The following is a 522,376-nucleotide window of genomic DNA, read 5'->3' on the forward strand; positions in this document are numbered from 1 at the left end:
CTCACTCTCTCTTAAACCATATACAAAGCATCTTTTTAAAGCACAGGAGGGATTATACAAACTGGTTCCAAAAAAGGAATATAATGAATAGAACAGAACAAACTGATCTGAATCTGTCCATGGTCCTGGTACACATCCCGTACACATGGCAGATTCCCTCCTGTCTGTCCAGTTCTGGATGGTTGCCCTGAACTAAGCCATGAGCTCACTTGGCTTTGGGAAGAGATGCAGTGCTTCCATTGTTCTGGTCCAGAAGCAATAAAACTCCCTCATGCTGTCCCGTTTGCAAAAGCCCACTGCTGTTGCTTTATGGCTAACATGATTTCACCCAGTAGGTCTTCTGGACCCGTCTGGCTTTGATCTTTAACTCTCTGTCAGTCAAAATTAGTTATCCTTCAATACTGACTCCTCCTCTCTCAATGCACAGTTCTGTCTAAGAACAAGCATGGCTTTGTCTATGCTCTATGTCTTTATGAAAACAGCCACATGCTGAGTTTGAGTTGCTTCACACGAGTGCCACATGTCACCTTTGAGCCCACTGTCCCTTTGCTACTTTGACGAGCTGCATTTCTATCATATAATTAAGTGGTGATCTGAAGACAAGCAGTTATCTAGCCTATTTAGGGGTGTAAAATGGATTTTGGTGACATGAAAATAAAGCCCACTTACATATTGTTTTTCAAGCCCTCCATTACAGAACAAGACAAGTCAGGTTACTCAACAACCAGATTCTTAACTCCCCTGTCAGATATTTCTGGCAATGTAAGTGCATCTATGGAAGCAAAATCTGACAACAATGGTAAAATGAAGTCTCCTTTGACTGAAATCAACCAAAAAAAATTTTTTTTCAGCTCGGTCCAGCTAACATACAAGTGTTAATTTCTCTTTTACATTTAAGGCCAGACTTTACCTTATTTTAAGGCTCTTTTAATTTCACATAGATGCTATATTAAGTATTGTGACACATATATAAGGCAATTGCATCTTATAACTTTAAAGCAAGACTACAGTCACCATGCATATTCAGTCTTATGGTTTATCCCATTTATGTAAGAGCGGCTTGTCTCTGCCTTCTGCAGGCTCTTTACAACTGCCATGCTGAAGCATATTAAAGGGTTCTTCTTTAGTCATTCTTACATGCACACCTTTGAAAAACATTAGGTTCTGAAGTTAAACATTCAGTGAAATGTATGTCTTTTCAGAGTATACAAGTGTTTGAAAGAAACATATTGCAGACATTTATCTTCAGATCATTGCACTAAAGATATAACTTAAATTGTTTCCTGCTTACCTTAATCTGAATCCAAACAAAACATTGAATTGGAAGTTTTAGAATGACTTGATTATTTCTTGAAGTAACTGTGTCCAAAACTGCTTTGCAAACTGCCAAACATATGTCATCACTCTACTGTTTTACTCTCCTATTTATCTTTGTCCACATCAGTTTTTTGTTCCTTTTATCATCTTTTCTTATAACGGAGAGTGTATGAAGTCTGAGTAAGACAGAAGACAGTGAGTTACAAACAGATCGCTTAAATATTTCAGTCATAATGACATTTGATATAGCCTTTTAAGAGAAAACTCATCCATTGTGTTTTTTAAGATGAATACTGAGAAAGCTAAGAGCAACTAGAGGTATACTTTACTAGCCATTTAGAGCATGAAAAGTATGCCATAAATCATAGCTGACATATACATGTTTTAAAAGCTCCAAGGAAAAAATGCTTTAATACAGGAAAAAAACAAAACAAATAGTCTTTATTTTTTACATTTTACATTATTTTGTAACATTATTACACTGCATTTTATATTAGTGTTGGGTAGGGGATATCTTTACTGTGTTTGTTGAAAGAAATATATAAAAAAATAAGTCAAAATGATGTATTGGATGCTATGAAGCCATTATTTATACTTAATGCATTCTTTATGCATTTCTTTTGTTTATCTAAAAGAATTCAATTTAACATAATGAACAAAGTTTCACATGGCATCATTCAGTAATATTCAAACAAAATATAATGTTCAAAAGTACCACAGAATGCCATTTTCTGCCTCACTGCTACATATTGCATATGCCAACATACCAATCCCAAATCCGGCCTTTGCAATGCTCAATTTCGAAACAATCTCAAACATTCAGACACAATATGCCACAACAGACATCTGCTTGTCCTCGCCGCACGGAGCATCCAAACCTACTAAGAAGCCTGACCTCAAGTGTCTAGACACATTCAGCACGTTTCTTTACCTGTACTCATTTCTGTGAGGCCTTTTGAAACACTTGCCAATAAAAATATGTAGACTAGCAGTGTTACCAAGCCAGGGGAGAGAGGGTAATGCTACCTTGGGGCATTCAGATTCATTGAGTTTGTAAAATATAGTCTGTAGCAGGAAGAGTTAGCCAGAGCAGCAGATAAATCTAATTAATACTATCTTGAGAATAAATGCAAGACTCTGGATCAGTTTACCAGCCCTGCTGTTTATTATTTATGTCTGCATAAAAACCAATGCCAGTTCATTTTATTTGTATTGTATATATGATTCTGAGACCCAGGATCAGTAAAACCACATTTTTAATGGTTTAAACACTATGCAGTTGATGGCTCTAACAGAGAGAGAGAACATGATGTGGCCATTTAAAGGCTTCTTGAATGTAGGGGTCTTAATGTTACATGAATGATATCACTCAGATCCTTTAATGTTCTGGTGGCCTCAGCACAGAGACAATAATAGGAAAAATGCAGTTTGTTTGAAATAAGAAAGTAAACGAAGGCTCTTGGAATAGGATGCTGGCAGCCATTATTCTGAGGAACTGAAGGTAGAGGTGAGCCAGAGGCCACAGTTCACTCACACAGTTGCACAATGATCAAACACTCAACGGTAATCCCAGCAATTTCTACAGATGAAATATGGGGTTATTTGGTTAAATTGCAAAATGTAGTGAAAATTGGATGTAAATTACACAGGATATTCGTATATGGGAATGGAATTTAGTGGATAATTTTTGGAACAAATAAAATGATAAAATAGTAGTCTAATTTGATAACTTTTTATAATTATTATTAGTTTTGTTTACAGATCAATCAGAAAATAACAATGCAACTGTTTGGAATATGAAAGGAGTTTAAATGTTGGATGAAAACTTCCATTAACATTTTGCTTGGAACTATTGCCACAGTTTTCCGCTTGAACGCTGACAAAAGAGGCAAATATTATTCCAAAATATTCTATTATTGAAAAAATACTCATCAGCAATTCCCGGCATTAAGGATTTTCCTTGTCAGTGCAAGTTACAAAAAAAAAAAAATGAAGGTTCATGTGAACGGAAATTACAAACTTATTTGTCTTTGAAAGAATCTTGAGGAATCTGTGAAACCAAATAATATTGTTGGTGGTGAAAATATTATTCCATGAAAACCATCCATGAAAGACAGCGTGAAGCCAAAGAACTGTATTTACAAACCATTAAAGTTGGGTTACAAATACAAAAGGTTTTATTCTCCTCATTATTTTCTATATATTTTATAATCTTTGTCAAGCCATTGTTAAATCACAAGAGTTAAGGATTTCTTTTGATTGTAATTTCTCCCTGGCAGCCACCCACGGGGTTTAAGACTTTGCCGTGAAGGTGAAGGTCACGGGCCTCTGGGATTTGTTCAGGAAATGACAGCACACCGTTTAGACTTTAATGAATATAACTCTGTCTTTGTAAATACAACGCCAAGTCTGTAGGTTTAGAAGGTTTTCCTTCCTGGAAACCAATTTTAGAGTGGAAGTTGAGGGAAACTGGCAGAAAGGGGCTCACGAAAAGATGAGGTTCCCTTCGAAATATGAAGAGAATTTGATGAGAAGTTCTTTCCGTTCTCGTTGGGTAATGTAAGCCTCACAGACACTGAGAGATGACTTAAATGCTATCGTGAAAAAAAAAAACTAGCCATCATAATGATTCATTGCAAACATCGACAGCTACATAAAGTGTCTATTGTGAGATGAAAAGGGAATGCAAGTGCCTGTGGCTCAGGAAAATGAATAGACATAAATTCAGCAAGAATACTCCATCATTTGTTTTGTTGAACAGCCTCTTGTGCCAAGTGGATTACTTTAGCACACTCCAGAATGACTCTTTCATTTAGAAATGATTGTGTGAACCATCTCAAAGTGGTCTCGAAGGAATAATGCACAGACAGAGCATTTCATATTTCATAGGCCGCTTTGGACTTTTTTTTTCATAGTCCACTTACTGACAGAGGTGAAGCATAATTAAAGTGAAGCATTGCAGTGACGTAACCCAATTAAAAACCAAATTACAATAAAGAGACCAGCGGAATATTTTTCCAACACACAAGCCAGGCAATTTGGGCAAATCAGGTCGTTGTGAGAGCAATTGAACTTAATATTCGCTCAGTCTTTCCCACTTCTTTAACACAAGAGAACACTTTTCTCCACACACAAAAAAGAGAAAATCCCATGACCACCTGCATGAACTATAGCACCGTTGCTGTACAAGATGAATTTGTAGAGGAAAAAGAGTGAAAAATCATGCAAAAAAGTATTTATTGAGACTAATTCTGTGGTGGAAGAAAAATATTTGATTAGCTTTGCAGCAAGCAGTAAGTAGTGTTGGTCTAGTCCACGATGATACTGAGAGAAACAGCAGGCCTTTGTCTGCAGACAGAATGGCGCTCTCTATGGGGTCACTGCAGGATTCCAAACATCACAGACGGGGCAAAACTATACACTGGAATTCCTCTCCCTCTATGAATGTTTTATTAGCCATGTGAACAGGTCAGAAAGTCACCCCCCGCCATACAATCATCAGCCGTGGCGCAGGGGAACGTCCGATCCCAGCTTACTGGCTGCTGCCTGGATCAACTCGAATGCGGTTAGCATGATCAAGACAGTATCAGCTTTACAGCTAAAACAACACCACACTGGAGTTCTGGAAAAAATAATGGAACGCACATGTTAGTTAGAGCAAAAATATCCTAGCAGTAAGGTAATGTAAATTGGAAGAGATCTTTTTTGTTTGGACTGCGGCTGTTTGAAGAGGTCTACTGTATCTTTAGCCTATGAGCAGAAGCCATTTTAGTACTAGCAGCTAATGAAAAAGTTAATGTTGGAAGCCTTAGATGAAGAGTATGCAGCATTTCATTATTTCAGACTTCAGCTTACTACTTTCTTATTCAAAAGGTCTTACCATGGACCACCATGCAAGACTTCCCAGGCCCAGAATAAATGTTGGCTGGATGCTTTATTGAGGTGTTACATTGGGAGCCCTTCCAGAATAAATCTTCAACACCTCCCTCAGTAAACACATACACATGCATGCACTGTATTCTAATACCACACCACCCATTCAAAAACTGCCCACAACAGCAGACTCCACAACTTTCCATGAATGGATCTGAGAATGTTACATGTGCACTTTAACATACCGAAAATTAATTACTAGATATTAGTTATGATAGAGGAAACAAGTTTAATCAAGCCTTTGAATCAGTTGCTTTAGAGAATCTTCAAAAACTCGAATTCATTAATTAACGAAACTGCTGTCTTTATTGAATCTTTTACTGAACTGATTAACAAAAAAAAAAAAAAAAAACGCATACATTTAGGAAAAGAAACAGGAGCTGAGACCAAGAGTAGGGACAATTTTGAATAATAAGAATTACTTTGTGAGCGCAAAAGAATATCTGCAAAATAGTATGAATGTTTGTATGAGCGTAATCCGGATGTACATTCGCCATGTTGTCATTGTCACATGACCTACCAGCATCAGTTGTGTCATATCACTGTAATTCATAAATCCACTCCCGGGGCCTCACGGCATAGTAAAATGTCCATTGTATACACTTTAGAATCAAGCATGAAGTAGTAAGCTATCTGGGTACTTGTTATAAATATTCGTAACAGAAACACTCGTGCAGACAAGACAAGACATACAACATACCCGTAAATACATGCTTGTAGTCCTGTGGGCTTTAGCTGTCAGGGTAACACAGATTAAATAAATAGTCAGAGACAGCTACACTAGTCCTCCCTCTCTCCCAGGTGACCCAGGAGTGAATATTATGATTGATAATGTCTTACATAATCTAAAGCTAACTAGGTGAAAGGCCATTGTAATTTAGTACTGACACTTAAAGGCAAATGAGGCCGCAGTGCTCCATGTACACATTTACTTTGACCCGGAAAGCCCTTTCTCCTAAAATCTGTCTGCACTTACAGCATTACTGATGGTCTAAACAATCTCTGACATTTCTTAAATCAAATGGAATATGAGCAGTGGGACTACATTTTCAGTTTTGTCATAATTTCAAGGGTCAAGAATGTAAACATAGTGTGATTATATGCTGGTATAACAAATAGTTTTGTTTCCTAGTTGTTCATAAAAAAATCAAACAAACAAATTTTTTGTATTTATTTGACTTTTTTTTTGAGAATCGTCAAGTAAACAAATCATTCTGTTCCCTTGCATTCACAAACAAATATTTTTTCCTGAAGAGCTATGTTTAAAAACTGATGACCATACATAATTCAAATGGAATAAGAATAAAACAACCTTTCATAAATGAAAGTGGCATTAGTCTCCCTGTTTGTCAATTCTACGATTCATTCATAATATACACAAAAAACGTGAATGGATGTTTCTGTGAATAGATTCAACAGATCTGACTCCTTGAGATGAATCAAAATCTTAGAAGAGCCATGTTATTTATACATATAAAAAACTAACATTACATCTATAATAATATTCAAATAGCAGGCAATATCAAATACATAATACTTTACATAGACATCATTAAACATACATTTGTTTATTTTAATTTTGCATGGGTCTGAAATATAACATTGCAAAGACTTGCCATGTTCTGCTTGGTACCAAGATGTTTTTCATCTTAATTTAATTTAGAATGACTCCTGCACAAAAGTTTACTGTAAACAAGTTTTACCCTGAGCTGAGTTGGCTTTTTGCTTTTGTGGATGTGTACAGTTGATTAACTTCATTATTATACTTCCAGCTCTTCTTAGTTATAATACCTTTTTAGTTCTCCTCATGATCCAAGGTTTTTTCCCACAAAACATTGCTCCGGGTCCACGGGGTGTCGTGTGTGTTGTCGCTACAGGTCAGTGGGCTGGAGCAGATAGAGTCATTATTTGGTTAGTGCTCACACCAGCTGGCATTCTCCGCTTGTGAATGAAGAGGCCTTTGTGGACAGTCAAGAACCCGCTGGGCATGCTGAAAACACATCCATGACATGAGGAGCTGAGAGAGGGAAGGCCTCTGCGAAAACAGAGATGACCAAGGCCTCTGCCAGTACAATCATGGCAGAGTCTTACCCGAGAGACGGCCCTCGGGACACTGTGAGCGCTGGTGAACTCATACAGGATACCTTCACACTCATTGTGGGCTCCTTCACTTGAGAAGGAGAGCCAAACGTCTGAAAGGTATCCTTGCTACAGGTTTTGAAAGAATGGTGTAAGAAAGGGCTCCTCATGTCCAAGCAAAGCAAATGGATGAAGTGAGAGTGTAAATGTAGAACTAAAAAGGGTTTCATATATTATTAAAAGATAAAAGCTGGCTTGACATGGTAGCCTGTGAATCAGAGGCTTGTCTGTCAGCAATGAGCTTCTTGGGATGTAAGAGCAACACTTAACAGCACAGCAGTGTCTCTGAGACAAGTGACAGCACAAGATTGATGAGTTTTGTCATCCTAGGTGGGATTGGTGCGTCAAGTTAATAGCATGGTGCCGTTAACTGAGGAATAATTGCTTTCAGATGTGGAAATGACAGCAGCGTCTGTGGCAGGTGTGATGTTGCCTGCAGGTCTCATGCTCTTTACCTGATCAAAGCTGGTTGATCGCTTACCTCACAAGCAAAGTCTCCTGTAACCCATGACCTCATAATGCTCTGTCCAGTGATATATAAAGCATCATTGAGGGTGTCATGGCATGTCATATTGTCTTTGTGATGCTTTACTGACATTTGGCAGAGATGCTTTAAATGTTTGCAAGATATTCAATTTTAAATACTAATTCCTGAGGGGAAAAATGCCCAAATGAAGGATAATGCACAATATTGCGGTGAATGCAGTCTTGGTGAGCACAGAAAAACTTTTGTTTTTAAAAACATAAAACAAAAAACAAAAAGAAAAAAACAGTAGTGTGCTAATTTTTACACAATTGTGATATTAACACATTTTCTGAATTTTGAATCTTGCTGTTCACTCACACATTAAACATACTGAAGATCTCATGTATTCGCAGTTTAAATCAAGTTTGTTACCGTTTAATTTCCCTGAGGTGCTCTTTGTTAGTCTATACTAGATAAACAACATGTTAAGGTATTTTTTAAATTACTGGAAAAACGATTTAACGCCACAGGGAGTCTGGTACTGTAAAGACATAAAAATAAATACATAAACCTGAAATTGGAGATAAAATCATCAACACAGCAAAAAGGTGCCAAAGAAATCCACAAGCGGGATTTAAGGTTTGTTCAGTCACTGCTCTGCTCTTCTGGTGCTGCGTTTTAACCACTAAAAGCACAGCTCCTAAAAAAACAGGACTTACATGTAAATCCTGAACTGTGTGCTTTCTATTCACTGCAGAAACACTCTGACACAATGGGTGAGGTAACACATGCTGAGAGGGCCAAAAAGCAAAGAAATAGAATGAAAGTTGTTCCTGCTTTGCACCCATTTCAATGTGATCATATACATTTAGTGTTCTAGATTTTCATTGCTTTCAAGGTTTTTTTTTGGGTGTACTGTTTAAGCCACAGTATTTATCAAACAAATCCTACATACATTTTACCCAGGGCTAGTTCTGGGGTTCTTTAACCTGTTAGCCAGCACCCCCATTATGGGACTCACAGCTGAAAGTGCTCTACCAAACTTATAATTGTAACAGTTTCCTACTTCAGTGTGTTACAAACATAATTTTGGTGTCTTTAGAAAGAAGACCCTTTGGGCTTTACTTTTTATCAACCAGATTTGATCATGCTCAAAAATATTACAAGTTATAGACACTGAAGTGCCTTGAATTGTTTTTTTTTTTTACAACACTTAAATATTTTTTATTTGATATAAAAATACATGAAATGAGACCTGGAGCAATCTAGAAAAGTAATGGGTTGAAAGCCACATGTCTCATGAGTTTCTATTTCAAATCTGAATAAAATATCATGAAAAATGAGACTCCTGCAAATATTTTAGCTTACTATACTATGTCTACACCCCCAACCCCCCCAAATATAAGAAAATATATTTCCCAATAGTATTGAAGGCTTCTACAAACTATTTAGTCAGTAAACATACCACTGCATGTTTTTTCCAGTTATAAAACACTAGACAGAAACTTAGACATCATATAAGTGATTTATTTGAGCACTAGAAAAATACAATAAGAATAATTTGAGTAAGAAATATAAGAATAATAAGAAAAATATAATTTTTTTTTAACTTTGTTTGCCAATTACAGAACAGTAATAGCGAGCTGATTTGGGCTGATTTGCACTCAAACAGATGGTAATCATGCAGATACATTCACATTCAACATAAAACACACTCTCACATAAATAAAAACTGTTGAAAAATGAAACAAACAAAGAAAAAGTCGATCGCTATAAGTTCCGCCTCCATCAGCTGACAGGTGCGTCAGAGCGCGTCACGAGGGAGCGCCAAATTCAAATAAACTATCTTTCGCCTATTTTTCATTCATTCATTTTTTCCGGTGGATCGCCTCATTCTGTTTGTGACACTGTACGCTGCAAAACCATGCCGTTTCTTACTACCAAGACACAGTTTCCGACCGTGAGTTATTCCATAATGGACACAAACAGTTCTGTCGCTGAAGAACTGAAACGTAAACAAAGGAATTATGATCTATATTACAACGTTATTGCTTCGTTGGACTAAACGTGCTTCATGAGATGTCGTTCAGTGGACCCTTACCTTTCTAACTAAACCGGGATTTACAGCTGTCGATGTGTTTATGACTCGTTATTACGATGCATCTGGTATGTACAGCGTTTCCATTGCTCATGTTTGTATGTGTACTGTACTGCTTACACAAATGTAGCAAATACAGTCTTTATAAGCTTTCCATTGAAAAACAGCGATCTGTCGTCGATGCTTGAGGCTTAGATCTTTATAATGATACATAGTTTGTCAAGATTAAATTTGTCCTGTTTCATTTAATCTAATCATAAACACTGACACGTGCGAGTTGAGAGGCTTTGAGGATGAGGGCGTCGGGGTGCAGGCTAAGAGGTTTTAAAAGGTCCCGAAATGTGCATCTGAAAGGCTTTTTATGAAAACAGATTTCCCAAATTCCCAATTGAGCATAAGTAATTTACTACATGCACTTAAAAGTTGTCACCCATACCTGTACAAACAGGGGTAGCCCATGACACACTTTCTGCAAGTGAGGCATATGGAAAAACCCAGTATTTCCCAGAGGCTACAGTGTGCCCAGTACACTTCAAACAGGGGCAGAAGGTTTCCACCATCAATGGGGCTTTTCTCCTGTTAAATTCAAGCCCTCTGGCTTTGGCCAGGGTAAATGTCAGCCCTCTGGAGAGTGAGTTTATCTTGGACCAGGCTGGTATTTTAACACCTTTCATAAAAGCTCATGTCTGACCACTCTGCTAGCAGGCTTCCCTTATTGGACAAGTGGACTTTTTTTTCCTATGAGGCGGTGGTCAGTCTTTTGTTTGATACATAAAAATCCCTAGTGATTACACTTGAAATCATTATGAGAACTTATTAGGAATTTAACAATATAGGTTCCTTAATGGTTTCATATTATTTCGAGGAAGAGAGGAAAAATTATTAAAATATATATATTTTGAAGTGATGACATAACATAAAACAATTATTGCAAATGTTGTTTACACAGACCTTTTAAGTCTTTATTATTATGAAATGCTGCTCACAAAATGTTTAATGTGCATTGTTAACAACACATTTGTGAAAAACACAGCAAGCTACTGATTTTTTTATGTTTCTAATTCAGAATAAAGAACTTGTACATTAGTCTGAGAATCAGGCAAAATTGGTCACACTGTATGGTTTTGATTCAGTACAAATAATAAACTTTTAACGAGTCAGTTCTCAGACTACACTGGTTGTGCTGTTGAGTTTTATTCATTAAAAAAACAGACTCATAAGATTTATTCAAAAATATGACTACATTGATCGTGCTTTGTGCTTTTAATTCACTAGAGAAAAGACTCATAAGAAGCATTTTTCAAAAACTGGACTGAAAAGTCTTGTATTGTTTTTGATTCACAAAAAAAAAACAACTCTAAAAAAACCCACAAGATTTAATCTACATGTTTTTAAAGATGTATCCCATTCTCCTTTTTATGTTTTGCCTAAGGATAGCATATCAAATGAGCTGTTTATGTGCTATTATTGCAGATAAGTCTTGTCTCCCCTAGCGATGTCATTTTTGAAAACTAAGCAGAACAAGAGCAGCTTTGCACAATGGCAGTTGTTGTTTGTTTTGCTAACCCACTAAGATGGTTAAGGTCTCTGAAATGGCAGACTCTGCTTTAGGGCTGAATAAGACATAGCAAGGCTGATGTGGTCGGTTACAATGCCTGTCGTTTCTCCCCGCTGTGCCACCCATGAGCTTAAATTGCTAATGGCCCTGCCATGTATAAATACTATTCTCTAGCTAATTAGTCACACTCACCCGCTGAGGGCTGCGGTTGCAGCTCACACTGTAGGTGAGGCCAAAGGCCCACGTTTTAAATTCTCTCCTGCAAACAATACATGTCAGAAAGCTTTATCATGATCATTCTTCTATGACATAGGGCAGTTGGCTGGAGCTTAAAATGGGACAACAAAATGCCAGTGAATTCATAAAATAGGAAACTTAAGCTATTAGAAGGTGAGAAAGTAGGTCTCATTTGTAGAATAAATACGGAGGAAGGAAATGTAGGTCTTTGAAAAGTTTGAAGCATAAGTAAACAAAGTGCATTGATTTATATCAGTTGTCATGCTTTTGTTTGTGGGTCAATTCAATTAAGAGTTCTGAGGTTTACTGCAATATCATGTAAAATAAAATTTTCATATTGAGGATTTTAGTGACCTTGATGCATAACAGTACCTGTAAGACATTCTCATGAGATGCAAAATCATAATTTTTAATTCTTCCTAAGACCTAAGAATATCTTAACTCACCGAATGAACTTGACATCCTCAAGTGTGAGTTGCTTTCTGGAACAAGATGGATGGAGAGTAGCTCGTTGCATCTGTAACAGTTGCAGCAAATGCAAGTGCATTAGTCTTTGGCACAGTGTACAAAATATAGCAAGGCGTATGGAAAGTGAGAAGATTGTCAGTGTTTTCCAAAGAAAATAGCAGATGGCCTGGATCTTGCCTCTGGCATTTGTGCCCTCTCCTGCTTCTACTATTAAAACATGATGGGTGGAGGAGGGAAACTTAATATTTCAACTCTGGGTAACAATTTGTGAGCTTCACACTTCACAACAAAGGCGACTGAAAGTTCTTTGTTGGATGGCATTAATCATGGTATTGAACCTCAGTGATACCAGCAGTAAAAGGCAGCCATAAAAAACAGGGGTGCTTTCATTTACTGTTTCATTAAGATCTGTGGTCTCAGGGATACTAGATATTTTCTTTCTGTGATATCTCATGTCATCTCTGTTGTTTACAGTAGCTCGGTTTTCATCTATGATTGTGATGGACTTTGAGACACAATTACTCATTTTTATTAGTCTTGATACCTTTCATACTGTATTAACAAAAACTTTTTTTAACTTCATTTATTCATTTATTTTTGTTCTTCAATGGCCAGGAAAAGCTTTTTTGTCTTGGTCTGTTTCTCCAGACCATGTGTCAAAATATTTCCCTTAAGGGGCAAAATTCAGCCATATATATATATATATATATATATATATATATATATATATATATATATATATGAAATCTTTGTTCATTTTTAAATATAAAAATGTTAAAAAAGTCAATTTAATCAGTTACAGTAATTAACTTTATACTTGGTGGAAAAATTTTATGACAATATTTAATATATATTTTTGCATCCACATTTTGAATTTCAAGGCATTTTTTGCCATTTTCTGTCACATTTTTGCCCTGGCAACTTTTCATTCCTGCCCCTGTCCCTAATAATTCATTTAAACTTTTTTTTTTTGCATATAGGGCATAAATATGTTATGACAGTCCAGCTGATTTGATTGAAAAAAAGAGCTGAGCTTTGAATGTTGTCCTCTCATGAAACGCCTGTTGTTTTTAGACGTTTGGAAAAAGGAACAGACTGGCCTCAGATGCAGGGGGATTCCATATGTGAAAACATGTCACCTAGGCTTCCCTCATCATCTTTTTCCTCTATTTTGCTTAATTCTCTAATTTGTGCTGTTTTTGGACAAAGGCAGTAGATTTAACCAGGTTGAATCGATTAAGTTGTAACTGAGGTAAATTGCTGTCAAAATAAACAAACATACAACATACTAACCAATTTGAAGTGCTTTTTCTTAGCTCTCCTTCCAAGCTGAGTTCGCTCAGATCAAAGAGGCTGATATGCCTGATTATTGACCGATATTTGGATGGAACCCGAGCCGTGGACTGGAGGCGACAGCTCTTCCTTTTGATTGGGTGCGTGATGAATTACAAGGAAGTGCAGTAACTGGAGCTGAATCTACCACACGATGAGAGGCGGCTGGAGTGTGTTTTATGTAGAGACAGACAAGCTCCCGTTTCCCATTGTCTCTGTCTGAGACTTCCATCAAACAGAGGGTTAATGTTACAAAAGTCTGAAACACTTGAGCAGTGTATGTGTCTGCTAGTGACTGTCATTTATTATTAATGAAGTGGCAACAGTGAAAGATGTGTGAGAAACATGCACCGTACCACATCCGTCATAGTCCATATATAAATAAACTCCGGACACCTTGTGCACTTCCTCTTCCTTCACATAATGCACACTTATGGGTCCTTTTTCTAATAGTTTATTTATATGTTGCTTATGGTGTAAACAATAAAAATAGAGTGGTTTTAATATAAGAAAAACATATGAAGGATCATCAATCAATTTGAGTTTCCAAAAGCAAAGACCATGCAGCTTTCTGATTTAAGTAGATATTTTATGGAAAATGGTTTTAAGTCATTTCCTATCCACACTTCATTATAAATCCTAGAAACACTCAAGAGTTGTCCACGGAAAACAGCACTGCAGGATTTTAAAGATGTTATTTCTTCAAGCTCCTGAGAGAAAATTTCTAGGTCATTCTAATATACGTATGAAACTACAAATCTGCTTCCTGAACACACAGAAGAGAGGAAATTTTCCTGCTCAGGAAAAGCAGATCTTATCAGACTCACACTGTTGCCCCAGAAATATCTGCCACTGAGTCCTCTTGCGTCACATGGGTGCTCTTTAGTTTACCTCCATTTATCTACCTTTGTTTGTTTGTTGTTGTTGTTGTTTTGTTTTCGCTAAATGTTCATATTTGCATTCTTTTTTTATTTTTTTGTCTTTAATACTTAATAAAGCATCAATAAAAGTGTCATAAAATTAGTCCATACCTCTACATTTTGAGTCTTTTGAACTCATACGATAGCTTCATGAACTGCGTTATTCATATTCATCTTCATCTCCGGTAAAGGCTAACTTTATTAGCAAAAACACATTATCAGCCTGTTGATCAAATGACCATGGCAAATCACATCTGATAAAGTTACTCACTTTCCATTGTGCCAGAATGAGTCAGTGTTCATTCACAGCTATCAAAGCCACATGTTCGTCACCATTTCTGACAGACTGTCAGGGGAAGAAGTGACTACTCAGCATAATTTGACATTATCTTTATGATACCGACCTATTTCTGGTCTTTATGACTCTATGTCACTGTGATTTTAAAAAGAAGAGTCTTTCTGACCACTTCTGATACTATAAGGGAGCTTTCTGCCTTTGTCTTCACGAATACAATTAGCTGAAACAGTCTCTTTAATAATCAGGGAGATCCATCGAACACTTTGTGGCCATCACTTTTAATGTCTCAAATCAAATCAAATCAAACAGCAAATGAAGGCAGCAAGGAAAGGCAATGCTCTCCTGTACATGGGAGGAAAACAAACGACCCGAATTAAGGGTCTCATCAGTTCTGTCTCCCGGATCAGAGCTCCTCTGCCTGACAAAGTCACGTTTTAATCGCCAAGGTAATTTGAATTCACATTAATGAAAACAAATGGCTCCCTGAGCTCCTGGCGCTCAGTGTAATAAATTATTATTGCTCCCAACAATCACATCTCCCTGCATTTTTCAATTACACGCCCCCTGTTGAGTTGCTCAAGGATAGCCCACTTTGATGAAGATAAATGATCTTCCTGGGACATCGGAGTGTCTGTTACCTCATTGTAATAGTTCTCTAATTTAGGCACATCTTGCATGATGTGAGACATGATTTATCTGTCTATATCTCTGGCTTGACATCGCAGTAATATAATTGAAAGCAGGTGCTAATTACACTTTTGATTGGGCAGGAGCATTAACAAACCAGAGGACGGCATGTTGATCAGAAAAGCTATTTTCCACACTGCGATTTAACAGTAATTAACATCATGTCAGCAAGTTTTCTTTATAAAAGTCAAAGTCTGGGTTTTACTTTTTCTGGACAGAGTGGACTTTGGATTAATCAAGCCACTGCTGTTTCAAAGTGTCGTTGGTACCCTCTCCATCTGGCATTGTGGTTAATTGGCATCCCAGATTGCCCTACAAGCCAAGTAATCTGTTGTCCAATGTCACCATCCCCCTGTCTGTCACCAAGAGTGGCTCAGGTTTCCCGATCCAAGCTGCTCTCTGCCACTGACGCAAACCGGATCCCTGGTTGTATGGTGCACTGTAAAACAACTTTCAGATTTATCACCTTTGAAATAATATTTCTCATTCTTTATCCACAATAAAAATGATCGACTGGGCCAATGTAAACAATAGCAATAGGAAAAAACACACAGAGTCCTGTGAATTATTTAAACACGCCTACATCACACACTCGGGTTGGTGATTTATAATCCAAATACACGCAACTTAGTGTACCTCTCAGGATCTCTGGAGAGCCGTATTAGTCCTGTCATCTCTTCAACAAAGAACGTGAAGTTCTGCAGGCTCGGATTGCAAGGGAACATCAAGATGTAATTGCTGAATGGTTAACATAGCGGGGCACTGGATTTAACTGCACTTTGAATAAAGGTGTTCATTCTAACAGAGCAGCCTTTGGGAGCATGTTGCCAACCCACAGTGGTGTTAATGACAGGCACTCATTCAATGTCTTCACTCCCTGGAAGAACTTATGATAATTGTTCTGGTGGCATGGAAAAGCGAGTTTTTGAAGATGGGCCGAGACAGAGGCCAGCCAGTGGGTCTAAAAACAGATGGGCTCTTCTACTCACAAGTAGTTTTTGTCCCCACAAAAATATCTTTATATATCGTTATTTTATATATCTCAAATTAAATAACAAATATATGCTAACTTTAGACTTATAAGACTAATAAGACTTACTGTAATTTTGATTTAATTAATTAATTATAATATAATTACATTATTATTATTATTATAATTATATAATATAATTTATTAGTATATCATACACCAATAAAAATATAATAATATCTGCCAAAAAACTAATATAATGCTAAATAATACATTAAGAAAAAAATATGTTTATGTTTCAGTTTTAGCAATATTTGTAGAAGACTGGATGACATACATGATGTGATACATGATACATACTGTATATGAGTTTCAACTGAGGACAGTTGGGCTGTGCACTGAAGAAATATTCATACCAAAAAGACACTTCATTTCGATGTCAATTCTCAGTGTCAATCAATAATATCTGTCCATCACTGAACAGACAGGTCAGGTTAACAGGGAGTCAAGCTTCTCTACCTCCCGCTTACTCAGAATGAAACACCATAACCACAGCTGCAACAGCATTCACTTTTCACAAGCTTGGCCTCTTGTCTTCTGGCAAGCTTAATTCTGAACAATAACACCAAATGCTCTTCCATTCAACATACAGACAGACATTTATGTCTTCAGAGCATTCTCACTGAGTGACATGAAAAGGTCTAATCACCAGAGAGGTCCTCCAGTGAGCACTTTTCAGAAACATTTTTGGTTATTCCATTGACTTTACATGTCCTTGGAGAACCACTGAACCCTTTAATATGATGTAGATAAGCGTTGGCTTGCAGATGTACAATTCGTTCTGCCTCCGAAGTTATCACGCTGGTAATGACTGTTCTTCCATATTAGACTCTTGGCACAGCTCAATATAAAGGGATTGATTTACCCATCCGAGCTCTAAAAAGTCTGTATAAGGTTAAATCTGGATACATAGGAGTAGAACTTTTGTTGGAACCATTTTTGAAGGCCGGGAGCAAAAAAACAGTGTTGATGCAAAGTGTGATGAAAATGAGTGTCTGTTAGTCTACAACAAGTATAACATTTGCAATCTGCCCTTTATTTTAAGTACAAAGGTTTACAAACCAACAACAAACTGAAGGTTCTATCTTGCGGCAATTTCACAATAATGTGGTCGATAATTCTGTATCAAGACAACAGCATTACTCTACACTACTCCCAACCACTACAATATGGAAATAATAAATCACACTGTAAGAAAGTTATGGTCTTCCTCAGTATTTTGTTTTGTTTTCCAGTGCAAATTTCTAAAAAGTGCCCTGTGTGTGTTTATATATATATATATGTGGGAGGAGACTGGCCAGCAACCAGTTTCAGGTGTAGATGGTTAGTTCTATCATTAAGATCGCATAAAGGGTTCTTGTAGCAATAGGTGGTGGTTTTTCTGCAGTTCTGGCGTGTGTCTGTTGTGCTCAACGTGCAGCCTCCGTACCCTTTCATAGGCTGATTATTTAAGAGGTTTATTCTCTGTCTGGGAAATGAGGCAGACAAACATTTATTGCTGCGCTACCTTCAATGGGCTGATGGCCGTGTTGGAATGCTGAATAACGTACCTTTTTATCAATCATGTTTGGGGATTGAGAGCTGAGATTGGGTAACTGTGTTGCAGTTGTACTTTCGCTGAAGGGCAGACCAGCCACTGTTTCTTGTATATTTTAGATTTGTATTGTGGTTTGTTATTGTTATTTGATATTGATTTTGATCTTAAACGTTATTTTTCATTTGTTTTGTTTTCTTTGGTACTGCTCTCCTCTTTTGTGTGTTCCAGTGGTCAGAGGCTTTGTACAGGGCCGGGCCTGCATCTACACTAGACCTCCTTCGGTGTGGGTGATTTGGGTGGTGTGACACTGCTGTGTGGTGTGTACTGGAAGTTGCCACTGAAATAGTGACTTAAAGGTTACTACTTATTTGCAGTGTATGCTGTGGGGTTTCTTCTGTCTTCTTCTGTCTCTTACAGGTGGTAGGAGGTCCACAAGAGCAGGCCCGACCCTCTTGCAGTCTTGAGGAGAGCCAATTCCAACTTCTGTGAATGTTATTAACAGTTTTTAACATTTGATGGTTCTATTGGAACAATAAAATTGTTAACCTTTGTTACAAACTACATTTGTTATCCATAATCTGTATTGTGACCCCTAGAGGGCTCCTCCTGCCTTAAATAAGGAGGTGGCGTAGTCCGCTTATATTTACTACACTACATTTTTGGCGTAGTTGGCAGGGTCTTAATGTAATCTCTATGTTATTTATTGTATGATTGTTAAAATAGAAACAGTGGCTGGGACAGGATAACAAGAGGAGCGACTGCCCGGAGATGCCAAGCGGGGACCTTGAGGCCAGTGACTACAAATAACTTGCCAATTTTTTTTTTCTCCTCTCTCATTTTTTTTCATTATTTTGTTATATGTTGTGCAGTAATTTTATTTTGTTGTAAATATGAGTTTTGAAGGGGAACAGGAGGAACTTCTTGCTCTACGTGAGGAAGTACAAAGGTTGCGAGTAGCTAATGCACAGGTTCATCTAGGAGGGGGTGCCAGTTCAGCTGCAAGTAGTACTAGTGGACCACCTGAGGTTTCTAATATTGCCTCAAGTCTCCCTAGTCAAGCAACATCTGAAAAGTTTGTTTATATTCAGCGGGAGAGGAAGTGTCCTTATTTTTCTGGCTCTAAATCCAAAACTGAGTTATCGGTTTATGATTGGATCGAGAATGTTGAAGCATGTCTTCGGGATAGGTGTATTACTAATAGAGAGAAGGCCCTCTTCCTTTATGATCATTTGGAGGGGGAAGCAAAAGCAGAAATTAGGTTTCGCTCTTTGACAGATCGGGAAAACCCTGAGGTTGTTTTACAAATTTTAAAAGAATTGTACGGTTCCTCCTCTTCCTTTGTTGGTCTCCAAAAACAGTTTTTTGAACGAAAACAGAAAGATAACGAGTCATTAAAAGAGTTTTCTCACTCTCTGTGGGCTTTAATTGGGGATATCCAGCGTTCTTATCCAAATAAGCTAATAGATCCAGATATTTTGGTTAGAGACCAATTTGTCGAACATGTGCGTGATGTGGCATTGCGCAGAGAATTAAAGAGTATTGTGAGACAAAACTCGGCAATTTCTTTTTTAGCACTCCGACAGGAGGCTATTAAATGGGCTGAAGAGGGTGAGAGACCTTTTGGACAGGCTCAAGTAGGGCTTTACCATCAAGGAGCTGACTTTAATGTTGAGGGGGCCTGTAATTCAATGGGGACTGGGAAGGGGTTTGATTTGTCTGATCTACAAGAGCAACTTCATAAACAGCAGTTGCAAATTAATAGCATCCTACAAAGTTTAGCTAAAATACAGTCTGTGTTGGATCAGTCTGCCTCCCGTCCTTTTAACTCTAGTTATCAGTTTACTGCAGAAGGTCTGCCTATTTGCCTGCGTTGCGGTAAACCTGGACACATTCTTCGTCAGTGCCGTCAGGGGCCGAGACCATGAGCCACTAGCCCATCTGTTGTGATAAATGCCAACCCTGCTGCTACTGGACCCTCAGGTATGGGAGATGGGGGGAGAACAAGCATTAATAATGTGATTAGTAGCATGCAGAATTCACTACCTCTTATAGGTAAATGTCCAATTGTTGATGTGGTAATGGGTGGGGTAGAAGTGAAATGTCTGTTAGATACAGGTTCTATGGTCACCACCATTACAGAGTCATTCTTTAAAGAGGCATTTAAACCTTTGACGGCCCCTAGACTTCAATCATGTGGGTGGCTTGCCTTGAAGGCAGCTAATGGGCTAGATATTCCCTATGTAGGTTACTTGGAATTGAATGTCCAGGTGTTAGGCAGAAACATTCCAGGTCGGGGGGTTTTAGTGGTAAAGGATCCCCTTGGTGCTTCACAACAAGAGGCGGTACCAGGATTATTGGGAATGAATGTAATTGGAGAATGTTATTGAGAGTTATTTGCACAACAAGGGGAAGTATTGTTTAGCTCGTTAGATGCTGATCAAGCTAAAGCAGGTTGGGAGAAGGCTTTGCGCCATTGCCATAGATTAGAGGTTTGTCCAGTAACCAGCGAAGGTAGGGTCCGTGTGCTTGAAAGGGCAGGAGATTTTATACCAGCAGGGTCCCTAAAATTTGTAAAAGTTACTTGCCCAAAGGTTCCCTACACCGCCCCAAAACCTATGCTGTTGGAGCCAGGGGGCTAAGATCTTGCTCCAGGTTTGTTGCTGTCACCATCTTTAGTGACAGTTGTAAATGGTGTGACTTATGTACCTGTAGTTAATGTAGGAGTTACAGGGGCTACAGTGCATGCAAGACAGGTGCTGGGCAAGTTACATCATGTTGAGGGAATTGAAGGACAGCAGTTGAACTTTGTTGGGGAGGGTGAAGAGGTTGCGCATGTGACTGTAGTGAATGCCCATACAGTTATGGGATCTCATGTGCCTGTATCAGAGACTATTTCAGCATTACAATGGCCAGGGTTAACATCTGCGGAGAGTAGACAAGTGAAAGAGCTATTGGAGAAGTACCAACAGGTTTTTGCCAAAAGTGAGGGTGACCTAAGGTGTACTGATGAGATTGAACATGAAATACCACTTACTGATAATATCCCAGTGAGTCAGAGATATAGGAGAATACCCCCTACACAGTGGCAGGCTGTAAAAAATCACATTAAGCAGCTTCTGGACAGTAAGGTAATTAGAGAAAGCAGTAGTCCTTATGCGTCACCTATTGTGTTGGTACAGAAAAAGAGTGGCGAATTAAGAATGTGTGTGGACTATCGACAATTGAACGCCAAGACATGGAAGGATGCTTATCCACTTCCCCGTATTGAAGAGTCTTTGGATGCCCTGGCAGGTGCACAGTGGTTTTCTACCCTAGATCTGGCGAGTGGTTATATCCAGGTCCCGGTGGCTGAAAGAGATAAAGCAAATACTGCCTTTTGCACACCTTTTGGGCTCTTTGAGTTTGAGAGAATGCCATTTGGGTTATGTAATGCACCGGGGACTTTCCAAAGGCTCATGGAAAGAATATTGGGTGACCAGAGTTTACAGTCTGTCCTTTTGTATCTTGATGACGTTATTGTTTTCTCTTCTTCGGTGGAACAGCATTTGCAGAGATTGGAGGTTGTTCTTAGCCGACTGAAAAAGAAAGAACTAAAAGCAAAGTTAAGTAAATGCCATTTCTTTAAACAGGAAGTGCAGTACCTGGGGCATCGTGTTTCCAGAGAAGGGGTGGCGACTGATCCAGAAAAAACATCCGCTGTGGCAAATTGGAGGCGGCCGCGTGATGTGACGGAAGTCAGGTCTTTCCTGGGTTTCTGTAGTTACTATCGTCGATTTGTGAAGGGTTTTGCTCAATTAGCTGCCCCCCTCCATCAACTGGTTGCTGATGTTCTTAAAACTGCGAAGAAAGGCAAGGCCAAACCAGGTACATTTTTGCCTAACATGTGGACCGATGAGTGTGAGCAAAGTTTCAGAGAATTAAAGCGGACTCTTACATGTGCCCCTATTCTGGCCTTTGCCGACTTTACCAAGCCATTTGTTGTGGAAGTTGATGCGAGCCATCAGGGCTTAGGGGCCGTCCTGTCTCAAGAAAATCAGGGCAGGTTGAAGCCAGTAGCCTATGCCAGCCGGTCGCTGCGAAGGGCTGAGAGAAACATGGAGAATTTTAGCTCTATGAAATTGGAGCTCTTGGCACTTAAGTGGGCTTTATCAGAGAAATTCAGAGAGTACTTGCTGGGAAGTAAATGCACTGTGTATACTGATAATAATCCGCTTAGCCATTTCCAGTCGATCAAGTTGGGTGCCACTGAACAACGATGGATAGCCCAATTGGCTGCTTTTGATTTTACTGTGCAGTACCGCCCAGGTCGTTTCAATGGAAATGCTGACTCTCTTTCTCGCCAATACAGTGAGCAGGTCAGCGAGGATCGTGGTGATGGATTTAACCCACATGAGCAATGCCTCGATGTAACTCAAAATGCAGGAGCCAATGTGATGTTGCAACAGATTGGGGTGTTTCCCAGTCGTTCCAGAGCTGACTTGGTGGCACTGCAAGATGCAGATTCCCTGTTGAAGTCATTTCTCTCATTCTGGAGGTTGGGGCAACTACCAACTAAAGAACAACGAGTACAGCTGTCAAGAGATCTTCAGTGTCTGCTTCGTCAATGGGATCGGATAACTGAGAAAAATGGCTTGTTGTACAGACGGGCAATGACATCTCACGGTGAAGAGTTTTTTCAGTTGCTTTTGCCTTCTTGCCTCCGCCAGGAAGTTCTGTATAACCTTCATGATGGGCATGGACATCAAGGGGTGCGAAGGACTACCGATCTGATCAGGCAAAGGTGCTACTGGCCAGGAATGGGAGTTGAGATAGAGAAGTACTGCCAGCATTGTCAACGTTGCATACTCTCAAAAGCTGTTCAGCCAGGAGTGAAGACATATCAAGGTGTTCTCCTTGCTAGCCAGCCATTGGAGGTTCTTGCAATAGATTTCACTCTTTTGGAACCTGGTACGGATCGGCGAGAAAACGTGTTGGTCATGACTGATGTCTTTTCCAAATATACACAGGCGGTGCCTACTAAAGATCAAAGCGCAATTACCGTAGCCAAAACCCTGGTTGAGAGCTGGTTTTATCGTTTTGGAGTGCCTAAAAGAATACACTCTGATCAGGGGAGAAACTTTGAGAGTGCTCTTATTCGACAGCTCTGTAGCCTCTATGGGATTGAAAAATCTAGGACCACAACATACCATCCACAAGGAAATGGGCAGTGTGAGAGATTCAATCGGACTCTTCACGACCTGCTTCGCTCCCTTCCCCCAGAGAAAAAACAGGCGTGGCCCAAGTATATCTCTCAGCTGGTTTGGGCATATAATACAACGACTCATCGCTCCACTGGACATTCACCGTATTCTTTAATGTTTGGGGTGTCCCCGCAACTTCCGGTTGATTCCCTTTTGGGGATGGGTGTCTCCGAGGCTGACCAGGAAGTAATTAACTCCTGGGAAGAGTGGGTCCAGCACCACCAGGAACGGCTTCAGCTGGCACGTAATTTAGCATGGAAAAATCTTGAAGAAGCAGCAGAATATCGACAACAGCATCACAACAACCAGGTACAACCAGTAACCCTGAAGAAGAAAAAAACACCAACTTATATGTTTATGTTAGGCTACTCAGTCAGGCGGCAGGCGCTCGCTCACTCAGTAATACACGCTGAAGGCTCGTTGCAAAATGGCCAATGCGTTTAACAGACCAGAAATAGAAGATCCTCCAATAACCAACAGGTCTGGTGTTTGGGTGCACTTTGGATTCCCTGTAAGCTATAATGGTGATGGCAAGAGATTGGTGGATAAAAAAACAACGATATGTCGCATCTAGGGTAGCCTAAACCAGCGGGAATACAAAAAAAAAACAAACAAACAAAAAAACAGCGGGAATACTTGAAACATGTCAACTCATTTACGCCGACATCACCTTAGCGTGTCGGACGGAAAAGACGGAAAAAAGGAGAAACATACACGCATGAAAACTATCCCCGCAGCATTTAGACAGACATTTCCAACGGATTCAAACAGGGCAAAAGACATCACCACAGTGTTTGGTAGGCTACATTTACGTTATAGCCGTGGATATGAGACCTTACTATTTACCATCCATTCTATCATCACCATTATAGCTTACAGGGAATCCAAAGTGCACCCAAACACCAGACCTGTTGGTTATTGGAGGATCTTCTATTTCTGGTCTGTTAAACGCATGAGCCATTTTGCAACGAGCCTTCAGCGCGTACAGAGTGAGCGAGCGCCTTACTCTGTAGTGGAAAACGTAGGTTTTAAGAACATGCTTAATGTAATTTAGCCCCGTTACAATATTCCTTCACGAGCCCATTTCAGACAGACCGTAATTCCTGCTTTGTTCCAAAAAACATAAGCCCTATAGAGAACCAATTGAGTAAAAACACAATCAATATAAAGAGTTATAGAGTTCCATAAAAAGGTACATCTTTGTATTTGTTCCTAACTAATATAACATTTTCATTTTTTTTATAAGGAGCTGTTTTTGTTTTATACAGTATGCTGCTAAGAAAACTCCATAGAAGATGGGTAAAGAATAGCTCCATCATTGTTCAATGTAAAAAAAAAAAAAAAACATACTTTGTTAGTTTTAATAAATAAAACATTTTTAAAAAATCAAGGAAATTTATCTGCCAATTTTTTCATTTTGCTGTATCTAAAACGTACCGAACGGTACCGAACCGAACCGTGACACCAGTGTATTGTACCGAACCGAACCGTGAATTTTGTGAACCGTTACACCCCTAATATATATATATATATATATATATAATGCTTTACAACCTCCAGATGATTACAAGCCTAACACATCATAATTGCCTTATTTTAAAGCCCACCAGAGAACGTATTTTTTTAAGCCTGTAATGAATGGTTGGTCTGCCCGTGTCACTATGCAGTCACAGAAAAGACACCAGGAAGTGTATAAAGGACAATGTAAAAAACAAACAGATGAGCACCAGCTGCACTGCATTGGCCCAGATGGGCAGATCTTCTCTTATTTAGCAACCTTCCATTCTATTTACTGCAAACTGAATCCACAGACCTTTAGATTCCCTCACAGTTCACTTCACTTTCCACGGAACAGGAGCTGAATTGTCAGCGCACCTAAAGTTCAATCAGATTAACTTTCTATACATAACTCATAGGCCTTTTTTGCACTTAAATACTTTTAAATGTGCTGCATGCAATTCCCTTGCTTTTCATTGTAAACCATTTTTAAGATAAAATGTATTTACTTCATCTTGTAGCACTCAAGAAACCTGGTCGTATTTTACAGCTCACATTGGAAGAGAGCCCTTTCTGCTGTTAATCAGATACATGGCTACATGGGGGATACAGCACAGGTGGAACACTATTACTTACAGTACCTCCTAGTCAACACCTGCCCTGTTCTTCTCACCACCTATACTCTTCTGCTTTTCCTATCATTTCCTCTCGTCCTCTTTTGCTGAATAAGAGGTTCATAAGTGAAGCTCCAGCTGTATGTATACAAGAACTCTTCTGTCTGCATATATAAGTCTCTGGTTGCTCTCAAAGATCCATTGGCTTCCCTTTATGAACTGATCCTTTGCTCTCTATAATTCACTGCAGATTCCCAATATTCACTCATGGGTTTTGTAAATGAGGCTTCTGATTGCAAACAGCACTGACCATATTTGCAAACATGCTTAAATGACTTGGATGAAATTACACTTACTCATACAAAGCAGCTGCAGATACATACATAAGTCACAATATTCATCAGTAAGTATGCACTAAAATTTATTAGAATTTTATGTAAAATTGGAACCAAATCAAATGCAAAGATTATGTAGGCTTAGTCAGAAGAAGTAGGATAAGAATAAATGGCCAATGAGAAGACTTAAAAACAAATGTGCGATTGAAGATCTTACCGTGCATGCTCTCAGGAAAATGTGCACACCAGCGTGCTTTATGCAGATTTGTTGTTTGTATCGACACTAAATGAGGGTTCGTATGCACATGTCTGTGAAACCTTCTGCACTCATGAGAAATAGGCTTGCTGTATGAAATCATTACGAGAGTTTTTCAAGCCTGAAGTGTTTTGGATTATGAATTCTACAAAACAAAATCTTTCTCAGAACTGGTTTGGTGCCTTGATTTGTAATTTCTATTTCTATTTGCATTATCAACATTTTCAATGTAATTCTGTGGAACCGCTTTAGGAGAACGTTGACAAGTTAGTGCTGTATAACATTGTGTGCTATTTTTACATTTGTTACAAAAAAGTTATGTCTGCACTGTACTGTGAACCCAAGAGATGGTGGATTTACAAGGTAACTGTGAGATCATTTCCACACTCTTATAAATCACTGGCTCTCTCCAAATACACAGTTCCAAATGACTTTACCACGACAATACACCCACTCTAGAGCTATACACGGAAAATAAAGTCACTGTCTTCTTGATCTCTCCAGCTCAGTGACAATAGCAGCGGCTCCGGAAGTGTTATAAAACTGAAAGAAGAGCTCGGTTAGGGTTTATATTAAATTCTTAAAGTATGTTCAAATTTCCGCACATGTGGTTTCAGTTGCATGATCAATGACTGGAGTATGTCAGATACCAACCACATCCTTCACCAGTTTCCTTCTGCAAGTACAGTAAATCAGACCTCGCTAAAGGAATTGCTTTATGTCAGCGGGCTGCTATTGTCTCTAAGTGGAGTTTCATTTTATAGTCACACTTTAGATAAAAAAAATTCTGCAGTATTTGCACAAACCACAACAATAATTAAATAAAGATGATATAGGATTGCCAACAACTACAAAATAATACAATTAATGTCAAGGATTTCATTCCACCAAAACATTATGTTTACTATGAGGCAACAGTGGCATTATTGGTCTTTACTAATTGGAAACATTTGGAGAACATGAAGAAAACAGAAGCAATAATGAAATCCAGATGGGTCCGTATTATTGCAAGACATGCCTAAAATCACATCAGCTATGGGAAGAGTGTTTCATTTCCAACACATAAAGGTAGCTTCTCAGCAAAGAGTGATTGTTCAATTAATAATAATAGGGAACATCCCTCCTGATGTGAAATTACCACTCATTTGTGGTTTAGCACTTTACAAAAAGTTGAAGACAGCTCAAGCGGTGGTTGCTATAGTTCAGAATACCAACAAGGCCTGGAAACTTGCTAATCGTGTTTTCGCACAAATGTTTGGATTTGAAGGCTTTCCTCCTCTTTTGCAAGGTCAAAAGGCTTTCCATGCTGTCACAGGAGCCCATGTGAGAGGCGGTATTTACTCTGCAGTAAAAGCAGAGTGGGAACACTCTGCCCCATGTGCCATGGCTTTGGCTGTAAAGTCTCTGTTTTTGTTTCTCCTACTGAAATTTATCATCCACAGCATGGCCGCAATGACATTTGGAAACCTCGGGATGTGTACAGATCAAGTGCAGGAAGAAAAGCTGAGATGTGCTGACATACTAAATAGGATTCGATATGCTAAAGTTCTTTTGCTATAAAATTGGCTACAGCTGTGAATAAAAAGGTGTCGGAATTTAAAATTTTCTGTCCCTGATTCTGGCACATAAGAGTAATTAGTTTTGTAATCAGACTTAGGCTAACTTGCCAACCCACTGATAGAGCAATTTGAAACTAGATAAAAAAAAAGTCAGTCTAGACAAACTTTAAGTTGGCTTGAGAAAGCCGGACCAGGAAGTTCGAAAAAGTTTTAAAAGCTTAAAGTTTGAATGTTGAAGGCAATAATGGTCTGTCAGAGATAGATAGAAAGATAGATAGATAGATAGATAGAGTGGTTGCTAGGGTGTTGCTATGTGGTTGCTAAGGTACTAGGGACGGTTGCTAGGGTGAAGCTATGCGGTTGCTAGGGTACTTCTAGTTGCTAAGATGGTTGCTAGACTAACCCAGGGTGGTTGCCAGGGTGCTGCTATGTGTTTGTTAAGGTACTTGAGGTGGTTACTAAGGCAGTTGCTAGGGTACCCAGGGTAGTTGGTAGGGTTTTGCTATGCATTTGTTAGGGTACTTGGGGTAGTTGCTAAGGTACCTGGGTAGGTGTTGCTATGTGGTTGCAAGGGTACCTGAGCCGGTTGCTTGGGGGTTGCTATTTTGTATGCATGATTAGTATGTTGCTAACATCTTTCTAGCATGATTAGCAAGTTACTAGCATGATCAGCATGTTGCTAGCATGTTGTTAGCATGACTAGCAAGTTGCTAGGAGGACTAGCAAGTTACTAGCATGATCATTGAATCATCTCATTTGTACATTTTCGTACTATCTGCTTATGCCCCATTGATCTGTGGATCATCTGCAGTTTTAATGGCAGTGTTGCAGTGCCATTGAAATTAGTGCATGGTCCACTGCAGTGCAGGGTTATTTTAGCATGGTATTTAAAAAAAAACATTACCTGAATAAAATGCTTTGAATATGATAAATTATATTTTGATGAAATACAATTATATAGTGTTTTTATTTGTAAAAACAGGTATGGGAAGAGTAATAAATTTCTGATACATCTCATAACTATAGCTTATAATTGAGCTTTCCATTGAAGTACAAGGTTAATCATTTAGAACGTTATACAGCAATATAGTAGTTTGATAACCTTTTCACACAGCCCGTGAAAAATTTATGTCTTCAGATGGTTTACTGCAAGCGTTCCTTCTCCATTACATGTGTAAGCAGATACGTGCTCTGCTGTCCAAAGTCAAATCCTGGTTTCCAAGCGATTACGCTTGCTGGCAGACACTCTTGGGCTATACATACAGATAAGAAGGCTGTGGTTTGTAATCTCATTGCATCAATCCTATTTCTTTGGGTTAATTCCTCCTGCTCTGACCTAATGTCAACTAAGAGGTAAAACAGCTTGTTTTAATCAAGAAGAGTGCAGATAAAGAAAGATGAGCGGCAAGCTGCCCACATAGAGAAATTAAAAGGCACTTTGCTAAAAGTATCTGTCTAGCAGCTGGTTCTTCTGAGAGTGTAAAAAGCATTTTAAATGAAGAAAGCATCTCTCACAGAAATCTAAAATCAGACGCTGCAATGCCGTCAAAATCAAACCAGTGCAATACTATAAGAAAATCACATAACTGGACATACTTCTGTTCAAAATGTGAAAAATGTTAAATAAATTTAAAATAATAATTAATCCGTATAACTTTTGTCTTAAAAAAAAACAAACAAAACAAAACAAACAAAAAAACATTCAAGGCAAAATGACTAAGAGTCCAGAAAGGCTATGAAATCATAGTTTTTAAGCCAAATTGGTACAAAAATAGATATCAGATCACACAAGGACATTGCACAGTTAATGAAAATATCTACCATATTTCCAATGATATATTCAATATTTGAGTAATAGAAGTGGTCATACTATATCAGATACACAATCAACACATCCTCATGTCTGCCACTCAAAAACACATATATTTTTGCCTTTCTTAGGAAACACTTGTTTTAGTGCTGTAAGGATTTGTTCATGAAGAGGTTTCAGTTTGTCAGTGGTGATCAGGAAGTAGTGAGATGCTTTGTAACACTTCCAGCCAGACTTTGTAACAAAAGAGGTAATGTTCCTGAAATCAGAGAGAAGAAACCTGTCCAGAGGATTTATATGTCTATATAGTATATTGAGAAGGATAATGCAAAAATAATGAATAAACAAACAAACACAGTGACTGAGAAATAATGTGCACTTGTCAATTTCCCATCATTGATTTATATATTCACCTGAAGGAATCATTCTTACTGAATGTCCTGACATACTGACCTTGGTTTGAATCATGCCGTGCCACTGGAGTCTCATCTCCTTTACAATGCCACTCACGTTAATCTATGGCAGCAAACAGAAGAACAAACAGTACATTCAGCTGCTCATAATGTTAGACTGTGTATTTAAATAAGAATTCTTTCATTACTTATCAACACAAATTTTCACTTTTGGGTGACCTATTGCTTTAAGTTTGGTGCTAATGCTATGCTTGTTTAAAATACTCACACTTAGGTCTTTCTCAATTAGACTGAGGATGACGTCAGTGCAGATGAGGACTCCAGATCGGCCAATGCCTGGACTGCAGTGGACTATGATCGGCCCTTTAGTGTGAACAGCCCTCATGTAGCGCATGAAGCACACCAGCTGCTCGGAGGAGTGTGGCGTGCCATGGTCAGGCCATGTGGTGAACTTTAGATGCTTTACAAAGTGAATGTCTCCACTCTGGAAATGTACACAATTTAATGGGTTTTGAATACAAAGTTGCATAACAAATCAATAATTGAGATTTTGGGAGATTCGAAATCTAGAAGATAAACAGTTTTGTCTTATTTCCAATAGAAATATTGACACGTTATTAAAACATGTAAAAAAAAAATACATTTATATAAAATAAAAATAAAATATTTTCAAAGATTAATTCTGCCATCAGAGTTCAAATAGCTGACAGAAACAAAATCCACAAGTAATCCACACAATACCAGTCCATCAGTTCATTTCTTGTGAGGCAAAAAGCTGTGTGATTATACAGTAAGAAAAGAAACTGGCCAATAACACATAATAACACTTCCCCAAATTAAAAAGTCCTTCCCCTGTTGTCATGAGAAAACGTCTTCACAAAAAAGCACTATTTTGGAGAAAAGAAACATTCTTAAGCACCATTTTAAAACTAAGAACGTCATAATGAAGAATTTATTACAAACACATAGCTTTTCACTTCACAAGAGGTTAACTGATGGACTGGAATCAAATACTTGTGGATTATTGTGATGTTTTTATCAGCTGTTTGAACTACAGTATCTTTCTGACGGCACCCATTCACTGGTGAGAAAGTGATGTCATGCTACATTTCTTTAAATCTATTCCAATGAAGAAATCCATCTATATCTTGGATAGCCTGAGGGTGAGTAAATTCACTGAAAATTTTATTTCTGGGTGAACTATTCCTTAAGGGATGTTGAAATCATAGCCTGACTGTGATGTTTAAAAAGTGGCTTTTACAGTGAAATGGTTACAGTATGAACATTTCCATCAGGTACATGTTCCTAACCTCTTTTTCCACCATCTTGATGACCTTAATGTGGAAATAGCCAAGCATCTGGTAGTTATCCAGGTGGAGCTGGTAACAGCTGGTTTCTTTGGGAATGTTGAGCTTCTCGGGCCAGTACTTGTGGCATTTTACCCGGCCATGTTCCACTTCCCGAGTCATCATGGCGATAACATCAGACTTGTTCTCCCACACCATCTGCCAGAAGTTATCCTGGGTGCCAGGCAAAGGGCCCTGAGCAGAGATGTAGAAGAGCTCCTCTGTGCCCACCTTCATACGAATGTAGCTGGCATTGATGTAGCCCTCATTCTCTCCAACAGGAACGCGAGTTTTATCATCTGATTGTTCAAACAGTTGAGATAAACAGGGATTGTGATCAATTCATCTTCATACACAGTTTGAAAAACTAAGCAATTACTTCTGCTGTAATGATAAATGTATGTTCCTCAGCCAAGAGTTTAGTACAATTGAGCTTAAACAAGCATGCCTGTTTTTTGGCCATAATATAAGATAAGAAAACAACAGTTAAACTCTCTATGATGGCTCAATTCCTATGGGGCAACTAAAGCACAGTGCTCATTATGAAAACCAGAAGGTATAAAGTTTTTCTCTTTTCAGATTCATTTAAAATCCATGCATAAGCAAACTGCTTTACTATCAAATGTATGCTTCCCAAACCACAAACAATTTTTTATTTGAAACGTAGGTAGGAGGTTTATACGAGGCCTCAGCATTCCTGTAATGAGGTGATTGCTGTTGTTGGCTTCGGTAGCCAACAGTGTTATTAATCTGCAAACCAAGAATGCAACGTTTTTGGTTTCCCCATAGAGGAGGAACAAATTGTACCGAGGTACAACAAATAACTCCAAATAAATGAAATAAGCTCTCAAGGTCATGCTGGCTGGAAAGTCTGAAGGAGTGAACACAAGGAGCACGGTGAGAAGAATATTTTAGAGTATTCTCATGGTGATGTGTTGGTTCTTGTAGCCCATTTAGACTTGAGACTTTAACTTGCCATTTTTAAAAATTATTTAAAATTTAATTTAAATTTACAACATTTAAATCCTGAAAGTAAATAAACGCAATGATCACTATTTATTTATTTACATTTTTTGTAACTAGAATTACAAAAAAACTACATCGCTTGTTTTTTTCGGTTTATTTCAGTTAAAACCATAACATTACATTATTACTTATTAGGGTTGGGTACTTCAAACTTAGAAAAAGCTGACAACCAATACTGTTTCACTTTTTGGGGTCAGATTTAAAATATAAAAATATATATATAATAATTTTAAGAATTAATAAAACACTTGTATTCAGAAAAGATGCATTAAACTAATCAAAATTGACAGTAAAGACTTTTACATCATTACAGAAAAAAATAATAATATGAATGCTATTATTTTTATAACTTACTATTCATCAAAAAATATTAAGCAAAATATTAAGTTTCCACAAAAATATTAAGCAGCACATCTGTTTTCAACATTAATAATTACAAGAATTACTTGAGCTGCATATTATAGAATGATTTCTGAAGGATTATGTGAGACTGAAGACTGGAGCAATAACTGCAGAAATGGTTTATTGCCATCACAGGAATAAATTACATTTTAGAAAATATATTATAATAGAAAACAATTATTTTAAATAGTAATAATATTTAGATTACGGTTTTAATCTATTTTAAGTGTAAATATATAAAAAATCTTATGACCCCCAAACTTCTGTAAACATATACAAATATAACAATATAATAAAGATAATATTTTTATCTTAAACATCCTCTTTCCATATTTTACCTACATATACTACGAGTTCATCAGTCAGGCTCTGGTGAGTTTTAAATATTTAATTGATTATGCTAAGATTTTGTGTTAAAAAGTATAATGTCAGCAATAAAAAAAAATTACAAAAATGTTTGGGGGAATTTTCGCTCATTTTAGGTAGGTCCTATTTGTTAATAGCTTGTTTTGTCCTGTTAATCCAGAATCAGTAAGTGATATATATATATATATATAGTGAGAGTGCTGAATGGATTGCTGTTGTAACACTTTAAAGGGGTCTGCTTGCGAAAACATGTTCAACACCTCAGAAGAGGAAAAGGGGTGAAAAATGAAACTGAGAGGAAAGGAGATAATCCAGGGGGGCATATGTGAGAGGAAGCGTATGTCACTGGGAGTAGGTAAATTCGTGCGGAGTGGCCTCCACAATGGGTGGCATCATGCTTCCTGGAGAAGGTTGCAGCCCTTGAACTGCCTCCAGCAATAACAGTGGTTAAATCCCAGGGGCCTCACACTTTTCAATCCCAGGCGCTTTATTTGGGGAACAGAAGCCCAGTGAGTTGTCGTGATAATAAACAAACACTCCGGGCCAGGCTAGGGCCAGTCTGCCTCCCGCCAGCACATAAGCGCCGTATTGTACCTATTCTGTACAGAGACCCCCTCTCTTCAATAGAACTACAGCCCGCTCTCTGCATACTCGTTCTGACCCCGCACATGAATGGATGTTTCCCATTAACAGTGAAAGCAGATCTATAAGTCACACATCTCCTGTTTGACTTTACGTTTGCAGCGTTCTGTGTTTTGTTTTAAACTGAGGGCAAACAACGCCTCAAGTAGCCTCTGACCTGCTTACACTTCACACCAGCAAAAACTGAAACAGTACTAAGAGGATAACCATGGCTGCAGTCTGAAAATGGCACCACATGGGTGAGGAGGTCCGGAAAGCCGCAAAGAGGTGGCGGATAGAGTGTGAAATACAGAGTCAAATAGATGTCTACACTGGCACTGTAATCTAATATCCAGCACTGGTAGGAAGCCTGGGAGTAAATAACCAGGGATTGGTTACATTTCATGTAATTGCCGTGTCATGTGTTCCACTGTTTACAGGTAAATGTATACAGGAGTCAGTCCTCTCCTCACATTCGCTGTTGTCTTAAACTGAACAAATGTTCTTTGCACTGGAGTATTACTGTGAATTCACAGTAAATTTTGTGAATTACACTAGTTTTAGCATTATAGCCAAACAAATCATTTAAATGTAATTAATAGTAATATATTAAAATTGTGTAATAAATAATAAATAAATAAAGTTAAACAGGACACTCATAGATTAATTTAAATCTTCACAATGAACAATGTGGGACAATATGGATGTTATTTTATTTAAAGTGATTTTTTACATTTTACTGTAAAAATCAGCATTTTTTTTTTTATTCTAAGAAATTAGAGTTTCCTGGCAGTGTACAGTGTGTGGTCCATGTGGTTGCAAAATGGTGTGAAAATGTACACCCAAAAATCTGTTTTATGAGAACTGAGGCTTGCAAACTGTAAAACGGCAATAAAAATTCTAACTGGGTTTGTGGTGGATTATGGGAGAAACAGAGGAACTCACAGGGCAGGATATCTCTGTATCTGTTCTTCTCCCGGTTTTCGTGTGCTTTTCCAACCAGGCAGTTGTCTGAGGGTTTCAAATGCTCTAAAGCCTATTAAAAAAAGTCACACATGTTCACACTTAAATTACCATTCTTCAAATACTTTGATATGTATTGTAGACAATATATTAAAGAGATAAACTACAGATTTATATGAAAAATATTAAAACATTAAAAAAAGATGTAGTTGTTTTAATAAGCAATAAAATATAGTTGTTTGTATTGATGTCAACAATAGGAACCCACCATAAACTCTTTGATCAGATCTTGCTTTTCTAACTGTTCAAGGGCCTGTATGAGGGCTTTGACCCTGGAGCCAGAGTACTGCCCATTCTTAGATGGAGATATCACTGCAAGCCTAGCAAGCTCCTCTTCTGACACAATAGGTCGACCTTAATGTAATAAAGCCTTTTCAGGTGATTTAAGGATCTACACAAGCCACAAATCTCTACAATAAATTATTTTAGAATCACACAGATGGTGAAAAATATGAGATATGAAGATAATGTCCAGTACATTAATTTACCTGTATTAGGAACGGTCTCGGGAAGCAGTGGCTGAGAAGCATTGTTTTCATCATCACCATCCTCTTCTTCATCACTGCTCCAACCGTCTGACTGGCTATGCTCTGTTTTCATGGCAGATTTTTCTAGATGCTGCTTCTGGGGGTCTGTCCTGAAGGGGTTACGGGGCAGGAATGAGCAGAGACCTTGACCACATTGCTATGTTCCGGGGCCTGTTATCATGCAAGGCTGATTTTCCTGCGATTTTTCCACCTAAAATGTAAAAAAGCTGCTAATTGCAAGTGCTACGTACTATAACAAGAGTGGCTTGTAGGCCAGCCTAACTAGAAGCCAAAGCTGTGATTATTGTGCCTGTATTTCATTAATGACTCTTTAGTGCCTCCCTGTGGCGATTCCTTTTGAGAGCTATGTTAAAACAAACAAACAGAAACGAAACAAAAACTGCAATGAAATTCAGTCCTTATGACCTGGTTTATGAGCAGTCATGACACATTGCAGACTTATTAATAAACTGAAACTTTTGGGAGGTTTTAGTTCATTCAGAGGTCTCATACTGTACAATACACTTGCAGCACTCTTGATACCAAATGTAATATACTACATTTAGCAGCAACAAAAATCCGAGAAAAAATATGGAAATTCAGTGACACTCACCTTTCCTGAAGCATGTCTGTGACTCCCAGAGATGGACAACACCTCTGACAGGTAGGTGTACAGTTTCGACTTTCCTATAGGCAAGAGATAGACAGAAAAAGGAGAAAGAGAAAGAAGGGGAGACAGGTGATGAGTTAACTCTGTTCAGGACATCCTTACTGTCATCTGAGTTTCAGCGGTTTCCTTTTTGTCTACTAATCTGTTGTGGGAAGGGCTTTCAATTCACTGGAGAAAGTCTACAGTATTGTAATTCAAGTTCAATCTAAAGGGGTGGGGGGGGGGTACCTGCTCACATTTCCCTCCAAGACCAGGACATTCTGAGGTCTGGAAAGACACATGATCTGCCTGTGTTTCTGTTCGTGTTGTAATATCTGCAAATGAATTGTTACAGCAGGAGAAGACAGTTAAATCAATGAAACCAATATCTCAGTTTCTAACAAGTGTCAGTACTAGTATTTGAACAACATAGCTTTTTAAGGTTGGGTTGATGTAGATGTCTAGAAAGAGTGACCAATACAATGCCATTAAAATTTATATAATTAATCATAATTAATAATAATTAATCATGCCAAATTTATTAATTTGTCAAATCCTGCAATATACTTAATATAATGACAAATAATGTTTTATGTTATACAATATGTTATATTGTGAAATTCTATTACAATTTAAAAGTAAATTTTTCTTTTTTAAATATTTAAAAATATCATTTATTCCTGTGATAGCAAAGCTGAATTTTCAGCAGCCATTACTCTAGTTTTCAGTGTCGTATGATCCTTCAGAAATCACAATATTTTTGTGAAAATTATGATGATTTTTTTTCTGGATTCTTAAAAAAAATAGAAACCTAAAAAGAAGAAATAACAATCTTAGAAATTAACTTATGAATGGTAGTGTATTTTACATAATTTACTCAATATTTAGTTACTATTATGAAAAAAGGAACTGATAAAAAAAAAGGATAAAAACAAAAAACTTCATTATCCATTGAGAATGCTTTTGGTATTAACTGGCAAAAAAATAAATGTATAGTCTGAATGTACTGTAAGTCGCTTTGGATAAAAGCATCTGCTAAATGCATAAGTATAAGTGTAAGTGTAAATTTATACTTATCCATCAGTCAATACATTAGTTATAAGTTACTTTTTTTTTTTGTTGAATGATATATATTGAGTGATGATGATGCTGCCACTCTAACATAACAGATGATAGATAATGCAGAGGGAGCCACAGAGCGGGACGTACGTGATGAGGGTTGCTGACCTGCAGAATTTGATGTGTTGAATTCCTGAGAGGCCTCAGCAGGGGAGCTGGAACCAGAGCAGGTTGTCATTGGAAGGATGTCTCTACATACCGTCAGCTGAACCATGCCCTCTGCCTTCCGCAAAATATCCACAACTTTACTGTGGCTCATTCCGGATACAATTATGCCATTCACCTGCACAACATACACAGATTTGGTACACATATGGTTTATCAATGAAAAATCTGTGAATGATTTGCACTTACCTCCAAAAGAATGTCACCCACTTGAAGACGACCGTCCTGCTCGGCCACACCCCCACAACAAATATCTTTCACTCTCAGTGTGCTTCCATTGGCCCCTCCCACCAGAGCAAAGCCCAGCTCCCCTTTCTCAGGCTTGGTGAACCCCACCTGGAGGATACAGCTCTGCAGAAAACAGAGGAACGGGAACATTTAGTCAGTCTAAACAATAAGGCATCATTAACACTGACTGCATACAAATAAAATTGGTCTTTTAAATCCAGTCATTAGGACTGACATTTCACACTGTCATTTTTCAAGTGATGAAATCAGATCCATTTGCTCAGATTAGATGGGTCAATATTTGGCAGAACTACACCAGTGTTTCAAAGTTGGGGGCATGATTTTATTTCTTATTTTTGAAAGAGTTATCTTATGCTTACCAAGTCTGCATTAATTGTGAAATATTATAGCAATTTATTTTTGTACAAACAGAACTAACAAATATTGCTACAAGTGTGACTGCATCATATAATAATTGCTGTTAATAATGTTCATCGTCTGGCTGATTACGTCTTGTATTAATTTTTCTGAAAAATCCTGTCATATGCACACAAACTGTACATAGTCCTTAACTAAGTGCTTTCAATAGCACCATAGTCCTTCACTGAGTACTTTCAGTAACATCAGTAACATGCTCCTTGTTTTGTAAGACAGTCAGCGAGTTGAGTTTTTGTGTTAGACCAGAGTACCTTCTTGATCTTTTTACTCTGTATGAGCTCCTTTATGATGCATATTTTCAATTGAAGACCTTTCTCAGAGACCTGTTTTGTTGACATTTGTTGCCTGTCACATGGATCAACGGAGGAGTATTCACTATGCTGATGTACTGTACATGAACTACACCATTAATGGTAACAAAGTCCATTCTGACATAACAGAAATTTCCATGTTCCTCTCGTCCAACAGACTTTAGTATAGGGATCACATCTGTTGAGAAGTTTTGTGAGCTTGCCTAAAGAAAACATGACATACAAGTTCTCCAGTAACCTTACACTGTTCATCCAACCAATAAAATACTGCTGGATCTATTTGAAATATTCTACCACTTGTAATGATTTCTTTCACTTTGTTGTACTAATACAATAATGCATCTGCAAGGTCTTAAACACACTTGTTAAGTTTCTATAGAATATTTTCCTTTCCTGCTTCAGGAGGAGATTTCTCTGTATTCTTCTGGATTTCTCTCTGCAGCTCGTGAATATAAAGCTCTTCCAAACCTCTGGCTACGAGTCGCGCTTTGGGCACAATAATATTCAGAGTTTCTTTGAGACTAAAGATAGAGACTTTTTGAGACTTTTGACCTGCATCATCAACTTCCTCAAAAACATTGTTATTGGACCAATTCACTATTTCATCCAGTAGCTGCATCAAATGGAATGTATTTTGTTATGAGTACATCTGTCTTCCTATAAGTTGATTATCAACATATGACATATCCACCGACTCCTTTTTGCCCATCACTGCCATCATGTTCAATATTTTGCAGATTGAACCCGTTTTTATATTTTCCATTGTAACTGATGTTTTCTGTCTGTGTTTTCTTCACTATCTGAGCTATCTGCTTCATCGTTTAAAATGCATTTTTCACTTGGTACCTGGCTGTTGTCTTGTTCATTTAGCTTTTCTTGAGATACCTGTGTGTTAGTCTTACAGAGCCTGAATTGATGTACTCTAACAAGAGCCCCACCATGTCTTACAAATACAACAGCTCCATCTTGACCAGTAACTGTCCCTGGTCCCTTGCATTCAGGACAGTCTGCTCTTTTGTAATATACCTAGTCTCCTGTCACATACATGTCATCTGTGGGCCTAAGCTGTCTACGTAGTGCCCTTCTTATCCACTCAGAAGACTCTGCTTCTGTGAATGCTTTCCACTTTAGCACTCACAGTTGTACCTTCTAGAGCAGGTAGTTTATCAACTAACACAGAATGAAGGTTAGGATTCTGTCCAAACACCAATTGGTATGGACTGTAGCCATGAACACTGAACAATGTTCTTAGCCATGAGGGCCCAGTCAAGGGCTGTGTGGGCTTCAGTGAGTGTTTGATTATGTTTCTCTCATAGTCTGTTGCTCCAGGGACTGTATCCAGCTGTTGTTCTTATCTCAGTGTTAAAGTTTTCAGCCATGTCTCTGACTTCTTGGTTGTTGAATTCCCCTCGATTATCACTGTACAGCTTGTTCTCTTTACAGCTTGCTGTCTTTTTTCCATGTCCAAAATAGTCCCTGCTTACTTCAGTGACATTTTACTCTTCAGGAGTGGAATGTCAACCTTGACAACCTCTATTTCAATTAGGCTTTTTGTCAGTCCTATTTTAGCTGTTAGTTTCACATTTCTTGTGGAATATACCAAATTCCCATTTCCAAAAACGAACTTATCTGCAGCTGGGATTTTCTGTTTGCATCAACTGGCTTACTTGATTTTGAGTTAGATCATCGATGTAGTTTTCCAGCCATTTCTCCCCACACACAGTATGGGTAAATGCAGCTTAACCATCAGTGTTGCCATACCATTATCACTGTCTAAATGCTCCGCAGGTATTTCCATCACCATTTCACAAGCTCTCCACTCAAGCCCAAAGGCAACATTGAGGGCTTGTTTCTTTTTGTCGAGTTCGGTAACCCATATCCACATTGGTTTCATCAAACTTTGGCGGAACTTTATAACTAGCTGCCATCCTTCAACCCTCCTCTGCTACCATGTTAAACTCAAATGAACATTATCAGCCTAAAACAAGGCAGAGGGACAATTACCTCTTGCTCTGATGTGACAGACAGCCTTTTCCTGAATTGTATGGCACTGTCAGCAACAGGTTTAACTGTAACAGAAAAGAGAGAAAGATTTTGTCAACAACAAAGAATTCTAAAACCAAAACTAAAGAATTTTTAAATGCAGTTCTGTAACTAAGCAGGACCATTTACTCCGAATGGTTCATCAAATTTATTCAACCAATGTCAAAGTTACAAAGTTAATCAAAAATGAAGACAAAAACAATCCAAGCACCACATCAAATCCTATTCTTCATGATAAATAAGAAACCAAGATCACAACAATTTAAAACAATTCCCAAACTCACAAATGTCTCTCTCCTCTGCTGCCATTTCGGGGGAAATGTGTTGATGACCTGCTCCGTGCTACTGTAGGTAAACTATGCTCACCTTTTCAAGCTCTTTCGGACCTCCTGGCTAGCGATCTCCTAGCAACCCGGATGCCCACTAGATCAGCTGGCCTTTATTCATCAGACACAATGAAAGCGCACTTTGATCGGCCAGAGGAGGCCATGTCCCTCGCTAATAATTAATTCCGTACCTGCTGCCCTTTGAGCAGGACATGCCATGTCTGTCAGCACAGATCTAATGCCACAACTCCCAGACAACTGAGACACAGGAAACCAAAGGCTTTACCATCGGCAGGAGCCACCTCCATGTCAGGGGACACAGGCTCTTCCAGGCGGGGGAAGACTTTTTTCTCCTTCCATTCAAACAAACCTAAAGAGGAAAAATGGTAAAGGACAAAAAGAAGATGTTTGTGGTTTGAGATGTTACTCCAGAAATCTACATTTGTATTAAAAACATCTATATAAACTTTATAGACCAACATAATATTTTTCTTTTAAATAAACTAATCAATTATTATTAATAATTCTTATTTTTAAATATGGTACTCCATAAATCACAATATCCTTCATTTTATGTTTTTAAGAAAATATTACACAATTTTTAAACCCTATCTATATGTTATTGTTTATGCTCATTTAATCATTTAATTTAATTTAAGACTCATTTAATAACATACAGTAACTAGTTCGCCACACCACCATCAACAACCTAGAATCAAGGCAACAAGTTTTGCACAGGCAAAAACCACAAATGTTTTTTGACAAAACAACACTCCTTTTAATGCTTTTTTGTATAAAAATTAGTCATTGAAACCAAAATAATCTGAAATTACACTCCACTTAAAATGACGCACTGGCCAGTGAAGCGTGCTATGAAAGCCTAGGCTGCTCTGGAAAACCACTGGAGATGCTCCCTGCCTCATTTCTGTCACTTCAGACTAGAGTGAAACATGTCGATCAAGACCGCCATCTCAGAGCAAGTAAAAAACCCTTCCCACTGAGAGCCGGAGCAGTTACCTGGCCCAAGGGAAGGTTAAAGTCTATATGTAACTCCATATAATCAAAAGAATCAATTATAGCAGCAAACACACAATCGAAATAGTAAACATCAACCTTATATTTTGTATAAATTATGAATAAACCAATTATTGCTGTAATTCAAGTAGATTCGGCTCAAACGTACCATTCCATTTAGCTACTGGTATCACTGGTTGGTCATCTCTGAAACAATGCAAACATTAATAAGTTACAAAGGCAAAAACTGATACTAATGTTTAAACATAATTGTTCTCCAGTCAAACCTCAAGGCTTTGAATCGGACTTTGCGCGGGGCACTCTCACACACTTTCACAGCATCCTCCAGCGTCATTCCCAGGGTGCACTTCCCACATATATAAACAATCTTGTCATTGGGCTGGATGCTGCCCTCTTCACTAGCAGGGGAGCTTGGCACCACCTCCTGGACATAAATTCCCTGCCACTTATTGCCAATACCCCCTGTCAGCTTGATACCTTCATAGACAGATGCAAAAGGATCATCATTTTGAATTGAATGTGAAATCTTTTTGTTATATATCTATATATATGGTATATGTTATATATATATATATATAATCATCTCCTCACCCAGTTGTCCAGATGGAGTCTTGGGGATGACAATGTCCTGGAGGGTGTCAGGAGGCGGCGGAGGAAGTAGATTTTGCACAGCTCTGCCCAGCACCATGTGCAGTCTTTTAGATGAAGACCTGAGGATGCTAATAACCACATCATCTGTCACGCTGGTCACATAGTGACCGTTTACCTAAAAGGAGATAATGCCAATTCAAATCACTGACAATACAATCTTATGAAATCTTCAGAAAGGGATGGTCATAAAAGCATAACTGTGATTGTGTTTCTAATGGTGGGAAAAGTGGTACCATGACAAGCCTGTCTCCTGCCCTAAGTCTGCCATCTGCTTTGGCTGGATTATCCAGGACCTCCTGGACATAAAAGCAGTTGTCCAGTTTACTCCTGGTTATTGTAAAACCAAAACTGCCACACCATGATTTGGTCAGTGAGACATTCAGTTCAAACTCCTTCAACATGTCCTAAAGGAAGAAGAAAAGAGATGCTGAACAACTAGGCTATGCTAATAATAATAATAATTTAATAAACTTTAGTGCTTATGCTTTTAAGCTCCTCAATGGCACTTACACAGAAAAAAGAAAAACATAAATAGCAAAAATAAATAAAACAATAAATTAAGCAGGTAGTGAATTCCAAAGCTTTGAAGCTTAAACCAGCTCTGAAACGTATGCTAATTTAATGGCTTGTACATCTGTAGGCAAATGCAATCAGACTTTACCCTTTGGGGATCTTCGTCATCCTTCTCTTCTTCATCATCATCCCAGCCGTTGTCATTTCTGGCTGAGGGGACGGTAAACTGGGCAGGAGGTTTCACTGGTGATGAAACTTGAGTTGCTTGCTGGTAGGATGGAGGTGAGCTTAACAGTGATGGAGAAAGAGCCGGTGGTGGTGGTGGAGGTTCATTGGAGACAGCAATGCTGCAGCTTGGAGGCGAGGGTACTGCGGTGGTGATGGTCAAGTATTCCTCATCAGCTATGACGTTCAGTCCATTAGCTGTGAAACTTGTCATGCTCTCTTCCACACCTTCAGTTGTGTGACTGTGATAAGACATTTATATTTGTGACACATTTTAGTTTTTCAAGACCATTTTCTTGTATTAAGCAGTGAAGAAAGATCCTAAGTTTTATTAAATATAAGGCAGTGCAACTGATAATTACAAGAACTATTTCTTGAGTATCAAATTAGCATATTGTAATGATTTCTAAAGGATTGATTCACACTGATGACTGGAGTAATGGCTGCTGAAAATTCTGATTTGCCATGAAAGGAATAAACTACATTTTAACACATTAAAATATAAAGAAGTTGATTTAAAGTTTAACAATGTTTTGCAATATAGACCTGTCACGATTATTAAATAATCGTTTGATCGCAATTAATTGGTCTAATCGCGGTCATTACAGATGATCGTTATTATTGCCCACTATTAGAAGACACAAGGGGGCGCTGTAGTACCTGCAGCACTCTACTTCTACCGGTCTCCCTCTGAACTCATTACGCTGAGCAATTACGAGCATTACATTCAAATGATATTGCCCTGTTGATTTCTCCATCATTTTGAGTTAGAGCAGCCCAGTTATTTAACAAAGATGGATTTAGTTTCAAAGCCGAAAACGACAGCGCCGATCTGGGCACATTTTGGTTTTACACCCGATGATAAAGGACAGCCAAAAGACGTTGACACGGCAGTGTGTCGAATTTGTAGGAGAGAAATACCAGCGAAAGCTGCCAACACCACAAATCTTAGGAATCACCTGAAAGCACATCACCCAAAAGAGTTCGCCGAAGTTTTGAAGTCATCCACAGCCGCTCATACTTCCAGTCAGGTGACAATAGCGCAGGCCTTCGAACGGGTAACAAAATATAAACGCGACAGTATGACATGGCGCACACTGACCGACAGTGTCACGAGATACATCGCTAAGGAAATGCAGCCTTTTAATACTGTGGAGAAACCAGCATTTAAAGAAATGCTCTACAACTTTGACAAGCAATATGAATTGCCAGGGAAAACGTACATTTCCAAAACAGCAGTTCCAAATTTATACAGAGAAGTGAAGGATGAAATCCTTAAGGATTTAAAAGAAATTGATTTTTATTCAGCCACAACAGACATGTGGTCCAGTGTAAATATGACCCCGTACATGAGCCTAACAGTACATTACCTCACAACTGACTGGACACTAGTATCAAAATGTCTAGAGACAAGATACACCCCAGAGAACCATACTGCTGATACACTTTCAGAAACTCTTAAGTGCATTTTATCAGATTGGGAATTAAATGAGAAAAACATTTCCTGCATAACCACTGATAATGGGGCTAATATTGTGGCTGCAGTGGGCAAACTTGGCTTAAGTTAATAATTAATAGTTAATAATTATATAAACTATAACAAACATGTCATATTTCCTCCAGGATGTCTCTACACGCTGGGGAACAAAACAAAAAATGATAGACAGAGTTCTGGAGCAAATACCTGCAATCAGACGTGTCCTGATTGATGACAGAAAACATGGACACCTAAACCCGACCTGGCAAGATGTATCTGTCCTTGAGTCCATTAATGCGGCACTGAAACCTGTGGCTGATTTCACAGATGTTCTATCAGGGGAAAAGTATGTTACTGTGTCTTCGGTGAAGCCTGTTCTAGACCTTTTAAAAGATGAACTCTTATCCCCTGACTCCAATGACACAACTCTTACTTCAAATATCAAGAAAAAAATGTGCGCCGTACTTGATGAAAAGTATAGCCCAGCTCCACTTCAAGAGCTCCTGAGAAAGGCCACCCTTCTTGATCCAAGATACAGGGCCCACTTTGAAGCTGCAATTATAGATGAAACCAAAGGCCAGCTTTTAAAAGAGATAATGGAGATGACAGAGGAAGGACACAATGTTGAACAAGGTAGGAAGTACACTGTAAAATATTTACCTAAAATATGACCTAAAAATGTTCATGCTGCAATCTAAATTAACTGGTTTTATTCAGTGTATATATACACCAACACAAGATTACACTAACAAAAGTAATTTTTAAGGGTTATATTAGGTAGACATCCTGCTTAAGGTTAAAGCTACCCCTTTACTTTTTACAGTGTCTGACAGAGCTGCAGCAGATGATGATGTGCCTACAACATCTTCTGCACCTCCTCCAAAAAAGAAGAGACTGTGTGATCTGCTGCAGAAAAGAAAAGCTCAACCTTCTACACATGGCTTAACAAAAAGAGAGCAAGCTGATGCTGAACTGTCAAGGTACCTACAGGAAGAAGCACTAGATAACTCGGCAGACCCTCTGATGTGGTGGAAAGACAATGAATCCAGGTTTCCTTTGATTTCCAAGTTGGCAAGAAAGTACATGTGCATTTGTACAACAAGTACTGCTTCTGAAAGAATGTTCAGTACAGCTGGCAATATTGTCACCCCAGTTAGATGCTGTCTTAAGCCAGAAAAGGTCAACATGCTAGTGTTCCTTTCCCGTAATCTACCAGCATGATTGTTTTTGTTTCAGAATTGGACTTTTATGGCCTGTTCTGTTATGGTCATAGTTTATATTTGTGATTCATTGTTTCTGTTATTTACAGAATTTTCAAATTTGTAAAATATATTTATATTTTACTTTAGTTTGAGATATTGACACGACAGTCCTTTTTGTGTTATGGTAACTTTATGGTGATTGTTTTTATTATTTATACTTTCATATACATTTACATTTTTTCTTTAAATGTACACATTTCTGAAAGATACATATTTTTCATTTAATAAATTACTTTAATATTTAAAGGCTTTAAGTGTATTAATGTGTTATTGCAAGTGACAACTTACAAGGGATTCAATTAAATAATCACAACAATTTGTATGACAATTAATTGACAAAGCCCTAAAACAGACAATTAATCGTCAAAGCCCTAAAACAGACAATTAATCGCCATGATCGCAATTATTTATTGGACAATTAATCGTCAGACAAATGTCATAATCGTGACAGCCCTATATGATATTTTTGATCAAAAATATGCAGCCTCTGTGAGCAAAAGAGACTTGTTTCAAAAATATTAAAACATCTTTCAAACTTCAAACTTTTGAAAGGTATTGTATCTCAAGCACTTTATTCTCAAAACCAAAAATAAAATTTGATCGCATTTAGACATAACGTTAGGAACATATTAATCATTTTATAGATAATATCACATAGAAATAAACAAGCCTTTACCTGGTACAAGCTGAGACATGGTTGGTTGAGATGGTATCATTTTTTGACTCTTGCTGATGGGTTGCAATTGCTGTTTCAGGGGCGGCTGGAGTTGGTGCTAGGTTGGCTGTTGTCACTTTAACAGTGCTTGGTGTTGGGGGTGGGGCTTTGCTCTCAAGCCCCTCCCCCATTATGGCATGAGGTTTAGGTTCTCCAGCTTCAGCTGAGGATGGACGTGGAGGTAGGGGTGGAGGAGCTGATATAGTCGTATCCACCAGCTCAGTTTCTGGTTTCTGTTGGGCCAGTGGAATCTCCTGGGTTTTCTCTGGGGAAATTTCTTTCTTTAGACCCACCTCTATCACCCGCTTCTTGAGGAGTTCACTAAAGTCTGGGGCAACAGTCCTTATCTGCAGGTCTAGAGACCTAGATCTCAGTGCACGGGTTTGAAGTGTGTCATGACCCTGTCAAAAAAGGATGTGAGTTTGAAAAATAACATGTCAATTTTAGAGTTGTTTGCAACTATGTAGAAAAAGGATGTTACCAGAGAGGTCTCAGTATCTGTATGTTTATCATGTGGAGTTCTGCAGATTGATAGCCTGATCTCAGACGGAGATTTTTGGAGGAGATGCAGAACTTCCTGTGGTAATAGAAAGACATACACTACTATTAAAAAGTCAGCATTTTCAATGATTTTGAAAGTCTCTAATGCTCACCAAGGCTGCATTTATTTGACCAAAAATGAAGTAAAAACAGTAATGTGTAAAATATGACTTTTAAAAATATACAAAATACCAATATATTAACAAGTCTGTAATTATATTATATTAACAGAATTGTTAATGTACAAATAAATATTTGTATACAAATATACAAATACTGAATCTAGTACTTCATTAAGTTATTTGTCTCTCACTCTACTTTGATGTAGCAGATCTTGAATTGCTAAATATAAACAATATCTTTACCTCATAGGAAAGGCCTCTGACAGGTTCTCCATTGACAGCCAGGATTATGTCTCCCTCCTTCAGAAGCCCACAATCCCCTGCAGGCTGACCAGAAGAAAGGCTCTTAATATGCACCATGCTACCCTCATCTGGACCCAGCTCAGATATGATGAAACTGAACCCAAGACTACTGAGACTCGTCTGTAGCGTCACCTCCAGGATGTTATCTGCCACAAAGAAAGAGCAGAACTCTCCCAATTTATAGTTTATAATCAGTCCAGACTCACACACATTACAATCAGTTATATTTAACAGTTAAAGGATAGTTCATCCAAAAAAAAAAAAAAAAAAAATAATAATAAAAAAAAAAAAAAATAAATAAATAAATAAAATACTTCTGTGGTAATTACAGTATACCCTGGCCAAATTTTTTTTACCAAATTAACTGATCCGGTTAACATATTTTTTTGTATTTTTGGTTTTCTTTTTAATTTAAGTTGAGGTTTTAGCAATTTTGTTGTGTGCTTTTGTAAGTTTTAGTAGTTTTTTTTATAATTCTATTTAGCTTTATTTTTATTTTAGTTTCAGTATTAGCATTCATAATACTTTCAACTTTTACTCAATTATTTATTTCACTTACCAAAATGTATCTAATTTCATTAAAATGTAAGTATATCTTATATATTTTTGTATTTAATTTCCATGATCAAAAATTATTTTTAATAGTTTTAGTTGATCATAAGATATCAGAATATTTGAAATATAGTCAAACGGACTGCTTCTATGGTGATTTTGCAACTTTTTAAAAAGCTTGACTCCTGGACCTTATTATCTTTCATTATATTCATAATAAATTGTATCCAGGATATTTCAAAAAGTAATAATTTTCTGTGTTCTGTAATGACAGAATTTTCATTTTTGGATGTGCTATAGATAGACCCTAGCTGTTAAATTTGATGCAAAACATATGCCAGTGCAAACACTTTAATTATGATGTAATATGCACATAAAAACAATGTTCCTCCGGACAAACTGTAAATTTGGCTGTGTCTTTGAGATACATGGGTCCTGGCAGCTAGCACAGTGTCGCTGTCAGATTCAGTTGAAATGTTTTACATTGTTTTCTCCCCCTCTCTGATCCCCGTCTCACCATCTGACACAAAGCTGAAGTCCTTGGCCCTGACAGACAAGGCCGTTTCCATGGTCGCATCTCTCCTAAGGGGGGTGGGCGTGCTTTGCACACTGAGTGGTGAAGGAGATCTCTGTCTCTCCATCATGGATGAGGCACTGTCCAGCACCACTGGAGGCTCTCGTTCCAGAACCAGGCTCACCACCTGAAAATAACACAGTCATTAAAGCAACACGTCTTAATTTATCATACTGGCTGCTGCACACAGCTATAGTGAACATACTCACGTCATCAGTCTTCTTAACACAAGGCCTGTTACCTAACCAGTGCGTGTGGCTGAAGATTGTGTGGCTGGTCAGCTTAAGTGTAATAGTGTGTCAGTAAAACGACGCAGGCCTCAGCGTCATACCCCAGAAAATCTTATTAGCCCAGACAAAAATAACCACCAACAAGTATGCTTTTATTTCAGATCTTTCTTTTGTGCTGTCTGAGAACCCGGAAGACACAAGGGTTGATGATGTTGTTGTCCTAAAGCAACTGCTATGCTGAAGAGAGGAGCACAGGCCTTTCAGACATAATGTGACCTTCAGCTCGCCCTTGTTCTAGAGTTCACATCTTACGGCAGCTACTTCTCAAAATGTCGGCTAAGTTTAAATGAAAGCAACTGCTCTTTAACTGTTCGCGAAAACAAACTTAATGTAAGTGCTGTGTTACTCAAGACACATGTCAACATATGTAGTAGTATAAAAAGTACATTAGTAGTTTAAAAGCATCACTGAAAAAATATAGCACTTCATATACAAAATGAAAAAAAGGCAACTGTCTTACATAATATCCGAAACATGGGTGTTAGTGTTCTACTGTGGGATCAATCATATCCAGTTACATAAACGGTTGTGATTGTACCACTCAGAAGTAATGCAAACACATGTCATTACCTCCCCCGTCCTCTTCAGGCACTCTACCGCCTGCCTGTGTGTGACGGCACGCAGGTTACAGCCATCCACCTCCAGCAGCCTGTCACCTGCCACACATACAAGAAGTCATTGAGCTGGCAACACCAATCATGCGTCATAACCAGTCAGGGTGTTGCATATTCATGCTCATTAGCATGTTAGGGACACATCTGAGTCATGTTTGTACATCGTCAAGGAAATAATATGCATAAAATAAATATGCATAGAATATGCATAGAACACACTAAAAAACCAGAACCACTACCTTTTGAAAGTTTATCTAGTGTCAGTACAGTTTTATGTTTTTTAAATGAATTAATATTTCATTCAGCAAGATGCATTAAATTGATCAAAAGTGACAATAAATTTACTATTTCAAATTCTGGATTTATAAAGTAGTACGGTACGTAATGTTACAAATTTCAATTAAATGCCATTCTTGAATACTTCATTGAAAACAGTTTTCACAAAAAAAATTTAGCAGCACAATGTTTTCAGCATTGATAATAATAATAAAAACTATTCTTGAGCACCAAATTAAAATGTTAGAATGATTTCTGAAATATCATGTGACATTGAAGACTGGAGTAATCACTGCTTAAAAATCAGCTTTACCATCACAGGAATAATTACATTTTAAACTATATTCAAATAGAAAAAAATCCATTTAAATTGAAATAATATTTTACAATTTGTAGTGATTTAACTGTATTTTTTATCAAATGAATGTAGTCTTGGTGAGCATAAGAAATGTATTTCATCTTATCAATCATCATCTTACAAAAATTACTTCTTTAAAACATAATTCTAAGAAACGTCTGACTAAAAGATTTTTATCTGAATATCAGGTTTTATAATTGGTAATGATGGATCTTTACCTATCTGTATTCTTCCATCTTGATTTGCCGCTCCTCCTGGGATCACGCTTGTGATGTAGATTCCACCATGATGTAAATTAGTGTTGATTCCCCCCTACAAATCATTAAAATAGTAACATACTCCATGTTTTATGATTTTGAGAAATTAAATGAACTCCACACAGAGTAAAAACTCACAGCAACACTGATTCCCAAGCTGCTATTGATCTTTCTGAGCTCGATGTAGATTACTTCACCTGGCTTTGAACTGAAGCTGGAAGAATTATTAGACATTCTTTCCTGCACAGGATGAACAATAAAAACATATTTTGGTTAATTTTTGTTCATGTCAGATGTTTTTTTAATAAACTGGACAAACTGCATCACAATGACAATCACACCTGAAAATCCAGAATCCGCACCACAGGTATGTGCAGCCTTTTGCCCATTTTGGGAGCCATGATGTTGGAGAGGGTCTCCTCCAACTCCTCCATCACAGGCCTGTACTCTGCACTCAGGGTGCTTTGAGAGCCAAAGCCTCTTTCCAGCATCATCCCTAAATTATTTGTAGCCAGTGAGGTCTTACTGTCCCGGAGATCCTCTACTCGGGAACAAAACGTGAAAACATTTTAAATGTGTAATTCCTACCACCAAATGTACCATAATTGCAAAAATACAGATATACAGTAATGTCTTACTGCTAGGATAGGATAATGTATTTTAATATAAAAAAGTGCACAGTTCATTTTTAAAAGTGAAAATATAAAGACAGATCATATGTAAATAATTGGTACAATATGAAGACATACGTTTGGGTTGGGACACTATGAGCTCCACTTCATCTGGGCTGCTCTGTAGTATGGCAGCAGCTATATTAAACGTCACCCCCTCTAGACTGATCTTATTCAGAGAGATCAGCCGACCACCTAAACACAAACAAAAGAAAATAAGTCTTTTTCATTACTTTTCTTTTTTTTTGGCATAAAAGAGGGAAAATGTTCAGGATTTTACCGGGTCTGATTCTGCCATCCCTATCAGCTGGCCCGTCGGGAACGATGGATGCTATGAAAATTCCCAGATCTAACTTCCCAGTGTTATCCTCAGCGACTATTACAAAACCTTTTCATCAAAAGTGATACATCAGTATTCAAAAGCTTAACATTATATAAAAGATGCATGTTCATTTTCACTCACCGAAACCAAGTTTTGGATCCTTCTTTAAAGTAACACATATGATTTCTCTCTCTGGGGTTGTTCTTGTGGGTGTGTCCACTAAAACAAATAAAACCAGATTTAAAATAGATATAATATAATAAACACATATCCACTTTCTCATGTTATATTGAAAATAACTTTTATGTTTTATGTTGCATGTTATTAAGTTGAAATGTTGTTTATAATCAGCTCCCATAAGGTCTCAGATCTTATCATAGAAATATCAGCTAATCATTAAAAGTCAATGTCAAACTTTATCGTTTAAACCAGAGAAAGCGTCACTGTTTACCTCTTATAGACGAGATGGTGGAATGAACCTCTGAGTCATGCTTTTGCAAAGAGACATTGGACATGATGCGATAGACTGGAGGACTGAAATTTTCTGGAGGGCTGCAGGCAATAATGATGAACACGATATGAGAGATATTTCGTTTTGTATTGTGATTTTAATGATGGTCAGAGCAGATCCATCAACACACCTGTTGCTTGGGCTCTCGTCTTTCAGTTCACTTGGGGTTCTTGGTTCAGGAATGTGATGTACTTCGTTCTGTTGCTGAATCCGAACTCCAGTCTTTGCTGGCAGGTCATTGCAAGACTTGCTTATGGAGTCATTCGGTAATCCATTCAAACCAATATTGTTGAGCACAATCTCCGAGCAAGACAGCCTCTTTATTTGATTGTGTCGAGCGCGGCATATTGATGTATATTTTGCCACGTTATTGTCTAGGTTGAAATATAACAGAAATAACTAACTACAAGTTGGCAAACAAACAAACCTTTGTATCTGATGAAAATGATAAAATAATTAAAATAATGTAACTAATGAAAATTATAATGTAAAAATGTTTTTCGAGTCCACTGAAGCGATCATGCTCCTTGGAAAAAATAAATATGTAATTTGTTATGAAACATTTTTATTAAAAGGAATCAACTTCAAATGGCTCTGTATATAGAAATAATGTTCACACCTGAGGCTAAACAGTAGGTCAGCTGCCGAGAGGTCATCTCACTGTGAAACTTGTGCTGGGCTGAGCAGAGGTTCAGGAGGTACTGTGCGATCTTTGAGCTCTCTGTCACAAATGAGTGCTTCTTCCCACTCGGGCTGCACTCAATGGTAAATTTTCGTCTCTATGACAGGATTAATGGAGAATATTTTAAATATTTACACCTTAAACCAAAACATCATGAACTTCAAACAACATGTTAAGCGCAACATCCAGCGCTTCTTGAAAACTACAGACCGGTATCCCTTCTTCCATTCATTGCAAAGACACTTGAGCGAGCTGTGTTCAACCAGTTTTCTATGTTCCTTGTACAGAACAACCTCCTGGACAGCAACCAATCTGGCTTCAAAAGTGGCCACTCAACTGAGACTGCTCTGCTCTCGGTTACTGAAGTCCCGCAACTAGCAAGAGCAGCTTCAAAATCCTCGGTACTCATCTTACTGGACCTTTCTGCTGCTTTTGACACTGTTAATCACCAGATTCTCCTGTCCACCCTCAGAAAGATGGGCATCAGTTAAGCTTCACAGACCACATTGCTACAACTACCCGGTCCTGCAGGTTTGCCTTATACAACATTAGGAAGATTAGACCCTTCCTGTCAGAGCAAGCAACCCAACTTCTTGTCCAAGCTCTTGTTCTCTCCAGACTGGACTATTGTAATGCTCTCCTGGCGGGCCTTCCTGCATGAACTGTCAAGCCTCTGCAATTGATCCAGAATGCAGCAGCGAGGGTTGTCTTCAATGAGCCAAAAAAAGCTCAAGTTACTCTTCTCCTCATCAGGTTACACTGGCTACCAGTAGCTGCTCGCATCAAATTCAAGGTACTGATGCTAGCCTACAAGACGACCACTGGCACGGCACCAACTTACCTAAACTCATTGGTTAAATCTTATGTGCCCTCCAGAAGTTTGCGCTCTGCAAGTGAACGACGCCTTGTGGTACCATCCCAAATAAGTTCAAAATCACTCTCACGGACCTTTTCCTGGACTGTGCCGAGCTGGTGGAATGACCTCCCAATCTCAATTTGTACAGCTGAATCTTTACTCATTTTCAAGAAACATCTAAAGACTCATCTTTTTCGCCTGCACTTAACCAACTAACACTAGCACTTTTCCTTTACTTGTCTTTTCATTTTATAAAAAAAAAAAGAAAAAAAAAAACCCTGTCTATGCGTTCTATACTAGACTAACTGAGACTTGTCATGGCACTTGTCTACTGTTGTTGTTCTCTTGTTGACCTGACTGCTTCTATTGTTCTCATTTGTAAGTCGCTTTGGATAAAAGCGTCTGCTAAATGATTAAATGTAATGTAATGTAATGTTACTGGATTTCACAGAGTATCAAAAAAGACCTAAATAACCAATAAACCACACAAATAATAACTCACACTTGTTGAGAGACTGTCTGTCTCTGTCCAGTGAAATTTGCGGCTTAACACACGAGAATGGTTCTTGACTTCATAAACCATAATTCCTTTGGCACAAATTCCCAAAACCAGCTCTCCAATAATAGGTTTCCTTTCACGGGCAACTCTGTGGAACAGTATTCCATACTCTGGCAGCTGCTGTGCAATCTATAAAGGCAAGAAAGACACAGGAGGTACTGATAAACTATGATCAAATAGCCATTTGTTTAGCCATTTATGAGCATTACAAGAGTCTTTTAAGCATGAGTGACTCTAACTGAAGACCAAAAGAAAGAACCTTTAAGAACTCCATCTCAGCAGCCTCTGGAAGCATGTGAGCATTATTGGCATGTAACCTTGGCAACTCCTCTCTTAAACGAGGCAAGGCCACTTTCTCTATGGCTCTCTTAGAGATGTACTGCTCCATTTGGAAATAGTTCTTCCCATAAACCTGAAAAAGTTAGTGTGATATATCTTAACATACAGTCTAGTTAGATTGGTTGAAAGTTCAAATGTTCATTAATATCTCACTCACTTCAGGCAAATAATCTCCAAACTCAGCCTGCAGTGCTAACGCAGCAAGAAACAATGCAGTCTCTTCATTACAGTACACTCTATCCTCCAGAACGTCCCTCCTCAGCTGGAGATAATATTGGTGTCGTGTAAGTCTATGCCTTTTAAAATAATTCAACAAAAACAAACAGTGAGCATTATTAGCACTGCAAACAATTATAATGCATTAAAGACCCCATTAAATCATTTGTCAAGTTTTTTGGTTAATTTTCCAATCAACACAAACTCAGCACACCTGAAAAAGAATAGATGCGTAGGAAAAATAGTACACTGTTGAATCAAAAATATAAAAAGATGCAGTCTGCCTGATGAAGATCAGTGGACTGAAACTTTGCTTCTGCTTGTGACAATAAACTTCAGTATTTAGCAAGTATTGATAGTGTGCTGGATTGCATCTTTTCATATGGTTAATTTTATATATATATTGTACCATTATATAATATATCCTAATTTTGATCTATTCAAAAGCATCTTTTCTGGATAAGTATTCATTACTGACTCCAAACTTTTGAAAGGTAATGTTTTTTAACTAAGTTTGTTTTTGGAGTCTAGTACATAGATCTGTGTACACATCTAGTACATAGATGACCCTAAACCTGACATACATACAATACACTAAAAGCCATGGAACTCTGATTGACATTCATATTGTACTGAGTGACATTTACATAGAGAACAGGACAGCAGAACAGAAAATAAATGGCCTACAGACAGACTTTTAAAAGTTAAACTCTTTTTTTAACTTTAGAATGGCATGTCACGTGTGAGGCACTGCATATGATGCAAAATCATAGCTAGCACAATGGCCCGTCAAGTGCATGAAAACAATGGAAAAAAGCGGAATGTTTTTGCAGTGGAATGTAAAAACATGTTCTGTGTGAACGGCCCCAAAGAGAGTAGAAAAACACATACAATACATAGGAGATGTCATCAGGGAAAAATTTGACACGGAGAAAAAGCGTAAATGTCGCAGAAGCCACTTTCTTCCAGTAATCTGGGGCAACCTTTGAGATTTTTGTCTCAGGGTCCAAAAAGAAAAATTCACCATCTAAATAAGAGAAAAATGTAATTAATTCTCAATGACTTATGTAAGGCAGTTCAAAGTATACATTACAAACATTCATTCATTTTACAGTCATTAAAACCACACAAGAGAGCACACAAAGATATATATATATAAAGACTGAATTACCATCAATGAAAGCAAGGCCAAAGTAAAAGTGCTCCACAAGGTTAGCATGTGCCACAACCATGTCGAAGACATCTCTCCCACGGGACTTGATGTCACATTTCACTGCCACACATTGTTCATTTGGCTTTATCACATTAACCTCCCTTTGAGACAAGCCTGACTTGCCTTTCTTTGACTGCATTGATCAAGAGAGAAAAAGAGAAGAAGCTAAATATACAGAGACAACCTTAGTGCAATAAAGCTGCACAGAAGTCCTGAACACTTAAAACTTAAATTAATTATATACAGTATGCAACCAAAAACACTAAAACATAGTTTACCACTATAGATCCCGGCAGCTCTAAAACTATTTGAGGTTCATCATTCATCCTGGTAAATTCAGGTCCTAGACTCTAAAACATTGAAACACGCAATTAACCACATACAGTAGGATACAGAATTAGTATCATTGTACAGCACAGATGCTAAGAACATTACCTTAGCTTTCCTTTGGGAGAGACTGACTGCAGACTGAGTAATAGTGACACAGGGACTGGAAGGCCGGGCTTCACCTTTGGGAACGTTGAGGCATGTACTTTGTGACAGGCAACAACTTGTGCTTTGTCTGTGGTGAAGCCCCAGTGGAATTCCGGGATAACATTAGAGATTGACACTATAGCTCAATACACAAGCAAACACAGCACTAATAGCTAATAGCATGATCATATATTTAGAAGTGCAAAACAATACTACTAACCTGGTTGAGCTCTGATAGGATGTTGTCTGACTAGGTCTACTTCTGAGAGACCAGGTTTTCTTTTGTAGGGAAATTCCTTGGGAAAAAACAGCTAGACTAAATATTGAAATATTCCTGTCTAAATGCTCTGCAAAAAGTATTTTGTAAATTTAACATGCATTTTTATACATTATACATTATATTTTATGCATTTTATATATTTTTTTTATACAGCAACAATGTATTCACTAAACATCTAAACGTGATTTCCCTACTGTTTAAAAAAACAACAAAATAAATATTTTTATTCAGCAAGGATGCATTAAACTGATCAAGGGGCAGTAAAGACATTTCTAATGTTACAAAAGATTTCTTTTTGAAATAAATGTTGTTCTGTTTATTCTTACTTTACCATTCATCAAATTTTTTTTCTTGAGCACCAAATTAGCATTAGAATGACATCTGAAAGATAATGTGACACTAAAGAATGAAGTAAAGACTCAATGATAATACAGATTTGCCATCACATAAATAAATTACATTTTAAAATATATTAAAATAGAAAACAGCTTTTTTAAAATAATATTTCACTGTTTTACTGTATTTTTGATTAAATTAACTCAGTCTTTGTGAGCATAAGAGACTTTCTTTAAAAACATAAAAAAGCTTACAGCCCCCAAACTTTTAAATGCTAGTGTATGATCTTACCTTGCTTTGGCTCGGAGTTCAGAGACAATTTGCGAGTCTCTCCTGAAGCTCCGTTCCCCTCTGTATAACCAGGATATGGTCCACGCTTACCTGTTCAACAGAGACCTGATCAGTGACCATATGCAATGTATACTGTACATCCACTGTATACAGCAGTTTGTACTGCACATGGTTGCACAAGTAACCTCTGGAAAACAGCCAAACATGAGATCACTACGCTTTACATTACAGTTTGTGTTTAAGCATCAGCGCTTTGAGCCTGATTACAATCTTTTGTAATCCCATGTTCGGTTTAAGTTAAACCGTTAATCCTATTCTGGACAATATTTTATTGGTGCATTGGAGCGGTCTTACGCACATGTTAGTCAAACCTGCAGGGTTTTACTAATTAAATTTTTAGGATAAACATTATAATCCAAGGAATATGTTGGGATTACCACTGAAACGTTTAGTTGAGGACAGCGTTGAAGACAAATATCTGGCATCAACACCCACTTAGACTTGTTATACAAAGGATCTGACGTGCACAGACTGTAACATGACAGGCTAAAACTCTTCTATAAATACACACTACAACAACTAATTTGCAGATGTATCAAACATCAAGTCACATGCAAAATATAAAAATTTGTAAAACATTCAAATAATTAAAATATAAAAATTACCATTTAAAATATTAAAAAGAATAATATTCAGCCTATGTTCAGGTATTCATACTTGAACTTATTTGACAACACTGCTTTACAATTTCACAACTATAAGAACATAAAAGGATGAAATTCTGTGATTCAAAGGAATTCCTACCATGTAGTCTTTCTCTGATAATTTGACTTCTTCCACTCAACTGTGTGACATTTTCAGTTAAAGCAGCCCGATCCACCTGAAAATGAACTCATGAATCTCATGAACTTCTTGGCTATTTTTTTCTAAATTGAGCAATTGAGAAGTGTTTGAGGTAGGCTATAAATGATATGCTTTTTAACTCACAGAGTCTTGGAAGACATCCTCTACCAGCTGTTTGATGACTTTGTTGGGAGGAGGCAGGAGAGATTCTTTGTGGTGTGATTCACACACCTCCAAGATGCAGTTCAGGGTTGCTCGTCGATGGGCCATGTCCTCACACATGCTCAGGATAAGGCAATTCAGAGAGTCACTCAGCTGAATGGGCTAACCGAGCAGAAAACACATTTATTTTAACATTTACGTATATGTAGCTGCCTTATTCTTCACTGGCATGACATGTTCATCTTTTACTTGATTTACTTTTTTTTTACTCAGATTTCTGAGAGACTGACCTGGTTTTGAGGGAGGTGATAATCAACTGACAAATACAGAGTCATCCCAAGAGAATACACGATTATCTGGAAGAAATGACAAATAAATTATATTTCTGTGAGCACAACTGAAGCACATTCATTTTCTATAATAAATCCAACCTTCTTTGCGACTAAGTTTGTACTACGTGACAAAAAAAGTCTATAAAATTTGGAGTTAATTGTTAAATAAATTGAGAATAGTGAGAAAAAGTGAGAATAAGTTTATTTTCAGTGCGTGTCATATGATTCAGGGTGCCACTAGAACACAGAGTTTTTGACAGGTCATTATTCCTTAGTTCATTTATGAGGGTGTGAAAATGAATAAATAAAGCAGGAATACAGCTAACAGGACCACAGACGGTTTAGAATTTCCTCTCTGTTTCTATAGTGCACTATTCCTAGTGCTATGACTATATTTGCACACTGTAAAAAAAAGCTGTGATGTTTATGGTAAAATACTGACAGCTGTGGTTGCCAGAACTTCACTGTAAAAAAATATGGTAGCAACATTTTAGGTTTTACAGACTTAACTTAAATTCACAATAAAATACTGTATTTCATTAACTGATATAATGTTAATAAACCAACAAATTAAAGTGTTAATATCTGTTTTCAAACGATGTAAAGCACTAATGATTCCCAAAAACTGGTGGTGATGAGAAAGTCACATGATGAGCCAAAACACATCACAAACAGCTTTTATACGAGCTGAGGAGGGCAATACTTATATATAGAAGGTGCACACAGTGACATTCACACAAACACTAAACCCCATCATGGTGACAGACATGATACTGAAATAATGCAATAAACATTAATTTAACAACATTAGATGTAAAAATTGAATCCTATTGTACACAACTCATAACAAAAAACTAAGAAGAAACACGTTATTTCAACAACAAAAACAAAAAACCCATCAAATATGAAGTGTCATGCAGGGAATTCTGGGAGTGTCAATTTATAGTTTTTCACTGTAAATTATACAATGACCTTTTCTTTTTTAACTTCTAAAAACAATATTTTTAACAGTATTTTACTGTCAAATTAACATTAAATGTAATTACATTCACCGTATATAGTATGGAAACTTACTGTTAACCAGTTAACAAGTTTTTACTGTAGCATTTTTACAGTCTTTTATTGTTAAAAGCACAATATTTTATTTTACACTGCAGTGTTTTCTAACGGGACGTGAACTCTGGTGTGTTCTAGCTGTTCCAGCCGTCACTGTTTGTTTCTTTTGTAAGCAACATGAGAAAAAGTCAGAGTCTTGCTACGTTTACTTTATATTCTTTATTGCTTTTTTTCTGCCAAAATGACTGAGTTTGTTTGGAAGAATTATTTCAGAATTTAAGAACAATTACTGAACAACAATGTCAGGCTTTGATCTAGCTAATGCAAGCAATGTAATTAAATATTCATCATGGGCCTGTCAGACCTTAGCTCATTTTATTTTAGGCTATTAGTAATATTGGTTTGTTTGTATCTTTATATATTATTATTAGTATTATTGTTATTTATAGAAACACTGAATTACATCTCAAGCATCACCATGTATCTTCCTAAAAAACTGTCATTTTGACAAGAGTGCTACATACGTAAGTGTTGGCATGCATTGCTGAATGAAACTGACCTTCTCCATGGCTAGCTTGGTGGAGACAGCACGGCCTTGCAGCATCTCTGGGGCTGTGAAGGCAGACACCTCATCTGTCACAGCACAATTCTTGAACGCCAGCACCCCAGTCGTGGACAAGAGCAGTGATGCAGGAGTTATAATGTTGCAGATATTGTGACCTAGAAAAACAGACCCACATTCATTATATTTTTCATGGAGTGCACTCTTCACCATCAGGAAAAATCAACTAATGTCAAGATCAACATTTTACCTTTGTAGGAAAGCTCTAAGAGGGATTCGGCTGAGCCCTGCAGGAGCGACCACACCTCGTCCTCTTCCAGCGGTCCTCCTTTGGCTTCCAGCACCTCGGCGAGGGTCACAAATGTGCTGTTCATCCTGCGGAATCGTGAGACAGATACCTGAGAAGGAGAGACACAAGCTAACTGGCTTTTGGAGGTGAAGAGAAATCAGCTGAAAGAGGGGGATGGAGCCTAAACAAAGAGAGCAGCAGGGACTCTGAGCTCATCACCAATGTTTCATAACTATATTATGTAATATACATTATTTATATTGTGTGATGTGTAACTCTGAATATGTCTACAATTATCTATTTTTGTCTTTGGCTGACTTCATTTCCAGCCATCAAAGGAATAAACAGGCCAGAATGTGCCAATTGTTTTGCATAATCACTGGTGATTGGATTGTACTTCAGAGGACACATACAGAAGCAAACTGCAAACAGACTGATTTTAATTAACTACATTTAAGTTTTATTACACTGCTGTTCTCACTGCTAGTTTGCACTTGGATGGTTTAAATGCAGAGCACCAATTCTGAGTATGGGTTACCATACTTGGCAAATGTCATGACTTTCACTTATCAGTGAATCTGACGCCCTTCCAAAGTTTCCACATTAATACACAAATTATTATTAAAGATTGAAAAGATTTCAGCCACTCACCCCCAAACATTAAATATCTTCATTAAAATATCTATTTCTAATCCACATCTAAATCTTTATTTCCCTTGAACAATAGAGATACAACCCGATTCCCAAAAAGTTGGGACACTGTACAAATTGTGAGTAAAAAAGGAATGGAATAATTTACAAATCTCATAAACTTGGAAAACTGGGACGCCATGTCATCTGGACTTAAGAGGACAAGGACAACCCAAGTTGTTATCAGCGCTCGGTTCAGAAGCCTGCATCTCTGATGGTATGGGGTTGCATGAGTGCATTTGGCATGGGCAGCTTACACATCTGGAAAGGCACCATCAATGCTGAAAGGTATATCCAAGTTCTAGAACAACATATGCTCACCATCCAGATGTCGTCTCTTTCAGGGAAGACCTTTCATTTTGCAACATGACAATGCCAGACCTCATACTGCATCAATTACAACATCATGGCTGCTTAGAAGAAGGATCCGGGTACTGAAATGGCCAGCCCAGATCTTTCACCCATAGAAAACATTTGTTGCATCATAAAGAGGAAGATGCGACAAAGAAGACCTAAGACAGTAGAGCAACTAGAAGCATGTATTAGACATGAATCGGACAACATTCTTTATTCCTAAACTTGAGCAGCTTGTCTTCTCAGTCCCCAGACATTTGGAGACTGAGACATTTCACATCAACAACATGTCCATCGCTGATCAATAATACGCACTTCCCAAAATAATGTTCCCTTGGTACCACTCTTTTTGATGTAGACATTCATAAATCTAAATGGCTTGTAAGAACAGAATTTAACTTACTTACTATAGTAACTATAACACATTCTTTGGTATTTACGAGATATATAGTTATTATAATATAACCAATACAATAGTGTCTTTTTATTAATTTATCTTATTAATTTTATTAAAGCAAGGTAACAACAAGCAAATGCACTGAACATAAAGAATGTTAAGGATTACAATAATTTGACATAATCAGATGTCCATAAGGAGACATCAGGACCTGGATATTGCCATGGTACACCTAGTGACTGCTCAAGTAAATGTGTCAAGAGATGTCTTCAACATCAGCCATTAATACTTAGTCATGACTCAACCCCCCCCCCCCCCAACCACATTTGTACTCTGCTCATTTCAGCATGTCAAAGTAAAATTATACACTGCAATTAATGGCAGAGAGAGCAAAAACATGTTCAGGTTTCACTTTGGTTCAAATCAAAAGGGATTTACTAAAATGTAAAAATAATAATAAATAAAGTCTTACATAACAGCTCTCCTAAATAATGACGCTATTGCTGTAATGTTGTAGCATTGCCTCTTTAACAGTTTCACTGCTATTTAGCAGCATATTTTGTGTAACCTAGTCTGTTGTTGTTTGGTTGTCTTGAGCAGTGTTGGGAAGGTTACTTTGGAAATGTAATAGGTTACAGATTACAAGTTACCCTGTTTAAAATGTAATAGTAGTGTAACTTTTTCAATTACTTTATTAAAGTAATGTAACTAATTACTTTTGAGTACTTTTTGATTACTTTTCTAAATTTGTGAAAATTAAAGAATAATAAATAAAAGCATATACATCAACTTAAATACAGTTATCTAATAAGCATGTGACGTATTCTGTGTACTAAACTCCTGAAACATTGGTGTTTTTTTGAAACTGCTGTCTCTGTATATGATGATAGTTTTCTCAAAATAAGTAAAATGCACATGAAGTGACACAGAGCAGTTCTAGAAATTATGTTTATGTGCTCGTGTACTCTATATTGAGGCAGCAGAGGTTGAAAACACTGCGAGCTTCAGTAGGCCTATGTGTAGTAAATGAAACCATGTCTTTGCCATTAATTTACAGGAGGGGCGGACTGGGAAAAAATTCAGACTGGAAAATTCAAACTCATACAAACAAATTCATGGACAAAACTATTTTTTGTATGGACCTGACATAAAAAATGTTTAAATTTTTAATTTGGGGACATGCAAAATAATTAAAAGTTCTCTCCTGAACTGCACCTTCACTTCCATTTTTCTCTTCAGTCTCTTTATTATGCCCTGTTATCCATCTCTCTCATGACTTTAATACTCAAGATTGAACAAAACTATACTTTACAATACAATACTCTACAATACTACAATATCTTTATAGAAAAATCCTAATACTGTACACGAGTCATGTTTTTCCCTTACAAAAAATTACCATGCTTTTATTAGCCTATATAAAAGTAAAATAACCTTTTTTTTTTTTTTTTTTTTGCAAATGGATTTGTATTTATTTTTAAATAAATACATTTGTAAAATAATTTTACATTTTTGGTTATCACAGTTAAACAATAGTAACCATTTTCTCTGGATTTATAGTTAAATATTAAAATGTTAATTTTTGTAAGGGTTGTGTTGTTGTCTGTCGTAGCTCCCCCTTAACCTATAAAAAAAAAAAATCGGAATTTTTTTTCAGCTAAATTACTACTGTATCATTACAACAGATAATAATGATGTCCTTTATATAGTATTTTGAGTGATGACTGATGAGCAACGTGCTGCTGCTTGATTAAATAAATAAAAAAAACAAAGACAAAAGACTGGTGTCCAGTCCGCGCCTGATCTCCACAGACACGTCAAGTCATATTTTGCATTTTTGGGGCTTTATATTCACAGACACTAGTCGATGTCATGTTTTGATTCAAGTGTACTGACCTATTTTTGATTTAGTCATCCAAAATGTGGCATATTCCGTCCGCGTTAGGCATTTCGTTTTTATGACTGGATTCTACGAACCAGACTGTGTTTCCGCATCCCGGAAATTATTAGGGCGGTAGGTCTCAGAATAGTCAGTGCAATTTGGGAAAGAAATCAGTTAAATCTGTATGTGGATATGTGTAAATATTCAAATGTAATCCCCTTTGTAATCGTAAAAAAATTCATAAGTAACTGTAATTTAATTACTCATTTTTTCTTAGTAACTGTAACTAATTACAGTTACAATAATTTTGTAATTAAATTACGTAACGCCGTTACATGTAACTAGTTACTCCCCAACACTTGTCTTGAGGCTTATTAAACTAGAATCTAGTTACTAGATCAAGTCTGGGTACCAATACAGGGAGATTAGATCATCTAGTTAATTACACAACATGGGTGTTAATAGGCTAACTCAACACCTTTGTAAAAAAATTGCATACATACTACAATACAATAAACTCAATAATCTAAAAATATAAGTAATTCATGGATACTGGGTTGTTCTCTGCCTCAGTATGTCAGATCAGTCAGAACAACAAAAGTTTGGGCTGGACACCGACACACACAAAAAAGTACCGATGCAATAATGAGCTTGAACTCCAAACAAGGTTAAGCAGGACCTGCAGATGTTGAACATTACAAGAAGCCTTGAGTTTCTTTTTGTGGCCTGTCAGAAATAGAATGCTTAATTTATTTTAAAGCACACAAATGCTTAAATCAACATTGCTGTATACATATATACGTGCTTCTAAAATATAAATAAAAATATAAATAAGCTTGCGCTCTCTCAGTCCATTAGTATCTAGGAAGACATGCATTTTCTCATGGACTAAGAGAAAGAAATAAGACTAAACTCACTGCATTCCTTCAATAATCAAATCCTAGAATATTCTGACAAACAGCGTAGCCTTTGTGTACCAACAATAACAGGGACACATAAACAATGGTTAAATCTAAACTAAAAATATCAGGAAAATAAAAGAGATTTTTCTTTTTATATTCTTTATATTTTTGCTTTCTCTACCGATTGATAGGTATTAGGCTTTCACTGTCCAAATAAAACATTCTGAGTTATACATAAACTAATCACAACTTAGCCCTGTAACATATTAATAGCATTAATAGCTGACCAAGTCATGGCAGCAGCATTAATTAATTACAAACGGACTATGTTGTTAATCTTAGAATGTACAACATTCTGAATTTTACATGAAGAGAGATTCACTAAATTGTACAAATTATAACTACTAAACATGATCTATCATATAGGTATATGAATAGTTACCTTCTAGCATTCGATGTCTTAAGGTCCTGATCTCCCTCTGATGCCTTCAGTCCCAGCACACACACTTTAATCCTGTGAATCTCTACATGATTAATTTACCTTGTGTTACCAAGTGCCTCATGCGACCTAGCTATGCACAATCTCCAATTCAGCATACTGTATACTGTACAACCATACAAAAATCACTAAGAAGCAACGGATGTCTGTGGGACCTCAAAACATTTTTGCAAATTGAACAACTATTCTTAGACCACAGCTAAGAGCTCAATTGGATTAAATGAGCAATGACAAAAGAGGATGAGGAAGTTTTCAGGACCTTTTATTTTTACTCAACACTCTCAAAACATAGTTAGAAAGCTGTCAATGGGACAGTAATCAAAGGTACAAAAGCTAAAAGATACATATTTGTACCTAATTTATCCCCAAATTAGTACCTGAAGTGTCTTTATATTTAACTATCATTTTATTTGTCCTTGTCCTTGTTTAGGTGTCTATTCCAATGCATGCACAGAAGTATTCTGATTCACATTCCAAGTCATGTATTGTGTTAACATTCTGTAGTAAAAAAAAAAAAGGATTTATGATTCATTTACTCCTTGTTTAGATTAGCAGTTTTTATTGTGCATTTTTAAAAGGATTTTCATATTTAATGAATTAAAGTATCTATCTGAGTGGGTAAAATATATTTATATCCTTAAAATGATGCACAACATAGCCTAATTTTGATCAATATTAGGCTATTTGGACAGATTTTAATAGAATAGATTCACAGACAGACAGACAGACAGACAGACAGATAGACAGATAGATAGACAGACAGATAGACAGATAGATAGATAGATAGATAGATAGATAGATAGATAGATAGATAGATAGATAGATAGATAGATAGATAGATAGATAGACAGACAGACAGACGGACGGACGGACGGACGGATGGATGGATGGATGGATGGATGGATGGATAGATAGATAGATAGATAGATAGATAGATAGATAGATAGATAGATAGATAGATAGATAGAATGCTGTATCTATGAATAGGCCGGCGTGATGATGGCACGGAAGCGCGTGGGGGTTTGGTGACGTAGAGCGCACGTCGTCCGCAGTGCACGCGAGGCCTGCTGCCAGTGGAAGAAAACGCTTTCAATACGCTGAGGTCATGTTATCGAAACCAGCAGCCGAATAAGCGCTATTAATAATCGATAGAGTCTTCACCACATAATTTCTGAAGAGTCCGGGTATTTAAGTGGCATCTAGGATAAAGGGAGTGTTTATATTTTAATCGTAGCAGGTAAGTGAGCGTTTTAAGGTGGTTTTAATGCGTGGTATTGTTTCGACGTGGGGGAGGGTGTGTGTATACATCACAGCTAATTTTCTTTTATTTGAGACGATAATAGGATAATGTCGCTGTTTTGAATGATGAGGCTTTTTAACGTAGAGGCTAATAAATCCATGGGTTACGTGAGATCGCTTATAATGGTATTTGTCAAACTGCTCGCATTGCAAGAAACCCACTGTAAAACCTGTGTGTTTTCTGGATGGAATGAAACATAAGAAAGGCTGATTTACTTATGTGTTTAGTATGTATACTGATCACTGTCAAAGACTTGAACAAAAACTATACATTATTTCTCGTGTATATGATTGTATCTTATTGTCCTGTGCTGTCATATAAATTCGGATATATATTATACAAAATGTAAATATCACTGTTTACTTATGATCTGTGTGATAAGTAAATTGTTATAACTAACAGAAAATGGGTCCTAATGTTTAATCGCATGAAGAAACCATAAAAGTTTGTCTTAATCAGGATTTGTCCCATTGTTTAGACCGTATATAGCCTAGATATCAAGCTAACTATAAAATTATCCATTTAACTAGTGCATTTTTGTTTAGCCAGTAGTCAGTCATCTTTTATTAGTGTCCTGAATACTGTATTTTATAAATAATTTAATTACCCAAATGTGATTTCTCTTACATTTATTTTATTGTGCATAATAATACTTGTGGTTTGAAATGATTCTCTTTGGCAATGTTGTGACAAGTACTTGTGAGTTAGTGTTATTATCCTGGAAGACTAATATTTGGCTCTGATTAAAATGAGAAATTGTGTTACTTGAATAACTGGTTTGTTTGTGTGCGTGCCTGATTGTGTAAGTATTGAATATTAGCCTGTGTGCCAAAAAGTGGTTGGTTTATTTATTTATATATTTTTTCTTGCTTGATTGTCAACCACAAATCAAAGCTTGTCTTGACAAAAGTCTCTCTCTGTTGCTATGGATCCAAAATGAAATTTCTTAATGCTTTCATATTTGGAAATATTTTGTGCTACTTCCTTTCATCACGGTGAATTGTGCCATTTTTAATATCCCTGATATTATGCCATTTGCAGAAATGGTTAAATATGTGGAAGCATTTTTCTGTGGAACTGGGTCATGCTGTTTTAACTCCGGCTAAGAGCTATTAAGAAACTACCCTACTCTTTTGTGGCATATTTTTTTGAGTCCCCTTTTTATGTGTGCGTGTGTTTCTTAAATCTGTATGCTCTAGTTATTTTCTTTTGGATGACACTGAGATAAAGCCCAGAGCCAAAAAGAGGTTCGGGACCACTCTATGCTGTCCTTTCAGTTTATTCTGCTGTGCTAAGAAAAAAAAGATCCTGAAGGGAAATCATGTTACGGTGGTGAAGATATCACAACAGTTGCAATATTATAGTGGATTTTGTTTTGTTTTTATGGTCTAGGTTTGTAAAAGTCTGCCTTGTTCGGATGCTCACACTTCGGCTTCACCATGAACAAAAATAAGCGAGAAAAAGAGTTCTACAGCGTAGATGTGGGTGATTCAACATTCACAGTGTTGAAGCGGTATCAGAATCTAAGACCCATTGGCTCGGGTGCTCAGGGAATAGTCTGGTATGTTGTATTCCACCTCAAATCAAGGAAGTTAGACAGTTGCCGCATCTTTTCATCTGCTTCATGCATTCTTTTCTCTTTTAGCTCAGCGTATGACCACAACCTTGAGCGAAATGTGGCTATAAAGAAACTCAGCCGGCCTTTTCAGAATCAGACTCATGCCAAACGTGCATACAGAGAGCTGGTGCTCATGAAGTGTGTCAACCATAAAAATGTAAGTCATGACCCTAAAATGGGCTCTTAACATGTTGCATGCAAAAAGAGCATAAGCCGTCATATAAATATGCTTTTTAATTTCCAGATAATAGGCCTCTTAAATGTTTTTACACCACAAAAAACATTCGAAGAATTCCAAGATGTGTGAGTATATGTTATATATTTACACAGTAACAAATGCCAGACCCCAGCTGATACCCCGTAATGCTCTCTCCCCTTTCTCTCACATCCACACACACCCACCCCTTCCTTTCTGCCTCCCTTACCCCCCCCCCCATCCCCCCGTCCCCCCATTGCACCCTCTTTTTTTGTCCCGCCCCTTCCCCAACGACAGTTACCTAGTAATGGAGCTGATGGATGCCAACCTATGCCAAGTCATTCAGATGGAGCTGGACCACGAGCGGCTGTCCTATCTGTTGTACCAGATGCTGTGCGGAACAAAACACCTCCACTCGGCGGGGATCATTCACAGGGTCTGTGCTCTTTAGCCTAAAGCCTGTCCGCCTAAACAAAAAGACTGCCATACACAGCCAAGGTTGCACGGATAGCAAAAGCTTAATAATCAGTTAAGGTGAGAGAGGGGGAGGGGTTTCATCCCTTGGGCTGATTACAAAAAGCCAGACCTCTGACTGCCTGACTGCAGCTGCTGCTGTGGACTGCATTGCGCTGTTGATGCAGGGACATGTTGAGAGACGACAGGAGGGAAGCGATCAATTGATCCTTAGTAAACATCGCTGTCCCGTTTCACCTTGAGTTTACCTCTGTCTTATACAGTGTACTGCTTTTGCGCAGATATGACCGGAGACCTTTATGTTAATACAGTGAATCTCGTGTCACTGCACAAGGTCGTGTCCCATGAATGGCGACCTTAAAAAAAATTAAATTTCATTTGCAGCTGAGGATAATCAAGCGCTAAATGATTAAAAATGGTTTCACTCTGACAGATCTGTGGATAGCTGATGAGAAAACAGAGGAACACTGAAAGGAAATAAGTCTTCTTTTTCAAGGTTAATAGTGTGGAAAGACTTGTTAGTTGAGAGTGGAATACAGATCATTAGTTTTGATACACTTTAGCCCTTGGAAATATACTGTATTGTTGGTCAGTTTTCAGTTAGACAGCATCAGAAGTGAAACCAAAAATAGTGAATCATTTTGCTGACAATTAAAACGCTTTCTAAAGCCCACACAATTTATAACTAGTTAATTTACAATTATTTAAAAATCATACAGACACCAAACATTTAAAAAGAATTTCACAATTGTATTTTATTTTTTTTTAAATATCAAAACTTTGTGTGTGTTCTTCTCAGGTTTCAAGTTTTCTTAAGTCTCAGACTTTTGGACTGCCATTATGTTTTTACTTATTTACTCTCATGAAAAAATGGCAAATTGACTAATATTCTGTCTTGTGATTCTTTAGGATCTGAAACCCAGCAACATCGTGGTAAAGTCAGACTGTACCCTGAAGATCCTGGATTTTGGTCTGGCCAGGACAGCAGCTACGGGTCTGCTGATGACACCATATGTGGTGACACGTTACTACAGAGCCCCTGAAGTTATCCTGGGAATGGGATATCAAGCCAATGGTCAGTGCTGCTGACAAGCTGCAGAATGCCTAGTTGGCACATCCTATACATGCTTAACGGCCAATATCATCCTCGTGTTGCAGGTTTCATTTCACGCTTTTATAGGCCTCTCTAATGCTTTCCTTGCACTAATAGCTTTGCGGTTTCAGCACGGGGGAATTCTGTTTTTTTGTTTTCACTTTGATGAAATGTAAAGCCTGTTCAGTGTGTGATGAGTAGACAATGGCTTGGCATGTTCATTAATTTCTTAACCAAACAATAATGAATAAAACAAGCTCTTATGCAACAGTACAAAAATACTAACACCCCTGACTTTCCTGCTTAACTGTTTTCTCTCTTTCCCTCTGCTGCACATGCTTAGTGGACATTTGGTCTGTGGGATGCATTTTGGCAGAAATGGTCCGTCACAAAATCCTTTTTCCTGGGAGGGACTGTATCCTTGAGTCGTACAAGTAATAAAATGCATCTTCGATGCCAGAATTGTCTGTGGTCATTTTGACAATTTACTCATAATGAGCTAGACATACTGTATAGTCCCTCTTTAGATTGGTATTAATTTAATGAATATTATTTTATATTGTGTTCTTTGCTATGCATGCTGTATGTTCATCAAACAATGGATGGTTGTGTTTTGATTATAGCTCTTTTTTTTTTTGCATTTCACTCCCTTATTTATTTCTGTGAGGGGCAATTTTGACTTTCTGGCTAATTTTGGCTGTATTTTTGTGAATGCCACTATTTTGAAGGATTAGTTTAAAATTTTTACACTGGCACCTGCTTGTTTCATATCAAATCATATTCTAATTCTTTTTAAAATTATTGTTGTACATTGTTACAAGTTGTTTTGATATTTATTTAGCCATTGTAGCTGTTCTGTTCTGTTCTCGTGACAAGGGAGAAGGGCATCCTTGGTGAGCATAAAATATGTTTAAAAACATTTTCAAAATCTTTCCAATTCCATACGTTTAAATGGTAGTGTAAATTAGAAATGTGGGATCTTTAAGGCTTAACATTACAGTAGGTCAAGGGTGGCATGATGGTGTTTGAGAACACACCGTCCCATCGTCCCCAAAAACCTACATCTGGATTTTGATGTCATCTGTAAAAAATCTATAAATCTAAATTTGTATTACTGTGCAACGTTTTTTCCTTCCATCATAATCAGTTAATGAGTCACCATCGTGAGTCACAACATGAGTGTAAATGGTCAGGCCTGTAATGCACTGTGAAACTCGTTTCCGGATTATTTATAGTGTTGCAATGATTATTCAGTTACGTCTGTGCTCCATCCTCACTGATTTTCCATGCTAGACATGGCAGATCCTGCATGACGCACATCACTCTTCTTGCCATCTGATTTCATCATCATTTTGCCTCCCTTTTTCTAAGCTCTGTGTTGCATGCTAATTTCACTTTCATTTCATTTTTCAGTGGATGTATGGTCTGTTGGCTGTATCATGGCTGAAATGGTCAGAGGTAGTGTGTTGTTTCCAGGTTCAGATCGTATCCTTACCTGTCTATCGTGTGCCATCCATTCCATGGTCATCACTTCTTTTTAGTAAACACAATACTTTGTTTCCCATGGTACACTATGGCATAAGCAATCAAAATGAATTGGTTCAATGTACAGGATTTATAAAAAAGCTTTCAAGATGATCATTTAAGATATTATAGGACTGTTTATACTTTTCTTAACCCTCTAATGCCTGAAGATATTGATCAGTGGAACAAAGTCATAGAGCAGCTGGGAACACCATCCCAGGAGTTTATGATGAAACTCAACCAGTCTGTGCGGACCTATGTGGAGAACAGGCCGCGGTACACTGGATACAGCTTTGAGAAGCTCTTTCCCGATGTCCTGTTCCCTGCTGATTCAGAAAACAACAAACTGAAAGGTACATCTACTTGAAGATTTAAATGGGTGACAATATTTCTTGAGCATTTTACTTAATTAGGCAGCTGTGCATTTGCTGCCTGCAAATGGGCATGTCATAATGTTAATATTAAAGATTTCATCCTTCATTTAACTGACACATGTTTGCTAAAGAAAAACAGCCTAATTCAAAATTCGATTCATTTCCAGTGCATGCACAGTGAGTGGCCTGAATAATCTGCTGTGTGGTGGAGGTGACATATCAAGCCACTTGAGAACAACTGAAGTACCATTAACACTTTGTACTGGATGTGATTTGTTATGCAGCGAGCCAGGCGCGGGACCTGCTGTCTAAAATGTTGGTGATCGATGCATCCAAACGAATATCCGTGGATGAAGCTCTGCGGCACCCCTACATTAACGTTTGGTACGACCCAGCTGAAGTGGAAGCGGTGAGTTTCACACACAGTGATTTCCAATCCACTGCCGTCAAGTACATATACAAGCTCATTGTAATTTTGATGAAAAGTCTACAAAAATGATTATGGATTTGGTTTTCCCAAATATTCAAACCAAGGGTTGCAATTTTTAAACCTTTTTATCACAAGTTGTACAATCACTGTTACAATTTTTTTTTGTTATTTCTAGCAATAAATTTACAAAAAGCAGTTTTTTAAAGCAGTTATGCTCAGCAAAGCCAAATTTTGTAATTTTGTAAAAAGATCAGTAATTTTGTAAAATATTCTTACAATTTAAAATAACTGTTTTTTTTTTTGTTTCAGTGTATTTTAAAATGTAATTTATTCCTATGATGGCATGAAGGTTTTTTTAGTTCAAAAGAACAGCATTTATTTAAAAAATAAATGTTTTGTAACATTATAAATATAATTGACAACATTTTTTATTTTGATCAGTTTAAGTCCTTGCTGAATAAAATTAATTTCTTTCAAAAACAAAAAAAATCTTACTGACTTCATACTTGTCAACAGTAGTCTATCTATTAGTTCTCACAACAGACTCTGCCCCCCCCCCCAGATGAGCTCATAATCAACACATTGATTGTTTTTCTCACCAGTATAATCATGTGTGCTTCTCTTTCTCTTTTCAGCCACCTCCTCTAATCATAGACAAACAGCTCGATGAGAGGGAACACACAGTGGAGGAATGGAAAGGTGGTTTGTTTTTCTAATTTAAAGTTCACAGAGTGAAATCCGATGCAAAAGGAAAATGCCAGAGGCTGAGAACCAAAATGATTTGCCCACTGCACCCGCAGTCGAAATCTTGTCTGCAGGGGTCACCTGATTGAATAGTGTTAATAAACTCCTCAGCATGTTTAAATGTCTGACGGCAGTTGCTTAAATTAGAAAGAGTGATATTTCTTTCTACTCATGGAGCGTGTGCTATCAACTTAAACCATGCCAGTTTCCATGACTTCGTTCATCTGTTCAGCGTATGACAGTAAATATCTAAGTAATAATGCAACTGACTTTTTCAGCTGCATGACAGTAGCTCAGCTGCTTTTTAAATTTCCAATGACAAACTAGCTTCGATTCATTTTAGTGAATCAGTTCGTTTGGAGTAAAACAAAACAATTGGTTTAATATCAATCCCTTTCATCCATGTAATTAAATGCTGGTGTTCATTACCATGTTTTCAAGTTACTAGATTTTTCCCCAGATTTTATGCATCTGTTTAATTTCATTAAACCCCAATTAAATTCCTATGGATTTTGTACTAAATAGTAACATTTACAAAGCTTTATTTCCTTAAATGGCTTATTTAGATAAAAATTGTGTAGGTCTCTGTTTTTTTTCCTCTCTCGAGTTATATTCGAATAGTTTTTTCTTTGTCTTCTACAGAGCTGATCTATAAAGAAGTCCTGGATTGGGAAGAACGGGTGAAAAACGGTGTCATTCGAGGTCAGCCTTCCCCTATAGGTTAGCTAGACGATTTTCTCTTAGTCTAATGCAAATTATGTTCATTATTTTTATTTTAAATACATTTTTACATTTGCATATACTCACACATCATGTTTGGTTGATCTAACTGACTGTTGTGTTTCACATAGCACAGGTGCAGCAGTGATCAACGGCTCACCCCAGCCATCCTCCTCTTCCTCCATCAATGACGTCTCGTCCATGTCCACAGAGCCCACCGTGGCCTCAGACACAGACAGCAGCCTGGAGGCCTCTGCGGGACCCCTGAGCTGCTGCAGATGACTATCACCTTCCCCTGGAGATTCTCTGTGTGTGGCATGGTATCAGATTTAGGCCAGTCTAATACTTTCTTTTGGGTCGGGTATGGCTTTTTTGAGTTCCGCTCTAGATGCTGTAAATAATTACACAGGTTTATCTTTTTAGCGACAGCCCTAAAAGGCTCAGCCAATGATAGTGAACTCCTTAACAAATCTCTTCTTTTATAAGCTACGTTTAGAGTTAAGAGTGATTTTGGAAGGTAATCTGTAAAGATTGAGTTGTGAATATATTTTCTCAAATTTATTTATTTTGAGTCTTTTTCCTGGTCAGTGTATAATTTTCTTGGTCACTTGGGATATGAAAGTCTTTAGAAACAAGTCCATGTTAGTATTTTACAATGGACTTAACCATATTGCACAAATTAATATCAGCTATTTAAGTACATTTTGACATAACTTGCCTGAGGTGGCATTTTCTGGGTCATGTTGTTGCGCAGCACATATTATTTAAATTTTGTACAGTTGCATTTAGATATAACAACTTACAACATCCAAAACAAATATTTTTTATATGTACATTGATTTATTTTACCAGGCTGTTCTTTTTTCATGAATAGTTTTGCTGCTGATTGACTGTGAAATGTGATGTGATGTGCTTGTGCGTATGTCTGTGGTGTTCTAGTTCTTGTCCTAGTCCTAGTTACCTAGGATTTCAGCACCTCTTTTATTTTTATAATTTATATAAAAATAAAAAAAGTTTTAGCCCTTCAAAATCTGCTTATAGAACAAGCATTGCGCTTCATTAGCTGTGATTGTATCATTGCAGTTTTGCATTTTGCAGTTTTTGTCTAAACATTTTTCCAAACCCTGATAAGGTTTGTTGCTTGAAATTTGAGTCCGAAATTTTCTGAGCTGCTAGAAATTATTATTTTGAACACCAACAAAAATCTACACTGGTTCATTTCTAGCATATTCCGGAGTTGTTAAGCTACTTATTTATTTTTATACAACAGTGAAATTAACTCAGATCTTTAGATATTTCATTAGTTTGTTTTTTTTCTCCTGTCAGGTTGGGAGGTCTTTAATGGCATGTAATGTGCTGTAAATGAACGGGACCTACTGTTTTGGGAATTGACCTACTGTGTAGATATTTGCTTTGTAACTTATGACATTGAAAACTGTGGAGCTCCACACATTATTTGATAAAAAGTTTAAGATATATCAGGGAAGAGGTTTTTTTTTACGTTTGCTTTAGAATTTGAAGGTGAGAGAATGTTGAATAGGCCTAAGTTGAATCTGAATGTTTATGACATGGGGTTCAGCCCATTGGATTTATTTGCCTGTGCACAGGGTAAAAAAACGAAATATTTTGCTATTACTTTATATTATTGTTGTTTTGTTTTAAGTGCTCTTAACAGTGGCAATGATATTAAGCCCTACATACTTGCATGGGAACCCTAAGCCTGCTGTAACTGCAAAAAGCAAAATCTTTTAGGCATGAAACACAAGAGTCATTTAAAGGTCGAGTCTGAACTACCTCACACTTGATGCCATACACATTTTACAAGTATTACTGTAACCTTGATTTCTTTTTATTTATTTATTCAGAAAAATAGGAGTGTTGAAGTGTCTGTAGTTTGAATCTGTGAGAATGTACTGTATGTACAGTATATGTATACAATTCAACAAGTGTGTGTCTTTGTTTATTCTAGACTGTTTTTTGTTTTCTTCAGCTTATGTGCAGTAACTCAAAGCTGAACAATGAACCATGTTATTTCAGACTCGACATCTATGCGAACATTTTTGGAAGGGTTCTGTCCAAGAAAAGAGAATAATAAAAATGGAGAAGAAAAGTTTCTCATCCCCAGTCTCAACGGTGGTCAGTATCTTGCATGACCTGCTTAGCACTTGATTTTAAGTCCAAAACACTGTACAAGAACTATAAGATCATGGTGTTGGGTTTATTAGACTTCACGAATTGATGCAGTTGTTTTATATTAGGGTTAGCAGATTACCACCTCAATAAAATGCACTGAAATTCAACTGTGTTAACATCATAACTGGAAAAATGGAAATAAACAGTTGGAAAAAATTGGTTTTCTTGTGTGTTGTTTTTCCTCCCATTATTGTGCCCTCTCCAAGAACTTATTCTTAGTTTAAAATTCTTCACCATGAACAACTTTATTTAACTTTGGAAATTGTTGCTGCTTTCCATATATATTAAAGGCTTTTAAGAGTTACTTCATCCAAAAATTAAAATTATCATTCCAACCGCTTGAGACTTTCATTCATTTTCAAAGCACGGATTAAAGGGATTGTTCACCTAAAAATTTAAATTTATCCCTTTAAGGTATAAAAAAACTGATTTCTGTTCCTCTTTTGAAAGTTCATTCCACCAAAACTTTTGATGCCTTTTTTAAAAAAAGCTAATAAAGGATATTTATTTGAATCAAGTGGTTTAATCCAAGTGTTCTAAATAGACACAATTGCTTTTATGACATTTAACAAAACCCCACCAATTCACGATCTCAACCAATTAGAATATGGTGATATGCCAATCAGCTGATCAACTCAAAACACCTGAAAAGGTTTCCTGAGCCTTCAAAATGGTCTCTCAGTTTGGTTCACTAGGCTACACAATCATGAGGAAGACTGTTGATCTGATAGTTGTCCAGAAGAAAATCATAGACACCCTTCACAAGGAGAGTAAGCCACAAACATCAATTGCCAAAGAAGCTGACTGTTCACAGAGTGCTGTATCCAAGCATGTTAACAGAAAGTTGAGTGGAAGGAAAAAGTGTGGAAGAAAAAGATGCACAACCAACCGAGATAACTGCAGCATTATGAGGATTGTCAAGCAAAATCCATTCAAGAATTTGAGTGAACTTCACAGGTAATGGACTGCGGCTGGCATCAAGAGCCACCACACACAGATGTGTCAAGGAATTTGCTGAACCACAGACAACGTCAGAGGCGTCTTACCTGGGCTAAGGAGAAGAACTGGACTGATGCCAAGTGGTCCAAAGTCCTTTTTTCAGATGAGAGCAGGTTTTGTATTTCATTTAGAAACCAAGGTCTGCAGGAAGGGTGGAGATGCTCATAGCCCAACTAGCTTGAAGTCCAGTGTTAAGTTTCAACGGTCTGTGATGATTAGGGGTGCCATGTCATCTGCTGGTATTGGTCCATTGTGTTTTCTTTAAATCAAAAGTCACTGTACCCGTTTACCAAAAAATTTTGGAGCACTTCATGCTTCCTTCAGCTGACCAGCTTTTTTGAAGATGCTGATTTAATTTTATAGCAGGATTTGGCACTTGCCCACACTGCCAAAAGCACCAAAAGTTGGTTAAATGACCATGGTGTTGGTGTGCTTGACTGGCCAGTAAACTCACCAGACCTGAACCCCAGAGAGAATCTATGGGGTATTGTCAAGCGGAAAATTAGAAAAAATGTAAATTTATTTAATACACAAGTTTCACAATTTGAGTTGAATTAATAAATGAACTTTGCCATGACATTCTAATTTTTTTTTTAGATGAAACTGTATATGACTCGTGTAGCATCAGACTTTCCTTGATCATAAAGTCACAAAATTGTTTTGATGACAACGGCAATTTATTATGAAGACTAGTCAATCTTCATTTGAAATAAAACACCCATTTTTTGAAGCCCTCTACTTTGGCACTTTCTGCATTCAGCAATCAATTAACAGAAGAAACAAAAAACGATCACACGAACATACAGTATGTGCATACTTAAAAAAAGCTACTATAACACATTCAAGTATATGTCAGCCTTAGTTCCATCATCTATATTATATAAAGACACTCATTGATTGAGTGTTTTGAAAAACACCACCTGAGAAAGAGTTCTAGGTACATTAATAAGCTTAAATAAATACTAGCCTTGGCAATCTTGCAGCTGAAGTGCTTTTTTGCGAGTTGAGATTTTAACAGTTTGGAAATGTTTCCTCATCTAATCTGAAATAAGGTATTTTCTTCTAGTGCATTTTACTTACAATAAAGGGATTTGCTGAAAAGAGTTTGTGTCTGTGAGGTCTGATGGTGTAAAAGTTGATCTCATCTCGTCTGGAAGTGCGAGGCACAGTGTGATGGGATGCAGCTTGTACGTATATGGTGACTGGTTGTAAATGATGTAGTATTTGGATGAAAAAGGATTGTGTGATCATTCCCCAAATCCTCAAGAGACAACTCAGCAGGACATATTTCATACCATGCATTAACAGGAAATGCCATTAAAATGACCTGCCTTATGTGAGAGGCCAATAATGAAAACAGTCTGGTCAGAAATGTCATGCTTTGGTATTATCTGTGCAGGTTAGGTTATGCAAATGATGAATTCTTAGAAATTAAAGGCATAGTTCACTTGTCATTAAGAACATTGTATGTTCCACACACAAAATGTGCACTACATTGAATTTGTATTTTTGTGTGAACTATCCCTTTAAAATGTAAGACTGAAGATCAGAGAGAAAAGTGGAACTGCTACACATGATCAAGTCGCCATAACAAAACAGCACAATATTACCTCTGAATTCTCATGATGCATGAGCAGAGAGATTTCCAAATTCTATCTACAACAAACACATAGTCTCTCAGTGTTAAATCAGGAGGCCTGTTAGAGGTCCAGTCAAATCTAGCTTGTCCTTGTTCCCAATGTAAGATCTCCCAAAGTGGAGAAGAACTCCTCCATCTCATTCTGAAGTAAGCGGTTGCGGGTCTCTGCATCCTCACGGGCCCTCTCAGAGTTACGGAGTTTAATTTCCAGCATGAGATACTTTTTCTTCTCCTGGTCCAGCTTCTCCTCTAGCCTTTCCATTTGGTTACGCATAGTGACACTTGATTCCTCCAGCCTTAGGAAGATATATTATGTTCAATACATTTTAAAGTTCATGCCAAATACTCTGTGATACTGTTTGAAATGCAAAGAAAACACGATACAAAAATGAAGATTTGTTTGATTTTAAGAACTAAATGTACATTTTGGTTTGTTCTTCACCCAAAATACTAATACACTATAAAAATACACTTTCAAAAAACATTTATTAATAAATTGCTTTTTATTGTAAAAGTTAATCATATGAACTCTGATAATGTCTGTATATTAAAACTAGGATAGGAGAAAATATCTTATAGTCACCATAATCTGTTAAATCACAATGTAAGAAATACTGTTTCTGGGTCCAAGCCTCTAGATGCTTCAGATGTTTATAAGCACAATTTATTCATATCACACATTTAAGCTCAGCTTTTAAAAAAAAAATCACAGCGTACATAACAGTCTCTGGGCTCACAATTAATAATGATTAATAAAAGATGAATCACTGTCTGGCCAACTGAGATTTCACTTTTGGCATCTGATAGAGTGTTTGGACCCAGAAGCAGTAATGTGCAAATATGTGCTGTTCTGTTTATTTATTTATTTATTGCAACCTGTCACTCACATGAAGTCACAGCAATAAGGGACAACAATGCAATCAGTTCAAGATGTTTTAAGTAAACTTTATGAAGCCTAAAGACAAAATACTTATCATCAATGTGCTGTGGATATCACACGTACCTTTGTATTCGAGATTCGTAGTTGGCTTTCTGTTTCTTTAACTCGTCTTTCAACTCTGTTACCAGGCTATTAAGTGCTGTCGTGTTAATATCAATATCTCCTGTGACATTCACCGCATCTTCTCCATTTCCGTTCTCACTGCAGCCTGCACTGCTCACACACATTTCCAGTGCTTCGCTGCTCTCAGTGACCTCCGAATTCCTGTCTTCACTTTGCCCTTGAACAGACCCTCCAGCTGACCAATCCACCTTCTCAGAGTTCAGTCCAGAGGGGTCACTACCCACAGAGTCGGCAACTAAGATCTCACAGGAAGATGTGGACCAGGGCGTGCTCGCGACGCTGGGTACGCTGAGACTGGATGAGGTCACGTTGTCGTAAGTGGACAGACGGTGTGACAAGGCTGAATCCTTGCCCATGCGCTCTCCTGATGATGTACGGCGGTGGCTGCGCAGAGAGGAAAGCCCGTTCATCAACCAGTTGCCTGTACTGGGCAAGGTAGACACGTCCACAGACGAGCCCCCAATTTTTGCAGGCTGAGCACGTACCCCTCCGCTCTTGAAGGAGTATTTCCAGGAGGGGAGGGATTTCACCTGTTTGCTGGGGCTGACCGTTACCCCAGCTTTTCCCTGAGGTGTCATTTTGGCAGTGGTAGGGGCACCTGTATTGATATCTAAAGATGTGGCACTGCCACACACACTATCTGCCACTTTGGAAATCTGGCCCAGCGATGAGCAGTTCAGCATCTCCTCATCAGAGATCCACTCCACCATGCCTCGCTGACCTGGAAGACAACTTCCTGTCTGCTCGGAGGACGCATCTCCCTCAGTCCCCACATATAAACGCTCATGTTCACTGATCAACACTGTCATCAGCTGCTGAACCTGGGAGGTTCCTAATAATAATTAAAAAAAATGTAAATAGCTACACTGTAAAAAATGTAAGAATAATCAAACTGGCTGTACCAGTCATTTGAACTTAAATTATATCAAACTGATAAATATGTGACCCTAGACCACAAAACCAGACAGGTATATTTTGTAGCAATAGCATTGTATGGGTTAAAATGACAGATTTTTCTTTTATGCCAAACATTATTAGGATATTATGTAAAGATTATGTCCCATGAAGATATTTTGTAAATTTCCTATGATAAATATATATTTGATTAGTAATATGTATTGCTAAGACTTCCTCAGATTTTCAGATAGTTGTATCTGGGCCAGATATTCTCAATTTTAGACGAACTCACCTTCCATCATTGAAACAGGGTCCTCTACTTTAGGCCGAAGGATATTTGGTCCAAAAACTGTCGCAAGGTTCTGAACGCTCATCTTGTTCTCATTGGAGTGTGACTGCACCTCATCTAAGAATCTACAATGAATTCATACAGTGAATACAACAGACATTCATTTATCATTCATTTAAATTAATAAGGGAATTGCTTCAACAACATCGCCTTGTACAAGAAAGCTCAGGAGATGTTATATATTTACTTACTTGCAAATGTACTTTAACAAATTATAATTAGCCTGAGGAAGAGTGTTCACCTGCATCACAAGCTCACTGAGTCCCTTCAGAAGACACATGGGAACAAGACACATTACAAATACAGGAAACAAGGCTTTTGGTGGGGGGGGGGGGGGGGGGGGGGTGCAGTGAGCTTTTCAAAACCACCCTTAATTGTACTAAATGTGCCCTTGTAGCATACTATAAATCTTAAAATTATATTTAAAAAAAATGTGCTTGCAGATAATATCACATTAATGAAATAAAAATCCAATAAATTGTACATTCATGTTCATGTTTCTATTCTTTTAAAATGATATTATTTAAATAATAAATACTCTAATACTACTTAAACATATGCTAAAGTTCACTCCTTTTTTGCAAGGACAATCATTATTTAATTCAACTTCATCTCTTTGAAGACTGATGTATAGCAGACTCACCACTTCTTCATCTTTTAGCAGAAGCTGTGCACAGGTTAGAAAGTCCTCATATTTGTTAAAGGGGATCACAGGCTCTGGCAACTCCCTGAGGTAAAGCTTCAGGAGGGACGCCACTGTGTGAACGTCAGTGTTACTGAAAGAGGTCACACAGGTCAGAGGGATACACAAATACATCAGTTTAGTTTTCGTGTCTAAATAAGTATTGTAAACTGGTCCAAGAAACTGTCAAGCACCAAACAAGCATAAGCCAACCTAGATATAGAAACTCATGCAGGTCTAAACTGGTAAAGCAAAGCACGTTTAAAACATCTTAATGCTCTTTATAACATTGATATCCACATCAGTTGAAATTGTTTCTATATAATCAGTTTATTGGACCCTCCAAAGAAAGCTGTTTGTCTGCATTTGACTTCTGCTACAGCTTGAGTGCTACTCAAGTGCTTCTAGTGCTACTAGTTCATAACTGAAACTTGGAATTATTTAGTAGAAATATTGTTGGGTTTTATGATAAATTGCACATCTCACCTGTCAAACAGAGGTTTATCCCCACAGTCAAAAGCATCCTGCAGTTCTTTGACTAGGTTGGCCTGTCCTGGCATCCTAAAGAGACCTTCCTCTTTCAGACCCTGCTCCCGTATAAAATCCACACACTGCTCCACCAGCAGAGGGGCCAGTCGGGGTCCAAACTTTCTCTCATACTGTACTGTGTCCTCCAGGCGCTGACCAAAGATACCTACAATATTACAAGAACCAGAGAAACATGTAAAAAGTGATATAGTGAAAAACTAATTTTTTTTAAACTTGCGATGACATTATCAAACTGTTAGAAATCAAAATATGCTTCACAAAATTCAGTTCAAAACTCCAAAATGTACTGTTTCAAAGACAGTATCTACAGTATCCTATAATACCTTGCAATAACCTACATCGTTTCTGCCTCGTATACTACAATCTTCAGCAAGCACACACAAGCCACGGTGAGCAAACAGACAAGACAGAGCTGTAACTTCAGGCATGAGGCACATGACAGATCCCTGCTGGCAAGGGCAGCAGTCCACTTCAGGCACAAGTGAACAGTGATGCATGAGAATGTGAGGGTGTGTGCACACCTGTTATTGCCCTCTTTCATTGTAATGGTAATCCAGCCTAACAGAGAGTATGGAGAGAATGTGGCATGAGCGCAAGCGATTACACCGAAATGTATCATATTGCTTAACCCATCAATGCCCAGATTTTTCTCAGCGATGTCTTGATTAAAATGATTTATACTATGATACTTACACTATTAAATATTCAGGATTATTTAAATAGACAACTAGTGATGGCAACGTTCCACAAGTGCTCAGTCCAGCAGGACCACTGCTTGTATAACTCAGACCAATGATATTTTACTGTTATAGCATTTATTATTAGTCACATTTTTATTGTCACATTTGTGACGACGTCGGTCTGCATATCAAAGTATCAGAAATAATTTAGGGTAACTTAACGTAAACACATCTGTTGTAGGCTTATAGCATCCTGTAAATCAATAACAAGATTGAGATATATTAACAAGTGCATCAAGTTTGGCTTGAGAGGTGAGATTTGATTGCTGTTGCTGTTGTGTCAATATAATCACATTACAATGGCTTCCTGTTGCAGATATTTAATATCATTAAAATTATATTCAAACTTTGCCTTCATTCAGAGACCCCTAAAGAATCGTTATTATAGAGGCTACCTGTAACACAATGCCTAAAGACTCTGCCAGTGCTGTTGTTATTTCTGTGTGCCTGTATATCAGCCATGCATTTACATTTACATTTATGCATTTAGCATATGCTTTTATCCAAAGCGACTTACAGTGTATTCAGGCTATACATTTTTTACCTAACATGGTAAAAAAAAATGCAGCATGATATAAGATGTGTGCCAGATATAGATCAGACTCTACCCAAATAATATGAGAATAGAAAACCAGACGTATGCTTGCTAGTTTAGTTTTCTTGTTTTCTTGACTATCTTGCCTCATAAGATAGAATGCTTAGGTTTTATTTGTATATGCGATAAGCTACCTCCTCCAAAGGGAGCCCAGATGACACGTCTAATGGCTTTGACCCAATCCTCCATGTCATTCTGGGAGTTTGCCATGAGCAGGAAAGCCTCATGGCTGAGAGCCGATCTGTCTTTCTCTCCTGCACAGCCTATGGAGACAGAGAGGGAAAAAAATGACAAATAAATAATTTGATTGGTACTAATAGCATCCAGTCCCCTGACACTTGAAAGGACCAATAAATAACTAAACATGACTAATTCTATTCACTTACATCACTGTAAATGCTTCTGTTATTTTCATTAGAACACTTGAAAACACATTTCATAATTGATTAAAAGCACATAATGCTAGTGCTGTGGCATAATATAATTCATAATTGCACAGCACATCAGCATATCCGAATGATTTCTGAAGGATCATGTGACACTGAAGAGCAATGGCTTCTGAAAATTCAGCTTTACCACCACAGGAATAAATTACATATTAAAATATTTTTTAAATGTTAACATCATGACTGTTTATTGTATTTTTGATTAACTAAATCCAGCTTTGGTGAGCATAAGACACTTCTTTCAAAAAACAAAATTTTTTACTAACCCTAAACTTTTGCATGGAACAAAATATATAAGGGGAGGCCATTTTATATTTATATTATAGTATAATTATTTCTACAATAATACTGTTATGATATAATCTGCACTGAGTATGGTTGTCTTTACAATATTTTTTATAGAATGTTCCACTAGGTGGCACCAAAGTCATGGGGAAACAGCAAATAGACAATCCAGTGATTTCTCTTTATGACATCATCCTTCATGCCAGACATTAACCATAGCAGCACAGGAGAACAGTGGTAATTCTTTCTTAAAGGAAGGACACATGAACTGAAATGACAATTGGAGAACCCGTCTTTTGAACTTAATTTTGAGCTGATTTTTATTCATTTATTCATTCAAATGAACTAGAGTGGGAGAGTTCATATTCAGTTGATTCTTTTGGATGGTTTTCAAAAGCCCAGCATGCTGTGTTAAATTCCTAGCATTATGGAACTGTGACTTCTTTTCATTTCCTTCCACAAACAGCCCTCCCTCTTCATCTACCCTAAAATATCTTCAGCATAAATTCTGTTTAACCTAGTTTTTGTGGATGGATGGTTCCATTATCGGTCTGAGCCTGGCTGCAGAATAAACTGAGTATTGTCAGGTAGCTAGTGGCTGTTTCAGACGACACACATAGGACTCCCTGAGGAATGCCTGACTGTCTCTGTCTGCATGTCTGAAAGACAGTGGGAGTGGGTGATACATTGCCTCTGTGCTTGTGCCCTTGGCAGATGCAGTTCCACTCCCTGTCTCTCGCATGACAATAATCAAAGACTTGACTTTGTAGAGAAGTAAGTGTGACCTCTTCACAAGACACAAGCTGTTGATTCTATTAGGACTGACCTTTATTTCTGTTTAGAAATGGGCCTTTGACTTTGAAAGTAGATTTTTTTTGCTCACTGAACTATAACAGACATAGATGGGTGTAACTCTTATGTTGAGTTCGGTTTAAATTTGACCCAGACAGGATTTTTTAGTTATCGTTTTATAACATTGGACTAAAACTTACAGACTTTGCTCACACAGGGCATAAGAACTTGCCACCTTGTTACACCTGTGGTGTAAAAAAATTGTTGTTCAATTTCTTGCTATATTATTACCAAATATTGGATTCAACTTTTCATTCTTTTATTTTAAAATACAGATTTTGCATTTCTTTTTGCGACAGACAATGGGTCTGTTTTTTTTTTGTTGTTGTTGCAATGAATCAATATGGTCAAATTTATCCACAAACAATGTTTTGTGTTTTTCTCTCAAAGTTGAGTTGCAAAAGTTTACATAAACAAGACTTACGACCAACCAATTCCAAAAAGAAATACAAAACTTGTGCTAACTGACAAACAAAAAACAAGTTCACAATTTTTTTTAAACCAAGATATAACATCAGGATGCCATTTCAATTATAAAACTTTACTATATTTTTATAATGAATTAAATGTAGTTTTAATTTATATTATCATAAATCTAAAAGTTTTATTTTATTTTATATATTCTTAAATATAACTGAAATCCATATGAAATTGACGTTGAATGAATGAATTTGAGTGAATCATGCTCATATTTGTGCACTACATTTGTTCTGGTGTTGCAGGTACATCAGCCCTCAGATTTTGGTTTGTCCTGGACCCTAAGGCACCAGTGGACACATTTTTATTCTGTACTCCTGTAAGGCCAAATTCAAGGTCAGGAATAATCATCACTCCACATTCACAAAATAAGCCAATATCTGAATTCCCAGGATTTTAGATGTCCTTGCCGCCCCTTATCTGTTACCCAAAGCTAGGCTAAACTGCTCACATCAACATTCTCCTAGCGTGGATATCCCAAACAGTGATTTTACTATAACATTCAGCATATTTCCACGGGAAGGTCATGGATATGGACTATTTATAAATTGAAGGACTGAACAGCGATGTGCATGTTTAGCATTCCGCTGGTGGTAAGAACCAAACAATGTCATGCCTTGCAGTCCACCCTTTACATGATGCATTGTTCAAGATAAAACATGTTCTTGGAAATTTCATCTCTTCAAGAGTTTTTTCACTGGAGCGAGACAAATTTTCTTCACTAATGTCCCATTAGTTAAATACTTAGGCGTCCGTTCTATCACACTTTCTAAAAAAAATAATATAAAGTAATAATTTGTTTTAGCTGTATTTGAGCACTACAATGCATTGTTTTGTTAAATCTTTGTACAGTAACAAAGATTTCCCACCTTGAATGAAATCACACTATAAGAGCTCAGTCATCAGCTTTTAGGTGGCTGCCGCATATCTTCCTCTCTCATGTAGAGCAAAATGGGAGGCAACGCGAAGCCCAAGGCACAGTGTGCGGTTTGGCCAGCAGTAGACTGGGAGGATATCCAGCACGACAGGCCCAAGGCTTTCAGATGAAGATCTTTATTTTAAATCCAGCACTTTGCAGACACACTTGCTTTCAGAGGTGAAAGTCTGTGCTTAACTCAATGAGAAAACTGACAGCAGGGTAAAGTTCAGCAAAACTTTATAACAACAAACATCCTTTTTTTTTTTGCTTAACAGATATTTAACATATGTATGTACTAACATATGTCTGGCTAACTGTCTCTCTCTCTCTGTGTATACAGTATATAATAATAAAAAAAACATAGGAACCATTTAGTCGAGCATAACCAATCAGAACACCCCAGCAACCACAGAGAAAATCCCTAGTAAATGCCTAAAAACCATTCGAAAGCACCTAAACAGCTTACATTCCTTTAATCTTATTTAATGTCTCATATATTTCAACTACACAAGACCTTGAAACGCACATCCAGATAAGAATTTGTCAAGTCTAACAACCTTTCTTTTTTTCTTGTTGTATTGTGTTGCCTGAAATTCTTTTCAGAAACACAAAGTCTGAATCTAGAACATTCAGAATTGATATGCTATCTAGTTAAGAGTGGTCACAGACACATCCTCATCTTCTACAAATAATCGAACTAACCGCTAATTGCGAACACAATGTGTGTCAATTGTGTTTAAATTCTTGGTGATTACGCTAAAACTAAATCTTTTCCACAAAACCAACATCCTCTAAACATCTACCATTTGGAAACTCTTATCAGTCCTGTTGGTTTAGCTCTCTCTGTGGGGCTGCTGTCTCTGGTTCTGATTATTGCAGATGAGAGCTGCTCCGTGGTGAGTTTCTGTTCTCCTTATGGGCCCCCACGACCCCCAATAGCTTCTTTATATTCTGACAGCCATTAGCTCTTCATGTGTGGCACAGCCCAGACAATCAACACTGTATCACAGAAGAGAATTACGTTAAATAAAAAATGTGCCTTAATGTATCAATCTAATGACTTGCCATAATACAAAAGGAAACACATAAAGATGTATATATGTTGCTAGCTTTATAAAACTCGCTTTAGCAAGACATATTTAGAGCAAGAGTTCAGACCCTTTGTCTTCTCAATTCTATGTTTTATGGTGTGGTTTTAGTTTTCAGTTTAATGGTTTCAGAATGTGAAAGATCGCTTTAGCCAGGCTTTCACAACTGAAAAGTTTTTGTAGATAATTGCAAGGATTATTCTGAACCATTGTGAAAAGTTTTGTCTTGTGTACAAAAAAGTGTAGCACAAGTACCCCTTCATTAATATAAAATAGTGTTTTTTGTATCTAATTTATTTAGGGATATCGTTTAGCATTATTATCATTATTAAAAATGGCCATTACACTTTTAAACTTAAATCTGTAGGTGAAAAAACAAGAGTTTCCTTTCAAACTGAATCAATGTGAGAAATATAGAATCTGTTATTTATAACTAACACGTAGCTTGATGATGGTTTGAGTGGCTAAGCCATCAAATGGGAATAAAAATGTCAAATAGTGATGATAATATTGTCGGGGGGAATGTGAGTGAAGCAAGTTCATAGTAAGTACATATACTGTACTCATACCATTAAAAAAGTTTGGATACAGTAAGACGTTTTTTAAAGAAATTAATACTTTTATTCGACAGAATGCATTAAATTGATTAAAAGTGGCAGTGAAGACATTTAATATGTGATTCTACAGCATTTGATTTCTATTTCAAATACATTGCGTTCTTTTGAACTACACTATTTGTTAAAGAATCCTAAAAAAGCAGCACTTTTTTTTTTCAAAGCATGAAAATTTCAGCTTTGATATCACAGGAATACATTATTTTAATATGTATTCTTTGTAAACTCTTTGCAAAGTTTGTAATGTTCTTTGTTAGTCGTGTTTTGGTTAACAAAGCAAGTCTGCACATCTTGGAAACTACTCAAGTACACCATAAGGAATGGCGGTTGTCCTGGTTGGGAACTGCTGCATGAGATCATGACATCTGTAAATGCACATCAGTAAAACAGAATATCACAAAGAAACATCTGTATTATTACCATCGCGATCATTTAGGAACTTCATACGAAATGTGAATCAAAATGAGCGAGGAAAGGGTTAAAAGTGTCAGTTTCAGATCAGAGAGCAGACGAACACCTTTCAGCATAGTTCAGGCAAAATTACAGGCCCTCACATTCATGCAAGACTACCTCACCAGCAGCAGCAAATCCCCTCCTCACAGCCTGTTCCAAAAATACACGGCTCACAAAGCCACAGCTTCCTGGAACTTTTTCATGCTTTTGACACTCCAGATGTTACAGACCTTACAACCCACAGCTGGATCCAACATAGATGATTTACAGGTTAAAAAACAAAACTCCCATCGTCCATAAATTCCTATCCTGCTATAAACACCGTACTGTACTTTCACCAAGGCAAATCTCACCTATCGATCCATACAAGTTGCTGTTTTAATGAGGAATGTGTATCCTTACCCTTAGCATGAACAGATCGGTGCTCCTGCAGCTTGCGGCAACCGAGCCCCATGTTGGCACGCGGGCGCCAAAGAGGGCAGCGCTACAGCTGTGCCATGTTAGTTACATCTCTGGCCCTCCTGGAAGGTGAATATGCAACATAGGTGTGTGCCAGGGGCTTGCGATTGAGTAAGAGAAAACATAGAGAAAGGAGAGGAAAGAAAGTGTGCATGGGACGAAGAAAGATAAACAGAATAGAGGAGAAAAAATGAAAAGAGAAAGAGAGAGCGCCAAGAACCCCACAGTACCATCACCGCCAGAAACCCGAAAAACAAGTCCTCCGTCTGCTTCATTCATTCATTAAAAAAGAGTTGCTGTGTTCTCTTTTCTTCAACCTTTTTCTTCCCCGCCCCCCTGGTCTGTCAGACTCGCCCTCGCTCACCCTCATGAGCGGAGCCACCACAGTGCTCATCTTTGCCAAACACTGCAAACATCCCCCTCCGAACACAAACAGACTCAGCTAATCAATCTGTGTGTGTGTGTGGTTGGGGGGTTGATGTGTCTTCTCATGGCGGGGCCGGTTGAACATTTCTGCAAGCCTGATGCACAAATCTCTGCATGTTCCCTGGATCTTTTCCCCTATTAAATCTAACAGCTTATTAATTAAAACTTCCCCTCTTTGAAGACATTTCGAAGACCACAAGGGGCTTTGTGTGTTACACAGATGCTTTTATTGCACATTGCCAGAAGGCTTTAGATCAGAGCTTTTAATGTACCAAACTGCAATCTTCACAGACAGAGCGTGATGCTTCTGTCAGCTGTAAGGACATGCTCAGATCAGACCTCCCTACTCCAGTCTTGCTTTTGTGTCGAGAGCAAGCGTAAATAGAGCCATTGTTTGAGCGACTGATATAAAAAGACCAGGACTTATGGAAAGCGGGTTTAGTTTGGTGTACTTAACAAAACAGCATTATATGCAGAAGCTCACTGTGTCCACCTTGCAAAAGGATTATAGCAGTGACAATAATAATGTATGTAGTACAGAATAAAAGAAAAATATTTTAATGAAGGCCAGTGCAGAATCTCAACAACTAATGCATGCTTCATTCTCAGCAGAAGTTGCTAAGACTTGCCTTTTGTTTGGCCTATTTTTAAGAGCTATTCTTTCTCTAAGTCCTAAGACTCTCGGAAACAAGGGATTTAGCCTTTATTCACTTTTAGTCTTAATTTCAATAATCTTGGATGCAAGACCACCAAGACACATCAGAGGTTTTTGTGTCCACTCTTCATGCAAAACAATCAATGACTAATCAGTTTTAATTTTTGCATAAAAAGTAAAAGAAAAAGTGTGTAATTTTCAAGCATGACATAGATTAAGTACATAAGACATAATCATCTGTCAATACATTTGAAATCAGTAATATAGGTCACACTTTAGTTTGGGGGCCAATTCTTATTATAAACTAACTATTAGCTATGATTTTTGCCTCAGTAAACTCCTTAATTTACTGCTTATTAATAGTTATTAAGGTAGTTGTTAAATTTAGGTATTGGGATTAAGGGATCTAAAATATCATGCAGAAAAAGGCATTATTATGTGCTTTATACATACTAATGAACAGCCAGCATGCTAGTAATATGCAGTACATGCTAATAAGCAGCTAGTTAATAGTGAGAATTAGTCCAAAATCTAAAGTGTTACCATAATATTTTGAAATATTATGACTTGTTTATTCAAATTAACTGTTGTCTATTATATTATATTTAAAAAAAATCATTTATTCCTGTGATGCAAAGATGAATTTTCAGTGCCACATGATCCTTAGAAAACATTCTGATTTGGTGCTTAAGAAACATTTCCTCTTTTTATTAATGTTAAAACTGTTGCAGTGTGTGATATGTTTTTTTTATGTATTATGTGATAACAGAAATTTCAAATGAACAGCATTTATTAAAATTAGTAATAATATTTAAGATTACACATTTTTACTTTCACTTTAAATTTAAAGCACCCTTGCAAGTATTCATTTCTTTCTGTCTTTTTTTTTTCCTTACTGACTTAAACTTTTGAATGGTGGTAACATTAATGATTTATTCATTTTCCTTCTTTTTACCTTTCATTCCATCATGTACTTGTCCATGCTTAGATTTTGCTTCAGCATGAAATTAAAGTATTAAAGTTAATTAAAGTATTAAAGTCTCAGGAAAGAATACAGACACCTCAGTCCTGAATGCCAAGTGAAGCCACGTGTTTGTATAGGTTGAACTTTTATGCTCAGGTTTGACTGCTGTAGCAACAGCTTGTGATATTTACTTGTTGTAACTGAAAGAATTCTCTCATCAGTCATTTTATGATGAAGACGGGAGAGAGTCTGAGCGTTGCTAAGCACCTAAATAAAATATCCCTGTAAAAAGACAACAGCATTTTACTATAACACCACAAAAGCTATAAAAACTTAACCGTAGTGGATGAGTTTCATAATGCAAACTGATTTTTATATAGCATTTCTGCATAGGATGGGAATAAAAAACCTGACCGGTAGAGTCACAGATACATGGAAATAAAAAGTCCAGCTGTCATGCTTCAAACTACTTAGAGTGTATATGATTTTCTAATACTTGACAGTTAATGATTGCTTTCAATGGTTTCAACACAAGCAGCTGTGTCACTAAATGCATCTTGAAGGTCTCATTAGACATGTGTCACTGCTGTGGACCACACAGGAAAATGTGTATCAGTTTCACCCATTTAGACTTTATTTTAAATCAAGGACCACCTGCAACAGCTCATGTTATCCTGACACTCCATACTGAATTCAAGGTCAGCTAAGGTCACGTCCTTAGTTTATGAGATGTTGGGTCAGGCTGTGCAGAATGATGAGATATGTGGAGGTTCCCAGAGTACATGTAAACAATAGATGCATCAGCAGAATCTGTCCCTCAGGAACATACTGCTGCATCTGTAGCATAACCCATGTGACACAACAGAGGTGGATTGTTTGCTTGAATTAGGAATTCAGGCTAATCATATATTATTCCTGATATGCGACACTCAAAACAAATTAGATGGATAAATACATAGATAATCCAGATGAATGACTCAACAATAACTTTACATTGTGGGTAATTATAAAGGTACCATTTGATACATTTGACCTCAAACAGTGGGTCCAAACAGCAGAATCGACTAGTGGAGACTACTGGTGAAATTCGGATAACACTTTACAAAAAGGTCCTATTAGTAAACTTAACAATGTATTAACAAATCATTTATTTCCTTTTTTGTGTCATACATTTTTTGGTTGAATTTTGAAAAAGGTCAAAAGAAAACAAATCAGATTTTCAATAAGGTCTCAGACTTTTTATCTTTACTGTAGGTGGTCAGCATTTTGCATTGGATTTTAGTCTTCACAAATGTCCTTCATGTATCCTCAGAGGACATCTAATGCCCTCTAGTGATTAATTCTGGTAATGAGCAAGCTGTATTTCATCAGTAACAATATGGAAGCCGCTGCTCAGAGAATGCATACACAGTGCCTTATTTATTATCTTGCTTTGCCATTATATTCCTCCTTGAGAGACAAGTAGGATGAAGAGTATAAGTAAGAATATAAAATATAACATGCACAGATTATTCCATGATGCCACAAGCCTTTAAACGCTTTATTAAATCAGACCACAGAAGATTCTGGTAAATGTAATTATCTCCTACCTGGAACTATTTCAAAAAGGTGCCGCCCAGGTTCATCAGGATTGGCTGTCAGCTCGTTGACTTGACTACCCTGCAACGGGATACATCCCTGGAGGGAAAAAGAAAGAAAAGATTGCTTTAAGCAGTTAAAGCAGGTCTGAAGGGCACTTTTTAGAACAATTTGTGTTCATTCCGAACAGTTTTACATAATTTTAAGATGTTGTAAATGAACAATTTCTCCTCAGGGATAACTGGAGTTTAGTGTTCCATTAGGCTATTGTAATTTGATAATTGATTTGTGGTGCTAATAAGCATGTACGGGGCACACCTTAAGGGCAGATAAGGCAGTGAGGGATTATAGTTCTCTGTTGTGTGCATGGCCCAATTTTACGCTGTAATCAGCAATGCTGAGTCATGCATAATTAGACCCAACCACAGTCCAATGATAAATTATGCACCAGCCTCCTTTAGCTCATCCTACATTCTTCGCCCGCCCCAGCATTAACACAGCAAAGCAAGTTCTCATTGCTTGACTAAAATTCCTCTTCGCCATTCAGCTGCAGTTAAATGAAATTTCAGAGGGTATGCATTGATAAGGGTAAATGCTTATCGGTTTACTCACTCAAATGCAAGCTGGGTACATTTATACAGCAGAGATTGAATTTAGCTGGGATGGAGATTGGGTGGGGGTGGAGAAAAAGAGTAGGAGCATTACAAGGAGTTTACAGGCTCTAAAGGAGAATAATACCAGCTGAAGGATGGATGAGCTAGAGTCAGCCATATATGCTGAGGAAAGTCATGCTGCATTAGGGGTCACAGGTCGGCCGCTCTGTATCTGCTAAATGCTTTGACTTACACTATGGCCAAGCAGGAGGGCATGGTGTTTCCAAATTAGTTTGTCAGGCTAACAGCATGCTGATGTCATCCTGGTGTAATGGAGACACTGAAGAGGATAAAGCTTTTTTTCCCAAAGCTGTGCTGGGAATGAAGCACTAGCATATTTATTTCTTATATATAAATATAAATATATATATAAATATAATATATATTATATATATATATATATATATATATATATATATATATAAGGGTTAGAGTACATTAATATATTCCATAAATAAACCCTATGAGAAATCATTCTAATATTTTGGTGCTCACAAAACATTGATTATGCTTTTGCAGCTTCCAAATCTTTTGGAAACTGTAATGCATTTTTGTTATACTTTTTTTTCAGGATTCTTAGTTGAATTGAAGTTCAAAAGAACAGCATTCATTTAAAACCGAAATCTTTAATGACATTATAAATGGTTTTACTGTCACTTTTGATATCAGTTTAATGCATACTTGATGAATAGTAGTATTAATTAAAATAGTTTTAAAAAAAGTTGTTAAATGGTAATGGTCATTTAATATTGTATATGTTTATCACATGAACATACAGTGGTCCCAAACATCAGATATGTAATGAAATGCATAACTGTCTGAATGAATGCAGTGTTCTCTCTCCGATTGATTCAGGTTGAGCCCGATAACCCGAGATGGCGTATACTTGTGGGTTGAGGGGTTCAACTTGAAAACAGCGATGTCATTAGTTTTCTCACAATCGATGCTTAAATCAGTAAAATAAATAACATATTGATTTTTTTTGAGTTATTGATCAGATATGAAATAATAAGTCAAGGTCTATTATTTTGAAACCTATTTTTACAACATTAACTGTCACCTTGTTTAGACAACAGGGACAGATTTTATTTTAATTAATGTGACTGAAAGACAATTTTATATTCCAGATAAATTATATAGTAATAAACAACCCGTCTTTAGTTTTGGTCTCAGGTTGCTCTGAAGTCTTCCCACTGTACCTGTGGTTTGGTTTCCTCCTCATCTTTGTAGAAGAAGAGCTGGTCAGTTCTAAGCACAAACCAGCGCAGCTGCCAGTTCTTCATGATGCTGCGCTGTTTCTTAAGCCAGCCTGCTTTCAGTGCCCTGTCTTGGAGGCTGGGGGACGATGGCCTGCTGGAGCCGCGGGAGAGCTCCCCCATGACCATGCTCTTAGACCTGGCTGGAAAAGTAAACACATTCAAACATGTTAGGACATATTTCATGTCATTTTTACAGTAGATTCCCATTTTGCTCATCTAAGTGAATTAGACTCTACTAGTCTGGACAAGTATATACACAGAAACACACATAAATATGCATAAATGCATTTGGCAATGCAAGCAATTTGCCCACCAGAGCTGAAAACAAGATGTATCATGCATGCTTTATGACAGGCTTCTCAGTGATGCAAAAGCTAATTTTTTTTAGCTTATTCATGAATTTAAATTCCCCTTATTTTGACCAGAGACAGCCACAAACCACAGCAAAGCAGATCAGATTGGCCAGCTGTTTTTGAGAGGCATGCCCAGTGTCACAAGCAGCTGCTTTATACTTGTGGGCCGGAAGAGAAAAAAAAATCTATCCTTGCTTTCCTGTGTGCTGAGAGCAGCAGGATAGCAGTAAACATGAGAGTGCACTCCCAAGCTTTCCTCATACAGCCATGTTTAGGATCACTCTGGAACGCCCTCTTTTTTCCCCTCATCTCACTGATCTTATTTGTCAAGTCATGACTGTTTTTTTTTCTTTCTAGTCTTTATCAGAGTGGCCTGGGACATTCCCTCTGTGCAGTTGTTTCATATTAAGATGTATGTAAAATTAACAAATAATTATTTTTTTTATTGGAAATCAAACCATATTCATTTCTTTTCATGTTATCACATTTGCACAGTGAAGTGAACATGAATTTTAAATAATTGTATGTATTACTTTAAGTTTAATGCCAATTTAATGTTTTAATGCTAATAAAAAATAATTGTTGCAATTATACTTTATTTATATACTAATATATACTATTTTTTATATATTTAGACAAAAATCCATTTTTATTTTGTTGCTTCTTTGACTTAAAGTTTTTAAACATTTTATTGGAAAAGTATTAGAATATCATTAGAATATTCTAATATAATTAATAATATTAGTTTTCATTCTGCTAGATTTTTCTCAGTAACATCATCCTCCAGGATGTGATGTCAATTTTGGTGGACGAACATCAACACAAACATCAGTAATAACAATGGATTTAATAAACTGTGTGATTATGTTTATTGTGTTCATTGTGTAAACTGTGTGATTATGAAATGATGAATTTTTTTTTTGTGGTTTGTCTCACTGTTAAACATTCTGCCATGCTTTATGAAATTACATATATTATTATTATTATTCTTTTTATTTTATTTTTTTTACAAACATTGTATTTTATATATATATATATATATATATATATATATATATATATATATATATATATATATATATATATATATATTGTATTACTCTATATTATAATATTATATATATAAAAAGTAACAGCATCATGTCACATGTAAGTGAAATCTCGTAAATCAAATACTCAAGCTATAATTACCCTTCCTTAAATTTCAACACAAGTATATTATTTCTTTCTGTGTTCCAGAGTTGAAAAGGTACTGCATAACAGCAATGACCTGACCGCTCCTCAGTCTCTCTGTCTGAATGAAGGGCTGCAAATGCCGCCACTCTGATTCAATCACTGTAAGTAATGGAAGCCTCATCAGTGTTAATGTATACCTCACAGTCTCGTGGAGAGAAAGAGTGAGAGAGCACAAATGGGACAAGGAGGGTGGGGGAAAAGCCCCTAAAATCATCTTGCCCTTTGAACAACAGTCTCCAGGGACACACATAAAGGTGTGTTTTCCTATTACCCATAAACCTGATGGCCAACTCTCAATAAGGTTGCTGAATGGGCAGAACATTCACATTTAACATCAGAATTTTCCTCCATTTGTCTGATTTTATGCCCTTGTGACGTTCAGTCTAAAAATACCGGAAGTCTGACCAGACCCATGCATATTTTATTCAGACTCATTTTTTTGGAATGACAAAATAGCCTTTTTTATGTGTCTGCTCCTTAAATATTCTTTCAGGGCTTTGGTACTGAATTTGAAGACTTGCTAAAAATGATTAAGAATTAATATCAACAATCAATCTCTGCCTAAAATGATCATCCTGCTTAAAATAGCCCTGTAATAGAGTTTCGTACAAGACATGTTTTATGAGGACACCTTGAGTATGGCACGAGGAACAGAATAATAATGAATTTTATGTAGCTTCTATTGGTTTGTATTATTCCTTATAGTTCAACTAATCCAGCTTTATTAACAACATCTCGTAGTTTACAGTAGGCATCAAAAATAAATATCTGCAAAATGCAAGTGAATAAATAGATCCATTATGACTTAATTTTTTTCCACTTGTACTGCCAAAAACATCTGAAGTTTTGAAATGAATGTTAACATGTGATGTAAGATTAAAGGAAAATCTAAATAAATTGTTTTAAATATAAAAGAATTCTGCTATCTATCCACCAGTCCTACTTCCTGATAACAAATTCTGCATAAGTACAGCACAAAACTCAAAGCCTATTGTCCGTCAACCAAATGTTCCTACACTAAGAGTAAAATATCAGAGAAGTCAGCAAATGAAACCTGGCTGGCAGTGTCTTTGAGCCTGCTGTGCTGGAATATGTGCTGCAGCCGCTTAAAACACAGCAAACCCTATACCCTCATCAAAAGTGACACAATCCATATGCAAGATGACAAATGCAGAGCCCAGCAGACAGACAGTGTACTTCAAATGCTCCTGTTTGGTTTATGTTGCACAGCAGGCAGAAATCAATCCACAAATAGCCTTTTACTGCTGAAGCAGACAAGTCTATTCTCCAGGAGAAATAATCAGGAAAAACCATGCAGTTATCAGTTCAACTTTAAAAATGATATTGCGCCCGTTTTGTGCAGCATGGAATTGATCAATGGTAACATTTTACAATAAGGTTCAATTAGTTACTGCAATAGGTATGATAAACTAACAATGAAGTATCTTCATTGCATCAACATTTATTAATCTAGGTTAATGTTAATTTATAAATACACTAATGTCCATTCATAATACTTTATTTATACAACTGTTAAAAATCCATTAATATATGTGGACATTTACATTAACTTAACATAGTTCATAATTTACATTATAAGCCCTGTTTGACATTCAGCTGTTATGATTTATTACACCTGCAAGTGTCGAAACTACAATTCATCATAGACCAAAACTAGCATGTAGGTAGAGTTCATGTACAGAAAAAATGGCATTGGATTATAATGTTCACAACTATTCTTGACTTGTCTGCATCGTGTACTGTACACTCTTGAAAATAAAGGTTCTTTATTGGCAATGATGTTTCTATGAAGAACCTTTAACATCATGGAAAATTTCCATTCCACAAAAGGTTTTTCATGGTAAAAAAAACAAACAAAACAAAACATTCTTCTTATTAAAATCTTGTTCACATTAAGAAAAAAAAAATTGTTCTGTGGGGAAACCAAAAATCATTCTTCTACATTGCTACAAAAAACACCTTTATTTTTAAGAGTGTATGAAAAAATCCCACTATGAAATATCAGGCACGATCAGCATGTGATCCAAATCATGACTTCCTGGTTAAGGAGTGTGACACAAAGCCAAAGACCACTTACACTCATTAACCACTAATCAAGCTGAAAGATGTTACCAAGCAACCGCCCGGTCTATTGGATCACTGCCACAGAGCCTCAGAAATATCCAGCCCATCACTGAGCTGTGAGATCAGCGGACTGGTGGAGCAGGAGCCGGTACTGAGCGCAGCTAATGCAGCCAGAAGAGGGTGTTGCTACGGATGGGAACACAAGACACTGATGCTGAGAAACAGCCGTGAGAATTAAAGGTCTTACCTCTCCTGGACTGTCTTATCTTGGGACTTAGCATGGTGTTCATAGCTGAGCAACACTGTCCTCCATCCACATGTTGGGATCCGCACTCTACTCTCCTCCTGAGCCTCGCCCTGTTGCACCTCTTCCGCCTGCTCTGGACAGCATCTGTCTTCCTCCCTCCCTTCCCCTCTCTCTCTCTTTCTCTCTCCCCCCTTCATGTCCCACTGGCCCACTGCACAGAGCAGCACACTTCCTGGGCCCCTCCCACTCTCATCATGCAGAGGCAGCCGGAGAAGATAGACCTCTTGCACACTCTCAGATCCACCCTTACCCATAATGCATTATTTATCCCACACCACCCAAATTAATTCCACTCTGGACCAGCCATTAAAGGCCTGGATGATTACACTCAATAATTCAGTGAAGCAGAAACAGAAGGGCTTCTGCCATTTATTTCCCTTCGCTGTCCCTCCTAATTGGCTCTTTATTATAGTGACTGTATCTGCATGTGCCTTTGTGTACCATTTAGTTAGACTTCTGTATTTCCCTTCTTCACTCTACGTTTGTTGTTTCCAGTCAAGGTTTTACTCATTGCAAATCACTTCCAAAAACAAAACAAAAACAGATGTTAAAGGGTTAGTTTGGCCAAAAAAAATACAATTATGTCATTACTCACTCTGATGGGTTAAAAACCCATATGCTATTTTTTTGTTTGTTTTTTGCCTATACCACAAAGAGTATTTTTGAAGAATTTAAACTTGAATGTCATTTATGAAAAGAGCAGCATATAAACTTTCAAAATATAATGTAAACAACATGGGGGTGAATAAATATCCGATTTTTATTTTTAGGTACACTTTTTATTCATAGCTACTTTGATAAAAAAAAAGTTTCCTGAAATAAATTCTGTCACACTTTTCATCAATGTTACATGTATTGCATTTCGCAACAGTAACAATACTTTGACTGCAGAACTACATAGTGAATGTACAGTATGTCAGAGGGTTTGAGAATTCATCTAAAAAGTTTATGCTGAAAGACTCACAATAAGAGCTAAATAAACCAAGCCTCTTATTAATTAGGAATTCAATTAAGCATCTAGAATATACTACATACACAGTCATAGTTTGTATACATTTTATGACCTGTGTTACTCATAGTAAAGTTATAAGAGATGTTGCAATTAAATTACTATAAGAACACTTTCAGTCAAATAAGTCAAATGAACAAAAAAGTAACTTAATTACCTAAAAATCTCAGTTGTCTCTCCATCGTAGTAAACAATCCGAGTTGTACAATACATTAGGGCTTATGATTTAGCTTAGTCATGTATGGCATTTGAAACTAACAGCTTTAAATATCCTTGTAAGTAAAAGGAGAACCAATAGTGGTTCTCAGAAGAAAAATGGTCCCTCTGATACAAACACTATGAGATCAGTGTTTTTTTATGTTCACTACTCTAGATTAACTAAAGTCTAGCTAAAAATATGTAGTTAACTGCATTTCAAAGGGAAAATTTACAAAAGCGGAGAGCTGTAAAATCACAAGAAGGCTGGTAGACTGACAGAGACATCTAAGGAAATGACGACTGCTAATGCAGAAGTGAAAACAGCAGTGCAGTGTGCATGTGCCTCTTATTATGGCCTTATATGTCAGTTAGTAGGATGTTTTCCTAAACTTAGTACTGATTACACAAATTCAATAAATGAAGAGCAATAATATCAAGTAGGGCAAAGTGGTATGAATAACATTATTACTTTATGGAATCGAGCCCAGGGCAGTGTAAAATGTGTGATTGTCCTGGAAAAGTCATGTTGTATTAAGTGTAAATACAGATAACGGAGGAAAATTCTTTTTGAATTAAACATCTAAATGTAATTCGGACTCCAAGTAAGCCTGCAACTATCATTAAAATAAAATCAACCAAATAAACCAGCAGTTAATCTGAATTATCATTTAATCCAATAATAGATATAGAGGGAATGAAGATGATGCACTGATTCACTGTGAAATACTTTTTTTTAGTTTTTACTTAAAAATATTAAATGAGAGATCAAAATGTATAGATTTATACTGAAAGACATTTACTTAAAATGTTTCCTATAAAACTACATAAATAACAAATTTACAATACAGATACAGTTATGGCATGACAAAACAGAAGTGACCTCTGTTCAGGTAAAGCACTGTTATGAAGATTTGTAATCTAGTTTTACAAACTATGGGAGTCACAATTTAACAATCTTAAATTAAGGAAATATCCCCTTTAATTAAGGCTGGGAATATACTACACAATTTTTAGACTCTTAAGAGTTTGTAACACAAAATGCATTATACACTTGCTGACATTGTAAACGGTTACAGGAAATATAATAATATATAATAATAATATAAATAATAACATTATACACTAAACAGGTAAGGATTGCATCTACCGTCACGTCGTCGTTTCGAACATCAACTGTAACAGAAGAATGCACCTCATTGCAAGATGCATGAGAAATGAAAACAACATTTGGTCTAAAATCAGCTCAAAATATTAATCAAGCTTGACATCCTTCAAATGGGTAGGCTGAAGCTAGAAAATATGAATCTGTGCCCATCACGCACTCTGCATCTTTTTGTGAAAGATGTTACCTTGACTGTCCAAAATCTGCTGGTAAACTGGCTTTGACTTTTAGCAACTAGTGCCAGCTCCTTCAGACTGTTATTCAAAGCAACATCTGGACAAAAGTTACATGTTCAAGCCTTTATAAACAAAAATAAGAAACTAAACTGTGATGTTGCTTTGTTATTTTAAAGTCTCTATATGTGAAAAGACTGACTGCGCTTCTGTCTTCTTTTCCCTTCAAGCAGAAAAGAGAGGATTGCGCCCAACTGTTGCCTTTTAGAAAGCCCTTTGAGGTTGTACCGTCTAAAGTAAGTGGTGGTTCCCATGGAAATGGCTTGAAGCTGCTCAACTAGCAACCATCCCACCCAGGTCAGAGAGAGGAAGTTGAGCAGAGTCAGCAGGAGGACCCAGGTCTCTCTTCCTGCCACTGAGCTCCAGTCAGATAGCTGCAAGCCTGAGAGTTTCAGGTAGAGGTAGTACACCGCACAGAGGATGAAGATGAGGTGAGCCATTACCATAGACATGATGAAGAGGATGAAGATGCGATGGTTGTCCCGTCCCACACATTGATTGAGGAAGAGGCAGTGGTGGTCGTAATCTTGGATGCACATGTCACACAAACGGCAGTGTTTACAGTTGTCCACTTGGATCAGCTGAAAGAAAACAGCTTGTGCAGTTTTGAAATTTGTATTTTGATGACAACAATAATAATACATTTAAATATATATATATATATATATATGTATGTATATGTATATACATACGTATATGTATATATATACGTATTAGGGCTGGGATAAACGATTATTTTTTAAACGATTAATCTAGCGATTATTTTTTTCGATGCATCGATTAATCTAACGATTAATTTTTCGGGCCGATTCGATTTCGATTATCTCCCCATTAATTGACTACTAACAATTTATACATGTTGATTTACATATCTGAATGAAAAAAACATGAATTCCTTAACATTGCTATATATGTTTATTGCTCTTAAAATTACAAAATAAAAGACTGACTAAGAATGCATTACTTTGCAATTGTATAGAGCATAGCATTCAATAAAACCTTGAAGCCTTGAAAACACATAGCTTACTGAAACAAGCTTACTGAACACATAGGGCCTAGCTTACTGAAAAAAAGTTCTTCTTTCAGATGAAAATAACAACAACTTGATGTCTAGCATTCAATAAAAAAGTTCACCCAAAATACTTGTTTAGAGCAATTGAAAGAATACAGTAACCAATGTAAACTTTAGGGCTTTAAGCTAATACAGAGAGTGCTTTTCCAAAATAAAAATAAAAAATTTAACAGTGGGAGCCAGCAGCCTGTCATGGAGAAAAAAAAATCTCCGATTGCTCCACGTGAAACTTTGGCGTTCCGCCCTTTTTCTATCGTGTCTAATGATTTTGGTTAATATTCACGAGGGGTGGGGGAAGAGAGAGAGAGAGAGCGCTCGTGTAGTTTGAAGACTGTGAGTGAAACTGCGCGTGAAACTTTGGTGTTTCGCCCTTTTTCTATCGTGTTTAATGATTTTGATTTTGCACAAGGGAGAGAGAGAGAGCAAGAAGCGCTTGTGTTGTTTGAAGACTGTGAGTGCGCGCGCAGCCGGGGCTCTCTCTCGTACGCGCTCTGTCACTGTCACTCACCGATCAAATAAGGCTTTGACACCCGCCAAAAAAAAAGATCAATGCAGAAAAACCCCTGGATTGGTTATATAACGTTGGACAGAATGTTGATCCGGCCATCGCGTATATTCAGCGCACATAAGGTAAACGTTTTGCAAGCGTTTTTTAGAGAAATAAAAACAGGTCGACGAATCGATGCGCATATTTTGCGTCGACGTATTTTTTGCGTCGACGTCATCGATGACCTCGACGCGTTGTCCCAGCCCTAATACGTATATATATATATATATATATATATATATATATATATATATATATATTTGTACATGGGTATTTAACCATCCAACATGGTTGGTTCAACCATACAACCCTATAAGGAAAACATATTTAATGCTGTGAATAAATTGACTTCATCCTTAAATATGTCAGCAAACAGATTAAGATCCATTCCAAAATAGTTCCAACCCTCTCAGGTAAGCTATTTTGATCAAGTAAAAAAAAAAAAAAAAGATTCAGATACAGTGCTTGTCAAATAAGATCTCACCTCACAGTAAATACAGAATCTGTCCGGGCTCTTTCCAGCTTCTATTAAGTCTCCTATGCTGGAAAACTGGGAATCAGTGTCAGCTTCTTTGAGTTGTCCTGGGTTCTGGTTTAAAACTTTCCAAAAAAGTCCAGCGAGCACACAAAAATGGACAAGTGAAAAATTTAAGAGGGTATAAGCTGGCCAAAAACGTGAGCGGTCAAGGAATAATTGACAAGACATCCAAAAGATTTCAACTTTTGAAAGAGGTTGATGAAATAAGCTATCTGCAAAGGATATTAGGTAAAATTTTATAGAGAAAGCAAGCTATGGAATGAATTAGGCCCGCAGTCAGTGTTCCCAGGTAAACAGGGTTTGGTAACCTAAAGTTAAAAAAGGTCATTATGCAGTCATCATCCTTTATATTAGCAGTGATAAGCAATGCAATTTCAAATCATAACCCTCTAACCTTTGAAAGCTTTTCAGTCTATGATATTGAGAAAGAATAACTTTTGCCATGCAGGGGAAAAGCACTGCAGAAAAGATAGCCCCATATTCACCAAGAGCCGCAGCTATAATGAGAACAGCAGCCCCGGAGAGAGATGGTAACAGCAGCATCCAGAAGTACATCACTGCAGAACGGAACATTTCATGAGTTACAGCTGATCAATATCATTATACAACAAACCAACAAAGGAAAAGAAACAGTGATACCATATGATTCCTTAGGAATCCGATCTTTTGGTCCTTGACTGAAATACATCAAAATCCTGGAGAGCTGCCGATGTCTACATAAATATTAGAGGAAAGAAAGTAGATAATCTAATTCTGTTAACAATTTAAAACTCTGTTAATATCAAAGTAACAATAATCACAACAAACAAAAAATACAATACTGCATGAATTGTCAGTTTTTTTTTAAATGTGCCCTACTTAAAACTGAACATTAACTGCAGTGCAAATTGATTTTAATTAAATTATTTTTAATTCAATTAATTTGCAAAAAAATATCCAAATATCTTAGTCTGTGATAAATAATAGAAATTAATTACTTAATATTAATAGAGTCTTCACATTTGCATTGGTTCTCAACAGACCTAAATGTATTCCCTTGATTACAGAGGTCTAGAGGTGTGAGGCCAGTGTGGTTTTTCATGTGTAAAATGTGGAGTCCGGCACTCTTCAACAGTAGCCAGCACACATCAATCATGCCTTTCTCTGCAGCCACATGAAGTGCTGTCGCCCCCTGGTGGTCAGCTGCCTCTGGCGTGCATCTCTGGTTAAAGATTTAAAGCAAAAGTGGCTAAAAACCAGAAATTCAGCAAAAGGCATGCAAGCGCTTAATAAACTATAATTTTATTAAATACATATAAATAAACTGTGTTTCTGAAAGTTAAAGATTAGCTTTAAACCATATATTAATTTAAGACAATGACGCAGCAAAACCTATTACTCCAGGTCTCTGGGATGTAACACTTAAGCTGTGTCTCATATAGAAGGCTCTGTCCTCTGGAGGACGCATTTGAAGGCTGCATACGAAGGCTTAGAGTGTGGGTACATTGTAAATAAATTCTCATTTTTGGGTGAACTATTCCTTTAAGGAAAATGTAAATCTTAGGAAAAGCAGAATTTTAACTAATTAATGCCATTGTTTTGGTTCTCCCACTAGGAATAGTAGAAGTGTAAAACCTGGTTCTGAAAGTAAAAAATGAAAGAAATGCAATCAATTTCCACACTGATAGGAGCAATTTATAGCAATTTTCAGACATTCTGCATTTTCCTATCCAGTTGTAAGAGAACTACAAGCAATGCTGTAAAGTAAAGATGCTTACATTAGCTCTAAGGAGATAGCGGACTACGTCAGAATTGCCTGTGGAAGCTGCTAAATGCAGCGGAGTGACCTTAAAGTTATCGGCATCTGTGAAACGGAACATTCCAGTCTCCCACAGGTACTGCGTGGCAATACTGAGAAAGAAGAAGAAAGAGAGAAGAACATATAGAAGAAGTATATTTGAGTATGCAGTAAACACCAAAACAAAACTACAATTCTTATAATTCTAATGTAATAGGCCCAGTTACTTACACGCTTCCACCACCCACTGCATGATGAAGAGACGTTTTCCCTTGCTCATCTACTTTGTTTAAGTCTGCACCGTGCTGCATCATTTTGTGCATGATATAAATATTGCCATTTCTGTTAGAATAACACAGTACAGTAAGCCCTCTTCATAGGACACTGGTATAATGATCTTTCAGGGGAAGCAAAGTTTATGATGGATGTTTTAATTAAATTCACAAACATAAGATAGATGAGGTCTCTTTTACCTGCAAGCAAAGTGAAAAGGGGTTTGTCCTGCATCACAGGCAATGTTTGGATCAGCACCGCTGTTCAGCAGTAGCTCAGCCATTGGCCGGTTTCCATGGAGAGAAGCAAAGTGAAGGGCTGTGAAACCTCCCCATCCTGCGAAAATCAGAATGTACACAAATATCATGGCACTATGAAAAGTTTGACTATCCAAAAACATGAGTCGACAATTAACATGAATATAACAGATCAGCTATAAAAGTTTATAGTTAAGTCAATTTGATTTGTATATGAATAAATAGTTATATTAATATATATATATATATATATATATATATATATATATATATATATATATATATATATATATATATATATATATATATATATATATATATATATATATATAATACAATACTTCTTCATTTTTTTGTCTTTATAATAGGCCATTTAGGAAACAAAACCAGTTCCATAATGACAAATAATCCAGGACATGACATGTTTTGTGGTATTATTTGGTTTGACTTTTACAACATTCTAGCCAGTCACATTATAGAAATCAATATTATGTAATTATAAACATATTATAAACATTTCAAAGACGTCAAAATGTGTTGACATACAGGTGTAATAACTCAAATTCTCTTGCTGAACAATTAGCCAAGCTCTTTATTTTCATCCTGTTTCCAGCTGTGTAAATAAGTTACATTTGAAATAAATCTAAACAAATAGCTTGCACTACATACTTAAATCACAACTAACATTTGTTCATAGAGCTCAGACGGCTCATTCCCTTTTAATCAACATTTCTCTATTTATTCATCATAATTTAGCAGTTACTGCAGCTTTCAGAGTATATGTCATTATGTCGAATGTCCTTTGTTTGTTTAATGACCGTGTTGACAATTTCATTTTACTAACAATAACTGTGTGTATATATATATATATATATATGAATATATATGAAAATTGTAGAGTCACACTGAAGGCATCAAGGGTTATTTGACCAAGAAGGAGAGTGATGGGGTGCTGCGCCAGATGACCTGGCCTCCACAGTCACCGGACCTGAACCCAATCGAGATGGTTTAGGGGTGAGCTGGACCGCAGACTGAAGGCAAAAGGGCCAACAAGTGCTAAGCATCTCTCAGGGAACTCCTTCAAGACTGTTGGAAGACCATTTCAGGTGACTACCTCTTGAAGCTCATCAAGAGAATGCCAAGAGTGTGCAAAGCAGTAATCAAAGCAAAAGGTGGCTACTTTGAAGAACCTAGAATATGACATATTTTCAGTTGTTTCACACTTTTTTGTTATGTATATAATTCCATATATAATTCCACATGTGTTAATTCATAGTTTTGATGCCTTCAGTGTGAATCTACAATTTTCATAGTCATGAAAATAAAGAAAACTCTTTGAATGAGAAGGTGTGTCCAAACTTTTGGTCTGTACTGTATATATATATACAATATATATATATATATATATATATATATATATATATATATATATATATATATATATATATATATATATATATTTAAAAAAAAAAAATAAATAAAAAAATAAAAATAATTATATATATATATATATATATATATATATATATATATATATATATATATATATATATATATTTTTTTTTTTTTTTAGTTCTTAAAGTACTAAAGTTATATGGTTATCAAGGTAAATTTGTCGAAGGGTAGAACATCTTACAAAGTGTAACAGGTAGCGGAAACAGATCGGAAGAAGCATGGCTATTGAAACATTGCATTAAAATGTATCGCACGTCTAGGCATTTTCTTTAATCGCGTGGCCATAAATAGACAATAAAGCGAACGATAGGTGGGTGAAAGAATGGAAAAAACCCCTGCTTTACTCGACGCTCCATTGACCTGAATAGGACCAGGAAGGTTAAAGTACAATCAGTACAATCTCTGTCATCATCTGTCACTGTGGATAAAAAACAGCGCCCTTTAAAACAAAAGACTGACCTTTTTGTTTCAAAACACCTCGATCCTCCTGCAATAAATGGGAAACTCGATCGACCTCCCCTCGTTGAATCGATTCAAATATACTATCGTTACTTCCTGAAGCCTGCAGCATTCTGCCACCATGTATTTACGTCTTCTGTAGGCTGAAGAAACTCTTGACTAACTGTAAGAAATTCATTATAAAAGATATATTAATTGTTCTGTTAGACTGGTGCAACGGAAAAGTCTACGTACACCATAATATCCTCCCGTTAGATTATCAGACAGGGAGGCAGCGATTCTGATAAAGCGTAAATACGAGGTATTGATTGAAGGGAAACTCCGCCCTCTGGTGGATGGGGTTTCTGTTCAACCGATGAACGATAGGCTCGGCGGCCCAAAATCTCAGACAATCTAATAAAAGATAATCATCTGAAATATGCAAAAGACTTAAATGCAAAGACTGGTAACTTATATTGTATACATATAACATCTTGAGAGAGAGAGAGAGAGAGAGAGAGAGAGAGAGAGAGAGAGAGAGAGAGAAAGAGAGAAAAAGACGTTTTAATTGTTTCCTTATGATGCAACCGTAAACGACAGTGATTGGTTCAGGTACACCAGCGCGGGGAAACGTCACAGATACCACATGACATAGACACTGATTCTGCTGTAGACGTCTTGGTGAAATTGTACACAATTGTAACGACACTGAAACTAAAATATTCTAATAAAAATGAAATAATCATTGTAATAAATAATATGACTCATGTTTCCTGGCCTACTATAATCAACTTCCATGCGCTAAGCCCCGCTAAATTCTAACAAATTTTCCCATTCTGTCTGCTCTTTTCTAGGTTGTCAACACGTGTTTTTAGCGTCATAGTTTCAAAGTACAAATGAATAATATACTTTAAATCAAATCAAAATATACTCTAAATAGTAGAACATTGAGTTCCATTATGCACACAGTTGAGGTTTGAGTATATAAACTGACTGTTTATACTAACAAAAGTTTAATAATTTAAGAAAGTCATGCGCTCAAAATAAGGGACACAAGATCTATTTTTTGTCTGACCGTCTGTACTGCAAGACAGTAAGTGTGTATTTGGGTTCATTTATTTATTTTAATTGTGTTTATTCCTAACTAAACTAGTCAAGAACTCGAATATAAAAATTTAATGCGATTAATACGCTCGTGACATTTTGACCTTTTGTGATGGATGATTTTACGATCGACAGATAAACGCGATACCATAGAATATACCATCCACAAAAAAAAAACAAGCACATAAGTTTGTTAAATGTGAAATGTGAAAATGACCTAAACATACGAGTCTATCAGTTAAATATCGGACGAGTGTTTAATCTATTTCTTCGTTTAGTCATTAGGGGATTTTTATTGTTCTTATTTTAGAAATGTTCTTTCTATTTTTAAACAGTTTCCATGTCTAGTCTAGTGCAATATTTTTGTGCTATCTTAAATTAACACATGATGTCACTGTTGCTCAACATTTTACGTATTTTCAAGGCCTTACTTAAAGGGAAATTACAATTCACTTTAAACATCACAAGGCATAGACACCATTTACGTTCCCTCAAACTCGTTTTTGATTGGTCAATTTTTTATCTCCTTTTTGGAAAAATATAACTCAAATCAGACGTCTTGCGTCAATGAAATCTTCTTCACTTGATCTTACTTTGTTTATTGAAGTGTTGAAAACACACACACACACACACACACACACACACACACACACACACACACACACACACACACACATATATAACGCAAGTCCTCCTTCTCCTTTTTTTCACTAGGAAGTCAGGCACATGACCAGGGGCAGCTGATGTCAGAGTATCATACTGTGCAAAGTTTAGTCAACCAGATTAGGAGGCATGTCTCAGCCGGCCACTCACTGAGTTCTGCGACATGGGAAGCCAGAGGAAAACCTACTGTCCAGCCAAACGTCTACGTACACAAGCCTAAGCAAAGACCTGAGATGCCACCCACCAAACAGCAGGTATGTGTGGAGTTACAGACTGACTAAACTGGAGTTATGCCTGGGGTTCATATTGGTTTGAAAGGACTCAACAGCCTCATTTTGACAGCTGTTGTTATGAGGTTGCGTGCTGTCATAATTCATTTGTATTTTCCATTTATGTGTATTCAAAGCATTTCTGTTGCTTGGAGACTCCACTTTCAGGAGGACAACATGATAAAGATAAAAATAAACAAGGAAGTTTGACTGATTTTAGTTAGATAGTTTGAAAGGCATGATTTGTTTGCCCTCTAACTAATTTGTTTGTATCAAGTTTAAACATTTCAGCAATAGAAAAGTCAACTATTGTGGAGCATTAAGAACAGTTACCACAGTCAAAGCTTTGAATAAAGTAATGAGATTACATTCATGTGCTGTATTTAGCTGTTGAGTGAATAAACTGGTGGGAATGTGCAGTGCAAACGTCATTTCTTCAGGAATGTGAATTGTCCTTTGTAGCAAAACAAGCTCATGTCTTGACATCACAAGATCCCATTAACACGTGAACAGCTGATTTTAAGTTACAGGAAAACCCTCCAACTTACTGCTGTCTTTTGGTAACAGAAAGAAGGCAGTTGCAGATTTGCCTTTTACTGAAAGTTTATTGACAGATGCTTCAGTTTCAATGTTTATACTATACATTCCTTTGCTGCAACTGTTTAATTTGAAATTTTTTTGCTTAAGTGTTTAATCTCAGCAATTAAGTCTCAGGTGTTTCACCTAAAATTATCCCATTTTTATTTATGTATCATTATTATTATTATTATTATTATTTTTTTTTTTAAGGAGCCAGTTGGAGAAATGGACAGAATCAATAAGGACAACGGGGAACTTAGTGCATCAGGAGAGAGTTCAGAGAGCATAGAAGTGAAAACTACACAAATCCAAAGTGAGACAAATGGGGTCCTGAAAGCACATGAGGATCCAGTGCTGCTTCTGAGAGATCAACTAACTCAGCTGGGTACTATGAGCCAACAGACACCAGAGCAAAGAGACCAACAGCTCACCCAACTTCTGCTTCTGTTCATCCAGGTACAGAAAATCAGTAAGAGTAGCGGAGGAAAACTGATTATTCAGTTGTTCAAACATCCATTGGCAGTCTTTCAAATATGATTAATTACGCACAATATATTTAGTTTATATCCAAATATATATACATCTATTATACACACACACACACACACACACACACACACACACACACACACACACACACACACACACACACACACACACACACACACACACACACACACACACACACACATGGGGGCTGGTAAGATGAAAATGTTTTTAAAATCCCAGTGCTTTTTTTTTATTAAATCATTCTGTATATAATACAGTAAAAACAGTAAAATAGTATTTCAGTAGTAATAAATTTTAACATTTAATAGTTTATTCCTATGGTGGCAAAATTACAGTTTTTCTTCAGTGTCACATGATCCTTCAGAAATCATTCTAATATGCTGATATGTTGCTCAAGAAACATTTATTATTATTATCAAAGTTGAAAATAATCATACTGTTTAATATTTTTGTGGAAAATGTGAAACATTTTTTCAGTATTGAAAATGATACTGTATTCTTTGATGAACAGAAAGAACAATATTTAATTGAAATAGCATATTTCATGTTAAAAAGTTACTACCCTGAAACATTGAACGTTAGTGTGTATATATATATATATATATATATATATATATATGTGTGTGTGTGTGTGTGTGTGTGTGTGTATATATATATATATGTGTGTGTATATATATATATATATATGTGTATATATATGTGTGTTAGGGTATTTAAACATTTGATTTATAATGTATTTTGGTCATATAATGTCTTAAGATCTTAAATTTTATATTATATTAGCTGCTCATGAGTGATTGGATGAATTATTTGTCCCTGTGACCGAAGCAGATTGGATCACACTGACACAGATTAAACTAAAATCTTGCATTTCCTGTTTAAATTCCAGAAGTGATCTGTCACTACATGTCAGTTTGTCTAGTTTGCTGCTGTATTGACAAACACACATGACCTAATGAAATGCAATCACGCTCACAGGCTTAGTGTGTGTGCATGTGTGGGGGTTTACACACATGTGACTGGTTGGCTTACACCTCATGGATTCTTACTGGGATTTAAGCAACCATAGGAGTAAGGAGTAAGGCACCACATCTGCTTGGAAAGGCACACAAAAGTAGGGATTAAAGTTGGGAGTTTTGAAATATTTACACAGCTTAGGGAAATGAAACTTGTGTTGCTATGAAAATATTTCATGTTGGAAGTTCGCCTCTGGTTAGATGTTTTTGTTTCTTCCTTGTGAGAAGTGCTGATAATGCTATCCGTTTACTATTATCATGATAGCCTTTGTGAGAAAGAAACATGTCATAAACATATCAAACCTAATTTATTGTGTTATTAATTATTCCACTTACTCTTTATAAGGTCTCAGAGAGCAGCAGTGTCCTTGATGATCTGGACCTCCAGGGCTTGGCGCTGCAGGTTGGAGAAGCTCTTGTCTGTCACATACAGCAGAGAGTGGCAGAAAAGCCTGCAGGTATCCAAAAATAACATTTGCAAAGGTGCAGTTGGCAGTGGCACTGGGGAGGTCACTTAAGGCCAAACAAAAATCAAACTGACATGTTGTTTTGGTGTTTGAAGGGAAGTTGCTCACTTCTTTATTTCACAAACATGCAGCAAAATAAATTGCATGATAATGTTGACCATCTTGCTATTACCCGTGTGATGCATTTGTGTTCATTTCTTATTATGGTGTTTAGTTAAAATGATTATTCAGAATGGATGTTGCTGGTGTTGAAGGAACGAAAACCTTTCTTAACTGTTGTGTGCTGATCTAAGATCAAATGGTTTTAATTGTGCTGTCTGTTGCTTTTATGTCTTTGTTCGAAATAGAGAAAGCTCGATATGAATTGGAGCAGTTTTTTCAGAGGTCAGAGGTCAGAAGCAACCAAGGATGGCTTCTGCTCAAATCAATATCTCTTTTGTCTAACAGAGACTCTGTAAGTTTTACTATTAAACCTATATTATATTTATGCAGTCAGCTCCATAATTACATTGCTATTGTTTTAATAATAACTACACATTTTAAAAATGTAGTTAAAGAGCAGTTCTGTTGCTTATGAATATTTACTCATGATGGCTGATTAAAAATGATTCCATTCAGTATAAAAGGTTACAAGTAATAAATAATTTCTCCTTTGTATTCAGGAAGTTGGCGTTATGATCAAGATAGGACTTCCGGTGTCATTAGTCAAGTGTCTGTACCTGTTTGTTGCGTTGCCTCCCCGAAAAGAGAGCTTTGTCTCTCGCAATGATGTCGAAGAGGAAGTCAAATGCTCTTTTCAGGACACTCTTACTCAGGTTTTTACATTTTTTCACATGTGTATTCGACATGTTTTATATTATGAATCAGTTACACCAAGAATGCACAACTTGGTGTAACCATCTAAAGGTTTTCCCATTAGCACTTCCAGTTTCAGAAGCAAACTTGCAAAAAATTATTTAGTTTTTACAATGTATGACCAAAGCTTGCATGCATATCTAAAATATGTAATGCACTGGTGTCAAACTAAGAAAAATATGTCTCTTTAAACCTTCACCTCTGCTCAGGTGATCTTGCAGCTGTGCAGGCATGTGCGTTTTGTGGAGGTTCTGCTGGAGACCCAGGAGCTTTCAAGCGTGATCATCTCTCTCACCTTACTGTGGGATCAGTGCAGCCCCTCATGGAGACAGCAGGCGTCTCGTGTGCTCAGAGCAGTGTCTGCTGTACAAGCTCACAACACTGTACCTGCACTGCAAGGTCAACAACTGCACAGACAGGCCAAATAAATGTATCTTATGAGAGCATTCTTATAAGATCTTAGTATTGTTTGTTATAGATAGTTTAAAAAGATTCACAATTAGTTTATTGAACAAGTACATTGGTGCACTATAGGTAATATCTAATTTTGTCAACAACTAAATTATTATATTTTAGATAAATATAGATATAGGCACTGTAAGCACATTGTCAGATGACAGTGATTTTGATTTACTTTCACATGATGCTTATTTGAATTACCTTGTTGTCTCAGTCCTCTGATTACATAACGTTTGTTTTATTTACTGGAGATCTTCATTAGGTCTAGGCAGGGCTTCAGTTAGAAAATCCAGTCAGAAAGTTTGACTGGAGACATCTTGTCTTGAAGCCAGTGACAGGAAGAACAAATCTGCAGGCTAATTTAGGGAGACTTAGTTCCTGAATTGTTGATGATGTTTATTTGAATTGTTAGTATAGACTTCAGGTACTTTCTACTACAAGTGTATTACTATTAACACTTATTTTGGTGTTTTGTTTTCTTTAGCTAGTAACTGCATGAAGATCTGCATCCAGAACATGCACAAGATCAGCGAGAACGTCCCTGGTCATGTTCTGTCTGAGGTGGCCGTGAGTGTTTTCAGCTTTGTGAAGGACTCTTATGCCGTCAGCCCTGCTCTTTTTGAAGAATTTGAGAACAATGACGGCTATGACATCTTTCAGACCATCTTGTTACGGTAAATTCATGATTTTGGGGTGGAGGGTCTTAAATATAATAGGGGACTGTCAATAAATTTTGCAGTTGTGAAAGGCAAACAACTGAAGACTTAATGTCTTTGATGCATTAACAAGTACATGTAGGTGGACCACCACCTTAATTCTTAGGTACTTTCCATTCCTTTCTGTTACTCTCTTTTTCTCTCTCAGTCTCAGCTCCCTCCTCCTGCAAGTTTCTTTTCGAATGCTGCAGAATTAAATAATTAAAGAGCTCGTAATGAGATCAGCAGTAAATTGAGCTCAATCACATTATTGATCATGCCAGCTCTCTCTAACTCACTGTGTCTGCGTTTCCTTGCAGCCAGGGTCACTGCAGGACAAGACTGAGCTCACTGAACAATGGCTCTCATTCAATATGCGATGCATACGCTCTTATTTGTTCGTAAAACCTGTGTGAAAACATTATTTTTTTCATACTTATATCCATCAGAAATTTTCATGTCAAAAACTCTTCTTATGCGCACATACTGTAAGCAAGAGTGCTTAGTGAATGAGGCCATTGATATTCAAAAAGTTGAGGGCACTAAGACGTTTTGAAAAGAAGTCTCTTATGCTCACCAAGGCTGCATTTATTTGATCAAAAATACAGTAAATATTTTGAAATATTATTTCCATTTAAAATAAATTGTATTATATATATTATAAAAAATATATATTTCTGTGATGGCAAAGCTGATTTTTCGGCCGTTACTTTAGTCTTCAGTATCACACGATCCTACAGAAATCATTCTAATATGCTGATAGGTGCATTTCTAATTATTTTCATGTTGTGCTGCTTAATCATTTTGTGGAAACAATAATTATTTTATTATTATACATTTTTTTGATTAAAAAGAATGTTCAAAAGAACGGTATTTATTTTAAATTGAATTTACATTGTAAATCTATTTACTATCACTTTTGATCAGTTTAATAGGTCCTTGTTAAATAAAAGTAATAGTTTTTATTTTTTAAACAATTGTACAGACCCTAAACATTTAAACAGTGGTTCATATATACTGTGTTTACTTGGGAAGGACATATTGACATATTTTTGCTCTTCTGCAGCTGTGAGGAGGAAGTGACAGAGAAGCACTTACTAGCCATTCAAGACCTTCTAGGCCTCATTGCATCATTCACACTTTTTGGCAAGGTTGAGCTAAAGGTCACCATATGTGTGAACAACCCCCAACTACCAGGCTTCAGGTTCGACCCCACTCTGACTAACGGTAAGCCGCCATGACAGACAGTGAGTGCCACTCTGCATCTCTGCTCCACCACCTCATGGTAACAAAACAGAAAAGGCAATTATGTCCAGGATGATGAAGTGTAGCTCTCCTCACTAACCCAGTTAAGCCACCCTGCATCCATTCTCCTCATCCATACGGCAATTCTCCATTCATCACCACCAGAGCACCTCACTTCTGTGAGAGAGAAAAACAGCCCCTTTTTTAACCTTTATTTCATTTGGCTTAGATGTGATTTTAATTATGGTTGAAATTCAATCTTATTACCCTCTGCAGCTATATTTATTTGCCATAAACATCAGATCACCTTTTTCCAAGGAGCCAATCAGTCTTTTTTATATGTTGATGCATTTGAATGTTGATATAGTTGTAAATGTGATTTAACTTCTTTAATGCATACCATTTCACACACTTTCGGAAAGCATAAGTGTGATATATAAGTGTTTCTCATTTGCTTGAGCTCATTGATGTATATAATGGCATCGATAATGCTGCTGTCTCACTATATACTTTTAGGAATGGCATTACAAATTGTTATAAATATAAACTACAAATTGTGTATTTCCAGTCATGTTAATTATATCTCAAATCAGTATTTATTAATATCTTTTTGCTGTTTCATTTAAATGTAATTGTTTTCTAATTTTATTCACATTCTTCACTGTACATTCATTTTTTTTACTAGAATATCTGTGAATAAAAGCTTAATTAGTTGTTTCTTTTTTCCCTTACTTTCTATATGCCTGACTTTCTTTCTATCTTCAGATTCGCCAGTGAAGAACCTCACAGCTTTCAAAATCATCCAGTCCTCCTTCTTGCGGTCAGGCAACACGGTGATCTGTGGCCAAATCCTGCGCACCATTCAGATGATCTGGTCTTGGGAAAAGGCTAACTTCTTCCTGCTGGAGTGGTCTCTGCAGTCTCTGGCTCAGCTGGCAGAGTGTGTGTGGCAGAAATCGCCACCTGTTCACCTCATTTTCTTCGAACTGCTTGAGAGCGTCATCCTCCAACTCTCCTACATCCCACACAAGACAATCAGAAAGGTCCAAGCTGTGTTGAAGCAGGGTTGTTCGGAGGCCTTCAACGTCGCAGCTCTGGACTGCTTCTACAGGCTCATCATGCACAGTGGATTACTGTCTGAAGTCCTGAGTGATGGAGGACTGATGGAACAACTGTTGTTTGAGCTTAAACGAAGGGCAAAGATAATCAGAAAGACAGGTGTTGCTGGTAAGTCTTTTTTGGTTTTCTCTGTACTTTGAATCACGAAAACAAGACCATTTGAAATGCAGATGCCTGATCTTGATTTGAGATCCTATTTATTGACAGTGAATGAAGTTGAGGAGAAGGCTGGCAGCTATGAGAGGAAGTTGACCACCAACATTTTAAATGTGGTTGCAGCCCTAGCCTTCCAGTCAGTCAGAAACACTGGTTAGTTAAAGTAATTTTCTTCAAAACAAGTATTTTTCGCTTAAAAAAAATAAAAAATAATTATAATTAAAGAAAAGTGTACTGGGGTATTTTATTTTTTTGTATATTTAATTGAATGTGTTATTTGTCATTTCTTTGTAAAAATGTACTGTGTTTGCAGTGTGTGCAGGCGATAATTAAAATAAAATAAAATAAAGTTAATTACTATTCAATTAATATAGATGTTTTTGTTTTTATATAAATTACTTTATAATAAATTTAAAAAATATAATTTGCGGTAAGGAGTCTGAAACCACAGTACATCCAAAGTCATGATATGGTATCTGATCAGTTTCTTTGATTTAATAGTGTTTATCAGGGACTTAGGGATGATTCCCTATGTGAAGATCTTTCTGGATGTTGAGCAGTTCCGCAGTCCTGCTCTGTGCATCCTGGAGCAGCTGTCGGAGGTCAATCCCGAGGAATACATGAGCACCGCCATCGGAGCCCTCTGCTCCTCCACTGAGAGAGAGATCAGACTCAAACAAGATCTCTTACAGGTATTTAATTCATGCTGTTTTTCATTTTTCGCTAACCCATATACTTAATCACATATGCCTACTGAAAGGGTTGGTTTTCCATACATACAGTATTTACGACCTCCTAGTTTTTCCTGATTTCTTACGCTTGTAAACATGTTGAAATACAAGTCACAGTTTATTCCAAAGCATGATTGGATTATAACTGAGAGGACTCCTACTAAAACTAAACTGAGCTCAGGTATTATGTACCTGTCTGTAAATTCAGCTTCCATTCCTAATTCTAACAAATTATAACATGGTTAAAGCACAATGAGCCGGTGAATTTATTATATCAGCTTTTGGGAGCCTGATTCCATTATAGAAAAATTCAGATTGATTTGCTAATATACTGTTAGCTGTTAACTCAAGCTTCATTTGATTAAGCTTGCAGCCTTGTGGTGCGACACACACAAAATTATGAGGAATATCAGATCAGAGAATGTGAGAGAAATCCAATTATGCATAACTATGTTATTCAGTTACTGTACATGTACATTTTTTTGATTCAAGTGCAGGAATACTAACCTGCAGACCATTAAAGTATAACTGGGTTAAGGCTGATGACATTTGGATTCACCCCGACCACTGTGAAATGTGTCAAAGCCATTCTGATTACTTCTATTGGTCCTAATTAGGTTTGGGCATCATTTTATGACACATTAGCTCTTTGATGTATTAGCATGGTAAATTGAATAAGGGTTAATCCATTTTGTGCTAGGCTCTTCGATACAGGAGACCTCTCCCGTTTCCCTTTTCATAGTGATGCATTATATCCGAACAGATATTCTGAACACATCCTGGGTATTATAGGCATAGTAAAAACTAATTCCAGTGAAATTGCTGATTGAAAAGCATTGACATTTGAAGTACACTACTGTTCAATTGAGGTCAATAAGGCATTCTTTTAAATTTAATTTAAAGTATTAAATTGATCAAAGTAACACTTAAGAAATTAATAATGTTGCAAATGGTTTTTATTTTAAATAAATGCTGTTCTTTTGAAATTTACATTCATTAAAGTATCCTAAAATAGTATCATGGTTTCATCAAGAGTATTAAGCAGCACGACTGTTTTAAACATTGTTAATAAAAAGAAATTATACCTAAACTGTAAATTAGCATATTAGAATTATTTCTAAAGGATCATGTGACACTGAAAACTGTAGAAATGGCTGCTGAAAATTCAGCATTGCCTTTACAGAAATAAATTACATTCTATTTTCCATTTAAAATAGAAAACAAATTGTAATAATATTTCACAATTTTTACCATATTTTTGATCTAATAAATACAGCCTTAGTGATCATAAGAGACTTAAACCCCAGAAGTGTGCTTGTAATAATCCCTTGTACCTTGCCTTTGGACAGTCTATCATGAAAGTTCTGGAAAACCCGAACAGTTGGAACGCCTTCCGCACTTCTGGAGGCTTTACTGGCCTGCTCTCCATAGTCGTGGACATGGAAGGATCTCTAATGGAGGCACCAATGGGACCGTGGGCCTCATTGAGCCGCCACAGCCTTGTTGAGCTGCTGCTCCTCATCCTACACACCCTCGCCCTTGCTGTGCACGTGCACCCTGTCAACGCCCACTTTTTCCACACGACCGGAGTCTGCGAGAAGCTGGGTGATGCCCTGCTGAAGATGGGCTGTTTCCAGAGAGGGGTCCCTGTGGAAACAGACAAAGAAAGGTCAGACTGCAGGACTTTCCAACAGTTTGTGGAGGCGGCGGAGAGGCCAGAACCCCAGTTGCCACCACCTTTAGGAGACTGTGTTAAACTGCTGGGATTCCTGGAGCAATTTGCTACGGGCATAAGCTTGGCTGCAGATCCATGCACACAACTGCAGGAGAATAATGAGGCTGGTGAGAGTCAGAGGACAGGGGAGCCATCCAATGAGGATGAGGCGTTAAATTACACTAGGGCCGCAAGTGTCTCATTTGAGTCGACAGATTCTGGGAGGTAGGTGCTCTCAATCAAACTAGATTGCTGTCTGTTTTTGTTTAGTTTAGTTTTGTCTGGACAATTACATATAAATAATTCCAAAAATAGCTAAACTGCACTGCATGGTAGTTTTTTGATACAGATGTCTATACCTGAAAAGTCAATACTGGGACAGCCTCTGCTTTGCTTTTTCTGTCTGTCTATGATTGGTAAACATGTCATTGCTTATTCAGGACTTACTATGACCTCCCCATTCTTCATCCTGGAGCTGTTAAGCTGATCATGATTCTTCTGCCTAGTATTTACTGTCCCAGTGACCCTTGTGTAAGTAAAACCACAAACATGTTCATATCTTCTACATAATTTATATTTGGTGTAATAATTAAGAGGCAATAGGATTAAATGAACAAATAAACAGCATAGAGGTGTGCACAAAATGCTGAAAAAAAATAAAAATGCCAGTCCAGCAAAATGTGCAAAAATTTGACCTCTGTAAGATTTTAAGAATTTTTATATTTTTTTTTACATTATTCTAAACTTCAGTGTCACATGATCCTTCAGAAATCATTCTTATATGCTAATTTGGTGCTTAAGAAACATTTCTTATTACTATTAGTGTTAAAAACTGTTTTCAGGATTCTTTAATAAATATAAAGTTCAAAAGAACAATATTAATAGAAATACTTTACACCATTATTAATGTCTTTACTGTTAGTTTTGATCACTTGCTGAATAAAGGTATTATTTTCTTTTTACTGACCCAAAACCTGAGCATATACTACAATAATTGCAGACTTTCTTTCCTTTAGTTGTCTGAAGAGCTACAGCTGGCTGTGGCTCATCACGTGCAGACTCTGGTGAAGTCAGAAAGAAACAGGCAGATCATGTGTGAGTTTGGTCTGCTGTCCACATTGCTGACTCACTGCAAACACATCCTCATCGACAATTCCCATTCACTACATCTGCCCACAGTCCGGATCCTAGAGAAACTCGCATCTCAGTCCATGGATCACAAGTGCCTCAGGTCAGCATAAGCATATGCCAATGCATTCTTCATGACAAATGTTGAATATATGATATGATGAATGTAGGTTTACATATTTTGTGTGCCATTAAAAAAAGTGTGTTTTATCTTAGGCGGTTTCTATGTCTTGGGGAGCCTCTGATGTGCAGTGGAGAAAATCGTCTTTCTGTCTCATGTGAAGAGGCCAGCAACTCAAGTACAGTTCCTCCGAGTCCTCACAGACTTCCTTTTTGGATTACTTCCTGTTTCATGAATATTGTTACACCTTTTGTTTGTAAAGACTGTTTAGATTTTCATAATTTTCTGTTATCTGTTGCAGACCAGACAAAAAACTCTGAAGATGATAAAAGGAAATCCTTAGTAAAGGCAATGAAAAGAAGTTTCAGTTTACTGAAAACATCTTCAGAAAGTGGGACGGTAGTTCCTCTTCATAGAATCATAAGTCTTGTCTCTATCACATCGCCACGGAGCTTTCTGGCACATAAAGTCTCCATTTCCCCTTCCTTTGTGGAGTTTGACATGGCAGACAGTGGCTATGGGTATGTGTTTCAGATATCCTCAGAAATCAATCGGTTTAGAACAATACAGGTTTGTGTCCTTTAAAGCAGTGGTTGTCATCCGGGGGCAAAGGTCCACTGGGGCCTGCAGACTTGATACCAAATACCAATTGATATTTATATTATTTTATGATATTTAGTATTCCAATACATTAATTATATATAAGTTAAGTAAGAAAGTTAACTTAAATCTTCTTTTCTTTCTCATTGTCTTATATAGGATACTCTTCTTGAAACTTAATCACAAAATGATTGTGGTTAATTCATACTTTATATTGGCACTCTAAGTTACTGTTAATATAAATGTTCTTTGAATATTATGTCGGGCAATAGTTGAGAACCACTATTTTAGGTACTTTTAAATTTTAGAGGTTAAATTTACCATGTCATTGCCAAATGTAAGATGAGAATGTAAATAGAGTTACTGATATATTAATTAAGCTTTAGTTATTATGCTAAATGACCACTAACAATTTTGTCTCCACAGATGTCTGTTTCTGCCATCTCTTGCCACAGTAAAAGGTGTCAGTGCAGATTTCATCTCTACAGGAGGCTTGGGCTCTGGTAAGAAAATCTGTACAATTACATTGTTGCCTAAAATAATCTGAGATTCAAATGAAAACCCCATCCAAAACATGAGGCATACAATTATGTTTTTGGTATGAAAATCTAATACTAATAAACTAATAAAAGATTGTTTCCAAATTGATTTATCACATCAGAAAGGTCCCATTTATTCATGTATGCATTTATAATATACAATTCTTGTTCATCCTATACAGTATAATACCCTCTTGTTTATTTCTGCAGACTGCAGAAGCTTCCCTCCTTCAGCAGGCCTTTCTTTCTCCTGCTGGTTTATGATCTGTAGGTTCAGCTCAGCCTGCGAATCCCACCCTGTGCGTCTGCTCACAGTAGTGCGATACATGTCTCGTGCTGAGCAGCAGTTCAGCTGCCTGTCTGTCAGTATCTCTGCCATTGACGGCTGCTTGGTGATCTCCACTGAGGAGGAACCTTATCAGTTCTTAGGTGAAAATTTTCACTTCAGATGACCTTTTATTTACACTTTTGTACTAGTTTTGGCATATATTATTTACAGTATTTATTTTATTCTACAGACATGATGGAGCCAGACGAGCAGACTCCCAGCGCGCTGCCATCCTCAGTGAGGTTCAAATGTTCCAAACAGCTGATACCAGGCCAGTGGCACCATCTTTGTCTGGTTATGGCCAAAGGAATCAAGAACAGCTGTTTAGCCACTGTTTATCTGAATGCAAAAGCAACTGGAACAGCAAAGGTTTGTGCAGGAATTTATATTAAGGATAGTTCTGAATGACCTACTGTAAACTATTGTTCAGCAGTTTGGGGTCGGAAATATTTTTTCAGTGTTGAGCAATGTTTAACAAGGCTGCATTCATTTAATCAAAAATATAGTAGTTGTTATATTGTAAAATTGTGACATTAAAAAAAAATAAATATATGAAGCAATGAAGAACCTGAAAAATGTGTACCTTGAATGCAGTTTAAATTGCTTTGAAAAAAAAACTTCTACCGTAATGAATAATTGTTAGTCAGCATTAATTGACAAAATCTGTCTCTGTTGCTCTTTTTGCAGATCAAATACATTCAGCCATTTCCCGGTCAGTCCATATCAATGGATCCCTCTGCAGTCATTGACGTGTGTGGGATTATTGGCACTCCATCTCTATGGAAACAGCATGCGGCTTTGATCTGGAGGGTTGGTCCTACGTACTTATTTGAAGATGTTTTGAGTTCTGATCAGGTGGAGATTATTTATGGGCAAGGCACCAAATATATTGGCAACTACCTTGCTCTCAATGCCCAAGGTGAGAAAGTTTGCTTTTCTCTTTCCAAAAACAGTTCTGAATTTGATGGAAGTCTGTATTTACACAAGTACATTCTAATTAGGAGGTGAGACGGATGTTTCAGTGTCCCAAATAAGGATGGTCTCCCCAGAGAGGATTTCCTTTGCCATAAACATGGCAGTGTCTACCATCACTACAGTAGTAGATATTAGAGACAAGTACAATGAGGTGGACTGTCGCCTCATAGCCAAAGAGGTGCTTTAATTTTCCTTTTTTGTTCATGGATTGAATTATTTTGTTTGTTAAATCAAGTTACTCTTCTATTATTTTTATTACAGATGGGGATCACATCACGTGATAATTGTACTCCTGTCTTCCTGGCTCATAACATCAGTCAGCACCTTAGTGGAACTGCTCGGACAATTGGGGCAGCCCTGGTTGGTTGTTTTGGTAAAAAGTCTACTAGCTACTTCTCTAAAGTGCTTGCTGTATAACAAGATTGCAGCATTTTTGTTTTTATAGTGAACCTTTAATTTAAAAGCTGATTTTACACTTTGATTTCCAGGTGTAAGGATGTTCAAGTCATGCAGTGCTGCAAGTAGCTTCCAGTTCATTGGTGGAACTGCTGCCATTCTGAGTTTGGTGGCAATGGCCTCAGATGAAAGCTCCTTGTATGCTGCTGTCAAAGCTCTGCTCTCTGTTTTAGAGACAAATCCTGTGATGGAGCAGGAGATGAAACGAACTAATGGCTATAAGGTAGTGCTGTCAAATCATTTAAGTTAAGACTTGAAGTATAACGAATCAAAGCTGCAGATTTGATTTGTTTTGTGTTTTCAGCTCTTGTCATTCCTGCTGAAGATGAAGTCTCAGCTGATCAGCAGGAGGATTTTCCAGCTCATTATGGCCATAGTGGGCACAATGGAGTTGGGCATCGTTGCTGTTCGCATTCCAAACATCACTGCCTTCCAGGACATCCTCTGTGACTTTGAGGTGAGTTGTAAGTGATGTTTCTTCATAGCTGCAATATTGTTCTGCTCTGGTGAGTAAAAGAGCATTCTGAATGGCTTTAAATGAATATTAATACTAGAGCTGTTCAGTCATGACGTTAGTTTGTAGACTAAACCAGGAGGCTAACATTCTGGCTGCCACTACAAAGTGAATCTGGTCATAGCTAAGTCTATATTTAGTGACAACATTGTTCAAATACTTTGAGTGTTGTTGGGAAGGTTGAAAGCCACTGCGCAAATCTAATAAGATGGCACATAGAAATTCACTTTTAAGAACTGTAGGATGACTGCACGGACAGGTTTATTTTATGTTCTGTTTCTAGTTTTCCTTTCAGTTATTGCATATGTGGACTAGCCTTTAATCAAAATAGCACTAATAGTACTTTCAACATGCAAAACAAGGAAGTAGTTAACTAGAGACCTTATTTTAAAGCCATTCTAAAAACCCATAGGAAAATTCAGAGGGAACTCTGATGCTAATTTTGTTTCTAGCTTTCTGTTGTTTCGCAAGAGGTGAAATGTCAAAAGTATTGTCATTTATTTAAGTTCTTTGTTTTTTTTTTCTGTAGGTGTGGCAGAATGCTCCAGAAAATCTTGATGTTTGTGTTTTGAATCATTTTGTTGATATCCTGAAGTCATCAAGGTACGCAGAAGGTTACTGATGTCACATTGTTGTGATTACATGTTTAGTGTCTGGCATAAAGTTATGTGAAACCTACGGCTCGCTTCCTGTTTTTCAATCGTGCAACCATGCCAGTGCTTTTGCTGTGGATAAATGTTTCTGATAGTGAGTTTGTTTCCAGTGGGAGTCAACACAATGCGGAAGTCATGCATAGACTCAACATGATGAGCAAACTCCTGATCCTTCTGCATGATACAAGTGTGACCCGCAGGAAGGTGTCGGTCATCTGCACCATCATCAGATCCCTCCTTGAGGAACATTTCAACACCACAGACATCAAGAGGCATGTTTGTTAACTTCTATAGGCTCTTGCATTATTGATTATCAGACAATATTGGGTAAATCACTAAAGATTTAAGACACTGAATTAATAATGATAATTCACTCAGTTTGATTTCTTGACATCCCTGTTTGTTCAATCAGGCTTGGACTTTTCTTAGTTCATAGTCTTTTGCCTCCGACTTTGAATGAGAAAAGCACTTTCTCTGATTTGGATTTTGATGATCAATCACAAGGTACAAAGTTTTGCAATAAACATTCACTTGTTCATGTTTTTAGCTCTGCTAAGAAATCTTGAAACTTTTGAGGGAAGATCACTTTTGACACTTTTTTACACTCTTTGTGGCTCTAGGCTGGAGTCAGACTCCTGGGAGATCAGTTTGGATCAGGAACCAGTTGCTCTCTATGCTGTCTTCTCTAATCATCTCAAACACTTCAAGAATGTGAGTCAAGTTTAGCAATGTAACAACACAAAATCTTGCACTCTCTATCCTTGTTTTTATGAACCCATGGACAAATAATTGAATCCTGTGTTTTAAATATGTTTCTTAAATGACAGTAACCAGGAAGAGGTATTTTTCGCATTGGGATCCGATTGGTTCCTCCTGTTCTTACAGGGCCACATCCACACCAGTACAGTGCTGCTGGTGCTCACACTGCTTACTCACTTCCTATCATATCCAAACATCCTGGCCAAGTTCAGTGAGGGTGTTTCACCAGGAACATTAGTGGAGACCATGGATATGCCCACCAGTATCACAGGTAATTCCAGAGGAAATGTCAAAAAGTACCGTCATGTAATTTTTGTGATTGGTATATACAACACTGCAACAATTTACAATAACGTACCAAAATATGTTTTGATTTATTTTAGATAATTTGAAGTCTCGCTCGTGGTCATTTGAATGTTTGAGCTGTATCTGTCCGGGGTTTGAAGTTCTGCAGAAGCTTCTCGTCAATCACATCCATCTGCCTCAAGTTTATGGAGCTATCGCTGCACTGCTTATAGGACAATCTGATTTCCAGGTTCCTGCTGGACAGGTAGAGGTCACATTACCTAATTGTCTGATATGCCATATTGTATCGGCATGTATATTTCATGGTTGTGATGAATTATGAGAGAGTACTATGCTTTGCCTTTTGGATGGCAGGTGGATGTTGACATGATGCTTCAGAGTTTGATTGACAGCTGCAGTGTTGGATCTGAGGGCATTCAACTATGTGCAGATGCTGCTTGTGTTCTTTTAGAGTTGGTTAAAGTTATCATTACTAAGGTAAGTGTGTCTAAATTGCTTAATTAATTGGCATAACATAATATATATATGATATATTTTTATTAGAATAGCTAAAGTCTAAAGCCGGGCACACACTGTGTGAGTTTTAGGATTGTATTTGTCAGACTGTACGAACATGATGATTATGCCAGATTGTGGGATCTCAGTTGTCATTAATGTCAGACTGTACGACAGTCAAACTGTGTGTGCTCAAGAAAACTTGACCATAGGTACCATGTATATACCATGGCTTCTCTTGAAAAACAGAGAGTTTGACATTCATCGTAGAAGTCACACTGCAGCTACTGCAGCACTGTGTGCTAAAAGGTCAAATTTGAACGCAACGGCCATTAATCAGCGGTCGGTGAATGAATCAAACCATCGTTGATCAAAAACTAAAGATTTTAGCCTAGGATTATATTAATCTTTTAAGATTTGTCCTTGTCTTATATTTTTGCTGCATGTTTATGTACTTTTTTAATTTTGGTTTTACTGCTTTTTTGTTTTTCATTGTGTTATTGGTGTTTTTAGTCATTTGATTGTAAATCACATTGGTCAGCTCTGGTTGTAGTGATTAGTGCAATATAAATAACATTGCCATTGCCATATACTTTTACAGATGATATTCAGATTTTACTGTATAGCAGTTGGAATAGGAAAGCATTTAAAGCATAATAAGGGATTGCACCACCTAGTGCTCAAAAGGCAATAGACTGACAGTTGCATGTCTGCTGGATGTAATCTTGTACATATTCTTTAAGAGGCAGTTAGCATGATTACGGTCACTTATTGGAAACCGTTTGCATAATCTAGTTACATACCATTTTTAGCTGTGTTGCCACAGTCATTAATGCAAGACCAGTAAAACCAGCTTTCCTCAGGTTGTGTATTTGTATTACTTTAAAAAGCATGTAACAGGAAGTGCAGATGGCTGGGACGTTCTTTACCCGGGTAGTGTGATGCAGTTTCTCTGCCTGGTGAACAGTTTGTTTCCTCAAGATCCTCTCTGGACCTCCAATGATTTCCTTAGTTCACTGGCCAGTGCTGTTTTCCCCTTTGAAACCCCAGAGGTGAGACTTTTGGAGACTGTACCTTTTTCTGTGCAATTTAAAAATATACCTAAGAGACAAGCAGCAGCAAGCAGTATACAGAAGTGATATTCTGCTTCTCATACAGAGCTCTACAGGTGTCCAGGGTATCAAGGAAAGTGGTGAAGTAGTGGGGGAGCACCCCTTGCTCCGCCCCTCCCACCCAGGCAGGAAGCAGGTGTGTGACTTTATCCGCATCCTCTTGATGGACAGCCTCATTAACATTCCTGTCAAAGATGGTTTTCATCCTTTAATACAACTGCTAGAGGTAAGGGAATTTTTTTTTCTTTTACAATATTTTGTATCCATAATTCATTAAGTACACATTCTATATACATTCATGTTGTTAATATTAATAACAATACTAAATAATATCATAACGTAAATAAATTACAATAATTTACTTAATATTATTTGTGAATTATAATGTATTTATTTTGTATTTAAATAATAATAATTTTAATAAACACTATACATGCTGTACCATCTAAGCTGTTAAACCAGCATCTGATATTGTGTATAATATTTTTCCTCCATAAGGTGCCACTCTTTGCTCAGTTTTGACGATGAGATGCACATTTCAGCTCACTGGGGGATGATATCTAGCAGTTTATACAGTCAAGCCAGTAGTGCTTTTGTGGACAAAAGTGAAGACCTTTTTTCCACAGAAATATTTTAACATTCTGAATGTTTTGTGTTTAGTTTTCCCCAGATGGTGTCTGTCAAGAGCAAAAGCAGAGCTTTCAGACTGAACTCCTGGAGTTTGTGATGGACATCATCCACATGACAGGACAGGAAGAGGGCCAGTCTACTCATGTGACCAGAGATGGTAAAATATACCACATTTACATTTACATTTACATTTAATCATTTAGCAGACGCTTTTATCCAAAGCGACTTACAAATGAGAACAATAGAAGCAGTCAGGTCAACAAGAGAACATATACAGTATACAACTGCCATGACAAGTCTCAATTAGTCTAGTATAGAACACATAGCCAGGTTTTTATTTATTTATTTATTTATATATATATATATATATATATATATATATATATATATATATATATATATATATATAAATGAAAAGACAAGAAAAGGAAAAGTGCTAGTGTTAGTTGGTTAAGTACAGGCGAAAAAGATGAGTCTTTAGATGTTTCTTGAAAATGAGTAAAGACTCAGCTGTACAAATTGAGATTGGGAGGTCATTCCACCAGCTGGGACAAGTCCAGGAAAAGGTCCGTGAGAGTAATTTTGAACTTCTTTGGGATGGTACCACAAGGCGTCGTTCACTTGCAGAGCGCAAACTTCTGGAGGGCACATAAGATTTAACCAGTGAGTTTAGGTAAGTTGGTGCCGTGCCAGTGGTCGTCTTGTAGGCAAGCATCAGTACCTTGAATTTGATGTGAGCGGCTACTGGTAGCCAGTGTAACCTGATGAGGAGAGGAGTAACGTGAGCTTTTTTCGGCTCATATCAGACACCATATAAAACTTCTTTCAATTAATTTGTTGATTGTCAGAAATTGATTTAATCTCCCGCTAGATTCTCCCCTAGATCCATCCAGGACCAAGCAGGAAGGAAAAACTGCCGTTTTGGTTGAGAATGTGGCATTCTTCAGTAAAATGCTAGTGGAAAAACTCTACTCTGGAATGTTTGTAGTAGAACCAGAGAACCTCCTGGTCTTCATTGCTGAACAGATAGCAGAGGTGAGTTTATCTTCATTGTATTACTGTTTAAGCCCAGACAAACTCATATGTACACTGCATGTTTGTATTGACATCAGGCACTGGAGAGAGGTCATGGTCATCGGGAAATAACGGTTGACGTTCTGTACAAAAACTTGAACCGAGCCCTGCTTTACTTCCTGTCTCGTCCCAGACAGACTCCAACTGAGCAGGAACTCATTATTCAAACAATTTGCGTGTTACAGCAACACTGGGATGTGATTATGGCAACATACAATGCCAATGTCCACTTCATGAACTGTCTCTTGCACTGCCTCGTCCTTATCCGCTCTGGCAGGTGGGTTTCATTATTAGTTTCACTAACCGGTTACACCTTGTGGTCCTGTTTCTTTTATAAAGTATTAAAAAGAACAAATCCAACATATCATAGGTTGTTATTATTCTTTTTATTAATATATAAATAAAATCCAGTGTTTAACATTATTTAGACTGTATGTTTTCCAGTAGTTTAATCGCAGAATTGCAATATATCATATAAAGATGTAACATAACATCTTGTTTAATATTTTTAATTATAATATAATAAATATTATTCAACATTTTCCAAAATTCTAACTTGCTGAATAAGATTAATTTTTTTTTTACTGCTTCCTTTTAGCTTTCTTGAAGGGTTTGGCTGTGAAGTCCATAAAAAACCCCCAAGAAACATCTGGAGGCATATTTTCCCACACAAGATCAGCCAGGTCACAAATTCAGCAGAAGGTCTGTTTTTTATTTTTTATACTGTATATATTTACTTATTTGATTTTTAATTTTTTTCCTGTTCGCCAGGCACATAAGTAAAACGAAATGTTTTTAATATGGTTGTGATCCTTCTAGTGGAGTCAGAGCTGATGCTGCTTGTGGAAAGCACCTGGAATAGAGTCATGAGGGAGCGGAGACAGGCGCTAGAGGAGGCCTATAAAATCGACCTGTCTGCTAAGCCGGGGAGCAAGGAGGGCCAGGTTTCTATGGGTGATGTGAGCCCTCTGTGGGAGGAGACGGCCATGAAAGCTTGGCAGCTCTTTATAGGTCAGTCACTGCTTGTGTGTCAACATTTGAGATTACTGTCAGGAATCTTTTTTTGATCCTATTGCTTTAGGGTTGGTTTCATTTCACTGACATAAGAGAAGAGATCTGAGGTGGATATTAGTAATATACTGTATATTGCAAAATTACGTTAAAAGATGATTTTAAGATTTTAAGATTTTTCTTTCAGACTCCCAGAAGAAAAAAGCAAATAATGGTCACCAGAAGAGGGCAGGACGTCTCAGCAGTGTGTTGCAATCTGTGCAGAACAGGTTTGGGAAGGAGACAGTCGGCACTCCTGAGGTAGGACAGGACACATTTTCTGTTATATTCCAGTGCCTTAATGCAATACATGTCTAGAACCACTTTGCTGAGTGTACTGTACTCTATGAATGATATTATGGACAGACAGGAAGTGACTGGTTTAGTCGATGAGAATTCCTTCACAGGTGCCCTCACACCATCCCAATGTCACCGTAACCGGAAGTCGCCACCTACCCCGTGGCACTGTCTCAATCCTGTCTCTAAATCAATTTGGATTATTACAGCTGAGTACACCTCAGTGGGCAATGTAATTGATATTTGTTAATTTTTTCCATGGGAACACTCACTAGAACATTGCGTTTGCTGTTGAAGGTTAAAGACGCTGTTATTGTTGTTTTTCCCCCCCGAAACGCGGCCCACATCATTAGTTCCCACCGCTGAAGACGTCGCCATCTGGAAAAGGATGCACGGAGATATTACTCAGGCACAAGGGCATGAAATTGCTGTTTCTTTGCAACTGCTGCTATCTCCGTCTCCGCCTCAGAAACAGGGGGCGGTAATTATAGGCAGTCCCGATCCGATGAAAACATTCATTTTGTGTTACTCTGTATCATATCAGCTTGTGACAGCCTATCAGCTGTCTTGATGAATTGTCCTCCTCAAAAACGTGCTGCTCGAAATTTGCTGAGAGTTTTGTGGATTTTGAATTTCTCCTGGAAATTCATCATAAACACATCATGAGGGGCACACTTTATTTTAGTTCTTCAGGTTTTGATAGAAAGTTAAAGCGTTAGTTCACCCGAAAATGAAAATTATGTCATTAATGCCTCACCCTCATGTCGTTCCAAACCAGTAAGACCTCTGTTTATTTTTGGAACACAGTTTAAGATATTTTAGATTTAGTCCGAGAGCTCTTAGTCCCTCCATTGAAACTGTGTGTATGGTCTACTGTCCATGTCCAGAAAGGTAAGAAAAACATCCTCAAAGTAGTCCATGTGACATCAGAGGGTCAGTTAGAATTTTTTGAAGCATCGAAAATACATTTTTGGTCCAAAAATATCAAAACTACGACTTTATTCAGCATTGTCTTCTCTTCCGTGTCTGTTGTAAGACTCGGCTTGGTGTTCATCTTCAGTTTTCTCTTCACAGCAGTTCAGTCAGTGTACTGTTTGAGTAAATTAATTACTCCGGGATATTGGTTTGTTTGAACTCAGAGAAAGTGTCAGCCACATTAAAAAAGTTAACAGCTTAAGTCATTTGTGGATAAATGCGTATTGGAGACGCGAACCGTTTAAAACGATTCAGTTCGATTTGGTGAACCGTTTCAAAAAGATCTGGTTACATCGAATGATTCGTTCACGAACCGGATATGACAAACTGCTTTGTTTTGAACTGTCTTACAACAGACATGGAAGAGAAGACAACGCTGAATAAAGTCGTAGTTTTTGATATTTTTGGACCAAAATGTATTTTCGATGCTTCAAAAAATTCTAACCGACCCTCTGATGTCACATGGACTACTTTGATGATGTTTTTCTTACCTTTCTGGACATGGACAGTATACTGTACACACAGCTTCAATGGAGGGACTAAGAGCTCTCGGACTAAATCTAAAATATCTTAAACTGTGTTCCAAAAATAAACGGAGGTCTTACGGGTTTGGAACAACATGAGGGTAAGTTATTAATGACATAATTTTGCAAATTGGGTGAACTAACCCTTTAACTTTAGGTCATGGAAGAAAGTTCAGTTTAACTAAATGATCTGCTGAGTTTTGCTCAGTGATAGTGATAGTCATTGTAATGCTTGGTCCAAAAGCAGAAAATTCCATATAGACTGTATCAACATTCAGAAATATTCATACTGCTTCATTTAAATATTCTGAATATGAAATTTTCCACCGCTATTTTATGAAAATGTCAATAATAATGTAAGTAATATTTATATAGCCTTTGCAATGCTTTCTAATATTACTATATTACTGTGAAAAATAATTAGGAATATTAGTTTTACTCATAATATTTGTATTTCATTTCTCCCTGCATGAAGGAAAACCTAAGTAAATAGAAAAATAAGTAAAAAGTGGCCTTAAAAAGCTATTTTTCAAAGGTTAATTGTCTTTTTAATTGGTTATGACTATAGTTATTTGTATTAGTTATTTGTTACTATTACATCATTTCTGTTTAATGGGAGCTAAATCGATTTCAGCATTTTAAAATGTTTATTTAGCACACACAGTCTAATCCATTGCCTGTACACCAGAGAACGTACCCTAACAGAACGGCACAGGGCAAACTTTCCTCTGTATTCATTTCAGATATATGCTATGGACTAATTATATCTTCATGATGGAAAGATAATTAACATAGCTAATGATCAAGTTAAGTTTATTACACATTCACCAACAGCCTAAAATGAAGCTGACATTATGTTATCATCATAGGTAGTCTTTTTCTGTGGAAAGTAATTAAAATGGAAATCAGTGCGATGTTAATTGCAGAGGGGATGCTGTTTAATGTAGCGCGCGTACAAGGCCAATAAGTTTGCTGTTTGGGTAACTGGAGTAATTAATGCTATATATATTACTTATGATTCTCTAAATAAAAGAATACGATTAGGCGATGATCCAGTGTTTATCTGTCAACACGGGGGCCGTAATTTATTCCTGTGTGCTCCTTTGTAACACTTCTTAATCCCGCCATTCATTTAGCATGCACAAATGCACAATTTTCTTTTTTCTAGTTTTATAACTTGTCACTGTTGTTCTTTCTTAAGTACCCAATTTGCATTTATAACGAATTTTTGTTGGATTTTCTAATTTTGTTATGGCATAAAAAGCAGCGATGGGTATTTAGGTGAATTTTTCTGCAATCCTAAATAATAATAATGTTTTTAGATTTTTTTTTAAATGTTGTTTTCCTGTTTACCTGCAGAAATTCTTTTTGCAGTGTGCATATAAAAAAGTTTTCAGCCCTTTTGAAATTTTCATGTTTTATTATTTTACAACAGATGATTAAATTTGCTTTGTTTAAAACTAATAACAGGAAAAAATTTTTTTTTTTTTTTTTTACAAATTGGTCAAATTGCTTTGTTCATAACTATTCATCAACCTCAAGTATGCATTTAGTAGATGCGCCAAAAAGATTGTGATTTAAAAAACAAAACATAAAATGGTCAGAGATGATTATTAGAAAACCTTGTCATGCAGTTATACCTTTTACAATTTTTAATTGATCTTGTGCCTTCATAATTCATATTTGTTTCAGTTTGAGCTATAGCAGTGCTGGATTCAGTACTTTAACGGTTCACGTCTAGTCTCTGAACTGCAGTCAGTGTGGCTGTTGGGCCGGCTCCGAGAGGACACCACTGTGATGATTGGTTTAATGAGCCTTTAAGTAAATCTGGATATGAGCAGGTCGGTGGTGAAGTACACAGGCTTCCTAAAGGGCTAATGCCTATCAGTACAATAAATCAGCAGGACACAGAGCAAGGCGCAGGGCCAGCAGCCACCTCACACTGCGCTTATATTATACTTTAAGTTAATTAGAGCACACTGAGGACTATTGGAGACAGCTTTATTGTATGGTTAAATAGCCACTAGCTTGTTTTTCCCACATGAATGCAATTTGCGAAATGTTATTGTAACTGTGTGCAAACCTAATAGCTACAGAGGACCGTTTAAGTACATATAACTGTCTGCTTGTTCACCTTCATAACATACTTTCATGTGTGTGCATGTCGTGTGTGTTTGTTTCCATTAGGGGTTCATCTTAGACATGGAAGCACACTGGCAAACTTGTGAGACCATATTTGACAGCATGTTGAGGAATCACGCACAGGTTTGTTAGTTTTTTAACCTTTAATACCTATAATGCTGTGCCCCCGGAATCCCAACAAAAAAAAAAATCATAGATTTTTCCTTTGTGTTTTGTGTAGATGATGCATAGTGAGAATGATCGCATGGCCATTCAGTGGCTAAGAATAGAGGAAGACTTGCTTAGAGAGAGGGGTCTCTTCGGCCCTGGTCCAGGAGTCTTCCTAAAGAGAGGCTGGGTGCAGAACACTGCAGAGGGGCGCAACCGAACACGATCCCGAATTCGCAGGAAGCAGCTACGTCGATCCAAAAGGGTGAGCTATTATCACTGTACATAAAAAAAAAATTTCTGGCTGAAAAATATTGGTAATGTAATATTCTGAGCTTTAAATGAAAGAAAGATGCATGTTTTATTATTATTATTATTATTATTGATTTTAAACTATTTTTTCAATTACTGTTGAAAAATCATTAAATGCAGATTTTATTTTTATTAGATTCATTTTAATTTATAACAAATAAATATACAAAAGTTTTCATTTGTCTTCTTTATCAATGTCAGTTCTATTCTGTAAAATATATACATCTTTTTTTATTTTAAATAGATGCCAACACTAACTTCAGGCCTCATTCAGAAGCATTTTGTTGAAGAAAACAAAAGAGTTACTGAGGCTGATTCAGGTATCAAATTTTTCTTGTCAGTTTTATGATCAGTGTTGTAACATGTTTTGTATTGTACAGCTACATCTTTATCTGCATACTTCTTTAAAAGTACATATTATATGTGTGACCCAGACCCCAGGATCCTCTGCGAGGCAAGCCGGGAGGTTGAGGAGGAGCACGGTTTAGACTGTCAGCATTTGACCTTTTTTCCTATCTTGAATGAGGCCACACCTATGCCAGAGGATTTCTCAGAGCAGTGCATGGATACTCAGCTCATACTGAAGGAGCTGGAACCCACCGAAGAGGTGAGAGTGACCCATATTCACCTGGAGCCACATTCCCTTGGTACAGAAAACACATTCTTGTGCGGACAGCTGTAGTGTGTGTGTGTGTGTGTGTGTGTGTGCTGTTCATGACAGCACTCTTCAGCATTAACAGGGCTGAGAGTGGCTGACAGAAGTATTAATAAGGAGCAGTAGGGGGTGATGTCTGCTGTCTTGTATTCATTCAGTTGGTGGTGTGTCCTGCTGTGCTGCGTGTCAGCTGAATTGCCCTCTCCATACTTATTAATATAGAAATGCAGAAGCTTAACGCAGCCTACGCCTCAATTCCAGAAGCAATGTGATGACTGTAAATTACAGGCACCATGTCTACAGAGGCTTGGCTTTTCATTATTGCTCAAACAGGAAATAACTTCAAAGATGCAGTATTATGTGTTGTTAATTATTGCATTTATGTGGAGGTGTGGCGGCTGGTGCTCAAGTGGGCAATGTGAGTTCAAATCCAACTTGTATAATTTCCCAATCCTCCTCTTCCCCAGAATTTGCTGTACATCCTCAACTATTACTATCAATACTATTAATTACTATTAATACTTGATTACTTATATAAACAGCATATTTTACTTAAATATATACATTTATGTGTTTGTATTTATACATACAGATACATACTCATATTATGGAAAAAAAACTTTTATTTATTAATAATAATAATAAAGGTTTAAAATATGTTTTAACCCTTCAATTGCTAAACCACACACAAAGATATGGGCCATCTAAATAATAATAATAACAATAATAATTATAATTGTTGCCCCACAATATCTGTGTGTGTGGTACACATATAGGTGTAATATTTCGTTGTTGTAAATCCCCAAGACCAGACAGAATTAGGACTGACTCAGGTCAAGGCTGATTCTGTTTTATAGCTCCGTTTGAAACCTGAACCCCACCAGGTGGACCATATATTTGAACAGGGCCTTAATCAATTAGCGTATTGCTATTGTTGCTGTGTCATTGATTAATTCTGGTAATAAACAGTGGGGCCCTCTCTCTGCACCGGGGAGGGGGCGCTTGCACGGAGAGGAGGCTCTGATTTGATTTGTATTAATTGTGGAGCGGCTGGCAGTAAGGCTGGACCCCATATGTTTTGGGGATGCGGATCCCCAGAGCCCAGAGTCGTGGTGACTCAGGGCTGAGGCCAGGTGCAGCTGCTTGGTGTGAAATGAAGGGAGACAATACAATTAGCCATGCATAATCGAGAGGTTTCGTGCGAACTCTGCCTGCGGAAGATTGGCCCCGTTTCACAAACACCCCATCCATTCAGCATCTTGCCTTTTTCTCCCTTTAATTTTTGTCTCTCCACCGTGTTGTTTAGTTAATGAAGTGGTAACAGTGATCAATCAAGACTGGGGTGGCGCTACTTTGACACTTTAGCCCCAGGGCACAATTCAGAAGGCAGGCTGCAGTGACACTTCGTACAACTGTTGAAAACTTGGCTTGACATTGTGTTTACTCATTCATTGAATTTGGCAGCATGTAAAACAAATTACAGCTTTATTTTAACCAGCTCAATGCACAGTACAGATTCCTGTATGTGCTACTTGATACCAATGCTGTCTGCTGTAATGTGTCCATACTTCAGGTCAAAGCCAAACACTGCGTGGTGGTCGTCAGTGGTCACGTACTGACTGAAGGAGTGCTGTTGTTTGGCAAAGCTGACCTCTATGTATGCGAGGGCTTCACGTTGACCTCCACAGGAGATGTGTGCTGTAGAATACATCATCAGACCAAGTAAAGCTACTGTGTTTTCTCTCTGCATAACTCTCTACTCCTATACACTTCTGTTCAAACGTTTGGGGTTGGTGAGAGTTTTTTAAATGTTTTTGAAAGAGGTCACTTATGCTCAGTAAGGTTACATTTATTTATTTGATCATAAATACAGTAAAAATATATATTTTTGAAATATTATTATAATAAAAAAACCCTGATTATTTTAATGCATTATAAAAGTTAATTTATTTCTGTGACTGCAAAGCTGAATTTTCAATATTTTATTTTAAGATTTTCACATTTTAGGAAACAAAGAAATTTGTTTGAAATTAGAATTTTCACCAGCCTTTACTAAAGTGTTCAGTGACAATTGATCCTTCAGAATTATTCCAGTATGCTGATCTGGTGCTCAAGAAATATTTATTAATACGACAGTTTCTGTTTGATAATTTTGTGGAAATCATTATATACTTTTATAAACAGAAAGTTCAAAAGAACAGCATTTGTTTGAAGTAGAAATACTTTGTAACATTATACATCTTTACTGTCACTTTTGATCAATTTAATGCATGCTTGCTCAAAAGTATTAATTCAGTGTATATTTATTTTTATAAGACTTTGACATTTAAAATTTCTCATTTATTTTCAAGTTGGAAATAAGGTTTTTGAAATTTGAAATATATTTAATTGTGTATATTATTATGTTATAATTAGTTATTATATTATAATAAGACAGCAGAGGAGGTAAATATAACATTAAGTTTACTGAGATGGAACAGCTTTGTTTATTTAGATTTATATAGATTTAACAGCATCTTAAAATTTCTATACTTATTATAGTGTGAGAGACTCATATATTTGCAACATGATGAATAAAGAAAAAAACTCAGCGAGTCCAAACTGCAAACGCTGGTCATATGATGACATCAAAGAGGCCACTTTCATGCGCTTTCTGCTTAAGGTGAGATTCACAGAGACCATAGTCATTTCATTTTTTTTTTATTCACATATTTTATATTTAACTCTGTTTATTCTATTCTGTTCTATATGTTTATCATGTTTGTTAGTTTAATTGTTATTTATATTTGACGCTAGGACAATGCTCTGGAGATATTCTTAAAGAACGGAACTTCAGTTTTCCTGGTATTCTTCAACAATGACCACGTCAATGCATATAAAAGGTAAAACGAGAAAGTAGCGAAGAACTGTGTGTGAGGTGACAGACTAAATTGATTTATCTTGATTTTTCTCTCTTTGTCCTTCTTTCTAGGCTGTGTGCCGTGGTCTCCTCATTAAAGGGAAGGGGAGAGACTGTACTTAATGTGAGGTGAGTGTCAAAAGCATCTGCCCCTATCTCGCAGACAGCTGCCATTTCAGTTAGAGAGACTGTGATGCTTTTATATTGAAACAGACAGAGTTTTGTGGTTTCAAAGTTTCTTGAAAACACATTCTCTTATGTGTGCGGTTAACTATTGACAGGAAGACTCTCAATTCCCTAAACAATATGCAAGCACTACACTGAAACTTCAATTACTGCATCTTCAGCACTTCCTACCAATTAAAACGGCCTCAGTAACTTTTCAAAGTCATCAGCAGCCAATACAGCTCACATTTTTATAGTTGTTAATTGTCTGCAAGGGTGCAGTAAGCTTACTACCTTTTCGTTATTTCAGATGTTGTTTTGGTTCAAATTATCATTCCTTAACTCACGATTTCCATTTCTGCTCAATTTAGTTTTATCATGTTTAGTTCCCCTGATTTTTGACATGATGAAGAGGGAATGGACTTAATATTGATGTTTCCCATCAGCTTCAAAGCCAAAGTTGTTTTTCCACAGTAAGAAATACACAGTAATTTGATGAACATATTTTTAATGATACTATACAGATTACAGAGCCAGGAACCCCTTGGTTGATAGAGAGATTAATGTAATGTATATAGATATTTGTTGTTGAAGTGCAAATTCATGTATTTTAATTTGATAGAAAATGTTTTATTTGGGAGGCACAATGAAACGGTTAGCTTAACTTGAACTTCATAACTTTAGCCTTAGTTGAAGTTAACTTTGTCATAGTTTTGTTTGACTCATTGAGATCCAACAATATTTGGTGGACCTCCTGCAAAACCTGCAGTTTAGTTCCTAAAAGTACAGGAGGAGATTTAAATGTTGAGTCATTTTGTATAAAGGTTATTCATAAAAGACCATATGTTGGTATCTCCGACAGGTCTGGCTTTCCCTTTTTGAAAACTTGGAGGTGAGCTAGTAGTCTGCTGCCACCAATTTTCTTGATTACCTCGAGCTACAGAGTTTGGGGAGATCAGCCCTGAAAAATTATTCTTTCTTCGCAACCCCTCAAACAGCTTTTTTCTTCTGCACCTCTCTAATCAAGGATGGCACAAATCTCCTTCTCTCACCAAAAACGTATTTCCCATTGTCTTTACAGAGTCTAAGTCTTTGCCCTCTCTCTGTGTGTAGGAAACAGGGTTGCTTTAGTGTTAAGCTTCACCAGGTTGGGCAACACGTTTAAGCATTCTGGTATCTGTGTGAACAAGTTATCAAAAAGTCCCAACTCTGTCAGGTTTGTCAGGGTGGCCAAGGTGGGAGAAAGGGCGTTTAGACGATTCATACCCAAGTTGAGAACCTGGAGGTTTCTCAGACTTCCTATTTCAGGCGATAAACCAGCAGAGGCCAGGTTGTTGTTACAGTGGTTGAGGTAGAGCAGAGATGCCAGGAGGCCAATGCTTTCGGGCAGTTGTTCGATTTGGTTTCTGTGTAGGTCTAACCAACGCAGACCAGTGAGCTGGCCAATGAATTCTGAGATTATTTTCAGTTTGTTTTCGGCTCAGGTCAGGTTCCTCTATGTTTCTTAACTTTACAAGGCATTTGGGAAGCATGGCGATGCCTACGTTGCTCAGATTGAGAGCCTTTGGCTCCGCCCACTCTCTTTCCTTTAGCCATGGAGCTGTATAGACACAGATTAATGGTTAAGCGCTTCTGAAGCACCAATTTGATTAAGTCTTTACTCAAGTCATGTAATTATTATCTCAGGACTTCATAGCTTTAAACATGTATGACTTAATGATGGGACAGTTTAGTTGTTTGCATAGGGAAAGAGGTTTCATGTATGCCTGCAGGCAGTATCGAGGGTGCGAAGTGTCGGGCCATTTGGGGAAATGAGAGGGGTGTAATGTTTACAACCGACTCACTCATCCAACTCACCCTAAAGGGATCTTTTAGGATAATGTCGTTCTCTAATTAAGGCTAATACTAGATAACAGTGGATACAGCAAGCGCCCAACACATATTCTGGGAAAAGGGTTTGTGTTCGGTCTGATTGATCCGGGGCGGCGCTAGCAAGTCTGTGTGACTGTGTGGAGAGAGTGAAATCAGTACTTTGATAAATGACACTGGAAAGAAATTTAAACTCGGTCTCTTCATATCTTCCCATTAAAAAGGAGGAGTGGCTGCATTGTAAGCCCTTTGGCGACTCATTAATCACATTGGTAGATGGGCTAATATGGTTCATCCTGTTTCTATTAGACCTTTTGTTTTTGAATCCGTTGCATACGAGAGGTGCAATTACAGAGAGCTGACCATCGGCATGATCCATCTTCATGTTGTTTGTGATTTGCTGATTCTGAACCCCTCCAAACGGAGAGAAAATTGGATGGTATTGCTATTTCCGTGACATATGAAATATAATAGATGCCGTGACTACATGATTTCAGACCAGAAATTGTTACCAAAATATACTTTCTAACAGATGAATATGCTTTTTAAAATGTGAGTTTAGAGTTTTCATATTTTTACCAAAATTTTAATTGACACAAATTATTTAGCAGGTTGTACCAATGATACAACAACACTCATATAACTAAAACAGATTAGAGTTAATACAGATGGCTAGTTTGAAATATATGAATACTGTGATAGATGGTCAGGCTTCAGTGTCTAACTTTGCTAGTTGTGCCGCTGTTTGTACTTGTATTCACCCAACTAAATCAGTCAGTAAGCACTTTTTAAAGAATATTTATATCTTTAAACATTTATTGTTAGTGATTTATTTAATATTTTTGCCTATGCTTAATCAAGCTTCTCGACTACTACAGAAAGGTTAAAGGATTAAAGGTAAAAGGATTTATGCAAAAGTGTGTAAAATTCATCAGTTTGACCCAGCCAGCTATGGTTATCCAGGATTCATTTAATCTCCTTTCCGGTGTGAAGGAAGACTTAATTTTTTCTTACTTTTAGTTTTAGTTTTTAAATGAGGTCCAAAACTGAATTGCTTGAGAATCAGAGGAGGATCTTCAGACTGTACACCAAAAAGAAGCTTTGTCCTGTTTAACTTTTGTTACCAAGCAACGTTTGCGCTGGGTGCCAAGAGTTTTATTGTCCTGTGACTGGAGCACGCACAAAAGAAATGGGAGAAAGAAGTGTTAAAGCCCTTGTGTTTGTACACTCCCTAAGATTACATTTCCAGAAAGTTCTTTCAAGTCCAGCACATTAATAGTTTCACCTATTAGCTACGATTGGACTCTTGCTTTCTTTTCATTTATAAATGGGATTAAGTGGTGATAAATGTTTGGGACAAAACAAGTTGATGGATGAATGTCAAATCAGCTGTGATTCTGCATGTTTAGATGGCTTGTTGCAGGAACTGCACTTGTAATCTTTGTAATTCACTAATGTGTGTTAAAGAGAAAACTAACTTCGAGGTCATATGCTACTGTGTGTTTACAGTTATTTTCCAAAACCTATAGATGGCACTATATACTCCTTTAAAGGAGGAAAAGGCATGCTTGAATAAAGTCTTAACCCTTTTTTTCCACAAGAATGTATGTGTTTCTTTTGGCCCTTGTGTCTGAAGAAAGGCGGACCCTCCTTGGTTTAAATCCATGAGCTCTTTCTATTCCTTAACCTGTTGCTATGCAACCATTGTAGTCTTGGTTCGGATGACCAGTTCAGAATTCACCGTATTCAAGGCACTTAATTCTGTAACTGCTAAGAATTACACAACTCTGTTTGCATTGCATGTTAGGTGACATTGCAGTAATTCAAACGGAGTATTTTAAAAATAAGTTAGAAAAATATCACAATGTTTTACAGTAAAATCTTTTAATAAAATTTGTCTTTAATTGTTCTTTTGTTGTGTTCATACAGAAAGATAGCAGCGGTTGAGAAGAATGCCCTAATTAAATGGCAGGTAATGTGTGAGTCTTTAACTATTGCACATACATGATTATTAACCATTATTATTTGTAATATACATCCTGCATTTACAGTGAATGGCTTGAATGCCATAATATAAATATAAGCTTTTTGAAGTTATTTTACATTAACCCAAATGCATATTTTTGTTTCATTTTCTTCTATTATTGAGTGTATGTATCTTCTTTTTCCACAGAGAGGAGAAATCAGTAACTTTGAATACCTTATGCATCTAAACACACTTGCTGGACGGACATACAATGACTTGATGCAATATCCTGTTTTTCCATGGATCATTGCTGATTATGAATCAGAGGTAAAACTAACATGAACCCAAACTTTAACTGAAAATTCTTAACTTTTGATACTGAAATGTTTTGTTTGTTTGTTTAATCTCATTCACTGCTTATTAGACTCTGGATCTGTCTTGCCCTGCTACATTCAGAGATCTGTCCAAACCAATGGGAGCTCAAAATGAGAAGAGAAAACAGAAGTTCATTCAGAGATACAATGAGGTGGAAAATACTGATGGTAAAGCATATGCACCTTTTATATGCAACTATTCTGTAACTGAGACCTAAAAACCTATTGTTCATACAGCTGAAGTTCATAGAGTTTGTCAGTTTCACCTGCAGACATGGAGGCTGTGCTGTGGGTGTGTGTTTTTTTTGGGGGGGATTCAGTTAGCCAATAGCAACTTTAAAACATAATGCCAGAATCAGGGCTGGGGGAAAAAAAACATTCGGGGACCTGCAGGACTGAATGAAATAAAATAAATGCTTTGATTTACTTAGTTAATGTCATGATTACAGGTGATCTGTCAGCTCAGTGTCATTACTGCACACACTATTCCTCAGCCATCATAGTGGCCTCGTACCTGGTGAGGATGGAGCCTTTCTCCCAGACCTTCCTCCACCTGCAGGTAAACTTCTCATCTGTTTGACTGGGCTCAATTACATCACACTACTGTTGTTACAGGGCACGCAGTGCCATAGAAACTCCAATAAATAATGCCTGTTCTTTATCAAATAAAGCACAAAACACGTCAGCGTGACAACTTCTAAAATTTAATTTTTCTAAATTAAACTTACTTGATGAAATGAGCTTAATTGTTTTTGGCCTTGTTTGGGCTTGTGTGCGCTTTTTATTTTTTCTTTAGAAAACCAAATTAGGGTATGATTTTAATATGTATGCAAATAAATTCTTTTGCGTCACTTGCATGCAAAACCACATTTAGTTTTTAAACAATATTTATACACATGGAACCAATTGATTAAAATAAAATGTCATGCATATTTGATAGCCGGTGTAACATAATGCAAACATTAGGCTAACAATTTGCGATGATATTTGCTTTACTTGAGCAGCTCTGTACAGTAATATTCGTAATCAGATTTGTGCCACTAACAGTATATTACTTTCATTCAATGAGGGCATTTGCTTTTACTGCAAATTACATAACTTCTCCAGAGATTTTCACCAGGACGTATAAGCTCCCTTGAAAAATAAAAAGCCTGAATCAATTGCTTGAAAATGTCTCAAATCTAAGCAATTGTATTTTGACTATGATTCATATACACACATGGGGCCGTTAAAGTGTTCCAGGCAGCCTTGCTGGTGGTGGAGCTCACAACCTTGTGCATTAAACAAACATGTATATAATGGCATGTCTTTTTTCATCCTTTGTAATTTTTATTTACTTTTTTGCCATTTCTTTGCTAAATTGTGTTTTCCATTTCACCATGCCACTTTGCTTTTAAATAACATTAGGAAATGCACCCTTCCTAGAGTTTCAAATTTTGGTGGATTTAATCTTTTTTATATATATATAGGGCGGAACATTTGACTTTCCAGAGCGGATGTTTCACAGCATTCAGAACGAGTGGGAATCTGCATCTAAGGACAACATGAGTGATGTCAGAGAGCTCATTCCAGAATTTTTCTACCTCCCGGACTTCCTTGTCAACTCTAACCAGTTTGACTTTGGTAATATATATCAGTATTAGCACAACAATTGAACGGAAATGTGCAGGTTTTTATATTTAAATATATATATTTTTTATTTTATTTGCAAATGGTCTGTTTCATTAGTCATTAAATGTGTGTGTTGATAATACAGGTTGTATGCAGGATGGAACACCATTAGATGATGTGGTTTTGCCCCCATGGGCCAAAGGAGACCCACAGGAGTTCATCAGAGTACACAGAGAGGTCAGTTTCTCTGGTTCATCAAACTCAAAATAGGCCTTATTGTTGACCACCAGCATCGCAATATCTACTTTTGCATTAGATGATGCTTTACTTACTATTACCCCATATTGTGACAGACAACGAGGGTCCGTGCAATCAGAGCACACACCAAGTTTCATGAAAACAAGCATAGAGTTAAAATGGTATCAGTGTCACCGCAGTGCACCATTCATATCCAGCTAAATTTGGCGATAGTTAAATAATTTTTGCAACTGCTTTATTTTTTCTTTCTTGAGATAATAAGCACTTGTTGAGTTCATCAAGAAAGCCCCATTACTCTGTTTAACGCCATTGTAATTAGAAGATAACAGGCCCAATTCAGCGCAAGTACAATATCTGCACTCTCCTATAACTCCATTACTGAAGCCTGCTGGTTATTGGAATGAATGCTTTCTTTCTCACTACGTTACGCCTGCAGGCATATAAGGGCCAGGCTTTATCAGTTCCCAATCTACAGAGCAATATTTGTATCATTTCCAGATGGCATAAAATGAGCTCTTCTGTCTGCTCGCCTCCTTTCATATGCAAATGAAGGGTAATATGGGATCTTCCACAATTTAGTGCTTGTGACTTAGAGCTGCTTTGATTATACTTGTTATTTTAAGTGTTTTTGTATACATGTTTATGTTATGTTTGGACACTTTAGCCAATTCTAAAATACTTTAGATTGAAAAATGACTTTGTAACAAGAAATAGGAATACAAACTTTCGGAATATAATTTTATATCAGATTGTTTGATCTGTAATCAGTCGCCAGAATGGAATAATATCTTTTTAAAATGCATTATTGTGCATTCTCTCTCTTTGACCTGATATTTGTAAGCACAGCTTTTCTGCCTGCTCTTCCATGGAAATAAAAGTTAGGGCATCACTGATAGCATATTAGCCCCCATCCAGATCTGCTGACTGACTGAGTTTGCCCACTCTGCAGGCTCTTGAGAGCGATTATGTGAGTGCACGCCTGCATCTTTGGATTGATCTGATCTTCGGATACAAACAGCAGGGTCCACCTGCAGTGGAGGCCCTCAACACCTTTCACCCATATTTCTACACTGACAAATATGACAGAGCGAGCATGAAGGATCCTGTCCTGAAAAGCACCGTGCTCGGCTACATCAATAACTTTGGCCAAATGCCGAAGCAGGTACACCAGTTGAGCACACGGTTTAAAAAATATTAGCAGATCCTCTACGCCTCTTTTAAAAAATTTTTAGAGAATGTTTTTGGTTGAGCATACAGATACAGACAAGCTGATGATAATTTTCATGCTATGGTTGATAACTGATAAATCTGGTGAATATTAAAATTTGTTTTCTATTTTTAAAAAAAATAAAATATAAAACAATCAAAAACTACTTTTACTATTTTTAAAGATGAACAGAAATTAAATATATAAAATCGACTGATACGATAAAAGAAAATCTCAAATAACAGCCAATAAACAATAAGGTGCCAATATATCATGCATGCCTAATATATGCAACATTTCCAATGTTTGGTAAGGTTGATTCCTGTAATGTGATTATTTACTGTATTCTACGGTGAATGCAATACTAAAAGAGGTTTATGCTTCCAGCTCTTCACCAAACCACACCCTAGCCGTACACCTCACAAGGCTGCTTCTGGGAAAGAGACATCGGTATCCAGTCATATAACCCCCTTTTTCTTTAAACTGGACAAGCTCAAGCCCTCCACCCAGGCTATTAAAGGTACTGCTTAAATTGAACATCCACAGTTCTGTGGTAGAGACCCCCATTTAATCATTCATAGTCACCTTGTTATTTTATTCCATTCCTCAATTATTTTTTACAAGATGGGGCCACGTCTACAGGGAGCAATAGAGGCCGCGAGGCAGAAGATGCTGGCTAGACTTTTCACAGGCTCATTTTCTCAGTCACAGCTCAGCTTGGCTCCATTCAGCTCCTGCTATTTGTTAGGCTGCACTTGAAGATACAGCCACTGAGGCTTATTTAATAATCTGAATATCCCAAAAGGATCTCTCTGGAAAATTAGATGATTCTCTTTCACTGTGTTTCTAGCACTCTCACCCTATTGTCTCTCACTCAATATCTTGTTCTCACATCAAGCGTTACTATCATTGTGATCAGTAAATCCTACAAGGAAAAATTAAAGGGCATCTTGAGAGAAATTTGCAATCATCTCAGGCTGTTACTGTTCTACTGTCAGTGAGAAGGGAGATTGACTGTGTCCTCACATATGTAGGTCATTTGAAAGTAGACTACTACTCTTGAACACACAGTTTTTTTTTAACACATTCCAACATATTTTTCATAATAAAAAAAATTATAAGTTAAAATGACTTAAATGCCTTGTTCAAAAAATTCTTGAGATTAATACAACCCGAATTCCGGAAAAGTTGGGACGTTTTTTAAATTTTAATAAAATGAAAACTAAAGGAATTTCAAATCACATGAGCCAATATTTTATTCACAATAGAACATAGATAACGTAGCAAATGTTTAAACTGAGAAATTTTACACTTTTATCCACTTAATTAGCTCATTTAAAATTTAATGCCTGCTACAGGTCTCAAAAAAGTTGGCACGGGGGCAACAAATGGCTAAAAAAGCAAGCAGTTTTGAAAAGATTCAGCTGGGATAACATCTAGTGATTAATTAAGTTAATTGATATCAGGTCTGTAACATGATTAGCTATAAAAGCTTTGTCTTAGAGAAGCAGAGTCTCTCAGAAGTAAAGATGGGCAGAGGCTCTCCAATCTGTGAAAGACTGCGTAAAAAAATTGTGGAAAACTTTAAAAACAATGTTCCTCAACGTCAAATTTCAAAGGCTTTGCAAATCTCATCATCTACAGTGCATAACATCATCAAAAGATTCAGAGAAACTGGAGGAATCTCTGTGCGTAAGGGACAAGGCCGGAGACCTTTATTGGATGCCCGTGGTCTTCGGGCTCTCAGACGACACTGCATCACTCATCGGCATGATTGTGTCAATGACATTACTAAATGGGCCCAGGAATACTTTCAGAAACCACTGTCGGTAAACACAATCCGCCGTGCCATCAGCAGATGCCAACTAAAGCTCTAGGTTTTAGGCATTAAATTTTAAATGAGCTAATTAAGTGCATAAAATTGTAAACTTTCTTAGTTTAAACATTTGCTATGTTATCTATGTTCTATTGTGAATAAAATATTGGCTCATGTGATTTGAAAGTCTTTTAGTTTTCATTTTATTAAAATTTAAAAAACGTCCCAACTTTTCCGGAATTCAGGTTTTATAATAAGAGTGTAAAAAGACAAACAGGGTCAGTTCAACATCAAGATTGTTGGTTAAATATATAATATGTTGAGTATAACCATACAGTATATATACAGCGAGTTGCAAAAGGTCTAAGACCAGTAGTATTTTTTATTATATAATAGTATTAATTAATACTCTTTTTTTTTTTCATTTTAATAGCACGTTTTACAGAATTTTATGTTTTGAACTTTTCCTTTATTTACAAGTTTGGAGTCAGTAAGATGAATTTTTGAAAGAAATGTATACCTTTTTTAAAATCATTTACAAAACATATATACATGGCATGTCACACTGCATAACTCTGCTTTTCTGTTGTTTCTCTACATAGAGCTTACACTGGGGCCTGTTGGTCAAATAGTGTGTAGAGAAAAAGATGTATTGTTCGTGGAAAAAAACAAACTTCTCATCCCACCACAGTGGAACACATACTTCAGCTGGGGCTATTATGACCAGACCTGCTCTTTTGGGAACTACACAACTGAAAAGGTTTGCTTTTATAATTTCCCTAGATCAATAATAAATTAACACGATGGGCCTGCTTGTATTTTTCAATCTGTAATTCTTTTTTCATTTGATGTTTTCCTGTTCCTGTTATTCTGAAGTATTTATTATTAAACAAGGTTACTTCTGGTTGGCTGTTAAAGTTTGATAGCTTTATTACTTGTGTTTCAGAGCTTTGCAGTGTGTGAGAACGTGTCGGACTGGGGAGATGCTGTATGTGCTGCCTGTCCCAACAACAGCACCATCATCACAGCCGGGACCAGCACTGTTGTCTGTGTGTGGGACATCTCCATCAGCAAGGACAAACTAAAACACATGAGACTCAAACAGGTCAGAGCCATGTTCATGCTTAGGTGTCACAAAGCAGTTTGGAAATGATTCATTTTAAGATTTTGTTTCATTTTTTTAATAAATGTTTATTTTCCATATCAGACATTGTATGGACACACAGACACAGTGACATGTCTGGTAGCATCAGAAGCACACAGTGTGATTATTAGCGGCTCTTTGGACCAGACCTGCATCCTGTGGGACCTGGAGGACCTCAGCTACATCACACAGTTACCAGAACATTCCTCTGCCGTGTCTGCCCTGGCTATTAATGACCTGACCGTGAGTACCCTCCAGAAAAAAACATACCCGCTCTGAGGTCAGCCTGCATTTTTCAGCTCCCAAATCTCTCTCCATCCATCTCACTCCCGCACATTTAATTTGGTTAGGGCCGTTTGGCTCGTGTTGCTGTCTGGATGACACATTTATACCGGCTCATTTGCACCCGCAGAGTGGTTTCTGAAACTCCCCTCAGCCAGCTGTGTGAAGGAAGGGTGTGCACATCCTTCCCTTCAGACCTGCTTAAACCCCTTTACACAGCGTGAAAAATACCTGGAGCTAAAAACACGGGAGAAAAGTATTGATCTATAGTTACAAACCTCCTTCCATTTAGTACTACAGCAAATTGAAAGTATTTCAATTTACCCATTTATTATTATTTCTTCATACATTCTACGGGTTGCTTAAATGTCCAAATGTATTCTGGGCCACTGTAAATATCAGGCTTGTAAGAATAAAAATTAATTTAGAATGCCTTTTAAATTTACGTTAAATTCATAGTAGCACAAAGAATGCAGAATTGCAATTCATATGTACAGTAAATAGAATTCAGATGAATTTAAATTAAAATATTTATAAAATTCATACTATGAATTCATATTTATAGAACATTTGAATGTTGGCTTGTTTGAAACCTTGGACACTGAGAGAGAAACATTACCAGTCAAATGTTTGTGGTCGATAAGTTCTTGAATGCAGTCTTCAGTGTCACATGATTCTTCAGATGATTCTTCACATGATTTGGTGCTCAAGAAACATTTCCTATTATCACAGTCAGTTTTTTATTACAACAGTTGAGCAGCTTTTGAGTCTCTTTGATGAATCAAAAGTTCAAAAGAACAGCATTTATTTTAAATAGATTTTTTATAACAACGTGAAAGTCTTCATGTCACTTCTGATCATAAAATAATTACTGACCCCAAACAAAAACAGTGTCTTCACTGACACATTAATCACCATTGTGTCTTTTTCAGGGTGAGATTGTGTCATGCGCAGAGACCCATTTGTACCTGTGGACCATGAAGGGGCAGCTACTGGCGTCTTTAAACACTTCCTGTTGGCCTGAAGGAAACATTCTGTGCTGCTGTTTCACACAGAAGTATGAGTGGGACCCTCGCAACGTGATCATCACCGGCTGCGCCGACGGCATCGTCCGGGTACGGCCAGATCTTCAGAACGGGCCTCTGACTAAAAGATAATGAGGCGTAGCGTTCACATAGCGAACTTTATAATGAGAGAATTTAAATGAGAAGTCTTCTCCAAAGACTACACCTTTGTGTTCAAGCAATAAATCTTTCCTGTAGTGTTTCCTGCTTAATAGTCAGGTAATATAGCTGCAAAATATTAAAATATGGTAACTGGGATATTGAAATGGGGCTCACAGGCTTGGCTGAGAAGTCCCACAGAAGCATTAATAGTTACATGTGCTCACTTTAGATGAGGTAAGAGCAGTTATTAAATCAAAGTGCTTCTTAAATTAGGCATCAATTGGAGCCTGGACCTGCGACATCAATGGCCGGCAGATTTGATTTATGAATATAGCTTCAATTGCATTCGATTTTTTTTCTTCTCTTTTTTTCATTAACCGTGTGGTTCTGTTGCAGATATGGAAGACTGAATATACTAGAGTACAATTACCTGGACATGAGGAGTGCTCTGTGTCTCAAGGGCATGTTTTGTCATCGGCTCCTGAGGAAGCAGGTAACACTAATACACTTCACCTTAAGTGCAGAACTGAACAAGAGCTTGAATATGTGCTTTTGTTCTCGCCTCCGGTCATACGACCGTTATAACCCACAAGCTTCCTTAATGGCCAGCATGAAATAACAGGAACTCGCTCCTGGAATATTGGAAAACAATGTGCTTTGTGACGTCAGGAGAATCGTTATTTTCTAATATACAAGTAATGTTTGAAATTAAATAGCCAGACCAAATACTAGACATCCTTCAAAAATGCTGTGTAAATCGGATTACGTCTGTTCTTAAGTGTGATGGTGCAGCCGCTCAGCCTGAGGTTCGTTTTTGAGCGATCCGAAGAAAAGTTCATAATGATCTACTGTTTTGTGCGACGCATTAGGGCTAGCTGCGAGGAATTATGGGGCAAAGTTATTAAACATACAGCCTGTAAACACTGATGAGCAATTTTGCTGATGTAGGCATGCAATTTAGAAAGCAATAATAACCAAATCCAATTTGGTACACATTGGTTACAGCACAGCGTCAGCGCGTGTAAGTATCAACACGTTTAAATTAAATTGGGGGAACTCGTTGTAACAGTGAAGGCTTTATATTAGATGTATTTCTCTCAATTTAGCAACGTGCTGACCATAAATAATCTCTGTCTCATATTTCACTCTTGCTTTTGCTTTTCTTAGACAGCAGCTCATGGAAGTGGGAAAGACACCTGGTGCTCTGTCGAGAGTTAAACCGCAATCAGACCGTCTCTCGTCGACGCTGCAAAAACAACCCTGCGATTACGGCTCTGGGCATATCAAGGTATTGAAGAAAGTGTGGTCTGAAAGCTGGTTTCAAATGGATACTCTAATGTTTTAAATGATTCAGTACATGATTAAAGGGTAGTTCACCTGAATTGTAAAATTAAGTCATCATTTACTCACCCTGTGTTTGTTCTAATGTACACCCTTCATTTTTGGATGACAAAAGGAGATTTAAAAAAAAAAAAGTCATGCTCACATTTGTCTATATAATGGCAGTGACCAGCATCAAACTTGAAAAAAAAAACAATATATACATTCCAAATGTTCTGGATGTATTCTATACAATAAATTGAAATTTAATTTATTATTTCATTGAAATTTTTGACCTTTGCTGTTGGTCTTCTGTACATGACTGCATTCATGAGACTCTATTAGCACCGCAGTTCATTCCAACTTACCCATGAAAAGCATGCCACATGATAAATGTGATACTTTTGCGTATTTTCATTTTTTTCCTTTAATTACTAATTTATTTATTAAAAAAGAAAAAGAAGAAAAAGGGCCTACCGCATAAGAATAACATCGTGGTGAATATTCATTTTGGTGAACTTTCTCTTAAAGCTCAAAATGATTAGCAGTGTCTTTTATTTCATTTTTTATTTTAATTTGTGATTTCAGAACACATGGCACACTGCTGGTCGGTGATGCCTGGGGCAGGGTGTACAGCTGGACCTGAGAGAGCTAGGATCAATCAATCACCCGTCAGTCTGTGTTAAAGTCGGCAGTAACTGCAGCTGAATGCAGCCACATGCCAGTGGAGAGTCCAGCTTAAGTGCTGCCTACGTATGCACTTTGCTCTCACCACTTCCAGCAGGACTGCTGACTTCAGGAGACCCACTCTTGGTCTGGTGAATTACAGGGATGACGCATTCTTTCTTGGACTGGGTGAGGCTTGCTGGCCAGGGCCGGAAACACAACACTGCTTATTTAAGAAATGAAAGATGATGCCATTTAAAAAAAAAATAAAGTAGGCCCATTTGGTGGATCAGTTTTATTGTATAGTAGCTCTCTTTCTCTCACTGGACTCTCAGAAAGCCAAAGTAATGTTTATTTTATAAACACCGGTATGCTGGAGTTTCAAAGCCATTCGCTTGTGTGCCATTTCATAGTTTTGTTTTTAAACTACACCAGTGGACATACTGAATGGTGTATTTTATAAAGCAGCAGGGTTCTGCTTACTAGTTGTTTTTTATGCAGGAAGATTTTTTATACAGTTTAAACTGTATATCAAGATTTTATTACTTAAATTTAACCAGCTGTAATTAAATCAAAGTAAAATTGCTTACTTGTTATGCAGTCCTGCTATCATTGTGTGGAACATCAGGGAAAATGCTACTGTTAAAGGGCTGAATCAACCTCCTCAGCCAATTAGAGTCAGAGTTTCCATTGGCAATGTGCCCCAGATTCCCATCTTAGAGGGTGAGGATCTGTAAAACTGCATTTACACGCATTCCATTATCTGAAATATTCTGAAATAAATGGCACTAAATTATGGCACACATGAAACAACAGTGATGTGCTGTTTTGACTGTGTAATTAATTATTATAGCTAACACTCAAATTTACCTATACATTTGCAGTTGTTAATATTTTAAGTGTATGTGAAAGAAGTGTCTTTTGCTCAAGCTAAACTATAATAAGTGTTTTCTGTTTTAATGTGTTTTATGATGATTTGGTGCTCTTATCAATGTTGATATATTAAAATCTTTTTCAAGATTCTTTGATTAATAGAAAGTTCAAAAGAACAGAATTTTTTGTATTTTTTTTATACAAATTTATACAGAATTTTTGTAACAACGTAAAAGTCTTTACGGTCACGTTTGATCAAATTAATGTCTTTCTGAACAGTATTAAAGTATTGATTTCTTGGTCTATGAACTTACATAAAAAAATGTGTACAATGTACTATTGTGTTCATATTGTATTGCAAAACACTTTTGCTGCTATTGAGGTGGGATACGGACAGGTTAAAGGGTGGGTTAAGGTGATGGGTCAACAGTGTTACAGTTATTGATGTAATTACAGAAATTAATTACAGATGTAATTACATGGAAGAATTTTTACAAAAATAAGTACAATGTGAAGCACTTGAACATTAAGGTTTCAGAACCCTTTTATTTTGGTCTGAATGTCAAATCTGAGCAGCTTTATTATATACAATTTGAATGTGGATCATTTTGTCTTTGCAGTGTGGTAAAGGACTGGAAAGAGCAGTTTTTTGTTGCTTGGTTGAGAAAACATGTTTATACTGTACATACAGTTTATTCTCCCTCAAATCACAGGCTTCAATCCACAACAAACCAAACCTCATTCCAACATTAGCAAACTATGCTTTGTTGTGGCAAATGCAACTATTGTTCATTTTATAATCAGCTTTACAATGCAGAATGTCTCTGTTTAGCACACCAATGCATATTTAATCTGATTAATTTCACCGACGTTGTAAACACATAAAGTTTAAATGTATAACATCATCTGCCAGGAATGCTAATGATTCTTATGATATGAATAGCATCATTTAGTCATGACCTTGAATGATGCTTCTGTGTGCATGGAGCCAGATTAATAGCCAGTATTTTCTGACACCCTTAATGAATCATGTGTTTATTCTACAGAAATACTAGCAAATATAAGCTTTCTTTGAAATGTCTAATTGTACATGTGGTCCCCTGGCAGCATCCAGCAGTTGATGTAATGTTTTTGGTAGTTGTCAGGGCTACTGCGGTAGTTAAATCCATAGAACCAACACAGATGTCCATTAGGTTTAAGAATGTAGTTCACTTCATGCAGAGCAACACATGCAATTGCAACAGAATTGCAATTTGTACCCTGAACACTTTTAAACAATTTTATGCTACTTAAATATGTATCGTTGTCAAACTTGTTTTAGATTTGATTTGTTTTTTCATGTACAGTGTTGTAATAAATTTCTTAGATGCTTGGCTACATATTCAGGCTTTCTGGACTGACTTGTTGAACAGACTCTTTTGGTCCTTCTCTGTTCATCTGACCAGATGTGTTGTATAACTTTGCTGTGTATTAAGGGGCTATTTGGCACATGAGTGGGACTGAGTCTGGTTTTCTCAAGCAGGCAGACAGCAGGGAAAGAGATGTGATTACTGGGAGCTCCCACCAGGCCACGCTCCACTTGCCTCTCTAGGGAAGAGGGCTAATTGTTGCTCCCCTCCAACCTTTGGAGACTGTCTTCTCCTAATAGCCGTCATTAAGCAGCATGAATAATCCAGCAATGGGGGTTGGGCCATAAAGAAAACGGGGATGGGAATCTGAGATCAGCCGTTCCATAACATTATATCTCCGTTGTGTTTTGGGAGAGCAGTGTTTGTTCTCAAAATGTGGAAAATAAAGATTTATTAAAGGTGTCATATGATGCGATTTAAATTTTTCCTTTCTCTTTGGAGTGTTACAAGCTCTTGGTGCATAAAGAAGATCTGTAAAGTTGCAAAGAGTAAAGTCTCAAATCCAAAGAGATATTCTTTATCAAAGTTAAGACTCTGCCACGCTCCACATGGCTCATTCAAACACGCCCCACATGTCTACGTCACTATGTGAAAATATTTGCGTAATGCTGCCCAAATGTTCAAGAAAAGAAAGAAGGCGTGGTTTCAGTAACCGCATAGTCTTGAAGCAGTCATTTCAGGGAGATGCTGTGTGTGTATATAGACGAAAGCAAAAGCACTTTATTTGGCCTTCTGAAAGTAGATGCATTTAGGTTACTTACAACAGAACAGCAACGCATTTTATGGATGACCACTTCGTGAACTTAGGAGAGGAGGTCATTCTGCCTTTACTACGATCTGGTGCTTCTGAATCAGCTACTGTAATTAAGTTTTGTTAGTAGTTTAAGTATTTGCTATTGAATATTCAAATGCGGAGTTGTGTGTGTGTGTGTGTGTGTGTGTGTGTGTGTGTGTGTGTGTGTGTGTGTGTGTGTGTGTGTGTGAATGGAATCAATCGCACGATGAGTCCGCACTCCGCACGCAGTGTGCCAGGCGAGAGAGACGTTATTTATTTATTTTTAAGAACAAAGTATACAACATTATAAAAATGTTTAGTCTACAATGAGAGACATGAAAATAGTGCAGTTTTTGATAAAGCTTTGCCACGTCTGACACAGCTGGATGGCGCGAATCGGGTATCGACGTCACTATGAACTTAATGTGAGGAAAAGAGTGGTTAAACAAACAAACAGTTCTTCATCTTTGGTGTTTAAAATAAAAGCACAAGGAACGACATGAGCGTGAGTAAACAACCATATACATATTTTGTTTAGCCGTTTCTTTTAAGGTTGCAAGCTCAGCGCATAAAACGGCTGTCGTGTAAAAATAATATCTCCCTTAGGTCGCTATAAACTGCTTGCGAAGAAAGAATCGCTGTAAAAATTCTTCAGATTTTCTCATTTTGGAGTTTCTCTGTGAAAATAACTGCAGGTTTGGAACAACATGAGCGTGAGTAAATAATCACATATTTTTTTTTCCCTTTTTGTGTGCTGAAGCCTCTTTATATTTGGTCAAGGGTGTTGTTCAAAACAACAAAATTGAGACCAGAATGTGCTCTGCGTTTGAGGGCCTAATACGAATCTCTGTGTAGTTTGTGGATTTCTGTCCCCCGAGTACAGCTGCCATTCTCGCTTTGTTCTGGGTTTTTGTGGTTGCAATATCTGCACATACTGTAGCTCCACACAAAAGAGCACAGAGGCCTCTCTGAGAAAATCCGGGGCAGAAAGGCGCTCCACTACTGCAGCATACAGTATATAAACACTCCTGCAGAACAAAAACAAAGCGGGACAGCAGAAGGTCATGGTAAGTTTAGACGAGACGAGATGAGACAGGCAGGCTTTGATGAAGAGTATAGCTGTGTTTATGCTCGACGCTAATGTTTCAGAGGGATCCAGGGCTGAGGACGCAGGAGAAACTGTATCCTTCTCTCTCCCTCTGAGCTCCTTCCTGGGCCCCTCTGCCATCCTCATGCTGCATCTGCTCATTAATATGCGCTGTGACCACACTGAAGGGGAGAGTCGCTCTCTTTAACCTTTGTGCATGCGGCTAATTGTGCTAAGTAGAGGCGCTTAATAGACTGGAAAATAATCACCATATATCTCACGAAGAGAAGCAAATGACCTTCTCAAAAGACAATAGCCATCTCAATTTTAATACATCGGTGGTTTTATGATATTAAATGTCAAACCACTTGGTCTCCTCTGAATAATTAAATCAAATAAATTATAGCACCTAGGCAGAACCATCTTGTAGCCTAACCCAATTATAATGCACTGTAAAGCTAATTATTAAGCATGATTACAATTAGTATGATTTTAATAAATGTAACCATTAAAGGGTTCATCACAGTCACTGTGTGTGGGAGAAATGGAGAGAGAGAGAGAGAAAAGGAGATTAAACTCAAGAACGGACAATAAGAGAGGACAAGACGAACTGAGATGTAATAATGTGTGCATTGTATCAATGGTGTTATGCTTATAATAGCTGTGCTCTTGCACTCATCTAGTCTAAACCTAATTGTGTAGATAACAGGTTTTAGCTGTTAAAGATATTATATGTTCAATTATATTTGCCTATTTGTAGCTAACCAATAGCATGGTTAAAATGATTAATCAGCCCCTGAATTAGAAAATATTACAGATTTTATTGTTGTACTGTATTATCAGTAGTGTTTGAAGAACCTGACTATGCCATAATGCTTTATCTCTTAATCATAATATAAATGTTCATGTTTCTAATGTTTACTTTAAATAAATTAAATTATTAAAACCGGTCTTTTATACATTATAATACACAAACTGCATTATATGCATAAATATAAGTGTATTATGTATTTTGCTTACAAATAACATACCCCATACACAGGTAACTAACATAATACACTAGCTAATATTTGTATTTTTTAGTTTAGGAAAGTAAACTACAACAACCAAGGTAACTGATCTTAGGTCTTATTCTAGTAATATAATCAGAGGGTTAAATGTTCTTTAATATGCTTAAATAACACAATTATGACCTGTTTAAGCAGACATAAATGAGACAAGAAATCAGTGTGCTTTTTTGCTCATACTGTGTCATCCTCTGCTTTTAGAGGATTAATCTTTATTTTATACAACATGGCAAAAACATACAATTGTTACATACTTTAAAAAATTGCATAATTAAATTATGCATGTTTGGAGTTAAATTCATAATGCAATCCTTACTTTTTGAAAGAAAATGCTGTTGTTGTATGACAGATTTTATACTAATACTAGTACACATGAAATAACAACATCAGTGTGTAGGTAAAAATATTTTAATCTCATAAATAATTTTGGTATGAAACTCTATACTGTACATATTTACACTTGCTTCTCGACAAAGAGTATTTGGGCGTATACAGTCCCCGTGCACTGTGTTTTAGGCTCAAGTTGTGCACATCCAGTCAAGTCTGTTTTCAGCTCAGGCTTCGGTTTCACCAGCTCCAGCTCTGCGTATGTCAGACTGTCCTCTACCACCCTTGGCTTGAGGATGAGAAGAGAACAGGGCGTTTCAGATATATGAAGACTACAGTATGTGGTCAGAGGAGTTTCTCTGGGGAATGTGGGGTCAGAACAACGTGAAATTATAGGTATAAATTTAGGATTGTTCATAGACGGTTCTAACTAGGAGTCTCAAGTATGTCGGAAAAAACACTTTATCTGATAAACATATATTTCAGATGGTCAAAGGAAGTACTTTTAAAATGGAATGCAAACAAAGCAAGTGGACAGAGCAGTAGGATAGACGTATAAATGTTCTCCGATCCCATGCTAATCACACTTATTTAAAGAAGTCTGTGTTTTGCTAGTAAAGAATATATCAAGCTTATCGTTGACCAACCAGATTACAACCGGATTTCACAATACAATGCTGGACCGTAAAACATTTTCTGTTTTTTTTTTTTGTTTGTTTTTTTGCTACTTTTCTGCATTTCAGTGATGATTTCCCTGGAAACTAATCTAATATGAATCAAGCATGTTAAATAAATAATCACGCTTTGGAAAGCAATAATAGTAAATAAAATTATAACACCCATAAATGGAAGTTGGTATAGCAATAACTGTGGCGAACATAAAGCTCAATGAGAAAGCCACATTATTTCCCTCTTGCATGTTTCTAGTCTTTGAAAATTCAATTGTGAGTCTAAAGAAAGTGTGTCATTAGATGCAAATATGATCAAATTGTGAATAAAAAGATTACACATACAAAATAGATTATAAGACAAGTAATTTATCAAGATATATATTTAGGACAATTATAAAAAACCCTATTAGCATCACTTAATTTTTTTTAAATGCTTTATTATGAAAGAAAATAATGCTCTTATGTAAAATGAGTTCAATAAGTGTTAACCTTCCTACCATTTTTGTAGGTTGTGCCCTTAAAAGTTTGGTCCTACGTGGCTTTCTTGGTACAGGTGCTAGAAAAAAATATGACGAAATGTGTAATACTTTTAAGAGTTCAACATTTGGTAACATCAAATAATTTAAAGCATTTATTAACTTTGGTTAATGTTCATTTTTACATGTACTAATTTCACTGTAAATAACAATTAATTCATGTATTTTAAATGAACAAGAATTAATAATGAACAATAGTACATTAATAAATTAACATTAACCTATATAATGAAATGAAATAAATTCTCTTTCACGTTTCAAAATACCTAATTTATTAACTAACTTAACTGAATTGCACCTTCTTATACAGTGTTACCTAATATTTTGATAAACCAGTCATTTTTTATTTGGTGTTATGTAAGGGTTTCAGTCTGTTACATACCTTTAGCTGGTATCTGTGGTGGTGGTAGCTGTTCAGTGATGTTTCTGAGCTGCGGTTTGTGTCGTCTCTCTTTTCTGTGCATTGCAGGAGAGGAGCTGGACACACTGGTAACTGTCTCTCCTGAACTGGATATATAAAACAGAACAAAGTTATTCTTAGAATCAATCTAAGAATCAATCAATCAGTCAGTCACTTAAAACAGTAAAGCAGTGGTAAATCATATTGCATAGCTTTACCTGTTTTCAGGACACTTCACAAGGTAATAACTGGCTAGATAGAGATAGAATTGAACAAGCATAAGAACATAAATAAATAATATGTGTGTCATAATAAGAAAAACGATCATAAAATAAGAATAAAATAATTTTTGATGTATTTTGAAATGCATTTTGCTCTGATGACAGTATTTTTAAAAGTATCATGTAAATGATTTGACTGTAAGTTAAAAAGCTCATCACCTCGTAGTCTTTGTTTGTGCTGCAGGTGCTGACATGTGATAGTCATGGCAAAGACAAGCATACAGACCAGACCGATAGAGCAGATGAGCACAGCACACAGATACAAATCTGAGAAAGATCACAGCATAGCAATGTGGTGTAAATATAAATTCAAAGCCCTGACCTTGCAAGCAACAATGATGCATTACTTTCATTTACACACAGTAATGTATTTTTTTTATTTTGTATATAAAATGTAGTAGACTTTGTAATAATGTAGTGGAAATTGGAGTTGGAGTGGAGTTGTAAAGTGTCATAAACCAAAGAAGGATCCTTATTCCAATATAAGCTTGGTCAGAGCTGACCACAAAAATAAACCAAACACTGCAAGCACACTTGGTTTACACTTGGTTGAATTTGGTTTGGTCTTTCTCCACCAGTAGGGGGGAGATGTAACACACTAGCCAAAGCTGTGATCCTATCCACTTTATCAGTGATAGAGACCATACTCCAGACTGCAATAAACAACATGTTCTTATTTTATTAAAATAATGAGGTAACAGCATACCTTCAAACATGCGCCATATGACATCAGCTTTTCCTGTGGTCGGTATATGATGTACTGAAAACATTAAGAGAGACAAGTAAAGCGTGTAAAGTAAAAATAGTTAAAAGTAAAATGTTAAAAATAATAATTTTATTAAACAAAGAAACTAACATTTTATGAGAACTTAAATCAGACTTTTGCTTTTATTGACCATTGGGATTAGTTTTTTTTTTTTCTTCTTCTTTGTTTTTTTTTTTTTTTTTTTTTACCAAACTGGTTTTCAGTTATGGATTTTGTTGTGCTTCACATTTGTATTGTAAGTTAACAATCTAAGTTTAGGGTAAACACAATAATGAAATGTATTAACATTGTTGCATGTTTGGCTCAAGGCTCAGCCCAGTCATTCTCCCCAACATCTTGTTTTCCTTGCAGATTTTTTTTCAGGGTTGTGTTTGATTAGGCTTCAGTATAACCAGGCAAGGACATTTAGTTAAAAAGGAATTTGTTTTAGAGTCCTCTAAAAAATATTTAACCTTTGACCCTGAGAAATGTGGCTTTATAAAGCTTATAAACAGCTATTCACATCACAAAATCACATAAAGCTTATTAATAGCTATTAATACATACAGCATCCATTACATCAATGTTTAAAAAACTTAGTCTACTATTAATTACTGTTAATACTTGTTTACCTAGGAAACAAAATTCCGATTTCTGAGAATATATGGAAAATCATATTTTCTCTCATTCTTTATTTAATTGTTTTTCTTAAAATTTTTACTGCATGGCATTTTTTAAAACATGTCAGGTCAGAGAAAATAGCTTAGAGATGTTGAGGGCACTGCTGGACAGAATTACTTTCAAAGCTAATTGTATGATATTTAGGTAAAATGTCAAATTAGCTGAATAAAATTTACATCATTGTATGATGAAACACAATAAAGGTTCTCACTCTCTTAAAGCTTTAATTTGTGTGCCACTAGCATTACAAAAAAAATATATATATATTTAATGAAGTTTCCGGAACACTCCCTTCATTGGCTAGCCAAACAAAAACATAGTTCTGCCTCCACACCAACACAATTTCTTACATCAGTTGTTGCTGTGATGGGATTGGGAATTTTAAAATGTTAAACCAAACGTAAAGGTAAATTAATCTACAAATAGGTGTCTTTACATATTCAGTTGTGAGACAGTATCTTAATGTAATTTCACATTGTTAATTACTAGAGCAGTGAAAAGCACAAGGGATGAGCTTTAAATAAACCCTTCCAAAAAACCTACAGAAGCCCTGATCATCAGCAAATTAAAATACTTTTTAGCACCATTCTCTGTGTATTCTGGGCCCTAACAGATCCGGTTGTGCGTCTCCGCTAACATGAACTACATTAGCACTGACTCTGCTTGAAATGAAGACCAGAACAGCTGTGACTCCATCCGTAGGAGCTATACAGTTACACATCTGATCTGCATTTTCTTTCAAGTCAAAGCCATTCTATTAAACCCCTGCTAAGCTGAAGGGTTCAGCACATTTTCAGATCTGCAGACACATTGTGCATTTTGTGCAATAACACTCGAGAATAATGTGCACAGATTCAAAGTCAAAAGGGTGGGGAAGAGCGTACAGTATGTTTGAGTGCTGCTTTTGTTTTGGGAAAGCATTAAGTCATTTTCTGGCCGACCCTGTGGCTGTAAGTGGTTAACCTCACTCTGTGGTCCTGCTTTGGTCTATTTTATTCATGGTATTTCAGATGGTTGACATTGTTTTGTTGTATCTTTCACAAGACAAATTCCCCGGTTTAAGTCAACCTACGACCTTCATTTCCTTTCTTATTGCCTCTTGTTTGTTTACTCTCTCACTTGGTTTTATCTTTTATTTTTGTGTCTCCGATTTGGTTAAGTGTGGTATCAGTGGTTGTCTAACCCCTGCAATAATATTCTGTTGCTTTTATTCAAAAACACAACTTTATATATGTGAAATATATGTTGATGTTTTTTCTTCAAGCAAATCATCAGCTACATATGCACTTTATGGAAGGTTTTTTTTTTACTGCGTTTATTTCTCTAAACAAAATCTGCTTGAATGTACAGTGATTTCAAACACATTAATTTTTATTTATTTATATATATATATATATATATATATATATATATATATATTTATATTTTTTTAAATTTAGCTTCTAAATGTTTTTGTTTAACAAAACAAAAACAAAAAAGATGCAATGGTTTGTCATGGCCAGTGATGTAGCATAACTATACATAAATTCATTTTTTGAACTTTATAAATTATAAAGAGTTACTTTAAAGAAATAGCTCATCCAGAAATGAAAATTGGGTCATCATCCACTCACCATCATGTTGTTCCAAACACATATGAGTGTCTTTCTTCAGTGGAACATAAAAGAAGAAATATGACTTGTGCACTGTATTCCAAGCCTTCTGAAGCCTATAATAGCTTTGTGTGAAGAACAGATTGAAATGTAATTTATTATTCACTGAAAATCTTTACATATGCCCTAGTTCTCACTGGCATGTTTTTGAGAGAACAAAACCATTTCACAAAATCTGACTTATTCATGGACTTATTCAGTTCTCAAGTTCAACTCTTGAAGGTAAAGATTTTTCAATGAATAACTAACATTTTAGTCTATTAAATCACACAAAGTGATTTTTAAATGATTGAAAGCTTTAGTATATTCTTCAGAATATCCTTTTATTCTACAGAAGCAAGAAAGTATTTAATTGCAGAAATTAAGTAAATGATGACAAAATCTTTATTTTTGAGTGAACTGTCACTGCAAGTGCATGCAACAAACACTTATTTGTTCTCTTTATTGTGGCTAGCATCAAGCAAATGCCATTTATCACGCAGATGATTAATCCAATGGACACTGAGGCTTTGGGGACCTCTTGGTGTCCGAACACCATAGGAAAACTCATAATGCAGCCAGAGTAAATGTTTTCATTGCATTTTTGCCAAGTCTCCTCTCTCATTCCCCACAGCATGTCCAGGTTGCTCTCGTTAACAGCCTCATGGTCTGTTTGTGTTGGCCCAGAACACATTTATAGTGGAAATGATGTATATACGTGGAAGGTGGAACCCTGAGACTTACAAACACACTGAAGCTAGCATGTAAGACAAGGCTACAACTTGAGAAATGGGAACATATACGCCTCATTTTCACGTTGATTATTTGAAATTTTATGGACCATTCGAAAACTATTTAGATTTGGGCTTTGAACTGTTGACATAATGTCACTATGTGAACCTGATAGTCGCTCTTTTGTGATGTTCTGAAAAGACAGACCATCCCATCTGTAAAAGAAGTTTACAAATAGCTAACAAAGACCTTTGTCACCAATTGTGGAATTGGAATTGACCCTCTGTTGGGTGAACTAAAGGATTAGTGAACTGGAGGAAACAGCTGTTGTGTGGTTAGCCCTGACCGTGGCAAGACATCACTCTTTCACCACATCCAATTCAAACACAGTGTCCGTTGGTGCTAGTGATTAGTTCCTGAATTGAACATTTGTTTTGAACTCCAGATTGGTAACTTGCTTAAAAAGCTTTCCCATTGTGAATTTGGTCATTTACGTTTTGCATAGTTCTGCACTATTCTTTGCCATTTTGTAGTACAAGTAGTGCAAGTATTGTGTTCACACTAAAAAACGCAGTATAAGTATGCTTTGGGCTTTGGTTAGCTAAAATGCTAAAGCTTACGGCAAACACCAAAATGAGAGGACCATTAACTGAAAAAGGCTTCATGCTTCCATGTAGTAAAAAAAAAAACTGTGCTTCATTTTCGGACTATAGTATCCTTAAGAAGTCATATACTGTACAGTGTATTGTACATCATTTTAGACACTGCTTTAAAAATCCTCAAGTTACCTCGTAATTCCATGCTCCCTGTTCCATTCGACGAGGCCTTCCACTTGTTTCTGTGCTTCCGTATTTCCTGCACTTTACAGGTATAGTTGCCCCTGTCCTCCAGGGACACATTCAGGATCAGCAAACGGTAGATCTGACCATCCATTTCTTCCCACAAGTGGAACTTGCTCTGGGGAAAGTGTTTGCTGTAGTTGCCATAATATTTGCTCTTCTTCATGCCCATCCTGACCACGAGGTGCTCGTCTTCAGGGGTGGGGAAGTAGAGCCAGCGTAGCACCAGGACATGGCTGCTTATCTTTCTCTGAGACACTAAGCAGGACAAAGTGATGTTGTCTCCCTCCATACACATGCTGATTGGCCCAGGTGTGACGGTCACATTTAGAGCTTCACTCAGCTCTGGAAAATACATGGAGTTAAAAGAATAAAAGCATGTTTACACTTTCTCTGTATTATTGCTACTGATGTAATATCTGTTGTATTATATTAAATACAGTATATCTGATTTTGTGATATGGACTTCGAAAAAGTCCATTACTTATCTAAAAAAGTTATTACTTGTCATGATTTAAATATGTTGGCAAAAGATAAATAAAATGGATTTTAAACATAAAAAGAAAACCAAAGAGACTAAGAAATTACAAATGTATTTTTACAAATTTTTAAATATATATAAATAATATTAAATATATATATTTATATACCAGGTTATATTATTTATTCCTGGAGCTTCATGAGTGATATCCCCTTTTCTGGCCCAAGTCCATGACCCCTAAAGGGTATAAAATATCTGAATGTATCTGGGCTTAATACGCTGTGCCAAACAGAAACTACAGGTGGAAAACATTTGTCTGCCTTCTTGAACTAGAGGATAGAGCAGGGAACATGACAGCAAGATTGTATCCAGCTGTTTAAAGACTTTGTCGTGTTTATGTTGTGTCCCAATTATTCGAGTCCCTCGGGTCAACCGGTGCTCTGTTTTCAATGCAAAAACCACATCACAAGAAATATTTGGACATAAACAAAAAGTCTTACAATAATAATGCTGATTAAAACCCTGACCTGAAAATGTCTAGTTGCTGATACTGCTCAGATTAATGCAACATTTTGCAATATGTTTTTGCACTGAAGAAAAATACATATATTTAATGTAAAATGAGATCAGTGAACAAAAATAGAAGAGTTTTGTTTACTTAGTTTAAAAAAAAAATTAAGCATGCAAAATAGTTTTATGCAGATGAACGCTGCAGTTACATACAGTTACAAATGTGAAGCGGTTGTCTGAAAAATCTCACTGATCATGTACCCCCTGAAAGCCATTTTGCAAGTTGTATCGTCATTGCATATTAAAAGGCCAACATAAACAGACAGTCTTACCTCCAATAAAAGCTCTAGTCAGGAGAACTATCGCAACAGCAGAGAGCTTCATTTTGCAGACCCGTAGGCTCCATAAACCCAACTAAACGTCAAGAAAAGAAAGGAGTCCCTGGGATTTTCTCTCCTTTTCTTTCTGTTTCTCCCTCTCAGTGTGTGTGTGTGTATGTGTGTAATCTGAAACAGTGCGTTCTCTGTTCCCAGTTAGAAACACCCCTCTTTCCCAGTCTTTCTTTTTTTCACCCGCTCTCCTTTTCTTTTTCTCTTTCTCCATCCTGTAATCACTCTCCACTGCCAGTTAAAAGTACATAGGAAATGTAATTTCCTGAGAGAACCTTTGGAAGCAGCACAAATTTTCAGCTGGACCTACAGCATATTATAGTATAGGTGAAGTGTCTTTGTAGTGTTTATGTCCTTATAATGAGTGGACCGTCACAAAGCTTAAAGGAATTGTTAACCCGAAAATGAAAATTAATGTTGATCCAAACTCATATGACTTTTTTATTTCTAGTGATAAACACAAAGAAATTGTATTGTTATGTAGTGCAGTTTATTTCTTCCATGCAATTACAGTGATTGTGACTGAGGCTTTTAAACTTTAAAAAAGATACAGTAATCTAGTCTGAAAAACCCATGAACTACATAACTTAAACAAAATATATAAAAGCTTTGTATAACAAACTGACCAAACGTATATACATAAATGTATTCTATGGAAGAAAAATGTCAAACAGGTTTAGAAAGACATGAGGATGAGTAAATGATGACAATCTTTAAACTTTTGGGGGAACTATCCCTACTTTGACTTAAAAATATGGCGGAGTTGTAATGTAGTTTTCTGTCTTCACTGCAGAGTTCTTGTCCACCCATCTCGTGGTTTGAAGCATAATGGTTTATTGGGTAGGGTAATATGCTGAGCTAGTGGTTTCTCCTACTGACAACTCCTGCCAAGAGGAGTTGAATTACACAATGTGCTTATATATAGCAACAGAGTATAGGACTACAGCTTAACACGAGTCCTGCCAGCTAAATACTTTTGTCTTTAACTCTGTATTGTTCAGAAAAAAAAAATCTTTCCATTATTCTGACTTAATCAAGGAAAAATGTAAAGCATATTTACTGTATGTTGTAATGGAGACATAGCCTGTTGTGAAATTCACGGCCAGCAATAATAAATAAAACATGTTAAACTAAATGAGCACACAAGTATGAAAATGGCAGTTATTAGTAAACTTTGATATGATGGAATCAGTCACTTTCATAGATCAGATGTTTTCCATTTTTCAAAGCATTTTGCAAAGCACAAGCCAGAGTCTCAGCAGTCTCAATGACTAGGAAATCTGTATAAACAATTGTCAACAAGGAAAAAAGGACGGTATTTTACATCTTTGGCTACATTAAAAATGGAATGCTAGCATGCATTTACTCAATTTGCTAAAATATGTATTTTTTTATATATAAACATGTGAAATGGAATTAGCATCCAGTTATCATCCTGAAAAGAAGTACAGTTACTGTTACATAAATAATGAGTCAAAAAACTTTAAAAAATCACAGCTGATTCCTTTACCATATTGAAAATGTAAACTCTATTTAGGCACTCTGCATTGTTGAATACTTTTTTTTTTTTTGAAAATGCATGCATAAGCTTACTGTACATACTGTATGCTGCAGAAATAGCAGTATAATGTGATGATATTCCAAAAAGCATTAAACAATATAGAAAACAGTAGTGACATCACTCCTGGAGTTAAAATTAGTATTTTTTCAAGCTCATTTATCAGGTTGTTCTTTGCAAAACACCTGTTTTTTATTTTCTAATTAACCAGTTAATCATGCCAGCAAAAAGCAAGAGAATCTCAATTCATTTTGAAATAATTACATACCACATGCATTCTCACTATCAGGACTCTACACTGACTCCATGTGGTTACAACACAGAAGATGACAGATCCTCTCACATGGAACCAACTCGTAGCTACGCATATGCAAATATGAGATCCACTTTATGCTTATTTACTGTATATGGCTTTTATAGTTAAAGAATATGTAAAATGGTTCAGTTTTTTCACAGGCTGAAAGCTTGTGATCTGGGTGACATTTTGCAGCAAATGTGTATAAACTGGTGAGTGTGTGCGCCAATAAAAAGGGTAAATGGATATAACTAATTTCATGTTGCCCTTAGATAACGTAAGACACGGTGATTCTTTCACTTATTCAATTACAGTTTAAGACATTGCCCACCCGCAGACCTGACTCCTGCAGCGAAATCATGCATTTCATATCAGAGTAGATTAAAAGGGCTCATGGAGAGAAGCTCTCAGTCAATCAGTAAGTGGCTTGTTAATGTAATACACGAGTCAGCGGGAGAGACGGCACAATAACACACACATCACATCAACAACATCTTAGCTAATACAGGATTCTCATAGTCCGGTCTCTACTATGGACATCTTTGTTTGATCAGTGCCGGTTACAGTAAGGTGCTTGACCGACCTCCACAGATGCCTCTTAAAGTTTTTAATGTGAGTCGAGGACCAGGGGAAATCAAAAGGAGATGCTCTCTCATATCTCTGGTATATGTAGCATCTCGAGGGAGCTCTTGTTTAACTCATTTGGGTCACTCGCAAGGCAACAAAGCAACACAAAGACACCCTTCCATTAAATCACTCGCACAGTTTGTTTGTTTATTGGCTCTGCCATTAGGGCAAATTATTCTCAGTTAATTGGTTTTATAATTATACCACTGGATATGCAGAGGACCAGCATTTTGGCACTCTAAAAAAGAACCAGTGTGGAAATGGGACTGTTTAATGACTAGACTATTTACATATTATAGCCTGTTGCTGTTCCCCAGTATCGGTAAATAGTGATGTAAATTTCTGGGAATAAAAAACTCTTGTATCATGATCTTTGGATGTCAGCGATCCTAGTTTGAAACAGGGCTTATTAGCTGTAAACTACTTAAATTCTGTAGTAGGCCCAGTGGATCAGCATTTAAAATAAGCCCATAAGATTTTAGTAAAAAAGAAAAAAAAGTGCTATATTTATAAAGGCATTTGTCACTCTGAATTCATTACAATTTAGTTTTTTTCTTCTTAAAGCATGCAGAGGAAGATCTATTGACATTTTCATTCAAATGACTGTGGGGTTTTAATAAAAAGAGGCAGAGCAGGCCCCTCAGGAGGGAGTCATTTAGCTCAAGCTTTATTCAGATGGGGGCGGTGGCTGATTAAGTCACAGACCAGCTCATATCCTTGATACAATCAATATCCGAGAACATTACAGGCGCCATAAGAAGAGCTATGCGTTATTTTCTCTCAGCTGCATTTTGTAAATGAGCCTGGGAGCAGTGATGTTTTTCTAATACTTGATGGCCTAAGGACTTTCAGTGACTGCTTATTGACTGTGTTAATTATTTGTCTTTGATGCACACATAGTTTATAACTTAACTTAACTTAGAGTTAAAACAACTGTCATTTCAATTAAGATACAACAACTCCATCACAATTAATTTTGTTTGTATTATGTGGGCTTCATATGATGACAAAATGATTACAACCATTCTCCCCATCTGACATTGGTTAGATAAATAGATAACCTCACCCCTAATCTCACTTTATTGGTTGACAACCCATTCTCACTCCAAAGGCGTCAAAAACCGAAGATTGTTCAAGCGACCCTAGCATCACTTTTATTACATCAAATGTGCCTCTCACCGTCGAAATATCGACACACTACAACCTTCATTGCTTTCTGTGGGAAACTTGGCATCAGAACTTCGACGCGAGGACATGAAATGTTTATCCAAGTACACCCGGCTGCAGCCTGCTTCTGTTTATCGCTATGAAATCACGTTCAAGAAGTCTCATTCAGCACACATCTCGATACTTGCTATCAGTTCCATAGTTTGGGTGAGTAGCCGTAAATACGCTCTTTTAATGCCTTTTATAAAATGTATTCTGTCTTCTTTATTAATCAGATTAGCGCCATATGTTTAATCGCTGTATTATATCGGTCATCCGCAGCTGTCTTAGAGTTTCATTGTGTTTAAATAAATGAACACAGCTGCTAATTAGTGTGATTAAACTCTATGTTTACGTGACGTGCCATATATCTTCGATCCGTTTTATATTAATTTTAGGTTCAATAATGTAAGTTGTATTTGTAGTATAATCATGGTAATCACGACACTTACTCAAGTTAAAACACAATAAACGGGACATTTACCATGTTTTTACCACAGTAACTGTAGTTTTACTCGGTATATTAATAATCAATACAACAATACCATAATCACCAAATCAGCTATGTTTGTATCACTGTAATGTTAGTGTTTTTATGTGCTTTTGAATGACAGATATCACAGTAATCATATGTTCTCCATCATGCACAAGGACTCACCTCTTTAACTCTTTACCCTAAAATCTTAAAAATGTGTCTTATATTTAATGAGAGGAATCTATCTGTTAGATGGGATACAACTGCGACTGCTGGGCATGTGCACATCAATATTTCCCAATTTTTGTCAAGCTGAACAACGGAGGAAGGTGTAGACGTTAATAAAACAGAATCTAATAAGTAGCTAATTTAATCTATTGTTAACCGAATCTATCCCTTCAGCCGAAAAACGAAAGACATCTGTCATAAATGGATAAGGAAATGTGACGCCGCTGCTCCGCTTTGATGTCATTGGCTGTGAATTTTCAGGACAGTCTGTGGTTGGACTATCTTTTAACCCATATTAAACAGCGCATCATGTTAAAAAGTATGTTTTGCTGCTATCATCACATTAGTAATATATTAAGCCAACAATGAACTGTTGCTATCTTGAGAAAAATTACATCTTTAGCGAGATCCTAACCCTAAGCATTACTTCAATGAACTACAAAAAACAGCGCCTAGTTTTGCCTTTCCATAGATAGAATGACGAAGGCTTGTGGGTAATGTAGTTTAAAACTTTTTATTAATGAAACAAAATAAATTATTTATTTTAAGGAAAACTGGATATCTAAATATGTTCATTGTGCAAACCTCTATGATATATTTGAGAGGCAGGCTGAAATGTGGTATTTTACAGTGAGCAAAATTTAAAATGCCTTTGTGCCAGCTTTCCATTTATTTCTGAAAACTGTGCCCAACATTATTTTATCAGCATAGCATAAGTAATAATCCTGCCCATTTTCTCTTTGATATGTTAATTGGATTCTGATTTACAGCCATTTAAAATGTACAGTTTTGGGCTCTTCCGGGGGGTGCTACTGGGCCCCTGGGGGTAGAAGGGCAGTAAAACCTACATATATGTATTCTCCTCATCATGGACAACAAACTGAGCTGAGTCACATTTATATCTGACAGTTTTCACAGTCCACCGTTTTTTGTTCTTACGTCATGGCTATTATACCTTTTGTAAGGACATTGTGAGGCCATCTGATGAAACATGGAAAAATTAGAAAGAAATGATTTAATAATGAAAATAATAGATTATTTCTTTGATTTTTGAAGTAAATGGCAATAAATATAATGGATGAACCTGCAACAACTTGCCTTTATCTATTCCCCACTGTAAAGGAGTAATCCAGGACAATTTATACACATTGTGATACTTCACTATTACACAAGGACAAATTCATGTAGTGCTAAGAATACTAATATATATATATATTATATATATTAACTAATTAGCAAATATCAGTGTAAAAATGTCCTCCTCACCCCCGTATCTTGCTCCTCAGGTGCTGGACATCAGTAATGTGCCTGCTCTTGGTTTTAATGCAGTACAAGATCCACATTGATCATTCCTGCTACATTCTCAGTTATCCCTCAAGTGTTTGTAACAATAAAGCCCATGGCACCACCTTGTAATGCAAAATAATTAACTCGTAAGTAACTCCCTTTATTTCACAAAAAAATTGCATATTTGTTACTAAAATATAAAAAATAACTTTCTGGTGTACTGATGTCCCAGATGTTAATAATCCGATCAAAAATGTTTATGTCTTAAGTAAAAAATAATCCCAATAATTAATATGTAGTTTTTCCAAGTCTAAAATAAACACATATGAGCCTACCTAGTAAAATGATGTATTTACCAAGAATCTTCAGAACACAATATTCACCATTTTCATTTTATTGAAGCATAGACTATAAAGTTGATAAAGTAGCATCAAGACAAATAAGATTCAAGGAAAATAATTATCATCAAAATACATTAACCTCATATATTAATCAGTTCACACAGATGAGTGATGAAATGTCCTTAAATGTCACACAGTCCCATCCAGTCAACTGTGATACATATAAGACATTTGATACTGTTTCAGAAAATAATGATTCCTTATCATCACATCTAAACTGGTTTCATCTCCCCATCGTGATCTTCTTCTCTCGTGTGTCTGGAAACAGTTTGTGGATGATATCCAGCACTGATGTGCTGTAGCTTTTTCTCAGCCAGAGGATCTCTCAGTCCTATGATCCCAGACCTGGTCAAAGTGAAACAAACAATCCAGATGAAGTTGTTTAATGGACAGAGAGCTCAGCTTATGTTCTGCGTGTTTTTAGCAGGGTGAGCAACTATGACCCTTTTAGGAAGGTTTGTGAGGGTTGGCTCTTAAAAGAGCTGTTGAGCTCGATATTGTAGACATGAAAAAGAAGAACAGCATTATCTGCAAACAATCCCGTAAGACAGAAAGGAAGGAAATATTAATTACGTGCAACTTGCAACAATACATTACATTGGGTTTTGTTTAGACCATAAAAGCAGCCTCTTTAAAGATGCTGTATAATTAAATGTTAAATGCATCCATTATTAAAAGCAAGTAATTAATAGCATGCTATAGTCATATGAATTCTTTTGATAGTGTCAGATGAGACAGTCCTGGGGCTTGTACAATATCATACAAGTGTTAAACTGAATTATTAAGACTGTGATGTGTGACTGTGTTTAGGGTTCATTTTTAAGACTTTGTCCCCGTCCAGATACCCACACTTGCAGTCTTGGCCACTTGAGAGTGTGTGTACGTGACAGTGTGTGCACAAGACTGTCCCTGGTCTTAATAATGCCAAAGCACAGTGTACTTAACGCACACTAAACCTCTCCAATACTGCTCCGGAGCGCTATACAACGCTTAGTGTATCCCATCATACATCATGTTTTGGAATAAATCATCAGACTTTTTGCCGAGATCTCACAAGAGGTCACGGAAATTTGTCCAATGTACAGTATGTGAAATATTGATAATTAGATATTAAAAGTCTCTGTAAACACATAAGTGTGTCCCATAAGGCAGTGGTTCCCAATCCTGGTCCTGGAGAACCCCAACACTACACATTTGAGATGTCTCCCTATTCAAACACACCTGATTCAACTCATCAGCTCATCAGTGTAGACTCCAAGACCTCAAAAGTGTGTTTGTCAGATAAGACAGACACCAAAACTGTGCAGTGCTGGGGTTCTCCAGGATCAGGATTGGGAAGGTCATGAAAAGTTCAACACACACTTATGGTCATCATGCTCACTAGAACACTAGGCCAAATACAGGAAAGATGTCAAATAAGTAATCAAGTGGTCAAGTGCAAAGATGGCAAGTGTGGGTATTTGGACAGTGCAACAGTTTAAGAAACAACAAATGCTGTACAAATTATAACAGCAGGAATGTTTGATAAAAGGGACAAACTATCACAGACTTACTGCTTAAAATGTCTGCCTCCGCAGCTTTCTGTCTTCTCCATTTCTGAAGGAATACCTCTACACAAACACCACTGGGCTGACTGCCTTTACGTCTTTTCAGCTAAAAATAAAAATAAAAAAAATAAAAAAAGGGGAGAGAAAATAAAATGTAATTATATACAGAATGTTAATAATGATCTGTGAGCAAAATATTTAGATATAAACTGATATGAATGAACTGCAAGATGGAAAAATATTTTTTTTATTATTTTTTTTATTTTTAATTTTTATTTTTTTTGGATTTACATTAAAAGGTATTAAAATCATGGTACAGAACATATGATTACTGTGATATCTGTCATATAAAAGCACATAAAAACACTAACATTACAGTGATACAAACATAGCTGGTTTGGTGATTATTGTATTGTTGTATTGATTATTAATATACCATAGTAAAACTACAGTTACTGTGGTAAAAACATGGTAAATGTCCCGTTTATTGTGTTTTAACTTCAAATTTCATTTATTACTATTGTGTCGTGATTACCATGATTTTACTACAAATACAACTTACATCATTGAACCTGAAATTAATATAAAATGGATCAAAGGTCTATGGCATGTCACGTGACCGATAGTTTAATCACACTAATTAGCAGCTGTGTTCATTTATTTAAACAGAAGACAGAATACATTTTATAAAAGGCATTAAAAGAGCGTATTTACGATTACTCACCCAACCTGTGCCACTTGTAAACTGGTGGCAAGTATCGCGATGTGTGCTGAATGAGACTTCTTGAACGTGATTCAGTGTTGCCAGATTGGAAATGTCCAAGTATCGTACCAGAAGTTCAAAATTATCGTATTTGGAAGAAAATGATCGTACATGAGTCAAAAGAGTTATTTATCTATTCTAAACCAACAACATTTTGAGTGAGACAAAATACTATCCCTTTATTTTCAGTTACTGTCTGCGACGCGGCGCATATTAAAACATATTAAAATGATTTTTAACACTTGCTTTGTCGTGTCCCGTGAAGAAGGAATTTAGCTGTTGCTGCGTGGTGCAGTTAACTCCACATCTGAGCCGCTGTCATCGGAATTCTTCTGCATTCTTAACACACCCTCAGGTGCACACGAACGCATTTAGAGTGTCTGTAATGAGCCGATTTCGTTTATGAGTAAAGAAGCCCTATGACTGCAACTACCATCATTTAAATTTTCATAAAATTCTGAAATTATCGTACATAACGGGATTTTTTTCATTATTGATCGTACATCGTACAGAGGTAAAAATTATCGTACAAATACGATAATTATCGTACGTCTGGCAACACTGACGTGATTTCATAGCGATAAATATCTCATGTCCTCGCGTCGAAGTTCTGACGCCAAAAGTTTCCCACTGAAAGCAATGAAGGTCATAGTGCGTCGATATTGCGACACCTAGAGGCACATTTGGCATCATAAAAGTGACGCTAGGGGCGCTTGACCATGCATCGGTTTTTGACGCCTTTGGAGTGAGAATGGGTTATGGTTGAATCAGTGTCTAAAAGGCTGTGATAAATGAATCTAAAATATACATTTTAGGATTGATATATGTTTTACATTTATTTTTTATTTTTTTTATTTTTTATTTTTTTTACAATTTCTACATTGTAGATTTTTTATCAAAAATAAATTAAAGCAGGAGACTTCACAACAACTATTCATTTCAATGCAGCTGTGCAACAATAAACTAAGAGTGCATTAAAGGAGCAATGTTATCTGATGTTATATGATGAAGCATTTAAAATTATTTGTCCAGCAGAATGGCTGTAATTGCAGTATGATCCCATAAATGTCATGATGGGTGATTCACAGAGGGAATGACCAGTGCTTGGAAGATACCACTACCCTGTTATGGGGTTCAACTATACCTGATCCCACTGAGCCCCCTTAAAACTTATTTACACATGATAGTGATAGTTACTCTAATATGTTAGGTTTTTACACTGAGAAAGCAAATAGAAAAACTATATCTATATAAATAATAATAATATATAGAATAGCATTTTGTCTCATAGTATAATAAGAATTGTATGAATATAAATAGATCCCATCTTTAATTGTTTATTTTATTGTATATTTACTTGAATTAAGTGTAAATCTCATTAAACACTGTCTGCTACTGGTTAGTTAGATAGTCCCGCTCTAAAACTCTCTCTCTCTCTCTCTCTCTCACACACACACACACACACACACACAATAATATGAAATATCACTTCTGATGTAAAACTTATTTTATAGATTCTAAGAATGCTTTCTACTAGAAAAAGGTTTCAGGATTTCTGAATTTTAACATTGTAACCATCTCTCAGGTTCTCAGCTGATAGTCTCATGTTGTTTAGGTCATACCATGTCATCTTGTTCTGCTAAGGATAATGAATTGCTCAGTATCAGTCAGTGCTGTAAACTACAGCTGTGAGTGGCGAGGAAATAGTAAGTAAGGGTGCAACAGCTCTGATGAGAGCTTAGCAACAGAGCTCTAAAGAGGAGCCATATGTGAGTGTCCATCACATTTACACACTGCTACAGCCAAGACTCCTGGGAAAGAGCTCACTTCACTCATGTCCTATTATAGCAGTGCCTGGCTGCAAAGTTAAGACTGGCGTGAGACAGCTTGACATCAGGGGGACGTTTGAAAATTGATTGACTGAGAGGAGGAGGAGCTGGCTCAAAAATATCCCTCCTATTGTGACCCTTCTTTTACCCACTTTTATTAAGTTAACTGGCAACAGAGACTGTCTAGTTTAGACAATTTTCTTAGACTTTAATAATTGAAAGTTACTAGGCTGACTGGGACTGTACTTGTTTTATATTAAGTACAATTAAAAATTGGGGTAAAAATACTGAATGGACATGTTTAAAAGGGATCAGATATCATCTGTTGACAAGTCTAAGGCACGGTTCAGCCAAAAGAAGTGAGGGACACTTGTTAATGAAGCAAGAAGCTATTTTTACACAGTGGGCACATGTTCATCTGGTTAGATGCATGCTATTCACCATAACAACTCCACAAGTGGATGCATGTTATGCCACAAACAACAGGGTTTTTTTTCTACTGGCATTGTAAACTTCAATGGTGCTCCAATGTAATTTTGTCTCTTAAGGCCTGACACGGCCCAACAGAATTACTGGCTTGGGCTGTTTTCATCTGCTTGACACTTGACACCACATGGTTATTCCAATACGTGTGCTGTCTCAAGCCATCATCCCATGTTTCCAGCTCGATCGTCTCTGCCTGATGCAACTGCTATTTCAGCGTGTTTCTGCTTCTGAACCCTCGATGCTTTTGCCCCGCCGGGGCCCTTGTATAAAGTGGCCTTTATGTCTGAACTTTATCAACCTTAAGGAGAGCCCAGCAAAAGCATTATTGAAGAGATCTTTTTGCTGCACATATGCAACGGATAAGGAATAGCTTCTTTCTTAAGCATGAAAAAAGTTCTCCACTAAAAAATGAGATATAAGAGCAAAAGGTAAGAAAAAAAGCTCACTTGTGTTCAGAATGTTATGTGAATATAGTTTATGCAAGGTGTTAAATACTAACTCAGATATTTGTATTATATAAAAATATGTAATTGGACAACATAGAATATGTTGTTATGTGGAAATGAGTACCATAATACAAAATATATGTTTAAAGCAACAAAAGAAGTTGGAATGTTAAACATTATGTTCAGTTGATTTCTATTGCAATCTAACCTTAATAAAACATAATGTACATCCAGTGGTTTATTGTTTTCATACAACTAAGCAAGGATGTAAGCAAATGTAAAATAAATAAATAAAGGTAAATGTTTAAGTATCTATCGTTGATTAGACTTAAAACTAAGTAATAATTATAATTAAAACCAGTGTGTGTGTTTATATGTATATTTGTATAGTGTGTGTATATATATATATATATATAGATCAACACCAAGAAAATACATTCCAGAGGTATTCTCACTGAAATGTCTAGCATGTTTCAAAGGATCAGGGGAATTTATTTTTACTCACATGTGTTTAAATTTGTAAACACACTGATGTAGGGGAAGTATTTATAGCTATTCCTCAGCAATTAGCAAAGAATCTAGAAATAATTGCCATTACATTTTTTGTACTTAATACTGCTCTGCATTAAAGACAAAATATAAAAATAATCCATATTTAGTTATAGTTATTCAATTTACAAACGTTAAACAGGCCTTTTTGGAATATGTAACATCAAAAATGTGTAAAATGAACAGTTCTACATGCTTCAAAACATACTAACATTTTAATCTAATCTAATATCGGAAGCTGCGTTTCCACCGCTGGAACTTTACCCAGGAACTAGGGACTTTGGGCTAGTTCTCGGTTTGTTTCCACCGCAGGAACCAGGATCTAAAAAAAGTTCCGGCTAAAAAATGACCCTCAGAAAGTCCCTGCTGGCGAGGTAGTACTTTTTCAAAGTTCCGGAACCATCGGGGGCGGGACTTGTGCGCTTAACATGCTGATTGATTGAGTTCACGCAGCATTTGATTTCAACCACCATTTATTCAGATCATTTTCAAAATATTACTGTGTTATTGTGTTATGAAATGTAATTTTAAAAGTATTTCAGGCGATAATGTAGTTGTTTAAAACTCAAACCTGCGGTTTATTTATAAAGATACTGCCTATTTAAAAATGTGTTTCGCCGATTTCAGAGACGGTCAGCTCCACGCGATCAGCGGGAGCTCAGTGCTCATGCATCCACTGAGAGCAGTCTCTACATGGCTAGTCCTTCTGACATTTGCCGCTGGCTCTGATGTCTCTTTAGTGGTTATACATAAAATATAATTCATTTTGGGTAAATCTAACTGGTAATCTTTGATCTGTATTCAATTTATCTATATGTTGAAATGAAAATAAAAAAGGCAGTTAAGATAATATTTCGATTAATTTGTTTCATAATGGCTGTATCTATATACAGTGTAAACTGTATACTATATATACTATATACTATAAATATACAGTGAGGAAAATTGCAGTAGCCAAGGCGAGCTGACTGAGGTTATCAAGTACGCTGCTGTTTGCCGAATTACCGGATTTGCGTCGTCGCGGACATCACACTCCCCTAATCGAACTCGCAAAGTCCGAACTACCAAGGATGCAAGTCTGAAATTTGCGTACATTGTATTGAGAAACACACGCAGACCTACATCACCAGACTATTTGCCTAATCTTCACGGTATTTTAGACCGCGGTGGAATCGCAGAAAGCAACATGTCTGGGGGCAATATAGTTCCTGGGGAAAAAAGTTCCTGGTACAATTGTTCCAGGTAATTTCGGTGGAAACGCAGCTTATTGTTAGATGTAATGCTTTGAATCAAATATTTATATAATTCTACAAGTACTACCATTGAAGTCCATGTGCAGGGTGTTCCAGTGGGACCCATTTTAGCATGTAAGCAAGTGTCAGAGAAGGTTAATATGTGATCCTGTGTAAGAATGAGAAGCAGTTTCCTTCTCTAAATATACTTCACGTGATATATGCAGAATGCAAGGCAGAGGTGCGGCTCAACTCACATATGATCAGATTTAAAGGTCAAAGACTCAGATCTGAGAACAATTTGGATGTCAGACTTCATGATAAAATCTGAATTACTACTTACTCAGCAATAACAGTGTGATTTTCAAGAACTCTGTTGAAAACTAAAATGAACTACAAGTTTATGACATCTCTGATACTTTTGCAGGAAAGGAAGGCATTTTGATCACCTCTTAGAAGGTGAACTACTTAAATGCAAGACACCCTGTGTCAGCCATCTCAAGACTGACAGGGACAACTGTGCCCTGTCCATGAGATTGAGGGCTTGAAATGAGCTCCCTGGAAAAGTGCCACACAGGCCAGCGGGGAAGCATGCAGGGCCACCGCAAATACTCAGATGGCCTCAGTGACATATCCAGCATTGACAGCTTTATGGACGACACAGACAGGGAGGTGAGCAACCTCTCTGATCGTGCCTTCAGGAGCCTATGCATTGGAGAGGAGGCCATTTACAATGACTCAGATTTTTCCTTGTCTCCTACACAACGACATAAGGCATTTGCAGAAGAAGCCCAGCAAAAGACAATCTCCCACGAGGCATTTTCATACAGCGTTCAACAATATGGTGAGGCAGAAGTACATCCTGAGATGGCCTCAACATTCCAGCATTCCTATGTGGATGTAACCCATCAGGAACAGGCTTTCAGAGAGGGAAGCTTGTCTTATATGAACAATGGCTCCAAGGAGGTGACGTGGCAGCAGAGCAGGAGCACATCTAGAGTGTCATCGCTAATCAAAGCCTTTAGTTCAGGGGAGTGTTACCAAGACAGTGGGACATGTGACGTTACTCTTGCAAGGGATAGGTATAGAGACTTTGGCAGTGAGTCATGGGACAAATCAGCTATGCTAAACATCCAGAGGGAACTCTCTGAGTTCTCTTCAGGATACCAGCAGAATTTTAAGTCAGGCCCCTTTCATTCTTATAGAAACCATTTTTACACATCTGACTTGGCTGCCACCGTGGCACAGATGGACACAACAGTCCTAATGAAATCCTCGCAAAGTAAATTCAAGCCACTGAACTCTACAAACTGTTTCTTCCATAGTGAATTCAGCCCTTTCCAGCTTTGGGAAGAGTACAACAGGTTTTCCTTCAAAAGTACGAATGTGTCAGGGTTTATGTCGGCTAAGGAATTCCCACAGTGGTATGATTCTCCCATGTACAAAGAGCTGAAAGATAACCACAGAATGCCAAACTCTCTGTGTGAAAGTAGCCGCTTCAACCAGAGGCAAATTCAAGACGTTGTGGCTAGCCAGCGATCCAGGTCCACGGTTGTCCAGAAAGCCTCTGCGATTGAAAAGAGGTGCGAATCTGAGATGGCTTCCAACTGTCTGCCTTGGAAGAAAAACAATAACTTTATAAGGAATAAACTTTCAGGCAACCGGCCCTCCACCGTCTCGCCAACTAATGAGAGAACATGTAGGCCAGATTCAAATTTGTTTAGCAATAACAAAGTTACACATGAGATAGTGGTTGAGAGCAACTTGCCTAGCAGTGTGACACCATTCAACATCACTCAGCTCCTAACACCGGTTATTCACACAAGACAAGAAACAGAGACGTCTGAGATACTGCAGTTTGCACACACTCCTTCTGTTTCTGATTATTCTTCCCAGGGTGAAACTGACCCTAAACTTCAGACTGATGTCAAACATCTGCGTGACAGCTACAAATCTAAAGCTTCAAGTCTGCTTTTCAACCTCAAAGACAACCGAAAAAGAGTCAAGAGTATGTACAGTCCCACGAGATTTAAAGGGCTAGATATAACAGATCTAAATAAGCAGACCTCAAAGCTAGAGGGCCGAGAATCCAGATTTTCTGATATTTTTGTATCCCAAGAAACTGTTCAGGATAATTTGATTGGAACAGATGCACGACCCTCTAGTAACTTAATTCAAGAGCCCAGTTTAGCTCCTATCACCCCTAAAGATTATACCAATGGCTTTGGATCATATGATAATTTGACATTAACTTCACCTCAAATTCAGGACAGAGTCACTAATAACAAATCGTTCCATGGAAGTTCAGAGGGTCGCTCTCGTAGTACAGATCCGCTGGCTAACACAGAGCTCTCAACACACAATCTTTCAGCACAGGATAAAAGCTCTCTGACTTCAGAAGGTCAATTAATAGACCTCAACAGTACTTTTATTCCTGCTAGGACTGAAATAGCAAATGTGCTCCCAAAGGCTTACCTACCGACACATTCTCTGCCTGCTCACACATCAGAGCGATACAGCCAGAGTGATAACACAAATCAAAATGATCTAAAACAAAGAAAGGACTTTGAAAGAAAAACATTTACTGAATACAGTCAAAATGACGCTGTTAAAGAAAAATGTCCTTGGGACCAGATTGGTTCATTCAAGGAAACAGACGGCAGATCTGAATCATGGCCATTTAGAGGAGAAATAGCAGCACTGATTGAGATGGACAAACAGAGAAAGGCCACCGCTAAGCAATATTTTGCCAATGACAGCTATTCTGTCCGAAAGGAAACATACATGCAAAAAGTGAATGAAAACATTAAACTTGGTCGACTTGCAAAGGAGGAAGAGAAAGAGGTCAGGGAAGATACAACATCACCCAGGAAAACATCTTACAGTGAAAAATCTATACATGACAGCCAATTAAACACATTTTCAAAGTCTACTGAATCATACGGAATACCAAAACACAGTCTCCAGAACAAAACATCTCCTCTAACAGAAGTTTATGGTGGTTTACAAAGCTTCAGTGTCAAAAATGATTTTGTTAAAGGAGTACCAGAGCAAAATTCTTTTAACGCCATGGCGACACAAAATACATTTTATCAGAGTGCTCATGCACCTTTACAAGCCTATAAAGGTCAAAAGAATGAAGGATTGTACTCTTATCAGCCATACAAGTATGAGCCTAACAAACAGTGGCAAATGTCATCAACAAGTGAAGATAGACACAATAAGGACAGTGTATGTACACAGAAACAATCAGAGATGCTTGAACAATCTGGTGCCAAGAGTTATACAATCTACAATACATCTTCAAGTACACTACACACGCTTCAAAATGAGTTTTCCTCCAACAACGGTGCACCACATTGTGCTTTGCAGGATAAAGATTCAGTCATCCCAAACATTGACACATCACATCAAAATAATACAAGTTTACCAATTAAACAAGAAGACAAGTTCAGCATTAATGATATTCTTGCCATTAGAGATAATGAGCAAGCAAGAAGGTTAAAAGATAATACATTTGTTTTGGCTAAATCAGAAAACCCACAAAATCCAATTAAATATGATACAGCTGAAAAACTAACCACAACAGAGTCTGTAAAAGAGCAAGAACAACAAGACTACAAAGTGCAGGATATTACAAGTCCATCACCTGGTTATGTGAGAAGGGATTTTCAAAATACAAATGAAACAAATAGTAGCACTGACAGAAAAGACAGAACAATGAGTAAAGATACTGACAAGGTCACAACAAGGGTGCTTTCTTACAAGGAAAGAGGCCAAAGTAAACAAGAAATGCTGACATCAAAATTGAAAGCACATGCTCAAAAGGAAATATCAGCAATTAAAGAAAAGGGACTTGCCAAACAAGGCATTGTTGCGAGAAATTCAACAAAAACAAGAGGGACTATCAGTAATGATGTTCAAGAAGGATATTCTGTGAAGAAGGAAATCACAGCTGACAAGCTGAATCATTTGTTTCAAGATATCACTTATTCCAGTGTAACCCAGTGCAAAGAACAAATTAAATTGCACAACGATCATCCCAAGAATAGATCTCCACCATCAATGGAAATACAACCTCTTCATTTTGAAGATAATCAGAATGCAGTCTCAGAAAAGAAGGATGAGAATGTGAAATACAAACATTTGGCTTTAGAAAGGCAAAAAGACAAAAATCCAGCTGATAATAAAGAGATTAAAGAAACTCTGGACAGAAGAGCAACATTGGAAAATAATGCCCATAAAAACTACCAGCCATCCAGAATATCAGAAGATAAACAAATAAGTATGACAAGCTCAGAGAATATAAACACTAATAAGGATTCGGCAAAGCAAAGTCATGAAATGTCACCAGATGAATCAATGTCAGGACATTTGACCATCAAGACCTACAGAGAGAACTACACTTCCCACAATTCACCTGCACTGCATACTGCAAAACAAACAATTCAGCATGATCAGAAAGAAAATCTGTATGAAAGTAAACAGAGTCAGTATACTTCCTCTGAAAAAGCTGTGACTAAACCTACTGACATAATCAAAGAAGACTTACATGTTAAAAGCAGTGAAACTACAAAATCAAGCAGCTGTTTGGATAAAAATTCTCTATTGGGATTGGAGAAAAACACACCCAGAGTTGATGAAACTAATGTACATCTTAAAAGTAAGATTACTGCTGCCATGGAGCAGTCTAAAAATGAACCAATCAAAAATAGCTCTGCGATTATAGCCAGTCAACTGACATCCTCATCAAGTGACATGACGTTTAAAAATGGAATTCCACTTGCTAAACGACTAATAGAACCTGCCATATCAGAGCTCACCTCAAACTTTCTAACCAATACACTGAATGTAGATCCAGAGCAGCTTATAGATAGAACCTACAAACACAATTCTGGGGTCAGTTCAGATGTGTCATCAACAGACAATACAGTCAGAATCCACTCTGGACCAACAAATAACTTGGCCTCACAAAGAACCAGGGAGCCAGAAACACTAAAACCTTTTAATAATGATGATGGACAAGCAATAATAAACAAAAACAATATAACACAGGAAAATGACTTGGCTAAGCAACAAAACAACACTCCACAAGTAAAGGCTGTAGAAACTACCTCTCTAAACCAAATGGTGGAGAGTCACTCAAAACCAGAAACAGATGAAGAATCACTAACACAAATAGCTTCAACTGAAGCAAAAGAAAGCTGTCAGCAAAAAGAACTCCATCAAGATGATGAAAATACAAAGACTCTGTTCTCATTTGAAAAGAATGAACTCCCTAGAAGCTATCGGAGTATGTCAAGAATGAAAGATTATTCAGAAGTTGTAAATAACAGTCAACAGAAAGAGCAAATTGCAGAACGTGCCAGCTCAAAACAAGAACAAGGATTTCCCAAACCATTACAAATATCACATGACAAAAACAATCCACAAAAATCTACAGAAAAGTCTCAAGAAGTGAACTCGACCAATTCCAAACCCCCAAAATCAGCTGAAAGTGCAATAACACCAAATGTTTGCCCCCAACATGAAGTAATAGTAGAGGAGGATGTAACTCAAAAGAATAATACACAGCCTGTTTTAACACAAAATGTAGAATCCACAGCAGATACATCAAATGTCACTATTATTACACCAAGCAATGAGGAACCTAGAGAGGAACCCATGATTTACAGTATTTGTGTCTCAAGCAAAACAGAAACAGTTTCAGATGATGAACCTATGATCTACACTATTTGTGTGTCAAGTAAGTGTCATATTGATGAGCAACAAAATCCGGTAAAACAAGAAGAGGAGAGTTCTGTTGAAACTGAGAAATCTGTAAAGGATGAAAGCTTTTGCATTAAAAACAAGAGAGTGGAAAATAAACATAATGTTGATAGAGAGACTGAAGTTTTTTCAAACACTGAAGAAAAAGAAGACAAAATTGGAAGGTTTGAACCGCTGACAACTACAGATAAGTCAAGCATCACAGGAAGAAACAGTACATCATATGAGGACCTCTTAGCTAAATATGGGTTACCGGTCAGAGATCATGGTCATCTCACATCAAAACATATGCAGGATGAGAGAGAACAAAAAGAAGAGGAGACTGAAACTCACCTGTCACATAAATCAGTAAATCGTGGAATGAACAGACCTCTGCTTTTCAAAGAGAAAAGCTCAGGTTCAACACAAACACATCCAGATGACTCCAGACAGGTTTCTGATCAGCAATCAACTATTACAAGTCAAACTTTAAAGGGGACTGAGAGCGAAATCAAGCAAGTAAAAGTGCAACACTGTGATACCACATCAATAACGCCTTCCAACAACAGAAAAACTGAAAAGAAACACAGTACAGCAATCAGTACACCAAAGCTTGGCCATTCTATAAGAGATGCTACCCTAATACAAGATCAAGATACTTACATTGCACCATCAAGGCAAAGTAGGGGAAATGAAGTTGAGTTGAAGGAAAAGAAAGTTGAGGAGCAAGTGAGAAACACTGATAAAGTGCAAAGTATGAAAATGAAGGAAGATATTCTTGATGATTTACCTAATTTGAGAGAGTCCCCAAAGAAAACTGATAATGTATCCCTGACAGCTAAACAACCTGCAACAATGGATGAATCAACAAAAGCAAAAAAGAATATGGTTTTAAAGGCACCCATTTCATCCATGGCAAAGGAGACAGTCAACAGTAAATTCATGGAAAGTACAGTTCCCGAAATGATGATACCCCAAGCTAAAAAGAAGCCTCAAAATGTGGAAGGTGAAGACAAAATGTTTAATGATACTGATACATTTACGTCTCAAAAGAATAAAATACATGGAAGAGAAACATTTAACTCTAAAGTTGAGAAAACTGTGCCTGAGACAAAACAAAAGGAGCCTGTAATGGCTATCAAACAAGAATCTGTCTCAGACAAAGATGCTCAAACTCTGCAAAAGCATGTAAAGGGGGACGAGAAAGGAAGGGAGAAAAGGTCACAAGAGAAGTTGAATGTTGAATTTAACACAAGTAATGAAATTATAAACAGGATGATGAAGATGGTTTTAAAAGATGGCGCTGCCACACATGTTAATAATTATAGGGATAAAATTAGCAGTGTATGTGAGGATGTGTGTACTGTTGTAAAACAAGACCAGGCCTCTTTTGAAGTCCCAAAAATTCACTTAGAGGACATTAAAGTGTCTACAGAGGAAGTGTCATCAAACAAGGTATTCATGGCAGGCCAGAAAAACCAACATGAAAATCTGAAAGGAAAGAAAGGAGCTGTCGTGACTGAACATGTGGCTGAAAAAGTGCAGAAAGAGCAAAATAATTTACCGGTGAAGCCCCTTACAGTCCAAAATGAACCCAAAACTGTGAATAATATGAAAGGGCACACTGGAATGAAACGTACAAATACACTTGATGTCGGAAAAGAAATCACACCACTTAAGAAAGACAGTCCAAGTAAATTAGAAAAGACAGAAATTAATCTAAGACAAGGAGCAGTTGGGACTCAAGATATAAAAGTCTATGATAATAAACAACCTGCACTGAACAGTGACAAAAGGAAGAAAGAAGACCCTATATTAAGTCTGAGTGGTCAAAATGATGGTAATTTGAAAGTTAATGAAAACAGATGTATCCTCAGAGGAAAGAAAGAAAGAAATGTTGAAGCTACGACGACAAAACAAGCTGATCAAACTAATACAAACCATTATCAGTCAGAAACAAAAGGAAGCACAAGATATGAACAAGAGCATGCTCAGTTAAATCAACAGGACACAAGGAAAGAAGGTATATTATCCAAACCAGAGGCTACTCAGAGGAACAAGAAAATGACTAGACCAGAAATATCAGCTATCGCGGACTATGCTAGATTGAGAGTTATCTCTGCTGAAGACGATACAAAAGAGCTTGATATATTCCCCAAAATGGACTTTTACAAAAGTTATGATCAGCCAGTTTTAGGAGTTCATAAAGACTTGCAAGGAAATGTGTCAGATATAGGGGGAGAATGTAAAAGAGACAGTATTTCAATGGAGAACGGTCATAATCTCAAGCAAAAAACATCACAATTAAAAAAACAAACGGAAAAAGAGACGTTACCTCAAAAACAAAACCACTTGATTCCCAATACAGTTAAACTAAAACCTGTATCACTGGTAGCTTCAGGTTCACAAGATGAAGCTGCATCAATGGGCACCCAACCAAGGGCTGTAACAAATCATAAAGAATCAAACACTAAACCAACTTTCATGCAGCATCTAAACAGAGGAGAAAGGAACAAAATGTATCAGTCCAAGAATCCCCAAAGTGTACCATTGCAAGCCGAAGGTACAATAAGCAGATCAAGAAAAATGACGCATGACAAAACAACTGAAAAGGGCAATCTTTCTCATTATGGAAGACAAGAATCTCTCTCAAACTTGTCATCGTCTGGCACTGCAAAAGCAACAGACAACCAAATAAATATAGCATCACCACCTGGAGAAGAAATTGAAGAACTACAATATTACACAGTGAATGCTCTTGACACTGAAATAGAGCCAAAAGAAGCACCCGAACCACCTCCTCCAAGTCTCAAAATGTCTCAAAACACAGGCTCAGCTGAAAAATCAGAGGAAGAGAAAAAGGAAGATAGCTTGTTTTTGCAAAGCCTAACGGACCACGGTAAAGTGCATGCTACAGGACCACGATCCAACTCTTCTTCTCCAGCCATGGGGAAACCCATCATGTTCAGAGTAAAGGATAACACCATCAGAACATTATCTGTGACCAAAACCGTCAAGCCATGCTTTCACAGGTCATTTTCTGAAGACTTCAGGATTGGCTCCCCAAAGGAACACTTGACTGGTTCAGAGAAAGAAGATGAAATTCATCCCAAAGAGTCTGCTAACCCTCCAGTCTTACATGAACCAGCTATTGCTGCCCATCGGCTCCATAAATTAAAAGAGACACTCCACAACAACTTGCCCTCAGCAGAATACGCAACAAAACAACCAAAGAGCCATCAGAGAAGGAGCCAGCATTTTGAGGAAGAAGAAACTCGTTCTGTCATCAGCACAATGTCAGAGGATGTGGAGAACTGTGCAGTGAGCCTCACAGATGTGGCCAACATAAGTCTGGCCTTCATGCCCAAGCATGAAAGTTACAGAGACACCTACCAAAGGCCTGCGTCTGCCTGCTACGAACGACCAGAGTCAGCCTGCTATGAAAGACCAGAATCAGCTTGTAGTGATATAAGGCCACTTGGTAGACCTCCAGTGGTGCCCCCAAAATCTGAAAAAGCTCTTCGGCGAGCACAAAGACTTACAACAAGGCGTATGAAGAAGGTAGAGACCCCCAAGATGGTACCTGAAAACCAAGAACAACTAGAGTCCAAATCAACCAGAAATGTCTCCGGTATGCCCTCTTCACCTTCAAACATACTGTCAACACATCTAGCGGTACAAGCCTCACCTCCTCCTTCACAGTATGACATCCAGCCAAATTACACCCCCCCTGCACACAGTACAGTTGCCCAACCTTTCCCCATGACACAGAGAAAGCTTCTGCAAGACCCAAACTCAGGACAGTACTTCATGGTGGATGTACCTTTACCAGTTAAAACAAAGACATTTTATGACCCGGAAACTGGTAAATATGTACAGCTAAATGTCCGTCAGAGGTCTCAGGGTACTCTAACACAGCCAGCATCATTGGAGATGTTGAACACTCCCTACATGCTGTATCATGGGTTTCTGCCAATGGCTACATCTTCTTTACCACCCTTGAGCTCATCATCTGAATTGTCAACACCAGCAGACAACCAGGATACACTTGAGAGAGGTGGTGAACCGTGGAGACAGAATGTTTGTCTGCAGAATAGCAACAGAGATTCCCAGCAAAACCCTGATATGCTGTACGGGTCACATGAGCAAATTCACAATCCATCTTTGTATGCAGAAAACGGTATCGACAACATTGAAAGACACACAGATATTATAACTATGAGTGAATTAGAGGACTTTGCAATGGAGAGCACATGACGAGTAAAGTTGGTTATTTAGATAGGTAAATACTTTATACTCAAATCTGAAGCTAAATGAGTGTATAGCTAAGCTATTTAAATGTGACTTTTAAATAAGTTAAAAGAGTTCTAAAACCTGTTTTTGATTTGTATTTATGGATTGCTGTTAAACCTCATTTGTGTTTTGTAGCTGAGGTGACCGTAATTGTGGTAGGCAGGGGCTCTTTATTGTCAAAATAGTCAAGGGAAGAACTGTGAAGCATTCCAATTAATTATGTTATGTTGAAAATAATTTTGCAGTGTACTTGTTTATAAAAAAATAAAGACCATGCCCACAGAGCACACTGTAGATTCAGGGAAAGTAAATTTCTCAAGTGACTTTTTAGTGGTAATGCTATGGCGTTTTCCTTAGACCCAGCCAGAATAAAAGCAGAAAAAAGATTTCCAAATGGCCCACAGTATGCATGAAAATTGTACACTAAATTTGTCAGGTTTAAAACTCAGTTTAAGGGTTAATTACGTGCCATAAAACAAATTTTCTCTTGATGTGCTTTGGCAGGTTACATATTAAAAAGGGGTGGTCTGTCTTTACCTTGCCATTGTTTCTGATGGATGACTATAAAATGATTGCCTTATAAACAACTACTTGCAATGTACTACTTTTACAGTCTTTCAGAAACTCATTACATCATCATTAAAGAAAGATGTTAAATCACAATCTGTTGGTTGGCTGTTGTTTTCTCACACAGATCCATTTAAACAGCTAATGCATTAAAAAAACATTAAAAAAAAAAAAAAAATACAGGTACTATCAGATGTAAACTTGATAATAAGCTTCGTTGCTCTCTTTACCCCAGAGCTGTGATATACTGTATTTGCGGGTTTGAGTGAATTCAGTATCTGCACAATAGACCACTCTAGTGGACAAAGGGTGCATAGCACTTTGTATGTTCAAACTATATTCTCTAGTAAATCAATAAATTATATGTTAGTAGATATCTCTGTATATGTAATATCTATTTGTTTGGTTTTTTATTAAAAAAACTGGCTGATCGTTAATTTAAAATTACTATTTTTTTTCGTCCTGTGAAACTGCAGTAATTCAAATGGGCATCATAAATATTTAGCACTGTGTAAGAAAACATTTAAGCATGATCAGATCCATTCTGCCTTATCTTTACCAGTCAAAATAAATGTAGTGAGTTATTGATCTTTGTTTGTGTAAGTGCAGGCAGCTGTGATAACTGCACAAATGTTGACCATATCTTGACCTATGCAGGAGGCCCATATCTCAAACAACTGGAGCACCAGAGTTTGGATATGACTTCACTGACAATGTATCATTAATGCAACAAAAGAACTCATTAACTTCATTCAAACAGAATTTGAAACAAATGATTTGTGTCATTATTTAGTTTAGTTTAGGGTTTTTTAGGCTTGCTTGGCCTCTCTCCAGTTAATTTGATGTAACAATGCTTCTCATAATAGAATGAATTACTGCACTGAATAATCAATAATCCACGTGCAATGAATGTTATGAACAATCTTCTAAAAATACTACTACAATAATTCTAAATTACTTAAAACCATCACAGGCATTTGTTTCTCTGTTTGCTTGCTGTGCAGGATTTCATTTTGGAAAAGAAAAAAAGATTAACAACAGCAACAGTCTCTAAATTGATTTTTCCCCTGAGTTGGGTTTTCTCAAAGTAGAGACATCTTTATCAGTCGATGCAATGTGCACTTACAATAGTGTTTCTATTGTCTGAGAGAAACATACTGAGGACGACAGCTCACATATGGAGCAAACATGTTTTAGGTTTAGATGTAAGAAAACTGAGTTGTGACCAGTGTTTTGGCTGTTTTGACACATTGCAAGATAAACATATTTCTCTTGCTGTCCATGATGGAGATTAAACTCAATGTCTAACTTTCCCATGGACTATTTAACTAATAAAAATAAATTAATATTTAAATAGATCTGATACAACATCATTTGCACTTCAGTTGACAGGAATACATGAACACACTCATGTCAAATTACAAATGTCAAAATGTATTAAAAAGAAAACCAAAATTAGTTGCTCAGTAAAAAAAAAAAAAAAAAAAATTAAGAGTTGTCATTTAGAATAACTCTACCGGGAAAATGAAGATATTATAGGGTTACTCCACCCCAAAATGACAATTCTTTTGCTTAATATAACCCAGATTGCAAGTCTGATGGCAGATGGAGTATTCTGACACTTTTCATACCTTTTATGGACCTTGACACTGTTATTTACTTGGAGTTTCCCTTTAAGTGACTCGTCTTGAACACACTCATTTTGTCCAATCAAAGGCTCCCCAGAATGATCACCCTAATACCACATACTTCTGACTAGCACCAGTGAGTAGCTACGCTCATGGCTGTGATGTAAACAACAGGCTACTGGTGATTACCAAAGGGACAAGCCCTTCAACAATTCAATACAAAATATATCAGCACAGAAAAAAAAGACAAAGAAAAAAAACTCTTAGAGTACATTTTGGGGATCTGTAAAAGAGCGAACATTTGACATAATAGTTTGAAACATTTAGACTTAATGTATGTAGATCTACTAACTAGTATATATTTTAATAAATTAACATGTTAATTATAATTTTTTACCTAAAATACTAAGGCTACGTGTATAAATTAATGCTTATTCAGTATTCCTATTGGTGAAAACTCCCAAAATGCCCTCACAGCATGTTGTTCGATGGAAGTGATAAATCTGTCAATCTAGCTGGCACTGCTTTTTACCTGTTTGATAGCAGAGGTGATCCTTTTTTTTTGATGAAAGACTAGTTATAAAAATACACTAATTTAAAAAAAGGTAAATATGTGTGCCCCCATAACGTACCCTCCTAAAAATAAAAGTGCTTCACGTTGCCATAGAAGAATCTTTTTGTCTAAATGGTTCCATAAAGAACCTTTAACATCGGAAGAACCTTTCTGTTTCACAAAAGGTTCATTGTGGCTAAACAAGGTTCTTCAGATTATTAAAAGGTAAGAAAGAGATGGTTCTTTAAAGAACCTTTGAATGGTTCTTTCTGGAACCAAAATTGGTTATTCTATGGCATCGCTTGATGAACCTTTTGAAGCACTTTTATTTTTAAGAGTGTAGGATTTTACTGGATGTGACGTGATCTTTACTAGTTCTGCTTTGTTCGTCACTGTGGATAACTAAATATTTAGAGAGGGCTTCTGATTTAATATTTATGTTTATGATGTCTAGTGTTTGTTTAGATGTAGGCTACCTGTATAGTTCATCCAAATGTATCAAATCTGACATTAATAATAGCAAAAATAATAACTTAGTAACTTTAGTTTGTTTAGTATGAAGAACATTTTCAGTATATTGTTGCAGATTCAGTGCAGTCTTCCTTTTGTTTGTATGTTTCATGTTATGAGTAATAGTAATTCTGCTTATTATATGGAGATGATGCCATGCCTGCTAATTAATAATATTCCAGCCTAGTCATACTTCATTTTCTCTAACCTTATTTGTATTCTAATAGGCAAATTTTCTATTACTGTGATCGTTCCTATTTCTAGCAAAAAAAAAGGAGTTTTCTTTGTTTGAAAGTTTAATCTAAATAATACTGTACATATTTTGAATAAAGCATATATTATTGTCACCAAACAAGCAAATGCCAAGCTGCACCATTTCATCAGGCAAGACTTTTGACATTATCTGGCTCTGCTTTGTCACCAGGGTGTCACATCATGAATAATTAAATCACTACTTTGTGATAATACATAATTCAACATGAATTATTAATGCTAATGTGTGTGCAGTTTACTCAATTGTGTTATTGACTATCAAAAGTAATTTCCTGAAAGTCCTCAAGGACGAGAATGTAATCAGTTCAGCTTCTTTTCAAAGGTAGTAAACAGTTGTGTTCTTAAACTAAGTTGCTTTTCAAATATTGCAATGTGTTTTTGAAAGCAGGTGAAAACGTTTTCTTTTAATAACCTATTGGATATTTCATATGCTCCTACATGTAAATGATTGGTCATCATCATATACTAAAACTCATGATCTAAAACAGTGTGGTTACATTTACATTTTTTTGATATAAAGAAAATAACAAAAGAATTCTTCTAAAAGTGTCAATAAGCTGCTTTAAACGCTAATGACAGCTGAGCTTTGTTGTATCCCCAGTGCATATTGTCATAATTAGCACCTGTCACACCATTGTCATCATGGGACGCATGTAAAATAGCTATGTGATATGAGAAAGTCATGTTGTACTTTAAAGTAAATAAATAATAAGACCAACCATTGCTTCCATTTTTGCAGCCCTACCTTTTGTGAACTAATTAATAATTGATCATAGCCAGATGGTGTGAGCAATAGGCAACAGGAGATGTACATGATTGCCTACATGTTTAATTATTTTATAGAACATGTCAAAACAGGACCAGTGTCTGAACTCTTGCAGTCTATCGTGGATGTACAGATGCAATGACAAGAGAGATGTCAGTTGCCATCACATCAGCATGAATCGGAGTTACCCGGATCATATCATAAAACATTAAAAACTTAACACTTAATATACAGTTCTGTCCTTGATATTATCTTACATATATTATTTCACATTAGTACATTTATATTTCAGCATAGCATATATCTTGACACAATGCAGAAAGTCTATCATCACCTGACTTCACAGTACACAAGTCAAACATCAAAGTGGATTGTGAAAAATTAAATAAGTTCACATTGGCAACCAGGGAGTTTTCTTTTACCACACAGCATGTTCAAAAGTCATTCCGCCACAAAAAAAAAAACGAAGTAAGTGCCAGGCGCCCACATACACCCGAAGAGGGAAAACCAATGGCAAGAATCATGAGTAGAAGGGAACGAGGAGAGGAAAAATTACAGTTGAATTAATAGTTTAACACATACACGCAAAATACAAAACAAGGGATTGCACTTAACACCGTCCTGTGCCGGGTATGTCAGTGCTCTCAAAAAAGAGGCAGCAGGCATTCAATGTTTGATTATAAATCCTTCATCCAAAGTGTGTCCTCAAATTAGGAAAAGATAAAAAAACAAGACTCCTTCATTTCTTATCCGGACCCTCCTTTTGGCAGTGCAGATGTTTGTCTGGAGTTCTCCGTAGTGATGTGATCTTAGAGGTACCAGAGTTAGGACTGGAATCGCTTCCTCCCGCAGAAACAGTGCTTTGGCCCAGCCCGACCCCTGGACCTGCTCCGGGCCCGGCTGTAGATCCTGCCCCCAGCAGGTTGGCTGACTGCAGCACTGCCTCTGAATGTTCCCTGGCTTTCATCCGCAGGGCTGCGACACTGGCTGTCCGGTTACTCTGGCACCCATATGGTGGAAGGAAGGAGAGGCCCATTGGGTCAGGCACACAGCAGGAACACAATGGACTTCCTAATGAGAGCAGAATAGTGTGTCATAACGGGGCAGCTTATGTCCTTCATCATTATATGTCTTTTTTTTAAAAACAGGATTACATAGACAACACAGACTGCAGATTTCAGTTCTGATAACTATATTAACACTTTACAATAAGGTCTCATATGGTAATGCAATCTGCCTACGTTTCTAAATATATATTCAGAGGCAATATATTATGATAACAATATGCTGTATTTTCATCCACATCAGTTGCAGTAAAAAAATATCAAACCTATCTGACACGTTTTCATGATGACATCCAGTAGTTGCTGGATCTTACCTTTTAAAGTTGCCACTTGTGAAAGGGCTTGTGCATAAGTGGCTGTGTTCAGCAGAGTCCCGGGCAGACAAGATGGGAAAAAAGGTCCGCCTGAACCCACTACTCTGTTAATACTGTGCATAAAGGAAAGAGTTTGCCATTACATCTCTTGACAAAAACAAACATATATCCTATATGGACATTTAATTTGATGATCTACACACTTCTGCTGTAGTTCCATTGATTCTTTCTTATTTCTGCTGTGGTCAACAGGAGACTGGTTGAGGTTGCGTGCAGGAGGGGTGCCGTCATTCATTTGTTCTTTGCTTCCCTCCTGGTCTGAAGTTCCTCTCTCTGTCTTCCTCCACTTTGCTCTTCGGTTTTGGAACCACACCTACAGAGAAAGCAGAATAAAAAAAGGTTTGATGAAAAATCTGTTGTCATTTATTCACTTTTATTTTATTCCAAATCTGTATGAATTGATTTATTCTGTGGAGAGGGAATTTTTTTTTAATTCTGGTAAACATCTCTTTTTGTGCTACACAGAAGAGAAAAAGTCAGAGGAGGGTGAATAAATGACATAATTATTTTTTTGGGTGAGAATCTCCTCTGTTGAAACCCAATCTAAAATGTCACTTGTTAAGTTGAAGTTGCGTATATATTAGAATTATTATTTGCACCCAGTGCTCATTTCTGAAATGTGCTGCAAAATCGAACAAGCCGGTGACTTATTTGAAACTTCATGAACACAATTGCTGAGCATATGCCGCAAAGTTCTTGTATGTTAATTGAATGAAGGTCATTGCCTATAACAACATTTAATTGAGCAATTTTTCATTATCATTTTTTAATGACTTTCTACTGACAGTCTCCCTGCTTCTGAGAGAGAACCATGATGAAGTCGTTTATTTCTCTATTTAGTGATTGTTTGACAACATCAGATTCGATTAAGTCTGTGCTCTCTAACGCATTAATCATATTTGAATGGGAAAGGTTGCATAATGCAGCCATATCTCCAGCGCCTGGCCAGCATTGTGCAAAGGTACAATGATGCGAACAAACAAAACACCACACACATATAGCTGCTCTCTCCACATAATATGGCACAACAGTTTACTGGCAGGACAACAATATTCACAATGTAATTGTGGCAACATTATCTCACCCCTGCACCTTCCAGCTAGAAGTCATGATCCCCCAGCACTGAATGCGCCATAATTGCACCATTAATCTCAATTTGCAGTTTGTTCTTAACGCAGCACAAGCCAATTGACACTTTAAAAACGGTGGGCGCCCACTAGGCTATACTACAACAAAAATAAAATTTATTTCCTAATAATAATGTAAGTTTAATATCCCTGCATGCTGCGACCGATTCATGTTCAGATTTAATAATAGGAATCGGGTAATCCGATTAGAGAGAAATAATTTGTTTACAATCCCTAATTTACAGCAGCGAATTCCATTATCGCGTCGCAGTCATTGGTTTTAAGCGATAGTAAGATGACCCTGGGGAACAAAAGGGAAACTATTATATTTCCCACAATTAGATCTGAGCTCAGAAGGAAACCCAAAAGCAAATCTGGAATGCAGGAAATTACATACAGACACATTGAATGCAATTACATGTGGCCAACTTGATATTACCGCGGATGTTTTGCAAGGCCGCTGAATATGAAATCGGAGGTTTCAGGTGCACGAGCGTTTTATAACCGAGCAAAATCGTTCTCGGGACGTTTGTCTTTTTCGAAAAGCACCGCATCATCTCTCCATTTGCTGAAACATGGAAATGGCAGTGCTTCTAAGCAATTTTGATACCTTAGAGACGAGGGCAAATTAGTGTAGAACATTACCACTAGTTAATTATGAATGACCGATTAATCAACCTAATCTAATATTCCACATTATGTTGATGTTATTAAAGCGCATCACGGAAATGACAGAGTGGCTTCATTTACTTTCTTTGGCCAAACGTGCTCAGAGAGCGCTTTTTGTTTCTTTATTTTTTATTTTATTTTAATTTATTTTGTGTGTGTGTGTGTGATGTATTCGTTACAGCTCTGGACAGTTGAGGAAAGATGTCTCACCTGGACGCGAGCCTCTGTTAGGTTGATTTTCATAGCCAGCTCTTCTCTCGTAAACACGTCTGGATAGTGGGTCTGTGCAAAAACCGCCTCCAAAGCCTCCAACTGTAAAACATATTTATACACATTTATTTCACGAATATATATTTTTTATTCTGCAGAGAGAAATGTTTAATATATTCTTTTGCATTTGCTGTGAATTAATGTCCATGCGTAGTGCACTGTAAAACGCGCAAAAATTGTTTAACTGCTGCTTGAAGTGATAGAAAAGTAATTACACTTTTTCAAACACTTTTCAATTACTGTTTTAAATATCAGGAATTATTGTGACGGTTTATATTGATTAAACATTTGTTCAAAGCAAACAGGCCTACATGCTCTTCGGCCTTTCCTTATTATGGCTTTCCATTTTTTCCATTATTGTCATGTAACCTTATTAATTGTTAACCTAAATATGTAAATGCTTGTTTTTTTGCAAATAAAAGAGAAAGTTTACTCCAAGAAGTATATATATATATGTGTGTGTGTGTGTGTGTGTGTGTGTGTGTGTGTGTGTGTGTGTGTGTGTGTGTGTGTGTGTGTGTGTAGCCTAAGTTTACGTACGCGGTATGCCTAGTCTAAAACACTCACAGCTCGTTTATAAAACATTATAACATAAGTTAAAGAACAGTGATTCTATTTTGTATCCACCAGAAATCTTTCTCCTCACTGACTTGATACCTGTTGTAAAGTGAAGGTCGTCCTGTTTCTGCGTTGTTTTCTGCGCAGAAAACCGTCATCAAAGTCTCCAGAGGCGTGATTCCCAAACCCATTTGTGTTCACTATTTAAAACAGTAACACGACACTTTTAAAACGTAACATTTATATGGAATAAAAATATACATTTTCCCATAGCCCTAAATGAGACGGAAAATATGATTGCCTCTCACTTAATCGTGATGGACTAATTCACAGGGAACAGTTGATTCATTGTATTCATCTGCTAGAGACCTGAATTATCACTTTACACAATGAGAAACCGTGACCAACAAAATGCCAGTTGAAAGGCATGACATCTAACATCTGTTCTCAGACAGACTGCAACAAAAAGTCTCAGCTGGGCGGCTGTCGAGCCTCTCGATCACGTTGCCATGTGGCAAAACTTTAAACACCATAAAACAAACCCAAACATAGGCTTATTATTAAGTAACTTTGATTGCGAAATATAATGCACAATATGAAGATAAATTCTAGAAATATAAAACTGCCACAGAACCGCGATTTTTTTTCTGTTTTCGAAACTTGTATAAAAATGCAAAGCTAACATTTGAGATAAAATTCCATTCTTGCAAAATAAATGAAACATACTTACATGTGTTGGTCCTGCAGCACTCTCCTTCTAACTGTGGTGGACAGTGAAAGTAGAACATGTTTCCCGGTGCTTTGCGAGTGGACAGAATATTTCACTCTGCAAAGAAAAAAAAATGGCCAAGCGTCAGCGAGATGTTCGCTAACTATTACTGTAATCGCATGCGTCTTAAAAAGACAACTTTGAACAATACTGATACGTTTCTGCAACCGATTTGAAGTAAATAATACAAAAGCAAATGTACCAACAGACGGTCTTTATGCAGTCGCGATTCTCGTGTCTCCAGCTCAACCTCAGCAGAGCAATCGCACTCTCACCGTCAATCACTGAGCGCTTCAGTTTATCCGCTCGCGCGCGCGTAAGGAGGGAGTGACCAGATGTCTCTGTGACTGTTTAGAGCATGACAACACTCGTCTTTATAATCTCCTACGTAATTGCAATTAATCAGATTTTCGTTTTCAAGTCATTTGGATAGGTTCTCTGTGGCCAACCGGATTGCGCACGTGGTGGAAACGTCAAAATCCTCCAAGGCATTCATACTCCGAAAGTGTAACTTTAGCTCAATGCATGCATATTCCCAAATCACAAACACACGGGCACAAGCACGATGCACTTTTTTATACAGTTGCTTTTTATATTAAAAATCTAGATGACTGTTTTTGAATTTAAAATTGGCTGTCAGACCAGTAATTGCTCATTATATGGGTTAGGGGTCCACTTTATACGAGAATCCACTGGCTGTGCGCTCGCAGGTCCAAATTTTGATTTTGTTCACAGCAAGGGGTCCAAGGATTTATTTCCCACTCTCGCGTAAATGATATGCAGTGGGACCCTTTCAATTACTTTTAAAACGCACGCGGGACGCCGCGCGCAGACACCGCCGCTCCTCTGGTGCTGGAAATGAGGCTCCGAGTAGCAGCTGAAATTTTGAAGTGCAGGACGGTATTGGATGAAATCACATAAACTGCAAAAAAGCAAGTGTAATGGTGCATAATTGGTTCTCTAATAGCATTACACAAGTATAATAGCCTGTTATGGCCCCCTGCACTATTAAGTGCTTCCCTGGCGTAGAACGTTTATGATATTAAGAGGGGAATATAATGATATTTTAGTTATTAAATGCGTGTAATTAATTTATGCACCGCTGAAAATAAAGTTGGTGTTATGATCTCGTCAAAATACATCGGAAACTGGGGGACGAGCTCTGTATAACTTCTTGACATTTGTGTTATTATAAGGAATGGAAATAGATTGAACAAACCTATAGATCAAGTGATTTCTACGATCTTGAGTATGTGACTGGGAGTGTATTACAGCAGTATATGTGCCAGATGAAATGAGTGTCATAAAGCGCTCTATTTAAAACATGTCTTTAGAGTGTAGATGAATAATTGCTGTTTTTAATTTTTAACTAACAGAATAATTGTGAATGCACGAGGCCTTGTAATAAAAAGAAAATATAAAGTAAAAAGGAAAAAAACTTTCAGTACCATGGTCAGCGACAGGACAGCTTACGCGCAAATGCCCAGCATTAAAATGAAAAAAGTTTGAGTTATAGACTACAAACGAATATATAAATTATTATTATTATTATTATTATTATTATTATTATTATAAGCCCATTATCGACTGCATAAACGTATAAAAAGTTTTAATGAGGTCGGATTCTCGGAACAGAGCATTAAATAAATTCATCATAAACTTTTATTTCAAATTATTTCAAAAAGCATTTCGCAGTTAGTTCCTTTAAAGATTTATTCTCTTTAGTTTGAAGAGCACTAATTAAAAAATGTTTTACACTAGCAGAAGTATTTTTTGAAAAAATAAAATATATAATAATTTTAATTGCTCGTGTGCTAACTCGCATTGACAAACAATATACGACGAAAGCTAATTTCTGACACATTAACTTACAGGAAATAAAAGCCTGTCCCTGAGAGGCCATGGCATTGTGATTAATGTGCAACAACAGAAAATCATAGTTCTTTTCAAAATGAGATCCAATAAGCCCCCGTCAGGTGGTGTATCTTTCGGCTCATCATCTTGTGATGCATTACATTTCCTAGATCATATTAATAAAGTATACTAAGGAGTTGATGTAGAGGGTGATCTTTATTGGGTAACTTTTAATGAATCAATTTTTTTTTTTTTTTTTTTTTTTTAAATGTGTACAGTATTCCCTCAACACCATCCCTGGCTTTACACATTACAATTGCATTAAATCTCATTTGTTCTTACTGAAAAAACAGTAAGAGGAAGGCAGAGGTATATACTCTCAAGACATTAAATAACATAGATTTTATAAGTTTCTAAATCACCTTCACTTACTAAAATGTAATGTAAACAAATTGGCAACAAACACATTTATAGGCTAGAAACCCTATATAAAATGTACATTTTCCATTATTGCCAAATTATTGGTAGAACGGAGTACAAATAACTGAGTGAATAGAAAAAGTACTGAAAGTACTGGTCTCAACAATAATTACATGAATAACATTTTCAAGAGATCCCCAAATTCAAGTAATATCCAGGAATTTTACAAAAACAAACAAAAGTATGACATCATATTTTTTTTTTATACAATGGGAGCGTTTTACAATAATAGGGCCAATACAATTTTTTTGTATTTTTGCAGCCAACCTCGAAAGTTCTAGGAAGTTTATTGAAATGAATTGCATGTACACATTTTGTAAACCTAAAATAACTGATGCATTGAATCAAGTGTTCAAGTGAATTGAATGTTCCCAAGTGTGAGGTATACATTCCATTTGGTGCTTCTCAGTTAATAGCTCTTCATATGCGCTGCTCCTTTTAGTCCGCTTTAAGTCCGCTTTAAGCTTCCACATCCTTTGCTGTCCAGGAAGTCTGTGGAACTCGCAAATAGCAGTTCTCTGAACACTGGTGTTTATGTGGAAGTGAGTCTCGGGGTGAAGTACTCCAGGATCTCCTTGGTGCTCGCCTGGCCATTCACCTGAGCTTGGAAGGCCACAAAGTTCCTCAGGGCAAACAAAAGCTCATCGTGTTCTGTGGGGGTAGCATGAACGGCAGTAGACTCTCTCTTCCTCTTCCTCTTGTCTCTGGAGTTAATTGAGGTGATTCCTGGCCTTCATTCTAGCAAGGAGAAAGGATGAGGAGAGAGAACCACACTCCTCCATGCCCTCCTTCACCGCTGAAGTGAGCAGCAGATCCTGGCTTCTTTAAAACTGACTTCTTTATAACATCTGCATTCTATATAAAAAATAAAAAAAAACATAACATGAGTGCTCAACAACCGTTTATTATTCTTTTGGGGATTCACAGGATAATGTATTGACATACCTCGCATTTCTCTGTTGCTTTTGCGGTTGTCCCAGATGACTGAGACAGAAGTGAGTTTTTCTTCTGCCCAAACCTTCTCATAAGAGCAAAACGGATGTTAAAACAGCCTCATATTATTAATACAATTTTATAATGTAACAAAAATTTTCAGAGCTCTCAGCGCATCCTTCAGAAGAACCCTGTTGGCTTCAGCTTCCACAAGCACATAGTCCGGGTTCGATGCCTCCATGATGGTGTCATGCTTCATGACACAGCGTCTCCCTGATTTTTTAAAGAGTTTGGCGAGAACATAATCGTCACTCTTTTTCTAATTTTTTTCCTCCTCCTCCTTTTCATTTTTCTGTTTCTTGTACTTCCATTTCTTAACCAGGTGAAAAATGCGACAGCCCTCAAACTTGTCATCTTCAGAGTGCTTGAGCTTTTTATGCTTGCGCATGTGTCTGTCTGAGGGTAACGTGTCCTTTTCTGGCATCTCAAAGTACCTTTTCTTCTCTCTGTGCTTTTGAGGGCTATTTGCAGGAGAATGATCTTTACTAGTGCTGTTTATCAAACGATCAACAGTGAGATGAGGTTCAAGATTATTGTTCTGTAACCCCGAGGCATTGTTGTTTGACAGACCGTTGACCGAGGTAGAGTTTCTGTTTTCTGACAGAGTTGTGGTATCTTGGTCTTTAACACAAAATGCAGATGAATGAGACAAGGAGGTCTTGTGTCTTTTTGGAACCTGCACATCTGACCCTGTGCCTATGAGAGAAAAAAAAACATTTAATAGAGTTATCCACACTTTCAGGGGGAAAAATAAGTGCTAAAACTGTACCTTCAGGGGTAAAACTGCTTGTCCACTGGTGCAAATAGGGGCAGATGTGGCGGTTAGAGAGTTGGACTTGCCTAACCTGAAGGTCACAGGTTCGAGTCTCTGTGCTGGCAGGAGTTGTAGGTGGGGGGGGAGTGAATGAACAGTGCTCTCTTCCACCCTCAATACCCATGGCTGAAGTGCCCTTGAGCAAGGCACTGAACCCCCAGTTGCTCCCCGAGCGCTGGATATATAGCTGCCCACTGCTCCAGGTGTGTTCACGGTGTGTTCACTTCTCACTGCTGTGTGTGTGCACTTGGATGGGTTAAATGCAGAGCACTAATTCAGAGTATGGGTTACCATACTTGGCAAATGTCACGACTTTCAAATATCAACTTTGTATGTTATTTATCCCTAAATGGTTAAATGTAGTAACTTAAGGGCTTATATTATTACTTTAAGATAATAATAAGCATCTTTATGGGGTACTTGAGGTAAAAAGTTGTCTCTTTAAGGGTACTGCCCCAGTTTTTTTTCTGACAGTGTACCAATAAAATGTTTTTAAATTGTATCTACATTGCCTGATTTCAGCACATGTTCTCTTTGTGACATCAGCCAAATGAACAGACCTGTTCTTGCAAAGATAATACATTCAAATTGTTAATATATCCATGAATTACCTGCAAATATTGCACTGGTTTCTGTTCCCTGGGAGCCGTCAGGATTGCTCAGCTTGAAAAGTTCATAAATGTCATTAGACTTGAAAAACCGCCTCTGCTTAGGATCCTTTAGCACTCGGTCGGTGAGAAACAGTTTGAAGATTTGTCTATGGAAAGAGACAAGAAATACTACACTTTAATACTGTCATTTTTTTTAAATCATCGTTATGATATACCCTAGTCCCACATTTCCTGAATTATTTCCTTTATAGCCTAAACACTGACATTCCACAATCTCACCCTGCTGGATGGTTTATCTGCTCAACAAATGCATAGTGTCTCAGGTTAGCTTGAAATTGCGAAATTAATATGCAAACAATCCCGCTCTTCACAGTCCTTTCGAAATTCCCATCGCCTCCCTACAAATAACCCACTAGTCTATGACAGCCTTTAGCGACCAATTAGCAAATCATGTTGATATCTAATTAAAAAAATAATGCATTTCAATTACTGTCTATTGAGCTCCTGCAGACAGAAGTAGGACATTATGGATTATAATAGTCCTCCTTACTATTATAAGCTCCATCTCAGTGCCCAATCCTAGGAAACTAACCTGTGGTAAATCTTCTCCTCAATTGTTCCAGCTGTCAGCAGCCCGTAAACCATCACCTGCTGCTTCCGCCCAACCCTCCAGGCATTCTCACGAGCCTACGGGAAGAGGTCAATAGTTCACATCAATAAAGATCAACACTGAATGCTTCAAGCCAGAATCGTTTACATTAGATATACAGCAAGAACATGCATTCTGGATGCAAGATACTGCTTTGGCCGACCTGAGTGTCCGTGCTGGGCTTCCAGTCTGGGTCATAGATTATAACCCTATTGGCTCCAGACAGATGGACTCCCAAACCACCAACTCTTGTTGTCAGGAGGAAGATGAAGATGTCTTTGTTCTGGAAAGACACACACACATTAAAAAAAAGGTTGGTTTAAAAGCTCCTTAACCATCACAGAGAGCGTAAAACAGGCACGGTGATCATGTTCACCTGGTTGTACTGAGTGATCAGAGGCTGCCTGGACGCAATGGTAGTAGTGCCATCCATTTTGAGATATGAGAAGCCATTCTCCCTCACAAACACCTCCAAGATCTCCAGCATCTGTGTGTGTGGGAGAAATGGTTTCAGACAGAGCATTGAGAACAGGATTAGTGCTAATAGGATTAAGTGAGATTAATATTACATGTACAGAAGTACCAACTGTGTGGGTTTTAGGTTCTCTCTGAAGCCAAATCTCATTTCTATTGAACAAAGACAGCTGGGTCCTGACAGACACCCTACAATGCAATAAGATCTCCTAATGAATTCTATTAGAGGGCAAAATGACATAATAACTTTATTGGTCCTTTAGTGGTGCTGCTGGAGATAGTGAGAGTGCAGCTTATCCATCAATACTGTTGGTTTATTTGCACATCTTTACTTCAGCAAAGGGCTGATGGATCTATTTGGATGGATTTGGCTAAAATTAACCATGTCAAACATAATTGTGGTCCTGCTATTTTTTTCTACCCTTTTTTTGCACTCCTTAGTAACCTGCCTGGACTGGGTGAAAAGCAAAACTCTGTGTCCCTGTCTGAACCACAGGCGCAGCTGTGACTCCACCACAATCGTCTTCCCAGAGTGTTTCCAGTAACCAAAGTGCTCTTCCTCGGTCAGCTGATATTCAGGGATGCCTCAGAGCAACCGCGGGCCGCCTGTGAACAGATCCGGGTGGTTGCAGATCTTTCTCAGACCCATGAGGCCTGAGAAAACCTGGAACCACAGGGTGAGGAATTGAGATTAATACACCGGATGGATATGTTAATACATTTAATGGAGGGAGAAAAACAATTCTCTTTCCTTGTAAGAAATAGGAAACACAAATCTTAATATTAATAAACCTGGTTAATTTAATGAAGGTAATTGACCAGAGCAAAGTAAAGTCTTTTCCTTGATGTAAATGCGGAAGTCTTTGCATTATATATGTGGCTTAATGGAGTTTGTGACCACATAAGAGGGGTTTGTAAACTGCTCTGCAACCCACAGCTTTTGCCTCCACAAAACACATTTGGAGAATTGTGATGAATAGTTTGTATGAAGGAGCATCTCCTTGCTGTGACAATTCACACACAAAGAGAATCAATAGATCACAGGGACTGTTTTTCAATGCAACAAGCATCATCACAGCTGTATAAGGCTTTCACAACATTTACACACAGATTCTGCATGCTTGTGACAAAGTAATTATCAGTAAAGAAAATTTATCTGTACACATATTATGAATATAAAGTAAAGTTCAAAGTCCACTTTTACAGTTTTCTATCTTAACAGTTTTTTCATTACACATTGACATAATCAGCATAACAAATGCATGAAAAGTTAGTAAAGTGAGTAGCTATACAGTCAGAGCACTTTTTTTAATCTTATGAATATTACCAGACAAAAAAATTCTTAAATCTTTTTTATTATTATTTATTCATTTTTTATGGTAAAACTTGATTTTGAGGTTTAAATTAGACTTTGATGTAAAAAATCGCACTGCTACAGTTGGAGTGTTCAAACATTACACTACGCAAATTCCAGAAGCTCTTTACACACTGGTGTTTTACACATAGATCTATTACCTGCATGTTTCAATTCAGAATCTGATAAACCTCTTTGGAGTCCAGAAAATTCTGGTAAACCTGCCGCTGTTTTTCCGTCAATCTGCAGAACAGGACCCGTTCAGACTGTAACATGTGTTTATGATTGGATGAAAAGCAACATATATTGTATTATTCAACAGTTAAAACAACAGTAGGAAGTTTCAATGTTTGCATCTTTCTGATCTTCTAGAATTGCTTGGTGACAAAGCTTGATGCTCTGGCTTTATTTAGAACTATATATATATATTTTTTTTTTAAAAACAGACTGGCCAAACTGTGTCTGAAATGCAAGTTACTAAATGTAAGATACACAGACAAACAGTGGAGTATAGATTTATCTGTTATATGTACTGTGTGGACACCTGTTCATTTTTGTCAGGTAAAAAAAGTTTTGCTTTCACATCAGCCTTCATTCTTCTCAGCAGGTAAGGGTTAATTGTGTCACGAAGAACACAAGTACTTTTATAGGCTGTCTGGACTTTAGGAATAAAAATTAAAAAATAAATACCTTAACAACAAATCAATGACAACATTGCCCCCAACAAACTTGAGAGTACAAAGACTTAAAGTCTAAAATGGCTTGTGACAATAAAGATCATGCTTATAATGTTAATAATGCTTTATTTTCAAATAAATGCTGTTTTTAAACTTTATTAATCAAAGAATCCTCAAGATTTGCACCAGTTTTTGCTAAAAGTGTTAAAAGTGTTTTGCTAAAAGCAGCAAATCAGAAAATTCGAATTATTTCTGAAGGATCACGTGACACTGAAGACTGCAGTAATGGCTGCTGGAAATTCAGCTTTGCCATCACATGAATAAATTACATTTTATAATAATAATAATAATAATAATAATAATAATAATAATAATATATATATATATATATATATATATATATATATATATATATATATATATATATATATATATATATATATATATATATATATATATATATATATATATATATATAGTTATTTATTTTATTTAATTTTTTTACTGTATTTATCAAATAATGCATCGTTGGTGAGGATCATTCTTTCAAGACAACATTTTTATAGACCCCAAACTTTTAAAAAGCAGCATATTTGTTTTAACGTTTTGCAAGCAAACACAGCAACTAAAATCTATTTATATTTTTGGCTGATTAACAAGCATCCACTTCAAAACACTTTATGAAATGCAAACAAATTTGTGAGTCCTGAGGCATGTCAACAGCCGCTTGTTCTCTTTCTCTCCTTCTATCAGCAGATTGACACATTAAATATTCATAAGAGTGCTGCTGGACTCCAAGGGGGGCTGCACTCTTTTATCAATAATGTTCTCCTGATCCAGCGTTAGGCCAAATGCCATTTAGCTGTAATTTAAAGGGGTTTTCAGATCAAAAGAAAGCCTACAGTTGAACCACAACACTGCAGGGCATACAGCGAGCCTGGATTAGGGCCCATTTGAGAGGACAAAAGAGAGAGAGAGATACAGAGTGTGAATAAGTAGTGATAAAGCATATGCTTCAGTAAAGAAGCTGGCTGCAAAAGTGCTTCAAACCTTTCTTCCTTCTAGACTTGTACAGCATAAATCTTTTTCTTTTTTTTTTACAGTTAAAAAAAAAACTTTCACTCCACAATTTCATTTTAAATGGTACAGCAACATAAATTCATTTTTTTTTTAAGTACAAACATTACATATAGTTCCTCTGTTTATAAAGTTATTAAAAGCTGCATGAATAATTCCAAAAGGAAAATCTTAATTATAAAAAAAATCTTAAAATCAAAAAGGTTTGTAATCTTCATATTTAAATTCTGAAACCCAGTTTTTTAAAAGTAGACTCAGAATATTTCACAAATACACAAATGGATGTTAGTTCATTTTTCATGCTTATATTTTGGTGCAAAGAAATACATAATGCATAAAGTGTAAATTCTAATTGCACGATTGTAAAATCTTCTCTCATTTCTCAAATTAATATCCAATAAAAACAAAATTTATGAACGTATGAGGCTGGTCAGCAGGACTGTACAGACAGCTGGGAAAGGAGAGAGTGCCATGAGTCAGGGGTTAGCTATCTACAACCATTTAATAACATTAATAATTAGTAAAGGTTTTTATTATTGGCAGAGGAAACATCAATAGCCTTTTAAAGCAGTTCGGAAATGAAATCCATAAAGTAAGTGTGCTATTAAAAAGGTTTCCTAATAATGGCACATCTAGATTCCATTCACCATACAGCCATCACTATGCTGTTAGAAGGTTTTTATATGCCTTTGAATTAATACAGGCACTTCTATCTCTGTGTAATATGCAATGTGTCCTGCATTCATTATGCTATTATATTTGGTGTAAATTATAGGTTTATATATGAATAATAAGAGAATTTGAACTGCATTGATCAATAAGCTCTGGGTAATGAGTGGTTCACCTGCACTGGAGACGCATTAGCGTATCCTCCCATGGTAATGGGTATGGAGAACTACTCCATGAAGACAGACAGAGTCCCCAGCTTCCCTGGAAACACAAAGTCAAAAAGCGACCTTAGCTCTTTGAGGTTGTTCTGCATGGGTGATCCAGAGAGGATAAAATGGTGGGGTGTCCGGAACTGAAAAAATCAGTGACAATCTGATCATAACTTACAAGTTGATCAAGTAATTAAAATAGTTTTAGACCATACCTGTGCAAGCAGTTAAATACTAGTTGACAATAAAGCCCCTTTTATGATGAATTTGGTTTTAAAGCTCCATTAGCTTCAGTTCATTCAATATCAAATCAAAGTGTGCGAAATTTCCAATTGATTTTTTTTTTTAATATAGCAATCAATAGAACTGGAGCTGGAACTAAGATCGTTTCTTTTAAGGTCTTCTTTTTTGTTAAGGTCTTGTGTTCTTTTCAAGACCTGTGAGACTTTAATTGACAGCTTGATTTTAAAATAAAGGTAAAATTTCTTATAAAGAAAGCAAAGGTCACCTGCTTGCATGCCATGGTAACCCTGGAATTTTGTGGCCCTCATCCAGGATGACATAATGCCAGTCGTACTTCAGGATGTAATCTTGCATAATGCAGCGATATGAGTAAGGAGTGATGAGGATGCCATGACTGGCCACTATTTCTGGGATGAGCTTTTCCTGAAAATGAGGAATAAAGAGGTAAAACCTAACAGAAAGTACACTCACTAGCACAACAATATCTTTTTTGGCTGTTAATTAAATAGAGGAAATTGCGATAGGTTGCTGGTATCAGGCCTCTGGTGATAGCGTCTTCATCAGAACTAGTCTATATATGTCTGCTTTGATGTCTCACATGAACGGTCTCAAGTGTGTTCCAATTATAGACGTGCAAAGCGACTAAGTTCTGTTCCCAGAACCCCCCACCCCCCACACATTTTCTTTTTTTTTTACTTTGTAGCCAATTAATCAGGTACATATGCTCTACAGGAGTGTTAGTGTTAGCGTTGAGGCAGTATCATTAGGTGCCAACGCTGCATAAACGTTCCTCTGTCTCTCTCCAACAAGCTCTTGAGACCAGCTCTCCACCTAGAGGGCAAAGCACGGACTGCCAGACAACAACCCCCATTAATCACTGTGTCAGGCAGGATGGGGAGGGGGCAGTGAAGACCAGTCACAGTAAACACTTCTCAGCCGCCCAACAGCAGCTCCTGCTACCTTAGCTTTAATTAATTTAACATTTCCTTGGAGCCAGTTCGACTGCACACACTAGAATATTTGCTGACAAGGGGAAAATCTCACGCTGGCATAAACGTTACAGGCCGAAGCGACACAGTTCATCTTAATCTTGTTGTCATGTTGCTTCTTTGGATGGAAAAGTTTGGGTGTTGAGATTATATACAGGATGGAACAAAGCAGTTTACATTATGGAAGTCTAAAGAATGAATGTTCTCATCTCCAGCAGAGTGTGAATTATATTTTTGCTGGTAAAGGAGCCCGTGTCGTGGAGGACAGCAACACGGACTGGAGGCCACCAAGTGTGGACCTCCTTCACCCACTGATGCATGACTATAGCTGGACATACAATGACCATGGGTCCCAATCCAGCATACCTCCATGAGAGGAGAATGTGGTTACAACATTGGAGAAACTTTGGGAGTTTCATTACTAGTTTCAGTACGTACTTGTTTTTTTAACATGCGACCCGTCATCTGGTTTTCATATGGGGTAACAAAAGCTTTCAGTTTATTATCATTCCCACACCACTTTCTTCATCAGCGAAGCAAATGAATGAATGAATGAATGAATGAATGAATGATAGATAGATATGGTTGAAAAGTTTGGATCAGTATGACTTTTTTTAAAATAAAGTATACATTTATTTTTAAAAGTCTTACTGACTAGAACTTTTCAACAGTATAATTCATTCACTCATTATTAAGTAAGGATACAGTAAATTTATCAAAAGTGACAGTAAAGACATTTACAGTATAATGTCACAAAAGATTTCTTAATTCAAATAAATGCAGTTTTTTTCCTTCAATCAAACAAAAATAAATAAGTTTCCACACAAATATTATAGTTTTATTATTTTTATTATGTTTATTCAGCACTAAAGTAGTATATTAGAATGTAGGAATAAAACACACATATTATGTGTGTGTGTGTATATATAATATGTATATGTGTATATATAATTATACATATAAGCTATGTTGTGAATGGCAGTTTGCAGTCTGGAATGAATTTGTTACTACAAAAAAGGCAGTGTACTGCAAAATAATGTTAAGAAGTTGCTGTTCAGAAATTATTCTGTTTGTTTTAGTGTATCAAAAAACAGTGTAGCTCAATCTTTCACTGAACTGAATCCATCAGACTTGTTACTGAATCACCGTCTCACTCACTGAACAGGAAGTTAAGTTTATTTTCAGTGGTGTCATCTATATCACAATGGGGCAAATTACTTTATTTTACAAATTTCATTACTGGCTTTTTAGCCATACTCCTTTTTGATGAAATCCACCTAGAAAATGTTTTACTTACAATTACTCACATTAACTTAAAGGTGATGAACCCCATGAGCTTACGCCACAGTTCTGCTATTCCTCTCTATGTGAGTGTTCACTAAAAGAGATGAACTGACAAAATGCACTAAATGGCTTTGGGAGCATTACAGCTTGATATGATATTCCGGATTGTGAAAGCCATTGATAGCGAGCCATAATTGAGTTTGCAAACAATCAATTTGTGGATGGGCGACGCCAGACAGCTTATTGACCATCCAGGAGGGCCTCCACCCCGAGTGTGTATGGCAAGAAAACCAAAAAAAAAGTAAAAAGGCATTACGTTAAACATGTTTAATAACATGTTTCATGTTTAATTTTCCACCCTCCTTGCCCAACGAACAGTCTCTCTCTCATGTCACGTCCTTGTTTCTCCTTTGATGTCGCCACTAAGAGAATTAGAGGAATATCATAATTGAAACGTCTTTAATAATTCACGCCAAACCTCTCTCCACCAGCAATCCAGCTGCTGAAATATTCATTGCAATCGAGACTCTGAGTCTGGGAGGGGTGGGGGAGACGGCTGACGTCTGTGTTTATGTGTGTTAGTGTTTATGAGTGTTTGTACACATGTATGTGTGACTGGGTGGCTGATGATGATGATGATGATGATGATCAGGTTTTGGAAAGGACAAGACAAAATGAGGACAGATAGTTGGACCAATTTTTATGGAAGCCCATTTAGCCCATTTATATAGATAAATAGATATACTGTAAATATATACAAAAGGTTTTTTTTTTTTTTACTCTAAAGTTTACTCTTTTTTTACCCTTCTTTCATGAATACAGTAGATAAACAAACTAAAAACATATGACCATGTGGAGTCCCTTGCCTGTAATTGGAGCCACGTGTTTTCAGCTTGCTGTAACCTGTCTGCTGATACCTGGACAACAAAAGCAAACGTTTTGTCGCACAATATGCAGCCCCAGAACAAACACAAACACAGTGGCTGATGAATTAATCATAGGGCCATTATCACTATTGATTCTGGATTAATGGGCCATAAGTGTTGCCCAATAGAAGTGCTGTAAAACACAACTAGAACACAACAGCCGAGTCCTTCTTTCTAAGTCTAAAGCACTTCACCCCTCCCCCTCATTTACAGCTCAGCTTTCGGGACTCATAACATTTCTGTACACAGTTAATATTTCACATTGTATGCGCATGTGTAAGAAAACAAGATTTATTCTTGACAAGATTGATTCTTTTCTTTCATTATGAGAGTATGTGTGATTTGTGTGACACATACCTGAAGAGTTTTTTCCAGAGAAAACAAGGCATTTTAAATCCTTCATCAAATTCTGCGTCACTCTCTTGGGACTCTTTGTCACCTGCTTCTCTCTTTGCCTCTTTTTCCCGAAGTCTTTGCCTTTTCCACTTCCTGCAGGAAGAAAAAAAAACACAACAAAATCATTACTGGCATCAGCTTGAAGCCCTTTGATGCTGAACATCATCACTGACCATTCACTTATACAGACCAATCAGCATTAAGCATGAGTAGTTGTTGACCAATATATATTAGCCTTGCCAATATTTGGCCTTTTTCAATTATCCCACTTTTTTTTTGGATGATTTGTAACAAGTTGATATCAAACTAAGCTGAGCTACATCCAGTTTGCCGCTATGTCACATTCACTGTGTACTGTATGTAAAATAAGTGTTCCCAGTGCACACAGACTTAACAGATTACAGGGTGTACTTAAGTCAGTAAACTTTTAAGTCATGTTTTAACTATTTTTTGTATTTGTGAAATATATTAGGATTACAGAATCAAGAAACTGCTATCAAAAGTATATATATCTTTTTTTTTTTTTTTCATAATTTAGTACATATCATGTGAAATATAAATTTCACTGCAGACTGTGCTATTAACTGTCTTCATATTTAATGTGAAATACAATATCATATTTATCTGCTTTATATTGGCCAACAACCACCCTGCTCTCCATGATATCAGATCAAAAAAGTTCATACTGGTCAACCACTAAGCACAAGGCTACAGTTCAGTAGCAAAGTGACTCAAGTAGCTGTGTTGCACGTCTAAAATAGAAACGGACCACCGGCTGGTGTGGACACAGTGTCACGTTGAACGACAGACCCCACAGACATTTCCCATACTGAAGACTTCACACAACGTATTTGATTAACAATCTTAAACTAAAACAAGTCTACTTCTGACATTTAAAATGTGACTCTGTTAAAGATGCCTCTTATGGGAAAGTTTGCAAGGTACCAAAAGTCCCCGGCCTTGGTTTTTAATTTCCTAGCCAAAGAACTACAGACAGAAACCGAAGAGAGAGAGAGCGAGAGACCTTTCCCTTCGTCTGCCCTTCATTCCAGCGGCCAGATTTAATTGACCCACTTCTGGCTTCAGGGAAAGCTACAGCAGTTAGTGGCAGTGTCGTCAGAAAGGCAAATTAAGATTGATACAGACAATTAGGAGTTTGAGCTCCCCAAGAAAGGTACACAGAGAGGAGTGTAGAAAAAAAAATCCATCTTCATTTGGGGTTGGTCCTGTCACTCCGCAATGAAACTGTTCCCTTTATCTGGGGCTTCCGAGACTGCACTTGTAATTAAGTCAAGACTAAGCATTGGTTCAGTTAATTACGTTTTCCCCCCTTTATTCCACCGTTCGGCATTGCGCTCCACCATAGCAGAAATGAGTGGCCACATTCACATTTAAACCAACCAGAGCGGAGAAATATGGAGAGAGAGCGTATGCCAACTCAATTTGCTCACTATAAATATGAATGCATAAATCTTGTTTGGTTTGCTTCCATCTATTTGCACGTTAACACTGAAATAAATACATGCATACCATAATGAGAAAATATGAATAGACATAGAATTTGCTTAGTCAAGGAACAGCTGCCAATCTCATCAATGGATTAGGTTATCTGTTCTAGCATACATGCTTTGCAAAGTAACTAAACTTATGAATGGTCTTTGACTGTAATGATTGGCACCGTTTATGAAATGATGGATTCAGACTAAATTTACCTAATCCTTTGCCTGTAATACTCAATATCTCCATCATCTTTACATTTCTTGACTTTTCCTCCTTTCTGAGAGTCTTCAACCTCTGAGCTGCTAGGGATGTACTTTTTGCTATCGTCCTCCTTTTTGGGCTTCCTGGTTTTGGCCTGGTTCTTCTTCTTGTATTCTTCAACTCTTTAAGTTGGTATTCTTTATCTTCATCCACCGGGATCCATCAGCTCATCGCTCGGGACATACTCTGAACCCTCACTGTCGGACATCTGCTCCCCATCGCCTTTCCTTCTACTGGCTCCGGGCACCTCCTTCTCCACATTGGGCCTGGCTTTGGGGTGAGCCCTTCGGGGGCGGTCTTCTGGAGCTTATGCATTCGCTTTTGGAGCTTCTTATCTTCGCTGGAGAGCGATTAGTTTTTTTGCTGTTTGCCACCTCTGGTTTTTCCTGAGTGCTTCTTAGTGATCTTCTTCTTTAAGATGGGTCTCTTCCTGCTATGTGCTAACATGGCTTGGTCGGCAAGGTACTTGTTGAATCCGGAGTTCTCACTGAGCATAACCTTTCGAGGCTCTTTCTTCTCTTGCTTCTGAGGGACCCGTGAACCGAAGTGGGGCATGTGACCTGTGCGGATGAGCTCTTCCCATTCAGACTCCTGAGCTGGCATAAGCATGCTGCCCAAAGTGGATGGGCCTGGTACTAACAGATGTAAACAGTATAGAATAGTACCATTGTTAGGCACACAAAACCATATTATAGCAAACATTGAAAGAAAGACAGTAAGAGAAATTAAATGATATATGATGCAGACATTTTGTAATATTCTGTTTAAATGTGTAGAAAGTGTTTTTTTCATGAATTAATCAAAGAAAACTTTACAAAACAAAAACATTTAAGTGTAAAACATGTAATTGTATATATATATATAAAAAAAGATTGCTCAGCAAGATCAAAAGAGCAGATGCTCCAATACATTTAAATGTTAAGGGTAATAATGCACCTAAAGCTTCTGAAAGAAACTGTGCTTCAAACTTACCTTCGTCATCCTCAATCAATAATTCTGCCTCAAGCTTCTTATCCTCTCTGTCAATCTCTTCTGCTTGGCTCTGATCTTTTTTAATTGCTTCTCCTGTAAAACACAACAGGCTTCTTAATAAGGATTTTCAAAAAGCAACACTTTGAAATATTATAAGTTCTTATCTAATTAGGAAACTAAAGGGAAAATATATTTAATATAATATAATTATAATAATATAAATTATATTTAGCTTAAATATCAACATTGAAACTTCATCTTTTGACATAGATAATGCACACTGTTTAAAGATCAATGATGCAAGCATTATCGTTTTCTTTATCTGGCTCTGCTTTGGCTGCTGCATGGTTTGCCTCCTGACTGGCCCTGTCCACTTGCTGCAACACACCTTGCTCGAGAACATCCTGGTCTTACACATCCACTCCCAATCCCTGCAGCTCAGCAGCCTGAAAGTTTCGATCCACTGACTGGATAGCCTTACGGTTTATCTGGAGAAGGGCCTGGGATTTTCTAGGATTCTGTGACCCTACATTCTCTGGACATGTAGCCGCTGGCTCTTCCTAATTGCTTTCTGGGATGGAAAGGCCACTGTCTTCTTGGACTCCAGAAGTAAGGGCGCTGACAGGGCTGTACAGGGGAGCCAGGGCCTGCTCCTTGTTACCTTCTACTGGTATTGCCAAGTAACTGTGAACAAGGGTCGTCTAAGACTGTAACCTTTGGATATGTTTGATTACTTAGACATAAAAGTAAACGTATTTGAATAACAGAGAAACCGTTGAGTAATATAGCTTACATTAGAGTATTACATAGAGTATAATACAAAGAGTATTTTTCTGTCATAAATATCTCTTTAAAATGGTGAAACATATGTCTTGTACAATTACACTGTCAGCTACCATAACAAAAGACATACATGATAACAGAACACTACAACAGCTAACTTACTAAAATTAAAGTAACACACAATAACAACGCGATACACCGATTCATTTGAAGACAAATGTGGTTATATTGATATTTCATTTTAAGTTTAAAATTATTTAAAGGGGGATGTATCTAATAGTATAGGTTTGTGTGCTAAATGCTAGCATATTATTATTGTTGGTAGCCTTCAACTTAACTTTTAAAAAGCACAATAACAAACAACAAACCTTCTCAACGACCAGACTCTTTTATTTATTCGTTTAACGTGAACTCCATTAAGATCTCGTTTTAGGTTTGCTGTGTACTACTATCTAACATGCGAATCAATCATATAAAAACAGGAATCAATGTATAATTAACTGTGAAGGGAGAACGTTTAAGGCACCCTGAAAATGTCACCGGCTGAGGAAACATGTCAAAATAAAAGTCAGTAGCGGACGCACAGTGAAAAGACAGCGAATTTATTTATTTATTTTTTATAATAAATATATGTTGTGCAGACATTAATAATGATAATGGAATAAAGGCCACCAGAGTTAAATTATCTGTATATATATACAGATGTATGTATACATACATACATACATACACATATATATATATATATATATATATATATATATATATATATATATATATATATATATATATATATATATATACAATATAAACATGTACTTTTTCCGTGAATGAATGAATACATAAATAATAATAATAATAAACAGATCTGAAAACACTGATCACGAAGCACACCCAAATATTTAAATTGTATTGTGTTATCATGAATTGTACATTATTTACATTTTTTTGAATTCTGAGGCTTGCGTTTGTTTTAGCATGAGTGTAATGTTGGTGGATAAACTGTAGATGGCGGAAGCGAACTGCTTAATATTCCTCCCCTTCCCTAAACTCCTAAACTTCCCTTACTGCCTCCGAACTTCTAGAGCTGCAAAGGCCGTCATGTTTAAAGACTAAGGGAAAAACATGGACGTGTGAAGCATCCAATAAAACCTGCAAGTATAATAGTTTTATACTGCGTTTTCCAATCCTGTTTTATCTCTTATCTCAATGGCCCTATTATAGAATGAATGACACTGTTTGTGACAAATCAAAGCAAGCGATCAGGAAAACAACCAGTCCAAAATATCCTGTGCTTGGTGTCCACAACTTTGATACTTTATTACTTATTTTCCTGATGATATCATGCCAGCCAGATTCAATTGTTCTTGGTCCTTGAGTTTGCTGCCAGAGGTTTTCTTTCATATGGCAGGTTTTCCCCCTTTTGTATTTTTCCTTCCAAAGGCCTAAAGGAAATCATATTATATTTATGGCATTTTGTCAGCCTGGGATTACTGAGGTACTAACTGACATATCCAGTGTTTGATTAATCTTCTTTTCTAAATGTTTTATTGTAAAATTGAATTCCTTTCTCTCTTGCCTTATTAATATAGGTCAATCATTTGTCTAAAGTTCATTTCAACAATAATTTTATTATTTTTTAGTAGTGTGTTTTAAAAAGCTCATCGGGTTTGTGATGTGATTCAAATTGTATTCTTCTGTTGGTGCTTTTTGATAAATAATATTTTAGATTTCAAATGCAAGTGGTTCATTTGACTAAATTGGACTGTGCTTAGTTATCTTTATTCAGAATGAACTGAATAGGATACAATAACTTCCTTTCTGACGTGTAAGAAACAAGTCCAGACTTCAGTGATTAATTGCACCAACTGCTTTTATTCATATTATAAAATATTATGTATAGTGAAGCACCTGGAAGGTTTCAGTGGGATCACCCTGAGTGTTTGAGTGTGTGTGAATCTTGGGTTAGCTTGCTTATAAAGTCCATGCTTCTGATGATGCTATAAATTAAAATGTCATTTTTCCCCTTTTCTTTGTAGTTTCTGACCCCTGAAGTTAGATTCTTGTGCTGTATGAGGGATTCTGTTACTTCTTGGTGAAGCTTCAGATGATTATTGATAGATTGGTGGGCGAGTGCTTTGTGTAAACCTCAAATGAACCTTTTCTTTTTCAACAAGTTCTTGACTTAAAAACATACACCACTACATCAGCTCTGTATACTTTACAGAAATCATTCCTAATGGCATGATTTGTCTGATTATTTTTTGGCCTAGTTTTCTATACTATATAATAGAAACTAATGCAAAGCCGATGGTCTATGAACAAAATGCATTTATTTACACTGCATCTCAAAATAAACAGATGATTTAATTAAAATCTTATCCACGTTTCACTCAGCCATTCACAAATGCAGAGGCATCTTAACCAAACACTGACATTGTTAAAATATACACAGCACATTATAGCAGATTTTTTTGTTTTTACGTTGTGAATGGACTTTATAAATGTCACGTAGGCCCACTGAACAAAAACATGAGCAGAAACAAAAGAACTTTTATTGCACATCCATAGAGAGTTAATACTAATGCTAAATAAGTAAAGAGATTTTAAGCAACATGTTTATATTGTTGCTGGTGCTCTAAACAGTTTTGTTGCAGCAAAGTAAATATTATTTACTAAAAAAACTAGTTTCAATTCTAAAAATTTGCAAGCCTGTTCACTCTTAATCAAACTTTTGGTGAGCTGTTAACAGAGGTATCAGTGTGATCATTGTATTAGTGAGTTGAACTCATAGGCTACATCTGAAATTGCATACTTTCTTTTTTTTTTCACGGCCATCAAAAGTATGTGCTATATGAATGTGTAATATGAATGCAATCAAGAAGTACAACATTTCTCATGATGTCATTGTCATGTGTCCTATCAAAGTCAAATGTGTCGCTTGCCATTCTCAAATAGTAAAGTGTTCATTAGATATACACTTTCGAATCTCACTGGAAATAGCAGGAACTCTGTAAAGTTGGCAATTACTTTGTTGACATCTACTATACATATGGACGTTTACAGTTTTGGATGCAGCCTTGGCAGACTGCTTTTGCAATGAACTACTTTAATTGATTTAGTGAATCAGACTAAATTGGAAATATTGGAATAACAATTTAAATTTCAGTCTGTTCTGCACACCAAACTATTGTGTGTAGATGAGAAGTATAGCAAACATGTTGTATGCCTTGACATTTCACATCCTTATTCTATGAACAGTGTTTACAGAAATTCCCTGAAAATATTTATAGCTCAGGATCTACAAACACCACTGTAAATCTCCTGCCATCATGAACAAATGTGTAAGTATGACAAAATCACTTAATCTCTGCTTTACGTCTTTCTGCCTCTCTGTGTGGATTCTTTTGAAGGTGGATAGGCAATTCAAATATTTACTCAGCATACAATGCATGAAACAGGGGAAAGCACAGAGGAGGGAAATAGAAATTGAAGGTTGAATTGCTCCCAGCACAAGTCTGTACATGTTGCTACGGGGGAGAGCCTACAGCGTAGGTGGAGAAAGCTTACTCAAATAAACTATGGAGCCACAAATGAATTACCTCAGCGAGCGGTATGCTCTTATTAATGTTGATTGGAATCAAAGGCTGACCTGTTAAGAGGAATGTAAACTGGCTCCATACTTTGGGGATTTTTCCCTGATCTGACTTGCCTGCTGATCTGAGCTGTTTATTGAATCCTTTAAGGTGGTAGCCAATGTATTGGGCAACCACCTGCGGTTGTAGCTGTAAATGCTGAAGGAAAGTCCTCAGAAACACGCTGGTGCTGGTAGCTCAGAGTGCAGTGCACGTACAGCTTGTACAATTAGTACTTTTTGTACTATGCTGTCACATTTTATGCTGTGCCATTAATAAATAAATGAACAAACAGTGCCCTCCACAATTATTGGCACCTTTGGTAAATATGAGCAAAGGTGGTTGTGAAAATAGATTGGCATTGTTTATCCTTTTGATCTTTCATTAAAAACATTCACAAAATTCTAACCTTTCACTGAAGTAAAACAATTGAAAATTGTGTGTGTGTGGGGGGGGGGGGGGGTCTCATTGTGAAATAAATGTTTTTCTTCAATGCATGGTGGCCACAATTATTGGCACCCCTAGAAATACTTATGGGTAAAATATCTCTGAAGAATATTCCCATTCATATTTAAAAATTTTTAGGACACCAGGGTGACAAGGAGCATAAAATTGTCCAGCCATGACTTATAATTATGAGGAACACAAAAGCCCAATTCCCTTAATCATCCATCACAATGAGTAAAACCAAAGAATATAATTCTAATGTGCAGAGCAGAAAAGATTTTTGAGCTTCACAAAATTGAAGGTGGCTTTAGGAAAAGAGTTAAATCATTGAAAATCCCCATTTCCACCATCAGGGCAATAATTAAGAGGTTCCAATCAACTAAAGATATTACAAATCTGCTTGGAAGAGGACATGTCTATATTGTCCTAATGCACGGTGAGGAGGAGAGTTTGGGTGGCTAAAGACTCTCCAACGATCACAGCTGGAGAATTGCAGAGATTAGTTGAGTCTTGAGGTCAGACAGCCTAAAAGAATATATAGCAAACAGCCCCATACATCACCACATGTTGTTTGGGAGGGTTTCAAAAAAATTGTCCTCGCTCATCCAAAAACAAACTCCAGCATATTAAGTTGTAAGACATGACTGGAACTTCAAATGGCACTGGCTTCTATGGTCAGATGAAGAAAGAAAAAGAGAGCTTTTTAGCAGTAAACCCACCAGATGGGTTTAGTAAAAACAGGGATAAAAAGTATCCCATGTCCATGGTTAAATATACTGCTGGATCTTTAACATTGTGGGCCTGTTTTTCTCCTGGGGTTCAGATACATGGCATTATGGGTTCTAAATACCAACAGACAAAAATCTAAACCTGACTGCCTCTGTTAGAAATCTTATAATGGACCATGTTTGGATCTTCCATAAAGAGAGTATTCCAAAACAAACATCAAAATGAACACAAAAATCAGTCACTGAGCACAAAATGAAGCTTCTGCCATGGCTGTCCCAGTCCTCTGACCTGGACCCTATAGAAAATGAGTGGGTTGAAATGAAGAGAAGAAGCACCAACATGGAGCTGGGATTCTGAAGGATCTGAAGAGATTCTGTATGAAGGAATGGTCTCTGATCTTTTATCGGGTGTTCTCCAAACTCATCAGACAATATAGGAGAAAACTCAGAGCTGTTACCTTGGGAAAAGGACATTGCAATATTTGGGTGCCAATAATTGTGGCCAACGTGAACTAGAAAAAGCATTCATTTCACAATGAGATTTCCCCCCACTCCCCAATCACCCCAGTTGTTACAACAGTGAAAGGTCAAAACTCTTTTGAATGAAAGATCAAAAGGGTAAACAATGCAGATTTATTTTCACAACCGCCTTTGCTTATATTTACCAAGGGTGCCAATAATAGTTGAGGGCATATACATACAACAGTTCTTTCTTTGGCCCTCAAATCTGATTGGCTGATAAGAGCGCTACATTAGAGTGATATCAGGTGAGAATGTACTTGTTTTTAGTTCAAATATGCAGTTTGTCAGCATCTATTTGAAAATTTGCTTCAATGTTTTCGAAGAAGTCGGCTCCAGATGATCAGCGGCAGTTCTCTAGTGATGGGTCGTTCTTGAGCATGTTTCAGTCAATGCAGTCTGAGCCATAAAGACATTTGATTAGTACTAATCAATTCTCTTTCTGGCTCAGACTGCATAGGGTAAAGCTTATGGAGCTGTCACGTGATGAAAGAACGACAAACCTGAAGACTTGTCAGATAAGAGGTGAGGTGAGCTAATCATAGACTGAAGACCCATGTAAACAATGAATTAATCTTTTCTGTTTCTTATGGCATTATAGTTTTCTATTGTTTGTAGTATGATCAATTTACCACTGGTTCTGATGTCTCTGTAGTGGTTAAACATGATGTAATTCGTTTTGGGAAGATCGAATGGGCAGTCTTTGGTTGCATTAATCTATTGTTTGTTCCAGAGAAGATAGAAATTCAGAGCGCTGCCTTTCTACTTTTGACTAAATTGCCTATAGCAACTTTGTTCTATAGTTGTTCTTTATTAAATATTATTATTCATTAAATAATATTGTATATAAAAAATAGGCCAAGTATTTAATCATAGTGTTTAGTATTGAGAAACGGTCTGTGTTTGTGATGGTGATTTTAAGCTTCATTTAGGCCTTATATTTAGTAACATTTATGCCATAAAAAGATAGGTTTATGATGTGCTTTTATTAACAGATTACACTAACATTAGGTTACTTTAAAACATTACTCTGGAGTTGGGTCAACCTCTGCCTATATATATAAATTAAGGGCATAATTTATAATTTAACTATTTAATGTAATTATTTATAAATATTTGAAAATAAAATATAACTATAGTATATACTGTACACTACCATTCAGGTCTGCAAGATTTGTATTTTTTAATAAATTAATATTTTAATTCATTCAAAGAATCTTGAAAAAAAATAAATGTATACAAAAATATTAAACAACACAACATTTATATAAAAAAATATTTAGCACCAAAGTAAAAAAAAAAAAAAAACATTGACCACCAAATTAAAATATTAGAATGATTTCTGAACGATAATTTGTGTATATTTATTTAGCTGTGCATTGCATTCACTATTGCATGACATGACTAATGTTGGAGCTGGAGTTAGAATCACCATCTCTTTCAACTCCCTGCCCTTTTAATTCAGCACTACTAGATCTTGCCAAAATTCCCACAACAGTAGGGGAGATGAAAGACCAATATGTGATTTCTTTGAAGCAAATGAGGTGGACAGTGAGTCTTTTTTTACCTTTTGTTTACCATTATTACCATGGGAACATGATGAGTGTGAAGACCCAAAAGTTCCTAAAGATCTTTTCCACCACAGATGCATTGAGCAGTTGCCCACAACTGTGTGTACAAAGCAAGCACGTAACTTCGGGTGGGCTAGCATGGACCTGCATTCATACCCAACCAGCTGCAATGCACAATTTTGGGGACCAATTCTAAGAGCAAACCCTGCATACAGCCCTGATACAAAGACCAAATGGGACTTTTATTCAGATATTTAAATGTAGGCTGTAGGTTACAGTTGTTTTAGGAGCAAGTACACAAGCAGATGGCACCATAGATAATAGATGTAAATAAATGCCACAAATCTATCTTCTGCATTGTGGGGTCATTAAACTCCTTATGCTTGACTGCATGCTTTGTTTGTTTGTCATTATCATTGTCTTCACTGGTATGGGTTTAAGAAAGTAGTCAAAAGTAAATTAAACAATATTCCTGGTTCAATATTAAGATTAATACTAAGGTCAGCAGCAGTTCTCTAGTGATGGGTCGCTCTTGAACAATTCTTTCATTTTGAACGAGTCTTTAATGTGACTCTGGAAGAACGAATCGTCTCGGGGAGTGAGAACTAGTCTAGTAGTTCCAAGAGCACTTTCAGTAAATGCAGTCTGAGCTGGAAAGACAATTGATTCGTTCATCTCTCGAGTCTTCGGGTTTTTCGAGTCATTCAAACCTATTACAAAAACGAGGAGGCCAATTTTTTCGGATTTAAAAGCATAAATATGTATAATATTACAAATGCACTTACATTATTTATTCTGTTACAATGTGTGTATTATTTGAGTTGTGAAAGTGTTTATATTTTGCAGGCATTTTAAGGTTTTAGGCTTTACTTTGAATGGTAGTGGATTTAAAATCTAATATAACTGTACAGAGAAATAGTTAGTTAGAGTTAGTAAAAGTTCTTGCTTTTTGAAAGAAAATGAGGGACAACTTTGTACTGAACCCAGAATATTCCTTCAAGACTCTTCAAGATTGAGGCACTATAGGTACTTTTCTAGACTAATGAGAAACCAGCTGTGTTAATGTATCTGCCATATCACGTACAGATAATAATTTATAAAATCAGAGCTGTGGATCTGTCCAGTGAGATTTGCCTTTTGTAAGATGTCATTATATGGATCTATAGCACTCTGACATTCTAAAGATTAATTTTAGGGAAGGAAATGAGAGCCATACATCTGTAGGCATGCAGCAAAACATTTCCATTTTAATCATATTCTTCATGAGCTCCAGTTCAAGCAGGTGGAGTGTAAGAAGATCACTGTGATATTTCACCCTCCCACATCAGTAAACAATAGTGGTGGATCTAATATTCTTGGTTTATATTTGAGTCACAAATGCAATAAAATGCACAAATTGTTTATGTGACCAAACTGATGGACTTCCTGTGAAATAATTTGACTTTCTATTACATATTAATGATTATTAGGAACTTGATTCAAAGGAATTAATTGTTTATACACTGGGGATAATCAGTTCCTGATTGCGCTATTACATTTACTGATTGGACACTTATCAACAGCCGTCTCTGCTATTCACTGGACTTGTATTAACATAATTTACTCAGAGATTGCATCATAACATGTCTTCTCTAAAGCACATGTCCCTTCGTCTTGTATGGTAATAATTAAAGTCTTCAGGCTTTGTAGGGAATGGCTACAGAGAACAGTTTGCCATGAATCTGATGATGATAAATGGCTTGGACCCTTACTTCATATTTAGCTTGGATGAGTTGGTAGCATCACGTCCATTAGCTAAGCAGTATTGAGTTAAAATACATCTGTAAGTGATTTAGCAGTCGAAAGAACCATTATATGCTCTTCTGAACTGATGCTCACATCAGATGTGTTGACAAGGCATGAAGGTGTGGAGACCGCTGGTGTTGAGGTGTCAGTTTCAAGCAGCAATTCTCCCTGTGAGTTAATCTCACAGGGATCCAGTCATCTAATGGATTTCCAAAGCCCTGATCAAGCCTCGGTTGTATAATGTAAAGGTGCATTGGCTGAAAAAGCATTTGTGAAACATGAGAAAAAGTAGCTTTAGTCAAAATAATGATTAACCTGATGAGTCGACATCTGGTCAGACTGGTGAAAGTGCCTGGAATTTCATTTGTGTGTGTGTGTTGGATGGGGTGATGTATGCTGTGTCTTTTCAGTAATGGCATCAGGGACCCCATTCACCGGTAGAGCTCCGGGGGGTTACAGTTTCGGAGGAGTCAAAGGCCTGAGATTAATAACCACAGAAATGGGCACACAACCAAAACACAACATGTCCATCCAGTCTTCTGTCTGAGGCTGCGTTGACACTGAACAGGCTTTGAATGCATCATTTAGTATGAAGGTAATGGTTTAGTGCATGTCAGAAGAACAACAAAGGATCTGCAGCATCATAAAGAAAACGTTCACTCACCCTAATTGTATATGATTTTCTTTATTTCTTGGAACACAGAATATATTTGTGGGATTTATAGTTCAGTAAGTGAGTCAGATGTTGTTTCAGTAACCACAGACTGATAATATTAAGGGATTACGGTATATATATTAAGGGATATATATATACAGTGTTTAGATTTTATATGTATTTATTTATTTACTTTATTTTCAGATTTCATCTTCAGTTAAAAGGTTTCAAACCGTAAATGTGACCGATCTGTCCCTTTGCTTAAAAGCCCTATAAATATAACATATATAATTCTCTAATGTTGATAGTCTCTGTCTGTGAATCTTTATTAATACTTTCATTGTGCTTCTCATTGTGTTTTTCTTTCTTTATTGGAATACAGTACTATATATTTGGAGTTCAGTAAGTGAGTCAAAAGATTCAGTAACCACTGTTTGACTGATTTCAAATTGGCATGTCATCTTTTTCAAATCATATTTCCAATGTTACAAAAACTGCATTCTTCCATCTTAGAAACATTGCCAAGCTACGAAACATGTTATCTGTTTCTGATGCAGAAAAGCTAGTTCATGCATTCATGACCTCTAGACTGGACTATTGTAATGCACTTCTAGGTGGTTGTCCTGCTTCGTCAATAAACAAGCTACAGGTAGTCCAAAATGCAGCAGCTAGAGTCCTTACCAGGTCAAGAAAATATGATCATATTACCCCAATTTTACAGTCTCTGCACTGGCTACCTATTAAGTTCCGTATCAGTTACAAATTATCATTACTTACCTATAAGGCTCTAAATGGTTTAGCTCCTGCGTACCTAACTAGCCTTCTACCACGCTACAACCCATCACGCACCCTAAGGTCACAAAACGCTGGACTTTTGGTAGTTCCTAGGATAGCAAAGTCCACTAAAGGAGGTAGAGCTTTTTCACATTTGGCTCCCAAACTCTGGAATAGCCTTCCTGATAATGTTCGGGGTTCAGACACACTTTCTCTGTTTAAATCTAGATTAAAAACGCATCTCTTTCGCCAAGCATTCGAATAATGTATCTCTTAAATTGTGAGTGTAGTTGCATCTGCATTTTTAATCTTTAGCTTGGGTTAAACTAATTTTACTTTGTTGGATCAGCAGCTATGCTAATGATGTCTCTATTTTGTTTCTATGTTTTGCCACGGGTAACTAGGATTTACACAAGCTCCAGTCTGGATCCAGAACACCTGAGAAGACATGATGTTGACCCTCAGTGGACCCCAGATGATCCTAACCTTGAATCAACAAACAGAACTAACAATTATTGCTACATGTGTGACTGCATCATATAATTACTATTAATTAATAATATTGATAGTTCATCATCTAGCTGACTACGTCTTGTATTATTATTATTATTTTTATTTTTCTAAAATCCTGTCAAACATTCACAAACTAATAGCTACTACTAAATATTGTAGAAACATAATTTTCTGTAAAGTTGCTTTGTAACGATTTGTATTGTAAAAAGCGCTATACAAATAAACTTGAATTGAATTGAATTTTTAAACTTCAGAACGGGTTCTTAAGAGTCATTTGTTCATGAATTAGACTACACTGGTTGTGTTGTTCCATAAAGACTGCAAAGTGTACAACTCATGTAAATTATGATTTCATTTGTTGTGATGCTGAATATTTAAGAGGATGAGCACTGCTATTAAGTCATTTAGGACACACTGTTCCAAGGCTTCTGAAGCCACACTCTTTTTGTGTTCCACAGAAGAAATAACGTCATATGGGTTGGAACAACATAAGAATGAGTAAATTATGACAGAATGTTCAGTTTTGGAAGTTGCATTCAAATCAAAGTCTTTAGTGGTCATTTATTAACAATAACTTAGATTTAAGGGGTTAGTTCACCCAAAAATGAAAATAAGACTGTTTTACTCATCCCCGAGGCATCCTAGGTGTATGTGACTTTCATCTTTCAGATGAATGCTAACCCCACTGGATCCCCCAACATCATTAGGCTAGAGTACTGTCAATCTGACGATGCCTGTATGCCATTGGATCAGAGCGCTGTCAATTACTGCCTGATTGTTGCATGGTTAGTTGCATTTGGAGCGGTCATCAATGTCATTAGATCAATGGGCTCTTTCAGTGCTTTGGCAAGGTAACGCTTTTTCTTTTTTAATCTTTTTTTGCCATGCAATAAAGCTAAGTTCAAAGGCCAATTTAAAATATTGGTACCGTAAATAAACAGCAAAATCTGTATTTTGTTTAGGCAGTATTTGTGGCAGTTGATAAATCATGTTGCAAGATTTTTCCAAAAGATGTGTGTTTTTGTGCCAATGCATTGTTAAAGAATCAGCATGTTCCCATATAAACTTTAACAGCCAATAAAAAAATATTGGTATAGTAAAATTTGTCAATATATGAGATTAATACATTCTTTATTAAACCGATTTTTCGAGTTTAATGCATCCTTATAGAGGTGTCGAAATGCTAAATCAGTTCATTCACTTCTAGCAGCACTTGACGGGAGAATCGTCATACACAGAGAGCAGAGCGTAACGTTATTTAAAGGGGAAGTTCACACTTTAATGAGTATCAAAGGATTAAGTAGCTACAATGATTACTTTTTATGCCACTGATCAGGCTTTTATATGTAGTTTGGAGTAACAAAGGGTTTTATAGGTTTGACTAAAATAATAATTCAATAACTGACATTTTAAATCAATATTTCAAGCAACAACATTAAAACAATTGAACAAAAAACATATAAAGACAAAAACTGGCCACTGATAATATATAAACATATATCCAATTTAGGGCTGTGCAATTAATGGCATTCGATTGTCATGCGCATCTCATCAGTAAAGCCGGTCACATGATTAGTAGTAAATCTTCATTACCTGCTCTCAGATTGAGCGGCATTCACTACAAAGAGCTGTAGTTCACTGACAAGCTAGGTGATATCGCATTCGAAATAAACTAATCTGCGATTATTAAAGCAATATTTTCTAATTGTCAGTGAACTACAGCTCTGTGTAGTGAATGCCACTCAATCTGAAAGCAGGTGAAGGAGATTTACTACTAATCATGGAACCGGATTTACTGATGAGATGCGCATAACAATCGAATGCGGGGGAATGACGTAGGAGGTCAGCTTGACTGGATTTGTCTGAAAGATGAAAGTCATATACACCTAGGATGCCTCGGGGATGAGTAAAACGCAGCTTAATTCTCATTTTTGGGTTTTTGGATTTTACAAATTTTCTTGTTTTTCTGTTATGTGATCAAACTAGTGAGAGTATAAGGTTAAATATGAACAAGGCCGTTGCATCTTTATTATTCTTTTTTAACAGATCAGTGTATTAAATATGGCTCTGGCACTTTTATAGTCTTGCAGACAGGCCTTATGGGTTTATAGGCTCTTCCTGTTGTAGGAAACATGCTTTCACTGAGTTTCCCTCCTCTCCCGTGTGCCATCTCCCCTTTGTGTCCATGCTTCCCTTTATGAGAAAGAATTCACTGTGTCAACACTATTAATGAGCCATCACACCCCCCTGAGACGGCAGACGCAGACTGTACATTTTGAGTGCTAAGGAATCAAATGAATCATGTTTGCTCTTGCCATACTTTGAGAGCTTATCTATGATTAAGTGCAAATTCCATTGTTAGATATACAGATAGATCTATTCATTGTTTTTATTATTTTTTATGACTTCAAAAGGTAACATAACCTTTTTACACAGAATCACTGTTTTTGGCACCATATTTAATTTCTAAAAACAAATGCATTCAATCCCAGGATATCTTTGTGTTTACTTTAATTTAATAGGCTCAATCTGTTAAACTAAGCTAAATCTTAAAATACGTTTGCAGTGTTTAAATAATAATTTAATCAAGTTTATTTGGCTTTGAATCAAAGAATATCGAAAGGCATTACTAAAGATTCAATTGGCTCGCCTCCAGACCCTTATATTATGCATACATTTCAGACTGTGTGTAATATATTTATAAATGTTGATAGTCTCTGTCCATGACTGATTATTAATACTTATAGTAGTTTCTCCTTCATAAACACAAGGATGTATTACTGTTGAGGAAAATGAGTCTTCTCGACAGTATGTATGCTACTTGATGCATTACAGCAAGTTCAAGTAATTACAGGCTTTGCTATTACATTTATGAGGATAATTAGCGTTTTACAGTAAGCAAGAGAACTGGGCCTTCATCATTCAGTAGTGCTGATGTTCGAGCAGCAGTGAAAGACTTGATAAGTTCAGTGCCCTGATATTACCTTGCCCCTCTATTATCTCTAATGAGACAAACAGATGTGTGTGGCATTGTCTTTTACAGCAGTGTGGTGACTTATTCAGCAAAAATAAAGCATCCCAACGGAGATCCCATGCATAGAGGACAGGAAATGTAACTGTGGTAGGTTGCAACACAGTAGTAGCCTAGGTCTGATGCTCACATCCTTTTTCTAAAGAGTAATGTTGTTAGGAAAACAAACTGATGCAGTGTCTTTGCAGTTTGAGGAGGTCATTGTATCTTTTCTTGTTTTTTTTTCCCTGAAGCGCTGACCTAGGACAATTAGTCTATGCCAATGAATGGGGACAGACCTGAGCTTCCAGTCAAGACTTGGGCTTTTTGTTTTCCCAAAAGTCATGAGAGACTAAGAGATCTTAGGTCAAAAGAACTGTCCACCCGTATCGGTCTGTCTTTTGCCCATGTCAGCCGGTGGAGCCACTGATATTTTCTAAAGTCTGGAGTAGACTGAAGGCTCACAGATTGACTGTCTGGTCCAAGGCAGAGTGCCTACGTGGGTCTTGAGGTTGATTGTCATTTATATCAGGGGGCTAAAGAAGAAAATGAGCAGTCACAGATCATTTACAACAGACTCTGAAGTTAAGTCGAGCACCAGTCCAAAGTTCTGTCCTCACTCCAGACATTAGTGTCCTGCTCGGACTCTAGGAAACAGATGCTGCTTTTGTCAAGCACAATAAAAACCCTAGCAGACTGAGATTTTGTGATATTAATCTTAGTAATCATGAATGATGAGATGGAAAAATGTGGATGTATAAAAGAGTGCATTCTGTCTGTTTTTAGAACTGGCATGTTCACAGTACATAACCAGTGCTTTTTGTGTGCAGTTGCACAGATTTTATTTTATTTTATTTTGTTTTTGACAGTCTATGCTCACCTAGGCTGCATTCATACAATAAAAACAGTAACAACATTTACAATTTAAAATAACTGTTTTCTATTTTAATAGATTCTATATAAATTTAATACACAATTCAATTTAGTGTAAATAATGCTGCATACTTTCATTGCTGCAGATGTGGACTGTGTTTCAGTGAAGGGACTAGAAACCAGACCTCAAGTGTTCAGACTTCATTTGTTTCAACACAGTAAAGTCATGTTCTACAAGGTTTGTAATGTCATACAGAATCAGGGTTGAAGCTGTGCAACCTTTTTGTAGCAGCCCAGGGTGAAGACCTGTTTAACACTTAAATGAGTTTAACTAAATGCAAATCCCACCTGACAGAATCACAGCCAATCAAACATGTCCAATTGCCTTTGTTTTTGTCATTTTATTTCTCGTGTGTGCAACCTACTGCCTTCAGAAATCAACTGCAGGTCATGTAAGACACATTGTGATCCATCTTGCATCTTGCACAAATTTGTATCAGTTGCACAATCACTGCTGGGAGAAACATAATGCCCTTGTTCATTTATCTTGAGAGGACATTGTGCAATGTGTGAAATATCAGGAATTGGAGGGATACAAAAGTCAAGAATAGTTTGAAAACGTGAACAGAACGTTCTGCATTTTTTTTGGAAGGTATGGGTCTTTTGATTTTGACATATTAGAGGTTCACTGCATCAAGGAGTATAAAGAAATAAGTTGGTTTAATCAAAAATAAACAGTAAATTGTCATTGGAGGGAATGATCAAAGGGTAACTAAACACCTGGTCAGAGCCTGACTCCACCCACTGACAATATTTGAAAAATGCTGAAAAGTGGGCAGATCACGAGGGCGGGGCTGAGCGAGAACGGCGTGAACATGAGACCCGCAGTGACGGATTGATTGAAAGCTGCTGTCAGAGACACTAAAATGGAGAGTGACTGTAATGACGCAAGTAGCTTTGCAACAGAGCGATCATTTGAAGTAGAGGACTTTTCTCACCTACCTTCACCTGAAGTGTAGGATGTCGAGGTGTCTGTTCATATCAATTCGAGCAACTGGCTCAAACTGCGGTCTTAACTCCTGCATCACGTCGCTTTTCAGCGCGAGCTGTGTGGAGAAGCCCATCTCCACCTCCATTGCGTTGGAGAAGCAACCCCGTGTAAAATGCAGACTGCACACTCCAGCTCTAGGCGGGAACTCACGGTCTTCCAGGCCAAGTGCATGCAACCAATGGCGCCTAATTTTAAAGTCTGCTGGAAAACTATGCAGTCCAGCAGTGCTGTTACAACCAGCAACACACCTCCGTACCATCCTGACCATTGTACTAAATACAGATAAATCTACGCTAACTTGAAGATCTAAATAACTATATAATTGATATGCTAAATAGATGCTATAATAGTCTATCCAGATGGTTTCAATACTTGCAATTCCAACTCCTGACTCACTACAGTGATTTTGACGGAACCAGATGGTTTTATACTGCCAAGGGCGTGGTAGCTCATACCAAGGGGCGTGGTGAGCTGGAAACTGCTTACGTCACCTGCCACCGCTTACGTCACTTGCCACCGCAACATCCAATAGGAAAAATCAACTGCAGTAGCCACCGTTCAACCTGAAGAGGGCAGCACTCAGACGTTTTTACACCATATATTATAGAATTAAAACACTTTATACTCAAATGTCAAAAAAGTTACCTGAAACAATGAACAGCACTAATAAAGCCCCATTCTTATAGATCATTAACTAAAAAAAGTTGGTTTAGGGTTTAATTACTCTTTAATGCTGCTTTGGAGGGTCAAGCATACATCCTGGTTTTGCAGTGTTCATTTACTGGTACATGGATGTCCAAAAATGATCACTAATTGATTCCTTTAGACAGATGTGAGACAAACACTATGTAAGATATTCAGCACCTTGGCAGCTTTATTTCAATAAGAGTAACCGAGAGAAGCAAAACCAAATATTCTTTCAATTTTCTTGCAGTCAGGAAAGAAATAATGTTGACATGGGTTGGATTGGCATTGCAAACAGAGCATGTTCTTGGCTGCATTCTTTGTTTTTCTTTCTCTGCCCCCAATGTAGATGCTATCAGCACCTGGTCAAGGTGCCAGTTAGGGGCAAATAGATCATTGCAAATTCTAACTGTACCTTCATTCATTCACAAAAAAAAAAAAAAAAAAATTCTTTGCAGGCAAAACCACTTGAGTGGTTTCCTCTTCCCAGGACCCTTGTTATCGTATTCTGGGCCTGGTGACATTGCATTTGTATAATGTCAGCTTACACTGCACTTCCTAATTTACTTTTAGCAGCAAGAGTTTATTTCTTACAATCTGTCCTTTTTGGCAGAGAATCATTTAGGCCTTTAGGGACTTTCTTTTTACTTAGTCTTTGTTGGTTTTTAATTGAATCTAATTTAGTGAAGGTTATGTGAACTCTGGGTCCTGCGACTTGGCGAATCTTTCAGAGATAATTGATGTTGTGACGAATCTGATCATATGTCAGATTCAGTGCTCTAATAATTGGAGGGAACTTACAAGAAGTGTGGAAGGAATAGCAGATCCTTTGTGGATAACTAAATGATCCAGAGTCAAACTGCAGGCACAGGCCAGTCCTTAATATATTATTTATGTACAGGGAAAAGGTGATTACGAAGAGACTCACTGTTGTAGGATCACTTCATAAATATGCCCACATGCTGCTATTCGTTGTGATAAAACGAAAGAAATAATGTATTTTACCACATTATCCTTAAAAAAAAAAAAAAAAAGACACTTGTACTGAGATTAGAAATAAAGCAGACTGCTTGCCCTTAACATACTTTTCAGTTTTTTGCTAGTGGTGTTTTAAAATTTGGTCGAATTTGATTAATTTAAAGTGTAAAAAGGGATGTAGGTGTTCTGTGTTATTATAATATTAAAGTTATAATTATAGTTTTAGAATTTTTTTGGAAAAAAGAATAACTTGCTTATTTTAAAATCTTTTTTTTTTTTTGGCTTGCAAAACTCTTCATTTGGTATTATTATGGTTTATTTGTCTTCTTTCTCTTGTACATTTATTTTCTGACTTCACTTTTTAGTCAGTTATACGTGTGTATCATCTCATTGCCTGTAGTTAGAAATTCAGTTTGTTAAAATTTTTAACTTTTTAACTCTTTTTTTTTTATTTTTAACTCTTAGTTAAACAATCCCAATTACACTCAACCAGTTTTGCATTGGTTCCTTTTTGGTGACAACGAGTTAGGATGTGGCCAGTTATTTTGGGAGGAAATTGAAACCACTGAGCAGTGCTGCATATTGTCCATTCGCCTAAGACCTTCAAGGCATGAAGTCTTCAAACTATACTGTATATACTGTCATATCATATAATCTGTTCTGAATATAGTCGCCACCCTTCATTCTACCCATTGACAGCATTCAGTCCTCCAGGGCACTGGACAGTAAAGACATTCTCAGAGAAAAATGTAAAGAGTCTGTTCAGCTGAATCTGATAGAATAGATCCTGTTCATGTCAATAAGAGGTGGGAAGTTGATGACAAATTTTCTATTGGGTTTCCAAATACTACAGATTACAACTCACATGCTTGGACCAGATGTTTTGCCACAGGGTTAGAATAAATTTTTCATCCAGAATCGCACAGGAACGTACACATTTCTTTGGGAATGTGCCAAAAGGGCTAATATTCTATTGTAAACATGGCTACTCATATTCACAAAACACATTTTTTCATCTTGAAAAATGAGGGGAGGTGAGTTTTATTTTCTTGGAAGTAGGTTAAATATGGCAATTGGCTGTGTCTTTGCTTTATTTATGCAATAATTCTATTGCTGTACTATTTTCTTCAAAGAGTCTGGGTTTGGGTTTGCTGTTCACAGCTAGTTAATCAAGTTAAAATCATTCAAATGACAAGCTGAGCATAGTTTTAGCAACTGTAATGCAAACCTAGTCATTTTTATCATGAGCTTTCAGACAATTCTACATTGTGCATATGCAGTAATGTGAGTTACAGTTCATCTATATTATTCTCAGACCTTTCACACATAAAAAAAAAAATGCTGAACATGGAATTTAAAAGTAAAACTGGACTGAGAACACAAATCCATCAGTCTCTATCAGATAAGAACAAACGTTGACTGCAAGCTTTCCTGATCCCATGGGGCCAGAGAATAATATATGTGGCACACTGTTCCCCCATCCAACATTAGATTTACTTTTGCTTTCTTAAGGTAGTGTATATACAATGTGTGGGGCCCTTTATGCTGAGAATATATTATTCTGTCAGCTGGTCTTTTTTCCCATGATCTACTCATGTTTAGAGTGTCAGGAGATCAATAGAGTGAGAACACATAATGTGTGAAGAATTACTACAATTTATGTTTTCTTGGTAAATTCACTGTTGAAATGCAGTAAAATATATATCTAATAATATATCTATTATAAAAAAAAATTATTTTAAAATATCTGTCTGTCTATCTATCTATCTGATACAAATGCAGTTAAAAAAGTTATATTGTGAAATATTGTTACACTTTAAAATATAAATGGTTTTCCATTTACAGTATATTTTAAAATGCTGTTTCGCAATTGCTGATGCTATTGACTCAGCTGGGTTTAGTGAAGTTTTTCTATCTGAACACACAGTAATGTAAGTCCAATTTGTAATGCAGTTAAAAGGTTGCCCCTACTAAGCAAGCTGTAAGCCCAGCTTTATTATCCTTCACACCTTTAGACCAGCACAAAGCTCTTTATAGACAATCTCACTCTCAGGAAAACAAGCTTCTGCTCCGAGGCCCTCTTATGAGCGTGTGAAATCCTTCAGCGTTGGTGTTTTTAGAAACCCTGACGTACAGAGGCAAAGGTCAGGAGAGCTTGGAGGTCTGATACACGAGGTTGCCCCTCAGATATTTTTGTGAGCCTTGAAAGGCGTCTAAACTTCCTCCCAATTTCATGTATGGAATAAAGAGAAATGTTTGGCTGGGAGGCATAAACTTTTTTTCATGGAAAACCTAACTTTGTTTGTATTAATACACTTTTGTCTAAATTTGGATTTCATCTCATGCTGCAATGCTACAAAATTTCCAACCTGAATTTGTTGAAATGTAATCGTCCTTAAATGCCTTAAGTGGTTCATTATTTCAAGATTAAACACAATAAATCTCCAAAACTGAAGGTACTAATATGTTTTCACTCACTTCTATTGAAATAACAAGAGTTGTAGAGTGGTTTCATTCCTCTTCCGGTGGTCGCTTTCCGAATTAATCACTCTCAACAGGTAACTTTCAGTGGGCGATCATGATGAATAGCACCAACTCCATTAAAGTAAAACAGCAGTGATTAATAACATCCCCAGACTTCACATACAGGGCAAGACAAATACACATCTCTCCTGACCTCTTGCCGTTCCGGGTGAAATCATAACCTTCCTCTCTTTTGCACACATACAGCAATCAAAACAAACCACGTGTAGGCCGAGGAACATTGCTAATGCTAAACGCACGCTGCAAGAGTGAAATTTATCACCCTTTGAATGTTTCAAGTAATTGGATCACATTCTTTGTCGTGTGAAATGCTGAATACAGTCAAAGTGAATGACTTAATATAGTCAAAGTGAATGGTGACTAGGGGCTATGATGGACAAAAAGCATCATAATGCATGTGTTATGATATATGTTATGATATATACACTCCATCTTCTTCTTTATTATTCTTAGCTTTATTTGAAGAACAGAATGAAATTTAAGTAGTTTCTCTAAAAACTCGAAAAAACGTGTTTGTGGCATCCGTTGTCTCCATTCATTTTCATGTTGGCCACAAAATGCAAAAAGCTCTTTGTCTCAGATCAGTCGCAGACTTACAGTAGGAAAGTATTTGAGCCAATATTGTGTTATATATGTCTATATTGTATTATATAAGTGATATGTTATATTTTGTGTTGTGAAATATTACAATATTTATATGTAGTTATGTTTACATTTACTCCGTTTAAGAGTCATTCTTAACTTTTTGTTCCTGTGTTTGTAACTCCATTCGTCATTTTTAATTCCCCATATGGATTAAATTTAAATTTTTTAATTATGTAGGAGAAGTCTCAGTCTTCTTACAGGCTGGTTGGATGATTTGTTGGTCTGTAAAGTGGTTTGAAAGTATGGGATACAAGCTTTTTGTGAATTTCTTGCAATTTCTGTTGCAAAATTCACTTTCGTACATTTTCATTTAATGTTCTTTCCTTGTATAATATGTTTAATATTATTGATAATTGCTAAACCTCCTGACTACCACCTATGGAGTTTTGTCCTCTGTAGAGGACATAGTTTTTTAGTGATTTCTCTGAGACCTTACATGTCACAGTTTTAAGTCTGGATGTCCTGCACAGAGCAAGATCAGGGCTTTTCAGAGATAGCAAGATTGGAGAAAAGATTGGAGGTTTGACTATGACCACTCCCTCTCCTTGGTCTTTAAAAATGGCTGACATTAATTTAGTGACCAAATGTAATACCCTTATGGAAAATGATAATATTTTGCACTTATCATTAAATTCTGAATAATTTTCAAATTCTTTGTCATAAATCAACATCTCAGAAAAATGTTATGGGGTTTCAAATCAAAATTTGACCTTCTGTTATCAAACAGGACATTGATTTCACGCATGTCCACTGTAGAGGACACCCGGACTTAAAAAGCATGTTTATTAAACATATTTGGAGACACAACAAATAAATAGAGAAACAAATTCTATATTAATTTTCCTAAGAAATATTCGATATAATATAACATCATTTTACAATTATTACTCCGATTATTGCACTTAACTTTTCATTCTATGTTGCCCAAAAAATACATTAATATGCAAATTAGATACAGTTTATAGATATATTACGGGAAAACTCATTTATAGCAATTTTACACACATTTTGCATTAAGAAAAACCTTTAAAATGTCTTTCATAACATAGTTGAGAATCATCTTTATATAAAGTTTTGTATATAAAATTAATTAAAACTAAAATCCTACTGTGCCTTTTCATGTCTATTCATGTCTTTTTATTTAAAAAAAAAAAACAGGACTTTTTAAAGTCCAGATTTAAAAAAAAAAATTAGTTTTCAAATATTTTCTTATGCTCAGTGTAATGACATGACAAAATCATAAATTCACAAAACTTTTTTCCCCTGGTAGTCAGGAGGAAGATGAATCTTGTAGTGTGTGCTTGGATTTTAATTTGCACAGCTGCTTTCTCTTTTCTGTTCTGATAAACTCCCTACTACAAGTTTCTCTTTTGAGAAATGAGTAGTCAGTTGTGTTTGCCACATCTCATTCTGGTTGCTAGCAGTACAGAAGTGTCTTTTCCACATATTGTAAACATCTTATGTGTTTTGCTTACAGAACTCTTCCAATGCATTCCATATGGTTTCTTGATATGGTTCTGTTATCAGTAGCCACATGATCGCCTTTGATATGATTAAGCAGGTCACACAGGAAGCAGTGTGTATTTCTGAACACATCTATCATAAAGTATCTGATCTCTGTGGTCTCATCCGGTTTTAGTGTCAAGAACACAAATGAGCTCAAGTCGCAGAACAACAAGCAACATAAATTGCTTTCAGTGTTCTCAGCGGGGTGGCTGCTCATTTATCTCTCTCAGTGAAGCAATCGCTCAGTGAAATATTTTCACAACTGTTTGTTCAGTGTGGGGCATTAATGGGTCATTTGGTCATAACCTGTTCTCTGCAGCTCTAGTTAAGATTTGTTGTTGATGTAAGTTTCATACTAAAATAGTTACTAGTTGTGGATGACTTGATGTCAGGCCTCAGGCTGATCTCTGATCTCTGCATTAACTCTGAGAGAGCTGCTTGGATGAAAGTGACATTCAGGAATTCACTAGAAACAGTCTAAAAAAAACAAAAAACGTTAACTATTCCACTCTGCACACTCAGATGTACTGTACTTCCTGCAGTGTTCCTGCATGTTATTGCACTATTGAATTACATTTTAGATCCGATTTGACATTTAAAATCTCTTTTGCGATTGATCAGTCTTTTATAGTATAAATACTATCAAATGTATTCAAAAATATTGCATAACCTCAATATATACACCAAACCAAAAAATGATAGTAATAAACATATTTTATAATAATTTAACAATATGACAATTTAATAAGATAAAACTCTTTAAAATAATACAAACACAAGCATATGTGCAAAATACTCAGAAATATTTTATACATAATATACATGCCAAGACAACAGGCTTGTGCTAAGCATTGTGCCAAGCATAACATTTCCTTTTTATAGAATGATACTATCCAAAGAGTTCAACCACATGGCTGTTAATCATTGAAGACTATAATAATAACCAACTTTGTGTTAGAAGTTTATTCCGAAAGTTTACTGAAGCAGGTTCTCACATTAAACTAATTATCTTGCATCTCACTAAAACAGGTGTGAATGTGACTATCGCACACACTGTTCTGTCAGTTTCATTGAACCACAATAAAACCTGTGTAACTAATATCCTCCTGCTTTCTCAGGATCAAATTAAAGTACATACTTCTCACCTTTGGAATAATAAAGCAGCAATGGTGTGAACTGCTCTCTCACCTCAGGAAATTAAATCCTTTACACAGACTCTTTTTTGGGGGGGGGGGGAGTCTTTGTTTAAGCCAACAGCAAGTGTGAGTTCAACATTTCTATAGTCCATAAAAAGTATCTCCAACCTGTAGGAGATTATTTATACATTCAGCGTTTATTAAAGTTATAAAATAAAAATGTAAATGCAATGTAAATCTAAAAACAAGATAAAGAAAACATAATGCATACATATATATTAAGTCATTAATATAAAAAAAACATTCCTATGTTGCTTGAGCTGTAAAGAATTGTAATGAATTACATAATGATACTTGGATTTACACTGCATTTAAAGCAGTGAAGCCGTGACAGTGCATCACAGACAGCTTCAGAAATTTGGGGCTAAAGAACTGCAGGTGTTTCAACATGAGAGCATTTTAGGGGGAAATTTATACTGGCTATTAATAATTTTTTGAATAGCTGTCTAGTGTGAAAGGGTATAAATTATTTGACCGTCACGAGTGCACTTTAAGTTAATGTCTGAAAATGTGAAAAACTTTAAAAAGGAGCGTGCGTAGATTTACTGCTAGAGAACATCAGAGGACGAATGTTCTTGGAATTCATTCCTCTTGTTGAGGTGAAACTGAGCTGCAAATGTTGGTGGTAACTGGTCATTTGTATCTATCCCCTTAAAAGTGTCTGTATGACACTCTTGAACCTTTTTTGACTTTTTCCAGTCTTTCTAGTTTTACTATTCTTTCCCCTAATTCCCAGTCTTAGCCAAGTGTGGTCTTTGCGTCCCTCTCTCTTTTTCTCTTCACCCGCTCTTTCAATTTCATTTTGTTATTCATTTCTCAGTGCAGACGTCTTTTGTTTGCTCTGAACAGTGCATTCTCTTTCAGTCCAATAGTGGAAATAGTGTTTATGCTTTCCTTTGAGACATTATCTGAACTTGAATGCTGTGTAAATCCAAGACAACTCCAAGAGAATTCAAATGTCCACAATAAAAGGTTGACGTAACTTTCCAGTTCCACTTTGCACAAAACCTTATACTGGGAATTGTCCAAGTCCACATTTACCAGAACCCCTGAGGGTTTGAGTCAGAAGATTTTGGTGAATATTATGACTCCTGCCATTATTTTAAGTGTTCTCAGATGATATTTATGTCAAAGTGGTTGAAACATTTCTTGCATTTAATTGCACAAATAATTTTTAGCACATTTAGAATGCATTCTTCATGCTATGAGATTCAAGTAATATTCCTGGATGTCTTTTTAATAACAAGATGACTCCGCAGTTTATGGTTGTTTGTTGAAGTAATGCCATCCAAGACAAAACAGCACACCTTTAAATACCAAAGTATTTTAGTTGTTTATTAAAAAGGTGAAACATACCAATGTGTGCTCAGTGGTTAGAAAGATCTTAACTGGTCCAACCCAATTACCTTTTAATTAGGGCCTAGAAACCTGGTGGCGTCTCAGTGGGGCAGGAAGCGATGAAGGACTAAAACATCCGCAGGCTGTTTCTTCAGACACTCATGTTTTTGCATGAGTGTGTTTTGCATGTGCATGCTTTCAATTGTGCAAGCTGAAAAAAAAGTGTTAAAGCATGTTAGATTTGTACATCAAAAATCCCTAATGATTTTGCCAATGTTTGTGCATGAGAAGCATAATAAACAATGTTTGTGATGGTGCCATGTTGAAAAAGCACTACGGTCTGCCTTATATTTGTAGGACTAATGAAAATGTATTTGATTCTCTATTTTGGTTGGCCTTCTTTGGGATGTTCCACTTCAAAACACTGTTCATCTGCACGATTGATTCTGTCTGTTACTCATTCAAATAAACTGTTTAGTTGTGTGGTTTGGCTTTACCATTGATTTGTGATAACAAATAGGATTTCCTGGGAATATTGGACAGTTTGAAAGAAAAGAAAAAAAGTTTGGTTCTCATTGACTTGCTATAGGCCTCATGGGGTTTCTTAACAATGAGAATGTGCTGAGAAAGAACACACTTTCACTGTTGTTGAAACACTAGAGTGTAGTATTTTAAAGCAGTATTGCCAGTGTGTTCTGTTTGAACCTATGCCATTAATCTACATTGTCAGATTCAATGTAAAAATGTTATGGTTTTCTCATTGAGATATTGACATGCATAGGGGTTTCATTATGTGGACAGCCGTCTGGGGGATTTTCATGTGCCCACTGACCAGAGATTCATGTGGCTACAAAACCAGAAAAAATAATTATATGTAATATAAAATTGACAGTAATTGGTACTTACAACCTTACGTATGATGAACCGTCACGGCAGATCATTTCAGTATTGTGACAAAGAACATAAACAACACCACCTGAAAACTTGCGAACGTAAGGTGTTCTTATCTGTCCCATCTTAATAATACATACTGTTATGTACCTCAAAAACTTGTTTTATTACACAGTTCCACACCTTGTTGAGGAATCAATTTTGTTGTCTTTGGCTTCAACATAAAAAAGACACATGCATCTTGAAGAAAGCAGCCCATCATATTAAAAGACCTGATTGTGTAATCCATTTGGCTTGTGTCTGTGTGTAATGAATACATTGTGAATCTGGAAGGTAATCAGTGTGTCTCTTAAAATGCTGAATGCACAGTAGAGCATGAATGATAGCCAAAAGTGAATGACGTAAAAGGTGTACCAGTAGCTAGTTTCTAGCTTTTAGTTATACAATGGGCTCAGCTCATATTAAACTGTGGGATCAGGGTAGTGTGTTGTTGAAAACTCTCCTTACGTAGCCGAACTGTTTTATGTCCTCAACAGTACAACTCTGTTATGCTATGAAAAGAATCTTAATTGTAAAAGATTAGAGATTAGACATGTTCAGATTTATCATGGTACGGTATTTACAGAACCACGTTTAGCAAGGTGGTAAAGGTGCATACAGAGGTTTAACAGAACTGGCTCTTTTTTAGTTTGGACTGTTAACATGTTGACTTAACAAGTTAGCCACAGTTTGTATATTATTTCATTTCATTTTTTTATTTTATTTTATTTTTTTTTTTTTTTTACATTTACTTTCCTCTTTCTCTTATAATCCGTTACATGTGTAAAGCAAGACTATGTACAGCAGCCCATTACCATTTCTTCCCAGAATAGCTCACTTCAATAAAACTTCAAATTATCACTGGTACTGCACTTTCCCTTTTCCAACTGTCTGCCATTCAGACATTTCCCAGCTGTGCCAGTGCTTTTATTCCTATAAAGTTTCTTTTGTGGATTTAACTGTTTTGTTGTGCCAGAGGAATTTCATTAGGATCAACCCAGTTACTCTTTCACAACTGATACCTGCATAGACGAGCTGATCAGCAGACATATGCATGATTACATAAGTATGTTTGTGCCAGTACAGCTCTGACCCAACTTGGCTTCTTGTATGTCTTTTGATTAATTTCTCTCCAAAATAAAGAAACTCAACACTATTCGACCATTCCAGTAAGAAAAACAAAACACTCATACATCTCCTCAGCAGCAGCAGCTCTGTTATAAATACTGAAAAGTGTAATAATGAACTAATTAAATATATATAATTCATTCTTTTATGAAACTAATGTTCCAGTATATCATGTTCCTATGTTCCTCATCTGTCATCTTAATTTAATTCCATCTGTCATTTTGAATGGGCTGAACATCATATTTTGGGTTTTGATGTCCTCATTGACACAGCCTCAAGGCCTTTCTTTCAAAACCTGAGGGAATTCCAAAATTTAAGTTTGGCTGGTTGTGCATTAAGCTTATGTTTATCTTGGTTAAGACAGTTAATATCCTCTGGCCTTTGTGTTTATTGTGCTGTCCCATGGTCTGCAACATAGTTTTAGAAAAGTTTGGTTGTGATTAAGTGTCAATACATTTTCCATTTCAGTGCTTTTGTGAACTAATGCAAACATTTATATAGACAATAGGTCTTCAGGCAACTACAATTTTTGGCTAATTATGGTTGTTTGGCTCTTTATCAATATTTATTTAATAATATTTAGGGTTTAAGTTGTTAACATTAATGAGATGTTGTGAATTGGCTATTTAAAATACCTTTAAAGCATTTCTTAATCTAGGTTAATGTTCATCTCTGCATGTGCTACTACATTTTTAGCATTTCAAATGTATGTAATATAAGATAATAAAATAAGATAATTTGTTATGAACAAACATGAATTAACACTGAACTATAATATATTAATTATCAATAATAAACACTACCCTTTAAAGAATTGGGGTCAGTGAGTTTTTATATTTATATTTTTTGAAGGAAATTAATCCTTTAATTGCTCAAAGGTGACTCTTACACCGTTACAAAAAATAAATTTTCATATAAATTCTGTTCTTTTGAACTTAATATTCATCAAAGAAACGTAATTCTTAAAATGTATCACGATCAGACAGCACAACTGTTTTTAATATTGATAGGCTAATAATAAAAATATATCTTGATCAGCAAATTATGTGTCATGTGACATGACATGTGTCACAGAAGAGTAATGGCTGCTGAAAAGCAAGATAATTCAGCTCAAAGAAAAAATACATTCTAAAATATATTTGCAAAGGAAACAGTTAGCCTATTTTAAAATGTTATAATATTTAACAATATCTCTGTTTTTACTGATCACAAAAATGCAGCCTTGGTGAGCATAAAAGAATACTTAAAAAACATTAACAAATCTTACTGAACCCCCAAATGTTTTCATGCATATTGTTCATTCCAAGTTTGTCATATGTATAGTGCATTAACCACTATTAACAAATTCATCCTTCTTTTAAAGTATTATGATTGGGACCAAATGTAATATACAGTCACACAGGCAAACATGACTTTGGAATAGATTTTTGGCCTGATTCACATTAGTTAATTATAAACTCCCTCGGATAATGTTTCAAAAATAACATAAGACCAGTTTTACTTAGTCTAGATGGCAGTTAAGTGCTTTAGTCACCGAAGGCCTCACTATCCTCAGGGTTTGATGGGGCCTCTCAAGATTTTGAGTCATGATATCTTTGGATTGTATTCTGTGTTACTGCTATTTTCGAAGTAATATGAATATATGTATGAGTAACAGAGAATTATTGCTTACTTAATTACTTAATTATTGGCTTCCTCAACATCATGTTCTTAGCTTAAGGTGTGGAGGGGAAGCAAAAATGGGGCCCCCATCACCCCTCATTAGCCCCAGAGAAATGGTTTTCTATTGGTCACTTCACCACATGAAATAGTCTATTGTCTTGTGAATAACTGTGATCAAAAAGAACACCAGCCATCTGAAAGAAGGATTTCACATGGTTGGAGGATGGGGAGCCTCCATCAGAGCCTGAGTCACTCCAAAAGAATCTGGCTGTGCATTGCTTTGTCTGCTGCTCAGACCTCTTGCCCAACGTCTGTGTTCACCCTTGGTGGAGCCTACTATGAAAATGTGTGGCATTAAATCTAATAACCTCCATTAACACATGAAAGACATAGTTAAATCAACCACAGGGGGCTGTTTTTGTCAAATTTTGAAGGCACTCTGCAGATGTTTTTATGCACAAGAACACTGTTCAATCATTGCTCTTCCTTCGAGAAATTCAGCAGAATTATTTCTTTCTAGAATTGATTTATGTCTCTGTAGGTTCTGTCCATTGTGAGCACAATTAAAGGCATTAACTGGGCTTTCAGCTATGTACAATCAGGAAAAGTTTCAAGCGGAGCCATTCCAGAATCATTATTGCCCTTTTGAGGGAAAGTGTTTGCATGCTGTATCATAAAGGGTCATCAGATACAGAAACAACGAGTGCTTGCCAATGCGCCGTGATCCCCTGGTGGATTGTGACTCAGTGCTTGTCACAAAACCTTGTGTACGTTTTTGAACACATGCTTGCAATAAGGCAAGCAGATGGAGTAAGTCAAATGGCCATAGGCCACATCGTACAACTTCAGAGAGATTGCGATGAGAAAGTGCAGTAGCCTTTGCTGTTTGTCCCCTGGGGAGCGAATTAGAGGGGTTTTCAAGCAATTTGAAAGATTAAACAAAATGTAATGCAGGGGTTGATGCAGAGACCCTATGAGAATTAACCACTGTGGACAATCACTGATCTGATTGAGGGAAGTGTATGAATCATTTTTAGCATGACTCATGATTTTTTTAAATAATTATTCCAGAGCATACTTGTAACAACTGGGTGAAGGAGTGGCAGCAAGCAAGTGCGAGATTAATGATATTTAATGAAGACAATGAAACAATACAATACTGAGACACAAATAACGCTGGGAGGAATGCACAGTCCAAGATGGTGGTGATGAATGACAGATCCGCAAGGCGGAGGTGAGTTGGCAGCAGGAGAGGGTGACACAGGAACTGCGGGGAAGCGAGCCGAAGGTAAGTGGTGTTGCTTGGTGGTGGGTTGGGTAGAGTGGACGGGGTTCTGGGGAGACACGGACATCCAACGCAGAAACACACAAGAGAGCAAAGCATAGGTCACAAACATGAAACAACGCTCTCATGAACACAAGACGTTAGACAAGCCAATATATAGGGATGAGTAATGAGTGACAGCTGTTGCTGATGACAATTAACAGAGACGCCCACAAACTAATCAGTGCTGACCCGTAACACACAGACTTCACCCACAAAGTGCAAAACCCAGAGATCACCATGACAAAACCGTGACAGTCCCCACCACCCCCCCCACCCCCAAGAACGCCTCCTGGAGTTCCCAGAAGGGCCTACCTGCTGATTGTATTCATCAATAAGGGAGTGATCCAGTATGTCCCTAGCAGGTACCCAACTCTTCTCCTCCGGACCGTAACCTTCCCAGTCCACCAAGTACTGGAATCCTCGTCCCCTCCGTCTCGAGTCCAGAATACGATTAACCGAATAGGTCGGTTCCCCATCTACGAGACGCGGCGGCGGGGGAACCTGTGTAGGTGGATTAATACGTGAATAAAACACGGGTTTAATTTTGGACACATGGAAGGCGGGATGTATTCTCCTGTACGCTGGAGGTAGTTTGAGGCGGACTGTCACCGGACTAATGATCTTGGTGACAGTAAACGGGCCAATGAATTTGGGATCTAATTTGTTAGAAACGGAACAGAGAGGAATATTGTTCATAGAAAGCTACACGTTTTGACCCACGACGTAAACGGGAGGCTTTGACTGGTGGCGATCGGCCTTGGCCTTAGTGCGCTCCCTCATCCGGAGCAGAGTCTCGCTGGCTCTGGTCCAGGTGTGGTGGCACCTCCGGACAAATGCGTGAGCGGAGGGGACCGCGACTTCAGATTCCAGACTATTCTATTCTGTTCCAGCTGACACTGGTAACGAATTGTGAGCGTACTCCACCATAGAGAGTTGTTGGCTCCAGGAAGAAGGATTCTTGGAGACCAAACATCGCAACGTTCTCTCTAAATCTTGGTTGGCTCGCTCAGACTGCCCGTTACGCTGGGGATGATAACCCGAAGACAGACTAACCGTCGCTGAATTGGGATCCCCTGTCAGAAACCACGTCTACCGGGAGGCCATGTAACCGAAAGACGTGATCTAGGACAGTGACCGCTGTCTCCTTGGCTGTATGTAATTTGGGCAAGGGAATGAAATGTGCCGCCTTCGAGAACCGGTCCACTACGGTCAAAACAACCGTCATGCCATTAGAGGGCGGGAGGGCAGTAAAACAAAATCTAGTGCGATATGTGACCAGGGTCTCGAAGGGACGGACAGCGGTTGAAGAAGCCCATCAGGAGGCCGGTTAGACGACTTACCACTGGCGCAAACTGAGCAAGCCAAAACAAAATCGTGGACGTCACGAGCCATAAGTGGCCACCAGAATCGTTGTTTAACTAACCCCTTGGTTCGGCTTATCCCTGGATGACAAGCAACGTTGGAGCAGTGACCCCACTGAATAACTTCGGACCGTAACTCTTCCGGCACAAATAAACGATTCGGTGGACAACCGGGCGGAGGCGTTACCCCTTCTAAGGCCGTCTTGACCTTCGATTCGACCTCCCATACGAGTGCTGAGACGACTATTTTCTCAGGTAAAATACACTCGGGAGTCACCGGGCTGGCGGAGGGATCAAAAAGACGTGACAAAGAATCGGGTTTGACATTTTTGGAACCCGGGCGGTACGACAGAGTAAAATCAAAACGACCGAAAAAAAGTGCCCACCGAGCCTGCCTGGAATTGAGTCTTTTGGCAGTTCTAATGTACTCTAAATTCTTGTGATCGGTCCAAACAATGAAAGGTACCCCTGAACCTTCCAACCAGTGACGCCACTCCTCTAAAGCTAATTTGACAGCCAACAATTCTCTGTTACCAATGTCACAATTGCGTTCAGCAGGGGATAACCGATGAGAGAAAAACGCGCAGGGATGCATCTTATCATCCGAGGCAGCACGTTGGGAAAGAACTGCTCCTACCCCCACCTCTGATGCGTCGACCTCCACCACGAACTGCCGTGTGGGATCAGGGGCTACAAGGATGGGAGCCGAAACAAAGCGGCTCTTGAGGTTGGTAAATGCAGTTTCGGCTGCATCCGACCACCTGAACGGAGTACTGGGGGGGAGGTCAAGGCCGTCAGAGGCGAGACTAGTTGGCTGAAATTACGAATGAAACATTGATAGAAATTGGCGAACCCCGGAAACCGCTGTAGGGCCTTACGGGAATCTGGAGATGGCCAATCTATCACAGCCTTAACTTTGTCAGGATCCATACGTATTCCCTCGGATGAGACGATATACCCTAAGAAGGGGACAGACTGTGCATGGAATACGCATTTCTCCGCCTTGACAAAAAGCCCATTCTCGAGTAATCTCTGGAGCACTCGTCTGACGTGTTGAACATGTTTCTGGAGAGATGAAGAAAAAATCAGTATGTCATCCAGGTAAACATATATAAACTGATCTACCATGTCTCTCAACACGTCATTAACGAGTGCTTGGAAAACCCCTGGCGAGTTGGAGAGCCCGAACAGCATCACCAAATATTAAAAGTGCCCTCTAGGGGTGTTAAAGGCGGTTTTCCATTCATCCCCCTTCCTGATGCGGACCAAATGATAAGCGTTAGGTAAATCCAATTTTGTGAATACGGATGCTCCCTGTAACCTCTCGAAAGCTGAAGACATCAACGGTAATGGATAGGTGTTCTTTATCGTGATTTTGTTCAGCTCTCGGTAATCAATACAAGGTCGCAGAGAACCATCCTTCTTACCCACAAAAAAGAATCCTGCCCCGCTGGGGACGAGGAAGGGCGGAGGAACCTCGATGCCAAGGAATCAGAATGTATTTCTCCATGGCCTCCCTTTCCGGAATAGAAAGAGAGTAAAGTGTGCCTTTAGGCGGAGACTTACCTGGCACTAAATCTATAGCACAGTCGTAGGGACGATGCGGAGGAAGAGTGGCAGCACAGGACTTACTGAACACCTCCTTCAGGTCCAAGTTCTCTGCGGGCACATTTGATAACACCATGGTCTCTTTCTGAAAGACAGAAACAGGCACAACAGGACAAGCAGAAACCAGACAAGACTCATGACAACTTTCACTCCACAAGGTGACTGTGTTGGAACCCCAATCCACTCGTGGATTGTTTGATTAACCAGGGGTGACCTAAAACAATGGGAGCTACAAGGGAGTCCATGAGGTAAAAGGATATGGTTTCACTGTGGTTGCCTAAGGTGAGCAGAGTGATGGGTTCAGTGTAGTGGGTGACGTGTGGCAGTTCCTGGCCATTGAGTGCGGTGACATGGATGGGATGAGACACAGGAAGGACAGGGAAGGTTCAAGTGACGTGCAAGGAGAGAGTCAATGAAATTACCTTCGGCCCCAGAGTCCAGAAGGGCGTGACAGTCGTGAGTGTGGTTCTCCCACCACAGTTTCACCGGAAGGAGAGTCGATGATGTGGTGGGGGACTTCCCGGCGGAGATCCCACCCGATAGTAGCCTCAAACTTACTACCGGGCTGGCTCTTTTACTGGGCAAGACAAGACGCTAGACAAGCCAATATATAGGGATGAGTAATGAGTAACAGCTGTTGCTGATGACAATTAACGGAGACGCCCACAAACTAATCATTAGTTTTAGTCACGTTCATACTCTTTTTATTCTAATCAAGTTCAGTCAACTAAAAGTCTGAGCATTTTAGTCATATTTTATTCAGAATTATCCATGACTTTTTTCGTCTAGTTTTAGTTGACGAAAAATGATGACATTTAGTATTTTAGTCTCTTTTTAGTCATGCAATTCTATTTAACTCAGTACCTAGTAGTATAGACGAAACCAAAATTTTATTTTATCCAAACCCATTTCAAACAAGGTTATTTTATCATATTATTGTTACCTTATAGACTCAAGAATACATCCATTCCAGACACAGAAGAGGCTCTGAATTTCCAACATTTATTTTACCAACCAACCATGTTAGAAGTACACACATCGGTCCCTTTCTCTGTGTCAGACTTAACTTTGTTTGTTGTCTTCTTCTAAATAATGCCACGAGTGGGGCTTAAGGAAGTGACGTCGCCTGCATCTGCGCAGTGCAACCTGATGCAGCCCCTGAAGTGAGAGACGGGAAACAGAAATACTGCAAAATAATAATAATAATGCGATGTTATAACATTTAGTCTCGTTTTGGTCAATGAAAATGAAAAGACATTTTAGCATAGTAAACCACATTTTTATCCATTTTTATTCGTCAACAATACTGCGTTATACATTTATTTATAGTCATCGTCTCATGCCAAACATTTATGTTGCTTCTCATCTCGTTTTCGCCATGTGATAAAGGTTCGTTGAAGAAGATGTTTAGTCATAATTTTCGTTGACGAAAGCAACACAACTGTAGTGTTTTTTGCTTGTTTTGTGAGGTCATAAGTTACAGGAACTGCTGTTGGTCACTTTGTAAAATAGACACACTTTTTTGTTTCTTTGAACTTGTGTAATGTATTCCCTTACTCTAAATAGAGTACAAATGTTAAGATTACAGTAAAAGCTTTTTAATTAATATTTCAGACAAGATGCATGTTAGTATTTGTTGATTAACTGGCATTGAGTTCAATGGTGGTTGGTGCAATGGTATTTTCTCCAGAAATGTATAGCTATATAGATGTAACTCTAACTGTTACTGACTCCTATGAAGTGTAAATTATTATACACCATATGCTTCATAATGCACATTTTATACTTTCCTTTTTCAGTTCAAAAAACAATAATTTTGAAAGCTTTTTTGGTCCGTTTGTTTTACAAAACTTAGTTCTGTGCATTCAAATGTTCATTTATGTTCAGAGTGACTGCTAATTCTGTGTTCTCTTGGGACTTTATCAGAGTGTTTGCCATCCTAAATTGGCCAATATTTGACTGCTGTGTTAAACAAGTATTAAATTAAGTGTAGTGGGGAAAAACAGGTTTTAACTTTAATCTTCAGTCTTTAAAGAATAAATATTAGTGAACAGAATAATATTATTGCATTTGTATTAGTTAATAATAAGTACTTAAGTACTTACATGTATTTAATGCTACGTATATTCTACAAATATATTTACATATTTATGTACTTATAAAAACCCATATATATATATGTGTGTGTGTGTGTGCTTTATAAGTACTAATAAACAGCCAATATGCTAGTAATATGCTTTCTAATAAGCAATAGTGAGAATTGGTCCCCAAACTAAAGTGTTTTGTCTGTGTGTGTGTGTGTGTGTGTATGTTTAAAAAGTAACAATATTGCTATCACATTTAGAAGTGCATTCTTGATCCCCGGCGGTGAAGTTAAACTGACACTCACACACAAACCACTAATCTGTCTGATGATATCTTTATAGCTTCCTATTTGAATTCTGTATCTCATTCCACATAGTTGATGACAGGTTATAAAATGTGGCATCCTCAAATTGGTTTACACAATGTGGTTTGAGACTGTGGGTCTGAAAAAAAGGTTGTTATACATAAGAGTGTCAAAGTTAACCCTATGACCTCTTGATGAATAATTACATGCTTAATAAAGTTAATAAAGTTTTCACGTTTTCACTACACATGGGATTTCGTGGTTTTGGAAAGTGCACATAATGACATTCCTTTTGGTTTAATAATTCTTTTGGCTTCTGTGAAGAACTTTTGTTTATTTTTGCTCCTGATTTCATCATGAAGTCAGAGAAAGCAATTTTCTCCATTTTAACTGTAAGTGTCCTAATTTTCAAACTCATCCAAAGTAGCTTGGTGTATTATTCTTACATGTGGTTGCTCAGGCAACCTTGAGGTTCTGTATTGTTAATTTAAAACTTTTTGTTCAGTTCACCCTCTGCTGAATTAATCAGCTTACCTCTAGATACTTTATACAACTTTTGTGACCTTTTAGAAACATCAAAATTAGCATTCAAGTAGAAATGGGTGTCAGAAGTTATGTTGAACTGAATCTTGTAAGTGTCAACTTAACTCTGAAACTTTTTTTCCATTTACTATAATAATAACAAAGAAACTGTGACGTTTCTTGTTTTGTCTTTAGTTCCACATCTTTGACTTGCACCAAAAAAAAAGTCAATTTTCTTTGGTTATCATTCTAAAGTTTTAAAAAAACTTATCATACATTATATTGTTTAGTCACGAATTCCCTTTGTCTTTTTAAAATGAGTAATATCTTAATTTGATAATTAATTTGTATGTTAAAAAGTATGTTTTGTCAGCATAAGAAGCATTAAACAAATGTAATCCTACATATGAGGTATACATTTTATGCATATGACAGATGTATGAACTTGTATACTGTTCTATTTTTACTGTTCTATGTTTTGAATTAGTACCTCAAATATAAACTTAATTTAATCTCTTTTGGACCATATCCGAGCATACGTGTTTCATAATAGATTTGTACCAGATTTTATGACTAGCAATATTAATTTATTTCGCCCTTATTCTGAATATTGATTTTGACAGCTATGCAAAGTTGTAATATGACTGAATTTCCCCTGCTGTGCAAGAGATTATTTCTTCTGAGAGTAAGGGTACTGTTTAGTTTTTATTGGTTTTCTTTTCCGTTTTTAAGGGAAATTGAATATGACAGCTTATAAAATGTACAAGGCAAATATTTTATTTTACACCAAACCTCAGTGGATGTTTTGACAGGTGAAAAGCCATTCGGTGTCTCATGTAAATCTAAAAAATGCTGCCAGGATTATTTAAAAGAGCTGTGAATCAAGGTGTGAATTTTAAGTCTTTCTGCAATTCGTGACCCCCATTTCAAATCTGTATTTCCCTTTTCCTCATTTAACATCCAAATTCTAATTGTTGGAGACATGGGTAACAGGTGACCTTTTTTTCCCTTGGTGTGAACCAAATCACAGGTATCTTCATAAGCATCCATTAGTAAAACTTCATACAGTACAATTCATAATGATTTATTTCAAAATGAACACGTAAGGGACTAAATCAAATCAATATACAGATTTACAAAAGAAAGAACAACAGATGTGTTTTAAGCTGCCATATACACAGAAGTAATGTTCACATTAAGTGGGAAAAATGAATGGAAGGACATATGCTACAGTTACTTATGTTACATTGTTGAGAATATTGGCAATTTGTTGGAATATAAAATAGCTACTCTTACGTTTCCATTTAATCCTGGAAATGTTTTGTTTATTGGCATCAATGCACTGGGGCATTTTAAATGAGAAAAGCTTTGTGTCTCTCTTCATTTTTTTGAAAATGGCCCTTTTCAAAGATTGCATGATATTTTTCCAAGATGTACTGTTCTGGCGGGGGGCTCTAACCCTCATCATATACACAGAATCCAGGAGAGGCACAGAGTATGTAGAGTCATTATGTTTCCTTATAAATTTTGTGCCTGAGGGTTGTGTTTGTGAGGTCTGGTTCTTTTAAAGGCTCAACGTTATGAAGTTGGCAGTAATTTAAAACAAATTTTCTTTGGAGAGGTACAAGGCATTGGTAGACTTTGCTATATGTTTGGTGTTCACATTATGTGTAGACAAAACCGTTGTCCAAGAGAAACATGAGACATGCTTAGATTTTCTAAATTTCACTGGGGGGATTTTGAGATGTCAGATTTTTTTAATGTATTTATTGACATGTATTATATACATGTCAGTTATTCAGCTGCTGTTGATGTTTAAATGAATAATTTGACTGTTCTTTGTGGTCAAATGTTCCACAAAAATATAAAATAAACCCACTCAAACTAATAAAATATGATGCGGAAGATACAAATGTTTAATAAATTTGGCAATACATTCATAACTACGTCTAAACAAAGAAAACATTAAGCACCAGAACTCTTCACTACGTAATGGACGTCATTCAGAATCTTGTTTTTTTTTCTCTTCAAAAGTCGCAAGGGTTATAAAGTGCATTGTTATATATAGGTAGTCATTACATCAATTAGCCTCAAGGTCTACCTTAGATGTTCCACTAACACTGCTGTTTTATAAAGATTATCATGTCTACCATGATTTAGTTTTCATCATTCAATAAATGAATTAGCTCATTAGTACTTGCAGTAATTTCTCTAAGTTTTGTTAACTGACACACAACTGTCTCTGATCATGACTTAATTCTGCTGAGCATGAAGAAACATTTATTTTGTGACGCCGAGCTCCTTACGCACACTCTGATCGGTCAATTAACATTTGCAAGCACAGATGTTTTGGTATCCACAGAATGTTGCAAAAGACACTCTGTCGGGGCACAAATGCCTTCCAGTAAAACCAATTACATTCCCCAAAGTCATTCAGAAACCATTTGGGTTATACAAGGTCTTAATTGTTCATGTTTGTTTGGCTAATTAACCCTGCCTTTCCAAAAATGAAAACAAGTGACTATTTTTCATATATGCCATAAAACGTTTACATGTAGTTTATGCTGCTACAGATATCTAAGTAATGAACTAGTAAAATACGTAACTAAATAGTTGAAAATCAATGCCCTTCTTTGAGTGTCAAAGCACTTGCATGCATATGAGTTGTCAGAACTTCAGTCCTGCCAATGTGAAGACACATATTCTGTTACAGCTAAGATTAAAATATATTTCAGAGTTTTGAATGTTTGCTCCAAAATGCCTCATTATTTCAATGCCATTCTGCCTAATCCAACATAACACAACAAACAAGGAGCAAACACGACTCCAAAAATATCTCTTTACTGTTTTTAAGACGATATATAAAAACACATTGTATATACATATCATACGTAAAAAAACAAAACAAAAAAGACACAGTCATACATATATAATTGCACTTGGCGCTAACAGAGAAGACTACATGGGTGGCGACGGTGGTCTGGTGGTCGTTTGCAGAGTCATTTATTTGGGATGCATATTTGGCAGGTTAAGTGCTGGGTCAGCAAGCATGCCAGAGGACTATATGGTACATATCTGTGACGGTGGGCTGTCAGATTCCCTTGTCATCTGGCAGACTTCTTAGCTCTGCTGTTGTTGGGCTTTTTTCATTCTGCAACGAAGAGAAGCAAAACATTAGAATGAGAAAACAGTCATACTGTAATGCTGAAGAATTTAAGTGTTTATTTTAACTAAATGTGTTCATGACTTGTTAAGAGAAGCAGGGCATTTTTAAATAGCCTGAATCTCCAGTGATTACAACAATAAACCTAAATTCTGCTTCTGGCAAGAATCTGAAAGACATCTTAGTACTTTTATAGACTATTTGTATTTGTAACTGCATGCTATTAGTTTTAATTGTGCTGAAGCTGTTATTTGTTTAAACAAAATCACCCAGAAACCATACAAAAAATCCTATATTTTCAATCAGGAGTGTGTAATGTTTGAGCTACTAATTCGACCAAACTTAATAATGAAAAACTTAGTTTTTACTTAGTTATCTCAGTAAATTAGGTTTGATGGGTGTGTAAAAGTATTTGTTAATTACACACATTTTTTATCTTTTTTTTTTACATTTATATTGACTCGAATGTCCAAGCAGATGGATCTGTTTTGTAGCTCATTGATCAGAGGTGTTGCAATGGCAGAAACCTCCCTCACTACCTGCAGATGTACAACTTCCTTTTTCCCTTATTGAGCCGTACTAATGACCGCACAGTATGTGCTCATTAGTGTCCAGCGCCCATTCATGGGTGTTTAGCCCTAAGGAGCCATCGTTCATCTCTGGCTATGAGTGTTTTGTTGTGCAGACCGAACAGTTCACACTTTTCTCTCCCTTAGACAATGATTATTGTTTAACAGGTAGAAACACACCAGTGACGGTAGCATCTACTGGTTTGTCATACATCCATACTTTTATATTTACTCGCCCCCCACTTCCAAAATTCATTGAGTGTACATGACACTTTTATAGCTGGGAGTGAAATGAAAGAGGAAGGCAACCAGTTCCCTGATCTAATACATCAAACTCATGATCAGATGTGGGAAAATGTCTTTCTTCACATGATTCAGTACAACAAAAGCTTGTTTTACTTGGTTTAGACGTTTATGATAACGATCAGCAGAGGAACTATTAAGGCAAGGCCGCAAAGCCTGAACATGTTTTTCATTTGCAAGGCAGTAGCTGCTAATCTTGCACATCAACTTAAGTTAAATATTTCAGAGCACTATAAGCGGACAGAAACAATCAAAAGAAATCTGACAAACAAACTGAGAATGGCTTTCGTGAACATGCAGAGATATTGGAGAAACGGGAAAGACCAGTGTTTTAAGGTGCGGGTGACTTTTTGTCAGCAGAGACTTTTACACAAACTATTACAGTGGGCCTTTGATATTTGACACAGTGCACCATTTCATCTGGAAAAAGTAAATATAATTTGGTTAAGTGAAATAAAAGTGACTCTGTAAGGCCATTTATAGTGAGAACAAGGCTGTAAGACAAATTACACATTGTGTGTGGCCCTGTATTTCCTATCCCGTTTCTCCTTTTTCTCTGCTCCTATTTGTCAAAAGTGTTCCCTTACTTGTTCATGGCATTCCTCAAGTACTGTTGAAGCCATTTGGTCTCTGGGTTAATGCACACCTCCTTGTTGTTCTTCAGTTTGGCACTGCAGGGGAAAAGTGCAAGTTTTCATTATATTGTTTGAATATATAGATATCTTGGTGCTGAAACTTGAACTTTTTAGACATTCAAAATGCAGTATAAGCAATCAGTCCTTACTAAGTGTAAAGCTACAAGGGCCCATTGTGAGTAGATTTTGAATGCAGTAGAATAGAAACCCCATAGTCAGCATCAGCCATACAATAGCAGAACAGTCGTGCATTCAAGCTCAGCCAAGCAGTTAGTTCTCAGTCACTCCTCTCTCTAATAAGTGATATTACACTGCAATCTCTCAACCCCCCCGATTATGCTTTTTCTGCATCTGTGTTCCCGTCTTCCCTACAGGTCTTAAAAGATTGCCAGATTGTTATCACACTCTTCCTTGTAGCTCTCAGCAAAGAGATTAGATTATAGGTGTCTTGTCAGCACAGGTGAACCTTTTGTTTTAAATTGGCTACAACTGACACAAACAAATCATTAAACTCTTTCTTATGTAAAGTAAAACCTAATCAGGTTAAAATGTAATTTTTGGATTTTGATGAAGATATTAAATTAAAAAAAAAAAATTTAACAATAAAAAGTAACATTTAATATGATATTGTATTTCTATTTCAGTACTGAAAATAATTTATTGCATTTTTTTTTTTTTTTAGAAAATCATTATAGTTGATGTACAATACAATTTTGGGCTCAGCTTTGGTTATGTGTATTGTTGCTAAAAATGCTTTCTAAGAAATGTTCTTTAGTCTTTTTAAACTCTGGGTTTCTTGCAAACATTATAGTTTGTCACATGCACAAACAGTCTGCTGAACTTGCAGCTGTTAGTTGTTGTCCTTCTCATAATCCTGTGAGTAATGCATTCCTAAACGTCTCACAAATAAATTGCACTACATAATATAAATCCTTGAAAATTTCAGCAGGAAGACATTCTTCATAGACAAGATTGGCTTTAAAGTATGCGTCCACCATCATCATATCTGTATCATTTAAAGTAATCAATACTTATCTTCATTTCACAGATCTCCTTTAATTTGGTTAGCTGACTCTTTTGAACTAGCAGGAGTTTATCAGGGCCTGGCATTTGTTTCTCGATCTAGTCAGCGGGAGTTTGAGAGGGTCTGGGCTGCAAACAGCAGGTAGTAATTACTTCACAGCAAGTCAAGGCCAACAGCAAACACTGGTAGATAGTGTTACCAGCATCACTCATCAATGCAGATTTGAAGTATCAGGGGCTCTTGAGCATTGGGAATCAGGTTCTGATCTGTTCTCTAGGGCTTTGCCTTTGGCTTTTGTGTCAATTGTTGGTCGGTTTGTGATTTTTGAGTATGACCAGCTGTTTTTATCTCGCTGACCCTTTGACACAGTTTAAGTCCTTGTTTACACTTTGGTGAGCATTTATGGTATGGAAATTAAGTGAGGTTTGTAATGGACTTTGACATGGCACTGAAATTAATCTTTGTTAAAAAATCCAAATAAAGCAGCTGTTTTGAACACTTCACTCAACAGAAGTGAAAACATACAGGGAGGATAGTTCTCATCAACATGCAAGGCTATGGTGTGAGACTAAGCACATCATTCAAGCCCTTTACATGTGTGAGAAAGAGCTCGAAGAGGAACTCTTTCGGACCCCTATGATGCTGTTTTCCTGTACAAAATACAAATGCATCCATGTTTAAAGGTCCTACCCCCTCCTATAGCATTTCCCCCTGGATGTATGCAATTGTGAGAGCCTGTCCAACAGTATAATGCTAGACGGGAGGCCAGTTCCTGCCCCATTCAGTGTCCCTTCAGTATTTGGAGATTGATGGGTTGAAGTGATATGTTTCTGGGTCAGGCAGACACCTCATCAGAAGTCGGAAAGAGACTGTTTAGTGCAGATACTCACATGACTTGGAAGGGGCAGTTGGGTGTGTTGACGAACTTGAGCTCGCGAATGCTTCTCTGTGGGACTGTGTTGACTGTGGAACGGCACCAGCATCTCTCTACCAGGCTGATGGGCTTGGCTGGAGAAGAATTAAGAGAAAATGGAAGAAAAACTCAATTCAGCTGTTGCTGTGATGGTTTTAATGCAGTGCATGTGAACGTTGGACAAAATCATGATGGATAATGAAGTTTGATGAGAAAGTACACAAATGCAAATCAATTTTGCCTGGCATTTTAATTGAGCAAACACCACAGATGCTTTATAAAAGAAAACAGCATCCTTGACTAAAAATGAAACTTAAAAGATTTGGTTAATTTTCAAAATCCATTATGTAATCATTATAGTCTGCCAAACTTACTATTGCAACACACTCTAATAACAACCAGCACAATTATCAGACACACTGGGGGTGCATTTTTCCTCTAATGGCTTTTCTAAAACGTACAAAACGAGATAGTTGAGCAGTGTCTATTATATAATACAGATGTGATTATATTATGTGCTCAATAAATTTTAACTGTGAATAAAAATACTACATTCAGTTTATAATATTATAAGGTATAAACTGGGGTAATTGTAGGCGGTATGCTTAAACGGTTTAGCGTGCATTTAGAAAGCAATTCAATTGAGTACATTTGATGAGAAATGCTTAGTGCACTGATACTTTATTTTTAAATGAACTAAATGGAGATTAAACTGGCTGTATGAATTGGAACGTGCGCACGTAAACACTTTATTTCAACAGACTTCACGTTTTTGCAAATAAAGCATGCGAATTGTATGGCAGCGTGGGGATTGTTCCATTTGGCTCGGACCTATTACACGCTCAAGGAAGCCGAGAATTTACAGCTCGAGCAGCTTTATATTGTATGTGAAGACTGCACAGCGCACGTACGCAAACACACTAACGGACATTGCCCACTCACAAGAGGCCAAATGTGTTAAGTACCTGCGACTTAACGGAGCTCTATCCACGTTAGTCCACTTGTAAAATGCTAATGACATCTCTGGTAATCTATTCTTATTGTCATGTAAACGCGCGAGCTATAGTTACAGCCGCGCGCGCTGGCTCGATCGAAGACTGGCGCTATCTCTGCGGTTCTGTTTTATCCTTTAATTTGTGGGTAATTAAGAGAAAACAACGAGGGCGACAAATACACAGATTAATCAACACCGTGACAGTGGCTTTTCTGCTCTCCTGATCGCATGCAAGTCAGTTGATCTCGAATATGTGCAAAATCACTAAGTTTCATGAAATAAAAAAAAATATTTCACCAACTGGTGCGAATTACCCACGTGAGTTTTAGAAACAAAAATCAGTAGGTTATTGCACTACTAATAAATAGCCTAAAACCGTTTTAAATTTAATAAACACTTTAAATAAAAATGTGTAAATGCAATGCAATACGCGTCGTTTCATAAACAGGTGCAAGTTACCGTAAAAAAAACTTTAATATTTTTGAAGTTTGCAATATTTGCATTGAATGTCTTTAATGAACGGACTGAGAAATAGCATACCAAATATGCATCTACGCGTTATGCACAAAAACAACAACAATGTAAACATTTGCTAAATATCTGTTAAACAACAACTCACCATTTGAAACCGGTGCATGAATGACGACCGCCATCAGAGCGAATATTACGATCACTTTCAGAGCCATGTTTGCAGTGTGAAGAAGAGATCCGCACAATGTAGAATCCAGGAGCAACTGTGACAGCAGCAACCGCGTCTCTGAGTTAAATCCCCTCACAGGCTCTACAGACACCCCCACGTTCAAAAGGAGAAAGTGGGTGTTCCCACGCTGATTTGTCAGCTATTGGCACTACAGAAAGCCTCTCTTCCATTTCTGGCACCAAATTTTAGATTATTCGCTTTTTCAATGGAACTGTTATTTTTTTTATTCATGATTTATGTAATATTTGGAGTTTGGTGGTGAGTATTGTGACCCAAAACATGAGCATGCATTTATAAAATATATATAAATATAGTTCAAAACATGTCCTGTTTTAATAAGTTTAACATCTATAAAATTTCAAGAAAATGTGGATTTAACAACAAAATGCTTTCAGCGTTGGTTACACAAGTGTTTTTATCTATTTTAAATATTATTTTTAAACCCTATTGCTTCATTGCCTCTTTTGCATAAAAAATAAAAAATTCAGTGTTTTAAAATACATTTTTACAGTCACTACTTAGTTACAATGTCTAGACATTTTTACGTTAACCCCACAAAAAATTGTTCAGACATTGAAACCATATTCATCATAAAAGGAAAGTCATTCATATGCATTGCATTTCTTAATGTGTTTTACTTGCTAGATTAGTCACGTCATTGACCTTTTCAATTCTCAAGTCTTTATCTATTTGCACTGTGTTTTCACAGTTGCATTATTGTGTATTTCTTTATTTTCTCAAATTCAGCCACAGAACCCACCAACTTATTCACAGAGTTTACCCTGACTAAAGGCAAACAGATGTAGACCTTTGGCTTCGCCAAGTTCTATAGACTAAAATAGTCGTTTACATGAATTCTGATTCACAGCTTATGTTCATAATGACTGTTTTGGAAATGGATCAAATGCATCCCTTGAATTAGCAAAATAAACAAAACTTAATTTAAATAAATAAATCAATAAATCTGTGTTACTGTTTCATCTTGCTCCTAAAAGGAAACAGAGAAAGTGAAAAAGGGAGAGCGAACAATTAGTTTTATATCGGGCCAGAACTTTCCACCAAGCCTTCCAGTTAAATCAGAGTGAGGTGATGTTGATGGGGAAGGGGGTGTATTAGTTTGTATAACAGGACACAGATGTGTTCTCAGTTTCCAAGGATATACTGCGCTAGACTTTTGTCCTGTAATGAAGTTCCAGAGGAGAGGGGTGAGTTCTCATATAACATTACTCTGAACAGACCCAGCTCACCGGGTCAAACCTGCTGCTCAGTGGCCCATGTGTGCCAGTGCAGTGAGGGGTTCAAGTGTTGGCACACATTTAATCACACTCACACTTAATTACACTGACAGATTAGTAAATGTTGAGGCAGTCTAGATTTTATGTCAGACTTTTGTCTTTGGCATTTTTGGTTCAAGCTTAAGACCTTTTAGCTTGTATATCTCATTTTTTAAAATTTGGAAAGATAGGAATAAACAATGTTAGATGTTATTTTGAAGCTTTTAAATGTTTTTGTCTAGTTTCTTGCTGTCATTCTAAGTTTTAGTAACTCTGTGTTTAAACTAACTTTTAAATGCCATTAAAGTCTTTGAGTGCTCAGCTTTCCTCTCTTCAAAAGCCCGGAGGTGAATGCAGATGTCATTTTACAAGGTGACACTGGTGGGAGACTTCACACCCACCCTGAGGTTCTGCAGGCACATTCCTAGTTGGCCAATGGATAACGGGAGACGGAAGCAGAAAGTTCTATAGTTTTCACTTTAATTCTAAAGCCTCATCAGAACACTTTCTAAATGCTCAGGCAACGTCTGATATAGCCTGCTTTGTTTTCTTAGTCTCTACTTTTAACAACATATTCCACTCTTTGCCCACCTGTAGGTTATTTGTATGCTTTTAGTGCATGCAGATCAATTCAAGTTGTGTCTTGTAAACCATTTGGACCATAACATCCAGTATAAATTTTAATTGTTATGATCAGTTTGATAAGGATGTATATAGTGTAGTGTAGATTTTTTTAAATTAACTACACTGCAAAAAAGGTGCACAAAAATGTGAACTCAGAAAATACTAGTAATTTATTTTTTTTCTTTTAAATTACAAATGAATTGAAAGTGTACTGAATAAAATGTTTTGACGTAGAAAAACTGAAATAGTATTTTTTCTTGTAAAATGTGCTCTAGTAATCTTTGTTTTATATATATATTTTTTAGAGGGTAGTCCACTCATAAATTATACATTTTCTACATATCTTAACATATTTATAAGTTTACATATTTTAAGAAAGCCATCATAATTGTTTAAAGCATTGGTTTGTTTTGTTCTATGGTTTATAGACCAACCGTGTGTTTTTGAATAATAGCAGATGGATTTGCTTTGCGATGATAATATTCTGGTTTTAACTTTTTGACGGTGCAGTGCTTGTGAGGAATGAAGTGATTGTACTGAATGATCTTGACCTGAATGTGCTATTAACAAGAATTGTATCTTCAAGGTTTCATTTTTTAATGTTAAAAATCATCTTAAACTATTAGAACCTCATTACTCACAATAGAGCATTTCAAAGCCATGGAATAGGAATATTCATTAAGTAATTTTGGATTAAAACTCATTAATCCTTTTGATTATCATCTGACTGTAATGAGGGAAGTTCCATTTACAAGAGGTGTCAGGTCGTCCTCAGATCTTGCCCCGTCTTAGTCGCCCCCCGCATGGAGCGCTGGGGCTCTTGCAGTGGAGCACCCTGAGTTAAGTAAACATGCAGTCAACAGGGGAAACCAGAAGTGTTATCATTGACACAAGAAGAGCCTTCCAGGGTCTAAATCCAGCCCTGCAGACTCCATGCCCCCCATATGCCTGCAGAGTGATGGAGTCCCTCCCAGACATACCAGCCACCAGGGCCACCATATCCATGTCAATGTTGTGTTTAACAAAATTAGTTTGTATTGAAACAATTGACAGTTCATTGATTTGAGTTGGAGTTTTGTAGTTGTAATCAGTTTCATAGGATTGTTTTGGCTAAAAGACATTTTGTTTTTAATGCGTTTCTTTACGGCTCTTAATATTGTTTTGTTCCATCAGTCTGCCCAAAAAAAAAAAAAAATTGTCAAAACTCCTAAAGCACCACAATGATTTTAAACGCATGATAGAAATTTTGAACTATTAAATAAAAATAGGTCCATTATAGAATCTGTAATAGCAGATACAGGGGCTAGTTGTCAAACCTTTATATAAATATTTCTTATACATTTAAAAGGTATTTTGGTGTAGGTACAGCAATTAAAATGTTAGCGGCCAAAATATATTGGACATTTCCACCACTATTGTACAGGAACAAGGTTTATTTAAACATGGCATGTTGTCACATTAGAAGGGGTAAGTTGTCACAGTCTATTTAACAGCCTTTCGTGTTATATTTATTTTAATTGTAATTTTTTTTATTTAAATTCTAAACCATTCTGAAAAACGTAATACAATTATTTATTTATTTATTTTTTGAAAATTTTGAAAAAAGGTATAAACATTTTGAATAAAATTGCAACATATAAATCACATGTGACTACTTAACCCAATAAAAATGTAATCTGTTCAACCTGACATTTATGAAAAATGTCCTTATTCTGAGAACACTGTACAACCTTTTAGTTAAAATCTCATTGTATGATTGACTTCTGCCTGAAGTGTTGTGTTCACTTTTTTTATTTAGCTAAAGTATGATGACATTGGAATTGTTTAAGTGTTTAAAACAAAGACAAAACAACTATTAGAAAAACTATTAGAACCATGACAACTATTAGAAAAAGAATTTGGACTCTTTATTCAAAATTTTATAGTTACTAAGATACAGCATCTCCATGTGACAACCAACCCCGGTCTTCCCTCTATGGGAGCCAGATTGTAAATGTGCCCCATGATTTTCTTCCTTTATGTTGGTAATGAGTCACAGGGCAGTCTCGTGAATGGATTCTCGGCAGGATGCCTCTGCACTGTTTGTCCTGTACATCTCGCAGTCTCGCACAGATCTCTTACTGTCAGACTGAGATGGAAATGAGGGGGTTGGCTGCAGATATGCACCTCTGAGTGGGACTAGACGACTCGAAACGCTGATTGCTGATAGTTAATCAGCCAACAACAGGAATCACATGAGAACAGTTTCATGAATACGATTCTTATTCTTGCTTAATCTTTCCACTTTTCTTCTTTCTGTCATTTTTATAGGATTAGATCGATTCTGTTATGTTTTTCACCACCTTATGGCTTTGAATAGCTGTTTAAGCTTCTTGTGGGAATGTGTGCACAACATCTGCTATTGCTCTTTGTGCTGAGAGAAGGGAAATCACAATATGTTTTTTATCATTGGCTCTATGGCAACCACAGTTGATGAAGATGAGTTGGGACGAATAAAATCAGCTGATCAAGGGGAATGAATCTCACAGCCAGTGTTTGTACAGACAATCTTCCAGCAGGGATCACTTAAAGAAATATTCTGGGTTTTGTACAAGTTAAGCTCAATTAACATCATTTGTGTCATAATGCTGATTACCACAAAATTGTATTTCCTCTTGACCCTCATTTTCTTTATACAGCCACATGATTTTAGCATAAAAAAAATCACTAATTCACCTTTTTCTCGTAAAGTTTTCCATTTTACAGCTTTGTCATGAAAAACGAATCACCATAAACCTTAAAATGAGTTATGTGATTATTCAAACAGCATTACAGCTCAAGTAAGTTTCAAGTTTTTACACAAGCGTTGTAAGTGTTTTTTTTGTTTTTATTTTTACAAAAGTATAAACTTCACATATCTGCTTTTAAATCCCCTGAAAGTTGGCCACGTTCTCTTCTACTCTTGATTTTTAAGAAAAGGAGGAATGGGTTAATGATAATGTGGTAATCAAAATTGTCACATGGTGTTAGCATGCAAGAGTCTCTTCTAAAAGGACTTAATCAAAGATGATTAGGACAACAAATGAAAATTATCCCTCTCTTTAGTCATACTTGAACATGTCCACCCGAATGCTGTTTAATTGCAGTTAACCCCCATGCCACATCTTCTGTTCAATAGATGTAATCAGAATGTAATATAGGGAACATCTGCATCTAGCAAGGGGGTAGAACGGGAAACACTGTCCCACAGGACACAACGTACCGTCTAGAATCTGCATGTAGCGTTTTATGTTTAACCGCTGCCACAAAAATGACTATGGAGCTTTGAAAGGACAACTATGTCATACACAGTCACAAAATAATGGCAGAAGAGCAGATTATTTTAAAGCTTGGGGTGTGCGGAGGGCTTTTTCCCATCATTGATGGTTAATGTAGAGCGATATTGTTTCTTGGCTGCGGTGTGTGATTCACTGACTAAATTTATTTGGTATCATCCCTTTTGAAAAGGTCTCTGTTGCTCCCAGAAGTAAAATAATGTAGGCTGTATGCTTACCACACTTTTAAGAATTCTGACGTGTCGCTAAAAAATTTGGTTCTTTTTTTTTCTCTATTAAAAATAGGTTTTCAGTAAATTGCATTATTTGTATCACATTTCACAATCCATTTTCCTCCCATTTCACAGTTCTGCAATTGAACTGGTTAGGTTTATGCTTAAAGGGATAGTTCACCAAAAAAAATGTAAATGTCATCATTTACTCACTCTCATGTATTCCAAAAGGTTTTTGAATAATGCTTCTTTCTGAATGTCTTCAGATGCCTTAAATATAGCATTTATTCCTGTGATGCAAAGTTGAATTCTTCATAAAAAAATTCTAATGTGCTGATTTGCTGCTCAAGAAATGTTACTTATTTATTATCATGGAAACCATTATACTTTTTTTCAGTGTTCTTTGAAGAGTTCAGGATTCTTTAAAAAGTTCATTAGAACAGCATTTGTTTGAAAAACTTTTTTGTAACAGGATACGATTCTTTATTGTAACTTTTTATCAGTTTAATGCATCCTTGCTTAATAAAATATTAATAATATTTTTTAACAATATTGCTTCGTTGCTTATTATTGCATAATAATAAAACATTGTCACACTAGTTATTTAATAGACGTTTTTACAGCCTCTACTTAGTTACACTGTCTGGACACATTTTTGAGCAGTAGTGCATTTCATATCAGTTAATTCTATAAGGGCTTTTTTTCAATGTATAGGTTGAAAGCTCAGTCTTCATTGATTTTTCCATCAATGATAAATGCCACTATATGATTTTATAGCGTAGAAATTTTTTTTTTGAATATGAGGCCAATGTAAAAGGTCAACAGGATACGGTGCCACATCAATAATTTTATATAATGAAACATGTTTGAAACAACAGTTTATCTCCCTTGGAACCAGTGGATTTATTTGAATCTCCAAATATCAATGGAATAATTTAAGCTTACGTAAAGCATTTTGGCTCAATGATATGATCTCCATTGTTAACATTCTGTCTTTGCTCTAACAAGCTTGTGGTTTAAACAAGAAAGCTAATCAAAACATGCAGGGCTCTTACTCTAATGCCAGTAAACATTGTTCTCAAGGGTTGCTCAATCTGAAAGTAATGTCCCTGCCATTTTTATCAAACTATCATATCCTGTTAGTACAGAATTGTCAGGGATAAATGGTCCTGTATGATCTGTAACTGGAGATTCATCCAGAAGGTTCTGATGCATTGCCAACTTTATTATGTAAACGTTTTGCCCAATTCAAGAGAGTAAATAAGGTTTAGAGAAGCTACTAGTTATCTAAGAACACTAGAGTTTAAAGGGTGTGACATAAACCCCAAACACTATTCACAAGTATTTTTAGCCAATGTTACAGGTATACACTCACCAGCCACTTTATTAGGTACACATGTTCAATTGCTTGGTAACACAAATTGCTAATCAGCCAATCACATGACAGCAACTCAATGCATTTAGGCATTTAGATGTGGTCAAGACGACTTGCTGAAGTTCAAACCAAGCATCAGAATGGGGAAGAAAGGAGCTTTAAGTGACTTTGAATGTGGAATGGTTGTTGGTGCCAGACGGGCTGGTCTTAGTTTAAAAAAAAACTGCTGATCTACTGGGATTTTCATGCACAACCATCTCTAGAGTTTACAAATATCCAGTGATTGGCAGTTGTGTGGACGAAAATGTCTTGTTGATGTCAGAGGTTAGAGGAGAATGGGCAGACTGGTTAGAGATGGTAGAAAGGCAACAGTAACTCAAATGACCACTCGTTACAACCATGGTATGCAGAATACCATCTCTGAATGCACAACACGTCTAACCCTGAAGCAGATGGGCTACAGCAGCAGAAGACCACACCGGGTGCCACTCCTATCAGCTAAGAACAGGAAGCAGAGGCTACAATTCGCACAGGGTTACCAAAATTGGACCATAGAAGATTGGAAAAACGTTGCCTGGTCTGATGAGTCTTGATTTCTGCTGCGACATTCAAATGGTAGGGTCAGAATTTGGAATAAAGAACATGAAAGCATCGATCCATCTTGCCTTGTCTCAATGGTTCAAGCTGGTGGTGGTGTGGGAGATTGAGCATTGTTTAAACGCCACAGCCTACCTGAGTATTTTTGCTGATCATGTCCATCCCTTTATGACTACAGTGTGTACCTATCTCCCGATGGCTACTTCCAGCAGGATAATGCACCATGTCACAAAGCTCAAATCATCTCAGACTGGTTTCTTGAACATGACAATGAGTTCACTGTACTAAAATGGCCTTCACAGTCACCAGATCTCAATCCAATAGAGCTGCTTTGGGATGTGGTGGAATGGAAGATTCGCATCATGAATATGCAGCCGACAAATCTGCAGCAATTGCGTGATGCTATCATGTCAATATGGACCATAATCTCTGAGGAATGTTTCCAACACCTTGTTGAATCTATGCCACGAAGAATTAAGGCAGTTCTGAAGGCAAAAGTGGGTCCAACCCGGTACTAACAAGGTGTACCTAATAAAGTGGCCAGTGAGTGTATTTATTAAGCAACTCTGCTGCTTATCTGACTCTGCAGGCTAGATTTGGTGTGGTGGTGACCGTTTCATCTGTTGAGCTGAGCTGATGTGTTGGTCTGTGTTGGCTGATCTCAGTTTACCCTCTCTGTGCAATGCATTTGCTACACTTTTCTAGAAAAACATGACAAACCTGCTCCATTCCCCTTAAGCATGAGCACGGCACTGAGATTTACTGTTCACCATAATCGTTCACAACTGTTCAACCGCACTCAGATGCTTGGCTGTATCATAAATCTTCAATACGATACAATCGGACACAGTCAGACACCAATGCACATCAAACAGACCAAAGTGCTCAAAGTGCCATAACATTCTCACATTTCTTTGGTAGACCGGATGAAGTATCTTTGCAGAATCCTTCTTGGTTTAATTCTGGTTGGCCAGTATTTCATAAATGGTAGTATCTACCATTAACTTTTATATATATTTTTTTTTCCCTAAAACTTTCATAGTTTATTTTTTTCCTCTATCTACTGTCATAAAGGTTTTGTTGTTGTTTTTTATTAGATACACCGTAAATTAGTCATTTTCATAACAGTTCTGCTCATAAATTTACATACAGTACTTATTGCAGAATATGCAACGTAATTTTTTTGAGAATAAGAGAAGGTCATAAACTTTAACAAAATAAGAGAGGTCATGAAAATTGCATGTAATGTTTATTTAGTACTTTACAGAATACGTAGTTTCACATAACAGATTTACATATCCATATTAAAATGCACAGCCTTTGGTTTTCTAGCATCTTCTGCATATTTGAGCTCTTTTCAACAGTGACTATTTGATTTTGAGATCCCATTCCACACTGAGGGCAACTGAAGGACTCAAACACCAGTATTACAAAAGGTGAGCACTTTCACTGATGCTCAAGATGTGTTAAAATCTGGGGGGTGTACACTTTTGAACTGGTTGATTTTACATATTTTGTCTTCTGGAAAACATGTAAATATCTTCTGAAGGGCAGTGCTAAATGAAAATATGTGATCTTTAAACAAAGATGTACATCTCATCATTTTGTTCAAAAGTTTGAGCTCCCATAGAGCTGTAGTATACACATTTCCTTTTTCCTTTTTTTTTCAAGATCTTAAGAAGAATACGAGACAACATACCAGTGTGTCCTAGGAGAAAATGAATAGGCTGAACACATTATGAGCGCACAGTTTTAAAGTCCCAGATTACAGCTCACATGCACGACTCATCCTGGGGTGAGGGAGCCATTTAGGTATGGAGCCCAGCAGGGGGCACTTCTGCTGGGTTATTGTGAGTATGAAATGGCAAGGGACCAACCAGCTGTGCCTTTGTGCCTGCTCCTTTACCTCTTCTGTTGTGTCACAAACTTTTTTCCTGCTTTGACCACAGGTTGGGCCAATCAACAGATGGAGCAGAACCAAATGAAAAGTAGTGACAGCCTTTCAACTGCTGACACACAGAAAGCATCAATTCTTCACTTGATACTAAAGACAATGCAGTGTTCCAGTAGTTCTTGACATCAGTAACCCATGGGAAGATCTGGAGAACCTGAATTCTGAAGAAAAAGAGCTCTCAGAAGTTAGAAGTATTTACTTTAACTGTTCGTTTTATGGCTTTTAATATATTCTTGTGTTAAGGATTCACAATACTGTACCATATCAGTAATTTATTGTGAATTACATTTAAATTTATGTAAAATTCTAACATCATCTAGATTCTAATTACATTCAAAAATGTTTTCATACTTTTTTTATTTTTATTATAACTGTTATAAATTTGTGATTCACTTGTAGCATTGTGAACGTATTGGTTTTATTTTGGCAAAATACTATAGAATATGCTAGTATAAAATCAGTTATTGGCCATCTATTTATCACCCAGTTATATATATATTTATATATATAATAACTTTTCAAAAGTTTGGGGTTGGTATGGTAAAAGAGGTCTCTTGCTACATTTGTTTTATTATTTTGAAATATAATTTGCAATTTAAATCTCATAATATCAAATTAACATTTCTCAGGATTCTATAATGAATAGAAAATTAAAACAGCAGTCATTTGAAATATTTATTTTTACAAGCAACGTAAAAGTCTGTTAATTTTGATCAATTGAATGCATCTAAAATTTTTTGAACAGTGTTGTTTAATATATAAAAATATAGGCTGTATATTAATACAGAATAATACATTTATTTGTATACATTTCATGTTCATCCTGCCTCCATTCCTATGTCCTCGAGTCTTCATTAGTTGTTCGTTTTGTCTCTTTTTTTTCTCTTTTTATAAGTGGTTGCTCAACACTGAGGGCTGGTGTACAATTAGAATTCCCGTAAAAGCCTGAATTTTTGGCAGGACACTTCAGCGCTTTTTGAGAACCTGACACCTGGCCTACAAAGAAGCTAAAACAGGCACTGATGTAATCTTTCATATGATTGCCAACTAATCTGAATTATTTTTATTCAAAATAAACAGCCTTTATAAAGTGTTTCTGAATAAGAAGGACTGCAGTAGCATCAAATAAAGAAGAGAAGGTTTCGCAAATTGGTTGTCATTAAAAGATTGCGTCATTAGAATTTATTTGTTTATGCAGTTTTCCAGTTTTACATTGTCTAAAAGCTGGATTTTGTCAGAGTGACGACAGAGATAGTCAGCAGGTTATGGATATTCAGGGGGGTTTTTTGGGAGTAGATCAGCAGAGGGGTCTTTTGCACACATCAATCAACAACACCGAACCCAGAGGACTTGCCTGCAGAGAGGACACTGATTGCCCTATTGCACTGAAAGCCTGTCTGCTGCCATCATGAAGCGATGCATCCTGTTATATGAGACCAAATTCCTAATTCCCTCTAAATCAAACAGTGGAATGCACAGGGTTGCTTGCAGGGGTTAAGAACAGGACAGAGTCATGGCCTGGTAGCAGTCATAATGAAAGGACATCATGGGTTACCAGCTTGTGTGTTTCCCAGAAAAGCAATATAAATGTCATAACGTATCTTGTTCGCTCCAAGCATGTTATTGATAAGTTATTTGCAATGAGTCAAAACTCGTACTGAAGGTTTAAACATAATTTTTTACAAATAATGTTGCACGACTGACAGCGAGAAACAACAGTCACAGCAAAGAACACAAACTACAGTCTTGCTCATTCATAAATATTAAGCGAGCTCAGACAGTGCAGACAAGTTTATTTTGTCACTGAAACTTAAAACCACAAAGCCCAACATGTGCCTCAGGCAGCGGAGTGAACAAGACCATTTCTTGCTTAAAATCCCCTGACTTGTAAGAGCAGGAAAAAAGGTTACGACTAGACAGCTCTTTTATTTGTTTGAAAGAAGGTCACAGCAGTTACTTGTAAGGATGTTTCGGGATCACGGATCAGTCTGTGACTTCTTAAAAAGCTGCTGACTGTTAGATTGAGGCAGTGGCACTACAGAGGCAGCAGAGCGAGTCTAGGTGAAGTGTGACCCAGACATACAGACAGGGTGCCGCTGTACTGCGGCTAACCTTAAGTGTCTTTCTTCATGGATCCGTGAGCCACAAAGAGTTGGACAATGACAAAAATGTTTTTATAAAGTGGCTGCTCTCTAAGAGGATCCATACGTTGAGTTTGGGGTGGGGTTTGGCGCAGTGGATAAAACGCATGCCTTTGGTGTGAGAGACCCAGGTTTGAATCCACTGTGAGACACCAATGTGTCCCTGAGCAAGACACTTAACCCCTAGTTGCTCCAGAGGCGTGCGACCTCTAACATATATAGCAATTGTAATTGCTTTTGATAAAAGCGTCAGCTAAATGAATAAATGTAAATGTAGCGTTCCTCATTTGTAAATCTCTCTGGGTTAAATAAAAGCGTCTGCTAAATGTAAATGTTTTCTTTGCTATCCCTTACAGCTTCCTTCTCAGATCCCTGGCTTGCTTTTATAGATGATTTTCTATGAAAGTTTTTGATGTCTATCAATCAGTAAGTGAACTTCCTCATCTGGCCCAATTTATGAAAACAACTATAGATTTTAAGTATAAACTAAGTATTTAGTTTATTTCTATTTCAACGTATTGTTTTCCTGTTTTTTCTTATACTAACAATATAACACACACAATACACATTGTTTCAAAGCAGCTTTAAAGAAAATCACATTGTTAATGTTTATATCTTAATTTTATCATGCCTTGTAGTTATGTTTAGCAGATTAGATCACTTTTAAATACTCTACATTTGTAAAAAGTAAATTTGAAGTACTTCATTTTAGATTCAATTAATTAACCTCACATAAAAATAGCTTTATTTGTAAAAGTATTATTAATTTAACACTTATTTCGTTTATTATTTAAATATTAATTATTGAAATTTCTATTTGTTATAATTATTATTTAAAAATAGGAAAGCATGCTTTTCCATAATTCAGTCTAAACAGGATATGTTTTACCTCATCTTGTTATCATTTACTGATCCTCATGTATAACTTTTTCACACAACAATTTTTCATTTTTTTATTTTGTTGTTATTTTTTGCCCATGTAGTAAACATCAGTGGTATTCATTTGTGGTTGTTTTGGATGCATTGAATTTTTATTGCATTGTCAAAAATAGTCAGACTATAGTTTGAGGACTTTAGTTTGGGAGTCTCACTATTAACTAAGTATAAACCATGACTTTTGCCTATTAATTTGCTGCCTGCAAACTGACAAGCTGACACACACTGAGAAACTCAGCTGCAAAATGGCTTGCTGTGAACAGTATGAAAATAAAACTATTTATTGACTGCTAAGGATACTTTTTGTAATATATATTCCAATATTTACTCATCTAATTATCTTCCTTTGGTGTCTTCTCTCCCCAAATATTGAAATATGTAATTCAAACTGTAACAGTAATTGAAATAGTTAAAACAAGAAAAGATACAATCCTACAGCTCCTCAGGCAAAAACTTTAATGAATTCAGTCATCTGTTGGTAAAAGACCATGACTAATGCCACAAAGAGTTCTTGTTTACTCGGTGAATGGGATCAGCATGTGTCAGCGCAAAGTCAGTAGAAGTGAAGAGGTAAAAGACTCTTGTATAGAGCACATCACAGGCCATCACTAAAGACATGCTTCTGTCCATCAAACTTTCCTTTCTCAGAGCTGACACTTAAACTTTATTTACAAGCCCCGTCTGCATCATAAATCTACATCTGTTCACACTTTACAACATTTTCGTCTTGATTTCAAAGATGCAAATGGAGAAGACACATTTAAGAAGAATTGCAGATGCTCCAGTGTCCAGGCGTTAGCTGTCAGTCACGGCGAGCAGGAAGCTCATTGCGCAGGAATGACCTCAATGTGTATACAGTATCAAACATAAAAAAAAAATCATCATTAGAGGCGAAAAAGGACTTGATGAAAAACAAAACATTTATGATTCTTGCTAAGTAAACTAAGCCCTGCTGAAGTCTAAGTAGATTAATTATGTAAAGGTGAAATATTCTCTGGTGAACATTTGGACAGAGAGCAGATGTTAAATTATAGTATGTGACTTCAATTTTATCAGTTACTTGACCTTTTGTTTCTTAATGGCTGTTATGATTCATTGGCCTTTGCCATGTGACTTTCGGTGACTGGTACTTACATAATCTGAGTGATTGTGAGTAATGTCCCCCTCAGGTTTTTGTGGTTCTTGTACAGGACACAGGTGCCTCAGACAGGAGCAATGCTTGTTTTTTTTATGCCAATAATACATATAGTAAGCTTGGGGTTGTTTCTCTGCTTGTTTCTCTACAGTCTGCACATTTTCTCTTGGTTACGATTCTCAACAGATGCCTGGCCAGCTTTATGATGGGCTGAACTCTGGTTGAGTCAGTGAAAAGAGTAAAAGAGAGAGAGAAAGAGGGGCAGAGAATGTTTTGGACTCAGCTGAGTGAAGGTTGTTGCCAGAGCTGTGTTTGATTAGTCGCTCCGGCCGCGCTCTGTTCTCAATTAACTTCACAGTCATTTCTTTTCTACTTTCTTTGAGGAGTCTTTATTCTGGGTGGTTTGGAAAGACGCGTGAGGGACTATCAGCCACCCAGCATATATTCTCAGCCTCGAGAGAGGCAGTAAAAGTTTGTAATTATCTCGCTGACGTGAACACGCTCAGGTTTCAGCCGCTTGTGTTATTGTATACTTTATCAGCAGGTCACCAATTTTGCTGTGCTAAATTAAAGCATGAATTTCTGGATTTACTTGCTAGACATGATCTGGAATGGTATTTTAGTATCCAAAATTACCAAGTAAAATTGGATTTCCTGTAAAACGGTCTGCTTTTGAAAACAATCAAGGTAACCAGTCACTCATACAGGCAAAAATTCAATCAGAGCCTCATTAATATATATATATATATATGTATATATATGTATATATATTGCTCTTTATAACACATAAGGTTAGATTACATTACAATTGGATTACTCTTCAGAGTGTAAGGACATAACCAAATAAATAGTTAATTATTTTTATTTATACACTATTTATATATTGTAATAATTGAATTGATGCTGTTACATAAAACAATTTTTTTATTTTATTTGACAATACATTTAATAAAACATTATAAAATAGTCTTTATTTATTTATATTTTATGTTATATAATAAAGCTATATGATTTATTTAAAAATGAAATAATAATACAAATTTTTAAATTACATTTGTGTGTGTGTGTGTGTGTGTGTGTGTGTGTGTGATTACAATTTTATTATTATAACTGTGCAGAGCATAAGTACATAACCAAAGAAATAAATATATAATAAATAAAAAGCTTTTATCTTATACATTATGCATTTTAATATCATTATCATAATATCAATTTCATTTATATTTACTTTATAACATATTTTAAAACATTATAAATTTAAATGTAATTTATTTTTATAATATATTAAATTTAGAAAAATAATAAAAAATATTATTTAAAATACAATATATATATATATATATATATATATATATATATATATATATATATATATATATATATATATATATATATATATATATATATATATATATATATATATATCCTTATACATTAAAGTAACAAAACATAATTCATTGCTTAATGTTACATTTAATGGTCACATTGTGCTCTATCATGAACTCTAGCACTGCTCGACGCTGGAACTTTATCTGCTCTGTAGATCATTTGATTGGATGTATTCAGGGTTTGGAAGAGGGAATGGCCTTAATTCTTCTAATTAAGAGTTTAGGGCACCAGCAAGGGCCATTCCCGCAGGCATATCTGTAGGGTGTCCAGCTGTGTGTGCAGCTCGGGGTGAATCAGTGTTCTGGCATGAGCTGAGACTTTCCTGCTCCTGTGTGGCAGGTCTCCATAAAATTCTATCCAGATTTCTCCGTGTTCTTATCATGATGGAGAGGGCCGGCATCCACAGGAGGTCCTCCACTTAACACCAATTTGCCTCCCTGCAGGTGCTCTTTGATGTGGCCATCATAGGGAAGAGGCAGAGAGCCATAAATAAGTGAACTTTCTAAGTTACCCCATCATTACACGGCCACATGGACCGGGCTGAGCAACCTTTCCGGTCCAAAGGTCGTAAACCCACCACAGGCTACACAAACAGGACCATGAAGCAGAGAAAACTTCACCACACACTAAGTCTGACTAGCAATGACACAAACATGGAATATTTTTAAAAATATTTTGATTAGATTTGCTTTGTATGTTGATTTGTTTATTCTTTAATTACATCAAATTATATATAACTCTATAGATTTTGTATATGTATTTATATATTAATTTATTATATACAAACATTTTATTTATTTAGATATGAATTATTATTATTTTATATATTTTACTTTTAGTTTAATTTAATGTTATTGTATTTTATTTTTTTAAATACGTGAAATGTCATATGCAGTGCAATTGGCATACTCTTAAAAAAAAGCCTGCAAATAAATATTGCATGTTCACGATGACAGAAATCCCCAGTCAATGAGGAGAGCTTTCAACGGTTCCTGCCACCAATGAAGCATGCAGAGCAAAACCGTCTACAAAGAGCTTAGCGTTCCATTGCAATCAGTGCCCCTCTTGCTTTAGAAGCAACTTAAAAATCGCGTCATGTTCCCATGTCTTGAAAGGATTATATTGCCAGTTGGCAAGCAGAGGGTGTTGACAAAGGCCTTCCTTTTCAATGAGAAAGACCACTGGCCTCAGCAAAAACCCAAATTTACGCTTACCATACATTACATTTTTTTTTTTTGTTGAAAAGTGCTGTGTAATAAGAATCACACAAATTTTGCTTTGTACAATACATTGTATGGATGTTCATGGTGTACAAATCCAACAAAAACTCATGCAAAGTCAGTGAGATTTTCCGAAATCCTTTTTTCGCAATTGATTTCGTTATATTAAAGGGTTTTCAATTAGAATCATGTCTTTTTTTTAGCTTTTAAATTCCTTAGAAAGTAGGCGAAATGTGTCTGTCTGGCGAGGCTTTGTTGAAAATAGCGTTGGTGTTGGCCTGCCACACACGAAAAAAGCCCTGCTTGTTAGGTTTGAATAAAGAACACCGGAGTGAAATGCAGGGAAAGCACTCCACTGCATCGAGAGGGGTCGTCTCCGGATGCTGACAGAATTCTGTTAACCCCTGACTTGCTTCACAAAAGCATCCATTGTAGCAGTAGGCTGGATGTGCGTTTTTGGGGCGCTTTGGGTGAATGTAAAATAAGCCATCTCCTTTTCTTCCTTTTGGCATTTCTTTCACCCCCCCTGCTTTTATTTCACAAAGATCTTTAGATTCAATTTACCTCTGATTAATTTCTATTGAAGCACATTATAATGGTCAAGTAGTTCTGAAATAATCAGCTGTTTTCAGTTGCAGATCCGCCTTTGAAAAGCAGGCTCAGCTGCGCTGACTTGAATCCCATTAACACATGATAAACATACTGCATAAATGTGTTTGCATAGGAAAATACTCTAATACGCAGTATTCAAAGGCACAATGCGCATGAATGAAACAAAGGTCCAGCTCTAAATTAGAAATACTTCATTTTTTTGTTATGCAAAGCTCAGTTTGAGTAATCTGTGTTTATGTGAGGTAGATTATGAATCCAATTTCTGAGATCCAGCAGGACAAATGGTAAAAACAGTGACTGTGTGTCAAGTCCAGCCTGTAAATTTTTACTGGCCAGTAATCTGTAATTTAAACAGCAATCATTATGAAAAGTGCTTTGTATTGAGCAGCCTCATCTGAGACTCATATAAAAACACTTGCTTAGAGAAAGAGAAAGAGTGGTTTAAATGTCTAATATATATATATTTTAGGTTAAAATACAATTTTATATTTAAGACAAGTATACAAATCCAAATCTCTTTGGATTTTTTCATAGAATATCTGTTAATAATAATAATGGTAATAATAATTATATATATAAAAAAATAATATATGCATTAATTGATTAATGCCGACAATTATTATATCATGCGTTAACGCAGTTTTTTATTATTATGAAAGTCCGTTGCTCACTGGCTCTGAATACACACAGGCCTTCAGACAAATCATGGGTCACAGGAGGGGATGCTCCTGATCAAATTATTTAGGCTAAGCATCAACATTCACAAACCACTGTTATTTTTAATCATGATGTAATCATGACTTCATAAGTTGGAAATAGGAAGTTTCCGATAGCACATGAAGACAGCAGAGAAGCGCTTTCACTCAACACAGTGGAGTGAATCGTTTTGTAAACTTTGTGGTTTATTATTTTGAGTCATATGCTCTGACAATATATTGCTTTACAGATCAAACGCTTTTGTCGCTCAGAAATATTCACGCAATCGCGCAGCATATATCAGAAGATCTGCACTCTGTCATGGTTAGCGCTCACACTCACACACGCTCTTGACCACCTCTTCCAACCGAGCCAGAGACTGCTAAACAGAACGATCACACTAGTCAGACGAACCAGGCTTTGAGGGTTAAGATTGCCTAGTGTAAGCACACCCTTTTTATTTTCCCGCATCCCAAACACACAAGTCTCTGCCCGCACATCAAGTGTTGTCCCGCACCGCACTCTGCTGCGATGGGTCCCGCGATCATACAGGTCTCTAATAGGAAGGTGCCTGTTATAATGTTATGATCAAGGCTCTGGACTCTGAGTATAACTTGGTTTTCTATAACAAATTATAAAATATTTTCTATAAAAACATTAATGTCCTGGCAGTGAGAAATAGCTTGTTTTATATTGAATTTAATTAATGTTATAAGTTGAGATTTAGGCTTCAATAAATATTTTAACTGATAATATGTAAAATGAACAATGCTGTAAAAAGCACCTTATTTGTTTAAAGTGTTTGCAAACCAAATGTTATTACACTTTTGTTCATATAGCAGTAGGCCTACTTTTAAATGAAAAAAGTGCTCAATACACAATAGCACAATACTTGAATATATATATTAGTGCTGTCAAACAATTAATCACATCCAAAATAAAAGTTTTTGTTTACATAATGTGTGTGTACTGTGAACATGCATTATGTATATATAAAGACTCACACATGCATTTAAAAAAATAATATTTGTATATTAATTATGTTTATATATAAATTATATAAATATATACATATACATATTTTCAAAATATATACTGTATGAGTGTATTAATATATTCATAATAAATATACACAGTACACAGACATATTATGTAAACAAAAACTTATTTTGGATGCAGTTAATTGTTTGACAGCACTATATATATATATATATATATATATATATATATATATATATATATATATATACAGTACAGACCAAAAGTTTGGACACACCTTCTCATTCAAAGAGTTTTCTTTATTTTCATGACTATGAAAATTGTAGAGTCACACTGAAGGCATCAAAACTATGAATTAACACATGTGGAATTATATATGGAATTATATACATAACAAAAAAGTGTGAAAAAACTGAAATTATGTCATATTCTAGGTTCTTCAAAGTAGCCACCTTTTGCTTTGATTACTGCTTTGCACACTCTTGGCATTCTCTTGATGAGCTTCAAGAGGTAGTCACCTGAAATGGTCTTCCAACAGTCTTGAAGGAGTTCCCCGAGAGATGCTTAGCACTTGTTGGCCTCTTTGCCTTCTGTCTGCGGTCCAGCTCACCCCTAAACCATACCAACTTTATATATATACATATAAATTGCGATTAATTGCATTATTATCTGTAATTAATCACAATTATATAATTATTATTATTATCATTATTATTATTAACAGATATTCGATGAAAAAATCCAAAGAGTTTTGGATTTTTATATTTCTTTTAAATATAAATGTGTATACAACATGATTAAAACATGATAAATCTACACATATTTATACAAAGATATTAAAGAAACAAAGAAGATAATACTTTTTCAAAAAATTTTAATAATAATAATAATAATAATAATAATAGTTTTTCAATAGAATTAAATAAAATTATTTATTTTGGGGGGGGAAACTTAAAACTTAATTTAAGAAATATATCTGAGAAGCAAACTGTTTTCATTGTAAACTACATTTAAGTGTATATATTTAATAGCACATTAGTTTCAACATATTTTACATTTTCCAACAAAGCCATTTGACGTATCTCAGTTTTCACGAGTCAGATTGTTGTTTACCATTTAAAAGCTGGCATGGTTTTGGAATACCTTTTTTTTTTTTTGCATTCATAATTATCTTTTGAGTTTAATTTTAACAGCACAGGTTATTTAAGCCTTTATGAGCAGCAGCTGAGTGTTTGTGTGTCTGCGTGCCTCCCTGCTGTTCAGGCCTGTGAAAGCTCACCAACCCAACAGCCCTTTTCTCGCGCTCACGACCAAGCTGTGTGCCAGAGGCTGCAGAATGACATGTGCTCGGGACACAGTGACAGCCTGAGCTCTATCTCCAGATGTATCTCAGATAAGCTTGCCACCTGGTGACAAGCAACAGACAAGTGCTTTGGTAAAAGAGCAGTCTTTCGTATGCTTTCATAAACAGCTATTGATGACAAGGCTTTAAGGAGATGAGCGCTGATAGCACAGATTGTTTAACCAGTGCAGGAAAGAGGTTGTTTTCATCATGGGAGACCTTAAGTGAGTTCAGTGTCTGAATTTACTGTGCAAATGTATACTGGATTCTTAATATAGCACACTTTTTGTATGCTAACGTAGAGTTATACAGAGAAAACAAATGCCTTGGCTGATGTTTTATGTGTGGTTTTAACCTTTAGATTTTATCATACAGTTTTCTGTGTCTCACACATTTTTAAAACCTGTCATATTGTCAATTGTGATTAAAGATGCTATACTAAAGTGAGCTCCATAAGTTACTCAGTTTTATGATCAATTCATGTAGTGGTTTATTTCTTTGTTGATGCTGGCGAGAGTTACGGTTTCACAAACAGTTATATAAACAACCGCTGAGACAACGCACTGAATAAACTTTACTGTTATCACTTAACCTAAAAACAACTGTAGTTTAACTCTTTGAGTGATTTACAACTTACTTATTCAAATCCAAGAAAAACATTCCTTTTCCATGCATTTTATCCAAGAACCAAAATTTAACAGAAATAGTAGAAGAAAGCCCTTCGTGCCATTTAGAGACTTGAAAGCGGTCGTTTGGCTAGGTTAAGACCTCTGACCCGTGGCTGATGCTATGACTCTGCATGAAATGAAATTTATATTCCCTTAAGGTCCACCAATTCATATTTGTGCAGCTGGCAAGAGTATGATGGAATATGTTATGAGTGTTTGTACAAGTAGGTAGTGTAAATGAAAACCAATGTACATTTAAGTGTGGCAAAATTATGAGGAACATTTTGCCTCTCCAGAAACAACTGTTATTCATGTGTGTTCTCTTTCACTCAAAGAAAAATAAAATTGCAAATACCTGTTTGTTTGTAAATTTTTTCTACATTATATATAGTTACGAATATATAAACATTTTTAACATAAAAAATATTAATTAATTAATAATGTTTAAGTATTTTTATATATTTATTATAAAACAAGATTTAAAAAGAAAAAAAAAACAAATCAAGATTTTGTGCATTAAATGTCTCTGACTTGGTAAAGAGGTATGCATCTATGCTATATATTCTGATTTTCAGTATATTATTGCACAGAAAATCACTAAATATTCAACCTTTCTTTAGTCAGCTGCCAGACATTTTTTTATGTATTTTTAAACTACTGACAAGAGAAGATGACGATTGATCAATAATGTGAAAATCATTCGACTTAACAGACACAATGATGAACATCCACAATGAATGTTCAACATTTCCAAGATGTTGTGATTTGCAGTATTGGCTGTCTGAGTGAATTTACCAGGCAGTTGGAGAGGTGTTTGGACTCCACCATGGCTTGAAAAAGGAGATCCCTAAATGTTGGTGTCACAGAGAGAAGCCTCTGTTTGTGAACCACAGCGAGGCTTCAATTTCCTCCGTAAACTCTGGCAGCCGGAGCAGTCAGCGGGGTCAGCCATTAAACCACATTTAAAGAGGAAAGGAATGCTAAGAGACTGAGAGATGTTAACATTCTTCTGTCTTTGACTCAGAGTGGATCTGTCGAAATCTGATCGTTTTACAGCTCAGCGAACGAGACAAGCTTTTAACACCACTACTGCTTTGCGTCTTGTCAGTCAGTGAACCAGATCCTGAGGGTCATCACTGAATGGTTAATGCCATGTTTTTTTTTTTTTTTTTGCTATGCTTGACAACATTCTCCTGCTTTACCTCCCAGAGGAGTATGCCAATGTGTGCTTTATTTACCATCATTCGTAGTTTTTAGTTCTTCACAACTCCTAAGCATACCTAAAATAAAAGTCATTAAAAGTGATCATTACCATGTAATTTCAAGTATAGATGTCACTTAGTTGTTTATAAGCATCTTTTAGGGTCTATTGGAGACTATATAGCCTATTTAAAGTTTCAGAGCAAAAGGCACCATGAGTAGAGGTTGAGCGCTTCATCACATCAGGGTGGGATGAGCATGGCTGCTGGCTGTTTTATAGTCATATAAAAACCACATGTAGAAATAAGCCTCATTAATGGGCAGAACTGTCATCTGTCTTGAGTGTTGAGGTTCACTCATTTGTACAAAGGATCATTGTGGATCTCAAAGATTAAAGGGATGTAATTGTTCACAAAACACATTGAACAAACCATTGATAGATTACTTTCATGGTTTTTAGACGTTTTATCTAAATGTTGTGTTTGATAACCAATGTAACCTATACTATTTTGTCTTCATAAAAAATATAATTAATTGTTTTAATGCTACTAGATGGACAGACAGACAAATATTTACATTCTTGAACAGGTTTAAACAACTTTAAATGCCAGTGAGAGCAATAAAGATTCCAAACTGCAATCAGCATTCATATAACCATAAATTATTATGTATCTGCATGGGCCAGCTGTGCCTTTCTTAACCTGGGTGAGAGAAAAACAATTAGGCCTGGTCCCTGAGTGGAGCACTGGGTCTTGGTTAATGGCTAACATCCTGCAGGCTGTGATCTCACATCCTCCAGGGATCCCTGGCTATTATTCAAAGGGGTTGAGGGGCCGCAGGGCCAGGACACAGGTCAGGGGCCTCCTGGTGCATTGGTAAGGTAAGCACTGATAGAAAGGGACTACAAGTGAAATATCAGCACATTCTCACTTGGTGCATCCAGTGTTGGGTGTAATGTGTTACTATAATTAAATTATACTTATCCACTGAAAAAGTTTAGTAAAGGATTACTGCTCATTTTTAGGTAATTTAATTACAGTTACTTATGAAGTACTTGCATTACATACAGTAAATAATTTTAACAGTTCTAAAATCAATATTGAATTCGAAATATAAATTTACGTCTAAAGAAAAGTTGAATGCAGAGTATTTAACCCTCTGCTCACCAGTGCGTTCACTTTCAGTTTTTCCTGATTCACAAAGAAACCTTAAATACTCTGATACAGATAAGACTAAAATCAATTAAAGAGATATGAGAAATAATGTCTATAGAAAGCCAACTTCAAATCAAAAACCTCAAATTGAAAGTTTTCCCCGTATCTGAGCTTTAAGTGTCTAATTTTAAATGAACGAATTCAAACCGAAAATGAATATAATCTGATTATGTAATCCATATGAAACTAAAGCGAGGTCATAGGCGGAGGTTGAACCAACTCCAGGGTAAGGCTAAAAGCAACCAAATGTATTAAACATCATAAAACCTTCTTTTTAGGCAACTGCCAGACATGGGTGTCATGTAGGCTAATAAAATATGTTTAATGATAGTGAATTTGTATTGAATGTTATTACAATTTAATAAAAACATTAGAAATTTGTCATTAGGCTCTATAATGTTTCCTTTCCATGGTTATTCAAACAGCAAATAAACTATAGCTAACGTTATATAGAAATTAACTGACATTATCACTTACTTCAGAGGCGTCATGTCCATTCAAAGTGAGGGGGCATGTGATATAACAAATCACACACGATTCTGTTGATCTCATGAATGCAATGGCCATTTATGTAATTTATTTAATGTTAAAGTGTTATTTTGTTACATAAACATATGTATTTTACTAGTTCAGCTTTTCTTGCCAAATTGAAATGTATTGTTTAACTTTTCTTAAGCTTTTTTGTTATTCAGATATGTTGTTATACAGAGTATTTCTATTTCTTATCCAAAGAAGGCTAATTTTTTTATAAAAATGTTTAAGTATTACAGTTGTTTTAAAGCTAAAAGGCTAAACTATTCTATGTTTGACTCAAATTGAAAGAATAGTTACATTTCTATTTAGGTTTATAGGGATTTTAAGATGTAGCCTAACTAGCGATTTGAAAAATTAAGTTACTTATTGAGAAAGAAGTTACTTTTCAGACAGAGTAATTAGTAAAGTAATTTAAATACAATATTAATGATGTAATAGTAATTAATTACTTTTTGAAAGTAACTTACCCAACACTGGGTGCATCTTAGGTTTGTTTTGGAAAAACCCAGAATTTGTTATTAGGAAAGTAAATACTGCATTTAAATGCACACCAGATTAAGGCTAAAATTTAGTTTAAAGTTGTGCTGTGAGTGGAGCCTATCTTTTAGATTTAAACAACCGAGGCTCATTGGAAATACACGCCTGTGGTATCCTTTCTAAAAATATTTATTATGTAAAATATTCAGTTGTTCAGCATTCAGTTTTTTTTCTGAAATGGATGATGAATGTGAATCTGGCAATGTTTTATGAAGCTGGTTGTTGTTGTACGTATCGAAGCAGTTGGAAATGAAATTTATGAAGATTGACAGTAAACTTATCGCATAAAAATTATAATAATAATACGGCACCTACTAAACTCTACCCTAAACCTTAACAAGTGTTAACAAAGAAGTGTTAACAGAAGCAAATGTGAGATAAAAAAAAAAAAAAAAAAAAAAAATCTTTGACAAAACCCATTTTTTATCACCCTGACTCAAGTTTTACAGGAATCAAGTACTCCACATTGCAAGTGTAATGCTGTACCAGGTGAGCTACTGAGCAAGTTTATGGAGCTGTATATGTGATGCATTATGGTATAATTAATCATATGCCCCATGACCAATTTGTGCGACAAAGAATTAAAACAGTTGGCATTTTACTGCTTCTAGTGTTCATTTCAGCTGGACACTGCAGAGAATTGTGTATGTTTTTGGGAAAATGTAGGTGAGATGGTTTGGAGTGCCATGTTTTTTTAAAAATTTACGGTCATGAAGCAGTGCAAATCATGTATAAAGTATTTGAGAGGTATAGGATTTTTGTCATTCTAAAGTTTTGTTTAAATATTGTAAGCATGAAGCCCTTTGTGTTTTTACATTCATAGCGTGTGACAGGCTGATTATTACATTATCACAGTCCAGCAGAATTCATGGCTGAAAAGAGAGTAGTTTTCCCATGAAGGAGACAAAATCCATGCAATGTTGGATTTGTCTGAGAAGTATATGGCAAAAATGTGTCAGCAGACATCCCAGATAAGACAGATGGAGAACATTTGTCAGAGAGACTTAATATGTAAATGTCTGCTTTGTAACTTGTGTTTACAAATGTTTTTATAGTCATTTAGCATTTAATGACAAAATCAGCACACACATGGTGTACTATCACAACAGTTTATCACATCTGGAATGACGTAAACACAAAATAATATTAACTGAAACACATTTGTAATATTTACTGTAACTTTTTGGGCTTATGGACATAAAAAGTGTCTAGACTCTATAAATATGCTATTAATTGCACTTTTATATTCCAATAGGTACTGTGAATAAATCATTTTGACTTTGATAAGTATGATGTGGCAGCTCAGATGTGATTTAAAACACTCACAGCTGTTAAATGTGGTTTAAAATTCATCTGGTTTCAATCAATACATACACATTATCACCTGAAAACACCATTTAATCTTAATCAAAGCTTTGCTGACATGACCACACAGCCTTGCAGGACTTCTGTTCCTCTGTGGGAAGACATTGGGCTCCTGTGGTAACATTAAAACCACCATCTATAGGATGCAGGAATAAACCTTTACTTTGACATTGAAATAACAGCAGAACATGGCCAATGTTTATCTATACCATGTGTAATAATAGGGATTAATTCCCCAGTGGCTCATCTTTGAAAGCTTTTGTTTGTCATTCTGCTCAGCTGGGCTCTGCAGGAGTGTGAGAGAAGAGCTGCCGATGGCCACACCGCTGCCTTGGCTCCATACGCTTGTTCTTGTCTGTTTGTTTCTTTTGGCTCCCCGTCCATTTATCCTGCCGGTGCTTAAATCCGTGTTTTCAAACTTATATTGCAGGTGGGAGTTCTTTTTTGGCACGTTTTCAGTCCTCCGTCTATGAAAACAAGAGTTTAACTGTAGCTGTTGGCTCTGCCATATTATCAGCTTGTGGGACATTAATGGTACACCAGTACAGTATGTTCAATGTTTTAAAGTTCTAAATAAAATTAAGAAAAGGGGGGCATAAAAATTGTATTTATGTTCCATCAAAGTGCAAATACTTGCGGTTAATAAGGTCATTTAGGACTCGAAATTACAACACTCAGAAGTTGTAAGAGTGTTTGCTAATCAAATAACAAATTGTGTTTTATAGGGTGCTCGAAAAAAATCTCAGGGGTCTCCTTGGTCATTCCCTCATATTTGCTTGACTGAGTTTAAATGGGATTTGGATGCCAGACAGTGATTTTTTTGTTGTTGTTTGTTTGTTTGTTTGATTGTTTTAATTTCATAATCCTGGGCATGAAATCAAAAATCTGTAAGTAATGATCTACTTTCTGGAGAATGGGTTGAAGCAACCTTATTCTGTGGAAATATGTCCAGTTTACCCCAACATAAGCAAATGTTGACGGCCATCACAACATCCGTGATCAGAGTTCACTGCCTTTTCAGGGTCAGAAAGTTGTTCTCTCAAGGAAGCCACTCGCCTCTTTTGTGAAGTTCATTCATATTTAGTTTCCTGTTTTGATTGTAAGAATGATTATGTTTTATGCCTAGGACATCAGTGTTCATGGCACACAGGGTTATAGAGCTTTGGGGGTTTTGTTTTTCCGAAAAACAATGCAGCGCTTTAAGAATTATGACTTTTCAAGTCTTTGAAACGGTATTTCATACAATGATTGAAAGGAAGGGGAAAGTCTTTTTAACACTTAGTAATATAATAAAAACACAACAGGAAGCAACTGATAGGATAGGATGGGATGGGATGGGATGGGATGGGATGGGATGGGCTGGGCTGGGCTGGGATGGGCTGGGCTGGGATGGGATGGGATGGGATGGGATAGGATAGGATAGGCTAGGCTAGGCTAGGCTAGGATAGGATAGGATAGGATAGGATAGGATAGGCTAGGCTAGGCTAGGATAGGATAGGATAGGATAGGATAGGATAGGATAGGATAGGATAGGATAGGATAGGCTAGGCTAGGATAGGATAGGATAGGATAGGATAGGCTAAGATAGGATAGGATAGGATAGGCTAGGATAGGATAGCATAGGTCGCACTCATTTATCTGTAACAGGGTTGAGGAGTGTTATGGTAAACAGAGCATCAGTGCTTGATGGACATAATGGATTATGTTGTGTTTCATGTTATGCTTATGCAGTGACATCTCCCATCTGTCTCTTCACAGAACCATAACATTTGTAGAGCAACAATCTGTAAGCTTCTATAGACCCAGATCTCGGCTCAGAACTTAAAGGATATATGACAAAAACATGTGCTTAAATCTCTGAAACATTTGTTATTTATTACGAATTCATGGCAGACAAGGAAACTATCTCGAAAATAGGCTACTGCTTTAATTCAACTGTGTTCCACTAAACATAATGTAAAGCTCTCCAAGAAAACTTGTTTTACATACCAAATCTTATTAGATGACCTCGTCATAGAGAACAAGAACCGCTATGGTTAGGGTTACACCAAGAGTCTGAAAGCAGCAGTTCCCTTCAGAGTAAGGAGTCTGGGGTTGTTTCCAAACATAAACTCAAAGGCAAAATGAGAAATTCATCCTCTTCTGATCCTTTTTCTTTCACTTCATTTTTAAAGAATTCTGGTGAACAGAAATGTGTAATGAAAGCCATGCAGCACTCTTGGTCTGTGCCCAAACACCTTTTATGAGCCTGGTGTTTTCCATTATTTTGACATAAATGCTTGCGTAATCTCATCTGTAACTTAAGAGCCTAAGATGAAAAAGTAACCAAACCTCTTCTGGTTATCAATGTATTTAGTTTAGATTTGGTCACTTTTCCAGTTAACCATACTTAGACTTGTGTTCATTTAGGATTGGTAAAACTACCATTACTGTGTTGATCTCATTACACTTGTTTCAACTGTTAATGCAAGCTGTATTTTATTAACAAATTCTTCATTCATTACACCATAGTCTTTCTTTTTCTTTTTTATTGATTTGTCACTGCTCACACTGTAGGTTTTGACTGTTCCTTTCATTAAGGGAAAATGCTTCATTAGATTCATAGCCAGTATTTGGTTTTTCAGGCTTCTAAAAAAAGAAAAAACCCAATTCTTTTCTTTATAATGTAATTTTAGATTATAATCTGTTTGCAGTCATTTCGAGTTACATGTTTGAGTATTATCATGTTAAATGTCCTGTCAAGTGTGGCGTAATGCCAAAGTCTTGTGCAAGCCTCATCATGGTCTCTTTTCACTTTTCTTAAACTCTACATGCTGTGTTTTCATACCAAACCTACCTTTTATTTGCATGGGTGTTTCTGACCTACTGTTTAATATCACCTCTGGCCCAAAACACTTGTCTTACAACTTTTTGGGACCATAATGCATCCTGTTTGCCATTAAACTGTCTTTGAGCAAAGTCACACTAGGTTTACAGGAAGCAAATTAAGCTAATACATTGTTTAGGTGAAGCAGTAAAGCAGTCTGGTAAATTACCTTTCAGATCCTGATTAATTGCTGCATGCGATCTGAATTCTGGACCACCACTGAGCCATGACAGAATTCACTGAGCTCTATTCAGAAATGTTCAGTCTCTAAAGACAGCCAGACTGGCAGAGCAACTGTGCTGGTGACTGCCAGCTGCCGCTGACTTTAGCAGGCTCCAGTCTGGCTCATGCATGATCCATAAAATTCACAACATACAGCCAAATGAAGTGGGTAAAAATGGGCCAGGAGGTTCCTTATGTTCAGGCTTTATTGGTATAGCACTTCAGGGTCATGTGGGTTATGAGAGTGTATTCTCTTTATGTGCATTGGCCGTTTTGAGAAATAAAGATGTAATACTGGTGCAACAGTTGGTTACATGATTACAGATTACAGCTATAATTGTCATGACAGGGATTTGGCAACCTCGCAGGTGAATTATGGTTGAGATGTTGTACACTTGGGTCCTAATCAACTTTCTGCTGAGCTAGTAATACACTACATTGAAAATCATAAAGATACTGTATATCAGGTTGTTCTCTGGAGAGCGTCACCAGTCTGAAAAGTCTCCAAAAGGGGGCAGTGTAGCCTTCAGATAAACAGCAATTTGCTTTTACCTGCAAACTACAGCTACATTTAATTTTTTGGATCATTTAATAAATGCACATTAATCATTGCTTTTGTTTGTGGAAGCAGCTCTTTTGTCTGATAGTTGTAGTTGATGGCAATTAAACTGTTGGACTGTATTACATTATTCCACACCAAAAGCAGTTCATTTATGCTCATTAATCTCTCTGACACATCAGTCCAATGACAGAAGCCTGGCTCATTACAGTCTTCCATGACTCTCTTTTAATCCAAGACTTCACAAGTCCGCCCACAGCTAATTGGCTCATTTATCATCACTATCTGTAATGTGACTGGTGCAATAAAGAATAAACATGCAACCTCTCTTTAAAATCCACTCGTTAAAGTCATTCTGTCTGGTGGGATTCAATTATTCAGACACATTCCAATATGTCTTTGCTATTGCTAGTCCTATGTCAATAGTTCTTCAGAAATACACCACCACACATTTCTGAACAAGCAAAGAGAGATCTGCTTTAGTAAAACCCAATTAGTCATTACTCAACAAATAAAATAGTTTAGTTTTTTTTTTACTATGGGTCTTTTATTTTAGAAACATATGGCAGTGATTTTTCTCTTCACAAACACTTTCAAACAAAAGTCTACGGAGACTGTTTCTGAAAGATATGGATGGCATAATTTCTTTACAACATATCATCTTGCTAATTCAGTGCTGCTAAAATTATTTCCTCTTCTTTAAGAAATACATGAGTCTATTTTTATTTGTTAGTGTAGCTGCTTCTACAGTGCAGCTTCTGGCTTAGTGAAATATTGCATTCCACATAATTCTTCTTCATAAGAAAAACGATCACAGTAAGAGAAAAGATCTATGGGCTCTTAAAACCTATTTGTTTTCCTCACGGCTAGAATCTCTCCTCCATTTCCTTTTTTGGAGAGATTGATGCTACTCCTTTGACACACTCGGCCTTCCTTAGACATAGCTAGCCAGGTATAAATGACTTTGGTGAAATATATACATTTTCTAAAAAGAAGATGTATTGAAAAACATACATTTGTAAAACCTTGTGGTGTTCATTTCAGCTTTTAGTGCTGGAATGACGTGTCTGGAAATGATTAGCTTAAAATGTTTTCGACCACTAGTGAAAATTTTTATTACAAATTATTACATTTTTATTTAATAAAAACATTTAAAGAAAAAATTTATTGAGAATGTTTACATTTGTTTATTTCTAGGTTTAAGAGTGGTCTTGGACTTTTGAACCCCCAAAGTATGTTTTGCATTTTATATATATATATATATATATATATATATATATATATATATATATATATATATACAATTTCCCTATTATAAATTATATTTTTGCATTAAAGTGCAATGAAGGTTGTTAGTAATTGCTCAATTTCTGCAATCATCAGTGTATGAAATTAAAATGATAAGATGACTTTCATTGTGCTTGCCTTTATTTGAGTCCATCATTTATATTCCATTTGTCAGAAGAACAGATGTCTTCATTTTAAAGCAAAGCTCTGACTGACATAATGATGAGCTTACCATCTTGCATAAGAACTGTAATGATTTCCTGCACTCTTCAAAATCAGAGCAAAAAATAAAAACAAAGTTGGAAGGTACAGGAGCAGTCCTTGTTATAACAGACAGGGAATGTTTCAGATGTCAAATGCTATGAAAAATTCCTCTGGTGTCCTTCAACTCAATCTACTGGGACGTTGAGGAGTAGATGTGGTACTCTCCTTTTAACTGGAGTAAATCAGCACTGAGATATGCATGTGTGTGCACCCGAAGCGCTCATCTGGCTCTCTCATGGATTGTCATGATGCTAAGAACCCCTAAATGTGATAGTCTGAAGTTTAGCAAAGATTCATATTGTACAGAAGACATGCAATGCCTGCTCTTGTCAGAATTGCTGATACAACACCGCCAATTTGTTTTATATGGTGATCTAATAGATCCCAGCTGCAGGATATTAGTCTTGTGTGTCTTTCACAAGGACATACTCATCAGCACGGCAGGCTCTGCAGTCATCCACATGGGCTTTTTCTAATCCAGCTGAAGTGCAGCGAGGGCCCCACAGAAACAGCATGGTTGTCAGGCTCTATCTCCGCTCCTAGAGTTTTATGGTGCACTGCTTAGAGGAACAAAGAGTGAAGCAATCAGAAATAATGAGAGGGGCTCAGGCCAGTAACTCACTAAAGCTGAGGATCACCCAGAGATTAAATGACAAGAATTTGAGCACAGGGCCCATCTAGTGTGCAAACTAGATACACCTTTGCAGCAAAGGGTTGCAATCCAAATTTGAGTAATTATGGTACATGGTACAACATATATCCCCCGCCACCACCACCACACAGACACATTTAGTTCAATTAAAGTGTGCACTTAAATTATTAAGGAAATGTATAACATGGTTATTTTACATCCAGATTTATTTTGTGTGTGTGTGTCTGTGTGTGTTTCTGTTTCATTTTATTTCCAATTTATTTTATTTTCAAGATTTGCATGAACTATGACTTCAGATTAAGTGCACACTTTATATTAATTATTATACATTTTTAGCAGATTTATTAATATCATAAATGCACACTTAAGTTATGACTGCTCTTTACTTAAGTTAAATTAAAATGTTCACTTAGAATATGAATACAATCTTTAATATTATTATTTTAGATTCATGTTCAGGAAATAATTATTTGTCCATCGGTCCGTCTATCCATCTATCCATCTATCACTTAATAGACACTTTTTACAATTCACTTTTTTCTTAAAGACTATAAATGGAAACATATAGCAGCTGCTGAACAGATGTTTTTTGTGTATTTATTTAATTTTTCCCCAATTTTATTGTATTTCAATATTTGCGTAACAGCATGAAACTATGACTTCAGTTTCTTGTAATTAGATTACTTTCTTCTTTACTAACACATAACAGGAATCAGTTCTCTTTCCCAGTATGAACTGACTCATCAGATAAGCCACCCTAAAGCCTTCAGAATCCCGCTTTACCCGCAAGGGACTCATGGGTAATTTATTTTGTGATCCTTTTGGCTGGGAAATGGCAGAGATGAAATAGGTTCTATAGTCCAGCATCAGTTATGCTCTCTATCATTTTATCAGAGTATAGCTGTGTTTTGGAGATCCCGGCAATCGACTGTAACAAGGACAGTTTGAGATGATGGTTCTGACTCACAGCTGGAGCTCTGTGGCTCCTTCCAGCATGAAGCTACACAGACTCCACTGATGCTCCTCCTGTCATCAGCTGATGCCACCACTCCTCTGACCTCATTTATCATCTCCCTCAAAAGGCAAAGGTCAATGTCCTATTTCTGCATCCTCTAAGTGTTTCTCATGAATGATCACATGAAACATATTCCTGTTAGTGGAGTCTGAAAATAGGGCAATACACAAAACTTTGATGAAAGCCATAGAAAAAATAAGAAGAAAAAGAACGCAATTTCCCCTTCAGCCACATAGTGTCAGTGTTGCCATCAAATTTGTTACTAATGGTGTGTCTCCAGGTACAAAGCTTGGGTTTTGTCATTTGATTTAGATTTAAATGAAGATACTTTTTTTCTGATCAGGTTTCAAGTTGCATATCATATCGAATGATCTTGAACAAATGAGCTTTAGTAATGACTAAGCAAATAATTAGTGACTGCAATGCTCTTGTCCACACTTCTCATTAGAAATTAAGTCAATATGAAAGTGGAAAGTTTTTTGTGCATAAATTAATATTTTAATTCAATGATGTTATTTTGAACTTAGAAAATGTTTCTTCAGCACTAAATCAGCATATTAGAAAGATTTCTGAATGTGACACTGAAGACTGCCGAAATTCAGTTTTGATATCACAGGAATTAATAGCATTTTGAAATGCATTCAAATAGAAAACAATTATTTTAAATTGTAATAATATTGTAATAATCCCAACCACATTGTAATAATCCCAATGTTTGAGATTTTGAATCAGATAAATGCACTCTTGGTGAATTCAAGAACATAAAAAAATACTACCAACCCCAAACCATTTCAACAGTAGTGCATTTATATTTAAAATAATACAATAAAATAAATTATTATTATTTTAACTGCTGAAATGCAACCACAGGGCTTTCCATCTTTCAGACAAACCCTTTGTGCATGTGATCTTGTATAGCATAAAAAAATTAGTGGTCAGTCATCTTGATATTATTTACTTAAAGCACAAAACCTTCTGAAAAATGAGCTTTCTCTTCACTTCATGTTGCAAAAAAGCAAAGGTCTTTCTGAATGCAGAGAAGTTTGATGTTGAACAAGAATACATCTCATGAGATGTTTATAAAGCAAGATAAAATTGCCATTATAATCAAGATTAAATGTACCCCAGTAGGCCGTGATGAATAACAGCTCCATGGCAGATATCTCATTATAGAATGGGAAACGAGGGGGAGTCCAGAAACACACATTAAACAATATGGTTCATCTACAGCTGCATATTCTCCTAACTTATTGCAGATCACCTCTTTTTTTAAATCTAAATATCATATTTTAACTTAAATTCTACAAATCATGATTAAATCACTGCTTGCAAAACACAGAGTTCTGACTTCTTGTTATTACAGCAGCAGGTTGGGGAATTCCAACAGCTCACAGTGATCCCGCACATATGATTAAACACAATTACACATAGGGGTCTGATGAAATGTTGTGTTATAACTGACTGCTATACCATGACACCTTATCAAGCTCATTAACACCATTGTCGCCATTAAATGGTTTGCGGTAGATTTGCTTTAGAAAAGGTCTGTCAGCTGTGTGCTAGCAAGATAAATGGCTCTGTGGCATATGTGATGTTTGTACTCCACTAAAGATAAGATTTTTTTCTTGTTGATGTAAAGAAAAATATCAAGTGCCGCAAAAGGCCTTCAAATTTCATATATCACTCCCTATGGGAGTCATTCACACCGAGCATGTGTTTATGTATGAATGGGACAAATTTCAAGGCCATTAATGTGATAAAAGAGAATGCTTGGAGAGCACTTTGACTCAGCAACGCATGTATTAGCCAGTAACCATCAGTCTTTACAGCATCACAGCTCAATGAGGTTCAGCTCTGACTAAAATAATTATTATGTGTCCTTGCAGACAAAACCCAGACATGTTGCAGCCCTAGATACAAACCAAAACCTTAATGCCAAGTATTTATATTGATTTCTGGTTTAATGTTCTTTAGGAACACGTAATTGATATTTATCTGCTGTGTTGTTTTTTAATCTCGTTGTCATAACGGCATATGGTTGGCATGACATGAAAATCCATCCTGTCTATTTTCTAGATGCATTTTGTTGATCTTATTGTGAACGATTCTTCCATGCGTGCATTTTATATTTTTTTGGACCTATTTTTGTTTAATCAAAATGTCAGAACTTGAATAGCTTTAAAGAAACTTACTTGTCCCTATGTTTTTTAAGCCAACCTTTCAGTTCATCAGTGTCTTTTGTTTAGATTTATTCATTTTCTCTCTATATATTCTAAATAATTTATTATGCTACCAGATTCTATTTGCATTATTTAGTCTATATAGTTCCCATAGCATGCAGTAACATGAAATTTTCACTAGCTGCAAATGTTATTTATTTTCACTTGCACTGTTTATCATATAGCACTGGAGTGGTCAAAAGGTTAAAAGATGTTCTGGCGGTAAAGTTATTCGATGACTTTTTTTCTGCGTGCATGCATTGTATTTTACATGGATAACAACTCTATGCTGTGAGCTTGAAAGATGCAAGTAGTACAAAGAGAGTCATAGCTAGAAATGCACTGAGTGGATACATTTACATTTGCTTCTATTCATTTAGTAGACACATTCATCCAAAGCAACAAACAAATGACACAATCAATTCATTGCAAGAAAACAATACTACTATTATGCTGTCTTAACAAAATCAACATAATAAACTAGAGTAAACTAGGGTTAGGGCTTTTTCAACATCACAGAGACCAATATTTCCAAATTCAGCTTTTAAACTAAACCCACTGCAGTAAACTCAGCTCAGATCATCATATTCTTACTTAGGTTGCCATGTCTTTCATAACTTCTTGGACTTTCCCTTGGCAGATGATAAAAAATCCCTCAAATCTCTGACTGTAATTCTTGTGATTTTATGTTATATTATTTGTTAGATTTTTATTTGTGATTATTTGTTGTATTTTGTAAGGAACCACAATCCATATATATACAGTCAATATATATATATATATATATATATATATATATATATATATATATATACTGTATCCATCAGAGAGAGAGAGAGAGAGAGAGAGAGAGAGAGAGAGAGAGAGAGGTTTGTTAATACAATTTCTAATCAAGTTATTCATTTAGTTTTTAGTGGTCAGTGACTAAATTCACAGCCTGAATCAAGAACGTAGCACAAAAATGCACACCCATACCTGGATTAATATGCAGCTAATCTGGAAAACAGTTGATCCAGGCAGAAAACAAAGGTAGCCTTGTTCTAATGTTAGGGGATTTACATTTTTCCTCTTAGCAGGAGTCAACTTGGATATCAGAGTCGTAAATTAGAGCAGAACTCTCCAAGTGTTTGCCAAGATAGCCTATTTGACTCTGGACGGTATAAGATGTATAGTACATAATGTCTCCTCCAGGGCCTCAGTTAACTGAGAACTGAAGTCATTTCATCTGTTGGTGCAGAGTTCCTCTTTTGTCCTCTGAATGTCCAGGTCAAATAAACCTAAAGACTTTACATTTCACATCTGTTCTATTTTTCCAGTTACTCCCACATATCCCCTGTTATTACAGCTTATTTATGAAGATCTTGTTTTTTAAAATGATGAGCTGGCCAGCGATGTATTTAACCTCAGATACTGTGCACAGAGGAAGTTATGATATTGATTGTCTCTTTGATAGACCATGAATTTCTCTACAATTGTGTTCAGTTATGTTGTAATGGCTGTCAAGTGTATATGTACATGTGCATTCCATGATATGGTGCATTTTGTTGTCCTACAACTTGTATTTAAAGCATTAACACAAAACACATGACTTTTCATGTTAGATATTATAGATATATTTGATATTATGGTTAACAGAAAATAAATGTCATATTTTATTTGATTTGAAATAAAAAAAATTAAAAATACTTTTCTATCTTAACCCTGTGTTCCATTCTGGTGGAATTTGATTTGTTTTTAATCATGTGTGACCCTGGACCATAAAACCAGTCTTGATCACTGGGGTTTATTTGCAGCAATAGGCAAAAATACATTGTATGGGTCAAAATTATAGATTTTTCTTTTATGCCAAAAATCATTCGGATATTAAGTAAAGATCATGTTCCATGCAGTTATTTGGTAAATTTCCTACCATAAATATATCAAAACTTAATTTTTGATTGGTAATATGCATTGCTAAGAACTTAATTTGGACAACTTTAAAGATGATTTTCTCAGTATTTAGATTTTTTTTCACCCTCAGATTTCAGATATTGAAATAGTTGTATCTCAGTCAAATATTGTCCGATCCTAACAAACCATACATCAATGGAAAGCTTGTTCATTCAGCTTTCAGGTGATGTATAAATCTCAATTTAAAAAAACTGACACTTAAGACTGGTTTTGTGGTCCAGAGTCACATATATATGTATTTTTAAATCAATAAATGTAATTAGATGGCCCCTTACTGTGTCATGCTGTCATGCGGGTGCACTGTGGTTCTAATCAATTGTGATCTGTTATGACTGAGAAAAGTCTGACCTTTAACACAGGTAACTAAAGACTGGAAGATATGGTGTCTGTTCAGTGTGTCTGCTGGAGAATGATTAACATCTGTCTTGTGTCAGGATTGGACTATGAAAGTACTGCTGCTTTCTCCAACATTAATCATCTGGATCAGGACGGGGCTTATCGAGTTGACGTTGGAGACCTCCTCCATGTACATTTACTTTGTAAAAACACATCTGACCTTGGCCAAGGACATTTTTGATTAATTGGTTGATTGGCTGAAGGTAATTTAATTTGAATATGTCCCTCAGCAGCTGTAAAGGGATGGTGGGTGGAATACCTCTTCATGAAGGTCACACTGCGTATAACCTCTAAGTATCCTGCAACAGGCTTGTGCGCAGAAGTGTGCAGTTATGTGTGTGTGTGCGTGTCTGTGAGAGTTTTCCCTCAGGAAACATGCCTTATTTATGCTCTATGCTAGTGCCTATTCAGGTAATCTTTAACTGTAAAGTTTTTTTTTTTGTTTTGTCCCCTCACCTTGAGTAGAGGTGGAATGCAGCAGGAACAAGCAGAGGGTGGTCAGTGTTTAGGTTTTAGTTTCTATGTTAGGCTGATTACTAGGGTAAAATCTGCACTGGGACGCCCTCCTGTTTAGGCGAGGAGATTTCTAACCATGTACTGACGTCCTCGCACAAAGTTTTGACTCGAAACTATTAATAAAGTAACTATCAATAGAGAACTTTAGCTATCAACAAATGTTCTAAAGGAAAAAAACCTTTTCATTTTGGCCATGAAGAGCTCAGCTTTGTGGGTTATAGTGGAATGTGCCAGCAGAGTTCTTGGCATCTCGACTGCTGCAGGTAGGACTGTGTCTTTGCTGTTCTTTCGTAGGCCATCGTTTGACTTAAAGTGCTATACATAACAAATATAAAAATATCAAGGAACATGTATTAGTAGTCATTGCAATGTTTTACCCCGTGATTGAAGTGTAGAATTCTAAAATGTGCATTGTTCCATTGTTTAGGTAATGACTCATTTCATTTGAAAAAGAGCATAAATGTATATGCAAAAAAAAAGAAAAAAAAAAAGAGTAGGGATGCATAAATGAAATTCCGCCAAAAATGAAAAGTCCAACAATTAAACCAATTGTTTTATGTTACTGCAATCATTCCCCAATTTAAAAATAAAAATAAACAGATATCAAGCTTTTTTTTGGATAATAATGAAAAAATGTTTTCAAAAAAAGGCTTTGTTTAATAGACTGTTCAAATATTAGATCCACATTAACCCACAATGCTTAGCTTGTGAAATGTTTTGTCTTGCTTTTTTTTTTTTTTTTAAATCACATTTTAAAGATGTAGATTAATATGAGTAAAACTAAATGTTGTTATTAAATATATGATAAAAATATTAAGAGTAATACAAAAAAAATGCTTTTGAAGTATTTAATTCACAAATCTCAAGTAAAAGTCTATTCAAATGTGCTTAAGGATTTCTCAAATTTGCCACAGACTTTGCATTGCACAGGGAACTCCACAATTCTCTCATATCAAATAACATGGATTTTATTCAGTTATATTTATTTTTGGTTTGTACATTGTATGTTGTTTTCAAAACCAGCACAACAATAGTGATCTTAGGGTAATTTGCCCAGCAGTGGTGTGTGGCAAATCTGACATCTAGTGGCCACAATAAAAAATGTATTCAACAGTTAAAATATGTATATATTATGTTTAAAAAAATGTGATTATTATATGCTTCCAGAATATTGATTTTTATTTATAATGATTACGCTTTCTGCAGGTTAAGTTTAATATGAGCGCTGTGTGTTTGTTTCATCAGTGCTTTGTGCAGTGGGTCTAGAGACTCAGAGACAGGGGGAGTTCAACAGCTTGGCCGTCTATCTCCTGTGAGTATCAAAATGAGCTGCTGTGGGAGGCGTTGCACCTTGTTATTCACTCTCAGACAAAGAAGATACAAAAGCTGTACCTGGGGAAGTACATTTTCAAAAGGTACACTTTTGTACTTAAAGGGTGCATATTAGTACCTTAAATGTATCATTTTAGTACCTAAAGTGTATATATTATTACCTAAACGGTATATAATAGCACCTGAGAGGTATTCAAGTTAGTACAGTGTACTTTTTGAAAGTGTAACACCAAAGTGACTACTTTTTTTACTGTATTTTTCAAGTATTCTTATGAAAGTTCTCTGAGACATTCCTTCATGTCTGTTATTTTATTACTTTATAAAATTATTATTTTATAAAAATATTATTTTTGTAAAATAAAAATTGTTATTTTAGTACTTCGACTTAAAATATAAATGTGATTTATTTTATGGCTTTAGTTTTAGTTAACAACAATGGTTCAGGCACTTTTACAACTGAATTGTTAGAATCCACCTATTATGCACATGCAGTATTGGTATCTGGGTCAATCCTAGTGTTGACTTTGACCTGAGTTATCACTGCTTTTGACGCCACTCGTGAGGTGGTGTAAGCAACTGAACTGAACTGAAGTTAGTTCCACAAACAAACAGGCCACCGCTCATCACTCTTAGCAACATGGTCACTGAAGGCCACAGTCATTCCATTTCTAACTATAGCAGGCAATACAGTAGCGCCTCTTGGGAATTACACACAGATGGAGGCAAATGGGCCTCTTGTCCCAGATTATCTGATCTTTCTGGGCTCAATGCCAAACCAGAGAGGTTCTGCATGAACAGCGGGGAGATATTTCCAGTGGGATTAAACATAAAGTGGCTGTTCACATGCATGAACACCAGAATACCATAAACAGTTAGGAAGTTTATGATCAAGTAACCGTTAAATGGTAATTAATATCTAATAAAAAGCAGTGATTAAAGTCAACATTAGTCCATGTTCACAGTCCAGTTTACATTATTGTAGTGAGAATTAGGATTTTAAATGAGAAAACTTGTAACGTGGGACTTCATTTTATTCTCAGGAAGTGATTAGACTGTGGAAAGTTCAAATTGAAAATTTAAAATTGTTCGTAATAAAACCAAGAAAATGTATTAATAAAGTAAACAGAGTACATGTAGATTTCATTTTTACTTTAAAGTATGTTTGGTTTGTCTTATTGAAATATTTGTAGTGCTTTTTTTGTTTTTACTAACAAAAAGTTTGAAACTTTTTATAAACTATACATTTTATAAACCACTGTTTTACTTCTGTTTGAATCCTCTACAGGCTCTCTTCGGTGCTGATCATGATTTTTGAAGTCTCCTATTTCATTGACACTCTGTTGGCAATGTGCCTTCCGTATGTTAATTCAAATTATAAAAGAATCATGTTCTTGTGGTTGTTATGTCATAATCTGTGGTATTATTGTAATTTTAATCAATGCATTATAGTAATTCATATCTGTTTTTCATGATTGGAGTTGTCCACCTACATGTAAGATTTTCATTCTTTGGAAGAAGATGGCCAATGTTGGGGGTTTTCAGAAGTTTCTATACTACACTATGATGTCTTTGATGTGTTTCCTGCATCCAGTGCTTGTATGGCATGCTGTAATACCAGGTGCTTCACTTTTTACATAAATTATATATTTAATAAGTAAATAAATACATAATACATTTAACAAATGTATTTTTTTACCAGTGAATACACTAGCATATAGACAAACTTAAATCAATTAATTTGGACTTTGTGAGATCCATAAGAAGTATTATTAGTTTTAACGATTTTGATTGGGAGTCATACAGTCTGTAAAGATACCCCCTTCAATAACCCAGGCCGAACATATTATGGACCAACATAAAGGTTAAGATGAATTTATAAACTTTGTCTGTTTCTTTGCAGGAATTATGCTGGTTGTGACTGGATTCTTTAACTTCATACTGAGCAAAAAGAAGAAGTCAGATTCGCCTAAAGAGTCCAGGTCATCGTATAGAGACCCGGCTCTGTCTTCTGTCTGTGTCACAGACAGAGAGGACACTGAACACACATTCTCTTTCTTCCACATCATTTCAGGCAAAAGAGCATCTTTTTTTCCTAGCAATAGCCAACTGCATGGCCCCACAGAGAGGGCTCAGACAGCGAAGAATACCCAACACAAGAACAGACAAACAGACACAAGAAATGTGCACTTCATTGAGAGTCTCAGACATAATGATGATGAAATGGAAGAGTACCATGAAGTGGAACCAGAGGATAGCATGTCTGATAAAGCACCAATGATTAGACTGTAAACACAGTGTATTGTTGGCTATTTCTACAAATATATCCATGCTACTTATGATCAAATATGGTGAATTGTTGCTCAAGTAACATTTATTATTATCAATGTTGAAACTGAAATGAATTGTGACTTTTTTTTTTTACATGGCTAATGGATGAAGTGTAAAAGAATAGCATTTATTTGAGGCTTTAATGTCACTTTTGGTCAATTTAATGCATCCTTGCTGAACAATGACATTGTAAATACAAAAATGATAAACAATCAGCAGCAGATCAAAAGCAAATACACAGTAAAAGTACTGAGTAACCTTAAAAAAAATGTTTTATGTAGTAACATCTAAATTTACTGGTTTTATTAAAGTGTAATGTAATATCACTGAATCAACCTGAATCTTTTTTTATTTTATTTTTCTAAATATCTGCTCACAGTCTTTAACATCTTTCTTTTACAAGATTGAGCTCCTGAAACAACCTTTAAACACTGTCAGCCAAAGAGTTGCTTTTTATTCCAGTCTGTAACCTTAAGGCCTGGAGCTCCTGCATCCAGTCTCCATACGTCAATACAATTAAGAGATTCCATTCATCATACTGACCCAGACAAGAGGGTTTTCAGCCCTAAACACTGGACAGCAACCCCCATGCGTTATTCCTTTCCATTAACCTGTATGGATTCAACATCCTGAATTCTTGAGTATGCTGCATTCATGTGTGGTGTACTTCATGGAAAAATATTAAATTACTCAGTAAATGAATTCCTTGCACTTATGCTGTGGGTCTAATCAAATAATTTCAGTGTTTTACTGGCATTTGCTAGAGAGTCGCACATGGGCACTGTTCAAAAGAACTGGAGTGAAAAATCTATGAGTGTCATTGGGTCAGGCAATAATGCTTTCTGCACCAATAACGAGAATGACTAACGCAAATAAACCCAGTAGATCATATAGCAAATCTTCCTTGATCTTCTATAGCTTAAAAATGCCCCTTAATGGCTTGAAATGATATAATACAAAATGAAGACAATGGGAAATACCCATAGGCCTTTGTACTTGGATGATCTAAATAGCTATACCGTAGAATTCACAAAAGTTTAACTCTTTTATTTTGTTGTTTTAAATAGATTTTTTTGGGTCACTATTAAGATGATTAATGTTCCCTTAAGTGCACATTAGTGTTCAATACTTTCTGATCGTCTCCACACAGATGAATAGCAGAAGTGCAGTTTAATGTGTACTTCTGTGGGAAGTTAAGTTTATTCATTGTAAGGTTGAGATTCATAATTTCCTGTCCATATTTAACATTATAATATTATCTTCTCTAAATTTAAGCCAATTCAAATGAAGTCGAAATAATGATATTTTAACACAAAATCTGATGTCATTCTACTTTCAGCTAGCTAATCTTATCCAAAAAAAAAAAAGTCTGTCATCATTTATTTCTATCATTACTCATGTTGTTCCCGTTTCTGAGTAATACGTTTTTTTTTTCTTTTCAAAAGAAGTCAGTGGTCATCAAACTGTTTAGGTTACCAAGCAAGCACTATTCTTCAATATATGGGAAATAAGATTCATACTATAGGTTTTGAACAACATAGGTATAAGTACTAAATGATGACAGAATTGTCATTTTTGGATGAACCATCCCTTTAAATTTACTGTGCAGTTCACACCGAAATATTCGTAGTATTTGAATAGGGAATACAGTGTTAAGTATTCACTTTGTTTGTAAATTCAGTTCTCTTATTTGGCAAGTGCCGTCGAAATAATAATTTCCCTTCTAAAACAAATCTGTCTTCCCATGGGGGAAGTGTCTTGGCAGCTCAAAGCATCTACTTCCTCAAATATTTTATCCGACCTTTCGTGTCATATTTTCCTAGAAGATATTCTCATACGGAGCTGAAAACAGGAAGCTCGTGCGCCCCAGTTTGTCAGACTGAAAGAAACTATCTAGCCTTGCATTTATATGCGTGCTTAATTGTTCATCAATTTACACATTTTAACTGAAGATTTAAATTATTGAAGTCCTACCGCTTAATGAAATTGTGATATGACAAGTGTACCGAAGGCAATTTAACGGCAACCTTTCATTTGCAGCTTAATTGTCTCATGGTTATCGCAAGACTAGTGATCATTATCTCACGGACATGCTAATAATGCTGTGAACGGTCCCGGCGTTTCCCAGGGCAACCGCTGAAGACTCCCACCCACGGACGTCTCTGATTGGCTTCTGTACTCAGCGGAGTATTGGATTGGTTTACACAGCTGCCAGTCTTTTGAATGAGTAGCGTTATTTTGACCGTCTATTCCCCGAGGAAGAAGCAGGGTGAAGTAGAAGAGTGGAGTGGAAGATAAGGCGTCGTGTCTTACAAAACAGCTGGTCTCCGACGGCTCTTACAAAGGAACGGCGTTTCATGAGATGGTAAGGACAATGTCTGCAAGGAAACAGTAATGATAGGTTCTCTAGACAAGAGTGTATTAATAATGGAAATGGTTTTATTGAGGTGTTTTTTTTTCTGAATAATTCTGCAGGTGAGCTGTATGTACCGCTGTCCTCTTTTGAAGGACACCTAGACTTCTCCTGAAACTGTTCTCAGGTGCGTGTTTTTATACAGCTGTCAAAACCAACTGTACTTGAGTGAAACACCTGACAGAATTGTGATATTTTCTGTATGTTTCTTTACATAACGAAAGCAAATCAAAAATAGCCTATTTAAAACATGTGTTTTGCTGATGTCTTTCAAATATGTCCAACTTCTGCAAAATAGTGACACAGAAATCCAGAAGTGGTTAAGGGCTCTATGCCTGATATTTTCCTGCAGCAGAGTCACAGCTGGTTTGCAGTAATTGACTGGGTGTGCAGGGGGCTTATTTCTTTATGCAGCTGGAGAGCATCTCTAGATATGACCCCTTATATGTAAATCAGTCTAATGCACAAATGGGATTCTTTTTGGTAGACACAGTAGATTGTGTTCTTTTCTTTTTTTTTTCTCTCAAAAGGCATTACTTGCCATGAGACTAAAGTGCCATATTTAATAATTAATGAGAATGGTCATAGACAGAGGTGGGGTTAGTTCATAGAATATTCAAAGTATTTTCCATCACTGAATAGAAGGCTTTTGTTGATTGTTATTAGGTGAATACAGGCAAATTGGGACGCTTTCAGATAAAAAGTGTAAATTGTATTTTAAAATTTAATGTCAAATGGCTTAATTTCAAATATGGACACAAAATAGAAAGATAATTACGCAAAGACCATGCAAAAACTTTTACAAGATTTTATTAGAAAACAGCAGTACAAAAAATATAAAAAACCATCTGCATAATACATATATCATTTATTTGTGCAAAATAAAGGACAGGCAGGATAAATGACAAAGACACATAGTCTTTCTACACACTTTTTGGTCCATTCTTCTTTCTGAGCATCAGACAGACCTTCCTCTTCTGTGTGTTGAATTTAATCCTGGACAACAGTGAAGGGGTTTAATTATTGGGGAGGCCCACAAAGCTGAGCAAGCAAAAACACATGTTCTCAACCCTAAATCATATTTATATTGACTCAAACATCTCTGAAAGCATCAGTAACAACATACAATCTGTAAACACAAGGCTTCTAGTAATGCATATAACCAGTATTTTATTTTTTTTTAATTTTTTGTCAGTATTTTATATATTTTATTGTCAATATTGTTAATGTATTAATACGCTCGTATAGCCTTTGTAGCTATATGGTAAGCAGAGAGTCGGGAGCTAGTAAATCTTAGAATAAGTATTTTTATGGTAGTGTCTACTTCTGCCACAGAGTGGCAGTGTTTTCACTTTATAAAAAAAAAACTATTTTAGGTTTTAAATCCGTGTATTTTTTAATTTACACTTTTTTAAATGAGTGTATATTATAATCAAATAAATTGCAGTGTCATTAGAGGGCAACTGTTTGTTGACATACCTTTTCCAGCATTTTTGCAGTTTTTTACCCTGCTTGGAGTCTGGATTTAGACAAGCTTGTTGACCTGACAGCTGCAGTCTGTGGAGGAGAAACAGATTGTTTTAAATGTGTGCAAACCACTGCAAGCAATAAGATACAGAAACATTTGATCTGAGGGATTTACTCATGCCAAACTTCCAAACAAACTATATTTGAAGTCTAATGAAGCATTGCTTCATTAATGCTTAGACTATTGTAAAAGTGTTTTTACTAAAACTTAATCCAGATAAAGGGAGACATTTTAGTTTTTCATTTCATATTTCTTTCTTTTCCCTATCCCGCTTCATCTGTATTTACTAGATTTTGCCAAAAGCGAGCTCATATTTTCAGAATTCAGTGTGGTATTATTTGTCTTATCCTGCCCACTCATGCCTAAATTCCATTAGATTTTGCCATAACAGAGCTCATATTTCCAGAGTTCAGTAGTATTATTTGTCTTAACATGCCCATTCAAGCCTAAATTCAAATGAAACTACCACCACATAAATGATCCCAACTCGCGATATGCGTCAACATGAGATATTGTGTAATATCTTCACACACCATTAAAAGTTACCTGGATTGCAAAATGTCCAGGAGGGATATAATTCCATGTTAATTATTACAGACTTATGTCACAGTAATGCTGGGACATTGCATTACAGTAAAGTACTGAATTTCTTAGAATAGTACTATATTATATATTATATATATTATATAGTATATATCATATAGTATTATACTTGGAGGCAGAGGCATCATACACATTGAAAGGTCACATTAACTTAATATATATTGTTTATTTAAAAAGATGCTAAAACAATTATTACATCTTGCAACGACAGACATTGATGACCAAGCAAAAAGTAACATTGAGATAACAAAAAAAAGTAAATGTAAATAAAAAAGTAATGTGAGTGTGAGTAACATGAGGGCAGAAGATGATGACAGAATATCAGTTTGAAGCAAATGATCTGTGGAAAGAGTCACTGCATCTGAATTACCAAATGATTTCTGCAAAAGTGTTTTAGGCAAACACTTTTCGACAATTCATCAAAGGTACATCTTTTTCAGAGGCTGCCCTTAAAATCTACTTGTCTCATGAATCTTACGTAGCACAACATATTCAGAAACCCCTGAATGGGAATTATGCTTTTTTACTCACATGATTTGAACCTTGTTGCAAAGAGGATGTTTCTGTATGATCGTGTAGTCTATAATTTTTCTCCAGTGCACTGAGCCAGTTTCCTCAACACACTCACATTTTTCACGACTTGTAGCTGTCCTGATACCTAAAGACAAATCCAGAAACATAAAACCACATGTCCCACATCACCTCCAAGACCAATATCTGCACTGATAAGTATTTAATGCTACGGTACCTGTCATGAAGTGTAAGCAGACTGAGATTAGGAGAAGCATGCAGGCACTTGCTTGCAGAGTCCTGAAAGCCATTTCTCTAAAGCTGTGTCAATCACAAGAATGTCTCTCGAGTGTGTTTGCGCAGAACTGTACTCTTGTTCTTCCTCACTTTCCCTCCTGAAAACATTTCCTGTATTGCCATATTAAGCAGGATCAGAGTCACATGATTTCAGGTAAATGAGAGATGATTTCTCAACACCTGTGTACCCGCCTTGTTCGTTTTGGGTCTGGAATGCTGTTGTTCTGTCAGTGGTTATATGGTTCAGAGAGTTTGTATTTGAACATATGCTGTTCTGTATCCGTTAAGGATTAATTGTTCAAACTGAAGGGTTCTCACACATTGAACCATTGAATATACAAAGAAATTGCATTGAAATCAGATGTGCAAACCATGTGCTTTCACGTGGTATATTGTATTATATTAAATATTATATTTAGTGCTGTTAAAATTATAATTTTAATGCAGGCGATTCATTTTGGCCACCCCACTCACAGCTGCTGCTTCTTTTTTCTCAACAATAATTGCATTTAGAGCATCTTTGCTGTACATCAGTGTACATCAGTGAAATGCAGATGTGATGTGGTCAGGTTATATGTCAGTAAAAACTATTTTTCTGTCCCGTCAGCCATTATACTGTGTTCTTCAATTGCACTCACTAATATGGTGGTGTGCTGTAGCCTGTATCGTTTCATATTAAAGCAAGGAATGAAACTACAGAAATGCATATCAGATCCATTACACGTTCAGTGGCGGCAGCTCTCTAAAGTAATAGCAGACAAGTTGCCTAATAACCCAGCTGCTGTGATGTCTGTTAATCAAAAAACAAAAGAACGAAGATTAAATCAACAACTTTTGCAGCTTTAAAGCTGCAGTCCGTAACATAGTTTGCTAAAAAATGATCCAAAATCAATATTTGAGCAAGTATATAACCAGCTAGTGTTCAAAACTATTACCTTACATTAGCCTGATTCACAGATCATTTATAGGGAATAATTACATTTAGAATTTTGTTGGCGAATTGTAATCCAGAAAGGATTTTGTGTTTTTGAAACACATGTGCCTGAAATTGAATTATATTCCAGTTTTAAATGTACATCTGATTACAGATAGCCTGGGATTACACAAGATTTGTATTTTAAAGAGAACCAGTTTGAAGGAAGAATAATTAGCTTTTTGGGATAAAATAATTTATTAATGTGAAATTCGAATGGTATGTCAATTAGAGATTAGTCTGTAATCAGTTCTGTTTATTAACTGCTAGAGCGTCAAAAGTTATGTACTGCAGCTTTAAGGATTTTATGTTTGATCACTTTATTCAATTTCTGTATATTTTCTGTAAATTCTGTTTATACAGATAAGTGACATTTATTATAATGGTTTTAGAAGTTGTTATTTTTTATATTGATAGCTCTTAATTATACTGGTATGTTGAATTTCCTAGAGACATCAGTAGTATTGGTATCAGTGATACTCACCTTCAGTCATAAAAAAAGATGCCATTAAACAAATATTAAAAATATACTGTCTTTATGTTGTCTCCACATAAACTGAAGATTGAATATAAAAAAAATCTAAAAAAATGTGTGCTTAATTAGTTGCCATTTTCATTTTGATTGACTGGTTATTGATTGACAGCACTAATATTATTATTTAAAATGACTGCAGACACGCATTAGATTATAGCATCTAAAGTAATATTTAAGGGTTACAAAATAAATAAATAAATAAATATATATAATTATATGTACATGAGAACACAAGGTAGAGAAACACAGAAGTTATTTTTTGTGTGTTAGCTTATGTTTATTATATTAGTTTATTTTATATTAAACTGTAAAAAAAAACATTTTCTTCATGTGATCACTAAACATGCATTTATAAGTATATATATTTATATAACATTTTGAGAACAATAAGAATATAAAAATGTATAAGAATTTATAAGACCATGAAGCTGTGTCTTCTGACTGTCCGGAAATGTTAAAAGGGCTTAACTCATCCCTTTATTAAATGTCAAGGTTAAATGCTGTCCCTGTTGTAACATGTCTTCATTGTATGCCATCCCTTGGTCTCCATACACACGTGCACTTCTCTGAATTCAGCCTTTTCTTATGTCCTTTCTTACGTGCTTGTTTAGTGCATATGAATGTACAGCAGCACTAAAGCACTTTGCAAAAGCTTTTAAGAGTATTCTCTCCTGTGGATCTCTTACTTTCTTTTCTCAGAGTCTTTAGTATTTGAGTTTAAGACTTGACCTTCCTGGATTTTACTTGCTTCCTGTTTCTTTGCCTTGGCTTTTGCTTTTGTTGGTGTATGCATTTTTTGCGGTCCTTGCCATCCTTTTGCATGCTGAAAAAAAAAAAAAACAGTAGACTCAAGCTCAGCAGATTAAGACTTGCAGACCACCATCATATTTGGAGATGTTTGGAGTGAGTGATTTTTGGATATGCTGTGCTGTAGTTTAGAGACTCATTCAGCAATAACACTCTCTTACCGTTGCCAACATTCCAGCAGTCTTTTGCCTTGGGGACCATCTGGACTAAGACACACGAGTCCATTATTCTTCTGTTGTGTGACTCTAATGAAAAATACAGAGAATAATAGCACATGTAAACCCAATTCTGCACGTACATTTAGAATCTCATGAAGTAAAATGTGTGTGAACTACTTACATGATCTCATCCTGTAAACAGTTAGGTCCTTTTAGACTGACATTGAAATCTGAAAATGGTCCCTTGACTCTTTGTATGACCTGTGGACACTGACAGGTCTTTGGAACATATTGGCTGTCCACGACTTGGACTGTATTTAGGAAAATAGAAAAATTTAAATTATTAAACATTCATGATGTATCGACAAATTTCAGAGTCAGTAAGATTGTTGTACTTTTTAAAAAGAAATTCATACTTTTAGTTAGCAATGCATTTAAATGATCAAAGGTGACACTAAATGTTTTCGCACAAAAGACTTATATTTAAAATGCTTTCATTTGTAATCTTTCTATTCACCAAAGAAACCTAAACAAATCTACATATTAGAATATCTTAGTCATTTTAGTCATTTTAATTAGTCATAGTCATTTTAAATTGTAAAACATTTAACAATATTACGGTTTTACTGTATTTTGATAAAATGTATTAAGCTTGTGTGAGCATAAAAGAATTAAAAAGCATTAAAAATGTTTGGAACGATAGTATATAATTAAAATATCTAATTCAAATAATTTATCGTTAAACCTGTACAGCTAGCTTTGCAGAAATGTTAGATTATATTACGTAGAATTTTGCCAACTCAGTTATAACCCAACAGGTGCTCAGTTACTGTTTTAGTTCAGTTACTGTAGTTCGTCTGTTCTGATACACTCACCTGTTAGAAGGATGCTGAGGGTGAAAGACAGCAAAGCAGACACTGTCAGCATCATGATGAAAGTGCTTCTGAGTGTAGGTGCTCAGTGACCTGCTGTCATTTTATACTCCTATGAGGGACTTCCCAGCTCTCATGCCACTCCTGGAAATTCCAGTGCTGCGTTATTACTCCCACGGGATCAAGCTATTTGAACACAGATAATAGAGAGGCATTTACAGAAGCCCATTACTGCAGGAATCTTTAAAAACTTGGTCACATACAGATTATGCAGGCTACGCGCAATTCCCTTATTCACATTTGACACAAAAATTTAAATTCTGTCATAATTTCCTCCTTCTCATGTCATCTAAAAACCTGTATGCTGTTACTTTTCATTGTTGAAAGACTTCTGAAGCCATATTATAGTTTAATATATGAAACAGATTCCTAAAATGGAATTATAATTATATACAGTATGGTGTGAAAACATAAATTATGATTATATATATAATAATAATTAAATTAGTAATTAATAATTAATAATTTAATTAATACGAGCTAGTTTTATGGTGCGTTTTTTCTCTGTATTAATCTGCAAAACAGCTGAGTGAAGAATTTTCAAAACTTTTCCACTGAAGAATGTTTTACTATTCTGTGACCTGTCAGAAGGCCTGAAAACATGCCATGACAAGCCTTGTGGGAAAATTACACATTCTGTTAACTGTTGGACCATGTGATTTCTTCATATTCCTGTGATTACTTTCACTTGTTCCTCCTACACAAGATTTATGGTGACATTAATGGTTCATTTTAGTTATGAGTATTTTTTAAATCACATTACACAAGGTATTATTCCCTGCTAATCACTCACTTGTTCTTGTTCTTGACATTATTAACTTTATCTCTTTCTCCTTGCTTTCTCTCTCATTGTCTTGCTTATCTCTAGCTGAAAGCGTTTCTATTGAGGAACCCCACTATGGATCCTGACAAGACCTCCTATGTTAGGCTGAATGAGGAAAAAGTAATTGCAAAGTAAGATTTCCACTTTTGATACACACTGAACATTAGAAACATGCTTTCTAACTAACTAAACATGATTATATTAAGCCCTTGTTGTTAAATCATGTCCTTTTTTCAGGTCTGATATTTTGTCCCTTCTAAAAACGTACAACTGTTATCATGAGGGAAAAAGCTTCCAGCTTCGGATTCGTGAGGTATGCTACATCACAGAAAGTGAAATTAACTTCATACCTAAATCAAATCTTTTGTTACCTGGTTAGTGATTAATAGATACAATCTGACCAAGAGTTGCGTCAGAGTGTGTGAGACAGCAAAACAAAAAGATCATTGTCTCGGAGTATGAATACGGAGTATGGGACGTTGGCATAAATCCAAGTGCCATTCTTACAAATGCTGATTAAATGGGCCTAGATGACATGTGATTGGATGCATAACATTATTATATTTGTATTGTAACAATTATATGACCCTTGTCCACAAAAACGGTCATAAGGGTCATTTGTTTTTTAAATTGGAGATTTATACATCAAACAAAAACCTGAAAGTTGAATAAATAAGTTTTCCGTTGATGTATGGTCTGTTAGGAAATACAACTATTTGTAAATCTGGAATCTGATGGTTCAAAAAAATCTAAATACTGAGAAAATACCCTTTAAAGTTGTCCAAATGAAGTCCTTAGCAATACATATTACTAATCATGAATTAAGTTTTGATATATTTATTGTAGGAAATTTACAAAATATTTTTATGGAACATAAATATATTTTTAATTTTTATTTACATAAAAAATTTTATGGAACAAAAATATGTGGCTTGTATAAATATGTATCTATAAGTGAATAAAAAATTATTGTGATTATATGAACAGAGCTTAGTAGATTGCTAACAGATGGTAATATGTTACTGATTCCAAATTACATTTAATAGACAAATTAATACATGATTAAATAACCCTGCATGTTCATCCATAGTTGATGTAACGTTGAAATGCTAAGAAAACGGTTCTTAAAACTGAAATGATTTCTTTAAATCCAGTGGTAATATGCTGTCTCCATGGCTTCTCAGTTTTCTGTGTAATTACAGCCACCTGACTAGTGACTGATCTTTGTGTGAATGTCCGCAGAAGACTAGAAGACTTTCTGATTGTCTATAAGTGGTAGGCTATTTTAGAAAGTACAGTTTAAAAGATGAAAAAGAAGAATTAGGGAGAATCAATAAATTATGAATCATTTATTGCTGTTAAGTGACAGTTTAAGTGATGAAATGTAATTTAATCTAATTACAAGTACCTAATTTTTGGAATCTGATCACGTAATCCAGATTTATGAGATATACGGTATATACATATCTACAAATGATTTACAATCTTTTCTGTCAGTGAACATGACCGAGAGTACAAACAATCTCCTAATTATTTCCAATTTTATCACGACAAGTAACTTAACAAGTGTTTTTAATAGGAGGTTTGTGTGATCTGTGAAGTCTGTCACATTGTTATGATCTGTAGGATCTGTTACAGTCTCTGGGAAATCCCTGCAGGCTGCTTGTGATTTAAGAACGAGTTTGATCCAAATTTAACCTCAGTATGATACGTAAAAGAGATCTTCCACTTCTCAGACTCACGTAGTGACTAAAATAACAGTTTTTAAAATAACTGTCATTGTGTGTGAATATGCATAATATATTACACTTTTTGCAACTAAATGCCATAAATGGAACAGGAAGAGTTTATTCATAAATATGCCATAATTCACATTTGGCTAGGATCTAAATGTTGTTCTAGGATCTAAATGTTGTTCTAGGATCTAAATGTTGAAATGTCTGTGATGACAAACCTGATTATCACATGAGTGATATCACATGAGGGATATCCTCAGGTATTGTGAGTATAAACAGATAGTACCACGTGATATTATCTGTATGGAGAGAGGAAGAGCAAGAAAGGGGTGGGGGGGGGGGGCAGATATGTACAAACCGATGAAAGACACATTAAGATAAAGACTAGGTTCAGGGGAAATGAAATTGCTGAAAGGAAATTAGTAACTGTGATAGATTGCAGGAGCCTAGTAAAGTAAGTATTGATGTAGCAAGGTTTGTAATGCTCTGGGTTCTCTGATGATAGTGTACTTCTTATAAACCAACTACTTTCTGTGTAGAAGCCCTGGCACTTGTGTACATTTATGTGACAACAGGCCTACAAAGGTAAGCCCAGACAAAAAGTGACTATATCTTCAGAGAATATTGCTTTATACAATATCAGCACAGGTTTTTGAAGACATCCACTCAAAATCAGCTTTAAAAGTTAAGGAAATTGTCTAAGATATTCAGGTTTGATTTTATTTAATAAATAAGATCAAATAAACCTTTTTAACCATGTTGTTGTGAGAAGACCGACTTGAACCTGGGAGCAATTATTGACTTCTGGTAAGTTCTGTGTATTTTGATAAAATACAACGAGTAAAATGAAGATGATTTACCATTGTCAGATTTATGTTTGAGGACTTTTAGAAACATGATAATTACTTTTTCCCTTCTCAATTTCCTTTCACGTAACTTGAAGACTTTCAACTTGGTCCACTGTGACCGAATAATTGCCATTTATGTAAATTTGTCTAGTTTAACCAACCTAAACTATTGTTTATAAACGGTTCCTGGTTATTGTAAGCAAGCACGTCAGTGCATTTTGGTCATATTGCTTCTTGGTGTTGTTTAGACTTTAGATTTGGGAGATGAGAGATTAGTCTCAGATTCTGCAGAATGCAGCAACCATCCACAATCTATTTTCTGAGCTTATTGTACGTCTTTAGACAACTTGCAGTCAAGGTGCGCCAATTCTGGAAACATGTTTACACAAGTCAATACACTTAAGGAAAAATTAATCACTGGAACTGACATTTCGCCAGGTCGGTGCATCACTTCTTTGAAAGATTATTGTAACGAGCAGGTCTGTAAGCGAATGAATGAAAAATTCCACATTTTTAAGCAATTTCTGTGAAATAACCTTAGAATACTACATACCTGCTGAAAAATAATAATAATAATAAACAAAAAAAAACAGCCTAAGATGGTTGGCTGGTGTTAGCTGGTCATCCAGCCTGGTTATAGCTGGTCAGCAGGCTGGCTTTAGTGGGGTCTCTTGACAACTTCTTTAGCTGCTCAGGTTGGGAGACCAGATAAAACCAGCTACTTCCAGCTTAAACTTAACTTTTTTTTTTTTAAGCAGGGTTATGAACAAACAGAAACTATGTCTACACGCTACACTGACTGTTTTTACTTTCCTTTCTGTACAGACTTGCTGTGTAATTTCTTTATTAATCAGTATACCTGTTAATGCGTTTTCATGTTGGTATTATTGTGACAGAACTGGTTGGAAAACACTAGAAGCCACTAAAATAAAACAAACATCGCGTTACTTATTGTAACATTTTTATGATTCATGGTAATACTACAAAAGAAAACACTTTTCTTTCCTCCTCGTCCTCAGGCAGCAGGTCAGAATCAGGGCGTTCATTGAGCGCCCTCTGTTGGTTGTGTTTAGACAATGCTGTAAAATTACATGCAGCCAACAGAGGTCGCCCATAGCTTCAGAACTGAACTTAAAAAGATAATTCACCAAAAAAGATTTTGTGAACATTTACTTTCTCTCATGTTGTATCAAACCTTTACGAATTATTTTCTTGTGCTGAACACAAAATAATATATTTTGAAGAATGTCATTGAGTAAATGCTGACATAATTTTGTTTTTGGTGACTCTCCCTTTAAGCTTATGTATCACAAATGTCATCTCTTGGATTGGGAACCTGATATGAAAGTATATATGTGTTTCTAACCACAAAGAAAAGTACTGTTGTACTTTAGCCCCTGGCCTTGTTTTATTTGCATAAATTGCTTAAGGGATAATATTGTGGGAAGCTATTCCTGATCTGTGAATATGAAAGTGTGCAGAAATCTTTATGTCTGTGATAGATAGCTAGAACTGCCGTAACATATTTAGAAGCTGATGGTAATATTGTTATTGGTCTTTTTCTCTTACATACATGCTTAATACAAATCTAGATGACTTGATGTGTATTCATACATACATGACTGACTATAAATAAATAATTAGCATTACTTTATCAGGATTAAACACTCACTCACACACTCACATAGATAGATAGATAGATAGATAGATAGATAGATAGATAGATAGATAGATAGATAGATAGATAGATAGATAGATAGATAGATAGATAGATAGATAGAAAGGACATGTACTGTAAAAATAAGTCAAAATACATTCTTAAATTTTATTTAAAAAAACATAACAGAAAACCATGACTTTACATTTAACATTAGCATCTTTGTACAAAAAATCTATTCAGACAATAAATTAAGAAGTTCAGTTCATGAGATCCTCTTGAGTTCATCCATCACTCGTTCAGTGTTATCCTCTCATCAACATGACATTAGGCTTTGGCTCATTAGAGTAACCACAAAGCAGCAGGTGCACTGTCTGTCCTGCGTAAATCCTCTCCATGTGACTGTAAGTGTGTCTGTGCAAACAGCCAGTCCAGTGGGTCTTTAGAGCCCCGGTCCACCTGACTGTTGAACCTCAGCATGGCCTCGTCCAGACCCAGGGAAGCGCGGCGGGGCTGCAGAGCCCGGGAACTGCTGCGTGATGTTGAGATAGTACCAGTTTGCTTCCCCATGGGCTTACGTCTCTGAGTCCTGGATATCCTCAAAGGGCCACAAGCAGGCTGGGCAAGTTCCTTGATGGAGTTCATGTATTCCTCCAGGGACTGCGAGAGGTCCTCACGTGACTCTGTTATTGTCGGTAGAGGAGCCACAGACAAGAGTAATCTTCTGGGTTTCATCCTGGAGGGAGATGAGAGATTGTTAGTATTTCTTGTATTCTGTATCTACACTCTTAAAAATTAAGGTTCCAAAAGGTTTTTTTTTGTTTGTTTGTTTATTTTTTGTTTATTCTTTTTGCTACAAGGCCAAGAACCAATTTTTTTTGCCTCACCAAATAACTGATATAGTAAACTGTTCTTAAAAGAACCATTGTTTTCCTTAGAGTGGAGAACAAAATTCCAAAAAAACTTGTCCACTAAGCACCAGTTTTGGTCCACTAAAGAACCTTTATAATTGATCAGATCATAAAAGAAACATTTTTTTCTTAGTGTGAAGAACATTTAAAAAAAAAAAAAATCTTTATTCCATTATGAAGAGCCTGTTGTGCAATGAAACGTGTCCACACTCTCAAAAATAAAGCATCCAAAAGGGGTCCCCAGTTTTGAGTTCTAAAAGACCCTTTTAGTGAATAGTGCTTAAAAGAACCTTTTTTTTTCTTAATGTGAAGAACATCTTAATATTCCAAAAAGTCCTTTTTCACTACTAAGAACCCTTTGTGCAATAGAAGGTTTCCATAGATGTTAAAAGTTCTTCATGGAAACATAGATGCCAGTAAATAAAGTACCTTTTTTTTAAAGAGTCTTTAATGACATTTGGAAGTCAAGAAATGTTTAGTTGTAAGGAACAGATCATTCAGTAAATCAGATATCTCAAACTTACCTGTAGGACAAGCTTGTAGGATCGCAGTGTTGGTTGTTTTGCAGCGGTTGTGTCTGAGACTGTGTTTGGTTTGATCTGGTTTAGAGGCAGCTCACCTCCTTTTATAGGCCACGGCAGTAAAGGACAATAAGCCAAGGCTAATGGCACTATATTTAGCTAAGTGTTGACCTTGCCTGCCTGACAGGAAGTGTGTGTGTGCTGAATGGAGAGTAGAGAGGAAGCTGACCAATGGGACCCCGCCGCAGCTGCCACAAATGTTTACATTGCAGTAACAATGAGGCCCTAGGAGCACTCAGTCCTCCACCTACATGACACTTGACTGCACTCACTCACAATTACAACAGCTGCCAACACAATTACAATATTTTATTTTGGTCAGTTTTTTTGTTGAAGAGCAGTTCCTCAGAGATCGATTGGGGAAAAGTCTGGTGGCCTGCAGCTCTGACCTCTGTCTTGCTTTTTGATTGTGTTGAATGATTATTTAGTTAAAGAATCACAAGAATCTCCTGTACGATTGAGGACTGAACAATTGAGAATTAAATCAAGTTCTGTAAATTCGGAACGTAAATAGCCTTGGACTGAAATGAGATGTTGACACAAGTTCTTCCATCCATATAATTATGTAAATTTTACCATAAAGGAGTTTGTCTGAAACACATTAGTTTTGTGGTTTGTTGAAATAATGTGTCACTGTAAGGTTTAAGTTGGAATGCAGCTGTGGTAATAATATAAGATGTAAATAATAGTATTCACAAGTGAATTGTTTCCTCACTTCAGATTCACCCTTCAGTTAAATCCAAAACTATACAGTACAGCTAAGAAAGGTGCTCATCAAATTAGGTTAAATCTTTTAATTGTTACATGTGACAATTACAGACTGTTACATGATCTGACAACTAGTTATTTTAAGCAGCTGTCCTGAATGAAACCTTACGGTTTAATCTCTTTGGCATATTTAGCTTTGTCAAGACAGTATCGTGCTCTGTAACGGAAGAGACTTATCTTCTTAGACCTAGGATTAAGACTGTGATCAAGTGTCACGTTTCTGCTTGAAAGGATCATACAGTCCATCTGTCCATCCGTCCGTTCGTCTATCCATCCAGTACATTTTTAATAATACATTTGCCATATCTTAATCTTACGATATAAATTCCAATCCCAGTCTTACGATTCCCAATTTGAAACATGCAGAACCTCGGGGTGTTGCCATTCAAATTAATATGATTTTTTCATAAGAAATTAAAACATTTATTTGAGAAAGATGCATTTAATCGATCAGAAGTGATAGTTAAGATATTCATAATGTAACTTAAAAAATATATCATGGTTTCCACAAAAATATTAAGCAGCACAACAGTTTTCAACAGTGTTAACACAACTTTTGGAAAAAAACAAATCCAAGCCTTTAAACTTTCAAATTTGATTAGACAATGTAAGTATATTTCCTTTAGTTGTGACTGTGGCCTATGTTACAGCACTGTAAAATTTTAATTTACCTCTTCTAAACATGATGAATATATATATATATATATATCAACTGAGTAAATATTACTTATTTGAAAGCACATTATTGTTCAGAATCAAACTCTCGAATAATACATCTAGTACGTGTGCTGTATTGTACTCCTCCTAAAGTGACTTTCCATAACTTCACCGCCTCCAATTGAATATCTGCAGTTTGCAACTGCCTCTCCAGCACGTACACTTGAAACAGAGCTGAGACATGAGCCAGCAGGATTTCCTCCATCTGACAAAGGAGTTAATGATTATTATTATTATTTCTTGCAGGAAGAGGGCGAGCTGATCGTGGAGGGTTTACTCAACATCTCCTGGGGCCTGAGGAGGCCAATCAGACTGGAAATGTACGATGACAATGAGCGCTTTCGTTATGCCTGCACGAGTGCGTGGAGGTCGGAGAGCTCAGAGTCCAGCAGGTGGGTGGAACCACCTGAATGCTGCTGCTACACCACACCCAGATGTGTCCTTTCCTTCATTAGGTCATAACTCCATCTGTTTCTCTCATTAACTCAGTTATAGACATTTTCAGGCATGGGCCAGGAAGTGTGTAGTGCTTTTTAGTAGGTTAAACGACTGCTCCTTTATCATTCTCAGTCAGCTCAGATTTGATCATACTGTGCACATTTCCTAAAAAGCCAATAAATTATTACCTTGAAATTTGATAGAGTTCTGTAATTCTCTAGGGGTTGATGACGTGGTCAAGGTCATTGTTAGAAAGTTTTGTTTTGAGGAACATTATGGCACATGAGTGAAACTGAGTGAAACTGTGGTAATGTGGTGTTGATCTTTCACCAACAGAGGAACTGGTTATTCAGAGTCCTGGGCTGCTACTTATTCTCACGTGCAGGAGTCTTCTGAATCATGGAATCATTTTAATCAGCTCTAATGTTGAAAGCTGCAGTGAACTTGATTTGATACTGTGAGCAAGAAGATTCAGCACGTGAACATTGAAGATTTTCATCGTGATTGTATTATTGTATAGCAACAACAGCTACAACAGATAAATCTGAGTAATCAGATGTTTCTTTTTTCAATGAAAGTTTCCAGTTACTCTTTATAATAGAAAATCAGTCAAGTTAAAGTACCAAAGTATCTTAACCATAAATAAAAAAATTTATTACATGAAATAAAATGGATAAAAACAATTACATGTCGTTTAAATTGAAAAATATATACTGCGTGTGTGTATAAATAAATAAATTTAAAAATATATATATATTTACCTAAGGGTCCCCTTACCTGGACCCTTCCTCCATGAACACTACTCAACCCACACAAACCCCGCAGCACGACGAGGACACCAGATCCCCTGTTTGTTTTGGACACTCTTCCCCTTTGGCCACTTTTATTCCCTCTTTTGCTTTATTTTCTGTTATTTTCTGCCCACTGTGTCAGTCGTTGGCTCCTCCCATTGCAATATATAGACCTATAAAACAAAACTTATAAAAATAAAACAAAGACAAAAGAAAAGCTACGTAAATTAAAATGAAAATGGAATATAAAAAGCAAAACTAGTTCATGATATTAAGAAAAACTATAACCATGTCTCGACGATACTATACCAACAATGGCACTTTCCATGAATAATACAAACCCGATTCCAAAAACGTTGGGACACTGTACAAATTGTGAGTAAAAAAGAAAATGGAATAATTTACAAATCTCATAAACTTATATTTTATTCACAATAGAATATAGATAACATATCAAATGTTTAAAGCGAGACATTTTGAAATGTCATGCAAAAATATTGGCTCATTTAGGATTTCTACACATTCCAAAAAAGTTGGGACAGGTAGCAATAAGAGGCCGGAAAAGTTAAATGTACATATAAGGAACAGCTGGAGGACTAATTTGGAACTTATTTAGTCAACTGGCAACATGATTTGGTATAAAAAGAGCCTCTCAGAGTGGCAGTGTCTCTCAGAAGTCAAGATGTGCAGAGGATCAACAATTCCCCCAATGCTACGGCAAAAAATTGTGGAGCAATATCAGAAAGGAGTTTCTCAGAGAAAAATTGCAAAGAGTTTGAAGTTATCATCATCTACAGTGCATAATATCATCCATAGATTCAGAGAATCTGGAACAGTCTCTGTGCGTAAGGGTCATGGCCGGAAAACCATACTGGATGCCGTGATCTCCGGGCCCTTAGATGGCACTGCATCTCATACAGGAATGCTACTGTAATGGAAATCACACAATGGGCTCAGGAATACTTCCAGAAAACATTGTCAGTACAAGGACAACCCAAGTTGTTATCAGCGCTCGGTTCAGAAGCCTGCATCTCTGATGGTATGGGGTTACATGAGTGCGTGTGGCATGGGCAGCTTACACATCTGGAAAGGCACCATCAATGCTGAAAGGTATATCCAAGTTCTAGAACAACATATGCTCCCATCCAGATGTCGTCTCTTTCAAGGAAAGAGCTTGCATTTTCCAACACGACCATGCCAGACCACATACTGCATCAATTACAACATCATAGCTGCGTAGAGTTAGGATCCGGGTACTGAAATGGCCAGCCTGCAGTCCAGATCTGTCACCCATAGAAAACATTTGGCCCATCATAAAGAGGAAGATGCAACAAAGAAGACCTAAGACAGTTGAGCAACTAAGCCTGTATTAGACAAGAATGGGACAACATTCCTATTCCTAAACTTGAGCAACTTTCTCCTCAGTCCCCAGACGTTTGCAGACTGTTATAAAAAGAAGAGGGGTATTGCCACACAGTGGTAAACATGGCCTTGTCCCAACTTTTTGTGGGATGCCATGAAATTTAAAATAAACTTATTTTCCCCTTAAAATTATAATGTTTTTCAGTTTAAACATTTGATATGTCATCTATGTTGTATTCTGAATAAAATATTGAAATTTGAAACTTCCACATCATTGCATTCTGTTTTTATTCACAATTTGTACAGTGTCCCAACTTTTTTGGAATCGGGTTTGTATATAAAAAGATAGAGAAAATTCTTAATTCTGTATTATATATTGATAAAATATTGTATAATATCTAAAAAAGTGTGAAATCAGATGCTTGTGTAAGATCAATAATGTTCCAAATATTAATTACAAAAATAAACTTAATTTCCATTTAAATAACAATAAAGCTCATAGTATATAGTATGGTCTGTTGAGATGGAATAACTAAAAATTATGTTTTATTATTTTTATGATGCTTCCATTATGTATTTTAGTTATGTGGTTATTGTTTACAGGAATGAAAATGCTGAAAACCAGTTTTGTTCAGAGCCCAACAACAACAAAATCAGTGCCTCACCTATACCCAGTGAGTATGAAAATGATCCCTATCATTCCACACACAATTAGGGAAATCTTATCAAAAATGTTATTCATTCATGTTGGAAAATGGACAACATTGGTGGTTGTTATAGATTAGAAGTTTTAATTGAACTAAATGCATATCTAGGTGTTCACCACATTTCCAACACATCATTGAATGCCTCTTCTTAATATTAGCCTGCTCTTGTCTCTGGTTGCTGCTCTGCTGCAGGTGCGGAAGGAGTTGAGGAGGACATCCCTCAACTGCTGAGAACGAGAAGTGACGCAAGCTTCGTGAATATCCAAAGAAGATCCAAAATCCACAACACTGCCGATTCACAGAGGATAAAAAGACACCGCTTCTCCATCAACGGCCATTTTTACAACCACAAAGTAATTTAAATACAACTTTTGTGTTAATACGTTTTTTTCTTTAATATAATATAAAAAAGCACAGTTAACCTTAGTGCACTTGAACTTGAGCTATAAAGCTTTCAACTAGAGATCAGCAATGCAGTGTCTCAGATGGAAGGCAGGGATGAGTTGGAGCTCCTCCACACTCCAAGTTCAGGACAATAGTATAAAAGTGCTCAGTGAAAGACAGCACGCCTTGTGCCTGGCAAGGGCCATGTGCTCTCATAAAGTTCCACAGCAGCATCTGTGAAAGGAGATGTTCATTGTCTAAGTGTTTATGTTGTACATCAGTGTTGAGATGGATGCAGGTGTTGAGAGGCAGTGTTTTCCTGTGCAGGCCTTCCCCTTGGCTGCACCATGTGCTTTTATTATCCAATGTCACCTGCATCTCTCATAAATGGTTCCTGAAAGTCATATGAGTTGGCCTGGTGCCTCTGCAGATGTAGATACTGTAGATAGATAGATAGTTCGGTTATTTACGTGTGTGACAACCGCATTCTGTAACCGAACTCACATCTGTACATTTTCAGGACCATATTAGAACTCAAAAACAGGACTGACAACTGTATTCTGCTGCTGTGTGAACGTGGCCCTAGAGCTTTCAAGCTAAAACCACCAAAGTCGGACTTAGTGTTACAACTTTTCAGACTGATCTGACTTATAGTTTTCATAAAACTGAAAATAAAAAAAAATCAAACATCTATCTATCTATCTATCTATCTATCTATCTATCTATCTATCTATCTATCTATCTATCTATCTATCTATCTATCTATCTATCTATCTATCTATCTATCTATCTATCCTACCAACATGATTATGCTAGAAACATAACAACATGCTAGTAACTTGCTAATCATGCTAGAGACAGTTTAGTCATTTGTAAATCATGCTAGCAACATGCTAGTTACTTGCTAGTCACTTGCTAATCATGCCAGCAATAGGATAGTAACGGGCTAATCATGCTAGAAACATGTTATCAACATTTATCTTATCTATCTTAATTTTCAAACTTCAGGCTTTTAAAACTGCTTTAAACTCACATGCTAGGCTTTCTCAAGCCAACCTTTAGTTTGTCTTAACCGAAATTTTATATCTAGTTTTATTTGCAGTTGTTACTTATTTTAGTACATTAAGGTAAACTGAATGAAATAAGAAATGTTGCTTTGGCAACTAGCTGAAATAAAATAGGTTTAGGTTTTTAAAATATTTTATTTTATTTCTACAATTGTTTATTTTATTGCTGCTCTTGATTCCTTTTTTGCTATGGTATATTTATAGCAATTGTATTGTATTGTATTCTATTGTGAACAAAAGTGTCAACTACTTACTTATGTGAATGTAACAGTTGTCTGTTGACAAAGATAAATTGATGACCACGGATTATATCAACTGTTATATTGTAAGAAAATTATATAAATTTTATTGTAGCTTATATTATATTTTCCAAATCTCATTTGCCAGATTTTACACCAATTGTGTGCCATATAGTTTATGAAATATTACACAATTAATTATCGCTGAATTTGATCACCTTTTTACACATTTTCTTTACAGACATCAGTTTTTACTCCGTCATATGGATCAGTGACTAATGTGCGAGTGAACAGCACTTTGACAACACAGCAAGTTCTTAACCTTCTCCTTAATAAGTTTCGGGTAAGTTTTCCCTTATTCAGCAGACTACCACAATCTTTTCCTTATAGTTAATTCCCTGTTCTCTACAGGTTGAGAATAAGGCAGATGAGTTTGGCCTCTACCTAGTCCATGAATCAGGGGGTGAGCCTTTTCATTTTTAACTTTACTTTTTAAGAAAAGTCAACTGATCTGCAGATTGTAATTATTATATTTTTCCCCATCTTTTGTCTTAAGAGAGAGCAAAACTTAAGGACACAGAATATCCTTTGGTATCTCGTCTGTTGCATGGTCCATGTGAAAAAATCGCCCGAATATTTATTATGGAAAAGGACCTTGGTGAAGAGATAACGTATGATGTAAGTATTTTGTACATTTCAAAGTTCACAATAGGTCATTCAGAACGTGCTTCCCCTGGCAAATTAACATTCTGTTGTTCAAATATAGACACAGTAAACAATAATGTCACTTCCAGATGCTACATATCAAGTCTAATTATAGGATCCTATCCTGGGGACTAACAATAGTACAAATACTTCTATTGCAGTCTCAACATTCATTGTATAATGAAAATGTTGATGCATACGTGCAGGTTCTCTGTGATATTATTGTTAATATTCAGAATACTCTCTGCTTATATCTCAGTGGTTAATGCAATAATGCATTGTCTTACAGGTTGCACAGTATATTAAGTTTGAAATGCCTGTTTTGGGCAGTTTTATCAAGAAATTGAAAGAGGAGGAAGAGCGAGAGATTTTAAAACTAACCAGAAAGTAAGTTTCACATCTGTGTTCCTATAACAAAACAACAATGTATTCATTTTAATCTGTGTTGTACTTTTGTTTTTCACAGATACAGTGCACTGAGATCAATGATATTGCAAAAATTGGATGGCATCTCTAATACTGCAAATTATGCGTGAGAAAATGTCAACTGTTTAGATCAAAAGGCATCCTCTCTGTTGTACAGTCAACACCAGTGATCCACAGATTGCAAGGTTTAGGTTTTTCATTTTTGATAAAGACATGAATGCAACAACTAGTGTATAAAAAGTATAGACTACTGGTAACTAGTAATTAGCAGCTGTAAGTACTTTTACCCATAATTCTCAGGAGATACAAATTACCTATGTTATTTTATGATGCACTTATACTCTATGACTTAAAAGACAAACTACTGTGTATATATTTTTTTGTTGTTGAACTCAGAACATACACACCCCTGACATGTTTCTACAGTAACAATATTACATTTTATACATTTAAAAATAAAACTAATATATAAGGAATTGTGTTTATTTGGTCTCACATTTTTGTCATGTTAGTTTTGTACTCAATATAGAATGTCTAATTCGTAAAATTTTTAATGACTTCCAGACTTTTGACAAAATTAAAGGTCATTTTGCCATTATAATTATATTAAAAATGAATGCATATGATCATATTCCAATACAATCTCTTATTGTTTCATTTTCATCTTAAATCATTGTTTTATTGCTTGAGAAAAAATAATGTGCTGTTTCCCTCATTTTCACAATGAGCATTTCTTATTGTTCTTTGAGTGACCCTTGCACTGAGTCAGTTCCCACGATAAAAGCTCATGTTATTGAAACTAAGACATGAAGTCAGTGCCTTCTGGCTTGAATGCCCATGTTACACAGTGGGAGACATCCTGGGAACAAGGAACATTACATTACTCGAGGTGGTTCCCATTTCCTGGACAAGTAGTACAAGGAGAAAAGTAAACTTTGTTCTTGCGTTCGGGGTCACTTGTCAGTCTTTTATGCCACAAAATATGTAAGCTGGGATTTTTAAATAATGGTTTGAAATGTTTTTGTATTTAATAACGTGAGTTGTAATGACATCAGAAATGTAATTATGTATTATTATATTTAGTACTTTTGAGAACAATGCATGATTTAGTAAAGCTTTTAACTAACAAAAACATCTCGGTTACGTATGTAACCACGGTTCCCTGAATAGGGAACGAGATGCTGCGGTGACGTCACCGGCTATGGGAACACCCCTCGGTGTGACGAATGTCTGAAGCCCTATACCATCCCGCCAATCCTATTGGCCAAATAGCGCTTGGCACCGCCCTACGCATGTGTACGCATCGTATACCTGAGTGCCGCGCGCTATTTTGCTCAGATTTCATGAACTGAAGAAATGCTATCAAGGTACGGAATGGCCGGGACCGCAGCATCTCGTTCCCTATTCAGGGAACCGTGGTTACATACGTAACCGAGATGTTCCCTTTCATAGGTCACTTCGATGCTGCGGTGACGTCACCGTATGGGAACGCTATACCATAACGCCTGACGTACCTGATAGTTGGAATCCAAGGAAAGCATCTGCTCAAGCGGACAGAACCCGGGAGCCAGGAGCCATCCTCACATCCAGACTGTAAATCTTGACAAAAGTGCTCGGTGAGGAACATCCTGCCGCAGCACAGACATCATATAGAAGAACCACTGAGAAAGCTTGTGATGAAACCACTGCTCTCGTGGAATAAGCTCTAATTCCTAAGGGCGAAGCGAGTCCGCGCGCCTCATAGGCTAAAGATATAGTCTCCATCAGCCAATGTGACATGCGCTGCTTTGTGACAGCATGGCCTCTATTTTGTGTCCTAACAGACAAAGCTGGTTGGACTCACGCCATGGAGCTGTTCGGTCAACATAAGTCTTCAGCGCTCTAACAGAGCAAAGACTCAGATCTCCTGACCCCACCTCTGAAGGGGGTAAAGCCTCCAAGACCACTTGTTGAAAATGAAAGGGTTCGAAGTGACCTAGGGACATAATTAGGCCTCGGTCGCAGCAATGCTTCCACAGAGCCTGGTGCAAAATCCATGCACGAGGGCGAAACAGAAAAAGCCTGTAAATCCCCAACTCTCTTGAGGGAGGATAAAGCCACAAGAAAAACTGTCTTTAAGTCAGGATTTTATCAGGTATAGTTTCAAAGGGCTAACGAATGCCCTGATAAACCTTGCAACACAATGGATACATACCATGAAGGAACTCCCACAGGGCGGAAAGGCCTCAGCCGTCGCGCATCTTGTATAAAACGAGAGACCAGCGGATGACGGCCCACTGAAGCACCATCTATATATATATATATATATATATATATATATATATATATACGTGGTTAGCTGAAATGGCTGCCACGTAAACTTTCAGAGTGGCTGGCGTTACTCCATAGAAAAACGGTCTGAAGGAACTCCAGTACTGAAGCCACTGGGCAGTAAACCGGATCCAATTACGAATTCCACACCAGGTCGTAAACAGTTTCCATTTGAAAGCATATAAGCGTCTCGTAGAAGCTGCCCTAGAATTCATTATAGTCTCGGTGGTTTCAACAGAAAGACCGGGACATATTTACTCTTCGCTAAGAGGCCACGCCCACAGCTTCCATAGATCTGGCCTTGGTGCCAAATCATTCTCTTTGCTCGCGATAGTAAGTCCTGTCTGAGGGGAATAGCTAACAGACTGACCAGGTCCGCAAACCACGGCTGTGTGGGCCACCACGGAGCTACCAGCAGCAGCTGCTCCACTCTGTCCAGCCGAATCCTTTTGGATAACACCGCTGGAATTAATGAATCGGAGAAAAGCATACAAGCTGGTTCTGGGCCAATTGTGAGCTAACGCATCCAAGCCCAGGGGCGATGGAGGGCATAAGGAGAATCACAGCGGGCAATGCGTAGTCATGCTCGACGCGAATAAGTCCACTCTTGCTTCTCCAAATATTTGCCATAAAAGGCTCACCGTTTGGGGGTGCAACCTCCATTCCCCCTTTTTAATTTTTTTTTTTTGCTCCAGAGTCTGTCTGGATAGCAAATCCACTCCGAAGTTCAAACGTCCGGGGACATGAACCGCTTGGATCGACAGAAATCTGTTCTGAGACCAAAGAAGAATATTTCTCGCCAGCCTGCACAAGGGGCGAGAGCGTAATCCTCCTTGATAATACAGATACGACACAACCGCTATGTTGTCTGATCTGAGTAGTACATGACGGCCGATCAGCAGATTCGAGAAATACTGGAGAGCTAGAAAAACCGCAAGTAATTCCAACCTGTTTATATGCCAACTGCGTTGTGTCGCCGTCCATACTCCGTGAGCTGAGCGCCCTTGACAAACAGCTCCCAAACCGGTCAAAGACGCGTCCGTAGTGACAGTCTCTCGGGAAGCACAAATCCCCAGCTGAACTCCAGCTAGAAGGAATTCGGTTGACATCCATTGTCTTATTGACATAACACACCTCCGTGTCACCGAAATCGTCCGATGCGGAAGACACCGGGGGGAAATGTTCCGGCTTGTCGTCCACCACTGAAAGGGTGCATATGAAGTAAGCCCAGACGGATTACAGGGGATGCCGCTGCCATTAGACCTAAAAGTCTGAGGCACAAACTCACCGTCACTGTGCGACCAACTTTGAAGTGACGTACGCATGACGCGAGAGACTGAGCGTGCGAGAGTCAAGTTTATTCCAGAAGGTTATCCGCTGAGAGGGAATTAAAACATTCTTCTAGAAATTCGTGCATGAGCCCAGGCTATTTAGATGATTCAGCACAAGATCCCGATGGGAGTGTGCTTGAGTCTGCGATTGTGCTTAACACCAGCCAATCGTCCAGGCAATTCAATACACGAATGCCCTGGAGCCGCAACAGGGCCACAATTGCGTCCATACGTTTCGAAAATACTCGATGAGCCAAGGCTAAGCCAAAAGAAGAACTGAATGTTGTATCCGTGACGAATTGTGCATAACACCCATAGTGAAAATGCCGGGCAAGCACTACCTTGCGGCCCATAGAACGTAGTGGTTTCAAAGCCTCCGCCTGCAGCGTTTCCACATGCATTAACATCCGAGCACGGAAAGCTCACAGTGTCCGTAAGCAAGGAAAGCGCATGTGTAAAAGTCACTACGTTTCGTTGTGTCTAATCCTGAAGCGTATCCGCGGCATAATTAAATTCAACAAAATGAATATCGGGCCACGCCTCTAGCATGATTACAGCAGCTGTGTGAGCCGTCATAAACAGGCTGTCTTAGTCAGCCTCTTGTGCCGTCCCTCAACTCTGAAGGCTGGATTGTGCAGAGTGTCTGAGGGGGCGTTCAAGTGATAGCTCGATCCAATTATGCTGCGAGGCAGTCAGTGTTAGAGCGTGGAGACTGCATTGAGAGGGTTGGATGTGCATTAGCGGTCCAACAGCGCTCTCTAATGGAGGCACAGTCCCTGGCGAACAGGAAGGAAGCGCATGCGTCAAAGTTGCTGCGTTTCGTTGTGTATAATCCTGAAGCATATCCACGGCAGGATTTAATCCAACAAGATAAACATCAGGCCATACCGCTAGCGAGAACGCGGCAGCTGTGTGAGCCGTTCATAAACTGGTCGTCTTTGTCAGACTCTTGTGCCGTCCCTCAGACTCTGAAGGCTGGATTGTGCAGAGTGTCTGAGGGGGCGCTCAAGTCATAGCTCAATCCAATGATGATCGAGGTGCCTTTGCTGCGAGACAGTCAATGTTAGAGCATGGGGACTGCAGTGAGAGGGTTGGATCTGCATTAGCAGTCCAACAGCACTCTCTAGTAGAGGGCACAGTCCCTGGCGAACAGGAAGGGAAGTGCATGCGTCAAACTCGCTGTGTTTCGTTGTGTATAATCCTGAAGTGTATCCACGGCAGGATTTAATCCAACAAGATAAACATCGGGCCACGCCGCTAGCGAGAACGCGGCAGCTGTGTGAGCCGTTATAAACTGGCCGTCTTTGTCAGCCTCTTGCGCCGTCCCTCAAACTCTGAAGGCTGGATTGTGCAGAGTGTCTGAGGGGGCGCTCAAATGATAGCTCAATCCAATGATGCTCGAGGGGTAGTTTATCCACCACGCGGGTAACCACATTAAATAGCTCACTGAAGAAGGGGAGGCACGTTTCTCCTGTCCGCTCGGAGGGAGAGAACCGCATGTGCCGGCCAGAGCCTACTCTGAGTTCGAAGCCGCGGTTGGACAAACATAGTTTGAAAAAGCAAATCTGCTGATTAACACGCTCGAGTGGGGGAGAGCGAGCTAGTGGAAAAACTCCAGTGCATCACTGTATTCATAGTCAAGCCGCACATATCGCCCCGAACCACCACCTCGTGCGGGGCCTCGGCGACCGCAGAAGCGAAACGGTGGGGGTTAGATGCGAGGCGACTTATAAAATTACACTCCAGAGCGCGGATTCTTTTTATTGTTTTTTTTTATTTTTTTACTGTAGCCGTAGGCTATCACGGAGAGAACATGTAGAGAGGCTGCTAACGAACCTCTCATGAGTGCCTCCTCGTGATAAACCCATTATACGGCTCTTACCTTTCGTTGACTCATCGCGTCCGCGAAGTGGAGTTACATACTGCTCGAAGAAAAAAACGCTGAGAACGCGAGATGGTTTCCATAGGGCACAGATGATTCGCTTCCCTGAAGGAATGAAATCTGAGCGAAATAGCACGCGGCACTCAGGTATATGATGTGTACACATGCGTAGGGCGGTGCCAAGCGCTATTTGGCCAATAGGATTGGCGGGATGGTATAGGGCTTCAGACATTCGTCACACCGAGGGGTGTTCCCATAGCCGGTGACGTCACCGCAGCATCGAAGTGACCTATGAAAGGGAACCTACGTTTTAGAACTATTATATAAACCTTGGGAACCTAGGTCGCCATTTGTACGACCTGTATGCAGTAAACAAGGATTTTGTCTGTTGTGTTTACCTTTGTAACTGGTTGGGTTACTAACGAACAACCTGATGCCTGTACAAAAAACAAATAAATAAAATTATGGCATCAACAAATAGTAATGTATTGCCCCCTTCTGGCGAGAAACAATTACTGTGTTATTATATTATTACTAAATAGACTTAAAAGGTTGTTAAAATCAATTTTGGAGGTTGGGTTTACAAATGATTATTATAAATAATGTTCATTATAAATTCATAGTGTTATAATTGACATTTAAAAAGTGCTTATATATATATATATATAATACATATAATACATATAAGTAAATGTATGCATTTAGCAGACGCTTTTATACAAAGCGACTTACAGTGCAATCGAGCTAACATTTTTTACCTAACATAATACCATAACAAAATATGAAAAGTTCAGGCAAAAATGTATAATATAACAAAGAGTTAAAAGAAAATCTATATTATTACAAAGAGAAAGCTACGCGCAAACAGCTGAGCATAACCTGTGGACATTTACCATGGTAAAATTAATAAATTAATACGTTAAATAAATAGATATGCATATATGACAAATGACTGGCATTACTTAGTTGGAGATCAAATATGACGACAACATTAAAAATAATCAAATATTTTTTTTTAATTATGAAGTGTTTATTATAAGGATAAACGGAAATGACTTCCGGGATATAGGACGTCACGTCGTTTGTCATGTGCAGTGAAAGCGAACTTGTTTACCACATAGAGGTATTAGAGGAACCATGCAGAGAGTCATATTTGCATAGAATAATTGAGATTATTGTCTAGGCGACGTTACGTAGACTTCTCAGATATCGTTACAGTTCTGGGAGGAGCGTTTGCTGAAGTCCCCAGCAGAGAGAAACCTCTAACGTTAGTTTGGTCCTCCGTGTTTTTTACAGTCTATGGTCTTGCACGAACTGATTCAATCAATGGCGCTACGTTCACCTCGTGATTCTCAGATATTTATAATCGGATGTGGCATCTCGGGAATTGGTGCAGCTCAGAAGTTACTTAAACACGGTTTTCATAATGTACACATCATAGAAGCAACTGCGAGAAGCGGGGGGAGAATACGAACGGGCAGACTGGGTATGTACAGGCTTATTGAATCTGTCTGAAATATATGATGGGGACATTAAGCTTTTAGAATTTGTTTACTTTTGTTTATTTTTGTCATCTTATAGGATGATGACTGTCTCATCATTTAATATGTAAGGACTACATGAAAATTGGTTAGCAGATTTCATTTACTTAATTATACTGATATTTATCCTTAAGTAGTACTGTAAAATTGTGTCTTTTGCAACTATGTAGCTGGATTCGTGGGCGGAGCTTAACTGCCCTTCCGGCTGTACAAGTTGTCAAAGTGGGTCCATATCAGTGGTTCTCAACCAGGGGCCTCAGCAAACTTATTTAATTAATAGTTATTGGAATTCCTGGAATGACAAAATAAACTTAAGTGTAGGAAAATAAACAGCTTTGTCATAATTGCAGTACAAATACCAGTGGATTAAATGGAGTTAAAAACTACTAGTATATATTTTACAAAGGTTATGAGTTAAGTTCAAATTTTCCATGTGAACCCAATAAACCACACTGTAATACAATCAGGCAAGGGTCAACTATATGATGAAAGTACATTTTAACAGAGAGGTTGAATCATGTTCTGAGGACAAAGGTATTCTTTGGAGATGTCAAGTCGGAGCAAGTTACACATTTATACAATAATTTGTTAACTACAGTATTTCTTGGCCACAAATAATGGTTTGATATAATTTGTTATCTTCAGTGTTTTTGCTGTTTGCTATATATATATATATATATATATATATATATATATATATATATATATATATATATATATATATATATATATAATTTTTTTTTTTTTTTTTATTATTATTAATTTTGTATTTTACTTGTTTTACTGTTTAGATTTAGGTATGTTGCCTAATTTCTGACCACTGTTCGATATTTTAAATGTTTTTGTTGCCAAGACTAGAATGTACGTATAAATGTGCATATCACATAATTTTTTTCCCATTTGTTCAAGGTGATAACATTATAGAGATCGGTGCCAACTGGATCCATGGCCCATCGAAGGAAAACCCAGTGTTTCGTTTGGCATGTGACTACCAGCTCCTTGACAAAGAGTCAATGTCTGAAGAAAACCAGACCATTGACGTTGGTGGTCATCCGTTGTTTGTTCCCAACTGGTTTACCAGTTCAGGTCGGAAACTGGGGCTTGAGACGATGGGGCCAGTGGTGGAGTTTTTCATGAAACTACTGGAAAGGAGTCAGCAGTTCCATGACAGTGGTGGAGAACCTCTGCCGAGCGTTGGGGAGTTTGTCAAGGCTGAGGCTGAACGACTGGCCCCAGAGCAGTGGAAGGAGGACCAGGCTAACACTGCAGTAAAATTGGCCATGATGAACACACTGCTCAAGCTGGAGTGCTGCGTCAGTGGAACCCACACGATGGATGATGTAGCCCTGGGAGCCTTCGGCATGTATAAAACTCTCCCAGGATTGGACTGCACTTTCCCAGGGTAAGTCTCAGAGCCTTTACCTGTACATTTTGAAATGTATAAATTACCCAATTCTAAAATGCTAAATCTTGTAAAGTTTGCTAACTAAAAATGTTCATGCATTCTTTTTTCCTCTTAGAGGTTATGAAGGTTTAATTGATCACATGATGAAGGAACTTCCCAAGGACATAGTCTTGTACAACAGGCCAGTGAAATGCATTCACTGGAACTACACCAAGAGTGGACCATCAGGAACAGCATTTCCTGTTACGATTGAATGTGTGAATGGAGAGACATTTGCAGCAGACCATGTAATTCTCACGGTCCCACTGGGTACGTATAGATTCAGCATGAGTTAAGGTGAACAATTAGCATTTAACACTTATTTGTAATCCACGTTATTGGTCTGGTAATTGCAACTAGAATAATCTGTTCACTTTAAATGCATGCACTTTTAAATTCATAAAAAGTAAAGCTTTTTTGTCTGATTTACAAAGACGATGGATTTAGGAATATCTCATTTTCATAATATTGCTTATAACATTATTTTAGAATAATGTATTTTTATATAAATAAAAAACTATATTTTCTTAATGTTGCTTCATAACTTTATTGCTACAATATCTGCAAGACCTATAACTCATCTGATGTGCTGTTTCATTACAGGGTACCTTAAGAAGCACCAGAGCACTTTCCTGAGCCCTCCTCTTCCACTGCATAAAATGCACTCCATCCAGAGAATGGGCTTTGGGACCAACAACAAGATCTTTCTTGAGTTCGAGCAGTCTTTCTGGGATGAAGACTGTGAATTGATCTACCTCGTCTGGGAGGACGAGACACATCTTGCTGATGTTGTTTCTGATGTAAAGATGTCCTGGATTAGAAAGTTAGTTGGGTTCACTGTGCTGAAGCCCACAGAGAGGTAAACATAGTCTTTAATTTTGCTTTAACTACTGCAATTCATGCCATAATAAATATGACATCTCTTTTCTGTTGTTGTGCAGGTATGGGCATGTGCTGTGTGGATGGATCGCAGGACGGGAGTCTGAGTACATGGAAACTCTGTCTGAACATGAAGTGCTGCACAGTGTCACACAGCTCCTGCGCATATTCACTGGTAACATTTTTACTCCGTATAAGAGGCTCTTTACAGCTTAATGGAACATTATTTGATGGGGTCCAAAAGTCTAGGACCACCATAAAAATCAGAGATCTAAATATATCTATTAAATAAATAAATACATTTGTAAAATGTATTTTGTAAAATTTGTGATATTATCCACATAAAAAAGAATAATAAAAATAAATAAAAACGAATGGTTTATAAAGGTAATTTCAGCTTGATTGTTGCTGTCATTAAAACAAAAGTTATTAGGTTGATGTTATAATTTTAAAATAATACTAATAAATAAAATGCAAAAAAAACTTTTTTCTGGTGGTCTCAAACTTTTGTACACCAATGTATATATACTATGGAACAATCAAATTTAGTATATTAAATATTACCATTAATTTATGAAATCTTTCATATCAATTTTCAGGAAATCCAACTATTACACCAAGGAAGCTTTTAAGATCTCAGTGGTTCCATGAACCCTATTCCTGTGGATCGTACACCTATGTGGCCAAAGGTTGCTCAGGATATGACATAGATAACCTTGCTGAACCCTTGCCGCTGAAAGGATCAAATTCTAAGGTGCAACTACTCTCATTTTGTCAATGTTTGTTCAAGCAACTAGGTTTCATTGTTTTTTTTATGAGCAGTATGCTATATGTAGACATTTTCTCTTTACTCTTGACACTTCTTTACTTTGTTAATTGATAGTATAACATGAATGACTGTTTGTTTTTGCAGTCTTTGCAGGTGTTGTTTGCAGGAGAAGCCACACACAGGTCTTTCTTCTCTACAGTGCATGGAGCACTGCTAAGCGGCTGGAGAGAAGCAGAGCGTCTTGCATCTCACTACACTCCTGCCTCTGGGTCATTCTCATCTAAACTATGAAAACTGTCCTCCTGTTCTGAAGAATAAGACGGATTGACTGACATTTGCATAAGATCTGAAGAAGTTTGTGCCTTTTAAGGGGAATAGAAGGAAAATCTGAATGTAATGGCGATTGTGGGCTACTTACTATTGTACTGCATGACAAATGTTTAAAATGCCACCCAGTTTAATGTAATCACATTCAGCAAATGTTGATTTGTGGGTATCTTAAATTTCTAATAATTTCACTATATGCCTGTACTTTGCAAAAATGTTAATTGTTTTTTTTGTGATCTGAAAATATTTTTATATTAAACATACCTTATACTTTATAAAGTCTTCTGGTTTTTATAAACTTACAAAATGGAATGAAAAAACTACTTTTCAGATGTCCAGATGAGACTCTCTAAATTTGCAGGTAAAACAATAAATATTCTCTGAGCACAGAATTTACCCAGAATGAATATTCTAATTCCCGCCCAGTAGGTGGCAGTATACACATATGTAGTTGTATGCCCTTCTCAACTCGTAACTAAAGCCACCGAAGAATACGATTCAGCAACGCAAACATGGCTCATCTTTTAGTCAACAAAAAAAAAAGTAAATTTTCTGAATGCAAATAACTAGTGAGTGGTATGTCATATGTCCGCTAAGGCAACATTTCGTTTTAATTATTGCCTAAACAAAAATGCTATTTTTTCAAGTCCATGCAGTGTTTATTTACCACGAATGTATTTATGGTTGTTTTATTTAAGAAAGCTATGAAATTCCATTGTGATGATAAGAAGAGAATAATGCAACAGATACATCGTTGAACAGAGCATTAATATCTCCCTGTTTTGTTATAGTACTGGTTCGGCCTTCGGAAGAATTCACGTCCAGTCTCGAGAAGAACTAACTGAATTAGAGCTGGCCATCGGAAGTTAAATACTTGTTCAAATGGAGCAAGATTTGCCATCTGCGAAAGCAGTTTCCCAGCACTTAATGAATGGCTGGTTAAAAAGCGAAGATGACATTTCACCGACCTTGCAACCAGACTTCTTTAAGACAGAAATACAAGTTAAAGTGGAACCTGATCAAGATGACTCTTCAGTACTTGATGTGAACGAGCTGGGAACGTTTTCTCGTTCTCAGGGGAATGTTAAAGAGGAGATTTTGGACCTTGGTCTGCAGATCTTACCGACTGGCCTAATGCCTCCAGTTGAGATGGAAGAAGAGCTTGAAATCGCAGCGAACACACACACTTCTCCAGATAAACCTCTGAACAGAAGAACTGACCCATCAAGCAAAAGAAAAAAATGTACAGACGAGAAAAGAACATCAAGAAAAAGAAAACCAACCGAACAAATTATACCAACTAAAACGAATTCTGATCTGTCAAGTGAAAGAATGAAATCTTTAATAATGCCGGGAAACGTCACACAACATCCAGAGAAAGCAGGTAAAGGCAGAACATCCAACAAACAGCATAAAGAAGAGCGATTTAGTTGTGAAACCTGTGGGAAAGAATTCCAGCTGGCAGATCTTCCCACGGATCATGTGAAAATTCACAGAAGAAAGAAACCATATGGTTATGATCAGTGTGAAATGAAATTTGCAAAGCCCTCTTATTTGAAAATACACTTGCGTAGACATGACGGTGACAGGCCTTTTCCATGTAACCAGTGTGAGAAGAGGTTTTTTGACATCTATGACTTAAGGGTGCACTAGAGAGATCACACTGGAGAGAGACCTGATATGTGCCCTGAGTGTGGGAAGAGTTTTAAACGCGTTTACATACTTAACAAACATAAACGGACCCACTCAAAGGAGAGACCTTTCCAGTGCTCTGTGTGTGGTAAAGCATACAGATATGGGTACAGTTACAGATTGCATCAGAAAAACCATCTCGATTAGGGTCCATGATGTGTACCGGTATTTTTTGTAACAGTAAAAGGGTTTACATTTTTATTCCTTCCTTAAAGGATGAATATTTCCTCATGTATAGTGGAAAATGTGTTTTAGTATTTGATTTGAGAAGGCTTTTTTGACCAAAATCATTTTTTATCTAAGCTTTTTAGGGTGGTTTGAAAGAATCATCTCATTTCCATAAATTATTTTATTCCACTCTTGAGGAGTGTATAGTTTATTTACTGTAGATGAATTTATAATAGACAATACTCTTGCTTATTACACATTTTTAATGTTTTACAAGCGGCTTTCTGTAGCAAGCTTGCATTAAACTGAGAGGATTATAGACCTAAGTCTCAATTCTCAATCTTACATCTTGTGTTTGAAGAAATGTTTCAGTTCAGGAGAACTGAATGTTGCACAGAGAAGATATCACACAGTGGTATAGAATGAAGTGTGTATGATAAAGTATCAACACTGTGAGAACAAACTTTTGAGTGAAATAATGATAGAATGATAATGGTTTGGAAATAAAGGTAATTTCGCTATAATGACCCGTGTTCTCTACATGTCTATCTGTACTATTGTTCAAAAGGTTGGGGTTGGATTTTTTTTTTAGTTATTGCATTAATTTTCTTATGCTAACAAAGGCTACATTTTTTTCATAAAATTATCGTAAAGCTTAATTTTCAGCAGCCATTACTCCAATCTAACATGAAATGTAACATGATTCTTTAGAAGTCATTCTAATATGTTGATTTGCTGCGCTGCTTAGGAAAGATTTTTGGTACATCATGTGAGTAACTGTTAGGGTGAGTTAGTCTTTTACCATTTTTCCACCAGAGGGAGACCAAATGCTGCACATTCTGACCCCACCTGAGTTTTGCTGAGCAAGCAAATGCCCAGTATGCAGCCCGTTTGATAGAACTGTTCATATCAAATTGATGACAGCACAAATATTGCATTTTTTTAAATATTAAAAATTCTTCTTTTTCAAATGAATAATTTTAGTATAAAGTCTTGGGTTTATACAGAATAAGAGGAAAGAGAATGTTCTGTCTGTGTGCTATGGTGGAAGTTCATGTACGTGAATTACTAAAAGTGTAATTCACATGAATAATCACATTTTAACTGATAACACTACGACTGCTTGTGCTTGTGTGTTTGTATTTTTACAGTTTTGTCTATGGCGTGCCTTAAAAATCCTGCAGTGGAGGTTACAGATAAACTAAGAGAAGAATATGAATCCATTGCTGCCCCTGATTTGGAATCTGAGGTCTCTGATAGTTGTGGTCCAGATTTGACAGAAGGTAAGAAAACTATCCTCACAGACTTTGAGTTCTCATCTGAGGAATCTAGTGATGAGGAGAGTGAAGATCGCTTGAGTCGATGGAGCAAAGGAGACTCTTATTGGAGCAAATTTCCTCCTCAAAACGAAACCGTGACCTCCTTACAGAGCTGTCCAAGCCCTGCACCAGGGTCTTCAGTAGAGACACCTAAAGATGCCTGGGAACTTTTCATGAGCGAAAACATCATTGATGAGGTCCTGCAATGCACCAACTTGGGTGGACTGAGAGCAGCATTAGCAAAAGGCAAAGTGTGGCAAAAGATCACTAAAGAAGAGCTAAAAGCCTTTATTGGTCTGAGCCTTCTCATTGGTGCGGAGAGAAGTTGTGACATCCCAATCCGGGAACTGTTTATGGATCCATTACAGAACCCACTATATAGAGCCACCATGTCTGTTGGTAGATATCAAGACCTTCACAGATTCCTGCAATTTGATGATAAGAAAACCAGAGTGGCAAGAGAGGCATCAGCCCACATGGCAGCCTTCCGAAATGTGTGGGACCTGTTCCTGATCAACTGCAGGAAAAGGTTCATCCCGAGGGATTGTGTCACTGTGGGTGAGCAGCTTGTGCCATTCCAGGGAAGATGCAAGTTTCTGCAACACGTGCCAAGCCGCCCTACCAAGAGTGGCATAAAAATCATTTGGATGTGCGATGCCGAGGTCCCCTACGCCATTGATGGGGTCATTTACACAGGCAGACAGCCGGGAGAGGACACTGAGGAGAACCTTGCAGAGAACACAGTCCTGAGGTTGTCCAATGGACTTCAGCAAAAAGGTAAACATTTCCTTCAAAGAATCCTAAAAAAAAACATTGCTACTAGTAGTTTATTTTCCATTTAAGATACTTTGGGTTAACTAGCTTCCTTAAAAGCACAGAGTTTCATAGTTCTTGTAGGGATCAAACCAGCAGCCCTCTTGATACACGCCCTCAGCCACAAACACTGTACCAGACCATCATTACCCAATGACCTTGGCTTTTGTGTTTGTTTCCCATGATAGGTCTCAACATTACAATGGACAGCTACTTCACCAGTGTCCCTCTGGCAGAGAAGCTTTTCGATAAAAGCTTGACCATGCTTGGGGCCCTTGACCATAAGAATCCACATGTGCCGCCGATTATGAAGCCATCCAAGTTACGAGCACTACATACCTCTGAGTTTGGTTTTTGTGGCAAAGTATTCATGGTGAGTTATGTGCCAAAACTAAAAAAGGCAGTGATTCTGTTGAGTACAATGCACACCAGCGATGCGCTGAATGAAACAAGTACTAAAAACAAGCCAGAGGTCATTCAGTACTACAGCCGCACCAAAGGAGGAGTCAGCAGTGTTAAGCTAATGGCTGAAAATTATACTTGCAAGCGGCAAACAAAGAGATGGCCTATGCTGCTTTGGTATAACATGTTGGATATTGCCATTGTAAACTCCTACTCCATTTTCATTGCTCAGCACCCTAGCTTCATGGGAGGTGGTCCTAACACCCAGCGCTTGTTCATAAAAGAGATAGTGAAAGAGCTTGTAATGCCTCAGATACATAGGCGCAGAGAAGAAAGCCCTGGATTATCCATGATCATCCTTGAGGCCATGGACAGATGTGAGATGCCGACAACATTGTCAGCTGTCAGTTCCGAGCTCCAAGAACAGAGCTGTCTGAACAGAAAAAGAAAAAGATGTTATTACTGTTCATCTGGAAGAGACAGAAAAGTGAGCAAGTTCTGCAGTGAATGCAGTCGCCCTGTCTGCAAAGATCACAGTCACATGTTGGTGAATTGCTATCGGTGCATGCATTAAGCCCATAGAGAAACAGTTGCTATGTTTCTATTCTGCAGTGTTGATGACTGTTTTGCTGACAAGTTTAATTTCTAAAGGATTTCTTGTAGCACTGTCATTTAAAACATTTAGTGTGTATTGAAAATATGGTTTCTTTAATTACTTGAATTTATTTAATCTTTGATTAGTTATCTTTAATTGTACCATGTAAATTTGGCATCCATGCTTTAGATATAATTTTGAATTCAAATTTCTTTCAGTTTTATGCATTAAACTTGAACATTTTGACTTATCAAAATTGATGTTAACATGTATAGAATTACATGAATGCTGTTCATCTAATCAAATCCCATTCTTGGGGGTAATGTTACCTGTTCATAGATCAGTCAGGTGAAGGAAGTGTTAAAAAGTGTTAGTAAATTAACAACACCACAAGGTGGAGCACGAATAAGTTTTAGATTGTAGGCCGGAATGCCTCAGGTGAGTTAATAAATTGTTGTTTTGTTGGTTTTCTTTGTGAGTTGCTTTGTGATTATTTAAAAACCCATCTGGTCAAGCAAAATGCATCCGTTATGTTCTAGGTGTATTTATTTCTTTTTAGGCCTTTTATTTTATTTCCCGCTTCTGCTTAAATATGATTAATTAAATTGAAAACAAATGTTCATTCAAAAACTAATACCCGATGTTATTGGTCTTTTTCAGGTGTTTTTAATGAACGTTTCCCTGGGATCTGTTTGTGGGTTATCACTTAAGAATCTCACCCCTGTTGTTAAATAAACAAACCCATTTGCTTACATCAGCCTATTGGTTTCCTTAAGGTGTTTAGTTTCACAAATACCACTAACCTCTTCCATGTGAACTGGAGTTAGTTACGTTTTGTAGAGGGATTTTCTAAAGCGTTTTAGTGGTTTTCTTTATCCTTACATTAAGTATGGTAGTAAAATACTTAATGTACCATTAATGTACCATTAAACTACACAATCAAAATGCTTTTAAAATAGACTGTACTTTGCTATAACTGCTCTGTAGGAACTGCATTTTTAAACATGATCTCGTTTAAAATAATTTTAAGCTATATGAAACCACGAACTAAGCTATTTTTCAAATAGTTGTGCTTTTAAATACGTTCCGTGATAAATATGAATATTGTATTGAAATTAGCTAGTAGCCAATCATCAACCGATTGTCACTACATACAAGTGCGTATGTTAAACAGCGCGTGTTGATTGGCCGTGTGAGACAATGACGTACGCTGACGCTACATGAATATTCAAAGAGTTCCTTGCTGGTACAGTGCAAATAAAGGGAGATAACGGGCCGTGGACACCGGTCTAAAACTTTTTATTCTGACACATCAGAGAAATGACTTTAGTGTAATTATAAACCTGGGACACGGATCCCAGCGAAGGAATAGGGTCTGTGCTGGAAGAAGAGAGAAGCGCTGATTTTTTTGGGTGTGGAAAACCGGACAGCGCATTCACAGTAGATTCTAGAAAAGTTTGCCATTTCCAAAAGTAACAGTGGAAGAGTGAAAGTTACAGTAACAACATGAGCTTGTTGTCTGCTATAGACACCAGTACCTCAGTGTACCAGCCTGCACAGCTTCTCAACTGGGTTTACCTGTCTTTACAAGACACGCATCAGACGAGTGCCTTCGATGCCTTCCGACCCGAGCCCAACTCTTCCCATCCGGACCTGAACTACAGCAAAACTCCTGCCAATGACCTGAGCTCCTCTCTCAATTCCAACTATCTCAACAACTTCTTTCAGCTGCAGAGGAATGAGGTAACTCGTTTTCTGTTCTCCTACAGAAGAAGTTTTTGGAAATAAATTCGTGGAAATAACGGTCCCTGCCGACTGGAATAAGATTTATTATGTAAAGCGCATTTGACTATGCTTGACGAATGTAGCGCGCGTATAGTCTTGGTTACATTTGTACAGTACACAAATGCCTTAGGAGACTTACATAATCTTTTAATCTCTGGAAACGTGAAACTATAATTTTGTAAAAAAAATTCCATTTCTATTATGTAATAATAATGAATCGTGTTTATTTATTTTATTGCAATACTATGCAAATAATTTATAGTTTGAATGGTCATTAAAATCGTGCCACCGTGCAGCTTTGCACACTCAGTTTATTGTATTTTGTAACAGCACTTGTACAGCCAAATGAGTCATCCATGAAAGTTTCTTATTTTGATCATAAGACTGCTTGCATCTAATTTGTAATTACTGATTTCTACCGGCCTAAAATGTGTGCTGCCATAATTGAGTTTTGGATAATCAAAAATGATGCTCATTTCTGAGGTTGTAATAGTTGCTTTAGACATATAACACTTCAGTCTGTATTATTATTATTACATAAAGAAAGTTCTTGTTTTTTTTTTGTTAGTTTTTTTTTATTTGATTGTATGATCAAAAAGGAGATTGTGCCAGTTTATGAGAAGAAAATTCATAAATTAATATGTTTGTATTTAAGTGTTTTATAGTTCAAAAGTTATTCCAAGATTCAAGTGAGATTAATGTAGGCCTACTTTTGGGAACCACTACCTATACTGAGCTAGTTAAATATAATAGTTATGACACTTTGTATGGTAAAGGAGCGCACATGGAACTAAAGTCTGTTGAATCTTTTTGTACTCTTCCATTTATTTTTCTAAATGAGAGAATTACTTCTAGAAGTTTGAACATATGAATGCATTTTCTTTTTAATTGATGTAATGACAGTGTTGTGGCTGAAACAGAGGTAAAGTGTTGATGTTTAGTGGAAAGTTTGAGGAAGGGCAAAAGTTTTATTCGTAATCAGAGTTAATAAAAACATTATGACAAGTTCTCTCTTTTTCTTCCTCCCCCTCTTTAGTTTTCTCCCCCTTTCTTTTTCTCTCTCTTTTCTTTTTCCTCATATGTGGAGGGTTAAGAATGCTTTTAAAAAATTCTGTATTACACAAAGCGCTTTTCCCCCTCTGTGAGGCCAGAAATCAATCTGTTAAATATTTACAACTATGGAAGAAGGTTGAATTCTAGTTTTTTTAAATTATCTTTGTTTGTATAACTTACCAAATTGTCGACACTTTTCTTAGAAAGTGTTAACTGGGATTGTGTGTTAGTGGTGAATGACAGTAGTTTGAAGTGACCCCCTGACTGGCTGTCCAGCTGTGTGAAGGGGTGAGGAGAGATGTCCTCCACTGGTGTAAATGTGTGTGAGAGCCGTATTCCTCAGGAGACACATAGCCAAATTCCTTTCTGACAGCTAAAGTTAGTATTGCGGTTGCATAATTACATTGACAATAGATGATAAGTGTATGAATACATTCAGACATAACTACTGATCATCGTAATTTTTGTATTTTCACGATGTTTAAAAATTGGCATTTAAAACATGGCTGTGCGGTTTGTTAGTTTTTTGTTTACACAGAACCCCATAAATTTCCATGGCCTTTTCATAATACTTCTTGTTGATCTTCGACTTCACTCCTGTCATAACTCAGAATAACAGTGTAGCTGGATGCTTAGTTTCTCATGACACAACTTTTATAGGCCTAATATATTTTGAAAATAAACATGTCTAAAGATTTCTAATGTCATGTAGCTCACAATCAGACACACTCAGTTCTAAGTTTTGAATCTAGGAGGAATTGGTTTGTGTGTTCCTCATGAATTTCTCTCAAAGGGAATGAATATCATCTGGATATGACTGGCCGGGATGGAAAATGAACGTCACATATACAGCTGTAAAAGAAAGCTTATTTGCTGCATTCAGAGTTGATCTAATTGATGAAAACAGACTCGTCTGAGAGATACGTGCAGAAACTGTTTATTGTCCTGGCTTGCTGAGAACTAGATGACAGTTATCTGGACTTGCCAAGTATAGAGTTTCAGGACTGTCCAACATGAAACTTCAACAATAACATAACCTTCCAAAGCATAACCAGAGGAAGACATCACTCAAGAAACCTCTTCCCATCCAAACCGTCTGTAGCATGTGTATGATTATCTACTGTCTGATTTGCAAATCTTAGACTCATGTAGGCTACTTATCACTGGCTTTAGTGGATTATGTCGCCGCAGTTTAAGAACTGATCCTGAATTAGGAATCTCATTTATTCGATAAAATTCCTAATAGAGTAAAGTTCCACATAATTGAGGACACTGTTTTTGATTATGTACTTAATCTTATTTTACATTTTTCTTACAGCTTTAGCCTATAGACTGTATTTAAGAGCAGAATATTATGACATGTTAAAAAGACATTGTATGTAGAGCTGAAACAACTAATCGATTTAATCGATTAAAATCGATTATTAAAATAGTTGTCAACTAATTTAGTCATCGATTAGTTGCTAAACAACTTTTATTTGCCGTAAGCGGCTCATTTTGTGCATATTTTAAATCTGCGATGACCAAAGTGTGGCAGTAATGAGCCACCGCAGGGTTTTATTCAGCCAGTACAGCAGGAGAAGTAGCGAATAGCCAATAGCTGGCCTCGTTTTATGTCACGTGCTTCCCGAACTGCGTCTGCAGCATTCAGCGAGATGCTGGAGACAGACGGCAGTGGAGTAAGCTTAAGAAAGAAAAAGAAAGAAAAAAAAAAAGCGGAAGATAAAACTAATCGAACGAAGTCATCCAAAGTGTGGGAGTACTTTACTTTGAGCTTTCAAAAAAGAAGAGTAACCTGTAAACTCTGCACTACTGAACTGTTTAAGACTTTTATTTGTGCAGATACTCCAGTACAATGTTGTTTGCAAATGTTTAGTCGTAAAAGCTAATAACATTGCTTTTTAACAGTTAACATTTAAATATTTACAAACATGTTCTGTGTTCAGTTTGTCATTTACCAGTTCATAATACAGTCTTGCAGCCTAACTATGACTGAATGAGAGAGGTAAATGTTTAAATGTATTTGAAATGCACTTTTTTTCTAAGTATTCACTGCTCTTTTTCAAACAGCAGGTTTTTTTTGTGTGTGTCAAATTGTTTTTTTTTCTGGACAATCTTCTGATGGATTTTACTTTAAAATGTGAGCTCCATTCAGGTTTCATGCCACTGGCACTTTATTCGAAGGATTGTTTACAATTTCACAGCATAAGCTATAAAGCTGTTTCCCAGGTATAAGTTGTGTGTTTACAGGAAAAAATAATAATAAAATGCAATGTACTGCAAATTTATTCTGTTTTATTCTTATTCTTAGTGAAAATGTTATCTGAAAGATTCCTTAATAAGCTTTGTTTGGGATGTTAAACTACTCTAGGAGCCCTAAGGACTGCCATGGTGAAAACATTATTTGAAATCTTGTGAAATTTGCTAGAGTATGGGTCGGTGTTTTGATTGCAGAAGAGTTTGACAAAGGATAACTAACACATAATAAAACAAAACTCCAGGTATATTTTTGATGAGGATATGACAATGCAAAATGGTTAAAATCTCTAAAAGTCTATGTTGGATGATAAAGACCCTTTGTTAATAATTTAATTGGAAAAAATGGGCAAAAAATGGGTATATAAAGATTAATCGTAAAAATAATCGACGGATTAATCAATTATCAAAATAATCGTTAGTTGCAGCCCTAATTGTATGAAGACATAGGTGCTTCAGTTTCGTGTTCACATTGGGATAAGCTAATCTTTGGATTGTGGATGTCCTGTTATGCTTTGCAGGCCCTGAATAATGGTTTATACAAAAGTGTGTCACCGTACGGCTCTCTTAACAACATAGTGGACGGGCTGAACTCTCTAACGGACCACTTCTCTGACCTCTCCCTGTCCTCTGAGCCACGCAAGCCCAGCAAGAGACCTCCACCAAACTACCTGTGCCATCTCTGCTTCAACAAGGGACACTATATCAAAGACTGCCCGCAGGTAAGCAGCAAAACGAACTCTGCGCACCCTGGAGAGATAGAAATAGAGACATGTTGCTTCATTGACCTACTTGTCAAACAGACATCTCTCTGTCTTTTTAGTCATGTGTATCAAGTAAATTCAGAGAGCTACTGTGATGACCATTGAGAGGTAACAACAGGCCACTGAGCAATCTTTTTTTAAACATGAATATCATCTAATTTTCCTTCTCTGGCATCTGACAGTGACATTAGTTGATAATAACAAAAACATAAACATCAGGGATATCACACATAAAATGTGTTCAGCAGGAAATGAGCCATTCAGTAATTTTCAGAAATAGTCTCTTAGCCACATGTGTTTCGCAGGTGATATTAGCCGTTGTTGTTCTTGCAAATGTAACTAAAAGCTTCATAAAGCAGTGGTATTGTGAAGATACATGACAATATGTTTACAAAGCAACACATTTAAACAAATGGTTAAGTTAATGTGGTATGAATAGACTTAGTGAGAAAAGAAATGCTGCAAAAGTCAGAGATGCCAAAGTGAGAATGTTTTGCCCTCGAGATAAACAGGTGACAAGTTTTAAATTTGCTTATTGTTTTACTAGGAAAACCATAGGAAATCATGAGAAACCTCTCCCTGACCTTTAATTGTCTTGTTTCGACTATTGCAACAACATTCTCAGCACGATGTTTACCCTCAGGACAAGAAAAAAATAGGGCTTCTTTAAAAATTATTTTAGTTTTAGTTTTTAAACACAAATTGGTAGTTTTAATGAAGAGCAATGTTTGTTCCTGAGTTATTTCCTTGTCTTATCTTTCGCTTTTTTTCATTCCAATACTGATTTCATGAGATAAAAATAGTGTTAAACTTTAAACAAAGATAAAATACAAGTGTTTCTGAAGGAGACAGTGTCATCTTTAATTTGAAGCCTTTAGTGTTTTATAGTCTTTTGGACATTGAGACAGGGTGAGGTTCCTGTTCAGGCCCAGACTCGAGTCAGAGCTGCATGGAATGGTAATGCAGACCAGATGTGGGATTAAAGTGGCAAACCTCCCTTTATGAAAGATGATGAGGGTTCCCTGCAGACTGCTAAAAGTCCTATCATGATAAAATATCTCCACCTCTTTGTGCACGGCTCAGGTAATTAACAGACTTTTCCTTTGACGCTGTCAACATGGTGCTCTGAAATACACTGATGTTTGTTTTTATAAGGGTGTTTGCTGTCCCTGATGGGTGATGGAAAATATTGCTCATGTGCCATTAGGTCTATAACAGATTGGACTGAAGTTGTACAGTGTTATGATGTAATTGTGGATTAAATAAAAACAACATAGCATTCATTGTCATATTACATTGACTGTGATATAATTGGTATTGCCATTAAAGGAACACTCCACTTTTTTGAAAGTAGGATCATTTTCCAACTCCCCCAGAGATAAACAGTTGAGTTTTGCCATTTTCAAATCCATTCAGCCGATCTCCAGGTCTGGTGGTAGCACGTTTAGCTTAGCTTAGCATAGAGCATTGAATCAGATTTAGCATCTCGCACAAAAATGACCAGAGAGTTTCTATATTTTCCTATTTAAAACTTTAATCTTCTGTAGAAAACTGTTTAACTCTAGGGGAGTTTGAAAATCTGCTCTGGAACAATGTTTATTTTGAACCACACAATATAAATACGGTTGAAATTAATTGAAATTATGTCTTTTAAGGTTTACACATTTAATCTTACTCAAATAGGGGACAAAAAGATTTATAGGAGAAAAGATAAATAAAATAAAAAAGACATATCACTTCATATCACATTTTTTCAGACACAGTTTAAAAGTGTCTTCATATATGAAAAGAAATGTGTGTATATACATTTTTATTTTATTATTTTATTTATCTTTTCTCCTATATATCTTTTTGTCCACTATTTGAGTAAGATTAGATGTGTAAACCTTAAAAGACATAATTTCAATTAATTTCAACCGTATTTATATTGTGTGGTTCAAAATAAACATTGTTCCAGAGCAGATTTACCGTTAACTTTGACAGTCCTAAAAATACATAATAAACTATTCAATTTCCTCTAAAATTATCTTTGCTTTGAAAGTCTGAAAACCCCTGGTCTATAGGAATCTGCTCAATGGGGTTCACTAAGTTGGTATCACCCTTTCATGTTAAACAGCTTAGAGAAACAAATACTAAAATAACAAAAGCTGAGTTTTATTAGGACAAAACACCACGGGTTATAATACTAGTCTGAGACCAGTCAGTAAATCACTGTCAGAACTGTCCTGTTTTAAATTTCAGTTGCTTGTGTGAATGCCAGTGGAAACACAAGAAAAGTCCTGTCCCCCGATAGTGTCCACACCTACTCAATTCAACACTGTTGCAGTTTACCTCCCCCTGGGGTCTCACTTTCTGTGATTTACTTTCCGTTTGTCTTATGCCTCATCCATGTATTTACTCATCAGGATGCAGCAATTCCTGCCGGTAAGGACAGTTAACAAATGATGAATGTGGTGAGTCTGATCTCGTGTCACAGGAAATGAATTCCTGGGTAAGCTGGTCCCCACTAAGGGTTTGTCCTGTCCAGAGGACTACATACTCCCTGCCAACACAAACACTGAGGATTTGACTTCACAGGGCACAGTGGGACCTGTGATCTAAAGCCAGTGCTGAGAATCACATTCTCATGCGTTCTCCCAGCGCACCATCTAGGTCTCCATTTATTTCCCAACAAACACGGTCCAATGGGCCAATATCCCCAATCAGGGCAGGGACCGAGTTTCAAAACACAGCCGTCCCAGGGCCTGAAGCTGGCTGTGGCGGGGTGTCTCGGCCAGATAGGAACTGAGGAATGTCATGGCTCGGTTGGAGCAGAGTGTGGGGGCAGAAAGTGTAGTGGATATGTCTTCTGGTCTGTTTGGTTCAGACTCGCATGTGCCACCTAGGGGAAATGGTTCTGACCCTAGCGGAGCTCCACAGGGAGCACTGGTTAGAAAAGAACACCACTGAGCAGGCAGCTGTTTGAGCTACTCTGCTCTGCCCGGGGGCAGCTAGTGAGAGTTATGTAAACAAGCTTGACTAAACGGGGGAACAGTTTTGCCATGTCATTCATTACCCAGAATCCCGAGACCTCAAAAAGCTGTGGCCCAGTTATACCTGTTTATATTATGCCAGTTGAATATCTGATTGTTTCAGCCGATGAGGCTCAATCTACCCCTCATACAGAGGTGTGGTGGGCTTTCCTCATGGAAAATGTGTGCGCTGGAATGCAGCTAGTAAAACTGTAAGAGCCCTGCATGTAAGCTCAGCTCGTGAGTCATGTCCTCTGCAATGCATCTCTATTGCCAATGCCCTTTTTTGTGTCACAGTTTCATAGTGACACTGGATGTCATTCACTTCAAGTATTCTGACCCCCACCCACACCCCATCAATGTGAGTCTTGTTAGGAAATTTTCGAAACATGGTACAGGGTGCAGAAAAGAATGCCTTTTGTTGTACGAAGAAATTACTACAGGGTGACAATCATGTTTCTGTCTCCTACTTACATTTACCCTGCTTGATGTGTTGTGTTAGTGGCACTGTGCAACAAATGGGATGTTGGATGTTTTGAGTTTTTGTTGTTAAAAACGTACTAGAAAACTTTAATCATGCAGAACGTACAGCCATTGTTCATTATTTCTATTTGAATCATAGTCTTTTCTTTTGAGAAATTACTAGATGTTATAAATATTAAATATTTCTTTAAAGAAAATTTCCTTTCATTTTTAATTAATTTTTAATAAAAACAAAACAAAAATTTTTTTTAATCCAATTTTACTTCAACGTGGCATGTTTGGTTAATAAAAATAACATTTTAGCAGATGGGAGAATGCTAAATTCAATCAAATAATCACACATCTTATGTATTAATGTAAACATGCATTAAAATTTAACAAAAATAACATGTGAAAACCTGAACACCTATATTGTGAATTCTTTATTTTTAGTTATTCATTTTCTGTGCTTATGCACTTTGCTATAGTAAGAGCATATACACAATGTGATTTTGCACATTCTGACTTGCATGTAACTTAGTTCAGGTTGACCTCTGCATTTATTTTATTGCAATACAGTATTTAAACTGTTCAAATTTATGTTGTGGATTTATGTAATTAATCTCATATATGTAGGGTCTAATTAATTAACTTTCCAGTGATGCACTTCATTTCATTTTATTGTTTTCCTTCAACTCATGCAGCTCAATCATTATTAGCTACTATGATTGGATTTTTTATTTTTTTTTAACAATCGCATTCTTTCTAGATTTTTAATCTTAAAAAAACATTGTTAGTGCCATGTAAATGTCTCGCAGTGTTTTTCTCATCATATTTTGTCAACAATATCATTGAAGCTAAGTAGTTCAGCATGTGCATTTTTTTGTAACATTTTTTGTCAGTAATTTTGTCTGAATTTGCATGGAATTCAGCGATAAACCAGATACAGTAGAGTAGACTCAGCTGGATTCTGTAGTCTTCATATCCTTTGACGGGAAAATTGTAGATTCTCTTATGTTAATCAAAAACACATGAATGCCATTGATTTCATACAGAGCTCTCATTATTCTTTTGACATAATGCATCTCTTGTTCAAACTGTAATGATGACAATGGAATGTGTGTGTATATATATTTATAGCTTTATTTCGTCTACCTCCAGTTTCCCAATGTTCTGTTTTTGAGTAGCTTTTTACAGTTGAAGCCTGTTTAGTATTCAATTTATGTGGAGGTTTGTTGATGTTGCAATAGGTTCTGAAATAGTCAATATAGTTAAAATATTGTTGTAGTATTACTATTACTATTTTGTGATTTCTCATGTTTATTTTTTTTTTTATTAATCTCATTATTTGCCAATTGTGATGGAGCTTTCATTCAAGTCTGTTTTTTTTTCAGCCTAACACAAATGTTACCAGTATGTTGCATTATTTAGTTCCTCTAAGTGTTTTTGGCCACTTAAGTCTATTGATTAAAGGTGGCAGATTCAACACTCTGGAGGCTATTTTGAACAAATGGTGCCCCATCATCATCCACATGAGTGAAATCTACCCTAGCACTTCACAGTCTGCCAACTTCATTACTACCAAAGCGAACACCTTTGTGAACTTGCAAGTTTTATTTCACCGATCAGTCTGTCGGCCATTGGTCAGAGCGAAAAAGCTTTTATGATTAGTTGTTGCTGTTATCATTATGTAAGATAGTGAAATTGTAAACATTAGCCTGGGGTTGTGTAATTTTCGTTCGACAAGAAACCTTTGTTTGAGACAAACTTCCATTACCACTGCTCCCGCCTGTGAAAGGAAAACACTCTGATGTAAGAGGCAATCACTGAGCTCTTAGGAGACAGTCACCTTCTCCTCAGTCTCTTGCTGAGATAATTACATAAACATGGCTCTAATAGGGAGCCAAAATGACAATGCATTTCCTGCTTCTTGATAGAAACAAATAAATAGCTGTAACTGCATGCATAAGCAAGTCCATTTTCAATCCGAAACTGTGTCAGGCTCGAGTAATGAGGTGTGAATATGTATTGTTAAAATGCTTTGTAATATAGTGCGTACTTAAACATTTGACAGTTCTGAGAGCGCTAGAAAACTTTTAATGACTTTATCAAAAGCCACATACATTCAGTGATATGATATAAATCACAGAACCTTTGGTCAGATATGGATTTGTGTTTAAGTGTGCCTTTGTTGTAATGTAAACTACATATTATCTTTATCTGTTTTCTGGACAATTAATCAGGCAGTTGTTTAAATCTAAAAAAGATTTATGAACTGAGTTAAGAGTTGATTCTCTTCTGCTCTGAAACATGCTGTCAAACATTTCTGGTACTGCTGTATAACGATACAAAACTGCTTCAGAAATATTTATCTTTATAAACAATCTTTTTAAGTCTTTTTGGTTTTGAAATCCAACTTCAACTGACTATTTAGATATATATATATACAGTTAAACATTTAACTTCATCAGTTTTGGATTTGAATTTAGTGTCATTTTGTAAAAACTGTGCAGTTAAACTGACAGGGATCACATACAGTATGGTTCTACTGAAAAGAAAAATGGTTAGTTGTCTGCCATTGACTGAGTTTACTGGACTTGTTACAGAGAAAATCAGCTCCAAAGTTTTTCTACAGAGACTGATGTTATTGTAGGCAAATTGCACTTAGTAAATTAATCTGAGCGTGATGTTGCTTCATAAATCTGTTTGTATTCATGTTTGTTCAGAACAGCTGCTCAGTGTTGCTCACAGCTTGTCAATTTGTTGTCCTGGGAAACAACCAGTCTGATGTTGCAAGGCACATTTAGTGCTCACATTCATTGTCCAAAAAATGTGTTTTGGTTGTTTTTATGTATAGCATAAGTATTTCCGAACTATAACGATTTTTTATTTCAACATTGATAATTATGAAAAAAAGTTTTTTTTTTTCACAAAATGAGTCATATTAGAATGATTTCATAGTAAATGAAGCATAAAGTGACACTAAAATCTGCTTTCGAAAAACATTAAACATTTTTACCAACCCCAAGCTTTTGTAATAGTAATGTACATATATATCAGTACTGTATATTTATAAATTAGAAATGTAAGTGAACTTGTAAGAAGTGCAATAGACAGTGATTGGGTGCCTCTTTATTGAAATGCATCTTAATAAGCATCAGTTTCGCCGATGGTGTGATTAGAGAAGTCCTTGTCAGGATTTCAAAACAGTCAGCTGATGAAGGCCAGCACTAGGGAGAGCACACTTAACACACTTCCTCAAAACGGAAATCAAAGTTAAAACAATATGAAAAGCTGGTTTCCTGCCAGCTGCTTTGTGTTCTCTACACAGAATAGCAGTCTTCCTCTGACTTTTGCTGATCCAACTGCAAATGTGCCTCCCTCTTTCTGTCTTTCTGGCCTGTAGATATCCCTTTGCATGAGATCTCTATATGTCAACATTCAGAGGAGGATAAGGATTATATCTCTTCAAGTGAGAGTTGTGATCTGTTGTCCTATTTAGAAATGAGTAGACCGCAGATGTTACTGGTGTTCTGATTCAGAGTTGTTGTTGTTGTTGTTTTTTTAAGCATGTTTTCCTCAAAGAGATTAATGAGGACAAATTAAAGGGCACAGTGGCATTCTTAGTCTTAAAAAAGACCCTCAAAATAATGAGAGATTTCTGCTTTGTGCAGACAGGGTATATAGCTAGGATAAAGAGACTAAGACCTTCAACCCTTCACTGATGTGGACCAGAGTATTGAGTTTAATTATTCAATAAATCCATTGCAATTATCTTTTTATTAACTTTCCAGAATTTGTCCAGAATCCTTCATAAAGTTTTCAATTATTTCTCAGTGAGAGGCTGTGGTCATGTCTGGTCTTGTGAGAACAAAAGTTAATGAAAGAAAACAAATATAAGAAGTGAATGTCAACAGTAATATTATACAATCTGCTTGTAAAAAATGACATGATAAACTTTAATTTGTGGGCTTTTGATTATGATTAGGAGATTTTCTGCAAATTTAGTTCATCTGGGTTGTATTCGGTTCTCTGGGCTTTTTCTTACTGAGACCAGACTGATTTCTTCAAGGCATAGTTCAATAAATAAAAATGTCTTTTATTTACTCACCTCAAATCTCTGTGACTTTCTTAATTCTATAGAATACAAACGAAGAGATTTTGAGAAATGTCTCAGTGATTTTTGTCCATGTAATAAAAGTTGTAACTAATTAGTTACCAACATTCTTAAATATATGTTCTTTTGTGTACTACAGAAGAAACAACTATATATTTTTGGGTAAACTATACCTTAAAGTGACGTAAGGTCACAGGAAGTCACCTTCTAAATTATAATTGTTCAAAGTCGCTCTTGCGTGCCTCTAACTTTTAAAGCATAGACAAAGCTGCCATAAACCTGTACAAGGTCATTGGTATTGTTACCAAGAGGTTGTTTGTTGTTTTAAGACTATGTACGACCTACGTTCCTTTGATTACATTGTACCAACCTAATAACTTTAGCAGAATGACCATTTGTTTGTCCTTATCTAACATGGAAACACATCCTGCCCAGCTTAGAAGAGCAGATAATGTACAACCATGAGCTCATCTGGTATCATATAAAGAGATAACCCTGACAGATCCATCCTTCTCACCCGAGTCCCTAGATTCCGAACTGAATGCCATCGCTCATATTTTGACCTCAGGATGTGAAAGGACTGACGCAAAGAGTCTTCTATTCAAAATGAATATTACTGAGTACTAACTGGCAGTGTTCTTACTGAGGGCACACGAGCACAGTAAGATGGTTTCAGAGGAATAACACAGCAAGCTTTGTGTTTAGGTCTGAATCGGGACCGTCAGGAAGGGCCTAGTGCTGGGAATGGCCAATGTTAATTAAGGGTCCCATTGTTTGTCTTTAGGATCCCCAGACATAGGGGTCAGGAAGTCAGCTCATATTGTTCACCCAGTGGGAAGCTGACTACAGCACAAGCGGGGACCACAGATCTTTTTTATTTTTTAATCACAGAACAGGCAATCTCCTGTTGGACTTCTCTTCTATTAGCAATAGAGTCTGTTATTATGGAGGACCAGGGAAGACAGTCAGTTGTGTTTTTTTTTTGGAGAAAGTCTATAATATGACAGGATATCTATCATTCTGCAGGCTGACAAATCATTGAGGAGAGGCTTTCAAGCCAGGTAGCTGTCTAAAGAGCCAAATAATCATCACTTCAAACTGACCATCACTTTATTAATATTACTCCTTCCTCTTTCTTCTTGACATCAAAACATTTTTAGAAGTAATAATACATCAAAACATTTTTAGAAGTAATAATACATTTACAGACTATTTATGTAAATAAAATAGATTTGGGGTCTTATAAACATTATTTAATTGATTTAAATTCATGTTTTAAAATATATCCCTTTGACTTACATTAAAATGTTTGGCATTAGTAATCATAATGATGACAGTGATGATGTTATTGTAATGCGTGCATTTTGAAATCGGATTGGTTTTCTTTTCTCTGTTTATTTGCACCCTAATTTCGGACAGGACAATGTTGCATGCATTTAATGCAGTGTTTAATTTACACAGAACCATTCATTATATATATATATATATATATATATATATATATATATATGTATGTACAGTCGTGGCCAAAAGTTTTGAGCATTACATAAATATTGGAAATTGGAAAAGTTGCTGCTTAAGTTTTTATAATAGCAATTTGCATATACTCCAGAATGTTATGAAGAGTGATCAGATGAATTGCATAGTCCTTCTTTGCAATGAAAATGAACTTAATCCCAAAAAAACCTTTCCACTGCATTTCATTGCTGTCATTAAAGGACCTGCTGAGATCATTTCAGTAATCGTCTTGTTAACTCAGGTGAGAATGCTGACGAGCACAAGGCTGGAGATCATTATGTCAGGCTGATTGGGTTAGAATGGCAGACTTGACATGTTAAAAGGAGGGTGATGCTTGAAATCATTGTTCTTCCATTGTTAACCATGGTGACCTGCAAAGAAACGCGTGCAGCCATCATTGCGTTGCATAAAAATGGCTTCACAGGCAAGGATATTGTGGCTACTAAGATTGCACCTAAATCAACAATTTATAAGATCATCAAGAACTTCAAGGAAAGAGGTTAAATTCTTGTAAAGAAGGCTTCAGGGCATCCAAGAAAGTCCAGCAAGCGCCAGGATCGTCTCCTAAAGAGGATTCATCTGCGGGATCGGAGTGCCACCAGTGCTCAGGAATGGCAGCAGGCAGGTGTGAGCGCATCTGCACGCACAGTGAGGCGAAGACTTTTGGAAGATGGCCTGGTGTCAAGAAGGGCAGCAAAGAAGCCACTTCTCTCCAAAAAAAAAATCAGGGACAGATTGATCTTCTGCAGAAACTATAGTGAATGGACTGATGAGGACTGGGGCAAAGTCATATTCTCCGATGAAGCCCCTTTCCGATTGTTTGGGGCATCTGGAAAAAGGCTTGTCCAGAGAAGAAAAGGTGAGCGCTACCATCAGTCCTGTGTCATGCCAACAGTAAAGCATCCTGACACCATTCATGTGTGGGGTTGCTTCTCATCCAAGGGAGTGGGCTCACTCACAATTCTGCCCAAAAACACAGCCATGAATAAAGAATGGTACCAAAACACCCTCCAACAGCAACTTCTTCCAACAATCCAACAACAGTTTGGTGAAGAACAATGCATTTTCCAGCACGATGGAGCACCGTGCCATAAGGCAAAAGTGATAACTAAGTGGCTTGGGGACCAGAATGTTAAAATTTTGGGTCCATGGCCTGGAAACTCCCCAGATCTTAATCCCATTGAGAACTTGTGGTCAATCCTCAAGAGGCGGGTGGACAAACAAAAACCCACTAATTCTGACAAACTCCAAGAAGTTATTATGAAAGAATGGGTTGCTATCAGTCAGGATTTGGCCAAGAAGTTGATTGAGAGCATGCCCAGTCGAATTGCAGAGGTCCTGAAAAAGAAGGGCCAACACTGCAAATACTGACTCTTTGCATAAATGTCATGTAATTGTCGATAAAAGCCTTTGAAACGTATGAAGTGCTTGTAATTATATTTCAGTACATCAGAGAAACAACTGAAACAAAGATCTAAAAGCAGTTTAGCAGCAAACTTTTTGAAAACTAATATTTATGTAATTCTCAAAAATTTTGGCCACGACTGTATATATATATATATATATATATATATATATATATATATATATATATATATATATATATATATAATTTTTTTTTTCAGCATTGCAATTCCCTTGGATCTGCAAATCTAGTTGATTATGATGATAGTATCATATTTGTTGGTAACTCAAGTGGGTGACCATTTCATGCCACATAATAAACACTGAAACAGATCTTTTATTTCCAGATATGTGGCTAAACAATATTCCCCAATGCTATTTTCGTTTATATGCAAAAATGGACTTATTGATGTTGTAAGAATGACAGAGTTAAACCCATTCTGTGGTGTGGTGGGAGCTTGGCACAAAGGACATACAAAAGAAGCTCTTGTAGCGAGCTGGAAGGCCTGTGTTGTTGAATCACTGTGGCGGCTGGAAGGGCTCAGGGAAGTAGTGGGGGTGTGAGGGAGAGAATGACTGAGGGGGGAAGGGCAGTATGGGAATGTTTTTACAGTCTGACCTGTGATCTTCCTTCCATTCTGCTCCAGTCCTTCTCTGACACACTGAATCTGTGTGGTTCCTGGTCCTGGAGCAGCCCCCCAAAAGTTATTTGGACGCTTAGTCATGTATACATGTCAAAATATCAAGCCAAAATGGCATTCATTTTTCAAATAGATTCGAAATTAAGTCAAAAAGTATTTAAATACTTTCTTAGTTAGTGGCACATGCCCATAGTAAATGTGATAAACCATGTGGTTACTCTGCTAGGACACCTGTGTGAGTTTGACTTCACACATCCACCAAAAATCGCAGTGAAACCAGTTGGTTAAAATTCATTGCAAAAATATCTATAAGGTTATTTAAGTTGTTTGTTTGCAGATGCAATTTGGTTTACTGCAATACAAGTCATACATTTCTAGTTGTCCAAATACTGTACTTTTTGGGCCCAGTTTACTGTGTGTACATCTTTTCAGAGATAGTATATACTTTTCAGAGATAGTATATATAGTTTTAGTGCTTGTGTGTGTGTGTGGAGAGAAACTGGGAGAGAGCGAGGCTATCTGAGAGAAGACAGTGAAACAGGCTGAAATGTAAACAGATAGAGCTTATCTCCATGGCTGGAGACATAACAGACAGCCCTCTCTTCTGGACACGGCTGAGAGCAGCTCATCCAAGGAACGACATGCGTTTACATGGATATTTACTACACAATAAATCCCTTGCAGTTATCAGTCAGATAAACAGATAGCATAATGATACAGCAACAAACCACACTATCAAACAGCTCACATGAGCAGAGCCACATCCTAAATGCTCCAAAACAAACGTACGTTTCAACTGAAGAGAAAAACGTGTCTCCCTAACAAAAAAATAGTGGTGCAATATGTCCTCTTCGCTATGTCAACCATGTGCTCTGAAATAAGTTGGAAACATTTAGATACATTACCTCGATCTTTTTACACACAGGCCAATCAACCTGCTCATGTCACTCATTGCTTTGGTAACTTAATCCCATTTTGCAGCTGTACAAGTCATTAGGGTTAGCTGGGCTGGCACAGAGATCCTTGGGAATTGGATTTTTGGCCATTACAGATACAATAATCTTTTGCATTTCAAGAAATAACATGGGGACGCAATCACTATTGGGAATTGGGCTGTTGAGGGTCTTGTGTCATAGTCTGTAGCAACAGATTTAGTTTGTGTAAAACTGTTGCTATGCCACCATCTGATACAGTCCACAATTCCCATTTCATGTGTCATCCGTTTTCAAGGACCACATGTTGAATTAAGAAGATGAATATACACGTGCCGAGAGAGAGAAGATTTCAAACCCAATCAGAACTAATTAATTGAAACTTCAGAATTATCGATGTGAGATATTTTGCCAATGCCAGCTAGTGTTAATGCAAACCCCTAGCATTTTTCCATGGAAACTGAATACATAGAAAACATTTATCTACACATTGGGCCAAGAGAAAACCTTCTCCTGAGAAACCGAAGAACACAATGTGCTCATTCATAAATGAAACTCCCACCCGTACTCTTTTCAAGTACAACACCAATATGAACCTGTTAGCCCAGATTCAGTTTTATTAATAACACAGTTAAAATAATGTTTTGAGAGATATAAAAGGGTAATCCAGGCAAAGCGATTTCAGATATGATTCATATTAGTTTGCTAAGACAAGTAAACATGCTCTGGTTTGTTTTGGGGGATGGAGGGCTTACTGTACCTGTATTACAGCCATTCTTTTTCAGCCTGAGAATGATGTTTTTGAAATGTATTCTGCCAGGACACTGTTCTCAGAAACAGTATGGCATCATTAACATCCTTTTTGGGAAATTGATATCAGATATTTCATTAGCTGTCTGGCGGGGTAGCCAACACCATTTTCTCTGATGGACCAACACAAACTGCCTTAGTTTTGTGTGGACAGTATTTCATCTGAATATCTTGGCAAGAAAAGTACTGCAAAGTTTTGTTGAGATGTCTTTTTTTCTACTCTACAACATCAAACAAAAGAAAAAGGTTCCCATAACTTCTGGTTCATAAAATGTCACTCATAATTTGATTGCTCTCTTGACTGACAGGCCTCTGCGATAAGGAAACGCGTTGTTTATAACCCTAGATCAGTAGTTGCAGCACACAGCCAACAACACATGTCTCTGTGATGTCTTTTCCTGTAAAACTAGAAAGAAATGACCTGGAATGAAGCTCATGATCCTTGAGAAAAGACTAAACAGCTCTTAGTGTGCAGGCCCTCTCAGAACAGTCTGTTTACAGTCTCTTGATCTCTTCTCGGTTACCGCTAGCAGGTCGGTTTGAAGCAGCAATATGTGAGAAATTATGCAATTGTAGGCGCAGCCAACATTCATATCTTCTAGATGAATCAGGTAATTTACATCTTATCCAGGTTCCAGGAAATTGCAGAAATATGGTTTTGACGTACTGTTTTTGTGTTCATTAATTGAATAATTAATCTTAGGAAAAACAATGCAAATGTATTATTTACACACCAGATTAATTGCAGATGCAGTTAAGATATGCTTTCTGTATATATTGATGATTCCTTGTAAATATGATGATTCTTCGAAAAGATCGTTTTTTTTTCAAGAAATTTCCTTAGTAAAAAAGTAATATATTTAAAATACATGTATTTCATACTAAGTATAGTTTGAATCTATAAGCATATTTACTGACATATGTAAAAATTATTATTCAACTTTATTTGGAGTACTACTTGTGAACATTTCTTGATATTAAACCTTAAATGTGTTTTAATGTCGCTATTGATGAGGATTGTATGATCTTTGAATACTATTGGCCCTTAAATACATAATAGTGTACTTGCAATATTTGTAATATTTGTATAGTTGCGCCGCAAACTATACAAATAAAAATAAAATAAAATAACCTTTTTAATTCCATGTTGCCCCATCAGGCTCTCGCTGGATCCCCTGCTCTACTATCAACAAGAGGAACATCTGTACTTCCACAACAGACAGCAAAACTTTTTTGGTTGTTAAAAAAAGGTGCGCTCGTTCAAAACGGTTGCGTTCGATCCTTCACTGGCTGTGCTGATTTAAATCTAGTGGTTCTTTTGTGTTTTGTTGCAAGTTCGGTGGCGCAGGTAGTGACGATTCTCTCCAGCCAATCCGTGATCAGTAGAGCTTACATGTCACGTTTTGGTAATGGTACGGTTCATTCAACTGAGGTGGTACTAAAAAAAGTACCAGATACTGTACCCAGTGGAACCCCCCCCCCCCTCAAAAGTGAACCGTACCATCCCGTAACATGCAGTGGAAACTGGTATACTCCAGTTTAGTATACCAAAAGTACAATTGCAGGATATTTTTTATTAAGTACATAAATATGTAATTGTATTTGTAGTACTACTAATTACACAATAAATGTACTTCAAATACTTTATAGTTTATTTATTTTTCTCTATAGGGTTAAACTTTTATTAAACAAGCCAAGGATGCAATAAATGATCAAAAGTGATAGTAAATGCTTATACATTGTTACACAAAACTATTTCAAATAATTCAAATATTTTTATTTTATTTTTAATTCTTAAAACAATTCTGAAGAAAAATTGTACCATGGTTTACACGAATTGTATTATGGTTTACACAAAAGTAAAAAAGTAGCACAAAAATCAGCACTAAATCAGCATATTAGAATGATTTCTAATACTTCTAATAACTTTATCATCACATGATTAATATCTTAAAATAGGAAATGTCCATTTAAATTGTAATATTTTTTTCCCACAACATTGTTGTTTTTATTTTTGATCAAATAACTATAGCCTTGGTATGAGCATGAGAGGTTTCTTTTAATAACATGTAGGAGAGCATTACAACAAATGGCCCTGGATGTTAAATCATGTCTGAATTAACACACCACCCTAGTCTGAAAGCAGCAGAGGTTAGTGGCCTCACTGACACTGCTGTGATGAACTCCTAATTAGAGGAGGAATGCCAAACTTGCTTGTCTAACAGGCACAGCGAGCCGTCTTGCCTGACAGTGCACAGAGAAAAGGTCTTTATTAAAGCCCACATTTGTTTTGACTAAATTGAAATGGGAAATTCAGTGTTATTTCAAGATTATGCTTCTTTGGGTCCTGGATTCAGGTTTTGATCTACAGTACAGGCCCACTTAGAGTGTTTACCCACATGATGGCTAACGCTTTGTTTGATAAGCCCTCTTGAAAAATATCAGTGGTTTGCCAGCTATTTGCCTGTCACCAGTTTCAAATGAGTGCTGAGATGATTGCCTAACACAAGTTTGTGGATATGTTCATGCCTTCAGCTTTGCCAGTAGACTACAAGTGAGCTTGAAATAGTATTTTATTATTTAATCCTCCTTTATAGTTTTTAAATATTCACTTCAGCTTGATCAGCATGGCTCAGTTAACAAAGTTGGTGTCATAACTGCTGCTTTCTAATGCTTGATTGATTGTAATTCAGTGTAGCAGTGTATTCAGATTAAATATTTTTTATTTGCAAACAAATTGTAGTTATTTCAGTAAAGTCAGTGTTGTACTAGTTGCAGTTCTTGTTTAGGGCTCTTGAAAAAAATGAAATAGACTTTTATGTATTAATTAATATTTATTCAGTACTATGTAGCTAGCTACTCATGTACAACTTTTAAGATTGCCTACTTACCTTCACCAGACAAAAATCTGCAATTGAGATGATTTGAAATGCTAATGGATAGATTATAGACATCCTTGAGCTTGACAAATCAGTCAAGACTTCAGTCAAGTCATTTTCATCTAGAAATTATGTGAGTAATGTTGTGGGGTAGTGCGCACATTACCTGTATCATGTCTCTTCGATTGTGCTTTTTGACCCATTATTGTCATTATTATTGTGTTGCTGCATATCGCTTCTTGTCATCTGTGTGCAATTTTGGCAGGTCAGGTCTTTTGGAAATCCTCTGTGTTTTCTTTCTGAAACTGGGGAACAGATGAACACTGTGGTATGTTAATAACTAGTTTTATTTATTTGTGTGACTGAATGCAATTTTGTTGCCTATAAATTAGAAGAATGCTGGATCCCAAAAAATTATTTATGGAGAGTTATATTATTCCAGTGGAGGCTGCAGAATTGAGCTCTTTGCTGTTTTTGCTATAAAATCCTTTGTTTTGAGATTTTGGAGAAGTTTATATGGTTTATACTATTGTAACTTTTTGTTCATGACTGTAAATCTATTTGGAAATGTTGCACAAGTACAAGTACAATGCACAAGTAGTTGCTTAGGTTGTTGCCCCATGAAGCCTTTTCAGAAACCCTGGATATTCTATTAACTTACTTGGGCGGGTGTCATAATCTGAGACTGACTGATACACAATGACCTCTGAATGTCTGGTAAAACACCTACTTGATGAGTCATCGTACCAAAACATCTTATTTGTAATGATTATTCAAACCTTATTTATATATGTAAACTATAAGATGGATTGTTCCAACTATAAATACTGACTGGATGAGCACCATAACAACTCAATTCAAAGCCATGCCATCTATATTAATACACAGAGTTGTAATGGTGCTTGGCGACCATAAGCAGCTGACAGTTAAGGTTATGAACTAGATTATTTGAGTATTTTTGTATTTGATTTAACTTAATACTGGTGTCCTGTCTTATATCTGTTTCTGCCTTTTTATAAAAGTAATAAGCCACATGAGGTTGTGTGTGATTTTTATCACAGTTAAAGGAATTTTAGGGAAGACATTAAGCGGAGAACACCCTTTAGCTGAGATAAAATCACTGTAATGCATGTCCTCTCATGGCTTATTAAATGCTTTATTAACCAACAATTTGCTAACACAATATAAACAAGACATTTAGAAATTAATCAAACATCTGTAGTTTTTTTTTAATTCACCAGTGTAAAATTTTTAATGCAGTGATTGTGTATGGCTAGCTTTTATATTTAGCACTGTAGAAGATACGAATGCTTATCTCAGCAGTCAATGCTGTAAAGGAGGAGCTGCTAGTGGGCAAATTTAGGGCTCAAGCAATGCCTGTCTTTGTGTAACTAAAAACTCCTATATAGCTATGTATAATTTTTGTACATAATCATATGTAATATTTATGTCCGGCTGGATCTGTACATCTTTCACTGACCTAACCCCAGTGGTACTTAACTTACTGCTGTTTATAAATACATCTGTATGAATAAATGGGTTAATGTTCTGCAGCTCGATTTAGCATAAAGGCACTCTCTTTCACTTAACTTAGTATTTAGAGGCCAAGCTTGAGAGCTGCCTACCTCTGCATCCTCTGTTTCTTTCACACTAGTCAGTATATATGGGTTTGGTCTAGCTATATTAGTCTGGAATCTATGAAATGCCAGCTCCCACTGCCAGCAATCTCAACATGTTCAAGCAAGTGAGTGGACCATACTTTAAACCACTAACACAGGGGTGTCAAGCTCATTTTAGGTCACGGGCCAAAATGGACTAGGCGTCACTTAATGCGGACTTACTTTTATTTGATAAACCTTGGTGAACCCATAGAGGGTGCTTGCATGATTAATACTCACATATCCAGGATTAATTAATCAATATTGGATCAATGTGGAATTTGACCGGAGACCTTTAGATAATGTATACTATACGTACAACAGTCATAAGTAAGGAATGTTCATTTAACAGTGACAACAATAAAGCATGTATATAGTATGTCTTATAATTATTTATGATGATTGAGAAAATCTATGAAAATCTCTGCTCCGTCACGTACAGATTCAGTTTTGAGTAAAAAGTAGGAGACGTAGACTGAGTGCCACAATTTGTTTAAAAAAATGTTTATTTTGCTGTAACACAAGTTAATCCATCCTGCTGTAAAAAGTAGAATATTATGAATCTCTCGTACAGATATAATAAATGTTTGGGAATGTTTTCATCGTAATTAAATTCTTGGAAATTAGATTAGACTTCTCCACGGGCTGTATATTCGGACTGTGGGCCATATGTTTGACACCCCTGCCCAAAAGGATTCTGTAAACCCATATATTTTAGAGCAAGTGTTAGATTGCTGTTCACTTTGGCCAAATGTCTGTTGTTTAGTGTAATCTATAACATATGTTTCAGTTCTAGAAAATGGAGGTCAAGGGACAGCGAGTGCTGTGATTCCCATAACTGAACTTTCGGAAGAGGAATTGTCGTATTTGTGTGCATAGTGCATCATGTGTGACTCATTTACAATGGACTGAACAATAGGAATCTTAATCAAAAGATTTGCAGCTAATTATCAGAGTAAACAGAGCGCTGTAGTGTACCCCTCAGGAATGGCTAAGTTTGATCCGTGTGTGTTTGGCGAATCAATCTCTTCTGCGTTCTGGCCAAACCAAACACAGATTAGTAGAAAGTTGAGTTTTCTTCCCCCTCCACTTCGAGTTGGGGTAATTGAGCACGTTGTATCTGGTGGGACTGGTGTTCCTGTGCTGTGTGGAGCGGAGTGTAGTCCCATGGGAGCCGGGCGAGAGGCTCCAGCACCGGGGCCTCCATTGTTTATACTGATGGATTCCAGATGCTGGCAGAGGGAGCAGCCAAACTCCAGGGGCCTACGCCAAAAAACCATGAAGCAGTCCAGCGCTATCTGAAATACTTGGAAAACATTACTTCGCTTTGTAATAACCAAGAAAAGAGTGAAAGGGCCAAAATCTGCACTGAATTTTTAAATGCATTATTGGTGACCACTGGACATGTGTTGGTTTCACAACTCAAAATAGTTGTTTCAAGGAAAATGTAAGGTCCAGGGATATTTGCTTAAGAGAGTAGCGTTAGCATAGTTGTTTTTTCAAAACGTGTTTGAATTTCAATATCGCTGTAGATCTGATGTTGTATTTTGGTGAAGAATGCTTTACAAAACTGTTAAATTTGTTAAAGTAGCAACAAATCTTTTCTTCTGTATTTTGATGTATATCTGAGTGAAACGGATTATCAAAAAAGAGAAATATGTGGGGTGGGGGATTGGTTCAATGCTTCGACTTAACGGAGGCAGATTTAAATGTGAGCTTTAATAAGAAAGGGTTAGGTTTTAAGTAGACTTTCTGTTATTTCAGTGGAAGATTATAGCGAGTTATGGTATTTTAATCAAAATAAGAGGTCAAAAATTCATTAAAGAAAAAGAAAAATTGTTTAGAACATTTAATTTTCATTTCACACCAACTATAATGTACATCATAAACCAAAAAAATAAAATAAAAAGTGTTTTATCAGTGTTTATTACATCTAGATTAATGTTAATTAATTAAAGGGTACATAACACCTTTAATTAATTTTAGGTTTCACCTAATCTCATGTTAATCTTGAGTACCTATAGAGTAGTACTGCATCCTTCATATATCCAAAAAGTCTTTAGTTTTATCATATTTGTAAAAGAAAAATACAGCTTTCCGAATCTTTCCGGAAAAAGCCGAGCTCCTGGAGGCGTGCCGTGGGCAGAGCTATAAAACTTATGTTTCGTGTTGTTTCCATTAACATATATTCACTTATGTGCTGATTTCCCAAAAAATTACTGAAATCTGATGCAATTGTACTTACATGAATGGGGTCTTTTATCACAGGGACGGCTCCATGTTTTAATAGCAAACGATGTGCAAATCCAGTGTCTACTTGGGCCTTGTTTGTAAAACATTCGTCACTCAAATGACCAGAACACACAAATGCACTTGATACACTCCGTTGCTGCCCCGGAAAAACAAACTGCATCCACTGTTCATGTAATGCTGGGTTCTTGGGGAAGCTGAACACGGGAAACTTTCCCTTACATCCAAAAATGCACTTATTTGGAGGCATTCTCGAACAAATCCAACCGCAGCGCTACCGACGATTTTGAAGCGTGTTGATGTGCGCGGTCTCCCCCCCCTCTGGCCAACACGTGCGCGGTCTCGCTCACTTATCCGACAGAAATGCTCATATAAGGAGTTCCACTCCATGTTCCGCTCTTGTCTACGTCATTAGATCCACGATCGAAAAAAACCAGCCGAAACTTGTACCAACCCGGAAGTAAGATTTTCGGCACAGATATTCTCAGTCATTCTTCTTAATTATTTTTTACAACTTTGGCTATGTTTAGCATGAAAATCCATCTCTTTAACACTGTGAACAACTCTGAATATACGAAACACCATTGTACCCCCCCTTTAATTTTTTATGTTATACAAAACTTGTTACAAATGCTAAAAATGTATTAAATTATAGTAAAGTTAATAAATGAGGTTCATTGTTAGTTGAACACCTAATACACTCACAAATTTTTATAAGTTGAACCATATTGCAAACTGTTACCGGTGACATCATTATAGTGCTGAGTTGTTAATGACTAGTTCTTTGTGATTAGCAGCTTCCTTTCCTTTTTCTTTATGAACACAGATCCAGTATCAGCTACTCCAACACCAATCATCAATAAAAAATGTCAAGGCTGAAGCTATAACATGTCTACATAAACTTTTCTTGCTTTCTAATTTCTCCCAAAATTTGTCAGTGTCTGTGCGTGGTTGGATTGTTTTTCCTAACACTGAGGCATTGTGAGCTGAGAGATTTTTAATTTCACAGCACACCTGTTCCCTCTTGTCAGTCTATGCGATGCTGTCCTTGCATTTCGGGCGTAAAAAGAGACAGCTGCACCCACAAGAAAAGGACACGGAGAGACCCAAGAAAACACTAGCCTCATTTAGCCACCCTAGTAGGGATTAATAAATAACACCAGCGTGCACCTGACTGGAATGCTTGCTCAAGTCCGGCCGTTCGCAGAGCACTCCGGAAATCACACACAGGCGCAGCTGATGAGCTCCACACTATCATTCTTGTGTGTGGGACACTGGGAAAGGCCATCTGCAGGCTCTGTCTTGGCCTTAGCTGAATCTCCTCATCCAGGCCAGACAGAGCTCCACTTGATCCGTTCTCACATTGTGATGCTAATGGCTCAGAGCACAACACGCGTGGGTACATTCATGTCTGTTTACATGAGCTAAGCGTTGGGATGACACATTTATGTAAAGTATTTCGAGACAAGTCACACTTAAAATATCTAAATATCATCTATAAAAGTAAAAAAATAAATAAAATATTAATTAAATAAATATAATATATATATATATATATATATAATAAAAAATGTTTACATTTCTTATTTCTAAGTAAAGTTTTATTAATTTAATATTTTGTTGACTAATGCAAAGACTTTTATGCAGATTTAAGTCTGGCTTAAGTGTCCAAATAGTTTAAATATTTTTGTGTGTGTGTACATGTATATAGGAAAATATTCTGTTCAGCAATTATTAGTGTTTTTTTGAGTTCGGTGAGTTTATTTTTTTACTTAAATCAGATATTGGGTGATATTTAGAAGAAGCATGAATTTGAATGTTTGTGGATGGCCATCTATGCAGGTTTCATGATTAGCCAAACATGCACACCTTTTTTTTTTGTACTGGATTTGCGAAGGCAAAAAAAAAAAGAATGTGAAGACTAAAATAAGTGTTTGGATTTTTGTAGTCTCCTGTTGATTCTTTTCCCCAAGAGTTGACATGCATTTCCTTGCAAAACCAAACTTCAGCAGCCTGGGCCAAAGAAGTGGTTTTTTTCAATTACCTCCAAGAATTCACTAAAACTGCATAGTCACCCTTCCAAGAATTCCTCCATTTTGCACACAGTAAATTAAGTTAATTTATTATTAAATTTGTGGCCTCTGTAGATCTGTCTTTTCTCTTAAATGGATGGCAAGACCCTGTAACACCTCCATAGTATGTTAAACTAGTTTTCTTTACTGCCATTAGACAACATTTTAATTAACATTTTTGAAAGATACCATCATTTGACTTTCAGATTTTTTATTATTTTTAAATTGCCTTTGAGTTTTTAAAGGACAACTGAAATACATCAAATGTAAATGTTCTGTTGGAAGATTATTTGATTCTTTTATTAATTTTAAACATTTATTTACCTTTTTATTTATTGATTTTATCTCACTTTAGCAGGCACTTTACTGTAGAAAGCAAGCAGAGATGGAGGTTATTGCTTTGTATTTGTTATTGAGTGTATTTACTTGCTTTAAAAAGTGGATTTAAGTGGGCTCTTTTATGAACTCGCCCTGACCAGACCCTTTGTAGCATTTCCCGCTCTTTTAAGTCTTATCTCTCTCCAAACACTGAATCCCTATCTCTCACGTTTCTCCTCTGGCACCCTTTTGTTAATCTATATAGTCTTGATTGAAAACAGAGGGCTGATCTGAAAAAAGGACTTTTAAAGTTTCCCATGTTATACCAGTGTGGAACCCATCTGCTTCTGATTTCCTTCCCCCTTCAGTCCTGTACGGCCTGATTGGAGGAAGGTCTCCAGCTGTGAGCAATGACTGCCGTACCGTGGTATTTGTCCTGTTGAGTGAGGTTGGCTCTGCTGCGAGGACAGCCAGAATCGCCCCCTCTTCAGTCTCCATAGGGATCACAGCTGGAGGAATGGTGAGAGGAGACGCTCGATCTGATTTCTCTTCTCCATAAGTGTTTACAGTCACTGGATACTTCGATCTCTTCGATGTCATAAGCATTCAGAAGCTCAGAAATGTTCTGCTTAGTCATCAGAGTGTGAGCCCGCTGTCATTTAAGGCTGCTAGGATTAACAATGTGGGGGTCTTTGGAACAAGATTCACTTTACTGAGTGTTGACAGGCAGAAAATATATTTTGTGTGTGTGTTTATGGTGAGTGGCTGTTTTTGTCTATTTTTGCTCCAAAAATAACTTTATAACTCGCTTGAACAGCTGGATAGTGAGGGCCCTTTCTTCAAAAACCCTCTCAAAGCTAACGCATAGTGCTTCTGAAGTAAACACTGACTTGTGATAGGATGGGAGAGACATATCAAACATATAAATTCAGCTATTCATTCAGTGTTGCTCTTATCGAGTCCCTTTCCTGTCTTTAAAGCTGTTTTCATTGGTCAAACAGCCAGATCGATTTACACAAACCTGCTGTGTCCATTAAGCTCGGGTCGGGTTAAAATGGTTACATTACTTCCAGAGCAATGCATTGGGTAGAACTGTGTAAACACAAATCTGCAACACACAGGCTTCGGTCAGGATGTGTTTAGACTGTGGCATTTCTGACAACGCCATTAGTTTGTCATTTCCCTGGTGGTGACTGTAAGTAGAGCGTACTCTCCGCTGCTTTATTTCCTCTGAGATTGTTGCATTTGGAAAATAATGTGTGTTTTGTTTTGAGCAATTGCTTATTTTGTGGGAGGAATATTTTCAGAGCTAAAACAATAGGATAATAAATGTTGGGTTCCTGGGTTTGTGGATTTTGATCCGGTGGTTAGTGCAAGACTAATGTGTTTCAAATGAATTTATTTAAAGAAAAAAGTCCATCTTTTTTATTTTTATTTCACTCATATTTGACAAAACATTCTTTGTTTGTTCATATTTTATCCCCTTTCCATTCCTGGTCTTAGGTCTTAGTCAGTGGTGTAGTGGTCCCTGGAGAAGTGGGTATACTCTCAGTTTTCAGTTTTTTTTTTTTTTTTTTTTTTTTTTTTTTTTTAAGTAGTCCAGAAAAAAGCCCTGTTTTAGAAACAGTGACATGTAAGACTATGATTTAGTTTACCCAAAAATCTGTCATTTCTACTTGCTCACTATTATAAAATGATCATGACTTGATTAGGATTATTTTAATAAAAATAGGATTATTTTTTTGGTTAGTTGCGCAAACGTTTTATTGAACTGCAAGATAGCATCAGGGACTATTTGCGCCGGATCACGCCTTCTTTTTTGCGCCGACCCGCCCAGGGAGCGCAAGTTCAATCTGTAGTTTGACAACGTGCATCTGTGGAGAGAAAAGTCCGCTTTGCGCCGGTGCAAAATAGGAATGATACTTGCGTCAGTGTACAAAGTCAATTGCGCTGGGTGCAAGATAGGGCCCAAAATGTTATATAACAGTAGCATTGTAAAAAACAAACAAACATGGATACACACAAAATAAATATAACAGCAATAAAATAAATAACATCACACAGAAATTCATCTATTGTTACAAGCTAAATCAACATTCAAAATGAGGCTTAATCCGTCAAAATCACCTTTTGTTACAGTGTGAGGCTTCACTTTTCAATAAACTGGATGCAATTTACTGCCTGTATGTTCTGACCTGGTGGTGGTAGACTGGGTCCTTGTCTATGCTCACACTGACTTGCCTGGCTAGCTCCCGGTTGAGAGCTGCCAGGGCTGCTGGTTTCAGGAGTGGGGTCTGCCTGGGCCTGATCTGGGCCTGATTTGTGCCTCTTTACAAAAAAGTCAGCAATATCTCCCTTCCTTGTCATTGTTATCTGTCCCTATACAAAATAAGACAGCCTGATTAGTCCTCAATATTGGTTTAGGCTGAATCTTAAACTACATGTCCCCATTCTTGTGTTTTAACTTACTTTAAAATCAACTACCAGCCTAGCTACTAAAAAAATAAACTAGATCATATAGGTTAGTTAGGGCTAATTAACTTGGCTAATGTTATAATTTAGGGCTAAGTAACTTGGCTAACGTTATAATTTAGACCTTTACAATAATAAACAAGCTTCATAGACATTGGGATAATCAGTTTCATCAGTCTGGTATGGAATTCTTATGAACTGGGTTGATTAAACACTTACTGAAAACCAACAATGCCCCGGTTTCCCCACATTATCCCAATCTACATAGCTAGCTTCATAACGTTAGCCGACTCCTCGCAACTATTGGTGGCAAAATCTCTTCTCCTCTAAATGTACAGTCATATTGCCACTGGCAATTTGCCAGTAGTTAAAATAATGATAATTTTTGGAAACCTCCTTAAAACTTACCTCAGAATTATGTCTTCCATCAACTGGGGTGGCACACCGCCGCTTGTGTTGTTTCTTCAACTGTTGTTTGGTGTGCTGCCGAACCGTTATCGTAGTCAAGTGGCACCGGCACCTGAGTTGTTTTTTTTTTTTTTTCACTGGCACCTGAGGTAGTAGCGATATTTTCCTCTGCATGACCCGCCCTACTCTGCCTCTGATTGGCTCATCAGTCCTCATGCCTTAAGTTAACCAATCTCATCAGTGAAAGCAGCGAGTACCAGCCAAATAGAGGCAGAGGAGGGTGGGTCATGGCTTCACCATCCTTGAGGAAAAAATGGGCAATCTGGCTCACAGATATTACTGACTGGTGCGCATCAGGGGGGATTTAGAAGTGGGTATACGCAATGCTGACTGAAAAATAAGTAGGTATACGCCGTATACCAGCGTATACCCTGGACTACACCAATGGTCTTAGTTCCTCTCTATGACCTACAGAATATCAAATTCACCATGTTTCCTTCACACTGCCAGTGTAGCTCTATTGGTGTAAAATCTATTTAAAAAACACCCAAAATAGGTCAGACTACTGTAAACAGAAAATCATGTGTGTCCTGTGAGTTGTGAATTCTTCAAAACTGCTGCTCAAATCTCTCTTGTAGAGATGCCGTAACTTACGAGTGCCTGTCCGGTCTTGTCCAGTTGCGATTCGAGGAGATCTTCCCACTGTTTGCTTTGTGGTACAGTTTAGCAGGCAAGGTGACAGAGGTTTATACAACCCTATATACTAAATATACACCACCATAATCTTTACAATTTTTTCTGAAAATTTCTTATGCTCACCAAGGATGCATTTGTTTGATCAAACATGCAGTAAACAGGAAAATTGTCAAATATTATTATAATGAAAAAAAAAACGTTTTCTATTTGAATATATTTTAAAATGTAATTTATTCCTATGTTGGGAAAGCTGAATTTTTGGCAGCCATAATTCCAGTCTTCAGTGTCACGTGATCTACAGTTTTGGTTCTCATTTATATTATAAACAAAAATACAGTTATTTTAAAATAATTTGTGGTGATATTTCCCAATATTACTCTTCTATGATATAAAGCTTTAACTCTATCCATTCATGAACTAATAGTATTCTTAAAAACAGGGCATCTAGCACACACCTGAGTTTCAGATCATGGGGCAGCCCTTGACACCAAAATCAAACTCCATGTTGAGTTAATTACTAAATGTTTGAAGGAAACCAGTGATGGAAAGCAGTGGTTCTGACACTAGATATCGCTGATTGTTTTGCCTGTTCTCTGATTTAGGACCTCCCTCCCACCAGACCACCAGCATTGTGATAGCACATGGACTGGAACCATCACAGGGATGGCCTTGCGTCAAAGTTTCAAAGTATCGGCAAAACAACAGGCACAACCGTCATGCTTTCCAACTGTTGTCGACAGTTTTGTTGACAGTGGTTGACTCATGGTGTTTAAGGTTGGGGAGGAGAGCCTTTTGCATGAAGTGTGTCAGTTGGCCAGTTGGCTCTGGGTGGATAGAAGCAGATGCTAATAAATTATATCACTTCTTTTTTGCTCATATGGGACCTGGAACTTCATTTCCAAATCCTCTCACCAGTAAAGCAGCTTTAGGCATCCCTATCTCCTTAACAGTGTGGAATAAACACTCTGGTATCCACTGATTTGCTATGCAAGATTATACACGGTTGGATGCATGGATTCACATCCTAAATCCTGTTTAGTGTCACAGCAATTTGGTAAAAAATCATATACACTCATGGAGTATGTGCTCATAGTGCACTACTAGCCACTTTTCTATTCTCTTTTAGGAGAGCTGAGTCAAAAAGGAAGCAGAGGGTATGTAATAATGTTCTCTCTGTGACCAAAAAGAATACTGAGACCACACCGCAATTATCTGTTGAGGTTTGAATTCACTTACATAATTAAAATCATTAGAATTCCCCATATACAGAGTTCTCATATTTTGTAGTGGTTTGGAGTTTGAACTCTCCAGCAAAAGTCTGCCATACCACACATAGCATCTTGTTCAGTTTAGAAAAAAAAAGAAGAAAAAAAAGAACGTCTCACATTTCAAGTTAGCAGCTCTCTGTGAGTATCAACATTTTGTTTAGATGTTTTTTCTGCATTTTTGCAGAGCAGCATAGAATCAGTTGTGACAGGGTTTGACAGACTCGAGTTAAGCATTTTAAGTGTGTTTGGTTTGGACAAACTTTGACCAAAATGATGTTTGTGATGCTCAAAGGAAAAACTTAGTCTTTTCTTTTCGCTGTTATAGAGGCCTAGATATTGATGTCAGCATTGACTCACTTTGTTGAAACTACTCCCATAATATAATCCTTGTGAGAAAATTTTCTGTTGTAAAAGGGAAAAAAGGCAATCCTATAGATTTTTAATAATTAGTCATTTCTCTTGCTCACTATGTTTTCTACAGGATTTCTTTTCTTTTCTTGTATATTTGATCATTAAGTTTCAGGTAAAACGTCTCAAAATGAATATCCAATATTCCATTCTGTAAGTCTGCAATGTCCAAACTTTTATTTTTAATTAATTTAAACAAAACTGTGCAGAATTTTAATATCAGCCACTGATCGGTTATTGGTCATAATATGAAAATAATTATCGGCTTATCTGTTTCATTATTCAATAAAAATGACAAAGCTGTTTACTTAACAAAACTGCACGATGATTGTACTCAATAACATCAAAGATTGTGTGCAATGCTTTACTTATTTGCATAAAATTTGGTCAGTCACAAATGTATACAAATTTTCCACAATCCGCAGGAGCTTCAAATGACTTCCGAGCTGCACTTAGTCAGAACTGTTTCTGCTGATCGGACGAATGTAGATTTTCTAAGCTGAGCTCTCATTAATCAGACTCTGTCTTTGACATGTCCTCTCAGGCAAGACCCAAAGGTGAAGGACTGACTCCGTACCAAGGCAAGAAGAGGTGTTTTGGTGAATACAAGTGCCCTAAGTGCAAGAGGAAGTGGATGAGTGGGAATTCCTGGGCCAACATGGGACAGGAATGCATCAAATGCCATATCAATGTTTATCCTCATAAACAGGTATATCATCTGTCTTTTATCAGCTCATATAATCTGATACTGTATTGCTAAAATACTACATGCAAGTTGTTATAATCCATCAGTTATCTAAATAAGAACATACGGTGGAATCTTCCAAGAAGTTCTTATAGATGGGGCCCAGCAGGTACCCTTGAAACTTGAGACACAAACTCAAGGCATCCGTCTAACCCAAATACCCTTGAAGGGGTCATTTTTCAGGAACTAAAATGAACACTGAGAAGCTCAACCTAAAAAATAAATTCTAAAAAAAGCTGTATTTGGATTGAAGTTAAATAATGTTTTTGACCAGAATAAAATCTGTTTGTTTGGATATTTCCATATGTAACACACTTTTAGGTTACCATGTTGTAGTGTACACAATAAGGCAAGAGTTAAAGCATTATTGTTGTTATTCTTAAATGACATCTGTAGACATGTTTAACCTTGTTTTCTAAAGAAGCACTACACGGTCCTAGGCAGGTAGGCATGTAAATAGCTCTTGGGAGGGAAGCATTCACTGCAGTTACCTTCACTACAAGTAGTTTTGCATCCACATGCATTAGCAGCCGTCATACCGAAGGAACCAGCTGTTGAGAAGGCCAACTCTTCCACAGGACAGAGTATTATGGTTAATTCCCTTCTGACAAGCAAATTCTTTAGCTTTTCAGTCTCACCTACTTAACATGTTTCCTGCAGTAAGCGTGTGAGATGTGCAGCACACTGCAATATATATCAAAAGGCCTTTAACGGTTTGCAGCTGGCCTTCTTTCCCTGTAACTCAAGCAAACATATGAAAATTTCAGTTTTTATTGTCCTCTCACAATGGAAATCATTCTTCCAAGTTGTGCAGTATGGAAATCGCTCAATACTTCAGACTGTTCACCGTAAAGTATTTTATATCTCCAGCCGCTCCCGATTGAGAAAGTATCTGAGTAGTGCCAATGCCACACTGCTGCATAAAATGTCAGAATGTGCTCAAGAAGCATGCGTCCAGAGATCCCTGCTTTTATCATTCTCATATTTAACGACATGCACAGGGAACATGGCTGACATCTTTACAGTATGAGAGCAGACATGGAGCAGAGGAATTATATAAAGTCCTCCCAAGCTTCCTGGGTTTTTTGGTTTTGGCAAGAGTTTGTTCTGCTTATTAAGAGCATCAGGCTGCAGTTGCCAAATTATTAATTCACAGAGGTATTAGACATTTCCTCTGGTTATCGTTCACAAAAGCCTTTGGCTCACAAGCAAACACTCCCTCGGGTTACAGCACTGTCTCCTCCCAATGGCCTGTCGTAACCTGGTTTTCCGTAATTCACGGAGCGCAACTGAGATGTTCAGGAAAGAAAAACAAGATTGTAAAACGATCTTCTAAAAGCAACAGGTGGTAAAACAAATAATTGCAAAAGTATTATTTGTGATCAACAGCCAAAAAGATTTGGCTCGTGTATGTTCTAAGTGTCTTTTGCATCACGTCCAAGACAAAGATTCGCTATAGAGTCTTCCCTCCCATGAGTGATGGAATCCTGTAGGCACCTAAACTTGCTTGGAATCCTCTTGTATATTAATCTCTGCAAAATTACAGAGGGGCAAAAATGAAATGAAGTTTTAATAACAAAACATGTACTTCTGGCAGCGATTGCAAACACAAGAAGGACGTATTGGCTCTTGATAGCCATCCTAAACAAATTCCTGACACACCCCTGCGGTTGGTCTATTGTGGTTTGAGACTTGGACCTACAAGATCCTGATAGTTATTCTCCAAAACCATATCTCCAAAGAGTCTAGCCAAACGTAAAAAGAAATCTCCAGTTTCAACCTGACTGATGTTGTGGACAGAAGTACACATGCACTCAAAGTGTGATTCACATGTTCTGCTCCTCTCAGCGTCCTTTAGAGAAACCCGACGGCCTGGACGTTTCCGACCAGAGCAAGGAACACCCGCAGCATCTGTGCGAGAAGTGCAAAGTCCTGGGCTACTACTGCCGCCGTGTGCAATAAAGGAGGATCCCGAGGTCGTCCCCACCCTTTCCCATCGCTTCGCCTACCAAGCGCTCCAAGAAAAAGTGAAAAGTGCCAAAATATTCATGTAAATATCTCTAACGCTAGTAATGGCTTTGTGTATCAGAAGCATGCAACGCATTTATTGTGTATAATGGACAATTGAATATGTTTTGGACAGTATTTCTATCCGTATGGGACGCAGTGGATTACCTCACCATTGCATCCCCTGATTGTGTGTTTACAGACTCTCCCTTCATTGTCCCTGCCAAGTGAACTATGAGGATGTGTTGAGCACTAAAGGTGCCACGTTAGTTTGCTCATATAAGGGCCCAGTGTGCCTTTGCAGAGTTTTTGGGTCAATAGCACATCATATTAACTGTGAATTAACAGAGGGACAATGGACTTTCCATCCCTAGCTTTTGTGTCATATATTTATTTATGTTTGTGTATCATTTCGTAGTGCAATTGAATTAACTAAACTGGGATAATTTCATCAGTGTTTATATCTGGACAGGTATTGTCTAACCCCACCTCTTGCCATTAGAAACTACTGTAGAATAGAACTTTCTAAAGCATCGGATTAGTGCGTCAGGTAGTTTATATTTTTCACAAACGTGTATGAATTGCGAAATGCGAGATGTTTTTGTCAAGTTGGTTAAATAAAGCCCTGGAAGCATTTGAATCGAGTTGTTGGCAACTATGCAAAACCATTGCAGCTTATGCGGAGTCATCAGCTCCTTACATTGGTGCGCAGTCGAATGAAGTGTGTGGATGATCGAAACAAAGCCATGGCTAGCTGACTGTCACTTTTGAAATTTGATTACGTATGTTGTCAATTGTTGCCAGAGAACTGCTTCAAACGTCTTAGAAACCCATGTAAAGCTGAAGTGTTTTGGTACAGGGGTCAAAATGTGAGCTTTTCAGTCCATGTGCTAACATATAAAACATAACTCCTGCTCTGCGCTGAGATATTTGCCTCAGGAGAAAGAGTGTGTTTGAATGACACATCTCAAATGAAATGTGCATCTGTCTTATATAAACACAGCTCCAAAAAATTTTATTTATTCATTTCAATATTATGCAACACATTTATTTTTAAATTCAAAATGACTCATTCACATCCTCCACTCTTGAAATCAAAAAAGGTTACAAAACGTTTCCCCCCAAAGCAATGCCATAGAAGAAGAACAGTTTTTAAAAGAACCATTTTTTAATAACCCAAAGAACCATAAAGAACCTTTTGTGCAATGAAAATTTTGTAGGGATGTTTAATGGAACCATGGATGCATAAAGAACCTTTATTTTTTAAGAATGTTGAATTTGACCCTTGCACTAAAATATATTTCATTAAAGAAATTTTCTGCTGTTTACACAATCATTCTGATCACATCTCAGAATGAAATCCTTAATTTTTAGCGTTTTTATTGCCTTATCCCACATGTGCATGGTTATGCACTGGCTACAAACATACCTGATGAATTACACCCAGTTTAAACTGTGATTTTTGGGAAGCATTTTCTATTTGAGTGGACAAATATATGGTTGTAAAGGGAAAAGAAGGACAAAGTAAGTAATGCTGAAGAGTTTTTTTTTTTGAGATGTAACGAGAAAACACTTTGGGTACATTTAATTGGAAGACATTTGGAGAGAAACGTTTGATTGAGAATATTTTGAAGGTAGGTTGTTAATATTTAGATGGAAGTAAGTGTGTACAGGATATCATCTATGTGCCTTTACCTCTTTTTATGTCTCACACAAAGTACTAATTGATCATATTTGAGTGTGGCCCAGGATTATTAAACGTGTTCCAGTGAGAAGCCGTAGATGGATATTGTGAGAATTGTGTTATCATTGCGTTGTTAATCCTAGTTGTACATATGAAGTTAAACGCATTTACATGGTAAATACAGTGTGCATAATTGTTTACTTATCGTTGGAGTCCACATATTTTCTGTTGAATATTAGTCAATGTTTCATTTATTGGAATAAACTCAGATGAAGATAGGAATCTTGTCTGAAGGGAACGTCTAGTGCCTTAACACAGTTAGGTTATGAAAAGTCAGGAGTTTTGCCAAGGAATTTCATGTATGATGCTGAGGAATTAAAGGAGCCGATTAGATGTAAACCAGCCAATTTTACTTTAGCTGAAAAAATGGGTTTAAGTTTCTGATGGGAAATTCAAGGAGAATAAACTTCCAGGGAGTCAATCATTAGATCACTGTTAAATAAAAAACAAGACTGTTTCTGCGAGTCGCTGCTTTGTTCTTTGGACGTCGTCATTGTTTCTGAGACCCTTTATTTCTTGGTAATGGTGTTTTTCTGCTGTTGCTAATGGCTTCGCTGTGTGCACATTCTTACACGCCAAGGTTTACTTCAGGCCTCATTTAGGCTGGAATGAGTTACTCTGCTTTTTGATAAACACCGTAATGAATGATATAATGAAAATAACCAATGAAATAAATGATTACCGTGGATTCATCATAATTGCTGATCACCAATGGCTGGTACTCTACACATAATGATTTCCTTGCATCTTTGGGATCAATTCAATTTAGTGTCAGGTCTGTACACTTTAACAGACGACCCAATGCACCACTAGATTGAGGCGTTATTAAATTTGCTTTATTATTGCAAAATAGTTGCATTGCACTATATACGTGACTAAAATGATAACAGCTCTTGTTGAAGGCATTTTTACGTAAATGAGCTTCCCCTGATTTCTACTTTATTGAATGAAAGACAGAGCTTGTGGTATTGACAGTGTACATGCATTTAAAACTATACAAAGTGCTTTTTGCGCATGTGTTTTTGTCTTGAAATACATATACTTGACTTTTATAGCTCTCTTTCAGTATAAACTTGTTATTTTCTATTAAAGGTATGTGTATTTTGGAAACAATATAGATAATGAAGATTTTGGAGCAATTTGATATCCAGACAAGATTTTGTTGTTTTCCCTTACAAAGATACTAGTGTGTGTTTTCTGTATATATTCGATTACCATCATTATCAAGTTAGCTATTTTAAAATGTTATGATGCAATATTAAAATGTGTGTGAAAAAGGGCAAAATGCTGCGATGCAAAATAGTTTTCTTTTTTTTTTTCTTCCTTTGATGTTTTACAATAATCTTTGGTTATATCCTACAGAAATATTTATGGAAGGATTTTGTTCTTTTTTTTTTTAACAATTTAATTCTTTTTCTTTGTATAAAATATGCAACAGAAGCTACTCTATGAAGAAAATATTGATGACTACATAGAATATTATTCAAAAGTTGGTACATAATTAGTATGCCCTTACAAGCCATTTTATTTGTGTTTTGTTATTCAAGATGTTATCGGTATATAGTAAACTAACCTGTTACGAGCATACGTGTGCTTCAACTTTGTTTAGAATCTTTGCGTGTCTTGCAATACAGCATGAATGTTTTGATTTGCATTTATAGGAAACTTATAACACTTGTTCCATCACAAACAGCTGTTTTTCACATAACATAGACTGACTCGCACACTGTCGTAGGGCCTTTTTACTGAGGTGTTTGATAGATGCAAAACAGTGGCAAAAAAAAAAAAGTGACTAACTTCAGTCATTGACCATTACACTGAATTGCACGTACAAACCTTTTACATGGTCGAAATGTGTTTGTGAATCAGGCCCATACTGTATGAAACTGTGAGCTCTAGTTAGCCATCTCCAGTTACTGCCAAGTCCAGGAATGATTTCGAAATATTTTTCTTCGTATGTAAAAAATGAAAAAAAAGAAGACTATTTTTCAAACAAGTGTGTGGGACTGAAGTTTGCATGTGCATGTTTTTTAAATAATTCGAGATTTATCATTTGTGCAATGTATTCTTATTTAATATTAATACGTTTAATTCTAGCCGAGATATCTTTTGTAGAATACACCTCTCTAATTGTTAGTCATTAATAAATGCCTATTCACTCTTGGGTTTCCAGTACCATTAATAGATTTACTGAATGTACTGATTTAAGTATGTTTATGTTTGTAATGTCTGTATAATATTTGTCATCATATTGGAGTGGACCGAGCAACAGAATGTGGGACGAGATGAAATCTGTTGCTCTGCGTCCATGAAACGGCATTCCGATATGTGCCTTATTTGTTAGTTAGGAAAACTGAAGACTGTGCTTTTAGAAGTTTGTCCGATTAAAACATTGCCTATGTGAATCATGACTCCGTTTCATTTTTTTCTAATAGCACTCAATGATATATATTACTGTTCAATCTGTGCCAAATATACATACAGCCTGTTTTTGGATTTCAACATGTTCTCTGGCCCGTGTCTGAGTGTTGGGTAATTGTATCCATTTTAAATCAGTCACGCTGAAGGCGGTATGGACTGATTAATTATTTAGATATGGTCCTTGGGAATGATGCTTGTGTAATTGAAAACCATAGTCTGAAGCCTTAGGGAACTGTTGTCATTCTGACATCACATTCATTTACAGTTGAACAGCCCCGAAGAGTGTTTCTTTCAGTTCAGCGTTCGCCTGGTCATCGCAACAGCACAGGCTTGAAGACAAAGATGTGTATTTTTTTCACTCAGCCTAATTACTTGTAATGATTGTAAACACATGAGCGCTGTATGTGAACATCAGGACTTGGCGATGACGCTGGCTTTTCTCTTGAAGCCAACTTTAAGTAATTGGCCAACACATTCCAAATCCCTTAAACTTCACTAGAGGGTGGAGGCCCAAATTATATCAAGTTTGTTGCAACAATGCAGACTTAAACAGAGCGGGACTGAGAATGTCTCCATAGCAACACTGCAATCGGAGAAGTCAAACAAACCATTTGTGAGTTCAGACCCCATATGGTTTCATTTAGGAAAGAGCAGTGTTTTCCACAAAGGTTCATAATTTACTTTCATAAGGCATTACTGTGATAAGCTACACCTACACACCGTCTAAAACGGACTGCTCATTTTCATTTCAGGGTTTGTGAATGTCATCTGGCTGCAGTTATAATGGAACATGTCTGACAAACTCGTATTCTCGACTGTCTCCACAACTATTGTCTGAAGATGTTCAGAAGACTCTTGCTGAAAGTTTACCGTTGGAGGTGGAGAATTTTCAGAGCCAAACAGGATGCCATATCCTGCTTTAGGGGGACAGGAAATCTTGTCGCTTGAAATTCTAAAAAAAGGTTTAGGATCATTCTCAAGAAGATTTAAAAAGCATGCCACTCAACCAGATATACTGCTGCAGTTGTAGCAAGTCCTCGTCTGGAAAACAGCCTTGAGACATTAAAAATAAAAAAAATTGGGCACAGGATGCAAATATCCTGGAAGAAATTCCATATGTCATGTATAATATATTTATTTAAAAAAACCTCCTGGGGTTTCTCTGTCACAGTTCTCAGAAGGTAAACAATCTCTGTATAGCTTTTATCCAAATAAAAAAAAAAGGCTTTAACAGTATAAATTTCCTTATGGCCCATGGCATTTGATCCACAAGCAAGATTTGTAAGTAATCACCATACATCATTTGCTTACTTAGTAAGCATAAAACACCTCAATGGATCCATAGACTGACACGTTAAAATAATCATAATAATAAAAAAATCTATATTAAATAATTTACTATAAATTACATGCATAAGCAGTTTTGTTGTGAAACCCTTCGATCACATTGAAATGAATGCACATCCTTAGTTACTTGAGTTCTCCACAGTCTGTGATGACAATCTTCTTTAAAGTTCCTCCATCATGTAGACCGCAGGACTCCATCACAGAGACCGTCTCCATTCCCTCTTTGACCTGCCCAAAAACAACGTGTTTGCCATCGAGCCTGAAAGAGAACGACAGTAACATCAGCACTTGGGATGAGTAACAATAAAACCAAAAACCTTTCCACCATCATACCATTCTGTTTTTGTAGTGCAGATGAAAAACTGGGATCCATTTGTGTTTGGCCCAGAGTTGGCCATAGATAGAACACCTACAAGAGAGAGACAAAGAGATAATCAGACCACCTCCAGAGTTAATGCATGCATTTTATAGGCAAGTTTGTCACTTTGAATAATTTAATGATATAGAGATTCAGGGAAAAATCGAACAATCAACAGTTCCACAATAAAAAAATAAGAGTTTGAAAAGCAGCAGGGGGTACTGGATGAAAGACAACATCTGGGTCGGGTAAGTTACAGCTCTCTACTATAATTACATCCAGTCATGTATTACACAACTCAACACTATTTGCCAATATTAATCTATCAAGAGGGTTTGCTGGTGTAGGATCCCCCTGGCACCAAAAATGCACTAGGATAGACTGGCTTTGACTTGCTTAGAAAGTAGGTCATTTGCTTGATGATTACAAAAGGATTTCTGCAACTGAGGGAGCCTTACTACCACCCTGTGGCTGTAAACAGATCCACATGCAGATTTTGCACATTTCCACAGGCCTGTGATGATGAAATTGAGCCGAATCAGATTCCAGAGGAACTGAGTAGATACCATGTCTAGACACATGCAGAAAGAAACTATGGATTTCCACAGAATTGGATTGTCCTCCATTGACAAATTGCATTATTAAAGCATTTTGAATAAATTATGTTGTCAGCTACCAACGAGGATACAGAACCATGGTAGAACTCTAGTTATTGCTAACATTTTGTTTAGAACGTTTTACAGATTCTTAAAAAATGATATGTTTCATCCTATGTGTAATCAAAAGATGTTCTCTATTTTGGTGACAGTTTATTGTAAGTATGGTACAGTAACAATAACAGCAGTGACATCACCTGGTCCGGTGTGTTTCAGCTTGAAATTCTCATCATTAAATGTCTTTCCATAAATAGATTTTCCACCAGTGCCATTATGATTAGTGAAATCTCCACCCTGTCAGCAAAACATCAATCATTAGATGGCCTTAGGACCAAACCATAACCAATAAATAAACAAAACTGAAGAGGAAAGATGGCATTTTTATGTAATAAAGTTAATGCTAAAGGGCACAGTGAACAGTAGCACTAATAGTTTACCTGACACATGAACTCAGGGATGATTCTGTGGAATACTGAGCCCTTATATCCAAAGCCATGCTCTCCTGTACAAAGGGCCCGGAAATTTGCTGAAAGACAAGAACCAACATGAGCACTGCACTGTATAAAACAATGACATTTATATAGATTTTTTAAAATCATGTTTTATACTGTATTTTATATAACGTAGAATATCTAAAATGAATTGTACATTTTTCATTTGTAATTTTTGCAAGGTCATAAATATTATTAGACTAATATGATATATTCTTTTTTTAGATTATTATGAAACCTATATTTGCTTACCAGCTGTTTTGGGTACAACGTCAGCATAGAGCTGCAAATAAAGTACGAAAAACCTGTCTTTAGACTATTGATATATTTTATTAATAATAATAATAATAATAATACGTAATGGACACGATAATAATTATAATAACAATGATCGTTATTGTTATTATTATAGTTTATGAATTATTATATTACAAATATCGTTATTAATAAAAATACATATTAACCTAGCTACTATTAAAAATGGCCATATTTACAAACAGAAACTTCTGGTGAAAACATGCATTACTCAAGTTAGTTTCAATCACTGGATACCTTGGCAAAAAAAAAAAAAAACTACCGTATTTTTTCTCGCTCTTTTCATTGTAAAAGTCTCTGATTCAAACATTTAAATGTTAACGTAACGTTACATTACAAATAACGGCGGTTCCGCTTAAATGACACACGACTTGCCTCAATAATAATTCTTCCAATGAACTCTCCGTCAGCTGCAATGTCCATAAAGACAACAGGGTTCTTTATCGGTCCAGAAACCAGTCTGTTCGCAGCGATTGCGACAGAGCAATATTTCATACGATTTTTCATCTGTAACATTCTTACTGTAGTAGTGTTGAAACCATAGACGGTAAAAGAAATGGACACAGTGGTTGAAACCCCATCAACGGATACAGCACTCAAGGTTATAACCAGCGTACACAAACAGCACGTGACATGTTCTTCTGTGGTTAAGGAAAGGAGAACCATAAGAGCGTCAAGTTAATATCAACAGCGACACCATGTGGTCTGATAAGCCGAGATAATAGTTTGTATTGATTCGGTTTAATCTATTCAATTACATTTTAAGCTTCTCGTCCACGTTATTGTCACGTGACGTTAGTTTTCCTTCAATTCAATTCAATTCAATTCAAGTTTATTTGTATAGCGCTTTTTACAATACAAATCGTTACAAAGCAACTTTACAGAAAATTATGTTTCTACAATATTTAGTAGTAGCTAGTAGTTTGTGCACGTTTGACAGGATTTTAGAAAAATAAAAATAATAATAATAATAATACAAGACGTAGTCAGCTAGATGATGAACTATCAATATTATTAATTAATAGTAATTATATGATGCAGTCACACATGTAGCAATAATTGTTAGTTCTGTTTGTTGATTCAAGGTTAGCATCATCTGGGGTCCTCTGAGGGTCAGCATCATCTCTTCTCAGGTGTTCTGGATCCAGACTGGAGCTTGTGTAAATCCTAGTTACGGCAAAACATAGAAACAAAATATCCTTCGCGCTGTACAATTCTCAATTATTTTCTTTCCAGTCTGACAGGCTAAATTTCAAAACAGCATATTATCGTAACATTACAGATTTAACTGAACGAGGAGTCCCAAGTTCGTGTTGAGTAACTGAGTACACAGTTCCTCCTCAAAAGAGGAGAAAAAGGGGTTTAGAAAATTATGGACGTGTAAAAAATGACTGTTAGATATAGATATTTCTTCAGCAAGGCATTCGCAGCAGTCAACAAAATACAGAAATAAATAAATGCCATTTGTGGGGAAAACACTACACACTCTTTCTGGAGTCTTAAATTAATAATATTTAAAGTCTAATGTTTGTTTTGGTCTTGGAAGAGTAGGTGTTTCCACCGGTGAGTAAGTCAGTTGAGATAATAATTCGACTAAAAGAATCACTCACCGGTAGCTAACGTTACCTGTGTATTCCGTAAAAATGCATCTGAACAAATCTTTTATTTATTTATTTATTATTTTTTATCTTGTTGATTCAAAAGATTCGAGTAACTTAGATGAAACGCCCCGCTATCTTATCCCCCATGTGCTCCCATGAGAAAGCCTTTTTTGTTCTTTTTCTTTTTTTTTTTACACATAGAAAACATTTGCCTCCCATTTCTGCTTTGTTCATTATGGTTGTTTTCTTGCAGTAACTGTAGTCCTGTGGATTTTCACTGCAGATGCTCACAGCTACGCATGCACACCAAAGGAAACATCAGAAAAAACTGGAAGGTTGTTTCATCTGAATACATATTTATTAGATAAATATTAGGATGTCACAGCATCTAACTACATACAGTTTTGCAAGACTAAAAATCACAATTAGTTTTTTTCTTTTTTTTCTTTTCTTTTTCTTCTGACCAGTTTAGAATATGAAATGATTGTACAACAGAATGTACAAGCAAAGACAACTGCGACGTTTGGTGCCAATCACCTCAGATTGTACCTCATATTCGTTTTTCATTTTCCTGATCGTGATATCAAAATTGTACAAACTCTGGATTTTGGTTACAATCTTTTGGAACCGCTCCTGGCCCCATGTCCCTATTGTCCAAATTATTTCCCCAGGATTTTCTTCATTATCTTCTGTAGCACCTTATTAAGTACACAAGAAATGGAGCAATACACATAAGCTAAATATTACACAAATGTGTCTCTTTTTATCCCCTCCCCAAATTCCTCAGTCATGTGGGATGAATATTTTACAAAAGTGAACAAATGCTTAGAGGTTCCACAGACGCTAACAAACACAGATTCATTTTACCCAATTTAGATTCTGATGGGAGGATGCGAGCTTTACAAATTCTAAATACACAATGCACATTCCCCTGGGGAAAATGAATACATTTCTGTTAACGTGTCTCTATTTATCATTTACATATGTACATGCATCCCTAATGTGCCCCTTCCCCCTTTTTCCTTCGACCCTCACTAAACCCTCACCTGTAGCTGTGTAGTGAACACACTGTCTATTTCATTTAAACACTTCTGTTCCTGCCTCAGCACTCACTGCCTCTTCAATGACTGTACAACGATAGTACGTGACAGCTCCGAGCCGACAACCTTAGGAGTCTTTAAGTTCAGTTTATGCTTATTTGTGGGAACGAATATGTGGCAGTGCATCTTTGAAAAAAAGGATATACAAGTGAACTACAGACAAACGCTATAGAACTTGAACCCACGTTTTCCTGTCAACGACAAACATCATTTTTGTACATAATTCTACATCAAGAAGTACAGGGGGAAAAAAACGAACTAAAAATATTGCAAATCATAAAAAAATAACTTAAAATGGAAACATGTTTAAACGGTGATGTTTCATCTAACAAAACACATCCCAAACAGTATTCAGTTGTACAGATGTCAGCCTTCTTCAACAGTATGACGGAAATGTCGTTACAAATATCATAAATACTGACTATTATTCAAGCGGGACATTTTGATTTAAAAACAAAGAAATCTTAAAGAAAATCCATCTTGTACACTGATATAAAAGTTAGACTGAATTTTTACCGAAATGTACATTTTCTGTAAGAATTGAATGCATTGATGGGTACTGAGATAATATATAGATTTGTTATATAACTGAATTAAAAAGTAAAAATCTATATATATAACATTCTAACATTTTCTTCATTGTTTGCTGTGTAATAACTATGATATTACTTGTAAACAAACTGCTAAAAGTGAAACATACATTTAATTAAATTCTATGGGTAACTATTTAAAAATTGGCTTGTCAAAATAGGTTTGGGCCACCTTCTCCAATCAGGGTGCATAACTTTGGTAATCCATTGGCATCTTTTGAGAAATCTACACATTTTTAACAACCGAAAGAAAAATAATTACCATTATATGGACAATATATTGTGCATTATAAAATAAAACTTTAACACAACAGTTCATGAACAAAAGGCTGCATTAAAACAGAACAGAAGAAATGACTGAGGAACAGAACAGTATCACTTAAAATAAGGGGCGATTGGCAACAGTGATGTTTCAACATTGTATGCAGTTTGAAGAGGGGTACAAACATCAAGGGCCTAAGACGACCAAGCCTCATGCAGGAAGAGAACTCACAGAGAAGACCGATGACACAAGACTGACTTCCCTTTGAAATGTGAATTGCTTTCTTCTTGCTCTGTGACCGCTAGTGTGGAGAATCCACAGGACGTTGCGGGAGGAGGAACAGTCTGTCGGAAGATGCACAATATTATGGGTACAGTGCTGAAATGTTTGCAATTCTGTCTTGAGAAGGAAAAGAATGCATGCCGTGACGCCCTCTAGCATTTGTTTAGAACATGATGCATATGTCTGAAGGTGCTGGACATATGAATCGCATTAGAAAATGAGGTGCAAAGCTGCGCGGTGTACTAGAACAGAACACATTCTCGTGTCCTGTGGCGTGAGAGTTTGGAGGACTTTCTCAAGACTCCCATCATTAGTCTCTGGGATGGGAGGGTTAGAGCATTCTGGTGATTCCGAGAAAAGAGCTTTTTTCCCTTTTGTTGTCTCCTTTACAGGCTTCCAGGTGCAGTTTGACGCATTCTCTTGTGCTTTTTTGAGGGAGATGGACAGACAAACAGTGTGGACATCCTGTAGACAAGGACTTGGGAAGCCGTGGTGGAAGAACAAACCTTCAAGAGATTGCGAACACACAGAGGCCGGTACAGGAAGAATATATATATATATATATATATATATATATATATATATATATATATATATATATATATATATATATATATATATATATATATATATATATATATTCTATTCAGGTCTTTTCACAAAAGGAAAAAAAATCTGAATTAAAAATGCTAAAATACTTTCCTAGTGAGCACAGGCATAGTTCTGTGTGACGTATTCATATGAACTGATTATAGCTGCACATGTATTTCCATTAGTACTGAAAGATATCACTTTAGTGCCAACCAACATGGCTGCCATATATGTGTGGAAAAGGTTGCTTGTAAAAGGGTGAGATATTTACACGAGGAAGAGGCAAAAGGATGGCTGTTTCCTGTTTGCAAAGTACAGAGTCAGTCTTCAGGTGTCTCTCAATTCCTGACAGCCAAACAAATTAGGGCCTCCACAAAAGGCCGACCGAAAGAAGTCAGTTGTTCTCAAAAAGGGAAAGCAGATCATCATTGCTGCTGCTTGGGAGGTCAGGAGGGTCTAAGTATGACAGCAACTCGTCTGGGTTCGCCAGTTCTGGCAGAAGCTGCAGCGAGAGACAGACAGACACTTTTATGTTAAAATCTTGCAAATGACCTTATAGAAACGTAAAAATACTGGGAAATATACACAGAAATATACTTGGTTCAATACATGTTAAGCTCAGATGACAAAATTTGTGGCATGATATAAGAAGGAATAACAACAAAATACATTTGATTCAACCATTGTAAAAAGTAAACATTAAAAAAAAGGTTATAATGAGGCTCTGAGTATAGAAATAAACTTGGACAATTTTTGGCAAATAATTAAGCTAATCATTTTATAAAAGGCAGGTAAATTGACTTTGTCAAATGTAGTGTTATTTGAGCGTTATTTGTTGATTGAGTATTATTTTAGCTGTAAAGCTGTTTAAATAAAAATTTAGAGAAGGCATTAAGTTGTCAAGACATTCTAAAATTGGATATAACTTTAAAGAAAGATTTAGTAAAAGATTTGAGTTTTAGAAAAAAGATTGAGTTTAACTTGTACTGAATCCAGAATATTCCATAAATTAAAACTTTTCAGAATGCTCAGTGCTTTGGACCATGACGAAAGCGTGTGGCTTACATGACTGTGTGAGAAATGTAAGTAGCACATGAGTGTAGATACTCACATCCAGAGAAGGCTCGGGCATGTCTGCAGGTCCCTGGCCACCTGCCTGCCCATCGGCGGCGGGGTTGAAGGTCATGTCAGCATGTGGGTGACTGTTTTGGCCTGGCTGCTGGGGGGGCGGGGGCTGGCGTGGGGGCTGGGAGGATGGGGGGCCGCTGTGATGCAATGGCTGAGCTGATTGGCTGTTGGGGTGAGGGGATGCATGCATGCCTGGCTGCATGGAAGCATGGGATTGATCAGCGCTCACAGGACGAGGCATCTGCGGAGGGAGGAGACAGGAGCAATGAGTCTATCTGCATAAAGTGGATCACTGACTGAGAGAGCAGCCATAGACAGACAGAGAGCAAGACGGATGCCATGCAGATGATTCCAGAGCACATACACCTTCATTAAACTAAGATGATTTGCAAAACAATATATTTGCCAAATTCATCTGCGCAAAACCGAAGTATAACTTGGGACTTAATACTAAGAGGAAAATAGTTCATTTACTTCTGGGGAGATTTAGATATTTAAAGTTCGAAATCAACACAAAAACAGACCTGTAGATTGATTAGAAGAGACTTGCTAACAGCAGGTGTAAAATATGAAACGTTTATTTTGAAACACATCATGTTAGTGTTAAATATAATGTTATTAATGGCAGTACTGAACTGGTAATCCAATAGGCAAAGTCTGACTGCAATTTTCTTAAGTTATTTTTGGAGTTGCATACGTGCTCTGATAGCTGTAGCGGTGAGGCTTTAAAAGGGATATATTAGGGACCAAACCTCTCAGACAAAGTTTACCATACTGAGAGCATGTTACATTTTTCTTTGACAAACTACAGATTCATCCCTTATTAAGATATTTTAGTGTAACCTGAAAGTCCAGGTAACCAAAACTTTAAATATTCAAAAAGGTTATGAAGGCTTTATACAAGAAATCCCTTAAGACTGAGCAGTTTAAACCAAGTCCTGTAAACAAGTATGATCACTTTATAAAAAGATTCCATTTTTATTTTCTATGCAATGATCAACATATATACATAATGCACATTACATTTGGTAAACATGGAAGCCCAAACGTGCATGTGATGCTCAAGAACCAATGAGATTTGTTCTAATGCCTGACACACATGTATGCGTGTCGATATCATTAAAAAATTAATAGCAAATGATTCAATGACATTGAACTGCATTAGCCACTACCTTTTTTTTTTAAATGCATAATTTTACTTTAGTATCATTGGACATCAAATTTTGGAGATTGTGAGGGGGTCTCTATCTTGAAGTAATTTGTTCCAAATTTTAATAAAGTAAAATATGTCTCAAACATCAGCTCTTGTTGCTTGGAAACCTAAGGGTATGAAGTGATTTACCGAATCGGGCATGCCGTGGATGAGAGGCTTGTCGGGGGCCATGAGGCTGTTGGGCATGTCTGGAGGATGTGAGAGCTGGGGTCCGTGCATGAAGTCATTCATGGGAGTTCCGCCACCAGAGTTACTGTGGGAGAAGTCAAAGTTTCCATGGCCCTGGTAACTATTGCCTGATGCACAAAACAGAGAAACAGCAATGAGGAGCGATGACCTCAGAATCACAGAAACAAAGAGCTAGAGAGGTTTAGACAGCTTGGATGGCAAACCAGCCTGTTAAGAGCTCACAGGCGCAAGTTCTTCTGACTGTTACGATTGAAGGGAAAAAATCAAGCATACCTAAACAATGAAGCTTGTAAAACGCTAAAGACTGTTTTATGAGACAGACAGAAAGGAAAGAACAGAGAATCTGATCAGGTGCTGACCTCTACCTTGACCCCCATATTCGCCATTGTTTCCTCCGTGCTGAGGGTGGAGGGGGGTGTAGGGTGAAGGGCCGGGACCCAGCTGGGCGATCATATCCAACACATTAGGCATGATCATTTGACTGGGACTCATAGTTTTAAAACGCTTGGCCAGAGGGCCATCTGGGTCCTCCTTTATATGAATGTCTGACTTTATGGCCACTGGCCTCCAACTACACGTAGGGTCGATGGTGACCTCTTCAAACTCCGAACTGCAAGAACAACATTCATGACTGCCAATAATGAGATGTTTATAATTTAACAATCATATCTCAGGTGCGTTTTTATAGGGCTCTTACTGAACAACTGTGTGATCCAATTTTTGAGTGATAGACTTACTTTTGAATCGCATTGAGAATTCCCCACATGTACTGATCCACCTCCAGCCCTTCCAATAATGCTGTTTTACTGGGGACAGACCGAAACATATTAAACACACTGCCAAGAGGAACAGCGTATCACATTTATTTGGCTGCCCAAAACAATTCTTGTGTGGTTTGCCACGTACTTGCATACAGGACATCTCCACGTTCCTCTCTCACAGTTCAGCTGCAGATAGGACTCCAAGTCAAAGCACTGCAACAGAAAATTAAATGTTAATTCAATAGATATATATATAGAATAAATATAGAATTGCAGTAACAGTGGCATGGGATTGTGGGGTTTTCGCACACTTTGTTTTGATTCACACACTTGCCACAAATTTTGCATTGATGATGTGGGAAATCCCCAAACACATTTATTTACAATGCAAATGAGTGAGAATCTAAAAGTACAATGATCATAATCAGTATTTTTGTTTTGTAGTTATAAGTCTTAACATCCTTAAATGAGGAAAATGTATTTAAGAAGGAAAATACCATTATATATATTTTTCCTAATAAGTTTTCCTAGTTTTTCCTAAAAAGTTTTCACACATTTGTCACATGTGACCCTGGACCACAAAACCAGTGTCAATTTTTCAAAAATTAGATTTATTAAATACCTGGTTAGCATTTTGTTGCCAGGGAACACTGTCATAAGTTTTGCATTGATGTATTAGAATCGGACAATATTTGGCCGAGATACAACTATTTGAAAATCTGGAATCTGATGGTGCAAAAAAAAAAAAAAATCAAAATACTAAGAAAATAGCCTTTGAAGTTGTCCAAATGAATTCTTAGCAATGCATATTACCAATCAAAAATTAAGTTTTGAGATATTTATGGTAGGAAATGTACAAAATATCTGTAAATTTGATCTATGATCTACAATTAATATCCTAATGATTTTTGGCATAAAAGAAAAATCGATAATTTTGTAAATTCAAAGTTTTTTTTGGCTATTGCTAAAAATATACCCCAGTGACTTAAGAATGGTTTTGTGGTCCAGGGTCACATATGACAAATGTGTAAAAACTTTACAGGTTAGCTTGTTACAATCATAAACCTCAACATTTATTACAATGACTCTGATAAGGAATTATTATCTTAAATCAGGATTTTCCAAATTGTTCATGACAAAACTACTGTATAAGGTTTGTGAATGAATAATTAATTCAGTCATTAAAGTTCACATGCATGACATGTGACCACTAATCAACAACAGAGGCCCGTGAACATGTGAAAATGTGGTTAAATTATTGAAATATTAACTTAATTCTCAGGGAGTTATTACAGGAAAATTTTAGGTGTAAGAGGTTGGGCTGACAAACAACAACAACAAATAAAACATTTTTATTCTGGAAATGAATCTTTAGATTTTTATCTTTAGATTTCTAGATTTTCTTGGGAAAACAAGAACATGATTAAGAACACTTTAACGATGTGTACCTGCACGTGTTTGCAGTCATGTCCCCTAGCAGGGAGCTGGATCCGTCGGAATGTGATTGGACACTTGAGGGACACTTTGATGGCTGTCTGCTCTACTCCATCCTCTCCATTTAGTGTGGCATTCCCAGAGGAGGCTGCTACGCTACTGAAGTTTCTTTTAACTGCAGGAAAACAGACAAGAAACATTGCAAAGATTAGGGGTTGATGAAGATGATAATACATGGTGACAGACATCCACAGATTCCAAAGAATGCAGCATTTACTTACTTTTGGTAATGCAATGTTCGGCAGGAAGGAGCCTCTTCTTGAGGAGCCCTTGCAGGACCGATCTCACCGATGGCCTATGGACCAGCTGCAGCACGAACAAGTGTGACTGCAACAAGACCAAACATGTAACAACCCGCTAGCAACATCAGAATATCCTTTACACAATACAGTATCTGTACCATTCAGCTTTCAGACAGGAAAGCATAAAACTGATACCAGCAAATGTAGTGGGAAGGCAGAGAACAGAAGATGCTTCAAATCAGTGTTATCTGATTTCATATCACATGCTGTATAACAGCTCCCCGACACGGCCACTAAATGACAGACTATACATTATTGAAGAGCTTCAGGAGGAATACTCACACAACAGCAGGCTGTGACCGTTATCTGTATGGTGTTTCTCCCTGGCTGACACACATGCTTTAGGTGCAGGGGTTTGTGGGATGTTTTATTTTCCCCCCTCTCAATAGTGAGGGGGGTGGCATTGACGCTGACTTGGACGGATGCGGGCCAATTGGTGTTCATTTGTCGGTCCTCATGATGATAGCACTTAAACTGCAGCTCCAGATCAGATCTGTTGGTCATGAGGTGAAGGGTCTAGTGTTAATGGAACAGGCCTCATAACGTTCCAACTCATTCTGTACATAACACAGTGCAGAATCTTCACACTGCTATGTTGCATTTAATGAAAGTGAATGGTGACTTTCCATTAAAAAAAAAAAAATCTTACTGTCCTCAAACTTTTAAACACAAGTGTATGTTCTGAGGTCATACAATAACTTTGTGTAAGAAAAAGTATACACATTTTCCTATGTATATATTCAAATCTAGTGAAATATGCAGCTTCAGAAGACTTGTGACAGACAGTTGTGCTTTTGTAGTGCTTGTCTTTTGTCATTTCTGGAGACTGATAGCATTGAATCATCATTCACTTTTGTTCTTTTAAAACGAGAAGCATGAATGATCTGCTAAACTTCTCCTTTAGTGTTCCACGCTAGAAAGAAAAATATACAAGTTTGGAAAAACTTGAGAGTGTGTAAATAATGACAGAAAGATCTTAAAATATTAAGGATGTCATTGTTAAGAGCATGCACAGTTTATAGCAGTAACATGCACACCTCCACATGAGCGTCTGGTGGACGGAGGGGCGCAGATGGAAGACGTGGTTACTGACGGCCAGGTTGTGCTCTAATCTGAAGGGCTCCAGCACAACTCCATCTCTCACTGGGAACGTCAAACGCAGCTCCTCGTTGGGGTTGGCTACAGGAACAAACATTAAGATTAGATGGATTCATAATCTTCCCAAGTAGACCATAGTATCAGTGTGTAAGATGCTTTCAAGTTTGGCTTTCACCTCACCTAGTTTCACCCTTTCTCACCGAAGCACATATATTATGAATGAACTCTGAGTGGATGTGAAAAATGCATGAATCTCGGATAAATGTTCAATGGGGCTTTTTTCCCACTCAGCTGCAGGTGGCAGATCAAAGGGTTCTCAGGGGTTTATTCTGATAGACTGTGACTGAGTTTGTAATATGAGTCGAGATCAATGCAATGAAACGGTCGTGTGTGGTTTTTTTTTTTTGCGTGACTCACTTGGAGGTGGAGGCAGAGAAGTCATGTTTGGCTTCATGTCTGGAGGAAACGGGGGCTTGACATCTTGACTGGGTGACATGTACGGTATACTACTTCCTGGGGTCATGGGTGGCGTGGGGTTCCCAGGAACCGGCGAGTGTGGGTAGTTCACCACCTGCCGAGGAGGCTTTAACCAAAGATAGACACGATTACTGAATAGAGTCACTAAATATATAGCAAATCTGTATATTTTACCCTGAATACAAATGGAAGATTACACATAATTGTGTATGAAAATAAAACAATAGTTTCACCACCTACCCCATTTCCTTGATTATACCCATAACCACCTCCAGAGAAATTGTTGTTCTGACCATTAAATGGCTCTTGCTGAAATTAGAAAGAGCACACAGAATGTAAAGCAAGAAATCAAGATAGTTGCTATTAATATTTTATTTATTTATTTTCTTTTACCTACCAAAAGTAAACTTGCAAGTTTAAACTGAATGTGGCATCTTCCAAAGTGTGAGCCGAATTACACAATTTCCTCAAGAAAATTACTAACATTGCAAAGACCAAGCAGGATGAATTTACCTTATAGTATTGGCCCATGGCTACCCCAGTAGGAGGGTACTGGCCAGAGCCCTGTTGTCCTGGCATCCTTTGCCCAGGGTAATTGGGTGAAGAAAGAGCTCTAGAAGCATTTGGGTTAGGGTACTGTCCTTGCTGGTTGGGAAACTGGCCATTGGGTCCAAACTGCTGGCCTCCATAATTAGGCTGTGAAAAAAACAAACAAAAAAAAACAGTTGGTTCACCAACACAAATAGCCAATACAAAATATCTACTGAAGGCCTATTTTAGATATTGGTGGTCTTACCTCTCCTGGATAGTGCCTCTTGGTGCCCTGCATGGGCATGGACTGAGGTCTGGGTCCAGGGTAACCCTGTTGAGGCATCCTTTGGCCGTGGCCACCGAAGGGCCCCATCCCTGGGCCCCTGGGCTGGTTCATACCCATTGGCGGGCCACTCATGTTGGAGCTATTCATGCCACCACCCATACCAGCTGGGTTCATGCCTCCAGCCATGGACGGGGGCCCACGGGGCCCTGGCTGGTTCATGAACTGGTTATTGTATCCTTGCGTAGGCCCCATCTGGAAAGAGGAGCAGACCTGTGGAGAAGGCCAGCGGCAGTTCAGATGAATAAGAGGACTCATTTAGAAACCCAGGGTAGGGTAAGAAGCCAAAACCAGTGAGGGTCCAACCTGGTTGTACTGGTTCATGTCTTTATTGGTCTCTTGCAGGGCTGCCACGGTTGCTGTGGCAGTAGCTGTTGCGGTGGCAGCGGCAGCAGCGACGGCGGCTGCAGCGGCAGCAGCAGCAGGTTGGGTGAAATCTGAGGGCGGTCGTGTATGAGACGGCATGCCCATGCCACTCGGAGCATTTGGCCCACCTGGGTAACTGAGCAGAAGCGATACACAACACGTTAACATCTACATCACATCTTTCTGGGGAAGTTGTGGCCTAATGGTTAGAGAGTCGGACTGGCAATCGAAAGGTTGTGAGTTCGAGTCCCGGGCCTGCAGGAATTGTAGGTGAGGTGAGTGCATGTACAGTTCTCTCTCCACCTTCAATACCACGACTTAGGTGCCCTTGAGCAAGGCACCGAACCCCCAACTGCTCCCCGGGCGCCGCAGCATAAATGGCTGCCCACTGCTCCGGGTGTGTGTTCACAGTGTGTGTGTTCACTGCTCTGTGTGTGTGCACTTCGGATGGGTTAAATGCAGAGCACAAATTCTGAGTATGGGTCACCATACTTGGCTGAATGTCACGTCACTTTTCACAGTCAAAAAGTCTATTTATTGGAATAAAACTTGTTGGAAGGCCACATAAGTCTTTCCTGGATTTGCACTTGGCGCAGCAAGAAGGTGATATCATCCCTTTCAAGAAAAACATCCTTGAACTGAGTATTGGCTGGGCTTTAAAACCATGTGTCAAGTATCACTAATGGGAGACTATTCTATAGCTTATTGAATCTCCCAAAGTGATGCAAAACAACTTTGTCAAACAACTTCCCATCATCCTGTCTGGAACGGCATCTCTAATGCTTGAAAAATTACCTTCCACCAAACCCTCCTCCTCCCGGGTGCCCTGGACGCCCATACATGCTTTGCTGCATGTAGGCCTGGTTGGATCCCCCTTTGGCTGAATACTGTTGTTGTTGGCCAGGGAACTGAGGTGAGTTGATCCCTGGGTTGTTGCCTGACATACTCGTCCCTAGAGTATTCCCTCCAGGGTTCATGGGATTGTTGGTATTGGCCATGGGGTTACCCAAGACCTAGATCAAAACCAACATCTGTTATAAGATCAATGTTATCATTGTTACTCTTTTCATACAGTGACACTACACGTGTGACTCACCTGACTTTGTGATGTATTGGTAACTCCCCACACCGTCGTAACTACCGACAGCGAGCCCGGGGCCTGGTTAGCATTTTGTTGCCAGGGAACACTGTCATATGGAAAGGACCCATCACTATAAAACAGTGTTCAAACAGTAATGTGAGATCAGGGGCATCGAACATGTGTTGAGAAAGAGTAAAACTGACTCCAACACAGCCCGATAAAGAAAAGCTCCCTCTTGACTAAAGAACATTATTTTTTCCATGAAAAAGAAGCTGTAATGTTTGTGAAAGTGGCCAATCACCAGCCCTGGAGCACAAAATGTTCTATAAAACATCACTAATCTAGTGAACTTCCTCAGCATTTTCTCTGGCAATCTATCAATCTCTATTAACTTCTAGTTGACGTACCTAAATGGTAGTTATGATATCATGTTATTATCTGCTGTTGTTCGGAACATTGTGAGAATGAATTTCATCTGCACAGCCTTCAGTGATGCCATGTTTACAGGGCTGTTAATGAAAGCTTGGTCAATGGCTTCTTGGAAAAACCTTGTCTTCAAGATCACATGCCACATAAAAAAAAAACAATTCTGTGCTGGATGAGTGCACTGGGAGGAAATTCTGAGAAGGGGGCAAGACTGCTGTAAGTTTAACAGTGCTTGGAAGGGCTCAAGCGAATGTCGGGTTAGAACAGAGTTTTGTCTGGGTACTGACCCGTGTGAGAGTGAGGGCTTCATGGAGTTCATGGGCGGCTGCAAGGGTACTTTGCCCGGTGGATCGCTCTGACGATTCTTCTGATGCCGCAACAAGAGCAGCCGTCCCAGCTCCTCACACCAGGATGACAGGATAGCTGGAGAGAAAGAGACAGACAAACAGAAAGAGAGTTTAGAAAGGATCTTTGACAGAGAGACAAATCACTTGTTGGCTAAACCGCAATCTTGGTTATTTTATCTTCAGATTGCTATTTAGCGGGATCAAATCTTACTGCCAAGTATTAGCACATTTTACCTAAACACGTTGACAGTTTCAGGTTTCATTTATGTTTGAATGTCAGTATTTTTTAGTTCAAATCTAACCAAATGCCAAAAGTGTTGCAAAATCTTAATCGGTTTATGTCTTTACCACTAGAGGTCACTACAATAACAGCAGCAGCACAAGCATTCTTGGGATCCTCTATAATAGCTTGTCAGTATGCTTCTCATAAGATCATATGCTTTTCATCCGCAGTGCACTTTAAGCAGTGATACTACCACAGAATACCTGTCTTCTCCTCTCGTGAAGGGAGGATGACGGAGGACGGGGAGAGAAAGAGAGAGAAATGGGAGATGAGAATCAGTGCTGAGGACAGTAAATCATGCCGGTGATGTGTCCTGGGCTGGCAGCACTTTACTCCTGAGAGGGGTGACAAAACGAGCCTCTCGCCATGGTGATGGAGTCGGTTCGGGATGGCAGCAGCTGGCATGTGGCCAGATCCTGGTCTAATCTATTCTACACGCCGCACACGGCTGAAACACGAGTGCTGCATTTAAGTGCTCTTCATACAAACGGTCCTTATACTTTCTAAGTGACACTGTTTGGATAAATACTCAATACTAGCTGAGTCATTCTATGACAAGAGTACCATTTTACTATCTGATAAAGTGCACTAAACACAAACAACGGCTATGAAGTGTTTTAACTTTAACATATTTGTTTAAAAATTGGGTTCAAATGCTTAGCACTGAAACATATTTATATATACAAATCCAGGTTAACTAATCACATTACTTATTTACTTTAAAATGATCATCATGATCAAATAATCATTCTAAATCTAGTTCTACTCATTATTTCCCGAATGAATCTTTTTACATGCTTGACAAGATTAACATTTGACAAATACCCCATATTCAACTCATCATATAAAATAGAAAAAAAGCAAACAAAATTTAGAAATCTGATAATGATGACACTTTTTTTAAATGTTCCACCTCATCACATTTCCAAAGTCACATGTTCGAAACCCCACAAAATAATAATTTAACTTGAGGTGACACAATGCAATTTCTAAGCACTTAAAGACATTCTTTGTCTGGCAGAATATTTTAAGTCACACAGCAATGTACTAAAAAAAAAAAAATCACCTTTCCAAAATGAAAAAGGTGCCTGTTGCATAGAATGACTCAGAGCTGCTCACAGAGAACAAGGGAGAAAAAATATTGTCCAAAAAAACTATCACACCGACAGAACAAGAACAAAAGCCAGGAACTGTTTCAGTAGTGCTGCACCTCTAGTCTTCCTTTGCCATCAAACAGATTCTGCAAGGGACCTTATAAAATATTCTCTTTCCCCTAAGAAGAATTCATACATGGAACAATACCCCTCTTTCTTCTCTAAACCGACATCACAGACAGTATAGATGAGTAAAAAAACTACGGCTATTTGAACAGAGAGGGTGGTGTCAAGAGTCCAGAATGTCTCTCTCTCTCTCTCTCTGAGTCTGGTGCAGAGAGACAGACGTCTGTCTTGGCTCTTTCCTCTCTAAATCGATCAGCCAGTAATGACTATGAAGACTGCTCAGCTGTCTCCTGCACCTTTATTGCTGGGGGAATGTAAACCAGCACACACGCTCCTGAAAAACACACACTGCAGTCTTATTTACCACAGTCTGCACTTCAGGGATAGTTCACAGAAAAATAATTTACTCACCCTCATGTCATTCCAGACTTAATTTATAGAAAATGCACAAATGAGATTTGAGAATTAAGGTAGTGGGGATTTATTTAGATCAGTTCCTCACACAATGTTGTTGTATGGAACAGTTTTTGATACTTTATGGTGATTTTTGTCATTTTTTGAGTTGGACAGACCCTGGTTGGCATTTTTGTTTGGAAAAGGGCTGTGACCTAACATCGTTATTGTGGTATAAGGAAGACAGATGGTCAAAGAGGTTTGGAAGCACAGGAGGATTGAAGTAATGGAGTGGAATTTTCATTCATATTTGTGCGACATTAGTCTTTTAATGCCTGTATTAATAACCATTTCAGAATAAAATTCAAGGGCCCTTTATGCATTGCAGATTCTGAACTGGAGTTCTTCCAAGAAATGGTTTTAACTTATTCAATATCCCAGCGACACCTGACGCACTTTCCCTTCCGAGTTCAAACACACAATTACAGTGAGAAAATCACGTTTGTGTAAATATATCAAAGGGGTCTGTTTCAAAGAGAACGCTTCTCACCTCTCTGCGACAGGCGTGAAAACCGTCCCAGCAGGATTGGAGCGGGAGGCTAGAATCACCCACCTACTTCAATGAGAATTATTCTACCCTGCCATTACAGAGAGCTTATCGGCCAGCTAAATCACTACCTCTGCATGCTGGCAACTGCTATTTTCTCACAAAAGACCAACTTAGAGCGCATATGACAGGTTACAGCCAGACGCCGCCTGCCAATTTTCAACTGTTGTTCCCCGCCTAGCATGCCTCCCACACGTAACAAAGACTAGAGCTCTCCTGCCTGCGATTCAACCAGTAAACTCAGTGAAAAACAACCTAATCAACACGTCACCTTCCAGCAGCGTTAGGGCTGGACGATTAATCGAAAAATAATAAAATGAAATTCATAACCTCTAACCGACGTAATTTTCCCATTTCGGTTTTTTAATCCTCTTAATAGTGAAGGGAAGTTCGATTCTTTTCCGCGAACCGGTTCTTTCGGACGGTTCGATTCAATAAACCGGTTGAAAAAAACGGTTCACCGGTTCTTTTACGCTCGACGTAATGACGTCATTGGCGATGACGTAATGGCGTCACGTCTATCAAACATTCAAATATATAAAGTCAGTAATCATAACTTCAGTCAGTTAAAAACCTCATAATCATGAAAAGTTTACAATTAAGTTTTGCAACAACGCACCCAAATACAGTAACAGCAATAATGTGCATATGAGGATTTAAGTCTTGAAGATATAAAGTAAATAAATTAGGTGTCATCAGCGCAGAAACCACTATACATAAACCATTGCGATGTATTTGTTATTAAATGAACTTACGTTTCGCCAGATTGCCCCTTCATTCAAGCCCTCGGTTTACCCGCGCTCATAACATTAGCACAGAATCAGTTCAGAATCAAATACCAAAAGAATCAGTTCGGTTCAGACGCGCTGTGAGTCAGTCGGCTTCACGCTGAATCACGCATGCGCAGTATCATCAGCTCCTCTGTTCTCAAAACGGACACGTCTGAAAGAAACGGTTTTGGTTCAGTGTACTGATGATCCGAAAACCGATGCAACCGGTTCTTGACTCGAGAACGAGAATCACTCTAACCGGCACGTGCTGCAGTTCAGTATAATCAGCGGCTCTACTCGTGTTCATGTTCTGTTTACTACAAACTCAATGTGTGAATGTGTCATCATTAACTATAAATACAGTACACATATTTCATAAATCATCCCTTATTCCTATTAAACATAGAGTCTTTAGAGTTCTTAATTATTGTCCAACTTCCCTGAAACCCCCTCTGGCCTATACATAATCTACAATATACAGATTAGAAACATTCATCTTAAAAAAAAAATAATAATAATAATAATAAAAATGTATATAGATCTTTTATCACACTTTCCGAAATACTTTACACGCATGCGCAGTAGCATCAGTTCATCGGTTCTCAAATCGGACGCGTCCGAAAGAAACGGTTTTCGGTTCAGTGTACTGGTGATCCGAAAACCGATGCAACCGGTTCTTGACTCGAGAATGAGAATCAGCTCATCGTTCTCAAATCGGACGCGTCTGACAGAAACGATTCTCAGTTCAGTGTACTGGTGATCCGAAAACCAATGCAACCGGCTCTTGACTCGAGAACGAGAACTGCTCCAGCAGAGGGCGTGTTCGTTCGTCATCTGGCTCGGCTCGGTGTTCATCTTCAGTTCGGTCTTCACAGCAGTTCAGTCAGTGTACTGTTTGAGTAAATGAATTACTCCGGGATATTGGTTTATTCGGACTCAGAGGGAGTGTCAGTCACGTTAAAAAAAGTTAACATCTTAAGTAATTTGTGGATTAATGCTTATTGGAGACGTGAACCGTCCATTCAGTTCGATTTGGTGAACTGGTTCAACCGGTTCACTAAGAAGAGCCGGTTAAATTGAACGATTCGTTCACGAATCGGACATCACTACCTCTTAACACTTCCCCCTTAAAAGCATACTAGCACGTGTGTAGCCACATGACTCTGCTCTCCAGTCAGTGGCATAAAAGCAAAGCGGTGTGAGCGGTGAGCCTTGCGTCTTCACTAAACTTTGTCAGTTGTATTTGTTTTATGGTTTGGACATTCAAGCGATTAGATGAACGGATGTGTATTATATCAAGCTACCATGTTCGCGCAGCTGCATTGTGGCACGAACACTCATAGAAACAGTAGCTATGAAGATCGCGCACACAGAGGAACACAGAAATTAGTTGTCAGCGCTGTCCTGTGATTTATCACTAAAGTAGCTTAGAATCTCAAAACTTATTATAGCATGTTTGTGTGCAGCGCACATGAAGCACAAGTGCGTGCACAGAGAGTAGCTGTCACGCTGCGGGTTCCCGTTTTGTGTCCGTTCTCGGACTGTTCTGTGTATTTGAACTGTAGAAAAGGTTGTTCCGAGTCTAAACTACGATACAGAAAACTACATCAGTATATCATCATAAACACAGCCGTTTTTGTCTTACTTGAACGTAAACGGATGAGAAAGAAAACACAGTATTTTTGCTTAGAGAGACATATGGAATTATATTCCGGGCTTTATTCAAAAGGAATTGCAAATTGTATTTGCAATTGCGTTTTCAATTTGTGGACGCATAAAATGTGACAATCCAAATGCAAATCGCGCATTACCGTTTGCATTTTCGTTTAAGCGAACGCACAGTGTCTGCCAAATTTAAAATGAAAATGCAAAGTCCGTTTGCAATTGTGTTTCCCATATCTTACGAGTTGTGAGCCTGTCATATTTAAATCGCAATATTAAATACCACATTTGCCTTTTCACTCTCTCTGCACTGTGCATGTAAACTGCCAAAACTCAAATGGAATCGCAATTCCTTTGGCATTTGAATTTCCAACGTCTACACGGAAATCACTCACTGATCTTGACTGAATATATTTAATAACTTTACTTGATTATTCTTTATTTTATTTATAAAAAGAAAACTATGCATTGTTTTTAAACTTTTAATTACAGTTTCTGTACCTGAAATTTAGTTTAGTTGCATATATTTATGATATTGCTAATTGATTAGTTTGTTCCTTTCTTATTACTGACCTATCTTATTACTTGTCTTTAACACTTTAATATTTAAAATTTATATTAATGTAGTTGTTTTTGCTATGGTATTTTTTTTTTAATCACAGACAAAATTCCTCTTGCAGTGTTTTGTAGGCTGCTTATTTTTGCTCATGTTATTCAGCTCCAACAGAATGCTTTGTAAAAATGTTTGACATCTAAATGTTTGACTTAATTTTTTTTATATTGGATTTTTTATCTTATTGGAATCGAAACTAGGAATCGGTAAGAAACGGAATCGATAAAATTCAAACGATACCCAACCCTAGTAAGAAATGTTATGAACATATAAAAAATAACTGCTGATAGTCAATAATATTTACAGTACAAACCTTGTCAGTGAACTATGAGGGCAAAAAAAACTAAACCGAAACAAAATAATCGTTCATTAATCGTAATCGAGGTAAAATGTTCAATTAATCGAGGTTTTGATTTTAGGCCATAATCGTCCAGCCCTAAGCAGCGTAAAATATCCATCTCACCTTGCTGAATACAGCTACACCATTTCTCCCGCAAACATCATCACCTCCACCACTACCCACGGGGCCGTGTTGTCATATTAATGCGTAACGTTTACTATAACATGATTTCTCTCATCAATATGGATGCACTGATTTTTGGTCCAATATTACGCTCATTTGCTTCAGTAATAGAAAAGATATCATTGAGAGTCCATACAATATATTTTGCATAAACCCTGCCACACAAAAAACACCGGCAGCAGAACAAAATGTCTCAAGATTGGAGGAATTTCGAGACAAAAGACATCTAATTAATTCGCAGTAATCACGCTTGCATAGAGCTCCTGTTGTGCAAGTAGACAACTGCGCAAGCGCAGAGGAACAGAGAAGCTTTCCTAGAATGATTAGACTTAAACTGGACAAAATCATGCATGGTTTATTATTTTTAGTTTTTTTTTGTTTTTAAACCGTCATGCTGTCCTTACATCCCACTGTATTTTACAGCATTATCAAACAGCAGCAGAGAGGACCAAAAGGAAAGTTTCTCTAACAAATATCATCATGAATCCTTACTCACCAGTAAATCAGCATTAATCACATTTCTCTTTCATTCCCCGTTTTAAAACACCTCTCTCAGTCTCCGTTTTCCTTTCATCTGCTTCCCTTTCCTCATTTAGTTCTGCTCGCATTGCCAGACACCTGCTCCACAAAGGGTTGTGTTGAGTGTTAAGTTGGCAGTGGGCTACTGTAGCTCTGTGGCAATGGGCATTTCGGTGCAATGGCTGTGTGTTGGGTCTATGTCAGCGGGCATTATGGTGGCAGGGCTGGCTCACAGCGGTGGGCACCAGGCAGTGATCCCAGCAGGAAGAGATGAGTACCAACACAGAGCATAGCTCTCACAAAGCCCATGCCAGACAATAAAACTGAGGTTTGCTTACACCAGCCAGACTCTAATACAGTCTGAGACTTAGCATACTTAGTGTGCCATTTATCACAACACAGCAGCTTCAAAAACGTTGTTAAACACAGTGTAAGAAATCATTTCAGGGTGAGAACAAAGACATTAACAGTGTTTACAAATCAGTGTACAGTGTCATATTTTGTCATCATAAAACACTTAAAATGTTAATATAAATACATACTTTTTTGAAGAAAAGGTGGGCGGTGATTTCAGTGTTACTGTTAACAAAAACTAAAAATTAGTCAAACATTTTAGTTAATGTTGTTAATTAAAACAACCTGGAAAACTGACTCTAAAATAAACTAAAGTAAAAAAAATGTTTTTAATATATGCCATATTCTAAAACTTGACAACCACTTTTAAAATTCAGTAACATGAAACATTTTTAGATGATATCAGATATATTTTTAGATGATATCAGTATATTTGAGTGTCAAAGTTAGTGCATTAAAATAAAAATAAAAAAGTACAAATAAAATAAAAAAAAAGCAAAATGACAAACAGTAAAGTCAAATTAAAAATAAAACAGTAAAAATTCCATTACATTTTTTTAACTACAATAAAACACAACCCTCTTTAAAATTCCTACATCCTAAATACGATCAATAATAATTTTAAGAGAATTCTGTCACTCTAGAAAACGACTGCACTCCAAAGTAGCAGACAGCAACATTTGCTAACACTGTAAGATCCATGCAATCCATACAAGCTCTGTGAGTCATATTAGCCATGTTCTGCTGTTTCTAAAGGTGCCAGACTGCAGCAGAAACCATCTTACTGAGGGGACAACAGCCTGTGGCTCTATAGACTTCTGGCAAAACAGACCAGAGAGACAGACACTACACAAACCAAACCAAACCAACCCCCCTCCCTGTCTGCGCTTTGTCTAGAGAAGAGGCTCTCCAAGCAGGTTTAGTGGGCTTTGAATAACTGACCAGGGTAAATCCCCAAATTATCCAGTATGTAGGGAATCCAGGTCACCCCCAGTTACCCAAATCGCTTCTGAAGCAGCCCCAAGAATTTTCACCCGTCGCTCCTTCTCAGGTTGGCTGCTTCGTCTCTGCCAGCACCCCTTCTCAGCCAAACTCTTGGTTTTACTGGCTTCAATGCCTCATTATGAGCTTTTTGATTATGATGTTGCTAATAAAAGGTAGATGCCAGCGAAAGGTGGTTTGGACAAGGGAGTTGAACTTAAATCAAGTAGAAACTTCACTGTTTAATCAAAGGCTTTGTTCCAAAAATCTATTGAGCTGCCATGCTGTCCTACTACCTACACAGGGAGCATGAAATGGGACCTCATAAGTGACTGATTCAAGAAATCTACATCCAAAACACACCTATATAAATAGCACTCTGCTAGTTGATTCCAATTGATGTTAATGTTAGCATGTTGCTAAACTAAAACACCAATATATATGATCATACACACTACACGCAAAAAATCTTTAATCGATAAACTTCACTCCTGGAATTTAAAGCTCACTTGCAGTCAACTTTTCTTAGATTTCATCCACCATCTTGGATTTTTCTAATAATAATTTTTCTAATTCTAAAATATGAATTGTATTCTAATGTTATACTTAAACTAAAATTAAAAAAATGGAAAAACCCTTAAGATGACGTAGAAAGAAAAGACGCATCTTAAGCACGCAGAATAACATCAGTGGACTTTGAACGATTAATTGCCGATTTGAACGATTACGTAATTGTGGCATCCATAATTGTAATCACGATTAGAAATTCGATTATGTAGCCCTACTTAAAGTTAAACGTCTTATTTTCTGTCAAAGGACAAACCTTACTAAAAGAATAACACAATCTATGTCTCATCCACTTCTTATTGACAGAATACATTGGAATTTTGACTAGTGCAGCTTTGGAAAGTGGAAAAATGTCAAACCTCCTGAGGATGTCTAGAACATAAAATGTGGCTGGAATTTCATAACAAGCCATATTTTCAAATGTCCTCAGAGACCTTTTCTCTCACCCTCACTCTCAATTTATGAATCCGTGAGAGTCTCAGACTGATGCCACAGTGAATTGGCAGACATGTCGACTGACCTTCCTGGACCACTTAGTGAAAATACGCAACCCTGCTTGTCCGCATTGCCATACTGTGTCTGCCCTTCATCCTCACCTCACTAATCATCACAGCAACTAACCTGACCTATAAAACCAACCAAAGAGAAATCCAACAGCAAATGCTGGCCATGGGCAATAGAGATCACTGTAGAAACTGTTAAAAGCTGTTTTTATTAAAAGCTATGACATGACAAACTAGCATTTATGCAAAGGTTTCAAGTCATTCATGCAATGAAAAAAACAAAAAACAAACAAAAAAAACCTCAAAATTATTATGAATTTAGTTCAAGTTGCAGATAACCAGTTTATTTGAAAGTAATGTTTCCTCATCCTAATTTTTACGAATACCTCCTCAAATTTATCCATCCTAAATACTTCAATCTGTTAATGCAGGTCTTTTCCACTGAGTGTAAGCAGCTTAAAATTGAACTTCTCAACAGCCTTTATAGAGATTTGTGTAATACCGCCACACACACGCCAGAAAAATGCAGGTTTGTGAAAGGAATACAAGAAAAGACTAGAAAAACACAAGCTAATAATGGTGTACAAGGATGCCAGAGCAAAAATTCTCAGTTAAAACATATTTTAGATCTTTTTGTTTAACCTTTTATTTTTATTATTACTGTGTTAGTAATTTCCATACTTGACTGACTATTATACATGTGTTCTTTTTGCAAAAAATAAAAATAAAAAATAAGAACAACCATCATTCACAAAGTTCAACAAATTCAAATTATATGTCCGTTTATTAAAGCTGCAGTCCGTAACATTTTTTTCTGTTAAAAATGTATATAATAAGTGAGTACATGTTTTTGGCTTGTCCTGAATCACTACAGTTCACCTATAATAAGTGTTTATATTCATATAGACTATTTTAGGCTGGTTCATGTAGGTACTGCTGCGGAATAGCCCGGTACCTGTGTGATTCGCCATAGACATAAACAGAGAAGAAGCTCCGGCTACAATGTTCTTCCGCAAGACTCATACAGGTTTGTTTATTAACCGCTAGACCGCCAGAAGTTATGGACTGCAGCTTTAAATATTGTGTCTAATTTGCTTATGCTTCCTACTTTCAGTAAGAACAGCTGAACACATTTTACCATGTTCACCCAAAAAAAAAAACACAAAGTTAAATATTAGATTGTCTGCCAAATGCCCAACCTCATTAAAATAATAACACAATCTATGTCCTATACACTTCTTATTCACAGAATATGTAAAAAAAAAAAAAAGAAAGAAAAGGTATAGGAAAAAAGGGAAAATGGCAGCAGATTTCATCTGGGCCTGCTAATAGAGATGCTCTAACTGTAACAAAGCACTGTGTTGCAGTGAAGTCTATGGAAACAGTTTTCCCTCCACTCTCAGTGACAGGCAGTATAGCCGGCATGTGCTCAGGCAGCACACTACTATTAACTAATGACACCGAGCAGGTCCTCAAATACGAGAGGCTCACATATTAATTAAGGCCAGCACTGAACCTGAGTGCAGTCTACACATACTCCCACAAGTCATTGTTATTAACCCCTAACTGAGGCTAACAGGCCACAAAGTGACCTCCACTCACACCGGGTGACCTAACCATTCAGGACACTCTCTGGCACAACACACATAGTCAGATTAAAACACTTCACACAGATTTCCACAAACACAACCACAGAGTAGCTGCTCGAACAGATGAAAATGATATTTCTCATTTAAATGCATAAATAAATGATCAGATCGTTGTCTGCTTCTGTCAGTGACAGATGTAATGCGCCTCCTACAGCGCAGTAACATCCGCACAATGTGCGCTCGCTGACTTTCTGCTGTCTGTTTGAGAGAATCCAAACAGCTTGATGCTCTTTTGAATTGGAAACGACTTTAAAGCACACGGCACAGTGCATTGTCGCTACAGATTCGGCTTAAATGGGAATGAATGACTGCAATGAAACGGAGAAGAGCTGAAAAAGACTGGCACGTGACACAGGGCAGCCCTAGAAGTGAGTGACACATGGATGAAGGCTTTGTTTTAAACATAAAACAGCACAAAATGGGACGTCATTCCTGTTCAATTTGCTGCACAGTCTGGAGAAAAGCTGAAAACCTGAGCCGTAAACCTACAGAGTGCCTTCACAAAAGATGATGGGAGAAAATCCCAGGATCATCTGAGATGACAGTGCAGCCCATGCGTCTGTGAAACAGGTATGGATGCTCAGTCAGAAGCCAATGACCCCCCACAACAAAGGAAGCACATTAAAAGTGTTTGCGTCATCGTGATTCATCTCCTGTGACTGCGTACGAATGAATAAAAAAAAGCAGAATGAATGCCCAGGGTGATGATGAAGAGAGAGGAGGAGAGAGAGCTTTCCACTAGATGTGTTTCACAAGCCAAACAATGCTAAAACACAGAAGAGTACCTGTGTCACTCTGACATCTCCTGCAGGTGGTGGTTTCTGTAGGGTTCAAATTCAACATTTTACTCAAGGGGGCAAAGAAATATTAAGACAAGATAGTATCAGTAAGCAGAGTTGACGTCATCAATGGGTGAACTGATGTCCTGGTTGAATTGATGGGACTTAACGAGATTCTTAACCCTGGTTCTGCTCCGGCCTGCTGTGCGAAACACTGACTTCTCATCTCAGTGAAAGTAGTGATCTAAATATCAATGCATTTGCTGAAATATTCCAGGTGCTTGCACATTTGTCAGAAATCTCAAGCTAAGCAACTCAAATGTAATCTAGAATTATGGTTTTACACAATAATAGTATTATTTAAAAAGTGAATATTACATTTAAAAGCATTAACGGAGAGTATTTGATTCTTTTGAATGATTCTAAAATGACATTCCAACATCTACAAATCCAAATATGTCCAAAAATACACCACAGTCTCTCATGACACATCATTTAAATTACAGTTGGAAAAATGTGCTGACGCTTCATATGACTAACACATTTGTCACTGTATGAGGAAACATCTAAATATCAAATTAGTCATATTAACAAGTATATCGCTACTCAACCGTCAACATTTTTTTTTCCTACAGACTATGACTACCCTATATTACTAATGGAAACTTCATAACAGGTCTTTATGACAAGACAATTCAGGCACAGATGATTAAAACTGTGATTGTGATGATTTAGAGGATGAATGTGATACACTGTTCATGTGCATCAATCTTAGCTGTTCATTTATATCATTGGTTGTGTATTTCTACAGTAAACTTAACAAGATATTTTAAAATAACAACCATTTTCTATTTTAATGTATTTTAAAATGCAATTTATTCCAGTGATGTCAAAGCTGAATTTTTGGCATTCCCCAGTCTTCAGTGTTGCAGAAATCATTCCTTCAGAAATCATTGTTATATAATAATTTGGTGCTCAAGAAAACTTTCCTATTACTATCACTATTGAAAATTGCTTATCATCACAGTTTGCTCAATATTTTGTTGAAAAGTATTATACTTTTTTTCAGGATTCTGTGATGAATAGAAAGTTCAAAAGATTATTTGAAATATAAATCTTTTGTAACATTATAAACGTCTTTCCTATCACTTTTAATCAATTTAATGCATCCCTGCTGATCATCTCTTTCCAAAAAAAAAAAAAAAAAACTTATTTTTAACGGGGTGTATAAAATGTTTCTGAAATTACTACAAATATATCAGATTAAAAGATCAGTGTACAATGATTAATTACAATAGCCAAAATTATGAATATTATTAATTAATAATATAAATAAATAATATTTCTCCAACTAACACAATTCACTAGACTGATGTCTATATTACCGTCTTTGAAAACCTCTCATCCATTCAGAATTCAAAATCCAAACTATCCTATCACAAGCTTCAGCAGTAATCTGACAGTTTATGGTTTGTTTCGTTTGTTAACACAGCCCACTTCTTCAGATGTTTACCTTGCATCCACTTTGTAACTAAGGGCAACTGTAAATGTTTGCACTGAGGCAATGGCACTTTATCAGTGTCTGTGGAGAATTCATGATATGCATTTGCTAGTTTGCTTTTCGCACTCAGTTGAACAACAGCTAAAGCTGTAAAATATAACCTGTAATGCATATTATTTCTGTGATTTCTCTTTTGTAACCTAAGCCACTTACTGTTAATGCAGCAATTCATAACACAAGTCTATTTTACTACTTCTATAAATTTAGTAATTATTCATTTTATACATTAGACAATCAACACCAATAAATCAATCTAATATCCAAATACTACCTTTCAAACAAATGCATGGAGAAAACACACAGAGATGACTTACTGTCTTAACATCAAGACAAACTAGTGTAGTTTTAGACAGCTTAGGAAAATTTAACTAGCATAAATCATTAGTACGCCAATATGTTAATATAACATTTGCATGTTTATTTAAAGTAAATCCAGCAAACACAAATGACACATGGCAAAGAGCACTGAGCTATTAAAAGCTCCTCACCACTGAGGATGAAGTTTCACACATGAACAGCAGGATCCTCATTTCAGCAAACTGCTGTTTATTTCCCCATCAGCACGTACTTGAGGCCGAGAGCTTTAACAAAACTTCACAGGAACCTGTAGACTTTGTTCAAGCAGTATATTATCCTTACGACGCTTTAACTGCCGCCCTGTAGCAGTTACAAGAAACAACTACTTACTATAAATATCTAGGGATCGTGCCTAGACACTGTTGTAGAAACACAAGAGATGAAACTGTCTTTCTAAATATACAAACAGCAGGGGCACAGCCATCACCCCTACCCAACTCTCAGAAATTCCCAGGTTCATTCCCACACAAATCGGCCCATCGAACAGAACCTCTAATGCACTGCAAAGATACACTCCCCTGTCCAATGATTTACAATGCCATAAAAAACTAACACACACACTCAGTAGCCACTACTGAGGAAGAGACTCTCCATGTAACCGGCTGGAGCCACGCTGTCGCCAGGCTCACGTCAACCCGCTAAAGGACTGACACAAACACTGTGCCTCAAGTAGGTCAGCTCTCCTCCTGGAGATAATCAAGCCCACTCTGACCCTCTATCTGTGAGCGTGTGTGTGGGAGAGAAGGAACTAGGTCAAACGCAGTCGATCATGTGCAGGACTTGCGCATACACCTGCCTGCAACTCGCCCGCATGCACTCCGACCGTCACGTGACTTACCAACGCTTGAGATCTAGCACTCATCGCAGTCTTCTCATTGCAGAGAGAAAATGGGATTTTACCAGCAGGCAAAGACGAACCCGTGAGAAATCTACGAGCTTTTCTGTCTATCTCTGTCTGATTGTCTGGGACTCTCTCTCTGTTTTTCCTCTCTTCTCCTGTCCAGCGACTGCACAATGCACATCAATTATTCAGCGGCGGTCTCTGGGTTTCCAGTGCAAAGCCAATCACAGATGGAGTTCTGTGCTAATGGGCTCCTGCTATACCTGGCTCCTCTGCTCCAAGACGTAGCCCACATGGAATCAGGTTAAGCTCTTCGAAACTTCAGACACACACACATACAGAATGACAAGCCTGTAAAGTGTCTGCAGTGCAAAACCACAAAATAAACAGGAAACACTATTGTGTTTCAAAAGGGTTAAAAAAAAAAGAAGCAAGAGAGAGAGAGAGAGAGAGAGAAAGAGAGGGACGTGGGGGCAGGGAAAGAGATGAGAGAAAGAGGAAGAAAAAGCAGCAAATGTCCTCTCACCTCAAATGTATGGTGTCCTAAGTGATGTCCACATGCCTAAAACCCTCATTCATTCATACAAACCCACGCACGCACGCGCACACTCACACATCCATGCAATGCGACGGCCACTTTGCCAGAGGGCGGTGGGGCAGGGGGAGGGGAGCATGGGTGGCTCACATTTCAAACTTGCAAAGAGGGGGCGGGCCTATTGTGGCAGACGGGCTGTATCTTGGCCCTCAACCAAATCATCCAAAGAAAGACTGAAAGCAAACAACACGCTTAGATCAATTCAGTTAAAGCTGCATTCGCAGCCCTGCGATTACTGCTATCAAAGCGGGTGAATCCCATTCATTGGTGAGCTAATCACATGACACTGATGTATAAATCCATCAGACACTAATTAAGCCCGGGGCTGGTGGGCGGCCCTCCTGAGTGTCGTGCGAGGGTGAAATTAATGGAAACCGTGTTAGCTTTTAACGCTAAGTGCCTAACTTGACACTTGCTAACACTGTTAACTACACACATCAAAAAGTGTTGAATATCAGAAAGGGATCCAGCACTTCCCCGGGCTGTCAATACTCTGCGTCATTAATGAATTAATACATAGCTGTTCTACAGTCCTTGAATTAGCGTCACCTAATCTTCTAAAAAAAACAACAACCCTGTATCAGCAGCAGGATTTTTCTTGACGCTACACAAAAAAAACAGCACTGTAATAATTTCAAGTGACATCAAATTAGCAATAATTCATTGAAAGCTCCAATGTACTGTAGCCACAAAGACTTACTATGTAGCACGAAGCATCAAGACCTCAGTGTGCCCGCCATATCCCTGGCCGGCATTGAAGTGCTGTGTGTGACAGATACCTTTAATATCAAGCTACGAGGGGATGAAATAACTCAGAGAAAATGAGAGATGTCAAGGCTACGGGCTACATGAAAAAAGAGGTGAAGAGCCAAAGCTGGCTCAAACAGGAACTTGAGCTTCCTTTAACTTTTACTGCAAAGCAGTGAGTCATAACCATCCACCAACACAAACACATCTCTCCAGTCATTCTCTGTCTGCAGATCTCAACTTCAGTACTTTAGAAATGAGCAATCTTAAAAATAAAATGATGCTTTTTATGTAAAAATCTATCATAATACAGCATAATTGTTTCACATTACAAGCTACAATGAAATAATTGGCTTGTTTCTGTTAGAACAAAAAGTTTAGCAGATCTGGAGCATCTAAAAGTAGCTGAACTGTTGCTGAATGATTACATCAGAAGAAAAGAGAAGAATCTTGAAAACAGACTTAAGCCCAAAATTTACTTTATGTCTCACCTGACAATGGTGGATTTTATCTTTTTCATAAATACTTCTCAACTGCAATATTCTATCCAGTACATCATTTAAATATTTCTTAACTAAAATGCAAAAATGTACATACTGTACCTGAATTTTTATACTTATGTCTTTTTTTTCCTGCAGTTTTTGGAGTTTGTTTCAAATTATATTATCATCCAACTAATAAATAACTAGCTAATCAACAATAGTCATTATTTATTCACACTTGCTGAATTGGCATTGAAATTGTTGAATTGCTTGGTAATTGTTAATTCTGGCAATAGGTGATTGTGACCCACTAACGATCTCTACTTTGATATTGCAGACTCAAAGCCACAGTGATGGTCTGAAGTAAGTGTATGAAGTGAGAACTGTACGCAGATAGAGGTAGGCAGGGTTTGCGGTATATCAAACCAACGGGGAGGTCCCCGGGCTTAAGTTCCTTGTGTATTTGCACTGGTGTCTTCTTTGTAAACTACGTGTGTACATGACATGTGAATTACGACTGGGTGCTGGAAAGTGATCCGTCACCCTCGACATGGCCGATTGGTTGCTCTCCTGACGTGCCTTCCAGCTGGGCTGATTTACAAGCTGCTGACAGACTTCCTATGTAGAGCAGGAACATTCCTCACTGTTGCGTTGAGAGATCCATTTCAACCCATTGGCCAATTTCATACTTCAGCCAATCTGCTGCTCAGAGAACAGCCCTGTGTCAACTTTACTTTTGACGTGCAACTGCGTCAAACAACTGTATCTTTACATTTAAAAAAACAAAACCAAAAAAAAAAAAAAAACTATACAGGCCAAAAACTTGATTATGGTGAAAGACCTTTCACTAAAATGCAATTAAATGTGGGCACAATCACTCAGTAAGGGTTGTTGAGTACATAACCTTGTTTTAGTCTCAAAACTGTACAAGTAACTGTTATATGGCTGAATCATAATGTATCAATCATAATATAATTATTATAGAAAGCGACAAACTATTTGTTAGTGTGTCAAAAATGACGCAAACTATGGAATTCTTATAAACACTAGTAAAAGATTTTAGAGGGAAAAACAAAGCATTGTTCAAATTCCTGTACTTAATGTTTTCTGCGCTTCGTGCCAAATCTGCTCAATAACAGACTTTAAAAACACTTGAATTGAGACACACCTTGCAATTATCTTGTCGCAACATCTCACTCTGAACAATGGCACACTATCTCTGCTCTTGTATGCAGGCACAAACGTGATTTGGAAAGTTGACTTTTTTTTCTCAGGACAATTTTTAAGTAATAGCAGGCTTTCTGAATGGGGCCGTGTGAATGAGAAACATGTCCTTATAGACAAACACATTAGCTGTCAATCTCTCAACTAACCTGCTCTCGATTAAATATCAGAATGACACATACAGAGGGAAGAACTCGATTTTGATCTAAGTGGAGACTGTTGTGACTGACAGGATATTGTTGTAATACTGTCAAAAGCAATTGTGATGCTGTATATAATTAACATATGTTCAATAAAAGCATCTTAGACAAGGTATTTAGCATTTCTTGGTACAGAGACAACCCTGTGCTTTAAAGAGGGAGATTTTAGACTAAATAATTATCCTACTGCACTGGGGGTGGGGTGCCACACAAAGCCTGGTTAAAAAGTCTGTCAGTAGCATGTACTGTAAGCAGAGAAGATCAGACTCAATAAGAGCACTCACGCATACACACAAACAGATGCAAACACACCGTGGACAGATAATTCCCATAATCACAGATTAATACTGCAGGATAATCCCGCTGACAGAGAGGTCAGCACTCATAAAGCAGCAGACTGGACTTCATCTACACACACACACTGCATCTCACATTCCTGAAGATCAGCTGGTGAAAATGCACAATGTGCTTCCGTCACTTTGCACTGATTATATCGTTTTGTCAATGCACTTTTCTAATCAGTATGTTTATGATAATTGTATAATAATAGTAATAATAATATTCATAAAAAAATAAAATATATAATAGTATATCATTATAATAATAACTATTACTAGTAGAGCTGAAACAACGAATCGATTTAATCGATTAAAATCGATTATTAAAATAGTTGTCAACTAATTTAGTCATCGATTCGTTGCTAAATAACTTTTATTTGCCGTAAGCGGCTCATTTCGTGCATATTTCAAATCTGCGGTGACCAAAGTGTGGCAGTAATGAGCCACCGGAGGTTTTACTCAGCCAGTACAGCAGGAGAAGTAGCGAATAGCCAATAGCTGGCCTTGTTTTATGTCACGTGCTTCCCGAGCAGTGTCTCTGCAGCCATAGACATCATATGATGTCTATGTCTGCAGCATTCAGCGTGATGTGGGAGTACTTTACATTGAGACTTTAAAAAAGAAGAGTAACCATTAAACTCTGCACTACTGCACTGTTTAAGGGGACGTTCACATATCGCGTCTTTTGTGCGCTCAAGTTCGTTATTTCCAACACCGCACCGCATCGAGTTAAAAACATTTAAACTTTTCAGAATGCCGCAACCGCACCGCGGGTCATGTGACAAGAACTAACCAATCAGCTTCATCCTTTCCCGTAACAACGTTAAAAGCTCAGTCAAGATGAAAGGAACAGCTGATCATAGTTGTATATGGATTTCCATTTTGAAATAAATTTAGTAGCAGAGCTACTGCAAGCGATTTTTTTGAGCTACAAATCCATTAATCCTTTGCTGAAATTTCCGCGTCTTCAAGGAGAGAGCAAGGAGGTTGCTTAGCAAAGGCAGACGCCTCAGGGGCGCTTCTGCGCGAGCGCTTTGGAAAGAAGGAGAAAGCGGTGCGCCTAGCGTTTTCCACGCGTTTTAGGCGCGATATGTGAACGGCCCCTAAGACTTTCATTTGTGCAAATTCTCCAGTACAATGTTGTTTGCAAATGTTTAGTCGTAAAAGCTGATAACATTGCTTTTTAACAGTTAACATTTAAAGCTTTACAAACATGTTCTGTGATCAGTTTGTCGTTTACCAGTTCAAAATTCAGTCGTGCAGCCTAATTATGACTGAATGAGAGAGGTAAATGTAGATATTTGAAATGCACTTTTTTTCTAAGTATTCACCGCTCTTTTTCACACAGCAGGTTTTTTGTGTGTGTCCTATTTTTTTTCTGGACAACCTTCTGATGGATTTTACTTTAAATTGTGAGTTCCATTCAGGTTTCATGCCATTGGCACTTTTTTTGAAGGATTGTTTACAATTTCACAGCAAAAGCTATAAAGCTGTTTCCCAGTAAATAATAAAATACAATGCACTGCAATTTTATTCTGTTTTATCCTTATTCTTCGTGAAAATATGTTCTGAAAGATTCCTTAATAAGCTTTGTTCAGGATGTTAAACTACTTTAGGAGCTCTAAGGACTGCCATGGTGAAAACATTATTTGAAATCTCCTTGTGAAATTTGCTAGAGTATGGGTCAGTGTTCTGATTGCAGAAGAGTTCAACAAAAGAATTACTAACACAATAAAACAACTCCAGGTATATTTTTGATGAGGATATGACAGTGCAAAATGGTTAAAATCTCTTAAATCTATGCTGAATGATAAAGACCATTTATTAATAATTTACTTGGGGAAAAAATGGAAAAAACTAAAATATAAGTACATAAACCGATTAATCGTAAAAATAATCGACAGATTAATCGATTATCAAAATAATCGTTAGTTGCAGCCCTAATTACTAGTCTTACAGAATTAATGTTTTTCACATTAAATGTTACACATTTTCAATTTCTCCTGTTTTTATACAGTATAAATTAATGTATTATATACATTTTAGATCTAATTACAAATGTTTTATTTATTACTCAGCATTAATTTTATATATATATATATATATATATATATATATACACACACACACACACACACACACCTCAAGCAAATTTTTTAGATTTGTCTACATCGCATGTCAAAAACAAAGGAATCCAATTGACCATTTTATAGCACTATAACTGTTGAAATGTAACATTAACAAGAGCTCAAAGAGCTCAAAATATGAAATACTTTACTATATCCTACAAGACATCATCTGGCATCTATCTTAACATTCTTTTACGAGAGGCAAATAGAAGTGTAATTCTAAGTGTAAGTGGATGAGTTTTGGCCATCCTCACAGCCAATCGTCAGCTGCATTGTGTATCACAGAGACAGCAAAACATGAAGGATTCATCCTGCAGCAGTGACTGCCTCTCCGCAGCCGCCTGATTGTGCATTGATCGTGTAATGTGGGAGTGCCTCGCATCTCTCAGGCTCTGAGCGCGCCAGACACACACTGAACTCCTGTGTGTGGTGTCGGGTGGCCGCCCCTCTGTCGCCATCCTGCCTGTCACTGGGTTTTCGCTGGGGCTGCACTTTCTCTTAAAATCCCAGACCTGACGTGCATATCTCTTCTCTCTCTTTTTTTTCCTTTTGCTCTTTCTGTGTGTGTTTCCGTGATGGATGTAGACAGATAAAGAGAGAAAGAGTGTGTGGCATCAAGGAGGACAGAAAATGAGAGGGACGGAAGATGGGTTTATGAGCCCTGCCACTGTCGTCTGTGTGTCTGTGGTGGCAGACGCCCTTATGATAGAGGTAAGATGGATGCCCCCATGATGCACTGAGAGAGAGGAAGTCTGAGTCATATCTGCTTCCAGCCATTTCTTTATCAGCCGCTGCTCTAAATGCAACCACCTATATAAACGCTGCTTGATTTGAAATATAGGAGATATCAATGAAACGGAGAAATATTTCAGCTATCAAACAACAAGCCACGCGAGCGTTACTAACAGCATACTGCCACTATCTCAGCTATTTACTGCAAAAATACATTTGTTAATCAGTATTTTTTTCTCTATTTTTTTGAAATCCTTAAAACAAGTTTAATTACCGGAAGTCACTTAACAAGTGAAATAAAAAAAATAAAAAAAATAAAAGCATGTTATTGTAAATTATAAATAATCACTTTTTTGTTAACTGAAAAAAATGTAAAACTAATTAAAAATGAAAAAAAAAAAGAAATAATATAACAAGACACACACATACTTAAACTAAAAATTAAAACTACTAACAGTTTATAAATACTGCTAAAATACCACTGTTTTAAAGTATATAAAGACAAAAATATTAATTAAGAAAAATCATTTTTGCAGTGATCTAAAAAGAGAAATATGAACAAAAAAAAATGTTTCTGGAAGCCCAAGGTGTCCCACAGTAACCGTGATTCAAATGGACAGTTTATCTTCATTCTCCACAGCGAGCCATGTCAGGCCTTTCTCAAATGAAGTACACTCACACACCTCAACCCCGGCATCTATCTCTGTTTGGCCGATGCCCGTCTGCAATTCACTTTGACAAATGTACAAGAACAGGACACTCAGCTTTGGCTGAGAAGGTCAGGATTTCAAACAGAGCTGATTACAAAGCAATGCTGCTCTGCTGATGGATGATTGTTGGAAAGTGAACTCTGGCGGCTTATCAATGAATTATTCGGGGGTGTTTCTGGCACGCCGAGAGCTCCATGTGTAAAATTGTCAGGAAAAGACAACCTCGGCAACTTAAATCGTCTTAAGGAGATGAGTGAGTGTCGGACAAAGGAAAGTGAAAGCATGCTAATGCATGGCCGTGCGCTATGATTGCATAACGCCGCAATTAAAAGATTTCCTGTCACATCGCTAAATGAGAAATGTGGATTCATTACAGGCAGAGTGTCTGTAGCAATGATGAGTGAGAAGAAACATCGCAATGAGAGAAGCGTTTCTCACCTGCCGACTTAGGGGTGAACTTGTCGCGGTTGGCCGCACACACGGCCAGGAGCCGATAGCCGAGATCCAAGTCAAAACCCTGCTGCGCTGCCACACGACTTACAACCTGCGGAAAGAGACCATATGAACATTAAAATGGGTCTTTTTGTACTCATGCTGTGCTTCATCTGCGTGTCCATTATTCCCATTCATAGGAAAGGTGCAGAGTTCTCCACTAAAAGACTGAAGAAAAATCAAGCTGAAATGTTCTAAACACACTCTTTAGCATTAAGGCTATTGAATTTTTCAATAGTCTACATGAGCTATGTGCAATTAAGCTTCCTTGAAATTCTACCCCAGACTCCCATGAGAGAAGCAAGAACCAGCGGTACACTCGCATAACCCGGCTACCACCCCCTCTTCCTTGTACACCAAATATCTCTCCAAAAACTACTCATAAAAGAGCAATTTCCCTTTTTTAGTGCAATCATGTCAAATATTTATATATGTGCATGAATAATGCATTCAAAGATAAAACAGCCAACTCCACTGATGCAGAATAGTGTTAAGATTATGTTGATATTTGCAGGGCACGATTGATGAGCTTTCCCCAGAGATCTGTGTGACTGGTGTGCAGACGTCTGTGTTTGTTCTCTGAATACCCTGATCCACAGAGACCACAGCCCGCACTTGGTCCCTTGAACTCGCAACTCCAGCTTCTTTCAAAGCATCTTGTGATCTTTCGCAAAACAATTCAAAAGCGTGTAAATAAAACCCTAAAGCCACATGTAAGACAGAGATCGTAGGTGACAATGTTACATAACTCAGGTTTTACCTGAATCTCTTAAAGGGACTGAACACCCAAACATGTCATTTACTTACCCTCACATTGTTCCAAACCTGCACTGACAGACTTTTATCATAGAACACAAAAAGAGAAGTTAACCAGAATATTCAAGCTGCTCTTTTCCTTACAATGAAAGTCAATGGTGACCAACTTGCTATCAAACTTAAAAAACGACAAACCACTACCAACAAGTGCCAGAACAGCAATCCTTATTGAAACTGCGGGGTATATTCCAAGTCAACTAACGCAGTAACTTTGTGTAAGGGACCAAGAAAACCTTAGGAATAAATTAAAAAAACAAAAACAAACGTTTTTTATTTAATATATTTTCTTTTTTTGGAGCATTACAGCCCCTGGTCCCCATTCACTGAAAATAGCTGTGGGAAAATTCTGCCAAACATCTTATTTATATTCCACAAAAAAGTAATATGGGATTAAAACATCACAAAATGTGAGTAATTATTGGAAACATTTCCATTAAAATGATACCACAGGAAAGCTTAAATATTTTAGACCACAGGCTGACAATAAAAAATAAAATAAAAAAAACCTTTATAGTGTTTAAGACACCCATTTTTCATTTTAAAGTTATGGGTTTAAATTGCTCTGAATAACATTCAATTTGAAAGAATTCATTTTGTCTCCCCTTTCACTCTCTATTATTCTATCCATCAAAAAAGACACAACCAATATAAAACGAGAGGCATTCAACCTTTTGTAATATCTGCTGTAAAATCTGAAAGAGGCTGCACATGATCTTTAATGACTCATGTATCACACTGCTGCAGCTGTGCGCTGCATTTATCCACTTACTAACCTTCTCAATTCTTAACACCCGGCGCTTGACGTGCAATTTGCATTCACATGGGGCGCAAACGTGACTCTTCTTAATCATAAATTGTCATACATCTGCTACCAAGATGGTGCAACAAAAATGACAAATCAAACCTGTGCTGACAGATCTCTATTCATGATTTAATGGTCAAATAACAGCTTAACGGGATTCTAGAATGGCATCTATGAAAATGAAAATCCAGCCCAGTTTTTGTCCTCCAGTTTTTTTTTTTAGATGTTTGGACAGGCAGCGCCGCTGCGCTCTTGCCAAACTTTAATTTCCCTTCTGCAGCTGCACTTGCCAAACGCAGCAGCCAGGCTTGCTGCCACGAGAGCTGGTATAGATTCCACTGGCGTTTAGAAATGCATCCTCTCATAAGCCGTTTCCACATAATCTCTCTTCTCAGAATGCAGGCCTAAAATATTAAGTGATTCAACAGAAAAAAATATCAGAATCACTGAGCCACGAAAATCTCCTCGGTTACAGTTTTGCTAAAGGGCTGGGGGCACACAAACAGTGATACACAAGGAAAAAAAAAAAGCCATTTATTTCTTTCCAGAGTGAGGCCCATAACACTGCAGATATGCAAGGTTTACAAGAAAAGACAGTGGGACAGCAGAGAAAGTTGTCATCACTAAAGCTACTGACAGTTTGGAGATGTCATTTATCATTTGGCTGAGTGCTGATATTGCGCAACTGGGAGACAATGGAAGATCAGCTCCATATGCAGGTCTGCAGAGAGCAGAGAGCTACCTGCTGCCTGAGGGGAAATGTGTAAGACATGTCCACATCTGTCAGCCAACATTCTTATCTCCCCAGTTCTTTCATCTCTCCACCATCCTCACCTGTGGGGAGAAGAACCTCTCCGCTGCTCTCTGAGGGACCCGCAATGCATCAGACAAATTAATTAGAATATACAGGGCACAAACATACTGTGAATCCTTTTGTAGTGAACGCGTGTGGTGTGAAGACGGTGTCTAGGGACACACTGTCATGTACACACATGACACCAACTCCAGAGAGAGAGGCTGAACCAAACTCAGGCTGTCAGAGCGGTGCAGCAGCAGCACCAAGGTTGTCTGGAATACCTGGAGAAAGCTGTCCGTTAACATTCCCATTCATCTCAAAGACAGTAGAAAGCTGCAACAGAGTGCATGAAGACATCCCACACTTTTTTATTTTTGCTCAATTAAGTGCATTATTTGGGTATTTAAAGTGCACTTTTCTGTGTAACCACATTTCTTACACTATTTATACTGCAACATGGCATAGAAATCTCAGGACAGCGTTTTACAAACTTGAAAGACGATATTTGGAGGTCCTCGTATCTAAGCTTACTGTATATTTACCTCTGGTGCTTCAAAAATATGATATCAGTCTAATGTTTAGCTTTTTAATTAAGTCTAATAAATACAATTATTTGAAGGCTTACTGTGGCCCCCGGTTGAGAAGCACTGATCTGGAAATGTGCCAATTTTTTAAGAAAAAAATGAATAAATCTCAGCAAAGACAACTGATGCAAGTCTGGCTAGAACAAGCATATTCTGAGAGCCTCCTAGTAAATCAATATATGAGGAATTCAGATCACAGAGTGGGAGTGGGGATAAAATAAGTCCAGTGGAAATCAATGGGAAATGTCTGTATGCCCACGAAAAGCACCTGGACTGGAGACCTGAATCAGACTGAAGGTTCTAAACGCTGGCAATATGCCATAATCAATGACTGTCATGGAGAATGAGGGGCGAGTGTCCTACTGTATGTTCCGCACCACTAGCACCAATAAACAGAACTAAATGTGAAAAGTTCAGCTTACTAATGGTTTAATTAGACCTGATTCTGCATGGTGAGATAGGAGAAGGTATTTTTTAATCCTAAAAAAAACTTAAACACTAGTTTCAGGCAGAGGTTACAGGAGGGAAGAAAAGAAACAGAGAGAGAGATCAGTGGGTGGGCAGAGGGACACGTGAAGCGTGACTGTTGCTTTAACCTTCGTCACCGGCCCCTGACATGAGGACAAGACTTCAGCAGCTGCTGTCTTACCGTCAAGCATCCCATAAGGCTTTGCTCAAATGGCCGCTGGAAGGCTCGTGGGTCTCCACACCAGTCCAGTAGCTCCGTCGCCGCTGTCTGGAAATTGGCCGGATTCTGTAAGTGCTGTTCGAACAGAAGACATCACAAATATTACAACATTAAAATCTAGAGGGTAAATCAATATTTAAAAACTTATTTTTTTTGGAATAAAAATAAACACTGAAAATATTCAATATTCAACACTGTTGTGAAAACATGACCATATTACTTCAACATGAGATGTTATCACATAAATATCACATAAAAATCATAATACTCTAATCATACTAAAACTTCACATACAGGGATTCAAGATAAGTGCGTTTATCAACCTAAAAAAATAATCCCACTAAGTGATGATTTAGAAAACTTAAATAAAAAATGGAAAAAATCTCTTAAAAGAAATTGTCCAAAATTGTAAAATATTTTCTTTTAAGTTCCACAGAAGAAAGATCATACAGGAAATTCATTTTTGATATATAACTTGATATTTAATAAAATAAAATTGAACATCATAATTTTACAACTATTACTTTATTCATATATTCATATTTAAACTGCATTTAAAAACTGAAATGTTTGTGTTCTTAATTACATACTGAGGAACAGGTCAAAATTTATGTACATTGTTTTTAATAATTTAGACTTTATTCTATTCTAGAATATTTCATATTTCTTTAAGACAGAAGCACTTGAAAACCTGCTGAAAAATATTTAACGAATTATATATATATATATATATATATATATATATATATATATATATATATATATATATATATATATATATATATATATATATATATTAGGGGTGTAACGGTACGTGTATTCGTACCGGACCGTTTCGGTACAGGGCTTTCGGTACGGTGCACGTGTGTACCGAATGACCGAATGCAATATTTTGTGTGGGGAACATAGGTACATTTTCGTGTTTCCAAACGAACATATTAAGTGGCGGAAGTCTCCGCGTTCAGTGCAAATCCCGCCCTGCAGCTGATTCTAAGGCCGGTGACACACTGGCTGCGTGGCGTGAGCGTGCGTTTCTGCTCCGTGTCAGTTGCGTGACGGCTGCTTCGCGTTTTCTGTGTCTTTACACACCAGAATCGTGCCTGACGCGGCGTGATCTATACTTCATGTTGAGCATAAATATAAAGCCTACTGATAAAGGACACCGTCAACAGTATTGACGGCAAAATAAACTATGTTTGACAGGTGCAATATGCCAGTGTGTCACCGGCCTATTGTTTTCAAAAGGCATCACGCGAGTGTGAATATCACTACAACTAGGAAAAAAACGATTGTAATTCAAACAAAGCTCCCATCGGCATTTAAACAGACCTTTGCTCTTAATTCCGATCGGTCCAACGCAATAACGAAATCTGAGCAGGTCTAAAAACTGTTGATGCTGCACTTTACACTTTGGAAAACTTATATATATATATTATATAAATATTATATAAATATGAGCAGGCCTTCAAGCTGGGATTGGTAATGCTGCACTGTAATCATAGTTATTTATATTTTTCATTATAAATAACTGAGACTGAGAGTATTTTATTTCGTGGAGAACTTTGCAGCAGTATGTTATTTCTTATTCTTTTTTTATTTTATATATATTTTATTAAAAAGTATTTTAAAAAAGTGTAAACAAAAAACAACTTTTTAGAGGATGTGGACCAAAATAACTAATCAGTCAACCGATTCTGCTCTTTTCTGAATCATATACCATATTTCTTATACATTTTATGGCATATTGACAACCAGTATTCAACAAGGGGTGGTATTTTGATCTTAAAGTTGATATTGTTTTCAGTCAGCCGAGTGCTCCAACTCCTCCTGCCCTTTGACTTGGTGCATCTGCACAGCTCTGCAAGAACCCAGCCGGTAACCCAAGGCCTCCTGGTCTGAACGCAGCTGTGCATTCTGGGACAGATCCACCCTCTTGACAAAGAGCTCAGTGTGCTTCAAGGCCTCCTCATACACCGCAGTGCGTCCTAATCCAGACTCTTCATCATCTTTTGTCCACTAAGATGTAATAGATCTGCACGTCTGAAAGCAATAGTCAAGCAGAGCCAGCCAATAAGGCGAGCACAAGAGGGGGGGCTTTGTGGCAGAATTGAATGAGAAGAGGCTTATTCTCTTTTCCCTATGATTTTTTTTTTTATTTATTGAGCCGCGAGGTTGTTTATCCTCCCCTCAGGACCGCCCTCCCCCCACCCAAACTCTCTAGCGACCGGTGGCGCACAAGACATGACAAGAAATTTAAACAAACGAGCAATCTGTACACCCTCTTCAGAGCGTTTGCACGTTTAATGCTCCGGCGCTGTTTGGCCACTCTGAGGAGGAGACTGTGCACTTTGAAGACCATTATACTCCGACGGACACCTCCTCTTCCCCAGCTCACAGCGAGGAAGCGGCATTGTCTTCCGAGGGCGGCAGAGGTCGCCATTTGAATGAGCGAATTTGGTGTGTGTGTGTTGACAAAGAGCTCATCTGACAAAGAGCCAATGTCTAGTGCCGCAGAACCCCGCTGAGTAAATCCTGCATAGCATAAGGGATATGCGGGTAGAAAATGTTCTCCCTCTCACCGCAAAAAGCTGGTGGAAAAGAATCTCCATTTTGAGGGAGGCAATTCTTTGTTTAAGCAGACATTCTGGTATCTGGCTCTTACCACACGATTATCAGGAAAGAGAGGAGGGGATGGAAAGCTCGCTGTTGTGATGGTGGGCACTCGCAGCCGTGTGTCAGCAGTGAAGGGTTTTTGGCAGGATCGCAACACAGGTGTTAAGGCAACAGCAGCCAAATCTCAGCACTCCACCTTTCCCCTGCTAAGCATGTGGTGTCCAAACAGGACCTCTCCACCTCAGGGCAGCTCTGTGTGATGTGATCAGTCACTCCAGAGGCATTAAAGTCATGTTGCTTGACCAGGCCTGGACATCTACACTTCTGATCATCTATACTACAATTTTACTGTATTACAGTCAATGATAATGGAAAATATGATTTTCTTGCTCCTTGTTTTTTGATGTCCTCCCAGTCCAGTTTTAGGAACTAAACTGCATAAAATGTATCATATGTCACAACCATAAGAATATCCACACACACACACATATACATGGAAAAACTTGAATATGTTAGGATTATGTATTTCTAGGCCTATTTTATATAAATGCATATTTATAACATTTATATAATTTTAAATTATTTTATAAAAATATATTATTGTATCTGGTGCAGGAAACATGATCAATAGTATAAAAAAATGATAAAAAGTATAGAATGTGACTAAATTGACTGTATTTTTAATTACTAAATTAAGAAAATAAAACTCAAATTAGGAAATTTTATGGAAAGGAATCTTCCAATTATTCAAGCTGCATTCAATACTTCTCTCAGACAAAAGACCAAAAAAAGAAGGTCAGGATCTTGAAATCTTAAAACCAATTTCTCTCATCAGCTAATCTGTCACAGGAAATCCCTGAGCACGAGCTCATTTCATCAGTCCTACACGGGACATGGACCATGAGTAACTGCCTCCTCCAGTCTCAGAATACTCTTCAGCAAATTTGTATTCATGTTCCATGTGAATGATAATTTCTTCTTACGGAGAAAAAAAGAAAAGAAAGACTGTCTAATTAAACTGAGTCGCTGTGCCATGTTTCACTTATTATTTCTAATCATTAAATTCCTCCTCATGTTCTTGATGGAGAATGAGCCAAGAGAATTGCTCTGATCATCCGAACGTTTATCATGCGTTCAAAGGTAAACACTGTGAATGATGAGAGTTTTAGTTTTACTTGGCAGAATAAATTGAAGCTCAACAAATAGGAAAAAGAAAATGGGGACACTAAGTTCAGACGCCACAATTTTACTTAATGTTCTTAATATTGCTACACTGAATTGTTTTGTTGAATATACAGTTAAAATGAACAAAAATGTGTAGGAAAAACTGATCTGGGTGAACCTGTGATTCGGTTCAATGCACCACTTCGACTCGAGTTGATTGTGATGTCAGTCTGCTCCTCTCAGACAGAAGAGGATCTCATTTTGTGTGATTGACAGCTATTGGCTGCCGACTGCTCAGCGTGCGGGCTTTAACTGCTGGTGAGGAAGCCCGCGATGGGAAAACAGAGGAAGTCTGTAGGAAGGGCTCTGTAAATGAAAGTCATATGGCAGAGCAAGAGTCTGGCAGTATGAGGATAGAAAAAAATTCAAAGAAGTCAAGAGAGAAAATGGTCCATTTGATCGACATTACAATCACAACATGCTGATGGCTTCATGTGGGTGTAAGTCATGAGATTACACTACTGTCATTATAACCAACTGAGTAAAGTTGAGGGGAAGAATCGATTGTATGACAGGCAGGCGCATGATTGAGTGACAGGATGACAGAATGATGAAAAGAGGGAAATGGGACAGAGAGGAAAGGAAACACCCATATTAGATTGAAAGAGTATCAGGTTTTTGACATACTGATGTCACAAACAAGAGAATTCAAAATTGTCAAGGTACTGGCATTTCCATACTGTATAAACTAGAGGTCATTTCAATACTGAAGTTTTAAATTGTCTACTGTGTTCTGTGCAAAACATTATTACTGTTGTTGCTGCAAAAAAAAAAACGGACTAAAATATTATGTGGATATAACATGATAAAGCTTACTTTTAAATTTAAATACTGTCTCTGCTTAAATTGAGCTCACTGGGACAAAAGTCCTGGCAGCTAAACTGATGACTCTCACCACACTAAATGTGCCATATCAATATGATTAATGAGCAGAAATCGATTGTGTTTTGTCTTAAGCGTTAATCAGACTCAATCTGCAATGCAAAACAGTGTCATTTGTAACCAATTAAATAGGCTCAGAAATTCAAAGAATTCTTACATGCTGTAGACATGATCTTATTAGTGCTAAGACTTGCTTAATTGATGCAGAGACAGCAAAGCTTAGCGGAAATCTGTGTGGACATGAAAAATGCTGAACTGTCTGTAATCTAGAAGTTGGCATGCCAAGTATTTCCATAAATCTGTCGAGAGATGCAAAATGTCACACCTACACAGCACACTGCAATTATTCAAGTCTAGATTCAAAAGACATAGCCTTGGGTCATACCTACTTGTGTGAAAGTCTGGCAATAGTTGTCATTTTTTTACTTTTTCAATTGTCCTCTTTGATATATTAAAACAAGAGGACATTTGAAGTGGTTTTCACAAACTGAAGTGCTCTTAAATCAATCAAATCTTTGCTTTAAATGCACTGATACCCACTCGTATGGTTTAGAAACACTGTATAAAAACATGAGTCTGTGACTCAGCAGTGAGTTGATCTGACAAATCAAAAGGGGAAAATGTAAAAAGTCTTAAATTTAGGTACAGGGTTAGGTTTTGAGTTAGCCTGTAGTCATTATACTCTACTATTCAAGATTTAGTGTTGGTAAGACTTCCTCATGTTTTGGAAAGAAATGTCACAAAGCCTGCATTTCTTAAAAAAAGAAATAAAGTAAAACAGTAATATGGTTATCAATAAATATCATTATAATCTTTTCCATTTTATTTACTGAAATGACAAAGCTGAATTTTTAGCAGCCATTATTAGTCTTCAGTGTCACATTATCCTTCAGAAATCATTCTAATGATGACTTGGTGCTCAGTAGTATTATTTATCATTATTTCTATTTATTAAGAAATATTAGAGAAATGTATATGCTGAATACAGCTGTGCTGCTTTCCATTTTGTGAAACTCCTAATAAAGCTTTTTCAGGATTCTATGATGAACAAAGTTCTAAAACTATTAATTTCCTTTTAAAAAAACATTACGGTGCCCAAACTTTTAAACAGTAGCATAATTAGTTCAATTTAAAAGTAAAAGAAGCCTATGGCACATCTGCATTTGGACAGCTAAGTAGTGTGCCTGTGAACACAAAAACAAGCGCCGGAAGATAGGGGATGCTTGGAAAACAGCCGAGGAGGACAACAGGGTTCAGACTCCAACAATATTCGGCAACCTGTTATGAGCCAAGCTAATGGAAAACTACAGATCGCCATCAGAGAGGCAGTAGGAGACCCTGGAACAATGAACAGACAGACAGACAGACAGACAGACGGACGGACGGTCATTTGTCACTGTGGTTCTTTTTTCTCCTCACCTGTTTGATGCACAGCAGCCTGTCATTGGTCTGCTGTATGTGCCTGTCCATCGAAGGAATCGAATTCATCTTGACTGCTGCCTCTTTCTCTCTACCTGGAAGCCATTAAAGTTCTTGTCTCTGAAAAATGGACAGACAAAGAGGAGTGTGTCAGGCTGAGAGAAAAACGGGAAAGCACTTCAGCGCAAATCTGTGATCTCCTCGCACGCTCAACGAGGCCCTGAAAGACACTGAGCACTCAGATGACATTTCAGTAGTGGGTGAGGAGCAGCCGTCCCATCCATCTTTCATGTTGACAAAGTCGCTCCAGTGTAACTTTGGCACTCCTCTCAGTTTCTTACAAGTACAACTGTGATCTTCAAAAACAATAAACAGCACAACTCCGTAAGGATGGAGCAGAAAAAGTGTGTGTGTGCTGAAAAGGAGGAACTGTGACCAATTACACTCCAATCAGACCTCTGCAAATGCCTGAACCCCATCAGTGTGCCTATTACACGCTGTTAAAGGTATCAGACCTTACATTCAAGGTTATCAATTTAGCCGCTGCAGTCTGATTTACAGTTGCGTTCGCTGGCAAATAAACAAGGCCCCATGGCCAGCGCTGTAACTCACTGAGCCGACATGTGGAAGGATTAATTGGTGAGGAAAGGGAGCGTCGAGACTTCATCTCTCATCTGGCCACTTCACCGCCATCACTCTTAAAATTCCAAGGCACAAATGTGAAAAAATAAATAATAATAATACAGGCAGACAGACAGCGAAATTCCCCCACCATTCACTGCAGCGGTCTGATAAAACTCTTTTCAAATACTTTGGCTGTGTGTGTGACAGGATGGGGAGCGTCTCTGGCTCTCAGGAGGGTTAGATAGTGCCCTATATATGTTAAAGCAGAAGTGATGTCGGGACAGGTATTAAGAGTGCTTTCTTAAGCTTGCATAAAATGTTTAAACATGTAAGTCACGGCTGAAGCGACACAGGCCTGGTACCTGCATAATGGAAGTGTGCTAAACTCACAAACTCAAACTCATACAAAAGCATGACTAGCTCCCATTTTAGCTCAAAAAGCTCCAACTAATGTGCAAAAGATGGAAAACACTGCAAAAAATGTATATATTTGTCAGTATTTGTATTAAGTAAAAAAAAAAATAAAAAAAAATCTCCCAAAAAGAAAATATTGTTCTCTGTAAACTAATATTTAAATATCTTTTTTCACCCTATTACCACGTTCTTTTTTTATTATTTTTCTTTTTTCAAAGAATAAAAAATTATATTTTCTTAGAGTCTCTTATTCTCACTAGGGCTGCACCTATTTGATAAAAATAGTACAGTAAAACAGTAATATTACGTATTTAAAATAACATATCCTCAACAATGCTGAATTAAAAAACGTTTGAATTGAAGTGCATGCTTGAAAAAAAATAAAAATAAAATAAAATATGTATTCGCTCTAAACAGGTCATACTGTATATGAAACAGTTTTTCTGCACAAATATATACACACACACAGGAAAACAATAGCATATGGATAATTTTTTTTACACTATAAAGCACAGCACTAGAAACAACAAGGATGTAGAAAACATGAGCTGATGTTTTTTATATAATGAAAATCGCTCAAGATACATGTGTCTGCCATTAGGTAAATGCGATGCTAATTTGGCAAAATGCTCTGACAGGATCCGTGTCTGTGTGGCTGCAGTGACCGTCAAAGGCCAGCAGGTGTCTCTCTCTCTCTCACACACTGCACTCCTGCCACCCTGACCACCAGCACCACCACAAATAACTGCTGAGTGTTTCTTTAAGCCTTTACAAGCGCTACAAATCCTCTGCTCCAACCCACTAACAGGGAACGCTCAAACCAGAGGCTCGCCTGTCTGACCTTGTGGCTATTGATTAAGCATTTCCCTCCTTACCCCTCTGTCACTCTCACCTCCAGCTACCAGCAGTGAGAGCACGAGAGGGGGTGGGGGGGGGGGGGGTGCTCTCACTCTCCTCCTCCTCCTCCTGGTGAGACGGCTTTTGTTTGGTGTGCAAACTCTAATCTATGGGCTTCAAGAGGGCGATGATGACATGAAAACATCTTTACAGCAGCAGCTGAACATCCTGATCTATGACGTCAAAGAGCCGTCCAAAGCTTGATCAAGCAGCTTGATCACGCATCCCCCTCTCTCTCTCTCTCTCTGTCAGTCTCTCACCCCTCAGGCAATGAAGGCTGGAAAAACACCAGTTATATAACACACCAACTACCTCAATGAAAACAAACTCTTGTTCTCATTATTCAAAGAGAAGCACAAGCTGGCCATGGAGTCATTCCAAACGAAAAGTTTAAAGTCAGACACTTGGCCATGCTGGAAGAATTTCACAGTATTTAACTGCTCTTGGACCCATCTAACTCAAATCACATTTCTTTATATAAAATAAGAATTATTAAGATGAAATGCCCATTATGTTTCTTATTAGCTGAATAAATAATAAAATATGATCTTGTATGTGTTTCTGTGTGTGTGTGGTGTTTATTTTGCCTTTAGTTCAACATATCTCCAAAACTGCACTCTTATTCTTAAAACATGCTACAAAAAATTATTTGACAAGTGTGAATAACAAAAATATTGATAAAAAATATTGCGCACACTAATCACTTAATTATTTTTTAATGAACCAACATCTGTTTCATAAAGCACAGTATTTTATGGAATTTACACCATCTCACCTTAAAGAAAAATGACATGAGATGACATGAGGTTGATATCCAGGTTTTTTTTTTTTTTTTTTTTTATTAAAAAAAATATATATATATAGAACTTAAACTACAAAAAACAGTAGGATAAATTATATGAGATGAACAAGACTAGACATAATTCATATCGTCAGAACAAAAACAAGGGAGTGAAGTATAAAAAACACAGTGGAAGGCCGTTGTTTAATCTTATGAAAGGTGGGGTCAGACAAAGGGCTGAGAGAGAGAAGGAGAGAAAGAGAGAACTAAGTTTGTGCAGGGAGAATTATCTCTTCATAATCAGACACACACTGCATGAGCGAGTTCTGCATTTCCACTCACGCTTGACTCCCTTTTCAAAGGCAGCTCTCTATAAATACCATCAGTCGCTCTCTTGGGTTACGGACAGGGATTGAGAGACTGATACCAGCCTGGAACACAATTAAAGAAAAATGCCAAGCTTAAAAGACTGATCATAATTACAGCTCATGCACAGATCAGACCAAGAGATCTTTTCAAAACAACTCGACTCGTTCATGTGGCGTAAACTTCTCATTCGCCAGGACAATCGTTTCACAACTCAATCAGCATTCAATCTTTTCAACCTCAATCTAGCCAAGAGCTGCCCACTTTTAGGAAAGATCTGTCTGAATGAGATGTCAAATCACCAATCAGAGCTGATCTTGAAGTCATTAAAGAGACAGAATACCCCAAATGCAAATTGTCACAATTAAACCTTATATTGTTTGCAGAACTCAAAAGAACATATTTTGAAGAATGTTGATAACAAAATTTGACAACTTTCCTCAAAGTATCTTCTTTTAGGTTCTGTAGTAAAAATATGGAAGACTATACACTTCAGCTCCTTCTATTAGATATTTTAACATTTCCCAAAGATTTGCTGTCTCTCATCTGTCAGACTAATTTAGTTATTAGTTCTTCATTGAAAACAGCTCATAAAACTCATGTTCATTTCCAGGTGGGCTGGTGCACTCTTGACTTTAGGAAAGCTGCGTGGCACCAGCCAATCAGATCGGAACTGGCCATCTCGGCCAGGTGCACAAAATGCCTCAGGCGGTCAGTGCACGGACTGTGGGCGGTCTGTGGGTGGAACTTTTGGGACTCACTTTCAGCTTGGCTGATCAGAGTGCAGTCATACTAAAGACCAGACATAGGGAAGTGTCTCAGCACCTGTCGGTGTGACCACCACGGCTGAGTGGCAAAGAGGCAAGGGTCCACAACAAGTGCATCCCCGTTTGGTGCCACATTCTGCTGTCTTATCAGTTCAGTCACAACCAACTAACTATTGGACACTTAGACTACCAATCAAAAGTTTGGGGTTGATTAGATTTAAAAAAAAATGTTATGTGTTTCTTAAGCTCACTAAGGCCACATTTATTTGATCAGAAATAATGTTACAATTTGTGAAATATTTGTTACAATTTAAAGCAATTGTTTTCCATTTTAATAGATTTGAAAATGTATTCCTGAATTTTCAGCAGCCATTACTCCATTTTCAGTTATCCTTCTGAAATCATTGTAATATGCTGGTGGGTTTCTGCTAAAGAAACACTTCATATTATTATCAAGTACATTTTTTATTAGTTAATATATTTTATTATTTTCTCTATAGACCGGATTTACAGCATTTACTTTTAAAACCTATAAAACTTTTTGAGAATTGCTTTGCATGAAATTCAATTCAGTTCAATTCAATTTCCACTGTATATCAAAAGTACAAATAAACTCAATAAACAATAAATTTTCAGCAAACTCCAAAACCTTATATGTAGATAAAACCCGAAAACTGTGAGAAACATGCAAACAGGGAAAGACAAGCAAGCAAATAACTATATTGTTGGTGCTCTGAACCCATTTTGCGTGTGTGTGTGGCGAGGAGCAGTGAGCTGGACAGTGGCTCCTGCAGACAGCACAAGGCAGCATTTGTTATGTGAGTCCAGAAAGGCAGCGTAAAGGCTCTCCACTGCTCTCTATTGTCCTGACCTAAAATGTGTGGTAATCTCCTGAGCAGTCTCTCTAGCACCATATGTGTGTGTGCTGGCCTCCTCCTGCCCCCATCTCTCCTTTTTTCCCTCTCTTTCTCCCCATTCTCTCCTGCCACTCAGTGTGCCCCTCCTCCCTCGCTCTCTTTCTCTCCGGAACCCAGGCTGCGCGCTCCTTTAACAGGCTGGAGAATGGATTCATTTCATCTAATGTGGTTTGGTCTGAAGCAGAGCCACTCACCCTGAGCAAGAGGCTCCCCACTGCAGTCATGTGTTTTCATACAAGCCAATCAACACGGCCGCACCGGCTCACCATCTTCCCCCACCGTCGCCCTTCCTCTCTCTTCCTCTCACGCTCTCTATTTATTTCTTCCACTCACTCTACCTTCCTCTAACTCTCAAACAGACTCCCCCTTTCCGCTTTCCTCCCTCCCTTTCTGCAACCCCCTCCTTTTCTTCTTTACTCTTTACATCTGCCTGAGGCTTTCTGTTTCATTCTGGTCACAAGGCACTTAGCTACTGACTCGAGTCTGCTTTTCTGTCCCTTCAACTCTCACCTCACCTCATCCTCCACAATATCACAGTCCCCATCCTTCCAGCTCGCTTTAATTTGCTCTTTCTGTTCCTGTTTCTCTACCCGTCTCCGTCTCCGTCTCCCTCTCCCTCTCTCTCTCTCTCTCTCATTATTTGTTGGGATCCCTGCTGGAACAGAAGGTTGGTGTGGCCCATCTGTGAGCTGATGGGAGAGGGGAGGGCACATGTACAGACAAACCACCCCCACCAAAAACTCCCCTCAACTAACAGACTATTCTAATAAGTGGTCAGCCATTATATTTGTGACACTAGCCAATATGGTCTATTTTTAAAATTTGACCCTGGATCACAAAACCAGTCTTAATTCGCTGGGGCATATTTTTAGCAATAGCCAAAAAACACTGTATGGGTCAAAATCATCGATTTTTCTTTTATGATTAAAATCATGCTCCATAAAGATATTTTGTGAATTTCCTACTGCAACTATATCAAAACCTAATTTTTGATTAGTAATATGCATTGCTAAGAACTTCATTTGTACAACTTTTAAAGGTGATTTTCTCAGTATTTAGATTTTTTGCACGATCAGATTCCAGATATTTAAATAGTTTTGTCCTATTGTCCTATCATTACAAACCATACATCAAAGGAAAGCGTATGTATTCAGCTGTATTATAGCAATAATAATGATACAAACTAACAACTACAAGCTAACAACTCTTTTTAGTTTACACAATATAATTATTTAGTCGCCAAAAATATTTACTTGAAATTTCTAAATATTTTGTATTCATGGTTGAAGTGGGCTGCATTGATATCTTTCGATTTAGATGCAATTTTTGTTACAGTATGTGTATTTTTGCTTTGCTACCAGATAAATTATATATTTCCATATAACTATATGTAATTATTTACTGTCGTGTTCAGATGTCACTGACCAATATCAATATATTTTCTTTCAAAGGAAGTGAAAATACATAAAAAGCCATGTAAAATATACATAAATAATAACATCAATAAACTATAAATATTGTATAATCAAATCAAACAAAACAAATAAACAATACATTAAAAATATATCAAAAAGGTAAGTATTTAATTATTACTTTATTTTGTTTTATATAAATAATTGTTTATTATTGTTAGTGTGTTACACACACACACACACACACATATATATATATATATGTGTGTGTGTCAAAATTATACACAATTATTTAAAATAATTATACAATTCTTGGAACATATAAAATTCCAATGGAACATTGCTCAGTCAATTAAATTTGAGGACCGTACCTAGCTGTTGCATGACCTGAAAAATATCATAAACAACATGAATATGGAACTTTTTGTCATCAATGCAATATATCTCCTACATATATATTAGCCCTACCTATACAAAATACTAACAATTCAGCAACCACAGGTATTCTCATGAATGCTCACATCTGAAAACATTAAACACAGTGATTCTTCACATGCTGTATTTTTTCACAATTTCTTTACACCTCTGTAGAAGTGGAACGACCTCAGACGTTTTGACTTTGCCCTTGAGTAGCTAAATGAAAAGCACATCACTACCAGAGGGCGAGTATGGCCGCCCTGAAAATAATGTCAACCCAGCGTTTCCTGTGTGCAGGGAGCAAAATGGATCCTGGCCTCATACTGATCTGCTGCTGGGCCGCTGCACAGATAATATCCACTTTAATTTCTCACCTGAGGGGAAGTTCTCACAAGGGAGCTGCTGACGCCAGGCTGGGGATGTGACAGCCATTTTTCATCAGCTCACCGCATGATGCCAACACACAATAACCTTTTTCTACTAATCTGGGGTCAGTTTGGATTTGTTTTATTGTGTATTACTGTGGTTTATCGCTAAATTTTCCTCCTCAGTGGCCATTTAGACACCCTGAACTTCACTGCAAGGAAACAAGTACGACATCACTCTTTAAAATCAATTAATTACCCAATATAAAGAGAGTGATGAAGAAAATGAACTCTTTTAAACAGGCAACTATCCCTGCAGCTTGTGCACTTCCTAAAACAGGCAGCCAGTTTTGAAACTGTCCTCAGCTGTTTAACTATTTGATATTTGAGAGCATTAGGCGTCTATAAATATTGAACAGCAGTACGGTGCCAGGGGTCTCTACAATGGCAGGTATGTGTCACCAGATACCCTAGTACAGTCCCATCATTCCATGTATACGTTGGGGGGGGGGGGGGGGGGGGGGGCATTTGTGACCTGGCTCTCACTTCTGCGCTCATTCCTCGGCGTCTGCTCACTTCAGCTCTGATTCACTGCGCAGGGCAAGACCAGGGCTGAGAAAAACTCCAGCTATCTCAGATAAGAGCTCCCTGGGTCTGTGTGGCGCTCTGCCCGTCCAACCCGAGATGGCAACAAATCACTGTATGTGTAAATCACGATTTAACCCTTCGCTCTTATCAACACACTGCCCAGGATTGCCGAGCATGCCGTGTGTGTGTGTCTTTGTGAGGATAAGCAAAAGAATGTCCAGCATTCCTAACAATCTTCTCTCACCCTCCTCTGGCTCATCCTGAGATTCTCTCATTTGTCTGAGATCGCCAACTGCCAGGTCTGGACAGCCTTGTGTAAGTAAACCAGGACGTGTTTTCACCTCACAGTGGGTTAGAGTGGCAGGAGCAGTAAACCAGCTCAAATCCCCCGCTGCCTACATTCCTTCACTTCCTTTTGAATTATATGATGGACATAAAGTAGTGGTTCTCAAACTAGGCAGCTAAACAACTGAAATGAGGTGGAAACAATCAAAAAAACAAAAAACAACTGTTACAGTTTTAACCTATGTACAAGACAGCCCGCAAACTTTTGAACACTTTTACTAAGCCACAATTTTGTCAAAATACTGTTTTTCCATTACTTCACTGAAAATAATTGTTAAAAGGGTCATATGATGCTTTTTTTAAAGACCATTATTTTGTGTATTTGCTGTAATAGAATATGCTGACATACATTATTTTTCAAATACCGTACGTTATTGTAGGTCCTCTATTCCCCACCTCTCTCAAACGCATCGTTTTATACAAAGTCCCTCCTTCCGACAATCACAGTCTGCTCTGATTGGCCAACTGACCCAGTGCATTGTGATTGGCCGAACATCGCCAGCACTCGTCAGAAATCTAACGCCCCTTTCCATAATCGCGTGCTTTCTGAATAAATGTAAATACAGTTAATAATTTCCTTAGTTTTATCATCAGTTCAAGCTCGAAAGGGGAACAGAGTCACGTAACAGACAAAGCGATAAAACTCGTATGTGTTTGCAGTACACAAGCCACGGACGGTTAAGACCGCTGACTCCACTGTGTTACCCTCTCTCTCTCTCTCTCTCCATTACACACACACACACACACACACACACACACTTGCAAACACACATGACGTGCAAAACATTCGTTTGAACATTCAAAAGCAAATACTTCAACTAATAACAAAACATTCTTACAGTAGCAGTTTCAGGAGCACCAGCTTGATTGCTGCAAAGTCAGAATGACCTCTTCTCCTAGGTTCACGAAACAGTAGATTCCATAAAATGCATTGCTGTTCTGTTGTAAGTAATCTTAAAGATCCCTAAATGCATCTACTTTCAGAAGGCCAAATAAAGTGCTTTTGCTTTCGCCTATATACACACACAGCATCTCTCTGAAATGACTGCCTCAACACTATACGGTTACTGAAGCCACGCCTTCTTTCTTTGCAACATTTGGGCGGCATTACACAAATATTTTCACATAGCGACGTAGATATGTGGGGGCATGTTTGAGACGTTGAGATTTTTTTTTACTCTTCAAACAATTAATACAAAAGCAATAAAATAATACTAATTATATTTTAGTAAGTATTGTAAATATATAAATTGCCTAGGCCTATATACAAACGAAGGCTACGTTAATTTCTTAAAAAAAAAAAAAAACCTGCGACGTCATCTATGTTTACACTATTGGTTAACGGATGTCACACTATGGCCTGTGCGTTCGCTTTGTCTCATACTCTCATGCACTGTCAGAGTCAATGGTTCGCACTTGGTAATGATGGCTGCGACTGCAGTAAACAAAATGTTCGTGGTCACTGTTCAAAGTCATACGGGTTCGGGCACCATAATACATCTAAATAAATCAAAACAGCTCGACACCGCTTTAACTTGGCACAAAGTTCTGGAAAAACTGTGCCCAGATCTTTTCCTATCCCTTCTCCTGTCTAGTCTAACCTTGATCGTGTTGACTTTCACTATGTTCGAAAATCTTTTGCACGAATCGATTGGACCAACCAACACAAGTTTCGAAAACGAAAATAGGAAATTGATTTTAACGACCTTTTCTTGGAGCGCGTCCACGTTTTGTTTTTTGTTTTTTTTGGAACATGCGTCACACAGCAACAGCAGCTTCAGACACACGCATAACAGCAAATTATACTTCTGCACAATATTTCTCTTTTTACAAGAGAAATGTGAATTCTGCCGGTATTCAGACAGTCTCATGCATACAGATACTGATTCGGGCTAGAATCGCCGTATGCGATTTTTTGTTGTTGTTGAAATTTCTAATCGGAAACACAGCCATGTTGAAGCCTGCAGTAAATGTTTTGCATTGTTATGGCAGTCCACTCTGCTTATTGTTTTTCGAGAATGTTGCACTCCTGTTTGTCATAGTGCTCGAAACTTCACGCCAATAAATCATCAGAAATATTGGTCTTTACCAATACATTGAATCTTTACATTCGTCCAGCCTTTTGTCTGTGGATTTACCTATATTTGCCGTATAAAACGCATTTAGACATGCAAAATCGATTTTACAATCGATTCAATGAACACTTGTCTCAAAACAAACAGGATTTTTTTCACAAAAGTGAAAACCCAAGAAAGCAAAGTTAACGGTCTCTCATTTGTAGGTTGCATTGACACCTAGCAGTGGATGCAAGTGAAACAGTATAACAGTACCTCTTTTTTTTCTCTTCTCACCTGAAATTCATGCAATAAACATGTTTTGACAAAGATTTAAATTTGTTTGTGGTCTATATAACCTGCATCAAAATGAGGTTTGCAATTATGCGCCCGAAGGCACGGGTTGAAGACCCAGTCAGTGACGTCACAATATGCTAATTTTTTTAAATTCATACCTACGTAATCACAATCACCAAATTTTTTTTTTTTTTTTTTTTACATTGAAACTTGAAAAAAAAATATAGACCTACCTACCGACCTTTTTTTTTTTTTTTTTTTTTAACTGTTACTTCAAACCAAAATATTTTTAAGGAAGGCCTTATCATGGTTTTAATATTTTGTTGATCAAATAAATTCAGCCTTGGTGAGTGTATATATATATATACATATATATGTATATATATATATATATATATAAAACAGCAACACTCAACCAGTAAATAAAATCGTAATGAATTTGCGGTTTTGTTTTTCCTCTTAAATCTCTACAGACAATAGTTTGTCTATCACTGATATAAAGCCGAATCAAAATACACTAGTTCTACAATTGTTTCTGTATATTTTTCATTACTCCAGGCTGTGGTTATGAATGGATGGTCAGTAAGTCTTCAAAAATCAGGTCACAGTGAGACACATGATTGTGAATCTTATGTACTGTTCCCATCTAAAAATAGACCCTAATGCACATCAAGGCAAGGAAGCTACTGAGATTCTCTCAGAGCATAAAAGACGCCTTCAAATGGAGTCAGAAGCAGAATCGCATGAGATGAATGCTTGTCATGCGAAAGTTACAAAGATTTCATACATTTACATATCAATTTAGTTTTTTAAAAAGAGAAATCAAAACTTGGCATTAACATGGCAAGTGTTGGAAGTATACTACACCAATTTATAATTTCTGTGGAATCATTGAAAGAAACTGCGGTCTTTCATAAGGATGCATAAATCCTTAGATTTCTAATTTAGGTTGACAGCAGAGAGAAGGAATTCCAGGCCAGGCATTTTAGAACAGGAAAAAAGGAGTGTAATTTACGTTCCTGCACCGTTGGTAAAAGTGAATGGCTGTATTTCAGGCTGGGGGATGAGATATCAGGCTCTGTCTGTGAGCTCCAAAGAACAAAACCATGAGTGAGGAGTAGAGCTGACAGGCCGGTGTAAACTAAACCCTGCAGGCAGCAGACCAGCTTGGCTGTTGGTGGACACCTCAGGGGTCTTACTGCTGAATAGGTAAGCTGAGAAATTCCATGGCCTTCTGTTTCAGGCCTGCCCTAAAAGTGCTGAAACATCAGCAACTGTAGTCTACCACTGGGCTCTGGACTCTCGCTCAAAGATCGAAAGACAGAAGCTCTTTCCCCTATGTCAGAAGATCCAAAAATAATACACATTTCAACAAATGTGCCAGGTATCAGTGCTTTTTTAAATGTCTAATGTCAATACCTACAGAGAAAAGACTCAGAAAATAAGAAAATAATTAATTTGTCTCACTTATATTTCATGTATGCAAAAACTTTGTCTCTCTTTCTTTAAAAAACAAAAAAGGTGCATCCAAATGAAACCTAATTACAAAAAAGTGCATTATGTCGAAGACGTTTCCCATGATTTATACAGCAAAATCACAAGTGAGAAAAACAGCCACACGCTTGCATACTGTTCACAAGTGAGACTAGCGTTTCTCAAAAATCTCCAACATCTGACCTCCTGCTCAGCGGCTCCTGCTGTGCCAGAGTTTGCTTCTGTTTTATAAGACAAATCTAATTAGTGTGAAACTCCAATTAAAAGAAAATAATCTATTAGAGGCAAAAAATGTCTCCAGGAATAGAACTTGTCAATAACTCTGCTACTTGGTATTGGTTGGTTTAAAAAAATATGGTGATGAACCCAGCTGACTGAAAATACAGTGTTTCAATTATCTCACTCACTAATTAAACAGACTGATCAATGGCACAGCACTTACAGCTCATAGCTGCTCCACCTGTTTACAAGTGCACTATGTCTGGGGGCTAGAGAACTGAGTACAGCTGGTTAGAAAAGAGGTTTTACTGCTTAGAAAGCACTCAGATTGCACAGCCAAAGGGATCAATCTGAAATTGATTGACATCAAACTCACAATTAGCACATAATCTTCTGGCCAGGCCCTGTTCGCGCAAGCAGTGGTTGGCCCTGTTGGAAAAAAATTTAAATAAAATAAAATAAAAGCATAGTTGATCAACAACACAGATCAACCACCCTCACCAACAAGATCAGTATCATCAACTAACCTGTGAGAACATGCTACAACAGAAATCTTTTCTTTTTTACAACTTTGATATCAGGGCCGTGGATAAATGTTTAATCTGTATAATTACGGTTTTCTATAATATAATTTATTAAATATAATTCATAAATATATAATGTACACATAGAAAAAAATGTACATTAATGTGTGTATACACTTATCAATAAAATTATAAAATTAAATGCAATAGATATGGGTGATACAAATGCCTTTCTACCATAATGAAAACAAAAAAACATAGCCTCATTAAAAAGTAAATACAAATTAATAATAATAAAAAACAACGAAAATATTAACAATACACACACACACAACCCATATTTTAGTTCTCTCTCTCTCTCTCTATATATATATATATATCTTCAGTATTCCTGTGGAAGTATCTTCTGGCAAGAGAGAAATGCAGTACATGAACAAAACAGGGCTTGAGTGCTTTTGTCATCCGTACATGCCAGCAAAGACAGAAACGAGCACACAGAGGGTGGAGGCAAAGTGTCAGACGTTCACAAAGAAAATCAACTTGTGCAGTGTCGCCTGGAGCACGCAGTCGCACACGCAGCGGGCTAGAATCAATCCGGCCGACTGCGACTCTGCCCCTGTGGATTAAGATTTAAATTGAGGCCCATCTACGCTGTCACTAAAATGGATATTGTATCCTTCATGCAGGATGTAGGGAATTATGGCTTCCCTCTCTCCCCCCTTTACTGTTCTTGACAGATAAGTGGTGCAAGCAAAGCTTCACGGCACAGGTGCTGTTTTCAAAACCAGCAGTCGCCTTCATCTGGGCACGGGCAAATAGAGCATGGGATGGCTGGGGTCTGCGAGGGACGCTGTTCCTTTTAAAACCTTGCATGCTGTGAACCGGCTCAAATAAATATCCCTAAAGGCATCCCTCGTTCAAACACACTCCTTCAAACAGCGGCGAGACAAAAAATAACACCATCATGGCACTCAAACACTCTCTCTGACTCGGTCTCTGACTCCCATCTTCTCTACTTCCTCCCCAACCAATTGCCTTAGTGTGGCCAGGCAGTCGGTGTAACTGAAAGGTCACTGGTGGGTAATTTGTTTTTAGCTATGCAGACAAGCCTCACAACACACACGGCCAGGTAAACCAATTACACCGTGACATGAATTGCCATGACAAACAGCTTGCACACAAACGCTACGGCCATTAGCAGTCACGCCACTGTCCTCCCTCTTGGAAAAGAGTGCTGTCCCTAACACCCAGCCCACCTTGGTTAGCTCTTTCTCATTAGCCAACTGGGAGATCAATAACCAACACCTACTGTAACTAAGTAAACGGTTTCTATTTGATACACAAAGCCATTTAAATCAACCAAACTGACTGACAAATGTTCATGCTAAAATAAAATGTTAAGCCCCGCCCATTTGGCAATACCTTTATAATTTGGATTCCCAGAATTACAGCCAACATCTTGAAAAGAACATCCTTTTGGTATTCAAAATATGAGACGAGATAAATACAAGCACAGGATGGATTTGGTCTGGATTTCATGCCATTAGCGATATGAACTGATGCTATTTTTCCTCTTATGATTTTTTTTAATAAAGCTCTTCAGACTTTTTTTGGTCTGTACATAAATGAGTGTGTGGGTGTGTGTGCGCGCTGTCTGGTACCACCTCGTGAAAACAACAGCTTTCTTGGCATTCGTTAAAAATCCTCCAGAGAAACTCGAGCTATGCCTGGCAGCCACGGCTTTATGGATGCGAGCAATTTCAGCCGCATGTTTGCAAAACAGCATGTCATCATCGCTGCTGTTAATCAAACACACTCCCTCATCTACCCCCACTGCACACCCGCATACTGTCCTCTCTCTCATGCTCCGGGGCTGCCATTTGACTCATGGAGAAGGACTCCTAAGTATCCATGTTAAATCTGTTACCTTGCATCCCAGCACCCCCCACACGCCAATCCTCCTTGAAATTAATTACATGAGTGAGCAGCACTTTTACACTTACTAACTGCCCATTTCTTTAGTCAGCTCGGGAGGGCTCTCCTGTACTCCATTCACTGGCCCTGAAGCAGCCCTCGGCCTCCCCTGCTAGTTACTATGGCAACAATGTTCTTTCAGCACTTGCAAAATAATGAAGACAATGTGTTTTCCATTTAGATTAGTTTTTGGCGCGGTGGTGATACAGAGTGTCCATCTTAGCACCTCTTTCACGGCTGATACGATGCAATAAAAATGGCTTCAAATGCAGGTTTACCTCTACTATCGGCCAGATAGCTGTTGTACGATACAGGGGAATTTTTTTCTTCTCTTAACACGATGGTTTAATTACTTGCTAAAAGAGTGGAAGATCAAGTCAGTGTGAAGGGAACAAAAGAGGAAGATGGTTCACTAAGATTTTTCAGTGAATTAAATCGGTAGAAAGATTCCTAAAACACAAAATGTAAACAAAAATGTATTAATTATTATTATTATTACTTATATGTAAGGGGACAATTGTGTAACTTTTTTTTTTGGTATATATACACATTGAAATTTAAAAATAAATACACAAAGAAATAATTATCTAATTGCTAAAGTGATCTATAAAACATCAACTAATATGACTAAATTCAATCTTATGTGAATGTTTATAATTTCACATATTAAAAAAGTAATATTTTTGTAAAAAAAAAAATTCAATAAAATAAAAAAACCTATTGGGAATGATTCATCCATGATTCTCTTTTGTTGTTTAACATGTATGACAGAATATTAGACTGCTGTCACTTTAAGAGCTCCCCGAATTCGATATACAGGTACATCTAAAAAAGACTTGAATATCATGGAAAAGTTCTTTATTTTTTGTAATTGAATAAAAAAAGCTAACTTTCTTATATTCTAGATTCATTGCACACAAACTGAAATATTTCAAGACTTTTTTGTTTTAATTTTGATGGTTATGACTTACAGCTTAGGAAAGTTAAAAATTCAGTATCTCATAAAATTAGAATATTGTCTCAAAGATCAATCCAAAAATATTTACAAAACTGTTTAAGATCTCCAAAGCAGGTTTAATTATGCACTCAATACTTGGCTGCGGTTCCTTTTGCATGAATTACTGTTTCAGTGCGGCGTGGCATGGAGGCGATCAGCCTGTGGCACTGCTGAAGCGCAATTTCGGAAACTTCACACTGGACTTTGGATTCTGTGCCTTTCCAGTCTGAAAATATGTCAGTCCAGTTCTTTTTCTCCTTACCCCAGTTGAAATGCTTCTGACATTTTTCTCTGGTTAAGGATTGGCTTGGTTCTAGGAATGTGACAGCTGTAGCCCTTTTCTTGAAGATGTCTGAGTGTGGTGACTCTTGATGCTCTGACTCTGCTCTGACGGCTTCAGTCCACTCTTTGTGAAGTTCTCCCAAGTTCTTGAATCGGCTTTTCCTGACAATCTTCCCAAGGCTGTGGTCATCCCTGTTGCTTATGCACCTTTTCCTACCACACTTTCTCCCTCCAGTCAGAGGGTGTAAATGATTGTCTTCTGGACAACTGTCAAGTCAGTATTCTTTCCCATAACTGTCGTTGCATGTTCTAAACTAACCCAAGAGGTAAATCTAATTTTTTGAGATACTGAATTTTGAATTTTCCTAAGCTCTAAGTCGTAACCATCAGAATTAAAAAAAAAAACTCTTGAAATAATTCAGTTTGTGTGCAATGAATCTATAATATAAGAAAGTTAGCTTTAAAAAAAAAAATTTAAATGACAAAAATAAAGACCTTTTCTATGATATTCAAATTTTTTAAGATGCACCTGTACTGTTACATGTGTTTTCTTTCTCATCTGTTTGCTTTCATTTAAGACCATAAATTACTGTGTTTACAAGGATACTTGCAAAGATGGGCATTTTGACACATAGGCCTACAGGTCTATGTATTTAACCGTTTAAGGCCTATAATGTGGCAAAAATAACTAGTTCAATACTCCTGCACTCTATGAGCACCATCTTTACATGCACAAGCCTCTGACAGCGCTCAGAAATAGTCTCTAAGACAGAGCACATATAACGAAATTAATTCTCTTTCGCTGTTGATTGCATTTCAATCAATTAAAATCAAATGTTTTAAATATCGCAATGCTTAAAAACACGTGCAAACTAAGTTTTCATGACCATATAGCACAGTCCAAAGACTCTACCAGTTGACAAATTTCTACCAGTTAATCATATTATTATAATGATTTTAAAACAAGTTCTACACTGTTTTTTGACTGATTCATTTAAAAGAATCAGTTCACTTATGAATCAAAAGGTCATAAAAAATGTTTAGTATTAGTACTTAAAACAAAACAAAACCTGTTCTGAATAAGAACAGGTTTTCTGTACCCAGCTCTACAGAAAACACATTATCTCTATGCAACAGTTTGCATAAACATCCACACCCTTGTAGGGATAGCAGTTAGCAATGCTGCTATAAAATCCAAACAAAGTTCTTCCCTGGAAAATCCTTCCCCAGAAAAGGGCCTTGGGCAGACCCAGACGAAAGCCACTGCTGTGGATGGAAACAGCACAGTGTTTACAGTGGAAATAGTGAGTCTGGGACATATTCTTCAAGTCCCTTTTCCACTGTTTATAGAAAAAGGAGAGGAACAACACTTCCTGAGAGGAAAGCCAGCTTTCCAAGCCCAAATCAAAATCAAGCGTTTTGACAAATCTGTAGACGGGGGAAACGTTTTCCACACGTCTACAAGCTCACAAAACAACAGGGGTGTCAACGATAGATCTCAAAGTTATCCTTTAAAAATCTAAAAGCATTCAATTGTCCTAATAGAGTTGTGTCGCGCATGAGCCGCAGAATTTATGAGTTAGCAGTAACAGTTTATCCATAAAATGTGCAGTAATAGATATTTTTAGATCTTCTCTAGCGTGCAGTTATTGAGTTGCGTTTGGCCCCTCTCTGTTTGTTTCTCGCGATATCTCTGGCATGATTGAAATAGAAATGCAAGGAAAGCCACTCTAGCCCTTAATTACATGGAGATTAGACAATTAGCCTGTGAGCACGACTTCAAAATAGCTTCAAAAAAAGACTTGTATTTTGAAAACTGCCCTCGTTTAGCTACATGAAATGCGACTGCAGGAAACACAGAGCGCAATATCACAACAATGTCATCATCGCTAGCTAACACTGACACTTTGTGTTTGATTGTACATGGTTAACAGGACTGTTTGATCCTGGAAGAGAGAGGATGTATCTGTAAACACTATTTATTCAGCTTTGATGACGCAGTTTAGCATCAAAGCTTCAGTGGTGTTCCACTGATGTTTGAAAGCCATGTTGCAACCCTCATGATAGAGATGACACGCACGCGCGGTCGACGCCGATGCACGGAGGCTGCTTCTACACAGATCACTTTGTATCATCTCAGCCTTCATCTACGAACCTGCTCTAAAACATGCATGCACAGACGAGTGTGATAATGAAGTCAGGCTGCCACCTGCAGAACGAGGTAGCTTGCATTCGAGATCAACGTCTGTTTGGATGCTGCCTTTTGAAAGCCCTGCAGCTAGGAGCTACACAATAGTGGAAACATTATTTTGTGATCACATTACAAAGGCTACTTTCACACAGCCAGTGTTTGGGATTGAAAATTGAATTTACTAACAGGTGCGACTCTAAAATTGTCCTGTTCCCGATTGAATCAGTTGATTGAGTCAGTTCAGTCACAGAATGTGGGAACATAACTGTATTTCCTCTAAAAGAGGACTGACAACTGTATTTTGCTGCTGTGTGTATGTAGCCAAAGAATAAAGCCTCAAACAGGCAAAAGGGAGGTGGAGTCTGGTGATATTGCAAACGGCAAGCAATTATTAGCGATTGACAGAAAACCCAGCTAATTGGCTTGCTCAGCTCAATACACAGCATGTATATTTAATGAGGCACGAGTGCTCATCTGCCCCCCCCCCAAAAAAAAAATCACAAGGGAAACAACGGTCAATTTCACATGCAGTAAATAATCATTTGTTTATTTGAGTTGCTGCTTATGTTTTATTTCATAACGATTGAGCTTTTCATGTTGGCTATTGAAATTCTTCGATAATTACTGCTGCAATGTTGTTCTGCAAGTTTAGTTTTTTTTCATGATATTCAAGACAACAAATGGCCATGGGCCAGAGCTGCTTTTTCACTTTGTACATTTCTAACTGGTAAATGTATAATACAAAATAAATAAAACTGCATATAAAATTGCATACAGTATGTCAGTGTGAGATCTTATTTTATATTTTGTGCTTTTTTTTATAAATAAAAAATAATTCGTAAAATTATAATACATATATTTGCAAATTTTATTTAATTATAATTTATTTAAACAGTTTAAAAATAGAGTTTCTATTTTAAAATATATAGTATTTCACTTGTGTCTTTTAGATATTCAGCAAAAAAACTTTATGATCAAATCACTGGATCGTCATGTCCACAGTTTGTCTCGAAGCATAACTTCAAGCGATCCACGCCAAGCACCAGGCCCCACTAAGTACCCAATTATGTGTTCAGTGACCTCAAAAGGAGGTGTCACTAACTCTAGCATTAGAGAGCCAAAGCTGTTAAGACTTCAGAGCAGGGCAAAGGCCTACCGATGTTAAGTGCTAAAGGAACCTTTAGTCTATTTCAGCTTTCATACATGCTCCCAGGCTTGACAGGAGAGAGGAACGTTCACTTTGCCGTAATAGCATTAAACACCTAGTACATGAATGTAAAAAGAGTCCAAGGTTTAGCTATAAAATGGCCACTGTCAGACAGACTGGCCTTGCTCTGGCTCTGTTCAAAGACTCATTGTTCTGCAAGCCTGGTGGAGAATGTGTAAAGAGACGCACAGGGAGACAGTGAAAAAGAGGCAGGTGGAGGGTTTGATTAATGTGGCCCTGGCTGCTGCCTCCTGCCACACGCTGCCTGGGACAGGCTGGTGGGAGACCCCCACAGCGCAGCCTGCCAGCCCTCACAGAGACCACCAGGTGAGCCCCATTCATCATCACCCATCCAACACGGCCAGCCCCAGCCCGGCTGCCCTACCACAACCCAACCTGCTCCAGCGGGGCCCAAAGTGTTCCAGATAGGGCATCTGCTCGCAGAGGGATCATGTCTCAGAGCGTGTCTTGTGTCGTCCACCTGCAACAGTGGGGAAAGACTATCCCACTGGGCTGATCGCATGCGTCTGTGGTGGGGCTGCGAGTGGGACAGGGTGGTTATGGAGGAGCACAGGCCGGCGTCCAAACCAAACCAGAGAGATGCTGAGCCTGGCCAAGTCTGGCACAGCGACCGCTCATTAAAATGCTGCTGCCTCGAGATGAACAGCGCTGACTGATGTCATGAGGTCTGCACTGCCATAAGGTCACACGGCAGCCCACGCCAGATCATTTACATGAGTGCAACAAAGACTCAAGGGGCTGAATCTAGAGAGTGAAAAATGAAGCATACATGACAGAAAGGTGAATAAAGATTAAGCTGCGTCCATTGGAGAAACCTTGCATTATTTTGCTCTCAAGATGAACTGTTTTACATCCGCTACATTCTAATAAGCCCACTCGTGAATCTAATCAATGAATCAGCCAAATAGATATCGACAGCCAGGCCTCAGAAAGAATATAACATACAGGTGCATTTAGCTGCATTAATTAGTTTACAGAAATAATCAATAAATTATCTCGGTACCATTAGAATAAAGACATTGCAAAACAGATTTTTTTTAACGTACAACAACAGCTACTGATCAGCAGCAGGTGTGCGTTTGTTCATTGTCAGTGGTGATGCCGATGAACGCATGAGCAGTGGCTCTGTCGAAGTCCTCGGCACTCTGTGCAAACACAAAAGCTCACCCTGAGCTGCTAAAAGCTGTTGACAGCCGGCCAAATACCAGACACACAAACTGAGGAAAACCATCTGGATTACCTAAATGAATTCTATTTTCTGATGGTAGACAGACTGGGACAGTAACGCCAGACCTAATCTTTTTTATAATCTGTATCAAACGCTGAGAGAGAGGGGGAAAAGGGAACAAATGGGAACACTTGCGTAACAGAAAAAGATGCCTGATTTTATCCTCGTACTGGACTAAACTGGACAGCCTAGTTAAAGGGGTAGTTCCACCAAAATGAATAGTCTGTCTTCATTTACTCAAAGATGTATGACTAACTTTCTTCTGTGGAAGAACATTATTTTAAGAACACTGTGGTCCAAACAAAACTAAGCCCCATTGACTTTTATTGTATGTACAAAAATAACATTTTACAAAAGATAACCTTTAAGTTCCACAGAAGAAACTAAGTCATCCAGGTTTGAAGCAACATGAGGATAGGTAAATGATGACATGATTTTAATTTTTGTGTGAACTAATCCTTTAACAGATATGTAACATTTACACAGACACCTCATTTCCAGGCTTTGCCATTACGCACACTGCACATTATCAGTGGACAAATGCATATTAATTTGTTTTTCTTTCCATTCTTAAGTCTTTGAAGCAGAAAGGTCAAACAATGGAACAATGATGACATTCAAATCCCTCTTACATCGTCATAAAGTGTGGCAGAATAAACAGCCAGAGATGTGAATCGGCTTCAGTGCAAGTTTGAAAGGTATTTTGACACAGAGAGAGAAAAAGAGAGAGCGAGAGAGGGGGAAAAATTGAACATTGATTTTGCACACTGCCCTCTCTCTATTACAAGAGGCTGATCAATATGCTTGACACTGTGCAGAGGCAAAATACTGCTAGGCCTGCATATCTGCAGCGAGCATGAGGCCTGTCTGGTAATCATTCTTCTCTTATTGCCTCTCTCCCCACCCTCAACTCTGTTTAAGTGCGACCACACACACATACAGAGGCAGAGGCAAACACTTACACTTGTCAGCACAACAGACACAAAAATACCATGCAGTTAAAACATTTATATTGTGAGTTTTTTTTTTTTTTGCACTCTTATTATATTTGTGAGGGTGTTTTTTTGCTTTTGTTTTTTGCACTCTTATTATATTTTTATATGCAATATTACAAGACTAAAGTGGCTTACAATGTGATTAAAAAAAGTCAATAATTTAAACCAATCCATTATTGTCTCTAAGCAGATTAAAATGTAATGCAACATTTAATAAATCTAAAAATAATAAACTTTTGTAAAGTTGGCAAATATACTTTAAAAATATATTACATACATCAATACTTAATATATTTCCCAGTCCTTACACAGAATCATATATAAATTACATGATTGAAATATGCATGAATGAAACAAATCCATGCATGTCAGATGGAGAAACTGCAAAAGTGTCCTAAAAAGCAAGACACAAAAGACATTAATATCTATTCTCCTAAAACCATTTAAATCAAGTATTTTTTACCACACTTGCTTTCTGTATTCAAATGTAAATCCTACAACATTTAATGAGATTTCCTAAAATAACAATTTGCCAATGGCTAAAAAAAAATAAAATAATATATATATATATATATATATATATATAAAAGAAGTACATTTATCTTGTTTTAGAGTTCTAAGATTAATTTACAAAAAAAAAAAAAATGGAAAATTGGACAAGTGCACATATCCCTGTGAACAGATATGGCATGTTCTCTGACTGTGCCATCTCCTTTTCTTTCTTTCTTTCTTTCTTTCTTTCTTTCTTTCTTTCTTTTTTTGTGTGCAGGTGAATGTGTGTGTCATTGTGAGTGGAGTGGGCTCACGTGGATCAATAGAGCATGAGCTGCGAATCCAACATCTACCGGCCAGAGCACAGAGGGTCAATCAGCCCAGAGCAGGGGTCTACAACCCTGTGTCACAGAGCTCTGCTCTCTTCCTCTCACTCACTCGCCATTTTTACCCAGCTATCATCTGAACCTCTAACATGTACATCAACAGATCACAACTTCATGAAACTCGTTCCACTGTCCAACATCTAGACAAGTACACGTTTCGCTGATCTGTTCCCTTCAATCCCTCCAATTCCTTCAATCATTGCCTTGGGATTTTACCGATCACCTTGTTGTACATTTGATGAATGAAATATCAACCTTAACTCAGGGATCAATTAGGAAGCTTAAACCCAACACCATGTTTTCCAAACCCTGCCCACTGGTCTAAACGCCTTCTCCATATCAAATATATGGCTGTGATTGTGTTATATTTTCATACACACTATGATACTTTTCCTGTTGCTGGAAGCTTATGTTTCTACTGGTTAGAGCACAATGTTAGTCTGTGTCAGCACATGGGTGTTAACAGACACATAGGTTCATATTTTTGGCCTCTGGATACGGTGACACCTGAGGCTGAGTGTGTGTGTGTGTGTGTGTGTGTGTCTTTAGCATAGGAGTGAAATAGTGAGGGGAGTTCAGGAAATAAGGGAGTTCCTGTTAACTGAGGAACGTTGAGTGAGAGAGAGGCCTCACGCCACTGAGACTCACATAACAGAGCAGCACATTACTGCTTAACCTAGATAGTTTAAAAAGTCTTATAATATAGGAATGATGAACACTATAATACATGATAGGCCCAATGTAAGAGCTAAATATAAGTGTTATACATTTATCTATAATTATTGGTATCTCGGGGTCTGCAAACTAACTTTAATAGCCTTAAAGCTGTAGTGTGTAATTTCTGTGCCACCAGCGGCACTAAACTGAAGATATAATGACTCCTTAACCATTTCCAAATCAGGTTTCCTGAACTTTCCCTCGGTCCTCCATTGTTCAGATAACAGGATGTCCCATCCGGACCTCAGGTGTTCAGATGAGCCAGAAGTCGTCATGCTCAAACACAGACAGTGTTTTTTGTTCATACAGATGTGTTACTTATAGTTGTTCTTGCACACCAAATAAAATATTTTGGCATCATTATTTAAAGGAGCTATGTGGAGTTTTTTACTTAAAAAAAATCTTTAAGATAGAGTTTTCATTTGTACATGTATGAGCCAACCATGATGTAAAAAAAGGAATGACACCTCGACTGTCCACCACGGTTGCCTCTATCAGCCTGTAGGCTCAATTGTGTGTGGAGGAGTCGGGCCCGAATTGGCACGAAAATTCACAAAATGTGACGTCATGCGCGTTCTCGTCTACTTGGGCTTACAACCATACGGCACGCCAGCCATTATAGTAAGCAGCGGCAATAGTGTTTTCAAATGGACTCTGTGGATGGAAAGAAGCGACCAGCCTCCAGCACAATTCAGACACCCACGGACACTCCTCATAAGTTAAAAAAAAAAAAAAAAAAAAAAGAGCGTGCACACTGAGAACGAGCATGAGACTGGCTGCAGTTCCTCTAACGGCCACTGGTGTCAGTAACGGTTCGAAATTTCAGAACCTACGCAATGCTCCTTTAATCATATGAAATTCAGTTTCCAAAAATATGGTTTGACTTTGGCATGCTAAAGGGAGCACTACAGCATAAAATGCAGAGGTGCAAAAATAAACACATAAAAATCTAGAAATTCCCTTCACATTCTGTGTCAATTTCCACGAAAAGTGACAATATTTTCAATATTATAAATAAAAATAAAATATTGTATAAAATATAATAAATAAAATATACACTATTGGTCAAAACTTTGTGGTCAGTAATTTTTTTTTTAAGAAATTCATACATTCAGCAAGTATGCATTAAATTGACCTAAAGTGAGTAAAGACTTTTGTACTTCAGACAGAAACAAATGTTTCATGGTTTCCACACAAATATTAAGCAGAACAACATTTTTCAACCTTGATAATAATAAGAAATTTCTTTTGAGCAGCAAATCAGCATATCAGAATGTTTTCTGAAAAATCATGTGACACTGAAGATTGGAGTAATGACTGCTGAAAATTCAGCTTTGCCATCACAGGAATAAAATATATTTTAAAAATATATTCAAAGTAGAAAACAGTATAAAAATGTTTTACAAAAAAAAAAAATAATAATAATAAATAAAAAAAGATTTGATGAGCATAAGATTTATTTCAAAATCAAAAATGTTACTGACCTCGAATTTTGAAAGGTAGTGAAAGTTTTTTTTTTTTTTAATACAGCAAGCTTCCAGGAAAAAAAAGTGCCTTTCTAATGGTGTCACAAAAAGGGGAAAATGTGTGCTGAGCAAGGGTAAGCATACTTATGACTAAATTCTTCAGAAGTTGACTGGCGGGACTGTTGTCCAAGCCTGCCCAGAAAACATCAAAGGCAGTCATTACATAAAGTGTCTGAAAAGTGTCTCTCTCTTATCTTAATGAGGCTCAGACTTCAGCGAGATGATGTTTCGGATATCACCTGATGCTACAGTCCCCACACATACCACTGAATCCAAACACAACAACAAAACTACTCATCCAAGTTTATACAAGACCAGAAAAAGTGTTTTATTTGGGGCTTTTAAAGGGATTTGATTTTTATAACAGAGTTTGTGAGGATGTCTGTCCTGTCTTGTTTAGGTGTTAATCATTTTTCTTACTCTCAGAGAGGTCTGAGCGTGCACCTCAAGCTCTGGTCATGCCGTGTCTACGTCTGGTTGTTTAAACTTGTATGTGCCTCATAATTTCAATGAGGGTTTTATGCAGCCGTCTTAGCCACAGCTTTACCTGGACAAGTTCCCAAAGCCGCCCTCCGCCTTCCATCAAAATTCATACCCTCTTCATTATGATTTAATGCTCCTCGCCAGATTCTCTAAATGAATCCTACACAAACAACTTGGCCATTAGGTCATTTAATATCCTGAGTCTAAACGTGTGGGGCCCCTGGGATTCCACTCTTGTCTAGACATATGGAAGCACTCACACATGCACTAGCTCACGCACACATGTACACAGAATGCATGGGTCCCTCAAGAGCAGCAAAGGCAAAAGGACCTGAAAAAAAGAAGCGGTAGCAAAATAATCAGGCATGCCTTGGATACCACACATTTATCAAGGCAAACAGGGCATCACGCATACCCCTAGATTCTTGTACTGTTACCCAGGCTCATCTCTTCTGGCAACATTTCCTTGGATACAAAGTGGGGACTTGAGCAGTTACAAGGGGAGAAAACAAAGAGATTTGCTGACGGACATATTGTGGGAGGCTGGGGCCCCCGAACTGATTCTCCCTTCCACACACATGCTTCCCAAGTGTAACCTCTGAACCCTGGCAGGGACCCAGCACACAGTGCCATGGCACAGGTTGAAACTTAAGCTCCTGTGTTGCCATTCAGTAAGGATGCAGAAGACAATTGGCCGAGGTGCTCTTCCCAGACGCATGGTTCCAAAACCATTTTGGTTCCAAAACACAACAAACACCATCAAAAAACCAATCACAGCGCACAATTCCACGCATTGTAACCAGTAACGGACAAGCTATGCAATATCATGTTCATAATTACAGATGAATCACCTAAGATTATGAACGCAATATTGCATAGTTGACAGTGATCTACTGCTCTGTGTATTAATTGCCACTCCATCTGAAAGCACATGATGGAGATTTACTACTAATCACAGAACCGGGCTTTACTGACAAGATGCACAGGAAAATCGCATGCGATTTATCGTGCAGCCCTAAAAAAATTATAATAATAATTTTGACAGCTTTGATGAACCTTTGATGGTTTCTGCGGTGGGGAAGAAATTTATAATTTAGAAGCTATTTATAAAATTAGTATTTGTTTTTGTTTTTTTTCAACAGTTTCAGTATGAAAAATAACATTGATTCAATGGATTTATTGCATTTTGGGGGGGGGGATTACCATTATTATTATCATTATTAGTATTAAATCTTTGAAAATCTAAATCTGGATTTGAATTTTTAATGTTTTTATAACCTAAAGATGCTATGTGAAAGTTTGAAACAGAATATAGTAGTTTTCATCTTGCCACTTTATTGGTAAAGAAAACACATTTTTACTATGGCTGTGCGATATGGGATAAAACCTATTGCGATTTCTTTGATCAATTTTCTGATTTAGATTTTAATCACGACTTTGACACAAAGAGACCTGCTTTACAGTCATAGATGCATCAGTGTGAATTTGAAACATTTCCAAATGAAAACAAATTAGAGCTTTATCAAAAAGCTGTAACATGTCTCTAAAACAGACATAGGGCAAAAAAATAAAAAATAAAATCCAGTGTCCAGGGATTTTTTTTTGCCATGCATTGGTCATAGAGCTCTTTGTGGCGTTGGCTCAGATATTGAAATAGATTTGCTGCACCACTGCATATACAGTATGTGTATGCAGTGCAAAAGCAGCACAGACTCATTTTGCTTTCGCAGAAGACACGTTTGCAGTCCACTCCTACAGTATACTTTAATTACATGCATTTATGGTGTAATTACTACATTACTGTGTCAATCCATGTTTAGTTTTTTTTACCATGAATAATGCACTGTCACTTTAATTCAGTGCATGCAGCACAGCAGAAATAGACTCTGTGCAGAAATGATCACTGCACTGCTGCAGACTCAGCGCTTCTGTAGCGCATTGCCAGACCGCAATCGTGTGCAGTGTGAACGCTCTGATCTGTTAACATGGGCAAGGAAAAAATATGCACCGCAGATGGAGTGTGTGAACCTGGCGTTCCGTTTGTATGCCCGCCTGATCTGTTCTGTTCTCATGCTCCATTTAGGCACGCTGAATTCTGATTGGTTCGGATAGCATCCAGCGTGAGGTTGGGGGCACGGAAAATAGTGCTATAAAGCAATTTAGAAATCGCGCATGCTCAAATCTTGATTCTATGACGATAATGTTTACTCAAACTAATCAAAATTAATTTATAGCATTTTAGAACCAAACACTTCATTTCTTTCTTTCTTTCTATCTATCTTCACACACACATATATATGTATATACGTACGTACGTACATATATATATATTTATTAGGGTTGTGATGAGACACTTATCCCACGAGATGAGACACTAGACTGGGTTCACGAGAACGAGATGAGACTAGATTAGATTTTTTCACTTTTTTTTTTTAAGAATACCTCAATGATCAAATATATAGGGAAAATGGTCTTATTCAACACAAAAATGCAAAAAACATTTTGAAATCAGATCATACTTCATGAAATTAAACATCTATTTTAATACATTTTATGCAGTTATTAACAACATGTAAACACTGCAAAGGGTTTTGCCACGAACTCAACTGACAGGCAAGTAATTACACAAAATTATAAATACCGTATTTTCCGGACTATAAGTCGCACTTTTTTTCATAGTTTGGCTGGTCCTGCAACTTATAGTCAGGTGCGACCTATTTATCAAAATTAATTTGACATGAATCGAGAGAAATGAAACCAAGAGAAATGAACCAATAGAAAACATTACCATCTACAGCCACGAGAGGGCGCTCTATGCTGCTCAGTGCTCCTGTAGTCTACACTGAAGAGCGCCCTCTCGCGGCTGTAGACGGTAATGTTTTCTTTTGGTGCTTGGTTATAAATAAATGCGACTTATAGTCCAGTGCGACTTATATATGTTTTTTTCCTCATCATGACGTATTTTTGGACTGATGCGACTTATACTCAGGTGCGACTTATAGTCCGAAAAATACGGTAGTAAAAATAACAATAAATAATTACACAAATATCCCTTTAAAGTGAAAGTCAAATGCTCATCAGATTAGGGCTGTAGCTATTGAATATTTTAGTAATAGAGTATTCTACCAAAAATTCCATCGATTAATCGAGTAATCGGATAAAATGTGTTTTTGCTTAATTAAAGTGCAATATTAATTATGCAAGAGAAAATAAGACTCCTGGGTCTCTTAAATTGAACAACTAAGTTTCCTTTTTTAGAAAATCCTTTTATTTTTATTTTTTAAATGCATAGAATGCAATGCATACAAAAAAAAAAAAACATTTAATTATTACCCATTGTTTCTCTGTCTTTACTTATACTGTGAACAACGACAATAAACTTGACAGATGAATTAAGTGCATTTAGTTGGGGTTTTAAAGCATTTTCTGAGATGCACATTAAAGATTAAACACATAAAACGTTAATTTAATTTATCCTTTAATTTATTGAAAATTTGTTAAACAAAGGGGATTTACTATTCAAAATAAAACATGGAAGAAATGTTGTGTGATTAAACCTTTAAACATTTTTTTTTATATTTTTAGTAGTAGGCTATGTACATTCTGCTGAACAATAGTAATACATATCTGGCAAATACTTGTCTTTAAACCGGACTTTTATTTTGACCGGTTGACGTACCTTTACAGTTCTGTGTATGTGATGTGACGCTAGTTTTAATCCAATCAAATGGTCAAAAGCTCATGAAGTGACTGTCAGAGCAGTTCTGGAGATGTTGTTCATGTGTTCATGTCCTTATTTTGTGAGACAGGAGACGCTGAAATCACCGCGAGCATCATGCGCGCTTCAGTGTGTGTAATAAAGGTAACGTTAGTCGCACTTCTGCTCCATTCATTAACAGAGACATGCAGAACATGCAGGATTCATACTTAAATAGACTGTTCCGGCTTAATATTTACAGATATTAGTCCATATCATGATTTGATGTAAGTGCAATGACCTATTTTTGATTAATTCATTCAAAATTTTGCAAATTCCGTGCCATTCCGCATTAAACTGTAAATTCCGTTCTTATGACTGGATTCCGCGATTCCCTCCACGTTTTCTGCATCCCGGAAATCATATGGCCCTAGTTGTGGTATGCCAGCTCTATCTTGCAATGGACACACGCCACGGCGTTCTCTTTACATTCGCCCGCGCCTTCAAATCAAAACACTGCGGACTCCTTGCAGTATGCGATTTCTGCCGCAGCGCTTGTGTCTCCTTCCGCTTTGTGGGTGACGTAAACGCATTGTCACATTAAAAAAATCATTGTGAAAGAACCTGACGTGAGATTTAAAATAAATTAAAAGAGGCTTCGTGGCAGAGGAATTTGCCTCGATTTTTTGTAATCGAGTTACTCAAGGAATAGTTTCAGCCCTGAATTAAATGTTGTACATATACATAAATACATGTACATATATACATATATACACATATATATATATATACATATATACACACATATATATATATACATATATACATACACATATATATATATATATATAAAATGGAGGATCACAAATCCCCCCCCCCCCACTCCCCAAAAAATAAACACAAGAAATCGAATGCGAAAGATTGGCACTATTATTTAGATGCTTTTACTAAAACTGGCTTTTAGACACAGTGTCTCAATGCAGGAATGTGGAGTGATTTTCTCTGCTTTTCACACCTTCATAATAAGCTGTCTGATGCTTTGTTAACAGATGAACAGATTTAAGATGACACAGTGAGGGGAGGAGGGACAGACAAGCGGAGGAGTGACAGTCAGCTTGTCCTCTGCATTGCACTACGTCAGGAGAAGCGCTGTTTGGTGGTTGGTCTTCACGTCGACAGAGCGCCGCGTGTCAGCTCAGCACCCGAGCAGCGGAGGGGGGGAACAAAGGCTCAGTAAAGGAGGCTGGTAATGATCTGAGAGCCTGCACAATGTCTGCAGAAATTCCCCTTGATGCAGGCAGCAGCCACCCAGAGCAGGCCCCTGAGAGCCGGGTTACAGCGAGAAATATGTCTCACAGTCTCTCAGAGAGAAAAGCAGGCTGTGAAAGCGAGAGACAGAAGACAGGGAAGGAAGATCCTCTTTAAGACAGATCCAATTGCAAGTGTAACCATCAGAAGGGTGCTTACTTATGTAGAACAGATGACATAAACCCTTTCAGAAAGCTTTTAACAGATTGCCAGTGAAGAAATGAATAAATTCACAAAATCAGATCATTGGCCAGTCTGTTTCTGCCCATCCAGTGAGGAGGGCAGTGTTTCTGCTTTCTAGAAGCTCCTAACGACAGAGGGAAGTATGAGGCTCAATATTGATATGACCTCATTATAAAACAACTAGTGGACTAACGGTAATTAAAAGGAGAATACAGCATGTATTGGGATGCAACTCATTACCTCACAGGGAGTACATTTAACTAACAAACATAAGTGCACAACTTTTGCACTTCTAACAGTGCCAACAATATGGAAAGGAAGGATGCATGTGGACCACTTTTTGGTGATGGAAATTAGCCTATATAATGTTTCATTTCCATGGTTATTCAAACAGCAAATAAATTATATATAGAAAGTGACATTATCACCAACTTTGATCTAGGGGTGGGCGATATGGAAAAAATATCATATCACGTTTTTTTTTTTTTAAATATAAATAAAGATAAAAGAATGTCAAAGATACACATTACAACTACACATAATATACAAATGAACCATTAAACTATTTTCAGGTACAATTGGTGTATTTAGCAGAAGCATTCAAGAAATTGAATGAACAATTATAAAAATTAAAACACTATATGAACTGATTCTTAAAGCAGCTGTATTACATTTATTCAGTCAAGAGCAGTGAGTGATTTTTCTCTTTGTGTTAAAGGAATAGTTTACCCAAAAATAAAAATTCTGTCAGCGGTTTTATTTTTATACCACCATTTACTCACTCAAAAGTGGTTTTAAACCTGAATGAGTTTCTTTCTTCTTCTGAACATAAATGCTATTTTGAGGAAAGTGAAAAACCAAACAGTTGCTGGTCCACAGTGACTTCCATAGCTACTATCAAATTCAATGTGGATCTTCTTTTGTGTTCAGCACATGAAATAAATTAATAAAGGTTTGGGACAATGTTACAGTGAGTAAATAATGACAGAAATTAAATTTTAGGGTGATCTATCCCTTGACAGTAATGACACTAGGCTGCATGTTTAATAGGCCTACTGTCCCTTTATGACCTGCACTTATATAATATACAGGCACATATACGTTTTACTCTGAACTGTTTACTTTCATTTTAGACATAACCAACTGAATCTACATGTAAACCTTGTGATTTTTGACAGTATTAGCCCAAAAGATAACTTGGTTAAATAATCAGGTGCTGTTTGACAAGCTTTAGCGCCCGCGCTTCGGCTCTATGCAGCGCTCAGAAAAAGCACAGGTCAGACCAGCGTGCGGAATGAAACATTTAAAAGCACAAGCAAATAATGAGAGAAACTCTACCGCTGAGTTAACACTGCTGTGAATGCATGTGGTGTTGCGCAGTATATGACGGAGGCACCAGAACTGCAGCTGATAGAATGTCCGGTGTAGCACGATACTACGATATATCTTCTATTATAATTGTTTGTGCAGGAGCATTTTTGTCCAGTTTACTGGCATTTTTGCCCGAAGTCCCCATGGCCGGGGGAAAGCTAAGCCCCAGCCATACATATGCACCGTATCTGCAGCTGCATAAAACATGCACCTAAAATGAAAATGCTGCTTTATCTGCTAAATCACATCTGCAATTTTCAAATTAAATTTAAGTTGTAGGTATGAATGGGCTGTAGCCTATGTGTACAGTGTCCCACAGCCCTGCAAAGCGCATGATATGAAACCATTATCTGGGGAAATGACTTCGTTAGCTACTACATTTCTATTGCTTTCCACATCGAAGAACGTTGTGTTGTTTCTATTTTAATGCAGTTTTAAAGTTTAAATCACATTAAAAGCTTAGTTTGCACATTATGAATGAATGATGATGCACTTATATATCCTATCTCGTATCTCTTCATCGATTAATCGTTCACATCTCTACTATTAAACAATGGAAGCATGCTTATCTGCAGTTTTTATCAGGTTTTACACAAACCATTCTTTAAATCGTCGGCTACTTCAAGTGGTGACACTTTAAAGCCTTTGAGCAAATATGAAGAGACAAATCGCAGCCTAATTCTTCTAAGTAGTGGTGGATGAACTAAACAGAGTTTAAATAAGTTAATTAAAGCAGCAGGGATAGGCCCTAAAGAACAGACTGAATAGATGTTTAGTCCTTTTTGTCGAGGTAATAATCCGAAGTCCTATCTCTAAGCCCCCTCTCCTCCCTCAGTTCGAACCCCTATTCAAACACAACCAGCCCAACCCCCTCATAAGAGCAATCTCTTGCTTTCTGCTCTCGTTCTATTTCTCACTTTGGCATGGGCATCTCCGGAGCGATATTTTTGCCTAAAAGTGATTAAAAACCGCAGAAAATGAAAGCATTTGAGGTAATGAGCATGCGTAAGCTGCAGTTTGTGGCCACAGGAGTAATTAAACTCCCACACGGCATCTTGAGGGGCTGAGGAGGTGCGCTCTACTGAGGCTACTGTGGGCTGCTGGGAGCCGCGCCACACAGTGCTGCGTGGGGCCTGAGGGACACTAACAGATGAATCCCTGTCATTAAAAAGGATCACCTGCCTCACGGGAATCGGCTCCTTGCACTCAAAACATTTCTCTTAAGGAGGAAAGGGCTTTCACAATCTCTAACCCAAATGCAAACATACACACAGAAATGCACCCGATTTCACCTCGCCGGATTTATGTGCTCTGGTTTGTCATCTATTTTCAGGCTTACGTTCCCTGTCCTCAAATAAATGTAGGTTTACATTGGTTGGGACACAACTTACTTAGTTCAGCAATCCACAACCATGGGTACACATATCCCTGGGGGTCTTAAAAAGAATAGTTCACCCAAAACTGAAACTAGTCATGATTTACTTCATTTTAAACCTGTAGGCATTATTTAATTAAATTATATTAGATTATATATATATATACATATTAAATGGGGTTCAGTGTTGTGGAACCCACTGACTTTCATTGTTCGGAAATGTTACAGCTTTAAACATTCTTCAAAATATCTCTTTAAAATACATACATGTTTAGAATGACATGAGGGACCAAAAGGAGGTTTTCATTTTTGGAAAGATTCAACCTTAAAACAGAAATTATGAAAATACTGACATATTAATATTATTATTACTATTAATAATAATAATACTTTGTGTTTATTTATATTACAATACATTATTAAAATACATTAAATAATATATACTAAATACATTTTTATAAAATTATCACACTTCTACTACTACTACTAAAAATAATAATAGTTAATATGAATAATACTAATAATATTGATAATTATTAATTAATAAAAAGCAATAATATAACATTTAAAGCAATTCTAAAATAACAGGCTCTATATTCTCCAAAGAAATGTATGTCATGTCAAAGTTATTGTACACTGCTGTCTTCTTTCTCTATATGGAAATGAACATATGGTAGGTCAAATGCATGGTGCCCTTTCCAGCTGTCTATCTATACATAGATGAAACATCCATCTGATTCGTATTCAGGCAGCAGCTGTGCGTCTAATAATTAAGACCGATCAATGCAATGTAGATTGCGCTAACATTTAAACGATAACCTTAACCTGCCGCTAAGCGCACCAAACACAAGCCGATTCAAGATTGGTGTCACAGCTCAAAACATGGCGCGTATTTAGAACATACTGAGGTGCCGAGATAAAGAATGTGTTGTTCTCCATGGCTTTTCAATGAATAGGATAAAGCCCTCTTTAAAGGGGATTTGGCCTATCAGGAACATCTATATCTAGAAGCTGATACAGCCACAGAGATTGTAGATAATTTTTCATGTACAAATCTCCTTTGGCTCAGACAAGCAGGCAGGCAGGAGAACAGCAGAGGGCAGGGCGATCATGATCGCTGCATCCAGGAGGAGGGGAAGGTGACGAGGGCACTGTCCACCACCATCACCCCTCCCCTCCCCACATCCACGGCTCCGCCTTGGGCCTTCCTTCCCAGTTGCTCGGCCAGCTGAGCAATCAGGTCAGTCGGCTCTTCCTGCGTCCCCCCTGGTCAATTGTTCTCCTCTCCACGCCTAGTGTGCGGCCCGCAGCTGTGGCAAAATGATGTCATAGCTGATCCTAAGGCAGGCGGAGTGTCTCAGTGTAAACATGGAGCGGGGGTGGAGGGGCTCTGACCACAGACAATGAGCTGGGTAAAGTTATGCCAATATTTCTGATGATCTCTGCACTTCTCACAGGAAACGAAAAAAAGAGTTTCCAAACCCACGTTTCCATATTTGCCATTCTTTTCTGGATTCAGCATCAGGTGGGTTTAGCACAAGTCAGCTTCAGAATAAATAAAAAAAACCTGCTTTTTAGATTATTGCTACAATCAATACGCTCTCTCAGAGGACTGGTTATTGGGTTGGTGCGCATATCTGCTGCAGCGGGACCATTGTGAAGCCATTATTTTCACTAAATCATTTCTCTAGGAGATAATCCAGGCATTAGCAATGCTTGGGAGCATTTAAACAAGCAGCAACCCGGCCATTTGTAGTCTGTCTCTCGGCAAACAACTAAGCGCATACAGAGACAATATTGTTGTAATGCAATATCCATAAACTCTCAGTCAGCGCATTCAGGAAAGCCACACTCCAATAACGCAAGTATAACAGAGCGGAAAATGTAAGTCAGCTCCTTCCACTTCTGGGGTGATTATGATGCCACCGGCTCCAAACAAATCAATCGCTGCTTCTGAACATGAGAGGATTCCTAAAGTATGCGGAAAACAGTTTGAACATGTTACAGTGCATGTGGATTTGGAGTCCAACAAGAAAGAGAAATTCAAATCGAGCAGCCTGCCTTTGGGAGGAAAGCACAGACTGCTGGGTTTGTTATGGATATTGTTTGGAATTCCTCAAAGAAAAATGGGCGGTATGAATGAAGCTGAGCTGCTTTTCTGATCCTGGAGTACCGAGTGTATAAACAAGCAGGTGATTTGATTAGGTGCGTAATCGAGTACAAGAGGCCGCACTGGTCCTTCTCACACCAACACTTAACCGGCACACTGACAAGCTTCCTGTGCTCCTAATGAGAGGCTTTTGAAAGGAGCTTGCACTTCAAATACACACATGTAAGCAGCATTGGGATTCTGGGAGTCTTTCTTTTGTCTGATCCTTGTTTTTAGGTTTTCATGTGCAGAATATGAAAAATATTTAACAACTATTATTGATACCAACAGTGGAATTGCAGCCAATAATTTCAACTGATAATGTGGAACAGTTGGAATGTGGATTGTGGAAATGTGCCTCAAGACCACTGGTTTTATTCATTTGATGTTTGATATATAATGTTTTTACTGATTACAGTAATGATCCAATCAAATCAAGAATTAATTTAAAAAAAATTGTGCAATGAAACGTTTCTGATTTGTCAGCAAAATAAAAAGCAGACATTGCCTCAAACTGCCTTTATGCATTGTAAAATCTTTCACTGATTCTAAGCTTTTACATAACATCTATTTTGGGAAGTTATTATAAATAAATAAATTATAAAAAATATAATAATAATTTTAATAAAAAAATAATTAAAAGGTTAAATAAAATATTTTAAAAAAATTCAAACAGAGCCACTGAAACAGAAAACAGAAAGATTCCAGTTCCATTTCAACTCAAGACACCACCATCTTATTTTTCTATAAAATGACAGGATAGTCATAGTGGATTCATTCTATGGTGCATGACACCTTCTTTGTGATGTTAAATTATGCACAGAATGCTGTTGCATCATTATCATGTCCTGGATCCTCAAATTAATTTAAAGTTGTTTTAGAGAAAAAAAAGTTAATCATTGAACTCCATTCCTTTTACAGCCGTCTATTTAATTTTTATCTGATTCCTTAAACAAACAGAGAAAAGCATCAAATGTAACACACCTTGTCAGAGCAAACACATTAGTAGCAAGGAGTCCACAATAAAGACATGATACTGTAAGTATGATCTACTTCTGCACCTGCTCTAAGCTCTACACACCCCTTTCATAAACAAGAACTTCTCTTTTAGCACTTTACCTTGGAGCGCTATTGTGCAGAGTGGTTTTGAACAAATCTTTCAATGATATCTGCCATCTTTCCATCCTTGTTGAAATCCAATCACCTGGAAATCACTGAAGAGGCAAATAAAGGTGCAATGATATGATAAAGGCAAGAAAAGGCTTTCTAAATTGGCAAATGTTCTGTAATTTAGAAGTGCACACAAGTTATTTGTCCAAGAAATTCAACAGGATCTCCAAACAATCTCCTCTGCAAATAGAGGGAGGAAATAAGCTTCACTTGGCGGGTTTCTCCAGCTCGATAGGGCACAGAGGGCACACAGTAACCAGCATGTTTCACCTCATTTCTCCAGGGCCCAAGGAAACACAGCTAATGATGTAATGAAGTAAACAGAGATTTACATCTGCAGAGCCTACACAAGATGCCCTGGCAGAAGCGAATGAGATCATGTCTCGGCCTGCTCCAAGGACATGAATATTTACAGTTCAGACTGGAACAGGGCTGTAAATCACATAAAGACCCAGAGGTAATCTACAGACCCATTACATGTCTTACTGTCCAAGGGTCAATTACCGAAATCTTAATTAGTGACATTTATACGTTACTGTGAGGATCAGTGTTGGGATGGACCTGACTGAAGGTAGCGACACTACTAAAAATTTTTAGCAGCTTGGTTGTGTTCCAAACGGTAGTTTTTTATCATGCTACTTCTTCCAAAAACTAGTGGTGTTGCATGACAAAACGAGTGCACTGAAGCAAAAACGAAACGTGTTCATTCCAGAACATTTCAGTGATTCATATGTAAATAAACTGGTTCCTAAAACATTTTTCTAGTTTTATTCGGTTAAGTGTAAATTTATATATTCAAATTGTCAAATTGAGACCTCATACTAATTAAAATTAAACTACTCCCTTAAATAACTTCAAATGTAGCCATTTACTTCAAAAAGTGTGACTAAGATGTAGTTAATTTCTGAAACTAAGTAACAGTTTCAAAGCAGCTTCCTCAACACAGGTTTTCTACATATGATTCATCTCAAATCAAAATTTATCAAATGAGATCAGTCTGCTTTGTGTCTGCACCCAGAAAACTCAACCTCCCCAATCTGCTTTTGCCCTGTAATGTTATTTGTTTTAGCTCTCTTCAATCCCCTTTGGAGGGTCGATTCCAGAGCTCATCTGTCTGCACAAGCAAGGTTATAAGGACACATGAGGTGTCATGGCGGGAGTTCGCTATGGCCAAGCACCGAGCCTGAGAAATCAAGTATATTATTTATGAACCATTCAGCAATTGATTACACTCACCTGGGCACAGGGTGAAGCACACAAGGTGCACGTAACACTGGTGGCCCTACCGGGAATTCATTTGTTGTTCAAACTGCCACAGTATCCTTCATTATACCATTAACATGGCCATACCACTGTCACAAAATCAACTTTGCCAGAAGGTTAAATCACAAAATTGAAGCTGCAAACACTGCTAGTATCATTTGTTTGTTTGCACTGTTTTATGCTATAGGCCTACTACTTGTGCAATGCAGGTAATAATAGAAGCACACCAAAAAATCTGTACTGAACACATTCTGCATGCCTGGATTTACCCATCTTGTGCGTGGTTCTAGGTGTCACTAGGGTTGTAAAAAGGTGAAAAATTTCAGAAATTTTGGAAACTATCCAGGATTTTTTGGAATCTTCCAGGCATTTTTGGAAAGTTTCCGGAAATTTTCCACCCCTTTGCAACCCTAGGACAGACTACCACAATCTGACATACTTTACTGGGACTATTGCTCCACCACAGCAGACAACTAAATCAGTTCTTTAAAATGACAAAAATAAGATTGTCTACACATATGGATTTTTAGAAAGTTCCAATGCACTTCTCCATTATTTGATTCTCACATAAAGAATTACAATCAATAGAAAATGTAAACAAAATTGAGTTTACCACCAGCCGTTTTTTGAGCAGTAATGGCGCAATGTTAACTATCTTAAGCGAACAATCTAAATCCTATTCTTAATAAATATTGGTCTAATTTTCCAGTTAATATATGTTATGCAATATTGATTCTCAAGTAAATTTCAATTATTTTAAAGGGATAGTTCACTTGAAATCACTTAACCTCATGTTATTCCAAATCTGTAGGACATCTGCATTAAATAAAACAAGATATCTTGAAGAATGTTTGGGGTCTAAACAAAATTGAACCCAACTGAATAATTTAATGTATGGACTAAAAAAAAAACAAAAAAAACACACAAATAAAAAATTAAGTCTGGTAAAACTAGATTGCGGGTGGTTAGTAAATAAGACAGAGGTGAAATACTGCACACTGCCTTTGAGAATCGAGCAGCATAATGGTTTACTAATAATACATATAATACATATCAGAGGAACAGCATACACTCTTCTGATTGGGTTTTTAGAGATGTGTGGTTTCTAAAGAAAATAAAAAAATAATCTGATTTATTTAAAATGCTAGTTTTGTTTACTTTTGCCACTCATAGGCAGACCAGATTGACCCCTGCTTCTGTTCTCTCTGAGCTTTCTGCTACTGTTTGTAGTGTAAGAAGCAGTCAAATTAATCACCGAAATCATGAACCCATGTCAAACATGTGACTTGGTATGAAATCATTCTTATTATAGCAAAAATAATCCTAACCGCATAGTCCAACTAAATGACCTTTTGAATCATTATTAAACAAACATCCTGATGGGCAACCTACTAGTGCTCTGGAACTGCCTGCCATGCATGCACACAGATTTGTGGGTTTGTGGTATGATACAGAAATTTATTCCTGCACAAATGTCAAAAGACTGCCACGTTTCAATATTAGATCAAAATCAAAACATGATTAACTTATTACGACTGGATGTTTTCCTGGCTGTGGCAAAAATCTCAAGGACTTCATAGAGATTTCTTTGATGGTCTCAGTCAAATGGCCAGTGTTCGGTGTGCCGTCTCAGCTTTGCTTCTGACATTCGAGGGTTGGAGCTATTTTAAGGTGACCCCAGTGCCTCTGGCAGGTCCACCACACACCACTGTACAGCGGCTTCCATAGAGCTGAAGAAAGGCTCCGTTATTCCTCCACAAACACATGTACTTTCACAGAGACCCACCCACTTTTGTCCTGATCACACTGAAACCCTCCACTATCGGAAATTCCCTCGTTTTTGTGAAGGTGGGAACAAAACAGTACAGAATGAATAACTAGGGTGAAGGACGAAAATAGATCTTTTTAAGAACATTTTAATGAGTTTATTCATTTATCTTAAAGATTTTACCTTTTATAATGCATGCAGCAATTAATTAGCCTTGGAATTATTCAATTATTTTATATAGACCGATTTTTTTTTTCCTTCGGTGAATATTGTGTCCAATTACAAAACTAAATGATTCATAATCTTTCAGTTCAACAAAATAATTGCCAGTCACATGCAAGAGCAGATGGTAAGTTTTCATAAAATCTATTCGTAAATAAGACTTATAAAGTGCCTTTTTTGAAAAGGATGTTAATTATTTACTTAAGCAAACACACACACTTTCATTATCCAAAACTTTCGAACAGCAATACATTTTGTCTGCAATAAATAAAAAGCAGTCTCTAAAATCAACTGAAAACCATATGGTAGCTTTGTAAAATCTCTACAAAGCTTAAAAAAATCTGTTTCATCATTCTGCCATTCGTTCTGCCATCAAGTCAAACATGAACCCATCCACAAATATATAGCCTGCCCTGTGTGTTTACACGAGTGTGTGTTTGTGTATGTGTATGTGTGTGTGTTTGTGAGCATCAGGAAATACCAGGCCAAGCATTCCAGCTCGTCAGCACCTCTGGCCCTCATGTGACTGGAGATACACAGCCCAGATTGTGTGTGCAAGTTTGCTCAAGAAGCTTGATAAGAAAATTAAGTAAAAGTGAGGGAGCGGGAGGGCTAAAGGAAGGATAATCTGACATGCATGACTTGTGGTTTCTCCCAGCGCCTCTCTTTTCTTTTCCCTGGCAGAAATGGCAGTTTGCATCCATAATTTACAGGCTTCTCTTCTCCCTCTTCTCCTGGCAATCTGGCCTTTATGGCTCCGCCTCCTTGCAAACTCATTAGCATAATGTAGATGCTTCCAAAAAAAAAAGATTCACCTTCGAGTTTTTCCATGTCGGTACACAAGACCAGACAGAAAACAGTAAACATACTAAAGGCTTAGGATGAAACACTTCATACAACATGTGCTGTATAGACAAAAGTCTGCCTGCTAAAACTGATTTTTTTTTTCCAAAGAATCTCACGTCTCAGTAATTGTGCCTGGCTTTAATAATCACGTTAAAAAAAAAAACTGACACTGACGTTGTAAGGGGGAACAACAAAGCAGCGAGTGATTTGAGAGGCCCAGCTGCTAATTATGACTCATGTTATACAGAGCGTTCTGCTGCTGCTCAAAAACACTAAATAAATTTGTCGTTTGACTGTGCTCGAGAAATATGAGAATCTGCCACAATAGCGTGCGTGCTTTCCAGTTTTTAGCACCAATTACGCCATTCGAGTTAATTCGGGAAAGTTGTTTTGAAGATAACACCATGCGAGCGGCACGTGTGTGTGCAAATCTGCGATTAGGTGAACAATCATTAGCAGAAATGAGCAGTGAAGGATCATCAGTCAGTGCTTACCGGAGGATGCAGTGGATTTCTTTGTTCAGTGTTTGGCAAATTCACTCACATATCCTCATCAATCACAGAAGTGATCTGGAAATTAAAAAAAGAACATATTATATTAATCCTTTGCCAAAGTAAATGGTGTGCACGGTTACATATGTTGTTCTCAGTATTCATAATCCCCTGTTCTGTACCTTCCCTGCTTGATAATGTTACAATGTACCATTGTGATCAGTGGAATTTATCAGCTAGTATAGGAGACAATCTAACCATCATAGTGATGATAGAGAAAGGCAAATGTAATATTTTTCATAAACAGCCAAATTTAGCCTTATTACAAGGAAAAAAATCTGTCTTTAATAACATAAAAAATGCTGAGTATTCTTTGCCATTTCATGATGTCACAAGCAGCGTACCAAATAAAAAGTAAGGCTAAAATAAAAACACATTCATTGGTTAAGGAGCTGTGGAAAAGCGGTCTTGCCTTCGGGTCCTGATCACCCTGTCAGGGTTTACAGTACTGTAGGTTACAATAACGACAAGCTGACTGTAATTTATACCTTACTTAATGTATGCGAAGGAGGCATGGTTAGAGTAACAACATCAAACATTTATATCCTGTTTAGACCACAACACAGATTGCCTACACAGAATAAATCACACAATGAGATTTAACAACATACAGCATCTTGAGTTTAAAAGTCATTTTGCAACTTTTAATTTACACCATTTAAATGTTCTGTAAAAAACAGACAATTTGCAGGCAATTTGCAATTTACAGGCAAACCCTGGAAGCTTTTATAGCACTACTGTAGGAAGAAACATAGAGTCCTAAATTGTACAGTCAACATTTTTCACTCCAGCTCAGTTATAACCAATAAACAAAATCACTCGCTGTGATTATTTAATGGACACATCCTCGACTCAAAAAGTCAAGGTTCAAAGAAAATCCAGGATTCCCCATTGGCACAGACGACACATGTGCGCTCTTCGCGTAAATACGATAATTCTGACATGACTTGAAGGCAGCAATAATCTGCTCATATAAAACTTTGTGTCTCTGTTTATCTTTCTCATCAGCTTCTACAGCTCCACCATCCATATCCTGTCATGCAACTGTCACTGAGTCTGAATAAATACTTCTAATCTAAAGGGAAAAAGTGACAAACTGTCTGATTCTCTGGCCTCGGCACTGCGACTGGAGTGCAGGATCTACTAGGTGTGTTTATTGCTTGAATTCCTGCTATCAACCCCTACGGATCCATATAGCTGTAATTTCATATGAATATTTCAAGTCAGCTTTTGGAAAAGCAAAACTACTGATATCCTAATGGGATCATGCTTTGAATATAAATAAACTCGTTTATCCTGACTGTACTTCTAATACCCACATACCACTTTTGATACACCAGAATATTGTAATTGAGTCAGGTCACAGTGACTACAGATACCAGAATGATTATGATAATAAAAATAATAGCAACTTCCACACAGTATGCTATTAAATTACACTCAAATCTGGTTGGCCGCTGTGACCCTCTCATTTATTTTCTTATTTCTGAGTCAAATTTGATTGGACCTATCCTTTTAATTAACAAAATGCTCTACAGCACTTGCATTAAGTATTTGAGAACAGACAAAATGTAAAATGCACATTAACGTCCTACTCCGAGAACATTCGGCAGTGTTATTCCGGACACGATGCCCAAGGACTTCCCGAAATAAGGTTTAGACACAAGGATGTTACAGGTTATTCCTTAAGGACTACCACTGCTCCAGATTTCAATGGGCTACTATTGTTTTAATTGGTACAATTAGGTTATCGAAACCCACATCTGATGAAACATCCAGCATCATTATATATATATATATATATATAAGTGTATGGAAAAAAATAATACATTTAAAAAAATGTAAATAATAAGTGCATGTCTTTCTGAAACATTTAAATAATATTTAGTCAAATTTTATAATACAACTAATAATAATGAATACAAAAACTCCTGCATGAACATGAAACCGTGACAAAGCGAGCATCAGAAAATATGACCTTCAGGCTGGATGACTGATCTGGAGTCACTCAGCATGAGAGAAACCCATGAGATGGACTGATACTAACAATAAAAGGAAAGACACAGTCAGGATACAGGAGGCCGAGACAGCAAAGGCTTGATTAGCCACACTTTCACGGTCACGGAGCACAAACTGAGAGCCGTCTATAGACGACCTCCTCCGGTTCTTGGACTGCAGAGGCACTCAGATGGGCTGCTGGATCGGGGTGCATTGTCTGTGCTCCACACTCATTAGCTGAGTCAAGGAGGACTTACTGGGGTGTTTAGTTCGCCAGGTTTGTGTGGCAGCTCAACAAGCTCTCCCAGCTGGAGTACGGTTCTCACATCACAGCTGCACACTTACAATTAGTGCAGGTGCAGCGGAGGAAAGACCAGGCACAACACAGACAAACACACAAAGATAGAAAACACACACTTACAGAGGTGTTGCACACCACCGATGAGGGCTGTTACATGTAAAACAAAGCGCTGATGACTCAAAAACCAGCTCATTATAAAAGTACAACACAATACAAGAAAAGCAGATTCTGAATTTAGTGGGTTTTCTCTGGTTTTGACATTGAAAAGTCAAGATGTGCATGTTTTGCATAAATGGTTATGTCCTTTACATGATAAAAGCTTAATTTAAGGCATATACATTAACTTGCACATCATTAAGAATAATCAGGGTGATCAAGCATGTAAACTGATTTAAAATAGATTTTTAATATGAAATCGTCTTTCATTTGCACGTTCAAATACACTTCTGTTTTTCCTATCTGAACCAAAACTAGCATTCCATTAGGAAGCTAAATTGTTCTGGATGAGATAATGCACCAACTGCATCATTTTCCAAATATTTGAAGAGAAAAATAGAAGCCAGGCTTGTGTTTTCCCTCTCAATCTCATATTGATCCAAAGAGCCTTGCTTGCAAAACATTATCACAAAACTGAGCACGGAAACAAATTACAAAAGCAGCCATTGATTTGCGAATCGTTTATTAAGAAGAAGCTAAAAGTGAAATGAATTCCAGCATTTTAAGCTTTGTTCCTCAGGCACACAGTGATGCAGTGCAGAAAGCTGGAATGGTGAGGCTGTCTTGCATCTGGAGTCGTCTCTGATGCATGTCATAAAAGATGCCATTAAGCAGAATGGGCCGGCAAAACACACAACATGCAGATCTGAATAATTCATTTAGGGCTCAACCCGCTGGAGGGACATCTTTCTTTTCCCCAATTGGTTTTCCGCATCAAAATCTGAGCACATATTTGCTCTGACTGAAAAAAAGGCACAACACAAGCATTCTGCGGACATACAAATTAGCAAGCAGGTGTCCTCACATGTGGTGCAGACCTTTATTTTTCTCTGTACAGTTCAATAGAGACTGCAGACTGTTGTCTGCCTTATTAGGCTCTTTTCCAGGGGCAGTGGGTAATGAGACTTCACACAGACAATAAAAAAAAACTCTCAGCCAATCACATGAGAGTGATGCAAGACATCTGTCACCATGTTTTCCGCAGCTCTAATTTACTCAGTAACTATAGTAGGCAAGATACGCTCTAAGAGGGTCATCAGTGAAGAAGAAAAAGCTAATGTCAGTCTGCAGGGTAACAGTTACATGTTTTTCCATGTTATAGGGCACAGATTTTGATATAGGCCGATTTCATAGAGTTTGTGTACACACACACACACAAAAAATAATAATTTGTAGACGTGTTAGAATATATATGAGTATGATTATTAAAGATTATGTATTATTATATAATTATAAATATGCTAATCTTTTTATAATAAATATTGATTGCATGATAAAAAAAAATTGTATATACATATAAAAACATGAATTATAACAATTAGTGTAGCCATTGCTCTAGTGATGGTATTCAATATTACAAGAATTTTTATACACTTATAAGTTGTTCAAAATATATCTAGCTAATCCTGCTATATATTTATAATGATAAAATAAATGTATTATTATTATTATTATTGTTGTTGTTTCAGTATTTCAATAAGAATTTCTTATTTTTAATTGAAATGAACAAGAGGAGTGGCTAGCCGCACACTGATCCACTCAAGACTGGAAGTCTACAAAAAAATATTTAATTTTTCAAATTGCATCGTGCAAAAAGGTGCAAAGTGCATGTGGGTTAAAAACAGAATGGACACCAGCAAACGTTTCAGCGCATTGCTATCTTCAGTGCTCGTTTAGCAAACAACATTCACCCTTTTTAAGCAAGTCAGCAATTAAGGACAATCAGCTGAATGCAGTTATCTCAAAATCTCAATTGTCTCAAGTAGAATTACAAACAAGTATATATACACATTTCAAATGAACAACTTCCAATGATAATACAGCATTACAGACACACAAAAAGAAAGAATGTGTTTTACAAAAAACAAGAAAATTCAAATTCTTCATTCATACCCTCAGGAAATTATTTTTAATTGAGAAATTGCCTAATATTTCCAAGTTTCCCACGTCCATATAAATCCTGGATACCGCGGATGAGTTTCAATCTAAGGAAAAACCTTTTTTTTTTCTCAATCAAAATGCCTTTTTGTCTGAGACATTGGTAAACAGGTGCAAAAAAAAAGCACATTTAAAAAGCATCACTGGCAGTAAACCGTAAACTGAGGTGATTCAAAGTGCAAGTGTGCATATGAAACCACAGAGAGCCAGGAATAAAATCAAGAGAAAGAAACAAGAATTAAGATCAACACTAGTCCCACAGTGAGTTTCAAGCAAACAGAGCACTGTAACTCTACGTTTCAGCAATATAGCTAAAGATTTTTAATTACTTTGCTCGGCAGCTGGAAAATGCCACAGTAGCCCAAAAGTTCACAAGGCCCCTTTCATTCAAACTCCAGTTATACAGGCAAGTGTCCAAGCCTGCCAACCACTAAGCATTCAGCTGGGCCTCCACCAGCGGGCCAAGTCGAGCAGACAGCCACAGCCATGCGCACAAGAACGAGGGGCTTGCTGACACATCCACAACCCTGACACAGGACAGAAAAATGCACAGGCCCACTCCAGCCTTTTCTTTGTGACCGAGCTTGAATGTACCCAACAATTACAGAGCTATTTTCTCTGGAAGGGCAATTCCCTTATTATTGGTATCCGCTTGTCAAAGGCTCTCCCTGTCAATCCTCAGCAGGAGCCTACCCAGTGGTCGATGGGAGATGATTGAGTGTAACTCGACAAAAATGAGTGGGATTCCGGTTTAGGCAAGCAGTGTTACTCTGTGCTGATCCACCAGCATCAGACAGGAGGGAAGCGGTTTCCCAAAGATAAAAAAAAAATGATGGTGACTCAAGCGCTAGCTTGTAATTTCCAATACTGCCAGTAAAAAAAAAAATACAGTAGTATTAAATGGAGGGATAGAGATGTGCTGATGTGGCATTCGAACTAATGTTGTCACACTTCACTTTTAAACACTATTTAACATTTCCTGTGTCACAAGAAGTCCCAGTCTTATCTCCTTCGAATATTTTTGTCAGGAAGATAAAACTGGAAAAAAAACCTATAATAAAAAGCATCTACAGGAACAATTTTTACTGTGAGGAAACCGCATGAAATGTTTCTGAACAAACCTTAATAAAGCTTCTGTTGAAATAGGCATCCACTGCTCACACAGAAAAATAATTTGGTGCTTTTGGAAAACAGCTTCCACCCTAGTTTCATCACCTCACTCTCCCTTTGTTAGAGCTCGGAAATGCCTGAAGTTAGGAATGAAAATACTGGCATGTCCCTGCAGCTCAGTGAGAGAGAATATTTCTGCAGCTGCGGAGTGAAGTCAGCACATCAGAACAGAGCCAGCAGGCCAGGTTTCCTCCACAGATAGCCATGTTAACCTAAAGAACATAAACACCCACCTCACGTTTCACCACGAAAGCCTGTGTGCAATGAGGTTACAAGGCAATCTTTAGGGAGCACCGAACGTGATGCTTCAATTTCTGACAAAACAAAAAAATGTGTCATGTATGTGCCTTCCAAATTACATCTCATGTAATGTGAGATTGGATTCGGGTTTGCATGTTCACACTCGCATTTACACGAAAGCAAGAAATCTGTAGAACCAAGCGTCAATGAAAGGCTTTGAGAAATGCATGCTGGGAGCTCCATCAAATATAAGACAACAGCAGGTTCAGGCCATCAATCTAACCTTCGGCATGCAAGAGGCGCTGGCAGTCTGATTCAAGAAATCTCTCAGCATTCTGCTTTGATTTGAATTCAGCTCCCACAGCTCAGATGTCACTGATACCTTGGCACATTTTGGATGTCAGAGGGACTACAAACGAGATTTTTATATATACTGGTTTTTGAAACAGCGCCACCACTCTTTGCCTTTTTGAGCAACAGCAGCAGCTCCATGCATGCAATCTAAGCTCAAATCTTATTGGATGGCCCGTTTCATCGAAACTTCAAGAAATCGACACACAGAGGACGGGAAAAAAATGAATGCGCCTGATGTGAATAACCCCATAGGGATCTTTTGTTTCGATTCAAAAGCATTATTGTGCCAAACATTCATGCCAAATTGTCGCGTTCAGTGTTAAAAGCACTTAATGTTGAAGTTAGAAGACCTCCAAGTCAGAACAGATGTTTTCTGTAGATGACGGCGGATTCAGTTTCCTCACGTCACTTACATCAGCAAGGGTCAGACTCATCTTTCAATTCAATTTAAACCGCATATTATGTTGCAGCTTCTAATAAAGCACCCCTCCAACCGGTGAGTGGCTTTTTGTACTCACCAAAGCCACTTGCATTTGGCACGAGTGTTATTTTTGGAGCTTGACTGTATGTATACGACAGGGCTCATTCTCAGCACCATGTGACCATCTATCGTTGCTTACACTGTCAGCATGAGGTGCTCGAGAGATATAACTACCGCAGCCCTGGAATGTGATCGTTGCCATTGGATGTGGTGATATCATGACCTTATTGTCATTCCTTTCTGCTTTCCTATTAAGTGAACTGCTCCTAGTAATTTTCGATGAGTCAAGCTACATGACTGACACACTCCAATTAGGCCCTTGCTAGCACGGCCCTTAACTCCAGCACACGTCGTACTTCAGGCTCGCACGCAGCCGAACCTTTTTAGCCAATGACAGAAGGGTGACGGTGATGACATCGAGATGGCTTGCCTGGAAGCCTGTGGGCCGCTCTAAGGAGACAGAAATATCTTCCTTTGACAGACATGGATACATGGTGCTACGCGTGCAGCTGTCTAAATGTTGCCTTTTTTTGTATCTCACTGGCTCTGGCGCTATCTTTCTCTCTTGATCCCTCACTCACTCTCTTGCTCTCTCTCATTCAATTAACTTAAGCACACTGACTTTTTGTCTGCAGCTGAGGCGAGGGGTCAGCTTTTGGAGGCCAACCTTTAGACACAAGCATTTGAGATGGATGAGGTTGGGGCAGTTACTGGAGCCTGAACACAACCAACAGACAACCTCAGACGTTCTCAATTAATCAGGTCATGGTGCAGGGAATAACTCACTCTCTGGTATCTGGGTCTGGACAGTACAACAATCTGCTTCAGCTCATGCAGCCATGTAGCTATTTGCCTCTCAAAACAGTTGAAACTGTGCTTGTGCATGTGTGAAATATCGGAGAACGTCAGCGGATAGCTTGTGACACTTAGCATTACGACACATTCAGCTATAAAGGTTAAGTATTACAACTTGGCTCCAAAACTCTAAGCAGTCATATTAATCTTCCAAAAATGTATTCAAGTCTTGTTACACCTGCTCCCCCCCAAAAAAAAAAAATCATAATTTTATGATAATTATGCAAATTCCCTCCTTGATTCTCATTAACATGATCCATCAATACAATGTTTTTTGATAAGTTAAAGGCAGAAAATCAAACTCTACCAAGTATAAATATTTTACTATTTAAACAATGTTATTTTTCGATTTCGAGTCGATTTTCTTTCATAAGTTAGGCACAAAATAAAACACTACTACAAGTATACTTTTTTATTATTTCATTTTTTTAAATTGGAGAAAAGAATTGAGATAAAATGTGCTTAATTGAAATGAATTAATGTCAAAGCAAAAAAATTCTATAATAAAAAAGTAAAATATACAACAAACAAATTATAACATTATAAAACAATTTAAAACAAATAAAAATATATATATTATTATATCTTTTAATAATAGACAATTCTATAATATAAAATAAGAGGAGCTACCTACAGTCGGGGCCAAAAGTTTTGAGAATTACATAAAGATTGGAAATTGGAAAAGTTGCTGCTTAAGTTTTTATAATAGCAATTTGCATATACTCCAGAATGTTATGAAGAGTGATCAGATGAATTGCATAGTCCTTCTTTGCCATGAAAATTAACTTAATCCCCAAAAAACCCTTCCACTGCATTTCAATGCTGCCATTAAAGGACCTGCTGAGATCATTTCAGTAATCGTCTTGTTAACTCAGGTGAGAATGTTGACGAGCACAAGGCTGGAGATCATTATGTCAGGCTGATTGGGTTAGAATGGCAGACTTGACATGTTAAAAGGAGGGTGATGCTTGAAATCATTGTTCTTCTATTGTTAACCATGGTGACCTGCAAAGAAACGCGTGCAGCCATCATTGCGTTGCATAAAAATGGCTTCACAGGCAAGGATATTGTGGCTACTAAGATTGCACCTAAATCAACAATTTATAGGATCATCAAGAACTTCAAGGAAAGAGGTTCAATTCTTGTAAAGAAGGCTTCAGGGCATCCAAGAAAGTCCAGCAAGTGTCAGGATCGTCTCCTAAAGAGGATTCATCAGCGGGATCGGAGTGCCACCAGTGCTCAGGAATGGCAGCAGGCAGGTGTGAGCGCATCTGCACGCACAGTGAGGCAAAGACTTCTGGAAGATGGCCTGGTGTCAAGAAGGGCAGCAAAGAAGCCACTTCTCTCCAAAAAAAAACATCAGGGACAGATTGATCTTCTGCAGAAAGCATTGTGAATGGACTGCTGAGGACTGGGGCAAAGTCATATTCTCCGATGAAGCCCCTTTCCGATTGTTTGGGGCATCTGGAAAAAGGCTTGTCCGGAGAAGAAAAGGTGAGCGCTACCATCAGTCCTGTGTCATGCCAACAGTAAAGCATCCTGACACCATTCATGTGTGGGGTTGCTTCTCATCCAATGGAGTGGGTTCACTCACAATTCTGCCCAAAAACACAGCCATGAATAAAGAATGGTACCAAAACACCCTCCAACAGCAACTTCTTCCAACAATCCAACAACAGTTTGGTGAAGAACAATGCATTTTCCAGCACGATGGAGCACCGTGCCATAAGGCAAAAGTGATAACTAAGTGGCTCGGGGACCAGAATGTTGAAATTTTGGGTCCATGGCCTGGAAACTCCCCAGATCTTAATCCCATTGAGAACTTGTGGTCAATCCTCAAGAGGCAGGTGGACAAACAAAAACCCATTAATTCTGACAAACTCCAAGAAGTTATTATGAAAGAATGGGCTGCTATCAGTCAGGATTTGGCCCAGAAGTTGATTGAGAGCATGTCCACTCGAATTGCAGAGGTCCTGAAAAAGAAGGGCCAACACTGCAAATACTGACTCTTTGCATAAATGTCATGTAATTGTCGATAAAAGACATGAAGTGCTTGTAATTATATTTCAGTACATCACAGAAACAACTGAAACAAAGATCTAAAAGCAGTTTTTGAAAACTAATATTTATGTAATTCTCAAAACTTTTGGCCATGACTGTACTTGAACAACGGTCTTATTCCTGCCATCACTTCCATTCAAAGAGTTCTTGAACTCCTTAATTTAAGCGAAATTCCACACTGTAATCAGAAGTTTAATAGTCAGAGACCCTCTGCTAATTAAACCCATATCAGAAGCCCCTTCTCCTTCCCTCTCTGTGCTTCATTAGCACAAGCACAAAGGCCTTAAACTCAGTCTGGATGTCTTTCAAGCTCTCCTCCTCTGAAGGTGTGGGGCTACAGGAGGCCTCGCTGGAGACGGAATCATTTTCATTCAGCTCTTGAACGCTCTGCTGCTTTAAAATGCATACCACATTCCTCTTTCCATGTAGACATTCAGAGACATCCTTACTGACACTATAAAATTTCCCCATCATTTCAGAACTTAATTGCTTTGTTCTGAGAGAGTGAACACCGCCCCACATCTGCATGTCCTTCTGGGGGCCTTGAATCTAAGGTGGCACCAGGACCCAACTTTGGGAGTCCGGGGTTGGGGAAACCAAGAAACTTAGAAAATCTGTCTTTCTTTATGGAGTCTATAAAGAGCTCTGAGTTGGAAGAAGAGAATGAAAATATACGATTGGAGGAGTAGTATGAGTACGCTGGATGTAATGCGTCGGAATGACTGCAGTCAGATATGAGTAAAATGTAGGTTGTCAAATGAGAGCATCCAATCTGGTGCACACCACCTGCTACGGATCACACATAAAAACTGGAGGTGCAATAAATACACATTTTAATGTTGGTCTGGGCAGAATCATAATAGGCTCAGATTTTCTATCCAACAGACTGCATCCGTAAATCAACTCCAGATAGTTCTGCCAGCAAGCAACACCAACAACGTAAACGCCCTAAATCACCAGCAAATAAATGAGAGAAATTCAAATAATCAGTGCAGCTGGATGAGACCGTATGTTCTGATAATTCAAGGCTTTGTTTGAGTTCAGACTCCACCCCAATAGTTCTCAAATCTTCCAGGGATTCAGACCAGAACAATTACTAGGAAGCTATTGGCTCCGAGAATGAAAGATTTTGGGTCCAAGTGACTTTTTTTAGATGTCTGAGGGAAAACAAGCTGAAGGATCGATTCACATTGTAGTTTTGGTTGAATATTTCTAAAAACCAAACCAATTCTACTCTATACAATTCTATAATATAACAAAACAAAACAAGAAAAAAAAACGACAAGCATAAAATTAACACCACTTTAAATGGTGCACATTTCATTTTATATATCTAAAAGAACTGAAAAATGATTTAGTGAGTGAGTCAGTAATTGCTTGGAATGATTCACTGGATAAATGAGCTTGATTCAAACCACCATTCTGAATCCTTCTAACTGGCTCAGTAAAAAGAAGGGGGAAAAAAAGAAAAAAGGAAAACAGGTTCATTTTGGATCTTCCTAGATTTTATACCGTCTTATTACAATTTGACAATATATAATATAAAACTGATCTTTGACAGTCTCTATATTAAAATGATGTTCCTATTATGCCAGCCAGATTTCTCTTATGCATATGCACACCGAGAGCCTATATCTCATACATCTCAATCTGTGCAACACTGTGTGCTAGAGATAATATCTGGAGACGCATTCAGATAAGTAATTCGCATATCCTGTGCAGATGAATAGTACACAGGTTTGTAATTGTGTAAGCAATGCAGTGATTTGTTTTTGTTCACTCAGACCCTGAGGGCTGGCACTCTTCACACGGCACAGCCCGGGACTGCCAGGGACTACACAATTTGTGATATTATTCAAATGAGCACATTGTTTTCCTGTTTACTGAAATGAATTGGGGGGGGGGGGGGTACAATTCAGCAAGATTAAATGATTCAGAAACAATCAGCTTCTGCGTGAAAGTAGCATTTGAAATGTATTGCTCAAATTATTGAGAGCCATTAATGCATGTGTCCACTCTTGATGCACTGTATATTACACTCATTCATCATGGCTGCATGGCCTGGCAGGCTAACAGAAAACATCTTTTGTAATCATATAGCTTCCTGTCAAGGGTAGCAAACACGTCTGTGCATTTAATGATTCAGATGTTAGTTTTTATTGGCGAGGAACTAACAAAGGATCTCTTGACTTCTATGGCAACATATATAGATATAACAATCTCAAATGTTTTTTTTAAAGTGAAGTCAAGCTTTTTTTTCCACTGTGGAACACAGAATGTGAAATAATTAATAATGTTCTAGCTATTCTTTTCCACACAAATCACAATAATCAAAACCTAAAGCTTTGTAGTTCCAAAAAAGACATTTCTCCAGGGAGCTGCGTTTCTAAAATCAATAGGTTACAAGACTACATGCATGCTCAAATGTATGCTGTGTCCTTGACTATCAGCTTTGGCATAGTGTCAAACTCTGACCGCTATCAGGATGCAAGCTGTCTTTGGCATAAACGCAACACAGATGCACAGTCCTCAGCCTCTTCACCTCCAGAAGTGAGATGAAGAACATCCCAGCCTAAGCTTTCATTTCCCTTCCACACAGAAAAACATATTTCCAGAGGAATCACCACATCTGTCCCGCATTGAACAGTCAGTGCTCTTCATGAATGCACTTTTGGCATGGATAAAAGGGATATTTCAGCTTGTTTCAACACCTTCCATTCAAAAGGGGTGTTGAACTTAATCTGAGCCAACAATGAAAAAAAAAAAGTAAAGTAACTTGATGGCAGACCTCCATTAACAACAACAAAGTGCCAGTATATAGGCAATTCTTGGCAAAGCCAAATTATTTGACAGAGCGAGGCTGATGTATTATAGTAGCAGCTTTGTTTCATAGGGTTTTTTTTTTCTTGGTGATAAATCTGTTTTTGGTTGACGCATATTAGGTACGGAAATTTACAGTCAAACAAACAGTGGTAATAAATAAAACCTTCAGAAGTCAGGTTCATTTCTATGAATCGATTCATTCAGATGAACGAAAATTGAGTTTGTTTTAAATGATTCACCAATTCATTACCTAAAAGGAACTCCGAGAAATATTTACTTAAGTGCTGCTGTTCTCAATTTCAACTTAATTAGGCTGTTTTCTAGTTTATAAGATCTCTTTTGTGTAAATTTAAGTTAATTGCTGTGACTAATTCAGATCATTGATGTTTTTGTGTTAGATAAACACTTCACAAAAAACAAAGGCAAACATGAATGAATATAAATCACAGTTAAACTACTGTTCAGACGTTTGGGGTCACTAAGATCAGGGTCTATTTTAATACTTTCATTCAGAAAAAACAATTAAAACGTTTATAATGTTACAAAAAATTATTCCTCACATAAATGCTGTTCTTATGAACTTTCTATCCATTAAAGAATCCAAACAAATGATCGCATTTCCACAAAAAATATTAAACTACACAACGGATTCAAAAATTGATAGGAAATGTTTCTAGAGTGATTTCTAAAAGATCATGTGACACATAAGACTGAAATAATAGACCTTAGTCAGGGTAGTGTCATGTTTTTGACAGGAAGGGAAACGAGTCTGTGAGGGATACAAGTACAGGGCGTTTAATGGATTGTATTGTTGATTAACATGACGAAACATCTTTCTGAAAAAAAAAATGACAATGGAGTTCGCAAAAAAAATGATGTGATCTATGACCTTTATTCAGTGTGTGTCATTGTAAAGACTGAGTCTATCCCTAGCAGCCTTCATTCGCATTCAAGTCAATATGGCATCCATCCTGAAGGTCTTTGGCTTTAATTTGGCTATATTTAAATAAAAAGGTGTTTTAACATGTAGCAATGTTTAAAAATATATGAAGTCTTGGTAAGTATATAGTTCGTTCAAAAAATTATATAAAAAAATCTTACCAACCCCAAACTTTTGAATGGTAGTGTATATAATTTAAAAAGTTATTGTCCTTAAAATAGCTTTAAAGTGGATACTTTTTCTTAGTAACTTGTAGTGTAGCTAACTACTTCAAATTATAGCTTCACTATACCTTAAATACTTAAAGCACAAGTAGATTTCAGCTTGGAAAACTACAGTTTTAGTACACTGCTACTACTGGCCAATGCTCTACTATTATCATCAGAGAACACAGTAATTCACAGAGGTAAAGACTACCTTCCCACAGATCGAAAAGAGAAACATAGAATTGGGAGTGTTCTTCATCACAGATGTGTTTTTTTCATCCTGTAACTGCGGAGGCTAGATATCAAAGAGAAGAGAATCCTGGGTGCTACAAGAGCTGGGATGTTGATGTTAATTCCTATGGTGTGAGCTAATCCTAAGAGTGCTGACATCCTTTTTCTTTATCAAACACACCATGTGGCTTGTACACATGCCCAGAGAAAACTTCATCGTCCAGGTTATTTCTTACTGTGGTGCTTTATCATGTGGAATGGGAGACGATGAAGACAAATATCACCTGAATCCCAAAAATCTTGAGTCTAGATTTAAAAAAAAAAAAGAGATGACTAGACTTGAAAATTAATGACCGTGTCATTCTGCACCACTAAATAATGGCGGTTTTCGAACAGGTTATCAAACCGTGCCACTGTTTGGTCAAACCGAATGCCCTGCCCTTTAACTCAATATTTGGGCCAATGTTGTTTTTAGGGTTGGGTTGTTCAAATGGTGTAATATATTACATTTAAATTACTAAATTACACACTTAAGCTTTAAATTACATTGTAAAATATATAAATAATGTGGCCAAATTGTTCTCGAAAAAGTAAATCACTAGCTACTTTGGCATGTTTGAAAAGCTACACAATGGAAGAGGCAAGTCACAATGTTGAAAAATGAGGGCGGAGAATCAAGTCAGCCGAATTTGAACGTCAAGATTAAAGGAAGAAGAAAAAAGGGAAGAGAGCTAAATGGAGAAAGAAGGCAGAGAGTATAAAAGAACAGTTAAAAGAAAAGAAAAGTATTTAATAACATATAATTATAAAACATAAATTGAAATATTACGACTTGTTTTAAGAGATTTTAAAGTGAAGCTTTATTAGGGATGAAAAATTATGGGGGAAAAACATCTTAATATTTTAAATCCATTCATCTTATTTGAAAAAATTTAGATAATTTACTGGGGGGTGGGGGGGCACATTGAACTGCAGGTTTTTATTTTCTTTTTTCATTTCTTCTATTGTCAAAATGTTATTAATCTGCATTTTCATCTTGTTTCCCAGTAAAATATCTAACCAAGATAACTTTACTACTAATATAACATATAAACACAAAATAATAAGACTTGTTTTCAGAAAGTTTTCTTAAAATTTTATGAAGTACCAAAAAATGATGAAAAAAGTTTTAATATCAAATATACTTATCTTGTTTTTAAAAATCCTTTTATATTTTACTGGGAAACAAGATGAAAATGCAGATTAATAAAAAAATTTGCACTAAACAACACAAAACCGAAATGAAATGGCAAAAAAGTGAAAAAAGAAAGCTGTAGAGACCCCTTTAAGGAAGTATCGCCCCTTCTTTGCTATAATAAGGTTAACTCTAAAAACATGTGCAGAATACAATCTCTCTTCATACACAGCAAAGGTAAGGTCACCTGCTATCACATCAAGGCCCCCATCTCGGTACAAAGCAAGTGTAAAATTACAAATACACCTTAATGAATGGCATATTTCATTACATACATGCTAATTACGAAGTTTCGGGTACAACTCTGGCTGTGATAAGCATCTGCTTCAGTACCACGTCAGACTGTTCAATCCTCAGAGCTACATGTTGCTTTATTCTGATAAAGGGAAAGAAAGCCAAGAGCATATGAGTATTGGAAAAGTGTAGTGTTTGCACGCGGTTCTTGCACTGCCAGTGTTCCAGGTGGAGTATGGGAGGAAAGGCTCGTCTTCTGGCTTTTGTAACGGGCACCCGTCTCCACAGGCTGACGTGAGCGCGCTAATCGCTTTAGCTGATCCTGCTCGGCAGATGTTTGTCAGGCCACAGCACTGCTCAGCGTTCACACTGCACTAAGCAAGATTAACCGCCACCTTTATATATTTTATTTATTTCCCTCGTTCCCTCCTTGCCCCCGCCTGCCTCAATTCTTAATCCCTGACTAAAAAGCTAGTGGTGGGGGGGGAAGCGGGGTGTGCTATATTAAATCATTGTGTAAAGCACCCACCGATCGTTTCACAGAAATTTGTTTTCCTCCACAAATTTCCAAGGGCGGCGTTGGGGAGAACAGCCAAACATGCAATAAGACAAATGTTTACGAAACAGCAATGAGGCCGGTCCATCATATCGACGCACAATTCTCTGAGGTCGTGGAAATATTTTCCTGGTGTAAGCCAAAAAATAAGAAACATCTGAAGTGAAAAATTCAAGCCCTTGTCATTTGATCTCCTTCCCCCTTTCTTTCTTCTCTGTTGTTCCATTATGCAGGTGCTGGAGGCCTGAGGGTACGAGGCATCCGCGGGAATGGGCTGTGTGCAGACGCAGCTACCCTGTGCATAAACACTACCAGACGTGCATCCAGCCCGGCTCTGCTCCGCTGTATATTACTCACAGGTTTCCAATTTGGCCAAATCAACCCAGCATGTTCCTCTCTGCTCGCTGCGCTCCCTTGAAAAGGCAAAATCGTAAGGAATATCTAAACATCTCATAGCTTATGGCAGAGGACAGGAATGACCCGCTGCCAGAACAGAGGACAAAGTGCAAAGGTCAAACGTTATCCAGATGTTACGTACTTTGTTCTAAGCCACTTGAAATGCTGATACTGTTTGGTGATTTGGCATGAGTTAGAACAATAATAATAATATATCAATATATTTTATACCGTACAGAAGTTTCAAAAATAATGAAACCATATTTTTTTATAATTATATATTTTTTCTTTGTTATACATTTTTCTCCGATTCCTTTAAAGATTTATTTCAAATATTTATATCTGCGCCAACATATTTCTCATACAATCACACGTAATCTAATGATTTTTCTACTTAATGCCAGAGCTAAAAGAAACAAGATTTGTTGTAGGGGTTCAGGTATGCTTCATTTTCCGCGTTCCGCTCCATCTTGCGCAAAGCCATATACTTTGGCCTTAACTAAGAGTGGTGAGTACTTTGGACAAAAAAGCACAGGAAACACTGCCTTAGAGTCAAAAACAGTACTAATCAAAATGCAAAAAGGTACTAAAAGCAAGACAATAAATTAGCTGTACAGAAAAAACGAACATCTACATTCACAGCCACTGAAAATGAACAAAACAAAAACACTGAACCATGAAATTTTAAGACAAACAACGTCAAATGTAAAGGCATGCCGACCTGTGTGTTCTGCAAGCTGGGAGTAACGTCAGCAACCCCCCCTCCCCCTCCCCCTCCCCTCCCCTCCCTTCATATAGTCCGTGGGGAAGGTCCCTCTGCAAGCTCCCGTCTACACTAGGGTCCACTGCACCTGCGAAAAAATAAAAGTCACATTACACCTTCAGCTTGAAATTAGAGTATACTCCCAGGACCGCTCTCCAAACCAGAGTAATTCACTTCACACGCACACCCCTGACGGTCTGACATTTCCCGCTCTACTGATGTATCCTGCAGAGGTCTGGTACGGCATGCTTTGTTTGTGTTGCGCTGGGGAGTTTCCAGCGAGAGTGACATCAAATGCAACCACCCTGGGGTGTCTGGCAGTACAGACTCCTGCTATAACCCGCTTCCCTCTGCGTCCTACAGTAAGGTTATCATAGAGCTGCTTTGTCGCTCCTAATCCAAAATTCATTACATATAGCAGTTACCACACTTTAATACGATACGTTTCCTGAACAGCTGGGTGAGCTCCTTCACAGTTTGCTGGGAGGTATGGACAGTGTAAAACAGAGGGTAAAAATGGACAGTGATGCTTCGTGAAATTGCAAAAGCATCATAAACATTTAGAGCGGTATGTGTCAGCAGCAAATCTAATTTACTGACCTCGCAACTGATCGCACATTGCCAGGTAAGCCAATTAAGTGCCTATTAACCCTGTACAAGTGATAGGGGTGGAGAATCTTTGGTTTCTTGGCATGAACAGCCACCCTGTGACAGAGTAACTGGGCTGCTTTCTGAGTGACAGCGACGGGAAGGTCAGCCGGTAATGTGCGGTATGAATGTGCAAGTGATAATGACAGGGCCCTCTCATCGTACCCGGCTCGGATAGCTGCTAACTGGATTGGATACCCAACCATCATATCTCTATGAGCATGATACACATATGTTCTAAGCTGACGAGAACAGGATCAGCGGATGACGATGTGCAGCAATGCCTGCGATGGAGCAAACACTGGAACACGGAGTCTCTGTTGTGCTGGTCAAATTGCAAAAGTAAGACATAAGGAAAAGAGCCAAGTTTCTATCTTATCCACGCAGCTGTTTCAAAGCAGTTTTTTGGACCTCATCTAAACCAAGAGGTATCCACATGCTCACTGATATGCATATAATTTGAAAATTTCTACATTGTGAGTAAATTACACACCAATGCAACTAAATTTTGCAACAGGTGACAACATTTCTACTGATAGCAATTGGCTGATCAATTGAGTGAGTTAGATGCCGAGAATAAGTTTTGCACAGATATATTTTCACTCACCTACACTCTATGCATGTGAGTGTTTCACTATTCCTATGGATGTACAGCTTATTCTCAAGCATCAAAAACTGACTTGCTATAGGTAAATGCTTTGTTTGTTTTTTTCTTCCTGAAATTTTCCATTGCTTTGTTAAATCAGTTAGAGTGAACAGACAGCATGATTAATATTCACTTACCCAGAAGCCCATCAGACCTTAGTAAATATTTATATTATTAGTTGCAGAATTCACAGTAGTGCTTTTTTTAATTCAGAAATACTGAATGACAATATCTCAAGTAATAGTTCCAAGTAAAGGTTCCGTTTATTATAAGAGACATGCATTCATACATTTTCATTCATACTTTAGAACTAAAAGATGACAATTTTTTCATGTAGCTGCTTTCAAATCATATTACATAAATGTGCCTTTTTGTAAAAGCTCTTCTGTTTTGTGAAGATGATTTTTATACATTTATAAATGTTTATTTACTAGCCAATGGCAATTCTATTACCAATGTGTGTGTAGAGGGTTGACTTCATAAAAATTCGAAACTAACATTGAATAAGCAGTTTCGAGTCATAATTAGGGACCAGAATATCATTTGTGAATGGGTTCTTTGACTTGTGGCAATTAGCAATGACCTACTAAACCACCAAAATACCCTAAAAACCACATAGCAACATAGAAAACACACTCTGAACACATTAGCAATCACAAAGCAACAACATGGCAAACATCCCCAACACCCTGACAACATGCCAACAACTTTTGGATGGGTTAGTGAACTATACGAAATCAGAGCAAGGATTCTACTTTAGCAACTACTTTAGTCTTTGTGCAATGGAACAATTGACCATTTTACAGAAACACAATTAGAGGCTGTGAAATGAGTACTTGCTTCATTCCAGGAGAGGAAGATTGCCATTTCTACATATTTGAATCCACTAGAAGGCAATCACTGAAATATGCAAACATTCATGAGAAAATAAATGTAGTGGAAAATTTGGTGCATATCTGCAATCAAGTTTCATGTGCAGATCTAGGAAGAAAGAAGGGAGCTAAGGCAAATCCAACTGATATTGAGTATCAACTGTTTCTCAATGAGGTTTCAAAAAGCCCTCAAAAACATGCTTGAGTAATAACATGCATTTCAAAATGAGACAGATTATTGGAAGTGTCAATACAGTTACTGATACAGAGAAAACATCTGAATATGATCCTCTGTGATTACTCTTTAAGAGGTGCTATATACAAGTCATTTTCCACTCATAAGCATTGGAAAAGTGCCTTTCAACTGCTTTCAGGCCTGTTCCGACAAATTCATGGACAACAATTGGGTAAAAAAAACATACTAAACATATAAAATAAAATGAACCATATAATTACCTTTTATATAGCCAAGTATTTGCCAAAGGGATTTCCTTGCATTAAAAGAAATAACAGTAGTATAATATTTTTTCATGTACACATAATATCTCTAGACTTTATTTAAACATCCACGTACTCTTTAACCTTGCACAATTCCACTGATTTGCTTCAACCCTTCAAAACCATGACCTTTCTCCAACCTCTAAATGCTGTGAACTACAGTAAACGACACGCTCCTGCCTGCACGTAATTCTCTGCATCCTAAAATTCGGGGATAATTCTAAAAGAACCAGTCATTTTCGCATAACACACCCTCAGTTCAATTTAAACAGACTACTAAATGTTGAGTCATGACATGCAGAAAGAAAAAAAATCAATGTAGCCAGCAGTGCAAACAGTTGATAATTGCGAATGGAAGTAGGGGGTGGGAGTGCAAACATCATTTGTTAAGGTGAAACATTACAGTTCCACACCACAGACAAGAGTCGGGTGGCACAACCCTGCCAAAAGCAGTTATTGATCATTTACATGCAAATAGAGAAAGCAAAAAATGGACTCAATCTAAAAAACAGTGAGCGTTTTGAAGTGCTGCATCCGCACAGGCATCCAGTAAAATCAATTCACACTCTGTTTTCCCCAGCTGGAGATAATGTGCCACACTATGGGTTGTCAGATACTTATCAGAGGGAAATTAGTAAAGGAATACCCCCCCCCCCCCCCCCAACACAAAAAAACAAACAGGTCAAGCGTTCCACCTCACTCCCAAATCAGTGATATCATCAACTGGAGCTCCACAGTAAATGTCAGCAATTGAAATAATTTGAGCACAGTTCCTTCCAATTGGTCTTTTCGAAAATGTCCTGGGGATATGGCAGAAACCGAATGCTGTATACGAATGAGTCCTACTGTTGTGTAGCCACTTCTGCAGCACACTGCAAAGCCATTTAGTGCTGAAGAATGTGTAAAATCTTCAGGGATGATCTGATTAAAACACTTATTTTTCTTGCGCTTTAAAATACAGGCCAGATTTCAAGATTTTACATCTGAGAAGTTTAACAAAAGAGTCATTTAACTAGCTTTTTGCCTTATACACTTCACTTAAACTGAAAAGTGTCATTTTTCCATTAACGATTCCATAAATTGTTAAAAGTTTTAAAATACTTTCTTCAGCTTAATATGCAGAGACAACAAGTAAACCATTTGCAGGATGACTCTTGTGGCACTATCAAACATCGCTTAGCTTGTCTAAAAATCCCAATCAGACAAACAGCAACACCAGTTCAGCCAACAGAGAGAGTTTGGGGGCAGAACTATCTGCTCATCAACCAATAAAAGACAGGAGAATCATTATTTGTGATACTAGCAGTACATAAATAACCAACTTTACCTTTAATGAAGCAGACAACAGTCTTCTTCTAAAAACTCCTTTGGCTCAAATGTGTGTGCACAAGCAGAGCCCAAGTGAATCAGTACTAGTTGCATTAAAAGGATAATGAGAATACAGAAATGCATTCAATACCCATTCCAGATGTTCATGCCAGTCAGAGAAAAGCCCACCCAGATATAGATCGAACAAAAAGAAACTTGGATTTTTGTTTAAGAGAAATATTTTAACATACTCTCTTTTACTGTTATATTAAACAATTGAATCATTTTCAAAGAAGCAAACATGATTTTCTCATTTAAAAAGATATTCAGAATATTAAAAGATAAGTGATTCAGATTATTTTAAAATGTCTGTCAGTGGCTAAGTTCTAATATCTGACTGTAACTCACATTCATGTTTGTTAAATGACCTATATCTGTCATCAGTGTGAAAAGACCGTCGCTCTGAAAGGAGCTACACAAAGTCACACACATTATCCACAATCTTAAAATAAACATCATCATTATCCCATATAAAATTTGTTTTGCAGACAATAAAACAACCATTTTAGAATCTTTCTGTCATTCTGTTTACTTTCTTTTTGGATGAAAGCAGCGGCTAATAGCAAGTTACCACAGTTTTACCACATGATAATTTAGTGGAAACTGTGGTTACAATTGTAAATTTTTGTAAGGACATGTATTTATAAACCCTATATTTGCGGGAAAGTCCATCATGTAAAACGAAGACAATGTCTGGATTTTTTTTTTTTTTACTAATTTTCTATCACTGACAGTTTAAATTTCCTTCAAATTATGCTTGAACCAAAACATATCTGCCAAAAGATGTCCATCCAATAAACACACAACTACAAATAGTGTCCTAAATCAGTGCTTTCCAAACTGTGGTACACTGAGTGCCGCAGCATGTACACTATGGATGGGCATTTTTGGTCATTTTAGTCATTTGACAGCTAAACCAACCAAGTTTTTCTACTTAAATGTTATCTGTTCTCCATCATATGACTTCAGAAGACTTGAAAAACATCACACAAGCCATATGGACTGCATTTATGATATTGTTGATTTGTCATTATTATACAGATTGACAGATCTTAGTATTCATTGACTTTAACTGTACTGAAAAAAAGACTGTACTTTGTCCTGCTGATGTCAAACGAGTTTGGAACAACATAAGTAAATGGTCATTTTATTGTGGGTAAACTTCTTTCAAAGCAGAAATATTACTACTGATGACAAAATGTGTATACTGGTTGTGGCTCACAGTTCTTAAGTTTTCACAAAGCTGGGAAAAACATTAGAGAGAAAATTGGTAGTATTTAGATGTTCTGATATGATTGAATGTGGTTATTGGCTTGAAAAGTTAGAAAACCATTTGAATATTGGCCATTTGAGATCTCTGTTATTTTGATGACTTTTTACATGTCAAAAAGTACCTCAAGAGCCCAAAGTCTCTCATCCATTTAGGCATCATGTGCATACTGAGCCAAATGTCAGAGATATTCAAAACAAACATGACAGGAATATAAATAATCAGACTCCATTTTAGCTTCTCCATTCTCTCAGCTCCATTTAGCCCTGTCACATTCATATTCTGTTTACCGCTACTGTAATTAACAGAGGAATCTCTCTCTGACTGAGACTAAAGGTAAAGGTACATTATGCAGCGTTTTGCTATGCTAATCCAGGTAATTTGCTTCATGCTGAGCACACTTCCCCAGTGTCTTGATTAACGATTCATTTTCCTATATTAGTAACCTGATCAAGATATGACGCATTGCATCTCATATATTTGTTCTTAGAAAGAATGTTTTTCTTGAAATCATTCATTTGCTCATTCAGTTGACGACAAATCTGCCCATTCGGGAAACCATTCAGCAAAGCCCATATAAGCTTCTTTAAAGCAGATTGGAATGAGTGACTGGTCAAGTCCTCCAACCATCTTTAGCCTGTTTTTTGGGGATAACAGTCAGATACACATGGCCTAGATATAAACCAAAACATGGTCAAACCAAAACAGAACTAGGGTCCATATATATATATACACTTCAGCATTCAAACAGCAGCACTTAAAAATTATGATCTCCAAAAATTCTGTGTTGATAATACAGTGAACAAACAATACCTGGAAGACATACTACATCTTCTGAAGTGTGCAACCAGCTCTGGAACCATCTTATTTGAAAAGTTGGAAAAATGTGGAAGACCAAGTCAAAACTAAAACCTCTGCATGTGTCTCTTGCTCACCAAGGTTACAATTAGCCTATTTGATCAAAAATACAATAAAAACAGTAACTTCGTGAAATATTATTACGGTTTCAAATAAAGTTTTTCTATTTCCAAACATTTCAAATGTAATTTATTCCTGTGGTGGTAAAGCTGAATTTTAAGCTGCCATTACTCCAGTCTTTAGTGTCTAATATAATGATTTGATGCTTAAATAACATTTCTTATCATCAATGTTAAAAACAGTTGTGCTGATTAATATTTCAATCTTTACTACTAACGTCTTAACTATCACTTTCGATCAATTTAATTCATCCATGATGACTAAACATGTCTTTCCAAAAAATAAAAAAGCACATACCTAGGAATGCACCTGCATACTAAAGTTCGTACTTAATCAATAGTTAAGATCAATTTCAGAACATATTCTGAAATGTAGTACAGGAATTCGGACGTAGCCTAGAGCTATGTGCTCATTCATGCAAGAGTCTTTATGAATAACACTCGAGGGGGATGCCGGAGGTCTTATCAAGGGCAGAGTGACGGATGATGATAGCAGCAGCCCCTTATTACATCAACTGACACTATAAAGACATAAAGCGCATTGAGCTATTATATGGAATAACTAACGCAATAGTTCTGATCATTCCATCCTACGCTAGCTGCACGCAAGGAACAAGAAGAGAGAGAAAGCTAATTTTCCCAACAAATCTTTAAGGCAGAATTTTTATATTCTCCATGAAGCTTGATGATCTCTTGCTCACCATGCTAGAATACTGATCCGTCTAAGTGGAATCATGCTGTTTGATTCGTTCATTTGTATGCCTGTCAAAGGGAACGCTGGAAATATCTAATTTTCCTTTGAGCCAATACCTCATCCGTCAATGGGAACAAAAGGTCAGACACATTACAGTGGTCTGATTGAGTGTGTTCAAACCCAACCGCTGCTTGTGTGAGATGAACAATAACATCCCTCAAAAAGTAAATATAATTCATTTCAGGGTCTAAATGGAAGCATTTCGCCACAGGGGGAAGAACAGAGCACTGGAAAATTAAACGTTCTATGAAACACTCTAAAATACTTACAATTAGGCATATTTCAATATTCATCTAAAAATGCTCAATAACATCCACTAAAAACAACGTAACAAGCTACAGTAGTTTTATCTCACTGCAAGCTAATAACAACATTAGCCGATTACACCGAAGCTACTTAAAAAGCCAATCTACCTAAAGACCCATGAAAAGGAAATACACCAAATATTGAAAAAGATTCATATATGAAGGTTTCATTTTTTTGACACTGAAAAAAATTAAATAATCTTAACTAGGATTAAAATTCTGGAAAGTTTATTTGATACTATAAAACTCCAGTGCAGTTTATCTTACAACAAGCTAATAATAATATTAGCTAACTACACTGAAACAGTTTAAATTGATAATCTTCCTTTAGACCCGTGAAATGGAAATGCACCCTACGCATGTTATTGAGAAAGATTCATCTCTGCACGTATCATTTTTTGACAATGAAACAAAAACTACCTTGTAAAAAAGTAGTTTGTTACTGGAAAGCTACACTACTTTGAAAGCAGCTTCTCGACTGTCAGACTACTAAGAAATGCAGTTAGGAGAGTTTTGTCTTTTGTTAGTTGTGCTAGGATTGCTTTTGAACAAAACAGAAAATGTAGGGAATGAAATGCTCTATTTTCTTGTTTGACGGACAGAGCTGAATCCCTCGTGTGCTCTGACAGCACAGCGGATACCAGTGATGATGCAAGCCCAGACCTCAGGCCGAGCTACAGTGAGTCACAGAGCAGAGCAGGCTGTTCGGATCACAAAAACTTGTCTATTATTACACCACACATGTCACAACTCCCAGTGGCCCCCAAGAGCCTGACACACACACCGAAACAGCTGCAGACACTTATACATAAACACATCACCCAATGAGACAAGACAGAGATAATAAAGAGCACACTTATATGGAAACATAGGCAACTCAATAAAAGCACTTCTGTATAACACTTCTTACTGTGCACACTCTAGTTTACTATAAAAAGCTGCGACTTAAAACTACAACTGAAAAAAAATTAAAATCATAAGATAATATGAAAAACTTTCCTTTGGGACAAAAAAATATAGATTTCCTTTAAATTCTACATGCATTTTCCATGTAATAACAGTTCATGGTGACTTACCATGGCTCTTTTGCTCCAAAAGGAGCAGCTTAAAAGTAATCCATAAAACCCATGCACTATATTTTGAGTCTTCTTTAGATATATAACAGCTTTGTGCAAAGTACAGACTAAAATTCAAGCCGTTAACTGAAGAAATGCTACAACCGGAATATTAAATTAGTAAACTAAACTCTGATTCATATATGAATCAGCCTGATCCATGAACCGGATCAACTAGCTCACTGAAAAAAGAACCAGTTCAAACAAATGAATCATTCACTGATCGTTTTTTTTATAGTTCAACTAATTGACTCCAGCAGTTCTCGAATTAACACCTCACTGGAGGGGAAAATGATCAGTGAATAATGACTTTGTATTGTTGCTGTACAGCTGTGTGAATATTCTTGAACATTCCCCCTCGTGTGTCGCACAGAAAAACGAACAACATAAGAGGCGGTAAATAATGACAGAACTATTCCTTTAATACAAACACGGCTGCAATGCTCCCTAAGAGACACACAAAGAGCAAGAGGCGCATACCACAAGCAGGTGCTCGGCAGCAGAAGTGAAGGTGACCGGACGAGTGCGGGCGAGCAGGGCGGCTCTTACTGAGCTGAAAAATGAATGCAGCAAACGGGCTGCGCTTTAGGGCCACTTTCCAGCACTATAGACCAACAAGATCAATTACCGAGTGGAGATGTGTCTCTCAGCGCCACAGTGAGCAGCACCTTAATGAGAGAGGTTTCCATTACCTCCATAAATGGCCTAAGAGAGACGCACTGATGAAGCAAGAGTCGTAATAGCCTTTCTCTCTTTTCGTCCTTAATGACACTGCAAGTGGATTACGCTGCCAATCCAGCCATCCGCTGTGTTTATCATTTATGTAAATAACGTCAGCATCGCTGACATGATGTGGGAAAGTGGCTGATCGCAAGATGAGGGTGTGGCTTCCGAGGCTTTTTGTGAGGTGTGAGAATATTATCTGCTCGTTTTGACATGCCACGTTAAGCAAAATCTGTCTACGTTTCAAGCATGCAGCTGTTTTAAGTGACAGTGCATGCACATGTGTGAGGAAGAAAGCGAGTTTGTGTGTTCTCAGTTTATATTCAGGTGAGAGTAAATGCCTTCCACTTCTGCATCAGACAGGCTTTTCTAATATGCACCATCTGACTGAAGAGGGATAGAAAAAAATACATCAGCAAAAATATACACAAGTGGCAATAATCCTCTGCCCCCAACACTTGTGCTGTGCAATAAGCAAACTGAGCTTATCAGGAGCAACCACCACTCCTTTTAATAGTCACCACGATGCAGTGCTTTCAGGCAGGTTTCTGTTCCTGCTTTTTAATTTACTTATTGAAATGTACAACTTTCAACTCTATTTCCACTACTGAAGTGTAAATATAAAATGCTATTTAAAAAAAAATAATATTAATATTTATAACAAATTACGGAGTGTCTATTTACATGAAGTACACAAATTATGAACAGTATTAAAGATTTTAATGACTTTTTATTTACACGTAGTAGTAGAGATGAACCGAATATTCGGCAAATATAATTATTTGGCCAAAAATAGCAAAAAATTGATTATCTAAATTATCTAAATAAATGTATTTAATGATGTTGTGATATCACTTGTGTTTTATCAACAAATGTTTGCATGCAACATCTCTGTATGTGAGAGAGAGTAATTATTATTATTAAAGATATTATTTTTATTATAGAAATCATACTACAGTACATTATTATTGATCAGCCAGTTCTAGTCTTATTACAGGTGAGGGCAGTGCATCCAGGTTTTTGGACATTCTCATTACTTGGGCACACAAGTGCATTAATGCACTTCCTCTTGTCTGTTTTTACAGGCACCACTGAATTACTTCTGCAGCGGTTCGATTTGTGAGGCTGTTCATCAGGCAAAACACAATGTGCTCTGTGTGCAACTGCGCCAGGAGTGTCAATGACGCAGGGCTGCATTAGCAATTCAAAAGACAAAAACCTAATAAACATCCGTTGTCAGATGCAACTCCCTGACATACTGAGCAGCATGCAGACTGCAGGCTCTATGATTCAACTGACCTTATGCAATCATGACCCATAGGAAACAGCCCAGATGAATAAAATCACAGCATAGAGCATAATCATATTGCATCTGCTGTAGGCTATGTCACAGGCAAAAACCTCAAACCCCATAGAGGAAGTTTACATATTAAACCATCACCTATTGAGCAGTATGGAGAGGAAAAAGCTCTGCAGTTACACTGTTGACACCATGCTAAACACAAGTGTTTGCGGGAGGAAAGGGATTATGTAAATATTAGCTGTTGACACAAGAGTGCAACTATATTTCAGCAAACTGACAAGCTGAGCTGATGAGGAACAAGCGATAACAAAATCAGCCATGGACGCCAATGTCAACTGATGTAAATTGTCCCTCTCCTCCTCCTACTGCCAAAAGCTACAGTTCAACCCATGAACAGCAGGCCCATCATAATCTATAAGACTATATTAATCAAACAATGTGCATACACAATGTCACAACACAAACTTTTTGTACATTTATTTTTATTCTAAAATTATATATACCTGGCACATGTATACATTTTTTGCTATATACTGTATGTATAAATGCATATTTTTTGTACATCTTTACAGACACTTTAAAAAGGAACAGTTGACCCAAAATGAAAATTCTGTCATTAATTACTCACCCTCATGTCATTCCAAACCTGCAAGACATTCGCTCATCTTCGGAACACAAATTAAGATATTTTTGATGAAATCTGAGTGCTTTCTGACCCTGCATAGACAGCAAGGGAACTACCACGTCCTAGCCCAAAAAGTCAATGAGAACATGATTAAAATAGCCCATGTGACATCAGTGGATCAACCTTATGAACTTTATGAAGTAGGGGTGTAACGGTACGTGTATTCGTACCGGACCGTTTCGGTACAGGGCTTTCGGTACGGTGCACGTGTGTACCGAATGACCGAATGCAATATTTTGTATGCGGAACATAGGTACATTTTAGTGTTTCCAAACGAACATATTGAGTGGCGGAAGTCTCTGCGTTCAGCGCAAATCCCACCCTGCAGCTGATTCTAAGGCCGGTGACACACTGGCTGCGTGGCGCGAGCGTGGCGTTTCTGCTGCATGTCAGTTGCTTGACAGCTGTGTCTTTACACACCAGAATCGTGCCTGACGCGGCGCTGGCGTGCTGCTGCTACTGTAGGTGACATAGAGGGAGACCGCTGACAGACCAGGATCTTGTCTTCACGACAACAATATCTATACTTCATGTTGAGCATAAATATAAAGCCTACGGAAAAAAGACACCATCAACAGTATTGATGGTGTTAGACAGGTACAATATGCCAGTGTGTCACAAGCCTAATGTTTTCAAAAGGCATCACGCGAGTGTGAATATCACTACAACTAGGAAAAAAACAATTGTAATTCAAACGCAGCTCCCATCGGCATTTAAACAGACCTTTGCTCTTAATTCCGATCGGTCCAACGCAATAACGAAATCTGAGCAGGTCTAAAAACTGAAACTGTTGATGCTGCATTTGACACTTTGGAAAAGTTATATATATATATATATTTTTTTTTTTTTTAAATATGAGCAGGCCTACAGGCTGGGATTGGTAATGCTGCACTGTAATCATAGTTATTTATTTAAATTTTTCATTATATTTTATTATATGATATTGGTTTGAGACAGAGTATTTTATTGAGAACTTGAGAACTTTGCAGCAGTGTTATATTTCTTATTCTTTTTTTATTTTATACATAAATATTTATATATTATATATTTTATTAAAAAGTATTTAAAAAAAGTGTAAACAAATTGTTAAAAAAAAGTTTATAGTAATAAAACAACCTGCAGTTTAATGTTTGCATTTCTTTCCCTTACTGTACCGAAAATGAACCGAACCGTGACTTTAAAACCGAGGTACGTACCGAACCGTGATTTTTGTGTACCGTTACACCCCTATTATGAAGCTACAAAAATACTTTTTATGCTCACGTATTTCATCAAAAATATTGTAATTTTTGTCTTACGGGTTTGGAATGACATGTAGTATGGAAAAACAATTTTTATAATAATAATAATAATAATTTGAGCCACATTTTGGCAAGTACAATGTTCTTACTGGATGAACTATGCCTTTAAAAGCAGCACAAAATGATTCTAATGGGACGTTCAATCATGCAGAGTAATGTTTAATCAGGGCTACAATGTGGACAAGGGAGGATGCTTCTACTGCTTACCATTCCTTCTCTTAAAGCCAACATGGATGTCCCTAAGGCATTGGAAATCAATGTCCGTGCCACAGTCACTCCGGCTCTACCTGACAGACACGCATGGCACTGCGCATCCAGACAACTTTGACGTTAAATTCAAGCTTGTTAGTATACATCAGCCAGCCACTGCACTAACCGCTGCTCAATATCAAGGGCGCAAGACTCACCATTTCATGCTAAAGGCCAAACAGAGGCAGAACCAAGTGTGCTCTTCAACGGAATGTTCTAGACTCTGCCCCAAGGCCACTCAGGACATTATCATGAGAACTCACAGGAAAGGCCATTGTGTTTACAAGAGGCAATTTCCTCCTTCAAATCCTTTTGCATTTCCCTGTTAATGCAAATGGACCGGACGCTGCGCGCCTCCACGAATGGATGAGAGCAAAGTCGACTCCGACTTTTAACACCAGGGATCCGTGCAGTGCAAAAAGCACTTACGTGATAGTAAAGCATGATTTATCTATGAAAATTTAAAAGCCCTCTTGGTCTTGCAGAAGATCCTGGTAGCTCCTCATAGATACGAGAGCAAACAAATGGACAACATCAGCAAGCGCCGCAACCAGCTCCTCAACCTCTGGTGAGGTAAAGGTCAAACCATCACTGTATCGCCTGAGGAAAATTAAGGCATGTTAAACACAGGCTGATAGTTGCCCAACAGTAAATCGTGTAAGACAGGAGTACTTAGTCACGTCAGGAGCATGTTTGAAAAGAGTCAATCATGGCATTTGCTGTCAAATATTTTTCTGTAATGACCACTACACTGTATAATTGACTGTTGCCCCTGCCAAAAGGTTTGGTATGAGGCTGTACTAGTTTGCTTGACTCTTTGGCCTCACATAATAAACAAATTTTATCTTAAATCCATGGTCATAATCACGAACCCAACCCTTTTAGTCATACATGACCATCAGCTTCACCCTGTCACAATAAAACTGACGGATTGTGCATAATCCCTATTCAACGCTGGAAAAATCTGGTACAGAAACAATTTTCACTCAGAAATGAGTGAATTTCAAAAACAAAGAAATTGAAAGAAACAGTGACATTGTGAAATAAAAAATAGTAACTGAAATAGTATTTTCTTGTTAAATGTACTCAAATAATCTTATTTTCAACTTCGAAAAATTCTATTTTACAGTGTTTATTACTTGGCTTTCAGACGTCAAATGGTTGACTTTAACCAATGACAGAGATCCTGTGTCAATGTTCCCTACAGACATTTCTTTCTAAGAGCTGCCTAATTATTAATCAACACTTTACTCTTGTAACATGAAACACTAGTAACGAGAAAAGTAAGACAAGTGCTATAATTCCCAGCATGGGCAAAATTAACCAATTTAAATGAAGAGAATCACGACCAACCACTAATGTATTTGACCAATATAAATCAAATTGAGAATTCAAACCGGTGACTGATATTTAATGTGCCACCAAAATACAGAAAGTGCTTTGAATTATTGATAAGCAGGGAGCAGGATGATTTTAAACAGCTCTACTCCTGCTATCAATCATTCATGTGCTTCCCAGAGAAAACACTTCACTCCCTCAAGTGTCAGATCTCACTTGAAGGTGGAGGACCTATGCTCCAATATCTCACTTCAATTGAAGAAGGATTAAAATAAACCAGACAATTAGAATGTATCATCCCTAAACAAATTGTATTGCAATTGATAGAACAGATCCCTAGGTCAAGGATTCTAGCAAATGCATTGGGTGTGGATTAATAAACAACTTCATCTCTTTGACAATAGGCGATGTACAGCTGCACTGGGAAACATTTGCCAGTATGTCTAATTGCAACCTGACTAAATAACAATTAGAGCCAGGCAAATATTTTCTATTAGGTCATGCCTACGGTGAGCATAATCAAACTTGCACCCACTCAGGCTAATGGAATACAGACTATCTCTGCGCAAAGTCCTTTGGTGCCAATCGCCCAATTAGTGTCTGTATGCAAGTGCTTTTGGCCCTGGTATCACAACATCAGAGGCTGGCAACCCTTTCGCGATGGAGTCTACCTGCCAACATCAGAGCTGGTTATTGTCTTCAGGAATCCCTGAAACCTCCTACAAACATCTGGGGATTCATCAATCAGCAAAAATTATCTGAAGGAAAGGCATTGATGATGTCATAATTTGTCATGGGGATTCTGAGGACTACAATTTTAGTCACAATAGTTAAAATTTTAGCAAAAGCTTAGTTATTTTTGCTAGAACGGTACTCAGATAAAGTACCACCAACAGCCAGAAGCACTTTAACGGTTGCAGAAATAGGGTACAGTATTATAGAAGTAGCAGCAGTATATAACTGTTCAATTATTTAGGTTTATTAAAACACACACACACACACATTCATTCATTCATTCAGCAAGGATGCATTAAATTGACCAAAAGGTGACAGGAAAACACTATTAGAGTTACTTTCTTTTGAAATTTTTATTGAAGTAATCTTTAAAAATAAATTATCTAAAAAAGGTTTGCCACAAAAATATTAAACAATTGTTTTAAACTGCAATAGTAAGAAATATTTACTAAGAACCAAACAATATTAGAATGATTTCAGAATGATCATGTGACACTGATGACTGGAGTAATGATGCTGAAAATTCAGCAGTCCCATTAAAGGTGTAAATTAAATTTTAATCAAGTAGTAAAACAGTTATTTTTAAGTTGCAAAATTTACTTTTTTCAATTTAATGTTTTTCTACTGTATTTTTGATCAAAAGCAGCCTTGGTGAGCATAAGACTTTCAATGCATAATACTAGGCTTAGTTTAAACCATCCGATGTTTTCTCTTTTAGTGGAAAAAGTTATGTTTTCAGGGTGGAACACATCAATGATTTGGGGAATCCCTTGTGAGGTCGAGGCTTTCCTTAGACGTCAACAGTAATCCTGGGTTCCAAAGCTGTGACTAATCTCCAGTACTTTCCCTGCCCTTTCCTCCTCTCCATCCATCGATTTCGTCTACAGTGTGCAATGACATTTCAGCTGAATTCTGTTATTGCTTCTGATTGGTCTCTATAACAACCAAAAGACCTTTGATTGAGGATAACAGCTAAAAGCACTCTTTTTTTGTGCAGCGTCAGTGTCAGTTTTGAGATCATATCATACTGTACTTTACACAGAATACAGAAGAGACTTCTAGTGGGGCTAAAGACAGAAACTAACTTAGAAATCATATCAGACAGGAAATATGATAAAATTATTGACAAGTGCACACCACCCGCCTGCTATTCATGGCAGAATGACTTCAAACTATATTGGTCAACAAGTAGAACTTTTTAATGCGAACCAACCACTTTCACAAAGCCACATCACAGTCGGTCTTAAAAAAGGTAAATATTTAGTCGGCGTTGTATCACTCCAATTGTGGTGACAATTTATAATCTGATTCATTATAAGCAAATAATATGTTATTATTGAGTAAATGACTGGAAACTTATATTTACCTTAGCAATAAAGTCACAATAATTTATTACACACCCTCTAGACTTAACAGGCCTGGGCATCGTGTATATAAACAGTAATAGAGCACACTTAATTATCCTTGGAGATGTTTTTGACAGAAATGCCTGTGCCAGTAATCTGTCTTGGCTCTCATCCAGCCAATCTTATTTATTTGATTTGAGTCCCAGTCAACGTAGAGTACAAGGAGCACAAGCACAAGTCACTCAGTAACACCACACAAAAACACAAGTAATCGTTCACAGCTTCATACATTTGACCTTGTTTGTCATTAGCAATCACTAATTTAAATGAAGCGTTATAAACAGGCAAAACTTGAAGCTTAAATTGTTGTTATCATATGCAAACAAATAATACCATATACAAGTCACAACATACCACCGTTTGACCATGATTAATGACCAGAAATATTTGAATGCAAATCTTTTTTTGTAAAATGCATGCAACAATTTAAAATGCAAAGATCAAGTAGACATGAACCACATATTTCCTAACTCAAATCCGGGAATAATGTCCTACACAACTTCATTGTATAAACAAAATAAATGATGAACCTTTGTATGCTTCAGTAAATCAAGTCAATAAATTGTATATTTTATTTAAATGTTTATAATTTAAAGATATACATATATTTAAAGGAAACGTGCTGATATCGCATTTGGTCTCGTTCTGTATCGCATATCTTGTCAGTGTCTGCGCTTGTTTGGCCATTTGTTGTGGAGAAAATAAGGAAAGTGTGTCCAACTGAATTAAGTATTTTGGTAGACGGGTATAAAAAAGCTTAGTTTATCATGCTAGCCATCACGTGAAGGTCTCCTCCTGTGAAGACCGAAGAGTGTAAAGACCATCACCTTTACTGTGCGACTCCACTGGGCAGGGATGCTGCTAAAGGATAAGTATCGCTTTTTATTTCTCTTCTTTCCTACTACTTGTTTCGCGTTTTGATTCAATTTTTATAACCATTTCTTACTATGTGTACGTAGGTTGTTGTTTTTTTGCATGTGTGTTTGGCAGTGTTATTTTTAGGATAACTGATAAACTACTGTTGTTTGATTTGTATTTTTTACTTATTTGAATTTTATTTAAATTATGTCTGAATTTATTATGTCTGTATAGGTATTTTATTAAGTTTTATTTAATTTGATTTATTTTAATACTTCAACAAACTAAATGGAAATGAGATTATCGTTGTTGATTTTTTGTTTTGTTTTTAGTGTTTGGCTTAGTGTTATGTTAGAATCATTATTATACTCTTATACCTTATCTTCTTTAATATTTTTAATTGTTTTTTGCTTTATTTTTTGTTTTTCATTTAAATGTTAATTTTTGAAATTTTGTTGTATACATTTGTCATTTTTATCTAATTTCTTTATTTTTTAAATCTGTAGAGGTAGTATTTATAAAAAATACTTTTAATAATACAACTGATTGCTTCTGTTGTCCTCATTTGTAAGTCACTTTGGATAAAAGCATCTGATAAATTGACTAAAATAAATAAATATAATTTTATTTATTTTTGCGTTAGCAAATTAGCAACAAGATTGTTAATAGTCCACCATGTGTTAACCGCTACATAATACAACAGACACGCGTTTGAAGTCTTTAGTAATGAGCTTATGCAAACATGCAATATTGATCTTTCTGCTCTTCTATTCTGAAAGCCTTCTATAATAATTTCATAATCCATTGGGACGTGGGCATCTTGCCAAACATGTGTCATGACTTAATTAGCTATCAGAGACAGAAAAGACTGCACCTGTGACTGACAGGCCCGAATGCAATCTGTCTGCACTGTCTTTCACTGAACAATACTTTGTGGGGAAACTGAATAAACAAAATGTCAGATTCACTTCAGAGATAATTCACAGAAGCCTTAGCGAATGATCAAATCCACGCTCCTTTGAGAGCTGCATCTTTCCAGGAGGCAGTTTTAGGGCGTCTATTACTGTAATGGGATATAATCATTAATCTTCTCCTCAATTGTCACGACCAATTTGTTAAACTGATAAACCATTGAAACAACCACGATCCAGATTGATTCTACAGCTATTCAAATACACTGAAATCTAGTTCACAAAGATAATATCCAAGTGTTTAACTAAAACTCCAAAAGCAGTGGAGATGCAATTGTTTTGCCAAGGACACATTCATCACCATGCACACAAAGTCTTCCACACTTGTGACAGCCTACTGACTTCCTCCAACATCAATATTTTCCAGAAGAGTTTTCAGCTTGAGTTGTTACTCTGTCAGACAGGCAACTGTGAGAAATTCCAGCAGTTTCTCCTCCCTCGTACTACAAAAGTGGAATTGCCCATCAGAGCACAGGCTTCCAGGAACCTCAAACCCTCCCGGAGTACAAACATATTAAAGTACATATAACCAACTTTCTCTGGTAAAGTCAACTTGGGATGAAAATTGTGTTCACCCTTTTAAAACAGTTAAGAGAAAATGCAGAAGTAGTGATGCACACACACACACACACACACACACACATATATATCCAATACCATATCTAATATAAATTAGACTTAAAAAAAATTCAACACTATATCCTAATTAATTGATTAATAAATAAAATTACGTATTATTATCCCGATTATTGCCTGATACAGTAAAATTACCTCTTACAGTTCTAATCAAAATTAGCAATAACCTGCAACATTTCTGAAACAACTTTCCTTTTAGGCTCTAGTTTAAGAATCCGTCTTACTTTTCAATCCCTTTTGTAATGACATCTTTTCACAAGCCAATCAACTGCGATAAATATAGTCCTGCCCTGTTTTTTTCTCATTGAATGTCCTGTTTCACTCTGAAATACATCACATTATTGAAAAAAAATAAGGTTGTAAACAGAATTTCACATTAACTTCAGGCAGGATGCTCTTTTGATGTCAGTAGCTGTACCCTAAAGTTGACATTACCTGCTTGAGGCCTTCAGTGTATCAATATAGAACTAACACTTAAAGCCACGTTCATTATACCCCTACCTTTAACTACAAGAAACATATCATTTCAGCTGACGATTCTATCTTTATGGAAATGATAACAGACGTCTTTTTCAAGAGCATGACTTTCTTTCTGCCTCTGTGAACAAGTAACAGAATAAAGAAGATCTGAAGTTCTCTGATCCCGTCTAGCGTGTTACTGACAGTACATCAGCTCAGAGTGACAAATGCCTGCCGCCACGCATGATGCCAGCCACGAGTGGCAGAGGAGCACGGACATGTTTATCAGACAACAAGCCAAGCTGATCTTCAGGACATGATGTACTTTGTCATGTTTCTGTCAGCTGAAACCAGTTCTGCTAGTATGCGACATCCATATCTAGTGATTTTCATCCCGTTTTTTCCCTAATTTCCAGTTGGCAAGTTATAAAATAAAAATCTGCAATTTAATAATTTGTATTTTAACCAACTCATGAGACATTATCTATGTAAAAACATGCACTCATTTGCATAAATCTCCAGAATGGAAACATGAACACTGGACGATGCCAGATTCTAAATTCCTTAAAGTTAAGTTTTCAAAGGGAATTTTGATGTCTTTTATAACTCCTTACATCAAAAAATCCTGTCAACACCCAGAAAAATACATGTTTTACCAGATTTTTAGGAATATTATATAAATCAGGTGAATGGCATATGTAACACTCTGTAAAAAGCTGATTTCTGGCTCAGTATACTAGAAAAAGAAAAAAAAACTCACTTTGAGAAAAAGGCCTTTGAAGATATTGTAATTGAAATCTACAAATGCATGAGGTCTAATAAAACAATTAAATGTGCATTTTGGATGTTTTCTTTCCACTAATCTGAAAGAAGACATGTTATAGAAACAAAATGGCACAAACTCTCAAATTTGACTATAGCGACAAAAAAGCCAACTTTTCTTTTTTTAAAAAACAATTCTTACAGAGGCACACAATAACTGCATGAAGATGTGCGTGAGGCAAACCAACAAACATCTTACATTTGCTAAGGAGAACAACTACCCGCTCCCTTAATTCAATAAAAAGGCTTTTAGCCATCATAATGATTTACAAAGTGACGAGTCAAACAGATTTACAGCGACAGCCTGAAAGGAACCCAGCACAAATACAATTACTATTCACGTGACTGCCACCACCAACCCCCTCTGCTCACAGGAGGCCAAGAACGGGAAACACGCTAGTACGAGCGCTCTCAATTCACCCCTTTAAAAGAAGCCACCACCAAACAGGGTGGAGAAAAAGGCTGCCATTGTGGAAGTCACTTAAAGTGACAGACACTTGGAACGGTGGTCTGCAACAAGCCAGCCGCAATCATTATTCAATATCAGATGAGCTGACGAACCATAGCCAGAGGGCAGTGACGTGTGGTAATTCTTTAGACACCAGCTGCAGCTAACAACGCAGGGCACACCACCTCATTATTGGGGTCAATCCTAGACAAAACACTGTTGTTCTTCTGTCTAAATAAACCATTTTTATTTTAATATAGAGACAAAAAGCACAATTGACCTTGATGGCATGACACTAAAATTGTAATTGGGACTCCACTGCTCTTTATGAAAACACGCTGAAATCTCCCAGAACATTTTTGGCCATTTAATTCCAGCAGATTCTCAGAACACATAGAGAAATAAAAAATATTTATATTCATTCAAATATTATTATAGAAAGACAATTTCTGAACACAGTAATGTGCTAAACAAAATGTTTTTTAGGATCAATTCCACACTGTGAAAAGAAAAGTAGACAGTTGGCAAACAATATTAAATAATTTATTAAAAAAATATTTTAACATTTTGCAATTAAAAGTCTGGAATAATTCATTTTTTCATGTTTTCGAAAAGCGACATTTATTTGACCAAAAACTCAGTTAAAACCGTAATATTGTGAGATTTTACAATTTAAAAGGACCATTTGACATTTTAATACATTTAAAATTTGTATTTATTCATTTGAGGGTAAACTTTTCTCCAGGCTTCAACGTCACATGACTCTTCAGAAATCAGTGTAATTTACTGATTTATTGAAGAGTATTTCATTTTTTTCTGTAAAGAATGAAGAGTGCAAAATGGGCCAACATGTTAAATAAATAAGCTTGTACATTTCATCTCTTTGTTAGTACAACTTGCCATCTAATTAATGATACTGCGGCACATAAGCAGTGGCCCCTGTGCACGTTCAACTGCCTTTACACTTCCCACCTGCCCACTAGCAAACAAGCTGCTTCGTCTTCTGCGGTTGTTGATGGTTGTGGCGTGACGCAGATTTGAGGTTTGCGCTCTCTTCCTTGAAAACAGATCTACATAAATGTTTGTGTGGGTGTTGGCAACTATCTGGGTGGGAATTCTCTTGCAGAGGAACCCCTCAGGGCACTCCAGATTGAGTTTCCTCTGTTCCTGTGTCCCAGAGTCAAAAGAATTCCAGAGAAAATTAGACATACAGCCATGTGCATGAAGCCAGCTTTAGAGCGCTAGGACAGGGTAATCACAGCAAGCCAACCTCAATAACGCTCAGTGAGATATCGATTAGACGCTCGAGATGTCCTGAAAAAGGTGCTTTGCTTTCCTATATCTGTGATGGCGACAGGAAAAAAAGATCTGCATGTTATTCCCGACCTGCTGTTTCTCGTCTGAGGGCCATCGTGAAAATCTGAGCTGGCATGTGCCATCCGTCCCTGGTGACTACTTACTGCATAAGCAGGGTCAGGAGCTCTCAGAGCCATCCTCTGAGGACACGCACCCAACGTTCAACGCACCACCGGCTCAATCTAGCTAATAAAACAACAATTCACTCTCATGCTCAACATCTCACCCAGGGCCACAGCATCATACAAAAGTATGGGGGAATGTAACGGACGCCGTGCCGTCTTTAAAGCATGCCAGATTAATATGCCAGCAGTGGGTTAATGTGCAATTAAAACATCTCATGTGAACACTGTTTGCTTATGCATCAGCAACAAGCTCACTACAGAAAGATCAGATTAACGATCTCAGCAGCCACTAATGAAACATTGAACATGTTTATGAAAACTACTCACTTAGAAGCTTCAAAAGCTAGCAAGCTACTTTGCTGCCTACACAGAAAGCTGCTTTCTAAGGGAACATTCGAACCATGACGGAACTTTATAAGTGACCGATTTGTAGTGAAGTTATCGATAACTAAAACTACAAAAAATTGGTTTGAGTATTTGAAATAAATCTGAAATAAAAATATATACTAAATATTAGATGAGGAACCTAAATTGAAAATTACAGTTAAATTCACAACTAACTTTAGTGTTAAGAATAATAAAATTACTCCTTCAGAAATAAAAATTATATTTAAAAATAAATGATGATAACAAAATTACTAAAACTTTTCATTTTAATTACATTTAAAATAAAAAAACTAGAAAATAAAAATAATTTCAAATATTAATAAACAATAAATAATACTAAAATATTAGCATTATTGAAACATAGGCAATGACTAGAATCACAATTTCAATACAGTTAGCGTGTTGCTAAGCTAATACTACCTAAAATTGGTATAAGAAGGAAAATTGTCATGCTCTCACTCTCATCGTCATTCCAAACCTGCAGAACACAAAAAGAAGATATTTTAAGAATGTTTTAGCTGCTTTTGTCCATACAAAACAACATTAACTTTCATTGTATGGACAATATCATTTGCGTTCCATTTGGAATGACCTGAGGATGCATAAATGATGACAACTTTAATTTTTTTATGGGCACTATCCCATCAAGGTTACAGATACTCTCCAAAGTCACCTAACTAAATTCTGGAATGGAACATAACAGAGCCTTTGTCCATTAGATGGCAAAATACATTTGTTTCTTTCTAGCTTTTGTTTTTAAAGAAACCATATTTTATGACACTGAAATGGGACTGCTTTTAAATCATAACACCCAAAAGGCTTATGCTGTTTGTCAACAGTTAATTAAAAAGCACTGAGAGACAATGACAAATACTGTTTGAAGATGATCCCTGGCAAGCCCCACACAGTGTATCATTGCTGTCTCTGGAATACACGATTAGTTTAATCTCATTACAGCAATGATAAATGATCAGTGCAACAATGGCTTCTGTTTTCTCAGAAGATGCGTGCAAGAATGAGGTATGAAAAATCAGGGTTTAGTTTGCGATATCACTTACTCTTATCGCTCCTCTGTTAGCTGACAACTTTATTGTGGTGGTACTCAGACAACACAAAACTTACAGTTTCAATTTGTTACAGCATAAATAAACCTCGGACTACTTCAAGTGAAAAAAATAACCACCTAATTGCTTTGGATTTCAAAGAAACTAGTCACCGTTAAATCAATTCTCCTTTCCCCCCATGACAAGAATCAACACACCTGCCATTTTACAATACTTGCACTCTGGGGTTTGTAATATGGTTCTGAACAGCCCAGGTAGAGAAATTAAAAGACATGAGCTCATAAGAGTGTAAAGTAGTCTGGTAAAGATCTGCAGGGGAGAACGAGAAGGAAGGGCACATAGTGGCCACCAAGAGTGTGGATTATGAAACAGTCATTAAGAGGCAGGGCACACAGCACTTACCTGGGAAGTGGTGCTTGCCATTGCATGCCAATTTGAGCCTGGACATACACACATACACAGCTCTGGATTTATCATGCTCTATCTGGCGCCGAGTCTGCACTAGCACTCCATGAACGTCTCTCTGTTGCCTACAGCTGTCACCTCATGAGCTCTGCACGGAGGCTGTGATGCATGAAGTGTATTTGTGGAGCAAGAGGTGTGCTCTCAGATGGAATACATTTTCATTGTGAGATCTGCCTTGAACGGTTAATAAGTGCTAAAGAAAGCTCTGGGCCGTGCGGTTTTGTGATTTTGACACAGCAGAATCCAGATAATAACAGGTTTCAAACAAAAACATGGAAAAGCAGAATGATATGCATATGATGAGACAAAAAACAAATACCGAAAATTGCTTAATGTAGAGAAAATTAGCTGTTTTAACCGCATACTATGCAAGATTAATATGATATTACACCATACCAGTGTTTCCTGCACAATTATTTAACAGTAGCGCTCTGCTGCTGCTGAATCTACACTGTCTAAAAAAGTCATTTTACCAGAGTTATGAACTTGCAATCTGAAAATAATGAATGAGAGGGTTGGGTATCACAAAATAAAACAAACATAGTGTCTTTTGAGTATTATTTCTTATCACGTACAGCACAGCCATCATAATCTGATTCTCACATCGATCAAAAAGACTCAAAATCAGTTTGAATCAGACTCATGAATCAGTCACTGAATCTGTTAAGATTTTAAAGTCCTGTCTGTGTGTTGAGTATACTTAACCTTATACAAAGCTAATTATGAAATTTGACTGAATCAGTATAATAACTGACTGGCTGATCATAAAACATTTGTGTAACTGCTTATAGGAATGGACTTTTCATTGCATACCTCCAGACAAAAAAAAAATGAATAAATATATGAAATTGTCAAAAATAACAAATCAGAGGTCAAAAATTTAAACTCAAGACTTTGAGACAAGACTTTTTATATAGTGTCAAGATAAAAATAAAAACTTAGCCTATTACTTTAATTCTATACAAAAAGAAACTTCTCACCTATTCTCCACCACATTAACAGGTAAAAGTGACATATCCAAACATGGTAAATAAATGAAGCACTGAAATATGCTTAAAAACAGTACTTCATTTGTTGCTGGAGGAAAGAGAAGTGAAATAGACCCTGTCTATAGAAACCATTTAGTCTCTTACTGAAAACTACATTTACAAATTATAGTAACAACCCTGAAACATCATTAAATGAATGATTCGGACATAATCTACAGTACATCCTCATCAAAAAAAAAAAAAAGAAAAATCAGTACAAGCATTTAAAAGAGAGTGAATGTAATAGGAGAACAATGAAATGCATTTATACTGTTTAATATAAATTCACCTTTTTCCTGCGACACTAAGGGATTTGGTGGATCTAGTATGAATTTCATTCACCACCGTCCATTTGTCATGTTCTCCTGACAGCTCATTGTTGCCTTTCATTTAGTCTCACCTTGTGCAAATGTCTAAGCCAAGGTTATATTCACGTGTCACTAGGCGAAGCCAAACGCAAATCCTCCCTCCCGCAAAAGGCGAATTTGGATGAGAAATAATATTTATTTTTCCTATGAAAACCTGATGAATTTACTTTGTCAGAAAACATGTATGAATCCCTCGGGCTGTGTTGAACGTATTTGCAAGTCCCTCTCAGAAAGACAGTGATCACTTGCCGGGACGGAGGGAAATCTCCCGCTCGCAGACACAGACAGCTCAGACACGGTGACAAGGTCCAAGGTTTCCACATGATGGAATACATGGCAGTATTTCAATGAACGCAGATGCATTGCAAAGCCTGAATAAATGCATACAGATAAACTGCAAAAAAAAAGCACAAACGCAGAATTTCTACATGTCAAAAAAATGTATTAAATAGCTTTCACACAACAAGTTACTTCTGTCTAATATTTCAATGACTTGAAACCAAGCCCTGATTTTGCGTCTATAGAATCAGTTTACTTAACTATGCACATATTTGTTTCTCAAAGAGAGATGGATCTCTTTAAGAGAGTAGCAAGACTTAACAGTCTAGCATGGAGAACATGGCTCACTGAATGTACACTAATTTGCCTCAGTCAAAAGAAAACAGGTTGAGGACAATATGTTTGTTTTGCTTAAGCTGGATTTGCACGGCACACAGCGGCAGCCAGACTTCAAAGTGCTGCAAGCTTTTATTGGCACTAAAAAATGAAAGTAATAGCTTGTGATCATGCAAAATTGTCAGTGTGTTGGAGACATTTTGTGCTTTAGTGCCAAATATCCAGGCCTCGCATTGGAGAAAAAAAAAAAGAGTGGCTGGGTGTCATTTTTGATTCAAAGTACTTGCTCTCGCCGACAGAAATGGGATACAGCCATTGTGACATCTTCTGCGTTCATTTTTCAAAGAGCGTCAAATCAAACATGCATGAGCCCGTGACAGTGTGGGCCTGAAAGTCCCTATCTGAGGGGTAAAGCACTTAGAATGGCACCAGCTAGCTAATGCTTTTCACATCACATCCCAGTGCATCCTTGGTCACATTGTCAGCTCGAGAGTCGGAGGCAGCCTTCAACAAGCTTTCATCTTATGCAGCCTGGAAGCAGATTCGGTCCCACGCCACGCTCTTTGCAGATGCATGTAATTAAAATCAAAAGTCCCTCTCCCTCTGGTTCGCCGAGGTCACGAACCACAAGATGAAACGGAGCAATGTACCCGTAAGTCTGCATGGAAATCACAAGTCATTCACTCCTATTGTCTGAATAATCTGTGGTTCGGAGGCTATACTTCATGTTAGCACATTAACCCCGATCACCACAGAAACGAAAGTGCACACACAAGTCAAGCAGGCGGTTATGCAGACGTAATGTGAACCATTAAAAAAGGCCATCAGTGTATTAACCATAATAAATGATCCACGGTGCAGCATGTGGACTCAAACAAAGCCTGACTCGGGTTCAAGAGTGGGTGTGTGTGGGTGGTGACTAGACGACTGTTCGCTTCATGATGAATGAACGTGGACCAACTTTTCCACCACAATAGTGTGCTAACAGTTAAATGTAAACCTGTCAAAACTGCTAGCTGGTAAAAAACCTATTGTGCCTTATTCTGTCTTTAAGAATGCAGTATGTACATGCAGTACCAAAGTCATTTTAACCTAATTTTGCACTTAAGCCTGCAATAATACACAATGACTCTTATTAGGTGTCACTTTTCAAGTTTCTAAACCTAAATAAACTTTTGTTTTGTGATAAATTTGAAGTAGAACTAGAAGTGGGTGAAACAAATATATTATAGTACATTGAAACATACAAAGTTCTAAAAATGCCATGCATTTTTGTTTGTTTGTTTGTTTTGTTTGAAAGATTTTCTTCACTCATGCAAATGTTTTGCTCCACAGCACATCTGATTATTCAATGCTGGTGCTAAATAAAAAAATAAAGTTCACAATACTTTGTGTATCACAACTCATAAGAGAACCCTTTACATATGGTATTGTGACCCAAGTATCATGATAATGTTCTATAGCGGGATCACTCACGATTCCCAGCCTTAAATCGCCCAGTGAATTAGAAGAGCTTTTGTCACACATGCCAAGAATTTGAATGTGAAAAGAAATCATCAAGACTACGCTCCTAAACTGGACAACCTTGAACACATTTGTTAGGCTAGACACAATAGAGACACAAATGTGCATTAATAAGCAGCTATGTGAGCAATTATGACTAGTAAACCTGTTACTGAATAATTTGTGTGTAAAATCTGATCAATTTTGACAATGTTAATTCATTCAAATGACAAAACTGACAATTCTCTCTATTTTGGCATGTGCAACTTTTCAACGATCTTATGGAAGTTTAATCCAACATCAAGCTCAATTAAGTCCTGCGCAATACCTCTTTAGTCCCATTGACAGAATGACTTGAGCGCTGTCTGTGCCTTTACATGACTACGGCTAAAGCCTCTGCCCTTGGTAATGATGATCCTCAACCTGGGGCCCCCGTCTGAAGAAGGGAGGAAAATAAACGCCTCTCCTCTCCAAGACACATTCTCCATTCCTGACTCATACAAGTTGAGCCATTCATAGAAGAGGACATCACACTGATGGGTAAATCTGTGGTGTTTTAAAATACACCCCCAGCAGACTCACCAAATGAGATGCCAGTCTTATTCGTGGGTTAATTTTTAAACATTTGCCAACAATAATTGGCCTTAACAACATACCTCCTCCAATAATGTTAACATGAACCAACACCACAATTCAAAACGAGTGAGTCGAGAGCTCAGTACTTTCACCTTTGCTCCAAGAGCAATCCACCCTGAAGTAAGGGGGAAGTTTTTAACATTATCAGTACTCACACAGCCATGTAAACATTGACTGTGATTGTACTGTACTAGAGAGGTGACCAAGCAATTGTCATCAACAGCTCTGGCTGAAGAATCATGCTGAAAACATTAAGTTTCTGTTTTCAACAAGCATCATGTCAACCAAAGAGAAAATCTACTGTTAGAACTTAGTTTGGAGACAACAAAGCCTATGTTCATGAAAACAATGACAATTTACTGTAAGCTTAAATTGTTGCTAGGAAGAACTTTGGCTACCTTTATAGGCTTTTTGTAGTTTATAGGCTTTTTATTGGCAATAGAGTTACCTACAATAATTCAATATCAATCATTTCAAAATCAAAAGCAATAAGATGACAATGTATAAAGTATAGGCCAGGCTTCATTCAACATCGTGTAGGAAAATATGATCTTATTATCCAAGGCTGAAAGTTGTAGAATTACTAACTGTAAGAATCTCATGAATAAACGGTTCACTTACTAATACAAAAATAAATAAATAATACATGCATTAACAAAAAATAAATAAAACTACTGTGCTTTGTTGGGTAGTTTACTTCTTAATGTAATTACAAATTTTATGACTAAATCAGAATCTGTTCACTTCTGAATTTCGATAAAAAATACAAACAAAAGCAACAAGAAACTTACTTCTTTAACATCAGCTTTATCAGTTTATTTCGGTCTCGCTGAATATTGAATCGTAAATAAGTGTATCAAGTGCAAATTAAGTTTCCTTAGATTAAACAGTAAAATAAACTAGTAAACTTGTATGTGAACATTTATAATTTGAAAGCAATAAATACATTACACAATAACATGTATCCGCTTGAATTTATTTTTGCATGTATGATGCTTGTTTTACAGCTACAGGGGTACAATCAGTAAATTACACATTTATGAAACATTAATTTATTACCGTTTCCTGGTATCTAACGTAACCCATATGTAATCATGTAATCCACAAGTCAACTGTCATTTCATTAAATAGCCTATATGTAAAAAATGCAATGGTTTCTAATTACAAACACTTGATTTTTCTAATCTTATTACGAAATCCAGACCACATAGTTAGTTGGTAGCCAACACCGCGTGTGTCCTCAAAGTCTGCTACAATGTTACATTCAAGCATTCACGGATTCCACGATTCGAACGAGATTAAAATGTATAAGCGGTTACAATGTATAATCGCGCTTCCGAACGCGGTTGTCCTGTTTCTAGAGCACAGCACGAAACATCACATTTCAGCACATGGTTGAAAGCCTTGTTTCCTATCACTTATCAAGCAGCCACTATATAATTTTCACCTAATCAAAATGACCCGGCGAATTTAAATTGCATTCGTGCAACCAAGCCAACCAAACATGCCCATCTAAGCGTGCCAACCAACCGTCCACCGAATGACAGTGCCCTCTTCATCTGAACAATGCAATACACCAGAACGATACGCTGAACGGTATGTAAACGGTGGGCTTCTCCGATTCAGCCAAATTCCGCGTTCCTCTGAACGCCACTGTCCAGGAAAATTTGCTCAGTAGTGCTTTGCTTCGCAAACACAAAGCCGCATCGCCAACGTTTCAGTTAGTGCAATTGTTTCCTGCGCAGGAATACATGTGTACACATTTTAGCGACACTTTAAGTGACTCTATTGTTAGCTGAGGTTGGAGCTAGCGCGGAGGCTACGGATTCATTTCAATGCAATGTATAAAAAGCTTCCCAGCGAGCGAGGTGTGAAAATGATAGGAAAACACAGACACAACTTACTTTCAAGTCCAATCACAGCACGGCGCCGAAAATCTCCTGGATTTGAAGTTGCGATCTGATTTCGCCCCACACACTTCACAAACAGTGAGAGAAAAGCGCACGGCGTTTCGTTAGTGTGACTGTCTGAATCAACTAACGTAGTGCACGGCAAGTTGAAGTGTCAGATTACACGGGCTATTCTATTACCACAGAGCCATGCTTGCTGGTTGCTGACAAAATGTGTCCCAGAGTCGCGTAAAACGCTCGCGCCTTTGGAAAACACCAGGCGGCGCGCGCAGATGAACGGACTGGATTTGCACGCGAGCGCCAGTTGTTTGCTGTTCGAATACTACAACATGTCGTTTGGCTTTATTTCGTTGTCATTAAACCACGGTGACCACAATGCCTTTCTTTCCAGGCAGGTTACTGAAGAACACTTAGTAGTATGACTAAAGATATAACATGTATCAAATATGTAAAGTGCAATTATTGTTATAATGTACACTTTGCACTTACTAATCTTTAACCATCTTAAGTAAATAAGGACTGCAGCAAAATGTGATCATTATTTTCAAGCTCTAATTATGAGTAAACATCATATAAACAATTAATTAAGCATTACGTTTATATTGATGCATTTAGCAGATACTTGCATATCGAATTTTATATTTGATCCTTTTATACTTTTTCCGTTCTGCACTTCTAAAAAAAAAAAAAATATATATATATATATATATATATATATATATATATATATATATATATATATATATATATATATATATATATATATAATAAGCATATATTATTATAATACGCACATAGGCTAATAATAATGATAATAATAGTCATAATAATAATACGTTATACAAATCCATATTTTTTTTGTATTTCACTTATAAATCTAAACGGTTCGAAGTTATCTGATAGAAATCTCCTTCCAAACACAAGCAAACGAGCCCCCATGTGAGTCCTCCTACTTCCAGTGAATAAAAGGAACAGCTCGTTCCGTATTTTGCGTTTCGCCGATGGAAAGCTTTGAATAACAAAGACATGTTTGAGAGCAGCAGCGCCAGGCTTGGCTGAGTGGTGACGTCAAGGAACAATGACTCTTCCAACAGTGCTGAGACACAGCGCGCATCTACTGCCTCCTCTGCTCTCCTCTGCTCTCCTCTGCTCTCCTCTGACCGGGGGGAGTCTAGTAGTGCGCTGCCTCACACCACCGCAACAGAATTCCAGCATGTCCCTATGGCTTGTGTCCTAAAATATGGAGATATGCAAATACTCCGCCTGAGATTTTACATATTTTCATATTTTTTTCTCCTGACAGGAACAAAGCAAATTGCTCAATATCACAAGCGGTGATATTATTTTTAATATAGGCATGTTTTCAAGCAGTTTATAAATCTGCAATGAAACTAAATTAATTTGTCAAAAAATACAATCTACATCACTGTTTGCAGAATTAATAGAAAAGACTTGTTCAAAAGTTGTGTATGCTTGTTCAAAATAATTATGACGTCCCCCTCACCACCCCCATTTCACATTAAACATTTCAATCCAATATAGTACAAAATCATTTTAATTGAAAGCCAACACTGAAATACATAAAACATAATATACAGTGTATGTCGCAAGTGCAAATTTATTATCAAGTAGAAGTTGTGTGAATGTTTCAAACCAAACTGAGAGAAACTGCTTACATGATCTCAAATCTGTCACTCGTTCAGTGTTATTTTTGGTATTCATATATTTATTAATATTTGTATTTTTTTTTTTTTCATTTTAACTATAGTCAAAGTTTTTGTAATTTTGTTGTTTTGTCATTTTGTATATTTTTATGCATGTTTAAAGTTTTTAGTTTCAATTTTATTTACTGCAGTAAATTAAGATAAATTAGTTCAATAAAGTTTTTTTATGTTATTTTATACGTTTATCAGTTAATGTTTTTTTATTGTTTTAAGTTTAGTTTTAGTTAACTATGCTGTACCCATTAACACAATCACTAATCAAATTATATATCAGATATGAAAAATTACCTTTTTATATATGTCTATAAGTCTACTGTCACCTCAGGAGGATGGTGGTCATGTATGATAGTGATTTAACCCCTATAGCTCATGTATAATTGGGTTAAACCGAAGGTGTGACAATTGAAACCCCCTGTCAATTCACAGAACCCATTGTTTTGATTATAGGAACATTGTGACATATTTCTCAATAGGGCGTCAAATTTTTTTCCCTGCCATCTGTCAGTTATTTTCCAACAATCTTTGACCAGTGCTTTCAGAGAAAGTGTTTGACATCCTTAGCATCTGCACCGCACCACTGCTGACATTAATGCATGGGGCCCATTCTCTAAACAGTTTTGTCTCAAGGACACTTGCTCCTGTACCGTTATCTAAGTTGGCAGGGATAAATCTAGCAGATGACATCATTGGTCATAGGCAGTCATTCATATTTATTTCTGTCCCGTTCTAGGAAGAAGAGTTCACGATCCGCCGAATGACAATTTAAGTGCTGCAGTCAATGTCAAAGCACCCTTTTTCTCACATTCAGATATTTTCCATTAGTTTTCCTGTTGCTGTTTTAACCACACTTCATTTTCAATCCGGATTGGCTAGTTCAAATGTCTTTTTATTGACATGCACTTCTTCCTAAGGTCTCGAGGCACTTTATCAAGGCCTGACTTTCAAAGTGATTTAACAGGTGCTGTTTGAATTTGTCGATAGGATGACTGGTGCCTCAGATGGCTTTTGCAAAGATGGATATCCCTTTGTAACATCAGTATCAAAGCACGGCATTAGTAATGTTGAGTACCACAGTGTCTATTGTGATATACCTTTTAAGCTGCTTAATATATCCTGTGTTCTGGGCCATTAATCATGTTTTTGTGAAGTCCTTCAGAGATGCCATGGTTCATGCGAACAAAATCACGAGCAGTCAATGAACAGCACACTTCAGTTCAAAGCTGGTTGTTGTACGGGTTCTTAGTGTTCGTGGATAAGCCCTCAACTCTTACATTCTGAGACAATATGACCAGATGGCTGCCAAGAAGATGGATGGACTTTAGGTGGAGTGACTTCAGCTTGACTGAACCTCGGTATAATTTCATACACACAGATGCAAGAAATCAAGATAGAATTTATGAGATCTAGGAACGTGCTGGACAGGGTTGCGCAAAATTCAGAACTGGCTCCCTTTCAATTCATGAGTGTGAATTTATTTTTGTGAACTGGTCACATCCCACAGGAAGCTGAATTGGAATGACAGGAAGAGGAATTGACATAATCCATTATATATATATATGTGTGTGTGTGTATGTGTGTGTGTAATTATTTAATAACTTAGATGTAAGTGTTTTATATTTATGTGTACATTTATACAAATATACATACATTTATTTATACAAGTCATGTGGGTATATATGTGGCAATAGCCAACAATATATTGCATGGGTCAAAATGATCAAGCTGAAAAATCATTAGGATTTTAAGTAAAGATTTTAAGTAAAGATCATGTTCTATGATGATATTTTGTACATTTCCTATGAAAACGAAATTTTTGATTACTAACATATGCATTGCTAAGGACTTCATTTGGACAACTTTAAAAGGCAATTTTATGAATATTTAGATTTTTTTGCACCCTCAGATTCCAGATATTCGAATAATTGGCCAAATATTGTCCTATCCTAAACTGTAAATCAATGGAAAGCTTATTTATTCAGCTTTCAGATTATGCATAAATCTTTTTTTTTTTTTTATTATTATTATTATTACCCTTATAACTGCTTTTGTGGTATAGGGTCAAATATAATAAATGTATACAAATAAGAAAATATAAAATAAATTCTAAATAAAAAAATTTAAAAACAACATTGTAAAATAAAAAAAGGATTAAACAAAATATTTGTTATTGAATTATCAAATATAAAATGTATTCATATTTAAATATATTTCAACAAAGTACATTAATAAATAAACTGTGTCTATAAATATAAAATATAAAATGAATCAACAAATTAAATTAAGTGCAAATTTTCATGAAATACAGTATATTGAAGCACACACTTTCAAGTATTGTTTTTAAAGTTCTTCCAAAACTTTCAAACAAGGCTCTGTCAACATTCACAAGCTAAAATACAAAGTTTGTCAATTAATAGAATGTCACATCATTTAAATTCTGCTTGCTTTTTACAATTCAATGGCATTGAAATTTCAAAACCATGCACAATTCAGTTCTGGCAGGTGTCAATATGATTACATTAATAGGTACTTCCCTCTCAGATGAAAAGCCAAACGAAAGGACAAAAACAAAAAGAGAGATAATTCGGACACATATCCCCATTTTACTGCACTTTTCGACCCAGACTGACATGAGCTGGTATTCCATGCAGCGCCACAGCTCATCTAATTCCCTGACAATCACAGGGGAAATGATTGATGCCGCTGGGACTTCATAGCTACATGATGGAAGGAGAGTTTCAGTTCTGCTGACATAAGCTTTCACACACAGACTGAGCATTCACAGATTATTTACAGCTCCTTTACACAGCGCTCTATCGCCCTCACAGACCTCCTTAGAGGAAACACAAGCAACTGCACCATTAACTGGGTAGGTGTAAAGGATATTACAGAAGTGTAAAACAGACAAAGAGCGGAAATGCAGATCAAGGGCATATAAATGAGCGGCGCTGAGACGTTACCGCAGCGCACAAAGATCAGCCCACATGAAGAAAGGCAGAGGTGCACAATGTATTTGACAACAAGACACAAGAGAAATCTGTTTAAGTACACTATTGATTCCCTTTAGAGTACAGCCACTGAGATGAGAGGCGGGAGAGGGAGAAAAAGAGAGGGAGAGGGGGGAGTAAAACAGATGCTTCTGGTTCTCTGTTTGCAGAAGTGGAGGAGGAACTCACTCCGAGACTCTCTCTCCCTCTTTTATTTCTCAGAAAAATGTGAGCCACGGTGGATAAAGCAGACAGCCTGTACCCCATGCTGACTGGCCCGACTGGCTTTGGAGAGGGTAGAGGCAATCAATGTGAGCTCACAATAGAGCGAGAGCATTCAGAGATCTAACTGCTCCCTCAGGCCATGTAGGAAGGAAGAGAAAGGAGGAGAAAGAGGATTGAGAGGAGGGGTATGGATGGACATAGAGACTAAGTTAAGGTTTATTTGGGACTTAATGAAGAGCCAATGAAGGACGTAGTTTATTTTCCCCTCTTCTGCGGAAAAAGACGTACGATGTGTTTGGACAGGACAGGCCCCTGGTTCGAATGGTGGAATGCACACATTATACTGAACCCTGAGAGTTTACAGATGCACACGATAATTTTTAGTTTAGCCAGTTTATAGTAGACATGCCTGTGTGTGTTGCTAAGTGTTTGAATTGCAAATCCACAAAAGAAAAAAAAATGAATTTATGCCACTCCCTAGAGGCTAATTTTAGCATTTGAACTTGGAACAGCAGACGAGCAGCAGAGAGAGTGAAGTTCACTGTTGTATTCGGTTTGAATGTTAATTATCCCCATTAGATAACATGAGACAAGTTGCTGGAGAATCAACTTACTCAGTGGCTCTCAGAGTAAATTAAGAGATGGCCAAATTCCCTCTTGATTCAATGCCTGCTGGACTTATTCCGGAAAATTCATCTGCCAGCACTAGATTTTTTTGCCCAGTCTAGCTCCTCTGACCTCCAAACAAAAATAAAAATACAATGCTTGCTCAAACTACACATTATTGTTCACCTTTAACAGAAGATGTTTTCTGTTCTTTAAGATGGCAATAATCAAATGATAGTGCTGGCGAACTAAACAATTTTACATTGATCGACATAACCCATTTAAGTCTATTGATTGTTGGTTCTTAAATCAGACATTCTCTAATCCCTCAGATACGCCACATCTATGAGCAGCTTTTTAATATCGAAAGCTTTTCTAACAGCCTTTGACATTCGCTTCAAATCTGTCGTGAGTCAGTTTTAAGTTAAAATGTTAACATTTTTATGCAGCGCATCAGAAGATAGCATGCATACATTTTTACCACAGTTGATGTGTGTTGGTAATTGTCAGCAAATGAGGAAAACGCAGTCTGATTTTGGGATTACAGAGTGTAGAACAAACAACGGAAGTTGAGTTAAGGTTTAATTATGCTCTTTGCATGTTGCATAAACACAGCAACACTTACATCATATGATCACCAAATGAGTGCATAAGGATTTTCATTGCTGTGTAAAACAGTCCAAACTGCACTGCAGGAAAATGAGCCTCTTTCTTGGGAAATAAATGAAGCCCGTGTCTGAGAATGACCAGCATTTTCTCAGAGCCTTTAGATGGGTATCGTATTACTGGAGAACTGGCATGAGCAGACAGGTTGAGACTGAGAAATACCTTCCTGTTCATGACATCGTGTAGAGAACTTCAGAGGGCAAGAGCTTTAGTTTAAGCATGCAGTGTCTGTATTTGTGATTCATAAGGGAAATGAGAGGAGGGACGTAGGCTACGTATACATGCTACTTTGATTTTGGATTTCCATCTCTCTCTCTGTGGTCACTGAGGCAGAGTGACACCTCTCTCTGTTTAGCTGGATGTGATAGACCTCTCTCACAGTTTTATTCTCTCTTCTTAAACATTTGAATAAAATGCCCATGAATATTTGAATAAATTGAATGTGTAGTACAGCTGTAATGCTTTCAAAGAACTGCTAAGCTGTTACAAAGTCCTTCTTCTTTCTTTCATCATATTGTAGCTTGTCTAGGACACCAAGAGAGCCAATACTGATGCTGCTGTACCCTCAAAATGTGCATCATGACCATAATAAATACCAGGATTGTGCAAAATATGCATTTGAAGAATTGGCTCCCTTTCAAGTCATGTGTGTGCATTTGAATTGATGTGGGCACACCCCCTACAGGAATTTGAACTGGAATTGGAATTGGAACGGCAGGTTGAGGAATTTACTGCATTGTAATTCAAACAATGCACTGATGGCAAAAGTGTTCTTTTTAGCAAAGGCATTTTATGAAATATCTAAAAAGGTATTTTAGAATACTTTTTAGAAATAAAAGGTATTTTATGGAATGAAATTTAAGAAATATGAAAACATAAAAAGAATGTCAAAATTTCTATAGGTAGCAGTTTGAATCTCAGACAGACAGATAGATATACAGATAGTCTTGAGAAGATTTGTGTTTCTAGTTAAAAGTTATTTGAATTTCTTTCCATTTCAATTCTGTTTAATACAACCTCTTTAAATTGAAATTAAAATGCAACTTTTGTAATGCTATCTCAACTCAAATTCAAGAGTTTTATTTCAATTTTGAAGGGCACACAACCCTGAACTCAAACTAAACCTGACTTTTGAATACTCTGAAAGACCTAACAACTGCAGACAAGTTCAGATACCATTAATACAAAACGATAAAACAAAAGCGATAACCTTAAGACAGAAGTCCTGGACTGGGTCTTGTGAGTCCAGGCATGTTTCACAAGCACAACAAGTGGGCGCTTCAATTGAGCAATTAGAAGACGAGTGGCATGAAAACATGCTAATGAAGTTAATCCTTCAAAGAAGTGATGGCTCTCAGGCACTGATGGCAGGGATGCTAATGCCTCCCACTGACTAGGTTGGGGGAGAGGAGCTGCACAAAAGACTGTTCTGCAGTCTTTGAGATTGTGTCATTGTGTGGGCTGAAATTAACTTGCACTCAATTCCCAATGAGGGTGGTCTTCCCTCTGTACACGGCTTGAAAATGAAAAAGGGAGCTGCCTAACAGATCCCACGTAAGCCGTAATAGATAAGTTGTGTAAGGCGCAAGAGATATGACATGGTTTAAATATATTAACGCCATACCATTGTTCCATTTTGATTTTCTCCAGAAAAATATGTCTGGGTGCTAATTCATTCATTATGACTGACCTGAAATTTCTAGGATGAGGCATTATATCATCATGTACTCTTAAGTGTTATTCCTAAAGCACTAGTTAACTGGGCAAATGGCACAGCAGTGGCATTTGATTGCTTTATAGAGTATCTATGACTCTTTCTGTAGCCAAACACCATGATTCCACTCTATGCGGCGGCTACACATTGATTAAACTGTTTGCTCATACAAGTAAATGACATGAGTAGGCATCAAGTGCAGTTTAAATTGAATAATTTTATCATTAATAGTTAGAGCTTGCATCTAATGCTGAGTCAATGGTGCTGAGAGCTTGCCATTCTCATTAAGTCCATCCTAATTAACATTTTCTTTTAACCATTACATGTTCTCCCAACAGTTTCACCCCTTCAGTCTTTAAATCTGCCTCCAGGGCAATGCCATTTGGATTGTGCCATTGATACTACAGAAAAGACTGACATCTGCTGGCTAAGTGTCAGTAGCTAATGTGAGCAGGTTGAGGTTAGAAGAGAAACACTGCTTTTTGTTATAGATTTATGGTTGTGAAATTCAGCTGATGCTCAGTGTTTTTAAGGAAGGTCATGTGCCTAGAGAAAGCTATCTGTTAACATTCCCATTCATCTTAATGGTAGCTGTTTGGCTGGTGCAGGACCTGGAGGTGGAAGTATGTGATTGGAAATCTGTCATCTTTGCTCGTGGGACCACATAAGTGTTTGATCCAATAACCTGAGC

At 37.1% G+C, this 522,376-nt stretch overlaps 17 protein-coding genes, 1 long non-coding RNA gene and 1 pseudogene across 38 annotated transcripts; 8 read left to right on the forward strand and 11 right to left on the reverse strand.

Annotated features, from left to right (window-relative positions):
• Positions 1 to 28,654: 28,654 nt before the first annotated feature.
• Positions 28,655 to 64,949, reverse strand: LOC132156978 (FERM and PDZ domain-containing protein 2-like). 2 transcript variants are annotated; one of them, XM_059566077.1, is made up of 47 exons: positions 64,760 to 64,949; positions 60,054 to 60,201; positions 59,801 to 59,961; positions 58,144 to 58,209; positions 57,836 to 58,015; positions 57,653 to 57,728; positions 56,849 to 56,938; positions 56,162 to 56,237; positions 55,903 to 56,029; positions 55,746 to 55,817; positions 55,426 to 55,600; positions 55,146 to 55,281; positions 54,196 to 54,334; positions 53,959 to 54,111; positions 53,643 to 53,828; positions 52,222 to 52,381; positions 51,733 to 51,976; positions 51,543 to 51,643; positions 51,233 to 51,310; positions 51,050 to 51,157; positions 50,848 to 50,964; positions 50,440 to 50,639; positions 50,237 to 50,338; positions 50,060 to 50,153; positions 49,164 to 49,249; positions 48,247 to 48,430; positions 47,118 to 47,323; positions 46,694 to 46,789; positions 46,174 to 46,613; positions 42,682 to 43,000; positions 42,254 to 42,424; positions 41,961 to 42,135; positions 41,636 to 41,846; positions 41,518 to 41,555; positions 40,621 to 40,704; positions 39,970 to 40,034; positions 37,178 to 37,339; positions 36,932 to 37,106; positions 35,954 to 36,039; positions 35,669 to 35,742; positions 35,017 to 35,165; positions 34,737 to 34,882; positions 34,451 to 34,541; positions 31,055 to 31,389; positions 30,013 to 30,228; positions 29,785 to 29,847; positions 28,655 to 29,590 (listed from the first exon to the last, which is right to left on the reverse strand). In XM_059566077.1, the coding sequence occupies exons 2-47, from the start codon at positions 60,175 to 60,177 to the stop codon at positions 29,516 to 29,518; spliced, it is 6,612 nt and encodes a 2,203-aa protein (XP_059422060.1). In that variant the 5' UTR covers positions 60,178 to 60,201; positions 64,760 to 64,949; the 3' UTR covers positions 28,655 to 29,515. The 2 variants fall into 2 exon arrangements, with proteins under 2 accessions (XP_059422060.1, XP_059422061.1); XM_059566078.1 differs by lacking the exons at positions 28,655 to 29,590; positions 29,785 to 29,847; positions 30,013 to 30,228; ... (1 more) ...; positions 34,451 to 34,541; positions 34,737 to 34,882 and having other exon boundaries at positions 35,083 to 35,266.
• Positions 64,950 to 65,827: 878 nt separating this feature from the next.
• LOC132156973 (mitogen-activated protein kinase 8B) lies at positions 65,828 to 75,420 on the forward strand. 3 transcript variants are annotated; one of them, XM_059566067.1, is made up of 12 exons: positions 65,828 to 66,053; positions 67,509 to 67,677; positions 67,762 to 67,891; positions 67,979 to 68,037; positions 68,228 to 68,366; positions 69,314 to 69,479; positions 70,911 to 70,982; positions 71,192 to 71,374; positions 71,680 to 71,804; positions 72,461 to 72,524; positions 73,212 to 73,289; positions 73,421 to 75,420. In XM_059566067.1, the coding sequence occupies exons 2-12, from the start codon at positions 67,556 to 67,558 to the stop codon at positions 73,435 to 73,437; spliced, it is 1,155 nt and encodes a 384-aa protein (XP_059422050.1). In that variant the 5' UTR covers positions 65,828 to 66,053; positions 67,509 to 67,555; the 3' UTR covers positions 73,438 to 75,420. The 3 variants fall into 3 exon arrangements, with proteins under 3 accessions (XP_059422050.1, XP_059422049.1, XP_059422048.1); XM_059566066.1 differs by lacking the exon at positions 70,911 to 70,982 and adding an exon at positions 69,841 to 69,912 and having other exon boundaries at positions 65,829 to 66,053; positions 73,426 to 75,420; XM_059566065.1 differs by having other exon boundaries at positions 65,829 to 66,053; positions 73,426 to 75,420.
• Positions 75,421 to 77,136: 1,716 nt separating this feature from the next.
• Positions 77,137 to 99,937, reverse strand: LOC132156975 (rho GTPase-activating protein 22-like). 4 transcript variants are annotated; one of them, XM_059566070.1, is made up of 10 exons: positions 99,271 to 99,937; positions 94,064 to 94,263; positions 92,223 to 92,310; positions 83,130 to 83,258; positions 81,598 to 81,805; positions 81,073 to 81,205; positions 80,621 to 80,694; positions 80,373 to 80,494; positions 79,124 to 80,015; positions 77,137 to 78,416 (listed from the first exon to the last, which is right to left on the reverse strand). In XM_059566070.1, the coding sequence occupies exons 1-10, from the start codon at positions 99,293 to 99,295 to the stop codon at positions 78,200 to 78,202; spliced, it is 2,088 nt and encodes a 695-aa protein (XP_059422053.1). In that variant the 5' UTR covers positions 99,296 to 99,937; the 3' UTR covers positions 77,137 to 78,199. The 4 variants fall into 4 exon arrangements, with proteins under 4 accessions (XP_059422053.1, XP_059422052.1, XP_059422055.1 ...); XM_059566069.1 differs by lacking the exon at positions 99,271 to 99,937 and adding an exon at positions 98,045 to 98,202; XM_059566072.1 differs by lacking the exons at positions 92,223 to 92,310; positions 94,064 to 94,263; positions 99,271 to 99,937 and adding exons at positions 88,532 to 88,650; positions 88,819 to 88,900.
• A 535-nt stretch (positions 99,938 to 100,472) lies between these two features.
• LOC132156976 (uncharacterized) lies at positions 100,473 to 107,527 on the reverse strand. The gene is made up of 10 exons (XM_059566073.1): positions 107,085 to 107,527; positions 105,114 to 105,249; positions 104,872 to 104,982; positions 104,621 to 104,753; positions 103,886 to 104,064; positions 103,503 to 103,576; positions 103,258 to 103,420; positions 103,089 to 103,171; positions 102,810 to 103,000; positions 100,473 to 101,287 (listed from the first exon to the last, which is right to left on the reverse strand). Exons 1-10 carry the CDS (start codon positions 107,194 to 107,196, stop codon positions 100,829 to 100,831), a joined length of 1,641 nt encoding a protein of 546 aa, XP_059422056.1. The 5' UTR covers positions 107,197 to 107,527; the 3' UTR covers positions 100,473 to 100,828.
• Positions 107,528 to 108,899: 1,372 nt separating this feature from the next.
• Positions 108,900 to 151,995, forward strand: LOC132156977 (WD repeat- and FYVE domain-containing protein 4-like). 3 transcript variants are annotated; one of them, XM_059566074.1, is made up of 62 exons: positions 108,907 to 109,084; positions 109,889 to 110,134; positions 111,551 to 111,662; positions 112,019 to 112,125; positions 112,334 to 112,486; positions 112,736 to 112,925; positions 113,470 to 113,659; positions 114,747 to 114,907; positions 115,691 to 116,152; positions 116,252 to 116,353; positions 116,702 to 116,892; positions 118,281 to 118,870; positions 119,086 to 119,176; positions 119,662 to 119,876; positions 119,990 to 120,072; positions 120,196 to 120,415; positions 120,921 to 120,997; positions 121,244 to 121,462; positions 121,552 to 121,730; positions 122,049 to 122,280; positions 122,363 to 122,514; positions 122,598 to 122,709; positions 122,825 to 123,015; positions 123,097 to 123,249; positions 123,836 to 123,909; positions 124,070 to 124,231; positions 124,372 to 124,463; positions 124,580 to 124,670; positions 124,787 to 124,989; positions 125,102 to 125,268; positions 125,379 to 125,501; positions 126,410 to 126,571; positions 126,678 to 126,857; positions 127,292 to 127,418; positions 128,145 to 128,296; positions 128,374 to 128,612; positions 128,934 to 129,037; positions 129,155 to 129,346; positions 129,534 to 129,646; positions 133,369 to 133,446; positions 133,544 to 133,735; positions 134,027 to 134,102; positions 134,217 to 134,389; positions 136,011 to 136,159; positions 136,979 to 137,099; positions 137,234 to 137,319; positions 137,409 to 137,465; positions 141,300 to 141,342; positions 141,544 to 141,663; positions 141,761 to 141,878; positions 142,160 to 142,269; positions 143,180 to 143,333; positions 143,467 to 143,558; positions 144,529 to 144,741; positions 145,174 to 145,306; positions 147,205 to 147,362; positions 147,549 to 147,707; positions 147,810 to 147,989; positions 148,961 to 149,143; positions 149,591 to 149,687; positions 150,362 to 150,482; positions 151,103 to 151,995. In XM_059566074.1, exons 1-62 carry the CDS (start codon positions 108,911 to 108,913, stop codon positions 151,158 to 151,160), a joined length of 9,654 nt encoding a protein of 3,217 aa, XP_059422057.1. In that variant the 5' UTR covers positions 108,907 to 108,910; the 3' UTR covers positions 151,161 to 151,995. The 3 variants fall into 3 exon arrangements, with proteins under 3 accessions (XP_059422059.1, XP_059422057.1, XP_059422058.1); XM_059566075.1 differs by having other exon boundaries at positions 125,165 to 125,268; XM_059566076.1 differs by lacking the exons at positions 147,205 to 147,362; positions 147,549 to 147,707; positions 147,810 to 147,989; ... (2 more) ...; positions 150,362 to 150,482; positions 151,103 to 151,995 and adding an exon at positions 145,411 to 145,900 and having other exon boundaries at positions 108,900 to 109,084.
• Positions 151,996 to 154,628: 2,633 nt separating this feature from the next.
• On the forward strand, positions 154,629 to 298,882 carry LOC132156539 (transmembrane protein 72-like). Of its 4 annotated transcripts, XM_059565501.1 has the most exons (6): positions 154,629 to 154,742; positions 154,844 to 154,954; positions 296,137 to 296,203; positions 297,509 to 297,580; positions 297,702 to 297,841; positions 298,124 to 298,882. In XM_059565501.1, the coding sequence occupies exons 2-6, from the start codon at positions 154,945 to 154,947 to the stop codon at positions 298,510 to 298,512; spliced, it is 678 nt and encodes a 225-aa protein (XP_059421484.1). In that variant the 5' UTR covers positions 154,629 to 154,742; positions 154,844 to 154,944; the 3' UTR covers positions 298,513 to 298,882. The 4 variants fall into 4 exon arrangements, with proteins under 4 accessions (XP_059421484.1, XP_059421486.1, XP_059421485.1 ...); XM_059565503.1 differs by lacking the exons at positions 154,629 to 154,742; positions 154,844 to 154,954 and adding an exon at positions 215,048 to 215,085; XM_059565502.1 differs by lacking the exons at positions 154,629 to 154,742; positions 154,844 to 154,954 and adding an exon at positions 269,504 to 269,524.
• Positions 156,571 to 164,787, reverse strand: LOC132156980 (V-set and transmembrane domain-containing protein 4-like). The gene is made up of 8 exons (XM_059566079.1): positions 164,558 to 164,787; positions 163,184 to 163,579; positions 159,313 to 159,366; positions 158,766 to 158,873; positions 158,544 to 158,577; positions 158,308 to 158,432; positions 157,887 to 157,945; positions 156,571 to 157,007 (listed from the first exon to the last, which is right to left on the reverse strand). Exons 1-8 carry the CDS (start codon positions 164,607 to 164,609, stop codon positions 156,846 to 156,848), a joined length of 990 nt encoding a protein of 329 aa, XP_059422062.1. The 5' UTR covers positions 164,610 to 164,787; the 3' UTR covers positions 156,571 to 156,845.
• Positions 175,271 to 187,878, forward strand: LOC132156981 (uncharacterized). Its single transcript, XM_059566080.1, has 2 exons — positions 175,271 to 175,744; positions 177,971 to 187,878. The coding sequence occupies exon 2, from the start codon at positions 178,093 to 178,095 to the stop codon at positions 187,546 to 187,548; it is 9,456 nt and encodes a 3,151-aa protein (XP_059422063.1). The 5' UTR covers positions 175,271 to 175,744; positions 177,971 to 178,092; the 3' UTR covers positions 187,549 to 187,878.
• LOC132156538 (dorsal root ganglia homeobox protein-like) lies at positions 191,929 to 197,079 on the reverse strand. The gene is made up of 7 exons (XM_059565499.1): positions 196,915 to 197,079; positions 196,674 to 196,769; positions 196,043 to 196,143; positions 195,326 to 195,427; positions 193,463 to 193,632; positions 193,260 to 193,372; positions 191,929 to 192,952 (listed from the first exon to the last, which is right to left on the reverse strand). Exons 2-7 carry the CDS (start codon positions 196,729 to 196,731, stop codon positions 192,621 to 192,623), a joined length of 876 nt encoding a protein of 291 aa, XP_059421482.1. The 5' UTR covers positions 196,732 to 196,769; positions 196,915 to 197,079; the 3' UTR covers positions 191,929 to 192,620.
• Positions 198,824 to 215,030, reverse strand: LOC132157540 (DNA excision repair protein ERCC-6-like; annotated as a pseudogene).
• On the reverse strand, positions 251,200 to 257,685 carry LOC132156982 (stromal cell-derived factor 1-like). The gene is made up of 4 exons (XM_059566081.1): positions 257,527 to 257,685; positions 255,891 to 256,008; positions 253,929 to 254,012; positions 251,200 to 252,457 (listed from the first exon to the last, which is right to left on the reverse strand). The coding sequence occupies exons 1-4, from the start codon at positions 257,591 to 257,593 to the stop codon at positions 252,427 to 252,429; spliced, it is 300 nt and encodes a 99-aa protein (XP_059422064.1). The 5' UTR covers positions 257,594 to 257,685; the 3' UTR covers positions 251,200 to 252,426.
• Positions 298,883 to 300,418: 1,536 nt separating the features above from the next.
• Positions 300,419 to 321,943, forward strand: LOC132156983 (ras association domain-containing protein 4-like). The gene is made up of 12 exons (XM_059566082.1): positions 300,419 to 300,916; positions 301,019 to 301,091; positions 308,176 to 308,261; positions 308,368 to 308,443; positions 315,595 to 315,740; positions 318,543 to 318,613; positions 318,839 to 318,999; positions 320,578 to 320,679; positions 320,748 to 320,799; positions 320,893 to 321,014; positions 321,331 to 321,428; positions 321,508 to 321,943. Exons 3-12 carry the CDS (start codon positions 308,206 to 308,208, stop codon positions 321,575 to 321,577), a joined length of 954 nt encoding a protein of 317 aa, XP_059422065.1. The 5' UTR covers positions 300,419 to 300,916; positions 301,019 to 301,091; positions 308,176 to 308,205; the 3' UTR covers positions 321,578 to 321,943.
• On the reverse strand, positions 301,888 to 304,017 carry LOC132157580 (C-X-C motif chemokine 9-like). The gene is made up of 4 exons (XM_059566942.1): positions 303,844 to 304,017; positions 303,627 to 303,753; positions 302,444 to 302,521; positions 301,888 to 301,960 (listed from the first exon to the last, which is right to left on the reverse strand). The coding sequence occupies exons 1-4, from the start codon at positions 303,914 to 303,916 to the stop codon at positions 301,888 to 301,890; spliced, it is 351 nt and encodes a 116-aa protein (XP_059422925.1). The 5' UTR covers positions 303,917 to 304,017.
• LOC132156984 (uncharacterized) lies at positions 312,526 to 313,937 on the reverse strand. The gene is made up of 2 exons (XR_009437513.1): positions 313,807 to 313,937; positions 312,526 to 313,107 (listed from the first exon to the last, which is right to left on the reverse strand). It is a non-coding gene; the product is annotated as an uncharacterized LOC132156984 (long non-coding RNA).
• Positions 321,944 to 328,062: 6,119 nt separating the features above from the next.
• LOC132156985 (peroxisomal N(1)-acetyl-spermine/spermidine oxidase-like) lies at positions 328,063 to 332,229 on the forward strand. Its single transcript, XM_059566083.1, has 7 exons — positions 328,063 to 328,476; positions 329,441 to 329,933; positions 330,052 to 330,245; positions 330,579 to 330,834; positions 330,917 to 331,029; positions 331,454 to 331,608; positions 331,768 to 332,229. The coding sequence occupies exons 1-7, from the start codon at positions 328,290 to 328,292 to the stop codon at positions 331,912 to 331,914; spliced, it is 1,545 nt and encodes a 514-aa protein (XP_059422066.1). The 5' UTR covers positions 328,063 to 328,289; the 3' UTR covers positions 331,915 to 332,229.
• A 175-nt stretch (positions 332,230 to 332,404) lies between these two features.
• LOC132156987 (uncharacterized) lies at positions 332,405 to 337,680 on the forward strand. Its single transcript, XM_059566084.1, has 4 exons — positions 332,405 to 332,519; positions 332,742 to 333,334; positions 334,962 to 335,906; positions 336,131 to 337,680. Exons 2-4 carry the CDS (start codon positions 332,833 to 332,835, stop codon positions 336,916 to 336,918), a joined length of 2,235 nt encoding a protein of 744 aa, XP_059422067.1. The 5' UTR covers positions 332,405 to 332,519; positions 332,742 to 332,832; the 3' UTR covers positions 336,919 to 337,680.
• A 502-nt stretch (positions 337,681 to 338,182) lies between these two features.
• On the forward strand, positions 338,183 to 377,022 carry LOC132156988 (zinc finger CCHC domain-containing protein 24-like). Its single transcript, XM_059566085.1, has 4 exons — positions 338,183 to 338,682; positions 342,555 to 342,755; positions 370,666 to 370,830; positions 372,715 to 377,022. Exons 1-4 carry the CDS (start codon positions 338,446 to 338,448, stop codon positions 372,826 to 372,828), a joined length of 717 nt encoding a protein of 238 aa, XP_059422068.1. The 5' UTR covers positions 338,183 to 338,445; the 3' UTR covers positions 372,829 to 377,022.
• On the reverse strand, positions 375,921 to 380,738 carry LOC132156989 (peptidyl-prolyl cis-trans isomerase A-like). 2 transcript variants are annotated; one of them, XM_059566086.1, is made up of 6 exons: positions 380,581 to 380,738; positions 380,143 to 380,173; positions 379,837 to 379,925; positions 379,597 to 379,693; positions 378,719 to 378,794; positions 375,921 to 378,644 (listed from the first exon to the last, which is right to left on the reverse strand). In XM_059566086.1, the coding sequence occupies exons 1-6, from the start codon at positions 380,719 to 380,721 to the stop codon at positions 378,509 to 378,511; spliced, it is 570 nt and encodes a 189-aa protein (XP_059422069.1). In that variant the 5' UTR covers positions 380,722 to 380,738; the 3' UTR covers positions 375,921 to 378,508. The 2 variants fall into 2 exon arrangements, with proteins under 2 accessions (XP_059422069.1, XP_059422070.1); XM_059566087.1 differs by lacking the exon at positions 380,143 to 380,173 and having other exon boundaries at positions 380,581 to 380,629.
• Positions 380,739 to 384,657: 3,919 nt separating this feature from the next.
• LOC132156990 (zinc finger MIZ domain-containing protein 1-like) lies at positions 384,658 to 513,991 on the reverse strand. Of its 9 annotated transcripts, XM_059566089.1 has the most exons (26): positions 513,761 to 513,990; positions 483,881 to 484,010; positions 466,869 to 466,943; positions 438,376 to 438,428; positions 426,043 to 426,162; positions 419,866 to 419,979; positions 416,165 to 416,270; positions 405,817 to 405,852; positions 394,328 to 394,463; positions 393,630 to 393,744; positions 393,329 to 393,546; positions 392,474 to 392,669; positions 392,090 to 392,380; positions 391,807 to 391,989; positions 391,534 to 391,602; positions 391,234 to 391,399; positions 390,756 to 390,897; positions 390,001 to 390,211; positions 389,638 to 389,743; positions 389,371 to 389,531; positions 388,068 to 388,135; positions 387,899 to 387,967; positions 387,521 to 387,771; positions 387,102 to 387,268; positions 385,743 to 386,000; positions 384,658 to 385,133 (listed from the first exon to the last, which is right to left on the reverse strand). In XM_059566089.1, exons 5-26 carry the CDS (start codon positions 426,109 to 426,111, stop codon positions 385,026 to 385,028), a joined length of 3,240 nt encoding a protein of 1,079 aa, XP_059422072.1. In that variant the 5' UTR covers positions 426,112 to 426,162; positions 438,376 to 438,428; positions 466,869 to 466,943; positions 483,881 to 484,010; positions 513,761 to 513,990; the 3' UTR covers positions 384,658 to 385,025. The 9 variants fall into 9 exon arrangements, with proteins under 9 accessions (XP_059422072.1, XP_059422073.1, XP_059422071.1 ...); XM_059566090.1 differs by lacking the exon at positions 438,376 to 438,428 and having other exon boundaries at positions 387,527 to 387,771; positions 513,761 to 513,991; XM_059566088.1 differs by lacking the exon at positions 438,376 to 438,428.
• Positions 513,992 to 522,376: the final 8,385 nt, after the last annotated feature.

Source organism: Carassius carassius, chromosome 14 (assembly GCF_963082965.1).
Source record: "Carassius carassius chromosome 14, fCarCar2.1, whole genome shotgun sequence".
Classification (NCBI taxonomy): domain Eukaryota; kingdom Metazoa; phylum Chordata; class Actinopteri; order Cypriniformes; family Cyprinidae; genus Carassius; species Carassius carassius.

Coding starts and splice junctions, on each gene's coding strand:
- LOC132156978 (XM_059566077.1), bottom strand. CDS start 60,177: ATGAACAGCACATTTGTGACCCTCGCCGAGGTGCTGGAAGCCAAAGGA. Junction 54,112..54,195: donor TTGGAGATTATTTGCCTGAA/GTGAGTGAGATA, acceptor TAACTTTTTCAG/GTTTATGGGAAGAACTATTT. Junction 53,829..53,958: donor CTGAGATGGAGTTCTTAAAG/GTTCTTTCTTTT, acceptor TTGCCTTTATAG/ATTGCACAGCAGCTGCCAGA.
- LOC132156973 (XM_059566066.1), top strand. CDS start 67,556: ATGAACAAAAATAAGCGAGAAAAAGAGTTCTACAGCGTAGATGTGGGT. Junction 69,913..71,191: donor CCTTTTTCCTGGGAGGGACT/GTATCCTTGAGT, acceptor TAATGCCTGAAG/ATATTGATCAGTGGAACAAA. Junction 73,290..73,425: donor AGGTCAGCCTTCCCCTATAG/GTTAGCTAGACG, acceptor CACATAGCACAG/GTGCAGCAGTGATCAACGGC.
- LOC132156975 (XM_059566069.1), bottom strand. CDS start 98,087: ATGAACACCATGCTAAGTCCCAAGATAAGACAGTCCAGGAGAG. Junction 80,695..81,072: donor TGCTAAAAGATGAAGAAGTG/GTGAGTCTGCTA, acceptor TGTCTTCTGAAG/GGACTCAGTGAGCTTGTGAT. Junction 78,417..79,123: donor TACGAATCTCGAATACAAAG/GTACGTGTGATA, acceptor TATCTTCCTAAG/GCTGGAGGAATCAAGTGTCA.
- LOC132156976 (XM_059566073.1), bottom strand. CDS start 107,196: ATGCTGCAGGCTTCAGGAAGTAACGATAGTATATTTGAATCGATTCAA. Junction 103,172..103,257: donor AGACTGAAAAGCTTTCAAAG/GTTAGAGGGTTA, acceptor TTTTAACTTTAG/GTTACCAAACCCTGTTTACC. Junction 103,001..103,088: donor TCTCTATAAAATTTTACCTA/ATATCCTTTGCA, acceptor TTGACCGCTCAC/GTTTTTGGCCAGCTTATACC.
- LOC132156977 (XM_059566074.1), top strand. CDS start 108,911: ATGTCAGAGTATCATACTGTGCAAAGTTTAGTCAACCAGATTAGGAGG. Junction 128,613..128,933: donor GTCCTTATCCGCTCTGGCAG/GTGGGTTTCATT, acceptor GCTTCCTTTTAG/CTTTCTTGAAGGGTTTGGCT. Junction 137,320..137,408: donor CACGTCAATGCATATAAAAG/GTAAAACGAGAA, acceptor CCTTCTTTCTAG/GCTGTGTGCCGTGGTCTCCT.
- LOC132156980 (XM_059566079.1), bottom strand. CDS start 164,609: ATGAAGCTCTCTGCTGTTGCGATAGTTCTCCTGACTAGAGCTTTTATT. Junction 158,433..158,543: donor GTGAAGTGTCCTGAAAACAG/GTAAAGCTATGC, acceptor TTATATATCCAG/TTCAGGAGAGACAGTTACCA. Junction 157,008..157,886: donor GGGCACAACCTACAAAAATG/GTAGGAAGGTTA, acceptor CTCATCCTCAAG/CCAAGGGTGGTAGAGGACAG.
- LOC132156981 (XM_059566080.1), top strand. CDS start 178,093: ATGAGCTCCCTGGAAAAGTGCCACACAGGCCAGCGGGGAAGCATGCAG.
- LOC132156538 (XM_059565499.1), bottom strand. CDS start 196,731: ATGTTCTACTTTCACTGTCCACCACAGTTAGAAGGAGAGTGCTGCAGG. Junction 193,633..195,325: donor TAACAGAGGCTCGCGTCCAG/GTGAGACATCTT, acceptor CTTTCTCTGTAG/GTGTGGTTCCAAAACCGAAG. Junction 193,373..193,462: donor TCAATGGAACTACAGCAGAA/GTGTGTAGATCA, acceptor CTTTATGCACAG/TATTAACAGAGTAGTGGGTT.
- LOC132156982 (XM_059566081.1), bottom strand. CDS start 257,593: ATGGCTCTGAAAGTGATCGTAATATTCGCTCTGATGGCGGTCGTCATT. Junction 256,009..257,526: donor TCATGCACCGGTTTCAAATG/GTGAGTTGTTGT, acceptor ATTCTTCTCCAG/CCAAGCCCATCAGCCTGGTA. Junction 254,013..255,890: donor AACTGCCCCTTCCAAGTCAT/GTGAGTATCTGC, acceptor TTTCCCCTGCAG/TGCCAAACTGAAGAACAACA.
- LOC132156539 (XM_059565500.1), top strand. CDS start 295,085: ATGAAGAGCTCAGCTTTGTGGGTTATAGTGGAATGTGCCAGCAGAGTT. Junction 295,155..296,136: donor TGGCATCTCGACTGCTGCAG/GTAGGACTGTGT, acceptor TTGTTTCATCAG/TGCTTTGTGCAGTGGGTCTA. Junction 297,842..298,123: donor ATGGCATGCTGTAATACCAG/GTGCTTCACTTT, acceptor GTTTCTTTGCAG/GAATTATGCTGGTTGTGACT.
- LOC132157580 (XM_059566942.1), bottom strand. CDS start 303,916: ATGGCTTTCAGGACTCTGCAAGCAAGTGCCTGCATGCTTCTCCTAATC. Junction 302,522..303,626: donor TGCAACAAGGTTCAAATCAT/GTGAGTAAAAAA, acceptor TCTCCTCCACAG/ACTGCAGCTGTCAGGTCAAC. Junction 301,961..302,443: donor CTGCAAAAATGCTGGAAAAG/GTATGTCAACAA, acceptor ACTGTTGTCCAG/GATTAAATTCAACACACAGA.
- LOC132156983 (XM_059566082.1), top strand. CDS start 308,206: ATGGATCCTGACAAGACCTCCTATGTTAGGCTGAATGAGGAAAAAGTA. Junction 319,000..320,577: donor GCCATTTTTACAACCACAAA/GTAATTTAAATA, acceptor TTTTCTTTACAG/ACATCAGTTTTTACTCCGTC. Junction 321,015..321,330: donor GTGAAGAGATAACGTATGAT/GTAAGTATTTTG, acceptor ATTGTCTTACAG/GTTGCACAGTATATTAAGTT.
- LOC132156985 (XM_059566083.1), top strand. CDS start 328,290: ATGGTCTTGCACGAACTGATTCAATCAATGGCGCTACGTTCACCTCGT. Junction 328,477..329,440: donor AATACGAACGGGCAGACTGG/GTATGTACAGGC, acceptor CATTTGTTCAAG/GTGATAACATTATAGAGATC. Junction 330,246..330,578: donor AATTCTCACGGTCCCACTGG/GTACGTATAGAT, acceptor GTTTCATTACAG/GGTACCTTAAGAAGCACCAG.
- LOC132156987 (XM_059566084.1), top strand. CDS start 332,833: ATGGAGCAAGATTTGCCATCTGCGAAAGCAGTTTCCCAGCACTTAATG. Junction 333,335..334,961: donor ACAACATCCAGAGAAAGCAG/GTAAAGGCAGAA, acceptor GTATTTTTACAG/TTTTGTCTATGGCGTGCCTT. Junction 335,907..336,130: donor CAATGGACTTCAGCAAAAAG/GTAAACATTTCC, acceptor TTCCCATGATAG/GTCTCAACATTACAATGGAC.
- LOC132156988 (XM_059566085.1), top strand. CDS start 338,446: ATGAGCTTGTTGTCTGCTATAGACACCAGTACCTCAGTGTACCAGCCT. Junction 338,683..342,554: donor TTCAGCTGCAGAGGAATGAG/GTAACTCGTTTT, acceptor TATGCTTTGCAG/GCCCTGAATAATGGTTTATA. Junction 342,756..370,665: donor ATATCAAAGACTGCCCGCAG/GTAAGCAGCAAA, acceptor ATGTCCTCTCAG/GCAAGACCCAAAGGTGAAGG.
- LOC132156989 (XM_059566086.1), bottom strand. CDS start 380,721: ATGTTACAGATGAAAAATCGTATGAAATATTGCTCTGTCGCAATCGCT. Junction 380,174..380,580: donor TTGGAAGAATTATTATTGAG/GCAAGTCGTGTG, acceptor CTTTATTTGCAG/CTCTATGCTGACGTTGTACC. Junction 378,645..378,718: donor TGCACTACAAAAACAGAATG/GTATGATGGTGG, acceptor GTTCTCTTTCAG/GCTCGATGGCAAACACGTTG.
- LOC132156990 (XM_059566088.1), bottom strand. CDS start 426,111: ATGAATTCGATTCCTTCGATGGACAGGCACATACAGCAGACCAATGAC. Junction 387,269..387,520: donor ATATGGGGGTCAAGGTAGAG/GTCAGCACCTGA, acceptor TTTGTGCATCAG/GCAATAGTTACCAGGGCCAT. Junction 386,001..387,101: donor TCCACGGCATGCCCGATTCG/GTAAATCACTTC, acceptor CTCCCTCCGCAG/ATGCCTCGTCCTGTGAGCGC.